Raw genomic sequence first — 539,170 nt, forward strand, 5'->3', positions numbered from 1 at the left:
GCAGGATAGACCTCACAGCCTTTAACCTCACCAGAGGGACACCTCTACTGCAGTAATTCCATCAGCTGGCAATAGAGACTGGCAGCTACTAGACAGAGAGCCACATACAGATTTGCAGATCAGAGGATTGCAGTGTGACTGTGGGCTGGGCAGGAAGCATATGTCGAGCTGACAACGGGAGTTTACTGGTGATTTGAAGGCAGTCTCATGTCCAGCCACCACATGGCACTAAAGAAGCTTGTGCAGCTTCAATGGTTTGTTGCAAACAGCATCCTTTAATGAAGGCATTTCTTGTGCGTCAAATGCAAAAGGACAGTGAGTCCAGGCTGTGTTTGTCATTTTTCCATGTATCTGCCCCAGAATCCTACATCAGACTCTTCTGTTTTATTTTTGAGTCCTGCTTTTCAGGTCTGTTACCATCCCTGACTAGTTCCGGTCTCTTTGAGTTGCAACCTATATCATTTTGGCTTCCATGTACCTTGTTTGCTAGCACCACTGCTGAAAGATAATGAGGTGGGAGCATCGTTACCTAGAGAGCCTCGGTGGAAAAATACTGTACTTAAATAAGAATTTGAGATGATTATCACCACTTAGAAAATGCTTGGAGGAGTGACAGCATATGCTGTTCTGTCATTAAAACAAAAGCTGTATTTCAAAAGCTTTTTCTCCCCTAATGATATTATGCAGATATTGATAGTCTAACAGGAATGCAAAGTGGAAGAACAGCTGAACTGAGTGGCTGCCATTGAGAGAGGTGGGGGGCAGGTGATAGGAATACAGATTTCAGTGGGATGCATTCAAGGAGAAAGGCAGCAACATCATTTGCCAAAGACGTCTTGGAGAGAGTTAATAATCATACAGAATACTCTCCTTCCTGGAAAAATAAAACAGCATGGGGCAAGGCGAAGGGTAGATTCCAAAAATTTTTGTGTCAGGTGGAGGGTGGAGGACTGTTTCAGCCTAGCTCAGTTTTGCAAGAAATATCCCACCTTCTTACCGGATCTGGATTCTGCTGACTCACTGAAGCAGATTGCCATCCCCTTTCTTCCCTGCCAGCAGCAGCTCTGCTCTCCAGGGAAAAGAGGAGGGAGCATAAGGGCAGAGTGGCCCCAAAGGAAGATGTTGAGGCAGAGCCAAGCTTAAGGATAAGCTTTGAGCTGATCTTTGTTCAAAACGTTGAACGGCAGAACAGAGCAGAGTTTGAACTTTGCAATTACACTGCCACAACTGGTGCAGTGTGGAAAATGTTTTTTCTCAGGAAGCTACATGACATGAAACATTTAAAACAGAACTTGGAAAAAATAGTACAGATCAGTCCATTACGGGCTTATGAGATGGACCCAATGCCAGCTCAGACTACACTCCTACTGATAGTAAGCTTCTTGAGCTTTATCCAGATTTGGATGCAGCACACCACCAGCTTCATAATCCCCACCAGGTTTAGTGGAGTACATTGTATGGATTGATATCTTGCAACATCCAGATTTTACTGAAATCATTTTACTTTTAACCCACTCAGGATAAGAAAGGCATGGGAGTGGGTCGTAGCTTCGTTCTCATACAAGGCAACGCAGGACCTAAAGCATGGGATGATGCTACACACTAATAGCTAGTTGCTGCATTTTCCCATTGGCAGGCTATGTATGATTTCAAATACTTGTTAAAAAAAAAAAAAAGAAAAGAAAAGAAAGAAGGAAAAAGACAGAAATCTTTTCCTAGGGAAGAACAGCACACTCTGAATCCAGACTCTTTTTCAGTTAGTTTTGTGCATGTGAGTAGATCGTGAATAGATTTGCAGTCCACAAACTTGAAGAGTTGGTCTCCACAAATAACTCTTAGCCCATAACAACTTCATAGGACAGTTTCCTAAAAAACATTCAAGTCAGGCTGGTTACTTTAATTGGTTGCAAAGGGCACAGTGCTGCAGGGGAGGCTCCACTGGGGTCTGGCCAGGCTATTCCTCATCACCATCAGCAGGATTTGCTTGGAGTTTGGGAAGGAACTGAACTGTCAGGAGTGCTATGGCTGGCACATGCCACTGCCTGCAACCCTGCTTCCCGCCAGGCTTGGCTGCCTACTGCTATGCAGCAGCTTTCTGCTGAGGAGTCACTTTCACATTTACTTCCAACCTGCCCTGGCAATCCCTGTGCTCAGCAGCAGCTGGGGCAGATACGTGTCCAGTGGCGCTCTGCTTTCTGGAAGTTTTCATGGTGCCGGAGCTTCTGGAAATATTGTTTCTGAGCCCCAGCTGAACAAAGGAAATGAGGGTTTTGAGGACTTTTATGTGTTATTCTAGGGTTGAAGAACTGGCAGCATTGCATTAAATGCTGTGGGAACTGTGAGCTTGTCTCATAATCACTCCTGCTGGGCAAACCTTGACACGAAGTTCATTTGTTAGATTTGCAGAGCCAAAAACAAAAAGGGACTCCACCCAGCCAGCATGATTTAAAATAGTAATTATTATCTGAGGACATACTAAAGGTAGACCTGTGTTGACTTGAATCTAAAGGACATCTGCACATTTGGCCACAGAACTGACCTGTGATAAAATGTTCAGTTTGAGAGACAGCTTGGGTCAACTCACTTTTCCTCTAAATTGTTTCTTCCCATCCTTAACAGTGAGATTTTCAGCTTAACAATAGCTGTGTGCATGTGCATTTAGATGACTAATAAGCACCACATAACATGTCTGTGGTGGGCTAATTTGGATGGTTAGGAAAACCTGTACTGGATTAAACCGAATGTCTCCAGGGATGTTGAGTGTGGAATGGAGCTGCCCTGCAGCACTGATAAACATGGATGACATGGACCAATGTGCTCAAGCGCCATGGGAACGAGGGTGTCCAGAGCCATTCCAGATAGCCCTAGCAGAGCTGAAACTGCAGAACTACTGCAAAGGAGGAAAAGGGAATGGGAATATCTGTTGTAGCAAAGTTTTAAAGGCATTGTTTCCAACATTGCAATAATTCAACATAAAGAAGAACTACTCCTCCTGTAGTCTTGCTGCTTAATACTGCTTTCCAGCCTCCCCCCTTCTCCAGATTTTTTGAACAATAATGGTGTGTACGTAAATTAAAGAAAAAATGAAGATAAAAACTTGAAATTTACCCAGTTTTGTCACTCTCACTCAGATTTACAAGCCAGACCAGCTCTGAATGGTTGAATTAGAAGGGGAAATTTGTGATGTTTGAAACTACAGTTTCACAGCTGCGATTTAAAATATTGCCATCCCAGTTCTTCTCCCAAGTACATTCCTGCTGTGCAACAAATGAGGGTAATGTTACAGATCTTCAAAATACTCCCAGCCTTTTGCCAGGTGAAAGATTGTTTAAATGTCTGTTAAAGACACTTCAAAACCCACACTGGATTTTTCTTCTTCCAGAAGATCTCTAATTCACCTCTACTTCTTATATTTGAAGCAAGGTAAACACAGGGAAGGCCTATGTTGTGCAAACTAAACTAAACCATAGCATGGGCCCTCCTGAGTTGATGGACATGTTCGTGCAGCTCTCCTCTCAAAGGAAGGAGTCTGTGGAAGGAAGAGACTGTGGAAGTGGCTGAGTATTTGCAAAGTGTGTTACACACTCAGCAGATCAGAGAGCTACAGTCCCAATAGCACAAAGTGGTTACTGAATGGAAGACTCTTTCCGGCAAAAGAAATTTCATGAGTTTGCTGACACGGTAACTTTTGTTTCGACAGCCTCCAAGTATGGCCTGCACGATCTGTTGTAGACAATCCACGGTCTGAGATGGTGGGAAAAGAGACACAGCTGCAAGGAGGTGTTGTGACTGTCTGAACAGAGCTCTGCCCAGCTTTCTTCCCATCTCACAGCTTCCATTTCAGAACCAAAGTCCACCTCCAGAGCACCATGTAACGCACCTGTCTGTGCATGTGGGCTCCTTACACAAGGGTCAAGCACGTGGAAGGTTGCAACCTGCTGTGTGTTCCTCCACAAATGCAGGGGAGGGCCTTTTGAATCTATCCATGTTTCTCCAGCCTAGGAGAACTTGCAGAGCCCCTAGCCCTTTCCTGTGGTCTGGATCCAATCACGGCAGCTCAGCCTACAGAGTTAGTACCAGCAGGACACTGATTGCACAGTGCTGTGCAGCCAGCCCTTCTGCATGAGAACAAAGACCATCCTCTTTGTCTTTCCCCAGGGTGTCCCTTTCCAAAACATTTTTGTGTCACCTAAACAGGATGGAGCCTTTCCTAAGTGAGGAGTCTCTCAAGCAATGACGAGTATATAGCTTCCTCCTCTTTCAAATCCCTCTCCCATACCTCTCCTCTAAACTTTTAAGTGTGTTTGTATCTTGAAGTCTCTGTTGTTTTTAAATTTAATTATTGGGGGGAGGGGAAGAGAGTGAAAAATGTGTTAAACGAAGAAGAAAATCAATTTTGCATTTGCCACATCTCAGCAAACATTTACCCAACCCTGCCCCTCCCCTGCCTGTCAGCGACAGTCACCGTAGCTTAATCCTTTCTGTGTCTTTTCAAGCTGGTTCCATCAGAAACATGTTGCTTTTCTGTGCTCCTGACCTTTGAGTATGGACCGGTGTCCTTGAGGTATGAGATAATTTAAAAACTCTTCTCTCTGCACTTCACAGAAACTCAGCGCGGTTTTTGTATCAGCTCAGACGCCAGTGCTTGATGAGTAACATCCATTCTCATCAGGGGTGACACTGCCAATGTTACCTGGTGTTGTGCTGCTAAACAAGCCGGAGGGCTTTCCGTGCAGAGAGGTGGTGGGCAGCAGCCAGCTCCCTCCCTCCTCCGCCATGTCACAGCTGGGCTGCTCTGGCAAAGGGGGCTGGAAATGGCACCACTTTACGCTGCCCTGATTGCACTTCCAGCCCCCAGGGTCCCTCCTGCACAAATAGCACAGCAAGCTGAGCATCAGAAAGGGATTGCTCAGGAAGTCTGAGCATGGCATCTGCCAGAGGAGCTAGAGCTTGGGGATTTCTCCTTCAACACCCATGAAAGGTCTCTTCTCCATGAGGTGTCTGATCTTGTTCTTAGCGTTCTGTCTTTATCCTCACCTACATTGCTCCTTTTTCTTGCTTTTAAGGCTTCTCTCTAGAAATGCTTAGCATTGGAGGAGGTGCATGCTGTTGTGAATTATAGATGCCTGTTAGGTTACATCTGACGTGTCAAAGAGGTATTTTGCAAAGCATACTGTGAAGTACTGGTCTCCTGTTAATCCAGATCAGGTACCTGGCCAGATCAGGGTAATACTGTTTTCTAGCCTGTGGGTTCCCATTTATTTCCTGTAAAACCCAATGTCTGACACAGGGCATGATGTGTGCTTGGGGCTTGTCATCAGAAGCCGGAATATAGCAAGGGGTCAAGAGCGGTTCTGTATCCCAAAGTTCAGACCTGCTTGCCATCTGTCCAGCATGCTGTCTGATGTGAAGTATCCAAGGAACCTGCCCAACAATGCAGCAAATGAGTCATGACCAGCTAAAAAAAAAAGTCTAAACCTTGTTTGTCAGGGTCTTCTTGCTAAAACAGGAATGTTTGAGAGAAAATTTCCATTTTGGATGAAAAATCAAACAGCATTATCATTTTTAAAGAGATTTTTGTTTAGTTTTAAAAAACTAAAAAAAGAAGGAAATTGGGGGTTTCTAAAAAAAAAGGAAACAAAACAAATTCTTTGAATAATGTTGACAAAAAAATGTGAAAAAAATAGAAAATACGTCTTTCTATCCCATTCTAATAAGAACTTTGCCATAACTGAATAGTTAAAAAAATATACCAGTTCCTCTTCCAACTTCAGCATGATTTAGATATTCAGCCTAGATGCTTGGAGTAACAAGAAACACAGCCATGAATGCCTTTGTTTCTAATATTAGTTAGCTTGTTTAATCTGACTTGTCTGCATTATCAGTAGTTATTCATGAGCAGGTTACATGGCTTGAAATTACCTTGCAAGCCTCAGTTTTCATCAAAGAGCTCAAAAGACAGCAGCACAAAGGATATCTCTTGTGTTTATTTTTCTGCCAAACCTCCCTTCCAAAGTACCAGGGTACTTATGCAATTCCTGCTGGTGTTTCTGTTTGTAGCTGAGTTGTTTGGCTGATACACAGCTGTAAATGAGGCTATGAGAAACACTTCATCAAGATGGCTTGGTTCAAAGCCATCTTTTCAATAGAGAATGATTGTTATATTTGGGCCCAGTGCCCAGAGGAAACAATCTTACATAAGTAAATAAATATTTTTTCTGCTTTTCAACAGGGCAGAATGGACATTGAATGTAAAACTTTTATAAGGGCTTCATTTATCTAGAGCATAAGTAAAACTTTGGTGGGAGTTAGGAATGTCCTGGGCCTTTTTGAAGGCCTGCAGAATGACATGAAATGGGCTCTTTTTAAACTTTTGAGATCCAGAGGGAGAAGATCTTGAAACTCTTTGGCTCCTCCTCCCCAGGGAAAGGAGAACAAGACCAAGGGCCAGGTCTTCAAGGGATCTCCTGGAGGAAGGGTCCGCGTGATCGCATTTTCAGTGTCTTGGTTTAGAGTCACATTCCCTTGTCTCCTCCTCGTCAGCTAGTGAAAGCATCACACTCGTGTGCAGTGTTAAGTAAGCAGAAAGGCAGGTTTTTATACTTAATATTTTGCACAGGTGACAATGTCAAACAAGGTTTAATGTGATGCCAAATCCAGGACCCTGTGTTCTCAAGTGTCCTTGATCTGCAGCAGTCCCCATTCTGGACTTGCTTTGGAGGCAGTGGCGGATGGCACTTGCTTGCTGGTTGTTGCGCGTTTTGCAGCCTTTGATGCTGTTTATGACAAAGTCTGGTCAGGACACTGGTGAGCGCTGCCACTCACCGAGCACCAGTTGCTTGGACAGGTTGTATCCTTCACAGCTGTGACTGTTGCAGCAGGGCTGGCGTGTGATCTTCAGCCTCAATTCTCTAGCAGCCTAAACTCCTGCTCAGAGGTACACAGAGCCAAAGGCAAGGCAGGGATCACATAGTCTGAGATACTTTTAACATGTTAACAGCACATTACTCCTCTATCGCTTTATCCCCGACAAGGATACGGTTGATATCAAAGAAAGGAACAGCCATTTTTATCAACTAGTCTGATCTGCAAAACAAAGGCAGAATAAACCACATCATTATTTTTTACCTTCCTCAAGCCTATCACTTTTGTTTGAACTGGTTCATATTTTTACAAAGACATCCTGTTCCCACTCAGAGATTCCAAGCGATTACCTTGTCCCTCAGTTCCCATGGTTAATCATACTCTAACTGTTGAACATTTACATCTTATTTCAGTTCAAATTTTTCTTGCTTCAGTGACAGCAACAGGATCTTATTATTTCTTTGAATTTTGATTATGCAGTTGGGCATCTTACCCCAAATCTATTTTATCTGAATATTCAGCAGAAATAAATTGCCCAAATTCAAACTTGGCCAAAATGCCCCCTCAGATGACTACCTTCTCCCTTTTTAGATAAAAGCTTTGTTTTATCCCAACAGCTTATCTAAAAGATATTCAGTCTAAATGTAGGATTTATCTGATTTTCTAAAAATCTCTCCATAGTGTCTTTTACTCTCTCATATTTCTGGAGAAGCATTTTGGTTTTGTTATTATGCATTAACCTAGTATTTTTTTCTGCGGGTGGAGAAGAAAAGTTCTGTTGAGTCTTTAACTACTGCAGCAGCTCAGCCTATTTCTCTTGGATTTTTCTACCTTGACATGCCCAGACATCTTTAAAAGTTGTTTCAGGATTGTCCTGCATATTCACATATTTCTCTTGTTGATATACCCTTAGTAGACGGTCACGATGAGCAGCATCTCCTGCCAAAAATAATCACAGTTGAGACACTGATCGATTGTCCTCAGATTCCAGCATAAATGCACTGACTGGGAAGAGGAAACACATCTTTTCTGGCTTCCTTGTGTCCGGCCTTCACATACCAACCCCCTTTCAATAGCTTAACATATTTCCAGTTTTGTCCAATGAAAGTGGCCACTTGTAGAGATGTTTAGAAACACCGTAGAGAAAAGGAGGGATTTAGCGTGCAGGGTTGTTTTGCACAGGAAGGATGCTGGCACTGCAGTTTTTAATGTCATCAGTCCTCATTGTAGCTAGTATCCCTGCAGGATACTACTGCCATTTCACTCTGCCTTCAGATCAGGGAGCGAGTGCCTTGGTGCTTTCCAGAAAAATAAAACCATTTACCCCTGTGATTTAATGAGGGCAGCAGTGGACCCAGCAATGGTGCAGCATAATTCCCTATGTGCCAGCAGGTTGAACAAAATCTCTCTGGTCTCTCCTGCAATGAATCTTATTTATTTACCTCCCTTTTTAAAGCAGATTCACTGGGATTATCCTCCCAACATCTAAACTGTCTCTTCTGATTGCTTCTCACATCAAAACCTCCTCAGTTGTAATCTGGGAAGAAATGAGCTTCCCAGTGATGCCCTTGCAGTGCAGAGAGGCAAAGACACTTGCTGGGGCATCATGCTGGGAGTCAGGAGACCCGTACCCATGCTTGTTCCCAGCACTGCCACTGGAACGCTGGATGAGCCTGGAAAGGTGTTCATACCTCTGCTTTGCTTTCCATGTGCTGTTTGCTTTAAAAGCTTGTTATATGGACTGTCTGTCACTAAGTGCCTGCTCACTGCCCCAGAGGTGGGGCCCTGTTTCTGGTTCAACTCCTTGCCACAGGGGCAACTGACATTAAAAAATAGCTACAGGCAATTATTCGGACCAATGTTTGCTGCAGTAAAAACTTTAAGAGGAGTTTTTGCAGAATGACATTTTCAGGCTCCCAAGAATCCCAAATAAAGTCCTAGCTCTAAGGATTACTTTAATTTATTCAAAGACAAGAAATAACTGTTCCAACTGTTGTTTCCAATTCAAAGGTCAGGCTTCAAATACCAAGTCTTGCAACAGACTTTTTACTAACAAGCTACAAGGCTGTCATTATTCTTAGAAATAAGTCAACAAATAACTTCACATAGCATGTCTGAGAGGATGTCAATCTGTATATAGACATTTTCTGAATTGGAAAATGGTATGTTTTGTCTTCCAAATTATTTCTGATTTATTCCATTGCCCATATGTGTGATAAATAGGGCCACAAATACAGTGTTTCTAAAGGTAGAAGTATTAAAGCTATGTTGAGTAACACCTGTGATCATGAAAAAAGAAATCCTCACTGTGTAGGAGCAACCAGCAGAGGCAGCAGTAAATGAGCCACAGAAATTGCGCTGAAAATAATTGCAACCTGCCTGAAGTTTTCTGCATTGGTTTGATGTTTCTGTGATATGATGACAAGCCACCTACTCGATTTACATCAGCTCACTTGGAGAAAGCAATCGACTGTCAGATAAGGATCATTATTTAAATGAGTTCATTTTTAAAGATTAAATCAAGACAGGAAATTGCCAGGAGGTATGAGCAAAGAGCAGAGAAGTTCAGATAATCTATGTCACCAGGCAGATGGTGATCTGTTTCTTTTAGGGGTTTATTTCCCCTTGCAGGTGGGCTATGATAGACCAGAACTAGTCAGGAGAGATGCAATAAAAGCACAAGACGTTGCATAAACACAGAACAGAAAATGATCCCATTAGTATGACAGGTGCTCATAAGAATGATCTCCTGGCCTGAGAAGTATTTTTCCAAAGCTATCCTGTTTACCAGTCATAGCTCACTCCTCTCCCATTTTGGAAGTGCTCTGTTCATATATGTGGTTTTCTGTTCTAATAAGGCATCCAGCCCCATTTGAGGTATAGTCCCAAGCCATAACTAAATGCATGTTCTTGATCAAACTATTAAACTTTTTTAGAAAATTAGGTGAGACTATTTCTTCTGTAAGTCATAACCTGGTTTTTAATTCCTGTTGTTCTTGAAAGATTTACACTCCAGTTATTTACAAATTCATAATATTAAAACCATTTTTTTTACTAATGATTTGACTTCTTTAGATGATATAAAAAAGTATCTTCTGTTGTTCTTCTAAGCGCTGCCATGTAAGCCTCTTTAAGTGTAAACCATCTGAGTCACATCAAATGAGAATAATTTAGAGATAATGTCAGTGAAAATAAACCATTGTTGAAGGGTAATGGTCTCCCGCTGCTACATGAATACAGAGTATTTATCAGATATAAATATCGAAGAGAAGTGAAGGAGCTACATAATAACAGGGATTATTGGCAAAGGATCAGTGCTCTTGTGCACTGTCTGCCTTGTGTTTGCAGAGGCTGCAGTAGAGCAACACAAGATGCTCCTGTGTCTGTCTGTGGCATTCACGAGCTTGGAAGAGCCGTCTATCCACGCGGTACTCCAGCAAGGTCTGGTCGTGTTTCATGGCAAACATTTTCAGGCTTTGATGATAGAAGAGCAGATGGGGGGTCTTCTCTTCCACGGCAACATGATGCTGGAGCAGAATGTCACCAACCACATTTTTCATATTTTTGATTTACCTTAGGGTGAACGAAGGCAGGTAGAATTCCTGCTAAAATGCATAAATTATTCTAGGGGCAAGAAGATATCAGATGCAACTTCAGTCAGCTGGCTCTCTGTCTAAATGGTCTTTCTTGCTTTCACAGATCCTCTTGTACAGAGTCACATTGTGTCTGTTGAGTGGTTCAGCAAAGATCCTAGGCAGGGAGAAATTGCTGCTTGCCTAGTTTATCAGACAGTCGGCAGCAGAATAGTTGCTGATGCTAATGAAGTGCCATAGCCAGCCTTTCTGGGGGTTCAGGGACACAGTTCAGCATGGCACTGCCAGCTCTAAACATGTTAGCTCAGGAGAGAAATAAAGGAGCTCTCCTGGAGCTTGGTGGTAATGCAGAAGATCTGGTTTTCTCCAGCGATTGTAGGCAGAGCAGGCGACCCTGTGCTAGTGCAGAAGCATTAGCTCCTGCTGTTGTTTTGGAAGCTGCATTTCATCTCTCTTGCTGAACACCTGTCATTTTTGGAGCATTAATAACTGTAATAACAAGAGGAGGTGAAATAGAGAGGTCCAAGATTGGCAGATTTTTAAAGATAATTTAGCATTATATGGTGACTTTTAAAATTGATTTATAAATCTTTAAAGCTATGAATATTTCAGTCCTTTCAATTCATTTTGTTAATTATTTAGCTTTAAAGCTAAATGCTCTTTCCCTCCTGTTGAAATTATACTTTCATTGGTGTTTGAAAGCCTCAGTCTGGAGACTGCAGCTGCAACAGGTTCTCAAGATCAAAGGACATATTTTGCACCTGGATTCTTGGGTCTTTACTTCTCGGGAAGAAGGGGGACTGTTAAGTGCATTCATTTTGCATGTTGAGTTTCTTGCATCTGCAACTTTGGTAATGATTCCAGTCACACAGGCACTTGGCACCCCCATGTGCTTTTGCAAACCAGGCTTAGTATAAGCAGATCAAGTGGCTTTAAAAAAATGCACATGCAAGAAAAGGTGTTCCTGTTTCCTTGCTAAAGACCACCCCTATACTCACGTCTAGAAGCCATGACAGCCTTCTTTGCAAATAGCCAGAGTGCCAAAGATTTAATGAAACTTCCATCTCAACATCTTTTTGATAAATGACCAGTATCTCAGGCTGGTCCCTCTGAATGTTTTCATCTTGTCTTTATTAGGAAGGATAAGTAACTCTTTCATGATTAGAAATCTACTGGAGCACTGACTGCCATTTTATTATGGGCTTCTGCAGCATCAAATGCAAAGGAGTATGAGTGTATAGTGGTAATACCAGGGACTGCAGCACTACAGCCAGCCCACTGGGAAGCACCGTAGACTCCATAAGGTCAATGGTGTAGTGCTGAGCCAGAGGAAGCTGAACCACAAAATCTGTTGGAAATATGTAAATTATTACATTTGAGGAAATGCATGCAATCCCCAAGAGGAAGACGGATGGATAGAGAGCTGGGGGAGGCATGGAAAAATGGTATAGACACAGGTCACTGTATTTCTCTCCAGAGATAATAGAGGAAAAATAGACCAAATATAGTCACAATTTAGGCTCTGTTAGGTGCCCACAGCTGGATGGGATGAGGATCATATCTTCCTTTTCTGTATTCCCAGCTTGTCATGTTCATGTCTTTAATAGAATTCTCTGGGAACTGTTCTCAAAACGTAAAAATATCGGGCACCCTAAAAGCCCATGGCTCACACATCTCACATTGGGCACCCAAAACAAGTGCACGGTGCTGTGTGTGTTGTCTGTATGTTTGAAGTCTATAAAGTGGAGCTAATGCTACCTGATATCACAGAGCCGCTGGCAGAATGAATTAATTATTTTTTGTGAAACATCTTAATCCTGTGGTGAGATAGTCCTGCAGAAATGCTAATTAGAAAATTTACGATGACTTTGTCAGGGCCAGCCTGATGGATGCTGAACAAACCTTTGGTCACAACGCAGTTCTCACTTTAACAAGAAGATAAAGATTATATTAAATAATTACTTTCCTGCTAGTGAGAATTGCCTTTGTGTGCCTGAAGCAAACCCTGTAGTCAGGATTCTGCTTCTGCAACTTGTTTTGCAGTGGGCTTTATAGTGAAAACCACCTCCTGTGCCTTGGATCCCTGCTCTACAGACTAGGGATCATCTTTATAGTGGGCTGGAATTACCCTGGGCTGTGCTTCCACCGGAAAACACTGCTCTGCTAAAATCAGACCTTCTCCAGAAATCTTTCAATTGCAGGGACCTTTCATCAAAACCAGCCAAGTTTTGGCACTCCTTGTAAGGCAGATCCTCTGCAGGGAGGATGACCTGGGAGACAACTGCCTTGGTTTTCACATGAAATAATCGAAAAAAATTTCAGCACTGCTTACAAAACTTTCACCTGCTTCCACCCCCCACCCCCCCCACCCCCCCAGTGTTTTTTGGGCCGTTGCCTGGGTAGAAATGGTCATTGCAGTGAACTTGGTGCAGGTGGGGTGCAGGCTTGAAGGGATACACTGCTGCAGTGAGCAGAGAGGAGGGCCGACCCAGCCAGGGCTCACCGCCTCCCTGTGCTGTGCCACTGCTCCCTAGCAGAGCCCTGCACAGCCTCTCCCACCCGCCTCTGCCAGCCCAGCACCGAGCTCTGTGTAGCATTTCAAGTCTCAGCAGCAGCCAGACTCCTGCCTGCTTAAAACAGACCCTGGGAATTCAACCCAGAACCAGATGCTGCTATTATTGCCTCTGCAGGGATTCCCTCAGCCCCTGAGGAATGCTGGTAGCTGCAGAGCACTGTATGTTACAGTGATGGAAATTTTGCTCACTCCTGTTGTGCTCACTGGTGGTATCGGGCTGATGATGTTTTATGCTGAATATTTGTAGATTTTTTCTTTTTAGCTTCCTGTTTGCTCTCAGTTCTTTCCAAATGCATTTCTCTTTGTTCGATGTGTCTTCATACTGCAATTACCTATGCTCTGATATATCTGAGAATTGGGCTATTCTGTGAGGATGTGTGACTTTTCTCAGCTGTCTCAAATTGTCCATACAGCCTGTCCTCCCAGGTTCACTTATCACCATTTTAGAAGCGCCATGGTGCAGCAGTCTTACACAGATGGATTCAACATGTGTTCCCGATCCCATTCTCCTCTCTACCTTAAAAAAAAAAAAAGTTTGGCTTGGCTTGAGCAGCTCTGTTTCACTTATTTTAATTGGAAGCCAAAGTCTCTGGGAGATTTTGGAAAGTACCATCTGTGCTGATTTACGTGAGACCAAATGAGAGTTAATGTAGCCATAGGTAAAATTAAAAATTTTAGAAGCGTTTGTGAGAGAGGAAGAAAGATGTGTTTGTGTTGCCATCAGTGTGATCCCTTGCTCACAGACACAGTACTTCAAAGCCAGTGCTGCAATTCACCTGAAGTCTCTTAAAGCACCATATATTGTTCTGGGCTGCCCTCAGCTGAGATTCAGCCTACCCAAGTTCCCTTTTCTCTTTCCATTTTAATAGTTCTGCTACCTTTCCTGTGTCATCTGAGTGCGTGCCTCATTGCTGAAGCATTCCTTCAGGAAGAACTCACCCTGATAATCCAGGTACTCAGCAAGGGAAATCAATGATCATGAAGAAAAACAAGAGCGGTAAGCAGGTTTGCCATCTCCCCGCTGAAGTTCCACCTGACTCAGCACTGTACGGAGGGTTTCTGATAGGAGTAACTCCTTTGCACCAAGGTTACCGAGGCCTCAGAGAAATGTGATGCAGCTAGCCATGAAGTCTGTGAACTTTTTGGATGGTACATGTGCGTGCTGTGAACCAGCTACTTTTCAAGTCTTTCTTTTGGGATGCAAATCATAACCCCAGGGGCCACGAACAGCACACAAGTCAGATGGCTGAGTGAAGGAAAAAGACTTCAAAGGCTTGTTGTCCTGCTTCAGGGGAATCCACTCTCCTTGTGCTGCTCCCTTTCCAGATCTCAGCAATTTTAACTGGCTGCTTGAACTTCACTTTCTAATCTCAAACCCCAAATGAACTGGGGTGGAGTTTAGCATCTCAGAGTAAATAAAAACAGCATTCCATGATGGGGAAAAGAAGGATGTCTCTTTTTGAAAACATCCTCATAGTGATCACTGTGCAACTCTGCCACGTGGTGAGCCCCTTTCCAGAAAGGAGGAAAGATGATAGCAAAAAAGACCCAGCAGGCAGGACCATCCATCCCAGAAAAGCAAATGCAATTGCACAGAGCTGGCTATATAAGATCCAAACTCCCCAAGCGTGGGAGTGGATATGGGAAGCGCAGAAGATGGGGAGCCTGGTCCATCCCCTACTGCACCAGCAGCCCTGCACTGCACAGCATAAGCACGAGAGCCTGGGCAGCTGCAGGAAGTGGAGCCAAGCACCGGTCACTGGCCACGTTGCTGACCCTGCACAGAGCCACTGGCAGAGATGGAGCATGTTTCCTCTGCTTTGCAGAGGGGAACATGACAATGCCATGACCCTCACGCAGCTTGCTCTGAACCGTGGACGCTTGCTTGTCTCCATCTGGGTTCCCTGCCCATGCTTGTTCTTCCCTCAGCCCCTACAGCACAACTCTTGTAAATTCATCAGAATAGTTGCCATTTGAAAGCCTGCATATTGCAATGCTGACTGGCAATGAATCTCTTACTCCTAGCAGTCTACTCCTATTGCTCAGGAGAAAGGAGGAGAAAGTAGTTAGAAATAAGGACCCAAAGAGTGTGTGTCCTGGTGAGGGTGGGGGGAAGCGCTGTCTAAGCTGGAAGAGGCTTCAGGTTCAAGACTTTCATTTGAAATGGGCTCCCCAGCACCTTCTGCACAAGGGGCTGCCACTGGGACCACCAAAAAACCCTGCCCTGTCCCAGCCATGAGAGGTTACTTCTGCCCAGAGCGTTACCGGATGAAGACAAATAGGGCTAGGGTTTGGTTCACACTTTGCTAGTTTTTAACAGCGACTCTGACTTGAGGAGGAAAAGAGAAAGCGTGGCACAGCACAACTTTTTTTTTTCTGTTTTGTTCCACTGCTACTCACTAGCCAAGCTGCTGGAGGCTGATAATAAAAGACACCTTCTGTTCCAGCTACTTGTTTTTTTGTCAGTCGCCTGTGGTGTTGAGTGTCTCACCCACACTTCTGCGCATCAGGCAGGTTGTGATACCTAGCTGCATATGCGCATTCAGTTGGTATCCTTGCAAATGTGCTTAATGCCAGGCATGTACCTAAATATAACACAGGAAATCATGTTCATGTTTGCAATAAGCAGGTTTTATTTTTTTTTTGGTAATATAACAGGATCAGGATTTAAATAAAAGAAAACTCTGATTATTTGTGGACAGAGATGATGTTCTTCAGAACTGTTTGTCCACTGGGTGTTAGTTTTCGTAATTAAATTTATTGTTCCAGTTAAACAAAAGCAGGCTTTTCCCCAAAATTAATTAGTCTTCATAATTAGAAATTGTTTTTCAAGAATACATTCAATTTATATGCTAGAAATTACCTAGATTATATTTTGCTGACAGCTATCAGAGTTGTCCATGCATACCTAATGTTCAGAGATATATTAATTACCTTGCTTAACTAGCGTGCTCAAATACATTAATAACTCCCTGCCGTGGAGAACTGCTGCTTGCTGAAAGCTTTTTATTGAGATGCTATTTTTCATGATGCAAAGTTCCTGCCTAGGTGACATTCAAGTACGGACAGGGGTACCAAAAAACACTCTGAAGGAAAACAAATAAGGCTGGAAGCCCTTTCAATTAAACCTGATATAGCTGGACATCTGGAGACTACTGGAAAGCAATGGTTTAGACTAAAAACAAATGTTCTTTCTTTAAAACGCACAAGAAAATGCCATGTCTTCTCCATTTTCCTTGCTCTCAGCAGCTCTTGCCCTTCCATTTGTCTTTTCTCCTTTTGATCAAGATAAGGTAGCTGTGGTTTTTCTTATTCCCCTTTTATCTTTCTTTGGGATGGCTGAAGCCTGACCCTGATCACAGTGTGTGCCTCTGCCCCACATCCCGGTGCTTGTCCCGGTGAAAGGCTGCCCGAACCCAGGCTCTGGCGTGCACCGGGAGACTGCCCAGCTCAAACAGTAATTCATTCTGCCAGCATCAGCATGCAGCTTCCAGAAAATTTACTATCTAAAACTCAGCATGTCTGTTCAAGTGCTTCTTCTTTACCATCACCAGCTACATCACGAAATAAACTTAATTCCCTGATAAGGCAAATCATTTTTGTTGTTGTTTGGAAGGGCAGTCATGAGACCATAGGTATTACAGAAAAGAATAGGCAAAAGGGTGACTTGAAACAAAGAAAAGACCTGGGATACGGACTGGTGGTATGACCACCATTATGCTGAAAATCAGTGGTAAAGCTGGAGTCTTCCTGAGCTCCCCTGAATCCCCATCTAGCACTTTAACCTCATTTTTCTCAGCTGCTTTTCTAGATCAGAAAGATGCTGGATCTTCAACATGAAAGTATTATTCAGATCTTGAAGTGATTTTGCAAAGTTATTCTGCTACTTCTAATGAAAGAGAAAGAAAGAAAAAACTGACTTTGCCTACTCTCAAGCTCGAGAGACACTCCGCATCTAATTCTCTGTTCCAAGATTTTTTCTCTTGCTTCTGTATTTTTTTCTGGATCCCATCTTTGTGCTGATAACTGCTTCTATATCTAGGTTTGTGTCTCACCAGAAATATTTCTCTCTATGCAGGATATTCAGCAACATCTCTCCTTCTTTAGTTCTAGTTTGGGGAAAAAGCAACGGATTTGGTTAACTAAGAAATGCCATTTTGGCTTGATCACCCCTATCCAGTTAAGTTCTTTGGCTGCAATTTTCAACAAAGTGACATAAAATTGCCCAAGACCCACTGAATGCATTCAGCCCTGTGAATAGTGTAGCCTTAAATAAATGCTTTACTGGATCAAAATGAACTTAAGCATGTGCTTCTATACCAGGTTGAGCTGATACAATAATTACATCTGACTAAAAAAAAGACACCACTAAAGATTCACTGAAAGCTCACAGGAACACACAGAATGCTTTTTAAAAGCAATCTTTCTATTTCAAAAAAATTAATACACTGTATTTTAGTTGATTTCAATAACCATAGCATTCAGCTGCATATAACTTTGAGTCAAGGCACTGTGAATATACATGCTGTAAATACTGAAGCCAAGGTAGACACAGCTGTGTTGAATTCCCTGATGAAGCAACTTGTTCTTAAAGTCCTTATTCCTCCCAATTTATTTTAATTGATCCCAGCCTGTGCTTAGTTATTTTAATGGTCTCATTATTCTGACCTTCTGATAACTGACTTTTAAAAGGAACATATTTCACAAAGGCAACTTCAATGAGTAAGATCAAAGCTATTCTAGGCTGACTGCTTTGGGTTTTGTCCTGTGCAAACACAGACATATGCCTGATATATTTTTCAGGAGTGGAGATTAAGGGAAGTCAGTTTTAACATTAAAGGTAGGAAATGGTGGACTATCCAGCAGTTTGCTTTGCAGAGATGTCAAAAATACTGTGCTGCTTATCTTCATCTGGGGGATGGAGGTTTATCAAAAGCACAGGTGGAATTTTAGGTGCTCAATTCCCATTTTAAAGACCTCTGAGACCTAAGCAGGGTGTCCCTTTTGTGTGCTTTGCAAGCCTTACAGCAATTTGAAAAATGCAAAACTGCAGAGGAAAATGGCAGGCAGTGATAATCTCTGCTCCCAGAGCTATTTTTGGTAGCACCTGTGAAGAGCTAGGAATACCACAGAGGCAGGAGGGAATGGCCTCTGCAGTCAGGAGCGTGCACTAGTGACAGCCGGAAGGACAAGAAGAAATTACATCTTTATTTTTGTAAGTAATAAAAATATCATTGGTGGCGGGGGAAGCTCCCAGGAGCACAACACAGCTTTGCAAGCAGACATTAGATAGGGACACTGTTACAAAAAGCCTTGCAATGCTGCCAGTGTTTTGATAACATGCAAGGGAGATTTAATCTTTTGTTATCCCGCACAGAAGGAGTTACTGGATTGACAAGGGAGTTTGTGCTTTGCTGGAGTATTTATTTGTAATCTACTTTCAAAGTGGATTTGCTACTTGCTGTCGTGATAGGGAGGGGGACGTTTCTGGAGAAAGGGCTTGTCTTGCGTGGTTTGCGGTGAAGTTTCAGGGCTGATACAAAAGTTCTGAAAAACAAGCAACGTTAAAATAGCACCTAGCTGCTGCATCGGTTGTATTTTTTCCTTTTGCAAAGCTGGATGAATTGCTGCTACATCTGCCTGTAATAAGCAAAGGGGTCAACTGAACATCAGAAACGGGATTTAGGATATGACACTGAGTCAAACCTCAACAATTCTGAATTCCTCCTTTGTTCCTGGTGTAGAGATATGGTGTTGCACCTTTAAAAAGAAGGGCATGTTTCTATATTCTTTTGGGAGAGAACAGAATTTAATTTCAGTTGTAACCAATCTTCTCATTGTAGCCCAGTGTTTATAGGCTTTTGGTTCAGGTGCTCTTTTCTTGTTATCTCTTACAGTGTTCAGCTGGATCAGTGGGTCCTCGGCCAATGCTAGAAATAGAGTTCATGAGGTCCTTTCCTGACAATTCAGATTTCACCAGCTGTAAGATGAGGATCGCGTTAGTTATGCAGACTTCACCCATGAAGGAAACTGGAGGAGAGCTATTGGTTAATTTTTCTAAATAGCTCTAAGGCTATAAAGCACCCTGTAAGTGATAAATACTAGTATTTTTAACATGGCATTTTAGATGGCCCAGACAGTTTCTCCACTGAAAGGTCCTGCAATGTCAGCCATCAATTTACCAACATGAATCTATCAGGACACTAATACATCAGCTTCTAGCTATGCTATGTCCTCCCACTGCAGTTACCTTGACAAATCACTCAGTTCAGAGGCACTGCATCAAACATTATTTCTCTGATGGGGAAACTAGGATACTTCATAAATGCTGTGCTTGGTGGCAGATGTAGGCCTGTCAGGGCAAAACAGGAGCACTCCTGGGTGCTGCAGAGAGGGCCATTGCCTAAAGTGACCGGGAGGTGATCTGAAACATTGCCCCTCATCTCTTCAGAAAGGTGTATTTCAGAGGATGCTCTAAATAAGGCTGAAGTAAAGAGTGCACCGTGTGACCCTGGGAGCTGAAGGAAGGGAAGAGGACCCCAAAGCTGCCCCTTTACTTCAGCAGCTCAGAAGGCCAAGCTGTAATTTCAGTTCTGGGGAAACTTTAATGTTCAGGGTTTGAGGAATGGCAGGTGTTGCTAGCTGTGGCCGCACTGCATCTTCGCGCGGAGGGCACCGACACCAGGCAGCATTGCTTCCTTCGTGTTTCATTGCCCCCCACGTGCCCTGCCAGGCTGGCCCAGGCAAGCTGCTGCTGCTCAGGAGTGATCCTCAGGTAGGGATCGCCGGTGTCTTTTTTTTTTTTTTTTTTTTTTTTTTTTTTTTTTTGAATCTGTCTGGTAAGTCTCTGCTATATTTCCCTCCTCTGGTGGACTGTTGTTGCCATAGGATGTACGGTTATACCGATGATGAGATGTTCTATTACTGTCAGTGGCTTAAGCAGAGTAAGGTACACTAGGAAGTATTCATGTAAGACTTATAATAGGGAAAAGCTCAAAGCCAGTGTCTTAATATTCTTGAGCTTTTCAAGAGTAATGGTCAGGAGCCATACTGTGTGTATGGCCATGCTGCAAAATCAGAATCGACAGTTCCTGCCTTAGTGGAGAAAGTTTGGATGGGAATTAGCTTTATGGCGCAGCTAATCTGTGCTCTCTTGGCCAACTTCTGCAGGCTGGTGCAGGTGAAATAATTCAGCAGGCATGTGGACCAAGCTCTGAAGCAGTTTGAACAACATCAGCAAAAAATCTGTCAGCAAACCCCTTTCGGTAACTTGCTCTGTGTGCTGAGGTTTGCTATGTTCACAGCCTCTAGTTTTGGCTGGGAAATGGCAGGTTAAGCGATAGTCTAGACAGTGGCTCAGTAGGTGGCCAGGACTCACCAATAAGTTTCCTTCTAAGTACATGCTTAGCTCAAGAAAGTATGAGAACCTGTTTTTCTGCACAAAAGTTGATGCAGTTCAAAAGGCTTTTTTTCTGGGACAAAGGCATAATTATATGTGTGGCAGCTGTGAACTTGTGCTCATTCTTTATTTCTCTACTCCAAGAATTTTTTTGGATAGGGTGAAATACAACTATGTATATGTGTGTATACATGTATTTGTGTCAGTTTATAAGTACTTGCTTTAAAAAATGAGAACTCTACTCCAGATTATGTCCATGAAACTCCACACCATGGCAGTCAACTTTGTAGGACTGTGGGCTACAAAACTAATTTCGGCGAGTCCCTCAATGCTGGGAAAAGTAATGACAGTTGGTTTGATTTGCAAGTCATCCTTCTCTTATGTCCAAGACAATATTTCAGTGTTATCACTTCAAGTGATTTTTCTCTTCCCCAAGTGTAATCTCTCATGTCTTCACATCAGAGCTCTCTTTGGTTCAGGTTCAAGTCCTAGGAGACTTTTCAAAACCTGATTATGTGTGAAAGAGCTATGTCCTTGCTGCTTGTGATCTGGCTGCTGTGATTGCAGGAAAAGTTTCTCACTTCACCCAGAGAAGCTTTACTTTGTTTGCATGTGAAGGACTTAATAACAGATAACTAAACTGTGGATTTAAACTGTGCAGCAGTATAATTTCCTTTGTACGACTCACATTACTGTGGACATTTACACCACAGATACTGCAACAGTGCTTTCTCTGGCAGAGATGTATTTACTTTGAAAGGGAAATACACTGTACTGAAAAATATTTTATACCAGAATAAAATGCACATAGGGGATGTGTTACTGGTTTGGCAATAGGTTTCCTGGGTGGTGAATTACAATCTAAGGGACAAGACAATGGAGAAGCAAGCTGCTCTTTTGAGGACTTACGTGACTACCCGGTGCTTTTATATCTTCCTCTGTGAATGTCACTGAACTTCACAAAAGCGAGGGGTGCTAGCTAGTGCAGATAACGGCACTGAGTACATCTACCTGATCTTTGCTAGTGTGCAGAAGTTTACTCTGTCAGCCCAGAGCTGGCCAAAGCTATGTGGATGTGTTATCTCAGTGCCAAGTCTGTGTCAGTGACTTCTTGTGGCTTTCTGAGCACAGGCAGAGCAAATCCAGGTCAGTCAGCTGGATACCCAGGTTTATGGGGGGATAAAGACTGTGGCACTCCTTCCTTGCATTAACCAGCACAGTGTGGGATCTGCGCTCCTGGTGCAGAGCAGGAGTGAGGCTGTCCCATCGCCTCGCCTTCCCCACCAGCATTGCAGCTGTGTCTATCACTGCTGTGAATATACAGAGCAAAATGCATGCACTAAAACAACCCCCAAGGCTCTTGAGTTTGTATTTGGGTTGCCAACGGGGTGCTGCCTTTTTTGAATCACTGCTGTTTCTTGGGTTGGGCAGACTGAGCTACCACAGATATGCTAACATATCCTATCCTCACACCTCCAGTGTTGGTTGTGTGATTTTGGGGGCGTTGGTTCCTTTTTTTTCGGGGGGGGGGGGGGGGGGAGGAGAACACTAGGCTGTTTGCACTGTAGCTTATTCATGGTCATGTATTGACTTGCTGACAGAGTTAAGACTTGAATTCAAGGACTTAGATCCGATCCCACAATAAAAAGTTGACAGCCTGTGGCGCTACAAACCATACTGAGCTGCTTGATAGCATAGCAATAAACATAATCATTTTATTGGTAAGACAGCCCCTGCCAGGATGCTAGCAACACTGTACCAAATAGTTTTGAAAACAACAGAAAACCATACAGGTAATAAAAGTGCAGTGCAGCGTTACATTGATTTAGTGGCTTCCGGAGAGAAACCACCGCCCTGATCCTGCAAAATTTGTAACAGGGCTTAGCTTGAGCCTCTCAGATAGTCTCTCTGACTTTGGTAGGGTTGTTCCCTTGCACAGAGTTGCTCAGGGAGCGTTAGTGCTTGCTAAAACCTGTGCGCAAGGAGGTCTAAGATTCCCACTGCTATATCCCACTACTATATCGCTGCAACTTGTACAGTGCAGCAGTCGTTTTGCTCATACCTCAGTGTTGCCACTTCAGGGACACAGCATGACCACCAGTGCCCTTCAGATCCCACAAAATCATATCCAGCTGAAACTGTACAACGTCCTGGTTAATGACCATCCATGATATTCCTTCACTTTTGTTTAATTACAAAAAGTAGTTCTTACAGGGAGCAAACCTCTTCAGAACAAGAACAAAATTTATTTTGCCAATTAAATATTTCAGTCAAAATTAGATGCATGCTGGATTCAAGTGGTGCACAGAAGCATTTTTTGGGGAAAAAACAATTATAGATTTTTTTTCCAGTTTTCCTCAATCTCTGAGTAACAGGGAGATTAACATTTTGAATGATAAAAATCCTGAGTTACAATTATAATAATTAACTCTGACATTGCATGTACTATCAAGAGAAAACTTTTGTATTGTGTGTTGTGTTTAATTATAATTTAAAGGTTTAAGAAGGAGAAATTCATTACAGTTTTTATCCTGAGCTTGGCGATACTCAAAACATAAAGCTGATGGGGTTGCTCTGGAGAACATCTTACTCACCAAACAATTTAAAATGTCATTTAAGACCCCAGATTTCCAAACCATGATATTCCCTTGTCATTAAAAGCATGACATGAGAATGATTTCCAGACCTTGTGCAAATGATAGTATCTTTCAGTTACCCGAAATAAAAGTGCTTGAGCCTTCTTGAGACACAGTCAGCCGCATCCCTGTGGTGCTCTGCTTTCTGCACTGCTCCTCATCTCTAAACACCCTTCCTTAACTGCTGGGCTTGCTGATGGCTCCAGCATTTCGCTGAGCTCTGCCTAAGCACTTCTATGCACCTAAAATGCATCCTGGAAACTTGCTTCCTAAACAAACATGTAGAGGAAGAAAACGTGAGGAAACTGGTCCTGCCAGGGATTTTGTTTCTTCTGTGCAGGGCCAGCCATGGTGTTTGCACCAAGGAACAACAGATTACAGTCATTGTATGAGGAACAATGTCCGATGTGGCATAAAGCCGTAATATACCATCAGTTTGCTTTGCCACAGAAAGAACTGAAGGACAACAGAAAAATCTCTTTCCACAATCCACATCCTAATGAGGGACTTACAGAGCTAACATGACTTATAATATATTTTCTACCACTACTTTAGTAAATAGAAGCTGCTTTTAATAATTATCCCTTATCAATAAGCTTGGATGTGTTTTACAAGTCATAATAGCCATCAAATGCCTAATTAAACAAACTAGAGATTTTTTTGTTGTTCTTGCCAATTACAAGTGATCTTCAGAACATTCCCAGAGTCATTAATTATAACTTATCTCTGTCTATTTGTGTAATGGCTAAGCTTTGTGGCACTGGAGAGCAAACTAATATAATCAAATAAAGATGGCATAATCACATATCCTTTACCACTGCAGAATTAATAAGGGTTGTATAAGTCTAGATTTACAAATAAATGAGGCCTGGAGAAGATTTCCTGAGCCCTGAGGAGTTTTCTTCTGGATTTCAGGAAAAGAGTATTTATCCTGTGGGCTTCCCATTATGAAGTATATATTGTTTTAATAGAAAACAAATTTTCTATGTTCTGCAGCAGTTTAAGATGAAAGACAGATATCACCCCCAGAGAGAAGAGCCGCAGACCCTAGGAAGGTGAATATTTCTTCCCAAGTTGGGGGAGGATTGTAATGCTAGATCATTTCAAGCGTTCTAATTTAGCACAGATAATTAGTCATTTTAAGAGGACTTCAGTGCTGAATTTTAGTTGCCATGTATAGCTTCTGGTTAAGTATGAAATTTTCCTGAAGAAAGGGCCTGAGTCTGGTCAATAGCGTTCAAGAAGGTTCAATGATCTGCATGAAGTTTTCTCACAGTGTTAGATATCTAGGAGAGAAATAGCCATATCCTAACAGCTCACCTCCCCACTCACAGACCTTTCCTTGCTGCTGAGGAGAGTCCAGCTGGCTTGCTTCTGGCAGGCTAAGGCAGAGACTGGTGACCGCCCTGCATGTCCTGTGTGCCCCACACGTCCATGCATCGCGTGCACCGGCCCGCCTGCCCCCGAAATCCACTGCCTTCCCAGGGCACTGTTGCAGCCTCTGCTCTTGCATATGTTAGCCGTACCCTGAAGGACCTTATAAAGAAGTCCTCCCTGGGTGTGGACAATAAGGGATACCGTTAGCACTCCAGGCAGCACGCTTCTCCGACATTTCTACCCAGGTAGGCTGCTGTCAGTGCAGGTTAATCTCTTTCAACGTGGCAAGCTCAAAACACTTTGCCGGTCTCAAGCAGGCACATCAGTAAATGATACAAGCCATCTAATACTGCTAGCTCTCTTCTCCTTTCCAGCCCTTGAATTACAATGCAGTTTGCCTAAGGGGAAATGTAGATTCCATGGTTTGAGCCTTCACAATTTTATATAGGACAATTTGTAATAAAACAAGAAAATGGTTCTGTGAAAATCGTAAGTGCTGGGAAAAAGTGTTCAGTCTGTACTTGATTCAAACAGTTAGTCTTCAGTGAGCTTGAGAAACAACACCTAGCTCTTTTTTTCTTTTTTTCTTCTTCTTTTTTTTTTTTTTGGTCCTATCTAGGTTGGATTTTTATATTCTGGTCAGGTGCATGGAGGACTGTTCCTAGCAGAGATATTATTTCTGATTAAGAATAGAAATGCTAGCTTGCACCAAGTTCTGCCTGTGTCAAAGCAGCAGCAGGGTTGTGTCTGGAGGTAGGTACTACATTGGTGTGCGTTAACACACCAGTGCATGGTGACCATCATACTGTACGTGGTGCAGATCTGGTCTCATGTTGCATTTTGAAAAAAAATTTGTGTGTCAAAGAGTTCATTTTAATTAGCTTGCTGTATATGCAAACATTTGAGAGTACCATCCAGCCCTAGGGTGTGTGGTAGATGCTATGTCTCAGAGCTGTTTTGTTCTCTTTCAGTTTTGGAAATATTTAAGCAAGGTCTAGCTCTGTGTGAATCTCCTTGTTACTCTTCCCATTTTCACTGTGCCTGGGGTCACTTCATAGTCTGTTTTGGTCTTCCTGGATCTTTGACCAGACCTGAATAACCAGGGCATTTGTCTGCTGTGCGTCACATGTGTATCCTGCAGCTCTATCCACACACTTTTTATAGGCAGATTTTCAAAATGAAAAAGGTTATATCTTCCTTGCCAGGGAGGATGGGCTCCATCTTCCCATGCCAGCTGCTGTGGGTCAGGCAGGTGCACAAGTGTAAAGCTGAAGTGTCAGGAAAAAAAAAAAATAGGACCCACAGCTACCGGAGGGGGCTGTCCCAAAAAGTGGTGTAACTGAACAACAGTAGTTTTCAGGCTCTTCGCTAGCTGGAAGTAAAAGGTTCACATCAGATTATTTTGATTTCATCTATGGTGAGATTTTAAACTGAATTTGTTAAAATAATAAACATATCTCTTCAATAGCTGTAGAAGTAACTTTTTAGACCACTTTTTTTCCTCTAAATCTGTCTAACTGCTAACACAGATGAGGGGAGAGAAACTTTTGAAAAAGCTTTTGAGTGCTTGGCCTATGATAATGGACATGTTAGACCAGCAACTTACCCCAGTGAAAGGGGATAAGAGGGTGAGGAAGCATCCCTTTGAAGTCATGAACTTCAGCTAGAAATAAGACAAATATGAAGGCTGAAATTGCACAAAACTAAAAGATAGTGTAAAAATCAGAGCAGCTGAAAAAAGGTTCTGCAAAAGCAGTGAGAGCATGTGTGGCTCTAGGGTGCTGGTTATTAATCTTCAGTCCACAGGTCCCATGGATCCCTCGAGAGATTAGTCCTATGGGATGCACAAAGGGGACTAAGGGCAGCAAACCTGCTGGCAGTCTTGTGTTTCCCATCATATTCCACTCCTCCACTGGGGAATGGTTAGAGGTCAGCAAATATCAGAAGCTGGGCATCACTGGCAAATGTTCAGGAGATGGCAGGTCATGGCCTCCTTTTTTCCCCTGTGGCCTTGCTCACCCCACAAAGAGTCAAGACGAGCCTACTTGAAAAGGCAGTCAGAAAGAGGAGAAAAAAGATCCAGTTTGGATCCTCGCTGATAATCATGCATGCCTTCCACTACCAGGACTGATGATCCTCATCATATGTATCTTATCTGCTGAGGCAGTGGATGCCTTCCATATCTGCAGAAATTCTCCATCCTTTTGGAGCCAAACTCTTTGCTTGTTAATATTTGTGCCTCTCATAGTTATAGCAGCAGAGTCTACAGAGGAGGACAGGAGCCTGAAACACTGCTCCAGGCCTTGTCATAGGATAAAGGAGGCCAAGGTTAACCAGCTGGGCTACGCTGAAATTCAGCGGCCACAGACAACATATACACAGCTTGTCATCTACTCCCTTGGTAACACCACATTTGTAGCAACGCACAGTGACCAAACTCCATTAATTCCCACATAACACAGGTTCCCAGTTTACAAGCCAGAAGTCTGGTTCTCACTTGGCAGGACTGTGCAGGCACTTGTCCTGTTTTCTGATGGAAATTACTAGGCAAACAGCCCTCGTCACCTTTGTTATTGATTTTTCCCACTGCATCCAGCTCCCTCCCTGCCACTTAGCCACTGGCCCCATTTAGTGCTTCAGTCAGCCTGAGAAGAGCAGTTGTGTATGCATGAGTGTATACATGTGCATGTATAAGCATTTCCTTGGGCTGGCAAGAATTAGAAAAGTCTTGTGGAGGGTCTAAAACATCATTATTGATGATACCAGCCAGGTTTCCTGGGGGTAAAGGAGGCCAACTGCATTTTGAGTTAGAGAATGAACCACTTACTCAACTGTCAGCCTGAATGGAGCCAAGTTCAATAGCTCCTGCAGAACAGAGCAACGGAGCATCAGGAGCTGGTGAAAGAGACCCAGATAAATCACTGGGGGACATGAGATTTTTTGTGAGGTAAGAGTTGTTTGGGTTTTTTTAAGACACTGGATGAGATTTATTGGTATGAGAGTCATTGGCTTATTTAATTTAAGAATCAAATCATCATCGACAAGTTTGTTATTTGGATGGTCACTTAATATTTATGAACTAGAATTGCCTGTAAATTAAGAGCTTAATCATCCAAAAAACAGCAGCAAATTTCTCCGCAGTATAAATCCAAGGAGATTCCCAAGCTATTACCCCAGAGGTGGCTTTTGCCCATGTTGTTAAATAAAAATACTTGCAAACCTCCTCATAAAGTAATAAATTACAAATAAATTACAAAGCACCCAAACACATCAGAGAGGCAAACTCAGAGGAAATGCCTAGACAGAAAGTGGTGCGATTGGCTTCCTTCCAGATTGCTAACAGATCCCAGGACTCAGGGTCATGCTGCAGCAGCCTGCTGTCAGACAAACCTCCCGACAAAACTGTAAAAATGCTGCTGTGAAATAGACTGAGTAAAATATGCAGGAGTCAAACCTTAATGTACTTCTGTGTGGGCAGGAAGAGATGGAAATACCGTAATAGGCATTGCATGACATTTATGTAAAGAGGAATGTGTATATAGTACATTAACCTAATATTTTAATCCATAATTTTATCTAGAACTATAGATTATGAATATATGGGTGTGGATGTTTTTCAAGACCTCTTATATGATTGTTTTAGCTGCTCACTTCTTTCGCCTGATCTGAAAGCAGGGAACACGCCTGCTCAGAGCAATGTGTGCTGTAGGCCAAAGGGACTCAAGCTCTGGCTTGCTGGATTTGTCCTCTGTGAGGACAGTTTGGCTGCACTGGGTTGGCGGGGCAGCAGGCTGTGCTGGACTGGTCCGCATATTAACCCTCACAAGCTCACAAAACCTTCACAAGCTCACAGATCAGGTAAACAATTAATAAGTTAATATTAACCATGTTTATTTTCTTTAACTGGTAGAAGTTGCCTCAGAACTGCTCAGAGAATCTCTATTTCCACATCATTACAAGAGGAGGATGCATTTCGGGTGTGCTCTTCAGGTCCTCTGACTGTCCAAGGGGAAGCTGCTCAGCCAAGCTCATTCTTGGGATAGTTAAGCCAAATACTTACAGCAATTACAGTAGCACCTATGTGCTGCAGTACTAACTAGTTATATTGCACCTGCTGTTAGTGAGCAAGCCATGGATGTCAAAGGCATCCCTCTACAATTATCAGTTCACAGAGATGCTGCTTGAGCTGGTGTGGTTGACTCCTGCAGTTTGAATATAAAGGTGAATTCTCCTGTTTGAAGCCTCAGCTGAGAGTCGGTTCATTGCTCTGCTGTTTTCTGCTTGTAAATTGTGGATTAGGAGAATCTTACAGCCACAGGTGAGGTGAAGTTCATTGCTCTCTTCTGCCCCTTGACAGGACCAGGCTCATGAGCATGCAGCTCTGCTTTTTAGAGTGAAACTTCAAATCTGCATTCTGCAAGGAAAAAAATTAAAATGGCATCAAAGGTGAAAGAAGAAATTTTCAGAGTGAAAATTCCAATTTCAATGAAATTATAGCAGTATCCATAGATAAATGTGAGGGTGGGCTGGTAGTAAGTTTGGAGGCAGTCCATTTAATGATTAAATTTGATTTTATACATATAGCCATGCTAAACCCCAATTATCATTATTCAAGAAAAGTACCTGGATTAATCAGACCTGCCACATCCATCTTTTTCCAATTCCTATTCCATGTTTATCTGACTGGCTGTGACTCCTACAGAGGAGAATTTCACCAACTGATTTAAGAAACTGATTAGTTTTACAGCGCTTGTACTTCCCTGCTGAAGGTAGGAAGAGTCAAAATCAGGCCTCCTCACTTTTCACCTTTTTGGTGAGCGAGTGCCCCATGCTGGGATGGCTGAGCAGGCTGTGCGGCTCCAGGTGGCCTGGCAGAGCTCCTGGGGCCACAGGGCCAGGGTTGGTGGCACGGCTATGTCAGGGCCAGGGTTGGTGGCATGGCCACGTCATGGCCAGGGTTTGTCCCCAGTTCCATATACAATGTTACGAGGGGTGAGAAGCCCCAGTATTGTGTTTTTTAATGTGAGGGGCAAAAAATGCTACAAGTGACAAACACCACAGTGGGGAGGCGATGGGGCAATCGCTCATTCTGCAGCAAGGTCGCCCTCGCAGCCCTCTGAACAGGCTACCTGGGCCTTTCCCGTTGGCCACGCGCCCCAGGATGGGGTTTGCACAGCATGCTTGCTCCTTCCTTTGCAATGTGTTCAGAGGCAGCACCGTGACTCCCCTTTCGTGGACTGCCAGGCAGGTATAAGCCCTGGTTGTAGCATCCTTGAAGAGACTGACTGTTGCAACCAGATGTGTTGGCATTGGAGCTGCTGTGGTTAGGAGCTGCTCTGACATGGGGAAGGCATTGCACAGAATCAGTATATATGAAAAAGGGAGGTGCCAGGAGCAGAGAAGCTGTCTGATTTAGCAGGTTGTGTGTTACAGGCAGCAGCTGAAATGGCTGGAGACCAGTTTATTTGACTGATCTGAACTTTATTAGTGCTCCCATCCCCTCTGTACCATTAGATCTGGCACATCATCCTGTTCACACCTAGTGATGTGAACCCATAACTTTGGGTCGCTGAGGGGCAGGATGCTTTCTAGTAGTGCGTCTCAGAGAGACTGTTCTGCCTCTTACTGCTTGCAATAGCCAGACCGTCTGAGGGAGACAGGCTGAAGAAACACCCAGCAGAGCTTTCTAATTGTTTCTGGCCACTGCTTCAGTACAACAGCCTGTGGATTCCCAAGCTATTCCCTGCTGGCTGAAATGCCTGAGGAAGGACAGATGTTGCCACTACTCAGAAGTGTCTCTTGAGCCAAAGGAAATGTCCCCTTTGTAGTTTCCTTCAGCAAGTGAGATGATGCCAGCTCTGTAGGTGGACAAACTTGCTGAAAACCTGTCAGTAGTATTTGTAGTATTTTTCAGAGATGCAGAGATGTTAAAGGTAGAAATGCTGTTATAATCAGCTAGTCTCAACTCCTTCCTATCACAAGGGTTAGAGAATCTCACCCAGGCACTTCTACAATTTCCAGAGCTAGAAAAGCTGAGTGTAAAGGTAGGGTTCAAATGTTTGGCAAGAAGGGAATTAATAATGTTAATACTGGAACAGGCTGACAAGAAACAAAGTGGATTCTCCCTTGTTTATGGTCTCTTTCTTGAAACTGGATGACCTTCCTTATGATAAGCTGGTACTAACCAGAATTATTTGCCTGGTATAAGATATGCCAGCAGGTATCCTCTGGTCTGTATTACAGTGAAAACAAATTCTCTGTTCTGCAAATCTCTGAAACCTGGGATGGCTGGGAAATGAGATTCTGGGCTGCACTTTGTGATGTGTGGCAAATGTGTTCACTTGGAACCTAGTAACATATTGGGGAAAATCCAGAGGCTTTTGTGCATTTGTTTGGATGAAAATTAAATATTGGTCACTAAGCAACATGCCCAGAGAATATGTACTAGCGGGTTTCACAACAGCTGGGTTTGCAATCTGGAGAACGATTCTGAAGAGGCCAAATGTTGGTCTCTTCTCCCTTTCCAATCTTTGGCTTCACTGTACCTTACTGCTGAGTAAAGAATCACACGGATGTGTGATTGCTTTGTTAAACAGTTCCAACTTCCTTTTCTTTCCATGCAAAATGATTATAATCCTCCTGCCCTCTCTCGTTTCCCAGAACATTTTCTACCTTAGTTCCAGTGGACCAGTTTCCAACATTTAGACTCACTGCTCTGAAGCCTCCCCTGAATTTAACAGTCATGCAGTAAGATTTTGAAAGTTAATAACACATTTTTATGGAGAGGAAAGGCACTCGACAAGAAGCACTGGAAATTATGCACAGATCAGAATTTCTGAAAGATTTTGCAAGTTCATAAAGCCTTATAAATATAAAATGGGCTTCTCAGAGGGACAGCATGAACACTTCCTGAAGCTAGGAAAATCACCATGTAAATAGTCTGAGCACAGTGCAGTGCTTTCCGCATGCTTCCTGGTAATGCAAATGCTAGCAGCCCTGTTCTCCGAGGTCCTGCCTTTGTGCTACCACCAGCATAGTTTGTATCTTTGCTGGATTTCCCAGTGGATTTTTAAGGAGCTGTCTGAATTCTGTTAGATGTGCATTTTTGCAGTTCTGTAAGTGTCACATCCTCAAGGGGATTTCCACCTCTCCTTTACCGCACCACTGCCAACTCCACATGGTTTCTGGTATCTCCCCAGGCAGATCTCACTTGCTCCACAGTTTTTGTCTTTACAGTCTGGTCTGGGTTCCTCAGCCTATTTCATAGGGGACAAACAATTGAAAAAAAGGGAAATATTTTAGGGCTTGTTCCTCCTCGCTCCCTTCCTTTACTTGAATCTATTATCAACACCTCTTTTCTAAGCATTCCTCCTACTCTTGGCAAAGGTTCAGAATAGTTTGGCTTTTCCCCTCTCCTCTGGGAAGACTTTTCTCTCTCACTCAGACATAGGCAAAAAAAATGGTATTACGTCTGCTTAACAGCAATTGATTGAGCAAAGGAATCGGAGATAATATAGCCAATATGACTGAGGACTTGCTGTGATGGTGGTAAGTTTAGTTAGAATTTTGGTGCTGTGTGTCATAATGCTGCATGTACATATCCAGATGTGACTTCATGGCAGAATAATACATTAGCCATGACAGAAGGATGTGGTCGAGGTATGAGAGAGTCTTGACTTAATCAGGACACGGGTAGGAGAGAGCCCTCAGGAGCTAATCAGAATACGATGTGAAGTATCTAGGGCTAGAGCAGGAGATGAGGGTCTTTGGATCCTACTGACAAACAGCCCAGTAAGGCTAATCCTACTAATTAGTTAAAGGAGATGCTGTTATAAATAGAAGATTTTTGTGGCAGATAAGCCATAGTGAATTTAGTCATTCCCTGTTTAAGAGCATGCTGATATTTATGAAGTTATTTGTAATTTTTCATTACTGACAATTACTTTTTTAAAAAAAAGTTTAAGTAAACTTTTTTAAAAAAGTTTTAAAAAAAGGCAGCATTATAAATTGAAATATATGGTTATCAGATATTAACATCAACCAAAATGCTCCCTTCAGGTTAGCTGCAAGGGAAGAATGCTTAGGTGGCAGACACATCTACTTTTAACAAGTGCAGTAGTGTTTTTCAGCCTGACATGAATTTTCAACACTCGTTACTCCTCTCACCATGTTTTTTACTGCGAAATAAACTCTCTTCCCACTGCCCATGGCTTGGACAGGTAAAGAGATTCTCTGCAAGCCACAGACTTTTTTTGAATTACTGTTCTCACCAGAACTGTGGCCCACGATACACGAAATAAATCCCCATGTCAGGAAATGCACCAATCTTTAATGTGTGGGGAGTTGCAGCAGGCTAACAGCTGGTGCTTCATTGCCTGTGTCCAAATGTTGTTGCCCACGTGCTTGACAGTGAATTAGCTGCTAATAATGGATAGCCAGACTCTTCTGGAGTGAAACATTTACAAGAACCGACATGCTGCCAAGTTTAAAGCCTGGGAACACAAGGCAATTTCAAACCTGTCATTTCCTCACAGAGAGGGGATTATTGCTTTGTTATCAGCAAAGATACTACGTTATGTAGCTTTCCTGCCCTTGAATTATCTAGGTCATGTGGAATGGCAGTGGGCTACATTGAAAAATACATCTTTTGGGTCTGCATTTTTGTGTAATGTGCATGTATCTATATAAACCTCTAATGTGAAATCCACTGCTGATGCACATACATAATGCAGTCGCACAGACACCATATATGTAAGCGTTATACTTACAAACCTGCCAATTGCCTTAGACAGCCACAGTAACAGAGATTTATTGTTAGCTCAGTTCCCACTGTTTTCGGCATTCAAGGTGCTTCCTGTGACAGGTGTAACGGATCTTTGCAGTAACTGAGGCCCTGATTGAAGGTAGAGTTGGCAAATGCCCACGCTTTGTTCTTTTGTGCCCTAAGTCTTTGGCTCGTACAGCTGAACTCCACGGCTTTCCCCAGACTTCAGTGGAAGCGTGCCCTGAGAGCCAGCTCTTGATCACAGCATTTCTCTGTCTTTCAAAACATAAAGGATCCAGTAGATGATAAAGTTGCCAGTTCATGTAGTGTGTGGATTATGCTCTTACATTGACAACGAAGCATTTTACCCCTCTCTCGCTGTGGGTAAGGAATGCTGTGTTCACTGCGGGGTGTTTCAAGGCGTTTCTGTGGTCCCTGAGTAGATATCAGGGCTTCGAGTAATACATTCGTGCCCACACTGCAAAAGTGAGAAAGGCACCTGGGTCAGACCTATTTTTTGAAAACATCTGGGTACATAAATCAGTAAAGGTGTCTCAACTGTGCTTTGGCTTTTCAACAAAGTCATGCTGCTGCTGCTGCTGCGTGTCCCACTTACAAGTTAAAGAGAAAGAACTCCCATGGAGAAATTCATAGTAAGTTGCTAGTTTGCAGAAGGTTTTAGCAGTCCTAAACCCTGTTTCATTTTTGATAGGACATGGAAGGATATAGTGAAGATAAAGTACACTAATATTTTGTTCCTTTCTGGTAATTAGCAATATAAGTATTCTCAGAGTGCTCATCAGTCTTGTCTTGTGCACATTTATTTCCTTTGTTCCACAGTCTTTCAGTTACAGTGGCCTGAAAAATCACGCTATTCAGAATGTTTATGTTTCTTGAGGAACAGTTTTAACTCAAATATAAGTTGCTTCCTTGCAGCTCCTCAAAAGGCTGGGAATGTATTATGAATATCTGGGGCTTATATCCTGCAGTTTTTAAACAGAAGTTGGAATCATGATCTGCAGAAAACAGCATGTGGCCTTATATAAGATGTAACAATGATTCCATCATTCTGTGCAGTGAAATGAATATATATGTGAGATGTAACTACATGTGTGCATATATCTATATATATGCATGCCTCTGGCACTTAGCTTCTATAAAATATGTCAGTCAAAATATTGTATTTGATTATTTAGACTATAAAGAAAACATTGGGAGATTATGAACTTTGAATAAATTCTTATAGTTAATAGTCAGGTGCATTTGTCTTTGCAGGGCAGTATGTGGTTTATAATACAGTGTAGTACTGCAGGATTGCCTTTGATTTACAGCAGCAACAATGCACTGATTGACTCAAAGGAACTGAAACAGCAGGTCTGGCTCTGTCGTGAGATTTAATATGTTTCTCTTAACTGTTTCTTTCTAAACACAAGGTAGTTGCATCAGTCACTAGGCATCGCTGTGTTTTAAAAGGGCTTTTCTCTTACAAAACCAGGTACAAGTCATAAGAAGTTTAAATGTCATGCTGTATGAAGACTACAGGGCAAAGAGAGGTTGTTTGGGGAACTCATTGTTTCAGAATTACTTTTAGTAAGCATTTCATCAGTAAAATCTAGACTTCACTGTTTCTTATTCTAAGCCAAGTAGGAAAAAAAAAATTAGTTTTCCTGTCAACACCTTGGATTAAAAATGATGAAACAAGCATTTGTGGCAGGTTAATTGTTCCTTGGTTATTTGCAACGCCTGCACAGAGTGGGTGTGAATATTAACTCCAGCAAGTAGCAGGCTTACGACACCGGGAGGCCGTATTAGCCAGACACACACAGTCCCCAGTAGGCTCCCTACTCAGACAGCCTGCACACGACAAGGTCAGCTCGACCTTCCTTAACTGTTAGCTGAATCAGTAAATACAGTGTTATGGAGCTCACAAAGCAAAGCAGCAACACAGCCTGCAGTGGAGGGAGGAGAGGAAGCTGAGTTTGGAGTAAAGCTGTTTTTTTTAAGAAGCATAGTGTGAGTCCTAATTATAAAAAAAAAAAAAAAAAAAAAAAAAAAAAAAAAAACACATGTTCAGTAGGTGTTTCCACCTACAATTTAAATATACAGCTCACTTGTCTGTCACAGAGCCGTGTAAACAGAGCATCTCCTCTTTTTCCCAAAGACTTATGTTCATGTTGGAGCAAATAGCTGGTGCACCAACATATGGATTCACCTGAGGTTAGCTGGTATAACATGTATTTACATACGGAATTCATCAGGATTCTATATCATCAAAGCCAGAATTGTGTTTTCATGACTGCAGCTAAATATGGGCTTTAGGGCCATTGATATTTCATCCTGCTCAGTTCTCCAGTTCACTGAGTGTGTGCACATCTGGAAATGCATGGAAATGCTGTAGGTGTGAAGTCGCAGCAGAAGCGAAGAGCAGCCAGAGTCGCTCTTTCCACTCAAATCATGAGAAAAGTATTCAGAGGAGATGGACTTGTCTAATTATGTGCTGGAGCTGTTGGACTCTCCAGGAGCTGTCAGTGTGAGTAGCACTTTCATGAAGTCACGTTGCCTGGTCTGATCCGGGAGGTACAATAAGGAATCAAATGTGTTGTAACCTGTTGTATTCATCCCTTCTCTCATTACTATAGTGCCTAACGCAACTGTTAATGCATTTATTCCTGAAATGCTGTCTGACAAGCCGGGGTGGACAGTTCCCATCCTGCTAGTTGCTCACAGATGGGGGCACAGGGCAGTTTTCACAAGTGGGGTAGATGAGGAGACTGCTCTCTGCTAAAGAAAGCCAGCTTGGATGGTCCAGGAATGTTTGGTGACCTTTTAACTGTTGTCTTTCAACACTGCCGTAATGATAGGGCTAAACAAAGTCTCCCCACCCACTTGCAGTTTAAATACTCAGGGGACCTTCAGCTACATGTGCTTGGCTAAATCTGTGGCACTTCCAAAAAGATGCTGGCTTAGTTCCAAAAGCCAGATTCCTTCAGACAGATGTGTGGCTATGAACCTACAGGCTGAACCCCAGTCACTTCCCTGAGCAAGGCTCCCCCAGTCCCTGAGGCTCTTACCAACTTGCTTAGCAGCTATGAGGCTCCAAATTAACAGAGGTAGGCACTGGGAAGAAGGAAGGTTACAAATAAGGGTGTTGCTGATTGACTCCACCTACATTTGGGATTTAAGCTTCTACTGATCCAGCTCACTCATGCGTGCATATATTTGGGGGGTTTGAAGAGTGGGAGTTGCCTGGTCAAATGTTGCTTTTGCATTTTCACGTTCTTCTCACCCACCAAATGTTTCTCCTGTAGCAGAAAAATACCAGGAGAACAGCAGGTCTGGTGGAGATCTGCCAGGTAAGTAACCCTCCTACAGAAATAAAAAAATCAAAAGCTGCTTTGGCTACCCTTGCAGTCTCTGACAGTCCTAAGGGCCTGTCCCAGAAGAAGCTATTTAAATACCCTTCCAACCCCAAATCCTGCCAGGCCAACCCTTGAATGAGCTTTTCTTGCCATTCTTGGTGGCTGTTAGGTCAACCCTCAGGGACAGACACAGTAATTGTCTAGATGGTTTTGTGAGAATGGTTTTCCCATTTCTGGAAGAGTTTTGAAATTGTTTAAATTATTTTCTTGGTGCTTTGGAACAGAAATTGAAATCTCAAATGGCTGATGGCAGATTTGGAAAAGAAAAAAAGAATTAGAGCAACCTAAATGTTTCATTTTGATTTTTGACCTTTTAACATTTTGTTTACTACTTCAAAAGCTAAAAAAAACAGTTAAAATGTAGACTAAAAGTGTTTCTCATGCACAGAAAGGAAGAAATGTCTTCCACCTCCCATTTCACACAAAAGGTTTAAACTTACAACAAAAAGGTTTTTTTTTAAAAAAAAAAAAAAAGATGGACTGGTGAGAGGAATGATTGAAGGGGGTACTGGGAATATGCTGTCTGTACATCTATTATAGAGGGAGCCAAAGCAAAGAGTCAAATTGAAAAACATCCAATTAGTTAACAATCTCTCCATTTAAGTGCATTTTAAAAAGTCAAATAATTGCAGGAAGAAGCTGGGCTCACAGCTGTCTCTGCCCCAAAATATTGTCTTTCATTCTCATAGCCTGGCCAGAGTCCAGCTGCTTTTGGGCTGTAAGCCACAGGATGTACAAAGAAAAGATTCTCTTCTCCTGTTTTCTTGTCAGTCAGGGTGAAATTGCTGTAAATAACCACTTTTAAGTGTGGCCATGTCCAAACAGAGCATTCTGTTGGGTTCTCTGAGATTGCTTAGAGCAGGGAGCAAAGAGTAGATCCAGAGCAGAGCACTGAGGCCTCTGCAGGGTCTTCTCCTATAAACATCTGCTAATGCCAGAGGGTGGTTTTCCTGCATGTTTTGGGCTCTTCAGCAAACACAGAGGCTGTTTGACATCTGCCCTGTACAATGAGTCAAGATTAATGTTCTCTGTCATAGTCATTCGTGCTAGTAAGTAACCTGGCCAGGCAATATTGGGCTGTGATTTTACAGGTTATGCCTGTTCTGTATGTGGATTTGTGATGGCTAAGGAAAAGGCGTGATGCCCCAAGGAGCGCTGTTGAAAAGGATGGCTCTGTGTTTACATCGCTGGTCAGGGATTCATGGTTGTGTCCCCAGTTGACCTCATCCAGCTGGGCAGCTGTTGATAGCTTTGCCATGCCACATTGTCTCAGTGATCTGTCTTTTTTTCTCCCACACCTTGCCTTTTCTCTCTAGGATATGAGCTATTACTATGTGAGTATAGAGCACCTACACAACAAAGCTCTCATCAAGGTTCATGCATGGAGCTGATTTGGCTTGGATGCATGGACAGGCTGTGAAACCCAGTTCCAGGGTTCTTCCTCATAAGTTTGGGGCAAAAAAGCTGGTGATCTGGTCATTGCAGTCCCCTGGAGGTGTTAGTTTATCGTGGCCTTCTCTGAGTTTGATGAAACCCCAGGGAAAAGACACCATAGCTGCAGAGCCGTGGAAGTACCCAGATGAGGCAGGAGGCAAATCTCCAGGGAGGGCCTCTCTACCTGAGAGTGTTTGCTCATTATTATTCCAGGGGATGTAGGGATGGCTTTTGTGAGCATCTCAGCTAACATGACTGCTATAGGACAAGATATGACCAGTGAAGTCCTCTTTCATTTCTCTTAAAATATCTGCACAAGAAAATGATAAAAAAAAAAATATGTTTTTCTATTTCAGTCATTTATTGGGAGCAGGAAAGATGCTTTTTGAAAAAAATCAAAAATTCAAAAATTTTGGGAAAAAATGTCATTTTTCATTGAAAATAAGCAAATGAAGAAAAACGGTACTCAGTTTAAAAAGCCAGCTCTGGTTAAAACCCAGAACCAGATCCCCAAACCTCTTAACAGACTTTTTTTTTTTTTTTTCTGAACTCCCTTCAGCAGGTCCTGAACAAAGTAGTCAGTTCAGATTGATTTCATTGGCCACAAAAATTTGTCCCTTGGCTGCTCTGTACAGGTCTTTCCTCTGAAGTCTCTGAATGAAAAACAGACTGTGATCACCTCCTCATTCACCTCTGTCTGGACTGGGCCTGCGACATATCAAATCAGCTTTTGCTATCCTCTTTTTGAAGGCACCTATTAGTCTTGCCTGTATATTTTCATTTCTTCCAGGCCTCTCAGCTGTTGCATTCGCAGCATGGGGAAGGTGGTTGTGGTGATTGCTAAATTGCTGCGACTACTGAAGGCACTGCTCTGCCCCACTCTAACACTTGCCATCAATTGCCTGGCATCTCTGGGGAGCTGGTGCGGCAAAAGCGACAATTGTATTTTGTCATGAAAATAGTTACCAGATCACTTTCCTGCACTTGAGGCACTTATGCAGGGCTAGGGACGGAGGACCACTCAAAGCATAAAAGATGCCATCAGAACAACCTTACTTCATTCCCTGCAAGGCTTGTACTCTTGTAGAGTCTGTTTGATCAACACCTTCCCCAGAAGTGCAGAAGCATTTCCAGGCTTATTTCCATCCTCTCAGGTGTGCGCTGTGTGCAGGTTTGGTCCTGTCTCAGCACACACACATATTTATATATACATTCATAGCACACCTCCCTCTCTGCCTACGAATGTGTGTGCTCGTACACATGCACTCACACAAACTGTAGGTGGCACTTTGAGAATTAGCAAAGACGCTGTTGTGGCCTGTGTGCCGGCCTGGCTCTTTCCCCACTGAGCCAAAGGGAGGAAGAACAAAAAGTGTATCAGTCACTAGTGAGGATGGCCGAGAGGAGAGCAAAGGAGCCCTCAAAAAAATACCCCACTCCTTTCTCACATTTGTGCATGGTGAGCGTGGCATTCAGCTGCTGATAGCCCCTTTGGGGGAGACGTGCCAATACCTTGTACTTTTCTTTACAGTATGTTTTACTTATCTGCCTCAGAGGAGGAGATCTGCTATACTTATTGCCGCAGGAGTTCAGCCAGATAAGAAAGTTAACTGACCAGGAGAGAAACAGCTTGCTCCAAAGGGTGTTTAGTACAGAGCGAGTGAGTGCCAGACACAGATTATGCATTTACGGAGCTCCTGGCCCTGACATGCTTGAATTATCAAGAGAGAAATTCAAGCCATGTTGTGATCAATTTGCTGTCAGTCAGCAGCTGGGAACTGAAGGGCAACCCTGGATCAATCTGTTTGCAGAGCACTGTCCTCATTTCAGAGATTACCTTGTTTCTGCTGTGGCATATTAACATTTCAGGCACCAGGCATTAGAGAGCTCCACATCCTCTGTGTGTGCATGTGTGTATTGCCTGGGCATGATGTCTTATGGAGGAGTGGACGAATTTTGCACTAAATTTGCTATATGTATGCTTAATGTTGCCCTGTATGACACAGAAATTGGATTGTTGAGTTGTGTCATAGACTCTACAACACACAGCAGGTCTTTTCTTTTGTTCCTGACAACATGAGCCTAGATTTGGGGAGATTATTCTGCACTTTCCATGAAGAGCTGGATGCCCCTGGAGGGAGCATCCCTGGGATGCGATATTAGAGGGTGATAATGGAGAAGGGTTTGCTATGGTTCAAATAAACTGTGAGATGTCAAGAAATGTTTCTCAGATCTGCTGAAATGGCTCCGCCTGAAAACTTGGAAGGTTTCCGGCCCTTTCAGCATCCGAGAGAGGAAGGGCAGGCACTTGGGAATGTCACCATTCGTGTTACAGGACTAAAAGTTTGAGAAGTCTGTAAGAGAGGGGTCATGATGGGGGACAGTTTTGATCATTTGTGTTTTGGAAAATGTTTCTCTGTTGCTCCTTGGAGATAGCCTGAGGGTCCCTGATGTGCAGGGTTTTAATGTGTCTCACATGGTGTGGACCCCAATAGCACTTGAAAAGCCATCCTTGGAGGAAAATGCCTTTTCATGGGCACAAGGGGTGTTATCAGTTTCTCGGAACAAGATTTAGCAGCCAAAAAGATAGAAGTGGACAGGGGCTGTCCCTTGTAACCGACCAGCAAATGCTCTAGGGAATATGCCCAGAGTTAGGGCAGCTCAGCAAGGCCAACCCCAGCGTGGGGAACTTCTTCAGCCTCCATTGCCAGGTAACCAGTGCTTGTTCTCACCATTTGGACACTGGATTAGGATCCAGTGCCAACTCCCTTTCTACCACTAACCACTGGGCAAATCATTTCTGTTCACCCTCCCACACTGTGTTTAGGCTGAGATCTCCTTTATATGCTGCCTGCTGCAAGCTTGGATGGAGCTTCCAGGATCAGCAGATGGGCTGCTTTTTGTCTATGGCTACAGCTCCAGGAGCTGGGTGTGTCTGGAGCTCTTTGCTTAGGAAAATGAGCTGGAACTATGTATAATGTGGCCTCTACTTTAAAGGCTTTGTTTTTCTTTTCATTTTATTTCAAATGGATGCCTTGAAGAAGCCATTTTGTTAACTGTTGCCGTGTTTTAAGTGAATTTGTAGGATTACCCAGGGCCTTGTATGAGGATCATCCCAGGTAAATCTGTATTCATAATCTGAGGTTTCTCTTGTCTAAGAAGGCTGAATTTCAAAAAGATAGAGACTGATACACCCCCAGCATTATGGCTTCTTCCCATCCCATCATATCAATACTTCTCTGAGGTTTTCTAATCATAACAAAAATCGCCAGCTGTGTAAAATCCACAGCTTGATTTCTTTTTTCTTCTCCTCTTCTCTCCCCCGCTGAACTCCCTCGAGTATGACATCAGCTTAAGCACTGTTCATTTAGGATCTTCAGCTTTCAATGTCAGATTATAATGGAGCTACTGAAGCATGCTTTGTTAGCTTTGATTATGTTCAGTATGGTGTAGCACAACAGCTGGAATAATTGAGATAATCTCTCTGCTCATGTGGGGGGGAAAATGATGCGGAGCAGGGGAAAAAGCTATTAAGAAGCAGTATTTGCAATACAGAAATTAGAGACCTGTAGTGCTGGGGCAATTCACTAGCCAGGAGATTTCAGCAGTTTTTTGGGAGTACTCACACCAGAGGTATCTGTTCTGCTTGTTACTGCAGTGTTGTGGAAGATGTGTTTTTGTAAGACTGTGTTTGTCTGAGGCCTATTTTTCCCGTATGCAAAGTGAGGCCAATATTGTTGGCTGGCCTGAGAGGCTGTTTTGAGGCACAATCCACTGTAGCACGAATTCTGTGGTGACTTTCACACTGAAGACTCTCAAGGTGCTTTGAGCAAACCCTGTTCATTTAATAAGATCAGCTGAGGGTCACAGTGATGGCAGCTCTGAGCAGCCACTTCTTGAAGCTGGCTGAGGACACAACTTCCCCTAAAAGCACTGTGAGAACTTCTCTGTGCACAAGGCCCCGTGACCCTCGAGAGCATTCTGCAGGAGTAGCCTTTCCTACTTCCACTGCTTTACTTTAATGAAAAACACTTGTCTGAGTTTGGAAGAAGTTGAACACTATCCAGGTTTGCCCTGCTTTAGGTGCAAAAGCTGTCTGTGAAACCAGCCAAGAAACAGCAGATTCTGCTCTTAGCTTAGACTTGCAGTCTTTCTCGCCATTCCTTCCTTCCAGAACAAAACATCTGTGAGGCTAGTCTAAGATTTATAGAGGGGAAGGTAATAAATGATAAACTCCTAACCATAGGGGCTGCACAGAGTCTTGCAAATGAATAGTGGTGTATATACTTCAGCACTCCGCTCGGCAAGATGTTATTCAGGAACCATGTGCGGCCGCATTCGGTTCCACGTATCCCGGTAATTAGTGGCTGTGTTATAGAGCTAGCTCACTTGCAGCAGTTACCCTCTGTTTCCAGCATTTGTTATAGGCCCTTTAAGCAGAGATAAGATTGCCTTTTTGTTTTCCTTCTCTATCACTTTGCTGTCCTTCCATTCTCTACCAAAAGTGATGTCTCTGTTTTGCAGGTGTCTGCAGCTCCAAATTAGACTCTGGATCTCAGGTAGCTCCTCGGAGGCAGTCACAGATGTTTAAGACAAAAATACCAGTCTGAAAAGAAGCCAAGGAGCCTGTTTTGGTTGCTGCCTGTACATAACTATGTGGTTATTACAAAAGCCCTAACATGCCACGGTAAACTTTACTTAACAGACTACTTAATCTCTAAAAATGTTAACCTCCAGGTTTTTATTTACTGAGCTGGTGCTTTATGATGCCATTGTCTAACTGAAATGTGTTCATTCCTTCTCCAAGCACCACTGCTAAGCATTTTACTGATCTATAGTGAAAAAAACTGGATGGGATTTTTTTGTTTCAGAGTAAACTTGGGAGACAGATGGTGTTCAGATGGTACAGATGTGACAGCTTCCATTGCGTTCTTTATGGAGCCTTTCTTGCCAGCTAAGCACTTTTGTTTTCAAATGACAAAGTTGTAATTTTCACTGGCACCATAGAAAAAAAGGCAGCAGTGCAGGAGGAAGGAGACTTGGAATTGCACGTCTTCAGCATGAGGGTGTTTGCTTCCAAAAACCGCTGGAGGCGACTTGAGCCTAGTTCTCATTGTCTCTCAAGCTCAAGCCATTGCATATAGAGCAGCAGTTTGGATAGTCCTGATCCTTCCCTATTTCTACTGTTAAACTAATTCCTTGGAACTTTCCAAAAGACACCAATGGTTTAATCTTATTTTACAGACAGGGAGATTGAGGCACAGAGAAGTAATCTGAACCGCACAGCATGAAGCAGAGGGAGGTCTGGGAATAGGGCCCAGCTTGCCTTAGTCTCAAGCCAATGCAGCAGGCACTAGACCAAACCACTCTGCTAAGGGTGGGTGGGAAAGGCTGGTGTAAGGGCAGGCAGACCTGGTGGTGGTGGTGGAAATAAACTATCTAAGCCAGATGGCATTCTATTCTGCTATTCAAACCCTTGCAGGTCGGAGAGGTTCAGAAGAACAGATTTGTCAGTAATGTATTTTTCCCTTGTACAGCTCAAGAGCTTGAAACAATGAAAGAGCTGCTGTTTCATTTGATGTCATTAATATGCTATTGATTTACCATGGAGAGAAATGGCAATGCTGTTTTATGTGGAGGATAGCTAACCATGTGAAATACAGTGTCTCAGGTTATCATGTAGACAAAAGAGCTCAGCAGAAGGTGTGTAGTTGAACACCTTCATGATGGAACACCTTATGGGCAGTCTTACTGTGATGTTATCGTGTACCTTAGATAGGGCCATCCCAGGAGAGGAGCTTTTGTCTTAGAAAGTCCTTGGGACTTCTGATTTTATTGAGGATGCTTTCCATTATTAGCTACTCATCTGCTTCTACTATGAAAAGCCCTGAGAAACAGTTACAAAGGCCTGGTCTGGCTCTGTCCTATTTATTAGGAGCCATTCACCTATCATAAGCCATGGAGAGAAATGGCAATTTCACTGCTTTCAGCAGTGTAAGTTAGAAGATGAAACAATGGCTGCCCTGAAACCCGTAAGACTTGTGCCGCCTGAGCTGGAATTTTAGTACAGATCAAACACTAGAGCTCTCTGAAATGCTGCAAATTGTGAAATTTTAGCCACAAGCTCCTTCCACTTTGGAATAAAAAGAATATTTAGTAAGGGGCTCTAGAAGCCAATTTTTCTTCCTAGGAAGACAGCTGAGTCTCTGCTGCATGTGTTGGATACTCAGAGCTGCTCTCAGACCTACACTTGCTCCCAGCTGTAATGTCTACCTGGAAGTACGGACGTGCTTGAGACAGGGTCCCTGGCGCACCCAGAACAGGGCTGAGCACAGCTGGCAGCTTGGCACAGCGTCGCTGCAAAGTTTAGGCAGTTTATTTGCTGTCATCAAGACTGGGACAGGCTGTCAGCAGGCTGCCTTCATGCAGACTGCCTGCGACAGTACTGCATGGACCTGTGGCCAGGGGATCTGGGAGTCTGCTATGGTCCCAGCCATCACTGGGATGGTTAGTTAGGAACAGTGTTAGAAATACTCAAAGCAGCCATCTGTGATGAGATGACCCTGACTCTGTGCATCTGTGGTAGCTGCAAAGCTTTAAAGTGCTTGTCTTAATGGGTTATTGTTAATCCTCATTTCTGATACCAGTCATCAGAGAAAGGAAGGCTTAGTCTGGTTCAGAGCAAAAGGCCAACCTAGGACTTAGAGTCTCTCTTTAATCTGACAGAGGCCAGAAATCTTCCACGGTCTCCTGATCTGGAGACTGTTCTGTCTGTTAGGAGGACAGGAAGCACTGAGGACGTGGTTTGATACTATGGATCAGATAGCAGCCGACCACGTCTTCCTCACTGCTGGCCCCATGTTTCCACTCCTTCCCTTGTGCCAGCGTTGGCTCTTGGCTGCCCCTGCGGTGAGACCATTCAGGAGCTAAACTATCAAATCATTTTCTTCTGTTTTAGTGCCTTGAATCAGCCCTGAACTGGGGTCAGATAAGCACCAGCATGAGCACAAGTGACACCTTCCACCTCCTTTTGGCAGCAGTTAATTGCTAAATCAGTTTAGCTGAATCCATGGCACAGAGACAGGCTCTTGTCTGGTTTTGGGCCCAACCTGATATCAAATCCATGGGTAGCTGGTGCAGAGATACAGCCATGAATTCATTCTTCAGTTTGAAAGGAGATGATCTGCCTGCAGTAAACGAGAGACAGATTTTGTTCATGACTCTTTCTGACAGTGCAGTCTCTCCTGCAAATTGTTCTGCTGTCAGGTGCCTACAGTTTCAATTCATGAAACTTCTAACATATTTTGTTGATTATCAGTTTAATTGCAAGGGGGCCACTGCCATGCTATTTGACTACAAAGTGCCAATTTAAGTGTCTATAATCCTGATAGTGCAAGGCCTGTATTCCGAGGCCCAAATCCCTCTGCCTCATGCAGGCATGCTGTGTCAAACTAGATAAGTGGGTAAATGCTAAGAAATTTAGCAATTTAGTACACATGCAAAGCTGCCAACTGGCAAGAATTCTCCGAGTGGCAAAATGAAACATTTTGAGTTAACAGAACAAAATGTCTGTGCTGGGGTACTGAAATACATGTATTTAATATACTATTACTGAGGTTTAGTACAAAACCAGAATGAAATCTATTTAAACACGTCCTTGCTTCATGTAACAACGCTGTAGTCCAAGTCATTGCTCAGCATATCACAAAAGATGGTATTACCCAGCTTTTGTTTAATATCAGTTACTTTTCTGCTTCAAATAATAACAAGCATTTTTCAAAAAATGGATTTTGCTTAGACATTAAGGAAAATAAAGTTAACAGATATCAGAACTCTTTCCTGGGAAATCTGCTGTGAGGCAGACACAAATATAACAGAAGTAATTAGAAATGAACGCTGATCATTTGTTTACTGGAATAGTTAGACAAATCCTATTTTATCTGTATCATCATGGGTAGGATTTTTGGAAGAGATTGTCCATGTTCCCAGCAGCAAGGCTCTAAGTTTCCAAAGAGGGTGTGGGAAGCACAAGGTTTTCTGCATTGCAGAGGAGAGGAGGGCTCATGTTGGGGTTTGGAAATGAGCGGCCACTGTTTGGGAAGCGGAGTTTGGCCAGAGGGCACATTTGGCCCGGACTCCTGTCCATTGCATCATGTGGCGATGGCAGTGGAAGTCACCGTGGCACTGACTGTGCCCTCCTGTTTATCAGGCATAAATCAGAAAAACATTCAGTTCATCACATGACTGTTAGAAAATAACTCCTGTAGAGGAGTCAAGGAATGGTGCGACAGAACTGACTTTTAATTTACCTTCCTAAGTCAGGTCAAAGAGGAAGGCAGAAGGCAGGATGAGATGCTGTAAAGAGCCTTTGGCTCTGTCACAAGCCTTGAGCCTGTGGAGGAAGCTCTTTCCCTCAGATCGGCCACCAGCTGACACTTCGGCTTGAGGAGAGGTGAGTGCAAAATGAGATGTCTCAGTGGGGCCCATGTAGAGTTTGTGCTGTGCAAATGGGAGGGAGGGGACAGAGAAATCTCCCCTCCTGGGTGTTGCATCCAGCCAATGCTTTTAGGGCGATGCCATGCTGCATGTGTTGATGCTCCACAGGCAGTGGCAGTGAGGGTAGTGCAGCCATGTGCCTTTGGCCACCGTCTATCACCTCCTCAGGTGCCCCTGCTGCTGCGCGTGGGCCACCAAATCGCACCCTCGGACCTTACGTGAGGGGCAGGGAGAACTGCTCTTTGGGAGAAGCCATGTCTTTGAGATGTGGATGTGCCCAGGCTTCAGATTTGAACACTTTGGAGAAGTGGTAGGTAAGTGGTTTATGGTTAGAGTGAACTTCTGTAGGTTTATCACTAAATTGAGAATCACGGGAGTATCCTTTTATTTGTGAGAGGGTGAAAGTCCCCTACTTCTACACCAGAAAGCAATGTTACTCCTGCTCCTGCGTGTTGGGTCACCGCATCTGGCTTCAGGCCCACTGAGCTAGTGTTGACACAGAGTCAGTAGCTGTAGAGGTGGAGCAGCCTCTTGGGCTTAACATGACGAGTGGTGGCAGAGCTCAGCCAGCTGGCTATTTGACTTCACTAACCTTGTGCACATGGAGGGCCACACTTCTGGTGGACTTACTGAAGCAACCATCACTGCATCTGCTTCAAAGCCCACTAAAGGCAAAGGGGAAGCCCCCAGTGATTTCTTTAGGGAATATCATCAGAGAGCTCAGTATGGAGCTGCTGGTGATAAAGAAATCTCCTTCTTGCAGGGAGTTGCATCCCAAAGCAACAAAGTATATATGTGCTTAACAAACTCAAGTTCAGTTCCTTTCAGAAACCAAAATAAATTGTTTCCATGCCTGCCTGGATTCTAAATTAACAGAACAAACAGTCATTTAAAATGAATGATTTCAAGTCAGAGGAATACAAATCAGAGGCAGTATTTCTTCTCACTGGAAGAATACTGTTGCATCAAAAAATATTACCTAGATTCTCAATCGTCTAGAAACTGGGCAGAAGATCTTCATTATCATGCGGTCCACACACAATAAAACCAGCTCTGGCTCCACATCTAACATGTGCCTTAACATATAACAAGGATTGCCAGCTACTGAGGCTCACATCTTTATTTGGCTTGTGTGTAGTTGCAGCCAGGGGAGTATTGCTCCAGTATTCACTGAGGTGAACTGTTTCTTCACTCTGCTAAGCGCTGCAAGGGTCCCAGTTGCTGCAGCAGAAGATGGCTTTCAGCTACTGCCAGGTTGGGGATGCAGAGGGGCACAGGGATGTGGGGACCAGACAGAGAGGGACCAAACAACTTTAAGCAAAAAAAAAAAAAAAAAATTATGAAAAGACATTTGGAGACCTTCCTACATCTCTGCCATGCTTGTGACCTTCACTGTCAATATTGTCACTGTCATTTACCTGACTCCTCGGTGTTTTGTTGTGCCCGGTGGCTAGTCTGTCCTCCCTGCCCCATTCCCTCCCCTCGCTTCCACTTGCTAGACCTGCATCCTCTCCTGAGCCACACTCTGTCTTTTCTGCCGTTGTCGCCAGCCATCCTTTCTTTTACCTGGGCCAAAAACCATTTTGCATGGAAGTGGGTTAATAGGTGATGCTGGGTTATAACTCTTCTGAGGGGATGTCAATGCAGGCAGATTAGCTGTTTGGAACATGCAAGAGGCTACGCTCAGGCAATTTTAGATGTGTGTTGAGCATATTATTCAAAATGGAGCTCATAATTTGATTCAGACTGTTGGAAGAGTCGGTACCATGTTCCAGCTGTGCAAATAAAAAAGTCAGCTCTTCAGGTCTGATTCAGACTGCTGCAATATCAACAGCAGCCTTTTCACTACTTCCAGTGTGTTTTTGATGTGATCCTTATTGAATAAATAATCAAGAAATGAACATTTATAGAAGCTGATTAGCTGGTCTCCAGCCTCTTGATGAACTGTCTACTACATTAGGTAAATACAATTTTGGCATGTGAAACTGCAGGTGACTGGAACAGCGCTGCTGTAACTGGGTACCTCTGACCAAGCCCATGTATGACTTCTGGTTGTAAGACACTTGTCTGTGTTATACAAGAGGTAAGACTCCATGATTTACAACTGTTCTTTCTGCCCTGAATAATCTGCTGTAAGTTTTCCTCTCACACGAACTCTGAACAGCTGCAAGTCGCTGCATCAGCTGTCAAATCCTCCCCATAACCCCTCACCCTTTCTATGACCTAACATGGCTCCAAGTTTGCCATGATGATGCCCTGAGATGATCCAGAGGATCTCGTTTATTTTAACTGCACAGCTGTTTATTATTCTGTCATGGAGCAGTAAAGCTATCAATTGTCCAGAAGGAGAACATTTTAAAGCACACTAAACAGCAAATAATCCTCTGCTCAGGATATTAAAATATCACAAACCACAAATTTCCCAGTGTTATGACTTTATAGCTGGCATCTCTGTATTTTAGCACTTAGGGACCATGAGCTGAGGAGCAGTTTGACACTGCTCTGTAACCAAGGAGGTGCCTTGCTCAGTCAGCCTAGCCTAAGCAGGAAAGGATAGCCTTGTGCAGTCTGCACCAAGGTAGGGATTGCTTTTCTGGTCCCTACTCGTCAATATATCAGCTTATAATCAAGCTGACTGTGCTCTGTTTTAATGTTACATCCTCTTCACAGCACCCATCTGGGGTAGTAGGGCTCAATACTGGTGGATATGCCACGTGGAGGCTTGACCCAGTGCATCGGGCATGGAGCACCGTGTGAAAGTGGGTGTTTGCCACCACTCTCAGTCTCATTTTGGGTCCTATCTGCTTTTTGGACCTTGGAACTATTGCCCTAGTTGCATGCTCGCAGTATGCCTTCACCCTCACTGTAGCCTCAAAAGCAGTTGTTAAGACGCCGACTAGGTCAGGGTCTAAGACAGCCTGTCTGTAAGATGCTTTTTACTCTGTTGTCATCAGAGGCTCCTGCAGAGTCAAATACATCCAGACATTACATGTACTGGTAAAAGGGGTGTTCCTGGGAGGGAATAAGGCTATAGTCATACATACACAGGCAGACATACAGGCTCACACACACTCCCTCTCAGAAGAAAAAGCTAGGTTTATGGTTTCTTTGTCCTTCTCAGTCCTTCCCCCAGCAGAAAAATGCTAGTCACATTATTAGCTGAAATCCTACAGATGTGGAATAGAGGATCTTCCCTATGTTAAAACAAAAGATGAGTGGTATCATCTAGCCTTAAGGGAGAGATGTTAGAGAAAAAGGAAGACAAAGTCCAGCACTGCCCTGTGGAAGAAAATGGTATTTGGCTTGGGAGACAGGAAAAGCGGCACATAGCAAGTATAAGGTTTGAATTTACTCCAAGAGTCTTTGTGTTATTTCCTGTGATCCTCTGACACTCTCCAGTCATTGTCTATCTGTGAAAATGATGGTCAAGGTTTGATAAAAGGTACAATTTATCAGTATCTGCAGAAGCATCTGCAAAATCCAGATGGGAAAATGACCTTGGCAGTTGAAGAGAAAATGAGGCTTGGGCTAGATTAATTCCAAGGAATGAACGTTGATTTCATTGGAGGTGCCCTAAGGGTGAATTTGATTCTTGATTCCTTAATATTTTCAAAGTAAAGCAAAATCTAGGTAGGAGGCAGTATGGAACTGATTCTTTCCTTTCTTGACCAGTTGTTTTAGTGCAAGCTGCCATGACTCAAAGCTTAATCCTATAGTTCTGTAGGAGAAGACAACTTTGCCAAAGAAAAGGTGCAGCATTCACCTGTAACAAGCTCATGCTGCCTTTGGAAAGATTTCACAATTTCACGTACGAGCTTGTCTTTCTATTTAAAGTACCTCCAGCTTTGAATCTCATGAGTACATCCATTTGATCTTGCTCTTAAGCCATCACCTGCTGGTGTGTTTGCAGAAGCTTCTCCCAAGGAACATACCTCTGAACAGAAAAAATGATTTTACTGAATTAATAATAGATGGTCTCAAGCTTCAACAGTTAAAGCTTGATTTCTACAGGGATATGTACTCCAAGTTTTGGGCATGTCTACGGTTAGGATTATAGTGCTACTTGATAATTGGATATATCTGATTTTTAAACTTTTCAGCTACCATTTTATAAAAGGTGTATTTCTGGTTATAGAGGGTGTAAGAGGTTGCAATAGTCTAGTGGTTGTATTTGGAGAGTCAAGAAAAGTGAGATGGCCAAAGGGTTTAAAAGTTGGATTCAGTTGTATAGGGCTAATATGCAAGGGAAAATCCAAAAATGGAGAATTTGACCCAGAGCTTCATTGGTGACTAATGTTGGTCTCTGAATCGCCATAGGGAGTTTTCCCTGGACAGAGCTCTGGTTCCCCACATGGACTGCACAGTCTTAATTCAGATTTAGGCTCCTATACTGCAGCATGACGACTCCACTGGGACCATCACCTGAGCTTGCTGGTGAATGGCAAGCCTTCTCATGCCCTAAGTGTGACCTTGTGAAAGTTCGTTACATTCTCATGCAAAAAGTATTTATCTGAAGGTAGAGTGAACTTCTGTAGGTTTATCACTAAGCTGGGAATCACAGGAGGATTCTTTTATTTGTGAGAGGGTGAAAGTCTCCTACTTCCACACCAGAAAGCAATGCTTTCCAAATATGTTGCTGCCTATTAGTTCTGCTTTCCATTCTATCTGGTATCAGGAAGCACAGAAAATAGTGGAAATTAAAAATGAAAACAACACAAAGTTAAACACACCTCTTTTTGTTCTTCATATTGAGTTACTGCCAGGCAATGATACATCTCTGAACTTGTGCTATCTGCCCTGGATTGCCTCTCTGTTTAGCTGTGAATTGAGTGGTGCTATTTCACTTGCCAGCCAGCTTGTGCAGTAAGTTGGAAAATCAAATTAATAAGAAACAATGTGAGAGTCAGATCTTGTAAGTGACCTCTCCCAAGGCACAGCAGAATAGGAAGCTATTTGTCTTTGCAGGGTGCCGCTATCATAGTATCAGACCGCTTTATAAGCCCAAATGTAGTGATCCTCAGAACAGCCCTGTCACAGGACTGACCAGCAGCTGTTGGGGGCACCGGCCACCTTGCACATGAGCACAGGCTGGCTGCAGCCACGAACACCAGCACGGGAGGGCTACCTCCCTGTGTCTCAGGTTTTGGGATATCATTTGTATGGGCCTGCACAGACCAGGGTCCTTGGAAGCAGCATTGCCCAGGACAGAGTAAGCCTTGGCTTTTCTTCTTTCCTTCGTCCCTGGAAGTAAGTGCTTGGAGGAGTTCTGTCGTGACAAGGGAAGGACTCTGCAAGGAGCCCTTCTATGTTGGGGCACTTGGTTTGGGAACATGCTGCCACCCCAGCAGGAGTGCTCTGCCTGGTTTGGCCTGGGCTGCCCCAAAGACTCAGGAGGGCCAGCAGTGCCTCTCAGCGGGGGCTTTGACCCCTGAGAAAGGAAATCATCACTGCATGTAGGAGTCAAGCCAGGAGCTGGTTATAGAGGTTTATATGTCTCCAGTTTAGGGGCACATGTTCTTCACTGAACATAACCCTGAAGGCTCCTCTCCTGGGCATTCAGGAGAGACTGAGAAATGACAGACCGGCCCCAGATCTTGTGGTTCAGCCCTGAAAGCATGATGGGGCACTGGAGCAAGTTTGCAAGGTGTCTATGCTCAGCTCAGTGCCCTTAACCTCATGGGTGACCATAGCTGAATCTCTGTCCCCTAGTTCTTCCTTTCACCTCCTGTGGTCTCATTTTAGTGTGATTCTTCAAAGAATCTGTCCTTCTTTTCTCTGAGATGCAACAATTATTTGCTTAAGAGCAGCAGTGCTTCGGTTTCCAATACATAGTAAATGTGGGTGCATTTGGAGTTATAGTGGAAACTGTCAAGTTATTTTATGCATTAACCTTTTTCATTCTCCTTTAGGAGTTCATAGAAACAAACCACAGCTGCTGCCCTCCCTGGGTCAGGATGCAGTTTCTGGCACTAAAATGGAGCCACCGATTGCTTTTCTTCTCGCAATTTTTCTCAGAGCTCAAGGAATTAAATGCACCAAAGCCTTAATTTCTGAAAGACAGTAAGTCTGACATACTTTGACCTCCACAATGTCATTTAGTTTGACCGTCTGGCCAACAGCTTCCTCCTCCCCTGTGCTCCCCCCTTCTTGTTTTGCACTAGGCAATGAGAAAGAGGGGTCGTAATCAGCTACCTAAAATGCAGATTAGCACACAAGCTTAACACAGCAGAAGTGCACCGCTTTCTTCTACCAACTCCGCTCAGTATTTAAACTGAGATATTGAGTCCCCATGGGGAAAATTGTACTAGAATAGAAAAAGGCACAGCATGTAGCTATTATTGGGGCAGTGATTGTAATGAGCATGGAAAATGGAACAATATATAACCCATTCTTAATAGACTCTTGGGAGGGTTATCCTCTTCTTCGCCTCAGATCCCATATCCAGACACTTTTTTTTTTAAATTGGTTTTCTTTTCTTTTTGGAAAGCCCAGATTCATTTGTATTGTTCAGTAAACATTAATGGCATTTCCTAAGATGAATTATCCCCATGCCTGCATCAGCATGTGGTGCTAATGAAACAATCCCCTTCTCTCTTTTCTAGCAGCTGTTGGACCACAGTCCCTGGCCTTTCCAGAAAGTTATGAGAGGTCAAATGTTCCTGCCCTGATTCTGTGGCTGCCTCAGATGGGGAATGCTCTGGAGCCCTGTCCTCAGGGCACAAGTGCAGTGCGTGCTCCTTGCGTCTTTCACAGCACTCCCTGGTATTCACACTGGTGAGATGAGCCCTGGAGTTGTGCTGACCTAGACCTCCGCTGCTGCAGAGAAGGTACCCAAAGTGCTGGAGGGATGCAAGTGGGAAGAGGTCCAGCTTTCTGTGCACTTGGCAGTGAGTTATGCAAGTATCATGAAAAGAAATGCTCTGTCCTGAAATGGTAGTTACTTTTAGCTTTAACTTTGTGGCCACTTCAATGGGCAGTGGTGCTTTGCTACTACTCTTCCTTCAGCAGCTACTGGAATGACTAGGTTTGAGATGTGGTTATATATAAATTCAGTGCTAAAAATGTATCATCTGGGCTATGGGGGTTTTTTGTCATTAATCAAGATGTCTAGCAAAACCAGCAAGGGTAACACACGAGGTTTACTCGCTGCTGATGAGGAGGACGTCAGCTTTGCTTCCTCTTCATGGAAACAGCCTTCAGTCATCCTGAAGGCTGAAGCATTGGCTGTGGGAGAGGGAAGAGGTGAATGCCATGGAAATGACTTCACTGAGGAAGTGCCATCATGTTTAGTTTGATTTTACTCATAGGTGCTTGCAGTGGGTCATCCCACAGCAGCAACGCAGATTTTGTTCTAGTTTTGGGAGAGGATTCTAGAGCCACAGACACTCACTTGCACCTTTTCTCATTGCCCTTTTTTCCCCCTTGATGCAGCTTAACGTACAAACTCCACCTTCATTTGCTTCAGCCTTGCACGGGACAGTGGGGAAATGATGCCTTACCAGGGAGGGTTCACACTCATGGTGTTGAAGTGCAGTTGAAGGTGTAAAGTGAGGCTCATGACAGCTTAGAGGACTGCATAGGGAACTATCAGCCAGACTCTGTCCGAGAGCAAATAATAACGGTGACAGGCAACTTTCATAAAGCTGCTTTGTTGAATGCCAACTTCTCTTTACAGTGTATTGTCACTGGTGCCAGCCCTGACACTTGAGGCACAGGCTTGTTACCACGGTGTAGCATGCTTTTCTTGCTGATATTTTTCTGCACTTTTTCCAGTAAGTTCCTGATGTGCCAAATGAGCTATGTTAGCAGGTTTTGCCCTTAATGCTTAGGTGAGAGGGGCTGTGTTGCATAGCATGTACTGGAAGAACAGTGCAGCCGTTAAAAATTAAAAATCAGTCAAGGGTAAAGCAAAATGAATCCTTTAAGTGTAACCATATTTCTGTGCTGTGAAGTGCTTTCTGCTGTTGGGCTTGTTATGTCCAAGTTCTTCCATTCAGTCAAAAGTCATGGCAACATCTGTTATTTTGGGGGCAAAGGCCTGCTGTAGATTCAGCAGAGTTAGTTACTGTGAGCTAGCTGATGGGGGGGGGGGGGAAATCCTTCTTTTACCATTTGCATTTCTTGGCCATTTTCTTTGCTAGACGTTCTCCCAGTGCCACTCCAGCACTATTAGAAGGGGAATGCTAATGTCACACATAGGCTAGACAAGGGTTGTAATTGCTATAATGTTAAATTGTGCCATAAATCTCCGTAAAAAGTTGTTGTGTATGTGGTAGAGAAAGGAAAAAAGAAAGGTCACTCATCAGGACTTTGATGTTGGGAAATAATAGCTAAAAGCAATGAAGAGATTGTAGGAGCCTCCAAAGCAGGAAAAAAAAAATCTGTGTGTACTCCCCTTTTCGCTGCAGACTGGGAAGCATCAGGTGGATATCCAACAAAATCCACACCACCTCTGTGAGAGCTGCCCTGGAAAGAAAGGTTACAAGGTGCTTGAGGCAGAAACGCATGGAGCACCACTTGGTACCTGCAAGCCACATGCTTTCCTGGACTATCCCAGGCACGTGGAGGGCGTATGACCATCCTCATGGCACCTGGAGCTGAGCTGCACTTGGGAAGCACTGCGGATGGGTACCCAGCGCTGAGCAGCCCCCTGACCAGGAGCTGGGACAGCAGGACACAGTGTGGAGCTATGCCATGGAGCTGTACTGGTTTGGGTTGTCCTGATGTCAGGAGTCAGTCATTTTGTTACACCATGAGCTGATTTTTGCAGCTTTCTTAGAGATCAAGAAGCACACAGTGTTTCCTAAGGTACATGAGAACATTTTAGCATGGCTTTTGCCAATATACAGGGCTCACAGTTTTCCAGGGCTAAGCAGGCAGTGAGGAACCTCAGCACTTAAAGGAAACGGCAGAAGACCTGCTCTCCGGTCCCCCTCCAGTAGCACAGGACTAATGAGCTTTCAGTACAGGCCAGCTCAGTGAGTGCCACACAAAGGTGATTAGCTCAAACATGGTGGACCAAAGGAGCAGATTATTCTGACGTTTAGGACTGAACGCTGCATTCCCAGGGAGTGTAGTGGTGAACTGGCAAAAGAAAAATATCAAGGCAAAGGTCCACTGTGTGAAATGGTAAGTGAGAGAGACAACAGAAAAAAACTAGCGCATGGCAGCACTGGAGCTGTTGCTGCTCACTGCTTTCTGGGGCCTTGGCAAGTTGTGTCCTATGCACAAGGTCACAACAGTCTCCCATGCTAGATCTGCTCTAGTTGCCCTTAGTGGCCTTGGCAAGTGACCCAGAGCTGAGGCCAGAGGAGGCCTGTGGTATCACAGTGCCATCGATGCCTGTCCTCTGTGGTAGGTGCTGTGCTTTCCCTTGCAACCTCAAGGTGGGTGGCTAAGAGAGGCCCAACCAAAGCAAGGGCCTGGCTCCATTCCCCAGGGAAAATGCTGGGGACACAGGCAGAGGCAAATGGTGCATCTCTAGGGTGTTAAATAGGTCAGGGGGCCCTTTTCAGCCCCCCCCGGTCCCTGAATTTTAACCCATGGCTATAGGGTTAAATGCCTATAGCAGCCAGGACTGCTGTGAGCCCAGGAGCTCTTGGCTCTCAAACAGAGCACTTGAAACTCAGATCACTCACCACCAACCCAACCCTATGAGCTACTGGCAAGGTACCCATCTCCAGATGAGAAGTGCTCCTCCTTGTGCGAGCTGCTCTGCAGTCAGCACCCACCTCCAGGCCTGGGTGCAGGAGTGGGGCTCTGGGCTCAGGCCTACGGTGGGGCCTGGGTGCTCGGTGTTATTGGTTACTTTAGGGACTTCCTAACTCAATGTAATGGTCTTGAGGCTCCCTTTCTTTGGACCCCACATCTCTCCAGAGATTAAACAACCGCCCCCCCCCTCCCAATTTAATTTGGTGGGGGGGGGGTCCCTCTAGTTTGTCGGGGAGCTGCAATGTAGTCAATGACTTTTATCAGGTAAGGCGGGGGGAAGAGGGGAGTGGGGGCATGTTTCCAAGCTGAAAAAATGTGTTAGCGAGCTGGCACAGCATTGTGGGACTGGGAGCTCTGAGGAGAGAAGGAGTAAGCCAATCCTACATGACTGGCAGCCCCAGAAAGCCTTGCTGCCAGGCCCCAGCGTGTGCCCTTGAAAGCTAACATTAGGTGTTGTTGATGGATGTGCTTTGATGTTGCCCACGCAGGCAGTGGTGCCCTCTCTGTCCACACAGCACAGCTGGGCCGCGGCTGTGCGTAGGTGGGGAGCTCAGTGCAGCATTAGCCAGTAGAGCCATGATAAGAGGCTCTTTATTTCAAGGTTTCAGCTTTTCAAAACACAAAAAGGACATGCTTGAAATTCATTCCTTCATGCTGATCCTGGGAGTCTTCCATAACCTTGAAACTTGGCACTCTCGATTTCTGCTCTTGCTTTGTGCCCTTACAGAAATGATCACCAAGCCCTGCCCCACAGCCCATGGCTCGGGAGTGCATCAAGGGGGCTGGAAGGAGCTGAGTCATCATCCTGTTCTCAGAACATCACATTCCCCCCCCCGCCCCAGCTCACCGACCTCCAGCAGCCAGAGCAGCTTAGCGCTGGCTGCAGTTGCAGGCCAGCTGAGGCCCTGGCGGTGACAGCAAAGAAGCCCCAAGAGTTAAGGTCGTATTTTGCATTTTGTACATTTTTGTGTGTATCCATAATTTACAGTCGCTCCTGGCATATAATGCCAAGGCTTTGAGCTCTTTCCCCTTGTCTCATGGGCAGGTCAGACCTGTTACTTTACTTCACTTCTGTCCAGGCCCTTGGGCATTTGCTGACTCGCTGTGCTTTTCACTGCCCATAGAGGACCTAACAGTGGCCTGAACAGCATGACCTTCCCAGGCGCCTCAGCTTCGGCAGCAGCTGTTCTTTACTACAGCATCTGTGTAACAGCTGGATTTTGCTGCTCCAGTCTGCAGGCCTCGGGTGCAGAAAGAGGTGAGAGACTGAAGTAACATGCACGGGACAAGAAACGTTCTTTGCCCTTATCTTTACAGCACTGCTCGCAGGAGTGAAGGTATGTTGTTTCTTCATCAACCCCCAAAATGCAAGGCGAGAATGAGTGAGACAGAGACAAGGAAAGTCCTTTGCCAATCCCTACTGATGCCTTCACTGCTGCCGGTGGGCTCAGTGCTTAGCGTGCCGCTGTCTTCCTCTCCTTTCCCTAGCGGCCATGTGAATTCATGACCTCTACAGCCCTTCTCCACATCTGCCCCCTTGGCTCTTGCCCTGGCTCAGCGCCCAGCCTGGCTGCGGTGGCAGTGTGCACCATGCCTCATGCAGTGTGTGACTGAAGCGATACACTGGGGCGTCTCCTAGGGAAGCCAAGGATTATTCTTGGCACCAGAACGCAGGTGACAAAGGAAAAGCACAGTTCACACTGTCCTGTGACAGCCACACCCAGGTCACCTCCACTTTTCAGGGATTTTCTTCCCATAACAGGCTGAGCCGAGGTGAGGCTTTGTCTTAGAGGAGTTTGTAGCTTAGACTTCAAACACATGTAAAATGAGATGTACACAGAGCCTTAACACATAGAGAGCTTGCTTGCAAGAAGGAAAAAGCAGTATCTTCTGTCTCAACTGAAAACACACACTCACACTCACTCTCCCTCTCTCCCTCCTCCGTATCGACCCCTCTTCTGCACACCCCATCTACTCCTTCTGCACACCCATCTTCTCGTCATTTAAATCCATGCCACCCCCTCATGTAGCACCTGCCTCATCATTGCCATGTAACAGCAAGCATTTCAGCAGCATTGCTTCCTCCATTTCATATTTTAAAGCAAAAAGCCTTCCCTCCGTCCCTTTATCTTCTAACTCTCCCCTAATAAGTATGATCATTTCATCCTGGGAGACCTGAAAACCCGTTTCTGAAACTCCCCTGGTAACTAATAGGGTAAAACAAACCTATAAATATAAATAATTATGATAAAAAAGGCATAAAATGCCAGACTTGGGTCAAACATACTGGCATAGTGACACTAGCAACAAATAACTACACAATACTTGAATGTAGATGGAAAAAACTGAATACAGAGTAGCTGGTTTGTTGCCCATAACTGTCAGACTCCTAATTTGGACAGGCCATATTTTATTGATAGAAGAGCAAACACAGTCATAATCCATCCCTACCTTTCCTGCTTTGTGAAAAATCCCATCCATCCCCAGGGAAGCAGGAACGGAAAAAACAGTAGTGTGAACGTGAGGTGAAAGTGTAAGACAGAAAGCACAGTCCCCATCTTCGCAAGACACTTGTTTCTTGCACATCATATGCTAAGTTCAATTTTCCAAAAGCTCTGTTTTATTTTTAAAGGTAACATCTTTATTATTATTATTATATTTATTAGTTATTATTATTATTATGCAGAGATGAGATTTTTTTTTCCCTTTGATCACAGAGCAAACAGTTTGCTTTTGAAAATGTTAATGGAGTCCTGATTTAAAACATTTGTTTTTTATTTTTTTGGTTTTTTTGTTTTCTAAAACGTTGAAACAGGCAAGATCTGTGGTTCGATGTCTTCATCCTACACAAAGAAAGATTCTTGAGTTCGGACTCCTAGCCACTACCGGTAGGTCCTGCCTTGCTCCGTTTGTCGTGGTCTCAGTGTGGTTTCGCCAGGTGGGGTGGGTAGGTGAGTGGGAGGGGAGCAGTTAGACGAAGGGATGGTATTTGTCAGCTATGTCGAGTCTTGGTTAACAACTTTGCCTCCATTCATGGTTGGTGTCCCTGAACTTTTCCTTGAGCGTCCTTGTTTTTCTCCAATTTCATGCAGCGATGGCTCTCTGTACATGCACACTGCAAACAGAAAAGACACCAATTAACAGCCCTGCAGTCACAGAGCTTTTTGACCACAATGAGTTATTTCTTTGTACACGAGTCTAAAATCCCCCCTGCCAGTATGCGCACTTAAAAAAACGTCAGTGACCCAGCGGTAGATCCTGTTGGCATGCAGAGCGCCTGCCTTTGCTGCCAGTCAGATTCCCCTTCTGCATCTGTACCCTTCCAAAGGCACAGACAGAAACAGGGGATCTCTGCTTCCTCGATGTTCTGTGCTTTATTGTATTTTAATGATATGTATATAAAATAATCATTCCAGTTCATAGCACTGTGTATTGTCTCAAGATGCTGATATCAGCTAATAACAGATCCAAAAACTACCCAGTCGCCAATCCGTAATCTCTAACAAGAAGCCCTCTAGAATTGTGTATCAAAACTACTCTTGCATCTGAGCCATCCAAGCCTTCTGGGTGTTAAGCTCTGGATCTGGAAATGGTGACTCCAGCCCGTTTTGGCTCCTTCAGCCAAGAGCTGACATCTGTTCTCAGCACCTCTGATTCTTCCTGTAAATCAACAGCCAGCCAGCCAGGGCCAAGCCCGTGAGCAGACACACGCGTTCAGTGACAGCAAGCCAGGAGCCACCACAGCTCAGCATGGTCACCTGGAAGCACCTGAGAACAAGGTGGACAGAGGACACCTTCTCTCCTAACACTGATTAAGCAACATGTGCCTCTAAAAATGCATTTGCTGGAGCACAGAGAGCCTGAGAAGGCAGTGTCTGTCCAAGACATGGCAAACTCCCATAGCCTGTGTGGCATAAAACATTTACCTAACTAGCCATGTGGACTATTTCCTACAGCTGTCTGTATGAGGTGTGCCAGATAAGGAGCATGTGCTGAGGGAGGGCTCAGCATCTACACCAAAGGAAGTAGCTCTGATGATCTCATTGCAAATGTGGTGGGGTGTATATGTGATTGAAATATCAAGGCATTTCAAGGGTGGGCACATCAGAGATGAGAACTTGAGATAGGTCCAGACTGTAAATCTAATGCCTGGTTCTTAGGAAAAATTAGGATGGAAAGGAAAGATTGTGTACTGCTTCATTTTGTAAAGCTGTCACGTCACCAACCACTGCAGAGAGCTCAAACAAGGGGGACAGAGCCCATCATGTTTTAGTTCTGGGTAATCAACAACAACAAAATTTCAAAATATATACTCCATTTCCACAAAGGCAATGTGAGTGCTTATATTTGTAGCCTTCCCCGATTTGCAAATAAATCCTGCCAATTAGATCCAGGCTGCAAATGACATTATTGCTCAGCATTTTAGTCCTAGCTAGATAAACAGTTATAGCAGTGTGCAACAACACGGGACAGAGATAAAGTGCAGCCAACTGTGTATTAATAGGAGGGATATTGCATTGACTATATGAGCAGTGAAAAAATACTATTTTTCCCATAGAGCATCTTTCATCCAAGGCACTCAAAGCACTTTAAACATACACATTAGCTGGGCCTCCCAATGTCTATGAGGTAGGTACTAGTCTGTAAGCTATTATTGCTACCAGAGCCATGCTTTGATAGAAATGAGAAAACAGACAGCATAAATAAGTTGTCCCATGTGTCTGGGCCAGAATGAGGATTGCCAGGACTGCCCATGAGCTGCTCAGATTAGCTCTGCTGTCTGAAGGCTGCAAGCAAAGTGTAGAGCATGGCAGCAACAGAAGGAAAAGGGCTCTTACATCCCCTCTCAGCTGCTCCACTGCCCCCTGCAATTTGGGAGGTATCACTCAACAAACCTTGTGATAATATATTTGCCTGTTGCAGCAAAGTGCCTATCAGCACTACAGCCTTAAGTCTGCTGAGACTTCTTGGCAGAGAGTTGGAAAGGGCCTAATGCTGGAGAGTAAAAGCTTAAAGAACAGTGTAAGAAAGGTTAACAAGTGAGGAAAACTTGTGCTTATGTTCCCTTGTGATTTCTTTGCCTAAGTCCCACAGCTTTTTGATGTCACTGAGGTTTCTGAGGATGCACATCATTTCTGCAATGGACCTTAATTGCTAACGGTGATGTCTGCAGTGCGGAGTTGGGCATTTGTGCAGGTGTTTCCCCAGGGCGCCTGCCATTGCATACCCAAAGTCTGCCTCAAGTCCAGTGTTGCCTTCAACCTGACCTCTTTGGGCCCAGATTGGAGCTGCAGGAGGGAGCTGGGTGAGTTACTTTTGCCAGACAGCTGCACATTTTCAGCTCATCTCACCACTGCCTATCTCCATTTCCCTGTAAACCCAGAAGGACAAAGAAAAAAAAATTTAAGCCACAGTTAGGGTTTTGGGAGCAATACTAGTTTAGGAAGCTCCCATTTCTGCTGCTCCTTCACAGTGCCTAGTTCACAGTGGTGGCAAAGGGGTGGTGGGCACAAGAGCTCCCACAGTCCATACTCTGAGGATTTGGGAAACTAAGGCATTGCTTAGTGCAGCAAGGAGAGGGAGAAGCAGTGATCTGGAGACAATGTGCAAGTCCATAGCAGAGGGTGCAGGAACTGTGGTTTGGCAGATCTTTGCAGTGTACCTGCAACTTCACCGAGCTGAGCCGTGTGCTTAAACACAAGGGCTGGAAATGAGCCAGGTTGGTAGTGGCAGCACCCCTACAGGTTCCCATTCCTCAGCTGGCCATTGCTCCCTGCTGCTCACCATGGCCTTTGGGCAAAAACACTGAGTTGCTAACAAGGCCCACAGAGTATTGAATCTAAAGCTACAGAAGTAAACAAGTTTTGCAGCTAAAAATTTAAGAAACCCTGTAGCAAGCAAGCAAAGAGGACAGGAATTAGAAGTTTATCTTCTAGTCTAGTGAACAATACAAGTATTGACAATGAGCACGGCTGGAGGCAGCTGAGATTGGGCTTTTCAGACAGAACTGTCAAAGCATCAGCACTAGATGGGCTGTGCCAACAGACCAGGCCAGAAAATCTATAGCAGCATGGGACATGTAGTTTCAGTACTTGGGCACACCTACAGTATCAGTGTGCGCAGTATTTATATGGTGTCACACACGGAATAGTGCCTGGATATTCTCCTACACAACAGGGTTGTGTGCATGTGCGGAGCTACGCCCAGCACTCCGCAGAGGTTACAGACCTGTGTGCACCAAGATACCTACGTGCATGTGTGCACACAGACACGTGTCTGTGCACAGACAGAAGTGTACGCACGGAGTTTTGAGGACAGTGTGACATGTTGTGCAACACAAGGTCTTGCCTTTCAATTTGTACTGGGGAAGCTTGAGTGTGACTCACACACAGGGATGGCAGTCACGGATCGAGGGGTGGGGGAGGTGATCTGTTTGTAAATGCACCATTGTGAGGGCCCAGCAGATTTTCCCAGCATTAAACCAAATGCCTTCTTTTTCAGGATGACCTGCACTCGCTGACAGGTCTGTTTGGGGTCCCACTGTCTGTGTGGAGCTACACTGTGCCTGTCAACTGCATCGAGGTAACCTAGCAGCAGTGTGACAGCATGCCCAGCTGCTTGGGAGGCCTGCGTCTACATACACAGCACATGGCAGCTTTGGAAGGATGAGTAAATTTGGCTAGAACAAGATTCCCCTCCCTGCCTTTCCTTGCTTCTCCCACCCACCTACACCCACACAACAAGCCAAATACAGCCCGTACTGTCTGTAAACCAAACTAATGCTTTGGAGCTTCAATCAGATAATCAGTTCTTATGTCCTAGATTCTAATCAACACATACATATTCATGCTTTAATTGGAACGCGCCATTAGCGTTATCTGCTGTACAGCCACGGGCATAAATGGAAGAGGGCCAGCAGGAGCAGAGCTGCACCCATGACTGCATCGTGTGGTTTTCAAGTCTCTGCTTGCCTGCTATCCACGAGTGCCTAACATTCGCATGCACAAACAAACAAATTTGCAAGCAGTTAGGCAGAAAGATGACTGGAGGTACAGGCAAGCGAGAAGGGGGCTTCCCAAAATGCCAAGGCATGGTGAGGACTGCCTGTCACCCGGGAGCAGGTGAATCTCCTGCCTATGTGCTGGCACAGGATAGAGCGTGCATCTATCTGGCGGCTAAATGTGCAGGGTGCTGCCAGATGGAATCACACTTGGTTCAGGTGAGAAACAGAGCCTAGTATGACAAAAAGCCAAGGAAATGTATGGTTAAGATACATTGCATTTGCTGTCAATACTATGATTAGGAGTTTTGATAGATGAACAAGTGAGTTAGTGCAGGAAAGACGACATACCAAAGCCTGTCTCCTGCAAGACAGACCCATAAGAAGAGCAGTGTTTAACAAAAGACTGATACGAGGGTTTTTTTTGTTTTGTTTTGTTTTTAAAAAAGAATACTACCTAACACTTTGTATGGATAAAGGTTATGCTTATAAATCATTTTCACCAGGCCTACCCCATCTTCCTACTCAACAGTGTCTTTGCACTTCTTTGCAACATCTGAGGCCTCTGCTTTAGCACATCTGGGATGTTGTTACCATGGGGAGATACACTGGGGAAAAAAAATCTTGGGGCTGCCATGCTGTTCCCTGCACTCTGATATCCATCAGTGGTAGTAAATGGAACAGACTAGTCATTACCAGGGCACCTTCACATTGGATATCGTCCCAAGTGATGGGGGCTGAAGCAGCATGAATTTGGAGTTAGGGGGCAGCTCTGCTGACTAGGATGGAGGAAGAGTTGTCTTCTACTTTCTGTGGCTGGATCGCTAACCCCAAAAACATTCTGGTTTAGGTTGGATGAGAAGTGAAATGTAGCTCTTTGGGAGAGGAAATTGGGAAATGATGTCTTCAAGGAGAAGCAAATATAAACAACAGAGCACATCCAAAATAAGCATCTGATATAATTCTTAATGGAGTGAATGGAAATGTCTCCCATTATTTGAGCTGGGTATAGCTGTTTGAAAGAACAACAGGCACCATGGATGGTAGTGTTTGTCTACCACTAATCACTACAGACACTTAAAGAGACTGAAATTGCTTTAAAAGACTGCTTGGTGTCCAAGTGACAATTATACTGAAGGTAATTTGTTGTGCAGTCTGGTCCAGTCTATAGGTCTGCACTTTAAAGGCTCATTTAGCTCGAATGATCAGTGATCAGAAATAAAGTATCAAAAGAAATGTGTTGCGTATGTGTGTTTTTAACCAAAAATTGGCACCTCACAGTACATTAACTACTGCCTGCCAGGCTGTTTGCCTTGGCTTTGCCTGTGCGCAGATGGGAGAGGAACTTAACATTTCCCCTGTTATTACTCAGTAAGTTTTTCATGCTTTTGTATTGATTAAGCTTGATGTTATTTCCAAAAACAAACAAAGCCTACCTATGCTAAACCAAAAAAAAAAAAAAAAAGAAAGAAAGAAAGAAAGAAAAACCATCCTACCAACAAACCTCCAAAACCTTTCGAGTTTGTATATGGTAACTTTCACACAGAACAACTCCAATTTGCTGACCATCTATGATGTGAATCAAAGCATTCTACAGTATTAGCATAACATTAAACCCTAGGTGTTACTAAAAGCCACAGATAGATAGATAGACACATACATACACAAATGGAAAGCAAAGGGAGTAAAAACTACCCCTCAGTTGCTGTATGAGCAATGTGGGCTTTTCCGCGTTTCCTATTCCTGCAAACACTTTCTTCACTAAGCTACTGCATAATTTTTCTGCACACAGTGAACAACTGGGAAGTTTCATCTCAGAGATAATTGCCATTGAAGTGGTGGGTGAAGTGATTCCTAGCAATGCATGTAACACCTCTCTTTTCCAAGGGACTAGATTCATCCCTGTATACATTACTGTGTCAGCCATCATGTCACAGTATTAATACTCATGGTGGTACCTGAACAAAAGGAAACCTGGGTGCGTAATGCAGATGGGAGCTGCAAAATACTGGCTGGAGTGGGGGGGGGAACAGCAAAGCCCACATGCTGGGGCATGCCATGGCATTCAACAGAAGGGATGTGCAAATGCAGGAGGAGAGTGCTTTGAATACTCCTTAGAGTCATGACAGAGAGAAAGATGCTCTTAAAAATAGGGAAAGAATTGCCCCTTTTCTCTAGTATCTTCTTGCAAGCTTTGCTCACAGAGACTTTGATGGATGCAGTGCAGACAAGTCACGTGGAGCTGAGCCCATTTTACTCCAACCCTCCCCACAACCCTCTGCTACCGACAATGAATCTTAGGCTGGGGAACAGAGTCCTCCGTCTGGAGTCACAGTCCCAGACAGCTGAATGCTTTGGGAAGCTGACACGTGCCTTGGCTTGGGAGACTGCCAGCTCTTTGATGCAGCAGCACTCACAGAGGCTGACTGCAAAGCCTGTGGAGGAGGGAAGGGGTGGAGGAGCCCTTAATTTGGCTGCCAACTTCCAAAGCGCTCACTTGCTCAGGAGGTTATGTGACAGCTGTGATTGAAGCAAGCGTGGGAGGATGCAACTGCAGGAAAGGGAAGCTCTTGGGTTGGGCTGGGTTTTTCAAAATGAAAGCCACAGCAGCATTTGCTGCAATGAGAACGCTCTGTGGGTCAAGCACCTCTGCTGTGGCGAGGCTCAGCTAGAAGAGGCACAGGAATGTCCTAGTTAAATGCATGCAAAAGACAACTATTGAGCCATTCAACAGACACCAAGTGCACTACATCAAAAAAGAAGCCTGTGTTCAAAGAAACCACATAGGCAGGCAGCAAATACCAGGAGCTAGGAAACACAGCTGTGAAAGCTATCATTTGCAAAAGACTCAAATCACAGCCAAGGCAGGAGAGAAGGAGACAGAAGAGAAGCTGGTGACAGACCTCATGCCCTGAACAGGCCCTGTCCCTTAGCAAAACACAGAGTGGGCTCTAGCAAGACAGTCCTGCTAATGCTTCAAATAAACAATCAAAAAGCTCCCAGCTGCAGAAAGGCTATTGAAAACAAGCACAGGACAAGAAGACTCCTGGCCACTCTCTACTCGTCCCTCACCTCCATTTCCTGTGCAAAGGCCACAGATATTCTGGGAATGCTCAGGGATTAATTTCCCTACCTGTCCTTTGCTTCAACAGTTCAACAGATTTCAGCGTGCCTTCTTGAATTGGCCTTTCACTTACACACACAGCCCTGGGCCTTTGCTGTGGAGCTGTAGAACAGCTACCGGTGCACAGACTTTAGCTGGGGCTTCCACTGCTTGTGTGGTACCTGTCAGCAAAGCATTAGTTGCTTTCTTCCACACAGCCATGCAGCTGAGGCCAACCACTGGGCTGCAGTGTCCCAAGGGTGGCCACTAGCAGGTCAGGGATGGAGTCAGAAAGCCAAAAGGGAAGAGGCAGCGAATGGACTGCATGCTAGACAGAGAAGCCAATCTAGGGGCCAAATGATTACACCTCCATTTTTACCTGCTTTCAGGATCAAAATGCTGAGCTTTTTTCATGCAACAGAAAAAGAACTTGGGGTTTTCTTGTTTCTGAGATCAAATTAGTACCTGTCAAGTACTAGGGTCATCACACTGGAGACTACGGCTCTCCATTATCTAGTGGCCAGCCCATAAAAAGCAAAATCCCCCAGCATGAGCATGTGGCACAGTTCAGTAGTGTGTAGGTGGCTGTAACAGGAGGGCAAAAATTCAATTCAGCTACTTTCACTGAAGCCTCATGCTGTGATGGAGGCAGCTGGGATGACAGCAGCTCACCTAACTTTGGACATCTATGATGGAGGTATCTATCTCTACCACCAGTGACTGACTTACTAAGGTCTCTTTACAGACAGGGAAAGACATGTGCCTAAGTCATTTTTCTTAAGGTAGACATAAAATAAGTCCACAGCTGTGCTGGAGGAACATATTTCTCTCCCATTAGTATGAACAGAGTCTCACAGTCTAAAGTCAGGTGAGGTAAATCCTACCTGTACTGCCTCAAAATGGGACTGGAAACCCACTGAATGATGTTGAGAAAATCATCATGGAAAGCACAACATTATGATCTTTTCCAAATCTAATTCCCTCTAAACTTTTGGCCTAGATGTAAAACACAGCTGGAGGGCTTCTTTCCCTTCCCAGCAATTTCTCATGTGGCAGGACATTTAAATTCATCCTTCTGCACCCCAAAGCTGAGAATCCCCTTTGGGATAATGCGCAGATACAGAAAGGAAAGTGGATGAAATGCTAATAGTGCAGCCCAGCACCACTCTGAAATTCTGCAACTACTGTCCTTGCTTCCTGGTCTTGCTCCCCGACACCCCCATCTCTACACAAGCCACCCCATATATACAGTTGCAAACTCATCCCTCCACATATCCCACTGATGGAGGGAGAGCGCAGATTCCATACCTTCAATGGGTTTGGGTACAAAATGTGATGAGGGTTTGGTTTTCTTCACCCGGTTTCCCTTCATAATTTGACCTTCTTTATTGAGTCCCAGGAACCACGCTCGTCCGGATTCTTGCTGCCGGTACAGTGTGGAAGAATAAATAACGTAGTAGTTTTCAAAGACAGATTCCTTAAATTTGCACTCTGGTGTGAAAACATCCTGCAGTGAGAGAGAAAGAGAACAAAAAGCAATAGAAGGAATTAATCACTGATCTCCTAAATTAGGCAGCACTGACTGATACACAGTGGTCACGCATTACAGTCAGTTTAACGACAGAAAACAACAGGCATCAGCAATGACAGCTCTCAGCAATAACACAGATCTAGAAAACTCCCTGCTGAAAGAGAAGGCTCTCACCTTCACTGACAATGGAGAGCTGCAGTTTACAAAACAGCCCACAGTAAACGGGCTTGAAAAATGTGCAGGAAAACTCAGTAATTTGTGTCCCAGTAAACTGGAAACACAGCCAGAACAATGCCCTTGTCTGCATGTTAAGAGCCACTGTTTGTGCTGGGAATCTTGAAATATTGTAGAGGATGTATGTTCTCCCAGATCCCATTTCTAAGGATTTGGGCTGAAATACTAAGCAAAAAAATAAAAAGAGAATTGAGAGGAAAGATAATGCCTTGCTGCTCATCTGCTATTACCAGTGCCTCCCTTTGGGCTCACTCCTACCTTCCCTACAATGGGCCACGAGTGTACAATGGTCACTGTCCAAAACACTGTCGCTTCTTTAAATACTTCTAGGCAAAAGGTTGCTTATAAGGGACATTTAAGTAGATGTGCAGAAATGGAACACGAGAAACAAGTATGCAACTTACTTATTTTCAAAGGGGTAGGAAAAAATGCTGGCACAAAGCCTGGAAATTTTTCAAAAAGGAGAAAGAAGTAATTTTAAAGATTTTTGACATCAGATAGAGATGCAGTCTCACATCTGCCCAAGAAAAAAAAAACAAATGGGCCTGTTAGAGACATCTCCTGAGCCTGTGCTGGTGGTGGGGGAGATAAGAACGAGGAGGCCCAATGGGGAGGCTACGTCTTTGCCATTTGTACTGTATTTGTATGAAGTCTTGAGGAGGAAGCTGCTCTCAACTATACCCAGGAGGAAAACTTGCCACATACCAAAGATTTTTTAAGATTTAAAAATCAGGGAAATATTAGTAAACCTCTCTTAAAACAAGAGCCAAGAGGCAGCTGGCTGGAGGCTCAGTGACAGTGGCCTCAGCTCAACCCTTCACTGAGTCAAAGTCATCAAGCAGTTTTTTTTTCCAGGCTTTAACTTTGACCAGTAAATTCATCCTGGCCAAACGAACCGTCTCACTGGCTTCCTTAAAACTTCCTGCAAAAAGCTCCAGTTGCAATGAATAAGCATCTTCTGAAGAAACACTCTCATCAAAAAATCCCTTCTGCAGAACCCAAACAAGGTCAGAGTCCCCATGAGTGAAGGCAGGCACTGTTGTACTCATCACTCAGGTGAGTGGTGCTCTCTCAAACAAGCTCTAAGCTGAAGGTTACTCTCCTCAGCAAATCCTTGCCACTCACAGGACTTGAGGAGTTTCTCCAGCCTCCCTAATGGAAAGCCCATGACCAACATCAGTGCAAAGTATCTGGAGTATTGCCATGTATTTACTGCAGACCTCATTTAAGAGTGAACATTTTGAACATTCAGCAACACTCAGGAGGTATGTATTCCCAAGTGCTTTTGGGGTTATATAAAGTGTTGCTGGTATGACAATAAATCCAATGTGCAACAGACCTACGGAGCCAGGCAGACTTGAAGTCACAGAAGATAAAGAGCAGCAGAAATCACAGAGTTGTGCCGCATGCGTGAAGTTTGCATCAATCATTAGCACCATGCAGATAAAAACACTTTTCAGCCCCTATCTGAGGGAATCTTCCTTGCTATAAAAATAAATATTTTAGGAGGAGGGAGTGAAACAAGAGAGATCCAGACAACTTAGAGCACTATAAAACAGTGTTTGAAGTAGTTTCCCAAAAGATCAGTGTTTAAGCGCTCTTTAAATCTGCTCCTTATCTCCAGGCTTTGTCTTGCTTTGGAACACATAGCTCATGTGGGAGCCAGGCAGTTTTCAGCCAATTTCCTCACCAGTTTGCACAGTGTCACCATGTAATGTCTAATCTCTACAGACTGCAGGGCCTGAGGCTCTCCTGGGCATGCAGAACACCTCTAAAACTAGACTGGACAACTCAATCCCATTTCCCATGCCTTGCTCACCCCCATCAATAAAAAAGGTATTAATAAAATTATCCTTAGGAGGACTGAAAAGTTTGTAGTCAGTGAGGGGAAGCTACTAGGTTGCCCAAAACATGGAATTTACAGTGCATGAGATATTTGGATTTTCAACATTTGTTTTAATTTCAACTTGGAGAAAAGACTATTCTTTTAGTTTTCAATGAAGCAGAAATTTAACAGCAAATGCTTTTTGAAAATGTTCTTTCAGAAAGCAAAACTTTTAGATTCTATTTAGAAGTTATATAAAATTGAAAGTTCTAAGGTAAGTATCTGTTTTAAAATTATTGTAGTATTATGTTTTCTGAAGTTCACAAACACACATGTCATAGCATATATCATGTGTACAAAATAAAGCAGTAAAATTATTCTGTTATTTTAAAGTGGACGTGTTTAAAAGCATCTAATTAAGGAACATTTCAAAAAGTAAAGCAAAAAGGGTGAATTCCATTAAGTGCTTAAGCTTTCCCAAAATGAGACAAATAAAGAAAGCTCTCCAATTGTTTTCTGTAAGTTGGCTGGTTGATTCCTCCTTTCCCACAATTTGGTTGAAATACCACTTTGGGACACTAGCCAACCATTGCAACAACATCAAAAAACATTCCAGTTATGTCCATTAGGCAGTTTTAGAAACCTCACAGATTTGACGGATAAGTTCTAGTTAAATAATGCCATTTTTGTTCATTATTATAATTTTTCTTACTATGCATATCACTACATCAGCAACAGTTGGGCTCCCACTGCGCGATGCAAAGACAAACATACACTGGGATAAAATTCCTTCTGCCTTAAATGATAATTTAGTATATATAATCCTATATTGCTGACAGGACAGTAAAAGCCTATAAAAATAAACTACACACACAAAGTCACACACCCAAAATACAGAGGAAGGGGCAGGCAGCAAGTTGGTGCAGTGGAAAAGCACCGCAAGGGCTCCTTAGCTGTTTTGACTGACCCTTTAAGAAATGGGCTCAGTTTTCATGAAAACACTCAAAAAAGTGACTTTCCAATTACCAGCCTGTCACCCACCTGGGATTTTGAAGCTCAGCCATGGCTTTCCCACCATGCAACCTGTCACCAGTGATAACGGCTCTGTGCCGCTTTTGCCACAGCAAAGAAAGCGCGGAGAGTCCAGCTCCATCCTCTGGAGCCACCAGGGCTCTGCAGGTTCAAGCACCAGAAATCTCTGCTGCAGACCCCGCAGGTGCAGCCCAGACATAAAGATGGAGAACGAAAACAGACTCGTGGAAAAGAGACGGGACAGACAAGCAGGACACGGACAGTGCTCCTGAGAGGCTCAGGCCGCTCTCCCAAACACTGCACATTTGGCATGTCTTCTAAATCTATTTAGCACTCACACCAGTATGTTTTTCTTCATCAGTATCTTGTTGGTGGCCAATGTCAAGCCTCTGACATTTACAATGAACAGCTATATTGTGTCACTTAGTTTCTGCCCACATCTCTCATTGCGGGCTTTGTGAAAACCAAGAAAAAAGGGCTATTTGGACATTAACAGTAGTACCTCTACCAGCTTTACTGACAAAATTAGTTGTGGTAATTATGTTAAATCAAGTGGGAACTGCTGTTTCGGTTGTCTTGGACTGAGAAGAGCCAGACAGAAATAGGAAACTCTAGGTGAGCTTAACAGGCTTCACACTAACAAGGTAGTTCTTAACAGTAAATGTTTCACAGACTGAACTCAGATAACTGAAGGTATTTTTGAAAAGCACTGAACTATTGGCTAGACCTCTGAGGCATGCAGGGTTTTTGTTTTTAAAGATGGATTCACTGTTGATGAAATGTGCTAGATGGGCAGATTTAGAGTCCAACGTTTTCTCTTCATCCCAAAGGTAAAGAGTGGGTTAAAAGCAGCAAAACATAGCAAAACCTCAGGTTATCTCCCCTCGCCATGCTTCTGACAAGCCATCCTCCTCCAGAGCTAATGGTAGGATAAGCAGCACCCACTTTACTCTATGACTTGGTGCAGGGACCTCTCAGAACAGGCTTATAATAAACCCCACTCATTTAATTTCCCTACTCTCTACTTGGTGGAAATAACACAACCAGGTACAAGACAGTGAGAGGACAGATGGCTTCATCTTCCAATCAATAGCTTTTTTAGAGCCTTTAAAAAAAGCAATAAATTGTGACTCTATCTTCTATAAAAACTCCATTGGACTCTCTGTTCCTTGTCAGCACTACTGTGAACTCAGCTCACTCAGAAAACTCACCAGTTCTCCCCATTAAAGATGTCTGTGATTTAGAGAAAAAAAGAAAATTGTCTGTTTTTATCTTCACATGAAATATATACTTTTAAAAAAATTATTTTTGGACGGAAAGTAAATAAATAGATATAGATCCTGAAGTATTTTGTTAAATGTCTGTAGATATTACTGAAAACATTTTGAAAAAAACAACAGATTTTAATTGTTAAACTAAAAACCTGCATAAAATATTTGTAAAAGAAATCTTAGTAATTTCCATGCAAAATGATTAGCATCTGCCTGCAACTTATTTTCTATATCTCAATCCAATCCTTTGAACAAAAGGCAATTCCACTAAGGCAGAGTAATTAGATTTGCTTTAAAACATAAACATGAGTCTGGTTTGTGCTAACTCCAGTTTTCTTGTATTTGAAATTGCAGAGTATATTAAAAAATGGCAGTTATCACATAGAACATTAGAGAGACCACATTCAATGATGCTTTGAATCAAAGAAGAGAGCTAAATGGACATGACTGTCATTTGGGGGGGTTTTGCACTATGTCAGACTTGCTCAGGGAGGGCATAAGGTACCATGGATTGCTCCCTAAGCCATTTCTGTTTTAGAAAAAAACAGATGTTCAATTTATCCTTGTTCCCAATAATATTACCCACCATATGTAGATGGAAACGTGGACTGGACGTCCAGATGCAAGCTGAAACAACCTCCATATAATCTGGGTCAGCCTGGTCCTTCAGGGGAGCATGGGAAATGGCTGGCTCCATCTGCCTCCCTCCCCTTTCCTTCTAGCATCAGCTGTGGGTGGGATGCAAGAGGACAGACTTTTTCCTGACCTGCCATGTTCAGGAAAATCTATCCCAGGCTCTTAGCCTTGGACGCAGAAAGTTCAGCTGGATTCTCCTTTGCACTTCTGTAAAGCAGGAGAAGCTCCACAGACGTCCGTGCAGAAGCGTCACTATTAAACGTGGGCATGAGGTTGAAGTCAGGCCCAGGGTACTCGGCGAATGCACAGTCACCCCCCGAAGCCGAGTCAGCACTCGGCTCCTTTGAAAAATGCCCATTGACATGACCACCCAGATACGTGCAGATGATCAGTTAGGGAGATGGATTACTCTATATTCCATCGACGCACACACACACACTCAGCAAAACCATTACAGGAGCCTGTCTGGGAAACCTGCAGTCACCTGGGGATTGGCTGCGATTTCTGGGAGCTGCTGGCTGCCTGGGGAGTGATTACCGCATTCGACGGCTCTGCCACCACTCATTGAGAAATGCCGCTCACGTCTCTGAATGAGCGCGCAGGCTGGGCAGTCCCGCAGCTGCATGCGCAGCAGCACCAGGAAGCCGTGTCTGGGAAGGCTCCTGAGCCCAACAGAAAACTGCTGCAGATGGGGCGTGCAGCGGGAGTCGGGCAGCCGCAGTCTAACTACAGAGTAAGTACTGCTCTGCACGGACAGCGTAACGGTGGGGCAAGACGATACCATGCTCCAGCAGCACGGGCACAACGATGCCGTGGCAGCAGGCAGCCCTGGTGCTGTTCTGAGCGACAAGGAGCAGTGTCAGCCCCTGCCCAGACGAGGCTGGGAGCACCGCTGTCATCAGCACACTGGGCATCCTCAGCTGGGAGGTGGCAAAGAGTGGTTCCCTCCATGAGCGATGGCATGGTGGTATTGGGTATGCGCTTCTGTCTGACCATGAGGGCCAGCAAGTGCCTGCCCTCTGATTTGCCTGGGCCAAGCTCTGACTAGTACAGAGGCACCTGCTGTCCCCTGGGCCGCGGTGGGAACAATGATGGGTTTTCCTGTGCTGCACTCAGGAACAGCAAAGAAGCCAGTGGGAAGGATGTCACTAGCTGTTGCATCCCAGCTGCTTGCTCAGCATCCCTCAGGACTAGGACGCTTATTTGTGCTGTCTGCCATTTCCCTACAAACATTCTCAAAATTGCCAAATAAATAAAGATCTCTTTTTTTTTCCCCTGAAGATCTCCCTTTATTATAACCCAAAGGAGAATTGCAAATACACACATCCACACACAAACCTAATGACTTAATAAATTTAGTCACTGAAACTAGCAGCTATAAAAGAAAAAGCCCATTCTGCAAGTAGTTTGTGCCACTGTTTAGGAAAGGGATGTTAATTACGAGTGTTGAAATATCTAACAAACACATTCCCGGAGTAATAGTTTTCCTTTGTTTACAGCACTTACGGGTTTCTCTTTATGTTCTGCACAATCACTGCGCCAGACCTTCAGATGGGATAAAAGCACTGAACTGCACCGAAGTCTATGGCACAGCAAGGATTCCCTCACAGAGAATCTGGCTCAGGATATTCACTGATGTTCGTGTTAATACTTAAGAGTTTATCAAGTCATTAAAAACACATTAAGTAACCTCCTGTCAATACTGAATCACAAGCATCATCAGAGCTATCAGCAGGGGCATTTCACTAAGGCTGTCGAGGTAGACCATGGAATGACTGGATCACGTTCACTGCCTGTACGAACGCTGCTTCATTCAGAGGGAAAGGATAGCATTAGAATAGAGCATCTACTTTACTCGGCTCCTACCTGGTAAAGCCCATTCCACGCTGCCCACTGACCTCAGCCAGAGCAGGGTTTAATCAAAGCACTGAGCATCCGACACGTGACCACAAATCTCATATTGACAAGCTTATTCCTGGCATAATCGTATTCTCAGGACAAGTTTTTAACCATGTAGTTCCTTTTCACAGGATACACCCCACTGCAGCCAACTGCAGCAGCCCCACAGGGAATGATGCCTTCTGTACAGTCTGATTGACTTTAGTGTCCTCCTACTTCAGTGTAGCTTCCCTGATGACCTACGGTTGCATCTATCTGCAAATGTTTAAAAAACATTATAGCTGAGCTCTCTCTTGACGCGTGATCAAGAACTGCAAATTTGCATCCAAACCTAAAATCTCATCACATCTTTGTCCAGATGGCAGGTGATATTCTACTGTTCACACTCCACTTTTCCTCCCCCTTCTAGCTCCATGAGAGATTGGTGACAAGCCTCCTTGGTGGCCTTTTAGAAGTAGGAGAGAGGAGATACATTTTAAAATAACAAACTGCTACAAAAACACAGGAGTCTATAGCCCTGCTGCAGAGCACAAATTCACTTGATGAGACAATACGGTATCTGCAAGCTCTTTGGCTCTGCCTGGGCCATCTGTGGGTTAGAGGGAGCACATTTTCAAACAAATGGGCAAAAAACTCTAGTGCTGGATGCTCATCCAGCTCTCTGTACTTCGTAATTAAGCTACAGATCTTTGTATGTGAATATAAGCTGTTCTAAGGCACCCTTTGGTGTTTGAGACCTGATTAAACTACATGTCACCCTAGAGAAGGTTTATGGATGCTGCAGACACAGATGTGACTGCAGCTCATGTAGATGTTTTCAAGGTAACACTGCAGCAGAGCAGCAAGGACATCTGCCTGGGCGCATGGCTCAGCATTGACCAAAGCCCAGTGGCAGGTTCTGCAACACACGCCAAGCTTTCTGCCTCAGCCAACTAGTTACCTCAATCAGAATGAGCTCTTAGAGATCTATACAAGCTACAGTCTCCCATTTGGCTACAAAGTAGATGAACCCAGGGACTTTTGGAGATCCAAATTCAAATCTGTCTGTCCCATCATACCTCAGTATTGTGTTCTCCGGCTTTCAGCTCTTGACCTGTCCACCATGGAGACCTGTTTTTACTAAGTACTTCATAAGGTTAAAAATGCCCAAATTCACTGTACTGGCTTTAGGCAGGCTGCTCATCATCCAACGCTGATATGAGCACAGCTTTCAATTTAATGAGTGCTGACAAGAACATAACTCAGGATGACTCTGAAAGCTGGACTGCTCACTTCCACACCTCCCTGGAGAGCAGTGGGTTTTGCTACACATGCCTGGGTAGGCTGGGTGAAAGAACAGGCCCAGGGAGTAAGATGTGGGTACCAATGACTGAAGAGCTTTATGTACAGTATTATCCAGGGAAGACAGCGCACTGAGCAAAGAGCACATGAGACACAAAGAGCAAGTGGCACATTTTGTTGTTTCACTCATTTTTAATTAATGACGGACCCAAAATTCAAGTTCATGGCTGGATGGAACAAATTTTAATCCCTTCTCTTCAAAACATAATGTATCTTTGGATTTTAATCGTTTGGTTTGTTCCATAATTTTGGGTCTTATTTCACGCTGGAAATTTAACACCTTCTACAATTTAGTGTTGTTAATAACTGGAGAAGTGATCACACCATTCAAATGGTACTTGCCCCATCCAGTTCTGCATTACCCTTCTAAAAAAACTACTGCTTCCTAAAAAGGGGGTTTTCTGACAGCACTCTCTTGTACTCTATTACTGGTATCTTGGGCATCTCGTGAATCCATCCCAGGATCAACTTCTCAGTTCCTAATCTGGGAATCCCAACTCATCCATTTTCTTCTCTGCATTCTGTTTTTCTGACAAAGTATCTGAAATTGGTAACGATGACAGAAAATCCTTTTACTCCAAAGCAGGAGCCAGAAATACATCTTTGCATTCAGAGATAATGATCATGAGACAACATGGAGATATGTTAGTCGCACACAAGAAAAACAGATTTCCTAAATTAGCATCTTACTGTCTCAGCTGCTAAAGCCTGAAATAACCGTGAAGAAAAATAATAATATAAGAACCCTAAAAACACAGCCAGATGGGATGCTTTGAGCCTGTGATCTGTCTATAGGGCCAGAGAGAGTTTCTTGGCATCAGTTTGTCTGAGCCTGAACACAGGGCACAATAAATTAATTTGTGGCCTTTGGTCACTTTCACAATATTGCTATTTTTCATACTGTTGACAATAATAATGTATAAATTAAAATAGTGATTATGCATTTATAAACATGATCCTTTTGTTCTAATGTTCTAGGGAAACATCTTAGTTGATGATTAGCTTTAAATATTATATTTATCACATTATTATTTATATTAAGATTAGCCTCAAAGGCTTAAACCAGAGTACCCATGCTTTGGGCATTTAAGAAAACCACTCTCACCATGACAGAGTACAGGGAAGAGCTCTTGTTTTCTACATTTTTGTGCAGAGATTTTGAGCAGTGAACGACCAACTCGCTTGCTGAGTGTTTTGTAAAATAAGAGGTGTCAAAGCTAATATACAAACTGATTTTTCCTGGGTCCCAGTCCAGTTTCTTATGTAAAACCCCTCTCTTTCTGATATGGGCAGAAGATAACAGGACTTGCCAAGAAGCTCACCAGGCCTATTACAACTGTAAGCTTCTGATGTACTAAGATTGCCTCTTGGCTTTGACTCTTAAATTCAAACCACAAGACTTAGTGGAAATGCACCATCACTGACACACTCACTATCTTTTCTAATGCTGAAAAGATCTCTCCTGCATTAAACCAATTTCAGAGCTGTCATGACCAGGGCTGGAAATTCAATTTCTTTGCTCCTAAAACTTCCATCCTGAAAATGAGTGGTGCTAGATTATTAATATTTTGACAACTTACTGACAAGTTGGCTACAACTGGCCAATTAACTGCAAGCCCTGTGGTCTAAAACATCAGCGGAGGCTGGGGTGAGCTTGTTTTGGACAGGTAGGATCTTACAACCCACAGGAAATGTTATGAAGGGTGGCAATTGATGTGGCTTTTTCCTCCCCCTTGTTACAGCTACAGCGGCACCTACACACAGAGAAAGGAAAGGTTCACGGTAATGTATATTCTTAGGTTGAGTCCAGCTCTGCTACCCACTAGGAAGGCCAAAGGAAACCCACCAAGATCTGTGCCTCAAAGCCTTGGTCTGCAAGGTTTCTGCTGACCCAGCTAGCAAAAAAAAAAAAACAGTGGTGCATTCCTAACAACTTCCAGGACAACACTAAGGTGTCTGCCCCATCCCTCCACTGGAGGCTGCTCTACCGTCAGCCAAGCAAAACACATGCCCAATGCTTCAAATCCCTCTGCTCATTGTCCAGACTACCAGTGAATGTGCATTTGTGCTATAAAGGCAGGCTGTGAAGAGAAGCTGCAGGCACATTTCTGTTGGTCCTGAATATTATTCACTAGCAGTGAAGAGAGATTGTTGGTGAACATCCATCATGTAATTACAATATTCAATTATAACTCCTGTGAGCAGGCTCCTTTGCTGGCCCTGACTCCTTCCGGCTCCATGTTCTTGAGGCAGATGCTCTAGGACCAGCGTGCCATCTGAAATTCTTTACATTTTTACTGCATATGAAGAACCTGTCTTTAGTTATATATGATAGAGGGAGGAGATATTCGGCATGAGGAATGAATTAGCCTCCAGTTCCTCTGAACATTTTGGGGGCTAGAGAAAGAGGAAGATGTTTGTCATGAAGTGCAGATGGCCCTTTGTTCATTTATTTCCTGGGAATCGGAAAATCATCCAACTCGGTTGTGATAGAAGTCCTGTCCATGTATTGACCACAGTATCTCTGCTTAGCCTGAAAGAGCTGACAAATCTCACAGCCTAAAACAACTTTACTGAGAAGACCAGGTTTATTTATACCTTGAGTGGATTTTCATAATATGTATGTTCTGGCAGCCTTACTTTTTTTCTCTTACAGTATCATTTTGATGTGAAATACCATGTGGACAATGCACAAGCATTTTGTATAGATCCAAACTATGCCACAGCTTAGATCAGACTGTTCTAGTGTAGGAAGCCAAGTGATCCATTGTAGCTGACTTTGCTTCCCAGGAATCAGACAGATGGAAGTGTATCATAAGGGATTTTGCAATAGTGGCTATAGTGAAATTCTTCACTCTGTTGCACACTTTGCTAGAGAACTCAGATTAGCTTTGGCATCTGATCCTGTTCAGAAGCCAACTAATGACTGCAATTTCCAATCTAAGATAATATAGTCACTGTAGAGAGAGAATAATATAATACAGTGACTCTATTTGGCATAATGCACAGTAAAGCAGGAGACCATTTTACCGTATTACTAATATATAGAAGACTGTGCAACTGTCTTTAAATTATACAACCCAAAACGCATCAAAAAAGCAATCCAGAGTTAAGAATTGGTATCTGCTATTTGTAGCTACTTATTGCAAGGGTGTCAGATCCAGGGCTTACAGTCAGATCTGTGTACATTTGATTTTGGTTTACGGAAGTTTTGTCAATAACGCAAGTCATGTGGTGCAACAGGAACAAATGAGTAGACTGAAACTGTTAGTGGTGAGGACCCGACATGTGCACTACACACATGTCATGGTGGGTTCAAGCTGGCCTAGCTGTCATCCGGTCCCACAGCCTGAACACCTAAAACACTAGAGGCTCTCCTGGAGCATATCCTTCAGTTTAGCTTCATCCAAAGTCCAGTGTGCATAGCCAAAGACCACTCCATGATGCAAACCAAAGACTAGTAAATGAGGGTGATTGGAGGATTTGCTCCAAAAGTGTACACCCAGAGATGTTTGGGGTAGCTGGATTACTGGAAGAGGGTGTAAGAAAATTGCCATGAGACACATGTGAAATGCCAGCAACCTGCTGCATGCTGACTGTCCTTAAAAGGAGCTGGGGGTTCTGTGTGTGCTCTGATTTAAACACATACTGGGAAAACAGAGATGTGAACAGGATGCTATAACCTGGATCATCTCTATACAAACAAGGTAATTCTCCTGTAGTGCAGTTTGCGCTTTAAATTTTTCCTCCGTGATCTGAAATGCCTCACGGTCACACTGAACGCAGGAACAAGAAGCCTCCTGAAAAGCATTTACTGCCACCATCAACTGCAAGAAACAGCCTCATTTAATAGTAATAACAAAAAAGGACAGTTGTTGAGCCTGCCTATTTGAATCCCAGTACTTTGCTTGCAGAAAGCCTGGAGTTGACTACGTATCTCAGCTGGTCCCTCAGGAGTCTGAAAATGTTTTTCTTAGCACGATAAATTTTAAAGAAATCCAGATCCTCTGTTCTAACAAACAGCTTAAAAGGGGGAAGGAAACTTCAGCGCTGTCCCGACTATATCGCTGAACAAGGAACCTGTCAGTACCTGCTTTCTTTTATGCTAGTCTAGAATGGAAAAAAAAAATGAAAAAGAGAAACCATTTGCTCATAGACATAACAATCCTTCCTCCTCATCCACAATATTTCATCGTTTTCATGTGTCTTGATTACCGTCACGTCTTGATGTAGAGACGCTAAGTCCTGAATCACTCAGTGCAGCAGCAAGAAGAGAATCGGATCCTCCAAGACTCTTTAAAGTTGGACTACACAGTCTGTTCATGGAATAAACACTGATTCATGAATGTTTCAATTAAAATGGATATTATCACTTTTATAACACAGGCAACACAGGCAACAAAAGAGAAGATTAAAACTCCTGTGGGAATATAATTTCTAGTGCTTGAAGCAAAAGACACAACAATAACCTGAAGTCTCAAAATGTTTTCTTACGTCAACTCATCCAAAGTCAGAGATTTCTTACAAGCAAAATTATTTAGCAAAACTCTATTATCAGATGATGTATTCAAACTAATAGACCTGAACAGTAACTTCTGGCCCTATAGGGTCAGAAACAGGCATGCAGTCTTTCACCACTTTCACCATGTTCAAAACTGCCCTGCAGGGAAATGAACAGTGTAGCTATGAACCACTCTCAGCATATTTCAAAATATGAAAGCATTTGGAAGGCAAAAACCTGTGAAGCAGAAATTCAGTCAGGCAGGTGGAAGAATGCTCATAAAATCACTGGACTTTATTTACTAGTTTTACACTGCTGCTTCTCTATTGACTTAACTGAAGCAATTATATTGTTAATATGCTCAGAAAAACATGCAATGAGCCTATGCACTTAGAAGAATATACAGAAAGCAAGAGCACCATGGGGATCATTTTACTTAGAAGAGGGCAGTAAAGAAATATGAGGCATGTGAGGCACAAGAGAAAAATAATGAGAGCTGTGAGATTTTGCTTTTTAAGCTGGTCATAAAAAAAAATAAGCTTTCAACTGACAAGGATGCTTTAAGAAATCTGCTTTCTAAATTTAACTTTGATATTGAAAAGTCTTGGATTTTGTTCTTTTGTTTTTTCGTTAGCGTAAACTTGATAAAAAATGAGGCGTGATAATCCTGGTGCTACACATTTTCAAAAGCCATTTTTTAGCTTTAGCCTCTTCAGAGGGTGCAGATAACATTTGCGTGGATACAAAGCCATTGCAGAAATAATGTTCCTTAAGGGCAGAGCTGGCTGTAAGGTCTAATACGATAGGACTGAGGTTCAAAATCAGCAGCTTTCACATTAATAGCCATTAAATTATTTATCCATATCAGGCTCTGGAAGCCAGTAGAAAGACCGGGTTGTTCTGAAGGGCTCAACTCGTGTAAACTTTGTTGCATGACTTACTTGCAGTTACTGTTCTGAGGGAGGTACATTCATTTTTACAAGTCCTGAACGCATGCTAAAGCCTTTTGTTCCTTCTTTCCCCAATTTTCTGAATGATCAAAAAAATCTGTGCACCCATTTTCATATGCACCCAGGAACCAGTCACTGTGATGCAGCAGAGCCCACGCTCCAACGTGGCAGGACAAGGAGCAGGCAGCGTGGAAGGGACTCCCAGAGCTATTTGATCCAGTCCTTGCTACTCACAACGCCAGTTCTGATCAAAGCTCTGTTTTACAACCCTTTGGTTTCTTTCCCCTGCTGCTTACACTGCAAGGTACTTTCAGAAGCCCAGGGCTGCAAGAGGTATAAATCTTCTGCTTTCCAGCCAAAATCTAACCCAAAGTCCCCAGTGAAAGAGAAGTCAGGTTCATGGGTCTTGAGGGCCTCCTGTGGAAAGGCAGCCCGCCCTGCAAGATGCAGCCCCTACCTTCAAACGCATTTGCCCCCTTCGCCCCACCAGTCACCTAGAGCAGCTGCTCTGGCCTTCTCACCATGACCATGTGAAATGCTGAGACAGGATGCCACTGACAGTGTCATGAGCCTGACTTTTTTTTTGTTTCCTCTCAGTACTTCACAGATCCAAAGTTGCCTCTCTGTGCCTCCTTCCTTTATTGAAAAACATTTATGAAATAGCCCACCACATCTCATCTGTTGAGGCCAGAGAGACAAGCAGCAGGGCCACAAAAAATAACTGGAGCTGCAAAAGAAGCCAACAAGGTGGCATTCTGCACTAAAAAGTTCTCAGCTTTTTTTTCTCCGCTTGTGTCCTGAGCCCTACTGCTGACCTTGATCCATTTAATTACTTCCATAACCAAATTACACTGTAGCAGAATGTAATTATGCAATCAAGTAATGAGCTGTAGTTTTGCTCTTGGTCTTGTGTGCAAAGCCATCTTTGAAGATGGCGATAAAAGAAGCGATCATTACAAAAGGACAACTCAGCCCCATGTACCAATTACCGGGCATGATGCAGGAGACAATATCCGCTGGCGACACATACATCAGCTGCTTCTCTCAGGCAGCTGGCAACTTTCTCTGTGTTGCAGCCTCACAGTGAGCACTGTGGATTTCATCCCGACGCCAGACATACGCTCACAACAGGCATGGGGGGGAATGGGGCAGCGTTCCTTATGACACCAACCTCTCCAGTGAGCCATCTCGGTTTCAAACACTCTTATTAAAATTGATTTAAGAACAGCTGTACTGAGCCAGACCAACAGTCAGGCAATGGCAGGTGCCTAGATAAAAGTGTAAAAACAGGCCAAACTTGTAGTGGAAACTTCCATTGTTTCCAGGGGATGTTGAGCTCACGACTGCCAGGTCAGGACACAGGAGATACAGATCAGGTACAGGAGCTGATGTAGCTCCTCATGGGGAGGCAGGAAGGGTCTGAGCAAGGAAAAACTTCAGGAAATGGGATGGGCGTGAGGTTTCCAGAGAGGGCTCAGTTCAGAAGGGCATCTCCAGGAATGCACATTGCTCCTCAGCTCAGGAGCAGCTGAGCCCCTACTGCTTACTGATTTCACCAGTTCTCAGGAGGTGGAATTGGACCCCGACACCCTTACCTCTTTGGCCGAAATGATGGTGCTCAGCAGGGAACTGGCAGAAAGGTTCTGTTGGATGACCCTTACAGCCATAACGCCAGCCCTGCTGTCTCATCTTCTCCTTTCTCAGTCTCTTGGCACTGCTTTCCTTTTTGCTATGCCATACACTGCATTACCTGTTAGGTCTCGGTCCATGGAGAATTATTCTATGTTGCATTAGATTTGGGGGTAAGTGGGAGGAAATGACAAACCAGAATGCGATATTTAAGAGAGAAAAGAAATTACCAAATGCAGTTTTGACCACCATGACACTTAGCTGTTTGATGCTAGGCCCACTCTTACATAGGCAGTTCTCTAGGACAGAAGCAGGATCAGTCCCATAATGCCACAAGTAAGGCTGGAGGTTTGTCCCTCTCAGGAACCAAATGGTACCTATCATCAGAGCATCTGAGTATTTTCAGCTAAGTTCACTCACACGGGTACTACGAGGGATGGAAGAAGTCCTCAACTCAGTGAGGAAGTAACAGAGCACAAAGAAATGAGGTCAGTTGCATAAGATCCTTGGAAAGGCTGTGTCAGAGTCAGAATTTGGATTTTCTGAATCCAAGCCCAATGCTTTAAATGTAAAAGCATTTCTCTGCCCTGTTCATGACAGTATAGGAAGGCAGTGGAATACCAGGCAAACCGGGATTCACTGCAGGTATGAAATGGTGCCCTTTGTTTTTCACCCTGCATGAAAGCTCCACTTTATATTACCTTTTGAGCTCAAAAGACACGGCACTGAGTCACAGTGCTGCTGTGGCCAGTCCCCTCTTTCTGATTCTAGCAGTAGTAGCATCAAATGTTTTGGGAAACAAAATAAAGTCATTAAGCAACAATGCCAAGCATATACACATCAGAAAACCCCAAAAGGTCCATGGAAATGAATTCCCTATCGTCAGCAGCAGCTTCTCCCTTTGCAAAAATAAATAGCTTTTTATGTATGCAGTATATGTGCTAGCATGTACTCTACAGCTGACAATGTTCAGCCTCCAGTGTAACTTGTCAAAGCCTGATATGCCTTCCCTTAATCAATGTGGCAAGCTTCTGAACACCATGTGCTTCAAGCAGTGGGCTGTTGTCCCTCTAGGCAAAAGGATGAAGCATGCTGTCATTCTTGCTCCTGTTTTTCAACACATGCATCTTCTAGTGATCAAAAGCCAAAACAGAGCTGGATTCAGCTCACAGCTTCCCCAGCACAATCCCTCTAAGTTGTGGTTCCCGAGAAAGCCCCAAGAAGGGGTGCTGCCACATCCCTTGGCTCAATGTAAAGAAGACAAACTAGAGAAAATGATGACAGGCAGTAAGGGATGGCCACAGTGTTTCGAGGGCCTTTTCTTGTCCCAGTTCAAATTGTGCCATTTCATGCTCTTCATTTTGAGCAGAATAAGATGAGGGTCTTTTTGGCTACTCTCCCAGCATGAATCACACACACAGCAAATTCCTCCTGTATTAACTGCTCCACACCCCTACGCAATGCTGGGACAAAGGATGAATCCGTGCAGTGACTAGAGTATTGTAGGGTTAGGAAAATTTATGGTTGAACACTCACTCACTCACTCCCCTGTTTACAAGGGGAATTGCTGAAACTGGACAGTTTATGAAAATCTGATGACCACAGAGCAGCTGGGGACACTTGAGGTGCAGCAGGCAATCACTCAGCTTCAGAAGCCATTCGAAAATTAGAGGTGTGCACTCAGGGACAGGACACCAGGGAGATGTGTTTGCATTCACAGTTCATGCATAACAACTGCGCTGACTGCACTTTCGGGAGAAATGTGCTGGGGACAGCAGGGAAGCACGGTGATTTCATCTTCATCACATTTGACAACATCCCTTTCAGGGATGACACTGCAGGGTGTTTCTTCATAGGGCTGTTTGGATTGGGATAGAGATTGCTCCCTCGCATGCTCTTAAGCGTACCAGTGTGCTCTACAATCTGTCCCCAAACAACTGTCCTCCTTCCTGTCTCACAATATGGGCAACGTCACATCATACCAACTTCTTCCCCTTCCTTCTAGGCATAAGTTGCATTATATTTTTTTCCACTTCTGATTCCTCCTTCTCTATTCCCCAGCACTTTATTTCACCATAGCAAGGTGAAATAAAGCTTCTTCCTGAGACACAGTTTTATGCAACTGAGATCACCTGGAAATTCAGCTGCTCTGCTGGGTCAGGCACAGGTTACACTACATCATATTTTAAAAACGTTTAGATGCAGAAAAATCTTTGTTTCAACTTCAACTGATTATAAGAAGCAACTTCTCTGTGGCCACTTCCATCATGATGACATGCAGAAATGTGATACATAAAAAGGACTTTTTAGCAAAATAAGAAAGGCACATAGTTTTCCAACAGTAACCATAATGTACCAGGAAAGTAACAGGACCAAGTCCCTGTCAACCTCTGGTCGCAACACAGAGAGCCCCGGTCATGGCAGTCAGCTGGAAATCTCCAAGTACAGGTGAAACAAGTTTCATACAATTGTTTTCTGCACATCTATTACCCTCTCTCTGCTACAGTCCTGTATCATGGTGCAAAGCAATGAAAGCAGCCCCCTTGACTGGCATGCTAATCACAGGGGACAACGCCAGAGCACTGAACTGGTCCAGCCTGGGCTAAGAGGACACCTCATGACTACCATGAAATGGCACAGATGGTTGGTTACCTGTCTCTCACCTGCTCTCACACACGCAGGCAGAGTCCCTGGTACATAAGCAACCATCATCACCTTCCCTCACATAAAAACAGCAGGAATTTAAGAAAACCTCTGCAGAAGTTGATATTCAGGCTGTGTGCTTCTCGAACAACTACGAGAAGAGCAGGGATCTTCTGGGGGATCTTCCGCAGTCCTGATCCAACTACAGGTGAGGAGGGCGGCTGTGCAGCTACGCGGCTCCTACCACCTTGCAAGCTGTGGGAGTGCTTGCCGCACTGTGCTACGGCTTATCCATTCCTGTCACTCCCCTACATGAAAAACAGATATATGCAGCAGACATATGTATATTCAGCCTATCCTGGTGCATCAGGAGTGCTGCACAGGTACTGCATAAAAAGCCTACATGAGTTCATGCAATTAGATACATCAGACTGAGTTGTATACACTGTGCCACCCACCCATGCACAGTGGCTGTTTGTGTGGGACTTGCAGAGATCCACCAGCCTGGACAAAAACCTCAGCAACAGCTGAACCTGTTTGCTTCTGCCTGGGAGAAATTTTGGTGTGGAAAAGGTGTGACCTCTCCTACTATCATACTAATGCAGCTAGGTACCCCTTGCTCTACCCTCCAATTCCTCCACACTACATGCAACCCTCGCAACAGCTGGCAAGTGGTGACAAAATGTGGCTTCTGCCCAAACTCATGACTGTTTGTTGCTCTTGCTGTCAACTGACTCTGTTGAAAATAATCCAAACTGCAACAGTGGGAATCTTTGGCCAAACGGATTAATTTCCATGAAAAAGCTGTTCCCAAGGAAGGAAAGAGTTAGAGGGAATGTGCAGTGATTGCCAGTTCAGGAGCAACTGTATGCAGAAATTCAGACCTTGAACCTATTCACCAGGACTGAACGGGGTTTGCACATAATGCCCACATGACACAGAGGCCATCCCTGCTCTTGTTGGAAAAGACCAGGAGAGCAGAACTTCACTGCCATTGCTGGTCAGCTCTCTGCTGTAGCATCTGTGCAGTCCAAAGCAAATTCACTGATGGCAATCCCACGGACTGGAGTGTGGCAGCCCTGGTCTCACAAGGAAAAGACAATCAGAAATTGAAACACAAATCAATCTCAAAACCATCCTCCAAAAAAATGAAAAAGGATAATCCCACTGATTCGGCAGTGTGGAGCCATTAACCCACAGAACTCGTACACATGGAAAAGCAAAAACAATTTTTTTCTCTTAGGAAATTGCTTTCATATAATCATTCCCCTGGCTACTGGAATCATCACATCTTAAGCCTAAAAATACAACAACATATGGGCAAAGTTGTGCCTGGACCACTAAGAAACAAGCAGACAGAGGCATGTCCTCTCTTCTCCTGTTTATCCCCGTATTAAAGCGCACATGAGCTGAGAGAATTTCAGTAACTCTTGCTTGTCCATTCCCACTGTGTAACATTTTTCCCAGGGTAACCAAACCAAGACTAGACCTTGGCCAGCAAAGGTGACATCACCCCTTGCGAGAGAAAGCAAGAGAAAGCAAACCCCCAAACCAGCTTGGGGGTCCAGCCAGACATTCTGCATTCAGGTCCTTGTTTCCAAGGTGTCCCCTCATTTTTAGAACAGATACAGCCACTTGCCACAAAATAAAATCTCATTCAGGCAGTATTTTCCTCCTCTTCCCTGGGAAAACATATGTCTACATAGATTTAACTTTCACTTGAATTATTCTAGAGGATCTTTTCCCTTGCACGCTTGTCCCTACCCCTATTTCAGGAGAGACTGGCCATGCAAGATCAAGTAGCGAGCAGCACTTGGGAAAAGAGCAGAGGGGCAGCATAGCAGCAGGTACAATCTGGGCAGGCCTGACATGTAAGGAAAAGGTGACAGAGTGCGGCTGGCTAAGTCCCAGCCTTCACATCCCACCAAAGGTGTCTCAAATCAGTCCGAACACCAGGGAGGCTCTATGACAAAGCAGGGGACCTGACAGCTCCAGGACAAAAGGCACATTTTTAATAGAGGCTTTCTGCATAGATAGCATGTTTGGTGCCAGCGCATTACACAGTTTGCGCTTTTTAGGTTTGAATTTGTCCAAATTCATACACTTGCAGAGAGGATGAAATTAGTGTTACAGTTTGCTCCACCTGTGAAGATTTCATTGCACTGTCTATCTCCTAATTGCTTGGGGGTACAGAAACAGCAGGACAGATACCCCAGGAAATTTTTGACTTCAGAGTAGTCTCTCCTGTAAGTAACTGAATATCTAAGGCCAAAGATTCCCAAAGTGTGAATACTTTATTGACAGTGAGGGGACTAGAAAAAAGAAAAAACATTAAACTAATCCTGGGTGCTCTGACTGTCTCTATCTTTGCTTGAAGCATCAAGGACCTCATCAAATTCTGAACATCCACCTTGATTTGATGGTGCCTATGCAGAGCAGCAAGCATTTTGGTGCAAGCTGAAGTGTTAGCTGAAGACACAGGCGGTCGTTCTTGGAACACCTCTGTTTCTGCCAGGGACAGGACAGGTTGTGGCTAGCTGTGGCTGATAGCAGGATTTCCCTGCTGTTCTGTAAATACAAGTACAATAACTAATTGCAAGTTTCTACACCTTCAAAGATGACAAATACACTTTCTGTGGATGGGTTAAACTTTTCTGAGATCCCCTGACCTTGACAATCCCTTGACAGAATCCTCTTCTGTATTTTAAATGCTGCTGTTATATTATTGATGAACCTTTCAGTCACGCCTAGTGAAAATCCTTTAGACGTTCAGGCTATCAGAGATTGGCTATTTGGACAGGTGACAAGCCCATTTCTGCTAAGCCAATATTTTTCAAATCAAAAGTCACCAAGCAATGGCAATAAGAGTGAAACAAGATGAGAGCTGGAGATATTATGCTGGCTCCCAGCTGATTTCCCGAGTGTCCTGCCAGCCAGAGTGTGCTTCTGTGCTTGATTAATTTAAATTGGGAGTTTCTGAAAACAAAAAGTATAACACTCAGCTTCTAATCAGAGCGTAAAGGTCCCGCAACTGATCAGCAGGCAGTGAACGCTCAGCTGCACTGCAAGATACTCATTCTTCTGAGATCTTTCGCCAGTAACGGTATTTTCACTGTGCAGCACTTGAAACCGACACAAATAACCTCAGCAGCAGGGCAAACAACCTCTCACAACAGTAGCTCCTGAGTAATTACTCCGGGGCCCTCCATGGCTGGCCCCTGTTACAGCAGGGCTCTGGGCACAGCTCCTGCAACTGCTTTTGCTGCGGGAGGGAGCTGTAACTGGAGCCCAGCACTGCCTGCCTGAGTGTCCAGCTGGTCCTTCCCAGCTGCTTTCTTTGGTCTCTACCTGTTCGAGTTTCCAACTTTGTTTGGGAAGATAGACTTTTTTTTATTTTGCATGTTCCTCATCCCAGGCTCTCCAGGTATCATGAAAATACAAACCAGTGACTAACAGAAATGGTTATTACTGAAAGACTTCTTGCTACATTACTTTTTATATAGAATCTCCTTTTACATCGAAACAGCCACCTTTCTCCTAACGCAGGCATGCACACTCAGTAAGCTGTGAAAGTACAACTTTATTACCATGGCTTTACCTCAAAGGGTAAAACTGAGCCAAAAATCAATTCAGGTTTGCTGACAAAAAGCGAAATGCTAATACTGGTGTTAGGGAATCAAAATGTCACTCCTTAGCACTTGCATGAATATTAATCATCTTATTTTTACATAATATTTTCCTTTCCTTTGCTCTGCAGCTACTTTGCAGAGCAGCACGTACCTTTCTAAGCTTGGTCTGGAACCAATTCATGCCATTTTCTGATGTCAGATGTGGTTTCAGATTTGGGGGGTCAGAGGCCCTTGAGATTAAAACAAATTGAATTTGAATGCTTCCTTGAATTTTGCCATCAGCTTGGGTCCTAAGCCCCAGGTTTAATGGCTTCAGATGTGTCTATGCAATAACACAGTAGATGGTCACATGAAATCTAGCTCTAGATTTTGGACCTAAAAGCATCAGTCTTTCCTGCTTGAATTACAGAGTTATAGATGGACGATACCAGAGTATGTACTTGGATGCCCATCTCCTAAAAGAGATGTTCAGCAATTTGGACATGTAGTTCATGTTAGTTACTAAGGCTGTGAAACAGCTTAGGTGCCTAGTTCCCACTGAAAGTCAAAGGGAATTTGGCACCTAAGTCACCTAAGCACTTCTGTAAATCTCACAAAGCCTCTGTAAGCATCTTTCCACCTGTGCTGTAATGTAGAGGAAGCAGAAGACTCACAAAGATCTATACGTAATCTAACTGTTAGTGCTATTAAACACTTCTAAGCAGCTAGGGTATGTTATATACACAAGGCTCATTAATAACAAAAGGACTTGGGATGAGGCCTAAATTCTAATGCAGCAAAAAATGTCTAGTAAGCAAATTTCTGTGTGCAAGACTGGATCATAATTATTACCCTTGTTGTAAACCATAAGGAAATATTCAGCCTGATGTCAGCAACCAGGCAGATTACAGAACAGCCATCCTGCAGAGGTGCTAAGCATTTGTAGCTTTTTTCACTTGGTACCGACTGCCCTGCAACAGAGCCTGACAACCAAGCCCTAGAGGACATTATCTCTGCAGTGGAGGCATTAATCTTGGCTGTACTTGCTCTCACTGTTTGAACTCTTTCATGGGGAAATGTGCTTCTCTGATTAACTGAGGTCATTAAGAGTGCTCAAATGACTTGTAATGCAATCGGTAATCAAACAGGCCTCAAAAAGTGGAAGAAGAATTGAATAGAGTAAAAACATACTGAATACCTAAAGCTCACCATCCCAGGTCAGTGATATGCCCTTGCCTTCCGGCTGCTATGCATGCACAGAAATTTAAGTTGGTGACTGCAGGTGTACAGATGAGGCCAGAATATGATCCTGAATGCCTTGGTTTAGAAGATAGTCCTGAGCAGTCAAGCATCCTAACATGGTCTTAAACTTCCCCTTCCATAGTATCCCTAACTACTTATTTCAATGCTTTCTTAGAGCTTGCCACAAAGTTCTTTCTTCCTTCTTTGCCAAGAGTTAAGTCTGTTACTTTTTGCCCTCCCCACAATGGACACAAAGAACAATTGGTCACAACGGTCTCAAGAACAATTTCTGTGCGTGTGAATGCTGCTATTGTGCTTGTCTGTCATGCTGCATGCCTATGTGTCATTCTTGATTTGCTGTCCAAAAATACAACCCCCCCCCCCTTTTCACCTTTTTCCCAATGGTCACATTTCTAAATTTTGTAACTCTTACAATTTTTCTCTGGACTACTTTATCTCCCCTTCCTTCCTTTCTTGCCTTCTTTTTCCAGTCCTCATAGGGTTTTTTGAAAGCACAGTGCCCAGAATTGGCTTCAGTACTTCACCTGAGACTTAGCAGAATAGAACAACTACCCCTCCCCCTTGGCATCCATTCACAGAGCCCCAAATTTTTGTAAGTTTCTCATTCATTCTTGATTCATGTCAATTTGTGGTCCACTGTAAGCTCCAGCTCCTTTCCTGCAGTGTTGCTGCCTAGTCGATATTTTTCTTTCTTTCCTCTGCACTTAAGTCTTCCTTCTGAAGTGTAACTCACGAGAAAATCACCTTTATTGAATTCTACATTATTGATTTTGGACTACTTCTCCCATGTATCAAGGCAGTACTGGAATTTTGACCTCATCTTCCAAAGAGCCTCCCAGTTTGGCACTATCCACACATTTTTCTATGGGTAGTCTCCTATCACATGCGCCATTAATGAAAACATTGAGGAAATCCAGACTCAAGACAGACTGTGCAAGACTGCTCAGGGTGTGCTCCCCATTTAACTGCAAGACACTGATTGCTATGCATTGCATACACTTTTTGTAAGCCTCTGTCCTCCCACCTAACATTAATTTTATCTAGCCTATCTTTGCTTAGCTTGCAAATGGGAATTCCTTCTGGAGAGTTCTCAAAAGCTTTACTAAAATCATTATGCATCATATCCAAATTCCTTCCCTCTTGTCCATTAGGTCAGCTAAGTTACTCCACCAAACAAGGCAGTTGCACTGGTTTGAAATGATCTGTTGAAATAATATCTCATATGCTTTATACTAATGCAAGATCAGAGTCATGGAACAAGCATGCAGATCTAGTCACCTAGAGTCCTGACTGCATTCAGTGGGTAGATGCAATGGAATCAAGAGCAGAATAAAGCCTGGATTTTTCAAACTTATATGCCTTCTAGATACATAAATCCTTCTGTTCTGAACTACAGGTTCAGGCACTCAAGTGTGAAAAACTAAAGGTACATCAATAAAAAGTTGAGGGACTTTCATGTAGCTAATTCTTTCTCTATACAGAGCTTTCTTTGCTGTATTTTCCAGCTGTTTAACAAATACTTCCCCTTGGAACAGCCCCTCTGTGTCCTTGCTTTCTCTTTTTGTTTTCATCCCGTCTTCATTTAAATCTTCCCAACCCAGCTCTCCTAGCTGGTATTTGAAAGCTGCCTAGCTAAGTGATATGCCCAAAATGCTTCATTTGACAGAGTTGGGCTATGAGAGCTGGATGGAAGGGTAAGCCCTGAGGGGAAGCAGTAAGCAGGTCCCTGGAACTGGTTCAGATTTTGTTAATGAGCCTGGCAGGTGAACGGAAGAAGCCAAGTGTCTATTTGGCTTATCAGCAAGGACCCTTTCTAACCTCTAGTTAATTGGCTTTTATTGATTTTCAGACTAAGAGAAATTTCTGTAAGATTCTGAGCAAGTGTAGGGGACGTACTGGACCTAAATAGTTTGGATTCTTCCCCCCTCTAGCATTTAAGATTGCTCTTTTTGCATTTTTCTCTCTCCTAAGACCAGGTTTCACCTTTCTACAGGGCTGCAGACAGGCATGTGGTGAAGAGAAGGGCTGGGGACAGGAGAGGGATGTCATGTTCTTGAGAAGGAGAAATCTAGATGAGCAATCACAGCCCAAGCTATATGTATGCTAAATGTACCCAGCCTAGGCAGAGATCTTTAGAGACGGGCTTGTGTCCAAATTACTGTGCTAGCCCCTGCAAGCACAAACTGGCATGTCTGCATAGCATCTGGCCCAGGTCTAGGAATCCAGGCTGTACACAGTGCTCCTGTGGCTCTGTAACATCATCATTATTTGTTGCATCATTCTTCAGTTAGAAGTCCTTGAAATGATGAGAGGATTGTGGTGAAGCCCACTGGTGATATTTTTATAGCATGTGACTGAGGTTATAGCTTGTGTGTACGTCTAAGGATGCAAGACCTGCCAGGATAATTTTGAAGGGCTGCACAAAGATTTGAAGAAATCAAACCCGGCCTGCTCTCTCCTCTGTACTGCCTGCAGGGAATGGTCGCTGGAGTGAATTATCCCCACAACTCAGGGCGAACCAGGTGCTTCACTCCAAGACAGAGCCTGTGAGCAAGCTGCCATCCTTTCAGTGCAAATAATCAGGGAAACAGAGCCAGCGAGCACAATGAAGAGCTAAACTACCTGACAGCACACAAGTGTCCAAAGAGGAACCTTTCTTATAACTGAAAAATAGCCACCACATGAACTACTGAGAGAGAGAGAGAGGCCTTTACTTCTTCTGTTCCCTCAGGCTGTTAGCACCAATGTGCTAATTACTATTTTGTTTGATTACAAGGGGTACAGCACCCACCACCTCCCTGTACCAGATTGGCTTCTGCTGCTGATGGTAGCAAACTATCGGAAATGTAAAACAAATCTCACAGTGTGCACTTTCGTTCCCCAGAAACCCAATGACTGGAACTGCATGCAGTGATTTTCCTTGAGAAAGAAGAGTATGCTTCCAGACTTAGTAGAACTGCAAAGAAGTTTGAAACTGAAGTTACTCAGGACCTGGGAATCAAGCATCCACCTTTTTTTTTTTTTTTTTTTTTTTGATTTTAAACATCATAATTTTCAAAGCATGAACTGTAAGCTCTAAATGAAGTTAATGAATGTGAATTAAGCTTGTGAGGACACAACGTCCAATACAGATATTAGCACTGGAAAACATGAAGACGACCAAAGTCTCCCAGAAGCTGGTACACCAGAGAAATCTGTGACTCTTCCTGACACAGTAAGATGTGAAGGACAAGAATTTAAGCTGCTGGAAGATACTGAGTAGTTTCAGGAATATCAAGACTTAATGTGAGTAGTGATGAAACTCACTTGATAGGGCTCTTACGTTGTGGTTTAAATCAGTCTTTCTTTATTAGAGAACATGAGCCAAATGACAAGAGGGATGGGGCTGAGGGTTGGCAGATCATTTCAATCCTAGCTACTAGAGAACTTTTAATTGTTTTTTCCTTATCTATTCTGAATGAGCAAGATACAGGATTAGATGGAACTAAAGAGTTGACCTAGTCTGGCACTTGCTTTGCTATGTTTTTTTTATTACCCGAAGAAAGCGGACTCTTCCTGTGTTTGCTATACTAATGAATGCATGAAGCACCACAAATGACTGAGTTTTGCAGACTGCAAAGCAAGGGTTGACATATAATAACAAAAAATAAAAAGGCAAAGGAAGAAGCTGACAAGATACGCTCTGTTCATTTACTTGACACGAGTAGTTTGGTTTTTAATTATGCATGCCACTGCTTCACAGGGTGCTGGGGACCATTCCACTGCAGCTTATTCTGAAAAGTAATTTAATTCTCAGTAACAGGAATCCTTACTGCTACTCTGCCACTGCTGCTAAATCCTTGCTGAGACTGGGATAGAAACTATCACTGGCATGAGAGCGGACATGCTCTGCGTGAGCCAGGGAAGCATTTATGGATACATACATGTATGCATACACAAGCACACACAGTGACAAATGACCTACTCGCTATGAGGGTTGCAAATCCAATGAAATGATTAAACCAAATTCAACCACTAAAAATTTAACCTGTAAGTACATGAGAGTGCATATATATATACATATACATATATATGGGCAAATACATGCTACAATACCACTGTTCAGTACAAGTCTTGCAGACATATTATAATATTACAAGACTGCAAAGAGGGCCCTGCATTCAGGGAGCAGACCAGAGTCCCTATTTGCCATCCCCCAGGTGTCTCAGTCCTCAGCTGAGAGAACAGTGTGTAATGCTAGATACCGACCCATCAGGTCAAAACAGAATGAAACACACTCTCTGAGCTTTTGATGATTTTACCATTACCTGCAACTAATGTCTGGGCTCTACTGAGACCAAGAAGATACATACCTACTGAACCAAGTGCAGGGAGGAAGGAAAATATATTTGCAAAACTCTAGTGACATGATAATTTCAAATCATTGCCTCTGGGTGCTGTGCTAACGAATGACAGTATGACTGGTTGTGCAGAGTTCAGCTTAATATTGATCATGACAGACCAGAAAAATCTTTTTCATGTCTAAAAGGGCACAAACTGTCAAAACCATCAAGGTCTTCTTCAGACTGCATCTCCCCTTTTTTGCCTTCAGTGAGTTCTAGTTAATAACTGTGTTGGACACAGACAACTGTAATCACAGCTTTTTTTTTTCTTTTTTCATGCAAGTTCTCCTATGTAGGAGCTGCCGTATCAGATAAGACCAGGGGTCTGTCCAGTAACACATCTCATCTCTGAGCAGCACCAGCTGCTCCAGAGAGCATGTAAGGGCTCCTGCCATCGCAGTAATGGGATAACTTGCCTCCAGCAAAATTTCCTCTGTATCCTCAGAACTTAAAAGTTGGCTTAAATAAGAAGTCATTACATCAGTTCCTCAGCTCCTGGGGAAGCCAAATCCACAGCCACAGCATTTTTGAACCTCTGTGTCCTACCACAAAGCAGTTCATTGCAGAAAAGGAGACTGAACTGATGCATAAAAAGGTAATAGATTTTTAAGTAATAGAAGGCAAGATAATGTGGCCTATAAAGGGCCATCATAAAAAATGTCACACACTGACCAAGGACGGAAAATGACACAGGCAGGTCTGGCCTGACACATCACAGCTGCAATGATAAAAAAATAAGCATAGAAATGTTACCACTCTGTCAGATCCTGACAGTTGCTTCTGAGGGACCACAGCTTTTGAGACTCCATATGGACATCCCCACCAGAGGGAGGCCCTGACCCCGCAAAAACACGAGGCTCTGCCTGAGGAGTTTCTCCCATCCCTCCTAAGTGGGAGAGGGACGGCTGGATTAACCTCGAGCAGCACGTTTGATGTGCATGGAAACCCTGCCAAGGCAGCCTGTCACTTATTAAGAACATTTGTCAAGGTTGTTAAACAACCTTGACAACAAACCCACAGGCGGCAGCAGCAGCAGAAGGGGGCCTATGATGCTCCCTGGATTTGCTTTATTAAATGTAGCTTTATTTGATTCAAACATCAAATGAGCTGGTTGCGATATCTCCTGTCTGAGGGCTCATACGAAGGGTTTGAGAACCGCAGCCTGCACAGGTGGCTGGTTGTCACCTACAGAATATTTTCCAAAACCTTCCCCAAGGAACACCCACACATGTTGGCAGGGTGACAAGAAGGCCTGGCAAAAAGCTCTGTCTAAATGAGAACTGTGCCCCCAGGATGGCACTGCTGAAATCATGGGGTCAGAAAAATGCCAGCCACAGCCTAAAGCTGAAAATGATTTCAATGAATTGGAGATGATTTCCACCAGTCAGGAACTTAACTCCCTGGTTGTGAAGGAGACAGCTTGTTGCTTCTCCTTCACAACCTGGATGGATGTTGCTGCTCCATGGGCTATCCTGGACGGATGGCGTACTCTTACATCCCTGCATTTGACTTTGCAGGAACCACTGCTTGCTTTTCTTTGGGGCTTTGGTAAGCCAGGCCAGGCTGCTGCTACTGTAGTGCTGAGCCAGGGAGGCTACGTCATCACGGATGCTGGAGTTGCAGGAAGCACCAGCTTCTGCAGATGGGGAAGGTTCTTTCCAGCCTCTGGGGAGATCCTTAAAGTCCCTACTGTTTGACAGGGTCTTTAAAGAGTAGGAGAAAAGGCCCAAGGCTTGGGGAGCAGTGAGGCTTACAGGAGAACCAACTATATTGTGAAACAAGAACCCCTGGGGCTTTGCAAAGAGGATCCTTCCTATCTTCTCAGTCTTTCCATCTGCTGTTGAGGACAGGCCAAGCTGCAGCCCCCTAGGATATGCTCTCCGGTTTACACAGCAGGGGTGGATTTACATGGCAAGGAAGGAAGTCATGTATCACACACTGAGCCCGCACCACTGTGCATCTGCCTTCCCCTCCCTGTACCCACCACTGCTACATCCAGCCCTATCTGACAAAGTGGTTTACAGGGCTGACTTTGGGATCTCCAAAGTACATGTAGCTCCCATTTTCCCAGGCTCCTGTTCAGCTGAGCTAGTGAACGAAAACCAAACAAAACATAGCACTCCCACCCCACCAAAAAGCCCAAAGCATACACAAAACTTTCAGAAAATAAAGTTTCACTGGGAGCTCTAACATGCAATTTCTAATCACAGCAAGTGAGAGAGCATGCAGATGAGCACCACATTAAAACACTCTAACAAGGCAGAGCGGGACGCTGGTCTGCACCTCTGTGCCTCAGAGGAGCTCTCCCCTCACCAGCTTTGGGTTCTCCAGCTGGGGAGCAGGTGCCTCTCTCACTCACTCTCACTGCAGAGTTTCCAAGCTCTTGTGTTCTTGTCTGGCATTGAGAGCTCAGTGGAACAGACTAATTTTCCAGCTATCCCTTATCACTTTGGTTACTGAAGAGAAGTCTGGGAAGTGGTTTGATGACAGACTGTAAGAGCCCACACAAGAAGATTTCAGATTACAGAGACACACTAGGCAAAGACTTAACCTGACTTACTGACCAGAAGACGAGGCAACAAAAAGTGAAACGATGACAGTTCTGAACTCAAGAGTAACCACTGGGCATCCATTAGTCCCAAAGGGCCGTCCTCATATCTAACTCAGTTCCAGGCTCCTCTTCAACACACGCTTCTGGTTAAAAAAATACTTTTGGTTCCTTTTCCTTTTTTTTTTTTCTTCACCTAGCAAACAGCTGCTGGAAACACCAATTAAGAGCAGAACAAAACATTCCAGTTTTGCTTACACTTTCATGGTGTATATATTAACCTGTCTGGAGTAGGTAAGAAATGCTGTCCTGTCCACTGACAGCAGAGAGGACCAGGATTCAAAACACGGGTTATGCAGAACAGATAAAGTAATAACTTCTCTCTAACTATATAGGGTGAGCCTTAATTAATTCACAATTCATAAAGTTGTTTGCAGTGTTTGGGTAAATTCTGCTATGTAAGTATTAGGCATTAATAGGTGTTATAACAGCAGGAGCCTGGCAATGGTTTAATTAACTAGACTATTAGCACTATTTCCGTCCACATATGCATAGTTTAGCTGTATTGCTAGAAAATTCTGGGCATTAGCTTAGCTTATGGCTTACCATATGAGCTTAGTTCTGCTCCCCCTCACATATGTATCCTTGTTCCTTCTCTTGTATTTAGCCTGAAAGGAACCATTTTCATCAACTATAGCCGAGGAAATCAATGTAATAGTGTGTGTGAATGATGACTGAGGAATTACATACTTTGTGAACAGAAGAGGCTGGCAAGTGGATTCTCTGATGGATATATTCCTATAGATAAAAAATCTTTCTGTGTTTGAAACATACGGTTTGGGAAAGAACAAGAGCTGCTAAATAATATTCTGTCAAAATGTTCTGAGCTTTGGTTTGCACTTATATAAAAAAATCTGTTTTCTTTATGCAAAGTTTGAAGATGATGCCTCATTTCTATCCTCTGAAGTTGTAAAACTGACAATGTTATTGCGGTCTTTGGCATTTTCTATTACATGCTTTCAATTTGATCTTTTGAGGGAAGCATTTTGTGGAACTCAAGGTGGATATTCTGTGAATCAATATCTATTAAAAGTCAGTGACACAGTTATCTGTAATAGTAGAAGAGTGGACATGAGGAACAGGGTGTATATCTTTCCCCACCATTTTTTTCTAGGACACTGATGCCTCATCAGAGGTGATACTGAAGTGTCTTATGTCCCTATTCACAACTTTGAGAGAAGCTATAGTCCTGTTCCTAGATGTTCAAGATGTATGATTAATTTCTGCCTGGCTAAATCATTATGGTAGTCAATGGGTAACCCATAGTCACCATCAACCATAGTAGCTGTAAGCCAGGTCAGGAGATCTCAAGAGAAACCAACCGACTCTTCTTAGGGTTGTGGTTTTCATTCCTGAAAAATTTACATATGCCAGTTTTCATCCTGACGTGGAATGCAAACACCCACTTTCAGACACGTGAATTCACCATGGAATAGGAAGACCTCCAGAAGAAAAAGAATGGGGACAGAAGTCAGAAGGTCAGAACCTGAACCTAATAGACAGTTTGATGCAGAAGAGCCTGCAGAACCCTTCTCACAATGCAGATAAGGTTGAAAAATAGAATTACTGACTTCTGAGGGTTTTTCCATGCCCAGCCAGTCTAAAGATCAAAGGCTGCGCCATCTGCTCCCCAGAGAGGGAGAGGAACAATGTCAGTGTCTGTGATGAATCAGACTTAGCACACATGAAAAGAGGTACTGCTTTGTTCTGCTGAGCCTTATGATCTAGGTATTGGGTGAAATCTTAACACACAATGAAAAACTGTTCTCCTTGATATACAGCTATATATACATGCATCTTCAGGTTTAAGGCACACTTTCTTTTATGTCTTTAAGCATGGATAATTTAGAACCAAACCAAAATGTATCAGGATTGGAAAACATTCTTGAAATGGAAGATGAATCTAAATCAACATTGTTGGTCTCAAATTCAAAGAACTTCATTGGTGGCTACAACAGGGACTTGCAAAAACAAGAATTTCACAACTGGGCCAGAGTGCTGCAGAAATCTGGTGAATTCAGCAGCTGGGTCCATGCTCACATTTTATAAACGAGTGCTACAGAAGTTCTGTATAGAGACAGATCTGTAGAACCACAGCATCTCTCTGAGTTTAGACCAGATCAATATCTGTACAATGAAATGACAACTCTTTAAACTGCCTTTGTATTCTCCAGAATCTCTGCTTTCACTTTTTTTCCTCTTTTCTTAAAGGAAGTCTCCAGGTTTTTCAAAAGCAGACAAATCCAGGACCATAAACTGAGCAAAATGTATACATGCAAGATGGCCATTTGAATTTTGGAAAGTATGGAAGGGTGGCCCACTGAAATGTGCATTCCCTGATCTCAGAAGTGCAGGTGGAGCTCATGTTGTAGGCAGAAGCTGGAAGGCTCCTTCTACCTGCAGCACTGTGCCAATGACTCACAGTAGTCCTACAGGAATACTCTACACCACCACCTTGTGAAAATCAGATCACTGATCACCAGAAGTGACTTCTGTTACTCATTCGAGGTCACTGAGGCTTTTCTTCTCTTCCATTTTGTCCATTCACTTAATATTTTAAATAAAACTCCTCTTTTTCCAGTGTACCTGACAGAGTGGGAGTTCTAGACTCTTTTTAATCTTGTATTTTAAATAGGAAGGTAGTTTTAATGGAGAAATAGGATTCTCAGTTAGTAGGAGGAATGGAGTGATCAGAGGGGCTGGTAAAAGGGCAATGTGGGAAGCATACACACATCCCATCCCAAAGGCCTAATCATTATCCCTATGTAAGTGAACTCCAGCAGCCTCAGCCAGGAGCTGTAAAAAAGCCTCCTGAGACCTTTACGAAAATTAGAGGAACTTACTGTTATTTAGACAGTGCCATTAGTGTGTACGGTGCTTTACACAGGGTACAAAGAGACACAGCCTGAATCTTCTCTTCCCTATACTGGTACAGAAATAAAGCCACGTGAAGTCATTCACTGAGTGCTGGTCAGACCCAGAACCACCAGCCACATTCCAAGGAATCCACAATACAGTGGAGACTGTGGTCCGTCGTGTGCCGAGGCAGCGAGCAGAGCTGTCTGCCCTCCACGCATGGCGAGACTGATCAAGGGAGTGATGCAGGCTCTCTCTGATGCTTGGTCAGCACAAAAGGCACAACTGGACTGCTATGCCCGGGCACGGCATGTGTAGCAACCTCACGTTGCAACTTCTGCTTCCCACAGCAAAAAAAGTTACAGAAATGACCATCATTTCCTCAGCTGCAGCACACTATGATGACCTGAGCATATTCCTTCAGAAATTGCAACCTTTTCTTTCCAGCCACCAGAGGCACTTTCTCCGTTGGGGAAAGAGTGATCTCGCTCCCTTGATGTCCACCATGGAATGATGCCTGTTTTATCCCAGATGGGGACAGAGCCCCAGGCTGACAAGAGAAAAGGCTATTGCAACAGGTTTTGCAATAAACACAGAAAGGTAATTTAAAATGATGTACAACTTTTGCAAACCGGCGGGTCACTCCACTGACACTCTGTTTGGAAACCTAAGCCAGACACTGCTCCTGCTGTGAGACAAGATTAACTGCAACACAGTTTCTCCGAGGCCAGTCACCAGGATGTGTCTGTCCGCCTCTCTAGGCACACCTGCAGCAGCCACATCTAAGGAAGACAGACTTGTTCCTCTAGGAAAGTCAACATATTTTTCAGTATTTCCTCCTCAGCCTTGTCTTCAGGCTCTCAGTACACAACCACTACCCCTTCATGCCACCATCTGACAAGCAAATCTGCAGGTAAAACTGGCCAGCTTTTTACCACGAGTACAAGGGAAATGACATTAAATGTTCCCTTTCTACTTGAAGAAGCAGAACTTTCAATGAAGAAAAAAAGTCTCAAAACAAATGAAGATGAGCTGCTAGGAGAGGAATAGGAAAGTAATCCTGAAGGGTATCCCAAACTGCATTGCTTAAACTCACATTTCTTTGACATGAAAACCCAGTAAGAACATCCAGCCAATTCTCCTTTCTGATAGCCTAATATTGATTTGAGACAAATTCTCTGTATGTAAATGAAGCCATTAAAATCCCCCATTCTTTGCAATTAGTCTTTTATTGTCTTTTACTAATAAAACAAGCCTTTGAGATGTGCAGGAGTTAGAGGAAATGGAATGAGAAAGATGAAGGGTTTTTATGCATCTCCCCCATGCATCACCAAAGCATCTCAAACGAACTGATACACAGTGAGATCCAACAGTAAATCCTCAGCCATGTCTCAAAGGAACTCGATCTGAATTAGTTTAAAAGCTCCTTTTGCATAACATATGAAGCTCTTTACTGTCCTGCATGTACCAAGTGCTGCTTCTTCTTAAACAAAGGAGATTTTTGTTGCGAATTTTCACAGATACAGGCCTCGTGCCCAGAGTAAGTAAAACTCCCTGGGAAAATCTTATCTCCTAACTCCAAAAGCACACAGAGATAATATATTTGTGGACAAAGTAATTTTGCTTTTACCTTTCTTTCATTTTACTCTTTAGCCTTAAGAAATTCAGAGTAATGCACAAGCTGTAATATTTGGTTCCAAGGATGCTGTGTGGCCAATTTCTGCCACTATTCTGCTCTCTAAAAGAACTGAAATGGTGAGAGATGTAAACACCATAACATAACACAGCATGGGGTTTCAGGGCCTCACATCACATGCCAAGCTAAACGCTTGTCAGCTACTGCATACATGACAGTGGGAGTGAACCACGAGCCTTGCTAGAAAAAGGTTTTTTGCCTGGGAATGTCCGGAATGTTCTCGGTTCAAAGCAGGACAAAATATCGATGTATTGAACGCTCAAAAAAAAATCCGTAAAGGAAGAAATAAAAGTGGAATCTGTCACAGCAGAAAGGACATTTTCAATCAAATCACAATGTTATGACATATCGATGCCAAAATGAATTTTTTTTTCAATCTATCTAATTGAAAAATTATAACATCTTGTCAAAATTGACATTCTCTCCTTGAAAAAGTCTAGTTCTATGAAACCCAGATTGCCAACTAGAAACAGTATTAGGTGAAAGATTTGAAGTAGCTGCCTACCTCACCCACTCTACCCTGTGGATTACACAGAGCCTGGCTTTGCAAGCACTCAGAGATGAGCTTCACACATGGCATCAGTGCATGTAACCTTCACATTGATTCCAATTCTCACATGTTTGCAAAACTGGGAATTTAAAATGGGGTTTGGCATTTTTGCAGCATCTTTCACCCCCACATGCCTTCTAAATTATACACCTTTCAAAGAAATGCGTCCCTCTTTGGGTGAAACATGCGTGTACCACATACTGTCCTCTGTGGTCTGGTTCCTTGTACCTTTTCAGGCCATTTACATTTGAAGGCAAAGTGCCAGCTAATCAGAATCATATTAAACAATTACACAAGCAGGGACATGAGGACCCCTCTGTATTTATCACACCCAGGATAATACCACTAGTGTGCTATACTCTATTTGCGTCCTTTACTAAACCTAAGGCTTCCTGAAAAATGAATGGAGCCTGTGTTTATATTGTATAACACAATACATTAACAAGGGACAGAAAACAATTTCAGTGTATCCTATACAGACTGATTCTGAGTTGAAGTTCTCAAAAGCCAGCCTGGCAAATACAACATCCTTTTACTGTGTGTTGTAAAAGGGTAATAAATTACAAATGTCAATATGGATAGTAGAAATGCGAGCCGGTGTGGCAGTCTTATGCTGAATTAAAACAAATATCTCCTTGACTACAGCTGAGGGAAATGGCAGTGGCATCATATTTCATTTTAATAGACTGAAGAGAAGTTTGCCTGGGGAGAAATCAAACTGACTTGATTATCCCATCCTGTTAACTAACATCTTATCAAATTCAGGCTCTGTCCCTAAACCAATTTAAAACCCTATTATAAAAGGCTTTCAAAAGGGAGAACTGGGTTAAAAAGCGCTCAGAATAACCACTTCACTGTAACCCTTTATCTGTCATTGTTATAAGGAAATTAACAGATAATCTTAGGATTTGTAGAAGAAAGAGGACAGAGGAAAAGACCTACAGTAAGGTGCAAAAATGCAGGACCTGATGCTTGCAGCCTGAATGCAACCAAAATTCTTGTTTGGGATCCTGGTACAGCCTGGATGTGGAGCACAAGCAAGGCTCTGTGATTCAGACTGTCCTTCCAAAATGCTGCACCAGCTTTGCCTAAAGCACTCCACCACCTCCTCCCAGTGCCTCCACTTTTTCTGTCCCGCCTGACATCTGAGACAGCAGGAGGGACAAAGCCTCTGCTCGTCTCCTGGAGAGCAGGTCATCCACTGCAGGCTGGGATCTGCCATTCACGCAGGGCTCCTTGATGGCAGACTGCCCTGACCCTCCAGGGAATTGAAAATTCCCAGGGAATTTGCAATTGACGTGGAGAAGACCGACTCCTGCAACCCCCTCAGCTGCTACCCTGTCTGCTGCAAAGACGAACCACTCTGCCCACTCCAATACTTCCCAGTGGCTTGTGATAGAGATTCACAGCCTGCAAAGGTTTATGCATCATTCAGAAAGTGGTGGGGCTGCAGAGACTGGGATCATTTCTTCAGGGGCTTGATGGACCTATGCAGAAGGAGCCAGGGAGCTGCTCTGCTTCCCCTCTGCACTCAACTGGCCATCTGAAATAGACATCGAGTGAGAAGGAGCTTGCTGTGTTTTCAGCGGAACTCCCCATGCCTTTGAGTTTTGATGCAGTTGTACAGAAAAGCCCAAGGCAGTGATTTGTGATTATGAGAACCACTAAAAAATACAGTTCTAAAAACAACTAACATTTGGCAACCAGTTTGAGAGGCGGGAAGGTAGTGTTATGCCTTGCTGTTTCCCTCCAAGTGGGAGCAGAGAAAGAGCTGAAGGAAGGAGAAAGTTTGACATTTCCTGACACTGATATTTTTCATTTTATGTAATCTAAAACTCAAGAAATGTGGACTTTTTTAACAAATTAACATCTTTAGTTGTCTATTTTCTCCCCCCAAAATTTCATCAAAACGACTTTTTCTTTTTCAGACAGATCGGCTTCTTTTGCCTTCTGTAATGTTCAAGGCCAATCACAAATTCTAGTCCCTGTCTTTGACAGAAAATGGAGCCAGGAAACAGGTGGTTCCTCCATGCTACATCCTGTCAGCTCATGTACAGAAAAGACAGGATCAGCGCCAGCTTCTATCACTGTCTTTCTATACATCTATTTTGGTTCTTATGCAGCATCCATAACCATGACAACTGCCTGCCCAAACTATCAGACATATGCAGAAGCTGTCTGGTTGTCTAGGCAGCAATGCTTTTAAAGAGGAGACCAGCTGAAGGAAAGCCTAGGCTGAACTCCCTGAACTGCGCTGCACAACTCAGCCCCTTTAATGACGGGAGCGAGTGGAAACAACCCTGCGTTCCACACTAACACTGGGAACTCTGGTTCCCAGTGGCAAGAAGAAAATCAGAAGCTAATGTCACAGCAAAGCATTTCCAACACTTAAGTGTAGACTCCACTCAGCATATCACCACTATTAGGATGGCTCAAGGAATCTCCTGATTGCAGGACGTTTTGGAAACTATCAGAGCTGGCCAGATCCAAGGTCCATGTAGTTATCAGTTCTCTCTCTGGCAGTAGTAAAAAAGGGAAGTACCCTATATTCAGTCTTATCCTGATCTCTAATAGTTAGAGAAAGCCTTAAAACCCAAAGCACTTTTGCAGTCTTGCTACACAGCACTGAGCAGTCCACAGACCAGGTCTTTCTTAGCTGAGCCCATAACCAGAAACTGGACTCGACAAATCTGCAGCAGAGTCTGCGACATCTTCCTTACAGCCCAGGGCTGCTCCTCAGCTGGCGAAAACTCACAGAGCCCTTCTTCTCTGATAGAATCACATTCAGTTTTCCAGTTTAATGTTTTCAGTCCCACCCTGTTGGAATGCAGAAGCTGAACTCTTACTAAGTCAATGTCATCTGTAACAGTACACATCAAAGGCAACAAAATAAACTGTCAAGAAACCAAGCAAGAAAGGGTGAGAATGACTAGGAGGCATATATACCATTTGTCCCACGCTTTTTCTCTCTCTTCAGCCTGTTCAGCAAAGATAGGCTAAACCAACACGCAGGCTCCAGGATTAATCTGTTCATTACACTTGAGCAAAAGAGAGAGGTACACAAGGAGGAAACTTGCTGGGGATGGATATATTGTACTCCTGGTATTGGCACTGGGAGACGTTAGAAATTCTACCTCGCAAGTCTCAAACTGAATTGATAAACGGCCTAGAGTTGCTACCCTGGACTTTCTCAGTTAGATTTGTTGGCAGGCTAGACACAGTCTGTGCTGTCAGGGAGGGCACTTTAGAAAATGGGATCATGATCAATCAGTTTGGCACTGCCACAAATCCTTCTCAAATGTGAGCCATGAGGTGGTAACTTGGGATATAAGAACAGATGGGTTCCTAAAGTGTAACAGTGCTTGGGACTACCAATGCATATGCGCTTGGGACTACCAGCATGTGTTTTGTTACACTTGCATTTTAGGAATAATCAGCTGTTTTCCACTTTATTATTACACTCATAATCCTTACAAATATAAAAATAAAAGAACAGTCTGTAAGTGCTGGGGTACTAGTGTTCTGTACTTTCTCTTAGGTCCCATTTATCTAATGGTATTCATCTGTGCAGTGGTGATGACTCAGAATTATATTGCATTACTGAATTTTGCTGTTGCAGGTGAAACTATTATTAAGGTTGTCCGACAAATCTCACAATAACCCCCTGTTTTCAAGTGCTTACAACTTTGCCAAGTTTTGACTGTTTGATTTATAATTTCAACTATCTCAAGACAAATTCACCTGGAAACTTTCAGCCATGACAGTTCATACATTTCTAGGAAAGAGGTGAGAAAAAATATGTTAATTCTGGTGAAATGTTCTTGGAAAACACCTCTCATCCTTGTCCTAGGGAGTAAAGAGCATTCACTCAAGCTTTTGCTAAGCTGATGATCTGTGAAAACGAGAAGTTCACACATAAGTACAGGGGAGATGTGCTGTAGTTCAAGAGCTGTTAATTCCTACTGATTCTGTCCAAACTCAACGTATTCCAGTGAAAAAATTCCCAGCAATTTCAACTTTGGATGGTTACAGGCTATGCCTGATCTGAACTGCCTGCAAAGAGATTTCTTTCCTTCTACCTTCTCTGCTGGGTCCTGACAAAATGGAGTTGGGCAATTTAAATATAAATGAGACAAAGTTGGACCAAAAACCGGAAAGAGAGACAAAAGAATCAGAGAGGAAAATCAGGAAAACAAGAGATAAACTGGGACTGATGGGCAAGGATCAAGAAAAGGGAGCCACTGAGATTATCAAATTTCAAAGGGTACGATTAAGGAAGTGTAAGCAAGGAGATCGCTAATAAGAAAGAAACCAGATCAAGAAGGAAGCAGGGAGGCATTGGATGGGACAAAGCATGGGGTCAAGCTAGGCTGAGGCAGAGGAAATCACTGTGTTGGAGCCAAACGTTCTGGATGGTCTCTGAGGTGAACATGATCCCAAATGATGGCATTTCTGTTTTTTCAGTTCAGTACTTCATAAATTCAAAGACAATATACACAGATGCCTAGCACTGACAAATACTATCAATGCTTCTAGGTCAAGTGTTCAAAAAGATAAGAAATGCAATAATTCCATTGGGGCAGAGTAAGGGTCTCTTGCTGCTCCTACTCAACCTTGTATAAATAGCAAAACCTTCACTGATACAGGGACTGGGCCACAGATGTCCCACATATTGGAAGGATCCCAGGTGCCAGCTTAAAAGATCGCTCTCTCTCTCTCTCAGTCCAGCCACTGATGCTTTCCATGAGGTGGAACACCTCTCCCAGGAGAAACCAATAAAGCCCAGCCTCAAAATACCATACTGCCTGGTGGTTATATCACTCCTCTACAAGTAGTGAGGTCTTTGTTTGAAATGCCAATCCTCTAGGTATCTATTTAGACAAAGTGGAAGTGTGTCACCAAAATATCAAGCCCAGCACTCCCAATTGCTGCTCTTTCATACATTCTGCTTGGAGATAAATGAATAACTCAACATGAAGTGAACACTGTCACATGCTTCTTTTCCAATATTTTAGTCTTGTAAAATCTTTTTCCATCTCAGCTAAATCAAGGAACTCAACCTGAAATCCATGTCTATTTTCAGAACTGCCAATAAATAAATAAATTGAGGAAGAGAGGGGCAAATTTACTTATTGAAAAATTATGTCTATTCATCTCCAAGACAGACATCCAATCTTTGCACAAGCCTCTGGGGAAGAATGAGATAAGAGCAAAATCTGTGCATGGTTTTCCCATCCCTGTTGTCAAGCCAGGACAGTGCAGGAGAGGGCATGCAGCTCTCGCAATTCAGGACAGCACCAAGAGAACACTAGAAAGAGCTTCCTCTGATACAGCAAACTTTGCCACCCAGTTCCTCTCTCCTACACACTCCCCTCTCTAATGCATGGAGCCCAGCACTGCAGAACACTCCTAGCTGAGCCTAATGTCATGGTTTTTACATTTGCTGCTTTTGTTGGCTGTGTTCCTGCACAGTTAGCTCACCAGGTGGATATTAGTAAGAGGAAGAAAAACAAACCCAACTGACTTAAGTACCTTAAGTAGAACAGGGAATCGCTGGTGTCCATAAGCTCAGCAGCTTGCAGAATATTAATCACTAAGCCACAAGTGAGGTGAAAATATCATAACCTCTGCATCTCTCAGCAAAGGGCAAGGGAGCCAGCGAAGGTGGAAGGAAATGAGCAGGTGAGTTAACTTTAGTTAGTTATGGCAAAAAATAAAATTTTGCTACGACACTGTTCAGGTGGAATTGCCAGTGCAGCTCCCAGCTGAGAGCATCTACCTTTCTAAGTTCCTGTCGCTAAATGAACAAAAGGTCTGGTATGTATGAGGTCCCACAAGTTTTTGCTGAGAAATTCTAACAAATAGGGTTGGAGGCTGAGCTCAGGTAGCAGCAGCCAGGCAGGTGACAGGACTCCACTCTGCCTTTGCCTACCAAGAGGACGACTCTCCCGAATGTCAGACCATTGCAGGATATACAAGTCTTTTCCCTTAGCTGTGGCCAATGTATTGAGACTGCTGGCCACCACTCTGGCAAAGGCTGCACTGTGGGCACCATGGGGCACTTGCAGAGCACCCCAGAGCACTCTGCACATCCGAGACAGAGCCAGTGTAGGGTGGGGAGAAGTCACTCAGTGATATGTACGTTTAGCAACAGCAAAATAACTTAAGTCATTTAAACAGGCTTACACTGCAAGGTCCTGGTAGCACCATGAGCCATGCTTTATAACTTCTTTTTATGTGTTCAAATGCACAGAAGGCATCCTGCAAAGGTGCATTTATAAGCATGTTTCCAAGGCAATACTTGCTGTGTTTTCTCCATTTATAATTTGCTCCTCTATGTCATTTATAAATTACTTCTATTAAAAAAGAAAAAACTCACCATAATCTGACTTTTTATTAAGCTAGCTATTAAAAAAAAAAGGCTGTTTCAAAATAGAGAAAAATACTAAAGAGAAAGTAACCTCCTGGTTCACACAGCCCAGTCCCTGACAATTGCAGGAAGCAATATCACATCATCCCTTTCGTAAGTCCACCAAGTTAAATGAGTTACCGGGTTGCAGTCATTGCGACGCAGTGGCCATTTGTTCCTGGGCCAGCTTTGGCCTTTGGTACACTGTTCGTACGTACCACCAACGTTACTTATACAGCAATCCTAACCTATTCTCACTCTCCATTTTGCTAGGAACTAAACAAATCAGTTCAAGGCGGATCATGCTAACAGACCCTCTCTGCACTTGCTCTGCTCAATCCTTTTAATACAATTAATCAGAAATGCATGTAGAAGATTAGGCCTCAGAAATGTTGTCTTTGGTAGCAAGGGTATGTCTGTAGCTCTTTACAGGTAATCTGTGCCTACTAACATCCTGCACTGTCATTTGACATTTTCTTAGTTGCATCTCACTGGTGTTACACAGTTGTATGATGTAATTAATGTTGCCAAGGTTTAAGCTGCTGTTTCCAGGAAAGTTAAATAGTCCAGAGCAGAAACTCTTATTATCAGGCTGCGTTCTCTAATGTCTGCTTTAGACTACAGTTTTTTTTGTAGCTGTTTTTTCTACAACTCCACCCACCCACAGTTACCCTGTTCTTCCTATGTGATATTCCAGCTGCCTATCGCACAGACAACACAGCCCAGATCCAGGTCACCTGCAAGCTTCACTGGGCACTTTCCTTACCCAAACTTGAACAGCTTTGCTGTCAGGCCAGACCAGACACACTCATGCACCACAACCTGTTGTCATCTCTGCAGCGACCTTCCTCCCTCCCTCTACCATCATCTCTTTTGCTAGTCCTTCGCTTTCCAGCTGGACTAGTAACACATGTGGCATAATATCAAATGCTTTATTGAAATCCGGATAAATCACATTTACTGCTTTCCCTCTATCTAGAAATTCAGTTATTCTATAAAGAACGACAACACATTAATCTAACAATCTACCTTTATTAAATTCAGGCTACATTTTATCTCATTTATCACATATCTCCATGGTTTTAAATGACTCTTCCCTTTTTGGGTAGTACTGAGGTCAAAGGAACGAGCCTGTACATGCCCCATATGCTTATTTTGCTGATTCTTAAATAAAAGTCCTGCATCTGTATTCTTCAATAAGAAGCACATTTCCACATAACCATCATAAAACTGTATGTCAACAGACTTGCAATTTGATATATCGGATCCTGGGGCACTGCTTCCACCCCAGGAGCAATGGTTTCTTTTGCCTAGACATGCAGTCTCTCCATCCCCTCTGGCCGTGTCACCCTCCTTACCAGGAAATGAAGGGAAGTATTCCTTCCGTTCACATAGTTTCAGGACCTCTTTAAAATCACCTTTAATCTCTGCTGGCACCTTACTGCAAATTCAGCCCACTTCTTTCTTGCCTTTATTTTAACGGCTAAATAGAATTTTGCTATTTTCTTTCTTCTCTCTTTCTTTTTTTTGAAAGGTCTAACATCTCCTTATTTGGTGATTCTTATTTTGCCCCTGTGCTTTCTGAAGGGAAAGCTATAGTTTTCTCTGCTGAATCACATTTTGCATTTTTTGTGGACTTTCTGCCTGCAGAAATCCTTTTTTTCCTTTTTCTCCTATCCTTTTTTTTAGCTTTTTTTTTTTTAATCTGTTAGATTGTGTGTCTTTCCCTAGATGATTTTTCCTTTGTCTGGGATATCAATTCCACAGAGTTTATTCCTCTCTGATTGAAAAAAAAAGTCACTTATGCATTCAAGTCCTGATCTCTGCAGTCTAGTTTGCTTCTATAACTAGTTTCCTTCACTTTTATGAAATCATGAATCTTAGTTACAGTTCAATGTTTAGCCTTCCATTTAATTTAAATTGAAACAACTCATGATCCCTCAGCTGAAGGTCACTTTCTATGTCTAAGCCTTCTATAGTAATCTCAATATTTTGCAAATCTGAATTTAAAATAGCGTTGCTTTTTCTTAGTTCAGTAACTATTTGGAAAAGAAATCCATGAATTATCACATGCTAATATATCTAGGCCCAGCATTAAGAGCAGTATTGTCCTCCAACATCTACACAGAGAATGAAAATCTCTCAAAATGACATAATTTCTGATAGTTTTTATCTCACTAATAATATGACTGAAATTTTTGTGTCTCAAATATGCTTTAATACAATGAAACCCATTTTTCTGATTGACTTTAACCTAAAATAATTTCATCACAAAATTACAGCCAAATCTCATTAAAGCAGGCTGACTACATATCTCTGCACCTATGTCTTCAGCAGAGCTCACTTGAAAAAAATAGGACAGTCTATATCCTGCTTATTCCTACGGTAAGAGGGAATTATTTTCCCCTTTAATTCCAATTAAAATAATTAAATTGTACAACCCATAGCACCCTAGCAAAATTCTGCACACACTAGTATTATCAGTGCCTTAGGCTGTTAACACTGGCAACCTAACACTCCTGCTAATGACACAGAGAAAGGAGTCTACTCCTTGGCACACGAGCGAAATCACTTACTGGTCCTACCGCTGGTGGGAAATCCTCCCTGAGGCCCAGGGCAAGGACAGCTTCTCCACGGCACAGCCATCATATGCTGTAAGCAAAGTAATTCAGACTCTACTTCTCTTTCGATGTTCTTATGAGCCCACTTCAATCACGCTGATATAAATCCAGACTGATCTGCGCAGTGTCGCTGGAGTAATTCTCACCTTATCCTGGTGAAAATAGAACTGGGATTGTCCTTTCTGCCTTCTCAGTGAGATGAAGAAAGGAGGTGCCTAGGCAGTCAAAGCAAAATGCACTGCTGGCATCTCTTGTGATGGGTTCCTAACAAGCTGAGACAAACCCTTGCCTGCACCCCTGCTGCCTTTTTCAGGTTCCCCGTACACTCTCCCTAAAGAATCCTGCGGCCCAAGGGGAAATAAGGGCCTTTCGCAGAGTCCCCGCAGCCTTAGGCACAAGATGCTTTTACACCTGCCAGGAAAAGAAGTGGCAGAAGGGGTAAGTAGCAGGCAATAACTGAGAAGAGTAAAAAATCCCCCTACGAGGTCATACATGAAGGCCACACTGCCAGCACCCAGAGGGAATGAGGGCAAGGAAATAAATGTGACCTTCAGCCAGAAAGCGGCGCAAGAGAAAAGGAAAACAGCTACATTCCCCTTGCTGCTATCCTCTTCTGACATGCTGAAGCCCAAAAGTCAACATTCAGAGTGATGGCACGTGCCCTAACTGAGCTGGCATCACCAAGCAAAAGAGATCAGCATCAGCTCAGAGCCAGAAGCCTAGATGCTCCCTTAATTAATAGTTTTAGGATCAGATGCACCTATACTAAACATGCACAATAAATCTGTAATCCATCAGCCCTAGAATAGATGCAGCACAAACCGGAGAAGGCGCTTCCAGGGAAGCCCAACAGGTGTAAAAGGCAGGTTAAAAGAATACTGTCAACACTGAAATGAAAAGTTGCCAAGACATCTAACAAAGCTAGGATGGAAATGCTGCCAGCATCCTTCCTGCAGGAAGATTGCTGCAGGCTCTCCTCAGCTCCCTGACTGGGCTTCACAGCAGATCGCAACATTTTTAGAGAAGATGGTTAAGAAGCAAAGTGGCAGCTTCAGGGCATTTTACTTAAGCACCTTCTACTAATAGTTCATTTGTAGAGACAGACAGTTAATTAACACACACTCATTGGAAAAGAAAAGCTTTCTCCAGTTCCCAAATTACTTGTTATCCTTTTTAAATACTAGGGATTTTTCTTCTGCTAGAACAAAAGGGTCCCTTGCATACAGGTATCAAACAGGAGGGTTCTAGAAACTGCTGCCCTTCCACCCTTGGTTATGTGCCAAATGAAAGAACACATCATGAACACTGCAAAGACAGTGATTTAAATCAGGCACCTGCGTCTATAGTTACTACACTCTCAGAAACCTCCATTTTGTAGAGGAAAAATAACTGGATTAGTACATCCCAGTCATCAGGTTGGTACTTTGTATTCAACCCTTGGGATGTTTTCTGTTCACTGCCAATTTCCTGAAAACATCCCCATTTTTAGCCAGCAGAGCACTTCATGTATTCAATTTTCTGCCTTATCTAACACTGATATCTTCCCCTCTCTTAACACCTCACCTCTAACTCAACCCTCAGCCCCACAATCACTTCTGCTGCCCTTCTCTGAATTCCCTCCAACCTCTGACTCATAAAGGAGGATTTATTGGACTAAAGATCCACTTTTAACAATGCCTTCTGTTGTATAATTTCACCGTTGAAGTCAACTCGAGCATCCTCTGTCCTATTGGATTGTGGTTCGGAAAAATCCACTGCAACCCATCTGGAAGAATTTTGCTGAATACACTCACAATCACAGAAGTGTCAGATGCGTAACAGCAGCAAACACCTTCGTGGAAAGAACTTAGGCAACGGAGGAAAGTGAAATAGAGATGAAATGGCAAGGCAGCACTACTGACTTTAGTAACTTCTGCTTTGAATGTGCCCACAGTCACCAATGCACAAATACAGAAGCAATTACAAGCCATCAACGCGTAACCGCTACTCTCCCCCCACCCAGGAATCAGTAGGAGCAAATCTCAAATTGCAATAAAATCTCACAGATGGCTTCTGAAGACCCGTTAATTAACACTGCAGTTTCCAAACCGAACAAGATAATCTCCCTAGATTTTCTCTGAGTACTAGCAACAAATGAGTTCCCTTTAAAGGCAGATCATTGGGAACGTTATCTCCTCATTCTGAAATGACAGTGCAAATTAAGTGGCAACATTTTTATTACTGATGATTGCAGGAACATCTCAGAGCTTCTGAAGTGCCTGGGAGTACAGCTGGTTCACAGCAACGGAAGTAACACATACATCAATACACGATTCATTAAAAGTTGGTAATAAAAGAACAGCAGGTATTATCCAAGAGATGGAAACACAGCAAGGACAATGTTGGGCAACAGTCAGTTGTACCAGCCTCCTGACCATGCATCACTGGCTCCAAGTATTTCCCAGCACAGACAGAGAAACTAGTTTCTCTCTGGTCCTAGCCAGTATGTTCAGACTGACAATTGCTATAGTGGCAATAATGACAAACAGTAATTGCCACCAATGACTAATAACATGTCCTGGATGTGGACACTAGCCAAGAGGTGGAGATTTATTAGGATTGCATGAAGTTAGACAGAGAAGGATTTGGATGCAGAAGGCGGTAAGTTCTGTATCACACAATGAAGCTCCTCCACCACTCACCTGCCCAAATCTTCTCTACCATTCCAGTCAAAATGTTTTTCCTCTCGTTGTTTTGTCCCACCTCTTAGAAAAAAGGCATAGGAACAGAGAAAGCAAACTATTAACATAAATGCAAACATGCAAAATTATTTGGGGGGGGGGGGGTTGTTTGCTTTTTTAATGGTAACCAGATTGCTCTTTTGGAAAAAATAGGACATTCAGCAAGTTAATGGCTTCAGTCTATATCTGAGCTCTCTATTAAAACTGCTGTGCCTCTCTCTCCCCCCCCTTTTTTTTTTAATCACCAAAAGGCTGATACTGCAATACAAAAGACATTCATGTAGCATAATGCAGAGAGAGGCCCGTATGCTTCTGAGACATTGAAGACTGATTATTACCTCTCTCTTTGATTTCTGGCTTCCCCGGTAAGCTTTAGTGGCCTTTGCAGATGGCTCTGAACCTTTCTGCTGGGATATTTATGCACTAGCTTATTGCAGCAGGTTGCTCTGCTGCTGCATTTGTTTCACAAGGTCTAATCTTGGCAATGTATTTGCATTTTCACATTAAAGCCATCTAAACACATTCCATACCTTTATTCCATTCTGGAACACTGTGTTCAAATTTACTGATGGGAATATGGTGAAAATCCTAGCCATTAATGACAGACAAAAAACAGGAAAATTTGGTACCTCTAAGGTATATAAGACCTCAGTGGAATATAATGAAGCATCCTTATCTGAAGAAGAAGATTAAGAAACAAGAGAGGAAAAAAAAACATATATATATGAAGTATATATATAAAAAGTATATATAAAAATAGCAGTAGAATGTGGTTCTTGGTAAATTGTATTTTTCACAGTGCATTGTTTGAAAAGAAAAGGAAGCAGCCGCTATGATGACATTCTGGACTGAACAGCTCTGCAGCCTGTAGTCCTTCATGCAGCCAGAAAAAAGTAACTTGGTGTAACTGTTGCTTGAGAAAAACAGTCCAGCTCCCTTCCTTTATTTTGGTCAAAACTGTCGATACGAGAACTGAGACACAATGGCTACTTCCAAGACAGAGATGCCCAAAGTGAAACTGAAAATACACATGATGAAGGAAATGGTATTTCTCTCTTTGTTTACCTTCAGGTCAGACAGTTCACAGTATTTAACTATTAGTACTCTAAACTGTCCAGTTCTGCTGTCTTTACTGTTCTTCTTTCAGGTTCATGTGAACACTCTACCTTTACTAATAAGACTTCAGTGGCTCTTTGAAGTTACACCTCTCCTTGCCATTCCTGACCAGCTGATGCACCCCTGCTATAACTGTGTGTCGCAGAGCCACAGGCTTCATTGCTTGCCTGCAAAGACTTGACAGTGTTCTGTGGGGCATGGGACACATTAAAAATCTTGGAACTATTACCTAAGTCTTCTTATATAAGAAAAAAACCTCATCTAAGATTGTTAATTTCCTGCCCATTAGCTCCATCAAAAGTACCCCATGATGTACAGACCACTTGTCCTTTCGTCTGACAAATCTGGCCTTGAGTGAAAACTGAAGATTTGGCAGGATAACGATATGAGTCATCTGGAGGGACTTCGGGACCTGGTTTGTAAGATTCAGCTGAAGTGAACCTTGCCTCCCCTCCCTGCAGGTGGTCAGTGCACATTAGCAGCAGCTAGATGTGTATTCACAAATCTTTAGGCTAACCTCTTGATGGCGTGAGCTAACCAAAGACCCCCGGTCTCCTCTGTGACTTCTGTATGCTTTTGTATGCTTAACATTACTAAAAATGAGAGGCAGCCCTGTAAAAACTGCTTGCGAACAATCTGCAGAAAAGCAATTATTCACACAAAATAACAGATCAGTAATTGAGACCAAACAGCAAATATGTCTGAGAAAACTTGCAAATAAAAGGATCCTTGCCTGCTGGTAAAACGTCCCATTATGAGTGACCGGTGTCGCTCAAGTGACTTCCCATGGTTTGACTTCTGCAGGCAGCCTAATTTATTCAATTCCTAGCCAGGTGAATATGAGAGAATTTGGATGATCTGTTTCATCTCTTGACTTGGCATTTCAGGCTCTTCCAGCCTCTCATGCCTCTCCTCCAAATAACACGTGTGTAAGGGCCCAGTGGTTACTCAATGTCACTTTGTCTAGCATTTGTTCTTCATAATTCTATTTTGTCAAGGATACACAGCACATTTATTTGTATCCACAGCAAGGCAGATAGAGGATGAGATGCAACACCCTCTAGAAAAACTTGTGTCCTCATTCTGCTCTTACATACACTCCACTAACTTTAACTGAAAATACACCTGAACTAAGGCAGATCCTTCATATTTATTCAGTCTCAGGCATTCCAAACACTTGTCATGATTATTTGCAAAGATCATTATAATCACAGGGCACAGGCAGGGTGGGGGAAGGAATAAGAAGGAAGCTTGAATCAAGTCACCGGTTTTTGCTATTACAGAAACATTCAATGCTGAACGAAAAGCATACTATTCCTTCTATTCTTCAGCAATGCTCATCAAAGAGAGAGCGCTTGGAGATTAAGGACTTTCTTACTCTTGGTGCCCGTTTAAAAATCCAGCTCTGCCAAACAGGTTTACCCCAAGATTCCCAGGACTTTGGTCACTCTGGCTAATGCTGTCAGCATCTAATATTTTGAGAGAAAAGTTTGTATTAAACAAGATGAGCTAAAGAGAGGAAGAAGAGTCCAATAGTTAAGGCAGGAGCATAAAGAATTTTCAACACAGTTCTAATTAAATACCCAGGTCTTTCATAGAGACCCCATGTGTCCTTGGTAGACTTGCACAAACTTCCTGCAGTGCTGTTATTCTCTTGTCAAAGGCACCTAGTCATCAGCCTCCTTCTTAGAGAGCTTTGCTGATACATCCACCACTGTCATTAGGGGGTGCCTGAAGATTATAATAAAGCAAAGGTTCATTCAGCTCACCCTTTTCCTAACTCTGTGCTCTCAGTCCCTCTTGGAGATAGCTTCCCTTTTGCCAAAGGCCCCTCTAGCCTATTTTTTTGTTGCTGGCAGATCTGTAGTGGATGTGCTAGTGAAGAGCGTAGTAATAGGACAAGAGTCCTGTTCTCTAGGTCTCCAGCAATCTGCGGTATCCTTGTATTTAAGAGCCCTTCTATACTATGTGAAGAATATTCTTTTTCTTTGTGTCAAACTTGCTAATGTTCTCCTGAAAAACGCTGGCAAGGGTGCTGACAGAGTGCGAGTCACCATCCTCCGAAACTCTCAGTGGGGCTGTGTTTCCAAAGACTCACCTCCAGGCATGAACCGTTCTCTTTTTTCTTTCTCTCTTCTGCACACAAATGTATATATGACACCTCCACTGCCTTTAGAACCTGCTCTGCCTCAGCCGGTGCATACATCTAATAAAACCCCTCTTTGCTCTGCTCTGTCATTTCACATGAAACTTTCCAAGCACCTTCCAAACTGTGGTTAAGAGTACAGTCAGTCATTCAGCATATACTACCCTCCATATAGGATAGATGAAAACCCTACAGTCCCAGCCCAGACAGTTTGCTTCATTAAAATATTGCTCTAGGTAAAAATGATTCAACCAACTTTGACAGAAGCCTCACAGCTTGCTTTCCACAGAAAGCCAAACTGGCCGGTTTAATTGCAGTTTTTATCTTGCAGCTATTATCTCAGCCTCGCTCAGAAATCTACAGGTATTCATGAACTGAAGGTAACGGATGTCCTAAACAGAAAAGGGACAAAGTTACTAAGGTAGTATCGTGGAGGCCAATGAAGAACTTCTTTAAAAAACAGATACAAACTTAAAAACAATTTAGTGGCAAAATGTCTTTGGGGGGGTTATTTCAGTCACTTGAGGTTGAAAAGGGCAGTTATTAAGTTGATGAAGGCTGAAAACATCCAGCAACATTTCTCCTATTCATTTATTCACTGTAATCTAAAGACCAGGTTAAATCAGTTCTTGTTTGCAGTTTGGACAGTTATTTTCTGCTGACTCCACAGTCACACACTAAAGAACTATTCAATGGCTTTTATTACCTACATGTCAGAAAGGGCTCAAGAACGTAATAGGAGTTTTGTTGACAGGCATTTCTAAAAAGGTATCTAATCAGGAAAAAGCACCATTTCAAATGCTTTCAAGCCAGAGAATACTGTAAGCAGGGAAATAAAATTTACAGGTTTTTTATTGGATTTGCAGATAATCCCTCAATTTACAGAACAAAAATTTTTATTTTTCTCTTATAATGCATATTTGATGAGTCAGACTATTGTCTCTGCAGTGTATTAGGCTAATATATTAGCTGATTTATCTAAATGAACAAGAATCACATGTAAGCCCACTTTTTCAAATATGTAAATCTGGTTTTTACCCTCAATTTTATCATTATGACAACCTCAGAGTCTTATAGTTTACCTACCTAGCATACACTGTGTTCTTTGCTAGGCAATTACCCATTCTGAGTATGTAAATTTTTCTTTGTCCTACTGAATGTGGATTTAGCTTTGTATATCTGACAATGTAGTCCACTGAGGCATCCTTCTTTCATTCCTGCACAGAACTTTCAAAGGAAAAGTGGTCAATATTTGCATTATAATCAAGAGATGAGGGGCAACTGGGATGTTCATTTTAACAATTATACTGCAGATTCAGGTAGAAAATGAAAGAAAGCGGCAGTAGGAGGATGAACAATGGCACCATGCCTCACCACGCACTAACAATCCTTGCATCATTGGCTTCATCATTAGAGGACTCTGTTTGGATGGTCAAATTCTTAAGCACAGCCATCAGTTAGTGTTTGGGAAGATTAGACAGACAGATGGCTCCTACAGAGAGATGAGTTAGAAAGATGCAGAGAGGGATATTTTAACTAGATGGATGCTGCCAAGTTTTGGAGAGAGCAAGATGTGGGTCTGGATCAAAAGTTTGTCCCCTGCGATCTTCAGGGGAAAATCCTTCTTCAGTTCAGCCAACTACCTGAGCACACGTGGAGGCATAAGCATCTTCCTATTGAATCAAGGATGTGCTCATGTCTCTTGGTGACTCAGTTACTGTATAAGGCCAGTGAAGTATCCAGCAAGAATCAAGTGCATATGAAGGGCTCCTGACTCAAACCGCTAGCAACATATGGGAGGAATTGCAACAATAGAAACCATGGTCTTCTCTGGAAGTGTTCTGAGTAAAAAAAACACTGGGCAAAAGTGAATGGAGAATCCATGCAATGTCATTAACTTACAGTATGCTTACGAGGCCTCTGTTCGCTTTCACTTGTGTTCTGGATGTTTCAATGACTAGAGATTCAAGCATTGGGGGGGGAAAAGTCCCTTGTTAACTGCAAAGAATTTTAAAATTTAAAGTGACACTACTGAAGACAGATTATACCTTACTATTCGAACATATGATTGATGACTACTGGCACAGAGCAACAGGACACTGTGAAAGTGAAGATAAATAAAAGGACATAATCACCCAAAGATGCATGCTACAGTATGTCTCACAGGGTCTTTGGAAAGATGTACAAGGTTACTCAGTTTCTTCTCAGATAATTGTGGCTAAAACTTGTCTTGCAGGGAGCGGGGGTCTTGACATGCTCCTCTTCCTGCCCTGAATACAAGCCAGTGGCCACCTCTCTCACTGCACATGATAATGGTTTGATTTTTCAAGGGAGACCTGAGGAAGGAGATGACCTAATACCCTGCCTCAGATTTCAATGGGCTCTATAGATATGACTGTCCAATGTGGCTATACTAGTTAGGGCTCTTAAATCCTACAGACTTCCAATATTCACTTCTATTGGAGGAAATTTTCAGAAGTTCTCTTGGGGGCTACATAAAATTTCTTTTGGAGAGTCTCCAAATGAATGTTAGGATAATGTTCAGCACAAAACTGGGCTTTGAAGCCTGTAAAGAAAAGTGGAAAGAACTGCAGAGCTGGTGATTACTTTGAAGTCCCTCTGGAACCCAAGGAACCTCAGGTATTTACAGCACCACTGGCAATGAAGTAACTAGGTGCCAGAACATAGATTTAGTTGAAAAACAAGATGGTCAAGTTCCTGGTTTATTCTCTCAGGTGGCACTAGGTCAGTCTATTCCATTTAGAAGTCAAGCAGGGATCTCCTGACCTGCCTGCACCATTTCAACTTGGCAGATCTGAAAACCAAAAGCCTCCTTTTGCCTTATATTTTTTAATGAATAATAGAGAGGTCCCAAATGGAAACTGCCTCCAAATGCCAATGAAGAGACCCAAAGCATAAGCACACTTCAGTGGTTGAACAACATGCGGCAAATAGGTCAAAAAGGCCAGAACGACTGAATTCAGAGACAAATGCAGCTAGATCTGGAGCAATGTCAACCTGGGAAGGGTTCAGATGTGAGAGGCTCATGTGAGCTCATTTCTGTATAACAGCTCTAACATCCTCACAGAAAAAGGGCACATGAAGGAGAAAATCTCTTGAGGTAAAAAATGAAGCAAAAAAACTCATGTTGCCATGTAGTCACTCCCTTATCTACTCAAGCTCTTGCACAGTGCCCTCAACATAGCATCCTAGTGCCTGTCAATCTTCAATACACTTATCTCCATGCTGTCTCTGTGGGAGTAGAAAAGAAATCTTATCTCCACCATATAATGTGCAGTTGAGCCACAGAAATTGAGGGTTTGATTTAGTTGCCTAAATTTAAGTTTCTAGTGCCATCTGAAATGTCCTGAGGCATTCAAGACACATGCATAGGGCTGGTAGGCAGGACGCAGGACCTATGGGAAATCCATGGTCTTCTGGGGGCCAGACAGAATGCACTGGCACATTTCAGAGGGGATAAATGCCTAGGCTTATGCAACTGAATCAAATCCTACGTGACTGCACCTGCGGTCAAGGAAAGACTTTTGTGGCCCAGCAGGGAGCTGAACCCTACAAATTGTCCAGCTAGCACTCGAAGCACAAGACCTGCCTTCCTTCTGCAAAGTAATGACACTTTTTTTCTGCTGTTTTGGTTGCAGGCCTGGATTATTACTAAAGTCAAGTTTCAGGTGCCTGGGACTTTCAAAATAATCCACAGTACACAGTAGCCTATGTACTGTCCTTATCCTGTCTGAATATGAACAGAACACACATCCATTTTCCCTCGGTCTCCCCAGAAGAACCCACCTATGGAACATGGATTAATTTTCACTCAAAGGCAGTAGAGTGACTCAGGCTGCAACACAAGGAGTCAAAATCATTATCAGAGTGGCCTTCTTCCACCCTTCCCACCAGCCTTGACCTCACACTGAAACATGAATATACCACCTTGTGGCAGTATTTACAGAATGACTCATTCATTGTAGCTCATGGCAAAACCCTGATGATGATTTAGGAGCTTATAACGAGCTTACTGAGGAAGAATGGGAGGATGGTCAAGGTGAAATGTAGCACAGCACCTGTAGGAGTGCTATCAGCCTTGACAATAGCAAATAAGGTTCTCAAAGAGCTGCCAAATCAGAAATAAACTGTATGCAGAGAAGCCATGCTGGCCTTGCTGCAGGCTGTTATTTTGGTGCATTAGGCTGAGGACAGATTTGCAAAACCACTCAAGCAATTCAGACATTTGATCCCCCTTTGAAACAGCTAAGTGAAAGAGGTGATAGGGAAGCACCAGGCTGGCAGGCCTGGCTGCTTTGCATTCCCAGAGAGCAGCTTCCTACAGCACAAGCAGCAGCAATGCAAACATCCATTCTCTGCCATTGGTCCCCCCTGCTTTAGGCTGTGTTCACACATTGCATGAAGAACACGGTGCTTCAGAATTCCCCGGCTGTCGCTGGCCCCTGCCAGAAGCTCCTGGTCTCTCAGGCCCACCCATTCCCTAGTTAAGTCTCTCAAAGTGAGCCAAGCTTTCTCACGGTTTAAGCAGTTACTGCTAATCTAGATATTTTGGACTGAAAGGAGATTGAATGCATTCACAAATCTGATCGAGCTGCACATTTGCGAGGGAATAACCTCTGGCAAGGAGGAAGGAGCAGGCAGCTGGGCTGGTCCCCAGCCTTGCAGGTTGGCATCCCAGCTGCTACCCAGAAACACAAGTTTAACCAAACTACCCCCAACAACCAGGCCAGTTTCAGTCCTACCTTATGGTCTTTCTCTTAACATAAAAAGCATACATCAAAATTCTTCTCCCAGCCACACTGGGCACCCTCCATTGTATTCACAACTACAATAGTGAGCAGAATCTGATCAATGTCTTAATTTACTTAAGCCTACTGAATACTTGAAAGAAGAGAATTATTTTTATGTTATTATTTTTATATGTGAAATCTGATTAGAATAATCCTTGCAAAGCAGAGCTTGATAAGTGAATAGAGTAGGTGAAAAAAGGCAGTTTTGAAGGAGGAAATTGATTTCCTTCCATGCTTCCAAATTTGAATAATAAACTTTCACAAAGAACTCCTTTGCAAGAAACTCCTGGAAATATTAAAAAACATAATTAAAATACTTTAAAAGTCACCTCCCAGAGCTCCTTACAGAAATACAGATTGTTGCAGAATAAAATGTTTGCAAGACTCACACTTGGAATCCAGTGACCAACCGTTTCAGGAAGCTGCAGGAGAATTTGAAAACTACTAGACATTACTAGTGTCACCCAAGGAACTGAGGCTATGGAAATCTGGGTGCTTTGCCTGCTTTTGTGAGTAAGGAGTGCTTGTTATGAGCTCCCAGAAAGACATGCACTGTGGTATGATGATTTCCAATTTCCAAAACAAGCACTATTTCTTTGAGATTGACCCAAAGGACAGACCAGATCATGGTCTCAAGTATGCTAGGGTAAATGCACTCATTTCAGTCATCTGACTATATGAACATCAACAGATTTACTCTCAGACAGCTCACTAAGCTACTGTCTCTGCTACTCGTTTCTCCTGGCTGTCACTACTAGTGACTCCTACCAGAGGAGGACACTGAGCTGAATGCACCCACAAGGGCCACTCCTGTGCTCTTCCCAGCAAGGGCAAGGGGACGTACTGGGTGCAGAACTCCCTTGAGAGACAGGTTTTAAAATGTCTGACAATCCATGCCCAATTTTGCTACTAGCAAAACCTTTTCTTGAAAGACCTGGCACTTCAGCTCCTGGGGACATTCAGCACTTAAAAGTGCTTCTTTCCAGAACACTGCTGCAATCTTGAGTTTCTCAGAAGCCATTTCCAATTCTCCACCTGCCATTTTGTGAGCAGCCTCTGCTCCTTGGGTGGCTGAAAAAGAGATATCTGTGGAGCTCTGAGCAACTGCACTTGACATACGGTATTAAGATGTGCAAGGGAAGATGGCTGGCAGAGTATGACTCTCCTGTGGTTCTTTTGCCTGCTCCCATTATCTTCAATGAAGATTACTAAGGACATAAGCGCTGAGGAGCCAGGAAAGAAGTGAAATGGGAAGACAAAGAGGGAAAAGCAAGCCGTGCCTACACAGAATAGAGCTTTGAAAGAGGACTAATTTGCTCAGACACAAGATACTATACAAAGAAGTTGTGTTGCTGCTGAGGCACCATTTCCCTGAATAATCACAGTGATATAAAAGAAAGCTTGTGATTAAGGCACAGAATTAGGATCAGGAAGAACAGACGGCCTAATCCAGTCTTCACACGTGACCTTGGGCATGTCACATTGCTCCTTTATGCTCAGTTTCCTTAACTATGTGATGAAACTCTCCAGGGTGACAGGAGAATTAACTGAGAGTGTGGGAGAGCCCAGGAACAATTCACAGTTAAGCGATAACAGATTCTCTTCAGGGCCCACACCATTGGCCTCTGCAACCCCTGCTGCCTTAATTCTTCTCACTACCACTGATCCAGATGACCCAGACACCCTTGGAACAGCACATCCCTGAATCCAAATAATGGGATGTAGCTTTATGCAAAAGAATTGCATTTAAACTGTTCTCTAACCACCTGACACGTGAGAAGCACAGGCTGGATCCTTCACTATGCTGATAGTATTTGTGTAGTGCTCTCATCAGAGACTCAAAGTGACACAGCATCTCTTCCATCAAAAGCTGGCATTCAGTATGAGCTCTTTTTCCCCTTCCTCCTTTAAACTCTGGCAGCTATCACCAAACTACCCTGCTTCTGATGCCACCCCAAGGTCTTCTAGAGTCCTTTCCTTTGCTCCATCCCCCTTCCTGCTCACCACAGGATACTGCCCCCAGCATCCACAGGGAAATTCTGCCACAGGCAGTAAATAGTGAATCGCAATTTAGGTGACAGGGTTTAAACTGGAAACAATCTCCTAAAGTGCAGCAGGACTGTGAGCATCTTGGCAGGGTGGCCAAGCTGCAGCCTGCTCTTAGAGGTGCTTTATTTTTTTTTCCCTAAAAGAAATTCATAGATGTGACTCCTGCAGTGACCCTCCACTTTCTCCAGCTAGCAAGACCCTGCATGCCACAGACTCTTTGCTCAGGCAGAGCTCTGCATTGAGCTCAAGGGCTGGGAAAAGTGGGAGGAAGGGAAGTCCCTTTACAAGGTCTCTGAGTCTTTTCTTTGCTAAACCAGAAAAAGGGAACATTCATTCCCAAACAGGTCCACAAGCTGAGATGCACTGGATGGAAGTGGCAATTTAGATGCCTTCCTATCACAACAGATGTCTATAGGATGCCCATAAACATGCACAGAGCATCACTCAAGGAATCACAGGCAATTCTGTTTAGCTATAACTCCCAAAGCGCAGGGTATGCCAGGAGAGGTTGGGAGGAAAAGGAACAGTTTTGCCAGAATGCTCACAGTAGCAATAAGAGCTGAGAGAAGATGGGATTTGTTTCGGACAAGTAGATACAACAGCTATGAGCCTTTTCCCTGTAAGAACCAGGAAGTCAATACACCACAGCACTATGGATCCCACCTGGAGTGGGCTGGTTGCACATCACCCTTCTCCTGAGCTGGCTGGATTCCCACTCAGTCAGAAATAAAGCTCCAGCCAGAGTCCACCCTGCCGTACTGAAAAGCAGCTGCCTCCCTGCAGCCACTTATCTGGCATGAGGATAGGCACCAAGCAGAACAGAGGTGCAAAGGGGGCTGTGGGGAAAGTGATGGTATCTCCCCCAGTTGCACTCTGTGGCAGTACTCCTTGGCACTGAGTACAGTTAAAACTGAAAACCCTTTAGTTGGTCCAGCTCCATGACCACTAGTTAGCCAGTGCCAGATGAAAGGGGGAACCTCTTTACAGTGCACATGAACCCACTTATGGTGACAACATGCTGATTCCTCAACCTGCAAGGAACTTGAAAAGTCACTTTAAAGACATACGATGCCTGGCACAAGCGCACAGACCTTGGACACTGCAGCAGAGATGCAAGGAACTGCCCTTCTTGACTCTTGCTTGCTTTAGAGAGATTCCTGCTGGGGGAAGCAATAGCCCAGCATGGCCACTGCACTTGGGGAAACGTTTGAATTACCTTGAACCTGGCTCCTCACCTTACCTTGAACGTGCCTAGAAAATTGGACATAATCTTTCTCAGCACTTCTGTACCTAAGAGCTGTGTTCAAAATCCCTAAGGTTCTATTTTCCTCTCTTCCATTTCATCATTACGATGATTTGATGGTGGAAGAGAAAAAGCTACACAGGAGACTCATGCCGATTTCTATCTCAGAAGCTTTAGAGAGAAGCAGGCAATCTTTGCCCAGCTGCAGTAATTCCTCTGCAGTGCTCCAGACAGCATCTGGGAATCTGTAACGTGTGCATGTGTGCATGCAACTCCCACACACTGTTATCAATAATGCATTTGATGTGCAGCCTTCAGAGCAGCCAACCAGGGAAGCTTCTTAAAAGAGAAGTCAACCCTTCGGTCTTCTCAGGAGGAAAGTGTTGAGGAGACAGGAAGACGTACCATCTTCATGCCACATCTTATTTATGTCAAGAGAGTATTCACATTTCAGAAAGCTTTTAGCATGGAGCTGGTACCTAGGTATGTATTTGGGGGATTGGAGAGCACATTACTATGAATATCAAAATACTTTCAACTTTCTGAGATTCAGATGCTAACTTACAGAAAAGAGCTGCATGAAAGCCTACCACCGCTGCCCTTGTACCGTTCCTCTGCTCCTCAGATGTCATTGGCATGCCAGAGGTAGCAGGACGCCCTGATGGTCTCTTTACTGCCCTCTTGATAGCTGAGATGTTAAAGTAGCAAATTAGCTTGTGACTTGTGAAGGTGGAGGTTGAATTTATCAATTTCAGAAAAGGACAACATTTCATTCAAAAGCTTTAGGGCCTGTTAGGCTTTTCCACACAGAGTAGCCACTGCATATGTGATGAAGGATGCGATACGTAGAATAACCCGTAGTGCACCAGTGGGGAAAAAAGGTCCCTTCTTAATCAATCAAAAGCTATTTCACTCCCAGAATCCCTCCTAGAGTGGGGTAAGTCCCCAGGTCTATGTAGCATCTGTCCATCAAGATGAATCTTTCCTTTGTTTATGTATCCCAAAACTCACCGATACCAGATTAATAAAAATTGGTTAAGGAAAAAGAAAGCAACAAGGCGAGCAGCAGAACAACTTGGAAGGTTTAACTAAAGAACAGCAAAACTGCAAGTAAGTGAAATTAGTCACAAGAGTAAAAGATCAAACGTGTAATCTAATTGCAGGCAAAAGGGGACTGATACACCATAAAGGGATTAAGGGGTATCACTCCAACCATGATTACTTGGTTTCCTAGCCCTGTGAGAAGTGTACAGAAGACTATTAGCGGCAGAGAAAGTTGCATATAAGCTTGCAAAGTAAGGACTAAACCATGACTCCAACTCTGCTCAGAACCATCACTTCTGGCTTTAGCATCCAGGAAAGCTAGGATTTCCCTCCCATTTATGGCTCAAGAAAGGTTATGACTTGCTTCTTACTGCTGGGATTTCAAAATCTCTAACTTCTGCCCTTGCACAATCCCATATCTCAGAATTCTGTATGCCTCACCTAGAGCCTCCTGTACCATTTCAGAGAAGAAATACCAACAAAAAATGTCTTAGAGCAGAATATTTTTAAAAAGCTATTTTCAGTTTGGCCAGAATCTAGCTAGTTTATTCCTTCGTTCCAAATTTACAAGTTGGATTATATAATTAAATATCCCAATAACATACATCCAGCAAATCTAAGAAACTCAACAATTTCCACTTGGTGCTGACATTTTCAGCCTTCCACAAGGGTTAGAAATATCTATAAAAGAAAGGTCAGACTCTTTGTTAGTGGACCCAATGGACAAGAAACGATGGTTTCTACCTTTGATATATGTCACTTTTCTCCTGCTCTCTAACCTACTGTCAGAAGGCCAGAACTGGGTTCAGCCTTTGCGAGCACCTACAGCAGACAGACCTTGTAAGGTGTCTTTGGTGCATCTCATACCACAAGTCCAGACTCAAGGACCAGGCATGGTTCAGGCAGGGCTGGAGTGGGTCCAAGTCTGCCTGTGTGCTCTGCTGCTGGGATCCCTTTGGGCACTGCTGCTGGCAAGGTGCCCCTCCGCTCCTCCTCGCTCGCGAGGGTGGAGGCTGCACAGATTGCAAGATCCTGGGAATGAGCATGCTGGCCATCCCACACTCTCTGCAGAGCTGAGCACACTGTCGGCATGCAACACATCACAGCACTGACTGACTGCCAGCAGTACAAACAGATCCCTTCAGTCCTGCTCGTGCCTTCACAGATGAATTCGCTTCAAGAGAAGTTGGAGAGATTTGGAGCTCTCCTTGCAGTAAAGAGTGGCTTTCAGAAAAGATGCCAGAAGATGCAACCAAATTACAAAGTGGCTGGTAATCCCAAAAGACAAAGCCCCTATTGCAGAGGAGACCTGGGAATGCAGATTTAGCAAAGCACCAAGGTGCAATTTAACTGCTTTGCTGAAGTGGAACTTGTATGAGCATGTTTCAGTTTCACAGCCAGGTTGGTAACTCCTGCTGTATCCATTTACTCCACTAATTTCAGGGGGCTTGTGGCATGTTGCAGCACCACGCCATGTAACTAGAGGTACCAGAAGCCAACCCTATGTCTTGGGACTCACAGTACCAAAGAGCTACAGGATCTGAACTCAGACCCCATGACTGAGATCTGAAGAAAATCATTTTTTGCTTTGCAAGTGCTTAGTCAGGACAGTATCCTTTCACTGCAAAATTAGGGATGGTTCAGGCTCCCATCCAGGCCTTTCCACTGCAGCATATTCCCCACGGATTCAGCCAGTCTGGCTTGAAATAGCCCAAGTATTTTGAACTTCTATCCCTTTCCTTTGGAAAAGTACACCACAGCCCCATAATTTTCCCCATTAAAAAAAGTTTTCTGTCATTTGGCTCCTAGTTATAATGATGTGCACACAGTCAGCAAGGTTTCTTCTTGTTTTTTTTCAGCCTGTCTATGACTGTCGTATCTCCTGCTTTCGCATCCAGAGCCATTAGTCACTGTTTGGCAAAGGTATGCCATTCACTAGTTTTATCCATTCTATATTTAACTTTGGTGTTATCAGAAAGGAGATCCAAATCACTTCATTAACACACACCTGACCTCAGCCAAACATGTCCTCGCTCAAACTTTTCTCTTTTCTTTTCATATCAAATAGAGTTGTGGATTCAGAAAGGACAATATTTATTCTCTCTCCACCACAAATTAAAACATTATAATTGCACTGTCACCCTTGAGATGCTGGAATTTTAGCTAGATTTCACTTGTGGAAAACAGACGATGTCACTGTTCATGGCCAAAACAGACACTGGATAAACAGCATTAAGAAACGAAAAGAGCAAGCTGGAAATTTTCAGGAAAAGCAAAATATTAGCCCAGGGAGAGGAGCTCAGCTACTGAAATGTTCCTACATCTGCTAGCCAGCAGGATGCAAAGGGAAGGCAATGAACAGGACTTCTGCAACTGCGTCTCTAGATTGACTGGGGGGAGAGGAGGAAGAGGGGTAGAGAAATGCATCCACTCCAATAAAAATCAGAGCTCTTCTTAGCCAAGTAGCTCTTGCCACTGAAGCCACTGTGGACGAGACCAGTCACCTAAGCAGCCCAGTCTCCGGTGTGGAAGGAGCTGAGCATATGTAGCCAGCAGGGCTACCCAAGGGGCAGGCTCTACAGCAGAGGGAGATGGGAAGTGAGGCAGTTTTTCCCCTGACCTGTCATCTTGCATTCGCGAGGCTCCAACGCACTACATTTTGATGCATCATAATGCAAAAATGACAGCCGACTTTTGGTTCTGTGGGCCCTGTGCCACTCTGACAGGCAGTGGATTGGTCTGTGTGAAAGAAGCTTGCCAGTTCTCAGCTTAATTCCTTGTAGACAAATGTTTAGGTCATTGGCACATGAAAGCAACTCTTTTATGACTGGACCTTGACAAATACAATGAAGGAAGCAAATACAGCATAACCCTGGGGGACCAAGCTACCTTGGAGACATTCTGCCACACCAGCTCCATAGCAGGATGGAAAGCTAGCCACAGCCTGGCCTATGTTCTTTCATAATGCTGCTTGTCTAGAAGGAAGATGTTACCTTCGCATCCAGAAAGGAAGATCCTTTCTCAAACAGTATTCAAAAAAAAAAAAAATCTCAGCTGCCCAGGTTCTTCCTTCTGAGACTTGACTATGTTGTGCTTGCAACATGCAATAACAATACAGACTTTCCTGCAACCACTGTAATCAACCAGTGCTCTACATCTGCTGCAGTGTGACACTCAGAGCATCTCAGCGTAAAAGGCTATTTGAGTTTGCTGGGATGAGTGCCCCATTCATGTCATATCTGCTAACTGGGAGCCTTCCTGCACACCATCCCATTTTCAGTCTAGACATTTGCCTGAGTTTCCTTTCAAAATCCAGCTCAAAAACTGTATTGCATCAACAGTTCCAATTCAATCTCATCATTTCTCCTACAAGGGTTAACTGATTGCACACCATGAACCAGAGGAAAATGGACAAGCTTTATACAGCTACAGCTGCTTAGTAGCTGCCGCAAAGGCACTGCTTCCCTTCTTATCTAAGGTTAGACCTGTACTTTTGGCCTCAAGGAAATAAGCAGAAGGGACACTGCAGAAGATGGCAGCTATGACTGTGATTCATCTTTGAGCTCTCTACTCTTGCCTGCCTCACAATTTAGAGCAAAACCCAACCTTCCCCTCCCATGTTTTGCCCTCCTCCCCCTTTCACACTTCAAGGAAATCATGTGGGATCAAAACGCTCAACTGAAATCTAAACATTTTGTTCTGATTTTATTAGGAACTGTAAAGCAATATAAAACATTTTAAAGTTGTTTCAAAATGGGAATCTGTAATGTTCCTTTGGGGAAGTGTCAAAATGAGATGAGTCAGTACCACCAGAGCATTTTTCCCTGATTTTCTTCCAAAATGAAATTTCAGCAAATGATTTTAATGCATCCCAATACTGACAGACCACTGTTTACTAAAAGATATGTCCCATTCTCACTTCCCTGGATGCTGTTAGGTGGAATGTAACACATTTCTAAATGTCCTGCTCAACTAAGACTGAGAGAGAGCACCTCTTATGAGGCATACTTATTTCTCATAAATTGTGCTATAATTTTATGAGACAAGGAACAGCTAGCTAGGAAAACAGGATTATGTCCTGCTGTGACCAATTTTGTCCTCTCAACAGACTCCTACTTGAATAGCCAAACACTGCAGATGAAAACTAAGCCTGACCCAACTCGAGGCATCAGATGCAATGTGCTGTGTGGCACTCTCCCCTCCTGGGAGCCCTGCTGCAGTGCTGTGCTAGGAAAGTTTGGGGAATACAGTCCCTCAGCTAAGATGCCAAATAGGAAACCTGCCCAAAAAGCCACAGTATTACAATGTCCTGGCTCTCCTGCCAGCTCTCCTTGTCTGAAGAGCAGTCCAGCTGGTCCTGCCAAGTGAGGTCATACCCATTTTTAGGGCACGCCAGTCCTACTGCCACATTTACTTTACAACACCCCGAATAACCATCGAACTGGTGGGGGCCAGCACCATCACTGCGTGACTTGCACTGCACACAAATGGGTCGGTGAGGAGCTCGCACTGCTGGGATAAAAAGAACCATTCAAGATCTTCTGAGTGATGGAACAGTCAAGCAGAGGAACAATGGTGGTAGCACCTCATCGAGGGAAAAGTGACCACTTTGCTATTGATAGCTGTGTTTAAAAGTTTCCACGCTACAAGGGTGGTGTGCCAGAGCGCTCATTAGGAGCTGTATTTTAGGAACATTCAAAGCAAGGCAGGAATCTGCTTCCAGTGGCTGGCCCTGCTCAGCAGAACTGCTGACACTGAGCATCCATTTTGTTCCCTCCATAATCATATTGATGATTAAGCCAGAAGACAAGAGGAGCTTTATACCTCCCAATTAATGCCTCCGTCCAACTTGCTTCCCTAGACAACCACCGAAGAGGAGCACACGCTCTGGAGGGAAATTCAAAGCATAATAAATTGGGCTCCTGCTGTGCATTGCCTTTGGAGACGTTTTGCTCTCTCCACTGACCTGGTTCCTAACTGAGGCACGTGAACTAGGGAATCCCCCCAGTATGTGCACTTGCTTCCAAAGCTTGCAAAAGGGGTATGAGCAGAATACCTGCCTCACATAGCTGTACTTCTGAATGAATCAACTAGGATCACTGGAGGTCAAACAGGAATTAAAGAAATAGCGCTGGCTGGCGCAGGTTTAACGATCCAAGCCTATTAGGGCAGCGAATGCAACGCAGTTGATTCCAGCCAATGACCTTGAGATGATGTAAATAAGAGTGCAGCAACCCTAGAGCAGTTTTGTAGTGAAACAGTTATAGCATTGCAAGGAGATTTAAAAAAATCAGTTAATATACATACTTCTCCAGATGCTTGTTTATTATTATGCAAGACATGTTTATTATGCAAAGTGATAGAGCAGAATAAAAAAGCAGAGAAAGAAAATGAAGACACACAGAGCTCTTAATGTGACTTGGGTTTTTTCAATGCTGTTTAGGGTTTTTTTGTTGTTTTTTTTTTAATTGTGCATAATCATTCCCTTATTAGCAGGAATCTTTGAAGTGATTCAAGCTCTAATTTCAGCATTTCAAACAGGTTTATACTGTAAAATCATACTGAGCCCTTGTAAGCGACCCATTTTTTTTCCCCTCTATATTCCATATCTCTGCTAGGGCTTTCTCAGTCCTACCAATAAATTATGTATCATGATCTGCCATTTCAAAAATAATTAGAACTTAGAGTTAAACAACAAGGAATATGTGAGAGCAGTACATCTTAGAAGAGAAGTGTTATGCACTTGGGGCAAAACCCATCTCAGCTGTAATGCCACTGAATTATACATATCATACTGAGAGCTGCAATTTGAGCACACTTTGAGTGACTGGGTGGGCCTGTAGTGGCTCTACAGGCCTGTGATGAGCATCTACTCCAGAAGAACTACGTCTACCCCACAGCCAAAACATTTTGCAGACACTCCTTTACCCACACTTCTGTGAGCTGCAACAGGGCTAACAGAGCTAAAGCTGGGAGCCCAAGATAGAGTGAAGAAGTGACTACTTCAGCCTTACAGAGAAAGGTCATACCAACACTAGGAATCAATGTGGTAGTGGAACTATTAACTCCAGATAGACAGACAGAAGAACACATTCCATGTCCTCTCACATTACGATTAGGTTGTAAATTCAGTGAAGTAGGATGTATGTCTTCTGTTTTTCTCTAGACTCTGCAATAACCAGACTTTGGCCTGGGCTTCCCAAGTACTAAGACAGCACAAATAATATGGCCTGTCCTTCATTCATTCCGTACACTGTTGCTTTGGTATATAATGCTAACAGTGGATCCCTATGGGAGAGTTGTGTTGCTCCCCAAAGCAGGTGCTGATAAAAACCTTCAAGCATCACCAGGGAATTTACAGCTGCTCCACATTAGAAGAAATCTCAATGGGAACACACCAAAGACTTTGCAAGCTTGTTATGAAAATGGTATTTTGCATCCTGCTGTATGCAAAGCCAGGTACCTCAAGTCACCAAGAGCCTGATTTTCTTGCTTGCTAAGCACCTAATTCCCCAACAGACCTCAGAGGTAAGCGGTCGGCAACTCCGGGAAAAAAAAAAAAAAAAAAAAGTCAGGTCTCAAGTGTAAGTAAACAATGTACAGAAATCATAAACATCTGCTTCCCAAACAAGCAGGTTTTGACATGTAATGCATTTAGAACTCAAAAGCTCGCCAGAGATCTATGGCAGGCTTTAGGCAACAAACAAATCCACACACTGTCCCTGCCCATCCCTAACTGCACAGAAGAGATGAGGAAACTCGTTACTAAAGGCATCAATGTGGCCAAGAACATAGGAGGGTCCTCAAAGGGACTGCGTATTTCTGCAGAGAACCTTCTCACTGAGTTTGGCTTTAGAGAACCTCCCTTAGCCCTGCTTTTGTGCTGACAGTCACTGGGAAGACTTTTTCCAAGGGCTGGTTATTCTAAATCCATTCATTCAAGAGTTCCTTGGCTTAAGCTCAGAAGGAGCTGGCACAAATCGTCTCAGAGACCAGGCTGATAATAGCCTGTATCCAGCTCTGGTTTGATCCAGGGCAGAGGATGTCAGCCAAGGTCTCAGCTGGCATACGCAGATTAAACACCGTCAAAAAATAAAAAACACGGAGAAGATGTGTTCACTTACAGCCATAGACAATCTAGACTCAAAGTGGGGTGGAGAGCAAGGATTTCCCTAGACAGTTGCATTTTATCTTAAAGCAGTCCCAAGCTTTGTGGTGTCACAAGTTGTCCTAGCAGGATTAGGTCTGGGACAAACACCCACCAAGTGAGACAGCCAAGCAGGAGAAAAAGTCCATCTTTCAATGGATCTATGTGAGTGAACTATATCTACAGGGAATTACTGACTGTTTTTCAGAAATCCCTCAGAAAAGGTGTGGTAAAAAAAAGGCACACACATGACAACAAAGGAAGCTGGCCTAAGACAGAGAAAAGCTTTTGCTTAGGGTCTAGTAAGCAAAGGAACAGGGACGATATGTCCTCTGGTGTGGAAAGCAATGAGATCCAGGTGACATGGCCAAAGGCCCTGCTCACCCCAGAGAGGAACAGCCTGTCAGGCCCTGCCCATGCAATTCTCCAGCACAGACTGAGACTGACATAGCCATGCCAAATGGTGGCTTGGGGTAGGATCCCAGCCCCACAAAGAAAGCTGCAGCATCCGAAAGACTGCTTGTACAGCCTGAGCACTTCTCAGTCACATCCAGTTCTGTCATAGGCCCCGATCTAATTCCTTGTCTTTGATGCTATGAGCGGCTTGACCCATGTTCCCTACTCCTAACATGCTTTATCCACAAATTTTCTTTTCTTACCTTGGGGTCTGCTTTAAAGCACAAGCAATTCATTGATTTACTGTTGTAAGTCACAGACAGAGCCACCAGTCAATACAAAAAGAAAACTGGGGCCAATGAGCTTCATCTCCTTGGAGTACAGACAGGTCAGTAGATCCATTTATTGCCCTCTCCTGACACACCAAAGAGTAGATGGTCTATCTCTCAGACCATCAGATCTGATGAACTCGCACTCTACTTTCCTGTATCCCTTGTTTTAGAAGTACCAGTGCTATGGGGAGTCTCAGTTCTGGGCCTGGGTCTCTTTACACCGAACACTGCACAAACACAGGGCAAGACTTCAGTCCAGACCCCTACAGCTGTGCATCTAGGGTGAAGCACGCATGATAATGCAGTACCACACTAAACTTGGTGTTAGCACTTTCTACCTTCAAGATTCAGATAGCTTACAAACAGGAGATTTTCACTGTTAGTAAACTGATGTAGTTTATTTAGAGGCAGTCATTTATGTTTACTGGGCTATGAAAGAACAGGAAGCGTCTGGCATCTACAGAGATCCAGATTGATCTCTCTGTCTCTTCTTGACAACCAGCCAGTTTCAAGACCTATCTCGCCAGGCATACTAACACAATGACTTGCCATTTTTTACCCTGTGCTACTGGGGAGAAAGAGTTTTGCTACCTTGCAAGGGAAAGGGGGAAATCCTAACCATGTGAGTGGTATAAAATTGACCAGGAAAGAAGACAGATGATATGGGTTAGGAAACATTGCACAGGAGCAATGACCTCTTCCATCTCAAGCTGCTTCAACTACATTAGCAGCACTGAAAGAATTTAGTTCTATGAGAGGGCATGATCTTAGTGGGAAAGTACTCCAAAGCACAGCCACCCAGACCTTGCTGTGCAGAATGCCTACAAGGAAACCTAAGGCAAAATTAATTGACAGCTATCAGACAGATAAATAAAAGCTACAGCCACAGATCTCTCTTGTGCATTGATGCATATCCTAAGTGATACACACATTTCAGTGATAATATTTTTTCTGCTACAAGCTATGAAGTATTGTGCCTTCTTCAGGCTGCATCTTATGTGACAGTACATTGCACTTACTGGAATGATAACAACAACAAAGATAGATACCAGTGGTGTTAGTCCTGTGAGCCAGCAGCCTTTTACTACTCCAGGAGCTAGCACAAGTGTTGACTTTGTCTGCGAAAGAGGGTAGAGTACATCCTTGGGTCCAAAGGTTTACAGCAAGGCACACTGGCTAGGTAGATCAACGTTTATGCCTCAAGTTATACAGATTGTTGTCCTTTTATAGGTCCTATCTCCAACCTTACACATGCTTTTAAAGAAAAGTAAATGCCTAGACAAGAGCAGAATCACTGTACTGTAAATTTACACAAATGGAGATGAGATTAGAATCTAGACTATACACTTTAAAGATATCATAACTACAGAAATGAGAAGTGTGTTATTAACCATCACTTTTTACTATGTAGAACTAGAGCAAAGTTATTTGAAGCATAAAATATTCTGGCAAAGGGCTGCCATATTTAATAAATCACTGAATCAATTATTCACTGTGAAAATCAATTACTTACTTCAAATGAGAATCTTATGAATAACCTCGTGCCCTTGCATGCCATCTAAGAAAGTTATAGGGAAATTAGTTAGTAAAAAATACCTCACTTATCTTTTATGTGCATTAGAAAGACCACACAAATACAGGGAATTCTGTGCAGCTGAAGCACTATGCCAACAGAATAGTCCAGAACCATTTTAATGAAGTCAGTGTTATTAGTGTGGATTTACATGGAGGTCAAAAGCAGAGTATAACCCATTAGGGCAGCACTTACACAGTTACACAGGTGTAATTCAGAAGCAAACCCTGTTCAGTCCATGCAGTTTCACAAGTGTGAAAACCAGAATATAACCAGCAAACCACATTGTGACTTACTTTAAGTAACTACTCAAAGGAAAACAGAAGTATATCTTCACAGGTCAGAAAATATTGCCACAAAACTTCACAGAGCCATTACAGAGTGAATATTGCACGGCTTTGCAGCAGCTCCCACCAATTCCTGCCTTTAAAGGTTTTCAAACACGTGACCGTTTTCAGAAAAAGCTGGCTAGAAGTCCCAATGCAGTCTCTTCTCCCTCGCCTACAGACCCAAACCATTCCAGGAACCCAGCAACGCAAAGTACTTACCGAGCTGTAGAGATATCCCTCAGCATTCATGGCAACGTATAGACCTGCCTTCACCCCTTGGATTGCCACCACACGTAGACCCACAGGAATTAGATTGAAAAGGGCTGCGGAAGGAAGAGAAAAGCAATGGTTATGGAGTCATCGCCCTGCAGGGCCACTGCTGTTTTGCCTGCCAGCCCACCCCACTCTCAACTCTTACAAAAGATACCGAATTAGAAACAAAAGTCCTGCTTCCAGACACAGGAAAAGTCTGTAGCCATGAGGTCAATGTTGAAAGTAAATTTTAAAAAGTACTGAATTCATCTGCCTGTCAGGAGCGTAAATATATCCATCAGTGTGTCTGATCTACCATCTTTGCAACATCAAGAGCTCAGATACACACTCAAGCTAACACATCTTAACAACGTACTGTGGGCCAGCTGAGCTATAGTAATTGCGCACATACACGTCTTTGCCTGTGGCAAACACAAGGCAACACAGTTTAGTTTAGTTCACCCTGAAACACACTTAAGCCTAGTCACACTTCCTTGCATTTGCCATACGCTGATGCAAATTAACTTGACTATGTGACTGGTCCTGTGATCTCTGCTATCAAAGGAATAAAGAAACTCAGGAAAAGATATTCCCAAACTCCAGGACTTGAGCACTACTCCACATTCAGAAAAAGCACTGGGTAGCATGGAAGAGGACAAGAGCTTTCAATACTCAATTTACAGCAATCTTATTGATTAAAGCATTTCAGCCACTTCCTCCCATTTACTGGGAGAAACAGCCCTTGTATCTCAGTGAATAACCTAACACACATGTTACTATAAAGTCAGACTTTTGCTATGTTCCTAACATAACCAGCTCAAAGGGAAGAGGACTATCAGTGTTGATAGGCTGAACACTGATGCATTAGTATAGCTTTGTTTCAACTGCGATTTATAGAACAAGGGCACCCAGACGTTGTAGGACCCCCTGTGCATCAGCTTAAAAAGAGCTAACTAGACCCTGTCCAAGGGAGCTCAGAATATAGAAAGATGGGGCACAGGGTCAGGCAGAAACAGGGGCACAGATAACACGGAAATGTTTCATTCAAGGCCTTCCCACAAAAACTGCCCTGAAATGAGAACAACTTTTCTGGTTCCCTAGTCATGAGGTCAGCCTGTGCCTTCTACATTCACCAAGCATTTCGCGTATTTTTTTTTTTTTAAATGCGTTCATTTATTTGTAAAATGACTATTTGAAATTTCTCAAGAGATTTGGGGCGTCCAAACTAGCACCAGGGCAGACCCATTAGGAGGCAGAATATAGAAGAAAGACTGAGTGCCAACGCCTGCAGTGAAGCGCTGTATTTTCCAGCTGACTGTAAGGATACCATCATCCAGTTGATTCATTTTATAGATCATTTTCAAAATTTTGCCTGACATCACCCTGGAGCGAGTACAGCACAAAGGAGTCTTCCCATAAAAGTTGCAGGAGAAACAGTCCTGCTTCCCACTGTGCCATTGCCCATGCCTCTCCTTGCCTGTCAGCAGCATGTTCCACAGATCACCCTGGAAGCTAGAATGGCTTTTGCCAAAACGGTCTACTCAAAGTGCTACCGCTCCTCAGGCCTGGTCAGTATTAATCCTGGTATGACAAAAAGGGATCACTCAGGTCCAGCTCAACTCCAGCCCCACAAGAGACCAGTTACATGCAGACATGCCAAGAAACACACATGAATTTTACTCAGCTATGGGAAGGTGTACACCCAACAAGACATGTTTCCTAAGAACCTCCCTCATGTACAGTCTGTGAATAATTGCAGAAGAGACGAGTTTGTTGGGAACGTTTTAGAAGATGAAAGCATTTAAAGTAATCAAGAGAAAGAAGGAAAGAGAAATTTAAAAATGCCTTGATTCTTTTCTTGCAGCCAGTGGTGCAGACAAGAGCTTCACTGAAGTCACAGGAGTCACACAATTTCAAAGAGAAAAAGCAGGGTCCAAAGGGTATGAGAAGAGCAATGGGAAACCGATTATGTTCCAATTGAATTCTTGGGTGGATTTGCCTAGAGGTCACAGTTGAATACCTTTTCAGGTATTCCTTTAAGGTACCTGAGAAAACACAGAAGGTAACTTTACTGAAGATATTTAAGAGTTAGGTGCCCTGGCTAAGCTAGTTTGAGGCTTATCTCCAAAAAGAGATTCATGAATCCCAACTTCAAATGAATCCTCACTTCTCTCTCTCAATTATTGAGGAAGACTAGATGACTCCCCTAGGTGAGCTGCCTAAAAGAGAAGCATCTCTAGCATGGCAAAACAAATCCTGCTCCTAGCCCCATTTCATGCCTTTAAGCACCATATTCTGTAAAATATCGAAACATATGCTGAAGTGTCACTGAAGCCAGTGCCTAGATTTACATGATTTCATGGGAGGGAGGGGAGGACTTCAACAGCTGGATATGGTAAATGAAGTCCAGCATGTGTATTGGTCTGTAAACAATGGAGTCAAGGACAGTGCTACTTTGATATAGTCCCACTATACTGTACTATATATAGTATATATACTGGTGAAATGCTCACTAACCAAGGAGAGCTTATACTTCTATGCTTTTGTCACTATCATGAAGGTCTAAAACCCTCTGCAAATAACAAGTCTATTTATAAGCAATTCCCCACCCAATTCCCCCCCCCCACTGAAAAATGAAGCATATTACTGCTAATAATGAAACCAAATGGGCATCATCATTCATTCTCTACAGCCAATTTGTCTTGCATAGAAAACCTGTGACAGACCACTCGAAGCATTCATTAGGCAGCAGAGGGATAATGCCCAGAATCAGTGGGTGAGAAGTCCCACTTGGAAGCATACAGGTGCCTCCAAATCTCTTTCCTCCATGTACGCACAACTAAGGCAGAGGGGAACAGCAACAATCCTGCTGAGCTCCGTGTTACAGTAGCCAGACTGCTCCCACTTCCCATGCTCTCTGGGACTGTGCTGCAGACTGCACTAACACCACCCCCAGTCACGGCTTTTAGGCACAGCAGAGCATCTTCTACGTACTGCCAAGCAGGGAAGTGAGTGGACAGGCAGACATGCAGAAGAGTGCATCTGACCCAGGTAACTGACAGCCAAAGACATTTTAGGAACCAAATGTTTTCCTCTATTAAAGTATTTTGGGGTCAATCCAAACTTTGCAAATTCTCAGAGCTGTTTCCGCACCCAAATCTAGAAAAACCTCTTAGGAAATTGAAGCATTTTATTGTCATTTGTTTCAAATACATGTTTCAGCTTGTTTTGGAACAGATGTCAAAGCTTCACTGTAAGAATGTTAAAAAAAAAAAAAAATCCAAAACACTCCCCTCCCCCCAAATCAACCTTGAAACCAAGCTGCTTCATTTTTTGTCAGGAAAAAAAAAAAAAGTTTTCCTTAACCTGAAACGCAAGATATAGGGATGGGAGAAGAAAACTAGTTGTGGTAAGGTAGGACTGGCCACATGGTTTGTTGACTTGAAGAAAAAATATTCAGTAGATGCTTTTAAAACTCTTCCTCTATTGCAAATAGTAAACTTTCTATGCCATCTACAACTATATATGGGATGGACATGCTTTTTTTATTTCACACACACACAAAAAGACATTGACTGTTTCTGCTTCTTTTCCTTCATTACTATATTCATTCACTGGTAGATTTACACCTGATCCTGCTTTTTTGATGCTAACACTTTTAACAAGCTCCACCTCTAAACCCTTTGGCCAGCAATGCTTTTTTCACTCTTACCACAATTTATCAGATGCCTTACATCCTTTTAAACTTTGAATGCATACTTGATTATCAGTTTGGGCTAGCTCCATTTAGCAATGGAAGAGTAATGTAAGGAGCGCCAATAGATGATGTAGTCCATACCGTCAGCTGATATAAGCAGTAGTAAGTCAGTCAGTGCAGCAAAATTAATTTATACCAGCTGGTAATTTGTTTTGGGGCAGTATGTTTGTGCTACTCGCCAGTAAGGAAGAACTGATGAAGGATGTGATAATCAACAGCAGCCTCAGCTGCAGTGAACATAAGATGATGAGGTTTAAGATACTTAGGGGAATAAAGAAGGCCACTAAGACAGTTAAGAGGCTGGGGTACAAGATACACAAAGCAAGACAGAACTGGGTTTGTTCAGCTTGATAAAGAGAAAGCCATGGCCATCTAACTGCAATCTTCCACAACCTAATTGGGAGAAAGGGCCAGTCCCTTAGAGGAGCACAGCGAAAGGACAAGCAGCACCAGACAAAGGCAGCAGCAAGAAAAACTATGACTAGATATAAAAAATGTTATTCTCAATAATAGTTGTGCAGTACTGGAACCAGAGAGGTATGGAATATCTCATCCTTGGAAACATTCAAAACTGGAGTGAGCCAACCTGATCCAACTTTGAAGACAGCCCAGCTTTGCACAGGAGGCTGGTCTGGAGACCTCCAGAAGTTCTTCCAGCCTTAATCTTTCTATGTTTGTGTGTCTGTCCAGAAAGCCCCAATCAAAAATATCCCTGTGTTCTGCACAGATAGCCAATGCATACTTGGTAAGTCTGACACATCTCAGATACATTGGGCCTTTTCCATATGATCAGAGGAGTTGACCTATTCCCATTGCCTATTTGTTGGAGCTTTTCAGATGTTCAGCAGGATTATACTAACATACTAAGGAGTCAAACGGCTCTCATGAAGGGATGTTATCAGCCTCAACTCAGGAAAGCCATAATAATGCAAGCACCAACAGCACTAATCAGTCCTGAAAGACCATATGAGATCACTAGAGTCGGAAAGAAAAGATACTGCCCCAAATTCAGCTTCATACATGACATTACTAAGAGCACACACAGGGGCATCCATGAAAATGCAGTCTAATTAAAAAAAAAATTCTTCATGTATCCCAATGCAAGTAGGAAGAGGATCCGTCTTGTTGCTTATATTAAGATGGCGTGCTTTTAACTGTATGGTATCAGGAACAGATGTCCCAAATGTTGTTTCACAGGAAACTGGCTGGATGCCTATTCAAATGCCATTAGAACTTGGCTTCTGGGTTTCTTCTTTTCTTTAAGTGAGAGGGGGTGGAAAATAAATGCCATCAGCCTCTCAAGAACATACATAAAATGGGCACCAGATAGATAATTAATTTAAAAATTGCTTAAATATTAGCAGTTCCCCTTATATAAATAACTGGATTTTTATTAGAATTTTTAATTGCATTAGACATCTAATGGACACATCCGATGTCATTTTAAATGTTTACTTTAACACAGTAAACCAACCTGATGTATTCCATGAAAACTAAGCTTCCTTTCATAATGCCAATTTCAATAATCCATGTGCTGCTGTAGAACACAGAGCTGGGATGTATAGAACATGGTGTTCTACTATGTATTTAATAGTGTTAAGACAGCTTCTGTGTGGGGAATATATGACTGTCCAGCCTGGAAAAGATTCTGCTGTGGCCATCACGATTATCCTCCTCTGACAGTGGATGTGAATTAATCAAAATCCCCCTCCAGGAATAAGGAAATATTATTTATCTACCCTTTGATGAATTTCATCCACGTGCAGAAATACTGCACGTACTTCTGACTGGCTGGTCGGCAATCTTCTGGAGGAGTGTTTTTAAAAATCAGAAAATATCAGTAAAATAGATCTGAAACTGTTCACTTAAATAAGCAAGTTTTGACTTTTTTCTGGTCAAAATCGAGAGGTCTGGGTGTGGGGGGGGAAGTTATATAGGCAAAAAAATAGTCGGTGTGCTTTACATTGGCATTTCCGAAGTGGAAAAAATATGGTTTTGCTTTGAAGTAACCTTTAATTTTGAAGCTTCATATAATGTAAGCAGTTGAGTAAAACTGAAGACTTATGAAGAAGGAAAGTATGAGATCAAAATTAAAATTCATTGAAAGCTCATTCTTCATTTCACTTTCAGGAGCCAAATTTACCAGATCAGGTTATTTTCCTCTCTTTTTACATACTAAGGTCATGGGATAGGGAATACTTTGGCTTCAGTCTTATCTCAAAAACCTCACAGACCACATACTGACTCAAACTTTCTGTCGTAGACCCTAATTTTGAGTGACCAGCTTGGCACATTTCAGCTAGATGCCTCCTATCTCACCAAGCTGCCAATGTTGGACTGTCATCTCACTGGAAAGAGATTTATGCTCTAGAAGTGCCCTTCAGCCAACCCTCTCCCCTCATTTCCACTTAAGGAGACAGGATGGAGATGGCTCAAGTACTCAGCACCTCATCAGTTTGATCTCTAACATTTCTAATGGGATCCACAAATGAGACAATTGTTTGGGTGATTTGAGGCCAACCTCAGTCATGGGGACTCTCAAGGTACCCACTGCACAGGCCCAGATGCAGCCAGAATCAGCTTTTGTCGTCTCCCTTGCCAGACCGAGATATTGCAGAACTGTTCTTGCATTTTATTTTCCTCCTGTGTTTACCTAAATTCATCTCTGCTTTCATTTGAGCCCATTACTTTGTTGTTCCGTCCTCACTGATAGATGAGGGTAATGAATTCTTGTCATCTTTAGCAGCTCTTTGCATGTCATTGACAAATAGGCGTCCAATGGGATTTTCCTCTGCAGATTGAGAACATCCTATTGCTTCTTCTTAAAAAAAACGCTAATACGGCCCAACACTGGGTCATTACTCACGCATTAAAGCCCCCTGAACTCATCACACGTGTTAGTGTTTGCCTGAGAAAAAAAATCACAAGGCCAGAATCTTCCCTTGTAGGTGAGGGTGGGGGAGTCCTTTTCTTGCTCTTACATCCTCTGATGTAAGTTAGAACTGTGTCATTGTAATTTGTGATATTTCATATGTTAAACACCAGCATACGAAAAAGACAACTCAAATCTGACACTCACAGCATGCTACTGGCCAAGTTTCTGGTGAACACAGCCTCTTGGATCATTTCACAAGGGCAGCATGGCCAGCCTTCCACTATTTGAGTTGTCTTCTAAAAGCTCCTCTTTCCATGCACTGCTTTGCACATGGAGCCTGGCCCCAAGGCTCAGCTGCCTCAGTTGGGACAGACAGCCTCACGGTACACAGCACCCATCAACGTACGCCGCCCACTCTGCAGCACTGGGACAAGCACTGCTTATGTAGATCCGCATTCACCTTGCACTCTCATCCAAGCACATTCTTCACAGGATGATGCCAATGCACTGTTACATGGGCTGTGCTATAGCAGAAAACCCTCATCTGCATCTGAAGCTCAAATCCTGCCTCCTTCTCTAAGGAAGGATGCCTTCAAACCAGCTAGGAGCTTCTCTTGAGTGAGGACTTGTCCTCAAATAAAGTAGGTCCCTTCTTCCACAAAGTACCTGAGGTTTGCTTCTATCAAGCCTACCACACAGATCACCTTTAGTTCATCACTACTAATGACTGGGAAGACACCTTCCCCAGCTGGCAGGCTAGATACAATATCCTTCCAGCAGTGGCATGGAAAGCTTCAAACTAACATAGAATGACCCAGACCTGAGACTTCAGTCCTACTCCATTGATGCAGTTAGTGGCACCAGGGATCTGAGCTTACTACTGCCCCTCAGAAGGGTCCAACTGAGGCCTATGAAATGAAGAAATGCTGCAGAAAACACCTTGCACCTTCTCTAACTTTGCAAGGACCTTCAGTATTTGGCAAACTACTTATTTTGCAAGGAAGATGGGCTACTTGTGTCTAAACCAATGTGGCTCCTGCACATCAGCAACATTTTTAAACTTGCATGCCTCTGCTACTGCACTTTGCTATGCTTTGATGGATGGCATGAATCAAATCCCTTTCAACAGGGTTTTTGAAGAAGACCTCATTTAGGAAAGGTCATTCAGTACCTGAACCTTCAGATTAGGCATAAAACACTACATTTTTAGCGTGCAGCTGATTTTCTCCAGCCTGGCAATTCCTAACACTTATTGAATTTTTCAGTATAAAACAGTAAAAAACAATTTTCCTCTTCTCCTTGGAGAGAGAATTCCCCATATCCTTCACCCACATGGCATGTATATAAATATAATCTTCTTTCTCTTCTGGCAGCAATTCAAATCATGGGTTTTATTCTACACCCCACCCAGATGGCAGTTACAGAATCTGGGGGGGAGGGAACAAGATCAGAGAGGAAACATATGATATTATACAGAAGAGATTTAAAGGGGAAGTATAGGTAGCAAAAATGTGCAGAAAACAGCTGGCTTCTTCCTAATTTGATCTTTTCAAAAAAATGAAGCTTCATAAGTGAGCCCCACTAGGTGATGCATCCGATTGTAACTGGGTTGCAAAACAGGCTAATTTTTCTTACTGTAGTCGCTGTTTTCGTCCTTGGTCCCATCAATTGTACCATCTGGGTGCATCTGCAGGAAGTATTCCTGCTGGCTGAATAACCTTGTCACAATTCCTTTCAGCTGGGGTTCTGCAAAAATAATAATAATAATTATTAGATATACCAAACATGCACCAAGTGGCAAGAGACCCAATTTGTGTGGCCCCCATAAAGCCCTCAGTGAATAAGGCATCGCTTAGCCAGTAAGACAGCTTTCTGCAATTCCTTTCAAGTGTGGTTGTAAAATATTCATATATACATAGACATACAGGCATATAAAATGGAGATCAGATGAGCGGGTAAAATGCAATGCATAGTTGGTGCAGCATAAAGTAACAGATTTATGGAACACCTCTTTATTGAAAGTTACCTATCAACTGAAAGTCTTTAAACAACTTATGTATTCTGGATATGCTGCTCATTTAGGAGAAAATTTATTAGCAATGTTACAAAGAATTTGCTTATTGTTTCTCCCTGTGAAGCCAAGTACCTTCGTTTCTATATATTTGATTCACTATTGTGTAGCTCCAGTTTTATACCAACGAAAATCTATTTAAATCAATGGTATTATAGTGGTGCAAAACTAAAGTAACTGAGTGCTGAATCAGGCTGCATGAATCCAACTGTGTGGGACTCAGGGAACAAAATCCTAAAAGGAGCAGATGCAAGACACCTCCAAAAACGACCTCTGAAGCACTTATGGCCACCTTAAAACACCTCTGTTTTAAAATCCTGTATGTTCCTCCCTTCCAGTGACAAAACACATGCCACATTCTGTCTGGGAGATGGGAATGGCCCTTTGCCTTTAGCAGGGTCCTTTCCTAGTGCCAGTTCATCCTGGGATGGTCAGTCAAGGACTGACTAGAAGCTCCCCTATTGCCTACACAGTGTTTTATGACCTTGCTGGGGAGGAAAAGGAAAACATGAGAAAGAAACAACTTTGACACAAGATGACTTAACATGTCAGAGGTCCACAGTATTACCACCAGTCTCCCTTCTAACTGATCAAGCACAAGTTAACTGGTGAAAAATTCAGGGAAAGTTCAATTTATCACATGAATCTTACAATTTGTCAGACATTGCTTTGATAAAGCAAGATAGCTGGCTATACATGAACAGACAGACACACTAGCTAGATTACACAGCAGATTTTCCTTGTGTGGCAGCAGCTTATAGTTTTATGTGACCACCCACCAAGAGTAAATAAATAAAAGCCAGTTACTGCTGGCTCAATAGACAGGAAAAATGCAGTGTAGCATACCAAAATCTAGTCAGTCTCCTGTCTTTCCTGCCTCTAGTGAGACTGTTTAATAAGCCATAGTCATTATATAACTCTGGTCACGTTGTGTGTTAAGTGTTTCCATTAGGAGCCCCCATCTCCAACAATTTCTCATCGAGCTGTACAACTTCCATTTGAGGACGGCACTACGTAGCCACTCAGCCTGCATTTCTCAACCATCTAAATCCCCCTTGCTGCAAGTAGGGACACTGGATGCAGACAGGCTGCAGGTGCAAAGGATTTTTTACCTTTGGCAGCCCCTCCACCAAGCTGGGGAGAAGCAGGCACTATTTTGCATCTGCAGAAGCACACGCTTGCCACTGAATAAATCAGTATCGGTTTCTATGCCGTCTTAAAAAAGTGATTTCATAGCAACCGAAACGTTGTACACTGCAGAAAGGGCTTGTCCCTATGCAACTCAACTCTGGGATAGGGGAAGTAAATAAAGTACAGCTGTACTAGCCATCTGCTAAGAGCTAACGTTAATCAAGCCAAAATATTTCAAAATGAGACTTAGATTAAACAAAATGCTTTGCTTTCTTCTTACTAAAGGTCTGTTTTGTTGGATGCAGATGCTTTATTTAACTTGCTTTTCTAACAAGCATGTAGAAGCAAAAAGGGAGGAAAAGCTGTATTTTCAGGTACAGATGACTGCACCACCTTCCTCACTCCTGCCCACTTTCTGTCTTTTATCTAAAACTACAATAGTAAAGGCACGCACTTATAGGCACTTTCTGATATGAGATATGTGTTTGAATCCCTGAATGAGTCTCAGTCTCATTTTTATTCTCTTGTTAAATTTTAATGTGAAAGTACTTTACACAAAATGGAAGAGCTCTCAGGATAGAGTTAGAACATGCTCCTGCAGCCTGAAGCCTTAAAACCCCTCAGGTGAAGAACTGGCACTGTCCCTGACCCCTCTTCCTTGCTCAGGAAGATGTTTAACTACACAACAGAAACCCCCTTTCCTTCTTTTGTGGGGTCTAAACTATATTATGATCATGCAAATCATTTTGGAAGGATGTGGAGACCTCTCCCATTTTTAGTAAATACACTACTGAGTAAAATATAGGGCAAATCTGTTCATCAATAGTAGTACCTTCTCCTTTTTAGAATTTATCAGAACACCACCCAAGATCACCTGAGGTACCCCTGCATCAGGGATATAGATGAAAACACAGTGGTAACAGAAGGTTGCAAGTGCCACTGCAGTGAAACACAGGCTAAAGCCCCAGTGTTCCTTCTTGTTACTGACCTGACAGACACAAGGTCAATTTTGACTCAAGCTTTGACAACTGCCCTCTTCATAATCCAGGGCTTTTCCAAGTCAATGCCTGCCACAGTACAGGCTGGAGAAGAAATTTTATCTTACTTGTCCTTTTTTTCCTGATCTGACCTGGTTTTGCTGAAGTTTGAAGCTCACTCCCAAACTCAAAGTAAAATTCAAGGGGAGTGAAACCCAGAGCTCTAAGCCATGTACAAAAATCACCACATTTCTCCTGGCCCTAATGCAAGTTGACAGCAACGGTGTTCCTGTCTCTCCATGCTGCACAGATCTTTTTCTACAGGAGAATCTGTGCTCCCCAGACTCGCCAAGGAAGCCCTGCAGCTCCAGCTAATGAAAGCTTTTTGAGAAACCAGAGAGTCAGAAGGCACTTCAGAGATGCGCAGCTTTTGCCTCCTCCAGATTCTGCACTTTTCTGGGTCTCTTTCTACACGAAACAAAGAAAGCACTGATAAGCAGCTACACCTTTGGGTAGTTACCTGAACTAAATGCAGAAACAGCATAGAGATGTCCACAAGGAGCACAAAGTCTTCTCCTTTAATACTGGCTGCAGCGCAAGATGGTTAAGAAGTTGTTTGGGCAATGCATGATTTATCCCATCTACTACAGACTTCTCCACAGTGTAGGTTCAACACCTGGGCTGGGCTCCCCCTGCATCTCAAAACTCATCAGGCAAGGTAGGCCAGGTTAGCAGGGCCCCAAAATTACTTGCATCTCTCCATTGATTGCAAAGGGACCAGCTCAAATAGAAACAGCTACACTGGTGATGATATCAGTCTGAGGAGCTGCCTCCCCCAGGCACTTCTGTCTGGGCATAAAGTGGGCTACTGGCATCTGTTATTCCTACAGCTGTGTGGCTAGGAAGCCTACAGACAAAGTTTTAGGTGAAGCCTGTTTTTAAACAAGAAACTCAAATTCACCCATCTTTCTCCCCAAAGCTCACCACAGAGTTACTACCTGAAGAGGAGACTATGTAATCACAAGATAGGATTTTTTTGTACTGGCCTAGAGGCAAAAATACTGCACTTGACTTCTAAGACACTCCCTGCTTGTGTCAGACCATATAGTCTAGTATCGCTTCCTTTCAGCTACAGAAACCAGTAATTTTATCACAGCCTCTCCAGGACCACTCTCCCTTATGCTGCAGTAATGATGTGGAAAACCTCAGGTCGTAGAAAATATATCACGAACAGCACGTATTCTGCTCAGTTAAGGAGGGTGGGACACCCAGGTAAGTCAGAAAAAAAGGCAGTAGATAATGAAATAAACTGAAAACTTTTCACAGTTTAGCAATAAATAAATAAATAAAGGAAAGAGAACAGCCCTTCCTTGCAGGTAATACTCCTAGCGATCCCATACAGACTGGGGAGGGGAACAAGCCAGCGAAGAAACCACAAAACCTTGATACTTTTATTTATCTAAAGTTCCCTCAATGATACTGCCCCAAACTATAATCAATAAAAGGAAGAAACATACCATAAAAAAGAAAATATATATATATACCAGCACAGCTAAACAAACCCTGCCATGAGCATTTCCTTTTTGTAATTCACAGAATTCATCAGGAATCAAACTCAAACCTTCTCTCTAACCTCACCCTTCTTGTATACTGAGAAGGGCACAGATTCCCCTGCTTTTAAAGGAGCAGTACTGCTTAATACACTTGGGATAAACCCATTCCTCCCACTCAGGATTCTCTGTACACTCTTCTATCTGTAGGGAAAGCTGATCCTACAGCAACAGACCTGAACTAACATGGACAAGACTTTTGCAGTGATTTAGTTGCTTCCTAAACACAAAGTCAACTACTGCAGAATGGATTTAAAGAACAAGTTATAACTTCCTTGACCCCAGGACTAAGCACAAGAGTTTTTCCACAAAGCGTGTATTCCCAGTGCTGACCACATGCTATTAGGATTCCTATGCAATATGTAGAGGGATATTTTTGCCCTTATTTTATAAGCAACACCATTATTCATTAGGATGCTTACATTAAGGATCACATTCTAGCTGCTCATACACAGTTCTTCAGGGCTGGATATGCAAAGGAAGCTCAGCAGACCCTCTGCTTTCTCCGATGCAGCACCAAGTTCAAATTCTTCAACTGGTGCTCCCAGAAGGTTCAGGAACAGGTCACCCCCAGGAAACATCCCCACAGGCCCACTCACAGTGCACAGCAGTGAAAAACAACAGGGAACAGGAGCTAAGCTGTGGCTCCATTCCTGGTCTGCAGCATCTGGTAGTTTGGGGCTTTTCCAAGAGAAAAGGCATAGCCCTCAGCTGCTAACACCTTTCAGAGCAATCACTCCACAACCTACTCACTACACTTCCTCTGAAGGGTATCTTGCCTGTTCCCACTTCTATAGGCCAAATTCTCTAGCTGTATTACTCCCCCTCCCACCTTGCCCCTCCCCCCTAACTTTCTGATGCCTTTATTACAGCTGAGGCTAAGTCATGATCTGATCTCTAATCTCCTGGTCATTACTTAACAGGTAACGTGATGCTAACATTATTCAATTCAGCTGTCCTGCTGTTGAGCCTTAAGTTATCTCAGTCCACCACAGGCTGCTGTGCTTTCTGTTACTATACTGTACAGCTATAAGAGCTTTTCATCCCCTGGGGTTCCTGAAGGACATGATAGGTGCAGGTGCTCACACATACCTTGTTTGATCTCTAGGGACACATTCATAGGAGGCCTGGAGATCACATTCAAATCAGTTACCTCAGTCATATCCCTCACTCCCAAAATGCTGAAGCTATTTGCTGCGTGCAGTGGGGGAGAGAATAAGAACTCTGGCAGAGACACTGGAAGAAATGCTTTTCATCAGAAATGTCACTGGCTCTTTAATGATCTCTTTTATTTTTGCCACATTAAGGTGAATAAGGAGCTCACCCCATACCTGTAAAATAGAAAACATACAAGCAGGATACCTCCCCTTAACGCAGAGAGGAGCTATGAGGTCATGCACCAACCCTGCATGCAGCAAAGTCCCGCTGAGGGCATGAAGTCTTGCTTATTCTCATCAGCAAAGCAGCAGCACAAACATGGACTGGCCACGTGCAGCACGAGGAACACTATACTCTGTTAAGTACTGCAGGGCAGCTCAGTCTAGTCCTCCCTGAGCTCTGGAGGACCAGGGAAGAGGGCATAACACTGATTTCCAGCTGGGACTCCACTGTGGAAGGCAGCCTGCCAAGACCCCATTTCCTGCGGTTCCCACAGGACTTCTCATTACCAGCATGTGACTGCCAAGGCTGAGACAAGCGAGGTCCCACTTCGGCTTTGGCTGGGAAATCTAAAGGGACTCAACAAGATCCTCCTCCTAGGAGTCTCTTTGATCTGACCTCACTGAGTTAATGGCAGGGATCTCAGGGGGGCTGGCTTTTAGTAATCTCTTAAAAGATGAAGGGCTTAGTGACCTTTCAGGCATTTGTGCCACTGGTTCCAAGGTCTCTTGCAATTCATAGCAAGGCTTTGGTTGGCAGGCTGGGTGCTATTTGAGGTTGCTGATGCAGAACTGCTTTAAAATTCACTCCAGAAGTTACTGTGTTGGATGCCAGAGGTACTCTGTGTTGGTTATGTCTTAAACACTCAAGCTCTTGGGCTACTGTTTTTCTGTGCAATAAGCTGTCAAACAATAAAGGCCCACGCTGGCACAGAAGGCAAGCAGACATTTTGTAGTCAGCAACCTGCAAAGAGGTGGAAGGAAGGTACCTACTGCGTAGTTTTGACAGGAGACTTCCCTGTTTGTTTGCTCTCTTTTTCTGCAGTAGAACATGTTCTGACTCAACGTCTCTGCCTGGTTTTAGCTCCGCTATGTTGCAAGGGACTCCTGAAGCAGGCTCCTGAAACTGCCCGGCCTGGTACCTGCTGCACTGCAAAGGACACTGGTCTGGCAAAAGGAGAAAGCATCTCCAGGGCTGATCTGAAACCCCGCTGGGAATAATGTTATCTTTTGTGCCTGTGCAACAGTTTTGCTGAGGACGTGACTGTAAACACGAGACCTGTAATGCATCTCAGGAGTGTATTTCACCTAAATGTTTTTAAACATTTGTTTATAGCAATTAAACATTTTAGGCTGGAATTTACACATTCCATTATTCTTATTTTCCTCCTTTCAGGCTGCAGCTGTCATAATGGGAGGTTGATTTATGACTCACCCAACCAGCACTCAAATCCTTAACCCACCAAAACCAGCATTCCAGTTAGAGCGTAAACTGCTTCTAATTTACTTAGATTAACTCCACGTTTGAAGTGCCACCCCAGAAACTGCAGTTCCCGTCCCCTAAAAAGGAAGGGTTCCAGAATATTCAATAATCTAAATACTGCAAACACGTGCAGATGGAGAAGGACACCAAAATCCCTTGTTCAGAACTACCATGTTAATGAAGGCTTGTATTAACTCGGCATGAAAATGCATCAGTGAGCTCCATGCAGATTACTGTGGTGACAGGCATCAGCACAGAACTCAGGGCGAAAGAGAAGATGAAAAGCTGAGGGAGAAAAATGTTCTTTTCCCATCCAGTAACTGCTAAGTTCTCTAGGGTGTTTTGGACTTAAGATGTGGTAAGTGATTGTCTCCAATTAAATGCATCACTATTGGCAAAAGTTTAATAGCTCAGCTCGCTAGGCTGATTCATTGAGTCCAGCTCAACTCACAACCAGGAGCTGCTGTCCTTGAAGATGAGGGGTGTATTTCTCCAGGACTGTGTGCCTTGCCCAGCTTGTCCTGGCAACACAAACTGTGATCACGACAGAGTGCTAGCATTCAGCAGACGCTGCAAACCGGTGTCTGTGACTGCACCAGCAGTGAGTCATGCACGAGGCAGGTCGAAGCCTCCTGAGCCACGCACGGGGATCCTGGAGGATGCTCAAACTGTCACTCGGGTGCGCAGGTAGGAAATCCTTCCTCTGCAAATAGGGCACAGTGCCGCAAAGTGCTAAGCATTTTCAGCTCCCACAGGAGTCACTAAGTACGGAAAAGCACGCAGGCAGAGGCGAGGAGGACGTGTCCCAGCCCCACAAAATGTTTGGCAAGACTTCAGCGGCTAACCAACACAGCAAAATTGTTCTGACTCGAAGGACACACTCGAGCTGGTAGGAGCCCCCAAGCAGGTGTCCTGAAGGGACTCGGCAAGTCAGCCTGTAGCGTCCTGAGTAACAGGCAGGGAGAGGGCGAATGAATGTGTGTGCCGCAGAGCCAAGGGAAACAAGCAGCATTACTGGGCACATGCATTTGAGTGCCTTCTCCTCAAACTGCTCTGGCACCTGTGGTCCGTGACTGCAGGATGTGGTGCCAGCCTGCACGGGCACAGCTGCTGAGCAGGTACAACCACGCTCGGCCGCCTGACCAGCGCAACCAGAGAGCCCTTCACAGTGAGGAAAAGACTGCTGTACAAGCAACAAGAGAGGCTCTGTAGCAAAGCAATCTGTCCAGCCCCACCTTGCAAAGCTGCCACAAATCCCTTCTGTTTAGATACAGACATTCACCTTAACACATGGTAACACACCACCCAGCCTGTAGGTAGGACGGAGAGATGTAAACAGACCAACTGACACTAAGAAATCAATTCCCTAGGTCTGTGACTCTAGAAGCATCAAACAGTTGATCTCAGCTTTCCTCTTGGTGATGCAGAACGAAGGGCATGCCCAGCTCCAGTTCACAGTGATTACAGGGTTAGAGTCACCCTCCAATTACAGTGAATTTATTCTGAGAAGCAAAAGGTTCTGGGATAATAGGACTGCATGGCACACTCAAGTATTTACTCATCTCAAGTGAGAATCTCCACACAGGCCAAATAACTACAGAGATGACTGGTGTTTCCAGGATGCATTACATGAAATAACAGGCTGTGCTGACAGGGATGGCCTCTGCATTTGAGGGACATGCTTCCAAAAATGCTGCTTCCCTAAACCAGAGGGATGATGGACTCAGGACGATGACAGCACCCATCAAAGGCTTCTCCTCCTGTCACTGTCAGTGAGTCACAAGAGCAGAATGGCAACCTGTAGGCAAAAAGAGCACGCAGAGAGGTGATTTCCTTTCCTGTGCTGGTGCCTGCAAGGAGGAATAGTAATAAGCCCTCCAGCACGGTGCACAGCTGCCTCCCTGCACCCTTTTATCAAGGAACAGACATGTACAAAGCTTTGCACTACACTTGCTTTGCTCTTACAAAGATGAGTCCCTGCAGGGAAGTTTATTTCCCACTTGTAGTGTATATGGATGCCATTACTTAGGGAGAAGTCACTCTGCACCTCATTAGCTCTCCAAGCTCCTGACCCCATACAAGAGCCACATAAGGTCCAGGGCTCATGGAAAAAGAGGTCCAGAGTCTTGGATGAATTTTCCTAGAAGGCAAATGCCAAACTAAAGTACATCACACATAAGCTACCCATTCTGAGCAATCTCTGCACACAAGCAAAGGATGGCACTGCAGGGCAGAAAGAGGTCTCCAAGAACAACCACAGGGGAAAGCAATGGCATGGCAAGAAGACGACTGACGCCCTAACTCTGCCATCGGGTATCTTGGTATGGAAATTTCTGACTACTTCTGGGTAACACTGTCCAACTAAGTATTATCTCTGTCCAAAAATTCAGAGTAAGATCAGCTGAAGCTATATACAAACTCCGTCTCATTAACTAGAGAAAAAAGATCTTAAAGAGGTAAATGTTTTCACTTTTTTTCCTTTGAAACAATGCTTTCTTTGAAATTTTAATGAAAAAGTTAAGATTTTAAAATAGCCGGAAGTGAAACCCAAAGTTTCATTTCAAATTGAATGAAGTATTTCACTGGACGCGAATCCCCTCCTCTCCACACACTTCTTTTATTTGACCAGTGAACTGAAAAATCAATTCTTCACACAGTTACACTCCTGGCTTTGTTATTCCCACCCCCAGGACATGTTTTGTGTTGCTCTGTTGATCCAGCATGTTTCACCAGCCGTCAAACTTTCAAAATGTTTCCCTTCAAAGAGCAATCCCCTATACATGTATTGACTCTATCTCTGACGAGGAGAAAAGCAAAGCCAGACAGGAGCTGAAAGCATGAAGCAAAGTCATAGGGCTATTCCAGAATTTATACAGTGTGAGCCCTTTTTAGGTAGAGAGAGGAAAAAAATGAGAACCGGTATCGGAAACAAAAGATTAATGGAGGAGAATTTGTAGCTAAAGCTCCTAAGCTGTCACTTTCTAGCGGAGTCTATGCCTTGGCTATTGAAGGTTGAGGCACACTCGTAAGTATGGAGAGCAGAGCAAGCTAGATGTATTATTTATTTTGAGGAACTCCCTCCAGTTATCCATGACATATTGTGTAATTAGCCAAAATTACAGCATATTCACCAAGACCAAAACAGAGGATAGCATAAATATTGTGTGTGAGCCCACAGAGTGTATTTCATTCGGGTACAAACGTGACTCCACAAGCTAACCACGCACGTGTCTCTTCACAGAGGCGTCTCGCTGGCCAGCATTGGTCCCTGGTGACGTTTCAGAGCTGTCTGTGCTCTCTGCCCCGAGCCTCCCCTGGGTCACAAGCGGGGCGCCCGCACTGCTCACCACAAAGGGAAAACATCGGGAGCAAAATCAGTGATGTTGCCGCAGCAGTGCTGAGAGCCCAGGCTCAGGACGCCGTTCTGCAAAGCACTGAACCAACATTTAACACTTGCAACATTTTGCCACTTGTAGAATTAAAAGGTTGAGTCTTGCTTTGTTTTCTCGCATATGCAACCTAAAACTCCTTCACTGTGAATTAAGCTGATTTCTTCTTGATTTCCTGCAAAGAAAATTTAAGTTGGATACTAGGAAATTCTTTCTACCGAGGCTACCAGGGAATGGCCTGGAATCTGTCCCATAGGAGGGTGTAAAAAACAGGTTAAAGAAACACGTCGGGGGGGGCACATCAGGTTTCAGCGCAGGGGTATGACTGCACTAGTCGATGTCGGGTGTCCCTTCAGCCTTGTAAATCTAGGAGTCCACAACCTGGTAACATTATCATGTCTGCACCTCAAGTCTGTCGAAGGGTCTCCCCGCTCCCCTCACCCTGAAGTGCCCCACACAGGCCGCCAAATCACACATAATCCTGAAGTGAACAGTGCAGAAGCCACCCCTGCTGTTCATGCCTGTCACTGCACTGCGATTTGTGCTATTCTCAGACACTAAATCTCTCAACTTCCTCCATCAATCCAGCAGGCCTGAAATACTGCAGAAGCACCAAGATGTCCCTCACGCAACCAACACAATACTACAGAAATGACTACATCATTCTTCCACTCCGCTCCATGCTCTCGGAAAAGTAAATTCATTAAAACAGAAAATGGTTGGAACATGCTATTAACAAGCGCTGAGCAGAAATGAATCACTTAAGACGCTGTCAGTCCCAGGCAGGGTACCTGGTCCTGCCAACGGGAGCCCATGTAACATCCCTGGGTAAGAATCTAATCACTGCATGGCAAAGCGGGGCAAAATTCAGGCCCTGGTGTTGTTCTGCAAGCACTGAATAACAGTAGACAATAATGTCTTCTTTTGCTACAAATTCCTCATGAGCTCCCTTGGCTTTTTTCCAAAGGGATGAGAGGTGTTTGACTTCTTCTTCTAACAGGAAAAAAAGAAAAAACAGGAAAAATTAAAGCTAGAACCAGTGGAGTTGTATTTTAACAATTTTTTTGCTCACTGCACTAACACGTCTTAAACCCTCCTTAGCATTTGGCAGGCTTTTTTTTTGATCCAAAATGCTCTGAGAGAAAATACTAAAAATTGTGATGTTATTAAATTTCAACAGATCTTCCACAACTCCCAGATGCTTAAAGAAGATGTGCTGCTTGTTTCGCTCTGGTTTGAAACACCTTTGCCCTTCAAAAAGCAAGATCTTCATGCTAAAAATGAAGACATTTGATTCAAATTCTTGTTTCCTTCTACTTTGTGAAAATACAACGATTTTACCTGCAGAATGGTTTAAATTTTCCATTTTGAGTCAGAAGATTTCTTCAACCTAAAGAAAACACTTGCAGTGTTGAGAAAGCTGCAACCTGCTTCACTCGATCTAAAGCTACAATTTCAATAGGGACAGCTACTCCCGACGCTCTTGTTTTGTGGTTTATATCTCACTAGAAACACTTTTTCTGATGTCAGGCAGTCTGAGTGACTCCACTGGCACAGGCAGGTTCACCGGCTGCCCCGTCAGTCCTCTGCCCCGTGCCGTCTCAGGAGAGAGCTGTAAACTTAGAGATCCCTCACTGGGAAGTCTGTGCTCAGGATGACGTAGGGCAGAGGGAGGAGGAAAAAGAAAATCTGCATCTCCAGCAGGCCTCTGAACACAGCTTCTCCTTCTCTAGCTGCCCGCGAGACAGTCACCATGTGAGGGCTCAGATCTGAGGTGCTCTCAAACGTCATCTGATAGCTTTCTAATCAGTCCGAAACTGGTATTTGTCCCTAGCTATAAAACCTAACATTTATTTTATGGAAAGCAAAGTGGTATTTTTGAACAATCAGAAAGAAACAGATATAATAGAACAAATGTTTAAAAGAAACTGGGAAGGTAAAAGTGGCACAGAAAGAAATGAAATAAAAGCCAAAACAAATGTTTATAAATTATTAAATAATTATGCTGTGTGTTAGCCAGCAGGCAGAGCCTGTACTGAAAAGCACAAAACCAAACTATAAAAAGCCAGCAGAGTACTGGCAGTTACATCACAAGCTCTGCCAGCCCTTTCAGCCACAGAAAATGTCCACAAGAACATGATGTGGGTCACCAAAGGATGCATGCCTGAATGTCTGCAGATCGATAATTGAAACAGAAAGCGTTCAAAGACAGCGATAAAGACCCAGATCCTGTTACAGGCCCTGTGCCAGGGAAAGGACCGTCACAGGACTGGGTGGCTGGTCCAACGCCTTTGCCTGCCAGTACGTGCTCCCTGGATCTTCTGCAGCCCAGCGGCTCCCAAGTCCCCGGAGAGCCGCGTTCAGCAACCGGTGTGCGCTTCCCAACCCCCAGCCGGTCCCTGGACACCAAAGACTGCTGTGTCTTTTTGCTAATTCTCCCTGTTCTTCAATTTTCTGGAAGATGTGACTGGCTTGGTAGCCTGGCTTCACTTGCAGCAATCCTATATTACTTGACCTTTTGCAAACAGTTTTGCTTTAGGAGGTGAAAGAAATATATTTATTTGGCAGTTTTAGCAATACAGGTGGCAACTGCTAAGCAACGAAACTATCTGTGCAGCCAGCAAGGGGAGGGGACTGCAAACTATGCTGTTCTAGATAAATATAAATTAAGTGAACATGTTCTATTAACCACAAGACCTGGCTCTTTTCTTCCTCCATTTCATCCTAAAATGCTTAAATATTTCAAGTTTTCCTTTCTTGATAAAGGAACTGTTTTTATCATGACCACGATCAGCTCTCAGTTGGAAAAGAGTGACTAGTAACAGAATTATATTGCCTCTTAGTGGATATTTTGCCAATTCATAACATGTGGCCATTCACTGGAGGTAGTACATCGCCCCAACAGGGCAGACTGCTGAGAAGAATATGGGGCTGCAGGGATGGATCACATCCTGGAGGGACAGTGAGAAAGGAGTGCCAAGGGGGGAGACCCCTCACTTCAGCTCTGCGCCGCAAGGTCCATGCATGCTGCTATGAGACGGGGGAGAAGCTCTGTGCGCTCCGTCACCATAATGGCTGTATCCAGCTCTGGATCTTCATCCTCAAATCCAGCCCACTGCCACTGGAGACCACCAGCCATTTCACATCCCCCCTTTCTGACACCTGTCAGTTTGGCCACACACTCCAGACAAGACCTACCACACCAAAACGCCCCTGGGAAGCAGGCTGGGGAGTGCGGGCTGGTGGCAGCATAGCTGTCCCTTCCTTTCACCATGGCTGCCCACCTGGGCAGAGAAGCACCAGAGATCCTCGACTGAGCAGATCTCTTTGGGAACATGACGACGCCAAGGCCCACCCAAAATACAGTTCCCCTGAGCACTCATTAATGCTGAAGGGGCAGCAGTGCCAGGCAGACTCTGAGGGGGGCATCCCTTGGACTAAACCCCCCTTTCTCTCACGCACAATTTCAGGTGCAATATACACACGAGCTGCAAAGAAAAGAAAGGGAAATTCCTACTCCCCTGACCCCGACCCAGTCTACAATCTGGACACGAGCTCAACAACCCTCCAGAATTACAGCTCTGCCAGGAGTAGCATAAGCTCTTCTGGCATCTCCTTAGAGGGATCTCAGGGACAGCAGTGCAATTGCCCCACATGGTATCGGGGAAAGGGGCAAACCCACAGCTGCCCAGCAGATGCAGGAACAGAGCTGAGCAAGCCCCACGCAGTGACTAGTGCCGGTTCCAGCATTAACCCCTTCCTCAGTCTTCCAGCCCAGCCTCCTCCATGGGGAAAGGGCAGAGAGCTCCAATGACTACAGCAGCTGCACGGACCCAGCCTTCCCCAGCCCTGGAGCAAGGTACCACATGGCAGCGCATCCCATGGAGCCCGGGGACAGGAAGGGCTCTCTGGGGCTGCTGCCCTGCGCACTCAGCTCAGCCTTGTAGCCTGCCTCTCTGTCACTTGTCACCTTTAACCAGAACATCCCGGAGCAGCCGCAAGGCAGCAAAGGTGTCTGGCTGATTTCAGGGCACATCTAGCTTAATTTTCTCAGCAGCCAATTCAGCTTCATTCCGGTGTCAGAGAGCCCCAGTTCAGCACTCGGAACAAACAGGCAGATATTTGTATATGCTGCAGTATGGAGGCTGGGAAAAGCCACAGTAGTCTGCCTGCAAACTGAATACTACAGTCCTTTTCTGCAGCTCTCTCTAGAAAGCTGCCTTCTACTTTACCATTTTAGAGATGTGTCCTAGCTGCTATTTTCAGGGACTGTGCTGTCAGGAAACAGTAACTCTACAGACCTGCTACTATGCTGCAAAAGCTGAGTGTTCATACTCACTCCCACCAATCCACAGATCCCCCTCAAAAATCGGTTTATTCCAGGAGGTTTCCTGGCAGGGTAAAGGGCACAAAAGCGTGTCGATGGCCATACTATAGCTTTTAAGTGTTGCAAAGTAAAAGAGGCCTCCAGAAAGGCCAAGTTATTTCAGAATTCTGCTGCATGTCAGAACAGGCTAAGAGTAAGACAGTAGATGTAGTAGATGTGATGCTTTATACTCAGAAAGGATAATGGATTAATATGAAAAATACTGTGTTAGGGAATGGAGATGAACCCCACGTATTAACTGGAGAAGAGAGTATAAAGATTCGATTTCCTGACAGACCGCAATGTGTACAGCCCAGGTACAGAATGGATGGTTTTGGTATTAGACATTTCATAAGACACTTCCAAGATTAACGTACAACAGCAATGCAACCATGGCAAGGATGTTACTGTAGAACTGGAACAACGGAAAATATACTGCTGTTCAGGCAACACAACATGGAGTACATGAAAATATATGTATATTTAAAAGTCAGTTCTTTGGAGTTGCTCTTTTACACCTTTGGTTGCCTTCTCCTGCCAAACCATGGAATTCGCAAGCATGAAAGGGATATCAATCTCTTGCATTTTTTTCTTATTTTAATAATTGTCTGGACTTTAATCATAAAGGTAAATCCCAGCTTAGCTTCTACTGTGCAGAAGTAGAAAACTCCCAGAACTAATGTTCGCATGACTGTTCAGAGGCATGAAACAAATGCCTAACTGACCACAGGGTTATCTGGCAGTTCATGGTGTGCACACTTTTGGCGGGGAAAGCAGGAAGGAGGATAAGCCCAAGTGAGTTTGCACTTGCTACTCAACATAGTGAGACTCATTATCATATTTGTCTCTCAGAGGAGTGAGATGCTTACAATCTACTCAGTTCCTGTGGCAGCTCTGCTCTCTACTCTGCCTGAGTCGTTGTTGATTTTTTTTGTAGTAGATACCTGCTAAAAAAATACAGTGTCTGGTCTACTGAAATTAGTCTATATTCATGCCGAATTCAGCAAAGCAAGCAAGGAAGGAAGGATGGATGGAATGAAGGATGGAAGGAAGAAGAAAATCTTGTCTTCGTTTTGGTATTTTTGGAACCCAAGCCTTTGATTTTTTTTACTTCAAAACAACATTTCATTGTAAAGTGTACCTAAAAGTGACAAAAAATGCACATATAAAAATCCTCTAAGTGAAACTAAACTTTTTTTTTCAAAAACAATTATTTCAGTCAATGATAAACTAATTTATTTTGATCTTTTATTTTCTGGGGAAGGAAAATAATCGCTCAGCAACTGCTTTTCCCTCAAGTTTTCCTTTCGACCAGTGACTGAAGAATCAATCATTCGTACAGCTCTAAACGTGAACCTCCCCTGCTGGACAACAATTTTCATTGCTCCCACAAGCACAACTACCCCTGAGGCCATGGGGAGAGAAGACATCCATCCCTCTAGTAGCTTGGATGACTTCCACGGATTTTCTTGGCATCAACCATATTCAGTCCCTACCTAGTACAAAGTGGCTTACTGACTGACATGCTGACCTGCAACCTGTGTTGCAAAGCAGGTCGGCTGCTGAGTTTTCTATGCGCTGGAGTAACCTGAGAGCTTGCAGTTCCTTCTCCAGATTTTCGAGTCTGAGAGCTCTGGGTTGCTATCTGACCTCCGCATAGTAACCAAGCACAGACACAAGGAGTGACAGTCACCACATCTGCAAGTCACGAACATGGGGAACACCACCCCCAGCTCTCCATTTGATAAAATGGAACCAATTTGCCAAGCTGTCACGAGCAGAAGGGAGCCTTTTTCTCTCTCTCCTGATTATTTCAGCATTCACTAGCACCTGCAGATCCAGAAGGACCTTACAGCACAGGCTGACCTCACCAGCTACAGACAGCCCCAAGCAAGGAGGACACATGTCCCTCAGAGCTATGCCCCTTCCTTACCAACATCAGCTAGCCTCGTGTTTGGCCAGTCACATGGCATGTAAGTGTTCACCTCAGCTAGTTCTTCTGAAAGCCCTTGTCAGCAAGGCGATGCCAGGATGAGTATTTCCAGGCATTTCTATACACCTCAGCCACTCCTCACACCAGGACAGCAGTGGCTCATGGGGGACAGTATCAAATTCTGCAGAAGAGCAAGGTAGAAGCATCTGATGGACCACCCTTGGCTATGTGCATGCGTAGACACACATTCACATGTTATGGAAAAGCACTAGGATCCACTCTGAATAATACTGCAGACAGCAGCTAAGCACTGAGGTAACGTAGCCGGCATTCGGATGCTATGGCAATGGATCAGCCAAATTCCACAGCCTGGGTGGATATTACAACTATTCTGAGACAAATGTCTCCATAAAAGCATGGAAGGCCTATGACAAATTTAACCAAACAATCAGCATACAGAACTCAAAAGGCTTTTTTTCCATGAGTTTCAATCATCATTTTCACCCCGTATGAAATCAGAAAGGACTTCAGGATATAACTCAGGGAATTCAACAGCTTATAGAGATGATGTTTTAAAGGAATCTCTGAATGAATGAAGTCCTTCCACGTCCTTCAACTAAACTCACTCTTATATTTTACCTAAACTGCTGCATAAATATCTGCTTATGTATATTTTAAATTCCAAATCTCCATCTATTATTCAAAAGGAAAAATACCACAAAGGGAAAATATGTTTTAAGTTACTGCTTTTTGTCTACCTGTGAGCCATTTCCTTCACTTTAGGAGGAACCTTTAGATCTCCTTAAGGAAAAGCATTCTCTCTCTGGAGGAATGAAAAATATATATCAGACAGAAAACAAAAACAAAAAACAGAGTAGTTTTGATATTCCTGAGGTAAAATCCCTCCTTGGAGGCTATGAGCTCAGCATTCTGAGCTGGAAACCTACCTACAGATACGATGTCTGCAGGGTTGGAGATGATGCTACGCAACACCTGGCACGGTCTGTCCAAAGGCCGACTGAACTCAATTATGATTTCCCCAAATAATGACATGCCTCCACTGGTGCTTGCCCAGATAAAATTCCCATGGACTCCCATAGATGCTGTGCCTGATACCCCATCCTGTTTCCACTTCTATGCAAGGCCCCCAAAACGCGTCAGCTTAGTCATGCCGCAGCTTGGGGCCATGCCGAGCCTGCAGCAGGGGACACAGTGGCCCTCCCTGGGCCCAACCCCCCCCAGCTCTCCAGGATGGGCTCTGACTGAGGAGACAGCAGGTGAGGCAACAGCCACAGCCTTCACAGGCAAGCTGGGCCCACCAGACCAGAGCTTCTTGCAGCAGAATCACAAAACAGCTGTGACGGTGAACCGTCTGACCAGGAGAGGACTAGACACTTTAATTCAGTCGCAAAGGGAGTACCACTGTTTGCTTCAACCATTTGTTGACTGAGCAGATGTAGAAAGAGCTGCTTGGTCTGGTCTTCTGCATTCACCTCTTGGATCTACCATCCTCTGATTACACAAAGACCCATCTCTTGAACCTGCACCACAAAACCATGCCATACAGCAATTTCTTTTAAATCCTCTATCAAGTTACTATGGTCAGAGCAAAATCTACAATCTTTTTTTTAGCTGCACTTTATACAGCTGTGCAGGTGCTGTTCAACACGCACATAGTTTGCTTGGCATCTGCACAATTGCTGCCAATGGCCTGTATTAATTCACGGTAACAGGATTAAGCCCAGGTCTCCAAATTTTCAGCTCGGTACATAATGCAGCATGCTTTGGCCTATCTTAAGCTGTCATTTCGTATCTTAGAGCTAAACACATACAAGAGATATAAATAACATAAAAAGCGAAGCGAGTGCATGCACGAGAGCGCTGCCTTTGCCCATTGAAAAGCCAGATGAAGCAAGTGCCGGTTTTACAACATGGTGCTTACCGCAACTGAGAAATGAGATGTTTCTGCAGCCTGCTTTCCCTAGGCACTGATAGCTTTGATTACACAAGATGTCCCTGCACGGACCTGGGTCTCCACAGCTCGCTACAACCTGCGATTACTCATGCCCACTGCCAAGTGAGTGTGAATTCCTACCGGATGAGAACTCTCCACTCACACGCAGGAGCATTTCACTCTCGCTTTGCACAAGCTGTGAGGTGGAGCACAAGGTGTCAACCAGTGCAAAATATAACTCTGCTAGCACACATCTTTACTAAATATTTTAGTTAGAGCAATGTTTGCGTCACACATTAAAAAACACTTAATTGACATAAGCTCACACGATTACTTAAAAAAAATAGCTTTGAAGAAAAAGAAAAGAACAAAGGAAACATAACCACCATCAGAGTTATATTTCTGCAATGGTGCAAGTTGTTACAACCTCACCATTGCAGCATTGCAATCTCACTTGCAGTAGGGTGGCCCAAAGCGTAATGTACTGGAACAAGCATCAGGAATTAGGTCTCTGTGTCAGGTAACTGGTCTGTGCCTTGGTTTCATCATCTGTAAAATGGGGAGAATTTTCTCCATTTGGTAAAGCTTGTTGAGTGCTGCAGATGAAAATCACTCTGTGAATACTAAGCATTTCGACAGTTATTCCTTATAGCCATAAAACAAGGTCACATTTAAAAAGGTAAAGATAGTTGCCTTAGCAATGTACCACTTCTAAATGGGATTCTACCTCTTCCAAACATGGATGTTTCTCACGTTCCTTTCACTGACATACGAACTACTGAGCCAGCATATCATTAAGTAAACATAATCACTGAGGTTGTGGGTCACTGCACAATTTCTTTAAAGCAGTTTCAATTCATTTGCATGTCATAGTCTATGCACAAGAGCGGCGCTGCAATGAATACATTATCTGGGCACAATATACTCCCTGAATAAACAAACTGAGCAGCAGCAAACCGAGTGGCACGCTGCCTTCTGAACAGCACACCTTATTCCAGGAATATGGTGTGCCAGTGAAACAATTCTCTATTTAAAGATTTACATAGGGAATTAAAGCAGGCACAGTCCACAGACTAGGGAAGGACACTCGACATTTTTTTAAAAACTCCGCTATTTCTGTAATTTTGTAAAATGAATACAGTACAGGTTACGAGTGACTGACAGCTCTACTTTTACATGGGCATTGAGCCTTCTTTTAGGTCAATAAAAAGGCTTCCTTAAATCACTTTGGTCTGTAACTTACTGAACACCTTCCTTAGCATGAAAGTCTATGCAAGCTGAGGGAATTCTCAGAATTGAGCAATTCTTCGCAGGCTTTCAGCGAGTCCAAAGCAATCTGAATCGGACCTGTGCAACTGGGAGCAATAAAAAGACTCACCACCCACACCCTGCTGTAAAAGTCATTCAGATTTTAATGTGACGAAGCATCTTAAAATCTAGGCAACAGGTTTACAGTTCACGCTCCTTTTAGTCCTTGGCTTGAGGGACATCATTTAATAGCAGGTGGAGATGGGAGGAAAGAGGGATGAGAAAGGGCACGATCAGTCTGACTGCAGGTAGCAGTGAGACTCCCAGATCCCACTCTGGACCCTACGAAGAGTAATTCCTGAGATGAAACAACCATGCTTTCAGGGCAAGAACCATCTTTTGGTTCTGGGATCACCGGGTAACTAACACAGAGGGTGACCCAGCAAACTACCACAAATTTGCATCCTCTTTTGGTAACTGCCTTAAGATAGACAGTTAAAGAGTCTGGTTTTCACTGCCTAACCTGTGCTTTCCAGGTCTTGAAGCATTTTGCTAGCTAAATATAGTCCCTGCCCCACAGTCTGTGAATCAGGGATGCTGACAGCAATACAACGGATTAATTATCCTTTCCCTTTTGTTGACAACAGTAAGTGGCCTTCTGTGATACGAGACTTTCCCCCTGCTTCTTTTTGTTCCTCACTTGAGTACGGGTCAAATACCTCAACTTACAGACCAGAAACGCAGCTGCCTGTTAGACTACCCAACTAGCTCTGACACCTTGCTGCAGTTGTGACTGACAGATTTCACACATGGAGAAGAGGCTTCATGAAAAGATCAATCAACAAACAATATATTAATATATGTGGGAAATGTGGGAGGATTACACAGGCAAGAAAAAGACTGATGGCACATCCCTAAGAGCTGAGTGAATAGAACATCACTCTTTTCTAAAAAAATATGATACCAACAGATGCCTGAGAAAAATACCTGTTCATAGCAGCTTCTCAAGTCAGTCATTTTTTGTTGCTCCCTCTTTTTTTCTTTCTTTTTTTTTTTTTACATTAGTGGTGATTTATAGCAATGAGGAAAAAGAGAAAAAACGAAAAAGTAAATAATAGTTCCATTAACAAATCCTGGAGGGCCTACTGTGGCTAGGTACTGAGTTCTCATGCCCGCCAAGGAGAGCCGAGAGCACAAAGCACCACTCGGAATTTAAGCTGTGGGTGGTGGGACTTTGCCGTGGCAATGCAAGCAACATGTATTGCAAGGCTGAAGTTTTCCACAAGAAACAAAGTCTGAGCACAAAAAAAGGAAAAAAGAAAAGGAAAAAAAGACTGCCCCAAAATGCATTTTTAGGTTCTTGTGAGCCAAACATCAGGTGCAACAGCCATGCAGCTACCACCTCTGAAGCTTTCTAAGGTAACAAAATTCCCTACGCAACTCTGCTCAAGAAGTAGCACTTGATGGATCTAGTTATCAAATGGCCACAATTCTAATTGATCCTCAGTTTATCGATTTCCTTGTCACTATGCAGAAAATAAGAGCAGACTATTTAAAAGCTCGAGCGTATCTACAGGGAGGTGGGAAAATACGATTCTGGGTTAAGCTACCACGGATTAAGCTGCTGGGTCTCTTCAGCCGTCTCTCTTGCCAGGGGACCCAATTTCCTCGCACTTCCCGACAGCGGCGGAGGCGATGCCGGCCGCAGCTCGGTGCCCATCGATCCTGCGAGCCTGAGCGAGGGGAGCCGGCCAGGACCCAGGCAAAAGTTCAGTGCGGAGCAGCCCTTTCCCCAGACGGCAGGAGACGGCCGAGCGGGCCAAGCCCGGGGCAGGTGGGCGCCCTCGGTGCAGCCCCCCGGCTCTGCAGCGGCGGCGGGGCCGGGCCCCTCCCGCGGAGCGGCTCCCCCCGGCCCGGCCCGGCCCGGCCCGGCCCGGCCCACGGTACTCACCCGGTCTCCTCCTCACCGGCCTTTTCCTGCCGCTGCAGAAGCGCACTTTGCTGAAGACCCCCAGGACGTGCCTCTCGCAGAGGGAGCGCCCGTCCTTGCTGGGGCTGGAGCGGCGCTTGGAGGCGGACACCCGGTCGCTGTTGGACTCCCTCGCCTGCCGCTTCTGCCGGATCAACGAGCTGGCGATAGCCGCTGCCATCGCCGCTCATGGGCCCCCCGCGCCGCTCCGGGGGGCGCCGGCGGTCCGGGCCGGGCGCGCTGGGGCCGAGCCGCCGCTGCACCCCGCGCCCCGGGGGGGGACGGCGACGGGGACGCCCCGATGGACGCGCTGCAGCCCCGAGTCCCGGCGCCGCGGAGGGCTCAGCCGGCCAGGCGGAGCAGGGCGCCGAGGCTAACAACCATGGCCGGCCGCCGGACCCCGCTGCCCATGTGTCTGTCCCCGGGGAGCGCCCGGCGGCGCGGCGACAAATCCCGGCGCGGGCGGGCTTGTGGCAGACCCGAGGCCGGGCCGGGAGCGCCCCCCGCGCCTTGTAAATCCGGGAGGCGGCTGCCCCGCTCGCAAAGGTCCGCCGGCCGCAGCTGCGTCCAGGGGGAGCGCGGAGGATCCGCGGGGTCCCTGCGGCGCGGCTCCGCTCCGCCCGGGCGCGGGCAGCGGCGCTTCCTCCTCGCCGGCCGCCCTCCGTCGAGGGGCCGTGGGATGAGTCAGAGCCCCCTCGGCCCGCGGGCAGCCCCGGCCCCAGCGCGGTGGCTCCGCGGCGGGGCGCGGCAATGCGCGCACATGGACACGGCTCCGCTCCGCTCGGCTCCCGCGGCCGGGCTCACGGCGAGCCGCGCTGCATTTCTGTTTGCACTCCTCCTCTTCCTCCTTCCCCCCCTCCCCACTCCGCTCGCAGAGAGGGCGGGAGGGGAAGGAAAAGCAACAAGAAAAAGCACCAGGCCAGCAAACAAGCGAAAAGAGGAAATACAATAAAATTAAATGGGGGGGGGGGGGAAGGGAGCGCCCCGGCCGCGGATGCGGGCTCACATCGCCGCAGCTCGGCGCCCCGGGCTCACAGCGCCATGGCTGGCGCAGCTCCCCCAGCCCTGCTCGCCGCCTCTCCCCCGGCAGCCGCTCTCCCCGACGGCGGCACCCCACATCGTCCGGCGCGGCGGGAGGCCGCGAGGCGCTCGGCACCGGGGCGGCTCCAGCCCCGGCCTGCCGCGGCGGGGACGGCGGCAGGAGAAGCGATCCGAAGTGGCGGGAGGAGGAGGAGGAGGAGGAGGAGGAGGAGGAGGAGGAAGGGGGGGGGGCGCTGCTGCTGCTCCGTGCGGAGCTCAGGACGCCTCGCGGTCCCGCCCGGCGGCGGCAGGGCGAGGAGGAGCCGCGCCGCGCCCGCCCGCCCGCATCCTCCGTCCAGGCCCGGGAGCACCGGGGAGCCGAGCCGAGCTGAGGCGGGGGGAGAGGGGAGGGAGGGGCCGGGGAAGCCCCCCGGACGCCCACGCCGCGCGGGGCCGCTGCCAAGGCGGGGGGGAGCCCCGCGGCGGCCAGGCGGGTCGGAGCCGACCGGGCGGATTGCAGCTGCTCCCGCTCGCTCTGCTCTACGCAATCCTACGTGATCGAGGTTCGGATGAGAAAAGCCGCGCAGGCAGAGCGAGGCGACTGCAGCTCCGCGGCTGCGCTGCCCCCGCGGCCCGGCAGCCCCGCGCCGTGCCCGGAGCGGGCGCCGCTCCCGCCCTGCCCCCGAGGGAGCGGCGGCCGCCCGCGATCCGCGCAGCCCCCTCGGCCGCCTCCCCGGCTATTTCGCAGATGCCAGGTAGGGCTGGAAGCACCGCGCCTCAGCTGCCTGCAGTGTGGAGCCGCTGCCGTGCTCTCCCTGGCCGCCCGCTGGCAAAGGCAGGGCAGCAGCTCGCAGCTCCCCCAGGGCTGGGCAGCCGGGGAGCTCTGGTGCCTCTCCCGGGGAGCGCAGAGCCCGACAGAAGCGGCAGGCGCTGCTGGGCTCCCTCTTGCACAAGTGCCTTCCGAGGCAGACCACCACTTTCAGAGCGGACAGCTCTGCTCGGAGCAACCCCCATGAGCTCAGTTGGCTCCCTCGTATCTCCCGCTGCAAAACTGCACTGAAAAACATGTAAGATCGAGAAATATGTCCCTGGTTATCCAGATAAGCAACTGCTGCTTATAGAACACCATAAGGATGGTGTTTTCCAGATTTCAGGCTCACATATGCTAACAAATTTATATGCAGAAGGTATGAGCATATGTCAAGATCCTTTGGGGAGCGTACAGCAGAGTGGGGTGCCAGGAGAGTCAATCTCAGCCGGGAAGAGGAGAAGGTGCCCGAGGTTCTCCTTGGCCACTGATAACGGCAGAATCAGACTGAATCCAGTCCTGAAGGTGTGCAGATGAAGTATGTATCCAGTCAAGAGGACATTTTAAACCCATCGGTAGTGACCTCAGGGAATTACCAACTTCAGCAAAAGAATCTGTGTGACTCCTTGGTCGCAAGACCTTTCCCTCAACCAAAATATTTTTGCTCTAAACTAATATAATGTATAAAAAAAAGCAACTGAAACACCTACCTGTTATGACCATAAAGATTAGCTAAACTCTGATATTAGTTCCTGATTTGCACTCTTAATCCTATGCATGCCAAAATGAGGTGGGATCAGGTTTGCCAAGAGAACAGGGGAGGATATTCAAACCATTTGGGAGATACAAATGTTTGGCTGTTGATGTGTTTTTAACTGCTGCCAATTTTTTTGAGCAGATTTAAGTGTCCCAATCAATAAAGATTTTTCTTCCCTTTCCTGTAACTAAAATGCTTCATATTTTAATTTTCTCTGCTGGATTATTTCACTTGACTTCAAAGAATGTTGCAGTACAAGGCACCAGCATGGCCTAAAGAAAGCTGTTTGCAATCAGAGAATCGGTGCCTGAACTGCCAGTGAGTTACCAAAGCTTCATCTTCAAAGGATATGAGCAAATCTGGTATCTTTTCAAGAAAGAGGTTTTCCACCTATATATAAAGATAGTTCCTGCTTGTAGTCTTCAAATCTCTGTTAAAAGAACGCTGTTTTATTCCCCCCCCCCCCCCATTTTAGATAAGTTTCACATATTTTGACATGTGATGCCTTTGTTTTCTTGTGTAGCTGCAAACTATGAGCAGCAGCTCCGCACTTAAAAATGATCCTAATCAGTAATAAAGTTGCTAACAGGTTTTTCTGGTGATTTGTCAGTCTGAAAAAAGACTCACTGCAACTTAAAGAAGTGTTTCTCACAGGTCTCTCTGTCTCTGCAGTCATGAAGTCAAATTAAAGCAGAGCTTATAAAACTGAATATAACACTGCATTTGCTAACACACAGGTCTGTGTCTTTATTTATATATGGCCATATAGTCCATGGGGTTTGGTTCGGAAAAAGGGCAAAGTGCCATGAACTCCCAGTGACACTACTGGCATGCGCACCTGCTCTGTACCATTGTGGATCATGCCGCAAGCTCACAAAATTTTCAGGATAGACCATGCATTTCAAAACACCATACGAGCCCATAGCGAGCTTTAGCTAAGCTACAGCTAAATTAGCCTTAGCTACGCTAATTTAAGGCCGCTCTCACCATACTCCTGCACTGTCATTCTTGCAGGTGGAATGTGCTATCTTATATGGACTGCCAAGCGCAAAAGAAAAGCCTTCACGTCCTCTGGTTTCTGCCAGTAGAAGATTTCTCAACTTTTTTTTGTGTAAACAGGGCTGAAAACGTCTCCATTTTCACCCTTATCAGCTGCTCCTCTCTGAGGGGGGTGCAGCATATGCTTCTCCATACAAACTAGCCCCTACTGAATTTAGGGACTGTGTTCCTTCCAGCCTCCAACAGAAATGGAATTTTTTTGACCAAATTGGCCCAATTTGACCATTTTTCCTTAAGGCATATATTTAGTTATTCTCGCCTCCCTCTTTCCCCCTGAGCTCCCTCCTCATCTCCTATTCTCATTCTAGAAATCTGCATGGCATGCACTTTGAAGAGGGAAGGAGAGAACAGCACTGATTCACAAAATGAACAAGAAAGATTGTTTTGATCATGCTGGAGAGAGATTCCAGTGTTCCTGCTGCGGTTTGTGAAAAAAGGTTCCAGCCTGCACACACGAGCAGGCAGAGGGGCAGGTTCCCCAGGGCCGCTGGAGAATCAGACTCACAAGGCTTATTAAATACCAGTTACTCCCCTGCGCATTAGGCACTTGCTACGGAGAGAGGCCAGTATAAACATTTCAAGAGACTGTCATTTATGAGGTTTTGTTCATTTGATAAATAAACTCTTCCATCCTCAATGCTGAGGTTTAAAATTAAGGCCTGGCTGAATTTCAGGGCTTTGGCGGCTTGAACAGAGAAGAGATCTAGAATCTCATTCCCTTACCTTCCTAAACAGAACAATCTATCTAGGTCAAAACCGAGGCTATTGGCATCTTTCCTTAGTGAAGTGCAATAATTCCCGCAGGGTTGCTAACAGAATATCCTGTTTATTCTTCATAGAGGCTTCAGAAGCCATAGGCTATGTTCTGTAGATTCAGTCATTAGGCGTATCTCTATTTTACTAATTCTGTACACGCAGAGCTAACTACAGAAGGAAGTATATGCATTTTTTTCATGTATTATCTGCATAGCTACTAAAAATGAACGCACAAAAGTTAAGAAAGAGATTTAAATTTAATACCCCTTTAAAAAATTTAGGCACATTTCTGTAGTTGAATGGGGAGAAGAAAGACACCCATCTCTTTCCAATAATTATGAATGGCCTAATTTACCATCTTATAGCAGCATAGCAACAAATCTCTTCCAATAGGAAGGCACCACTGAGTTTGAAAGTCTGCATTCAGCCTCCTCTAAAGAACTGTACCAATTTCCACACTGAAAATTACATCTAAAATATGTGTATTGTCAGGTCTGCTTATTAAGCAGAATTAAGCCCGTATCCATGTTTTATTAACTTTATTCTTTACAAGGTAGCCCCTTGTTGCATGTCTAGCATAATTAAAATTCAAGCAGCTTTGGCATTCCCCAGTCTCTTTGCGTGGGTGGACTTTTTAAAAAACATGCCTGGGTAACCTGATAAAGAAAAGACCTTACAGTATTTTGCTTGTTTTATGTGCAAGGTAATTCTGTTTACAATGCATGGCTTTATATCTATGTTTGGATGCCTAATAAGAATTCACATGGCCACTTAAAAATCTGCTGTTTTGGGAGAGAGATCTGGCCCTAAGACATCATCAGAGTAGAAAACTGGCTGGCTTTCTGGTCTTTTCTCGCACAGCTGAGCTCTGAGCTGACTAGGCCCTTTTAATAAATACAGAAGAGCCTGCATCATCTGATTGCTACATTAAAATAATTTATCTAATGGGCCCTCGCCCCCTTTTTGGCTTCAAAGATTCAATTAAAACAAAATTTGCAGCTCATCACTGGAGCATTCATTACCCTACTGGCTGTCTTTAAAAACAACTCAAGCCTAGGGACGATTCAGTGCAGAAGTTGGGCTTGTTTGTGCCTTAAAGCAAGTAGCAGGTAAGCAGTTATGCAGCTTGCAGTATGAAACTACTGCTAGAAAAACAGGGCCACAAGGAGCACCAAAACAATGAAACCAACAGGAGCCCAGAAGAACAAATACATTCAACTAAGGCTTTATATGTACATATATATGCACATTTTTCTTTTTAAGAGAAGGTTTCTACTTAACAACAGAAGCTTTTATTTCTCCTCAGTTACTTGTTGCCTACATCAAGCAGAGGCAGGGCGACACAAACGTGTTACTTCTTTGAAGGCAACTATAGCTGTCTAGGAATAAAAACGTCATCATGCACTTCTCTTCGAGAAGCCTCATACATGGCTGAATATACCCGGTCTCCCAGGTTCTGGAAGCACCTGTTCAAGACAGCAGGAAAGGAAGTTTCTCCCCCACACAGGTTATTTTCTTAACTCTTATTCTACCACTATCAAGCAAGACTGCAAGTTTAGGGTATGTGCACTGATACGATGGGGCAATGCCCTTCTCACGCTGGGATCCAGTCTACCTCCATGCAGTAGCACCAGCACAGCCACAGGGTGCTGTTGGCAAAGCCATATCTGACTTGGAGATGTTTGCAGCTCCCAAGTTCTACTCAACCTGACAAGCAGAATCCTGTTAGCCCAGATATTGGGAGGGGCAGGGAAACTGCCACCTCTTGCTGCTATCTTTTCCTTTGCCAGTAAAATAAACAATGCTTATTTTTCCACCTCAGAAAATCCATCAAAATTAAACAGGGATGACCATGCTCCAAAAGTCTGCTGTTTTAGGACTTCATGTTTTAAACAACACAAGCTGCCTGCATGGGCCAGGCTGAACAAGTCATTCTAGGGTTGATGGTGTGCTGCCTAGGTCTTGCTGCAAAGGTTGTCTCCACAAAACTAAGCCTCAGCATGATTGGCGGCAGGGGGCATCTGAAATTGTTCCCACATATGAAGAGGGACCTACTGGCAGTCAGGTCAGTGCTTGGTCCACATACCAGATTGAGGTCTGGGGCTTGTTCACGATGGGCTCATCTCAAGCCTCTACCACATCACCGCAACAGTTCTCTCCATCAGTCATTCTGCCATTGCTTTCAGCAGTGGGATCAGGATATGAAAAATTTCTGTCCTCTCAATGATGTTCTACAGTAGTGGCCTCATTAGTGGCAGGAGTCCAAGCAAAAGGGCCTGCGAACACCTGCCCGATGACATCTCCCACACAGCACTTCAATCATTAAGGCAATGCAAGGAGGAGGCCTTACTGAAGGGTCTACAATCAATGAGCAGTGAAAGGATAGGCACTTTATTTGCAGATAACCTTGTACAAGGCAGAGCTAAGAGCCTTCTCTTCCTGTGTGAGGGACACTCATCCAACCAGCTGCTCCAGACTTAAAAGCACCGATCTTAGCATATGGGAAGGAGACTCGAGCATCTCCTTGCCTCTACTAGAGTTGCTGAATTTGAAAGACTAAAAGACAGGACAGGTGACTGCCTCCCTCCCCCACACGTGCACACACACACTCCTTTTCCTTAGTGTGCTCCCCTGCTCCCATTCAACAGCTCCCTCCATCTGCCTCCTTACAGTCTTTCTCATCTGTGGCCACCTGTCTGACAGCGCTAAGCCACAGGAGCCCACAAGGAACTGCAAGGGAAGGGAGTAGGTGGACCTGAGATGTCATCCTAGATCTTATGTCTGTATTAACAGCATATGAAAAAGATGAAAAAAACACATCTCATGTGCTTTTAATGCAGAGCAAGGGGTTGAGGATGAACTATGTGAAATAGCCACCACAGAACAACCCCAGCTGTAAGCCTGAGAATGAACATGCAGTCCATGCTCTTCTCTATCTGAAGCTTGTCCTTTCTCTTCCAGGGAGCAGAGGAGAGCTGGAAAACCTAGTAGGAGGGCAACTGACTTACTCTTACTTCACTCAGACACACCATGCTAAATTCCTTCCCAAAACACAGAGGTGTAAAACTAGAGGAGCCACATCATTAGTTACCAGAAATGCCTACAGGTTGGTAAAGGCAAAGTTTTGTTCCATGTGTCCTTTAGCTCAAGAAAGGAAGAAATTTGTGTATTTTACACAAAAAAATAGAGCCAGTAGAGTCGGGCCAGGAGAGTATGGTTAGCTGTGGGCACCCCATCAGCAGAGGCTGTGTTAGCAAAGCTGCTGTGGATGTGTGCAGGGCTACTCCTCCCATCTGAGGCTGCCCACACAAGTGACCCTCCAGGAGGGGAACTGGGAGCTTTGCTGCTTGCTGTGCAGACCTGGAGTTTCTGGGGGGCATTCAATAAATTAACTCCAGGCCTTATACCTCGGGACAGTGGCATTTTCATGAACAAGACAACTACAACCCTCCCCTCCCTAGGACAGACCAGCCCTTCCTGTCCTTCTCTTTGAGTCCTATGTGACTGATAGCCTGTAGCACATTTTGGCCTACACGTTCAATAATGTGATAAGTGCCCAGTTCTCATGGGCATTGAACTTAGTTGTGTCTGGCTTTACATCTCACTTGCTTGAAGGTCATCTGGTCTGGGTGGAGAGGGGAGTGTGGCATTCAGTGCAATTTCAAACAAACCCTGGGGCTCAGGTGATCTAAGGGGCTGTGACTCCTCCCTCTTCTGTGTGCGAAATAAAGCTGCTCATACTGTGAAATCTCCTCACATTGTAGCCATACAGCCAAACACTGATTCCAACCAAAACCATTTTCAAGTGTGTGGGGAGCAGCCCTTCAATTTAAAGTTTCCATCAAGTTGACTTTGCTCAAAGTCAAACAGATCCTTCCTGATTAGATCTTGGCTGAGGCAAAACTGCCCAACTGCATGAATGAGAATGATAGAAAGGAAGGGAGGGAGAATAAAACCCCTATCACACTCCTCCAGCAGGACTGTGGGGTCTTCTGTTCCCCAGCAAGTGACACCAACATTGTTAATACACAGGTATTGTATGGGTATACACCAAGCAGGAGAAGAAAAGACAGAAACTGTCCAAGTGAAATAACAAGTTCCCTCTTGTTCCCACCCATAAATCTCTCTATCTGCCCATGATGGATTCTGGCCAGACCTAAAGAGGCCTTGGAAAGTTCTCTGACCCCAAACTTGTCCCTTCTCTCTTCATGTAGTCTCCAAACCTATAAGGAGCCCAGAACTTTCAGCCTTAGCCAAGCCACATCTCAAATCCTGCAGGGTTGGGAGAGCAGTGCTTCAAAGGGGCGGCCTATTGCTCTGTCACTTGACAAAGACTCCTTGAGGTTCAGGGAGCTCACAGGAAATGCAGTGACTCTGACAAAACCTGGTACAGCCACTTTCATCCAGCTTTGCAGAACAGGAGCACAGGAACATTAATCCTGCCCTCAGGATGCCTCGGAAGTTACACGCATCCAGACTGCATCTCATTTAACCAAACCTGCTTACTTCTCCCACATACTGCAGGGACATACTCAACACTAAATGTAACTAACAGATTACAGGTGTCATACAGCTAGCACAAGTTTTGGAGACTCCCTCATTTCCCAGTGATATAAAGCACAAGGTTAAAAGGAACTGGATGAATACATCACTTCCCCCCCACACACCCCTACCCCAAGACACACCTCTTGCTATTTGTATTGTCATTTATTTCTCTCTCCAGCGATAAGTCACCTTTTCCATTTGCCCAGTAAAATCAAATCCAGTATCCTCTCTCCACCCAGTCTCACAAACAGTTATTGTGATCCAGATACCAATAAAGATCTCAATGGCCTGGAAGCAAATCTAAGTTTGCCAAGGATTCAAAGACTAATGGAATAGTAATTAATTATTGCAGCAGGTCTGGTGAAGAGACTAAATTGAACTGACTGGGAAACTGAGTGCATACAAACAAGTTTCATTTTAATGCAACCAGCTGTAAGATCAAACCTCCAGGGGCAAAGAGTGCAGGCTATATTAATTTAAGATTAGGCACTGTTTTCTGGAAAGCAATAACTCTGCCTAGGACTTGGGAGTCATGAGAGATATATGACTGAACAGGAGTTTTCTCCACAAGCCTCCAGAAAAGCTACCATTGGGTATATGAGCAGCGTTAATGAGGAGTAGAAGCAGAGATGCTCCATTTCATTTGTACCCAATGTTGCAAACACTGTTATCACAAAACACACAAAATCCAGCCGATGCACTTCAGAAGGGACATTGACAAATAAGAAGGACTCAGAGAATAGCTGCAAGAGGGCCTGCGGTCTACGGAGGATACCTGTATAGCAAGAGACTTGAGCAATTCAGTCTGTTTAGTGCAATAATAAATACAGCTACAGGGGGTTCACACAAGGCCACTCTGTGAAAATGCTCTTGTTACTCAGTTGTACTTTGCCTGTTACCGTAGCCACTTAAAGTTTTCTGTGGCTGAAAGGCTGGCTGCTGAGATTGTCTGTATCCAAGAGAATGACAGAGGTGACTTGGCCCTGAGTGATAAATATCTCACTTCTCAATAAGAACATTTTAGAAAGCAGGGGCTCTTCAATCCAGCAAAGTCAGAATGAGATGCGGAGTCTATAAGTCAAGGCAAGGCTCATGTTTATTGTTAATAGCAACGGTAATTCATCAAGAGGATGATACGGCAAGAGTTGTGATGGATTCTCTATCATTTTACCCTAATAGTCAACCTCTTTCAAAAATAGATGAGCTGATATCATAGCATGCAGGGTACAAAGGACCCTGGAGAGGTCACCCCTGCACCATGCCAGCAGTACCTTAATCATCGCTGACAAGGTTGGTCCAATCCCTGCTTAGGGACCTGCAGCAGTGGAAATCCCACAGGTCCCTCGAGAATGTTGCTCTGCACCACCCTCAGCTGAGAAAGGCTCTTCCCAATGTCTAATCCAAATCTCACTTTTCTAGAAGTTTCTTGTCCTATTGATATATTCCAATCACAGAGAACTTTCTGGGACTGCTCTATGGAGCCCTGACTTGAGTAAAACAAGAGACCAGAACAAGTGACCTAGGCAATCACAAATAGTCTCTTCCATCTGACTTCTGAGACTCAGCTACTGTCATTCAGTATTAGAGCTGATATGAATGGAAATCCACTTTGCAAAAAATCCCAAGGTTTCAAAGTTATGTTTCCTCCCCACAAGGAATGAAAATGAAGCCTTTTGGAGCTCACTGTGAAACGTAAAAAGAGCAAGAAAGCATATTGCTGCAGGAGAGCTGACGGTCCCCCCACTCTCGAGACCAAGACTCAAGTCTCCGCTTGTGCATTAGGCAGAGCAGGTGCATAAAACTGGATCTTCAAATCGCTGTACTACAAGCTCTTCTAAAATGACTGTTTCCTTTCTCCTTCCCCCACTTTTGACAAAATGGAATTTTTCACAGGAAAAAAGCACCATTACAGATTGTTAGGCTGGATCTTCTATAGGCATTCATCTCAGCCTCCCAGCCTGTATCACTAATATGTCTCTCTCTCACATGAATTACATCTTTGGCCTTTTCTGCCCTCTGACTGCTGAACTCCAGAACTGCTCAAAGCAGAGTTGCAATAGCTGCTCTCACCACTTTGTAAGGCTCTTCTGGGGCTTTCCAAGAATAGCTTTTGGACATTGGCAACTTTGCTTGCTTGCTTCCTTTATTCATAGCCTCCCTACAGCTCCTACCTTGGACAAGGAATTCCTGGACTATATGATTTCTTTCCTCTTCTCTGGCCTTGTTTTCTTGTTTGCCTGTCCTCTCTTCATATGTGTGTTTCTTTGCCACTTTAAGTAAAGAGTTAGTGTCTCTCTGGTCTTATTACACCAACTAACACAAAAAACACTGTTCATTTAAAGGGTTACTGGAGCCCTGCTACAGATAACAAGTCATTGGTTGAATTTGGTGTCCAGAGACCACCCCTGTAACAGCAGAAACAGGTGGAGAGAGCAATGTCTTTCTAGCAGGCACGGAGAAACAAGTCATGGCCCCTGCCTGCCCATCAAAGTCACTCCCCAGAGCCTTCCCTTTTGAATGCAGCTGGGTCCTCCAAGATGGGAGGACATGATCCCCTGAATTTCCCTCTTTACCCCACAACAGAGCTGCAAAGTTGGGAACGCTCATCTCCCCAACCGTCCTCCTTCTCCTTCCTCATTGCTCTCTGGTACTGTGTCAGCTGCCCCTCCTGTGGCCCTTGATGTGATGGTCATGGTCTTTCCTTGTCACCGGTCCTGTTGCATTTACAGGAGCCTGTAGGCACTCTTGGGGCAGCTGTTGGCTCTGTGCAACACACCAGCCCCCATGCCAGGGGTAACAGGGAGCCTCTAGTGATGAGGCAAGCTGGCAAGGCAGCATGTAGCACTCCAACAAAAGGTGCATAGCATTGCCAAGTGCTGTCAGATGCAGGGAAACCCACAATAAGAGCTTTCATCCTTCATTATGATTGAATGCTTCTGCTTTAGTCTGATGGAAAAACCATTTTTTGAGATGCTATGGGCTCACCAAGCTTTCAGTATTGTTCATGGAAGGTAGTATAAACCAGGGGGCAAGTTATGTGAATTTCTTTTGGCAGAAGCTTACTCACAAGACTAGCTGTGCTTGGCAATTAGAAATTGTAGGAGTGTGGGAGGGTGGGGAGTCTAAATTAAAAGCCACTTAAGTGGGTGCTTGAGTAATTATTGGGAGCCTTCTGAAGAGACATTTTTGTCAGTAATTAACGAGAACATGGCTCTGCACTGGATACAGGTGGCAATATGGCAACAGAAATCATCAGCACTCCATGCAGAGTTGACCAGCTACCCATTAGCTCTATAGACATGTTGACATTTTCTGCCCAAAGAGCATCCTTCAGAGCTGAAAGAGAGCCAGGGAGACAGAGAAGCTGAAATCCTGATACTCTTGCAGTCTCCGATCCTCTGCACCAGGAAACAGGATGCAAAAACATTATTTTTATGAAGCCACCTAGCTCCCAAAGCCTCTGTTCCTCAGCACAGATAGATCCTGTTGGTGCCTCTGTTCTTCAGCAGCTCCACAGGCTCTGAATTCTTGGAAAACCTCCCCATTCAAAGGAACTGGAACAAAATGTGCTGAGTTGTTTCAGCCATGAGAAGGGTTGGCTTATGCCTCCCATCAGAAGCTTGGGCAGGTCAGTCATGAGACCGACTCCAAGGCTGCTCTCTCTCTTCCCTGGCTGGTTTTCATAAACTTCATGCAGTATCTGACACCCATTTGCTTGGCTTTCGGGAGCTTTCTGTTTCTGAAAGAGTGTCCATGACACATGCTCCTTTCTCAGTGTTGGGAGGTAGACATATTATATCTTCATTTCTCTAATACAGATACTTCTAGAAACTGGTGCCTCCAATGCCCACTCCAGCACACCTCATGCTGTAAATGTGGGATGCAAGAAGGTACCCTCAAATGAAAAGACTGATTTGACAAAGAAAGTGACTGAGAAATAGAGCTACTTTTAACCCTGCAGCAACTTCTTCGTGACAAACTCAGGCACTTAGGAAATTAAGCCTGAAGATCTGTAGCTACCAGGGCAATATCTCCCTCTGTATTAAAGGTGTATGGAAGGAAGTTTGAAAACAGTAGCAGTAAAAAGAATATATGCAAACATGTCCTTGCAGAGGAGCATATTTCATAGACACTTCATCACCTTCAACAACTTTTAGGTCCTTGTTATTCATCAGCAAGTCTTAACTGTCATGAGCTAGAAACAGAGGCTGAGATTTTTCAAAATGGACATGAATGAACTAGGCTTCCAGATCTCACTGACAGTCCAAGGACCCCCCGAAAAAGCTCAGTCCTCAACCCCTTGCACTCCTAATGATCTGCCCTGAAGTTGGGATGTGCATGACATCGTTGCTGCAGCATTCACCAGCTCTAGCCCCTATTAAATGCACCAGATTGATTCAATTCTGCAAAGTTCTCCTTAAAAAAGAACAGCCAGCATAACAGGCAAGCACCAGGCATTCTTTCTTGAAAAGGCTACATGCTAATCCCAGCCTTATTATTTGCACTTGGATAGCTCCAACAACAAATACCATCCTATCACTTTTCTTTCTTGACCCCTGGCACAATGCAGGGTCTGAAAAGTCTTCTTTCTGTTGTTATTTATTTAAGCATTTCACATGGATTCTGTCAGACTGAATTTGGCCCAGCTTCTCAATTTTGTGAAAAAACTGAGCATTCACAGACCTTCACTCAAATAGAAAATACGCCCACAATAATACACAGCCTGAATGAAAGCTTTTCTTTTTAAAACAAAGGATGTTCCCTTGTGTTGCTTGAAACCCTGACACTGGAGCAATTAAGAAAGTGAAACTGGCTACAAACTAAAGCAGAATGGACATGTTTCATAGATCTTCATTGCTTAGGCAGAAAGAAATGTAAACAGGGCATAAATTACAGCAGCCAGAGGACAGATAAGCTGAAGGACAATACTGGCACAAGAGCAAACGGGTAGAAACTGGCCAAGAATAAATTTAGATTAGAAATTAGACATGGTTTCTAACAATAAGAAGAGTAAGACAGTTCCAATAGGACTAGTGGACACATCTCATCCTCATCCTGCCCCCTCCTTCCCTAGTGAAAAGATGTTGTGACACAGCCTGCAATAGCAGGAGCCATGAGATCCTTCTTCTCCTGTGTAGCACCAATACCAGAGGTCTTTAAAACACCCTTTTTTAATGTTCTAGGAATGGGGAAACATTTGATGCACACTAAATAGATTTTTAAATGAGCACTGTCTCTTTAATCTTTGATAATGTTTCTAACAGATTTACCCTAATAGCCTTACTCATTTAATTGATGAATTACAATAAACAAGAGTAATTAGTGAATGCTTTTATTTAGCAGTGTCATTAAGTAAAGAGAAAAAAAATAAAATCTCCTAAAATACAAATGTTCTTATATAAGCATTGTTAGGAATGTAATGACAGGAGAGTATTCAGGCAAGTGTTTATATTGTTACTATCATTCAATCATCAGCCCAAAAGCTTATCTAATTTGAAAGCCACTCCTGCAGATCTTTGCTATTGATTGGTGCAGTCTGCAGGGACAACACTTTCCACAAACTCATTTCAGAATAGGTAAGCTGTCAGGCTGATCCCTCCTGCGTGCAGAAGCTCCCCTGCCAGCTGGTAACCAGATCTCTCTGAATATTGCATTTCTGCTTGTCAGATACTTTGGGAATACCCAGTATCATCTTGGGGTATACTCTGCTGGACTGGGTGAGTTACGGAGACAAAGTACCACCAAGGAGAGAAATGACACCCTCGGAGAGCTGGTTGAACTTAAAGTCTCTTACAGAAGTCTGCAGTGAACTGCAACGTTTTTTCCCCACCAACTATTTAAAAGTGCTCCCTCTCCAGACTTGATGCTTCTTGGGGCTGACTGTAAGGGATGCTAAATGTCAGCCCTCTCCACTGGTCCAGAAACAACTGTGGACCCATAGGCCTATGGCAAAGCAGGGCATTTACAACATCTGTGTTAAGCATTTACCTTTGGATATACACCACAGAAATCTACACAGGCAAAAGGTGAGTTCCACTTGCAGATGGTTCAGAGAAGGAGCTTCAGGTGACCTACATCATCCCAGAAGGGCTCCACTGACCAGGACTGCTAGTCTCTCAACTCAGCCTGAGTAAAACTTATGTTTATGCCTTTAATTCCTGCACTGAACTGCTATATTGCCAGTTAATGTAGGTTAGAAATGAATTGCTACTGCATAATGTACGGCAGAACAACAAATACACATTAGCTACATATCACAAATCAGATAATTACCGACCAAAATATTCTTGCATATGTTCAACCTCTTATACAATATAATAGAACACTGTCAAAATAGAACTCACATTACAATGACATTTTTGGCTTCTAGCACTTTGGCTTTTATTGTAATAACTTCTAATTTTCTGATTTTTATCTGCTCTCCCCCCACCCTGCTTTTAGTGGTGCAGGAATTACGATTATGCCAGCTCTAAAACTAGACTGTTTTGGAGCAGTCTTTCTGCCTGATCTACAAGCACAGCACTGAAGCCTATGGAATACAAATATTGCAGATCATCCTTAATGACAAGAGCAAGCACCACGTTAACAGACTTCAGTTTTACTCCCAGGTCAGCCACCAACTTGCTGAGTAACCACAGGTATGTAAGCAACTCCCCCACACTTCAAATTCCTCCCATCCATAAAATGAGATGATACCTCTTTTGAGAGGCATCACCATAGGAAAGCTTATGAAGAAACTTTTCAGGAGGGTCAAACCGATTTCAGGTGCCCAGCGGAGGGTGGGATTTATCCAACGTCATCGCAGGCTCACAACAACTGAAGAAGAAAGAAACAGGACACAAACATACCGAGCACAACGGTGGTCCTAGCGAGGCAGCTTCGGTCAGCCACCTGCAGCAGGAGGAGGCTGGGAACTCCCATGAGCAGTGAGCACCCTGGCTGGACCGTGACACCATGCTTTTTAGGAGTGGTTGGGAACTTTGAGTGGGAAACAGCTGATTGGGAGTGGGCAGGAACCTGGTCATGGGAGCTGACTGCGCTGCTGAAAGCCCCTGGCATGCCTGCAGCTCTCCAACTTGGATGCCCACAGACAGCTGTGATACATAACGTTGGAGGCAGGCTGCTGAGGGTCTCAGTGTCTGGCCCAAGGGAGGTGCGACCCAGGCCCAGGCACAACTTCTGCAGACCTGGAAAGGGATCCTGGGGTGACTCTCAGCCTTGCTGTGCTGTTGTGGCAGCAGTGCTTGAGGCAAGGGAAGGCCAACGGAGGAACCTGCACATCACTGGTACTCATGGAGCCTGATGGGAACTGTCAGGAAAGGCCCCCTGTTTCCAAAAGAATCAACATGCTCTTTGGCTGACACATTTCATCCTGTCCCATCAGCATCCAGCTCCGCTCCTCTTCCCCACAAGCTATGACCCTGTCATATTTTACCTCCCCCTGCAAAGCTGCAAAGAGAGCACTTGACATCATTTCTGCAGAGGAGCCTCGGCCCCACAGGTCGCACTCTCCCCACTCTCCAGCTATTTCAGCATATTTACAACTCTCAGGATTTCTGTGTCACTGCTGTAAATGACAAGGTTGCCACCTCGCTTCACCAGGACTTCATTTTTTTAGCGCCACAGTCCCTCTGCATCCAGTACAAAGATACAAGAGCTCAGCAGCCTAGAAAGAGGAGGAAGATGGAGGTGCCCTGGAAGGCTGGGGCAGGTGAGAGCCTGTGCACCCATGGCTGCCCGCAAGCACGTGGGAACTGCTAGACAGGTAGCACAGAAGCCCTGTCCTTACAGTATGCTGAAAGGGAGTTCAGCCCTGCAGCCTCCGTCGAGCGCTCCTGTGAAGTACTGTGGCTATATGGAGGCGTTTCCTACTGAAAATGATCCTTTTCCATCCTGCTGAGCAAAAATCCTGCATAAACCACTAAGGGATCTGACTACAGCAGGATGGCAAAAGTGACTGCGCCCCAAAAGGCTACAGAATTAACCTCTCGGTGTAGGCAATTTTAGAAGTTTTGCAAGTTTTGTTTTGATTTTTGGGGGGAGAGTATAAAATGAGAAAAATAGATAGTATTGCACTAGCTCACCATTTTTTTTCCTCCAATGAATTACAGAACTGGAAAACTATATTGGGTTCACCAAACTATTTTATTTTGCTTGAAATTAATCTCGTTTCATTTTCAGATTATTTAACCCTTAAAAGTAAATTTGGGGGAAAAAATTAAGCTTTCCAACTTCCTATTTTTTTTAGGGAAACTGCAAAATATCCTGGAGTTTGTCTCTCATGGCAAAATTTTGAAGTGCAATGATTTGGAAAAAACTTAAACTCCTCAGGTTGATTTTATGTGCTCTTTTTGCCAAATCTGGGTAAAGATCTCATTTCTTCTCTGAATCCGACCTTGCTTTCAGCTCCGTGGGGCACACTGATCATCACAGCACAATGCAGCAGCTGAGCTGAAGTTTCTCAGTTTCCAGTTCTGTTTCCATTAGTCCGTGAGTTACATCAAGCCTAGTTTGCTCCCTTTTCCACAGGGAATAGTGCTGGTTAGGTATTTAACCTGGAGTGGAAGCAGCTGAATTTTTCCTTGTGATAGCAAATGCAGGAAATCACAGGACATGAGGATCTGTGATTGATACATGACAGAGGGGGGCAGCAGCCAGATAAGTGAATTCGAAAGGCAGAGAAGAGAGCCTGCTGTGAAAGACAAATGGACCACACCAGCTTTGCCGCCTGAACCGAGCAAAATACAAGAATCACCAGCCAAATGAGGGCAAAATAACTGTCAGTTTCTTTTAACCAGGCTGTAACATCGTCCGCCTGGGGTTGACCATCTACCTCCACTGGTACCTGGATCAAGAGACAAGAAAAGCCAGCTACTGTCTCTGGCAGCAGACCAGTCCTGTAGCTTACGCAGTAGTGCACGCTCTTTATGCCAAAAGAGATGTAGACGTCCACAATGAGAACCACATGGATTTAAGAAAATCAGGATAAAAATCAACCTCTAGTTACATCAGTCTGGATAGGTACATGCACCCCTGAATTTGCCCAGGAAGTACACCATTAATGATTTTTATGCTTAACTATGTCCTTTTTGAAGTCTCCCTCTCCTTCCATTCCCTGAGTGTCATCATTATTAACGTCTGCAAGTGCTTTCAAAAGATGCACCAATTAACATAGGACACTATTTTTATACTGGCACATTTTTCTAGACTTTCAGTTCTTTTTGTGACAGCGCTGGTAGTGGGCTGGTACGTGTATCAGGCCCTTTTGCACAGACAGGGCAAGGCCTGCGTCAGCTCTGAGATGATACCAAGCCTTGGGGCAGATGGGCCTCCCAGGGCCTTGTCACAGAAGACATGAGGTTGGTGTCTACTTCAACAGTGATTTGCTCCTTAACTTACAGCTTGCGAAGTAAATCTCACCATAACCACCCCTCCCACCGCCAGTCAGCCAATATTGTCATTGATAGACCCAGGCTGAGAACGTCCTGCTTATTCCACATCTTCCCAGAGGAGAAGGGTTAAGGACAGTAGCTCATTGTCCCATCAAGCACATAAAGAAGCTACTGAGCACACAGGCCAGGGTGGTGGGGTTATTAGGAACATCCTTGCCCAGCTGCTCTGGGGCTGTCTTGGGCTTTGCAGATATTTGCCCTCTTTCTCTGCACTTGAGTCATGGTGTTAGCTCACATCCATGCTTCTGCCCTAATGCACAGCAGAGCTATATCCTCCCTGTCCCAGACTCTTTTGGGAAGGGTAGATATTCAGAGCTGTGCTAAGTCTGCACAGTTTGTCTCCTCATATTTTATGGAGAACAAAACCACACCTTGAGACACCTGTAAAATTTGCAGCTTAGCTCATGCTTAGCCAGTAAGAAGAGCTAAAGCTGTGTGTACTTAGTGAGCCCATGAGCTGCTGCAGAGCTGAGACAGGGTTAGGCGGAGACTTCACTCAATCTGTCCCACCTCTTTATTTCATGAAGTCATTTTTTAACACAGGTAAGAGATCAGAATCTGTAACCTTCACCCCATGATCCCAGAGTTGTCCTTACAGACAAACCCTAGCACTTCTCCCATTATAAATTAAGCACACACTTCTCCCATTATAAATTATGCAGCAACCCTATGAGCAGTTGTAAGCTCTTAGCTCTTGCAAGGAGCGGAGGCAGTGGAGAGGAACAGGATGTAACTAACCCTTTCACTGCGGGCATGAAGAGAGGCTGACCGCAGGCAGCCCCCCCTCATACCCCTGGGGCTCAAAGCCAGCACTGGAAAACAGCTGGTTAGGGCAAAAAAAGCAAGTGGCGGGTTGTCCTAGAAAGGGTTTTGTGCGGAAAGGATGCTCCTGGGGACAACGCAGCATCCCACGGCACAATTTATGCACCTGGGAACATCAATAACATCAACCGCAAATACACGACTTCTCAGCAGCTAAGAGCTACCACCACTGCCCTGCTCCAAGGCCAGGGAAGGCACCCCGAGCGATCCGCCTGGTCCCACGGGTGCATGAGAGCAGCGGCGTTGCAGGCGAGCGGGCGGCTGCGGTACAGCAGTGCCGCCCAGCGGAGGCGGGGGCGGGCGGCAGCCGGGCCGAGCGTGCGGCGCCGCTGCAGCGCTCCCTGCGCGGCTGGCGCTGCACCACTGCCCGCTGCCCCGGCGCAGCCAGGCCTCCACGCAGGGATCCCCTCGGGGGGGGGGGGGGGGGGGGCAGCCCTGCAGTCACAAAGCTGGCCTGGGGAGGAGAGCCCTGGCTCACAGAGCTGCTTGCTGCCACCTGGATAGCGTGGAAGTTTTTTCGCCTCCTGCAGCCTAGGTTCAGATTATAAACGTCGGGGGTGCCAGCTCGCCATGAAACGTCACGGGCTATCTGTGCTCCTGCCTAGGGCCTTGCTACTGCACAGCACAAGAGCCCCAGTCTCTCCCCTCAGACAGCAGGACAGTGTTTCAGGGCACTGAAGGACAGCAGTGGACAAGGGCAGGAGGAAAAAAGGCAGGCCAGGAATTGCACAAAACCCTCTGCTCCACGCACGGGCATCTCTGACATGCAGACTCTGACAGCCCATCCCCTCCAGGGCTCAATGCACAAGGAGCCAGGAGGAGGGCTGCCACATCCGTGTGAGACACTGGTGCTTGCAGTCCCCAACCTGGGCAGCTTTTGCCAGGGCACAGCATCACAGGCTTTGGCAGGAGCTACACTAGCTCCCAGAGTAGAGCTGAAGCAAGGCTGTACAAGCAGGACCTCCTCCTCCTCTTGGGGCAAGGACAGAAGTGTTTCAATGCCCAAGCCAGTGCTTGGACCACTTTGAACAGTGCTTGCCTCTGGTCTTCCTTCTGCTAGCCCATTTCTGCCTTCTTATAGCCCTCCACAGGCCCCCTCAGGCCTTGGCCCCCCAGGGACTGTCCTTTTTCATTGCCACCCCCCACACCAGGGCCACCATCTCCCTGACTTCAGTGTCCAGCCCGCACTAATCCCACGCTCTTCCTCTTTGCTTCCTGCTCCTCCCTCACCTGATGACTTTGGGGACAGCATGATACTAGTTCAACTTGTGCATTCCCCAGCCTCTGCCTGGATGTGCCCACAGGGCACTACTCACTGTGGGGCAGACCCTGACCCAGAAGCATTTGCTCACAGGTCACTGAGGTGCCATCAGCAAACACTGGGCATTAGCCAATGTGGGCTGGCTCTAAGCCCACAGGACCTGGATGTTAAATGCAGAGGAAGGTTTTTAACAACTGCCTGGAAGGCCTTTACCCATTCAAACTGGGGCTTCTGCATGCCATCCTTCCCCACACACCATGCTGAGACTCGACTGCATTCACCTCTCAAGCATTTTCCTAACATAGTCACTAGTTCCTGGCATCCCTCTGCCATTTGCTTGCCCTGCTGCAAGGAGCTGGGCCTCCTGCTGGCAGCAGAGCTACTTTAGGAGATTTTACCAGGGGCTAGGACTTGCTGTAGGGTCAGCTAGGGGGGAAATGGGGCTGCTGGAAGCCAGGAAATGCTCCTCTGAATACCTGCATTCAAAAGGAGCAAGGGAAACGACGAGATCTGCTCCAACCTCGCTGGGCTGGCCAGGCAGAGCTGAGATCACTTGCTGCCCCGCTTCCCACCAGAAAGATATTGCAGCCCTGGCTGCTCCGCAGCCCAGCAGCCCCGGTTTGCTGTGTGCAAATTAGTGCCTTCGCCACATCCCGCAAGAAACTTGTCATACTTCAGACACTGAAACCTGAGGGGCTTTCTATTCAACAGGAACTTGAAATAAATAGATGGTTTCAGCTCAAATTTGGGAAATATGCATGCCCTTGAAAGGAGTGAAAAGAGAGACGCTCAATAACTTCAAAGTTGGGGGCTAGAGGAGTATGCCAGGAAAACCTTGCCATTTCCCAAGCAGGACATTTTCCTGTTGCCCAGACAACCCCCTTCTGTGCAGCACAGAGGCATCACTGAGCCCTGGGACCTGCTGCCAGCTGCAGTGGCTGTCCCTGCAACTGCGGGCAGAGCACTGCCACCTGGTGCTCACAGAGACGGACGGACAGACACACACACCCCACGGCCTCCACTATCCCACAGTACCAGCCCATGTGCTACCCACAACAGATCTAGCACCAGTGCTGGGAGATGAACCAGCAAGTCCAAGCCCATTTTCTAAGGAGCTTCTCCAGCAATATCAAAGCTCTTTCGCCTCCTGGGGTCCACCACTAGCTCCTGTGAAGGTGTTACAGCTCTGTGCTGTACTTAGCAGGGCTTTCCCTTCATATTATAACTGGCTTGTGAGCTCTTGCACTGTTTGCAGCTTCGGCACAGAACGTGGGTGCCCTAGTGCTGCAGGTTACAGGCCACCAAAATCTTCTGTGTGATCATCTCCACATTTAAAAAAAGACCTTTGGATTTTGTTTGACTGGAATGTTTGGCGATGTTGTGCCATCTTGCAGTGTTAGTTTGAGAAAACAATCTGAAAGAATCAAAAGCAAGTAAAATGTTTTTCTCTGTATATGTTTAAGTCAAATACTTGACTAGTTGCTAAAACCTCATTCCTTCCCTCCAAACCTCTTGGCACTGCAAGAAACCCCAGATCTGTTGTTCTCCCAGCACTAATTCAAACTGTCTCTCCCCTTTGCAGCACACAGTCGTCATGCTTCATACAAAGAGAATCCAAGTGCAAATTCTAAGGCAGAGCTGCCTGCTACTAAAGGAAGAGGTCTGTAACTTATACCAAAAATGCCTACCCACCTCCACAGACCTTGCTCTGCTTTACAGACTCCAGAAAACTGAGTATGTACCAAGGTCACCCTCAGTCCATGCTAAAAATGCAACCAGCAACGGGGTGGAACAAATCACTCACTTAGCAGCGCAGAGCCACACTGTGTACCTTCCCTGGCAGAGTGGGCCGCGCAACGGCATGGCAAGGGAAGGTGGGTTTTTGAGCAGGCCGTTCGCAGCCACAGCGGAAGCTGACCAGAGCCTTGGAGTTGATATCATTAATCACCTTGGCCCTGCTTTTACAGCAAATCAGACAGTGTCCTCAAGTCCTGCTGTCTTCCATCCAGTCAACCCCCATTCCTGCTAGGTGGGTCCCATCACAGTCCTGTTACAACTCATGGGGACAAACGGTATTTTAAAGTCAGGGCTGTCAGTTCCTTTCTCCATAGGAAAGATTTTCTTACATACGCCTTTCCCCTCACCCACTACAGTTCCCTGCAAGTCAGGACGCATTCAGAAGCAGGAGGAGGCAGCTGGCAAATGCTGGACCTGCAATTGCCCAATGCACAGGATTTGTAACAAGGGAGGCAACTTCTGCCCCTTTACTATCCACCTTTACACTTGTCCTGTACAAACGGCAAGAGCTGAGAAGCTCAGATTCTGCTCTTTAGCTGTTTGAATGTGCATCCAGCAAAATCTGGTGAGCGCCTCTGGGTTCGTGGCCAAGCAATAAAGGCCAACACGCAGACAGATATACTGCCACAACTCTGGGTATTACAACCTGCAGGTAATGTAGGTGCACGGATTACAAAGGAAAACATTAGCTAACTAGCTTGGCCTTTTCTGTTCTGCTTGTTCAGTTGTCTGCAAGCAAGTTGTGAAAGTCCTTACTCATTGTAATGCATAGCTATTTGTTTATGTTGCCTTGAGCAGTTCTTGCTCTGCCAGTCATGCAAACCCATCATTTCTAATTTGTACTATAAAATAGGAAATTAATGTAGGAAGCAGGCTGCATGCAACTTTCTACCACGGCATTAATGTCAAGAGCTATATTCCATTTTAATGCTAATGTATTGTGCTGTATTGGCTAGTTGCTTACCTGAGAAAAGGAAATTTCCATGGACCTCGCAGTCCCACACTCTAACTCTGCAGCAAGAACTGAAAATAGACTGCAGGGTCAAGTTTTCTAAGGCTTTCCAGGAAACAGATCTTCAGGAGATTGAAATCTGGAGAAAATGACCAGAAAAGGGCCACAAATGCAGTCCCACAGATATGCTTGTTTGAATGCCCATGACTATGCAGAGAAATCCTTTGGATATTGCTCCAACTCACCATAGAACAAGTACTGCAGAGATGGAGTTTAAAGGAACATATGCTCTAAAAAGCAATGGCTTTACTAATACCTGCTCTCTAACTGGCAAGCATATTACAAACCGACAATGTAGCAGTTACTCACATCTCTGTCCTATTTAAAGAGATCTTTGAGGTTACCTTGCCTAACAAAATCACAGTGATAGAGCCCATTATTTCTTATGCACCGCTGCTTTCTCTGCTGGGTACTATTTTCTTTTCCAGTAGTCTGTTTATACAATTAGGCATTTCCTACCCAGGGACATGGCCTTTGCGGTATCATAGATCACAGCAAATAATAAGTACTGGCAGGATGCTGCAAATCCTCAATGGGCCAATACTGAACTCTCCTCTTTGCAATTTTTTCCAGTAGATTTTGTTTTGAACAAGAGGTAAGAACAACAGAATAGCCTCCCACGTACCAGCAACACCACCTTGAGCACAGCACAGGTCTAAGAACATTAGCTCCATTTGGAATAAAAACACTTAAAAAGAACATTGTTAGTGCTGGACCTCATCAACTTTACGCCAGTGGAAGTAATTAGTGGGTCTATGAGACAGCTTCGTTTTACAGGATTCTTACAGTTTTCCTGGTGTTAAGTAATTACAAAAGCTTCCCAGCCAACCCCAGTTACACTAAGGTGAATAGAAGTAAGTGCAGCCACTTCTGCTGATAAAAGTGAGAGCAGAAGCCTGCCTCAAGCATGTGATACCTCACCAAAAGCCAAGGAGAGACTAATGCTTCTCCCACTTACACTGAAATTTGTGGAGTCACTCAGGACTTAGCCAAGGGCCTCCAGGAGCAAGCTGAGTCCCCGCTCACATTTCTTATGCTCCTGAGATGCAGCAGTCACAGCACGCACAGACGCAGCACCGCGAGCTTCCTCACTGGGGCACCAGTTAACAGTGGGGTGCTCCCTGGAGCACCAGTAACAACCCGAGCGCACAGCCTCGCGCTCAGCGTAGCCTCACCGCTCACCCACTGCCCAGCCTCGACGGCAGGCTATTGCCCTCAGCAGCCCTCCAGCTGTATTGCAAACAGCACACAAACTGGCTTGCCTAAAAGTCATTCGGGGTGAACCGTAGACATGTCTTTGTTGCATCCCTTACATACGGGCTGTTTGTGAGCTTCCCTCTCCTCCTTTCACTTTTTAACACCCAACCTGACAGTTTCTGTCTCACAGTGGGGAGAAATGTTTCCTGTGGTGGAATAAGCCCTCGGTTCCTCTGTGTCTGCACAGATAGAGAAAAGTGGGTTTGTGACCAGCTTTGCTTTTTGCAACACAGCGTAGCAGCCAAAGTATGTGTCCAGAGTCCCCAGCACAGTTCATCCTGTGCTAGGCAGTACGGAAGTCCCTCATACCATGTCTTCACTGCTATCGTTACCTCTGCTAGCTAATTGTGGGCTGGCATGGTGCCTACTTGTGCTTCGGTCTCTGCCAGGGCCCATCTGCCTCTTAGGGAACCAGGTATTGGCCTGGCAGGAGCTACCAGCCTTGCAGCACCTGGAGAGGGTCTGATACAATGTGCCTGCACAGAGTGGGCCCATGTGTCGTTGTCATGCCTGTCTTCCTGTTGTCCTACAGGCACTCTCTTGCAGACAGTAATCAAAAAGACTCTCAATGAATAATTAATTGTCATCATCCTTGATCATCTTTAATGAATGAAAAGGCCTTCTGAAAACCTGCTGGGCCTGAGAACATGGGTCTGTGATGGGGGCATAAATATGCATTCCTTCAGGGGTTCCCTTAACTCCTTAGTGAGAAATTCTGGGGCTGCTGGTTGAAATCCCCCTTTCATTAACTCCTCTTCGGACCTGGAAGCCTGAAAGAGCAGAAGCAGCCTGAAAAAGCAGAAAGAACATTCATTTTCACTGAAGATGTCATATGTGTCACAAACGGGGCACGGAACCACTTTCCCTTTGGAAAAGGCATTCCTGTGACAGGTCCAGAGACAACAGCAGAGAGAAAGCAAACAGGCCCAACCTGGCAGATACTTTAAGTGACTTCTTTTTAAGCGTGGATATTCAGAGCTCTCGGATCCCGGTGCCCATTTTCAGGCTGCCCCCCCTTGGAGGGAGGGGGGCTCTTGGTTGCCTGCCAGTTGCGATCACTGCGCCTGCTCTGCAAAAGAGGGTTAAGCTGTCCTCGCCACTGTGCCACCAACGCGCTGCAGAGTGCATGGCCCATTTATCCCTCCCGAGTCTGCTGCAGCACTGCCAGCTACACTGGGGATTTGGCTTCTGACTGAGAGATCAAGGTTTCGAGAAGGGGAAGAGGCTAATGAGAGGTTCCTGTCCTTAGGACACATGAACAAAATTGCACAGCTTTCTAACAGAGATGAGCATTTTAAAGAGAGCAACTTGTTTCTTTGTGTTTTTAGAAGTCAGACTACTTGTTTGAGCACCAAAATATGCTATTAGGAGTCCAGCTTCACCTTCTTAGTATTTGGCTTTATAGGTGAAGGTAGCAACACCTTCTCTGGCCCCAGCAGCTCTATGGGCAGAGGCCAAGTCGGCTCCATCTCCCCACTTGCCTGCAGCTCCCTGGAAGCTGTGCAGCCAAGTGGCCACAGGGAGGCATCAAACGGATGTGCTGGCTCCTCATTAAGCCAGGCGAGGAAAGAAAAGGCCTTGGGCACAATTACCTTAATGAAGCTGGCAGTTCTGCATGCTAACAGGACCCGACACATGGTGTTTGAGGCGCAGCTGCACAAACACAATCACCAGCACTTGCAGACCCCTTAGAAGCACAAGTGCCCGGCAAAGCAAATACCTGTTTGAAACGAGCCTAGATATTGATGCTGCAGAGCAGGCAGTGAGTTTGCTTTTTAATTAAGCATATGTTCATGGAAAGCATCTGTGCACCGAGAAGCCTCAGCCCCTCCCTGCTTCTGCAGAAAGCAGCTACCCCTGCCACCAGCAGCCTCCATATCTAGGCAATAATGTCAGTGACGTTCTCATTAATACCCACAGGAGGCATGGCAGAGAGAGCAATCACAGGGTTTTCTTTTTTCCTTGTGGCCTTTAGAAAACACCAGTGACTTGCAGATGATGAAAAACTGAAAACTACAGAGGTAAAATAAGCAATGAGTGTTTTGGAAAGTGGACAAAAAAAAAAAAAAAAGGATCCCATATACTCCACAAGACAAGCGCTCCATCTCTGCAAAGCCATGGCATGCATCTTTTGGACTTGTATTCTATTTGTGTCATGCACACCCGCAGGTAGCCTGGTATGCACCAAGCACAAGTCGCACTGTGACATATGGAAATTAACATTTTAAAGCACTGGCTGCTCCCCCTCTGATCAAACCCAGTTTGAATACGGGAGGTATGGAAGCTGTTCCTTTGCTGGGCTTGGAGTGAGCTGTCGGCAGGAACTCGATCAACCTGCCGAGCTGTGTGAGTTTTGCTTCATTATGGAAATGTACCAGGATGTATTCAAGTTCAGTCCTGCTCTAAAAGGATATTCTTCAAAAATGGCTTGATGGGCTCCAGTTTCCTGACCGTCCGGAATTCACAACAGACACTCTCCATTGGAATCGTTTCTCCCCACATTTTACTCATTTGGGTTGAGCTATACTGATTATGTATACATTTGTACAGAGCCACAAAAGCAGAAAGAGCACAGAATTTTGCACAACTGATTCATTCAGATAAGCACACAAAGCACTTGAACAGGTATCACAAATCTACAAAAAAATGCTATTTTCAGTTCCTTATTTTGCTGAACTTTATGAATGTTACAGCACAGACAAAAAAACCAACAAATAAATAATAGACTATAGAAATACAGGCCAATATTTTCAGGATATGGATGCCTCCAAGAATAGCTGTCAGTCCATATCACTAAATCTCAAATTTGCTGAGGGTTATCCTTAAAATAAAAGGCAGGTACACATATCTAAACTAACTTATAGTTTGCAAAACTATCTAGCAGATTTGGATATGCCTCTCACACTAGCTTCAAGAATAAGTAGGAATTAAAATCCCACATAGGACTTCAGAATAAAAAATAGCTCAGAGTTAAGGATCTTTTTTTAGAAAAAGATCTGGCCACTCTTTTCTTTCAAAGAGATGAAAATATTTCAGATTCCCTCTAAGTGACAGAAGCTAGGCACATCAGGGGCTTGGCTAAAATTAGCTTGTTCCTCAAAATGTTTCTGTTATAGGGATGATTGCCTTAATTGGAAGAATACTTCTAACTACAGTCCAAGACAAGAGTCGTCCCAGTACCTCCAGATAGGATATGAGTTTAACTGGAAAAGCCTCATGGAGGATGGTCAGACATGGAGTGTTAATGTACTGAAACGAAGGCCTATTTGAGCTACTGGAAGGCATATCTAACTATAATCTATTTATCTTGGATAATAAAAACAATAGAGAAAATACAATGCTTGGGCTGCAGTGTATCTTACCTGAGCACACTGGCTACTCTGGGTATGAGCTTGGGTGATGAACACATCAACACTGCTACCCCAACTGGACCTTGCTGGATTAGAGCTAACTATAAGGACCTCTGCACAGCACATCCCCAAACACAGTGCAAACACATCCTAAAGGACAAAACTACAGATCTATCAGTACAAGGAAGACAGGGAAAGAAATGACTCCAGTGATTGCTACTGAACACTCCAGGAGAGAGCATTATTGTGAAATGATGCTCACAGAAGCAGCTGACCCATAGAGGGGGACAGAGGCTCCAGAGGTGAGGCAAAGTCCTAGACCAGAGATCTCAGCTCTGTGCCCTGTGGGGCAGTTCCAGGAGAACAGCTCCTTGCGTTAAGGAGGAAAAGGCCAATGAGATCCAAGAGACAGCAGGCAGCATGTGGTTCTGAGCAGGTTGTTTGCAGCAGGGGGCTTGGAGAAGCAAAGCCAGTTAGCTAACCTAACCAACGCTGAGGTTGTCTCCTGTGCTGTGCTCCACATGACCACGAGGGGCTGCTTAAGTCCCGAGGACAGAGCCTTGGGGAAGGCTGTCACTGCTGACCTACGATCCCTCAAAGCAGCATAACACAAAAAGCCTTCAACAGAGAGAGGTATGACCAACACAGCCGCCTCCATCTTTATGATGGAGAGGAATGGCAAGAGCTCTCTTGTAACTAATAAAGACACAGTCCCTCCCAGGTGGCCCTTAGGTTTCTGCTGACAAACATGCCCCGCTCTCCTAACGGGACTGCATCAATGCTCAGGAACAAGAGAGGCCCTATTCCACCACAGGGCCATCCCAAATCTCCATCCCTTCTCCAGTAAGCCTGTTGGCAGTGGTTTAAGTGGCTCCACATGGTTGCCAAGAACTTAGGTCTGTTGCTACTGGGCCACTCACTGAAAAACCTCTCCTTAGCCCTGCACACTATTCAAGACACAGCAGTCCTGCTGCAGAGCAGGTTCCCTCCAAGGCTGCCTGCAAATTTCCTTCTAGGCCCTGCAAAAAGCAGAAATCCCATCTGAACAGCTGTATAGAAACAGCCCACATGACCACCTGAGAAATCCCTGGAAGGACAAGGTACTTCTCATTTGCTGCTGGATCACGCACTACCAGCCCCATCAAACTTCATGGAAACAAGGAAAAAACTGTATTTGATAACTGGAGCCAAAGCAACTGAGTTATCACAGCTCCATGAATCACCACCATCAAGTGAGCTGCAGTAAAATGTCATGTGTATGCCATTAACCTAAACTGGATTGCATGACTATACCCTGGGCTCCTGCATTTCCAAAACATACACCCTCCCTGCTCAGGCTGGAAAGACATTTCTGCTAATGTCACTGGGCTGATGACACACCTGGTTACCGCTCATCCCAGGTGCCAAAGACAGTGGGAACAACAGACACACAAACACACATAGATGCTCACTAGCCATTCCATGACAGCCATGTGATTTGTAAAGAACCCCTGTTTCCACATCCCTGAAAAACTGGAAGAGTTTTTCAACCAGTAAAAAACACCTATACAAATATCAGACTCAAAATGTGCAATGTCATCTGTAAGATATATATTTTCCTTTTCCCCACTACAGAGACTGGGGTTTCATCACTGTAGGATTCATTGAAAATCTGCCATCATAACTGTTCTATCAGAGGAGAAAAATATCCTGTGGAAAGACCCTTCCTTCTGCAAGAAATGCCAACTTTTCTCCACCAGATTAAAAAAAAGAAAAAAATAGATTTTTTTTTTTACTCAGCGAGTTACGTTATCATCAGAAAAAACAAAATCCCAAACTCCAATGTCTTTTACTACTGGCTTTTGCCTCTGCTTCCTTCATTAGAGCAGCAGTTTCTAGAGAACTTTTTGTGTCTCTGGGAGAAGTGCCAGAAAGCATCCCCCATGCCCTGCAGACTGCTGGGCTCAGATTACTTAGTGGATTATCTCTTTATGATTAAAGGATTTTGGCTCATATTCAGAGATGTTACAGTCCTCCCCATGAGGGGTCCTGTATACTTAGATACAACAGCATTTGATGCCAGTGTAAATGTTTGGAGAAAGATGGAGTTAGCCATCAATTTAGGTTTGGCTCAGTATGTTCCTGCAAACAGCTGCCGGGAGGTGCTGGCCGTAGGCACGGGGAAAGCAAGTTCGGACTTGTATTTTGCTTTGCGGATGCCTCTGTTCCTTGAACTACATGAAAATAAAAGAGAGGCTCATGTCCAGAGGAATATAAGAAATAGTTGATTCCAGCACAGTCCTAAGAGACTTTGAGGTAGAAACAAGGACAAAAGCATTTATTTGCACATCTGTTGCCTCTTTGCTTAACCCAGCATCCATTCTATAGGAATACTTATTCTGTGACTCTTGTTGCTCTAGATCTATACAATAAAATAGCATTATTAAGTGAAATAATTCTAAAACAAAACCAAACACATACTGCACCTACCCAGCTTACCAGGAGGACTTCTAAGCCCTCCCTTACAAAGCCTGGCAGAGATAGGGCACTGCTGCTTCAGCGGTTATCCCCGTTACCTTCTGACTATTGTCACAGCCTGGGGACTTTCTTCATTCAGCACAAAGCATGTGGATGGGAGGAAGAGGGGAACTGTGCTCCAGAGAGCTTGTCTTGCTGGCTGCCACTCTTCCAATCCTAATGGGATGGGATTCATAGCACTGCCTGCCCTAAGCTTAAAAATAACTCAACTGAAGCTGGTTAAAAAGATTTATGTCTTCCAGCAAGTACCATGCTTCCACCCTGTATACCAGCAATCTCCTGACACAGCACTGAAGCATCTTTATACCAGGAACAGGGTATCATCATCCTGTTCGCAAGGGCCATCCTAAACATGATCAGGTGTCTTTGCTCCACTGTTTGTATCGAATGCTGGTCTGGACCCTCAGTCCCCTCCGTGGCCAGAGAGTTTCTTGTTGCCAAATTATCCCTCTCCTACACCAGTGTTGTCTTCAAATGGCTCTCCCCCTTCCTTGCTGTTCATCCCTGGACGTTGTTCTAGAGAACACCTCTATGTCTTCTCATCCTTCCTTTTGCCAGGCTAACTAGCCATGAAATCTCCTCCTGTACAACAGGCCACTGACCATCTGCGCTAACCAGCACTGTTCCACTCTGCATTTCCCCTTCTTGAACATCCTGATGTGTCTGGTACAGTTTCATGTCCTGAGGGATCCCAACAATGGAATTTGCAGTTTCTGAGTGTAAAGACAGAGAGAGTCATAAAAATATTTAACTTGATTGCCTAGGCATTGAAAGGTCAGGCAGCTGCAGGCAGGCAGTCCTATGTGAAGCGTGACGGGTTGTGTGCAGTTTTGGCTGAAGCAAATCTCCCAGAAGGCTGGCTGTAAGGACAAGCCAGAAATTGCCTTCTCCAAGACTTCTGCTTCCTGCTTTTTAAGGTAAATTTCTTTGAAGCATGAAGTTGCGGTATTAAGACATCAATGGAATCATGCTGCACAGAATATCACCCAGGAATGTAGATGCTCTTCAGATTTCCCAAGGCTCTGGCCGTGCTCCCTGCTACCAAGGCAGCGGTACGGCAGAAATGCTGTCTAACGGACAGAGTAAGGGGCTGAGTGTCATGACACTAGTATTCATTTGCTGCATATCCCTGAATACACCATGTTGCTTTGCTCTGCTACAGAGTTGGCAAAATACCCCATAGCAGGGGTCTGCCTTGCAAAACCCACTGCAGGCTGTCCAGTATCAAGGGCAAGATAGTTATCCTATCAGGAATGGCTTCGTACAGTCTCCACAGTCCACTGCTAGCAGTGGGCCGGGGTCTTGCCGAGATAACTACTTTGTAGTTGAGGAGTACAGAGGCAGGTAAGTGACCTTGGCTTGCTTAATCATGTGGTCAGCTGAAGTTATTTATGAAAGTCTCCATGTGGCCTTTTGCACACGTACCCATTGTGCCTTTCCCGTGGGCAGACGCAGGTCCTTTTAAGATAGATTCAGGCTGCACGCTGGTGAGCACTCTGAATGCGAGGGAACTTGCATTTCAAATGCAAAATGAAAATTCCTGATTCACCATTTTCTCAGGTTCTGAATAAGAACAAGTTTATTTTTTCATATCTATAATTACATGTTTTGAAAGGGCTGGAGCATCTCTCAGTGAGGAGGGAAGATTTTCTGTGCTGACAGAGAAGGCTCTTGGCTGGACAGTGCAGTGAGAAAAGCACTGCTAGGGCAAGCAGGAACTGACGTTCTCTGGCAGAGCATGCTCTGTTGTTTCTCTCCACAGTTTTTCCTCAGAGCACAAACAATGTATGTGCTTTGGGAAGGATCAGAAGGACTAGCCAGGACAAAAACAAAGGTCTTGTCTGGCTTCGAGGACTTTTTGGCAATAGTAATACATTTCTATAATTAGATCAGTCCCAACCCAGGCCAGGAATGAGCAAGGACCAGCAAAAACCAGCTGCCCCATTTAAAGCATATTAATGTCCCAGCATTTCCTAGCTAGCAGGCAGGCCAGGATTGGCGTATTTAATGTCTCATCCCTAGAAATTATTTCTTCTCAACAAGAAGAAAGAGCACAGAGCAGAAGGAAAAAAAAGAAAATGCACTTCTGGTATCCTTCCTGATGTGTGGCTCTATCTGGGTGTTTGCTTTCGGCATTCCCATGCCTGCTGCATAGCACAGCCCCTTCATCAGACAGCTGTCGATACTGGGAAAACTGAGTTTTCTCTTAATGAAAGACCACAGCCAATAAGCAATCAGCCAGTGTGCTCCCTATTGCACAATTAATGATCCAGAGGATATTTGTCTTCCGCAGCACTGTAATGGCTCTCCCACCTCTGCAGCTACGGGTCTGAGTCACATCCCAAAATGAGAGGGGCACGTAATCTCTAGATCTGACTTAGCTGTATCTCAGGATGGAGGAAATTTTGGGAAAAATGAATCCAATGTAAACATCACCAGGAGGAGTACAGTACCACATCACTTAAAACCAAGGTAAGAGAGGGTGGCTGCTAAAAGGGGCAATTCTACCCCTTCCTCTCCCCACCTCCTGCTACAACTTGCCTGCAGCTTCCCTCCTGGTGGTAGCAACACTTGTGTGGCCACATGATGATTCAGCTAAGGGAACTGATCTGACTGAAAATTAACTTTACTAAATTGTAACAAGAAAAAAGGTGAGTTTCCTGCTCTGGCTTACTATCCAGCCACACAGCACTAGCATCAGCATAGAGAGGGAAAATGAGTTTGTGGCCAGAGATGGCGGGAGTGCAGGCCTGTCCCTCTCTGTGGCAGCCCTCACCTACACTGGAGTGAAGCCACTGAGAAATTGCAACCTTGGTACCCCGTTACTATGAGAACAACCTCCAAGTCAGTTCAAAGATTGAATGTGCCCTGCAAATCTCTAACTCGAGCAAGGTTTCTCAGCCTCTCTGGAGAGAACAATACTCTAGAGAAGCTTCTGTCTTTCATTTTAAATTCATCAGATATTTAAAATACAACAAAACAAAAAAATCTCATCTTGACATCAATAAATGCCCCCTGCATGCACAGGTCTACTCAGGAAAGGATGAGAAAGGGAGAACAAACTACTCTTGACAGATGAGTGTCATGTTCCTTCATGCATGTCAGGAAGGTGCTTAAATGCTACCACAGACACTTAAAATCTAGAGAGACCCCAATGGGGCCTGAGTCTCTAAACAGCAAGACCAACCACTTAGATGAAAGAACCTCTCTTACATTGCACCAAGTAGACTTGAGAAGGAAGCAAAAGGAAATAATCACCCTCAGCCTTTCGACAAACGTCTGAAAATGGAGAGGTAAGAGATGAAAGGAGATCAATACACTTATTACCAAACTAATCTTCCATGAGTAATATTTAGACATCACAGAAGCTGGCAGCTTAAGAAGAAGAGAGGAAAAAACAGATCAGAAAAGGAGAGAAATCTCCAAAAATGTTCTCAGATAGCCACTTCCAGTGGCAATCATGCTAATTGCACACACAAATTAGGCAAACAATTATGAATGCACTTTCCAAAATCAAGCCCCATTTGTGTTACTCTTGCAAGAATTTCCAATCAACAGTTTTTAATTTCAAATACAGAACAGTTTAGTCATCAAAAAGCAAAAGAACGAAGAATATACTGAATACGAAAGGAAAACAATTTCTTCCCTATCTTTCCCAGGCTTTTGTAACCAAACCTTCTGAATGTTTAAAAGAACATTTCTGTTGACACAAGCCATAGAAAGGCTTGGGTTTAATGAGCTCCTCTCATCTTAAAAATACAGAGATAAAAATGTAAATGCACAAAAGAATGTTTCAAGTAACTTTGAAGAGGCTATTACCGAAGTATAAATATGACTATCTACCATCTGACATCCTTACTGTGCTACTAATATTCTTTATGGAAATTTAAATAATTGTTTAAAAGTGTAATTTATTCTTTCACTATTAAAATCATTTGCATGTTATAATTCACCTAGCTTGAGCAATGAAAATACAGTCAGCTTTCCTTCTCTGAATAAGCACACTTTTAGCAAATCACTTAAGCACGGGCTTAAAATTAACTAGCTGATTGAGGTCACAGCCCACTTTGCCTATGCATTAGCAGACTGCTGCAGGTGATGCAGAGAGGATATGTAAGCCCCAAGAAAGCTCTGTTTCTCCAAAATCTACCTCCTAAAATGTCTCCATTAATACTTAGTGGTGTAAACGACTCTGCCTTCATGCAGAAGCCATAACTGAGCCCTTTAAAATCAGTGCTGTTACTGACTCGCTGTTAGAAACCTTCAGTGAGCAAGGGCCTCTGAGAGAGACAGAAGGACAGTGCATTCATTACCCACAAATCCATCACTGCTATGTCACAGCTGTTGGCTGGCCACTTTCTAACCCTTGAAGGACTTGGCTTACAGGTCGTACTTAACCCTTACAAAGCAATTGCCTTCTTCTATTTCTGCCTAACAGGCAGCCAACACATTCTCCCTCGTAAGCTGCATTCCTACTGAACCTTAAATACTTTTACGTGAGAAATTTATAGTGCATGGGCTTTTAATGGGAGCCTACTGAATGATCGGGATTCTCAAATGCTTCTTAAAGCAAGAATGCAAATCTTATCCATACTTTAAAATTCTCACAGTGTATTTTCTGCTAAATACCTAAAATCCTAACTCATTCACCCAGGTCTAGTGACCAGACTCACAATAATATTAAACTACTTTGAAACTTACAGTTCTTCAATGGTCCATACAGGTCCTTAGTTAGTCTCACAGCTGCCTCGCAAAGTGGGCATTAGTGTCTCCATGTAACAGGTGGGGCAAAAAAGGCAGGAGGAGGGATGGTGACACCCAGGGTGGAATTACCTGTAGACACCCAAGGCCTAAACATCAGACTGGGCAAATCTTCCTAGTTTCTCCTAGAGTTGGTGCAGATCTTGTCGATACAATCTGTGGGGCTTAAGCTGCAGTTCATCTCATCATGCTGAAGGTGCAGACGATAAAGGAGGTCAGTTGTGCCCCAGATGCTCTGGTTCCTCTCCCCTGGCTGCGGGGGAGGCCCAGGTCGGCTGCAGAGATCTGCACTGGGGTGGGCAGGAGGGTCAGCATCTCCCTTTTCCCACGTTTCTGCGCATGGCTCAGCACTGAACCGACTCCCCCAGCTCTTGCTCTGGGCAATGGGCAGCCAAGCTCCACCACAGCTTGTCAGGCACGATCGAGTTGAAAGCATCCAAAAAACACAAGTGTGTTTCAAGGTGATCTCCCACGCTTCATCACACACGGACCTTTCAGCATGGTCATCCTCATCTCCTGACTTGGCTGAAGAGCTGACTAAGGCTGTGTTCACACACGGCTTGAGATACCAGTTTAATTACAGGCTTGTAGAGACTGACAGCTACAGATACACATTATTTGGCCTTAACAGCTGCTTCACTATCCTGCTCTCCTTCCTGCCATGCTCCTTCTTGTTCCCATACCACAACTACCACCTCTCCACCTGAACTGACCCCACAGTTTGTGAGCCCCTGTAGATGGAAGCAGGAAACTGAAAAGAAGAAGAAAAAAAAGCCTCGTCTTTCTTGGTGCTTGAAGCAAGTGAAGGAACGAAGGAGTGAGGGGGAACTGGTAAGAAACAAGGCCAAAATGCCTATCTACAGCTCCAGGAAATAAACAGAAGAGCTGCTTTTGGCAGCAGGTACTGACAGGTGAGGATGGTAAGTGCTACAGAAGGAAAGAGCATGGGATGCCATGAGGGCCAGTCTGGCTTAGTTCCTCCTACTCTTTCAAGAGAGACTTCTTGTTCTAGAGGCCACACTGAACTTAGGCAATCACTAGGATTTGGATTTATCTAGGATTCAGTTCCCCTCCACGTTAGCAAACTGGTTTGTACGATATCTGCTTGAGCAGAGTGACTTTGATGGAAGTGTAATGCAGAGATTGGCTGTTTGACAGTGCAACCACTTCCCCCTCAGCTCTAGCTCAGCCTTTCTGTTAGAGAGCTCAGCATGCACCTGACAGCGACAGAGATGGGAGAAGTCACAGGGAACAACACTAACCAGAGTCACCAGTAAATCCAGTAATACCTTCCATGCACAAGAATCAGAAAATCATTTGCAAGGGAGGCAAAAGAGGAGGTTTCAGGTCATTCTTCTCTGAACTTTCATGCTATAGCTTACACATGCTGTTCTGATCCTTTCATTGCAATAAACACTTGAATTACCAGAATTGGAAATGTCAACGAAGAATTGGGAAAGGCAAGATCTTTGAAGAAGATCAAAGACTCTTCAGCCTGGAAAAGATAGCTTAGGAGGGATATGCTTGAGGTCCATCAAATCACAAGTGGCCAGGGGAGGAGGACAGCATCAATCATTCATTAGCTTTTCCACTACTAGATCTCAGGGAGGCATCAAACTAAGCTAATAGAAACCAAGTTCAAAACAAAGAAGAGGTGGTTCTTCATGCTACAGGTAACAGATCTGTGGAAATCCTTTCCCACAGGACACTATGATGCTAAAAATTTATGTGAACTCAAGAGATTACATGGAAAAGAAATCCACTGAGAATTACTGAATACTCAGAACCGTCTCTGGCTCAGAAAGTTTCGTATGCTGAAGATAGCTAGAAGCTGGGAGAGCATCTGAGGGACATTTGGGGAGCATATCATAGTTATTTTCTTACTCTTTCCTGAGTATCTGTTTAAGGTGGATGAAGCAAGAATACAGGGCTAGATGGACACTTTGTTCTGGGCCAATACAATTGCTCTCATATTTTTCTAATAATTGGTGTTGCCTCCATACGGTTTTATGCTGGCCTGTTTCAAAGATGTTTCTTTTCTGCCAAATAATTCTCTCTAGTCTATATTAAACCCAGGGATGATCTGGCTCTGTAACCCAACAATGCTGTGGACAAGACAAAGCTGAAACTGGCAGTCAGATGTGTTTGCTGAAGACCTAAAAAGAAGATATAAAAGAGCTATAACAGAAGACTGTCTCTTTTCAGTTAGTGGGGACAATGTGCTCACTTGTTAGCAAGCACTTCATCTTTCCTCTCTAACATTTAATCCCAGTAGCTTTTTACCAGCCAAATGAAGATTCCCATAAATAATAGAGAGACACTCTGCCTTTCTCCCCTCCACAGCAGTGTGTCCCCTTCTGCAGTCAGGGAGCAAAGCAGTAGCAGGGAAAGGCTGGTGGGCTCTGAGTTGAGACTTGCACAAAGTTTCGGGCTCACCCAAGTAAATGGGGGGACAGAGAAACAGAACGGGCACCTGCAGTCTGAGCAAGAGGATGCACACAGCCCTTCCTCCTTGCTGTAGAGGGGAGTCAGACACACACCTGCCTTTCCAACACACTTCAGGACTCGGCATTTCTCTGGGTCCTGCCAGGTCTGCTGTCTGTTTCAGGCCTTGTTCAAACAGAATTTTCATATTAAAATGCCTTTTCCTCAGTGAACATGTACTTAGATGATGAGCTCTCCCCACAGTGCAGGGACACCTTGTGTCCGTGCAGACCCTAGCACAGTGGATTCTGGTCTATGACAAGGATCCTCAGATGCTCTGCACAGCAAACAAGTTCTGTGGATCTACACAAGACGGATGTTGTGTATGTACATAAATATTTATTGCTATTATATATTTATTATTTATAAATATTTAGCAGAATATCATTTAGAAATGAAGTTTCCTGACCTTCTCTGGGAGGTTGGAAGATCTCATGTTAAGAGGAAAGTTTGCCTTGCCAGCCATCATGCTAGATAGAGAGGTATTGACTCAAAGAGCTGGAGCTGTGCATGTGCAGGAAGGAGGCTCTCACAGCAGTGCTCTGAGCAAGACCCATCGCTTGATAGGAATGCCAAACAAGTGCAATATTCATTCACAAAAGTGTATCAGCAAAAAAGGACATGCTCCCACTCAATGGTACTTCTTATTCATGCTTGACATACTGTCTGAAGGAATTGTTCTAATTCACCTTTACTAACTCAGAAAAGCTTAAAAAACCCACAGACATGCCACCTTCTTGGCCAAGATGCTGTGAAGGAGCTGCAGAGCAGTAGCAGATCTCTAGCAAGATGTTGTAAGATGTGTGTCAGCCATTTACTAGGATAGGTGGAGGCAGGGAAGGAGCATTTCACTTACGGAACAGTCTGTAAACTGCTGGGGAACATGAATTGTATTCCAAAAGAGATGTCTCTTCAGGTTAAGGGTAAGACTAGTAAAGGACTCATCACAGAAACTCCAGCAAACTCAGAAACAGAGGAAAAAGCAAACTGAGTTTCTTTGTCTTATCCATAAAAGGTAAATCCCAGTCATCTGAGATAATAGCAGTGGGAAGTTTAGCCATGCTTGAATATTTATATACATATTTGTCTGAGCAACTGACCAAATATTTACAAAGATTACACCCTGCCTACACAGAATAAAAATGCCTGTGGAAATTAGCCCACCAATACAATTAGCCCCACCAATACCATGACTGGAATACGGCTATGCTATTTCTAAACTCAACAAGTGGGTAAGTAAAGGGCCTGGGCACACAGAGCTGTGAGCAAGGTTAGTACTGTGCACTAGGACATAGGAAGCTGCCCCCAAACTCTTACAGGCTTCACTTGAATTTCTGCTGCTGCAATTTCACTTGGAGTCAGACCCACTTACACACGCTGTGACTGCTGTTGGATTTTGTTTATAGAAGCTCATGGTCCACATGCTGCTGTGAGACCACAGCCTGTTGTGTCGGGGCTGTACATACGCAAAACAAAAAGCTGCTGTCTTCACCAGCAAAAAGATGACCAAGGATGAAGGTAAGCAATGGCAGTCAGTCAGGCACAGGAATCCAGGAAAACAGCAGCAGCACGTTGGCTGCCAGCATCCCATCAGCAGTGTAATTGTTATAATTCTGTTTGCTTTTTGTTTCACACTGTGACAAAAGAGGAAATTCAGAACTCGAGAAGGAATTTGCAGCCCAGAGGACTTGGACACACTTTTCCAGGGGTCATTTCTGAACTCGTTAACATCCTAGAGACACTAGAGTATTGCCATTGTGGCAGTATTATTGACACACTTTTGATCCTTGTGCTTTTCCAGCTTGGTTTGTTTAATTGTGTGCAGATCCACCCCAAGCTCTGCACACAAGGCTGCTGTGGCCTGTCCCTCCCTTCCAGAATACCTTAGATTGCTCCCAGCAAAGTTCTCTATCCTGAAAAGTCACTAGACTAAGGCAGAGCATGGAGCAGAGCTAGGAGCTTTTACCCACAAAAAAGCACAGCATTTTTTGCTAGATTTTTTTTTAAGACCTTGTTTCATGAAAAGCTCCCCTTTCTCCAACCTCTTTCTTAGCGTTCTCAGCTTCTTACTCCATCCTCTTGTTCACGTAGCCCTCCTACACTGTCTGTGTCTTCTCCACCCACTGTGTGTCCAAGCTTTGCATTTAAAACACTTCTCCATGCTTTTGCATGCCCACACACATCCATTTTCCTGCTCCAGGGCCTTTTTCCCCATGGACCCATCCTTTCCTCTGTACCCTTCCCATGTTCCCTGCAGGGTGCAGTTGCATGATCGGTGCCCCTCCAGGACCTCCGCGTCCTCTCAAGCTGCCTGCAATGGCATGTGTGCAGACAGACCCACCTGGCCAGGCCACCAGTCAGGTGCTGTGAGGAAGCAGGCTATAACACTCTTGCACTACGGAGCATCCTGTGCTCTCTAAGGGAAAACATCTAATAGCGAAGGACTGTCACTAGCATACCAAAGAAGCCTGTTTGAGAAGACACTCTGGAAGACGGAGTGAAAACCAGGACTAAAGGGACTAGATTTGTCATGGTCACAGCACAAGACAGGGGATTTTCTTGTTCTCTCAATCCTCTGTCATATCCCCCGGTGGACCAGCTATCTCAGCAAGTGGATATTAGACCCTGCACCCCTGGGAATATGGCTAGTGCATTTCCCAGAGGAAACAGTCCTGACCTACAAGAAGTAGGATGCCCCAGTTGATCCCATGCACAGCAGTAACTTTTTCATAAAAAGAGTCGCTAAGAAACCACTAGGACACATAAAAGAACAGAGAGCAGAAACTCCCCACCACAGCCCTGACAGAGCCAAGCTATGACTTCAGTCAAGTCACTTCATCTCACTGTATTTACTATTGCCCACCCATCCCTTCGGCAACACAAGGCAGTCTGATTAGGACTGAGCAGCGTGATTGCTGTGCTATGCACAAGTGAGTTTTCAAGTGAACAAAAGGCTGCTAATGCACATTAAAGCAGGAAGAGGACACTAATATGGGAACAGTTAATTATTTCATCTTTTTCAAAACAGGATTTTTCCTCTTCTTTCCACTTATCTGAAACAAACAAAGCTATGAGGGAATAAATACAATTCCACAGATAATCCAAGATTTGGATCCTGGAAACATTCAGTGCCGAATTCTGGAAAACAAAACAATGATAATGACTCACACTGGGCCTGTGGGTGGCTCATCACAAAATTAGCAGCAGCTTCCATGCTCCCAGCTGAGATTGGCTTTGCTAGGTTGTTTTCACAGATCTCCAGGACTGCAATTTAGCACATGCAAATAGGCCCAGCAGCCAATCGCAGTCACAATACTAGAAAGGCATAAGCGTGCCATTTAGAAATATGCTTTGCCATACAAAACATGATTACCTCCTTCCACACCATTTCAGGCTAAGGGAAGAAACACTATTTTTATTATTAAAAGCTACATATCTCTTTTCCTCCAAGGGGAAGAATCTATTTAAAGGTCTTTTAAGTAAACATCTATTCATACAACTGAAAGCTTTGTGTACTATTATCACATGAGCAATCTTATCTAGCCTTCAGAGACTGCTGAACGTTTGATAATATCTGTACCAGCTGGATTCAAATGTCTACAACTAGCATCTGACCAGTAAAAAAGGAATACTTTTCTTTTGGAAAGAAGCAGAAAGGGCTGTAGGAAAAAAAGTGGATTGGTTTAGAGAAGAAGGGCTGACAACACTAGAAGTAGATCATTCTCGTAGACAAGAAGCATGTAGAATTTCAGTTTCTTTAATGAACAGGGCTTTTCAACTGGGAATTCACAACTGTGAGTATCTCCAAGGGGTCTACTGAGCAGAAAGTAAGCCTACTATCAATTTTCTTAAATCTGCTGGACAAAGAAAAATGGAAGAATTTTAGGGATGAAACATGTTAAAAAGGTTGAAAGCCACTCATGTAAAACAATGATTCTAAGTATTCAGGCACATGATCATCTTAAAATGGGATGAGGTGCATGCATAGAGTTAAATGTGCACTCAAACGGTTCACTGAACTGAGACATACCTCCGGAAATACTCCTTGATCTTTGAGTGGACATGACCTAATGATCTTCACACAGTTCTTAAGCTGAAAGCATTTGCTCTGAAAGTCACCAACTTTAAATTTCTGCTTATGAACCTGGATTCTTTTGTTACTTTTAAACTGGGAAAATAATAAACAGAAAACTATTTCATATGCATTGTTATTCAAGAAAACTAGAAAAAGAGGGAAAATCTTTCATAAAATTCTTGGTTACCATTTCCCACTCTGACTTAGAGTTTATAACTTGTCACAGTTGCTCATGATGTTTAATTCAGACAAATTCTTCCTCTTCCCTTTGTTTGGTTTGGGAGGCGGAGGAAGTTAAGCCTCATGTTCTTTGCACAACCCTGTAAATCTCCAGATGAAAACTGCTATACAATAGCCAACTTTTGCTTCAGAGGATCGTCTATTGTCATGATTACAGCTGCTTAAGAAAATTCAGAAGAATCTTATTTTGCTTAAATTTGCTAATGCATTGAAATCAACAGATTTCACAAACATGGTTCAGTATCAGTAGTGCTCTGGTAGAACCAAGGTAAGTTTCAAGACCTAGAAGACTGGCCAAGATTCTGCAATTCCAGATACTCAGCGCTACAAGCCTAGGATCAGCATTATCTAGGGCCAACAACTATTCACTAGCCAAACTACCTCAACACACAGGCGATCTCCAGACCTGCGCTTGCTTTTGGAGATTTCTGAAATATTTAATGCAAACTGACCATAAAAAAAATAAAATCCTGCATGAAATCAAAGACTTTCCTTCACATAACTACACATATCTAGCTGTGAATACTTAAAACAGAGTTACACATGTACAACTTTAAGATCATTATAATCTCCATCTCTGAACTTCTGTATGATAGAAACCAAACAATTTCATCAAATAGGAACTCTGTCAAATCCATCATTTCTAGACCAGCCAAAAGGGTTCTTTTACAGAGATACACAAGCGCTGTGGGCTTCCAGAACAGATGCTTAGTGTATGTCTACATGAGAAGGTTACTTCAGAATAAAGGAAAGCGTGGATTTAAAATGCTATAGCTATTCTTGAATAATACCCTAGAGAAGTGCTCCTATTACAAAATAAAAAAGAGAATTTTCACAGTTTTGCTTAATTCATTTCCCAGGTGAATTAAACTAAATCAGACAAAAGTATTTTTTCAGCTTGCACGTAAGTGTCAACAATAGGACTTATCCTGGAATAGCACATGTTCTTCATTTTCACTGGTCAACAGACATTAGTTTTCCAAAGACACAAGGTAAGAGGAGTGAACCTGAGGAAAATGGACCTGGGGACACTGATGTGCTCCGAAAAGTGGCATAGAGTAGCAGCAAGGGACCTGGTGTAGGAATGAAAAGATGCTGATGCCTCCCAGCACATCATTGCCTCGGTATTTTCAGCCTTGTAACCAACTCTCATCTCCATTTCACTGATATTAAGTCACGTTCCCCATCTCCCACCAGCAATACAGTCTATGCTCTAAACTGCCACAGACCACAGGGGTTCTCAGAGTTTGCTAAACTCAGCAAGGAGTTACAAGTCTTACTATTTGTCACTTACGCACACAGACCTATTGTTTCCCCTAATATGAAGCTGACTCTATAGCATATGCTATACGCTATTACCTGCTGTCTACCTGAGCAAACAGCAATGAGAAAATTGTTCCAGAACTGGTATGTACAAATAAAGCGTGCATGAATGCACAGATCACTACGCAAAAAGAAAAAACAAGAGATGCTTGTTTTGCTCATAAGCCAAATGTTACTTTTGAATAGGCAATTGTACATCTTGTGCGTGTGACTCCATTTGCATCTGCACGTGCACTCACTGCAGGCACATTATGACAGTGCCCCAAATAGTCTCACGACAAACACAAAGATATGCAGAGGCAGTAACAGACAGGCTAATAGTGGAGCAACCACCTGACCCTGCCTGCCTGGACAGAGTGCTTATTCCTATTGCCCCAAATATCAGGCTTAGTATTGCGATGCTTACAGAAATACAAAAACCTGATGTGCCAGACATCATTTTAATTTGCCATAAAACCAGTATCAACCAGGCTATTTCCAGGAACACCTCCAAGCCCAGGGTTTACTTTCAATATGAGCTTAATTTCTACTGAAGGCATTGACTTGAAGAGTAGGGATTTAAACTGAGGGACACATCTGAATTTTTGGGGAACAGATCAGAGTCTATGGCTACAACTAGGCCTATGGTACTGAAATTAAAGCTGATAATGCATTATCGCTAAATACCTTCATACCGGTTGATGCAACGACATGAGAAATAGCTGTGGTTTTAGCAATCACGCATCTCACAGATCAGTCTCTATAGAAGTCAAGGGCAGAATAAGTAACAGACAGAACCACCCATACAGCTAAATAACAGCTCATTATGGAAGAGCACTGAACACTCACTAGCAGAAATCTTCATACTGCTACTAATGTAGCCTGTAGGGACACAGCCTTTTGCATCCAGCAGTTGCAAACCAGGTACAGATTACCTGAAATGTTTTTTTTTTTTACAACTCCATTCACATTTATAACACCAATACAATCATTTTCTGATGTTTACCTTGAACTTCACAGCATAGTAGCAATCTATTTCATAACATTGTCTTGGAAGCCAAAAGCAAAATCAATTCTGAAATGGCAAACCACACATTCCAAACAAAGGGGAAAAGGTGTTCACAAAAAAAATAAATTAACTAAAATACTGAAGACTTTAAAAAAAGTAATTACAATCACATTATCCAGAAGAGAAATGCCTCTGTGCATGCAATACAATCAGTCAGCTTACAAATTCTGAAACTTAGGTAACAAGTGAAGTACCTAGAAGAAGAGACAGGACATAGCTGTGCCAAAATACTTGCAAAGAAACACAGAAAGGGTTAGGAATACATTTCTCACTCCATATTGGCAGGAATTACTTGTATTACTGTGGTGCCTTAGATACCCATCAAACCCCATTTCGCAAAGTGCTTTCAAAGAGAACGAAGAAAGTTTGTCCCTATAAAAGAGAATTCAGTCTAAGGTAAGCGGTAGCAGAACACCGAAGTGGAGTGTAAGAAAACAACAGGCTACAGTTAGCTATAGGGCTAGAGATCTTAGCTTAACAGTAACATAAATCTTATTTTTTGTTGGCATCACAACAGAGCTGCACAGTATCCTACAACCACCTTCAGTACTTCATTGTTTTCCTTCAAAGTATTATACATTAGTTTCTATCAGAGTGATCCAGGGCTCTGATTCACACAATACGTGAGCATGAATTGGATTTTAAGCACATAGTTACATCCCTATAACTTGTCTGAATGAGACAAAACATAGATGGAAGGAGGATGAAGGGCCTGGTCATCCTGACACGTAAATTAAGTATATAAAATGCCAGATGGTTTGGCATAGACATCCCATATCAGTGTAACTTGTCAGATGAGAGGGTCAAGGGCATATAAGTGGCTCACAGCACTATGCCATTACTGTTGCAGTCTGTATTTCCATGGCCCCTACTCCCCAGTAACATTTCTTACGAGTATAGCCCCCGTACAGTGCTATGCTGGACACTATACTAGACATTTTGGGCTGTTATAGGAAAATACACAACTCTCCTCAGGCATGCTGACCTTTTCAAGAAGCAGCAAGGGGTTCTCCCCTCCAGCAGGCCTAGCCCACGGTGACCTCCTTCTAGTTGGTAGCTTTCATTTTTGTTGCAGGGTTTTTTGAGAATATAAAGCCCAAACTTGACGGAAAAGGAAAAAAATGCAGATAGGAAGAGGGATTGTATTTCAGCAGTCTGATTCAAAGTAACAATCCCCATCTAGAGTGCTCAGGCTTGTTGTATGGGGATAGTACCTAGGGAACATGGCCAGTTGAAGATAACACAGATCATTCCCATGGACTGCCTCCTTACAGCACAACATCAAGAAGTCCACAGACTGCATAAGGTTCAGTATCACCCAGTGAGAGCAGGAGAAATAAGGAAAGATTCACTCACTATATATCCACCAAGTATGCCCTAGCACAGAATAAACCAAACCAGCTCAACAGGGCAATCATTTGGACACTGTCACTGGCTTCTAGTTCAATGAAGTTATAGCCTAGCATATCCTAGCGAAGTGGGTACCACCTCATTTTCCCCAGGAGATTATCGTACTCTTTACTGCCCCAAGTTTCCAAATGACACAAAACAAACATTCACATGTGTGACTATGAAGAAAACTCTTGTATCATTTTCCACTGAGACCAGAATAACTTGTTTGATACTTCCAAGCACAGCCACAGTTTGTTCTGTTTAGTGTGATCAGATCTTTCTTCAAAGCAGAGCAGAAAATAATTAGCTTCAAGGGAGCCAAGCACACCCTCTCGTAGATTTCCCACACCTCTCCTATTCCTACGAGCCAGTCACGGCCAATGACTTGCACGCACAAGTGTCCATGTGGGAGGGAAGGGGGCTACTGAGGCATAAACAGTTGGCCCTAGATGTTAACAAATTCTCCTTAGCTAGGCCAAAAGGGAATCCAGACTACCTCAGCAATGGTGTTCCCCAAACAGTGTTTCTTTTCAATGGACAATAGCAAGTATTTACGTAGGAGATGTGGAAATTTTTCTCCTATGAGACCAAGATCTCAGATAAGGAAACAACACATGATATTTTGAAAGATATCCCTGTAAGCATCCAATGCCCAAATATTACAATGGTCAGGGTTCAATACGCAGTTCTAGCAGAAAGCCAAGTAGGAACTGAAATCCAATCAAGCTCAAAGCAGCAGGGTTAGTGCTATAACCTCCACAGAGTCTTAAATAATAATAGCATAGGATTTCTTTCTATGGTCATTTACCCAGTGTTATAGAAAGGGCAGGTCAGACTCCTGAAACGTGTGTGGTACACAGACAGCCACAGAGACACCAGTTAAGGGACTTCAAAAAAGATCACCCCAAAACTCAGAGGCAGTGCTGGACCAAATCAAGGCACTTAGTCTCCCTCTTCAGAAAAGTGCTTAGCTACAGCTCAAGATCAAGCACATCCTTCAGCCCTTCACCCCACTATGTTCCCCATCCTGATGCACCCTCCAACACTGCTCCCTCCGTAGCAGGCTAGGAGCCAAGAGGGGTTCAAGGTGGCTCCCGCCCCCCTGTCAGGGGCAGTCTTTGCTCCTAGGACCATCTCCATTCGAGTACACATTTAACCCCCCCCCCCCACCCGCCCGCACTGGCCAGGAAAATGCTGCTACAAAAGACAGAGCGTGGGGAGCTCTTGCAACGGGCTGCAGCACCTAGCCTCGAAGTTGCACAGGGCTGCGGGGCAATGCGGGACAGCTGGCTCCCACCCCGGCCAGGTGGGGATGGAGGCCGCGGGCGCGGTGAGGGCCGCGGCGGGACGGGGCCGCGGTAGGGGTCAGCACCGCGGACAGCGCCCGGGCCCTGCCGGCCACCTGTGCGCTGCGCTGCGCTGGGCAGGCCGGGGAGGAGGAGGAGGAGGAAGACGACGAACGCGAGGAAACGGGGCCAGCCCAGGCCGAGCGGCGTCCGGCCAAGCAGCGCCCGGGCGGGGAGGCGAGGGCGGCGGGGACAAGGACGCGCTCTCCCCACCTGGGCTTTGGCTGGATCTCAGGCGCCTTCCACAGAGACACTGCAGCATATGCGAGCCTTTCTCCAGGAGAAGCCCGAGAATCCTCATGGATTTCACTTTGTGGCGCCCTCCCGCTGCTCGGAAAAGGGACCGGCCCCGGGAGCGGCCGGCTCTCAGCGGCGGGCCGCCGGCCCCCCTCGCCGCCAAACTTCCCGGCCCATCGCCGCGGCCCCGCCGCGCCCGGAGTGGCCCCAACGCCACTTCTTGGGACTTCTCCGCCCGGGAGGAAAGGCTCCGCCGGGAAGGGGGTCGGGCTAGCTGGAAGGACGTCAAGCCCTAGAAACCCGAGCGGCCGGCTCCCAGCCCTGCCCCCTGCCGGCAAAGCCCCCGCCGGGGAGCGGAGCCGCTCCGCTGCCTCGTCCGACAGCCCCGAGCCGCCCCTGGAGCCCCCCGCTGCCAGGAGGCTGGGAAGAGCCGCGGGGCGAACAGGCTAAGGCAGGCGGCAGCTCTCGCTCATCCTCGCCGTCCCGGATGCGCCTCCCTCCGCCGGCGCGGAGAGCCGCCGCCGCCGCCGCCAGCCCGGCCCCGGCCCCGCGGCGGCGAAGTTGCCCGAGTCCCGCCCCGCAGGCGGCAGAGCCCCGCCCCGGGGCGCGGAGCCCCGCCAGGGCCAAGGGGGAGGTCGGCAGCCCCGCTCCGGGTCCGCCGAGCCCCCTCCTGCCGCCTGCCCCGCCTGGCACGGGGGTGCCCCGCGGGTGAGCCCGGGGCGGAGCACGCACGGGAAGCCACCACGTGCAGGAGACGCTAACGCGGCCTTTTGGGGGCTCCCTGCCTGACTGGGCTGGTAACAAAACACACGACTTGTCCTAAATCAGCGGTAGGAGGGCATACCGAGAAGCAGGAGAGTCACTACAAACACACCTTACACTAGAAGTCCTCCTTATTTACACTTAGGGATCCTAAAGCAATAGCTTTGTGCAAAGGTCACTCCACTGAAACTGAAGGTTCATTTCCTTTTACCACTTTTAAATCCCAGCAGTTAGGCTGTTGCAAAATGTAGTCTATGCAGAGCTTTTGTGCTGCGCAGACTAAGGCAGAGCCTATATTTCACATGCAGCGCAGCTGTGAAAAGAAGTGCTTCTGAGAGACTATGCTTTGATTCCTGAAATTCCCCAGCTCAGAACCCACCACACAGAGACCAGAAAGTACAAGAGCAGAGAAAGCTCCTCAGAGGAAATAGTATTAACGGACAGAAAACTCTCAAATGAACTCTTCACCTTAGTAGACTGTAATACTCCAAGGAAAGGCAGCTGCCTCTGGGACAAGCCTGAATCATACTCACCCTTGCACTGAGGCAATTTCTTCCTGGAGTACCTTGTGCTCAGGCAGGGTTAACCTGCTTCCGCACTGGCTTTCTCAAACCTTCCCTGATCTTGCTGCTCCTGGCATATGGCTGAAAGGGCCAGGCACCTCTGACCAGCCTCTGAGACAGAAGTTTTTCCAGAGAGTGCACTTGAGCTGTAACAGGCTTTTAGCCAGCACTCCATACAGACATGAGCGTATAGATAGTCTAAATTTTTAACTCTTGCTAGGGTGCCTCTTAACTCAGAACCATGAGGAACGAGGCATAGACAGCATAATACAGGGTGCAACAGTGTTTTGCTCACTAGGAATCCTATAACACTATAAAAAAAAAATGGAGATCCAAGTAACCAGGGGTGTAGACAGGCATAGAAAAAGAAATGCTGTCCTAGTATGACAGTTTGCTGAGGACTTGTGGCAAAATTAATGTAACCCAAGTCTTTCATGCCCTCAGTAAACACCCTACACTTTCAGTTTTCTTCTAGAATAGAATTAAAAAAAACAGAGAAAATGCTAAATGTTTCATGACATGGAAGCTCTTGTTTTCTAGTCAGCTGTATATAGTACAGCTAAAACAGCTAGAAACAAAGCCAGCAGCACAGAGCTCAGGAGCATTAGAAGAATGCACAGGTAGCAAGGATCCCAGGGATTAGTTCTTAATGAACTCAGTTTTGTTGTGTAGTACTATGACTTGGGCTGAAAATCATCATTCTTGTATGCCTTGGTTCATAAACTATTTTATACAGGACTTCAAAAGCTCACCAACTCACAGAATAAAATGAAACTGCCCTTGCTCCAGATACATTCCTTAGTAATGCCTGCTCTCTGGCCATCAGAGAAGACTGCTGTGCCATGTCTGAGCAGACACCAAATGGAGACTACAGCTGTTAACTCTCCTCTCCCCCCTGGCTGCCTTTCAGTTCTCTGCTATACCTGACCAGAGAGCAAGAACCCCTCTGGAATCAGGCCAGTAGAAGTTTGCACAGTGAAGCTCTAAAATACAACTGGTGGTTCTTGGTACTCCTGTTATAGTGCACACAAAGGGGGAAAAAAAAAAAAAAAAAAAAAAAAAAAAGCATCAGCAGCACGTTTGAGATGAGAAAAATTCTGGATCTGCCAGATCAAGGACAGTACAGCAAGATCTGAAGTCAAGGTGCCCTCTTTGCTTAGCAGCCAATGCAGAGCTGTAAATGAGGGGGCTCTGATTTTGAGAAGCCAAGGCTGAAGTGCAGCACCATATGGTACCTGGGGAGGGATGCACTGGGATGTTATGTGCGTTGGCTAGCATAGGAGTTGTGAAGCATTATGACTTGGACATGGGAGGACAAGTGTATTAGATATGATGCACAGGTCTGTAAAAAGAAGAAAAAAACTGCAAGCAGCTGAGACCTCTGTTTATTAGAGCAGCACAGTTGTTCATAGAATACCTCCTCAGAATAATCCATAAAATTACTAACAAAATAATCCCCACTTCTTCAGAGGGTTTCAGTCACCTGCTAATCCAGAGGTGGTAGGCTCTGATCTGTCAGCAGTCTTGCCTTTGTGTGGTGGGTTTCAGGAGTCAGTTCCTGATTTACATCAGAGCAAAGGAGAGCAGAATCAAACCAGAGAAAAGAGTGAACGAGTGTTATTTGGCATTTCTAAAGGGGGGGGGAGCATGAGGACTGCAACGAGCACATCTCAAATCAAGCTGACTGAAGTAAGTTTAAGCAGCAAAATGGAAGCATAAAAATGGCAAAGGATGGTACTTTAGGAACTGTGTGATCATATGACCAAAGTGCACACATGCCACAAAATAATCAGTAATATCATGTACCCAGTTAAGTAAATCTTAACCTAGTAAACAAAGCTTATTTAGAAAGATAAATGCAGCTGACATAAATCAAGATATTGCTGGATGAGTTAACTCATTTTAATCCAAAACAAAATCGATTTCTCTGTAAAGGGCCAGCACATATCCAGAGATTTCAGTAGGACACAGCAGTGCATAAATCTTGCTGCAGCTCCATTCATGGATTTGCATTATTAAATAGTGCAAATAATATTCCAAAATGTGGAATATGTGATCAATAATCACAGTAATCACTGTGAAAATGCTACAGATATTTGAATTTTACCCATTAATACAAAATAGATATCAGAAAGGATAGAGTATTCTTGAATAAAAGCAGAGATTGCATTTGCTAGAACACAAAGAAAGGCAGGAAAGACTCTGAGGTCAGAAGGCAGTTGCAGGGAACACAGTGTCATGTGTGTTTCTCCCTTATTAAATTAAAATGTCATTGGCCTTCTAAAGCATGGAACAGAAACAAGAATACATTTGGGATTATGGAATTTAAATTAATACCTTTTACTAAAAAGAGACTGTGCTCACTGTGATCAGAAAGAAATAAGGTGATTTAGCATATGAGACTCTTTGCTTGGTATTAAAATAGCAGAATGTACAGGAGTTTATCAGTTACCAAAGCCAAAAAAGGAAAAAAAAAAAAAATCTATGAAAGCTCAGAGAAGAGACTAGTCAGAAAAGGCAATTTCCTTGCATTCACATAAGGGCAGTGATAATCCTTCAAGGTGCTGGATCATTTCTCTTTTTATCCATATCAACTACCTGTACTATTTTGAGTGTTGCAACTAATACACAGATAAACAGCCTGTAGAGCTTGTTTAGTGAATCTTCACCCTCATTGTATTTTTTGGCCAAACATACACGGATGTGGTAAGAAACGTTCCTTTAGCCCCAACAGCTTTGTTCAAGCTGGTGCTGATTCAGACATTGGGCATACCTGCGTCCTTCACTGTAAGTTTAGAGATCTCCTAGAGAGCACTTGATGCTCATTTCTTGACACTCACTCTATGAATCTGTTTATGAATGTTGATGGTATATTACTCAGTCACCACCTCAGTGATGGCAGAAGACTCCTCCTTGCCACCTTTCTTTGCAGGACCCATTTGAGCAACGTTTGCCCCAGAAGAGGCCAGAAAATCACAGCCCTTTTCAGTGCAAACAAGTGCTTATCCCACTGTCATCACAGCGTTTTTGCAGTATTTCTGCTTATTTTTGCCCCTCCTTTGTGAAGCAGAGCACTGATAGCAAGGAAAGATAGCAAGGTCCACTTTTCTAGACATACTGTGCATGCATAGCAACTGTGCCCAACTCCACCTAGGTGCAGAGTACACACATCAAAGCCCGCGGGGAACTGTAGCACAAAGTTCAAGGGGGTTGCTGAAGGTCACAATAAATTTGTGGCAGAGTGGGGAATCCTCTGTCAGTCCTCATTCTGGTGATTTAACAAGACGATTAGTCTCTTCCAGATCAATATAGTATTATGCTCTTCATAAGGCAAAGATTGCACCTATTCTGCTGGAAGCACTACCACAGAAAAAGTATACCACATGCCTTCTGATAGCAACTGGAAGATGAGACACAAATAAAAGATGTATTTGATTTTGTACATGAGGTCAGATGGACCAATTCCTTAGGTGCCTTTTTAAGGTCAAAAAGCAGGTCTACCATACGAACACAGGGAAGAGAAACTACTTCCTCCAGCTCCTGGTGGAGAGAATGGCTTGGAAAAATCTCAGCTTCCTCTCAATTCACCAAACTAGATTTAGGAAAAAAAGACATCCCATAGCTTTGATAGGCTTGTCCTCAGGCTTGAATAGGTTTATCCTCAGACAAATAAAAAGCACATAGTAATAAGTATTTAGTAGTTGCATTTCTAGACATTAAGAAATCTAATATTATACGTAAAGAAGGCTTTGTGTACCAAATAACTTGAGTCTGAATTAGTGAAAAAGGGATGTTCTGGATACTCCTAAACACAGAGACACTTCCTCAGAAGCTGGAACTCCTAAGACTTCCCCAAACATGTTCTGGTAGTAGTGAGAACCAAAACAGCTCAGAAATAGACAGTGGTGTTTTCATTCTGTGGCTGCACATACACCTCTTGAGCAATGCATTTCTATTTCTTGATTCTCACTGTAGCAAAAAGTCTACAAATGCTGTCAGACAGTTAGTGCAAGGTGAAGGGATATGTCCATAGCCTCACAACTGACATGCTATCACACAATCATCTGAAAGAATAGGTCTTGAGTATACTATTGCTAATGAAAGAACAGCTTTTGTCCCCGTGTATAATAGTGAATAGGCTGACTTGGGATGAAGTCTGGGGAACAATACCATGCTGGTAATGGCAGGGGTTAGGGATTCGTAGTTCTAATATTGTCCTCTGATGTGATCCTGTACAAGTCATTCAGTCTCCTCCTGATTCCATCTGCCATTCAATTAAAGATCCATGCATAGAGAACCTAAAATGCAAGGTTTCCAAGTGCACAGAAGGACCACTGATTAAGAAGTATCGGTATTTAACCCCATTGCTACAAAGCAACTCAGTTGCTAATCAGACACTTTGTTCAGTCCTGCTGTATCATCCCTATTCCTGTTCTTGGAAAGGACAGGATTGCAAGATAGGGTTCACAGTCTTTCAGATATGCACACCTGTGAAGGGTGATGGACTGCCTGAACCTAGTGCCCCTCCATCTATAGGTTTGTCCTCTAGGAAGCAGAAACAGCATTGTGTCGCCCTTGTTAATTTGGACTGCTCAAGCAGCCTATAGAAACTCCCTCAACTCCCATTGCTTTTCCCCATCCCATGATGTCACTTTGATAGCCCCAGAGCCTTCTGCAAACTGCAGTTCTTACAATGCAGAAGCAGCACCTCTGCTGCGGTCAACCCTCTTTTCTTAGAGTTCAAGCACAGAGAAGACAACCTATAGCAACGCAATACAGCGCCTGTTTCAGAGCGATTCTCTCACTCTTGCATACTATTCATAGCTTGCTGAATGTTCACAGCTATTCTGCACCACAGACAGGGAGGGGAAAAGCATCTCTCACCTGTCCCACATTCCTTTATTAACTTCCAGGACTCTATTACACCTTGCACAATTAACACAGTTATACCACACTAAGTAGCAACTTATTCCACAAAAGTCATGCATAAGAACATTTATGACATGCCCCTTTCCATGACTTGGAATAGATGCTCCAGAAAAGAGGGTAGTAAAGAGGCCATACAGCACTTCTTCCACCAGTATCTACTCCCAGCTTCCAGTGCCCTGCAGCTTTGAGATGTCCTAGTGATAGGGCATCTCACATCAAGTTATATAACCCTCGATGTGTTTTTTTTTTTTTTCCCCCAACAAGTTTTTCTAATTGGCTTTTGAGTCCACTAGTGCTTTTGGCATCCTCACCATCCTTTAACAAAGAGTTCTACGGATTAATCACACACTGAGAAAACTTTCACCTGTATAAAATCACTTTTTGATAGTTCCATTAAATGCTCACTTTAGTAGTTATATTGTGAAATGGTAATTTCATGTTCTCCATGACAGTCGTGATTTCAAGCCTTTGTTGTATTTCCCCTCTCAATTGTTTCATTTCTGAAGACATCCGAAAATGCCTGATCTATTTCATCTCTCCCTGGACAGCAGCTATTCTGCACACTCCATTGACCTTGTCGCTGTTTCCTGTGTCTTTTCTAGTTCTATTCCATTTTTTTGAAATAGGATAACTAGAACTGCACACAGCATTCAAGGTGCGAGTGCATTAGGGATTTCTAGCATGCAGAGTGATAGCTTCTATTTGCTCTCTATTCCTTTTCCCAGTGATTTCTTCCTGCTTCTGCTGAGCTAGCGCTTTGAGTGATCCACAGTGTCCCTGAGATCTTTCTCCAGAAATGAAAAGGCCAAAGTAGCACCCCTGACCATGCGGGCCCTTGAATTGTTCCCACACACACCCCATAGGTACATTGCTCTGCACTCCTATTTATACTGGTGCCAGTTCACCACACACTCAGCATCAGGAGATCCTTCTGCAACTCTGTGCTGTCCACATCTGTTTTTCCTACTCCAAATTATTATTTTGTTGATCAGCAACTCACTCTCTCTTCCCCATCCCCTCGCTCTTCAAGATGGACAGCACAGTCCTGCTTCTCTCTACCAGTAATTTCCCTCCTCTGTGGGAACTGGCCTTTTTTCATTAAGGAAAACCCCTGGTGAAGGACCCAGGAAAGGAAGCATTTTAGAAATCCAAGCACACGACTTCAACTGGATCACCTTCATCCAGATGCTCAGGGAATGGCAAGGGATTTGGAAGGCATGATATCCCCTGCAGGAGCTATGCTGTCCCTTCCCCAGGGCATCAGTCCTGAGCCCCCTAGAGTAAAGGGTGGGGGCTGTGATTTTTTTTTTTTTTTTTTTTTTGATGATGGCTGAATTTCAGAGAAAACCCTAAAATGTTGCCACGCTACTCCCCAAATTGTCCTTTGCACCCAAGAGTAGCACAACTGCCTTCCAGAGGTGCTTCCTTGGCAGGTGCAGCTACTCTGCCAGCTCCACTTGCTTTTTCAGCATATGAGCTGTCTCCACAGCCCATCAATGAGGGGCAGAAACTGTGCAAGAAGGCAGGAGAACTCTTCTCTATCTGTCAGTCCCTGCAGCCTTAGAGGTTGGTGAGAGAGGAAGGCAGATTAAAGGACATGATATGGTCACCACAGTGAAGTTCTGACCTGAGTTTATTAATCTACAGTGGGCAAAGATAGCTTTGCCTGAGACATGACCCATGCTTAGAGTGCAACAGCTTGCAGTTGTGCCAAGGGACTTTTGAGGCAGGCAAGTAAGCAAGCTAGTGGGCGGAGGGCCCTGCCTGTCAGACCGCCACATCTATTAGCACCTTTGCCTTCAGCAGACTGCCAGCAGGCAGCTCTGCCCTCACCAGCTCTCACGGCTGCTGGAGGGCATCGCTTGCTGGTTCACCCCCGGCTGCAGGACCAAGGCAAAGCCATTGAAGACCAGTGATGAAACAGCTACATCTTCCAGATTAGACCAGGATGTGCTCATGGCTTCCCAGTGATTCACTGCATGAAACATGAACAAGTGGCAGGCCACTTCCCTTGTCTAAGAATGTGACTAAACCACCTATTTCACAGGGAAAGGCAGAGAGGCTTAACAAAGGAGATTCTCTGAAGGCAAGTATAATAGACCACCTCTGCAAGAGCCAAATCCCTCTTCTCCAGCAAACTCATTCCTGATGTTCAGGAGTGTATCTGAGGTCAGGAGCAACATTAGTGAAAGCATGAACCTCCCTATCTGCCTGCTTCCAGTGACACTAACACCACCTTTTACTGAAGTCCAGAGTTGAAGTGTATTTATCATGGCATGCTAATACAACACATATGGCAGAGTCTCATCTAGACAAGCAAGTACTTGCCTGCCCAACTCCCTGCCTTGGGAATAATGATACAAGAAGTGTTTTCTGCTCCAATTCACAGCTTCTCAAATCACAGTAAAGTCATTTACTGCTGGGGCACTACTGTTCAGACAGACCCTCACTCATTAGCTGGCCCTAGTAGCTGAAGAGCAGAGATACATTTTAAATGCAGATTGTACTGGCAAACCCACTATTCTGTAGTATGCAACTCCCAGTGCCTCCAGTGTAGCATCTCTAAAGCAGCAGCATCTTTACCAAACCCACACAGGTTGTCTCTGATGGTTCTGAAGGCTAAAAAGACACAGAAGTTGAGCATTAAATAACAATAATACAGAGTAGTTATAGCTATATATTTGAAGGAAAGTTCATGTTTCAGGAGAACTAAAGGCTGGATTTACAAGTCCTTCATAAGAGCCAACCTTAAAATCCTACCCTCAGGATAGGACTTCCAATTGCATACAATTTTTAGGTAAACTTAGAGAAATTTTTGCCTAGGAATCTTTTTTTCTGAAAATGTCTCATGCAGTGCAGTCCTCACTAGAGTGTAGGAGAGCTAACAAACAGGAGAGATCTTCAGAATGTTCTCAGCGAACATTGTGACTTTGGGAACATGCTCCAAAAATCAACATATCCATTATTTTTCCTTAAAATTACCTTCTCTAAGGTATTTCTACTTTATTTTCATAATAGTGTCAAAAATATTTCAGTAAAGTAATGAAAAGTTTTGACCTTATCAAAAACACTTCCATAAATTTCTTACATAAAACTTGACAATTGAGGAGTACCCAGGAACGCTGGGCTGACATGGGTGTGAACAGCAAAGAATTTAACTCCCATCTGAGTTACACCTTGCACACTGCTGCTGCAGCTCTGAAACTGTGCACAGTCCCAGGCAACGTCCCATCTCTGTGTGGGAGCTGCAGCGCTACTCTGGGAATGCCAGTACACCATCCTTGTAGCAGGGAATTGGTCTCAGTAAGGGAAAAAAAGTCTCTTTAGTCCTTCCCTTCTCCCCATGCTAAACCCATACCTCCCAGCTGACCCATGCATACCAGAGACACAGCATATCAAACTGGCTTCACATGAAATGGGATGCTTTTTGCTGTTCATAGTTGCAGGACAACTAGTGAAAGCAATCAGTACTACCAGGCTCAAACACTGCCAGCCACAGGACAGACCCATCTCCTCCATTTTGTACTAACAAGGATGAAACCAAATCATAATACACATGAGGTTCTTTTTTACATTTGATTCACAGTTTAGGGTCTTTTAAGGTTTATGTTCTCAGCTTTTCTTTGCAGCCATTAGAACCAAAAAAAAAAAAAAGTCAGGTTGTGATTCTTATATAATGGCTTAGGGATTTAAGAAAGGAACTAAATCTTCTAAGAGTTAGCAACACCAGTTTGCAATAATCATGCCAGTGACAGGTAACACTGCTGGCTCCCAGAGACAGGAATCATTGTTGACTTGTGACATACTCAGTAATGGTCTTGTTCTGCTTCTGCTGAAAATAAGAATGATGCTGGTATGGACTGAGGCTTAGACTGATAATAAGCCCTTAGGAAATCCTGCTCCCTTACAGGAAGGTAAAACTTTTCTCAGCAGCTGGTGATATTTCACTTATGTTAGAAGAAAGATTCCAGTAAGTCCCATCTCAAAGCAAGCATAATCTGGCAAAACTTGGAATGAAAGGTGTTCAAGTGAAAGATGAAGCATCATTTTAATGAAGTCTGCTAGGCAGCACAGCAAGAAAGAGGAAATCACAAGAGTTGAACATTTGAATGAACCAGTCTGGGAAACTAAGAAGGAAATAAAATATGGGAGGCAACTAATTAAATGTGAACAGATAAATAAGTGAGATGTTACCCTCTCAGCAGGGAAACATGCACATGGCATTGCTGAATGCCTCAGAGGTCAACCTGCATCTGGCTTTCCACTTCCTGAGAGCAAAGTTCAAAATCCAGACCATCCACAAGGCAGAGGTGATGGACCAGCCCAGCACAACACAGGCTAAAGCTGTAACCGCAGCAGCAGAATTGACTAAGAAAAGGATTGGCAGGGGAATTGGCTGCAAAAGGTTTAGCACTGAACCTTCTCAGGCTACTTGAGAAAAGCCACCACAGCATGTTATCTAGTGAGGCCCATTGGCAGAGCCGCTCTATCCACTCTGCAGGACCTGTTCGACTTCAAGCCAGTCCTACATTAGCCTTATATCTATTTACATTGGGACAGCCACAGACATTGTCCAAACAAGTGCCACACAATGGCAGTGTTAAGTTTCAGGAAGTCTGTGAAGTGCTTTGCAATCCTCAGATGAAAAAAAAACCTGCAGAATTGAAAACCACAAGTACAGACATCAGGTGTCCTGAGGACTCGGTGCTGCTTAGCCCCCAGCAGCATTTCTGTCCCTTGCATGAGTAATCCTACCAGCTATAATGTATTCACAAGCAAGAAGCAGCATAGCCATCATCCCCCATTCCCAAAAAGATGTACCCCACAAATCCAATAGCAAAGCAGTAGTTTTGATGGGGAGAAATGGCCAATCAAAGCAAAAATGTTCCAAGTATGCTCTTAAGTCTCTTGCATTGATCCCCAGACCACTGCCAAAACAGTTTCTTCCAACTAGCACTTGCCTAACCTCCAACACAGAGCCAACCTGAACTACAAAATATTGTGGTTCAAACTCTCCATAGATGTTATACATTTTCCAGACAGCAGAAGGAGCTGTAAGGCCTTTCCTTTGCTCCACCTGGTTATTTAGAAGGCAAGCCCCACTTTCAAAACCAACACTTGAAGGCTTGACTCACCCTTTCTCCATCATTTCAATTCCTTCATTGTTATCCTGGCTCCCATAGGAGACCTCCATCCCCCACTCCCTTGTTACCCAACTGCTGTGCACAGATTTAGCAGGATGACTCAGATCTAGGGAACGCCAGCTCAACACTCCCCAGCTAAGAGCAATCACAGCTTATGTGGACAAGGTCCTCATAGGTCTGGGTTGGGGCTGGTGTATCAGGGAGAGGGAAGCTTTGGTCATTTTGTGAAGAAAAAGGGGTCCATATTAATTCCAGCTCTGTATACTTCATTCCCAAACCCTCCAGGTTTTGCTTTGCAGTCCCTCTCTCCAGCATGGGTTGACCCAAACAGCGAGGCATTTGTGCACAGCAGTCATGCTTTTGGGGGGATGCAGGCTACAGCAGGCAGAGCTCAAGCATTGCCTGTGCTCTGGTTATTGCTCATTCCTCACACATTGCTTTCGCAGCCCCCAGTGCTGAGCAAATTTCACCCCTCTTGTTGGGAACCTGTGCTCCCACCTCCCTCAGGCTCCTGTCCAAGGGCAGAGCCAGTCCTGCTGCTTCTCAGTGCCATGATCCCAGCTCTTCCTTCCCTAGGCCTCACCAGGACAGCTTGCTGTTAAAAGACAGGTTTAGCTCTTCATTTTTCACACTGGCAGAGCCATGAGTTCCTGACTGCAGTACCAGGCACACCACTAGGCAGCACAAGTCATTTGAGGGTGCAAGGGTGGAAAGGCTGGCTCCCGGGGGGGGGGTTCTTTACCTTTTCCCCTGCCGAGTTACAGTAACAATCACAGTCATATCTTTTTCATTCCATTGTGCTTGGTGTCAAGCCACAGTGAAACCCTAAAGAATTCAGCATCACTTAGCACCACATAAAAGCACTCTTGTCCAGCTCTGCAGGGTGGGATTGCATCAGCTGCAGTGTTACACATGGAAAAAGGGGAGAAGAGACTAGTAACAAGAGATCTTTTTATTTTTTATTTGCTACACTTTTACAGCAGTGATGACAATTGAGAGCAAGGCAGGACAGAGAAAAAGCCTTTCTCCCTGCTCCCTCAATCACCTTTCTGATTACAGTGAGAGCTGTAAGACATGAACACAAATGTCCAAGAGGATCACTGCCAAATCAACCTGTGTGGAGAAACGCAGGTGAAAGCAGAAGCATCATTCTCCAGCTGATGTTCTCATGGGACAGACTGTTCAAGATACCTTCTTAAAGAGCTCATAAAAGTGGGGCTCTCAGGCCTCCGTCCATTTGAAATAATTAGGCTGCCTTTCCCCAGAGTACAAACAATTACTAACTTGGGAAGTGGAGAAGGGTGTTTCCTGCTGGCATCAACAGATGCACACCAGACTGAGCATGGCTGCGGTTCTTTGGGAGCAAATCAGTCCCTCCCCATGACAGCACGTGCAACGTGGGGGGGCAGGCAGGTCTCTAGCAGAGGGACCTGTGGATGACACCCCCTGCTCAGCCATCCCTACACTGACCTCCCTGCCTGTTTGTAGAGTATCTCTGGTCTCAGGTAGGAGGGAGCTGACTGGAACCAGAGCCGCCTCTTTGCCTGTTTATCTAGACCAAATGAAGAGGGAACATTTGTCAGCAAGCACAAAAAGCACGATAGCCCCCTGGACTGCAGGTGAAATATGCAGCTGCCTTTGATGAGAAGCAGAACAGACACTAGCTTTACTTGCAGACCACCAGGGGAAGTGCCTGGTAATGGGCCTACATTAAGGCAGAGTAAATTAATAATCAGGAACAATCTCTGAGCTGACGTCTGCTCCAGCCTGTGGGATAGTCTCTGAGCAGCTAAAACTAGAACAGAGCAATTCCAGGGGAACGAGTCATAAGGAAAAGCCTGCACTGATCTGCAAGGATGGAGCAGTGCCTAGATAATCTCTCATTTTAAAGTCTCTTCCTTCTGCTCCTCCTCAGCCTGTTCCCCAAATAGGTCCTTGCCTTGTAGAAACTATTGGGTCATTTCTGTGGTGCGCTATGATCTCTTCCTTTGTGTCTTTCTCACCAAGGGATGCTAATGCAGGGTTCCTGCAGAGGCCAGTTACCATTTCTCTAAGGGATGTTTACACTGACTAGGACAAATGGAGATCAGCACGTGCCTGACTTGGCCAGCCTGCCACGCAGCAGCTGTGCTTGCACTGTGCTTCATGAAGACTCTGCTACATGCATGTAATATTCCAACCTCCTTTTTCTCCCCATTTCACATTTCATACCCCTTCAAGATTTCTTTGTAATTCCATCTCTCTGCTGAGAAGCACTCACCCACCCATCAGAAAATCATGAAAATAGTTAAATAAACATGCAGTGGTTCAGCCCCAGGTCAGGAAACAGTGTAGGCACAAAAGGCTGCACACAGAGCTCCTTCTCTTGCCCATCAGAATAAGTTATAGAACGTAAAACAGCCAGCACCAATTTTGCAAGAAGCAGTACCCTTGACTACCCTTTCATGCTAGTACTGCTCTCAAGATCTTCCCACACTACAAATGCTTTTGAAAGACAGGACCTAGTAGTTGGAACTAGGCAGGAGTTACAAGGATGCCATTCCTGTAAGCAGTGCAGTACAGCAGTTTTGTGACACAGGAGATAAAACCAGTTACACAGACCCCTCCAGTCTTACTGGAAAAAGGGAGAAAAGGTTTATTGTGGGAGTCTCAGCTGATTATTATTCTTTACACAAATACTATGACCACAACTTAGGGATCATAAGCATTTAAAGAAGTTTTCCCCTTTGGTGGTATAGGGTTGAGCTGGCAAGCCTTCTGCATGGTTAAGGGTCATAAGTGATACTATCAGCTTGTAAAACTATAGGCACTTTTCCATTATTTAATAATTGCACTGAAATGGGCCTTTGATTACTGGTAACAGTAGGGGTTACTAGTGTGTTAACAGAGAATTTGGCTAAAAATAAAAAGCTAAGGGAAAAAGCCAACAAGCTAAAGCATCTTGTGACAGCTCACCCCAGAAGCTCTGTCAGTCTGCCAGAACTGCACTACCCAGGAGTTTGGAGGGAGGAAAAGCCATCCCACTGTCTAATGCTCAAGAGCTCTTTAACCCACTCCATCTTCAGCTGCTTTCCGTTGCTTGCTGCTTTTAACCTAGTTTTAAACTTCCAGAACTCTTATTTCTGGCTGCCGCTTTCATTAGCGGAGACATGTTCCCCATTCAGTTCCTTCCAGAGATGTAGGCTACATCCCCAAAGTGCCTTTTGGTAAAGTCATCTGATGCACTCACAGAATGAGGGTGCAGTGCCCTGAAAAACAGAGAGGAGTGTAGCTTCAAGAGTGTGTTTTCCCCCTCACTACACTGGACCCAGACCCCACTGGTGAGGCTTTTAGATGGAATTATTTGCTAACCACAGGCAATTTTGCTTCCAAAATTGATGGAAAGAGCTGGCTTTTAAGGATAGAGAGAGCTCTTTTCCCTTCTTTGCCTCTTTCCCTCTCCTCCAGCAGTAGTAAGTTATGCAACATTTCTTTCTTTGGTTATTCAGATCTTTTTTTATGCACTATTATATAGACAGCTGGGGAAGAGGTTTTCTTGCACAAAAAGGGTCTCTATTGTCAATGTGTTGCAATGCTACAGCTTCTAGGAGCTCTCAGTTATCACAGCTATACCCCCATATCTGGTTGGGAAAGCACTTTCCTGATGATCCAGGGAAAACCTCCTTTTGCTGCTACCCATACTAGCTCTGTAACGTGGAGTGCAGCAGTCCTGAGTCCCCGCTGCAGCAGTGCTCACAGACATCCTAGCATCTCTTCCTTGCTGCATTGCTGTGGGTCTGTCAGTTTGCATCTCATCTTCCTCTAGGATGAGCAGTGACCTGACTGGATTGAGGTGGAGGCTGGAAATAAGAAGCAATTTTGCAGTGCTTTGTAAAATGCCTCAGTTGAAGCCTTCTCTGTTCCTTGCTCTTTGCCATCCACTCAGCTTCTGAACCCAAGAGGTTAGGTGCGTCGCAAAGGCTGCTGCATATGCCTGCTTTTAAAAGGGTCTACACACTGCTGCTGGGAGGAGAGCAGTTTCCCTGAGTGGGGTGGAAGCAAACTGTCCCCAGTCCTGAAGCCATGCAACTCTGTCAGCAGAGCACTTCACTTTGCTATTTAGATGAGCTGAGAGACTGGATGCATCAGCTCAGTCACCAAGCCTGCAGTCTTGAACCAGACTGAGGCCAGCCAAAAACACATCCCAGGCAAGTTTGCATCTGGCTGCAAAAGACCATGTAAGGCATACCTATGACTACTGGTAACAGTTTAAAACATCTCTTTGGTTTTGAAAGCATCAACACAGGAAGACGGATTGGGGATGCTGAACATCAACAGCAGGGCTGTCTCCATAGCAGCTGCGTACAAGGTTAACAAATCCTTACTATGTGCCTTGGCATTTCACAACCTGGCAAAGGTTTGGAGTGGAGAGCACACTGAGGTTGGCATTTCTGTCCCCTCTTCACAAGACAGGATATTGCAGCAGAATTGAAATAAGCAGCCCCTGGAGCTTCACACAAGCAGCCCACATGATTGTGAAAGGCACTGTACTAATAGTGGGCTTTGCACTGAGGACTGTTGGTCCCAGGCACTGGACTCAGACACCCTCCCAAAAAGAGACAACTCTGAGACCTAAAAGCATCTCCCACACCTCCACAATGACTGCCTTTCCATCATCTCCTGCAGCATTTGGAGTGGTTTTAAAACAGGATTGGCCTGATGGAAGTCAAACCACAGAAACAGCTAGGCTGTCTGTTGTCACAATATATTCTGTGATTGTGGTAACCAAACCTACTGTATCCCACTCCCTAGCCTGAACCACATAAATCTTTTCTTTAAGTTGGCCTTCTAGCTGTGCTTACACTCCTCCCGTCCCAGAAGACTTGAGCTTTTACTCTCTCTCAGGGCTTTTGTAGGCTAATCCTGATACAAGTACAAAAGGCACTAGGTGCTCTCCACTCCAAATCTCTGCAGGGCAGGAAATGGATAGAGCTGGTTTTAAAATGTATTGTGAATTGAGCAGCATAAGAAGCTAACAACAACCATTCAGCAGAGCAGCCTACATCCCACAAGACCTCAACACAGTTGATTTACAAAAAAACCTAAAACAAGTGCTCTTATATTTCAAGTCATCCCTTGTTAAACCTCGGTCTCTGCAGGACTCTTACAAGTAGATATTACTTTGAAAGACTATATAAATCCTGCCTGTGTTTTGAGTCTGTGAACTCTAGAAATAGCCAAAGCAGACATGCTGAAGGAAAACTGCACACTCTCCAACAGTGCCTTTATGTGGCTGCTTTTGTGCCTTCTATGCAATGAATTTGTGCTGTTGCACACCAACTTCACATCCCACAACTCTTCAGTTGATAATTTTCTTTTCATTTCTTACAACCAAAGAGCCTTTCAGAGCTCCATCTGCCTAGCTTAACAAAGGGCACTTTAGGGAGCAACTTGATCAATACCATGAGTCCCTACACAAGACAGTTTTGGCAATATGGGACTTCGAGTGGTTCTGTTAGCTTGAGAGTTTGCAAAGCTGGAAGCTGAAACTAAACAAATTCAGAATTAAGAGAAGTGAGGTAATAGTGATGGGTATAAAACATAGGAACAATTTAACAAGATGAATTTTCCAACACTGGAAAACTTTAAATCAAGACAGGATGTTTTCTATACTCAATGCTATAGTTCAAATAGGAGTCAACTGAGGGCAGTCCCATGACCTGTTCTCTGCAGCAGACCAAGATCACAAGGGTCTCTGACTCTGTAACTTGGGAATTAATGCCTGGAAGGAGTTTGTTGTAAAATCAGTCAAATCCCTACATACGACTTCTCTGCTATGAAGCCACAATGTAGAACCAATTAAAGAGCAGGGAAGATGGAACAGCAGCCAAGAATTTACTCCATAGTAGAGACCACACTGTGCTCTGTGTCATGGGGTCCCACCAGTTCACAGCTGGGGTACAATAAAAGGAAGATGGAGATATGAGGTCTGCCCTGCATCAGACTGAATAGGTCCTATTCTGAGCTCCAGGAGATCATGGGAGTTTTGCTATTATTGACGACAATGGTACTCGCTCTGTGTCCTCTGCAGCTAAGCAGAGGACACAGGCTTGCATTCTGCAGGGTTGCCAAGGAAGTATCACTCCCAAACACCAAGCAGTCCCACTGCACCACAAACCTAAATACAAAGTTGTTATTCTTTCATTTTAAGCTCCCAGCCAAGCTGTCTTTGCATTTATAACTCTAAACCAAAAGAGACTGGATATAAATAAAAGGGGGGAAAAAAGAAAACAAAGCTGACTTTGTTATTAATGTACTGCTGCTTTGAAATCAGTAAAAAAAATCCATAGTCAGATCTAGCTTTCTCAATGCTTTTCACATAAGAAGTTGGCAAGGGAGTTTACAGTGAATGAAGACTGTACTGCACAAATCCTCAGAAAGCCACCAGAGGGTAGCAAAACATTTTAAAGAGCAGCTGACAGAAGCCTGGGCAAAGCACCCAGATCCATACCTGCATCTCTCACTTTCCAGTTGCTCTTTCAGTTCTTCAGGAAAAATCGCATTTTTCTTCATACCTATCCATTCCTTTTTAAAGATGCTGCCTTGATTGCTCTGCAGATGACATGGGAAATTTATATGGCATGTTATTGCTGCCCTGTTCATTGGGAAAGTCTTGGGAATAAGTCTGTTTCTCCCTATAGCATCTGCATCACCCAGGGCCAGCTCCACTGTGCAGCAGTGGGCAGTGTACAAAGTTGCACACAGGTGGGAAGTTGCAAGGAAGGGAAGGTGGCCAGGGAGATAAAAGCTGGTTTCAGTAGTTCTGGCCAACTGGCCACACCAGCGTAACTCCCTACACTAGGGGTCACAGGATTACCCAGACGGTCCTGCTTATGCAGTATTCAGATAACACCCAGCCTAAAACATGAGGGCCAGTCCTGAGGTATTGGCGCTCTCAAGCCTGTGAACAGTTCAGGAGGAGATGCATCATTTTTGTAAAGCTTTCCCCACCTCTCAAACCCTTCATTTTCCAGCTTGCTGAATCCCACTCCAGTTACATGGGAACATCTCAGCTCTGCAAGTGCCCCTAGGAGCCAAATTAACAGTCCTGATTCCCCCCTCATGATTTCTGCTCAGAGTTCAGGTAGGAAGACTTGTACAAACTCTTTCTTTTTCAGGCTCCCATATGTGAAATCCTGACCAAGACTATCTGAGCCACGATGCTAGCAGTCCCATTGCCTTGTTTGGAGAAGCTTGTATAGGAACAAAGAGACCAGCCAGGAGACTGGGGTGGGGGGTGGGGGGGAAGAGTCTGGCTTTTAAATAGCTTTTTCATGCACAGTCTGCAGGAACCAAAAATAGCTGCTGAATATTTCAGCAAATCATTCCCAATAATTAAAATTGTGATGTGTTTGCTGTCAATCCCAAATGTAGCGAAAGCCATCAGATACATTATTCACTACAAATTAGTCACCCAGCTGCATTTGCAGAGTTGAAAATTTCCATTCACTTAGACCTAAGTTCAAAGAATCCAAACTCCTAAATCGGAAGTTCTTTCCTATCCGCCCATTCCTAAAATGGAGACAAACTCACCTTCCCTTGTTCATCCCATTTACTAAACCCAGGTATGTCTCACCCAGTAGGTTAATGTAAGCACAGTAGTGCAGCTGACGCATCGCACAATGCCAAGCTATATCTATTCAGTGCAGAATATACAAAGCTGCTTTCAGTGTGTATTAAAGAGACATGGAAGTCATTTAATATATCATCTGTAAAACATACCCCAAACTGGAATATTGGCCTTGCTCTGGCTGGTGCTGTGCCACACCTGAGCCCAGCCCTTTACCACATTGTCAGGAAGCAATGGGAGACAGAGGAAGGTTCTTGCAGACCTATTCCAATTTTAAGGAAAAGTGTCTGCCCCTGTAATGAACTTCAGTCAGTCTTGCCCCATCAACACTAGAAGAGGCACTTACTCACAGTTCCCTAAAGTAAACAACAAAGCTAAAGACATCAGAAGCATCACCTTACAGGTTTATGAAAAAATCTCTAGCATCACCTATATTCAGTCATGTAGCTCACTCCTCCGTTACATCTTCCGCATGAATTGCAAATGTGAAACAGAACACACACACAGTACAAGAACGCACCCTGGGCAAGACACATTTATATATCTTTAAGAAAGTACCCAATATTTAAGGATCTCTTCATTTTTTGTGTAGCTTAGGTCAGGATACCTCAAGGGAATATATTTCAGAAGCAACTAAGCATCCCTGCTGGGATAGTCAGAGCATAAGCAGTTCAGTTTGAGATCCCCCCCCCAGCATGTTTTGATGTTTAATATAATCTGTTATTAAAAACCAATCAACCAGCCTCTCCCTCATCTTTAGTCTGAGGCACTCCAGGATATATTGGGCAGAAGACAGAAATCTAGAACAGACCACTTCCTCAGTCTGTTTGGCATGTGTGTTTCTAACCACAAAACCACTCATTTTTTCATTTTTTGTCCCAGTGATCTTTAGGTTTCATAACTACACAAGGAAGCTGTTGAGAATGTCCAAAGCAAAACAAATACTTGGCAAAACAAGCTGCAAAACCCATTTAAAAAAAAGGAGGGCTGCAATTCATTGCTACACATTTGCATCAGTGACATAGTATTGATCCCACTTGCAAAGGAACAACTAATGGGAACTGCATTCAAGCACAGCAAGTGCTGCCCCTGTTGGTGGGAAGTTACAATCTAATTTTTGTTACATCAAGTTAACTATGCACACACCTACACAAGGCAAATCTCTCCCTTCTCCAGGTTGCAAAAGCATAAAGACAAGTTTTATGCACCTTTCAGAACAAGCAGAGTATGATGCGGAGCCCTGAAAGTCCTCTGCTGGCTACAGTGTTGTCACAGCATGGTCTGTAGTAGCCCATGCTTCCTAAGACTGTCCTGATTAACTTCAGGGGTTCAACTCACATCTAAGCCCTTTACTTCCAAACCCATGGGGAGCCCCATTAAAGTTATTGCCTAAATACAAAGACCACCTGTATGCAACTTCTGGGAAGAATGTCCCAACTTTTAAGACTTGAGAAATTTAGGACTTCAAGACATGGTTATTGCAGATGCCACTTTACATCATTTGTAGGTGTGATTTGGACCTGTTTGGTGAAGGAGGAAAAAAAGAGAGACACTGCTGCACTGGACTTTCTCTGCAGAGCAGTATTTGTACCAGTGAAACAAACTACAAGGCTCCACATCATGTTTTCATCCCCCTCCTCCACTCCGTTTGCAGTTCAGGTGGCTTATTGATATAGTTCAGTTTCCCTGGACTCTGGGAGCCCTATACTGGTGATGCATTGCAATAAGGAAGCAGCACATTAGCAATTTTTCTAGCAGCTGACAGAGCCACTCAGGAGGATCTGACTTCCCTTCATGAATAAGTAAATGGTTATTGGAGATGATGCTGAGGAAAAACCAAAGGGTCACAAATATCCCCCTTGGGAAAGACCCTGGTGATCACATCAAAGTCACAGTTCCCTGCCAAAAACTTCTCCTCTCAGGTGGCATGCTGCGCTGTCACTCTTGAATGTCACCTTGATGGGGAGAACAACTTCTCAGAAGGAAGAGTGAGCTTGGAGCAACAAAAGCCACCTCCTTCAGAAGTACACCCACGGAGGTGTGCAAGGCCAGGACAATAACATCACATCAAGCCATAATTAAAACTTCTGAATAGTTACAGCTCCTCATTGATGTCTTTATGTAACAATTGAAAGCAATTAAGGTAACAACCTTCCCCACACTCACATGTCTGCAAAAACATAGAATTACAACAGCAATAGAAAGTAGTCTATCATTTAGATCAGTGAACAAGAAATCAAGTCAGGAGGTCCAGAACCCATTTCCAACCTTGCTGCTACTGATTTCTACAGGACCTCCCATCACACCCTGAAGACATAGGCCAGAAGTGTTTGCATATTAATAAGTCCTTCTTGCCCAGCAAATACTCTCCCTTGGAAAACCACTCCTTTTCTACAGAGGAGGATCAAGAGCACGTTGATGCACAACTGACTGGCAATTTCAGCTCAAGTTTTGGCATAAAGGCTTTCCAGGGATACAGGGAGATGAGGCTACCCTTTGTATGGGATATGCATGATGTCCTAAGCACAGCCAGCTATCGCTGCTCACTCTCAGGAAACATTCATTCTAGGAGCCTATTTTTTCCCTAAATTCCTTTAGTTCTGCAGAGCCAAAGTGGCAAATCAATAGCAAGTAAATAAAGATAGGACTCCAGGGAAAGACTCAAATCAATAGAAAAGAAGAGTTAAAACCAAGTTTGCATAGACAGAAGAGGCACAGAAGTGCTATGGGAAGACAAAGGCATTTGGTTTCAGATTTGAATAGCAAGAACTATATGAAATCTGGACTAAAGACTAATAAAAGCAAAAGCCTGATAACAGTAGTTAGATTGCACATATTCAACACTGAGCCTGCCTGAGTGGCTCAGACTGCAAGAGTACGGACAAAGAACATGTGAAAAATGGTTTAGAAGAAGCCTTAGTCTACAGAAAATGACTGATTAAGTGCATAGCATTGCCTAGACAACATATTTTATCTTGCCCATTCAGCCCTTGCACACAATCCTGGAAACGGTGACACACATACCTAACGCTTAGCTATGTGTGAGTGGCCCCTCTGGCTGAGACAGGGCAGTTCAGCCCACACAGGCTAGCAGGCATCGACAAGTCCCTAGTGCTACAGCCTCACACTGTAAACTTCTAAACATAAAAGTACTCTTCCGCAAAACTTCAGATCTCATCATAACGGAAGTTATGCTATCAGAAAGAAAACACACAGCAAGATGACAGCCTGTTCCATTCTGTTGGACTTTGCACCTTTTCATCAACTGTACTAACAAAGATTCTTCAAGAAAAACTCCTACTGCCAGCTACAGTGAATGCCGCTGCTTCTCAGAGCCCAATTTCTCATTTCAGTTCTTGACTGAGCCTTGGCTTATGTTGTTATAGACCAAGTTAAACAAAACTCCCAAAACAATGGTTCAAGAAAAAAACCACACACACACACACCTTGAACCAGTTTTCAGTCCATTAGATCAAATTGTTCGTCTCCAGAAAGCTATCTGGGAAAGGCAGGACTTGTATCTCATCTACTGATAAGAGTTGTGGTGGAGAGATTAGCGCGGAGCTGAGGTTGGGCAAGTGCCTCGCCCCACGACACACAAGGTATTTTCACTGCTAGTGTTTACCCAGAGCTACCCCCTCTGCATTGGGGACCACGTAACATAACCAATTCTCTTGATGCACTCAGTTAATACCCATGAAATGCTGGTTGACCTCTGGGTGAGAGGTTGATATATAAGCATGAAATGCCCCATTTATGTGCCTCTGTGGGGTTTTACCCACTTGCTCCTTCCATGCCATCATAGATGTACAACAAGCACCACCTCTCTCACTTCTCCATTTAGTTTGGTCCCCTGGCTCCTACCATATCAGAGCAGATGCTGCCAGTGGACTTCCATATTCACTGAAATGTGCTCCCATCTGCCCAGAGCTTAGAGATTTCCACTTAGTTCGTTCAGCTGCTCAGCTGTTTCCTTTTCCATCTGAGAGCCTTCTCAGGTCATCACAAGTTACTTCACAATGTCTCTGACTCCCAGGGCAGACCACATCAAGAGGGCAAACTCAGATAACGCTCGTACAACAGCACATACAAAATGGGATTTAGTTGCCTAAATATATGTATCTAGTGTCATGTAAGGAGTCACAGGGTGTCCTGCTCAGCCTCCATCTGCTCCAGAGGGGTGCAGGTCTCCTCTAGGTCCTGTGTTACATCTGCCTGCTTTACTGCAGATGTCTCAGACTTCCAAGGGGGACTAAAATAGCACTAGACAGCAATGCTTAGCAACTGAATCTCATCCGCAAAGTTTTTCCAGAGGCGCTTATTTTCACCTTAAGTTAGTCTATGCACAACCTGAGCATTTTTGCCAGAATTGTCAGCAAGTGCTTCTGCTCCCTCTAAGGAGCTGAAGCTGAGCAGTAAATTGCTGCATCTGTTCTTAGCCCAGCCCCAAATGCCTGTAACAGCATCTCCAACTCCCCTATTCACCTCAGAACTGCGTTCCCTGTCCTCTGCCATGTTCCTTCCAACACCTTCCCTGTAACAAGAGTTAGGGATGTATCAGATCAGATCATGTGGAATAATGACAGCCAGATATTCCTCAAGACTCAACACTTGCCCTAAAACACTGCAAGCCTCCCTCCCGCATGCAGAAAAACAGCAACACTGATGGGGACCTTGCAAAGTCTGAAATGCAGTTTCTCCGAGAGTATCTCCTTTCCATAATTATTAGCATTCCAGCATTGCAGGACTGGCCTGCACAGGTTGGCTAGTATCCACACAGAGAAAAACACAGCCCTTGTCTCAGGGCTTGAACTCCAGGATGCCTACCCAGGTGTGTTACACATACCAGGACTAACACTGCATACTCCAACACTAACATGTTTGGACAGGCACAGATTGAATATTTTTTCCTCCACAAAGAACTCTTTCATTACAACGACATTTTCCAACAAAAATGTCATTATACTTCCTCAATTTTGAACGATAGTAGTTTGGCTGACTGAGAAAAAAGTTCACATTTCCCACTAGGAAAAAGTGTGGGGAAAATAGCATTTGCAAAGCATGCAGCACAATGGGAAAGGATTGTCAGATTACCTGGAGAATTGCTACTTACCTCCAAAGCTCTATTTTGGTTCACAGCCCTACTTGCAAATTCTCAGGGAGAGGATGATACAGATTTTCTCATGGTATTTTAGATTAATTGCTGTGTTAGAAATTGAGTATCCTCGAAGTGCAATACCTATAAGCTTCTGATTCATGCATTTGTCATTTTGTATTATTAGGACTGTGTGTATTTTTAATGAAGATATAGAACATCAGCAGAAAAAATCATCCAATTTACAATTCTATCTATGGAATGAATTTAGTGTGCAGTGACTCCAGGTTCCACAATAAAATCACACTATAAGCATGCTTTCGACACTATCACTCAATGCATTCACAATGTGATGCAGTGAAAAAGCCACAGACTAAGAAGGATCACCCCAAGTTTTTCTTCCAGTGCATTAAAACCCATTGGTCATCATCTGACATCTACAAGCAAAAGGCTCAATATCACTCAAAACCCAAGGTACAGCATTTAACTTCTGGCCACCCAAGAATACAGAGCTAGTTGTAGCACACCACACTGAATGCACCATAACCAGGAAGTGCTTTTCCATGGATGCTCCGGCTCCTTTTTATGCCCATGCAGCACACAGGGAAGACAGTTGCAGACCCCAAACCTACACAAACTGTTCCAAAAGACCCTCCACATCTCCTGGTCACCTGTGCTTCCCAGGTCCTGGTTTTACTTTGAGAGGTTTCCCAGAACACTGAACATTTTTGCCAGTCTCCACCTGTATAGGCAACAACTTCCTCCGTATTTTCTTATTCAAGGAGGAACTTAGGAGAACAAAACTATTCATTCTCATCATCATGAATGGACCAACAAGGTCTCAGTGAAAAACCACAGGCTCTTACTTGTTCCTGTCCAACGGCCTATAAATGCACAGAGAATAACCACAGAAATGAGGAGCTTGCTACTCTTGAAACCTTCCTAGAGTGGCTTCCCAAGGCATAGCATGCTCCCTTATATCCATACACCATCTGTGGTCTTGAAAACGCAGTATAAATTATTTGGCCTATGAGACAATTGGGACGGTGCCTTCAGAGTGAAAAGGAAAGCTGACGAATTACAAGAGCCAGAGACTTATATTCTGCTTCTCAGTAGAGACATAATTGACTTGACTTAGTATATTACCATATTTAATTCAAAATATTGTTAAAATTAGAAATTGTTGTTAATGCTATGTGTTCTTAATGCTGTATTCTGTGTATAAAAAGAGACAGTGCAGACAAACACTATGAAGAGTTTAACAATTTTATGGTCCCAACTTACTGAGTTCCCCCCCCCCAACAGTGCAAAGCAGGGTCCAATTTAAGCAAGAGCCAAACTTGCCATCACACTGATCCTGATACAACCATACGGTTGGAAAGAGTCTTCCCTCCCTGTGCTACAATCCTACCTCCTGTAAGCAGCATGTCTTATGACCATTATCAGCAATGATTATAAAAGGTATCTGCCTTCAATGACAGAACTGCAACTGGCACAGTAAGGTAGAAGGGAAAGCACCAGACCGCCCATGCTTACAGCAGTTCGCACCAGTTAATTGATGAGAGAGCACTGACTTACTTTAAAGGAGCTACTTGTGTAATTTTGTAGCTGGCAACAAGATGCAGGGAGGAAAGGTGTTACTGGGCTGTAAAGAGCAGCGGGGGAAAGGGATAAGGTGGAATACTTGGGATCTGCCCTTACCAGTGTTCCCAAAGGTACTATGGACTCAGAACTTGGGGAAAGCTAAGGGGACTCAAGTAACAGAGGAAATCTGGGATTGGCCAAGCAGCATCACACAGAGGTGCCCCACAGACCCAGCTGGAGTGCAAAATCCTTCCTGACCTGGGTCAGCACCAGCCACGCTGAACATGGCCTGTCACCCGCACAGCCAAGGAGGGGCTTTGCACTACTTTCCAGAAGAACCTCCTAGCCAGAGCGCAGTAGTGCACAGACCCGATATGGGCTTGAGCTCCGCCCGAGTCAGACCAAATACCTGCCCAAAGTGTGCAGCACAGAGCAGATGCTGGAATGCTTCAGGGCACTAACCCAGCACTGAGAGGGCTTTCACTGAAAAGTCTCCTTAAAACCAAACCTGCCTGGGTGTCCAGGGCAATGTTCAAGGGCAATGGCACAGAAACACACAGATCAGCTCTGCACAGTCAGCTCAGATCCACAGAGCTTAGTGTCTCATGCTCACAGAAGTGTCACTAGGCTGCTCCCAGGCACAAAAGTATCCCAAAAGCTGAATGGCCACATTTGCACAGCACTGCACGAGACTCTAGCCCTGGGCTGCTCTGCACAGAGCCACCCCTGGCGATTGTATCTGAGGCACAGTTATTCTTCGAACAGAATAAACTAACCACAGATAATCCAGATTACTGCAGTTTGATTTCAGAAAGAGGAAACAACTGAAGCTATTGCAAAATTACATTGAGTGAGGCTCACAGACAACAGCTATTGACCTGAAATGTCAATCCCTGCCCCACACATCCAGATCTAGCTATCAGATCATCACTTCATACAGGCCCACTGATTACAAACTTTTTTCCTAATTTCGAACCTAAATTTATTAATGTATTTCCAGTATTAGAACAACAGGAGGCCCCATACCTCCTGAATACACATGTCAAGACCTGTAGATTTTTTACATGACATGAATGTGATGCCATCTGCATACAAAGGAACTGGTCTGTACATGTTTCTACCTCTGGGGGAAAGAAGCCAGCGAGATAGGGGCAGCTATAAGATCACACTGGGAGGCTGTCACTACCTGTTGTCTCTTTGGTGACTTAGGTAGTATAAATTTGATAGCCCTAATTTAATCTAGCAAAGCTACTAGTGCAATGGCCACAGATAGGAATTCTTGCTGGCAGGCTCAGCAGAGGCCAAGCATCAGTGAACAGGAAGATTAAAAAAAAAGTTTTATCTCAAGAGATGGCCCAGGCAAAGACTATACACGACCTGCTGTCAGTCCTATGCCACTGTGATGGGACCATCAGTCCCCAGGACTGTCAATCCATGCCTCTTCATGGCACTGCATTTCTCAGACTGGTCTGGGTGGGAAAAGGTAAGACTGGTCCTTCTTTATATTTAGGGCTCCACAAAGCATGAAGGTTCAGAGCTCTGTTATTTATTATCACAATAATAAAAAGGTTCAAAGTGAAATTTAGAATGAACCTCCTCCCCTTCAGATTATAGGGGAGGAAGGGAAGGACTCCAAGACATCTCATTAAACAAGCATGCTCAGCCCTTTACAAACAGAAGATTTCCTACATTTTCCATACCATTTTCACATGCAGATGAATATGCCAAGGGAGCTCAGGAAGGTGAAATGCCTTGATTCCACAACACAACCTTTATTTTCAGGGTTAAAAAAAACCCACAAACCAAAAACCTACTGTATTTCATCAGATTTAGCAGTGAAAGACAAGCTATGGTACCATCCACTCCTTCCATCATTGCAGAATTTAATTCCCTCTTCCACTTTCAGAAAATGAAAATAAAACCTACAATCTAAAAATCATGCAGATGCCCTCTCCAAACACAGGGCAGTAAACTACAGCCAACCCTATGTAAAATGTAATGGTCTCCCGACCAGAGGCTACAGGCTGAATTGACTGAGCTGCAGATTACACAGGCAAGTACACAAGGCTGGATTTCATACAAGTAGGTTGCACTGTTTGAAAGACAGTCTCAGAGTCTAGAGGGTGCTGAACGCAGCTCTGCAATGATGCTTGCATGCTCCTGTGCAGAGCTCAGCAAGTCAATGCCATTAGGAACATGAATGTCCAAGTCCCAGGCAAACTGTTCAAAACTCCAACATGTGCAAAGTTACATCACTCAGAAGGTAAACTTTACAGCGTTTGTGATCCTTGCAGAACAACAGAACTCTACTGCTGCAGTAACAACTGCTTCTCTCAGTGCTTTTGCATTTGCAGGGATGGGCCAAAGCCCATTTCTTCAATGGAAATTTTAATTGAAATTAGGTAAAGTCTTGGCTAAATGCTTCAGGACACAAAATACATAGCTAGGAAACCTAACTACTCACATGTCCTAACCATGGCAAAACAAACACATTCACTATCACATCTGCCATTTTTGAAGGAACTTTGTATTGCTGTATTATGAAAATGTTTATAAAATTGGTGGAAGATTTCTATCTGAAGCTTTTGTGGAAGCATTTTTTTTTCCCCCTAGACTGCTCCAAGAATTTAACTTATTTTGAAAAGTTCTTATTTTTAAATGGCTTTGTACTTTGACAGCGAGCAGGAGTTCCACAAGCACATCGTTCTCTAGAGACATTCCCCTCAAAAAGGTGTCAAGAGGGAGAAGACAAAGAGTGACCTAGAGGTTGCAAGACTTTCTCCTCAGGCACCACCCAGTTCCCAGCACTTTCTTCATGGCCCTCCTAGTCCTTCAAAGCCTATGGCATCAACAGCAGGTCAGGGACTTTGAGGAACAACTTAGTAAGGTCTGAACTCCAAGGACTGCCATGACTCTCCCCTGCAGGATCCAGTCAAGACTAGAAATTTCAAGGCCATGTCTTAAAGGATTTCTACCTCCAGTGTTGAGTGCTGAGTACATCCATTTTTCCCTTTCTCTGGAGAGAGGCTCAGGAAAAGACTGGTGAGTGTAGGGCTCTGGAGTCTGCTGGCACAGGCGCCACTGGAAAAGTTCAGGGAGTGCAAGTTTCGAGGAGTATCCCGAGCAGTCCAGAAATTGCTTTGCCATTTTACAATGCAAGGCAGAGCGAGGACAAAGGAACAAAGATATGACAGACCAAAACAAACTTTGGTGCAAAGTAGGACAGCCCAATATCTGCCACTAGTAATTACTGTTCCCCAGGTAGGAGCTTGGGCAGCTGTTAGAAACATCCTGAGACTTCAGCAGGTCTATTGATTCTATTGATATTTACTCTCGCTTCACCCTTGGTGATTTACACAAATAAGATTACGAAAATGAAGGAAAGGAAGCAATAGCGGGAGGGAGGAGAAGGGTAATTAGTGCTGTCTGAGAATGAGATCAGTAGGGTCTTAGTGACAAGGGAAAAGAAAAGAAAAGAAAAGAAAAGAAAAGAAGAAAGGACCGACAGGCATTTAGTATTTCAAGCACAGAAAGGTTCTTGCAGCTAGGGATGCCGAAGCAAGACTTGCTTATTATTATGACTATGACAAAGCAGAAAAACAGAACACACATTGATTAAAGCAGCAGGCATCTCCCTTGGATGCCGAGACACAGCAAGGGGCTGCAACTTCCCAAGGAGGTGAGCACTTAGATTTCAGCTATTCCGAGACATGAACATATGCCGGGGCCATCTGGAGGCTGCTTTATTTGATGGATGTTGGATGCATCCGAAGGCACCAGGAAGGGAGCTGAAATATTGGTAACTGATTGATGCTGAGGGCACTTAACTAAAGATGACCCCACTTCTTAAAAATTCACACCTGCCCTACAGGAGAAGCTCAGAAAGTCTTCCTAGTGCAGATGACTTCTGTGGCTTTCAAAAAACAGTGGCTTCTGTTGAAACATGCAGCCATCATTTAGCTAACAGAGCAGGTGAATTCAGTGAGGTGGTCTTATTCATGCTCTCAAGGCAGCTGTCAACAGCTGACACAGCCCCAGCTGAAGCACCAGACTTGGACCATCACCACGAAGATGCACTGTATTAATGTTGATAAAGCCTGTGACACGAAGTGCCTGTCATGCTTTTAGAGACCTCCCAGCTCTTTCAGCACCTCTGGAGAAGGCTTCCTAGGAACAAAGGCTTTGCTGGGGCACCATTACGGTGCAATGCAAAAAAACTTAACAGGGGAGAGGAAACTCATGCAGTGACTCCTAGCTGACAGTTCTGCTGCACAGCTCACATATGACACATTTTCTGTTCAGCCCCAGGAGACAGGATACCTGGATTCTTTCCATGGGTCCTGCTATTGACCTGTCACTTAGCCAAGGGCTCTAAGCCATAGCAAATCTTATTTTCTAGTTAAAAACTCCTGAAGGTCTGAATATGTTTGTGGCTAGCAGTCACCACAAACACACAGGCAACAAAGACCAGCAGGTAGGAGCTCATCTATCTAACCATAAGCAGGCCATTTACTGAGACCTATACAGAGAATCATATTTTGTCTCACACAGACAGTGGGTGGAAGAAAGCAGAGAGTTCCAGCTGCCTCTGTTCAAGGAGAAAACAAGCAAAACAGCCCAATAACACATCTCTAAGAAAAGAGCTTTCAGAAAGCAGCTCAATGGACCACCTTGCACTTTGCCCCTGCCTAGAAAAATAACAACAGTTTATTCCCCAGCATTCAACACCAGGCAGTTTGAGAAACCATCTGAATACAAATGCTTATTACTCTCAGCATATGGAGATCTCCATGACTCATATCCAAGGACAGAGCATAAAATATGCTACAGCTTACTGCTCTTCCCAGCAGCTTCTCCCAGCTTGCTGAGTTGTCTTAATAGTCTCAGGATTACTGTTCATGGTGCACTGAACTGCTGATTTTAACCACCAGGGCTTGGAGATGCCATGCCATCCTGCTTCATGCTGTGCTTCTTAGCGAAGAGGGATCCTTGCACAGGAAACCACCTGTGTGAAGCTGGTAGCACACCCACCACTGTGACCAGAGCCTCAGAAAGAGCACAGGTGTGATGCAGGCTTCACACACCATGTTGGCAGAGGTGGAAGATTTGGTTCTGATGACCAATTTGTCTGAGGTGGCTTCAGAGACTGAAAGCTGTCTGACAAAACCCAATTTCTCTTCACTGTTTCTGAATAGTGAAGCCCGAGTTGTTTGTGGGGATAGACAGAATCAGAGTTAATGGAGCTGCGACAATTAACACCAGCTAATAGCTGGCCTCTGTTGGCAGTGTCAGTTATATACATTTGGAAATAATTTGGGGGCCAGGGGAGTCTTTTGGATAGAGGGTCTGCTTATCTGTTGCCCGCAGAGAGTCTCAGTTATCTGTGGAGAGAAGGTCAGCCAGGACTCGAGCAGTGAAGGGATTTGACTAAATATGTTATATCCTACCAGATCTTTTCATTAGCAGACAGTGAAATGATGCCCCCCTACACATCTAGACCTCAGATGAAGACGGAGTAAGATGAGACGAGAGAGTCCTTCCTGGACTTATCCACATTTGGGCTGCAGCTCATGCTTTATATTGTCAGCTCAGACAAACTGGTATTTTGGTAAAGTCAAGTGACAAAAAAGTACAGACAAAAGGTTATAAATATGCATCAGTCTCAGGCTGGAGATCAAGGGCAATTTTATGATAAAATCGTTTTAGAGTTTAAAAAAGTGGTAAAAAGTGTAGGGGGGAGGGGTTGTGCGTGCACACAAAGCTTTATAATGGCAAACAAATGACCACCTCCTTCCTCCCTGGATAAGAAGAATGCACAGCCTTGTAACTGTGACCCGGCACATAAGTTTTGCAGACTTAAAGCTCCCTTCGTCTTCTCCAGGTTATGTAGTACTTGGAAGGCAAGCTGTCTTTTAGCACGGACTTGTTCACCACACAGTCAAATCTCCACCTACCTCAAAGGAACCTCTTGTAGCTACGGAAAAGCTAGAACTATAACACAGGTTTGGATGTAGATGGATGTTGTCTCCTCCATCAGGGAACCACAGTTCCAGGCTGCGCTAGGAAATCAGTTGTTGGTCAATAAGAAAGTGATTGCTCCAGGGCTCCCCTGGTGCTAGTACTGAGGAAACATTAATTCACCAAAACCTGACCAGCCTACATACTTCAAAATAAAGGGCTATTAATCAGCTTGAAAAACTTCCAAGTAAAAAGCCCACAAAGATTCTTTCTGTGCAAATTTGCTTTAACAGACTTTTGACTGGTCAGCAGATCAAATGGCTATTTATTTCCCCTTAGCCCAAGAAACAAAGAACCAGCACAAAAGGTGTAGACAAATAGTAATGCTTAGGCCTCTCCTAACAGAGGAACAGAAAAAAGTTGTTTCGTTTGCCAGAAATATTCTATTTGGCAACACCAGCTATCAGCAAACAATTCAAATGTGCTTTAAAACATCAGCATAGTTTTTTGGAAGAGTCACTGAGACCACTGCAATGCACAGAAGGGAATGCAGGGCGACAAGCGATGCTGCACTCGCTTCTGTGGCACTGGGACCTCTAACTTTTCTAACTCAGCACTATGAATCACAGTGAGTCAGTCTGCTTTATCTTTGCACATACTTGGCCCATTTCTGTGCACTTGAAAAATGACTAGCAGAGCTGCAGCCCCTGTGCTTGGAGGAATGCATAGGCTGTAGTTTCTAATTCTCTCCTTACCCTTGGAATTGAATAAAACACACACACAAAGAAAAATAATCTCTCTCTTCTCACCCACATACATCTTCACTTTCCCTGATGTTAGTGAACTCTGCTGAAACACAGGGGCTCCCAGTGCTCGTATCTGGGGTGCTGCCAGGAGGACAGAGGGAGGTATCATCCTCTAATGTACATGAGGGAAATGAGGCACAGAGCAGAGCTCTGATCAGACAGAGCTTCCTGCTTAGACAGGAGCTCCAGACACACTGTATTTGTTCACTGCCATTATCTACCTGCTGTTCAGGGGCCAAGCATCAAGGTGTAGCACTCATGTGGCTCACTGAATCATTGCCAAATCACATCCTGGTTTTCTTCTGAATTCCCACAAGCTTCACACTGCTCCAGGAGTGCCAGGGCCAGGTGAGACCACACATGCCCACAAAAGCACCTGTTGTTCAAGAACAAATTGTTATCCCTTACTACCTGCTCAAGCAATTGATTCCAGTAAGATTAGGTGGGGGAAAGAGCTGCACACAAGCATACGTGACTATTACCTAAGCCCACAGGTTAGAACAAATATTGCAAAACAAAACATCAGAATGTCACTTCCACAACAACCTTCCATCAAGAAACTCTGAACAGTACTTACTCCCTTTGCAAAGGGAGCCAGCAGCTTCAGTAGGTGCAGGAACAAAGTCCATTAAAGCTTACTACACACTAGTACAGTTATCCCCATTAGTGGGGAGGTAAACAGACACAGAAGGGAACATCTTTTCCTTCAAGGTCACACAGTAAATCTATTACAGAGCAGAAATGGAAATCAGTGCTTATTTCCAGCACGGACTTTGACCATAATTACAAATGAGAGATAAAATTTTCCTCTGATTGTGGAGGTTGGGAAAGTTCAGGACCCTGGATCTATTTTTGCCTTTTGCTTTCTGCTTCAACATGTGACTGTGGATAGGTCAAATTTTGGTGCCTATTTTTTTTTTGGATTGAATGACCATGCTTAGGCTCCATATACAAGGACAAGATGCATCCATTAATACTGGATTAGGCAGCAAGTAGGCAAATATAAGCATTTTGCACAATAGGGGTCTCGTTTTAATAGTGTCATATTGTGGGGACAACTACTTCTGTCTGCTGCACACCCCCTGACAGCAGTAACAGCAACATCCCTCACTTAGCAGACATCCTGGTGACAGCAATGAGTTCAGGCAAACCAAGTAAGCCTCAAAAACATAAATCCCCTTGTCTATCCCTCTCACCACACTAGAGAATACACGCAAATAACATTTTTCCCTTTCACAGCCAGCTGACCTGCTCCAAACCATCTCAGGCCCTATGAGAGGTACATACCTGAAAGGGTCTTACTGGCCCAGAGACCATTTTGGTGTTACCAAGAACTGCTTAGGATCTCTTGAGTAAAAATGCCACTGTCAGAAAACACCAGCTCTTCTGAACTAAACTGTTTCAATAGAATTTCTACTAAAAATGGAGCTTACAGTTAATTAAAAAAAAAGTGAGAGATGACTGTGCCAGAACTCCCTGATGCAGAATTGTCTGTTAGAAGTCCTGTTCTGTCCAATCGGAAATAGCGCTCAGGTGCATCACACACAAAACCTATCCTTGGGGTTTTACACAAAAGTTTGAAAATTTTCAGATCCAGAAAACAAGCACTGAATCCTTACTTCTATCATTTTCTGCAAAACAGAAATCACGTTTTCTGGCTACACAGTAGGTCAGCTCAGCCACTTTGCTTCAGACATCACAGTGAGCATAAGATGCCTGGCAGTGCCGGGGTGAGCTGACAGGTATAACTCCACACACTTTTTTCAAAGACTTGTTACAAATACTCATTAGGTCATATACATGCCCCTGGGAGCTAAGGGTCAATATTAACTCCTGTTTCACAGGAAACTAACCTGGTCCTCACAGCAAGAATAAGGCAGAACTTGAAGACATGCTCCCCTCTTTGCTCCCTCAGTTCTGGAAATGCCAATTTTCACAGCTAGTATTTGCACAGCAGCTGAGCAAACTCCAGCTGAAATGAATAGACTTTGGAGGGTTCGACAGTCAGTGCAGCAGAAGTCTTGGCTCTGATGAATTCAATTTTGCCTTTGAACTCCACTGGAGCCAGGACTTCACTGGCAGTACCTAGAATTGGGCACTCCCCATTAAACTTGTCCAAAGCCCCATAGTTAGTTAATAAATAAGGCTGCTATTATTCTCTGTTTGGGTATTCTGCATAGCACAGGCCACAAGATAGTCCTGAATCAATTTCCATGAAGGTTGGAGCAGAAAAGCATTCAATCCTGATTTTAACATTTCTTGTGACAGAGTTCATCGTAGCCCTCAGTATCAGATACACTGTTCCCATGGGTAATTACCTTCACGGTTAAAATTCAATTTATTTTTTGGTCAGAATGTGGCTGCCTTTCATTTCCAGCCACTGGATCTTGCTGTATGTTAAAGAGCTATCCTCCATCTAGATACTAGACCAAATCACTCTTTGATAAACTCAATCACATTCCTGAGACCTCTCATTATAAATCTTTTTTTTTTTTTTTGGTCATTTGCATGTTATTCTGATTTCTCTGATTTTTTTTTCCAATTTTTTTCTTTTTTAAAAGGCAATGTCAGTGTCAATTCCAGAGAAAATGTGATCTTACTACTTCTCCAAACTTCTTTGTCCTCCCCCAGATGGCATTCAGTTACCAGTTAGGAACTCCATGTGTCTGAGCATCACCACTGCTGAAGCACCCGTAAGTGCAGTCACAAGCAACAGGAACTTGGAGTGCTCAGATTAAATCCTGAGAGCTCTGCTTCAGTTGACTAGTCACAGTGGCCCTGCACCTTTTCAGACCTGCTACTTTTCAAAAATAGCAAACCCCCTTGTTCTCTGTACCCAAATTCCTACTGTTACAAGTACCACTTTGCATGTGATTTGCTTGTGCCTAGTTCACCAGGCAATTTGATGGCTCCGATCGAGTGATCTGTTGTCATCTTTACCATTCTTGCAGGTCACTGATCATCAGGAAGCCAAGAGCCAGGAGCTGACCTCAGCCAGATCCCACTAGAAAGCCCCAAGAGCTGAACTCTGGCGTCCTGAGTTGCAGCTTGCTACTCTAGCAGCCAAATCATGGTCTCATCTGTAATTCTGGACTCAGTTTCATATATTAAATTATTACTTTTCAAGACCGCTATAATAATGATATTTAACAGTCCTGGAGCAATTTACATTTCCAAAGCACTGCAAAAATGTTAATTAACAGCACAGTTACACCAGCTTCAGGAATCAGTCATCTCAAAACTGCCATCCTATTTACATTGACACCAATTCCAAAAGCAAGCATCAGAAATGGTTTAACTCCCACAATACTGGTAATACTTCATGCTAATTATTGAGTTTAATTTGAAGTGCAGCAATAAAGTAGAACTAAGGGCATTAACATTAACCTAAATAAATTCATATCGTGCCTACCACATTAGAACAGAGAAAAATTTGTATTGTAAAAGTCAGACTTCACAGAACATGTTACACAGTTCGGTTTTCCGTACAGCCCACAAGCAGAAAGCAATCCGAGTCGCAACTAGATCCCAATATTTCCAAAATTCACATTTTGGCCTTGCATAGTTCAACTATAACCACCTTTAAAACTCACTGCAACAGTATCTTATTTTTAAAGAATATAGCACAAATCCAAGAATAATCTATTTATATGAAAAACAAGAACATCCACAGACACCGAATGACACATTTTAGAGATATGAACACCCCTGCTTTAGGGCATAAGCCAAATCTTGGAGGTTGGGAAGCTGCTTTTCCTACAGAAACATTGATCTTTTGCTACTTTCTGAGCAGTCTCTGTGAAGCACTTGCCACTGGACACTGTCAGAGAAATAACAATGGACAAAAACCAACCATGAATCCTAGCTGGTACAATAGTTTCCATCAGCTGGCACTTGTCAAATTCATAACTGCACCTGAACTTCATAAACTTTCAAGGTATTTCGATCCAAATGTTTCTGCATTCCTCAACCTCTCTGGAGTTTGGCAGAGCTAAGTAGACAATTTAAAAAGTGTTGGCACAAAAGTTGAAACTGAAATCACCAAAAAATGTCCCCTAACAGATCTTGGTACACAATCTCTAGACGAAAGGTTGCCAGTGACTCTTGAAGCCTAATTTCATCCATCACTGGGAGCAATATAGAGAAAGCAGTTTATACAATGCCCTGCTGTGCATCATCTGTTTAGCATGTATATTGCATTTTTTAAAAATGAGTGAAAAAATGAAAAACTATTTAAGTCCAAATGCTGAATTTGCAGACTCCAGCCTTATGCCAGACAAGAAGTTGATCTTTAAGCTTGTCAACCCGAAAGACTTTTATATTTAAAGAAAATAGCTTGCTTACATTACAGTATTCAAGTGAGATGAAATCCATCTGGAACAGGTACAGAAAAGGGTCAGCAGAATCAGCTGAAGAATGGAGCTGTGCATGATGAAGACTAAAGGATATTGGCCCATTTAAGCCTAGCAAAACCAAATGTAAGAGGGAATATGATCATCCCTGAGGTATTTATAGGACAACCTCACCATAAGGGCCAATAGAGATAAATATAGCCAAGAATACACACAACCTAGAAATCGGAAAGGTTTGATCAGAACAGGGAGACTCAAACAGTTTTCCAGTAAAAATACTGCTTTTAAGAAGGCAATTCAAATTCATGAATGTGATGTATGACATGGTTTTCAGCAACACAAGGAGTCTAAGCCAGCTGGCCTAGGAGGCATCTGTCCCGCCTCACCTCATATAATGGCAGGATGTTATGCCAGAGATGGATTTTAATCAGTCACTTGTCCCCACACTTTAGTTTCACACCTGTGTGCCATCCACTGTCTAAATATTTTCACTCAGTTTTGAAGTACAAACACCAGAAGGTAAAACATCACATTGATGTTTCCCTCTTGAGTTATCAGCTGCTTTCTATTATGGTTTCTTGCAGACTTTACTCTTATAAAATGCCCAGTGAGCCTAATGGAGGTTTGACAGGAAAAAGAACAAACCAGGACCCAAGAATTTGATTACAGGGCTAAAGCAAAAACATACAAGCTTCAAATAAGAGCCAGCACCAGGGCTTGAAAAAAAGCTGTGTGCTTGCATGTAGGAGTAAACTTTACTTATATAAAAGCTCAGCTGTCCTCAATCCTGTTCAGTAGAAAAATCCCTCTACAGTTAGCAGCATTTGTAGTCTCTGGGCAAGATACAGGCAGCCAGCAAAATTCAGCCATGACTGAGGAAGAAGTCTTCTGCAGCAAGAGCAGCTGCACCAGCCTTTTCCTGCATGAATGAAGCAAAGACCAACTATGACACTGTCTTTGCCCACGGAGCTCTTCACCTCTACCTCAGGTCAGAGGCTAGGGCACCACTTTAGCATACCAAGAGCTTTCAAGGAGGGAAAGGATCCCTACTGCACAGCACATGACAGACATCTAAGCATGCAAGACAACTTATCTTCTACTTCAGCATTTGCAAGACAGGGACTCCTTTACTTGGAGACAGGTTTTCACACTGTTTATCCTCTATATTCCTTCAGGAAACACACAGTTCCAAATACTTGGATCTCAGTTTCCAAAATATCTATTGCAATCAATATCACTGCACAAACAGGTTGCACTTGCACAGAAAGTTTAAAATATCAAACAGCTCCACCCCATACTCTCTAAGAGAAGCCAGATTGGGACATAACCAGGTTACCTGGGGACAGAGTGAACAGAGAGAAGTTTATTTGACCAAGAACACAGCCTGTGGCATTTGTGCTGAGGAACTGAAGTATTGCCTATAAAGTCCATAGAAATTTCTCTGAGAAATGTCAGGACATTATCTGGGTATTTTCTTTACAGGCAGCAACTTGTTGGTGCTCCTTCCCACAGCAGATTCTTTCCCCCTTTCTTGGGCAACTTACAATGTAGACAGTAAATTAGCTTTTATTTTCTCTGTCGTGTTTATGATGACCTAAAGGAACTATGCTTGACCTCAGACAATCTAATTTATTCATAAGATAGTCTCACACCAAGTATCACAGCTATGATTTATTTATAAGGTATACTTGATCTGACATGCTTCCAAAATACGTTCCACTTAGCTCTTAAAGGTCTGTTTATTGGAAATCAATACATATAACTGGCCTGCACACACCTATGGAAATCCTATATTATACTTATTGAGAGATTTTTATTTTTATGTTAACATCTGCGCCACAACCTAAGGAGCAGAAGAGGAGTGACAACGGGCGTGAGAGGGGCCTGCTGGGTAAGTAGCACCAGCAAAACTGCCCTCCCTTCAGCATGCAGTTTCTCCCACCTGAGGGTCATGATGTTTTTCTCCACTAAAAGACCTAGAATGAACTCACCACATGAAAGCCTCAGAGCGATGGTCTAGGCCCTGCACTGAAAGGCTGTAGGTGCACTAGTGGATCAGACCAGCATTCAGCTGGGTCAGCACTTCAATCTGACAGGCCTAAATCCTGTTCCCTGCAGATCCCTATGTTCATGCTCACCACCTTTCCCAGATTTTCCATAGACATCCTAAACACCAGATCCTCCCTGTGGGACCCTCAGTCTACCTTATGTTAACTTCTTACTGTGTGGAAAATTCTCTTTACTCCTGCTGTCTCTCTCAAACCATTTCTGGTCAAGGATGTCACCTCCAACCTTATGACTCAGTTCCCTTTTTAACTACTGCAAAACTGTAGCACTTTGTGCTGGAGTTTATGGAAACAGGCAGTAGTTTTACAGTCTGCAAGACTAGCAGTGCAAGCTACACTGGATAAAGCAGCCAGCTATAAGAACTGAGCATTTTTTCTCAATCTGAGGAAATACTGTAAAACAAAGAATTGCTACCATCCTGCTACAGACCTTCTCCAGAACCAGCACAAAATGACCACAGCATTAGACACACTAGCAGCCTGTCAGCAGGAGACAGAAGGGTGTTGCAGTTAAAGTCAGAACAGAAATACAACAGCACTCCCACACATGCACACGTTCACATCAGCCCAGGATACATAGCACTTTCAAGCCACCTGCGTCCATGGTATCTGACATCAGTCAGCATCTCTGATAACACACGCAAGTGTTGGCCAACACAGACATCCTCTAAAAGCTCACTGGTTAATTATTGTCACACTGACAGAAGATGAACTTAGACTAACCTTCCCAAACCGTTATATCTTTGCCCATGGCAATGCAAGGTGGCATTGGCTGTAACCTTGGCTGGCTTTCCTGTCAGAAGCAGTCATCTCTAAGGAAGTTTTAGGGCAATTACTAAATTGTAATCATAGTCATGTTTTCCATTTGCCTAGAAAACAGATGTGCGACATTAGCAGTGCTCAGAAAAACTTCTATATGGTTTCCTACAATGCAATATGTGACATTTGGGAGGATTGTCCAGGCTCAAAACTACCATCAGATTATAATAAGTGGATCACCACTGACTTGCGCCAAGTTTGTACCAGTAGCACCCTTGGAAAGTGTTTTCACCAAGATCAAGCATCCATTCAGAGATGATGTGGAGACGTTGGCAGGATCTCTGAAGGTTGAGGTTTACATCCAGCAAGCCCACTGCAGGGCTGAGACCACTGGTCAAATCACTCAACTTCATTTTTTTCATAAAGTTGGGGATAAACATCATGCCTAAATGTGGCAATGAGCTCTGCCAAACAGATAAAGAAAACACAGCTGAACTTGGAGAAAAACACCTCCATATCAGGCTCCTTTTCAACATATCATTAAGAGTCTGGCCCTGCAACACACTGAGAACCTCGCAATTGGTATATGAGATGGGATGACAGCTAGGAGAACAGCAGGAGCCAGTCACACCCACAGCAAAAGATATTCCGTCAAACATAGCTGGTGCCATACCTCCTCCTAAATGGGCTCACAATGCTGGCTTTAACAGAGAAGCAAGCCAGGAAGCACAAAGCCCCTTCATCCTCAAATACCTAGAGAACATGGCAGGAACAAGCCACAAAATGTTGAATTGTGGCACATGGTTTGAGGGACCCCTTCTGGCCCCTTTCCACAGACTGAGCATCTAGAGTCACCCTAAATTAGAAATTGCCACTGAACATACTGGTCAGACTGCCCGTCCTGACTAGGTTACAGCTCCAACCATCACAGACACAGCCACAGAGCCTGAACATCACAAAAGCCACTCTGAATCACCAAGGCTTAGGACAGCAACGAAATACTACATTGAACATATCATGGTGCCTAGCTTGGCCTCATGTTGGGTCAGCTGGGGACATTTATCTTGTATTTGCTCCTGCCCTTTGCAAGAAACAAAAATTCTTCAAAATGATTAATTGTCCTCAGCAGTAATTAATTTTCCCTAAGTAGTGAACTGAAATGACAGACCGATATTTCTACTTGAATCCTCAGGGAAAAATCAGGCTGTCTTGCTATCCTCCCTAAACCTGACAAAGTTAAAAATAGGAAGTTTAATATGCAGTCTGTAGGATTTTTTCTGCCTGTAAGGCAATCCCAAGGGATGTTTCAGTTCAGCTGCAAGCTCAAAGTCCTGTTGTCCTAGAGAAAGCAGTGACATTTAGCTCCTTCTTGTGCAGTCCTGGCTCAACTAAATACTAGCAAGAACCAGCAAGGCACTTTGACAATTAATACAACTGATAAGTTACAGCAGGAGCTTTCAGACATGCATGAGGCTTACTCAGAGTTACATTCTAGAAGCAGCATGACAAAACAGAAATCACAGCTCAGAGCAACCGGTCTCACTTCCATGAGGGTAGGAGAATGCTTCTCATGGGACCAGGGCAACATTTCCAAAAGGCTGGATTTTACTGTCTTTACCCCAGGCTTCAAACAAGGGCAGTTAGTCCCTGTAGGCTGCTCTGGTCTATAGTCGTCTTCATTTGCCCCTAGAAAATGATATTTGATGCTTCTCTCCTGGGTCTCGAAGCTTGTTGTAAATAGCCACAATGAAATACACATTCACCAATACTTGCCAACGTCACTAGCAGCAGGATGAGAATTATCAACCCCTACTGAGCGCTAGGAGACAGAAGCGCAGAAAGGACCCAGCAAGCTCGGGATCATACTACAAGGGCACTGGAACTGGCAACAGGGCCAAATGCCATGCTTTGGCCACTGGGTTGGTCTGCTCCTAAAACCATGGTGGTTAGTTCTCTGCTCCCAGTCATCAGTTTTCTCACTCGCTTTGCCATTTTACCTTTTTCTAACATCAGTTCTAGCATCATTTCAACTCTCTTAACTGACTGGTTCCCAGAGTCTTAAGAAAGCCATTAATTCTTGCATATGAGAGGCAACTGAGCAGGCAAGTACAAGTATGTATTTTTAGAAGCTTCACCAGTTACTGGAATGTAGGATCTGGGAGTGTTTTTGCTATTAGCATTGGTAGGTTAAAAACTACAAATTGGGGAATAAATCAACTTTTTCTTAGAAGTCGTTTTACAGCCCAGGTTCCTATTCTTGAAATAAGCCCGTATTTGTTACTTTTCTCAGACACAGATCAGAAGTCAAGACTGTTGAACAAATATTTTGGCTAATCCATATTAGTCTATTATTCAAAACAAAACTGCTAACAGACTCATACTACCAGTATTTTTTGTAGCTGAAGTTCTGAAATCCTGTATTTTCTTCTCTTTCATTATTAAAGCATGATCTTGGGGTAAAAATGGGAAAAACTCCCAGCAAAGGATTAATGTTTTAATTTCTCTGCCTTTTGAATTGACACTGTCTTTCCTTAGCATAATCTTAATAGTCAAAGTCTGTAAGTAATGCAGTTTTTACAGTAAAGTCTTCTTCAAAGCTGGGAGAGCTTGTTTATGGAAGACCTACTTTTCAGCAAAGGGAGAAAAATTACCTTTTTCTAGATCTTCTTAAATAAGTCTCCTCTGTCATTCTCGATATTTGCAGAGTTTTACTCAAGAAATCCAGCCACTGTCATGGGCAGGTTCTGCGGACCGCAGATGAACCACCTCAGATTCTCCGATTCCTCCAGAGAGAAGTTTGGGTCTGACAGGGTTTGTCACCTCCATTGTGACTTTCGGCTTGCATTAATAAGTCCTGAAAGACCTCACTCAGCTGCCAGCACTCCTACAGCACTGTGAGGAGTTAATAAGCCCTCCCAGAACAGGGATCAACAAGAAACACAGTGCAAAGACACCCAGCTGAGGTTTGGGAACAGAAATCCCTCTGTTAGCCAGATATTTTTCTCTATTATTCATGGTATCCTAAATTCCCCTTATTACCCTAATGAACTGCTAGTTGTTGGGAGTGATATAAATTGTTTCCGTAACTGTGTGAAGTTACAGCTGTAGTCATTTCAAGTTAAAATAAAAAATAAAAAAATAAAAAATAAAAAAATAAAAAATAAAAAAATAAAAAAAAAACAACCTCCACTGATCCCCTTAAGCAAGAGGGCTCCTTGTCTCAGGAGTGTGCCTATTTTCCCCTCCCAAACTTCCACATCCATTTCTAGCTATGGCAACAGGGGTTGCTTGCAAGAGGATGCTCCAACACTGATCTTTTCTGTAGTACCTGTGCCAGCCTTGCCCTGTCACAGAGTGAAGCCTATTGCTTTGCTCACAGCACAGGGTTCAAATATGCCTTTCCAACAAAAGCAGCTAGCTCTCAGCACCATCATGCACGCCCCTGTGCTGTCTGGTTACTACCCGGATGGAGCCAGCAAACACAGGCTCCAAACAGGCTTGGTTCAAGCCTCAGCACAGCCTGCAGTGTTTATTTCCCTGCAAGGACAGCACCCCAGCCTAGTCACAGCTCCCTGTGTGAGAGCACGTCCAGCAACACGCTCTCCCATATGCTCTTTCCCATGGGTGTGCTGGAGTTGCTCCACCACCACAACAGAGCTGCCCGCCTGTGGCCAGCTTGGCACGCGCCTCATTAGCACTGCAAGCACAAACACACCATTATGCAATGGCAAAAGCGACAGCAGAGCCGCTGCGTAGCGCAGCCCTGAAAGGCAAGTCCAGCACAGCTCCCTTCCCTCTCACCTTGCTCAGCTTTCAGTCCCCGTATCTGCTTCTGCGTGGGCCCACAGGGAAGGCGGCAAGGCTGATGCTGCCACCAGGCAGCTCTGCAGGCCTCTCCTAGCAGGGGTGCCCCCTCCTACCTGCTCCAGACCATCCCGGTCCCTCCTCTGCTCTCAGCCCTTGGCTGCTCCATCCCCTTCTGGAAGCAGGACATTACAGACTTTACCTGTACTTGCACTTTTTTTGTCCCCAGAAAAGGGCTACAAGCTTTTTTTGGCTTAAGATGAGTTTTTCCCACTGATGTGTAACAAAACTTCTGTGCCTATAGGCAGAGAAACAAAAGGCTTCTACTATTCAAAAAGCATACAGCCCTCCCCCCCTAAGCTCTGCTTATAAGTGCTTTTCCAGTAGCATCATACTGCTACCACCAAAACCCTTACAAGTGGCAAATAAGTTTTTTGTTTCAGTTATGCCTTAAGGCAGAAGACAGAAGAGCAAGAGAGAGGAAAAAGAACAATCTTGCAAAAGAAAGTGCCATTTGTTATGCTCAAACAGCTCTGATTGTGGTACAAACATCATGCTACTGCAACAGCCGAGTCTTAGTGCAAGTGGCACTTTGCTCTTCTACTCTAACAATTTAAGCTACCCAGCATACACACAGATATGCACTGACTCCTTTTGGTATGTCAGAGCCTGCAGCTGAGGAAGAGGGAGGGTCTGTATTTCAGCTAGGACCTGTATTTCACCTGTATTTCAGCTCAGGACCTTTACTGTGTCCAGCCTGGAAGCCCATTCTAAGAAACATTCATCAAATCCAGGTTTCAAACACCCCGTGCATCTGATTTGCAGAGGCACTGAGCCTCCAGGGTCCCAGAGTACCTGCATAGGGCATTGAAGGTGCCCTGCACTCTCAGACTTTTGCAGGGAGATTTGCAGCTGACACCAAACAAGCCTTTTACACAGCTCAAAGCAGTGGCTGCTTCTGAAAGCCTGGCTGCAAGGCACTCATTGCAGGTCACCGCTCACACGACTGCCAGAGCTCAGTAGAACTGGATCCCTGAGCCAGCCAGAAGCTACCATCATCGCTCGCAAGCACAGCAGCAGCACTGCATCATTTACTACGCATCTCCTTCAGCCGCAGCCACATATGGCACTTTGGGGGCATTTAAGTGTCACACTTTCTGTGCATTAACATATGGTCCAGTCAAACCATTTATTAATCATTGCCAGATATGTTGAGCCTTGTTACAGCCAAAATTAAGGAGTCTGAATGCACTGCTCTAATTTATAACCCAGAAAAGGAGAACAGATTTTATATATTTAAACATCTAGAAACATAAAACGTCCCTTTTTCTGATAAACACGGTCATGACCTGAATTTGTTTTTAGTTCTCTAATAAATACCGACTTCCTCAGGGCCAAACAGCTGAGATGTGACATGGACAGTCCTTTGCAGCTGCTCTCCCAGGAAGGGGGACACAGTCCTTCAGGTGCAGTCATCCTCATCATTCTTCAGGTCTTCAAGAGACCAAGCTTTTCCTGGTAGGAGATGCACTTGCTGATCTTTGCATGACAGTAAATCCTCAGAGGTGATAGATACACTGGTTACTAGCTAGCAGTAAACATCAAGTATCAAAGCTCCCAGCTGACTCAGGTTATTTTATCAGCTAGACTGTAATTGCTAGAGGAAGCTGAGGAACAGAACATCTCAGAGCCAAGTTTGCCATTCTTTCCCAGAGCACTCTTTTTAACACTTGATATCAACTACATGCAGTCTTTTTGAAATCACATCTGCAGGATCTTAGTGACTTGCCTCTGGACCACTTGACAAAGTTCACTAAGGGCCCTAGGAATCATCACCTTAGGTGACAGGGCCAAGTTCTGCAAACAATACCATTCATGTGCACCCCAAAAGCCCTGTTTTTTTATTTATATATGTGCACACACACCATAGTTAATGTCAACATAAGAGAACAAAATCTAGTCAACAGCATGTAAAGAAGTTATATTCCATTATTAATGAAAATGCTTCCAGCAGAGCAATTATGCAGCAGCCTCAAAACATGCCATCAGGAGACAGAGCACTGGCAGGAACAGTGTGGGTGACAGGATGCTTGTAAATGGACTGGCTAAACCACTACCATCCCTGTGCCTACCATAACATCCCCAGGTAGACAGTATGATTACAAACATCACTTGTGTAGCTAATGACTGATCTACAACAGCAGGTTAACAAAAGGCTGTATGTAGAGTAAAAATTCTTGGTATTTACAAAATTAAAATTCTCCACTCCAGGGGGAATGTCAAATAAATGAACCAACTCCACCCAGGAGTGTAAACACTGAGAAAGAAAAATTCCACATTGGACAATGAAAAACAATTTTGGGTTAACTAACAGTTGCGAGTCAAAGCCTGCCCAACAGTGTGAACAGGGAGAGATGAAGCAGCATCGCCAAGGTAATTCCAGAGAGCTGCGTAGTGGCTTTTATCCCAGGCTTTCCACTACAGGCAGGCTCACACAGTTTGCTGAACAGTAGCTGTAAGTGGCATAGATATTAAATTCTTGAGCAACTCCTTGTTCAGTATTCCTCTTTCTGGGGTAAAAAGAAAGGAGTGGAGATATCTAGATGCACATTTAGATATTGTGTGTCCATTTCACAATGAAGTGTTCTCAGAAATACTGTCATACCTGATTTTGCAGCGTACAGTGATGAACGCTTCCTACTGCTGGCAGACTCCTTCTGTACCACCTTGCTTGCGTCACACTGCCTTGCTTGTGTCACACTGCCTTGCATATCTGAAATCTCCAACGCTATTACTAAAAGCCCAAGTCACTATTATTTGAATAGAAGAAAGGGAACACAAGAGGCACGAAGCCCTCACCTTCTCATGTGTGGCAGTGACACCTAGAGAAATAACCAGCCTAAGTATTCATAGCAAAAAAATCTCCCTTCATATGAGCAAGGTGTAGCAACAGCTGGTCTTGCAGTTGTTTGATTCCCACACTAATAAACAAGTTAAAGTTCATTTCTATCATCTTCTGTCATTCAGAGAGGCAGGCAGCTGAGGAAGCACTCGGAGTTTTCCTTGCATCAGCTTATAAGCATGTATGCAGTTTTTTTGCGATTAAGCATTATGTCTCCTACTGTTACTTGTGATCCAGCCTGGTTTCAGTTTTCCCCTCAGCATGAAGAGCCTGACTTTAAAGAGTTTATAAAGCAAGTTATTTACAAAATTGAAATAACCAAAGTAAATTAATCAGTAGAGACAGAGAAGCTCCCTGATGTGTTACAAAATGATGAAAAGATTATAAAACTTCCTGCAGGATAAGATGTACACAAGCCATTTGCACGCAACCAGCTATACCCCATCCTTGTATCCTATAAAGCTGTTGGTGTGCACAAAGGAGCTGTAAAGGCTGCAGTTCTGCAGTTTTTTTTAAACCACCTTAGCACCGGTGCAAAATAAAAGATATGATGCACATGGAAAACCTGCCAGTCAAAAGGAAAAGAATCTCCCTGATTTGGAGCATGGTTCCCATTGCCCAGCAGCCCTCATGGTTATCCGCACTCCAACAAATCAAATGCAAGCTGGTCTCTGGAGCTGGCAATGTTTCCACTGCAGTGGTAATGGCAACACAGAAACACAGGACTGGGGAGAGTTTCAGGCATCTACTTCTTTCAAGATGACCCCTGAAATGCCAAGCTCTTAATGCTATTTGCATCAGCAGGCAAGCAAGCCAAGAGCAAGATGTGTTTGATCTTTCAGTCAGTAGTTGAAGTGGGCTACCATTCAACAGCACATCGTGCCAATATTTCTTCGAACACCAAACTGGTATGCATCTTTCAAACACAGGCTGTAGAGGGAACAGGCTGAACACTGCAGTGCCTTAATTTTAACTTAAAGCACAGCTCAAGATAGCAACCAGTTATTGGCTCTACATTACAAGCACAGACAGAAGTTCTGATCTGCTTTAGGCCAGTTTTCAACTTTTTGCCTGCCAGAATTGGTTACTCAAGTCAAATTCTAACATGTTGAGAAAAAGACTGGGTCTACATCAGTCTGACTGTTTAATTCAGCTGAACAGTGAACTCTCCAGGACAGTCCTAGCTACGTGCACTGCTTGTGGTCCAGAAAGACAAAAGCACAAGCCCAGTGCTCCAAGAGATAAGAAACTGGTCTTCAGGTCAAGAGTTGAAAGAAAAACAAATAGTCTCCACATAAAAGATATTACAGTTTTTGGTTTCTCTTCTCACCTATGGGCAGGGACAGGGCACAGAAAGGACTCCTCTAGAAATGTGGGCACAACAGTGAGACCATCACAGTCTTTCACAAACAGGTCAGTCAAGATAGTGGTTTTGATTCAAGATTGCTATGCAATTTGTTCTGCAGACCCCTGCCCTCCACTTGCTCCTTGCTCATATCTGCTCCTTCAGCAGCTCTGCAGGCAAGGAGAGAACATCCTCAGCATTTTTCATGTCCTTCCGCTCCCCATCCTACCAGAGGCTCCAGAAGAAAATTCTTCAGCCTCTTTACTTTTATTCCCTCTTTCCCCTTCTCCAATCCCATTCCCTGCCTTATTTTCCCTACTGATTGGGCTCCTGGGGGCAGCTCTGACAGGAACCGATGCAGGAGAAGCATCAGGACAAAATTTTTCTTCAGAAATGCTAACAAGAAGCATCTTCTTTATGTACTAAAGATGTGCTCACTTGCCTTGCTCAGCCATTTTCAGGATTACAGCAACTAGTTCATCTCCCATACATGTAAGGACTTTAACTATTTGGCAACCTGCAAACAAAGCCCTATTTCAACAACTGGTGCGTTACCTCTAGTGGCCAACCACTCCTCACAAAAGTCCTTCTATGTTTGTTGGCCTGGAGCAAAGCAGATCTCCAGCACCTGAAACAGGAGGTATTCCCACTCCTGCTGACAAGGACACAGATGTCGCCAGCCTGGCAGCCTGCATAAACCTGAGCTGAGTAGCAGCATTTTGCATGCATGTCAGAAGAGAAGCAGGAGTGTCCTCCGCAGGTTGCATGCTTTGAAAGTCTGCCAGGATAGCCCCCAAACATTGCAAACTGCAACAAGGAGGAACGTGAAACACGCATCAGAGATGCTGCTGTATAAAGGCTATAGTCTATATATCATGCACTAAATGGTTAGTAACATAGCTGTAATCTCGTTATAAGCAAAAGAACCAGTTATACAATCTTTTTCAGTCCTTGCAGTCTGCAATAACACTCCAAGTTTATGAACCTATGATCCTGAACAAAATTATTAACCAAGACAGCATAACTGTCACTGGCCAATGCTAAGGAAAAACAGTGACTTCTACTTCTGCGAATAAAATTGAAAGCTGTTCATTTGTAAGGGAGGTTATTTTTGGTTTGGAAGAGTTGTTTTTAGCTTTTTTTTGGACTTCCCAGCTACAGTACTTTTTTTTTAATTAGTTTAGCTCAACTAGCAAAGAACAGAAGTTGAGCAATAAGGGTCTGCACAGAAAAGCATTTGAAATTGTTGGCTAGCTAATACAGTCTAAGTAGACACTGCAATCTGCCTGTCAGACTTATTAGAGGGTAGTATTGTGTTCTGTGTATTACATTACTATTATTGTATTTTCCAGGAGAATGAATTATCTGCTGGTAATGATTTCATATGGGTAAATGAGGCTGCTAGGCTCGCCTCATTAGCATCTTTTCTGCAGCCACCAGCATTTAAATTAGAGATTCTCCTGGACCATACGATGGAGCAAGTGTTTACTCAAGTGTTTTTACCAGCCTGCCAACACAAGCACTTCTGTGTCCTGCAGTTTTTCCCTCAGCTGAGGCATGCAGAAGCTACAGAAACAGGAGAACTTTAATAGGAAAGATCTCAGAACAGACCAGCTCCTTGCAGAGGTAGGATTCGAACCCCACAGCACTGTGTAGTGTTATCTCCTGATCACATGCTATACAGGACCCCTTACCAGGACAGTGATTTTTTTTTGTTTTCGTCTCTTCAGCAAGAAACATCCTTTGAAATAGATCAAAGCAAATAACTATTTTTCAGTCTTTCCTTATAAAAGGCAGCAGGTAGCCATGCTAGCTGCCCTATGAGTACCTCAGGGACTTCCCCCCTAAATAACATACAAGCTCACTTCTGCCCCGAGCTGACATTTCCCTCTCGCCCCCACTCACGCTGGCCAGACAGCGCCTCAGCCCTTGCTCTCGCAGCCCAAGGACCTCCTGCACCAGCAGCCTTCTTTCCATGGGCAACAAATGCTGCCCATGCCAACAGTTGCTGTAAAGCCCATCACAGCTCAAACATTTCCATAGCAAAGCAGCCCTGTGCAGCCAACAGCGTGAGGCAGATGCAGACAGGACAGGGCTGCATGTGTCTGCACAGGGACAGCACAGCCAAAGACAGAGAATAAAGGGGTTGGGCACCAACCCCAAAACCAGAGCTTTCAAACTGTGCTTTGCCTCAGCAGGGGTGAGGATAGTGCACATATGCAAACCAGGTTACAGTGAGTTTACTGAGCTCAGACGGACATGGCACAGGCAAAAGGCACAGATGCAAGTCCTGTGAAGATGGTGTGTCCTTCTCCCTTACCTAAGGCAGTTCTTTCCAAGTGAGGGACTCAAGACACTTAAAAGTGTGTCTACAAGCCAAACAAAGCCTCAGCTACAAAACGGTCACAGTTGGAAAACACTGGGAACGACCACTCCAAATAAAACCAGCTGCACATCCTCTAATGGCTTGGCTGGCAGTAGCTGGTAGGGGGAGTCTATCCTTCTGTTCAGGCTTTGTCTCCATCGATAAGACTTCCTCCACGTCTAACCATTCACACTCATATGGAACAAGTAAAACTCAAATCAGAATGATAGTACTGGGTACAGAGAAAGGTAATGGGTTGTGATAGGATGTGATGTAATGCAAAACCACATCTATGTAAGACCCAACAGGCTGCTGGTAAGAATAGGAACTACCAACAGAAATATGGGCATATGGCAGAATCCAATTCCTGGAATGACTGATTAGACATTAAATTGTTTTTAAAGGATAATTTAAATTCATTGCTTTAAGTCCCTTCTGCTCAATTAGTGAAATGGTGAGTTGTATATATCACTAGATTAGAAAATGGAAATCCTTTTCATACAGAATATGTAAAATAGTGCTAGTTGGGATTGAGAGAACCTCTATTATGGCATAAACTTGACTTTTAAAAGGCAATATGCATTTGGGTAAGTAGCTGGGGTATTCCCAAGGAAAAGCTTATTTCACCAGTGCTTACTGTACTATCAGCTAATTTTAGCGACAATACCGCTATCCATGGTGTAGTGGCAACTGTAGCTGATGTGCACATAGGAGTGATAAATATAACTATTTCACTACTACCTCACAGGAAAAGTTCTCAAAGAACACTGCAGACTTATTTGTACCTAGCACCTTCATAACTGCACAATTTATCAAAGCCACTTCAGTCATAGGAATCCAGACAGAGATGAAGGGAGGAGAGCACAAAAGACTCGAGAAAGCTCCCCTTAGCTGGAGAGGGGGGTTCACTCCTTCTTGGACAACACTAATTCAATTCTCAGACTCCACTAACCTTTAACAACCAGAAAGCTGAGCTGCAAATGGCACAGGGGCAAATCAATCCGTCTTTAATTCTTAAAAGTCACTTAAGTGGCCAGAGTGTCTCAATATTTAAAGGTTTGCGCTTCAGACAACTCAGGTAACAGCAGGTCCACCTTGCTAACAAAACAGTAATTAGATATTTAACTTCCCAGCCACACACAATCTGGGGAGCAGTCAGGTGTTCACTCTCAAACCTACAGACAGCAGAAAAACAGCTTAGTGTGGGGAATAGCTCTTCAATTTGTCAGTAACAGTGAGGATGGGTTTCTTCCACATCACCCTTCTAGCTCAGGGATCCACCTTATCCAGCAATTAGACCTTCCCCAAGAACACTTTGCTTCAGGTCCAAATTGAATCCCAAGTTTTCAGAAAATTACAGCAGTGATCAGCTTTATGAGACAAGAATCATTCCAAGTCCAAAACCAGGGTAGCTATGGTGTAACAGGCTGTTCTACAAAACTCTAAAGGCAAAGCCAATTTCAGGTCAAGTTCCCAAGAAAAGCACAGACTCTGCAAAACACGCTGCATGGTCTGTCTGCAACAGTATCCTCAAGAAGCTGTGCCCACAGCCATATGCAACTGACTGTAACAGGCCTTACAGGATTAGTCTTTACAGGCTCTTACGTGGCCTCAATAAATGGAATGACTCTGGATTTCTGCATCTAAACATTATGCAGAACCCAAAGCATAGCTTGGCCACAGTATGCCAGCATCTGCAGTAGCTCCAGCAGCTGCTCTTCAGATAAACTAGACCATTTTATACTCAATGCTCCTGAATCAAGCAGGCGCATAAGTATTTGCCAAACTTAGCCTCCTGGGCATGCACTGAAGAACTCAGTAACAACAAAGCACCCACCTCTCTGAGGATGTAGCAGGGCTGGCATCTTTCAGCGTTGCCACAACATGCAGCATTGCACAGCCATAGCAGGGACATGCGCTCGTACACACGTCTTAACTGCAGTGCATCAGAAGTGAGCCAAGCTAGCTTTAAACTACCTAGCTTAGGGATGGGCAGCAGGTTAGCCAGGACACAAATTCAGAGGACTACAGAACCAGTCTGAGAATCCGGGTAGCCCTAAGCAGACCTCTGCACTGCTTGGGATAAGTTGCTGCTTATCTAGAGCGCGCTCCCATAAAATAAACATAACAGTGCAGCATAAACATGCTGTAGACTTCAGCTACCCCAGATAATGGAAAACCCTCCATCAGTAGCAATCGATCCTTCAAAAGTAATTAGTTTTACTGAGTTACTAGGAACACAAAAAATAGTGTGTACAATTATAGCAATGCTGGAGATACTGCACTCTAACCGAAGGAAAGAAAGCAGAAAAGATTTGTTTGCAGTTGATAATTGCTCTCTGCTGTATCTTTGCACAAGCAGCTACAATTATTAGTCTGTAAATTTCAACATCAAATACTGAGATAACTAAATAGACAAAGGCAAGGTCAGATGGAGAAAATCTGATTTTTTACATTGCATTAATTTTTTTCCAGCTGAGATATCTCCCTTTTTGAACTGCTATTAAGGACATACATATTTTAAGTAAGTCCCACTGGCCATATATGCCAGCAGAGTGTAGCATAGCAAAAAAATAATTAAAGTAATTGTTTTTAAGAACGAATTATACTCGCTTCAATTTTGCTAGGATAACAATTTGCACAGTAGAAAAGAAATCAGACAGGAAAATCTACACTGAATTTAATTCCCTACTACAAGTAGTTCTCCAGATTCTTCTCTGTGAGCAGAAAAACTACTCTTTATAACAGAGGTGAACCCTAGATATCACTACTCTGTATCCGTGGATCAAAGCAGCACTGTGGAACAAAGCCCTATTGATGAAAAACTCCATCCATAGGAAAGTTGAAAAAACACAGACTCCAGGGCCTATATTCATCTACAGAGTTCAGAGCAGGAGAACATTCTTAGTCTAGAAACAAAAAATAAATAAATGAAAACCTTCAAATAACAAGACAGGTCCATTATAAAATGGAAGAGGTATTTGCTTCAATTAAAGCAAAATATAGCTTTGAATTCCTCTAAAGCCTAGTGGGAAAAAAGGGAAGCTTAGAAGAATGCTCTCTGACCTTTCCTCTCAAATTATAAAACTAGAAACACTACGACTTTCCAAATGTTAAAATTTTTTCAAGGAGTACAGTCAGCATCTGGGACCGTTTCAGGCCAAAATCACATTAGCATATCTCTTTCATAGTGCAGCCTGGTTGGTTCTCACCTCTCTAATAACTAAGCTATAAAACCTTTTTCTATTCACCAAAGAAAGCAAGTTTATGCTGTTACAGAAATACACACCATACACTAAAAACAAATCTGCCTTATGATTAACTGCATAACAGCAGAATTTTAGCAGGGATAAATTAGTCCCCATCATTTCTCACCTCTTCAAAAATGACGACTCAGGTATTCTCAAAATCTTCTTTCCACATTATTCTCCGATCACAGGATGCGTAGTTTGCAAAAAAGTTCCCTTTATATTCTTCTGTAGTTAATTTTCACTGAGCTGGACTGCAGCAGACAACATGCTCATGAGGAATTCATGCCTGTCCCATAGTGGACTGCAACATCATATACCTGAGATAACACCTCATCGTATTCTGCATGTTGCTGCACTGATTCATAGCCCTGTCATTAAACATACCTGGATGTTTATTAACAATGAGAAAAATATATTTCACCTTGTATGTCAAAAATGTCTAAGTAAAAGGAGAAGGCACTAAGAAGGAACTGAGTTATTAATATATTTAAAATAGAAATACAGAGCTGGCATCATGGTATTTAATTTAATGATGACTGCATAAGTACAGTGCTTAACAAAGTATATACCATCACAAATAACTCCAGATAGTTTAGGTTTTCCCATCCTTAACACAAGAATGGGCTGCGTAGCCTGGTATCCCATCTCCTATAAGTGTATCAGCAGGCAGCCACAGAAGAGACATCTAGGTAAACATAGGAAACAAAGTACTTGCTCCTAATACTCTCTTATTCTCTGCCTAATTTTCCATGTAGGGTTTCCTGAGCTGATGACTTCTATTTCACAACCCTCTGCGAACTCAGGGATCCACAACACTGATTAACCCTGACTACAAAGCACTTGCTGAGAGCAGCCCCCGGGCCAGGTGCAGAAGCTGGCCGACACTGTGCAGCCTCTCACAGACACAGCCCAGTCACACACTGTGGTGGAGCTCAGGTGTGCATCTGACCTCTTCCCGAGCCATTTTACAGAAAAATCTCAAACCAGGGTCTCACAGCTCCAATTATATGGGGAAATATCAATGATTTAGAAACACAGCAGAGATTGGGGATGCAGGAGTCAAATTTCCTTGCCATAGTCAGTGTAAGGCTGCAGTTAGAGCCCTGCCGATGCGCAAAGGCTCCTGCTCTGTCCAGGGGGATTATGAGCTTGCGTCACCCCTGAAGTCAGCAGTTTTGCTGATGGGACACATGTCCTCTGAGCTGATCCCTGCTCCAGGGACGGTCTCCTTTGGAGCTCACCTTTGGACAGCTTCATGACACCAAATACACAGCAACTCAGACTGGAAACCTGGAAGAAACATTACTGCTTCCTGCCAAAGCCAGACAGCAGAGCCATACCAGATGGGGTTGACGGGCATCTCGCACATCCCGTATGTAACAGACTCTTATCCTGCTCAAAGGGGCAGTTCTCCGCTCCAGCCAGAAACAAACATCCTACTGATTTTTCTTAAATGTGATCTCAATATAGCATTAAGCACAGCAAAAAATCTGGGTCTTTAAAGGGTTCTTGAGTCAAAATGTTATTATATGTAGTTTCTGAGATGATTCAAACAACATTTACCCCCACAACAAATTCACACCCCACTGACAACAAGGTGTCAGAGACATTCGCTTGCTTGCAGGCACAGGGTATGTTCTCCAGAGCAGACTGTAGCCATCTTAGAAATGCACCAGAGGCATCACACCCTCAATAATAAATGAGGTCACTAAGGCATCTTTAAAGTCTTGAGTTTGCTACACTAAGTTTAAAGCTTGAAGCTATTTCTTTGTCCAGTAGAAGAAAGGATTCCAAAGGCATGCTACTCTTCAGGGAAAGAAGAGAGTATATTCAGATGAAGCAAACTCACAGCAGAGAGACACAGTAAAAAAATGAAAGGAAACAAAAATCCTGTTAGTGGCTTCCACCCGCACTAGGCTGCAATTTAAAGCATCAGTTCTTAACCATCCCTAATTTGAGGCTGTATTTTCCAAAGGACATCTTCCCTTTTGCAAGAACAGCATATGCTTGGCAACACCTGCATCTGCAATTACTCTCAAGGGTTCTGACTTGCAAGCACACCTTACTAGCAGTGTTGACAAGGGCCCTATTTCATTTCATATACATTTACTGATTAAAAGCTACATTAAAGCAGAGCACAGGTTGGAAGCATACATACCAATAATACAGAACAAACCACTCCAGAGACTTTCCAGTTGTCACATGCAGCATTCAAATTTCTAAGCCTAGGACATTCAGACTTGCAGCTAACCTTCAGCAACTCCAAACAGGTTAAGAAATGGACAGATACAATTACTGAGCACATCTTACCTCCGCTCTGCCCAGTTCAGGTGGGAGGGTCAAAATGATAGGAAATCTCATATGACTTTGAATGCTTGTTTAATCTGGGAACAACACTGTTCCATGTTAACCATCTTTGTACAGTTATTGCCTGGTGTAACAATATACATCTTCATCCCCACCAAGCCACAAGGCAGAGCAAGAATAAGATGTGATGCCAGCCAAGTCCCCACACTGAAATCACATGGATGTTGTATAAACCTTCAGTTATGAAGGGGAGGGGCTAAGGGGGAAAGAAGTAATCCTTAAAAGAACTATTTCACATGCAGGCTACGGATGAGATTTCAGAAAGGCTAATTTATAAGCTGTGTGATATGTCTGTTGTTTATATATCAAGGTTATAACAGTCAGATACTATTTTTTCAAAGGAAGCCTTTTAAAAATATTTTCTCTATTTGTTTCTCCAAGCCAGCTGATTCTTGTTGTAAGAATCCCATTAACTGAGTGCCATGCAAGCCAAAGAATTCCTTCTCTTCTCAAAGAATAGGCCTGAGACAAACAAGGTAAGGCAAGCCAGTAAACTGATCAAGGGAAACCTGTGTACATGCCCTGAGCTCACACCCAATACAAAATAACCTGAATCAGTTCAATTTTCAGTGTAAGAAGGCTGAGCTTGTCTGAATTGCTTTGCATTTGCTCCTCTGCCTCCAAAGAGTGTGAACTTGGGTAGATGCTATGGATTAGCTGATTCTTGATATTATACAACCCGCAGTAACTTATGCATACAAGTGAGCTCAATCCATACTCATTTTAGGACGAACACATTATTCTGCCCCCGTGAAACAATGTTAAAAATTCAGTTTTAGCTATTAACTATGAATGGTGCTTTCATAATGCACGTGTCTTCAAGGGATGTTCATCTCCACAAGCTTTCTACATTGACAGCTTTTGAACCTTGTATAGGAAGAGAATGTGTTCTTCAGGGAGGCAAGAGAACAACAGGACGGAGTGCCATCTTCCCAGATCCAAGACAAGATGCAAATTTCAAGGCTTCTGAAGCTGGCTGGCAAATATCCCAAGGAACTAATAGCAATACTTCAGAGCATACAGCTATTATCTGAGGAATTCACTGAAATAACTCCTTTCTGTTCTTCAAGAGTATCTTTTTTCTTATAGCTCACAAGTGTTCAACCAGGAAGCACACAGGGCACAAAGGAGGTAGACTTTGTGCAATACTCCTCCATCAACTGTCAAGAGGGTTGTATGTCTTGGCAAAGAAGATAACCTCTGTTCTGGGTTTGACTGGACTATTCAGAAACCAAACCCAGAAATCTTGGTAGTTAAAAACACAAAACAAAAAGTGAACCTCAGGATTTGTTTCTTCCCTGCACGTCTCCTGTTGGATTCATTCACTTTCATCTGTCTACACAAAAGTAGGACTAACAGAGGAACCAGAATTGCTCATTTCTGAAAATTTGATCTATCAGGTAGTGTTGAATCCAGGCAGACAGCGCAAAACAGGAATATGTAAAAATCCATATTTAACCTCTTTAGGAATAAGTGAAGAAGAAATGGAGTGACACTCAGAAACAGTATTTCCTGTCCTTGAGTCAATGATAACTCAAAAAGATAAACTTGAGTTTTTACTCTTGTTCCTTAAGCATCTACCTAGAACGGACAAGAATAATAGCTGTGCTGCTGCAGTAGATGTCAGCATAGAAAAGCTAGAGGTCCCACACTGTTGTTACCAAAGCACCTTCAGAACATTAACACCATCATCCAGATGACAATGCACCAACTCCAAAGTGCTGCATCCAACACTAAGTCACTTAGAAGCACAGGATTACAACACATATCACCCTGTAGAAAGTGAAAGGTGATGACAAAGAGCCAAAAGCCAGGACCATAAATACACGAATACAGGAAAGCACAAGGATGAATCTAGCTAGTAAAGTTAGGCACCGCACTGATTGGTTTTTGAAGATAAAGATTATTCCACTGTTATTTCAATCACTTCCACATTGTAGCAGGATGAACAAAAGAGTTGTTCAACACTCCTTTTCTGTACATACAGAAAGTAGCTAGATGGTATATGCCTGTATCATAATACCAGCTCTGTACTCCTTACCCTATCAATGACACAGAACCTTAAACTGTAGCTAATTAAGCAGAACCTAAATTCAGCAGGTCTGGATGATTGCACCAGAGTTTTAAAAGAACATTCTGGATTATCGATATCCATTCTGAACACAGCTTGGGCACATGGAACTCACAGTGGCTGGAACAAAATTGCTGATGTGCCAAATATTTTAAAAGGTAAACAGAAAATCCAAACAATCCCCAAAGAAAATGATAAAATTAGCCTGTATAAACTGATACTGCTGCAGAACAGGCAGTATCTAATATTGACTTTGTTATTTTATACCTTTTCCTATTTAACTTTTACTTAATATAATTTTACTCTTACTTTTTTGTTAATACAGTGACATTTAATATTTTTTATGGAATTTGACCTCACTCTACATGATGATTTGATTAAAATGAATAAAAAGGACACATATTAATGGGTTGAAAATCAACTATGTAAGGGTCACTACAGTCATCACAGGTATACAAATGAGTTCCTGCTGAGGACTTGGCAGAGGCTGGTCTTTGGCCCTAAGTTGTTAACACCAAGTTAAATGAGTGGGCAAGAACCTAAAATCATTGCTAATTAAGTCTGAAGATGGAATAGTGTGGTATTGTTAAGTAAGACAGGATTGGCGCAGATCTGCGCAGCTAAATAAGCTTCAAATAATACAGTATAGATTTCAGTATTGCCACACAGTGGAGTGGAGGAAGGTAAAAAACACATTGTATTATGATCCAACAAATTACAACAAGCCAAAATTATGATGAGTTCCAATGCTTGCAATTCAAGAAGGATACTGAAAAACTGGATAAACTGCAAAGAACCAAGAGAATAATTAAAGGACCACAAAGCTGGGCTTAGAGAAAGGCTCCAGAAGTACCATCTGTTCTACATAATGAAGAAGGAAAGTTAATAGGACAATCTGATCACACGGTTTGCAAGTACCTACATAAAGAACAGAAATTTCAAAGAGCTTTGCCCTCCAGCAAATAAGGTCTAAAAAGAGGCAATACAAAGCCAGACAAATGCTGGCCCAAAATAATGCATGTTTATGATAATTAACAATATCACTTAAGGCTGATACCAACACTGTTGTTATAATAGCAATAACTATCAGTAAGGCTGAATCCACAGCAATAAAGGCTGTCATGGATTCTCCATCACACATTGATTTAAATGTGGCATTCCCCCCCGCCCCAAATGTGACTTTCTAGCTAAAACCGGAATTCAGAGCACTCTGGGGATTTTCAGAGTACAGACTTTTCATGAGCTGCTTTGTGTGTCCCATGAGACCCCTAGAGCAGAAGCACTGCTCCAAGGCTGGGACTGCGGCATGTCACTGGGGACTGGCTCCGGCAGCTCTCTACACAAAGTTTAAGCCTGAAGTGGTTGCGTCTGTTCTGTCATGGGCTGGCCAACATACCCCTGCCACACTAGTATTTATCACAGCGCATCACAGGCACGGAGTCTCTCATCCCTTGGCATCTCACACAAGATGTGACTGCTGGGCCTACGATGCATGCACTCAAATGGAGCCCAAACGCTGTGGGACTTCAGCCAAGATCTCATTCTGCAAGAACCTGGACTATATTAGCAAGGCAATGGCTATAATCAAGGCATGAAGTGAAGAATCAAATCCTTATGTAAAGGAATTCCATTTTAAAATTAAATATTCATTATTGTGTCTTATGATTTAATCCTTTAGAGGGGCTGGGGAGATGGCTTTTCTTCAAACACTGTCTCAAGAAACTAAGGGAGCAAAACCTCAGCTGGAAGTCCCCCATTAATTCCCAATTCTGACCAGTTATTTCTGGATTAATAGGCTGTGTTGATAGCTTTGTCACAGCTCCTGGTGGGGCCTTAGGATGAATACAGTCCAGTCACAGGCCTGGTCAGCATATTTGATAGATAGCCACCTTGAAAGTAACCTGGCAGGGTTAAGGAATGTAAGAACACATGCTGTAGAGGTTAATTCTGTTAACCACAGCTCGACTCCTGTGTGCCACAGGTTTCTGTCAGGATATTTTCTCAGAGCCAGGAACAAGAATACAGCAGCAAGGAGCATTTGCTTTGCAGATGGCATGATAATTTCAGGGAGTCCAGGGTACACATGAGGTGCCCTGGGGTACCCCACTTCAAGACCCAGCTGTCTCACACCACACATGCTGTGAAAGCACTCATTGGCTCCTATCTTCTAGCACAGCCCTATTCCTCCTCTTCTGTCCCTCACATTTAACAGTGCAAATCGACACTTCCTTCTCTGCATCCTAGATATAGATACCATCTACAAGGGAAGTGCGACTACACAGAAGTTTGCTGATACCTCAGATCAGACAGTCCTGCAAGAAGCTGCTGGTGGATCTCTAAAGATGGGGGCCCAGAGGCAGGAGGGAAGAGGGGGGTTAGCTAGAAACAGAAGCAGCCTGTAGAAGAGCCAGCAGTGGGCTGGCTATAGCTACCTTTGATTAATCAGATTAAACTGAATTAAGAGCCAGACTCCAGGAACAGCAGTGGGGAGCTTAACCCCAGACTGTGTGTGGGCTGCCTCATGCAGCAGTCTTCACAAGGAAGGCTCTGCTGAAAAATTCACAGCTTAGTCCCTCCACTGCGCCTGCCGCTCTGCTCCTGCTATTCCTGCATGGAGCCGCTAATGTTTTGGAGCAGGAGGGAGCCCAGCCCTTTCTGGCAACACAGGCACCTCATGTAAATTCATTGAATAAATGCAGTCATTTCTCTCAGCTGATCCATCCCCACGTGCATGCACTGAAACTGTGCCAGACCCTCAATGCAGCCAACTCTCCCACAGTTCATTACTCCTGAAGGTGAAACTGTTCACCACCCTTATCAGCATTTTCCCCCTTTCCTTCTTGTCCCCTGCCTGCCCCAAACAGCCATCCCTGAAATTCCTGGCCCTCCTTCCTCACAGGAGCTTGGCTCTTCACAGGTCAAGATGTTACCTGGGCAGAGCCTTGAAAGAGACCTTGGAGAGGCAAAACACATCACAAAAAGTTATTTTAAGCTGAGGAAGACTGCATTTCCCTCAGCAGCTGTCTTCAGTCTCTAGAGTCCTTGAATTGTTTCAAACTTAAAACAAACACACAAAAAACCTCTGTCTCCTTATTAAGGCTCCACAGTAGCTGAGGCCCACAAAGATGTTTCCCAAATACCAGCAGATATAAATAACTAGAAACAGAACTAGAGCATCCTCCCCAGGTGCTCATCCCAGGCTTCAGCTTCTGCAATAAACCCATGTGAGCCTGTCAGTCATCCAAAACAACATAACCTGCAGGTCTTCACGAAAGAGGGAATTTGTGCTGGATGAATTTGAGCTCTTCCTTTTCCCTGTGTCTTGGGGAGTAACGACCCTCATCTGGCCTGAAGGAAGAACACAAAGTAAATGCAGTAGGCTCCGTATGAGTAGGGCTGAAGTTCAGACCCTGCTCCACTTGCTCCTGACTGAGATCTGTGCAGGCTAAACCACCTTATCGCATGTCACCACGCTGGACAGAACCTGAAAAGTAACTCCTTTTTTCTGTAAGAGGGCTACAAGCAGAAACCTAGACATTGCCAAGTAAACCTATGGTTTTCAGAGTATGTTTTGTTCTGTGTTATATAGCTACCAGAAGCTCAATACACATGGACAAAATGCACTTTAAGAGTCATTGACCCCAACCTTTTATCCAGCTGTAGAGCTCTGCAGTCTTAAGTTTATATCCTCTTTTCTGTTTTTATTAACTTCAATTGCTGGAAGAACCTTCTCAAATAGGAAAATGGTGTTTCAGTTCTCCAATATTGAATATAAGCATCCTAAATAAAATAAAGCAAGGGAGGCACTGCCAGCAGGTAATGAGAGATCTGTCAGAGCAAGTGATGGTAAGAATCTGTTATTTTAAAGAAAAGGTTCCTCAGCTGGCCAGTTATTTGTGTTTCTATTGAAGAGACATCTCCTGGCTTTGATTTAGAGGAATGATACAGGGATTTGGATCAGGCCCTTTTCCAGCCTCTGACAACGTGAAACATTACTTTTCAGAAGTGATTGGTGATTGAGGATGCCTCCAATTGAGGCTTTTAATATGACTTTCAATTGCATTTAAAATAGTGCATAACAACTTATGAAATCTGCTAGCTTTCAAAGTATCTGAAACTTCATCTCCAAAAATAGGCACCATAGCTCCAAATCACTTGAAAAAATCCTGTGCATACCTTGCAACTTTTCTGTTGTACATTTTCATGCCTAGGTAACACACGATGGAAATGACAGAGAAATGACCTTACAGAAGACATACATGATAGCTTTAAAAATAACACAGTTTAGACATGCTTCTGAAAAAAAAAAATCTGTTAGGAACTGAAGCCAAACACCAAAACTCAGAACAGTCAAGTTCGGGATTACAGTTCAGATCCATTTTGTTCCTCTTCCCTGACTTCCTCTGCTCAAAGGAAATTTCTTGCATCTGTTCAGGAAGGGACTTTATTGTGCTAGAGGAGCTGGGAACCAGAAGCCCCTGCCTCCACAGCAAGCAGCTGATGAATGGCATCTTACAACTGGTGGAGGTGCAGCTTCAGACCCTCCTCAGATCATAACTCAGCAGCAATTGAGAGCCAAGAGCCAAAGCAGAGATGCTTCCACATATCTCTGTTCTGCCCTGTGAGTTGCACAAGCTAAATTGTCTGTTGCTGGACCTTGTCAAATTATAATCCAGTCTCAACTTCAAAAGCCAGAACAGGAATTCAGTTAAAGGTTTCCCAGCAGCTCAAGGATGTTCCTTTAATATAGCATGTTGACATAGTGCATACCCACACACACCTTCCTTTAGCAGATATGAAGGAAAACCTACAATACACCAAAAGTCAATCCATATTCATGTCTTAGCTTGACAGTCCAAAAGAAGCCACTGCAGTCATCTAGTTAAACCTGCACTATGTAGCATAGGCCAAAGCTCTTAATTTTCCAGTGTTCCATCTCTGAATCTTACATTCCTAAGAAAATAGGCTGGATTTTGATCATGTTAGCCTGAAGTCAGTACTAACTTTTGCATATGTACAGCTACATACCTGCTTAGTTATCTGCAGTATTCGGTCTTTAATGTGGGCATCGTCAGGTTTACACCCTTCTGCACATGGCTCTATCTGCATGCTTTAGGCTGGGATAGGACGTGCTTGTGTTTGTAACTCTACCTTACTATGACACATGAAGGCAGTAATTCAAAAATATTCCACCAGTGAGAGTCCAGGCTGCCACAGTGTAATTGTGAACTGCAGCTCTAAAGATATTACAGGAAGGCAGCACATCTGTGATGTGGAGCTCTGTCAGAGGTAAGTGCAGAGGCTTTACAAACTAGCACTGCTTAGAGCTGCTCTTGCATGCTTTAAATTAGCTACAGTCACCTCTAACAGGTCTCAGGCTACTGGGGTAGAGAGGTTTCTGCCTTGCACCATCAGTTCTGGAAGTCCACAGTGTCCAGTTGAGCCCAATTCTTTGTTTCTATGCTTCCTTTCTTTTCATGCATTAATGGTAAGATCAACCCACTGTCCCCTGATTTCACCCAGCTTTAGGGAGCTTCTTACTAGACATTATGGAAACATGTAAACCATTAACGGGCTCTCTAAAGGTGTCTCCCTTGAAAGGGCAGGGGGGAACACTTTCCCTAAATGTTCACATTCAGCTCCTTTGCATGTCATAAATGTTACTAGCTCATTTCCAGTTCAGCAACACCCTGAAGGAATGATCAAATCAGGACCCAAAGCACTAAGCATCATCCACACATACAGAAAAGGACAGTAACTGCTACTAAGTGCTTACAGTCTCAACACGTAAATCAGAAAAATAGGTTGCACACCCAAAACAAAGTGAAGAGATCTAAGGTCACAAAGCAAATCAGTGGAGAGGTAAGATTATTACCTGAGTGTTCTGAAATTGTGCCAGCAGCTTCTCTTCCTTACTCAGTCACCAGCTTGCTGAACTTTATCCTTTATTTCTTTGTGGGCCTCTTTCTTGTTGGTGCAAAAATATCAATAATAGTAAGTAGAACTTGCACCACAACTGCAGCTATCATCAGATATTCTCCTCAGCAGTTACAGGATGATTTGTTGCTTTTTCATTCATATTCATTTGGGCTCAACTCCACAAACATAGCTAAACAGCAGTCACTCATTCACCCTTTCATCCAAAAATAGACTTGCATTGGCAAGAAACAGGCCGCCAGAAAAATGCAGTTCAGCATACAGAACCAGCACTGATCACTAGCCCTTATAAACTAAAATCACCTTTGGCAATTCCCGAGAATCTGGAAGAAAGAATTATTTACCTAATTCCACGTGACAACTTGCTCACAAGTACGTTTTCACCTATGGAGTTGTCTCATCTCCAGCATTAGGACCAAACTCAAAGTCGTTGTACATGTCTTGATCTAGGTGCAGGCAGAGACTCAGAAGAATAGATATTTTCTAGCACAACTCAGAAAGTCCAGCTTTGTGTCTGCTTCCATTTTGGGTAATAACCAATTTCACACGCACATCTATGCCAAATCAACTGAAGACTGAATTGCAGTCTAAACTCTGGAGCACTGATACCGGGATTAACTACAAATTTATCTGTGTTAATATAAAAGTCAGCTAGCTCTGAGCAAAAAAGCACCATTTGCTGTACTGCTGTGATTAGACTGATTTGCCAAAGGTAGTTCAAGTATCAGAACCAACAGCAGTTGCCATGTATGTGGATGCACACAGGCAGAATCAGCTCCTGAAGTCTTTACTTGGATTTTGCACAGACAAAAGATAAGCATGTTTCACTGCTCAACACTCCAGAAGCCTGAAAACTAAATTGCTTCTGTGAGGCGTATTATTATTGCAAGGCTACGTCTTGCACAACTGTGCTGGCCAGAATCCCTGCTGACAGGGCAAGTTTGGAGTACAGGCTCCCTGATTTGGTCCAATCTTCTTAGTGTTGTAGCAATTGGCATGAAAACAGTCTTGTCAGGCTGCTACAGAGAAGGCAGATTTATGCTTGTTGTGTCCACAGAAAATCTGGACTCATCATACAGACTGGTGGCACTCTGCTCTGTTTGGAGGTAGAATGTCAACACCTATACCAAGCAGAGGTATGAAGCATTTCCAGACCAGTTTTTATTGTTCAGGCACTAACCTCTACCCTGGATTTTACCAGTTTTTCGTTTTCTTCTATTCATAGCATTTCCAAGCAGTAGCTGTCAAATGAGTATTATAGGCTTTTTTTTTTTCTTGAAGAAACTTGCAAACACTCCCAGCATCTCTATGCATTTTACACTTCGGAAGATGCCAGTGCTTTCATGTGTCTAAGGTATGTCAAAGAGACATTTGGGAACCATAAAATAGTGCCCTCTGCAGCAGGTCCTACCCTAAAAGTTCAGTGTGTTCCATAAACATTAACTAAGCCTCAAAGCATCCACAGTGAAATCTTATCACCTCCATTTCACACACAGACACACTGCGGTAGTGATTTGCCAGTGGTCAAGGTTGGTTCTATTTTTGTTTCTGCCCCCAGTTTACAAAGTGCTAACACAGGTCACTGCACTAAACACCTCCCTGGAGTAGGAAAGCACTACTTCTCCAGACATCCCCCGAAGTCAGACCAAAGCTGGCAACAGTTCTGTCCCTGCATTTAACAGGGATGCACGACTCGACATGTGAGGAAAGGGCCCAGCCTTGCCAGTTCCCACCATGCCTTTCTGAGCAGCTGGTGATGCACCATGCTTCTCCTAAAAGCTTGGAGTTCTGTTGTTGTAACTGCACTTAGCTCTGAAAACTAAATGTGTCAAGTAAAAGTCTAAGAGGAAAGTTTAAAATGCAGCCCATTGAAGACAGATGCACACCCACACTGAAGTAAAGTGGAAAGAGCCATCACCAGGAAGACCCTGTGCAATTATTTAAGGCTCATTTTAAGACATTTCTCCACACTTTTTCCCCCATATTAACAAGTCTGAAAACACTGCTGGCACTAAGCTACAGCCTTGACAGACTTTTATCACCAATCATTCTTCCAATAACTTAGTGAGCAGACCTGTGGAGACACACACAAATACCAAGGCAAGAGAGGCGCTGATCCCCACCTCAAAGCTTATTTGACACTCAGGAGCTTAGACCTAGATTTCCTTCTCCACTACAAGCTATTTTAAGTACTGATAACTTCAAACAGAAAAAGATTGTTTTTTCCAAAAGTATTAGCTAAAAATCACAACAGAAAGCTCCAGCTGTCCAGCACATTGAGCCAACACATACACACACACACAACTAAAATGCAGCTTTTTCTTACTCAGCTTTCCAGCACCCTCCTGCTCCTGGAGAGAACCCTCCTTCAACAGCTCTCTCCTACTTCCTACCTCTTCTTTATAATCCCATCCAGCATTAGTTCAGCATTGCTGCTTCATTCTGGCAGGTCAGGAGCCTGCTGTGGGGGGGGATTCAGGGGGTTTTACCTTTAGCATGCCATAACGTGCACACAACTAACCTGTAACTTGTAGCCATCCTTTTCCTGTGGAGATGGATGTTGAGTACAGCTGAAGCTGTCAGGGAAGACAAGCCAGTGTTTCCATGGTTATGAGTGCCTGAGCTTCCTGTCTTGGGAGGAATGCGATGCACCAACCACCATTAGCAAGCAGCAGAAACAGGGCCAGACTCACAGGCAGCTGTGAAGTACTGCTCTTCAACATTTTACATGCAAGCACCAGCAAAAAAAAAAAAGAAAAGCTTTTTGTGACAGCTTGGAGATCTGTAGGCTTAAACAGTGCTGGTGCTTTATGCATATTCTATTGCACTTGTGCTGTGACAGCATTTGCAGTACCTGTACAAAAGGCAAGGCTATGTTTCTGGCCCTTGCTCACCTGGGCTAGCCTCACTAGCCCCTAATGGGGGTCAGTGCCGCAGGGTAAGGCATTTATTACTGCAGAGAGCAACCTGTCAGTTCATGAGCTTCCTATACCACAGGAGAAATGACAGGTGCAAGCTGCTCTCTGGGGCATAAATAAAGAGCTTGTGCTTGAATACCCTTGGAAGGCAGAATTGGCAAGTGTAAATTTGCAAATCTGTCCCATTAAATTAGAAGGTTTGGGCTCAGTGCTGTAAAAATACACATACACAAAGCCACAATCCCACCCCTCCCCCAGCCAAAGCATAATGCAGTTTCCTTCCCTCACGCTGTCCTGAAAGTCAAATGCTTTACCATCGAAAGCCTACGCTGCTTCAAACTTAAACGCTGATGAGGTCACGGATGCCGATACAACAGGGAAGTGACATAACTGAAGAGTCCCATCAGATTTATGAAGTAATGACTCTTCAGGGCACTAAGCATCACAGCCTCAATCCCACTGAAGGGGATGGAATAGCATCACAACCATACTAATTGCTAGGTGGGTTTATCTTTTAGAGCAGAAAAATGATTTCAGGCTTATTTTGGGAGGGTAGTTCTTTTAGACCAGGGGTAGACAAGGAATCAGTGGCTTGCATCCTGGCTGATCAGATTCCGGAGTCCTCCATCTATGTTCCACAGCTACACTGTGACCAACTGTCCTGACATCAGCTGGGTAAGTCAGAGCTTTACAGGCTTAGCAACACTTACCTGTGATAATCACACTCTTCTAAACACCACCTTGGAAACATGTGAAGTTAGTGCTGGCAAAGCCTGTCCAAGTGGCAGCCACCTGAGACTGAAATCCAGCACCTCTCACCAGAGCAGGTAGCACGCACACTGTCAGCAACAGGCAATGCTTGCACACACTGTCCACCCCTTCCAGTTTGTTTTGTCCCCAAAGCCACTGTCTGGTTGCTTAGCACAAGGGTACCAGCAGCTAATAAATGCTGGAATAGACATTCATCCAATATACTGTCGAATCGAATACAGATTAGCCGATTGCTTTTCCGCAAACTGTCTGATCCTGACCTGCAATTAACAAATCAGTTAAAATATTATTTTCCCTTCTCCTGAAAAGTGCCGAGCTGTCACCATCAACAATGCTGTACCCCAGTTGCTGGGACTTTCCAAAAGAGCACCGAATAAGTTTGAGGGGAAGAAACAGAGGCATCCAAGACAAGGACGGATTTCTCCAATTTCAGGGCAGCTTTGGCTGTTCTTGATCACTCAGAGATGATCATATTTAAGTCATCTGTGGGAGGCTAACACATTTAGCAAATGAGAATCTTTGGGGACAAAAGCACAAACATGTACAGTGCCAAGATGGTGTTCAGATCCCCATTAAAACTTCTCCAAAGCACTTAGAAAATTGGCTTTCATGGAGCTGTGCTCTATAGGACAATGCTTTGGTCATATGTTTGGCTGCACCCTACTGGATATTGCAGCAGACCCGAGCACTCTCAGAGCCACACTAAAGAGTTACTGAAGCTCAGCACCTGCCCATCAGGGGTCCAGGGCCAGCTGTTTTCTGAGGTAGGCATCTACTAAAAATAAATTAGATTTAGCAAGGGCTATTCCTAAACAGAATCAGTCCACTTTCTTCAAGGATTTATTGATTATTCACTTAGCTCCCCTAAGCTACCTGAAGCTTTGAGGAGTGCATACCAGATTTAAGGGTAATACACATCCAAAGTAGGGATTTGACCCTGTTCTCCTAGATGCCTCAAGAAGGGCCAGACAATCCTTTCTAAAACACTGCTGGCCAAATGCATCTGAGAGTAAACCTGTGAGCTGCCCAGCATCAAATGTTTTTCAATTTGTTCAGCCTTCCCTTTAGCTGTAAGGACCTTGCATGCCATTTAGTCTGATCTGCTCAGCCTTCTCACTCCCAAATCCTTGCAATAAAAAGTGCAGTCATTTCCACCCCTTGAAACCTAACCTTGACTACTTCTTCGTGCATTGAAACTCAGGGGCATTTTAGGAAAAGTCCACTGGAAACTCCCCAGGACATTCAGCTGCATCTGCTCAGGTTTCTTTGCTTCTCAGCAGAGAGAGGGAAGGAAAGCCTCCCACACAGAGACCTTATGACCACTGCTACTTCGCAGGTTCTCTTACACACTGGAAGGAAATGACCCTCCTGTTTGTTACAGTCCTCAGTTCTGCTTGGTTTTGATCAATAACTTTTAAGTCCCTCTGGGACATCCAAAGGGCTTTGGCTTTTCCAAGACAAGCCAAGTTGTTTCCACAGCAATAAAGCTAGAAGACTGGACAGAGATACCAAAAATCTGTGTTACCATCCCCTCCACTGGCCATCCCTGCTATTGCCCAGCAGACTAGCAAGCAGGACTGCCTACAGATGAGTGAAGGTTGGAGTCTTCTTGGTTGCTTCCTCAAAAAGCTATATATCAAAGACTAAAAGGAGCGAACCACTAGATTTATCAGATATCTCTCAATATAATCCAGGTAATTTGCTAACAAGAAGTGGTTCAGGGAAAAAAAAAAAGATCCAGAAATCCAAGTAAAACAGAGGAAGGGATTTTTTGATGACAGAAACACTCACTAATGCCTGTCTTGCTGGTTGAGCAACTAAAGTTAAGCTTCAGAACTGGCCTGGCAAACTATAAGCAAATTCAAAAATAAGCCCAAGGGTGAAGCGCAAAAGCAAGCTGATCTGTAATGCTACTGAGCCTTGGTTGGGAGTGCTGGCATCCTTGTTTCTGTTTTCTATGCACACTGGGACAGGAGGTTAAGTCCATCACTAAATAGGTCTCCAGAAATAGTGCTGGCATGGGGCAAGAGAGTGATGGGAGCAGGAGTCTACTGGATTGGAGCACATACCACAGAGCCAACACTTTCTCGCTAGGTATTCTCTGGCTGCTCTGCACAACAGCCAAGGTACATCCTACTGTGACTGCAGATCTAGGAGAAGCCAAACTCTCCACAGCAAAGCCTTGGATTCAGGTGTCATCCAGCCAAGAGCTAAACAATTCCAGAAACCAGCAAGCGTCCAAGTCTCCATCTGCACACCCCTCACTCGCTTCTGCCAGAAAGGCCCACAACTAGGTACTGGATATCTCCCACAGGCAACAGCAGGGCACTTGCAGTGCAACACATCTATACAGCAACCAAATGCAGACCACCATTTTACAAGAGTCTAAGCTGGAAGAAGGCAGGTACAAGCCTGCAGTGAGATCACAACACAGCTCTAGGAGCATAGCATATGTATGACTAGTTCTAAAGCACTGGGATCATCCTGCAGGCTCTGCACTTGTTCAGCTAGTTCAATTTGTAGTCCAGGATAAAACTGTCTTCATCTGCCCTCAGGGAGCAAGTGCCACAGACTATACTCAGGGAGTTGAGCACTGCCCTTTGCTTTTAAGATGCAGCCACAAGAAAAGTATCCAGAGTATAAGTTAATGCTGCATGGTCCTGCTCACCTACTGAGCAATGATTCATGCAGGGGATACACTACAATAATGTTCCCACATCCACCTTGGCTTCTGATCAGTTTCCAGGTGGAATTTAACCCTCAGCCAAGTTTTTGGACTTGTATGAGAAACAGCCTGTCACCTGACAGCATTGCTTAAAGATAACCAGCCAGCAGGACAGATTTACACAAAACTTAGCAAATCATTTCTTCTGGCATATACTGCTTTTCAAAGAAAGTACACACTATAAAACAGTCCTTATCTCCATTTTATTTTTTCCAGATGTTAAGGGCATTCCCATTTGTTTGTTGCTTTTCAATACTATCTGATAAGAGATTAGACAGTTACTAGTATTGTGAACACTGAGCACAGATCTTTGAAAAATATCCGTCTTCCATACAGAGCAATCAATGATGAAACACTGACCTACTGAAAGCAGTTTGAATTTAAAGTAAAAACAAAAACCAAAAAAAGTTAGATGTATCTGTTACTTTCTAAATGAAGGAAGTACAGGCTTTCCAACAAATGACTGAATTGTTATGCTTCATAAGAAACTGGGGGTGACCAAGAAGGCAATAGTATCATTTTATAAATTATATCCTCATATATGTAGGATACACAGAGGTAAGTAGTATATCCTCTTAAATATCCTTTTCCACAATGGACAGTAGTGTCACTTACATTAAGACCTTATATTTCTATTAAACTCTTGGGATCCTCAGTCCTGCCAATGGAAAAATGCATCCTAGAGAACATCCACTTACCTCTAAACCACCAAACAGCATACACACCCACCTCTGGGAAAAATACACAGTTGAATATGAGTTATGTAACTGTTCCTCTGGACTCCCTGATTTACCAGCAGCAGGGCTTTTTTTTTTTTTTTTTTTTTTGAAGTTGGAATTCAAAAGCTGGCTCTGAAGGTTTGGTTACGCCTCTGTGAGCAGAAGTCAGGAGAGCACAGCCTCCATCTTTGCCACCCAGAACAAAGGCAGTGCTCCATCGCCAGCGCACTCCGGTTCTCTGTGTCAGTGTTACTCCCCTTCAGGGGATGCTGATGGTCAGAAGCAGCCAGAAGCTTTTGAGGTAGGACACTGAACTTGTATTTATAAGAGCCGTAGTATTCCTGTGAGGAGAGTTAAGATGCTGGCAGGTGGATAGGTGGAGAAAGAAGAAAGCACACAATTAGGAGACCTAGCTTTTATTTAACTGCAAAAATCTTAATTTAAGACAGAACTGCAGAGAACTAATACCTCTATGTAGTTACATACTTGTGTCTGGTTTCAGGAAACAATTAAGCTTGTCAAAGCCCCCTAAACCCCAAGATTAGTAAGTGCTGGAAACTGGCATAAATGCTGTGGCACCTTACTGCTATTCTAGCTGACCTTCCAATTATTCCTCTATGCCAAAGGAGAGCAATAATATCACCCTCTCTGAGGCAGAAGTCATCTGCTTATGAACCAGGTCCACAGATCCTACCTCAACAAGCCCTCAGGCTTCCTTCATCACTGCCACTGAGAATTGTCTTTTAGATTTTTTTCTTTAAGCATGAAAAACTTCATTTTCAACACACATTCTCATCAGGGCAATGACAATAAAGCATCAGATATGAGACCAATGAAGTCAGAATGTTCTGCCATGTTGAACTGATCCAAAATACTACAGAGGAGAAAACTTTAATTCAGCTGCCTTCCCCTACTAACACTCTGCTTCATGCAACTTGTGGCTCAGGCCTCTATTCTTTTATGAGAGAAGGTCCCTGAAGAAATGTATCTTCCACAATGCAATACAGATTGTCCCTGTGTTTAAGTATATGTGAATTTCCTGATGTGCTAGCTTGGAGCACCATGGAAAAGGTGTTTTATTACTAACCCTGTTAGAATACCTCTGTCATTCTAGCACTTTAGAGGGTGACCTTGAGCAAGTTGTTCTGCCCAGTGCCTCATTTTGCTCCTTGTAGCACAGATAATGTTACTGGCTTCCTTTTTGAAGCAGTGGTATCCATGAATGCAAACAGCTGTGCAATAGCTTAGCACTGTACATTACAAATGCTCACGTTTCACAAGACAGACAGCTGATAGAAGGAAAGAGGGGAGTCCAGCTGCCAGACCCAGCTCCCGAGGCCTTGTGTCATTTAGAGAAAATACTGAAATCAGTGCAAGTTAAGCACTTTGGTTCTTTCAGGGAGGAAAAAGAAAAAGTCCCATAAACATGTGTCATCTGAACATATTTAAGATATGTTGAGCTGCTTTTGAACAGAAATAGCAAAACAAAACAATTCAACATTACTGAACTGATTTCTTCCATCTCCCACAAATCTTCCATTCCATTTTTTTTCCCCCCTTAGTCTGGACAAAAGCTAATATTGAAACATTTGAACTTCCCATGAGAGGGGACTTCCAGAAGTTATTTGAGTCTATACTGGCCCTGAAAGGCTTTGCCTTTCTAAGTAGTCTAATATTTCTAATCATCTGCTAGGACAGTCACTGAATATATAACAAGTTTAGCCACCTTACTCCAAAGGCGCTTGAACAACACGAGGAGATGACGCTAGTGATTCCTGGCTGGGCTTTAGAAAGGAACAAAATGGATCATTTTCAGAAAGTGATTTCCATTTTTCAAGGAGCTCCACCTCGTATTGGTAAAACAGCTATGTTGTTCAGGCAGATAACACGAGCTACAAAACATCACGTTTGCTTAAGTGTGAACAACAAATATAAACACGTAAGAGTTTATGAGTCGTTGACTTCAGACGTGCCAGTTCTACTGATTTCAATAGGAACAGGCGCAGAGCAAATATCATGACGGAAAACAAAGGAAGCATGACAAGGCAAATACGGAAAGCGCACCCACTGACACAGATGCTTATCAACTTGTATTCTTGTTTCTCAGTGGTAAGCATACATTTTTACTTAAGTATCTCACCCCAACTAGGCACAAACACCAGCATGTCCATGCTATTAGGACATCCTCTCACTTGTCCAGCTATTGAGGCACCAGCAGGATATAGTTACCTTGAACCTCAGTCTAGCAACAGCTACAGAGAAAGGTGTAATAGGGTCACGGTATAATAGATACAATTACAAAAGCATATTCTGCCATTGAGTGCTAGCCAAAGAAGGGAGACTGGGGCTAGAGCCATTGAGTCCCCTTTCACCTGGGAAACATTTCAAACACACTTTTGAGAAGTGAAAAGCTGCTAACCTGTTGTGGTTTTGCTTGACCTCTTCTGCCTTAGCACAGAACAAAATAAAGACAATAGTGGTCTGCCCTCAGAGGGGCCAGATGAGACAAACTCACCCATCTCTCCGGAACACATTCGTGAATGCACCTGTCATCCACAAAACCAAGTAAACTAGTACCTGGGAGAAACTCCAGAAACATTAAAGCAGCACACCTCCTCTAAATTCTCTCATTTAGAATTACTGAACACCCCTCCCCACCACTAAAGGTGATGAAAATCAGCCAGCTGGTAGAGGCACACACATTTGCACACACCCCTATTTTCACTGAGTGAGGATCCATAAAGAACAGAAAAGGAGCAATTATACAAAGAAAAATATACTCTTTAACAGTATTTCTGCATGTTGCCTTTGCTATTACTGCAAATATTAGTCTTTGAAGATGTTTTTCTGCATGAAAGATGAGATTTACTCTGTGCATGGAAACTTTACAGATTATTACTGCAGACTAACTGCATTGTTTTAAACCTCAAAAAATAAGATTACTGTAATTTTATAACATATGCACATTATATAATCTGACTCAGTTTAGAGATAAATAGTAACATTTTTATATTTCTGTAAAGATGCTCTGATATTTAAAAATAAAGTATTTTATATAAATGAAAAGTTTAAGAAACTAAAGGGTTTAGATGCCACCAGAAAATGCACATGGGTCTGACCTTATCAGGAGGAAAAAAATATTAGGAGGTGGGTTTTTTTGCCCTCCTCCCCCTTTTTTTCCAGACAGAAGCCTATTGTACCCTACAAAACGATACAAATGAACAAGTCCCTCGATTGCAGCTTATAAAAATATTACAAATGTAGTATAAAATCTAACTGGATAGTGATACACACTGGCATTAGATCACATGCACACGTAGCTTCATTTACCATTCAAGGTAATCTCCATCTCCATCTGCCAGGTCTTGTAGCAAACCAATTATAAAGTAGATTTGGGGTCCCAGTCTTTTGCCATTCTAATGAACATGACATTGTAAAATAGGTATTCAAGCTGACAGCGCAAGAGGAAAAAAAGGTTTTATGAAATGCCAGAGGATTAGCAATCATAACAAAAGAAAAAGTGACAATTATCTGGAGTTCTACTTAGGTCTGTTTAGCTTTGTTTCTGATATGAATGTCCCTCTTTGGGATACAGAGCTCAGAGGTTTGTTGATAGGATACAAAACATTGCTTTAGAGACAGCTCTTGGGCCTTTAAGTATTTCCAGTGCTTTCTGCATTACCATCTTTACTAGAAAGAAGATTGGGGTTCTTTTGTCTGAGGCACATACAGAGAACAAGACAACATACTACAACAACAGTCTTAAGGCAACAAACAGAACAGGGGTCCCTGATGTCCTTGTCTTCTACCTTGCCAAAGAGATTAGGTGGGTTTTGACTGTTCTATAATCTCTGACCACCAGGAAGCATTTAAGATGCTGCAGCACTAGTTCATATATCTCAAGGTCTGACACTATGCTTTTACCGTCTATTATTAAACACTGGTGCTCTCACCATTTCTTGCAGAAGTGAGAAAAAACTCATGTAAGATCCATCATCCAAAGAATAGATAGTTAGTCATGATTGCAGCTAGCATGGATGCAGCCTTCCAGTTTATCCCATGCTGAAATGATTCTATCAGACAGCACACCTCTGAGCTATCAGAACAAGGGGGAGGGAGCCAAAAGTGTCAGCAGGCTAGAGGTAAACAGATGTTTTAGTGGTAAAATGACTCAAAACCTCTAGGAGAAAATGAGATATCGGAGTCTCAGTTTTAGTAAGTTGCTCATTTCTCAAAACATTTCCATTTTTAAACATATCCCCAGGTCAGGATTCCTTATTTCATATCTGCACTGTGTCAGTCATACTATCACTTTCAGACATTTCTCATCTCTTGTTCTCAGGTGCAAGAGCAGGCTGGCTTCTGAATCTATTAACTAGCTTCCAATCTCCCGAGAATCTGATGCAATATTTGCACTCCCAGAGCATGCTCTGTTACCTTACTTATCTTTGTACCACCGATCAGTAGCACACAGAGCGGTTAAAAGCAATTTCAACAAAAATGTGAAAATTCAAAGATGGGATTTAACCCAGGAGTCTTGTTGCTCTATAGCTTCCACTTCCACATCAGCCACACAGCCTCCTTCCCAAAAACCCAAAGTGCTCTAGTCAACCGCACAAAATCCAGATCTGGATCCAACCACCAAGGTGGGAATGCTATTCAAGCAGTCTCAGATAAATAGGGTAAGACACTATAAACAAACCACTATTGCATTCCCAACTCCTGCCCTCTTACATAAGAGAAGACAGACATGCTGCAGCCCCAGGGCATGCACGTAATCAACACATACTTGCCAATGCAACTGCCAATTCCCCATTTAACTTGCCATGGGAGTACAGAGCTAGTCCCCATGCATAGCAACTCCAATTAATCAGAGGTTTTGTAGCCATTCTCCTGCTCTCAAGTATAGAGATACAGGTGATATAAACCCTGGTGATTTTCATGCTGGCATCTTGAACTTGGCACAGCTGTGTGAAAGTCTGGCCCTTCATTCCCACACTCTTTTGCCAGCAGGGGCTGAGCTGAGCGCCAAGGGGTTCCTTTACTGCAGGAGCAAGAACTGATTTATTGCCTCATGTAGCTGTTAACTAGATCATTCAGGAACAGAATGGACAGTCCAATACATCTTTGAGAAGGAAGCATCCAACCTTCAGGGGCAATATATACCAGAGCCATCCAGGTTTGTCTTATACCAACGGGTAAGTTTACTGCCCATGCTTTGCTCTTTCTGGATTGCTCAATCATCTGGTAACATAATTACAGACAATCTGATTGCATTTTTCCTCAGATTTAAAAAACTGTCAGTTCATTAGACTTGAAGCATTCAGCAGCCATTGGCTGGTAGCCACCTTGGTCACTATTTCTGGTACCCTGCAGCATCAGTGTAAGTATACAGAATATAGCTATTAGTGGTAACAGGGGATATTCTGGGACATAGGGTGAAAACCCTGCAGTTTCCAAACCCAAGACAATTCAAAATCTGTTTTGAGTAGTGCTTTATTAGTAAAGCTACAAGATAACCCATCCTGTTGGGGCCAAACCAGCAGTCTTCACAGAGCTGAACAATTCCACATGGCTTTGCTAGTTATTTGAGCCAGTAACCACTGATGAAGGATGGGCAGGACATTCATAGCCAAGATCTTTTTCATGGGAACGCCAGATACGATGAACCAAAACAGTCACATTTTCATAACCGGTTACAATGAACTCCGTGGAAAACCTTTATATACATTTTTAGTGAAGTATTACTGTTCCATTTGAAAATGATTTTTGTTCTTTTAAAAAAAAGGAAGTAAACAAACAGACTCAAAGCATGTTGCTTTGGCTGAATGACAGTATTTTTTGAAGTGGAAGAATATACAGATTTCCCTATGGGACACTTGTTTTCTGACAAACACAGCATGGCACTGTCCTTTATACTAATGAGAAAGGAGTTAAAATGGGGAGCTGGAAACAATTGCTTGTTTCTCCCATCAGTTTAACCTCCGTACTTCAACAGACAGAAGAGCTACTAGGTTGATTAGAGAAATTATAAGAACTAAAAATAATGATACACCTTTATAGTCTATACATATCTTCTCACCTGGGAAGGCCTTAAAAGCCTCACTTAAATCCATAGTGCCTCTGTGAGGTCAGTAAGACACGCCTATCACAGCACCTTCCTTACAAGAACAGCACACAGTGCAAGCGTTCAGCTGAAAAACATGAGTCTCTAATCCGAAGCGCTGTGCTCACATTACCTCAGGTTTTGGCAGGCTTTCATTGCATCCAAGGCAAGACCCACCAGTAAGTGCAGAGCCCAGGAAGCTTTTGACTGCTCAGAAAGGTAAGAAAAATACTCTGTTCAATCCAATTCAGCATAAAAATTCCCCCCAAAATGGGATTTATTGCAAATTGGAGAAAACCGATTTTTAGGGCACTCCCTTGCAAAACAGGACAGGAATAAGAGGCAGATACTTGCATCAGTGTTCCTGATAGGTGGGTGGAGAGCCCAGAAACATCATACACTGTCCCTTGCTAAACCATTGACTAATCCTCTCCCTCAACAGAAGCTCCTTATATTAAGAGGGGCTGCCCACAGGCAGCAGCTGCAGGAGACAAAATAAATTTACACAGGAAGTCACTGAGGGTAAGGGGGAAGAGCAAAGCACTGACCGCACCTCGCATGTCAAGTACAAATCCAACTTACAGAATTGGATGCAAAACTCCAGTGGAGTCACAGAAGTGGAACCAACATTGTCCTTACCAACGTTCTCCAAGCCAACAGTCCACCACAATCACTTTCAAGACAGAACACTACATTAAGGGCATGATTTGATTGGTTTGGATGACCAAATTGCAGTGTAATTTCTGGGCAATGAAGGTGACTTCAGGATGACAAGAGCAATAAGTAGTTGAACACTAGCCTTGCCTTTGAGATTACTGAGCACGAATGCATGCTCCACATGAATATAAACGCATTTCAGTGCTGGTGATTCCAGTTTTTATGGTGCTGTGAGATTCACCAAAACTCTTCCAGACTCAGTTCCCAAACAACTTCAAATAAAAGAGGCACTGCATATAGTGTGTGTTTACAAAAGTACATACTTAACAGACCAATCCAAAATTTCCTACTGTTTGACTCTGACTTGCACAGCATAGAAAGCATTGCCTGCACTGGAAGATCTGTTTACACAAAGCTCAGCATCAGCCCCAGTACCATGTTCTCCATTTCACAGACAGCAGAACATAAATGAAAGCCTGAAATTGAAGCTGTTGAGATGAATCATACAAATAGGCAGGTAATTCTAAGCATCTGGTGCTACCTTCAGTAGTAATAGGAGGTATTTCTGTCTTACCACAGTCACTTGTTATATATGTACTTGAGTCATTTTGAAGACAGTGTGGATATTCTGACTTTCGAAGGTATTATATAGTGATCTTAATTCAGTAACTAACACAAAGGCCTAACTACATAGTCTGTACCAATAAAGCAAACTATCTACTTTCATAGTGGTATGCAAGGAGACAAAGCATGAATATCAAAGACAATAAATCACAACTGCTTGGGATTTTCTTTTTTAGCACTACCTCGAAGCAATATAAGATGTCTTCTCATTTAAACATTTCTTAACTATTTAATAAATGAGGCCTAAAGACATTTAAATATATCCATTACCATACAAGCACATATTTCCATTGTGTTTTCAATTAGGCAAGGCATTAGAGGACCTGGATTTTGCCTACTGACCAAATTATGCATTTACTTATGAAAGTGCAAATCTAGAGTAGCTCCATGGGCTTTATTCCAGATATTGACTGGAAGAGGAGATTCAGGACAGGAATTTTCAAACTTCTCCACTGATTTCTCCTTCACTTTCTCAGATGGAAACCAAATGGCTACAATTTACAGTACATAATTTTTCCACTGTGACACACCAGTGTGAATAAAAAGTGTAAAAATTAACAGCTGACTTTGTCAATGCCATTAGTTGAAAGTGTGGGACATCAGCTAATAGGCAATACTAGAATACCAGGAGCACTGACAGATAACAAGAACTATGAATTTCAAGGGGTAGAAAATATCTAAAAAGCTCAACTTCAGCCTTCAAAGAGATCAAATATGCTGAAAGTGTTACAGGAAGCAGGTCTTGCTGAGGAAGCTTATTCATTCTGCTGTCAACTCAGTTATACTGCAATGGTTTGTTAGTATCAAATTAGGAAATCCAAGCCTTCCATTACATGTGCATACGTGATTTTTCTCCAGTATCCTAGGAGTTGCTGGATTCTGCTTTTTTCCCCCCCACTTCACTGGCATTACAGCTGTTGCCTTCTAGTTTACAGTATGTTGGAGCCACTTACATTTTGAAAGGCTGAATTTCTTTGGGATTATGCTAAGGCATCAGTGAAATGGATACTTTCACACTGTAGTAAGTACATCATGTGCAAGAATTCTGAAGTAAAGAATGAATTCATATTGGATATCCCTTCTTAGCTAAAGTTTTGAAAAAATAAGCAAAGTCTCAAAATAAGATCACCTCTACAATGAAACTGAGTAATTCTGGTCATCTGGGAATATTTTGGGGGGGGGTTTCTGACTGTTTCTTAGTGTTTTAAATTCATTGCTGAAAGATATTCTTAATCAAAGTTTAGACAAGTTTTATACTAAAAGCTCTCCCCCCAAATATACATTCAGAATTGCACATTAATAAAAGATGCTCTGAGGCCTGTTCTTTAAGGTAGAAGTTTATTCCACTGCTGAATTTCATACAAGATTGATCTCTCAAACTGCACAGCCATATGCATTTTTCTCCCACTCTACAAATCACAGCCAAATTCCAGCTACAATATCTGGATCCAGATCTTCAGTGCCTCAAACCATGATAAACACCCATACATAAGGGGGTACAGTAGGTAAGGGGGAAGAGGAAGAGGCAAGACTCACAGTTCAGAACGTGCTTCAGAGTCCACCTCTGCAGAAAGGATCATATCAGAGACAGCCCAGTGTCGGCTGGAAGAGACATCAGGAGGTCTCCAGCCCAACCATTGTTTGAGGGACTATCACAGCACTTGAGCACATCCATCCTACCAATACCCTCAGCTTGCTGGACTTGGGGAGGGGAGTATTAGTGATGGCACTGTATGTTGAAAGAAGCATGGACTTCAGAATTGTGACCAGATATGTTTCATTCCTCCTGATGGGGCCTTCTTGCTGGCCAGTCTCTTTTGGAGATAGCATTAAATTCAAGGAAAGGTTTTTACATTAATAATACATTGTCAGTGACTGAGAAGCAAAGAGTTTCCTTCATTATGCTAATAAAACATTCAGCACTTCTGACTTTTCTTCATAAATCTTCCAAGTAGCTACATTCAGTAAATTAACTTTACGTATCAAAGACAGATAGCTGAAAAAAATCTAAACCAGCAGTCAATAGAGAGATGAAACAAAAGTCGAAGAACTACAGTTTAAGATCTACAGTTTTCCAAATTGGAAATGCTATTCCATACTTTCCTGACTGCTCATTTTGAGCGCTACTAAAAAACATCCTTACATCTAAAAGCAGACATCCTAACATACACACACAGCCTGCTCTTGTCCATGCAGCTCAAGGCATACTGCAATACTGCTCCTAGGCCTAAGTCCATTGAGCAAATAGCTGCCATGTCAAACCACAGGATCCCTGCTGGAACATGACACCACAGTAAATACACCATTTAATTCAATCTGAAGAAAAAATTGTAGCATGCAATATGTATCCTGCATAAATATCAAATCATGAAGTTCATTCAAACCTGGGACCTGTGAGAGGAAAATCAATGAATTAGCATGATTACTTGTACTCTCTTGATTGGTATAAAGAAAATACTCAGAAAAAGCCAGGTTATAGGAACTATTAAAAAAAATCTGTGTATCACTGACAGGAAAATAGTAAATACTTTCTTCAGTCATTTTAGTATAACAGCATTATTAAAATCTTTATACTTTGAGTGAAAACAATTATGCCCATCAAGAATATTTTTCATTGTCAAATTGCCTTTTACCACACTAACAAACACCAAGCTTTGCTCGTAAAAAATTGTGTTCTCATTTATAGGTCAAAAGGCACAGACTAAAATAGTTTCTGCAGTTCTCCCTAAATAACTAGCTTTTGCATATTGAGTTTTATGACACATTAGAAATACATGCAATTCAGGCAGGATTTGAATAGCAGAATAGATAAGAGTGGGAAAGATAAGAGCAGATAAGAAAAAAATCCTGCTGTAAGCTAAGCCTTTTGAAAAACTGGTTTAAAGGGTTTTTTTTTTTTTTTTTTTTTTTAATTTGGGGGCCCTAAATGAACCAATAAGGAAGTAAAGTTGTATGCAGGTTGTTACTCAAAGTGTCCATAGACTAGGCTTGCAGCCATTAGACATATAGTAGCATAACAATTTAATACATTAAAAATAATTATTTCAAAGTATTCCAACATTTCATTCAGGCTAAAGGTAACCTCCAGAGTTCTGAAGTAACTCATGGGAGTGGGGTGGGGGAATTTAACTGCTTCTTGCTTATTTTAATAATAGCCAGATGACTAAATCCTCCTCCCATTTTTTACAACAGTTAAGCCTCTATCACCAGGGTCCTCTTTCCCCTTTGTCTTTATAACAAGCTGGATTGTAGGTATAAAAGTATAGAAGCACAGCCATTTACTTTTCCCTTCTTCCTTCTCATTACAAAGCCTATTAGGGCACAGCCACTTTGAAGAACACCATGTCCACTTCCCCCAGCCATTTACTGGGGTCAGACATCCAACAGGCTCAGTCACACCCTGGTCCAGGAGTTGCAAGCATCTACCCACAGTATTTTAGCAGCTACCAATGAATGGCTGATAAAGGCAATGCAAACTCAGTGACCAGCTTTTCTAGGTGGCAGCACTTCCCAAGCTTTGCTGGCTAGAATACTTGCCAATCCCCCACAGCAACCTGAGCTCTTGCCTTCTTTGAGTCCTCCCAGGACAATTTTTTTGTGTTGCATTTAATATGACTTCTGGTGTCTGGAACAGGAACAGACACTTCACCTGCTCTCAGACATGCATTAGAGAAAAATAGGCCTGAAATGCTCACTTATGCCTCATACTCCTCCTGCATCTTTCAGTGGGATTGAGTTTGGGGCATGGGAACAAAATGATCTTCACAGCACCCCACACTTTGGCAAAGGTAGAAACCCAGCCTCAAGGTTGCAAATTCCATTCTCTTCAAATGCAGGTGTTAAGGTTACACACCCAGAGTGTTCCCCTGCTATACATGCTGGTATCCATATGGAAATGCACAGCTGGGAGTGGGGGGAAATCAGACCATTTATTTATACCTCCAAACATGCTTTTTTGTGTCAAACTTCAAACAGCCCATATAAGAACTGCTGGCCTCAATAACATGTCCTCTATCACATATCACTACAAAAGGTAGAGAGCCCAGCTATATTCCTTCTGGAATATGAGCTCCTCAGAGAAGCTTCTGATTGCCTTGACCGAGGTTCAAACGATCCCAAAGGGTGGAACTATTTCATAGCAAAAGTGACTGTGCCACTACTTGGCTAGTTTCCATTATACAGAAGAAACCAAAAAGACTTCTGCATGACCCAGTCTTTATCGAAGCAGCCTGCATTACTTCAAAAAAACAAATGTTTGTAAGTAGGCAATACCTGGTACAGACTCACAACTCTAACAAATATGCAACACATCAGGATAACTCATCATGCAGGAGGCTTTGTTGTGATCTTCCCAAATGGGTTTAGGACATGAACTACTGCAGGGTTCACTAAAATCATTCCTTTTTATCAGTGAAGAGAACAGTGCACAGCAATTTCCAGAACTGCATGTACTCACTTGCAGACCTCTCTCCTTGTCCACAAAGCCTGTCTGCCTTCCTACCATTTGTTGTCCCTCTTCAGTTTTGATCACAAGTTCTTCAAGGTGAAGACACTGTCCTTTGCCCATCTCTAAATGGGGTGAACACAGCACATGTAGAGAGCTGTGCAGAGACTGCTGTCCCACGATGCTGGGTCTGGCCAAGGAGGGCTCAGAGCAGCTCAAGCAGGGAGAAATGGTTCAGACCACCTTGCTAGTCACAAATCTAGAATATAGCAGGATGCTAAGAGACCAGACCCATTTGCCAGTCCCAGAAGGAGCACTTGGTAGGTATATCCTTACATCCTAGGTAGGTAAACCAGATCTTAGTACTGTTTTATAGGACATCATTTAAAGGCCCAGACACTGCATGACTCTGGACAGTAAGGTTAGTGGCTCTCCTGCAAAAATAAAAAGCCAGCTCCCATGCCTTTGTGCCTGAAAAGAGAACAGGATTCAAACACCACAATGTCAGCACCTGCCTGCCTGGGACAGTCACTCTGCAGAGATGCCCTCTGCAGACATCTCCTCAAAGCCCTGCTACTCTAGGACTTTCCAACAGAAGAGAGTTGTACACCAGAAGCCCTCACTATTACCATTCAGCTCTGAGCTATTATTCCTGAGGGGAGACCCACTTCATGGGGGATCTCTCTTCAACTGGACACCACTACCAAAGTAGAGCAGGACCACAGCTCAGAAGTGACAAGAGTGACAAATCCACATCCAGATGTCTCTGGGGCACGCAAACATCTTGCTTTAGCTCAGCTTTCCCAGTATAATGGGCAGGTGGCTTGGCAAGAACTAGTCCTGCTGTATTTCCCAGCTAACCACATGTACCAGGCACTGTCAGCAGCCTGCCCTACATACAAGGCAGTGAAACCTCACCAGGGCCCCAGGATCCAGCAGCAATCTCCAGGGAGAGGAGAACACCAAAGAACTGACTAGGCCCTTGCAGAAGTGCCCAGCAGGTAGTGTGCCCCTATTTCCCACATAACAGACATCTTTTCACTTGTCTATGGGGTAGACACTTGAAGTGATATGCCTTTTCTCTCTTACCACAAGAAAGGAATTTTTCCCTGTCTTCAGTACTAGAGAAAAGGGTATAGCACCTTTGGACAAAGGGAGTGCTCCCTGCAGCAAAGCTAGCCTGCAGTCCCTTTCTGCTCTGTCTAGAAGCCCAGGGATATGTTTTATACTATGCGCAGCTTGACTCTTGTTTGGCTGATTTCTTTTTCAACCTCCAAGTCTGAACAGCACTGTGTGACGTTCCTTTCCCTGACAACCGTCTTTGACTGTGACTGAAGAATCTGGCAAATGACCAAGTATTCTTTAACCTCCACATTAACTATTGTTAGCTTTGGCAAAGCCCTGCTCCTGGGATGTCTAGAGTGGTATCGCTTACTGCTGCAACCTACAGGAACTGCTGTAGTGGTGAGATTCGGAGAACAGGAATCAGGTAGCGGAGGCAAAACAGTCCTCACCCAGTCCTCCCTTTCCTCACTGCCTAATAAACTTTGGGAGCAGCTACAACTTTCAGGCTTTTCACTATTGGAAAAGGCTTGGAGATTGTGAACATGCAGAATGGAACAAGTCAAAAAGGCTGAAAGTTAAGACAAGGCCAAATGTTGCTTTTAGGCTAGGACTTCAGGCCACTGTGAATCTGCAATGCTACCACAACACACCTCAGAAAGCTACAGGGAGGCACACTGGCTGCACCACCATCTCCTCCCTGGCCCATACCAGGACTCTCTTGCCTGCACTGTTACTGCAACAGTCCCAACAGCTGCAAAGTCTTTATGCTGTGAGAAGCAGGAGGAAGATCTAGGGTGAATCCATCTCCCTCCTCATTCTCATGGAACACTCTAACCAGTACAATCGGTCATAGCTGCTCTGAACAGCTCCACAGACCTGTCTTTAGCCCTCTTTTTACAGAATATTGTGGGCTTTCCAAAGCATCAGCATCAGCCACATTGACAACCAAGTTGTCCTGGGATGGCAAATCCTAGACAGGAACCTCCATACCCATCAGAGGCAGCTAAATTCAGGGGCTAGGCAGTAGGTTTTCTGAAACAGAGACTTAATGTAGCACACACTCTTCCCCCAGTATCTGCAAAACCCTGAGTTTGAAATGTTCAAAGATGAACACTGAGAAGGAGTGAGGGGTGTGAGAGGGGCTGCAGGAGGAAGCATTTAAAAAGCAAGGGATGACTTCAAAGCAACACCATATCAGGCAGTATATAAGCAGCAGTCTCGTACCAGAATGTACAAGACTTGCAATGCGGAGGCTTGCTTAATAATGAAAATAAAAGGTAATGAGTACCTATTAGAGCAATGCAGTTGAAAATGCATCTTGGATTAGTCAAAAGGTGAATACGTGAAGGATTTGGGTTGGACTGTGCCTTCCCTTTGGGGAGAAGGACTGCATTGTGCCTCACTACACATGTATACAAATTAAGTCCCTCTCCTGTGTTAGATCGGTGCACCATTGGCCTTTTCATGCTTCTCCAGCATTAAAGTTCAAAAATTACTTCAGTGACAACACAATTGGATCCTCATCCTGAGCAGACTTGATCTGCCTTCTCATTTTTCCACTGAGATGACAAAGTTCCTTGTGCATTTCCTTTAAGGTCATCTCTACTTTAGACCTGTCCCATTCCAGTAGCTTGATTTCTGCTGAGTTTGTTCCAAATGGCTCTTTCCTCTGCATGGACAATACCCAGAGAGTCTTTACTCCCTACTCCATCCCCAGTAAGGAAAATCTCTAGTAAGAGCAAACTGCTAACAAGTTTTTGCAAAAAAATAACTCAGGGTGACTTTTGCATTTTATCTCACTTCCCCGATAGCTCCTTCACCCAAGAGCCCTGAAACACTGACTGCTGTGGAGCACATCCTGCAAGTAATAAACACAAGTATCAGCGGCCTGAAAGGCTGCCTTGTACAGCTGGTCATTTATTCACAGCTCAGCAACTGCATTATAATAGATCTGTTTGCACAAGATGGGAATTTGGTGACCCTTTAGCAGGTGCTGCTTTTGCCACCAGGTAGTCAGTAGGTGGATGTGTCTTACTTTCTTTCATTTTATTGCAGATGTTAGCTTTCTTCCCTCTGCACAACTCCTCTAGTTAAATTAGTCCCATTAGAAGTTCCACAGAGCTTCTTGCTTGCTTGTGTAGTGCATGACAAGGCACATAATGTGTTATTTTTAAGTCACAGTCCATTTGTTTTGCATCAAGACACATACCAGTAGGACCTGCACAAAGGATAAAGGTGTCCCATCTCAGGTTAACTATGAAAACAGTGTGAATATCCAAAAAAATCATGGCAGCATGACTGCTTCAAGTTTTTGATTTAAATCAAGTCTTTGCAGATGCTTTTTTTCTCCTTTCAAAAAAACCCAAAGCACTTACCTGTGCTGAAGCCCTGGTAATTCTATTGATCACTGCCCACAAGCCACTGTACTTTATAGGACATGCTGCCTCCATATGATTGAAATAGCTTCCTTCCTTAATCAGCATATAATCAGATATTCCTACACAGGAGAACTATAGCCCTGATTGACAAGTTAGTTACAAAAATAAACCCAAGGTTTAAATATAGCTTGCTCAGCTCCCTGGAAGGTACGTAGTATTGTGTTATACAAGTCTATCATCATTTTCCTTGAATTAATATACTCCATATTCTATCTCTGCCTTGATCTCTATCAACTAGATAGCTACCAAAATTGTGTTATACAGGAGAGCTAGCAGCTACAGTTAAGTGGGAATGACAACTAGCCTTTCCACTGCGTGGACCGACTTCTCATCAATATTTCATTAGCAATTAACATTTACAGATTTTGAGTTCACATACCAGTTGAATGTATGATGTCTGATGCAATTGTAGAGGGAGGTAGGCAGGTAAATAAGTGTGCGGGAATAAACATATCTATAGAAAAAATTTTGTATGCCCAGCAGGAATGGATGTATCTGAATTAGATATGTGTCTCTGTATGCAAACACACAAGCTAGACAGCCAGTATTTAACGATTCCCTCTCTCTAGGGTGGGCAGTTCAATAGCACAATACTCATTGTATTTCTTCCAATCTATCAGCATGTTCTGATGTGTTAAATATGCAGCATAATGAGGGCATAGCTCTATAGCCTTGCTCTTCTCATTTCGGGGGGGGGGGAAGATTTTCTTAAACCATTCTAATTATGAAATGCTTCTGATCTGTTAAAAACCTCCCCATCACTGACTGACTACAAAACATGGGATAGACCTCATATTTATTATGCAAATCCTTAGCATTAAGAAAACAAATCACCAACTAACATCTGCCTACAATAAATAAACAAAATCCTCACCACACTCCACTACGCAACTGATTGAATATTAACCACTGTCAGCTAAGCTGTGGGAGTTGAAAAGGAATCGCCTTGCCCAATTCCACTTCCCTCCCGGTGCTGCAATGTACACGGCACATCATTGCCAGGCTGCTCCCAGCCCGGCACAACGCACAGAGCCCGAGCACTGCAGTCCTTTTGTTACCGAGTGCCCCGCCGCCGCCGCCGGGCCACCCACCTTTGCCTTCCATTGCAGACCCTCGCGAGCGTCGGGAAGTTGCGGGGAAGTTGCAGGGAGATGCGCTCCCTCCTCAGCTGCTCTCGCCAGCAAAAATCCGCGAGCCCGGCCGGGAGAGCTCGCCGGAGCCGCCGGCTCTCGCCCCCTCCTCCTCTTCCTGTAGGGACGGGATTGTCTCAAGCCTCGGAGCTGCAGCCGAGCCCCGAAGGACGCCGCGTGAGAAGCGGAGCCCGCCCGCGGAAGGCGGCGCGGAGGGGCCGGGCGCGGCCGCGGGAGGCTTTACCTGCGCGGGAGCTGTCCCTGGCCGAGCGGTGCTGCGGGGGCGAGTGGCTCCGCGGCCCGCCGCGCTGCCTGGCGCCGCCCGCATGCGCGCACTGCCCGCGCCCCGCCCTCCGCGCCGGCTCCGCGGCCCGCACCGCACCGCGGCGCGCCCGAGCCCCGCCGCCGAGAGCGGGCGCCGCGCTGGATTTTTCCAGCGCCGGGCTCCGGGCAGAGGTGCCAGCGCAGGGTGCTGCAGGGCACTGCAGGGCCCCAAGCGCCCGGAGTTGGCCTTCCCTTCCTGCTCACCTGGGCAAGGTGCAGCCTGCCAGCTGCACCCCACTTCCAAGCAGGCATGAGGTGCCAGCTCTCTTGACTGGAAGACACCACTGGGTTATGCAACACAGTAAGTGCCTGCTTCCATGTAAATGCTCACTTATTTATTACCAGTCATAAAGGATGGCCACATGCCTGAATTTGGCACATAAATCATCCATCCCCTGGATACATAAAGATAAGATGTCATCTGTGCAGCAGAACACAAAATGCAGTCCTGGCTGATGCCTATGCGCTGGCTGATTTCCACAGGTGATATGTGCATGCACTTTTGCACATGGCTTGAAACAAACCCACTGAACCACAATGCTCCGTCTGATTAGGGCAGAAGGGATCATTCAGCTCACTCCAACCAACCTCCCTTTATCATACAAGTCAGACTGAGCCCACAAGACCTGCAGAGCTGGACAGGATTTCTTAAGAGATGCCCAGACTAAGCTTAAGGCCTTCCCTCAGTGTGCTGTTTCAAGATTAATTAAGCTGACTCATAAAACACTCACCTTACAGCTAGTTTTTGTTTTCCTGCTTTTTGCATCCAGCCACTGGATTCTGTTCTGCTTCTAATTGCTTGACTAAGTAAGCAGTACTCTGCTAGTGAGAAGCTGATAAACATATTCATACCGGAGTCAAGTCACTTCTATGTAGCTTGCCCAGAAGAAGGTAGACTGAGCTCCTTAAGTTTTTCCCTATAAGGACATTTCTCCAAACCTGAAATCATTCCTGTAGTTCTATCTCTAATTTTTCAGCTTTGGCATTGTGGGATGGGTAAAACCCAGTGCTGGCCTCACAAGAACCTTGCCTTCTTTTAGTAACACTAATCATTTAATAATAAAACAGCAGCTCAAAGTATCCATCATGCTACAAACTGCATCCATATAGGACAGAGGGATCCTGCACTGAAGTTTTTAAATACAGAAACAATTTTGCTCTGCTCCTATTGTTTCTTCATACATCCTAGTGTTTATATTTCACTTCCCACCTCCAGCCCCACACTGACAAACCATGGTCAGTTGTAACCTAGGCTTTTATGTTCCTTGTAGTCCAAGATATTGTAGCCCATCCTGCAGGCACACCCTACAGGCTCCCCATCCTCAAGCACAACCCTAAATTTGATTAGGGAAGTGAACCATTGCACACATGATCCCATCTTAGTACATGGTCCAGGCAGCTCTCAGCAACAATACCTGCTCCAATCTGTTCCCATCCCACAAGCTGACATGTCGCACAACTTAGATATGTCATACAAGTCCAAGAAGGTGCCACTGAAAATCAACTAGAAACAGCCCAGTTGGATGAAGGCTTGCCATGTAAAATTCACTTAGAACTTGTCAAGCAGTTCTTAAACCATTTATTATGAAATCATTGTGAAGAGAGTTTTATTTTATTTCAGGATCCAGTATTCAGGTACTGTACATGAGCTTTGGGTCAAACATCATAGGGAACTGACAAAGGAAACCTATTCAAAAATTCCAATAAAGATTTGACCTTTGAGTCAAATCATAAGTTTCTTGAATTTCCTTCATTTACTGATAGAATCCTGTTGCCCCCATTGCTATGGCTTTACCTGCCACCAACATCAAACTACAATGACAAGACTACACCTCCAAGGGTTAAACTGTGTGCTTTTCCCAGGGTAGAGGGAAGCTCTTTCAAGGTCTATTAGCTCTTACTAATGTTCCAAAATGCACTCAAAACATACATTGAAATGCTCAATAGTTCCTCAGCTTTCTTTTTTTTTTTTTTTGTGGGAGGAGTAGACAGAGAAGGTAGGTTGTTTTTAAAACTTCTGGAACCCAATTATTAACTCTACAGTTTAAAACCAACCAGAAAAACAAAGCTCAGGGAATAGACTTTTAGCAACTAGTTCTCTACCCATTTTTCTGTGAATCTGGATTGACCACTGACAGAGCCATGTGGTAGGAAAAGAGGTTAAGAACTGATGAAGTTGTTCAGAGACTGTGCATGGCATAGGAGAGGGAATACAGCTTGGGAACCAGACAGCCCTTAGAGATGACATTAAGGTTCTTAGCATCTGAGTTCAAGAACAACTTTCAACAGCAAGCAAGGGCAAAAAAAGCACCCTAACTTTTAAGGTACAGCTGGGCTAGTTACCAAAAACAATTTGAGGCACTATCTGTAATATCAGGCACTGGACCAAGGAACCAAAAGCCTTTTTTCAAAGCTGTGCACACACTGGAAAGCTAGCAACCACCAATAATTCAGCTACACAGGAAAAGCTGGGGGAAAGTTCCTAGCTGCAGGCATCAGGCTGAGCCCCGCTGCCATGGGAGTACATGAAGACTGAATTTCCCAAAGATATTTTTTTTTCCCACTGTCCTGAAAAGTAAAGAAAAGGATTTTCCTTGTTTAGATGCTGGAAGTGTAGAGACTGCCCAGAATATTCTTCCCCTCCTTTTAACCTTACAAATATCAAGGCAGTCATGACATGCTCCACCTATTTGCAAAGGAAGGTTGCTTTCCTTTAGGTTTTTTTTTTTTTTTTTCTATTTAGAAGTCATCTTGATGGAGACAGACATGAATCAGGAGTTCAGATGCCTCACCCTCGGGGAGCAAGACAAAGAAACATTGTTAGTTTTTGCTTTTGAACTCTCAAGCATTTCTTCCTTTCCAGTAACAGCAGGTAGGAGCAGAGTTCAAGCCAGTCAGAAACAAGAAACCCCAACCCACCAATCCACACATTCATTTTCCAGTCACAGCTTATCAAGTCTTTCTGGGTCACATCTGGGATGTCACAGTCTCTCTCCAAGTTCATGAGTCCATCACAAGGTCATAAGACTTGTGTTCTTAAAATAGTCAACTTAAACTCTTCTCTATGCAGGATAGAAATGCAGTGCCTTGAAAGCTTCTATTCTCAATGCAAAAAAGAGAATCTAAAGGGCCAGATCCAGTGGATTCTTCCGCCCCATGCCCATTCACAGGTCACCTTTCAAGCTATTTATCAGTGGAAAGGAATACAATATTGCCTGTGCTGTTCTCTACTTTAGAATGTGCATACTGCATTAAAATATCAAACTAGCTGGACTAGCTTGAGTTTGATCACATCATTGTGTTCCTCTTCTAGTCCTCTGGAAAGTCAGATCTGTATCTACTGTGGCTTTCCAAGTAAACAAGCATCAAAGATACATTCATTAACAGCAGCTCAGTAATGCACCAGGTTCTCCAAATCACAGCAAAATGGAATGCTGGAGCACTCAAGAGATGCAGCAGACATGCTGCCCCTGGACTCCTTCCCATCTACATCTTTTGAGCCAGAGGGGAAGGAGAGCTTCTAAAGCCCCACTCTCTCCTCCTGTACTAGGTAAAAAGGGCTGCCTGTGGCATTTGCCTAGCTTTTCAGCTGTTCTCCTCTGATGCTCAAGTTCTGGGAGTAAGCTGAAGTCACAGTACAAGCAAGGAAGTAGTGCAGTCAAAGCACAGCCAATCCTGTGCAGATCCCCTCCTCCTAACACCTCAGTGTGCCCTTGGCTGCTGCCACTGCAAGTGATTCACCATTTGGGGAAGGCAGGGTTACTCGCCCTTCTTGTTACCCCCGAGTGGTTTCTGCAGGGCTGCCAACACAAGGCTTCTTTGGGGCCACCTGCACAGGTGTTTTATCAGTAGAGCTCTTGCCCAGCATGCACATACTGGAGACTTGCCCACCCCACCAGACCAGTTCACTTTGACAACAGCAGTCCCTCTAGGTGCTCACTTTCCCCAGTGGGGCCAGGATGACTTGTACAGAGGTAAGGTTTCTACTCATTAGGGCACTCAGTCTTGGACAGATGAGATGCTGAGAGGGGGCACAGCAAGGGCACAGCTCAGCTGCTCTCACATAGTACTCCAGACAAAGCTGGAACTATTACCCAAGCCTCTGGCCCCCAGGAACCTGCTGCTTTCTCCACTGATGGGCAGTGCTAGCCAAAGTTAACATTGCACATCTCACTGCCTGCTATAACCAGTGCTGCCTGTCCCCTTTAGGCACACTCTCCAGCAGGAGCTAGCTTAGAAGTGTCCCTGAGCAGGGACAGACATGCTAAAACCAAGTGATCATTTTGACATTGCTGCAGACAGTAAGTCCACAGGAGGATCATACATAGTCTCCCAGCTGCTGCCTCTCCTGCCCATCTGTTACACTGGCACCATGCCTCCTTCTCCAAAGGGAACCTTCATTCATAAGGGCAGGGGCACCAGCCAACCACAAGGTCATGCATGTAGCTGCACACAGGGCACTTCTGCATAAGGACAAATGTTTTCAGGAGGGAGCTGAGGTAGCAGGTCATCAGTGGTGGGATTTCACCTGCTCAGTACCAATTCCCAGTCAACCATCCAAGAGGGCAGCAAACCCAGGCACAGATGCACTAACTTAAGGGCAATGGGACCTGGCTTCTGTACTGAACTCTGCACAACTGGACACAAGCCAGCTTCAGTTCTTCACTTAACTTGAACACGATCTAGGTGCTGATGTCTCAACCTGTTGCCAAAATGCCCAGGAGCCAGACTCAGCACCCAGATCAAAACTCTTCACAGCCATAGAAGGGCACTTTCCCTGCTCTGAGACTTTAAGAGCTTTTAAGGGTTTAATCAAACAGAAGCTGCATTGAGTTCTGACCAAGACAGAGGAATAGCTACAAGCATCCATGTTCAGTGTGGGCTTTACCCTATGCCTCTTGAAACCAGAACTAAGCCAAGTAGTTCTGAAAAAATCCTACTTTTGAACTCTGTAGCATCTATTCAGAAAAACCAATAGGCTCCATTAGCCAACTGCCATCATTAGCCAGCAGAAAAAACTTCTGTACGACAGAGCAAATACAATTGCTCTGTTCCACACCGGTCTCAGAAGATGTCCATGTACCATAAGCTGTACTCAGATAAGCACAAACTGAAACAGCAGGTTCCAAGAAAATAGGCCATAACACTGCAGCAGCAGCAAAGGACACTACTAAACACCACTAAAAAAAGGAATGAATGGACATGAGAGAAAGGGGGAGTAAACAGGCTAGAATCTTTTAGTGAATGATACAGGTATAGGTAAAATACAAGGCATATTCCACAACCTGTCATGCATTACCTTAAGGATGATATACAGGCCTTCTGATGAAAAAGAAATAAGCAATAACAAGCTACTACATCAGCTGATGTCACTTTCTTGTCTCATCCAAATAATTTCTAGAAGCAGAGTATAAGTGCATTAGGACCTGGGGTGTAAAATAAAGACCAAAGCAAACCACAACCTTTGAGGAAGCATATAATCAGTTTAACTCCATACAATTACTGATCTAATTTTGATATTAATCAGACAATATTCTTAAAGGAGAAAACACTAAAAAAAGTACAGAAACAAGGGAGTAGTTTTGTAATTGCTTATGATAAAAAAATTACAGAATAAAATTAGGAAAGAATATAATCATCATTGCATTGACTCAGAGGAAGATCCTTTTGAGCATCAGCATGGGGTTGGTACACAGTGTCAACCACCTCCTGCCGCTCCTACTATTCTTCATAAATATTTGTAGACAGATCTTTATCAATTTTTGTTAAAACACTGAACTTAAAGATTGAAGGTTTTTGATTTGTCTGGGTGTTAATTTCAAGTCAGAAAAATGTGCCACATGAGAGAAAACTTGGGATTTGTAAATCAAAACTCCCCCAAAAGTATGGAAATATATTAAAATATATTAAGATCACTCAGCAAGCAGCTTCCCAGAAAACAGCTGGAAAACCCCACCCAGTTATTTGCCTTGCTAGGTTGGGAGAAAGATGGTGCATTTGGTAGCCACTTGGAAGAAACCATAACACTCATTAGAGTCTTTCTGTTGGCTTTAATGGTAGTTGGACCTGACCCAAACAGCTCAACTCTGAGTTTTACCTCTGAGGTACTGAGCACCCTGTACTCCTCAAAAATCCAAGGAAGCCAGAGATTCTGTCCTTGCAGACAATGCTTGGTGTTTTCAGAGCTAGCCCCTGCTCCGAGCCCAACCACAGACTCGCAGTTTTTCAGTTTAGTAAACAACTTGGTCACCTCCTCTGTTGCATGGGTTGTTTGCCACAGAGGAGGGCAGGGAGGAAGGTGTCAGAAGTCTACTTGTTATTCTAGAAGCTTAAGACATTTGTGAAAAAAGAATATGCAAATAAGCTGCTGAATGGGGCTATTTAAGCACTAGCCCCTTTTTGGCTTGATTAATAAGGTAATTACATCCATTGAACATGCTTTACAGACACATACAAAAAGACTTTATAGAATAGAAGGCAGGAAACTTCTACTGGCAGATCACCTATGGCAGCAGCAGCAGGCAGCCTGCCCTCTTAAGAGCCACATGCTAGAATGGTTGCAGAGGATGGACTATTTATCTTAAAATCCTATTACCTATTTGCCTACTTCTGTTTTCTACAATAAAAAGCTATTAGCTCATCACTACTCTACAGCCATCAGAGCTAAGTAACATTCATATTTGTCTGCTGTTACAAGAGAAAGCAGCAGACTGACCTCTGCAGAGGCCCAAATTTCAAGAGGGAGTTTCTTTGCCATATTCCTGGCATTTACCCTGCCATGTAAAAGCCTTTTCTAGAGATTGTGTTCTACACTTAAACCCCACAGTCCTGAGATGCCCACTGAGAGCACTATTCAATACCATTTGCCATCTTCCAAAATCCTAAGCCTGTGCACATTCGTTCCAGCTTCCCTGAGGTAAAGGGCAGGCAGGTAAAGGACTCCTCAGAAAACAAGGAAGTTCCCCATCCCATATCCAGCTCCAACACTTTCTCCACCTGCCTCTGTTTAATCTGTTCCTTTTAATGCTATGCTTTCCAAAATGTTAGAATATACCAAATGCAACAAAACCTACAAAGCCAAGGCCATTGCAATCAGTGTGTACAGCTACTATTGTTAGCTGTAGTACAGTTTCAGGGAATCAGATCTTTGTGATAATCCACGCTGAAACTCTGAGTTTGTTCAAATACAACAGGCAAATAAGTGCTACTCGATACCAGCACCATTCAGACAGCCGTTTGACTTGACTGGTTCTGAGCTTAAGCGCCTCTTGGCGGAGAGCATAAAAAAGGCAAAACGGATGTAAAATCCAATTAAAAGTGAGAGATGGAACAGAAAGGTAAAAAGTGAAAGAACAGCAAAAGCAATCCTAATTAAACTAATTCAAGTGGTACAGAGGGGAAGACCAACCCTTAGTGTAAAGTTATTTATCATATTACAGTGTTACAGCAGGCAGTGACATATAAAACCTTAAGCACTACAGCAGCCACTGTAAAGACAAAAAACATTCACATGCTTACCCTGAAGCTTGAACTCAGGTGTTTTGCTGGATTGGCACCTACATGCCCAGTGGAGAAACTGCTATAAGAAAGGGACATACTGGAAGGAGTGGAAAAAGGCAAGCTCAATCCTCCCCAAAATCAAATCTTCAGGAACTGAGAATCAATAGGGTGCCTTCACCCCTGTTGTGAAAGACTAAGCTAAGGAGACAGCTCTTCAAGCTTGTAGGAGGAACTTGATCCCTGATGTGAGTATTATCAATTCTAGCTTGCCTGGGTGAAGCCTGATCCCTAAAGACATTTTAACCTGCACAAGCTTCCAGCAGCCCTGTAGCACAAAGAGGCAATACTACTTCCTAAGAGCAGTTTGCTTTCTGCTCCAGTGTTTTTAGATGGTGAGAGTATTAACTGTGGCAGCCTAGGCTGAGCTGCAAGGACAACACCCTTCAGAGACAGAGCTCCTGCACTGAAAGGGAATGTCTGTCTGACCCAAAATGTGCCTAATGACTAATTCAAAGATCAGGGAACCCTGGTTCCCATCAATCAGCTCTGTATCCAGAAATGGACTTGATCTGCCCTTTGTCCCCAGATCGGCTAAACACTAGACAGACTCTCTTGGGTGACCTGTGTTATAAGCCATCAAAGATAATGCCTGGCTCTGTTGTTCTTTCCTGAAGTTCTGCTTATCAAAAAGCTTGATTGGTTTGTGTGCATCACCTAGCTGCACAACCAAACCATATTTCTTTAATCCAAGGTCTGCCAGACATGGCTGTTTAAAAGCCTCACAAGGACTCAGCTCCACCTGGTGAGCACATCTGTTCATCTTGCCAAAGCTGGACTAGACCTAGCAATCTAGCTGTAATGTTTTCTAAATACCACAGTGGCCTCTTCCAAGAGGCAGTTAAACACAGAAACAAACAAACATATAGTGGAGATTCCAGGAAGAGTCTGATTAGACAGAGACAGGTGGTACAGCCAGCTGCAAGTTATTTAAATCCTGTTCATTCTCCAGTATGTTGTTGCAGCCCTTTCAGCAGAGGATGAAACAGGACTAAGATCATAGGTAGTGGCCATAGGCTACTGCTGGTTAGATGTTTGAGCAGACTGCACCAAGTACAGCACTTTGGGGTAGAAGAATTAGAATCCCCAGAAAGACAAAGCTTTTTAGCTGTGCCCTAGCACTACACAGCTATCTGACACACAGACCAGTGTTGGCCATGCCCAGCCAGTTCAGAGGATACACCAAAGAGCACAGCCCTGCCAGTACCCACCATAGCCATGCTCGAAGCTAAACTTCACGGTCTTCAGGAGAACAGAACTCAGACCAGGCTTGCCATTGCCCTTTCCCTTCAAACTCCATTCCTGGGACCTCTATATGCAGCAGAAAAAAAGTTAGTCTTTCCTCCTGCCTTTCTAGATCTCTTTTCTTAGCTGCCTATGATGAAGCAAAAGGTATTTGTGTTTCTTAGACAAAGTGGTTATCTTTCAGTTCCTGAGAGCAGAGTAGCTGGTCCTGACAGCTCAGCCTCTTTGGCTGCCCATGATTCTTACTTCCCCTCCAAGTCTTGAGGAACCAAGCAGCTTCTTTAGCAGTAAGTACTAAGAAAAGGGCATTCCCCTCTGGCCAGGGAAGCAGCTGCACGGAGAATGAATGGGAAGGGGGAGATTACACTCCTCAGGCAGTTTTCACTGTATTCACTGCATTAGTATCTGGCTTTGTACTGAGAGGTGAAACTAGGGACAAAGTGAAAAGGTGTTGGAAAGAAGTCTGCCACTAATCCTGCAGAGGTATGTTAAAGGTATGTAACAGCCAGCAAGGCACAAATACCAAGTACAAGAGATTTTCTTGAGCTTGATTTTTTTTTTCCTGTGACATCAGACCACTAAAAATAAGACGTTTCATTTAGTCTTTGGATTCTTTAGTGCTTTTGAAGAACAAACAAGAATATAATTCCAGCAGGGCAAAAAGCAAGGTCTTGAATTTACAACATGCCAACTGCCCTGCATTAACTCCTGCTAGGATGCACTTGGACAGCCACACATTGTTGCAATCCAAGAACTAGCAGTCCAAGCATCAGCACACATGGTACAGGGCAGTCTCAGCAGCAGCTCTCTTGCAGGCAGCCCAGCACAACTCAGCCACCACAGGGTTTGGCAAAGGACAGTTCTGAGGAAGGTTGTAGAAAAGGTCAGCTCTCTGTGGCTGTTAATGGTAATCTCTTCTCCCAGGTATAATGGAAAGAATGAAGGAGCTTTTTGGGGGGTTGTAACAAGCAGCCAAGAAGTGTGGCATCATGGCCAGAGGCATGAACAGATACTTATGGAGAAGTGGCTGATAAATGGTGGCAAAGGATTCTCTATCCTCTTTTCCCACTGCCAAATAAGCTACTCTTGCATATTACAGCATAGTACCTCCACTGCCCCACATTCATGCTACAGAACAGCTACTGTAGCAGCAGGATCTGGACCCAGCGATGAAGTTTAGTGACAGAAAGTAAGAACTGTCTGCAACAAAGATGGGGACAGGAACAGCCTGATATTGCTCCCATCAAGGTCAAAGAAAAAGAATGTGTCAGTAATGGAAAAAGACAGTGGGGAGGGTTTGCACAGTGTGGAAGAGGGGAGCTTACACACAAGTCTGCATCTCTTTGAAGTAGCTAGGACTTGAGAATCCAGTGAGATATCCAAGACAAACAACATGCAAGTTGTAGGCTTGATGGCACTCTCCATCACTAGTGGAAAAGCAGGTAACAGGGAGGGACTAGAGGTGAGCTAGCTGATAGCTAGATCTCCACAGAGATCTAGATAGACCTGTCTCCTTTTGTTCTCAGCCTGAGAGGACATCATCCACAAAGACACAGTTCAGTCCTTGAATGAGATCACTCAAATAAGATATAAAGGGAAAGACAGGGCCCAAGGACAGAGCAATGTGGGAAACTTGCACAAATATGGATTGAAAAAAAAGGCAAAGAAGAGAAGCATCTTCCAAAACACATTATGGAAGATTACCTAGAGAGGGAAGGGAATAGCTGAGGAGGACAGTGTCCCAAGTGGTAAGAGTAGAACACAATGGGAAATAAGGACTGACTGTGATAAAGTCAGTTGGCAAGTCAAGGTGCAGAGATGGTCTCTATTTAGAGAGGTAAGTGGGGGCTTGAACAGCACTTTTTTGTAAGAAAGAGCTGCTAGAAGAGAGGGACTGCTGAAGGGGAACAATAAAGGCATGGATAGGAATAGATACAGCAAGTCTGGGAGATGGGAGGAGGTGCTTGTGCTAATATCCAAAAGGCAAAGAGAAGAAAGGAGAGCACATTATCTTGTTTCTTTTTAGACTTAAAAAGAGATGAGATTTTGGTCAGAAAAAGAAGTGAAAGCAGAAGGAGGTTTGAAATGACTCAAGGTGGCAGGCAGCCAGTTGTGACTGAATCCCATGCCAGCAAGCAAGCTGAAGAAAAAAAACTGTTTAATCAGCAGGGGGGCAGAACGGGGAGAGTTCAGCATGTGCAGGTCAGCAGTGGAGTTTGAGACCCTCCTCCAATGAACTGGAGCAGAAGTAGTCAAGGCTGGACTGAACCAGGATAGGGGATCAACAAGCTCCACATTGCCACAGGACAAGGTGGCTAGAGGATCAGGCTGAAGGGGGATGGATGTAGTAATCAGAAGGATAGACAGCAAGGAAACAAGAGGATGCAGCATCAAGACAGAGCAGTAGAAACACTGAGCGATGGGATGTGCAGCCAAGTGGCAGTAGCAAAACAACCAGTAGCAATAGCAAGTGGGAAAAGCAATGAGGCTGTTTTCCAGTGAAAGGATGTTTTCCCTGCCAGCACCAAGAAAGCACCAATTGGCAAACAACTCCAGCATAAAAGCATTTGCTGGAAATGCTTACTGCTTGATCCTGAAAATTCTCAGGTGTCATGAACATCTAGGCAACAAAAGTGCATCAGCAGTGCAGTGCTCAGTGCAGTGCGAGGCAGGAGTCATGCTGAACTGTAACACCCTAGGCCTGAGGTGTTCAGAGTCATTCCCAAGGCAACCCTCAAGTCTGTGAGCTCTGGCTAAGCCATCTCCCCCATTCCCCGGTTGCAGTCCTCCCACACACGTGAAGCATTGCAATTCTGACATCTGCACAAAGACACAAGCTACATTTGCCACATGGAGGAAAGCTCTCATCTCCCTGCCCAGCATCCAGGCTTGTCATTGCCACCTGCTATTCCTCCCTTTCCTACAGTACCCATTCTCTGCCTTGGTTTATCATTCCTCTTTCCTTATTTTTAGCTCACTGTCACTTCTGCTCACTCCTGGACTAGGAATAGCTTCCTTCCCTAGACAAGAAAAGTTTGTTTGCTCTGCCTCACTGATGCTCCCCATGTTGGACCATCCAGTGTCACAATCTATGAAGGGAAATATGACCAATGCTCTAAGTGCTGAGCCCCTCGGTAGTGACCATTAAATGCCATCATTAAATATCATTAACCTCCCGACGGCCACACATGGATGTGTATAAACCTCTGCCCTCTCCTGGCCGGAACAAGAAATGTTGAGCTCTGTTTCCCCCCCCCGCTACTCCCTGTACAGTGACAGAGCTGGACTGTATACAGAACAAGGGCTTCCCCAACAGTTAATATTTACACTCTAGGCTTATTTCAACCCTCCTGGCAAAGAGCGGGCCTGCAAAGAGTATATATTTTACACCTTTAAGCAAATTAGCATTGCTAAAATGTCTTTCCTTACAGATGTCTGCATTGTAAGAGCCCTACATAAATTACAACATTCACAGGTTGGCAATAAGGAATTCATAAAGCAGCTTTCACTCAGAAAGGCACAGAGCTGCTCCAAGTGCACACTTTCTTCTCTAGCCAGTAGCTTATAGCAGGCATCCAAAATCTTAAGACACTACCAGTCATCCTTGAATAAGCCTGTGCTGGGCTACTAGCATCAGGTTCAGAGTACACTGAGCAAATTGTCCTCTTAGATCCCCTTTAGCAATTCTTATTCCCACAGTGCAGAAGTTCAGTGGGTTCAACAATAAGATCTTAACTCACTTCAGGTTCTGTGAAGCCCAGTGTCCTGAGTACCAGTTTTTCTGCAGGACTGGAAAGCTTGGTGCTCCCAGGTGTTAGGCAGTCTGAATCACTCTGTACCAGAGTAGGCAGCATGAACAGAGCCCCCACCTTAGCCACTTCTACAAACATGTGGTTAAGCAGCAGGGCTCCCGGTCCACACCGGGGGAGCCTTTCTCAGAGATGGGAACAGCATGTGGATCATTTCACCCAGCCCTCCCATAACAGTAGACAAGGAAACCTGCTTGTATCTGTGACAGGAAGGTTAACACCATCTGCTCTTCTTACTGGGCCAGATCATTATCTTTGCTGTTCCAATTTGTTTAAATTAGCATGACATACCAGTCCCCTCACATGCACCCTTTGTGAGAATTCAAGGAAATCAGATGCAGGAATCTGCATCACCTCCCAAGCCACTCAATAACTGACTTCTCACCTACAAACTGCCAGAAAAGAACAGGAAATGCCAGTTGCAGTACCTGTAACAAACACCACAGCACTGCCACACACGTATATTTATTTAAATACATTAAAGATATTGCCACAAAGAAAGAGATCCAAGCACTACAGATATACAAGGGGGCAATCACCCATTATTTCTGCCTGATCCTGGCCTCACAATCCCCATCCTGATTAAATTACTGAAGGTAGGATTATCAGCAAGATAATCAGCTGCAGTGTCTAATCCGGATAACTCAGCTTTACTGGGCCTCACAACATGGGATTTCACTGACCACCAAGCCAGGGCATTCCAGAGCATTACCTCTCATTTCTACCACTTATAAGATTCAAATATCCAAAAGAGTTCTTGCAGAGGAAGGCTAGTAAAGGCTAGGGAAAGGCTTTGGGAAAGTATTCCCAAATTTGGTCAAATGCAGTAGTTCAGGTTTTAAAGAAAAACTGCCATGGTTCTGCAAGAGGCCACAGTACCCACAGATGTATCACAGTCAGGATTTCAGAGCATCAGTCACTTGTCTGAGCATCTTACTATGCAGTTAGAGGCTGCAGAATCTCCACCTTTAGGTATTAAAGAGCCTCCAGAACTCAACACATCTGCCAGGTGCAGGTATGGACTGCTGAATCTGTCCCAGAGCAATGGGATGGTCAAGATAGCTCTTAAGTCTGGATCCCTCCCTTGATCCTTCTCCAAGCTTTCCATTTCCTTGGCCTTAGCCTTGCCATTTGTGCTTGCAGAAGGTCATAAAGCCTCCTGAGGGAGGGATCCCAAGGAGATCCTGGAGACAGACAACATCTGAAAGTCAGGACTAGCTTGCACTTTGTGGACTAGTATATGGACAAAGGAAAGAGTCTCATCATCTGAGGTGGCATCAGTGGGTGTTAATGCTCCACTTCTACTTCCCCACAGCTGAGGGACCTTCCTTCCCACAATTTCACCAACTTTGTCATTCTGGAAGGAAGGCTACAAGCAAAGTTGCTCAGTGATGCTCTGAAAAGGAGATACAGCTCTGGGCATCTGAAACTTGGCTAGCTGCTGCACCACAAAGCAGAAGTGGATGCCCAGGTGGGGTTCTGTTCAGCAACAAACTGGCCTGGATAGGGCACAGAGGCAGAAAATGCACCTGATCTTTCACCAAGTCCTGCTTTGTTCCCAGACAGCATGAGAGGGTATTTTAAAGTCTCTTCTGAAGATCTGCACAGCCTGAAAGCTTGTTCAGTTTGAAAAGTGAATCACTTAGATGCTTTCATCACCTTAAAGGCCCTAGCAGCCCCTACTTGCCTTCTCATGAAGGGTTTGATATCCTTTTAGGAAAAGGATAAAGTTGTCCTTGAGCAAAGCTGCTTTTCAGTGAGATATTATGGTGCCTTTGTGAGAACAACAGACACCTCCAGGTGCCCCTCTAACATGTATCTATCAATAGTTGCAGCTCAGATTTTGCCAAGCAGCTCACAGAAAATAGCCTGTAGGCATATGACTTCTGTGAATCACGTTTCTCATATGCCCTTGTCACAGACAAAACAGTCTTGACTCAGGAAATGTGACTTAATTTATTGCCAGTTAATATTAACCTTTAAATATTGATTCATATATTGAAAAACAAAGACTACAAACAATTAAAAGCTTAGGAAAACACCTCTCCTCCTGCTTCCCCAGGCTCAACTTCAGTCCGATACCTCTCCTCCCTTCCTGATCTCCATTTTCCCTGCACATTACGCTCAAGCCCTCCCAATTCCTTTGGTGAAGCCATGGGCAGCACAGGAGGCTGGGGTCAGTGCATGGGGGTTTCCTTCTGCAGTTCCTCGCCTCTTACTCATTTCCTCTGCTCTGATGGGAGTCTCCCCATGGCCACAGTCCTCTCGGAGGTGTCCTCATCACAGCACAGGGTCCCTCACAACCACAGTCCCCTGGGGGCATCCCTGCCCTCATCCCCCGGTTGCTGTGCCCTCTGGGCATCCCCACACCAGCAGGGAGCACCTCCTCCCAGAAACACCCCTCCAGCCATGCCCCAGCACCATCCCCTTCTACTTGCCTCCTCCATTTCGTTTCTCCAGACACATCCCCTTGCACAACCCCTCCTGTGTCTCCTGCCCCCCTTTCTTTGGGACCCCCCACACCACAGGCCCCAGCACCAGGGTGTTCCCATCTGTTAATGCCAGGGCAGTTCCTGGCTGCCTCCATGCAGTGCACCTCATGCCCCGCCACCAGCACCCAGGTGCCTGCGCCCCATACAGCCCTCCAGGCAGAAGGGATGCCTAGATTACATTTCCGATGCTGCGTAGTGATGCAGGTCCAGCTTATTACAAGGGCAAGCAGGGAGAAGAGGACTTGGGAGGAAGATGTTGGGCTCAGAACAGTCCTAGGTGAAAATACATTGCTGGCTGTCATCAGTTCACATTCACCACCAATAGCAAGGTCATGCAATATTATGTTTCTGTGTTAAGATCTCAGAAGTGAATAAGCACTACCATTTCAGAAGTATGGATGGCTCCATGGAACAACCTTATCTCCCACCAGTGACCACAGCTAGGTATCTTAACCAAATCTTTCTGCAATGAGGATGAAAATCTGCAAGACCTAGAGCATTGCTGCTGATGGTTTTAGCCCACCTCCACATGGAAATCAGCAGCCCCTTTCACAAGGCATCAGTGGTAGGAGCTAGGAGCAGCCGGTCCAAGTCAGGCTCTGAGAAGTGAGCCATTCACAAGCTTTGCCAGCATTTATAGCCAAGCTGCTCATGACACACTTACACACAGCAGTAGAACAAGAGCAGTTCAAAAAACCCCTTGCCATCAAATTTTCCAAGTCATCCAGAGGTTGGACTCCAGCAAAGAGGAGCTCCCACTCTCCCACCAGATAACAGAAACCAGTAGGTAAGAGAAAGCCCATAAGGAGCATTGAAAATTCACCCAAACATGCATAGAGAAGGCTGAAAGAGCCTGAAGGGAGAAGGGGACAGGAAAGAGAATGCGGCTTTTCTTTTCATACTCTATCATGAAAACTTTGAAGCTGAGAACTCTGATCTCTGCCCACTTCCACTGATGTGCTAATCAGCTATACAGAGAGCAATGAAAAATGCATATACCACCTGTGGCTTAGAGACCTGCCTGAAATTCTCATTTCAGGAATAACAGGACCAGCCTCCCTTGCAGTCAGTGGATTTACTCCTCTAGGTTTTCATTTCTAAAGAGTCGCATACCCATAGGGAAGCTCTCCCTTGGGTCCACACCCTCAAAGCAGCTTGCAGGAAGGCTCCACTGTAAGACATCAGACAAGCAGCTGCTGGTCTCATCCACACCTGGGGAAGAGCATCAAAGGATAGATGGTATAATCATACCATATAGCTATGCACATAGCTGCATAGAACTGGAAAATATGTAGTGGTGGGGTGGAGTTTCTGATCTAAACAATACTTTAAGAGCTGGACATTGGCTTAAAACCAATGATATGAGCTGGAAAAATAAGTTTTTCCCAAGACATTTTTATTTCTTTAGAAAAGTGGGGGAATGCAGTACATGCAACATAAGGAAGAATGAAAGCCTTTAAAACACAATAAGCCAAAATTGGGCTGCACTGGTAAGCACTCACTGATGCTGATACCCTGGAGAGCATTTTGTTGCTTGGCTTGCACTTCTAACAAGCTGGAGACTTTGTCGAGGCAACAAAGACTTTGAGAACAGAGACTAGGACACTGAGGTGTTAGGATTAACAAAAAGCAAAGCACAGGTGTGCTTTGCTGATGCTTCACACACTGTTTAGGTCAGTGAAGGCATTACTGCAAGCATTTTAGGCTGGGATAATCCAGGAGGATGAGCATTCAGTGCCCAGCACGTCTCCCATTTCCTGACAAGACACTTAACACAAGGTACTCCCTCTCCCTTTGCCCTCCCACCATGGCAAATATGAAGGAGAGAACAACACAGACATGTCATTTTCAGCTTGCACCACTTTTGTAAGAGCTCATGAGAGAAGGCGAGAAGAGTCTGTGTGACAGCTTCTGGAGCAGCTGTTTTGTGAATTTCAAACAATGCTTTAGAGAGAAGGTCTCTATATTCAGACTCTCACATCTGAACTCTGCTACCTCCTGAGATCCATGGGAAGGCGAAGTTTTCTTCATTCAGACCCAGCTCCACATCATGCCGTAGACCAGACTCTGCTCTTTTTAGAGAACTAGAGGCAGAGACATCTTCCCTCCCTCTCTGCTGGCTGTGCCCAGCCAGGACAGCATTGCAGGCACCACAACCCTCCCTGCAAGGGGTCAGATGCAGAGTAATGAGACCCTCAGATAACACACACTGGCAGCCTGAGACATGAACTTGCAGACAGCTGGACCTGGGTCGATGTCACGAAGTGCACAAGCTGAACCAACACCTCTGTACTGCACCACAGACAGCTTGTATCACACTACTGCCCCATCACACTACAAAAATGCCTACGGCATAGACCTGGCAGTGCTAGAAAGCATTAGAGCCTGTTACAAGTAATCAACTCAAAGGTCCTGGGCTGAAAAGAGCTATTTCTCTTAGAAAGAGCTCTATTAGAGAGGAGGAATGGTCTTCTCTACTTATCAACTTAGTCGAACTGTGCTTGGCTGTTCTTTAAGATTCAGAGGAAAGACCTTTTGCAGCGTAACAAGAGGAATCCTGACACTATTTGCAGGGCTCTTTTTTGCTGTTTTCTACAGGATTTTTTTCTGCTCAGAATTTTATTTGCAACTCCACAGATATCTCCAAGATCATGCACAAGGAGTCTGACTCAAATCCACCCATACACCCTTTCCTGGACACACAGGCACTGCTCAGCACAGCTCCCACTCACAAGTACAGACTCTCCTACTATCACCAGTCAACACACAGACTACACACTCAAGTAAGGATCTAACTTGAGTTGTTGAACTGACTTGATCAAGAGATAGTCACCCTGGTTGGGGTGACCTAGCCTCACAACATGCACCTCAACAAGGCTAAGTGCTAGAGAGCAGAGTGCTATAGCCCAGCAAACCCAGCAATAGCTAGAACAGGGCTCTTCTAACATACTCTGCCCCCAAGCTGTGTCCAGGAGAGCACCCAGTAGGACAGATAGGAAGCATGCAAGGCTCAGCAAGTTTAGTGTCCCTCAACTCACAGTGTAAATGTACCCTTGACACATAAGGCAAGGAATCATTTCTTCCTGAAAGACATCTCACAGGGGGTTATGACAACTGCTGGTGTCCCATTTACTATTGGGAGTATTGAACATAAAGGCTCCCATTTGACTGTACTCCAGGATAGATATCTGTGTCCTTTCTTTACAATCTGACCACATAGTTCCTCCTAGATGAGGATGTGCTATTGCCGCTGGCTGAGACAGCACTATCACACAAAGAATCAACAGTTTCAGACAAGTTGAACCCAGCAGCATTTCCAAGGTTGTTTGCCTTCAAGACCAACCAGATTTCTCTTGCTACTGATAAACTCTTCCAGAGCCAAACTCCTTCTAGACTGTCAGACAGCAGCACTAACGAGCTCTCCTTGTTTTATTAAGTTGATCTTTCACAGAGAAAGAGCAAGTAGCAGAACACTTGATATTCCAAATGCCCATAATATTGCCTCTGGCTTTCCAGGTACCCCAAACCCCTAGCATATTTAAGCCAACCCTCACCTTTCATCTTATTCATTTTGCAAGTTTGCTTGCAGCTTTGCTGTTATCTCCAGAAGGAAAGAAGGATGAATTGAAAGGGGAGAAAGAGTACACATCCACATATATGTGTACACAGGCACCCTTTCCATGTTTTCTGATATGGGTATTACCACATTCCTCATTCACAATGCAGGGCTTAAGCTATGTCCAGACCACAGAGCCTCCCAAAGGCTTCTCAGCAAGCCAGGCCCAGGGCATGGTGCTGCTCCCCCCCTTACTCACAGATTCATACTGCTCCTTATGAAGGCTCACTTACATTGCTTCTCAGTCTGTCGCTGGCCATCCTCTGCCTCCGATTCATGCACTTCCTCCACCTGAAGAGCTGTTTGCATCCCTTGTAGGTCATCTCAGCTTCCCTCAGAGCACAGAAAGGGACCAACATGACCACCCACAACCCTCCTGTAGGGCCCCTTTCCTCCTTTATAACCTTGCTTTACCAGCTGGCTGATAAGGCAGATTTGCCTCACCTGGTTTGTGCAGTACACAGGTGTTGCTGAGCAGTCAATTAGCTGTGTTGGAGGCTGCAGTGACCCTGACTCATAAGTATAAACCTTTTTGGACAGAAAAGCTGTCAGCTGTGTAAAGGTCAGGTTTCCTGTGAAGAAAACACTAAAGATACTTTTCTTCTCTTATTTCACTTTGCTGTGTACTACAGGTGGGGGTAAGGGGGACAGTACTGCTATAAAGCTCTCTCCTGTTTTTGATTGTCACTGCAAATACTCCAGTTTCCAGACAGAGCAAGAAAGTGAGAGCTTGTGTCTGTCACAAGACTAGTCTTCCTCCATGTGTCATCTGTGTGTTCAGGGCTACGAATTGGCTTTTAGCCATGAGCAAATTCCACATCTGGCCACTGGCAAGCCTGAGGACGTGTGACTCCTGCTGATTTTGGTGTGAGCAGCAGGTGCTCAGCTCCCTGGTAAATCAGGTTCCAGCTTCAAGTTGAGCAGCAAGTTAGTGAATAATGAGCTCAGACAGGGCATGGGGGTGTCCAGGAACTGGCTATGCAGTAGGACGTAACACCCATGCACTAGTTCTGGCTCTGAGCTGAGTCAGGGAAGTATGAGCCTGTGTTGGTCCGTATCAGGACTAAGCACAGAAGGGTGGCAGAACCTGTCTAGCTGTGTCCTAACATGCTCGGAGATAGTGTGGCACTGCCTGGGCTTGGGTGCATGGACAGCCCATACCCATTTCAAAAAGAGAGATGCTCTTTGCTTAATTCTGGTTTTGCTTACCGTCTCCAGTTTCTGCAGCTCTCTTTCTCTTAGGGTATGCAAACCACGAAAAAACAACAGGAAATATGGGGAATCATTTAGCAAATAGAACAGTCAATCTTATTTCTTTGTTCATTTTAGCAGGTGTGGTCTCTGGTGAGTATTAACGTTTGCATAAGGACCATTAGAGCTGCACTTAGCAATAGTTTCAGCGGCAGCATTTCCCACTATTGATTGCTACCATTCAAACTCAGTTCTAATGCATGTCAGCAGACATAAGCTAGAAGGTAGCTATATCCCCCTGGGAACAATGACTTATTATCACTCTCTTCAGACGAACTTGAGGAAATACTATATATATTTAAAAGAAATTCCTGGATCTAACTGACTGCAAAGGAATTTCACTGGTTGTAGAAGTACAAATCAACATAATCTCTCTCTGACTAGAATGAAGATCAGATGCTAGAAATGATTTATGCGCACAAGAGATTATTTTATAAATGCATTCATGAACTTATATTGTTATTCTGTTCTCTGCCTCCTCCCCTCCCTACCCTGCCACTTAAACTCAGGCAGGCAAACATGGACATTTCTATCAAATAGAGAAGAACAGATATTTTCCTCATAGTTACCCCAGCTCTCAGAAGAATGCCAGATGCACAAAAGGACAAGGCCACAGGCAGAAAATGCCAGAAAGTTATTCCCAATGAGAACTGGGAGACTGCAATACTGCTATGAGATATTGTCCTTGTTTAGATTTCCAAGCATAGTGGATGCTTCCAAACTGGGGAATGTTGTGCGATTGAGAAATACCTGAGCTGGCTCTAAATTAGCTCTTCCCAAAAACAGAAGCTGCATGCGGTCTAATTAGTCCTACTGAAAAGAAGATCAAATCAGCTTGTGTGGAGTGTTGCACCAACAGAGCTGCCTTGTCTGCAAATGCTGAGCTAGTCCTGCGCAGAGCTGTGCTGTGCTGTGCAGACACATCAGCTCTCTCTTTACCAAGGCATTGTGCTTCTTGGGGAGGATACACTCAGTGCTATACAGGAGGCAGCTCTCCTTGCTGGATATGCTCGATAAAAGAGCTAGGTCCTATTTCTAAGCCAAGCATAGGCAGTTACATATTTGAGGCAAGATGCACGCTGTCTCCTCACTAGCTGGAGATGGGCCCTTCGCTGTGTTACAGCAGGTCAGAGCTCTTCACGTTTGCAGAGTGCCTTGCTGAAGCACTTACTGAGGAGAGTGCTCAGTAAGAGAGCAGTAACTGTTGAAATAGAAATGGCATTTGGATCTGAAGGACCTGTCTGCAGTCAGGTCACAGGAGTACATGTGGTTAAACATGGGCCCAGTCAACCAGTGGGGTGAGTTATTATAAGACGACAGCATCACAGGACTTAGCAAGTGTTCTGAGGGACCAGGCTTGTGCCAGCAAGCACTAACGATGCATGAGGGCCACAAATCAGATGTCTAAATATGTTGTCAGTCCCTTAAACCTCAGATGTGACTGCACAAATTGTCAGAGTTAACTCAGTTGTTTGTGATAAATGAAGTTCCACTCCCAGTGATAAACAAACCACTGCAATTCATAATGCCCCAGCCTTGTGCAAAGATCTTTTTAGTCTTTCAAGTCGCATGCAGCAGTATAGTAGGAGTAATTCATGCCTGAAATAAAAGATGAATTGTTACCAGGATTTAGCCAGTGAGACAGCCAGACTCCAAGAGGACAAGGTCACCTCGACTTACTGTCTGCTCTTCTGAGTTGAACCTAGAGCAGGTCAGTCAGAAAATGGGAACTGTAGCCATGTCTGACACCTCCAAACCACATGTGAGACCTCTCCTATGTGTGCATGTGTGTGTGAAGGGATAGAGGGGCAGGAAAGGCAAACTAGATTGGACCCTGTTCTACAAACATGAAGATCCTCTGGCACATGTTATGGGAATTACCTAGCATTTCTTGTCATTGCACAGTTGCATTGTACTGTCTTCCTTGCACTTTTAGAGAGAAGTATCAAGGAGAGAAACATCTCCTGGAGAGCGTTACTGTTCAGGAGAACTTCTAAAACACCAAAATACTAATGAATTGAAACACTAAGAGCTCAAATATCCAGGATATGCTGCCACACATAAACAACTGTTGTGCCTCATTCTCAATATTGAATTGGAATGGTGGGACACAGGTTTGCATTTTCCTCCAAAACTGCATCTTCCCAAAGATATCTGAGCTGCATATCTAGAACATATCCATTTTCACCCAGAAGAAAATACAACAGATTTCCTCATGAGTTGGCAGCTGGGCAGGAAATCTAAATCTATCACAAAATTAAAACTGCTTGAATGAAGTTCATTTTCTCTCTCAACACTGCTCAGTGGAAGTACTGTACATGATGCACTACTTTTTAGGTGGTTTGCATTTTTCTGGGAAAAGGAGATGTTTTTCTGACTCTGTTTTTTAAACTTCCACAGTTGTGTGGGCTTATATCAGAGAGGGCCAGTAGGAGAAGTACACTTTGTCTTAAGAAGGGAAGTGACAAGATTTGAGCTGACTCTCAGCATTCAAAGCACAGCCTATTTCCCAAGAAACCCAAATGCTCCCATTAGTACCACTCAGCTCTGAGGCTGATTGCAGGTTTGCATTACTCCAGTTTGTACATTTCCAGCACTGCTCAGTTATTCACAAATCTTGGCTCCCTACAGCCTCTCTTCTCTCCTGCAGTAAGGTCCAAACTCACGCAGCTCCTCGAAAGAGAGAAGCATGCTGCCCCTACTGCAGCAAGAAGCAGAAGAAGAAAACTTCAGGAATGTATCAAGGACATAAAGGCTGCAGCTAGGAGCCCTTGTCTGCCCTACTGAGCTCTGCTTGCTATCTTCCCAGTACAGATTTCTTTTATTCATTAACAAATACACTTGTCTGGGCCAGGAAACAGGACATGTGATCGGCCATGTTCTCTGAGGGGAGCCCAGCCTGGAAGAACACCCATGTCTATTATGTTTCAGTATTTAGCATAATTCACTCATAAATCTGCAGCCTTTGTTAAAAACCCATCAGATGGCGCATACATTAGTCTCCTCCTGTTCCCAATGATATCAGGGTAAGATACGGATTCTTTTCAGCCACAGAGCATGGTAAGCCATAAAGAGGAAGAGCAGGCTGTTGACTTATTTTGATCACATCTCTCTTCTCCAGAAAGCACCCTAAATATTCATTTTTTGTGGCAATTTATTTCCTGAGCTGCCATTCAGAAATAGCTTTCAAACTCAAGCACTGACACATTAAATGAGTTCCACAGCTGTTTACAGTAATGCAGCATCAGCTACCTGTGTGCCCAGGTTCAAGCAGCACCAGATGAAGCGCCCTCCAGCCTGAAGAAGCACCCACTGTCCATGTACTTACACCACACCCACAACTTGTGGCCTCACTCCTGGCCTTGACAGTCACACTGCTGAATTTCGGCCTGTTAAATGTGCTGGAAAGTTAACAGACTGGAGGATTCACTCAGCTGTCTCCATAGCTTACTTTTACTTGGGAGAGCATGATTTCTGTGCGTGCCGTGCCACTGCACCCTGGCAGCCCTGGGTAGCACTGTGCATCAGAACGGCAAGCTGGTTCCTCTGAATAATTTACTCCAACTCACATGAACTTGCATTTCTCTTCCCTTTTTGCACAGTCACCATGATGCTTGCCTCTCTGCAAATAAACTGGAGAGACAGATGACACAGATGATGAGGTTGATCTAGGTGATTATAACAAAATATGGCAAGGCATTTATCCAGCTCCTTTCAGCAGCATTTCATTTCTTACTAGTTCATTACCGTGTAGCAGTACACCTCTAGAGAGTTTATTTAAAGATCCTTTTGGTCCTTTCAGTGTTCCTACATGGTGCAGACCTGGTCTGATAAAGAAACAGACTAGAGGGACCAGTTCAGCAACCGTTGCTCTCAGTTTCTCCTGCTGGGCTGGGCTGCACACTCAATACCTTCAGCACAGGTTTTGATGTGGAGTAGAGCCATGCCTTGGAGAAAGAACAAGTAAAGAACTAACCTGATGACATATGCCATGACAATCTTATCAGTCCTATAGTCAGAACGGGCTGGAGGGATTCAGGACCATTGGGTTTAGTTTCTAGATTTTCCTTTAACTGATTGGCTCATGCTTCTTCTGCAGGCTTTCGCTGACAGCTTCCACTGTTGCTCCCTCCATTTCCATTAGCAGCAGAGATGATGTTAGTGCAGACAGTTCAGGTATTGAGCAATGTGACATTTAAATCTCACAGTAGTCCTGAAAGACAGCATTCACCAATTCCAGTTTTGCCACCAATGGTCAGCAAAGTAATGTAATGAATGTAGCACTGTGTACATCATCCAAACCTAGTCATAACCACTGGCAAATAGAGAGGATCTTTGAGGGAACCTTTGAGAGAAGCTAAATGGATATTTCAGCTTTCATTTTTTTTGTGTTAGACACCTTTTGCCTGTTATAGGGCATCAAGAAGCAGGATGGGCAGCATAGACAGTCTCTGGATCCTAAACATCTAGCATAGGTGCCTGTAATTGTAGTGGTGGCTGAAGTCAATGATTGAAATGGCTCCTCTGAGGCCTGTATCGATAATTAACAGTTGAGGAAGATTTGGAGGATCCTCACAGGGCAATCATAGTTGAATATGTGTGTACCAAACAGCATGGGATTTAGAGGGGAAATATGCCTTCCCAGAGACAGTGTTTCTGGTCCTGGTTCCTCACTGCCCTGACTCTTCTGCATTAGTTTACATGGATGAAAAGTAGTTGTAAGGTACAATGAAGGGCCTCGCATGCCCTGACCACTTACATAAGTCCTGGTCTCCCTCCCCATGGGTGCAGAAAGCCATGCAGCCCCAGCACCTTTTGGGGACACTGGCTGCTGCGTGATACTCATGAGCCTCTAGACACAAGGGTGCCCTTATGGTGGCGCTAGCCATGCTGTCTTCTCCTGGTCACTACACAAGCCACACTGTTGGAGAGACAGGTTTGACTGCAGTGGGCTTCCTGAGAGCACTGCCTTTAGATAGGAATGGCCCTTGCCCTGTAAAGGAGGACCAAGGCCAGGATGGGGAGCTGGCTGGTTTGCACAAAAGCACCCTGGTCTTTATTCACTAATCAACTGAAGCCATTAGAGGTGACTGTCAACACTGTGTGCATGAACCTCCGCACACAGGAGACAGGAGAAGGACATAAGGTCATTAGTCTTTTGTGAGAAAAGCCCATTCTTTCAGGCTCACAGTTCTGTTGTGAATTGGTTAAACATATCATGAAATCCACTCCCTGTCCTGCCGATGTCATGACAGGCCGTAGCGCAAGAAGCAGCCTTAGAGACAAACAGAGCCGTTAAGAATTAAAGTACCTAACGCCTAAGTCAGAGCTATGATTTGCACCTACTGTTGCAGACAAAATCAGCTCACCACTCTCCTCTCCACCTCCCCAAAAGAAAGCTAAAACAGGTTTTGGTAGGAATGAGAATCAGGCAGAAAAGTGGCTGTTTGGGCTAAACTTCCACCTTGCCCAAGAGCTTGCTTAAGACCTCAGAATCACATAGCATGTCTTCAAATGGCTTCTCTGTGCTTAGCAAGACCTCAATGACATCTTCCAGAAGCACATTCATTATTCCTCTAGCTCACAAAAAACTGCAGGGGAGAAACAGGGCCAACTCAGTATAAACAGAGCCTGATGACCCCCATATTCACTCACATCTTTCTGCTCAGCAAATCAGCTGTCTGGAGAGTGAATGAGAGTGTGTTCCTCTACCATAGAAAGTCGGTAAAATAAAACCAACCCCCAAAAGCCTACATTCAGCTTCAGTTTTGTCAGCCAGAAGCATGGTGCTGAGCCAGGGACAATAATAATAGGAAAACACAATAGTTCCTTAGAACAGCCCTAAAATAATAGATTACAAATGGGGGGAGGAGGTGGAGGAGAAGGGATGGAGGGCTATTTTATTACTATTCTAAAAGCATTCAGAGGAAATAAATTGGTCTGCATTTGACAGACAGTTCTCAAAAGCCAAAGTGTGCTAAATATAAAGCTGAATTTCTCTAAACACAAAATATGTCAGCAAGAGGCTCTTGGCACAGCAGCTTTTTAACATCTGCTTTTTTTTTTTTTTTTTTTTTTTTTGTTGCCCCCCCTGATTTAGCCGTTGCCCTATCATGGTTGTTTTCATTTCTGGTGAGCTCAATCAGAAGCTATTAGAGGCAGTAACTTCGTAAGTTGCATGATAATGTTAAGAGTCCATTAGCTCACCCCAAGCAAGGCTGTCAGGAGGGAGATGATGTACTTGCTGAAGTTAAAAGTAAGCTATTTGCATGCTGAATATTTTTAATCACTGAGCAACGCCAAGAGAATCTGGACATTATTGCGCTCAGTTGCCCAGTGACGTTTCAAACGCACTTGCTTTAATACAACACAAAACAGCAAAATGTTTCCAGTGCTGAATGTGTGAAGAGACATACAGAATTTTTTAAATCAATTCTAGGTACCAACTATGCAGGTTAAAAAAAAAAAAAACTTTTTGGAGAAATAATTATTAGCATAATAAATCTTCCCCTTTCCCTCTGCTTGCATGTACTGCTTATGTTATGCATGGGTTAATTAAAACTTGACAAAAGTCTGCTTACTTTTGGTCTGATCACAGTCAACTTGATTCAGCAAAGCACAGTGTCAAGCACATTTTCAAGTCCCAATGGGATTTGACAGGACCCTGTCCTGTGACTCTCCAGCCTCAACCACCATCTCCTGGATGCTTTTGGTTTTATTACTCAGCTACCATCAGCATTCATCCTTACACAGTATGCAGATTAGTGCGATATCTAAAAAAACCTTCTGTACAGAAATGTTTTCAGAGAACATGACTGAGTGGAGCTGGGTTTAAGCACTGTTCATACCCTCCAGAGAGCAGAGCAATGCAACCTTTGGGAATCTGGCATTCTAAGGCATTAGTAATTGTTTTTACCTCTGTCCCCAGATCTACCAGACAATTTAATCCATAGATCACAGGCTGCTTGCTACTGGTGTATGTTTGGCAAATAGTACCAAGATGGCATCTTGAGTGAAACCAGGTCCTCTGTACTTGTTTCAGTGCCCACAGACTGGGACTTGTGGATTATTTCTTATGGCCCATTACCTTGGCCAAAGAAAGCTGAAGGCACTTACGTCAGGAGTGACTGCTGTTTTTCAGTGCATTAGTCACTGATCTCTGTGTATTTGTAGCAGACCCAAACCTGTCTGACAGTTAATATCATCTTCAATAAAGAGACTAAGGAGAGGAAGGGCACAGAGCTTGGATGCCCTGTAAAGCCCTGAACTGTCACATCTGGTATCAAGGTTGCTCTCCACTGGAACAAGGCAGTTGGCCAAAGTCCAAGAACTTAGATCAAAAGTAAGAGCAATTTCTCACAGTGACAGAAGGACAGCAGAAAAGACAGATCTCTAAAGAACAGCTCTTCCAATGGCTTTTTGGGACTGGCTCCTGCATCAGGTATTGAACGCTTAAACCCCCTCCAAAATTTTGCTCAGTCTCCTTCAATGAGCAACTCTTAATGCTCAGTTGTAGTTTTCTGGCTGCAGCACAGGCATTTCTCTGTGCTGGAGTACTGGAAAAAGTGGAGAAACCTATTTATCACAGCCAGCCAGAAGTGACCAAGGCATCACATAACGTGCTGGAAGGAGCAGAAAGTCTGCAGGCTTTCACAAAGCTCTAGAGCTATTTGTTGTCTGCTTCTCCTCCGACTACCAGAACATCCCCTCTCCCCGATACAGCACAGAGGTAAGTACCCCCCATCACAGCTGGCATTCCCATCAGTTCTGCAGCAGCTCGCATGTTCCCCCAGGCAGGACTGGGTCTCCCAGAAGAAGCAACAAGAAACCGGTCAAAGCAGCTGCTCCTCTCCTTTGTGACTGGTCAGAAGCCTTATGGAAAGAGCAAAGGTAAAAGCTTGTCCCAAGAGTCAGACAAGAGCCAGGACACTCATGGAGGGGCACACTGAGGAATGAAAGTGGAACCTCTAAAGGGCACTTCTTCTTCATTTTTGATGCCTCAAGGCAAGAGCTTCTTGGCTGGGACTCTCCTCCACTTTAGCAATGTAGGAGGGCAGTATTATATAGGCATACATGAGACCTCCTATACAGTTACATATGTGGCCAGTCTCCCACTAATTGTCCCCATTCTTTTTCAACATTGCTGCCAAGAGAGAGAAGCCAGCATGGAGATAGCTAATGGGCAAAAGCTAATGGCCAAAAAAATGGCCTTTCTTCTTTCTTCACGTTATCCCCCATCTAGCAGTGGGTGCAGAACAGAAGCCCCCATTGAAAAACGGGCTGACAGCATTGACCTGCCTCTTCTTGACATCAGTAGGGAAGGAGCCTGAAGGAAAGACAACTACGTTGCTAGTTTAAAGCAAAACCCCTCTGCCTCCAATGTTTGTCAAATCAGCCAAGTCTTCCCTTTTAACCGCAGGGAGTCAGGTACTCTAAAATGCTTGTGTGAAGGATTTTTAAGAACTCCCCAATAGGAAAAGCACTACACTCCCCTTGAAACTTGCAGGCTGGAGTGAAAAATCAAAAGGTCTTTGGTATCTAAACTAGTGCTTTGAAATCCCATTAGATACCTATGCAATTTGAAAGTCTGTCCCAACATACACTGGAAGGCAAGAGGGGAGGGTAGGAGAGGGAGGAAATAAAGCCTTTAGTGTTCTCCAGTATACAAAGCATACACCATCTCTCTGAGTTGGCAACCTGCCTCTTTAAGTTGAACTATAGTGTGTGAACCAGCAAAAGCTAGACAGATTCAAAACCACCTGGAAATTAGGATTCTGCCTCCTTGGAAGACTGAGGGTCCAGTCAAAGGATATTACATGCTCTCAGAGCAACCTGAGAAACTGCTTTCCAGTCCGGTAAAAAGCCAAACCTCCTCTCCCCCCAAACACACGCACATTTTCCTCATAATGCATTAAAAACAAGATGGATACTTTTTGAAACATTTTTTAATTAAAACCAAAAAAAGGAGCACACACCAGAGCTTGACACCTGGACTAGCCAAGCTGCTGGTCATCAAGATGTTGAACTGGCATGAGGAAGGCCGAGAGCTGTGTTTCTGCGTAGGTCAGGAGCACCGGCACGGACGCTGGGACTCCCGGGAAAGCACTCTGCCTGCCAGGCTACTGCTGGTTTGTGCTGAGCGGCTCTCCCTCTCATGGTGAAGGGAAATTTCATCCGGTAGCCCAAACTCTTTTCCCAACAGATGAATCACTGAAAGTCCCGGGGACTTGGGAAAAAAAAACATTTCAATGAATTGCCATTTTCCAGCCACTTCTGAAGAGAATTCCCAGTCCGCTCTCCTGCCTCCCCCTGTAGCTGACACTGGTTTGAATAGAGACTCATCTTTGGCAATAGCCACACCATTAGGAGCCAGTTCTGCTTCCACTGAAGTCAACACATGTCCTTCCCCAGACCACAGCTGCAGCTGCGCTGGGACTCGTGATCACTAGCCAATTGTGCTTTGAAGTTAAATCCTCATTCACTTTATCTAGCCAGCAACTTCTGAGAGCTTCTTCAGGCTTGTGTAAGAGAATACCTGTACATTCAGGTAAATGTGAACGCCTTGGCTGCAGAACTGGGGTAAAGTTTTCAAATATGCCCAAGAGATGGAGAAGCCAAAGTTTCATTTTATGAAGTCATCTGGGCACTAAATCAGGTATTGAAACCTCCCTGACATCTGATTAACTAATGTAGTTTCCAAAGCTGCTGTGTTACTCCACCAGCCTGGTCTCTCTAACAGAAAGGCTGGGCTAAAAAAGTGATACATTTTTCGTACACAATTTTCATCTGTTAGAATTTACCAGCTATGCACCTCATTTGTCTGTCAAATATTTAAAAAATATTTCAACCTGCTCTAATAATCACATTTTAAAACATGCATCAAGTTTGGATCAGAACAGCTTCTCTGGGATAATCAGTAAACCCAAATTGCTGATTTAAGGCCTAACTATTAGTCACTGGCCAGCCAGCCATAAAAATCCACTCCATCCTTGAACTCTTGGAATTATTTTTGGCTCAGACTAACCCTTGTTACCATACATCTTATCCTACATACAAAAGGAAAGAGTATGTGTTTTGCAGAGAACAAGGCTACTGTTGCACTACAAGTTTACATACAAACACAACTTCTGCAAATATGAGACCTAAGTAAGATCTCATATGTCCCAGGGTAAGTCAGAAAGTCCACAGGAGTCAAGGGAACGGTAACTGCCATAAAGGATCAGGCCTAATACATGCATTACAGAAGCAAGATAGCTTCTTTGCTCCAGGTCTGGCTGATTAACTTTGCACATACCACTGCTTTAGTGTTACATCCTTATCTAATGGTAAACCTGTTTCAACAACATGCAATACATATTAATGCAATATGCACTGCAACACACAATACACATCCAAAGAAATATGCCACTGCAAAAATCTGGCTTCTCAGACATAATAGGGCTAACAAGGAAGAGTCTTTTACAAAAGACAATCAAGTAATTGTCACCTGAAACCATGAGACCCAAAGGGCCTCAAGCAATCTGCAATATTGAGACCTAATAACAGATGCTAATTCATGAAAAAAACACAAACAGTGGGACTGAGGTAATGGCAGCGATTTCATTAGTGCAATTAACATTTATAATGGTATGTTCTTTAATAGAATTTAAATAAGGCTTTGAATAATTACACACACTAAAACTAACATTCCATAACCTTATTCCGCATGGAAAAGCAGCAGAAACAACCCTCTGGACTGTACAAGGTCCAATTATGAACAATTACATTCAAAAAGTAGTTCAAAACAAAAACAACTCTTCCCCCCAAAAGCTGCATCATCATCTCTAAAGTCAACTTTCTCCCCTACTGTGAGAAGTGTAAAGAACAGATGAACAGGGCTTCGGCCCCATGGGTTTGGCCTTATCAAATTGCCACTAGTGCTTTCCAGCCTAGAGTCTCTCATCATTTCTTTAGGGTGATGGAAGCTTGTGGAAAGAAAAAGTGAATTTCCTAAGCAATGGAAAGTGAGTTCTCCCTTCACTGGCCCAAAAATGTACATAAATTATGAAAGCTTGAAAAAAATCCTATATAACACTGGTATGTGTGTTTATGGTGCATGTTCTCCCTCAGAAACTACCCACAGACAATGGGGCTGGGTGGGCGAAAGAAACAAAAGCAGCATATGAAACCATAATATACTGTTTTGAAATCTGCACTGTCCTGCAGAACCAGAAATTATAATTTATTCATATTGTTCTCAACAGCTCCAATATATGCTGGATATGTAAAAACCAAGACACTGAGTCATCAAGGAAAATCAACCAAAAAAACCTACACACCGTAAGAGTTTTTAAAAACAAAACAAAATAAAAATGCCAAAGAAACATTGATGAAAGCTCAGAAAAATTTATCGTCGATTCTGAAGTGGGGCCTTGTGACGTCATCTGGGTTAATGAAGACAGAGATGGACTTCCCTGGGTTTTCAGTCACTAGCTGTTGCAATTTTTTGGCTAATCGGTCATCAGGCTGGTTGTTATCCCCTCCATCTGACTGCGGGGAGGGGATGCTGGTGGTGCTGCCCCGCCGTTGGAGCTCTAGCGTTAGCCGATTGGCCGCTTTGACATGCTCAATGGCAGTTCGAAGGTGTTCAGCAGGGTCTGATCGGACTGAGGACAGCTTCCGCGCATGCAACATGACGGTTTCTTCAGAGAGGTGCTCCAGCATGTTGCACTGAGGGATGAAATAGTTAGGGCACATCTTGTTGACCAAGCAGTGCTGGAGATCATCAATGAGACCCAGGAGGAAATGAGCAGCGTAATCCTCCTGAGCCAAGTAGTTGGCTGGTAGCCTGTCGCAAGCCCACAGCATCATGCTCCGCAAATGATATGGACTAATGGCTTTGGGGCGGGAGAGCAGTTTGATGATGATAGCTTTGCAGGCCTGATAGGCTTGCATGAGGCTGCTGGATATGCACTTTTTCAGCTGCACTTCACTTCTGGCAAATGACAGCCTCCACTCATTGTCCTTCTTCCCCTTGTAGGAACATGCAGGCACTAAGTAAAACCCACTTATGACTTCCTCCTCTGTGATCTTCCCATCCCAGAAATGGTTTTCCATCAGCCAGCTCTGGGCCACGGCAGGCCAGCCCTTGAAGGACACCACAGGAACAATGTCATACAGCATCCGGCTGCTGCCCACTCCCAAAATGATGGATATGATAGTCCCATTTTTCTCTACCTTCTCCACCTTTGGCATCCCTCGCTGAGGCTTTTTCTGGATCTCGGAGAGGACAATGCTAATGGAGTCATAGAACCAGTCTGCTACTTTCGTTGGAGAGAAGAAATAATTGGTAGCTCCGTTGATATGGTCCACGATCGTGCAACAGTCTTTCCACTTGCTGATAGTTCCTTCATCAAAAAGCCGAAGGCTCAGCCAGGAGTGGCACAAAGCTGAGTGGCGCATGTCCAGCGTGACTGGTTGGTTGCGGTCATGCAGCTTCAGTGCGGGCACAAGCAGGGTGAAGTCCATGTCATAGTCTGTCCCTCGTGCATAAACATTCAGCTCATCAAGATCAATGTCCACTACACCTTCTCGCACACCACCCGAAAGTAGCAGGTATTCATTGGCTACAGGAAGCTTCTGGTCAAGTTTCTGAACCATGCCTGCAAAAGAAGGAGAGAGGAGTCCTTTTAAGAGGAGTCAAACAGATTTGGGATTCAGGTTTTAACCAGGATTAAAACCTATCCCATGTCCACAGGGAAAAATAAAATCACAGGTATCTACACTGTTAGAGCGACACAAACTTACATCAGGCTCAATGCAGCCAACTCCTAGTCCCACCTGACTCAAGGGCAGAACATCCCCTGCTCTCCTGGAAATGGGTGAAATCCATCCTAAACATCATACTGGGAGCAATAGAAAAAGCAGAAGCCTCTGTCAAAGCACAGCTAAGCTATTTGCAGGACTAAATTTAACTTAAACTCCCTCTAAACCAGTTTTTCACCATATTGTCCCTCATTTCCATGGTATCCAAATGCTTCTCCTACAGCTGAAAAAGAAATATTAATTGACTGACTGCTCTTATTTTCTATCTCGTATAAGAAAAAAGCTGGACTGGCATAGTGGGGTTTGGTTTGTGTGTGAATGAATGGGATAGCTACAAACGTTACTGCAAGCAGGTCTGATGTTACCAGTTTGCTTTACATTTACTGATGAACAAGGCAACATGAGTGAAGGCAACATGTCATTCTCTTACGGGAGAATGGGGACAGGTTAAACTATTGGGGAATTAGAGAAGCCAGCTCTGAAGTTAGCTGTTCAAGCTGTATTGACAGCACCATGCCATAAAATATCTGAAAATATCTGACAAGCTCCCCTGAGCACAGCCATGAAGAAGGATTTCTATTTTCATTACCAAAAACAGATACCTTCCCCTCATTTTGCACTGCCCGCATCAATTGTGCAAAGCCTTTTTTTTTTAACTGTAGACCTCAGATATACCATTATACTTTGTTCCTAAAATGTTAGCGACAGACAAAGAGACTCCACACAGTACTTCGAGATATTAGTACCTCAGTCAATGCTTAAATTAGGCTTAAAAATGAGCTCTGTACTTAGATTGCTCCTGCTACTTAGGCTGTTTCACTCCTGGTGTCCATCTTGTGGTTGAAAGCTCTTGATTCTTTCCCAGCATAAGTTCAGAAAACACACCCAGGCCATGAGAAAACTAAGTCCAGAGATTCTGAATGAAGACACTGAACCTCTCACAATTGCTGCAAGAGGGATATATCATTATTTTTTACAAGCATAAATTATGTACTTATTTTTATTGTCATGCATTACTCTACCTTTCACAAGGCACTATAGTCTGTTTACATTAAGAGTGGTCTAATTCAGACCTTCCATTATGAGGAGGCCAATCTTAGAGAGACATCAGCGAGAATAAACAGCTAGAGCCACGAGAAGGTGAGCCAGAGAGCTGTCAATCAAACTATCAGACCAGGAACCACAGACAGATACAGTTCTTTACTGCAACATTAACCCAAATGATCAGCACCAGAGTTTGACCACCCATCCTGGCTTGCCCCAGGTACTGCAGAGCCTTTCTTGAGTTAATGAATTCCCATGGGATCACAGGTACCCACCTGACCTGATGAGGTCTCCCCAGGGGGGAGCAGCAGCAGCACCCCACAGTGCTGCATGCCACAATAAGCTGTGTGGCTCTGCAATGCTCTCAGAGAGACTCACCTCTCCTTTGGGTCATGCTAGGCAGGGGAGCAAGGCAGTGCACCAGGGTCATGCTAGGCAGGGGAGCAAGGCAGTGCACCAGAGTAAAATCAAAAGCTAGGCTGATACCAGTTCATTGGATGAGCCTAGGCCACTTTCAGGAGAGGCCTCTGTCTGAAGGGGAGGAGGGTCAGGGCAATATCCAGGCAAGCAAGACAGAGCCATGCTTTTCTTAGGGCCGCATACAGGTTTTACCACTACCCTCTCTCTCCCCGCTGTGCAATTCCTTGCTGAGCACTATTCATCCATCTCATTGCTTCCAAGAGCGCTGGCCCCATCCATTTTGCTGCACTGAGCGGGGATGATTTTCCTGGCAGGCAGGCAAGGACATAACTCTTTTCATTTCATGCAGCTCCAGAGGCTGCAAGAGAAAGAAATAGCTCTGGAGGAGTGCTAAGAAACTCTTCCTGCTAAGTCCTCAGCTAATCCCATTCTGTGATCTTGCCACCTGCTGCTGCCCCATTCATCCTTTAAAGGATAATAACCAAAAAAAGCTTCTGTCAACCTCAAAGACATTTTCTGAGGCTTAGATACATAGTGAGCTATGTTATTCTGATCCATGGAGTGGCAAAGCCTTGCACAGGTTTCTCTGCCCCTCAGGCCAAGTAAGCAGTGGTCACTCCTTTCTTGAACCGAGAAGACAGAGATTTCTAAAGGGTACTTAGATGCAACTTCCAGCTGATTAGCATCAGTTCTGGAGTCAGTACTGACCCACTGCTTCCAAATCCTGTCCTTGAATCAGGGCAAACAGCCTTGGTACTTTAGATCCCAGTCACAAGTTGAGCCCTAGACCCCTGGAGCAGAGTCTGAGTCAATTGTATCATAGGGACAGGTGCTTCTTCTGAGCACACAAGGCAGTACCTACCCTTAGTGTGGGGCAGTACAGCTACTCAGGACATGTGGGGGTCCTGATGGCCAGTGCTGCCCCCATACTGATCCTAAATTCTCCACTCATGACTGTGATCTGTGGCATCTGCCAGGAAGATCAGAAGATGTTTCTGAGGGAGGCAGACAGAACGTAACCGCCCTACAGAAGAAATTGTTCAAACCTACAAAATTCAATAAAGAATGTATTTTTCTAAATATTTTTAAACTTAAGGAAGGATGAAAAATGTCCAGTGAAGTTCTATAGTGTGCCCTGTGCACAAAAACTTCTAACCTACAGTTCAGTTAGCGCTTTTGACTGAAAAAGATTGTATGATTTTTCTGAAAGACAGAGATGGGAAATCTACTATAGGAAGCATTGCTCTCCTTGGCTGAAGGAGATCTTCTATCCTTATCCAGGACCAATAGGGCTGATGGTCTTCCCTCATTCAATCAACAGCAAGTGGGGCTCAACTCCTACTTTTTAAGCCACAAGATATGTATAATCAACCTTCAAAGTCAGAGAGCAGGAGCCACTCCTGCAGCGTTAATTCTACACCACCGTACAGCACCGTGGGCCTCGCTAATGCAGAGCAGAGCTTGCACTGGGCAAAGCCAGCGCTGCTGGCTCTGCTGCTGGAAGGGCCGCAAAATCCCAGCCAGCAAAGAGGAGGCTTCTACTCCTAGTGGGTGGAAAACACTTCAGGAAGAACAATCCCACAGACAGAGCCACAGCTCTCCAGGCACTGTCATCCAGGCACTCCCACAGAAGAGCCACTTTTCTTCCCTACACTAGGAAAAAAAGAGAACACCCAATTTCAAGCATTCTTGTAACAGGAAATGCTTTCTGCCCACAGAATACTCTTTACACCTCCTCTAGGGAGAAAACATTTTGTGTGCTCTCCATGAAACCTAGTTTGCAAGGCTGTAGACACCTGAAAGGGAAAAGTGCAGTACACTGCCAGTACGTCACTTTCTTTTCCCTCTTCGGAACTCCAGATCTACCAGCAAAGGAGAAACATAAAAAAAATATTCAGGCAACAGCTCCAGGAAATGATTTAATACATCATCAAAATCTCTCTAGCTGGGTGGTTGCAGAGTTTAAATCCAAACCCTTGTACTCCGTCTCGCACACAACTTCCCCTTCAAGGCCTGGACCAGGAATATCTGCAGCTCTGCCGTGGAGCCAGAGGAGGAATTTTTGCTAACAGATCATAGCCGTTCTGCTGATCCAGTTTAAGTTGTGGAGCAGGGGGTTGGGATGAATTTCCCTTGAGGAAAATATATTTAGAATACGCATAGTATGTTCTATAAATAGCTGAGCAGGCCAAATCCAGGATTCACTAAGGCTTTTGGGGTTTGCTATGTGTTCAAACTGCTCCTCTTACTCATATATCTATTTAATATATGAAAGGATATCAAGGAAACCTGTTAACAAACATTGTATGGCATACACTGCCCTGGAAAAAAGTTGCCATGCCATGTTCCAGCAACTTAAACGCCGACTCAGAGCACCATGTGTCCACACAGCAGAAACAGGCACTCGAGGTCAGCAAGCATGCAAGTGCAAATACATAGAAAAATATCAAGACTGGTACTTGACTCAGGTACTTGAGATAATAGCAACAGCAAGCCATTTGTATTCTCTTCTTCTCATCTCAGTACTGGAAACAGATGTGGGTAGGGGCTACAGATAACCTTGTGAAATATGTAGAAGCCCTGGGGAGTTTCTATAAACACTGAACCCAGAAATTGTAGGGACAAAGGCAGAAATTTTTACTTTAGTTGGAAGTCCAAATCTCATGGCATCAGAGTATATTCCTAAATGTTTAACAAGTCCCTTACTGCTACCAGCCAAAACATGTAATCTGCAAGCATACCTTGTGTAACATGTTCTCTTGAAAAGGTTGTTTGGCAAAGCTGATATTTTGCTACGAGATCTATGTTCACTCACCATTGGTGTCTAAAGTGTTTGCAGAAGCTTTGTTCTGCTAGCTGTGTAACTAGTTTAAGATCTTTCCAAACTATGAAACTTGGCAGTATAACAGGTAAGTATGCTTACAAGAATGAAAAATGCAGGGAATGTAAAAATTAGGAGAGCAGACGTAGGCCAAGCTTGCTGGTTAGTTTACTAAGCAGTCAATTCAGGGTAACACAGGTGAGCAAATTAGTTCTACAGACAGTTTCATTCTATTGCTGTTCCTCTAGTGGTAGGAAATAGGATTTATTTTTATTCCAAGCACTGTGATACAAGGAGAAGAAGAAAGGACAGAGCAAAGAGATTTTACGTTTACATAACATCTGCATTTGGGATACATCCTTGAATGAACTGAGACTCTGATGCACATGACAGAGAGATTATTCTGTCCATTAAAAAAAAAAAAGGCAGTAAAAAGCTCTCAATCCATTACAGAATTTCAGGTGAATTGGTTTCATATCCATCACAGTGCATGCAGAGATCTGCTGCTATTTCGTGACCAGTTTTGTGCAAATAAGGAGGAACTTGAAGATCAGCCTTTGAAGAAAGCAATCACAATAAAAAAAATACACAAAAACTTATTTCCATCACATCCATTTCCTAACTTTGGGTTCTTTCCTGATGCCTTAGAAATCCAGCCATTTCTGCCACAGGAAAACATTAGCAAAGATGTCATTCTGTTAGCCAAGCTGGTTTCATTGGACTAAACACATCCATGTCCTGAGCAGTCACTGAGTGAAGTGACACTTCTGCTGCACGGGACCTTGGGAGAGATCAAAGGAGCAAGGGCTGATCAGGAAGGCCGTGCAAAGGAGGATTTTGCAGTACCCTGCATGCAGTGGAAGCATATTGCGGAAATGCTGCTGGGAGACAAACCAAACCCAGGCACTAGCTCTGCACTGTTCCTGGACTCCTACTTATACCCCAGTGTGTGCAGTAGCAAATGCCTTGCTCACGTCCCAACCTGTTGGGGAAGAGATGGTCCAAGTAAGTGCACAGCCCTGGCTTTCTTCCTTGCCCCCTGCATCACCCAGTCCCCCTGCACAGCCTGCAATGTTCCCTGTAAGCTGCTGGAACAACGCGTTACTGTAACAACCCCATTCCTGCAGACTTTCTGTGCTAGGAAAGGTTTGCAAGCTGGCTCAGAAAGCTAATGCAGTCAGGCTGTCTTCAACCTCTTAGGGCCACGCATGTATTTTATACTTCACCAGCAAAGAAGGCAAACAAGAGGCTGTTAAACCACCTTTGCCTGGGCTGCCAAAGACCTCTAGGGCATGATGATCCCCAGGGATGTGTAAACGGTGCCCATGAGCTTAGCCATAGGGTACACAGCCAGGGGCTTGCCCTTTCTTACTAGAAGAAAAGACCCCAGGTTAATGGGAAGTGGCTGGCTGCAGCCTGCAGGCAGCTCTGCAGTGGAGTTCAACAAGTAAAAGTGATGTTAGTGAGCTGTTATTCCTCATTACTGAGCTTTCTCTGCTCACCTCTTGACTTTGCCATCTAATCTGATTTCAGAAGCAGCACAGGGCTGTCTAACATCAGCTGTTAAAAACAGCTGCAGTACAGAATAAACATACCTGGTTCTTGCCTTTCATCCCCACACCAGAGTTTAGAAGAAGCCAGAGGGAGCCCCCTCCCACCCTGTGCACAGACACAGGCACGAGGGCTTTGGGTTCAGCCCAGGAACAGAGAGCATCCGTGACCGATTGGGAGAACTGGGGCACTCAGGTGCCTTACACACGTCAACACGTTCATATGGGTAGAAGAGAGAGAAGGGAGTGTTGGACAAAATTAGCAGCATCCTTTCCCCAGCTCTTCTCTTCATCTCACACACAGGAAAAAAACCTACAGAATTAAAATTGAGCATTTCTCCAGAGAAATTCAACACCTGAGCTGGTTTTCTCACTGATACCTTCTTGCCATTCCATCCCCCTCCTCCTTCTCACTTTGCAGGTAACCTAATCTCCACAAAACAAGAGGTTTGGAAGCTCATTTCCTCAATCAATAGCAATGATGTAGTGTTCTGGCACTAATCATTGGCTGACCTTGCATTTAAAGTGTGCCCTCTCCAAACCATTAGCTTATGCCCTGGCAGAAGACTCTGTTATTTGCAGCCACTGTCTTGCACAGACTTGGCTATTGCCTTAATCAACATTCTTTAGTAATCATATTGAAAGAAAAAAAAAAAGTGAACATCGAACTGCTGCTCTTGCACCCCCAGCACCTGAGAAGAAACACAGCTACATCCCCCTTGTGAAAGATATCAGCCTAAGCCCTCGCTGACATCCGTAGGTTTGTATGTTTAAACTCCTCTGCAAATCCAACTCTGAGGCCCCAAGGGCGAGTGAATTCCTGCAAAAGGAAACTCTCCAGAAGGATTCCAGGAAGCAGTCATGTCTCTGAGGAGACCAGAAATGCTGGGAATTGCTTTCGATTCAACAGATCTGCTTTGCCCTGACTTATTCGGCACTTCCAGCAAGCAGCAGCACAGAGCCCATGCAGGAAGCTTGCTCTGTGGAATTACATGCGCTGACTCCAGGCACATTTTTTTGGGATATGCAGAAATGTGTCACTGGGAAACTAGCCACGCTTTGTGGGGAAGCAGAGCTTGAGCCCAGGATCTCAGACAAGCTGAGCCCATGCAGGTTTGCAGCGAGCTGATACACCTGGTCTGGAAGGCAGGGGAAGTGCCCATTCATCTCAGCCGGATGCTCAAAAACACTATACTGGGTGCCTGCCGTCCCCATGCCAGCCAGCAGCCTAGGGAGCAGACACATAGAAGGGCCACAGCATCAGCTGAGAATCCCCACACACCCTGCTCTGCCTCCCTGCTTTCTACTGGTGAATCCATGCACAGGATGCAGCAGAGTTAGGGCTCTGGAGTTTTCCTCCCAGTTCTACCCAGTTTGATGGATAACCTTGGGCATGTCTTTCCTTAAGTTTCTCCTTGACACACTCCCGCTCTTCTGTATAAAATCCTTAGCCTCCTGTTAGCCCAAAAACTAAAGGAAGTTTGACCTACTGGATGCTCAGAAAGTGCTTTGAATTGCTCAGACAGCACTAAAAACACACATAAGATGTTAATAGCTGAGAACCAATTTGTAAGTTCATGATAAATTTCAGGGTCCTCTGCTTCAGCCAGGCAATTCTCACCCTTGGCTGCTGAAAGAAATACTTTGAAACCCCAGGCCAGTCAAGAAACAAAAAGCTTCTGTCATTTTTAGTAAAGACGCTAGATAGGCATTCTGCGGTTTCTTGACAATTCTGCTGCAAACAGCAAATCCTGCAGAAAAGGAACGTTGTTCTAAGGAAAGATCCCTGCAGAGGTCTCCCAGCGATGCCCGAGTGACGCCTGCTGAATTTCAGGGGCTTCTTTAAGACAGAGATGGGAGGCCGACTCTAGTGCAGCTGGGTTGCACTGATTCTTCTGTTTCCTTTGCTAATTGCAATTTATGAGTAGCACAGGTTTTTGTTACACAGAAGAACTGAAAGAGTCAGCTGTTTAGGAGAGTCTTTAGTTACAAAGCACATTTTGAGAGGATGGTTGGTGGAAGCACGCAGGGGGCGGGAGGGGAGTGGGGAGACTGAACCATGTGATACCAGTTTAGTCAAACATGGGAGGCGAGCAAAGGAAGCTGCTGTGTGCAGACTGATATGCCAGTGTCCTGCTGATTCTGCTCCTTTTAGAAATCTTGTGATACGGTGACAGAACAACACTGCAGGGGCACAGCACCCCCTCATAAAAGAAATTAGCTTCTTTTCCTAAAGCTTTCTTTAAAAACATTCTTAAAAATAGTGTCCCAGTTTTTTTCCAGTTCCCAAGTGCCCTCGTGGAAGCCACCCTGCTAGCTGAAATCCTGTAAGCCAATGCAGAAGGGTATTTCATGGGGCAGGAGAAAAAAAAAAAAAAATCAGACCCAAAGTGTGTGCCTGTGCAGCAAAAGGCACTGCTGTCACAATCATCCAAACCAGAAACCGTAGTAATGTTACCGCAATGATTTGGCTGACTAAAATACCCAGGTCTTAGAGATGATAGTACCATGGCTAGACTGCTTCTGGAGCTGAACAGCACACTCAGCTCAGAGGGGGCTCCAGCATCTTTGTGCAGCTCTGGGTAGTGCAAAGTCTAAGAGTCAGCCTCCAAACCGACGTCTGGTTTTCAGCCTGCCAGTCTGCTCCAGAGTTACATTAGCCAAACTGAGCTAAGAGTGTCTGAAAGCTGAAAGCCTAGCAAAGAATAAGGAGTGCAAGTGAAAGAGGTGTTTTAGGGTCCAAGGAACATGGTGGTGAGGTCTGAGAGCTGCTGACAAGCACAGCAATAGGAAGAAGGGGCAGAAAGGTACTAACAAGAACAGCTTGCTGCCACTCCCTGCTTAGCATTGTACACTGCTTGCATATTTTTAAGTGTACATAACACACACAAAATTCCCTTTGGAAATGGCACAAGATGGCCACATCTGCACCTGAAATCACAGACAGAAACTGTCCGGGGACACATTGCTTTATCAGTTCCACCCTCTGGGACAGAGAGCTCACCTTCGGTAAGACCTACGCAAGCCCTTCTTGGGTCTAGATGGGCCATTTCTGCTCCCACTTATCCTCATGAAGCATGGCTAAATATTCAGCAGGATCTTACACTGAGGGAGATTCACCAAGACTCCGCTCTTGGATCTGCTTACAAGGTAACAGCAGTGGGCACAAACTAGGTCAAGATTCTTGACTGCAAACATGCAGCTCCTTGCAGGAAAGGTCGTTTTGTCTCCTGTCTTCCCAGTCCCTTCGCTGTTACCGTGCTCTTTACAAGAGCATAAGAACAATCTCAGTTGAGTTAGATAACATGCCCATCTATCCTAGTATTTTGTCTCAATCATTTGTTGCTGGCTGCTGTCAAGGGGAGAGCAAAAGAACAAGGAAAGTAGAGAATAATAACCTTCCCTCTGCATCCTTCAAGCAGTTTCTGGCTTTGGGCTTTCCCAAACTAGAGGCAGTATTTGCAGTTTTGTCTTTAACAGCCCCCAATGGATTTTTCTTCTGGGAATGTCTTTCATTGCTTTCTAAATCATTTATACTTTTGGTATTGTCAACAGCTTACAACATTGTATTCCCCAAATTACATGTTTTGTCAAAAAGTTTTTCCTTTTGCTGGCTTGCTAGGGTACAGGACAGCAAGTGAAACTGAGAAACCCACCTAGCTGTGGCACCTTCCACAGACCACTCATGATTTTACAAGGCTTAGTCAGTCATCTTCCTTTCATGTTGAAGAGGATGCTTATTTAACCTCCATGTGTCTGACTGTCAGCATGTAGGTGGGCCCTAGTATTGCTATATCCTATGTGAAATGAGGTGGCCAGCACTGCATTCACAGCATTCAACTGTCACTTCTTTGAGGATGTCTTCAGAGGCATAACCTATACATCTTTGCAATCCACTGGGAAATGCCTTAGCAGCTCTGCTTGCTCGTTTAGGCCTGCTACACTGCTGGTTTGCTCAATGCGATCGAACACTCCCCCCCAGAATTTAATTTCACTTCACCCCCAAGAAGCCAACGCCAACCCCGCTACTTTATACAGGGCTTTGATGACACTGCAGGAGAACAGTGGAAGTAGGAAAGAGGAAGGCTTTGGGGACTGCAGAGGAGAAAAGAGAAGTCTGCGCTGAAAGTCCTCAGCCACCCTTGAGCTCTTACTCCAAACTTATTTCAAAGTCAGCGCCAGGTGCCTCTCGCAGCAGACACGTGGCAGCACTCCAGCGATGAGCAAAGCCATTCCCTTACGGCCCCGGGAACACATTCTCCTCATGCTTGCTCACAGAGCAGGCAGCTGGAGGGGCACATGTGCATGTTGGACAGAACTTGGCTCCAAGGTTGCAAAGGCACTTTGGGCTCCTCTGGAATGGCTTTCTGTTGTTAGTTACTGTCTGGTATTTGTTTGCCTGTCCTAAAAGGCCTAAGTTGCTACAATACTTTATGTTCGGGTGCCAGCAAGAGGGCTATGCCCAGAGGAATGCCACCACACCCTTGCATCCTGTAACTCACACTAGAGCCTCCATCATAAATGCACTTTGAGCTGTTCCTGTCAGGCCTCCTGCTTACAGTTATCTAACATACTGGGAATTCTCTCCCCAGCTGTTTAATCATTAGCTTGGTTTTTTGTTCCCATAGTATAGTTGTTTTAGACAGAGACAAGTCACAGTCAGAGCAAATCACAGCACTATCCTCTATGATTTGGACCTGGACAAATACTGCCCATCCTCCGTACCTGCCTCTACTGTAATACAGCTCTACCTCACTGCAGAGCGGCAAGAGGAGTTTTGTCCTTGATGCAAAAATTTTTCACTAAATCTTCTGGCAAAGCTAAAACGTAAATGTGGGGTCTACATGGCAACAAGCAGCCATAAGAGGGTGGCTAGAGAACCACAGCTGTAATTCTGTTCTTGGTAGTGTTCTTGATACTCCCTTGAAATCAGCTGAACTTGGCTTCTGGGGTCTATGAGAAGATCAGAACTGCACTGCCTCCAATCAATCACTTTCACTCTCTTCATCTTCCTATGGATAAATCTGCTTAGTTTTATAACACGGGACAAGTCAGAAGAAGGGGGAACAAAGGATGATTCCAGGAAATCAGCAAACCCTCCAAAGAGCTTTGCACACAGGTGAGTTCCCTTCTCTGAATGCAGAAGGAAAGCAGGTCTCCTCAGAGGCCTGTCTAAGGACTCTGGCGGAGATGACATCAAGTAAATCCTCTCTGCAGTCCCCAGAATTCCCAGTCACCTTCCATACACCCCCTTGGATCCTCTATCCAAACTCTGTGAGGAGCCAAGATAGATGGGCCCAGTAGCGCTGAGCTACCCAACACCAGAACCACAACATCAGTTTGGTTTGTCTTGGCAGATGAATATGGATTGGACTAGAAAGACGAGGCAGGGGATGTAGGTACTCGGTCAGAAAGTGCTAAAACTGAAAAGACTTAAACACTGCTACTGTGTCTGAGATGAGGGGGCTAAGAGCAAGCTACTCTGCAGTACTAACCAATTTCCCACCCACCACAGAGAACATTGCCAAAGCCATGTGGGGCCAGATCTATTAAAACACCCATATGAGATGTATTGTTAAGGCCCAACACACAGCAATCAGCTCTATGAAAAGTGCTAGTTAGCTTTGGCTTTCACACAGAATTCCTCTTTGTCCACATCGACAGAGGAAGAAGGCACAGGCCAAACTTTCTGCTAGAGGAAAGCAGAGCAGCTCCCCTGAAGCAAGAGGGAACACTTGGCAGAATTTAGAGGGGCATTCCTCCTCCCTTCCCATGGGAGACAGACAGAGGAAAACCTAAGCCCTCCAAACCTTCTTTCTGCCCACCTGCCCCAGCCTTATTTTACAGTGGTCATACTTGACAGCCCATGAAAGCCAGCAGAAGGAAGCAATGGGATGATCTATTTCTAACAGGGATTCTCAGCCCCTAAATTCTCAGATTTTATATGCAATTATGTGCAACTGAGCGCTGTCATCTGTTAAAGAGCACAGCAGGAAGTGCTGGGCAGATTCCATCTCCAGCAAGAGCCAAGCCCACAGCCCCAGCAGCCATCAAGGATCTCTTATCCCCACAGCAATAGCAGTGGCCAGGAAGCAGAGGAGCTGGGACAATTAGAGCAAAAAGGAGAGGGTTAAATAACCGCTGCTACAGCACAGGAGCAGAACCTGGGCCGCCTTGCATGAAAGCGTGCAGCAAAGTGCCACTGTCACTCTGGCACTGGGACTCCAAAAGGTGCAATGCTTTGATCTCGAGAGAGCAGCAGAAGGTCAGGAGTCACTTAGCCAGGTGGTCCAGGTACTGCCACTCTGCCTTTCTTCCCACACCAGCAGTGAATTGGCTGGTGAAAGGAGAGGCAGGTGGAGCTGTTGCAGGGTCTGGCAGTGCTCACAGCTAGCTGCGAGCCCTTGCAGAGAGACGAGGGCTGTGCTTTTGGAGGAGCTATCAGGAACAGGGCTGGAAATGCTAATGCCAGCTCAGGCATGATGCCCTCGCGGCTCTTCGCACAGGACTCACACTCCATTCTGTCCGCTCTGTTCACTCAGCAAAATTCCAGGAGACCAGCCCCACATCTCTTGTAAAGCCTTTCTGTGCTCACCTCATATGAAACAGAGCCTCACACACACATTTAGAGCAGGTCTGGTGATCTCTCAGCTCACTAGGATAGGTATATTGGGAGATGAAGGAGAGAAGAGAAGGCAAAATTGCTGATCAGACATAAAATTCACAAAATATGTTCCAGGAAGACATTCTCTCCAATAGTCTAGTCCCAAAGTCCTTTCACATATAAAAATCTAGCAGAAAGAGTGTGAACAAAAGCAAGATTTTCACACACAAAGGTCATTCTTCAGATCTCATCTCCTGTCAGGTCCTCTTCATCCAGGTGACTCTGAAAAGCTCAGGGGAACAGGATCCCATTCACCAAAACTCTGAATTTTAAGAGGCAGTATCCCCAACCCAAGCATTCATGAGTATAGCACAGACCTCAAAGTCATAGCGGTATCTTCAAGCTTCATATTCTTTGGGCATTTTGCAATGGGGACAGGGGAAAGTGGGCTAACTTTCAAAATTCAAACCCAAGAATGTAGTAATTTCACTTAGTTCACTTAGGTTCCCCCTGAAAATGTGAGGGTTAGAAATACTCTATTTATACTCCACTTTATTTAACAGAGAACCTCACATGACTCAAGGAATAAGCCTCAAGGAAAAACATCATATTCTGGTAGATTTTATCCCAGCAAGGCTGTTGCACTTAAAGTTCCTCTGAAAAATTAAACCACCTTCTTTATTGTCTTACACAGTGGATAACCTTGAATTTTAATCCTACAGATTCTCTAATATATCTGTAACAGTGATAAAATGCATGCTATAAAGCTTTGTTCACAAGTGCTGATAAAGAAGATAAGCTTACAAGAGGCAGGTTATGTGAAGAATGCAGATCTTTCCCATGAAGTCAGCAATTAGAAATCTTGCTGAATTTCAGACCTGTATTTTATAGATGCTGCTGTGAAAACACTGTAAAATTCCTGCACGGATGTTCAGTTGCCGCAGGGCTTCCCACCCTTTGCATGAAAACACTTCCCAGCACAACAGGAATGGATATTGTCTGAACACAGTCCTGCTTTAGAGAAGGCAACAATTAATACTATCCTCACTGGTTTCCCACTGACAGCTGGACCCACTGTGATTAATGGACAAACAAAGAAGATTACAGGCCTCCTAAATTTGCTAACATAGTCAATAGAATTAATTGCACAAGCCGAAAGCAGGAGCATGGGGGTGTGAGCTGGCCCTTTAACAAGGGTGTTCATCCCTGAAGTGAGACAAAGCTGATGTACAGCTCATGCCCAGAAGGCATATGAGCACAGTCCTACTGACTTGTTCCTGGCTGCACTTGGGGAAAGGCCTGGCAGAGGCAGAGAGAGAGAAATAGTGCTTTTTAGCTGAAGCAACAAAACACAAGACGTGTACTGAGCTGCACTGTCTTTCTGGCTGGAAAAGATGGTGCCATGACAGGCAACACCATTCTTGCTACCTCCCAGCTGTGCTCTGTGAGCAGAGCCCTGAAGTGCCTCACCCCAGACTGGCAGATGGAAAGCCTTGAGAAAGTGCCGGGGCTGCAGAACATGGCATTACAGGCCAAATCGGTCCAGATGCAGGAGAGAAAAGTAAATCTGCAAAGCTAAGGTCTTGCCTGACAAAGAATAAGCAAGGGGTTTTCTTCCTTGTTGTTCACATCCCAGGGTTTTCTAGAGCACTCTCATCTAGACACCTTCAAACCTCAGTAATGTCATCTTGCTCTTCACACCCCTGTGAACCAGGACAGAAAGTAAGCAAAGACTATCCTACAGAGCTCTGGGTTTGAGGGATAAGCACCATTTTACCCCTTCCCACAAAGGTGGCTTATGAAATCATGATGCTACTAATACATCACTCTGTTTTTCCAAGCTTTAAGCATCCCGCTTTGCTGCTGGTTCTTTAGATCATAACATTGAGCTTCAAATCCTATTTCAAAGTTTAATGCCAGTTACCCAGCCACTAACATATGACGACAGGAAACATTTCCCCCTTGCTATCGGCACGGTTCATTCTCCTTCCATGTCTGATATCCCACAGGAGTTGTGGAAAACACCAGCAAAACTGGGACATGCAATCACTGCTTCTGTCAGCAGATGGCACAAATGCATCAGCATGTCGGGGCTGCAGAGAACAGCAGGCCTATGGGATTTGTGAGTGGAGAGAAAAAGAACCATTGGAAAACAAAAGGCAATACAGTTTTCACACTGCAGTACGGGTGAGGGAAGAGAATAACATGCAGGTTTACACACACCTTTCCCTGCCACCTACTAGCGTTTAAGGTGAACAGAAAACCAGCTCTGACACAATTACTGCCATTAAAGAGAGGAGAGAGACCTACAGTGCCAGGCTATCCTTTATCAAACCAGATTTGAGACATAATTTTCTTCTAATGCAAGTCATAAGTCCTCTTACTAATTGTACACAGTGCAGAAGGTGGGAGCAAAATGCAAGTTTAAGAGGTGACAAGCCGGAAGACAGACACCAAACCTGTCTACGTATACTATTTAACGCCAGATTGCCAGCCTGTGATGACTGAAGGGAAGGGTCCAAACCATCTGTACAGGGCTCCTTTTGTGTCATTTCTCTTTATTTATACCACTTTACATAGCAGCATAACTGAGCAGGCAACGTGCATCTTGGCTTGAAAACAGAGCAGTTGATGTTTACAACAGCACTGTAAAAAATTTATTGCTCGTGCATTTTGATACATTATGAAAAGAAAGCAATGCCCCTGAATAAATAATTGCAGGTAGATTTAGTTCAAAATTTAGATTTGCTATTTCTTCATTAAAAAACAAGCAAGCTCACAGCAAGCACACACCTGCACAGATGCAGAGGAACAGTTCACATGATAATGAAAGCAGGTACTTCAGTTTAAATGAGACAGACCCCTTGGGTCATTCAGACTAAATACTGCAAATGTAAAAATGTAAAACCGATACTTAACTACTTGGTGTGCCTTATTTATTTTCATCCTCAGAGCAGAGTGAATACAGCAAAAGTAAACCAGATGCATTCAAAATGAAATGCAGAGGGTGTCAACTAAGAATGCACAGATATCTATATTTGAGGAGCAGCAGTGGGATTTTGTAGTTGTTCCAGTGCAATAAATGGATGGACTACCCAGAGATGGGGGAGGGGGGAGGGAGCATTAAGAAAAAACAACAGTGTTTTTGTAAAGCAGAATTTACATGTCTTAATCGAGTCTATAAAGCATCTGAACTAAACAATTAAAAATGGATTTAAAAAATAACACATTTGGGAGCCAAAACGAGCTTCCTAGTCAAAGAAATTTTACTACTGTTTTGTCAGCGTGATTCCAGAGAGATTCAAGATACAGACACTCTGCTGTGAGCAATGTGCTATGGAACTGTCAAGGAGCTTGCAGCATGACTTCACCGGTAGTACTGAGACCCAGCAAACTGTCTGCATGTCAGCTCAGTTCAGGATAAGCAAAGGAACAGCGGTCATTGGGTGCACTCGTGCAGCCTTGGATGTGCCTGCCATTACAGAGACAGTTGTGAACATCTGACAATGCACAACACATCTGGGATGAGGGTGTGCCACTAGAACAAAACCAGAGCATCTTTTCAGCTGACAGGAATAGCAAATCTAGCTACCACAAGCAACGTGTTAGTAAAGCTGCTGCGACACGTGCTATAGCACCATGCTCAGCAACAGCAAATCAACTCTCAGAGGATCCTGGGCATCTCCTACAAACACTTCTGAAGCTGCATTTCAGTAGCTATTGCTACACCCACAAGTTAGGTTTAAGCTAGAAGAAACACTGGTGGATGGCATGAACACATATCTCTTGTTGTTAGCAGACCTACCCTAAAACCCAGAAACGCTGCTCAGAGGGCTCTCAGGGGAGATATTGCTGAGATACCTCACTTGCTGTCTCAAGAGGAACATAACCAGAAGCAGCCCATACACTGAGCCCATTTCAGGGTCCTGAACTGGTTTCCTCCAGCTAGAGGAACATAACTGCTGCGTAGCACTCCACATGGCATTGATTCACTGGTGCTCTAAGGCAGGACACAGGTTCGGCCCCCCATCCCTGTCAGGAATCTGGAACACAGGGAGGTGGATGGATAACCCTGAATCTCCATACCCATTTTCCATTCCCCTGCAGTTAAAAGGAGAGGGGCACCGTGCAGGGCACCTCAGCTCAGCCCCAGCAGTCAGACTTCATGAGGAGCAGATCACTTGTTGCAAGAGGGCTACATGGAGGAGGCAGCTTACAGACCACAGGTGAGAGCCCACTCATTCTGGAGAGGCCAGGGTAGCAGGAACGTTAAAGATCCCTGAGAACAGGGCACATCTGCCAAATAGCAGAGGAATCAGCAGAAGTGAATTAAGTGGTACAGAAAACAGAGCCCTCACATAGCCACAAAAGCTGCAGACTCTGTGGGGAGCAACGCTGAATCCAGTGGCGTGGTCTGGGTTTGGCAGTGGTCTGGGTTTGAAGCAGAACTGTGGCAGTTCAGAAGATACACAGGGGTATCCTTCCTTCCCTGACTCTGTTCTTCAGTTTCCCACAGGTAAACTGAGCTGGGCACAAAGCAAAGAGAAGCCAGACACTCTGGGATTGAGTCATGCTTTGAAAGCCCAGACTATTTCAGCTCACAGGCCTGACACCAGAGTTTGTGTAACAGAAGAAACAGATGTAGAAACAAGTGAAGCAAAGATTGCTTAAGGCAGGGAGGAAATGCAGGAGTCAGGCTTCAGGGGAGCCTGTGCTGCTGAAGAGCAATGACTGGATCATATGCATGAGGATTGCTGTGAGGTGGCTGGTTCTTGCCTGCTTGAGACGCTCAGCATATGAGTGGCCTCAGATTCAGAAAACCTCCAAACCACTGCTGCATTCCCCAAATAAACGGCTTAAGCAAGAGCAGCCTCTCACTTACTTCCACTTTTTGCTCCACCGTGGCTGAATCCACGGCCATCATGCAAGCCCGCTGACCCTATCCTGCAAGCCACAGCACTGTTCCTGCTTTTTCCAACATGCAGCTGGCTAGATCAAAGGAAGCTCTGCCAACCCTTGTGTTCAAAACCCTTAACAGGAGCTCAAGTACAGACCTGGCCCACCGAAACATGCTGGCACTCCTCGCTGCCTTTGACCCTGGGCTACGAGCTGCCAGACTGCATTTCTACACTTCACTTCTCAGATAAAAAAAAATAAAAGGGGGGGGGGGGAATTCTCACAGCATCATCTACTGACTCCAGAAGCTGGAGCTCCAATAAGAGCATAAAATATAACATCACTTTTGATTAAAAACAGAAATAAAAAAAATGAAATTATGAGCTGAAAGCATTGCAAGGCACCTAAGTGGTACTTTTCTCCCAGCAGTGAAGAGTGACAGGGGCACGCCACAACTGCTAGAGACTCGCACCAGCTCAGGTATAAAGCACCTTGGCCCCTGACCACTCGGGGCAGAGCTGGTGTGTGACGGTGGGCAGCAAGCCCCTCTGCCGCAGTGACTGCAGCAAGGCACGCCAGCAGCCTCTTGGATAACAGAGGGAGATGTTTTTACCTCCTCTCTGTTGCTGCAAATGCTGGCCTCCACACCACTCCCATCTGCCCTGCGGTCACTCGTGCACACCCCGCTAGGCCACATGCACAGGTGATCCAGGCGTGGGCTGGCACAGGGTGCCCCACACCGCGCCATGCATCCAGGCTCTCCCTGTTGTATCATCCTTTAAAAGCCGTTAGGTTGAAAGGAAAAGAAAGAGAATCAATAGATATAGGAGTTGCAATCTCTTGTGAGTATCTTAAGGGTCTGGCTTCAGCTCTTTTCAGCAAATTAGCACGGGGCTCTTACACGCTTACTCTGCGAGGTGAATGCGGGACCACCGCCAGCTCCATGACTCACACAGACACAAGGAAGCAAACATAAAACAAGCCGCCTGCTTGCTCTTTCCCAGGGTTTATTCACACCCTTTGTAACTCTGTGAGCTGCCTGCTCCAGTGCATCCTGAGGTGCAGATTGAGAACAAGCTGGGCTGGGACCAGCCTCAGACAGCTTTCGTACAGAATTGCTGGCTGAGCTTGGAGCCAGATCTCAAACTTCCCAGTTAACACAGAGAAGAGAAAGGAGAACTGGCTGCGATTTTATAATGGTAGTTAGCAACAACCCCTGTCAGTTGAGCAGTAATCACAGTTATGTTTTGTTTCAAACCATTTTGGGCTATGACACAGAGGAAGAACTATTCTCATCCATTACCTCCATGTACCAAGTTAACAGGAACATAGAGACCTGTGCCTCCCGAAGCCTCCTAAGCCTGAGCCGCTGAGATATGTTTACATTGTGTTCAGGTCCTAGCACTAAGAGAAGAAGTGCTGCAGGTGCTTGAGAAGTTTTCTGTACTCAGCATTTGGCCATGTTGCTAGTTCTCACTAGTCTTCTGTCTTTTTGCTAAAGACCACAGTTTCTGGAATTGTGAAACTGTGCAAGTCTCAAATTTATGAAAAAAATGAGAAATTTCTATCCATCACAGCTGTAAATAACCAGAATTACCCTGAAGAAGATAAGGCTAAGAAAGCTTTAAAGAGCTGAAGAAAACAGAACAGAAATAAAAATACACCAAAAGTTTTTATTTTTAGAACCCAGCTCATGGCTTCTGAGTACTTGAGGTTCAGCAAACCAGCTCACTGCTCTTCGCTGTGAGGTTCCCCTTGGGATGGCTGGCATCACCTCTCCCTGTAGATTTACTTGGTAAAAACACAGTAAAGTAAAACTCACTGGGCCTTATACAGGGAGGTGGAGAAGTGGCACTGCACTAGGAAAGGGATGGAGATATCCCATGTATGGTTCCCCATGCCAGTGGTGTCCTGGGAAACCATACTAAAAAGGATCTCTCTGCAACCCTACGGATGGCCAGAGAAGGGCAGGTGCCTCCCAGGACATGGAGCTCCCTCCTCTGAAAGGGAGCAATGCATCTTTTCCAACAGCTACTGGTCTCTGCCTTGGACAGACAGCCAAACACTCGTCCCCTGCTGTCATCTTCTAGGTGCCCACTTTTGCACAGGGAGCTCTTCCGGGTTTTCTAACATCTTTTCACACATCCCGCACCCAGTCAAACTCTCTGCAGTCTCAAAGCAAAACAGCAGCAAGGTACAATTCCTTGCAGGAGCTAGAAATGCCATGCATCGCAGGAGATAAAGTCTCTATTACAGGGATGATTGCCTGCTTGCAAAGCCCTGCAGCATGGCACAAGTTGGGTGTCTCTGCCAGGAATGGCAGCAAGTGACTTCCAGGGGCCTGGAGAGCCCTCACTTGTTCCCCAGCTTCACTCCTGGGCTCCTCGCTTGCTTCCCTGCTCGGATGAAGCAGATCAGCCCCACCAAGCTACCTAGCTTGTTACACAGAGCATTATGGAAGCAGGACTCAGTGCAGACTTATCTGATTTGGTGCAAACTGGGACAGAAATGGAAGTTGAGCTCAGCTGTTGTGCTAAGGCTGCACACACCAGTGTTTCTAAATGCCAGCTCCAGCAGCATGCCACCTCCCCTTCCAGCTGCCGTCACAGGGTTTACAAACCCATCCCATGCTGAACAATCTCCTGCCCAGGGTGCTGCGCACCTGCAGGCTCCCCCACCTTCCGGTGAGTGTCCAAGAACGCCCCATGGGACTTTGACTGAAGGTGGAGAAGGGATGACACTATCTTCACCCGGCTCTCGGGGCCGGCAGACTGTGGGTGATATCCACAGCATAGCAGCAGAAAGCCCTTGTAATGCTGCGCTCTAACACCAACAGCTGCAGCCTTCATTGCTGCTGGAGGATTATCCTCCTCTGACCCCCTCAGGCTCCTCTCCTTGATCTGGCCACCCCACTCCACAGGCTGGCACAACGCCATGCTCCCAGCCTCCACTCTCTGTGACTCCATCCAGCCAAGCCCTGGCCTTTTTCAGTACTCAGCAGACTTACTGGGGCACTATCACTCAATCTCAGAGACCGGAGTCTCTGCTCTTCTATCCTTCAGACCCTCACACAAAAGGCTACCACCCAGGGAAGCAGAGACGGTGACAGTACCAGTGTTTTGAACACGACGCCCCTTGCGAGCACTCATTTTTCCTTCCAGTTGTCTAGGTGCATGCAGGGAGCCAAGAGTCTCACTACCTCTCTATTTCTGGATGCAGGCAGATCCTCCTCTGCCTTTGCTATTGAAGATGTCTGAAACAGCAGACGTCTGAAACAGCAGACTGGCCAGCTCCCGTCATTTAGTTACCTTCCAGACTCTGTTTGGCTTCCATCAAATGATAACCTGCCAGGGTTACTTAGTTGTCAAGAAGACCTCTTTCAAACAACAGTTTGGTAGAAACCATCTTACTATCCAGGGTAGCACATCTCCAAGGTGGAGCACTCAGGTTAACTGCATGCTACCTCTGCTTCAGTTGAAATACAGGCTAGGCGAGAGAGAAAGACAAAATGGATTTGGCAGCTTAACTGAGCCATGGAGAGTTCATAATTCCTCATATATACCGGATGTTTTGGAGATGATGCACAGGACACCAGATAGGCTGGTGCTCCTCCTAATAGCCTTGGCTCAGCCTCCCCCTTACTTTCTCACACTGATTTCATAATCCAAATTCAACCTAAAATGCAAAGAAACAGATCTTGGCCTTTCACTGACAAGGACTGTGACTTCTCTGGGAACAGTCTTGCCTTGCCTACTTCGTGTGGCAATATTTAACCTAGAAACAGAACAAACCAGAAGCACCTACAAAGAGAGAGCACAGGAATAGAGAGGTGGGTAGGGATCAGTGCTCAAGGTATGGATGGCAGGCACTTCCTAATGAAAGATGTAGCCAAAGGGTGTGCAAAGAGTTTCATTATATTCATGCAATTCTCTAGCTCCTGCTGCATACTTCCTTCCAATCATAGCAACGCACAGATCTCTAGGGCAATAAATCTGCTTCTTCATTTGCCTCTGCCTTCAGCAATATCCACATCTATTTTCTCTGTATTTCTGCCTTCAGAGCCTGGGTAAACTACTTGCACTACAAATAAAGCTACCTCACAGCAGCATTACTAGCTACTGAAAACTCCATAACTAGTAAAAAAGCAGCCAGAAAACAGCTGTCAGAAACAAAGAGTAAACATGGGCAATCAGGAAGGGTTACCCCACACATAACCTTCAAATCAGCTAGAAATGAAGCAGTTGCCAGAAAGCAAGACATTTGCAAAACCAACAGGAGTCAGCTGATCTACTTTTAATTGCCTGAAATGACAGCTCCTGACAGCACAGAGCTACTCTCTCATCTCTTGAGAGTAGTTTCAAAGGTAGGAGCCATTTCCTGGCATGAGGAAAAACTGAGCTGGGAATTCAGGACATTATAAGGCACACAAGGGAGTGGGAGCCATTTTCAAGTCCGCAAACAGTCACTACACCACACAGCTTTATTTGCAGCAGCCTCTCCCATTCACGACATGTAAAAATAGCAACTGGTGACACATGAAAATCAGAGGTAGTGGGCCCATGCCCGAGAGATTTAAAGGGAATGATGATCTGACGTTAAGGCTTCAAGCAGTGATTTAAGGCTCTGTGAGCAATTCTTTGCTTTACACTAGCCATACACAAGGGGGGCAGTACCAAAGTTTATAGCTGCATCCTCAAGACTGAGCAAGACTGAAAAATCACTGGCTATAAATGAAGAACAAAACAGCAAAAAACTCAGAACATGTAGTTGTGAATCTCATTCTCTTACCAACTTTCTGCTCAGTCTCTCTCCCACCATCACAAGGACCTAACTAAGTCTTGCATGCCTTTTGTCTGGTTGCTGCAATCCAGCGCCAGTTTTTTTAATGGCAAAGTCAGCTCTGAAGAAGTTCGTACTAAAGCAGCGGAAAGAACTAGCAGGTAAATTGGTAAATCCTTTTTACTAGTTAAAGTCATTGAAATTCAAAGGATCAATCTGATCCCTGTAGGGTCAAATCAAACAGTACAAGAAATTTAAAGTCACTGAGAGTAGTCAACAATTGCTTTTTTTAAGAAGAAAGACTGTTCACTATACCTTCACACTTTTCTCCTGGGAACATGAATTTAGGACTTCTGCCAAATTATTTAAACCATACAAAACTTATCACATTAAGAGCCAGTGTATACCTTCAGCACTGTGGTGAAAACATGGTGACCCCCCTGATCCCAGTGACATGTACTTGTCCTGGGAAAACAGGTTCACAGCCCGGCCCTAAAAGACCAGCCTTGCCATTGATGGGCTGAAGCACATTCCACTGGAGGCACCAGAAGAATTAATGCTATGTTGCAGGAGAAGGTAACCCTAGTGTGGAGAAAACAACACCAGGAATGTGACCTCAGTGAAATGGAGGGTCTTAGAAATAATCTGGAACCAAAAGGTAAAATTTGTTCTCTTCTGCATTAAACAAGTATCAAACAAATCCATAGAGCAATAGAAAGACAGAAATCCGTTATGACAAGGATAAAAGATTCTGAAGTCTGACTTCCCTTTGAGTTGAAACAAAGGCCATAAAACCTCAGAAATCATTCATGAGAGGAAGAATCTAAAAATATTTCAGATTGACTAAAGCTGGATACAGTAACATCTAATAAAAATATGCAAAATGTTTTTAAAAAACGTTATGTGCTCTGTTCCAGAATAGAAATGTCAAAATCTGTTATTTTTCCCTTACAATGGAAAGCTGAGACAAAGCAGTCTTGTGAGTTACTCCCTTCAGATGGAATACGGTCAAAGGTTTTTGCAACATCTCTACTTAACAGGTGTGTAAAACAGCTCCACTCTTGGCCTTTGCCATCTAAAACAGGATGCTCCCTTACTGAAAGGCCAAGCTGTTGGCCATGAGTAGCATGGGCAAGCTTTTTTCCTCTTGTAAACCATCTGAGGATACACAGATAGCTCCCTCTTTCCTCATTTTGACACAAGAGAGAGATAGTGCCCGTGCAGACAGAGAGGAGTGGGATCCTGTCCAGCACTACTGGAAGCCCACAGCCTGGCTTGGCTGCCCCAGCGCAGATGGGATAAAGGCGAACAAGCTGGAGCCCAGCCTGGAGCACTCTGCCAAAGCCGTTTGCCGGGGGAAATCCCAAAAGAGTATGGCTTGGATCCAGGGATGTGGGGAGACAGAATTAAAGAAGTCCATCAAAAGTTGACCAAGTTTCTATGCAGTGTCCTGGGGACTGATGTGAAGTAGCTATGGGTCTTTCTGTGAAACATATGAGGATAAGGCAGGGACCTCCTTTGGAGAAACCGAGGGATGCAAAGCACAACTATGTTTGTGAGTGTGTCTCATGCTCAGCACAAACCATTCCTCACTCTTGCGCTGGAATAACCACACAAACCACTTTCTCCACCTGAACAAACAGAAGGTCATGGTCTTGCCCACCTATGCAACATTCAGCACGGGTGGGCAGCACCAGCATGGGGATTTATGCAAGACTGGTGCTGAGACAGTCACCAGCCAGCTGGTTCACGATGGCAAAGGCAGTTGTATTGTCCACACAGCAGGAAAGGACCTCGGCAACCCAAGACACTTCTAATACTCAAAAGCACAACAAAAAGAGGGAATTTGGTAACCATGGCTGACACCAGGGCCTGAGCTTCTCTGCTCAGAAAAACCGTGAAGATACTCAGAAAGACATGGGACAGGATGACCAGCCAAAACCACTTAGCATAATCCAAACAGAAGGAAGAAATCTTTTAGCCATTATTGGGGTGCTGAACTTCAGCTGCAGATGAAGGCTGCAAACTTTGACAGTAGGGGAAAAAACAGCTTCAGGGCTTCCAGCAGGCCAGTCCCAAAGTACAGTTAGGTGTATTTAACAAACAAACAAAACACTAACACCAGCCTCTTATCTCATCAGCCTCAACTAGGGATTTTCAGCTCTTTTTACTATTTGTGGTTTCCCCCCAAAAAAGATTCCAGCAGAGGCACTAACTCTTCTCCTGAATTTGTAACCTCATTAAGTTTCTCTCAGTCACCTTCGACAGGTCCTATACTCTTTTTTCTTAAGAAGAAAGTTAATGGAGTTGGACTGAATGAGCAAAACAACAGTCAGCAAAGCATCAGCATGTTCTCAAGGCTAAGAATCGAGAGGCGAGATGAAGAGCTGAAAAGCATGTGTCGAACACTCCCCAGCACTCACTTATGTGAGATACCTCTAGTCCTTCTTTACAAGGCCAGTTATCTGTGCTCACGTATGTGTAGGCCCATACCAACTCCCTTCACAAGATAAAGAGTGAGTAGCACCTTGATCCCAACACAGCTCCACTGACATCTGAGAGATTTCTCTCAGAGTATGATACAACTCAGTGTGAGCAAGGGCACTGAATATAGCCTGTAGCAAGCCTGCAGCTCTCCTTCCCTGGATCAATTTATTAATTTCTCCTGTGCTGGTGATATAATAAGGAGGGGGGAGGGGATGGAGAGACAGAGACAAGGCTCTAGTGTGCAGTGAAATTAAATGCATAGCAGCAGCCATCATTAATGATGCATTATGGAGTAACAAAGGGAGCCTGGCTGATTGACAGTCCCTAACAAGTTGCATATAATAAACACTTTTCTCTAGACAGAACGCTCCTGATTACGGGATATGTTCCCCCTCATGTTACTGACAGATCCGTTGTGATAGACACACCCCACTTCAAAGGGGAGAGACACCCAAAACAAAAGGAGGATTGACTGGGAGACGCTTGACTGAAGGAGCTGCGAGGCCACCTTGCTGAGGTCTGCACAGAGCAAAATGCACAAGGCTGAGAAATTGTCCAGGAAAATAAATGGCTGCAAAGCAAATATGAAGATCAGGGCCAAATACTACCCAGCAATACCAAAATAAACCCTGAAAATGGCACCACAGTCACTCTGGATTTAGTTTCCTGAGAACAGTATCTGACCTGTATTTTTAAGAACTTCTCTAAATGGAGGAGTATTAGTGCAGCTCCTTGGTTCCTCACATCCTGCGTCAGCTCCTATGTATAGCACAGAAGCTGTCTAGGTTAGGACTGCTACAGGATAAGGGCAGCCCTGTACACCCACATGCCAAGAGCAGCATCCCCTATGGAGGACATAGGCTCCTTCCCTCCTCTCAGCACCAGCCTGGCTCAGGGACTGCAGAATCAGGTCTGCAACCTTGGCGCTTAACAAGGGACTGTCCCCATTGAACTGATTATGAATCCAGCCAGCTCACGTTGACGTTTCTGGGCCCCAGCATTTCAGTTGTCCTCAGCGGCCTGACTCTGTCTCTCCCCTGACAGCTCTTAGTCAATCCCAGTGATTTCCTTCCTGCATCCTGCTAGCAGTACTCTCCTACCCCTCCCATTCAACCCCAATGATTAGAGGCTGCATAGAGCTCACAAGGATCCCTGGACAACAGAGATGTTGTACAAGCTGCTGCTGGCTGGGTTCAAGCCACAGCCCCAAATTTACTGAAGACAGGCAGAGTCCAGCAACAGGGCAGCCTAAGCATAGGGCTATGGGGTCTTTGTAGGATAGTAAGGCCACTCAAGCTATACAGAACTGCTTCAGTTCAGACCTGATCTCAATGCTGTCCTGTGAATAGAAAGGATATCTCCAACAGGAGCAGGCTCATCTACCAGCTCCTACACCAATTCCCCAGTTGCTGGCAATCAGGCTACAGCTAAGCCTTGAGATTTCCCAGGGAGGGCAGAATTCCCCTAAATGGAGGGGCAACATCACTGTGGGTTTTTACACATCTTGAATCTTGCTCCTCAGGGCTGAGCCTAAAATGGAATGCGGTGTAAAGATAGGTCTTGGATGGCTTCACAGTAATGCTCCTGGCCCAGTGTCAGGTTTTTCAGGCTCAGGAGGAACAGGGTGAGCATTCTTACCCCTGGTGAGCTCATGCTCAAAAAGCCACCTACGCAAGCACCCCAATCAAGCCTATTTCCAGTTTCTGCTACAAGCCAGAGGTTAGGCTCTGTGGTATGCGATGAGGAAGTTTGCCGGTAGACATTAAAAAGAGGGGTGTAAACTCTGTGTTTCTCAGCGAGTGATTAAAAGGGAAAGGCAGGAAATCTGCAGCTCTGTAATTAATGCCAGAGAAGTCAGAGCAAAGGGTGACATCACTGCAACTAATTACAACTTGGGGAGGGGTAGGACTAATCATTGGCCTGACCCTGCGAACCATGTCTAACATGCTCCCATTGTGCTCCTGGCCAGATTTCCAGGAAGCACGTTTCCTATGCTCAGAGGCATGTCCCTGGCTCTGCTCATGCCAAGCCTGTGTGCGGCTAGACCCACACATATTTCATGTGGACGTTAAGGAGGGTGATGAGGAACGGGGCCTGGATCAGACCACAGGGCTTCCCACAAGTGTTGCAGCAGACCACCCACTCCCATGTGGCTCTTGCTGTCAGAGGGTCCTGCAAAGCACTGAGCATCGGCCAGGCCTGACCTCTTTCCCCATCCTTCTAGCCCGCTTGCTTTTAACTGCCCAAATCCCTTTTTTCCCCATCCTTTCCAGAGCTGGCATTACTCCAGTGGCCAGAAATAAGCAGACATCTGTGACTGAAGCACTTCTGTGCTCCCTGTGCCAAGACAATTCTCCCCAAGCTGTCAACATCGGTGCCCTGGAAGCTGCCATTTCTACATCCACACACAGGACGGATGAGAGGGCTGTGCAGCTCACTGACATTGCCGGGTAGATGGGTGTCACAAAGCAATACAACTCTGGCAGAAATTGCATAAGAAAGGTCTACTCTCATTTGCAACCAAGGCCTGGGAACATGCGATTTTCACATCTTGTGTTTTTCTGATGCCACCAGCACACAGGGATGAGCTTCATTTCAAGGGAGGAAAGACCCAAAGCTAGGTGCCCTTCTAAAAAACAATTGTTGTAGTGCTGCACGAGGTCACCAAGACTTCAGGGTACCAATTTTGAGGCAAGGGCTTCAGCTGCCCTATTCAGCTATTGCAATGGACACCTGGAAGCTGTTTCATCCTCTGACTAGCTGGCATTTGGCTTTCCCTCTATTATGCAAAAGGATACAACACATTTGTGCTCTGCAGAAATGCAATACCACAACAAAGAATCCCTCCAAAACAGGAACCAAAACAACCCGACTGGCATACTTCAACTTGTGCCCTCCACCGCCCCTTAGGGACATGCATCCACTTCGCCATGTGAAGGAAATGACTTGCAAAATGTTACAGAGAAACTGCACATCAGCAGCAGGAACTGTCAGTTCCAAAGAACTACACATAAGGTTAAAAGTTAGCCAGCTTTTACAAACAGAAAAACTATCTAGAGGAAAGGGACGGGGAAGTTGCAAGTTTTGCTTTTATTAAGAGCGTTATTCACGGAAAATGTGACGTGAGCATTTGCAGCCACTATGTTGGCACTGCATGAAAGCAACAGATTCAAAGCAGTAGCAGAGAAAGTGGCCAGTCTCTGACAAATTCTCCAAAATGAATCAAGTGCAACAAGTTAAACCTGCCAGTATAAAGAAAGAAAACCCACTATATAGGATTCAACATCATGTTTCGAGAGGAGAAGGAGGTGTTAGTAACACAGGACAATGATTTTTAAACTCCTTTCTAAAATCTCTATGTATAATCAGCACTTCATAAACCTGTCAAAAATATTTGAATCTTATACCGAAACATTACCAGAGACTCCACATTATCTATAAGTCAGTGCTAACCTCTGGATAGCGTTTAGATATGCCTCAATAATGCTACCAAGATTAAAAACAGGATGGAAATCTACAGAATAACTTCAAAGTAAGATATCAGTCAATTTACACAGAAAACCACAGTTACAGACCTGCAATGCCTAATTCTTTGTCTGCAAAGGTTCATTACAAATTCTTTTTAAAATATTTCTCACATTCTCCTGCCCTTTCCTTATCCTAGTTTTCAAAAAGACTGTAGGAACCTCCTGGATTAAGGGGGAACTCACAGTTGAGTAGCATGCAATATTCAATCAGTCCTAAGGCTATTACAGCACAGAGCTCCCATGCAGAGATAAGCAATGGTTTAGAAAAATAGCTGAACAGTTCCAAACATTAAGATGATTTCACACCCAAATGGAAAATATGCAGGTTAATATTGCAATAGTCATTAGGGCATTCAGCATGCAGTCATGCTAAAATCCACCCAAGAACACGGCCACATTCCTTCACAGGATTAGAGGGCTGATCCAGAGACCACTGAAGTCAGTAAGATTCTTTCCATTAAGGGGGAACTGGACTGGACCATATAAAAGATTAACTCTGTGAGCCTTCACAAGACATCAAGGTGCAGAGTAGCAACACAGTCATCCACAGTCAATGCTGAGATACACAAGCATGCCAGCAATTTGTAACACAAACTGCGGTATGTGCTTATTTTCTTTCCAACCAGATGGGAAGAACTGATTACAGAATGGGGTCAGCAGTGAGGTTACATAGCTGGGCATTGCAAAAAAAATTAATACGAATAAATAAATGAACTGATGACTAACTAGGAAATAAGACCTATGCAAAACCAACGGCATTGTTTTTGCCTATACCAGGATTATGCACTCAGCCTTTATGCACGCAGCTTTTGACAACAGAGTCAGATTTTAATGGGATGTTTCCAGAAGGGAGTTTAGATGAAAAAAATAAGAATTCCTAAAGGTATGCAACATTTCTTCTTAAGGAAAGCTTTAAGTTGCAAATTTTTGTAGCACATGGACTAGCATTGTGATATCTCTGTACACACAGGCTCCCCAAAGCCACGAGAACATGGTAATGTAACCCAACGCATATGTATAACCTTAAAAATCAGACAAGTCATCTGCCTCACCTGCTGTTGGAGGAGAGCAGGCTGACCCAGGGTGTGTTTGAAACTCTCACCCAGAGCCCCACTGCGGGCAAGAAGGTGACATAGAGCAGAGCAAGTTCCACTGCCAAGAGTGAGGGTAGTGTAAAACTTAACATGGAAGCATTCATCTGCTTAAAATACTTTGAGATCCTTTGAGTCAAAGCACCAGAGAGAAAGGATCAGCAAGCCAAGGGGGAATGAGAAGGTATCAAGCTGCAAGTACAACAGTGGGCATGCAGAGAAGCCCACACAAGGTGAGGAAAGCAAAACGGCTGATCTGTCTGCACAACTGAACTGCTGTGCCATTTATTTTTAAACACCCTCACTGCTCATGATGCTTGCGTCTGCCTTTCCTCTCTCACCCATACCGGAGCAGCTGCCCTAGTTGCGCGAAAAGGGAACTTCTAAGCTACGGTGCTCATCAGAACGATGCTTCACGCACGCGGGCTCCGACTGGGACGTCTGTGTGACAGGTCCCTGTGAAAAAGGCAAAAATGACAGAGGGTGGGACAGAGATCATGACACAGCAATAGACAGTGTTCAGCAACACTAGAAAAACAATACCGGGTCAGCTCATCTACCACAGAGTGTCTGACAGTAACCAGGAATAGAAACTTCAGAGGAAAGTGCAAAAAGGCAGAGCAGGCCTACAGCAACTCCTCCTCTGATACACCCTCCCCGGCTTCTGGCAATGAGCAGCTTAGAAGTTTCTGCATGTGGACTATGAAATATTAAACAGCTACTGACAGACAAATCCTCCATGAATTTGCACAAATCTTTTAAAATCTGTTTGTATTCTGGCCTTCACGTGTCATGGGGTAATTAGCTCCACACCGTAATTATGGGTTGTGGGAAAAAAAGTACTTCCTCCTGCTTGCTTTTCACCAGCCACCTGGTAAGTTTATTGGTGCCTGTAATTCTTCTGTAGTATGGAAGACAGCCAGAAGTCATACTATAATCACCTTTTTCACACCACTCACTAGCGTTCCTGTCAGGGGACAAAGGAGGTTAGCACAAAGAGGAGACTCATCTTAAAAGAGGGCAGCAAATGCCATGGGTCAGGAGTTCATTATTTTACGCTGCTTCTTTTCTTGAGCATTATCTCAACAGTTCGGGCCTCCCTACTGCTGCTTTAGAAGGAAGACTGAGATTATATTCACGTCCAGTCTTGGCGATCAAAAAGAAATCTTCTCTACCAGCCAGTGACAGGTCTTGGCAGAGTGCTTCTGTAAGTGGTATCAGTATCATCAATCCAGACAAATCCCATTGCGTAATGGAGAATGGGGCAAAGAGAGGAAGGCACCAGGGCACACACATCCCTTCTAGCTCACTGGCTAATCAAACCCTGCTCTAGGGGAAAGAACTGACAAACTTGGTCTGTCTAGTTTGTGCACTGCTAAATTAAAGCTGATATTTGGGAGATTTGTAAGAAGAGCTGTAATAGAAGCATGCTGTCAGGACAAAAAGGAAGATATGGGGATTTGCTAGCAAAGGAAAGTTCGTCTGTCCATGCCACTGTGCAGATAGTGATGCATCTGTCAGATTAGCGCCACTGCCCACTCCAGAGCAGAAGCAATGGCCTGCTGAATCCACTGTCCTGCCCCCAGAACCAGCTGGCTGTGGTTGCTTCAGGAAAGGATGCAAGACCTGAGGTATCTTCTAATTGTACTCCCTTGAGCCATCAGAAAAGGCTTCTTCCTCATGGCTTGCAGGGTGGCACTCACCAGAGCCTGCCTCCGTCCTGGATCCCAGGCAGCCCTGTAGCAGCACTGAACGTCAGCATCGTCCAAAGCAGGGCCCGATGGCACCGCATTTATCTGCGCGGCAGCTGGGGCCCTCTCTTTGTGGAAGATGGCAGCGATCCCTGTCCCTGAGGAACCAGCCGACAAGGCAGCCTTGGGTCTCACTAGGTATCTGTGTGCAAGCTCCAGTCCACTGCTACGTTTGTGCTGTGGGCTGCCCCAGCCAGCCCTGGAGCAGGGGCCGGGCCTCTGAAAAGCAGCCAGCTGTGAAAAGTCACACCTCTCCTGCGAGCGTTGCTGGCCGGAGGAGGGTAGGAGCCCATCCAGGCTGAGGGCTTGAGTATTGGTCTTGTTTTAAAGATCTATATGTGAGCAAGAATAAATTCCTGTTCTCCCTCCAAGCTGCTTCAAAAGTGAGCCTGTTCCCTTGTATTCCCAAGGGCCGATTCTACTACCTATTGAAGAAAAATCTGTGGACAATAATCTGAGCCCTCATAGGATTTTCAAAGCGCTTTTTTTTTCTTTGTTGAAGCAGAACCACAGATTTAAAGTCCCTTTCTCAGGGCAATGCCTTCCCTCCCTGGCTCCTGACAGAGTCTTTTCACACAGTAGCACTTTCATATGATAGCTCAGGCTCAGCAAAGGGAAGCAACTCCAGAAACAACTCTAGACTAAATGCCACTTTGAAATTAAAAATAACCCATCCTCTGCACAGAGCTAGCCAAGTACCAAGCAGGCTGAGATGTCCCTCTGCCCATCACACACAGGCTGGTGTGAGCAGCAAAGCGCACACCAGAGAGCACACAGAGCAATACCCACTGGTGTCACATCCCTGCCTTTAGCCAGTGGTGCCACGGCAGGACCAGGCAGCGGCTCCCAGGATGCTACTGTAGCCCTGTGTTTGCTCTTCCTAGCAGCACCACAGGGCTCTGCAACAACCTCCACCTGAAAAAGGCAGGGGGAAGAGAGAGCAACGGTGCACAGAGATTTCATTTCCATAAAGCCAGTGCCACTGTGTGTTACTAGAAGCAATTTTCCCATCCAGGACATTTCAGGCCCAAGGCTAGCACTTCCTTCAAGAAAGGACAGAGAAGAATATTTCACGGGTTTTGTTTCTGCAGTCTTTCAAGTGTCCTCTAAGTCCCCAGCACACAGTGGAGTCAATACTTACTACTGTTGCATACAAAACTACAGACTCAGAACTGACTAGGAATCAATGAAGAAAAGGAGAACAAGCCTGGCCCTTGTTCCAGAAGGAAGACCTCTCAGTGCAGGTTACATTCCTGGTGTTCCTGTCAATTTAGAAGACCCCACATGATCCGCTAACCAAATCTGTTGTGGCTCTTCTGCTGCCTCTAGGACAGAATATAGCATGCTGTGCATGTATGTTGTACAAGGTTTGCTCTGCTAGAAAAGATACTTTTGCGAAAAGAAATCAAATAATTTTTCAATGTATATTTAAACTTTACATTTAAAATTATTCAAATATTCAGGTCACCCTGCAGTGGAAAGACTTCTTTTTTCAATGAAGGTGCCTGGGCAACATTATAACCTTCACTAGGCAGTATTGTAACCTCCTCTAAATACAGTTCTAAGATCTGCTCCTCTCTAGTCCCCTGACAGTCAAATTGGCTGAGGTCTGCATTTTCTTGCTCATAATTATCATAAATAAGCAGTGTCTTTCAAGAAAGAGGAATTTAAAGTCAGTAACAGTGCCTGATGGTAACACATATGATCGAGCCTTTTCCAGACACCTTATTAAAGTCTATCAGCATGAATTCCTACTCACTGGGACAAGAGAACATCCCTTTTTATCTAAACTGAGCTCTTTGCCCTGCTCTATCTTCTGTCCCTGTTAGTCTCAATCAGCATAGAGAATGTGCTGCAATCTGCAATACTAACAGGTCTGCCACTCCCCTGTAACCATCTTAATGCATTTGCTGTAGAGGAACTTACCTTGACCTTCATTTCCTTCCTTCTTGTTTGTCTTTGCCTATAGCTTTGCACTAAAACTAAGCAAACATAATGCTAGAGTAGCCATCTGCATAATCAGATCACCTTGTGGTGCTATCACGTACTTAAAGACACAACTCCGTCACCAACACGGTTCCCTTGCAGCATCATTCTCCAGCTCAGCTGCTCCCTTCGCCCACAGCCTACCATGCACATGCCGTTTCCAAGGACTGCCTCCCGTTGATTACATCCTTAGCTTTGTGTTCCTCTCCCTCGATGAGCTCTTGCGACATATTATGTACCCTTTTGTGTAAGCCTCAAACAGGCTTCTGTTATTCAGAGGTCACTTGTTGCCTCCTCTGGAGCTTTATGATATATGAATATGCTGAGTTTTCCCTTCCATTCCTCTTTCTAAGGGTGACCCTGTCTCCATAGACTCTTCCAAGCACTGCAAGACCCTCCATCTCACCAAAGAGAGACAGGAGAGGAAAACCGAGGGGGGAGAAATGCAGGGTCCTTTCTTGTGATTTTTTTTTTAAAACCTGCACTCAGAGGGTCCCTGAAGCGTGGGACAATCATGTCTACCAGGCACTGAGTTTAACTCCTTAACAATCTCCATTGCTTAATATTTCAAGTAATTATTTCTGGAATAAACTCTATTTAGTTCGTAAGATTACTTCAGCATCAGCCTCTCCTCTTGCCCATTGCTTTATCAGCCTCACTTGCTTATCTTCTCTCAGTGTTTGGCTCCCACAGCCTTTTTTCCAGGCCATTGCAGCAGTTTAGTCCTGCTAGCCTGCTCACCTTCGTAGACACACTATCTGTAGTTACATTTTAGTTCCTTCTCCTCCCTTCACATTCACATACTGTCTCTCACTAGAGTTTAGGGAGGTATTTGAGGGCTCCTGTGCCCCTTTCTCACCTCTATAACTTAATATGCCCATGCCTGTAGTTTATAGCTACAAGTTACAGAATCCCATCACTTTTAATCATGTCACCATGTTCCAGTGCCACCTACAATACGAAGGTCCCCATTTCTCCCCCACCATATGGGTTGATCTAACTTGCACCTAGTGAGAGAAGCAGAAAGACCAGAGAGATTTCTGACTGTTTCTGACTATATGGGTATATGAGAAAATTTTCCAGAGATCATGTACCAGCAGCTCTCAGCTGTGCTGAGAACTATAATCACTAAGGGTGTGTTCACAAACTAGACATCAGCCCTTTCATTCAGTACCCTGGAACTTTTGAAAGCCTCTGCTCAGCTCAGCCTTGGTTTCCATCCCAATCACTGATACAGAGATACCTTCGTGTCCATGATACGCCTAAGATTTTTCTTTCCAGCACAATCAGCTCTTCATATACCTACCAGCAGGCTCCTGGCTCACATTTTTCACATCATTGCACAAAGCCACATTTCTTCTTTCTAGCAGCTGTCTGCTAGTTACCCTTAAGGTTAAGACAGAACCACTCCCATTCTGTACAAGCATCCCAGGTTTATAGGCTTAGTAGTCTCTTTATACCATCTCCCAGATGGCCATTTCTCTGACAGCTCCTCACTAGCTAGGGGAGAATGTCAGAGAAGAATACAGAGCGGACTCCAAATCCACAATTTAAGAATACCCCCCACCAACATTATTGGTGCCAGTGGGTACCAGGGCCATTGGTTTATGCTTTAGACCTTTTTAGGAGTCTGGGTAAAGCTCTTAGGGGACTGTCTGCCTCTGCATTGTGTGGGTGAGCTCATTAAAGGTTTCTCAGCCACGTATTACTAGTTTGAGATCAGTGCATCACCCCCTTGGCATTTTGTAACATGTTGGTTACCACACAGCTTTTGTTTCCAGATATAATACTGGATGAAAACTTAATATTCATGCATGCACCTGCTGACACAACAGGAGGACTTTGAAGCTGTAGATTTGTGCAACCTGATCTCTTACTTACATCAACTGTCCCAGGCCGAACATAAGGCACAACACACCCAGCCAAAAGCAGGGGCACATAAACCTATCAGAGTGGTCTCCGCTGTGACTAAGTAGCAAAATGAGATTAGGTGGGGGCGAAGCAGGGGAAGAGGGAAGGCCCTGCAGCGCTGTGCTTATGTCCACAAGATTTTAAGCACTACACACAGTAAGAACAAAATGCGGATGGGAGGCAGGACATCCTTTTGGTCCAGGTGACAGGCTAATTTTGTTTTTTCTGGAGGACTCCTGTTTGCTTCGTTCTAGCCCAGAGTGTGGCCGTTTCCCAGCAGTGAAAGGCTCACCCAGGAGAGGAGAGAGCAGCAATCTGGGTCAGTACAGCGGAGGCACCTACCCCGAGGCAGAGGGGAGAGTGTGGCTACCACGGAGATTTGCCTCTTCCTTGAAAGAGCACAAAGGGATTCTGAACCTCCAGGATTTAAATCCTGGCAGAGGTCGGTGCCAGCATCTTTTCAATATTCCCTAAGGTCAGCATGATAAAAGCTCACCCTCTCAGTACTCAGTAATCAACGATTAACAGCCACTTGCACAGCAGCGATAGAGTCCTCTCTCCTCTCCCCGAGTTCTCTCTTGCTCTCCCCAGCAAGTCTGCTCTGGGTTCAAAGAAACAGAAGTCTTTATTGTGCCCCCCCCTTTTGCTCATGGGAAGAGGTGGGGCAGAGATAAGTGAATTTCCTCCAAATTGTGCTCCTCTTGCTCTGCTGAATCCTCTTCAACAGTCAACAGTGACAGGGCTAGGAAGGGAACTGCAAACTTCTGATCCTGGAGCAAGTTATTCACAGTGCAAGTGACTGAAAACTTTTACACTTCAAATATACAAAACAGCTTCTTTACCCAATCAGCACCCACACTTCCATTTTAAATCTTTGTGGCAAAAGATAAATAAAAACATGGTAAATATATTTTACTTCATCTTTGTATCCACACAGGCTTGGCTGTTGTGCTAGCTGGGTGGTCTGTAACCTACCAAAACACTCCTAAGTCAATGATATGCAGCATTTTACATTCAGGCCCAGAGCATGCATGCAGTCATGGGTGAAATTCAAAACACCACAAAGTACCCTATCATTTAAGAAAATTTTGTAGCAATACAAAAGCTCTATGAACCCTGTGTCTACTGCAAGCTCTCCTGTCAGCATAGCCAAATGGTACAAGAGATGCAAGTCATGACTCGCAAAGTTTTGCCAGTGAAACCCTGCAACACAAGCCTAGTCTATTTGCCCCTCAGCGCTGCTTTTTGCTCAGACACAGGCAAGGATAGGAAGAGCCTTCCTGGCAAAAACTGCAACTGTCTCAACAAGATTTTGCTGACAGAACCTGGCTTTACCAACGGGAGAGAACAACCAGCCTCCTGCTTTGAAAGCCTCAGCCCCTGCATTTTGAGCTGAAGGAAAATCTTTTGCAGCTGGTAAGCAAACAGAAGACACAACATCAAGTACAAAAGAAACCAGAGAGGTGCAGCTGGGACCCCAACTGCCTTATCTAATAATTCCACAGAAACAGGCAAGCCAGACTATGCAAATATTGCCCGATTCCCCAGTCTGCTGGAGTGTAAAGGCAGAGAGCATGGGGAGCACCACACACTGCTTAAAGGACCACCATTTCCCCTGTAACATCAAGGTTACATCCAATAGTCTGCAGTAGCACAAGCATGCAACATACAACCTCTCCCAAATTACATCCTCTCCTGGGTGGGCCTTTCACTGCTAGGAAACGGCCACACTCTGGGCTAGAACAAAGCAAACAGGAGTCCTCCAGAAAAAGCAAAATTATCTTGTCACCTGGACCAAATGTCCCACCTGGGACATTGAGTAGAAAGTGCTTTGTAGGCTGCTCTGCTCACTTCCACAGCAAACCTGGTTTGTAGCCTACAGTCCAAAACCAAGGAAGAATAGGAAAATATCCTGTTTTCTAATGGAAGGCAGGTAGGGCTGCTGAACATCCCCCCCACAGGGGCAAATACAGAGAGGAACCTGTGTGCCAGCTTTCTCATGGGCACCGAATGGCATCCCTGTGCTTCTCACCTCTAGCCCTTCCTGACTCCGCAGTCACAGAGGAAAAACACAGCTCTTCCTATAGTTTCCTCTATTAAGGGAGACCATAGTATAGATTTCAGCAGAAGATTCTGCCAGAACCCAAGTTTGCCCAGGACCAGGGAAGGGGAGACAATCCCCACCACCACTATTTGTGGACATTTCTTCCCTGCGATGCACCCATGAGTTAGGCTAGCCAGACGCCATGCTTTGGCTGCTGGAAGCAGCTGGTACCATGCATAAATGCAATTTCTGACAGTCAAAGACACAAAAATGTATACTCTGCATTTTCCAGTGCCAAGACTTGGCAACTTTGTACCCACCACATAAACATCCTTTGTGGACATCTATTACTTCATGGAGTAAAAAAACACCTCTGGTTCACCTGCCCATCAGCTCAGCTTAATCCTTCACTATAATGGATTACAAAACAACCAGTGTCTGCTCACTGGGCTGTATTCTCCAGGCAGCAACAGCAGCACACAGGTCCTTGGACTTCACCCAACCATAAAAGTTTAATCTGAATTGGAGTTAAAGTGCCCCTGAATTACAATGTCAGCAGTAAAGTCCAAAGAGCTGCATTGTCAAGTCATTGGCCAAATCTGAACAAGCACTTCTGCTAATTTCCTGCACTCCTCAGTCTACATATAAGCAAATCTTAAAGAAAAGAATGTGTTTACAGTGCTAGACTTTCAGGGCAGCTGCCCAGTCCTGTCTTCGGCAAAAGTGTGTGTATGCATCTAGCCTCAAAAAACTTATTCCAGCAGCTCTCTGGGAGAGTGCCAACCGTAACTGCAAAGGGAAAAACAGGTAAGCTAATCACATTTTTATTTATGAAAACACGATTTCCTCCATCTCAGAAGATGCTGGAAGGAAATACAGTCAGCCAAACAGACCCAAGTTTATCTCTGTGTTGATAGTACCTGACAATAAAGAAACACTTGGGGTGGGGGAAGCCGTGCACAGTTTGGACACAGACTGTGTGCAAGTACCTCCACGCATTAACCAAGCTGATTGCAAAGGCATTTCTGTATTCCTTTGATACTCCTGGGCTGGAGCACCCAGTGCTGGACACACATCTCCACTGCCTCCCTAGCCCCCGTGGCAGGAGACATCTGCATGCACCCCTCATCCTGTCTCCCTCTTATACCTTTGGCAAATCAAAGGGAACCAGACCTGGCATGGCTGCAGTTACAGACAGACACAGACAGCAGAGCCAGCCCAGCATTTTATCAAGCTATTCCTTTGCTCAACCCGACAGCCAGTTGAGAGTTCTGGAAGACGTTTTGGCATCAGTTTTAGCTGAATCATCTGGTAATATCAGCCACATCTGTTCCACACACATCATCTGGAAAGCGTCTTTTCTACAGCAATTTCACAGGAGGAGTAGGTAAAATTGATAGCAGCTTGGCTTATGGCCTTGAGCGCACAGCAGACCAAGGGAATTGGCATTTCTAGTCGAGGCTACAAAAGGGTAATCAATCCAGTTTATTCTCCGTAACTCACAAAACCATCTCGGTTATTGCTGGAAACAGTGAGCAAAACCCCTCCAAGCTCCTCTACAGAGGAACTTCCAGTAACAAATAGGACAAATGCTGAAAGATGAGCAACAGGGATTTTTGTTGGGATGCAAAGAGGGACAATAAAAGGAGCAGGAACTGCAAACAGTTCAATCAATGATTAAAACAACCCAATAAAAGTGAAAGTTAACAGAGGGGCACGAGGCACAGGACTACTTAAAATGCTTTTGCTACTTATATCCTAAGGACATCTTCAAGGCAAATATCACAGCTTTCTATCAATTTTTGTACAGACAAGCACTGAGGGGTCTGCCCCCAGTCAAGAACTAGTGGTACTGGCAATATAAACTAGAATCCTCTGATATGCAACATGTAAAGGACTTAACTGTTGCACTCTACCAAAACCTGTTAGTTTAAGTATTACTGGCAACCATTAACCTGGCACTTGCAGGATGGTTTTGCTGGAGGTGTATCGGATGAAGCAGTAATGCTGGTCCATTCCCCACCAAGCTGCCAGCAGATAGTGTGGGTAACGCTGTGGCCCCAGTACCAGGAGCTACATGAAGGCCTCTGTTAGCAGCACTTTCTTCTGGGGCACAAACCTGGAATAGCAAAGCCAGCTATCATTGTGCTGACTCCTTCCCTGTCCCCACAAATCTGAAAACTTTGTGCACTCAGCCTCTCCCCAGGGGAGTATTCTTAGCCATATTCATGCCCATAAGGGGTAACCATCTCCTGTCATCCAGAAGAAAAGACAAAGACCTAAAGGAACCCAAACTCCTTGCAGAGCACTCAGTACCATCAGGCACAGTACACCATTTCAGATCAGTGACTAAGCTCTCAGCTCTTCAAAAGGCAAATTAAAACAACTTATTGCATTGGGGTGCGTCATGGGGAGGTGAATAAGAGAGATTAAAAGGCTTTGCTCACTCACATTCCTCCCTCAAAAGCAGCAAACAGTTAAGTAGGGACTGACCATAGCTTAAGTTTTGTTCTCATCAACCTTGGCTGCATGCTTTCAATACCAGTGAAGACAAGAGTTAGAAACTGAAGCAAAATAAAATATGAATAGGCAGATTAGGATCCTGTCAAGAAGTGTGGCAACCATTGCTCATTTTATCATGGATCTTCCCCAGGAAGAACCTTGTATAAACTGAGATGCTGAGGACAGGAAAAGCTGAATAAGATACTGAAGAAACACTGTGCGTTACACCGATTTATAAGAGGAAAAATCCAGTCCTATCCTCAAAGACTACAGTGGAAAGAACTGTATCAGAACATGGGTGAAAGGAGACAAATGTTTTTCTGTTACAAATTATAGCTTCCAGATATTCCTTTACTAGACAGACTGAGTTTCCCTTAAAGAAGCAACAACTAGGATTCCATAAAAAGTCCAGCACAATTATAAAGACAGTAAATAAATTCTCAGTCCATCTCTCTTGGCATATTCCACTTTATGTGGTTATTCTTACATAGCTTGCAGAGTTTTATACCACAACCAGTCTGAAGCAAGCAGATTCAAAAATCAAATCAAAATGCTGGCATTCAATATTAATTCAGGAGTTTCACTTTCCAGCTGCCTTAAGTTAGGGGGCCATAATTAAGCATGAAAACCTCAAATTAAATTAGCTATTTAGGCCAGCAGCAAAGCTGCTCCGTACCAACCTGGGATACAAAAATGCACGTTGCTTGGAACAAGACTTCAAGTTGTTAATTTACTCTACATCAAGCACTGACATCCTTTCTACCATGCCATCAAGTACATGCAAACCAGTGTATAGTGAGCTTTCCTGCACCACAAAAATGACTTGGAGCTACCAATGCCCTTAGCATTCTGCTCGACCTAATCATCCTGCACAGTGCTGAGGGTTAGCTGAAGCTGAAGAAGTAAGAACACACTCAGATTTGCCAATGTAAAGCACTGAAAAACCCTGAACTCCCTCCTTGCCCCCAAATAAATCTTCCTTTTTTAGATGTCTGCTGCTGTTGGTTCTCTTCAAGATTCTCGCTATTGTGGGAGGGGTAGGAAACTTACTTCAATTTTTCTTCAAAGAAAGAAATAAAACCAACCAACCAACACCCCCAAGCCCTCAAAGCAGATTTACCCTCTCTCCAGGAACTTGGCATTTGTATACAGCATCCTTGACCTGAAAAAATCTCAGTTGCGAAGATTACTACACAGTAGCAGAGAAAAGGCAGACAACAAAGAGTCTGTGTGCACGTTATATGCTATATGTACTGTGCCATCTACATGGCATGAATCACAGAGTAAGCCAAATGTTTTCATAACTTGGCTCAGATATTCATATCCAACCAGTGCACACCAATTAGCCATCATTTCCAAATAGCTAAACACATAATAGTTATTTATGGCTGGAGACATTATTTTTCAAAACAGCCCAATGCAAAATCTGTAGCATTGAAGCTAAACAATAAAATACTGGTTTGCAAGTAATCCTGCTGGCCTAGGACATCAGCATTCCTTAATTATCATTGTTTTATTATTGGAAAGAAAAGAGCTTTGCTTTTACAGAAAACAACCAGTGTGCAGTTTGAATGGAGAGTGATGATACCTCCAGAGGAAGGGACACAGGGGAAAGCTTGAGTGCAGACCCGACCCTGTGTATTAAAGGGAAACAACTGGTGCTATTTGCAGGTGGGGGTGCTTCCCCTGCTAGGCTGGGGATGGACAAGCAACAGTGCATCTCCTTAGTCTGTGCTGACGGACACCATCAGGGCAGACGAACCTCCCCGTGCGGCAGAACATGCTTGTGCTGTGTCTGTCTGGTGGCTTTGGGGAGTGTAAATGCGCTACAGGCATTCACAGCACCTCACTACCAAGGCAGACTGTAGTCTGGGTTAGCACTGAGCATGTAAATCATTTAGAAGTGCTTTTGGCAATGGACACATTAAAAAAACCCATAGGTGCTGGTAAAAGCAAGCCATTAAAAAAGCCAGAGTACTTAAATATAAAATAAAACACAACAAATTGCAGTCTGTGGCTACGTAAGTCCCTTAAGGAATCATGATACACGTCCTGACAGATCACTGGTAAGTGCAGACTATTTCCCTCTCCCCTAGAAGGCTAACAGGATCCAGCCCCTCCCACCACTTAAAATTCAATATTGTACAGAGGAATCGGCAGTCTCTTACATCGGAAGCAATGAGGGAAGCAAACAAAGCTGCTTTACTTTCCTCTAATCTTCCTTCCTTGTGTGCCTGCACCAGATGGTGCCGAGCTGCAGGCTGGAGGGAGATAATAAGCCCAGAGGAAAAAAAATGGTAATATTAGGTTATAAAACAGCTGACCTTCAAATATGGCTACGTCAACTCCTGTTTAATTGATGGGACAGGTCCAGACAGACAGAAGCATGCACATTAGGATGTCCATGTCCACCACTTTCCCCTCTAATACGGGAGGAAACCATACGGCAGCACTGTTAAAACGGCCTGCTCAAGCTTTACACGTGTGAGAATAAACAGATAAAAAGTCAGAGTTTCTGTTTATTTTGAGACAGACATTCCCACTCTGGGAAAGCATTCTCACTGCAGGTGGTTTTACTTAAACCCCTGGTCCAGCATCACCATTCTCTACTTTTGCCTGTCTCTCCCAGTGTAAGCAAATCCCAGAGCGGGATCTTCCAGTAGACGAAAATTCTCAAATACAAGGTGCTTTTAAGCTTCTGGCTACAATGATCCAGAGCTTGACTTCTAGCTACCATCACTGCAAACACCGCTATGAACGGTGTGTGAGGACTGGGGATATCTCGCTTTGGTCAAGCTCAGCCTCTAGGAAACTCTGCCACAGCATACAGTAAAATTTTGTAGCCTTTTTTGATACGCTGACCTCAAACACTTCCCACCAGCCTGATGTTGGATGATGATTTTTTATGAAGTTCAGCTTTGGGAGAAAGAAAGCAAAGCACAGCAAACACTATTCATGTTGATGGAAAAGAAAGCCTTGCACTAGGCTACTATGAGGAGGATGGAGCCATGTGAAAGGCATAGGCCTTTGCTTCCCCTGCAAACACATGCAATGTGGAACAAGACACCTCCCTTTCCTTGACGAGGAAGTCAAGTTGTACACACCTGCTGGGCCTGTCTTTGCAAGAAGTTGAAAAGCACTTTGAGATTACTAGAGTGGTTTGAGAAATGTTAGATACTGCCTTAGTGCTTTTAGTGTCCTCCAAGCAAAGGTTACAGGCAACAGCATCCATGTCCCCTCTCAGCTAGGAGAGTGCTCATCTCATGTCATCCTCAAGGAAGCAGCCTTCAAAACTCACTGAGGACCTCACAGCAGTGTTTCCTCAGCCTTAAGGGAAAGCTAAAGAGGCTCCTGACAGCAAGGGACAAAGCCATGCCAAGTGACAACACTGAACAGTTCAGTGTTTATTAGGCATGTACAAAAATAAAATAGTTTGCTGTAAGTAGCTTAATGCCAAACACTGGACTTATTTGCTTGCTATTACAAAGATGCTTTAGTCAAGGAGGAACAAAGCCAAGAGCAGAGCCACACAAACCCTGTGTCCCAGCAGAGTGCCTGCACCCTGACACCGACACAAACATCTCTCGTTCACACCACAGCCGTACCAGATCTGCCTGGCTCTGCTCACTAGAGCCAGTCAGATGCCTGGACATTGGCCAGCCACCGGTCAGATGGCATACAGGTCCCTCACCAAACTACTGCTTGCTTGTCCTGTGAATGGCCCTGTAACCTGATGTTGTCCTTCTCAGAAACCAAGGGTTATCACAGATTGCAGGCAGGGGAAATGCCTTCCTAAGAACTTAGGAACTTTGCACAGAGCTTGGAACTGGGACAGCAGTGATTTAACATCTACCATTAAGAGTGTTTTAAAATTTAATGGTCAGAGCATAATAAATTCCATCCAGACATTTTCAGCTTGCAAGCCAAGCCATCAACAAGACAGAAATAGTTTTGCTGCAAGGCGACCAGCATCAATTGTAAGTATATTTTGTAGAGAAACACAAGCCCTGGATCGTCTCCAACATCTAGGTGAGAAGACACAGGGCTGGGAAGGAGGTGTTCAGGCCAGTGAGTCTGCAACCAGTATTTGCCAATTAAAATAGGCAGGATCAATAAATGAGGAATAAGGCAGAACAATGATGAACTGCAGTACAAAACTGGGGCATTACCCTCCCTGGTGCAGGACAGAATAGCAACAACTCTAAAAATAACTTTGTTTTCCTGTAGAATCACTGGGGTCTCATTTGGGTCCAGGTTGCTTGTTGTACTGTAGTTAGCACCTTGGATAGCTTGAATCACTTTCCAGTAACCAAGTGTGGCACAAAATGCCTGTGTGTATATGAACTCTGCGCTGGCAGAGTTGGGATGGGACTCCCAGATACACTGTCAAGGTCTTTCAGAGATGCCAGTCATGCGGCTGCCCTGCTGTGCTGAGGACACAAATTTTTTTGCTTCTCTGTGTCAGCAGGTTTCAAAAGCAAAGAGGAGGACCTTTTACTACCCACAAGTGCAAAAGGGAACTAAGGAGGACATTCCCCCACTTCCTGCTGCCATACCTGCAGCTGGAGCGCAAAACCACAGCCTCAGGCTGCCTCACTGTATGAGATGCACGCAGAGCAAGGCCACAGAAGACACAGAGCTGTGGACATAGCCAAGTAGGTCATGAGATTTTTATGACCAGCTTGTGTGATCTTGCTCCCATACAGGTCAACAGCAGACCTCCCACATCTTCCAGCAGGAGCAATTCAACTAGCTGGAAGCTAAAAATGAGGCTGCTTTAGCATGCAGGGGACAGCAAAGGAGAGAGGTCTGCATCAGCAATACTACCTTCATCTTCCCACATACTTTCTCCTTTTACCTCCTTAGATCAATAGGAGGATGAATTTCCCCTTTAAATGAAACTGTAATTTGGCGGCAATACACCACTGACTGCAGCCTCTTCAATAGCCTAGTCACTAAAGTTTTAATGCCTTAAAAACAAAGGGATTGGGAGAAGGGGTGGTGAAGAGAGAGGGGTGAAGCTGTGCTATGCCAGGGAAGGGAAGAGGCCTCTCTCCAGTTCTTTAATGTTGGCTCCTGCCAACCCCACCACAGCTTCTAAAGCTCTGGGTTGAACGGAGGGAGAGCAGCAGCAGCAGCCCCACAGCTTGCTGAAGTCCACATTCCTGAAATTCCCCAGGGCAGGCAGGCAGGTGGGCATGCTCAGAGCAGGCTTTTGGTAGCTCAGGGGTTGTTAGCTGGGGGCTCAGGTTCAGATGTGCCATGGGACAGGCTTTTGGTAGCTCAGGGGTTGTTAGCTGGGGGCTCAGGTTCAGATGTGCCACGGGACGGAGGTCAGGGCATGGACACCACCCCGTGTCTGTCTGGGGCTTTCCTTTGGGAGTCTTCAGTGCTCTCAGCCTAGCGCCCTCAGTGTCCCTTCTCCATGCACTATTGCACAAAGGGTTTTTTGCTTGTGCTTCTCCAGTTGTTACAGCCCAAGTAAGTGCTGTAAGGTCTCTGGGGCCTGAGTGCAGGAGATCTTCACTGCAGCAGCCTCCTGAGAGGTCTCATGGAAACAGCAGCAAGCAGCTTCTGCCCTACCCCCCGACAGCCACTATTTCAGTGGGAGGGAGGAGGATAGTGTTAATGCAGCAGGAATCAACAAGCCTGCTTGTTTCTTCTTCCAAAGCAAAGACAAAGGTGGGGTTTGTTCAGCTAGGCAGTACAGCTAAGCCTTGTGAGGAAGGCAGGAAAAAATGAGGATATTTTAGATTTGGTTTATTGGACCTAATCCCTTGAAACAGGATGGCCAGGGGAATGTTTTAGAGGGAAAAGCACAGTCAGAAATTAGAAATGCATAAGAAAAATGCTTGGAAGTGCTCTATACCTGTCCACAAACATTGCTCCTATGAACAGGAGTAGGAGGAAGGGACACAACAGAAAGCAAAGACCAATGCTTTAAGCTTATTTTGTCCTAACTTCAGAAGAGAAAAGAGTCACTAAACCTTTCAGAGTTTTAGAATAGGGAAGCCCGGACACAAAAGACCAAAATACAAAAGTGAAAGAAGGTTCCCAAATCTCCCACATTTCCAGCACAGGAACACAAGCAGCAATTGGAGAAAATGAACTGCACAAGTAGACACTTAATTTCTATTATTTTGTAGAAGTTCTATGACAAATTATATCAGTCTGCTAGTCCAATCACAAAATCCTTTTTTTAGCCATTCACACTCAGCGTTTAATGGGAACATTTTCAGTCTTAGACTCAGAGCTGTATTTGGCAGCAAGAGTGCTAATAATAAACCTTTAAAATACCTTGCTCCTTCAGCTGACCGGCTCCCTTAAAATGTCTCGTGGCAGAACCCAATGTGCTGTTTGACCAGGAAATTAGTTGTCTGAGAGACACTTCACATACAGCAGCAGCTCAGTCAGTCACTTTGAGTGATGCCACCCAGCAATCTGCACATTAACTTCAAAGAGAAAATGAGGGTATCAAAGCCACTGAAAGAGTAATCATCACCTGCAAAAACCACTCTGTTATTCTCCCATGCACAGCTGGGTGAAGGGAAAGCTGTAGCAAGATGAGTTTTCATCTCAAAATGCGCTGGTATCTCCTTGCGTAATTAGGTCACTAAGAGGTTAATGGCATTCCTTTTTGTACAACCATTTATATGAAAACTATAACCTGTGTTCTTCTTTCAGAATCAGTCGCAGGTCAAACCTATAGGCACCTCTTCTAAAAAGAAAGTTACCCAGCAGTCAGACAAAGAGGCAATCCAGAAATGTTGTCACCTAGCTATGACCAAACCTCACAGGTTAGAAAGAAGGTTATAACTACAGAGCACACAGGCACCTCTACAGCACCAGGCACCACTTTACAAAGACTCCTAAATAGTTATTTTCAAAGTAAACCACTAAAAGCAAGTCATTATATGACCCTGATAAGGAAAGATGCTTATCTCCTAGACCCCTTCATGGGATGCTAACAAGAAATGCAATTCTCCCAAATAAAGAGTGGATCTAGTGATCTAGTCCTTTCTAGCTCAATGGTACAAAGACACATCAAAATCCCTACCACCATCACTGCACATACACACAGAAAATGTCAAGGCAGAAAGTCAGTCAAAGGCCAGACAAATTAGATTCCTACCACTGCAAGTATTACTCCATGCTCAGGATTCAGGACTGTGAACAATAGGACAAACTCCCCAAAACACAATTCTTAGCAGGCAATAGGCCTCCTGTTGGGCTTTCTCCTGCCCCAAAAGACAGACAGGTGCTTTAGCAGGTGCTAGATCTAGAGAAATATGAACCAACATCATCCAGGAAGCATCCTAAATTCTCTTTAGTCTATGGCCTGATGATCCAGCATGGTCAAAACTGAAAGATGTTTATTCTCCTCCGCACCTTTTTTCCACTGAGCTGCTATGAGGCCCATGGACCTCAAGGCTGTTGGTGCCAATGATGACGATGTTTCCCAAAGGCCTTATGCAAGCCTGGAGAGATGCACTTACTGCATCAGCACCTTTGCAAACTCAACAGCTTCTGGAGCCATGTACCTGTTAACTCTGGGTCTACATCTTTGTGGCACAGAACTTGTAGACAAGTCTCCTGCATAATTTTCTTAGTAGTATCATATATGACGAGTGGTCCAATTCCTGTGCAAGCAGGGGTATATTCAAAGGCTTAGAAACTTAGGGAAGAAAGACTTAATCCCTGTAGAGAACATTCCTGCCATCAGCTCTAGTTAAGGAGAAAAAGAAAAGCCTTGTCCCAGCTGTAAGGAAAGGTCCCCCTGGATAGCAAGAAGAGCAGCTTTGCTCAGAGAATATTTGCATCTCGACTGAATTAGTTAGTGTGTTTTGAACACTCTGAAGATTGTGAAGTGGTGTATAAATGCTAAGGATTGTTATTTATTATTGTCTTGGTGCACAACAGCGGAAACTAGTGCTATTTACAGAGGCAAACTAAGAACAACAGGAGGTCTATCAACATGCTGTGGGTCTGGGTATTTTGTTCATTTGTCTCCCCTGCTCCTGTCTCCCTCAGACAGAAATCTCCTCCATAGGACTCCTAAAATCTTTGCCAAGCAGGGCTGGCCTCAGCACAGCCACATCAGTCACAGCAGAATAGCTCTGCCAAAGGGGGATGAGATTCCCCCCGCACACCTCAGTTATATCACTTCTCAAACAGGCTCTCCCACGCTCCAGAGCACTATCATCATTGAACTTGAAAAACAATGTTTCCACCTAAATTCTTTGTTCTGGGCAAAATAAGACAAAAAAAGTAAAAACAAAGGCACATAAGCATTTCCAAGGTAAAGAAAGGGTTAGTTAAAAAAAGATTGAGAACTCAGAGTGATGCATACTAGCACAATAGATTGAAATGATTCATATATACAAGTGATGTCTTAAAGAGCTGGTTCCAGCCTAACAACAGATTTTTAGACAAGCTAATTTCTTTATCTGCATTGTTAAGATACCGCTTAGATAAAAAGATGATTCTAAACCTCCTGTCTGCAGCGGCGGTGGGGGAATGAGAGGGGTTGTCTGTTTTTTTAAAGTAACTCAAGAGTAGTCTATGTTTCTAGAGGCAGAATTTAGGTTTAGGAAGATCAAAGCCACGTTTTTTCCTTTGGGTTTTCAGGCTAGCTTGTAGCTTAACTGTCTGCAACTCTGATAATCTGCAAGTAGTTTTGTTAAGCGTTTTTTGGTAATCATTACGTAGCACACATGAATCCCCCTGTTCCCCCAAGACAAACAAAATAACCGCATAGACATATTCATTCTTTGTTATTACAAGTCTGTGTGAAAATGGCCCTTTTCAGTTTAACATTGCTGCCTCACCTGCATGCTTTATACATGCACGAAGTGCATACCAGGGAAAATCAGGAACACAGAGTTAAGCTTTTACAGACAGCCTGGCACAAAAAAACCAAACCTCTGACAGATACTTAGTGAAATCCAGTCTTTAGGAATTTCAAGGTTTCCTAACAGCTCCTTTCTCTCTTCACTGCACTTAAAGGTGCATTACAGCTTTTATGCACAAAAAGAGCAGCCATTTAATTCCAAAGGTGCAGTTTGTTCAAAGACATGCTGCACTTGCAGAAAGACCTGTGTTCTTATTATTTTCCTCAGGTTAGTGATTGCTTAGTACATGGTTGCTCTTACTGTCTATGAAATACAGACATTTCAGGAACTCAAGCTTTGAGGGCCAAATATCAAGGGACCAATATCAATACCTGATCTGCCATTCACCACGCTGTATGCAACTTTCAAAACGCAGATTTCAGAGATGGAAGGCAACAGAGCCCCTGAAGAGTCATTACAGTGACATTGTCTCCTTTATCTGCAGAGCTGCAAATTGTTTTATGAATACCAATCAACCAAAAGTTTAAAATAACCAAGAATTCTTCCCAAACATTCACTGTTCATACTAGAACAGAACATTGCTCTGCTGGTTGTATCACAAGCATTGAACACTGGAGAGTAGCTGTACACCTATCCCGGTGTACAGATCAGCATCCACACCCAGGCTGCAGAATTAAACATAACAAAGACCAGAGGGTTTAGGCACCTCTTAATCAGTATAACTACATTGCTCTGAATGCTGGCAAAAGAAGAAGTATACTTAGAAGGCAGCTAGGGTATTTCCCCTTCATCCCAAGACAAACCCTATTTCATTTGATTGCAATCAGTCAGCTCATTTGTTTGCACTCAACTCCAGATTCCTCGGTGCACCAGGCAGTGCTGTACAATCACACTCAAGAGTGGCAACGTACAAAAAATGTTTACAAGAATGGGTCTCAAAGTGCCTACAAGAGTTTGTGAACTCCTGCAAAATGCCCCCTAGAACAGGTTCCTGTCACACTGAGCTAGCGACAGAGATTAGAGTTATCAGCTTTGACACTCAGCAGGAATGTGTCACAAAGGATTAAATCATTATATCATGAAGTGTCAGCAAATGCAGCTTTCCTGCTGTTCTACCACTAAGTTATAGATTAATTAGTGAGGTACAAAACAAACTTGAAACATCTCCAAGCATCTGTCCTGTGGAACAGGCCCAGCCAGAGCTATTAGCAAAGGATTCATTTCCAGGAGGAGGTTCCATTGCATTCCTGGATCACCCAAAGCACCACCAGCTTGTCAAGAGATCCATTGAAATGCAAAGTGAAGCACTGCTGAAGGGACAAGCACATAAGTTGATTACAGTGTTTGCCTTAGCATTTTTGATAGTTGTTTAACACAATCGCTTCCTCACAATTTCAGTCACTGACTTTCTAACCAAGATCTTATTTTCAGCACTGAATAAAAACATCTTTGCTTGAGAGAGGGATAGAGCAGCATCAAAAGATCCTACAACACGTATGGGAGAGTTAAGACACTTTAGAACAGAAAAAGCACATGGCCTAACAGCTTTTGCAGCAAAGCAGGAACCAACTTACTTTTTTCTGGATGCAACTGCTGTTCCCTAGCTACTCAGCAATTCTGGACCAACTTATTTATGAGGTCTCACTCCGCCAGTGGGTAGAAGAAATCCCACACGGTCTGACTGAAAGCCACAGTACAGAAGTTCTTAGAAGACCAAAACATCCCACACATGAACTTCTACTTTCATCTAAATCATGACCTTAGAAAGGTGTCATTGGACAGAAAATTATTCTCTCTGTTTCTTATGGCAATCCTAGCAGAATTTCTAGCTTTGGCCATGCCTTGCATTTTTCCCTTGCTTTCTGTCCCAAACTGCTGCCTTCTACTGCCTGGCATTGCCAGATTCTACCAAACTGTATCGGCACATAGACTGTAACCAGAATGTACTCTTTAAACTAATTTGTCAGAGCTTTGGGATCCCTTCAGTATAAAATAAGATTACTTGCTAGAACAGCCTAACTAGGTCAGATTATAATCTCAGAGGCTAAACTGTACTTGATCTCAAAGCCACTAGATCAACACACAAATGACAGAGCAACAACCGGCTTTCAGTATTTGAATGCTTTCTGAAGCTTGGCTTTCAAAAACAGACCTCCTTTTCCAGCTGCAGCCTCAGAGGGTTGCATGGCTAAGGCATCCCGACTTGAAGAATGGCAACATTGTGGTGCTTCACTATTCCAGTACTGCAGGGCCAAACTGGTGCAGTTCTTCAGTCCTCTCTGCAGCAAAGGATGACTGCAGTCTGTAACAAGAGTTTAATTCCCATAGCATTGCTAGCCACAGCGCCCAAAATGGCTTTGGACTCAAACTCTCAGCTTTCAGTATTTAACGATTAAAAAATAAATAAAAAGCTATTATTTGTAGCAGTCAGGCAGGAACACAGCTACCTTAAAGTGGTCAGTGTGCCTCTACCACAAAGCTTTTCAGAGGCTAAGCAAGGAATAAAAGAAGGCACAAGTACTGCATTTTCACAGAGAGCTGAAGCAGAGATGGGGGAAGGCTTCTGATGGTATCGCAATCCCAGAACATATCATTAGATTTGCAAAATCGTACAGGGCTACGTGAGCTGTGGGGTAGCTCAGAACGAAATACAGGTCTATGGTGTCCTGACTCAGAGTTTAACCTACAGAACCATTTTTCTGGTGAGAAATGGGTGCCACCATCTCTTGCTCTACAATCTGAAGCCAACTAGTGCTGGGCAAACTTCTGCCCTGAGACCTGAAAATGAGTGGGTGGGAGAAGCTACCAATGCTGTTTCCAAGACACAGATGTTCTGAACCTTAATGTAATTAATCAGCCCCCATTCATGGTATGCAAATTGTACTTTTGACACCAGCATGCTCACAACGAAATGCATTAACCACCTTCTAATTAAATGCTTTAGAATTAGACTAAAATCATACTGTCTGGCAGATAAAATAGAATGCATTAACAGGACTGCTGTAACTTCCTTAGCGTTAAGTGTTTATTAAAAGCTCAGAAGTCAAATATGGTGGGGAGAGGGAAATGAATCTTCCTCAAACTAAAAGCTACAGCAAATTTTAATTCCCTTATACCAGAAAGTCATTGAAATGATACTTCGAAAGAAGTGCAGGAAGTTTATCTAATGTGGAAACACATGATTCAGGAACCTGTTAGGTTGGCTCAAGTACCAAGGTCCAAACAGAAATCCAGATTAATCCATTCAGGACATTTGCTTTTTGCAATAAAAAGGAATGCAACAGCATGGCAGAAATGAAAGGAAATAGTGACGATCTCTTTAATAAAGAAAGCAAAATCCATAGCAGCATCTGTCAATTGGAACATCAGCAGCTGCTGAAAGAAATGCCTCATAAACTGCCTTCCAGCTACATTAGCAAAGAAAGAATCCAAATCCCATATTTTTGTTAGTGGTATGGTAAGACAGGGTTGTGCTATCAGAAGTCATAAACCTTCACTGGATGCAGAAGTCCATAGTTAGGATGGGGAACTTACAAAGTGTGGCTGTAAGTTTCAGTAAGACTTCAGTTTAGAGTCTCTTGAATTCGCTTCACATCACCAGTGACCAGTACAAGATCCAGGCAAACAACTAGAGACACTCACCTGAAGAACATTTCTCAGCTCCCACACCCTTGCTCTCCTGCATGCAGACTCCCTTTTCCTTAATAAAGGAAGTTCTGTGAGCACCACATCCAAAGCTGTCTTCTGCTTTAGCTCCCATGACAGATCCCATGCTCTTCCTAGGAAAAAAATAGGGCAGCGCCCCTTCTTTGCTTCCCCAGTGCTCCATCTACTATACTGCTTGTTTCTTATCCCAAAGACAGGTAAATTAAAGAAAGTCTACATGTACCTTCTACAGATGAATGGACTGTTACTCTCAGGGATTTTTATCTCCTTGTTCAGCAGATAACTGACAAAGCTACTGTAAGCAGCAGAAGTAGTGGTCTTCTTTCGGAATATGGAGCTTAACCCATCCCAGCTGTACGTTGTTAAGGGAAAACCTGGCTCAGGAAGGATGTCACCCCACATAATGTTCTCAGTTCTTCAACCTCTCTTTTCACAGCAAATAAGCTACAGCTCTTGCTCCCCAAGCTAGCATCTACATAGTCCAATGGGACAGCTGATGCTGCCTTCTGAGAAACGCTAGCATCACTCAGCCACAAGTAATGGACCCAATGATGGACCATTTTCCTCATGCCCAAGGGGCAGGAACTGCCAGAGCTTCTACCTGCAGCTGCCACCACAAGGTCCCATAAAGACATGCCTGGAACAGTGGTTGTCACCTCGCCTGCTGTTCATAGGGTCATGCTGTAGCAGCCCTGGCAACTAAAGCCTCCCTTGATGGGAGGTGAGAGCTAATCTCACGGTTTTAAGCACATTTCCTCCTGGCACTTTCTCACCTAACTGATCTTGTAGAGTACAAACAGCTAGGGTTTGATGTGGACAGAGAAGGCAAGACAGGGAAAGGTTTTAGAGATGTACCTGGGAAAACTATCTTTGCAGCAAAAAGACTGGGACATACATGGGAGCAAGACTGTACATGTCAGGGCCAGAGAAAAGATGCAAAAGTTTTGGCTGTACGGGAGGTGGTCAAAGCCAGCAGGGGTCTGGCATTTGTGAAATCAAAATTAGAGATGATGGTCCCAGTTATCCAAGAAACTTGTACAGCTTGGAGATTCCCTCTGAGAAGTGAAGGTAGGACTATTACATCCTGAGTCTCCCCTCGGTTACAGGCTGGGCTCTGCCTATGGGCTGCTCTGGGTCTCCAAGTGCCCATCTGTCCTGTAAATCATCAAAGCTAAAATAAAACATGTCCTCCAGCCTTCCTGAGCAAGGCTGTATTTGCCTTTAGATTCACCTGTAAAATAGTCAGCTGCCTAAAAGAAAGTTGAACAACTGGTTTCTGACTAGAATTGCTCTGAATGTTTTAGCATTCATGCAAAGTCACGTGGAAGGAAAAAAAAGGAAAAGTCAAAAAAACCCCAACAATTCATGTATCCTGGTTACCATCCTCCACTATAATTATAAAATTGCCCTTAAAACATAATTGCATAATTGGGCTTGGCAAGTACTCGTCCAAATCTTTTACAAATATTTCCACAGACTGAAGGAACAGGCAGGCGGTGGGCAGTCTGACAAGCCTACCACAAGAATTTGTGCCCTCAGGACATGTTCCTAGCTATTACACTAAATACTTTGCATCACAGCCTAATGTTTCAAAACAGTAGTTAAGCAAGTGAAGTACCAGCATCTCAAAGCAAACTGAGAGAAAGGTCTTCAAGCTAGTTTCACTGCACACATGCAGCAATTCCTTTGAACAAAGAGACAGAGGAGGATACAGATCCTTTTTAACTAGTTACACAGAAAGAAATCCCAAGGATGGAAGAAATGGGTTGACTTTTGGTAGCTACAACCACATAGCAGCTACCAATGCCTTCCTAGCATTACATATCACGATAGCACTCTGCCCCTTAAAACAAGAGAGCTCAAGCTCATATACAAATACAGAAGCTTGTGGGCTGCACGGAGAAGTGGCCCAACAGACGCCAGAGATGAATTCTGCAATACAGTAAGGTTGTTTTTAACAGCTGTGCATTATGCATTCAGCAGCACAGGGAATGTCAGCAGGGAGCCTTTATTAACATAGGCCTCAGAGTACAGTGCGCTCCTATCATGATTGGCCTCTCTTGAGAAAAGGCACACACACAAAAGACTTAACCCTAGAGAGATCACACCAATCCTGTTGCTATTTCGTCAGCTCAATGCTACAACAGAAACCAGAGAATTTCTGTGATTTATCGGAGACAAACAGGTAACACTTCCAACAATGCCTAAAGTCTAGTCTACAACAGAAGGTTTCATCAGCAAGTTATGCTAGTTAGAGAAAGGTGAGAAAAACGCCACACAGACCCACATGACAGAGTCACACTACCAGTGTTGTTCTGATATACAGAGCTCAGGAACACAGGAGGCCGTGAAATGCTTCTCTTGTAAAAGGGGCTAATAAAAGCAAACTGTTGTCAGGACACCTGTGTTCTTGGCACAGCAATCTGCACCTCCATCGCACATGTTTTAGGAGTCATCCGTGCAAGAAACAGCTGGAAACCCTGCTACATGTGCAGGGACCCAGCAGGGTAACCCCATTCTGGAAGCTGGTTTCGGCAGTAGAAATCTTTTGCTGATGCCACCTATACCTCCACTATGAGGCTTGCCTCTACCACAAACACCTACCAGTACACCCAGGCCAGCACTAGGAAGACACCACAGAAAAGGTAAATCGTCGAAGCTCACAGCTAAGAAGCACTCTCAGAATAGGCTGACAGCCTCTCCCCTATCAGCTGCTGATAGAAGCTCTCTAGAGGTCCTGTCAACAGCTCTAAGTTGCAGCTGGCTGCAAACCCTCTCCAGGCCCGGTGGGGATCTGCAGACCTGGACAGGCGGCTCCAGACCTCCCCTGTAGACTTGAGATGCAACCACTGAGGTGACAAAAAGCTACAGCAGAGGCCTTCAAAAAAGGCCACTTTTTAAAGGCCACTTTAGCATCATTTTAAACCAGGCCTTTCCCTGATTTGGGGGGAAGGGGCCAAAGAGAACAAAAAGGGGGGCATGATGTGTCCTGAGCATCCCTCCCCTGACTCTTCACAGAAAATAAAAAGTCACATGATGGGAAAGGGAAAAAAAATACCACTCTGAAGAGCCTGAGAACTGCTCTAGAAGACTGAATGCCAGTGTGTACCTGGAGTGGAGGAAATAGCTCTGTATAGTCTGTATTTATTCTTACCTCATTGCTCCTTTTTTTTTCCTCCCTCCCCTTGTTAAGAAGTAAAACAAGTCAGTATCCCCAATACCAGAGCTGGTTTGAGGTAGCATTAGCACTGGAAATTTCAAGGGGCTATTTAATATGCAATATTCTAGTACTCAAGAGCCTAATCCATGAGGTTTTTAAAAATCTCATAGCACATCTGTGCATTACAACACATTTTTATCTAGGTGCTGAACTGAAAGTGAGGAGCTCTTTAATAAAGAGGTTTCCTGGAAGTACCTGTACTGCAGAAGGGGGCAGGGAACACTACTGTCAGGGTCAGGTACCCCTGAAAGGTTCTGTAACATCAGTGCTTTGTGCCTCCCATCACAATAGCAGCAAGTGCTTTAAAAATCAAAATATAACTGACTGCAACATTATCACTCAATTAAAAATACTTGTTTAAGGCGAGATAAACACAAAAAGCGTGAGAGACAGTGAGAATTAGCCTGGCTCATGACTGGCAGGGAGAGACTTGGTTCCTGGTCACCCCCAGTCAGGCCATTGCCCAGAACACAAGACAGTCTTTCCTCCACTCCTTGATTAATGCAGGCTTCCCCTCCTTTAAGGCTCAGTAATACCTGTGTCGAAGTGACAAGTAATCTTCAGGCACAGCTCAGCACGAGTATGGGATGTTAGCCAGGAGAGGCACTCCAAAAGATGTGCTGTTTCAAGTAGAGCGTTAGCAAAACTGTACTGTCTTGGTGACTATGATGAGATGCCCAAGAACTGACTACATCCAGAAAACACTCCCTTGCTGATCACCAGATTGCTGGGTCATTTACAATCCTGCTCCAAAGCTTGAGGGACAAGATTTTGGACAAAGGCATGACTAGCAGGACATGTCCCTAATCTTATCATAGCACAACTCCTGAGATCTCCCAGAGTTCAGTTGTCAATAGCCAGCGCAAGACAACACATAGAGGAACAAGAGTTAATATAGAAAGCAAGCAAAGATCTGACCTAGAGGCCAAGTCATGTGGAGTACCAACATCTGAGAACCTGCACAAAGTCTCCTGGCCTATCATTCATCCACCAATTACACACCAATGTAATTAAATCCAGAGAGCTGTGTTTAATTTTCCTATCATCACCCGATGAGATAAGAGCAGTATGTATGGGAGGGATCAGGCACAGGGGAAAGAGCTATTCATTAGTAAGTTAAATCCTTTTAGACTTAAGCTGCTCTTCAGCCAGGAACAGTGCTCCAACTAAGAAGGGTCTGATCCAGAAATGCAGCCTTTGGGGCCAAACCCAGGCAAATCAGACACCCCATCTCCTTTTCTGACCTGTGCTTGGTCCTGAAGACTCTTCTTTTTTCAGGAACAGGTCTCATTGTTAATTGCCAGATATAACTTGAACAGCAATGCACCTCCTATTTAAACCCCATTTTAGTTTATATTTATAAAACTGAACAAGGCTCATCTCCTGCCCGTTACACATTCATTTATGTCAGTCCTGAACAGCCTTAGGCTCACTGTTTTCATGAATGGCAAGGCATTTAGGTGCATTTGCAGAAATACAAGGTACGCTACAGTCCAGTTTTCTTTTTGCTACTGTCTTCTCCTGCCAGTGCAGGCAGCAAAAAAAAATGCTGTGGTCCTTGTCCTCTGCAAAGACTAGCAAAGCTTAAACAGGGTACTATAAAGCTTTCTCTACCTACTACCCACACACCCCAAACTGCAGTTCTGGCTTTTTTCTCTCTTTCTTGCTTCGTCCCATCCAACCCTGCTTTCTCAGATAGTTATTTAAAGCCCTGATTGAAAGATGTATCAGATCATCATCGTGGATGACTTCCGTAGGGTCAGGTCTTCAGTAACAAAACTCCTATGGACTTTGATGTAACCCGTGCTTCATCACATCATTTTTTTTTAAACAGGAAGGGAAAAATATTTATAACAGCAACTATAAATATACATGCTACTGACTTTTTAACTTGTTGTCCTTGTTCTCAAGCTAAATTTAGTCTGCTATATCCTGTCCAGCCCTGGGTGAAAAAGCAACACACGCATAAAATCAGCTGTGCAAACCCCAAAGCAGGCAATTATGCTTATCCAGGTACCTTCAAGATAACCAGCTCGGCAGGTAAATGCTGCTTTAGTAAGTGTAGGTATGTTTCCGGTTACAGAAGAAGCAGACGATTAGTGATTTCTGGAGAGGATACTCCTTTGTTACAGAAAATAATTACTATTGCAATATGATAGGTCTGCGCTTCTGAATGAGAAATGGGATATAGGCTATTAGTAATCCAATTTGGGATGTGCCACATACACTTCGAGGGCGTATGCGCACCTCTGAGGTACAGAGAACCGCTGACTGGCCACACCTGCTTTTTACCCAGGTGCTTATTCTACATGCAAAAATGTTCGGGATATTGATTCAAATCTGGAAGACTGATCCCAAGGTCCAACCTAAACATAAAAGAGGATCCTTTTGTATCTTGAAGCTTTCCATTCGGAAGAGTGATTTCTTAGTCAAAACAAGGTAAATATTTATCAGGAACTGACTGCCTAGAGAGTCAGGATCGTTAGTCATTCCGCTGTTAATCTTAATAAGCCTTAGTCATGCCAGAGCCCGGGTGATTTCTGTAACGGCCAGCACTTGTTATACTACAGTTTAAGGATCCCTGCCTACGATTCAAAGTTTCACACAGATGAGGACTCCCCCGCCACAATCTGACTTGCTCCACTCGCAGCAAGTTTTGCAACCCAAGCAAGAAACGCAGTTCAGGGGGATGCTCCTGTAAAGGCACCAGCCGGTCTAATAACCCAGATAAGCCGTCAAAAAAAAAAAAAAAAAAAAAAAAAAAAAAAAAGTATTTCCTACAGTCTCGACAGTCGAGGGAAAAACAATAAAGGGTCGGGCTCGCCTCGGCCCCCGCTTGCTCGGCATGTTTCCCGGGCACCGGCCAGCTCTGCGACCTAGCCTTTCCTCTGCGCTTATAAATACATCGCTGCTAATAAGTAAAGGGAGCGGATAGGAAAAAATAGTTTGCTGGGGGAGAGACTCGCCCTGCGGCCAGAGACCTCCCAGCCTGGCCCCGGCGCGGTGCGGGAGAGGCTCGGCCGGTGCCGCACCGCCGGGGAGCCCTGCCCGGGGCCCCCGGGCGGCCCCCGCCCCGAGCGGCCCCTGCCCTACCCAGCATGGAGAAGATGAAGTCCTTGGCCGTGTGGATCTCCAGGGCTCGCTGGTCGTCGTACTCGCGCTGGTCGTGCTTGGTGAATTCCTGGATGAGTTTATTCAATTCTTCCACCCTGGCTCCCGATCGGAAATCCAGCTCCGGGAAGGGAGGCTTGCTGTTGGTGCCGGCGGACCCTGCCTTGCTGGCGAGAGGCGCCGCCATCTTCATGCAAAGAAAAAAAAAAAAAAAGGAAAGAAAGGGAGAGAGGAAAAAAAACGGAGGAGGCTGCAATGGAAGAATGCAAGCGGCGCCGCAGCGCAGCGGCAGCCCGGGCGCGGGGGCTGCCTGCACGGCGCGGAGCGGAGCGGGGCGCCGCGATCAACAAGCGGCCGCGCTGGCTGCGCCGCCGCCCGCGCTGCGCCCGCCCGCGCCACCGCGGAGCCGCCCGCCGCCGCGCTGGGGGGGTCGGGCCGCGGGGCCGCGGGGGGGGCTTGCTGCCCTGCCGGCGTCACGGCGGGCGGGTGCCGGTGCTGGGGCAGACGTCGGGCGCGGTGTAAGATTGCTTTTTTTTTTTTTTTCTTAATTTAATTTTGAACTTCGGCAAATGCCTTGTCCTGCAAGTGGGTTAATAACCGGCTTGGGACTCTGCTCTTCCCACATGTTCCCGGAGACATTTTGTGTTTATGCCTTTCTGCTCCGTTAGATGTCCTAGAGATTTTGTATATATATATACACACACATATATATGGAGTAATTTTATGATATGTCTTAGAGGCAATGACCAAGACAAAGTTTCCTCACTGCTGCACTTCAGATCAGTCTTGCCTAGAAGCTCCTACAGTCTACACAGACAAAGGGCAGGAGGGGAAAAGGGAGCTCGGAACACTCGTATGTGGTCAAACGGAGAGCCTGTGGCAGGAAGCCCAGACCTCTGACCTCCATCCATTTCCCCATCTTCAATACTGCAGTTCTTTTCTTCTGTATATATTTTTATTACCTACTAACTTTTCAACCTAGCGTGTTTTTCTCCCTCTAGCCTGATCTGCTGTGCCTTGTCTCATCACCCAGCATATATAGCACGATGCATTACTTACCTTAGTCCATCCACTAGAAGCACTGTCCATCTTCCTGCCCAAGGAGCCTACAAGCATGCTGTGTTAGCCTTCTAGAGCACTTCAGGTGCTGTGGCACTGAGGCAGACTGCCTGGATACAGGTTATTTTCTCAAGATTCCTAGCAGAAAACAAAGTTTTCAGCTCAATGCTAGGCTAAGGCAAAATGTGTCTAACAAAGTTAGGTGTGAGAGAGCCAGAGAAAAGCAGGAAGGTGGAACCAAGCTCAGTGTAAAGAGGTCACAGGCTGGTTTTCCAGATGCATAGTAAACACAGATGCTAGTATTTAAATCTGTGCTCAGGAACTTGGCCTGGTTCTGCTGGACCACTATTCTCAGTCAAAAGTGGGAGTTCAGCATCTGTTGCAGTGGGACCTTACCTGGAACGAGAATGAAAATCAAAGGTGGAATTAGACCCTGTCACTGAAACCACAGCCTATTCAAAGGAGAAAGGTTGGTGCCTCCAGCTTTGTCCTTTATTGACTTGCAGTTTCTCAGGCACTGATATGCTCGTTATCTAAGAAATGATGTCCCCAAAGTAAAGGTTGGAGCTCCAGTGTGTGCATGCACATGCCCTCTGCTGGGTACACAGGCCCTATTGTGTTCAGATACCACTCACAGCCACATCTGACACATATCGCTCCACACAGCATCTGAGCCATTGGTGATCAGCTGCATGTCACATGAACCTCTGACCAGCACCACGTTTGGCTTTGACCAAGCATCTTCCCTACATGTCCCTCCCCAGCAAAGCCTGCCAGTCAAAACAATTAACTGACAGCATTAACATAATGTGGGATCTCACTTGCAGAAGAGCAATTAACAGTGTTCAGGTAGTGCTGGCAGCGGCCTGCCCTGCCATGGCTCGCTGCAAGCAGGGTTACTACTGCTAACCAGGTTCAGTCCAAGCCCTCCCAGGCCTGCTGTGGCTGCTGCCTACCTGAGCACTCAAGGCCTCTTACCTCCTTCCGCTGTCAGGTTTTGAAAATCCTGTTGCCATTTCTTTGCGGTGTGTATTTTTCTGGGGTGACAATCTCATACAGGCAGACAGCTCCCTCTTGTGATAACACTGGTCCCCATTATCAACATGCACAGAAGTCACCATAGCTTCTGAACCCCAACCATATCAAGCCCTTTACTGTTGCCCTGTCCATCTTTGAACATCTGTTAAGTCCCCTGTGTCCCTGCCATAGCCATTTCTAGTTGCATGGGTATCCTTGTTTCACTTCTGTGTGGAGCAAAATGCCAGCAGGTATAACGCATGTGTCACCAGCACCACTTGGTGAAATAGCTGGACTTTTTGATGTGAGCTACACTTTGCATCCCTAACTCTCCTTCCTCATCTCTTTCGGATGGGTGTTCTCCACAGGTTTCACAGATTGGGTGGTTTTCTTTCCTAACCATGTTTTAGTTACTGCATCAAATTTCAATACTGGGTCGCCAGTAGTTTTTTCATGAGTGTCTTGTCCCATGTTCTGTCTTTCACTGGGTCTCCAAATGGTCACACTGACTCTTCACCCACAGATTAATTGTGGACTTGCTTATATTCTCATTTTTCCCTTTTCATTTAAAATTTTTAAATCCCATTCAGTATCAGCTTCATAGCTAGCTTTGACTGCTTAAATTCACTACACACCTATTGAAAACTTCAAGTGCTTCATAAACAGTTAATACCAGAAACAATGGTGACTTCTGTCTGATTGCCTCTTTTAATGGCATCTCTGCTTAGACTTACAGTCACCTTCATCTTTCCAGAAAGCTTCCATTAAATTATGGCATTAACTGCTCCACACAAAATTTTCACTCATCTGGTGTTTGTTTTATTCCTGGTACCATGTGTTACTCAGAAATTGCTCAGACTCAAAGAATGTGCTTCATGTAATGTCTGAGCTCTAATTAACACTATCAAGAGTAGCATCAAGCAAGCAGTTTTAATTCTCTTTAGGAGTGACAGGTAATGCACCTCTCTGACCCCACCTTAGTGCTAAGATAAATTCTCCTTCATGTAAAGCAGTTGTGTTTGCAAAAGCAGGCCTCTTCTTACTGCCTTCTCTGTAAACCTTTGAATGGGCTAAGGTCCCTCACTGGCAAGTGAGATCTGCAGATCTGCTCCACTGTCATATACTTGTTAATACCCTTGAAACTGCATCAGCTTGTGATTTTACCTCATCACATCAGTGCCTTTTAAGATCTCTGAATAAATACACAGTTAATTCAACTCTTACGTAAATCAAGCACTGGGGATTATCTGAGCAAATAATTGAGAATGAGATTGCAAGTACAGTTGGCCAGGAGTTTTTCTACCAAATGTATTTTTTCTTTCTGAAAATGCTGATTCATTGAAATGGAACCTTCTGTGGAAACACCACAGCATCCTCAAAGCTTTTCCTGGAAACATTAATGGGGTCTAGGAGGACTCTGTGGCCTATACTATACTAGGCCCAGGACTTACTAATGAAGATATTAATCTGATTTGGGATAGGGACTGAATACCCTGACTACTAGACTGTTCCTTGCCTGGACTGGAATCTCTCTCTCTGACGTGCTCTCGCTCACTTGTGTTCTTCCTCTCTCACATGTGTTTTCTCTTTCCTTCAAAGCATCTTCCTCTTTTTCTCCTGCGAGACAGATTTCCTCTTATTTTCCTCCTGCAGAACAGATACCCTCTTTTCTGCTCAGTACCAGTCCCAGCACTTAGCAATAGAACAGGCCACAGATAAATGAAGCAAAAGAGAAGAAATAACTGTTCTCACTTCTGTAGCATGACCTGAGACCTCAAAATGCTTTTCACACTTGAATGGGCTGTCTTGAAAAACTGCTGGATAGCAAATGAGTATTAATACCACCATCCTAAGACTGGGGAAACAGGTATGCAGTAGCTATGAAGAGCAACTGGCCCAGGATACGGAGAGAGGAAGATCAGGCAATCCAGTGCCTGACTCTCAGTTCTGAGAACTGGTAGGGGGAATTAATCAGAGCAAGATCCAGAAATAAGATGGAGCCTCAGATATATCATCTTATGATATTTCACTGCAGCTGGTAATTATGGTATGACATAGATGAGCTAGATTCATCCTTCATTTCATAAAAATGTTACCCAGAGTTTCTGGGGCTAAAAGTTAACTTGAGGAATATCCTTCCTTTCTGTACTGAGCACTAACTAACACAGTTGTAGCTGAAGGCTTCATATGGCAAGGGGCTCCACCAGGAAAAAAATCACTGACTAGAAGTGCTTCTATTTTTCAACCTGGTGCCTGCAATTTATGCCTCATATGACAGCAGTACCTCCTAAGCTATTTGGGGGTCCTTTGTGCCTGGTGTTGCAGAAACCTAGTCCTGGCCTATATTACAGGCTGTCTGTGAGATAAGAAGAGTGACACAGAGCAGGGACGTGAGCCATGCACCTGGAGGGAGTTGCTCAGTGGCAGACCAGCAAGGAGGAAGGAGCCCAGAGTGTCATCAAACCTACAGCATCTCAGTAAAAGGCAGAGCCTTGTGCTTGACCCCTGGGCTGCCATGATGATTCTGCGGCGCAGACATTGTAGGGACCTCCTCCAAAGCAGGCCTGAGCAGAGAGAGGAGGGATCGTTTCTGTTTCACACTTATGAGGTGGTCACTGTCATCAGGGCACCCTGGTGATACCGTGTGTACATTAGCTGCTTCTCTGCTCTTCCAGTCTTTCTCTCCACTAGCAGACCCTAGTCTGGCTCAGGAGTGGGACCTTTTAGGACTCCTAGACATGATTTGTACGTCATAGCATCCCACGACCTCACCAAAGCACTCCTTATGCTTCTACATGAGAACTTCCACTTGTTCTGGGGTAAGAAACAGTGCTCTGCTTTGCACACACCAAAGACACCTTCAAAACTTCAGATACAGGGAGCAGCCATTAGGCTCCGCAGGGTCTAACACAGGCCAAGTTTAGTGCGACTCAGGGCTATTAGAGTCTTTCAAATGAAGTCTGGACTCATAATCTCTTCCTGGCTCTACTGTTCAAGGGCTGCATACTATAAAGTAGTGAGATGAAGAAACTGCAGTGAAAATAAAATGACACAGCCCCACCAAAGCACTCCCAGATGCCCTCTGGAGATCTGGAGCTGGCAAGGAAATGGGCTCTTCTCCTGTACCCAGGGCTCCTCCTTGCCTTCACCCATTTATAGGGGAAAGCCAATGCCATTGTGGCCCATGGACTTCACGCATTTCACCACCTGGAGCTGTCCCCACATGGGGACATGCGTGGTACCAGCTGTGAAAGTTTGCCAGCAAAAGCAGCATGGATTGGCCTCAGCTCTTCCCCTCTACAAATGCCTGGCGTGTTTCAGGTGTTTCCCAGAGACCATGAGAAACTCTGTCTGCCCTTGTTCTCCCTCTGATCACCAGAGATTATTTCCAGTTAGTGTCTGTAAATAAAAATCTGGGTGATTTACAGACACAGCTTCTGTGTGCAGGCAGTCATGACAGATGAATTGCACCCAGCACATACCACAGTCTTGAGACAGTTTTAAAAAGGGGCGCATTGCCTCCTTGACAGACTTTAACTTTTTCTCCATATTGAAAAATAGAAAAGCCTCCTCCTGTGAAGAGTTGTGATCTCCTACATTCTGTCAGCAGAACACAGCGTAGAGCCATCCACATGGCAGCAGAACTGTGCTCATTAAAATCTTTTGAAACAATGGCATTGCATCTGTCATAGCCAGCCTCAAAGTATCCATACTCACGATGCTTAAAACATTTTCTAAAAGAAGAGCAGATGCTTAGTCCATATCCCAAGCTGGAAATGTGTCATTGCAGATCATTTATCAACCAAGGCTTTTGAAGTAGGATTTTGAGATGTAGAGACTCTTAATTCTCAACCAACTTCATTGGCTCATCATTGTAAGTCCCCTGCCAGTTCATTTACTTTCCTTGCCTCAGTGTCCTTTTTTGTGAAAATATACTGGCAATGTGTCTATCTCACTGTTGTGAAGTGTAATTAGATCCTACCCAGGCACCTTTGAAGCTGATCTGAAAAACTTCATAGACTGTAAGTGGGTTGGCTCAGGGCCGCTGTGAACAATGTTTGGAAATATTTCTGCTACTGATTTCCCTGGTTTATGTCAATTTTCTCTCTTTAATTTTATTTATATGTTGAGATGATCTCAAGTAGCAAAGTTTGGATTCTGACCTGAGCAGTATTGGGAGTTGCAGTGTTGCATTGGAGCTAATGCTGTGACACAGGGATATAACCAGAATGTGACTTCCTCCTACATGGAAAGCATACAGATTTGGTGTTTGGGTTTGGTCCCATATATAATAAATACTCAGGTGAGGCAGATTGACAAATATCATCAGCAAGATACATTCCCTTATATATTATGTGTGTGCATTATTTGTGTCTTGATTGCATTCATCACTGTTGTTAACTTGCACTTAATTACTTGTATTACAGTAACATAAAAAGCCACAAATGAAAATCAGGGCCTTGTTGTACTGGAAACCAGATATAAACATAATGAAGAAACTGGTCCTTAGTACTCCTACTTCATTTCACTGTATAATCAGACTTCACCCAGCTCCTCTCTCCCTACCCAGGAACTTAGAAAAGTTACCCAAGAGTCTGTACCTGTAGTGATGGATAGGTCCAGGGAGAAAAGAACAAATTATCTCATTTCTCCTGCACCAGCCCTCTGCTCTCAAGGAGGCTACTAGAAGCAATTTAACTACCACATCCTATTCTGCAGCCGTCAAGCAGATTTCTACATGACACACTTTACTCGGACTGTCTCAAATAGCAACTGTCCTTGTGATTTAGACATACCTGCTGCTGCTTTAGAGATTCATAGAATAGCAATCCCAGCATTATTTGTTATTTAAAATCCCGCGTCAGGTTCACTGGTGACTCAGTTCTCCAGACCTTTGGGTAGTGGTTGTAACTGTAAAAGATAGATATTTTTTCAAGTGTGAAAACAAAGAAGCTCCAGCCCCTAGAGTCTTTCCTGCGTCCCTGGAGAATACAGTTCTCACAACTTGTCATAAAGCAGTGGAAAGAAGGAGGTTTGCAGGAAATGCTACAATTCCTGGTAACAGCATGCACACAAAGAGAAAACACAGTTTTGGCCCTGTGTCTAAAGCCAAAAGTACCTTCCTTCAGCCTTTCCCCACATTGTGCCTCCTGTTAAAATACCTAACCTGTAACTGATTGTCAAGTCACTGGTTTCTTTATCAGTTTCCCTTTCATTAGCATGAAGATCTAAGAGCTTTCCAAATGTCTTTCTATAAAAATACATTAACACAAAATGAAATCTAGGAGGCCTGAGCTCTGTAGTGTATTTAAGTGCCCTACTTCACTAATAACCTTTGAGCACCTGATGGCACAAGGGACATCCTCTGGTCACTGCAGACATATTTTTAAGAGCTTGGGTTTTGTGTTACAGGGCAGCAGCGTTCAGCACAGCCCTGGCTGGTAGACAGGTTTGTATCTGAGGAAGGGAAGACTTGAAATGGCAGCAACAATTTCATTATTGATTAATTAAATATAATTATAATGAAAAAAGCCTCCTGCAATATCTGTGACAGACTGCAAATCTGTCAAATAAAACAATTGTCTACCATAAAGGGCAGGAGTTTGTGTCCTGAACAACAGACAATATATCTGCCAAAATAGACAATTGCAACTGAAAAAAAAAATGAAAAAATGAAAAAAAATAAAGGCAAAATAATGCTTTTCACAACTAAGGACATTAGTGAGGTGGGACTTGGCCAAAACTGCAAGATGTATGAATGGGTTTTTCTAGCTGTAATTCAATTTATAAATCAAATAAGTAAAATAATTTATTTTCTATTTCCAGTATTGGGCATGCTGTTTTCTGCTTGCTGAAATGATCTGTGTTTACTATTCTGTTAAGTGTTTTGTGCTGGCATTTGGCATACAAATACCTGAAATCTGTAAGTGTCCCTTGGAAATGAAAAGCACTTTAGTCTGAGATTATCAAATACCTTTTGTCATGTGGGCTTTCAATACATGGGCAGGCAATGCTGAGATATCTGCCACAGAAGCACCTTTGTAACATTTTCCTAAATTAATTTTCCTCAGAAAGGCCATAATATCCTTTAGTGCTAGAATCCCTCTGTGGCTTCTGTTCTGCAAGCTTGGCATGTTGTCATCACCTGGGAAGAAAATTACATTAAGTCACTATGTTTCCCCCTTTCCTCCCCAACTCTTTTGCAGACACAGGCAAATCCTGCTGCTCCTGCTGTCATCCTTCTTGCATGTCCCCTGCTGTGAACTTGCAAGAGATAGGTGAGGAGGGATGTCTGGACACTTCCTATGACTTCTGTTCTTCTCAGCTCTGCAAACTCTTGCATGTGGCAGCCCTAGCTGCACTGCTTAAACTCAGAGGAACTCTGGCAGAGCACTAGCATCAAGCACTGTTCAGTGTGTTCCCCATCAGGTGGTGGAATAACAAATCTGCTGAAAAGCGTACAATTAGAATTAGCAAGGTCTTTTCTTCAGGGATTGTATTTATAATAACAGAGCAAAATCAGTTAGCTTAAGCAGAAAAGGTGACAGAAATTCCCATCAAGAATGGAAAGTCCCAAAGCAGATATTATGTAGCCCTTGCTCTAATCCTATTGATCAGAGAACTGGAAAGAGGAGCTCAGCATCACCCCTAAATACACCAAGTGTACAGCAGCACCCTACCATGCTCTGAATGCAAGAATCCCTCAGAAAAAAACAGGTAGCTTAAGCAGGGCAGAGACTGCTGGAGATAGCTTTGCTCCAGGGTTCAGATCTGGATACAGCACTCCTGTCACTGTCACTTCCTTTGCTGAAGAAAAGACATTGTCAACCATCTTCTCATCAGAAGCCCCATCCCCTGCAGCACCAGTGTCTTTAACTGGAACAATAGGATTAGATCTAGAGGCTTGAGTGCTACAAGTGCCTCAACAAGCAGGAAAAGCAAGGGCCATGGGAAACACTGTCCAGAGTCTGGAGGGAATACAAGGATTTACATCAGCAGCTAGATAGTCTTAAGCAGCTTCCAGTTGCCATCATTAGACATAACCTTGTTCTTAACTGTAAAACTGAATTTGTAGCAAAAGACTGCACAGCTAAGACCTAAATCTCCTTGCAGTTACATGGTAGTAACTGGAGCAGTTACATGGTAGTAACTGGAGGACTAACTCTGGGGAGTCCAATTCTGTTAGTGTGACCAGTACTAAAAGAGAAAGAAACAGACAGCACGCAGCACAGTCTGCTTAGGAGGAGTCTGTTGCTGCAGTCAAGAGACCAGGCTGCCCTGCTAAAGGAAGTGAGTGAGAAATTGAAAAATTACTGCTGTACTGATAAACACTTGGAGCTCAGGAAAGAGTTTGGCCTTGCACATGCCTGAAAGAAAAAAGAAAAAACAAACAAACAAACAAAACCCCTGAAGGTTGTGCAGGGCTGTTGCAGCCAGACAGTGACTGTATGGGGGCAGGTAGTCTAGAGGCAAGGAGTGCCAGCTTCTGCCCCTTGCACTGCCCTGGGAGACTCACTGGGCTATCTCACCTTCTCTAGAGTAGTGCTCTGAGATCCGTGCATCAGATGTGCCATGTGATTCCTGATATTTATAATACACCTTGCCAGTAATAGAAAAGAATTGAGGGTTCAGACTGAACTGCTGTTCAGGCTTCTCTCTGAATCTAAGCCACTCTTTGCTGCAGATGTGGGAAGACACATGCAGTCAGGGTTTCTTCCTCCATGCAAGCTTCCAGGATATGATTAAATTTGGTCACAAACTTACAGTGTCAGTCCCTCAAGTTGTAATCCAAAGCAGAGCTCTTTGCACTTTTCAGAGCTGCAGGGTTTGGGTGGGAACAAGGGTCTGCCAGCAGGTACTCCATGAAGGATCAAGACCTTAGATTTTTTTCTGCCTTTTTGCTATGTGATGCATTTTCATGGGGTTATGGGGATGGTCTTCTGTGATTTCACATTGTCCTTTCTCCCGGACACCAGATCACTGGTCCCTGCCATCTGTTTTTCCTTTCCTTACTCTAATGAGTGACCAGTATAAACAGAGGTGTACAGCATAACAGAACCCCCTGGAAGTATTTGTAAATAAAAGGCTTTTAAAAACCTTTTATAGGAAAGCCCTATAGACATTAATTGATAGTGAACACTTTTCTATAGGCATTGTTTTTCCACTAGTCTATAGAATTCAATGGTGAATTATATTCCTTCTATCAAATCCCAAAGGATGATTCAGAAAACTGTTAGAAAGGATCTAATTCTCTGTAATTTTCTACAGTAATTGAGATAAAAGCCTTTCAGGGTCTCCTCTATTACAGTTCATGGGATTTTTTCATGGGAGAATAAACGATCAGTTTAAATTCTCCTTGGTTACGTAAGCAAAGTAAAGCCAAATTCCAGCAGTTTATTCAGAAAAAATTTCCTTTCAGTTCTGTGGGAATTTTACTTCATTTCAGGAGGCAGTGAGGGCGTATGATTAAGCCTACTGTTTTTGAGGTTTAGAGCAGGACATCAAATTCCACCTTCTGCTAGTGCCAAACAATCTCAGTGATTTTTCCACTTCTTCCTTCTGGGCTGTTGGGGGCCATACGCTTCATGGAGGCATTGCACACAGCAGTAGGTCCCACTCCATTAACACATGCAGGCTCAGTGTTGCAGTGAACTCAGAGCTTTGACGATGGTGGCATCTCTGGGCCTCTGCCAAGTGCTAACTGAAACACGTGTTTTTCCCTGTCATGCACTCAGACAGCTTTCTGAGGACCAGCTCTGCTCAGTACCTACCTACGTCTTGTCCAGGAAGCAGATGCGATGTCTCTAGCATGCTGTCTAGCACATCTAGCATATGCTCAGCTCCTGAGGAGCCCAAATATTTCTTTGTCCTTTGTCTCCACATTTGCTGCAGGGAACTCACTGCAGAGCCTTGGGAGGAGGTCACACATGGGAGGGCAAAGAGGTTTTTTTCATAAAAGCCAGGGCGACATATTAAAGAACTTAAAGGCAAAAATCACTCCCGTGCCATGCTTGGTTGGAGCTCCCCATGCGAGGCTGTGACCTACATTTTGGGCTGCATAAAGCCCGAGGTGAGAACCCTGTGAAATCCTGACCTTGCTGACAACAACATGAGATTTTTCATTGACTTCCCTGGGTCTCCGGTATGAGGGATTTGTCCAGTTCTACAATGAGCCTGCTCCAGCTAATGCTATCTACCCATCCCAATGCTTTTTCCTTCAGCCTTCTCCATTCCACCCTTCTCCTCTGCCAGTCCTTCAAGCTAACGTGGAATCAAAGTAAAATTATAACAATAATAGCTTCTTTTGTGTGGCATTTCTCATCCTCATTTCTCTAAGAACCAAGTGTTTTAGCATCATTGGCCTCTTTGCACACGGCTTATAGCTCTTCCTTGGGGAAGCCACAGACAAAGCTGGGAACAGAACATATTTCAGATTTAGTCATCTTCTCTGCTCCCTGAGTCTGTGTTTTTCCCTGTCTCATTATCTGCCTCCCAGATGCAGCATGGAAGGAAGCTATTCCCGTTTCCAGGAGCTGTGTGATGGCAGACCCCAGCCAATGATAATGAGGTCATTAGTGGCTAGGAGGGCTGTGAGAAGCCATCCTTTGCCTTAGTGAAGAACTGAAACCTGAGGATAATGGGCTATCAGAGATGCTCATCACCTCTGTTCCCCAGGGGGCTTGTGGAGGTGTTGGGTACACTCATCAGTGACAAGACTTCCTGCTGGAATTACTGCATCAATTAGCAACATGAAAAACATCCTTCTGCTCTCTCCACTTCAAGCAGATCCTTCCTCCCAGCTCATGATGCCCTCTTTGTCTTCATTCCAGAGTGATTTATTTCCTCTGGTGGTGCATTGCAAAATTTCCTGGCCTAGCACCGATACTGATGACCTATTTTGCTTCCAAAGACCAAAGCATGACTGATTATATCACTGTCCCAGCCATTTTAAATCCCAGCCACTTAGCAACAAACTTAGAGTAAGCAGGTCGCAATGAGTTCAGAAACAAATGGCTTACAAAGCTAAATCTTCACTACAACACATCAGTGGCAGTACTGTACAGGCAAGTAAACTGTAAATCCTCACGGCACCACTACAGAATGCCAGCGTAATACTCCAGAGACCAAGAAAGAACAGAGCACTCTCTGAGTGTAGCTGTTTCTACTTTTATTAATTTTAAAGGCTTTTTCTTGATGCTTATGAAATTACTATAACTCATGAAAGGTGCTCCTTCTACATTTGACATCGGCAGGGTGGATAGGTAGGGGAAAAGACATGACTTACGGATTTCCATTTTATTCCAGCCCACATCATTGTTTTGTGACCTTAGGTAAGCCACCACACACTGTGTGTGCCTCAATTTCCTCACCTGCCAAGTGAAGATATTATTTGCTGTGTAGGTATGTTGAGTGCTCTTGGTATTAACTCAGCAAAGTCCTTAAGAGTGTGCCCGCCTTTGAGCTCTTGTTGAAGCCTTTTTGGGAACCTTGCTGAAGCCCCCCTGCTAAAAAGGAGGATTGAGGACATCATAAAGTCCATTGTGGTCAAAAACCACCACTGGTAACCTCTTCTCTACATTCATTTTGATTAGGAGTTTGCACATGGTTACAAAGTTCTCATTTCCCAATGAATATTTTCCCATGTTCTGAGTGACAGAAGTCAGACTGCACCAGCAGATATTTTTTTCCAGTTTCCAGGGGGTTTGTTTTAGCTAACTGTGCAAATATTCGTTCAGCTGTATCTAAACCATCAAAAATCATCTCCTGACATTTTTCCAGAAAGGCATTTTGTTCCTATGTGATGATGAGATCATCCCACATTTTCAAAAGCCTTCTTCTCAAAGACAATGTTCGCCTCAATGCACAGTGCAGGCATCCAAGAGCTCCCACAGCATTTTCGGTGAGATTTTTGCTATCAGAAAAATGTTTTTCTCCAGCCCCTTTACATGAATGAATTTCATCCCAAATCCTAGTTTCGAGATTCTGAGCTGAAAAGCACTGTGTAAGTGCCTAGGGTTATTTTCAATTAACAATATTTAATTCTGTGATCACATTTTTCCTCTCTCTTTAGAGCCAACATATTAATCCTTTGAAACAAAGATAGCTGCATTTTAATGAGAATTTAAAAGGGTGGAAGTTCTGCTCTAGTACACTGAGTATAATAGATTATTTTTGTGATGTATATCTTCCATCCAGTTACTTTCGTTTTCAGAATAATACCTGGAGAGCAGCCTGCTCTGTCCCTGGTCTCTCCCCATTCATTCTACTTAACTTTCAGTGTGTGTATCACAATCAATTTGCAGCTGATATGTGTTATTCCTTATGGGCAATATGTCACAATAACACCAAAGAAATTATAGTGCTGTCCTCTCCGGGTCTGCTCGCACAACATATCTCAGGGAAGCGTTCCTTTTAATTGTGTTTTTTGCATTACCGCCTGGCACCGGAACATAAATGAATTCCTGGTCAGATGAGGTTCTCAGCAGAAGACACTGTGCTTTAGCATGGGAAAGCCTTTTGCTGCCCGGCACAGACCCTGTGCAGGTCTGCAGTGGGTTGGCCTGTGTCTGTCCTTTTTCAGTGGCAACTCAAGTCACCTCCAGCCCCAACAGACATTGCTGAGAAGCAAGGGCTGTACCTCCCTCTCAAACACACCCTGACTCCTCTGACAAGTGTCTGAGGTTCATATTAATCCCAATAGCTCCTGTGAAAGGAGTCAAGAAAATCAGGAGGAGAACAGAGGTAACTGAGGGGAACCTGTTTCCTCTCCTGCTGTGCCAACCAGTGAAACAAAGCAATAACCTGGAAAGCAGCAGCTACACATACTAAAGTGTATATAAATACACACACACACACACACATACACGAGGAAGAGTCAGGACAGCAGAGAGTGTTAGAAGTAAGGGTATAGAGAAGCTGCAACACTAAGAAGGAAATTACCTATCCTATTCATACAAGACACCAAGCCCGATGTCTTGTCCATGTACCTTGCCTGCATGTAGTTGTATGTTACTCTTCTCTAGAGTGATTTTGTCCCTCACACAGCCTGATTTTCTGTTGCTTTAGCCTGCATTCTTGCCTAATTGTGGGGAAGGAGAGAGGTGTTTAATAATACCCATGGCCTTTTCCCCTGCTGCGCTCTGCTCTAGAGCAGAGAAGCAGGGGCAGTTGTCTATGTTGCAGATAGGGTGTAGGGCTGGAGTGGCAGTGACTATGCAAGAGGTATTTCCAAAGACTTGTCTTGGCATACACGGTCAGAGTAGGAGAAAGGCATGAGAAACAGGCCCACTGTGCTATGTCCTGCACACCAATTGGATGACACAAAATAAACACAAAGAAATGGATACAGGACATCACAAAACTCTCCAGCACAGGAGAATGCACACTGGAGCCTGGGAGCTGTTGCCTGAGAAATAACAAATAATGCAATGTGTCAGTCACAGCTGCTAGCTCCTAGAGATGTAGCTAAGGGCCAAGATTTCAATCTTGATCCAGTTCAGCACCCCAGACCATTCAACAGCCTAAATTTCATAGATTTTGGGACCCTTGTGGCCTTCTTACGGCATCCATTCATTCTGCATTGTTTCATCATGTGCAGCTTAGAGGAAACCCAAAGTGGGATGGGGGGGTTGCCTGGAAGAGCTTCTGATGTAACTACAGAGCACAATTAGCTGGTACATTTCGGAAGGTGTCCCAGAGCTGAGAAACTGCCTCCTTCCACTTGGCAAAGCAATGAGGCAAGATGTCTAGAGCACTGCTTCCCAACCTGTTTGCCAAGGAGGAACGCTGCTGCTTACAAAGGACCTTGGAAGGCCTCCATGGTTTCATCTCAGCACTTTTGTCACTAAACCAGTGTGCATATATGTTTGATTAAACATGATGAGGCAGCTTGCCTATCTCCATCATGAAACTAGATGTGCGCAATGACATGTCCAAAATGTGGGCATTATATGGCGTGATCAGATTTCACCAGCATGTTCCTTCATCCCACCATGCACTTTTCAAGTGGTTTTACCCTGAAAAAACGGCATGGCAGTAACAGTCTCAGGCTTGGTCACATCTGTCTCTGTTCTAGTGTAAAAATGCTTTCATGCAGCTATTTTGTTTTTTCAGTATTCTGGCTGGAGTAACAAAAGCTCTGTTAAAACATCAACTCCAACATCAAAAAATCCCCTGGAACAGCTATAGATATCTCAGCAACTTAGCTGTAAATTGTACTGTTTGTTTTTTATGGTTTGTATTAGATTCATGCAAGGCAGCTAGGCCCTAGGTATATAGGAGATAAAAGGAGTTCCACATCCACAAGCTCTGAACTGAAGTAGTTGAAGCAGGTGAGTAAAGCTAGACAGTGGATGTGAGCCCAGTGTGACAGCAATTCAGTGCAGATGTTTGCATTTGCCACTCATGTATAGACAAATACAACTAGACTTCAAACAGTGTCTTGAGCTGGGCAGAACTGGTTTCTTCATTTTGTGCAGAAAGAGACACTTGAGGAAGCCAGTATAAATGTACTCAAAGATTTAAAGAAAAAGCCTACCTTTCTGCAGAAGATCAAACTGAATGAACCAGCCATCTCTTGAGTTCCCTTTGATTTCCCAGCTTGTGGCATGTGAACAACATGCTGCTAGAGGAGAAGAAAGTAAAGACTTTAAGTATGCAGGAGAAAGACTCCCTATCAGCCATTCATGGAAGAGTAAATCAAAGACAGGAATTGGTTGCAAAATGTTATGAATAAAGCTATAATAAATCTTGCTTTCAGCAAGGCCTACCCAAGAGTATTCCAAGCAAAAGTCATTCATACTTGCTGCACTGGGTATCACAGGAAGGCACAGAGATGGGCAGATCCATAATGCAGAGGCATTATGGGGATGGATAGATGACTGGCTGACCAACATTTCAGATATAATGTACAGTGGTCAATGACTATCAGACTGTTTGATCTGTGTATCCCATCATCTATCCATTCATGCTCCCCAGAGGTAATTTAGCTCCTGACTCCTTGAGCTATTCTGTTCTTCCTTTCCTAGTTCTGTTCAGTTATTGTAAATGGACTGTGATGTCTTAGTTTGTTTTGTTTCAAGTATATTTACTCCTTTTCCAGCAGGAAAGCTATAACAGAAAGTGTGCCTTGCAGCATGTGGGGGAGTTGACATCGACTACTGGGTATTACAGCCAAAATGCTGGACAGCCAAATCAGTTGTCTGTCCATCTCTATAACACCAGTATGATTTATTATAGCTTTATCTATAATACATAGGTTACTCTCACCAGTCCTGCCCCTACAGCCTCCTACAATGAAGATATCAGAGGTAAGTTAAACCGTGCTTGCTTGCTGGCAGGTTTCTCTATCTACATTAGCCTGCCATCTCTAACCAGTCCATGTCGTGGGCTGGGACATTCCACTGCAGCATGGCCTCCTCAAGCAGATATTTGTAAACCTCGCAAACAAAAGGGCATTTTAAACTTGTTTATCTGTCTGCCTGAGGTTTCACCAGCCCAGAGGGGGACACAGTCAGCAACGTAACTAGCACTCTCCAGTGAAAGCACAGGGTCAAAAGAGGCCTCCAAATTTAAAATGCAATTTTTTGTGTGCAAATCCTTGCTGATGCAAGAATTTGTGCCTGCTCAGTTATCAGAATTAATTAATTACTTTATATCAAGGAGACATCAGATATTCTGTAATTGTTTATGGGATAGTAGCATAGGAAAGAAGACCATAAATGTATGGACACATCCTTCTCTAACAGTCTGCTGGAATTTTTTGTTCACTTTGGGATATAAGTGAATTTATAGTTTCTTACAAGTGAAGCCATAAGATCATATCATTTTCTTCTATTGGATCTGCAGATGTGCACTGTCCTCTCCTGGGCTGATTCATGGCAGTGTCTCCACCAATCTGTAAAAGGTCAGGTCCTCCTGCAATTTTCTTTCTCTGCCACGTCCATTTACCCTGGCTACAGTCTCTCCAGAAGCAACTGATAACTTGCGTCCAAATCAACTCAGGACAGGAGAGGAACAGTAGACAGGAAAGGACGATGATACCAGTGTTAATACACTTATTCGTGATGATGGCTGGACTCTCATTGCAACAGGAACAAACTGAAACTAATTTGTTAATGGCAGTTAACCATACAGGCATGACACAGTGCCTGCAGGCCTGATTCTGGTACCACTCTGAGAGGTTTCACAGGGATGCAAGTTTCACTGAGTTCGACAGAGTTTCTCAGGATTTAGCAAAGAAGATCAGTCTTTGCTTTCAATATGCTGTTTAAAATATACATGAGAATTCTCTTCTCCATTGTGGCAGAACAAAAGCTGTTCTCACAGCTCAAGCTGAAGAGGCTTTGGGGCAAAATGCATGTCAGCATGTAACCTCAACTGACTGATTCCTCTGCTGCAGAGATGAGCAAAGCAGAAGTCATCATCTTAGCTTATCACAGGAGTCAGAGCACCTGCCCCCTTGCGCTGTGTGCCCTTCATGAGGTGAAAGAAAAGGCAAGTTGGCCAGTGCTTGTGAAGCAGAGCAGCTAAGTGCAGCACTGAAACAGAGAGACCCCCAGCACCCCTATGCTGTAGCCCTCCCAGGCCTGGCCTGAGCCGTCCCTGGTCACCCAGATTTGCATCTCCACTAGCTCAGGTGATGAGCATCAGTTCAGCGCCAGTCCTGCTCCTGCTCACCCATACGCACCTTCTCCCCAGGAAAGAATGCTGGCTCATAAGAGGGTAGGAGGTCTTACTATTTTAATAAGGTGAAAGAGGAACTGGAAGGAAGATTAGACTTCAGAGCATTGCTTTCAGGCTGTGTTTCAGTATATCAGATGTTTACTAGCAATACTAATTCCCACATTCACCCCAGTCCTGCTGCTGTTTCCTACTCACATGCTGAAGTGAACTCCCCCAGTTGTACTGATGTCTGACAGTTTGATATCTGGGCCAGCAGTGAATATACAGATGCATTTTTTAGTCTTTTTATTCTTAAAGGCAGATCAGTTCCCTATTCCAGTTCTCAGCAAAGGACCTCACAAATGGTTGTACTGGCATAACCAAGTGGATAGGTGCCCTGGAGCAGGGCAAGATGTCGAGCATGGGATTTCCCTGAATTGTAGCCATTGCCACATCTTCAGAGCATGAAATCCTGGTCCATAACCAAATCTCAAAGGATGGTGTTCACCCATACACAGAGGCCTAGCACAAGACCGACACGCAGTTTTAAAAATGTGATCAGTTCTTAAATAATGCTCACATTAAAGTGTTTTATTCTAGCACGCAGGAGACAAAGACATGGATTCAAACTCCACTGTGTCAGGTGCTGTACAAAAAAACTCAAAAGGAGGATCACTGCCCCAGAGAGCTCCCCACACAAGCATAAGGCAAGAGTCTGTGAAGAAACGCAAAAAAAAAAGGCAGTATTGGCCAGCATGACAGAGTCCTGCACCTGCATTCACCTAGCATTGTGTTCTTGTTGGTGTCACAGGAAAGGAGACTTTTGAAGAAGTGAAACTCACACAGTTTATTTTATTTTATTTTATTTTATTTTATTTTATTTTTCCTCCTTTGCATGGAAGAAATCTCTAGAAGAAATCTCAGGTTCATATAATTTGTCCTAGGGTGACTGACAGATGTGTAGTCTTAATGAACCTTTCAATATATCTAACTAAAACTGTAGCTGTGAGACTCAGAACATTAGAGGCATGGTAGGATTTGTCCTGCAGTCTCATCATGGTTAAGTCAGATCACCCCACTCCAAGCTGGATAACTCTGCAGACATTTTTCTCATCTCTTCTGAAAGCCACGTACTGAAGGCTGCAGAAAGAGAGCCAAGTTTTGGCATGGGCAGTGAAAACGCACAAAGGCACACAGAGTGGAAGACCTAGAAAGTCCTCCCGCGCTTCAAAAGGCCAATATTTACCTTGCCATATTTCCAACTGTCATGAAATGCTTCAATTTTATTTCAGAGCAGAAGTAAGTGTTGGGATTATGAGCACTGACTGTATTTATTCACAGGCCTTTTCATCCATAAATAAAATATAGCCTTTCCTTGTACTACAAACAAGATTCATAGCAAAACTCCATTTCTGCTGCAAACAAATTCGGCCCAGCAGTTTCCTGCTCCAGAAGAAATCTGTATTTTGTCATCTTAGTGATATAGCTTCAGCGTCAGTGTGATCAAGACACCATAATAGGAGGGAACACAGGGGGCTCTGGACAAAGCACTGCAGGCAGGATGTGGATGAGGCTTTTCAGAATCACTGAAAGTTGAGGGTCGAGCTTTAACTGATAGCCTTGCACAGGATAGCAGCCAGTTCCAACAGGCTTGTGCCCAAGCTTTCACGGGGCTCTTGCCCTGCTCTGGGTCCTTGCCCTTGTTCTGGTGACAAAGTAGCATGTGACCTCAGGCATTGTGAGTGAGTGACTGTGGTTTTGAAACATGCTCTGCAAGAAGGTAGGTTGCAAAGTGAAAGCAGAAAAGCCATTCTAGATACACACTAGGTGAAAGTGCTGGTATCCCAGAAATAGACTCTCTCTCTCTGGGCAACCTTTAAGTGTTTTGTGAAGCCAGATTTAGGGAAGTTCTTAAGTGGATACCTAATTAAAACACCTGAATTTCAAAAGGTGGTACTCCCACAAACAACCAAAGAGTAATGGATTTAAGAAGGTAAATGTTGGTGCATTGTTTTAGCAGACTTGGCTGAGCAGAAATGCCTGGGATCAGAGACAGGCTATGGTGAAGCATGACTTCAGCACAGAAGCATGGATATTTTAGGTCCCAACCATCAAGAAGGCCCTTGTTTCTCTTTCCAACTGAGGCAATCAAGCAGCTCCTCTGGGCCACCCTGGGCTCAAGGGTGGCTGCTATTCACAGTGTGTCTTTGCATTCAGAAGCAGTTTTGTTCATCTCTCATTGGAAATGGACCCAGAGCTAGATTCAAAGCTGTGTGGGAGGATGCTGCCATGAGACACAAAGCAACAAGACCCCCAGTGCAGCAGGGCTGGGTGCTGGCCTAAAAGATGAGGGACAGGGAAGTGAGTCCTGGGGACTGGCTGGACAGGAGCCCTGCTTTGTTTCTTGCACTAGGAGGAATACCAGCCACGCTGCAATGCTGGCTACAGAGATTTAATTTGGGGAATTTCACCCTGAAGTCTGACCTGATGAGACATCGCAATGTCTGCATGCTACTTCTGCAGCTGCCTCATCATTAGAGCTGCTCATTTCCCAGGTGGGCATGTGATTTCCCATCTTCCTTGGTCAGGAAATCAATGTGATTATACTCTGAATTCAAGCCTCCTCTGTCATAGGGAGGGACAGTGTCTGATACACACCATTTGTAAATGGCCATTGCTTAGGCAAAACTATCAATTCCTCATTTGCGTGGATTTTTTCTTCAGCATTTCAAAACCTAGGTTTTATTTCCCCTTAAAGCCTAGAATCAATCAGTGCTGGGATGAACTTTGCAAAAAGAAGTATTCCCAGGGGAACTGCAGAGACTTTCAGGTGTCTTGTTTACTAACTTCCATCCAAGGAATCAGACTAGTTGCACAGGTGACCATAGGAATGTAACAGTAATCCATCTCTAGATTTTCACTTTCATGCAGACATTTTTTTTCATTTATGTTTGAATCTCCCTGCACTTGACTCTGACTTTGCATAGAGGATATTTCGTATTTCAAATATAAATCTGAGTCTTGTATTTTTCTGTAAAACTGTGCAGAAATCTCTTATTTCTTAGGATCACCCATTAAAATGTCACAGATGGGAGGGTTAAGCACTAAACTCATTCAGACCTGAGCAACTCTCTGCATTGGAAAAGCCCTGGTTTCCACAGACACTTTACTCAGAAAAACTTTCGGCTTGAAATGTCCATAGTTTAGAAATGGAAATTAGGTCGTAAGTTGGTGGCTGGAGATATGTCAGCTTTGTTCTGCCTTGCTTCCATTTCTTTGGGCCAGAGGGTCACTGACCCAGAGTGGCCTTGTGTTTGGATCAAAAGAGCTGATTTCAGTGCTGAGATGTGTGCTTCTGAGGACAGCTCCTTGCCTGAAAGGGTACTGTGTTCTGGGGATGCATCGTAATCTGAATCTTGGGCAAAGGCTGAAGCATACCCACTTTTTTGGGATCAGTTTCTATATATGATAGCAGGGTGAGCTTCGCAACTCACGCTCCTCTCTCCAAATTCTGCTTACACCTCAGCCAAGCTCCTTTCCTTCCCTGCTCCCTCAGGGCAGCCCTCTTTGCTTCTCCTACCTCCAGAAAGCAGAGCCTGTCCTCTCTTCCCAGAAGCGCCACCACACTCCTGTACCATACACCAGTGAAAGGATGTTCTGATTTCCTCTTCATTAAGAAACAGTGAGAGTGTCCTCCCTGTGCCCTAGAAACAGTGACTCCCTGCTGGCCTTACAGGCTGCCAGGGTACCAAGTACCACCAGTCCTGCTGGTTCTGTGGGTGATATTTCTCTCCCTTGCTTTACAGATGTCCCCTAAGGCCCTCCCTGCTGTCCGATGATAATATGGTAACTGGACCCCTTGAGTTCCAAGTGGATCATTTCCTCTCTCATTTATTTCATCGCAGAGAACCCTGGAGGTCTGCTCTCATTCATTTTAGGCTCTGGCGGACCTGATTTCCCTATGTTTCAGCTGGATTTGCTTTCATTCCCAGACACATGATGTTTCCCTTTCTTAGGGAGGCTTGTTCTTAGATTAAATACAACCAAACTGTTATTACTGCTGTTATTTTTATTATTATAGTTTTGTTCCCTCTTCAGTGGGATGCTGGATAGCTTGCCTCCACAAGCACCCTGACAACCCACTGAAAGGGTACTCTGGCTGAGAAGAAATGTGGGCTGTAAGGAGAGCTCCCTGTGCAGCTCAGATCTGGTCTGTAGGCTCCTACAGAGCCTGGGCTGGAGGGATGGGTTTCAAGCATACGCAAAGCCAACAGCTTGCCCTTCAAGCAGGGAGCAGACAGCACAGCTGAGAGAGGTTCACCCTGACAGCAGGGAGTACCTGGAAAGCCATTGAGGGTGGTTCTCTGCAGGGCAGTGCTAAGGCACCCTCCACACAGAGCACAGTTTGAGGCCTCCTGGATGAAAAAAAGCCCTGTCTCCTGCCTAATCCAGTTCTTCTGACAACCCCAGGTAGCAACTAGTTTAGTGAACTTCTAGAATGCTTCCACAGCCCCACAGGAGCAAAAGCCTAGCGGGTTTCTCTTGTGGAGAGCTCTGCTTCTAGCCTTGTCCTCAAGGTCTGTCATTCACCATGTGGCCTCGGAAATGCTTTGCTGCTAGTGGCATTTGAGGTATAAGCACTGTGTACTGCTGCAAAGCTTTAGAGCCTTAACTTGTGAGGGGTGGAACTGCCTCACGGTAGGCAGCCAGCACAGACCAGTGCCATCTCCCCTCCCTATAACCCCTGCATGGCCCGAGCTCCAAGACAGAAGGTCCTTGGATGAGTTTCAGGCAGTGCAAAGAATGGTAGATTGAACTGGAGACATGGATATGCTTCCAGGGCTGCTACAGAGATATCAAAGGGAGAATCTTCACGCCTTACCCAATTTGCACTGAAGTCCATGCAACTTGGACAGCCACAGACATTTTTGCTCACCCTCTAAGACACATCTTTAGGATGCATGGACCACGCTATAAGGCCATTACAAGGTTTAATCACTGGCAGTGGATAATGTGTTTTGCTCCCATGGGCAGAAGGCACAGCTCAAGCTCTGCAGACAGAAATACTGAGCAGAGTATTATTCCCTTCATCCTGCTGTAACTGCAAGAGCAAGGGAGAGCTGCTCCCTCCCCCTCTTCATGCTTCAGGACAGGGATTATAGTGTCTAAGGAACCATGAAGGAGAAACTCTCAACTATATTTCTAGTCTTCTGTGCAGCCTGTTCTTGCCACTGTCCTGAGAAGTGTAAATCATGTTTCAGTGTAAATCTGGACCCAGTACATCTGTCATGTCTTGGTAGCAATGTTGGCTGGGCTGTCTGCAAATCCACTGAGAATAATGTATTTGTGCTGCAGGATGACATCCCATAACAAGATTGTGATATTCCATAACCCATGATTTGCTATTTGTGACAAAGACAGATTTCATAAACAGCAGAGCTTCCAGGAGACCTGCTGGGTTTAGGGACAGTTATTAACTGGGGATCCTTGTAACCCATTCAGCCATAACTCAGATTCACAGGAGACAATTTCTTAGTGCTTTTTAGAACCAATCGCTAAGCGCTATTAGCTACAAATCTGGCCCTGTATCTGCATTCAAAACATCACAGAGCATAAAATAAATAAATGTAGAAAAGAACAATCAAGAAATGCATATACTTATGAGCCAACTTATAATATTGATCCAGCTATACTTAATATAGCAACTACAATAGTGAAAAAAAACAATTTCCTTGTCTACAACAACTCCATTTATTTTCCTCAGAGATTTAGACAATTAATTCCTTTTAGAATGAAATTCTGCTTGTTTTTTTGCTCCCAGTTGTAGTTTATTTATGGAAAGCTTAAGAAAAAATACCTTATCCTTATTTGTGGAAATACGTATAAGCCCACATCCTTTCCTTCTGTGCTGTGAGCAGGAGTTTACGTGTGTATTTATGCCATGTACATATCTGCATGTACATTCATGCCACTCTAACCCTCTTAGCTAATAAGACAATTTATGCCTTACTTTTTCTTTCCATCTCCTTGGGAATTACAATGTAAGCCATACTTGAGACTAGGTAGCTAAGCAGTTCTCAACTGTAAAATTAAACAAATGTATTAAACAAATTCTGCAGAAGATGCTTTGGTGAAGTGAAGTGACCTGTCCATGGTCACACAAACATGTCTGTGACTATGAGGAACAGATCTCGGTGTCTCTGAAGTCTGTCATATCAGTCTATGCAGGTAAAGTTGCATACACTCCATTTGTGGTGGATACTGTATATTCACATATATAAGCAAATATATTTTTGTTGTTCATTTGCTCTGCTGTCCATCTCCATGGGTCTCAGTCTCCCAGCTTAAGAGCTGACTGGGGTTGCAGACAGATAAGAAATACACCTACGCAATACTTATTCGAACACTGCCATCTCCTAGGACTCTGTCCTACAGAGGTGGACAGCCAGGGCCAAATCCTGCACTGGGAGGAGTGGACAGGGCTTCCCTGACATCAGCAATCTTTTGTCTGCTGAGCCACAATGTGTGCTTGGCTCACTCTCTATGTGCCTCAATCAGGCAAAAGGCTTGAAAAATGGCGTAAAAGAAGCATTGGTGGGGTTTATCGTAAAAGGTAGAATCAGGCCGCTAAAGCTGACCATTTAAATCCAGCAGGTCACTGATTCTTTTGTGCTGATCTGAACTGGCATAATCAAAACCTGGCTGGGTTCCATTTGCGGTCTTTCCGTCACACATTACTTACCATCTGAATTTCCCTGCATTCAGAGAGCGCTCCCATCCCCTCCTGCCCTGCTCACTGAAGGAATAATTATTTTTGAATAATAAGATCCTCTTTTTACAACATTCTCTCAAAAATCACAAATGTCAGGGACTGCACATCAGCATGTGCAATCTCAGCCATTTACAATCACACGTCAGTGATTTTTCCCATCTCTGAAATGTCAATACTTTTTGCAAATTAATATTTACATATATTTCTGCCCTTTAAGAAGCGTAGTACGATGTGACTGCAGTGATGGCCCAGAGTAACTGCAGAGCTTGTATTCCAGAGACAATGCCTCCAAGTGGGGAACTTGCCTATAAAGAAGAGGCTTGTACCGCCTATGGCCTTGATTTCAAGACAGTGTTTGCATGAGAAGTCTCCTAGGTTTTGCAAAGCAGGAGTGCTTTGCTGTGTGTTGTGTGACCCACATTTCAGCTTTATTATTACCGAAAAACAGAACTGTTCCCTTACATTACCAATATCTCCAACAAAATGTCATAGTCATCATCACTAAAAACACTAATAGCTCATTCATTGCTGGAGCCTGGAAACATGCCCTTCCACTGGCATCTCTATTTCTACCATGCCTGCCCAGACCTTTGCCTCATGCTCGTTTCTGTTGCTGCAGGGGAGGCAGTGCATTTGTGCTGGTGGACATTGGGTGACAGAGATCCTGCAGGGAGGATAGTTCTTCTGAACATTTGACCTCCGCTAGAGTTTTACAAAGGAGAAGAAGATAAGGGATAAATCTGGGAAGATAATCCTGAAGGATAATGTTCAAAAAACTAGGATACCCCACGGAGCACTTCAAGCTTCCATTATGCAGCCAGGCCCCTGATTTTTACATCTGATCAATGCAGTAGCCTGAAAACTTTGTGGCAGATAACTCTAAAAACTAGAGGTTTCTCCTCTATAAATGGTTACCAAAATGATGCAATGTTTGAAGCACTGTCTGTGCTATTCTATTTTAAGTAGGTTCTATTAGACTCTACCCCACATATTCAGCTTCACGAGTTCTGATCTCTGTGTTGATAGCTTAGTACAGGACTGCAGAAGCTGTCCCAAGTGGGGGCAGTGGGAAGGGGAGGTGGGGAGTGATAGCCAGGTTGCCACAGGAGGTAATTTGGGATGATGAGATAAGTAAATTAACTGTATGCTCCTGTAATATAATCAGTGGCAAAGCAGAACTGACAAATGCATTGCTATGGTACTAATGGTGGTAATTTGGTTGTGAAAGCTGAAACCGCATGTGGGTCTCAGTAGTTTTCCACACTGTTTTCAGTCCCAGGAAAATAGTAGTTTATCAGTGACATATATTCTGCTTAGATTGCCTCAGTTTTCTCCACAGCTATAAGCACTGGTGATACTTGTCTTTAGTATCTCCATTTGCAGAGCACTGCCATATGGCAAGAGGCACCAAACTACTTGGCAGATCCTAGAACAGGGCAGCACAGAATAGGCAGCCTGACTATTGGACTAAAAGACTCCTGCCAACTGCAGTGGGACCTGTGCCTGCTTGCGTAAGCACTTAATTCACCCTGAAAAAAAAACTAATGATGGGCTGGATTTGTTCTTAGTACAACTCTTTTGACTTCAGTGGAGTATCCCTTGCAGTGAACTTGTCCTGACACACTCACATTGTGCAGTCAAGCACAGCAGCAGAGGTTCTGGCTGGCAGGCCATAATCAAATCCCACTTCAAGTAACCCAGCCAGCCTGCTGCCAGGGTTTTGGAGTAAGGAGAGAGGCACTGTGCCAAAGCATCTCCTGCAGAACTATATTCTTTCCTTTTATTTAGTTAAACTGATGCTCACAAATGTATTTTGAATCTTTAATTTCTACTGTTTGGGGCTACATTATCAGTGTTCAAAGCTCAGCTTGCCTTCCGATAAAAAACCCAAATCACCCTCCACAGAGCACAAAGTTCAATTTCCTCCAGTGTTTGCTGTGTTCACAACCAGCATCAGGACTGCTGCCTGCCAGACAGGCACAACTGGGGGTGCGCTGGCCTGGGAGCCCAGAAGCGCCACTTGCAGCGGTGGCTTATGTATGCACTGGTGCTCTCCTCTGCAAAGACGGACTGTGTTTCTGCCCCTGAGGCAGCATAACCTGTATATGACAATTGCTGGCTTAATCAAATGAGGATGATGAGTAGAGGCTGTTCCAGTTTGTCAAGTACATGCCGAATAAGAAATGTAAAGTCACTTCCCTCTCTAGAAAATTCCAGTATGAGGAAGAGAAATGAATATAAGCCCTTCTGGAATGACCACACTTTGTTCCCTGAGCAGTAAGTAGAATCATTAGCCTCTTGAATCTCAAAATCCCCGTAGGATATTGCTGTGAGAAAGTATTGTACATAGCATGATGTTATGCTTTGTGACAGGAGATTCTGTGCAGAAACTGTAGGGAACACACAGGCACTACCCTATGGTAAGGCTGGCATGAATTTCCTTATTTCTTGTACAGTGCGGGAAGAAATCACCTCATTGTGATTTGTTAGAGCTGAGCAACAAGGCCACTTGCCTTTGCTTCCCAACAAAAAAAAATATTTAATGCTCCTTTCCTTTCCAAAATTCCCACGAATAAAGTTCGTGCTTTCCTCTGAAAACCTGTGACCTGCTCTCTCCTTACCCTTAAGAAAGGGAAACTAGCTATTTCTGAAGTACAAAATTCTGGTCTTTGCTTATGGATTTTTGATTAAAAAAAGAATATTTTTCACCAGAATACATTTCCATACATGAAAGATACTACTGGGGACATGTATCTAAAGGAAAAAGCTCCCCCCCCCCCCCCCCAGTTATTATCAGTGGCAAAAATTAGCAATGCAGAACCATGGCATTCCCACAACAGCCCAGCTGGTGCCCTAGTCAGAGGAGACAGACTTGGTCGAGAGTGGTTTCTCTTTGATAAAAGAGTGATTCCATATCTTCTCTGTTTCCTAACTCTGAGACTGTGCATCTTTCAGCGGTTGCCTAGTTGCTGTGATTGCAGAGGGACTGGGTTTTGTCATTTTTGTGGCTCCCTCCAGGTCTGCATTCCTATTTTCTGTTGCTGAGAAATAGAGAATTGGGAGATGAGCCCAGACTTCCCAAATTGTAGCAGTGGGTGTCTAAAGCTTACTCCTGAATTCTTGACAGCTTTCTGCAGGTATGATACCTTGGATGAACCATCAGTCTTGGCTGAAACACCATTCAATTTCCTTTTCTGTGTCTGATCTACATTTAGATTTTCCGTGCTCTGCTTGCTCCTGGTGAATGCCCTGGAGGGGTCAGTCTGCATTCCCAGCTATTCTAGATGCTGTATCTTAGAGCTTATGATTTAGAAAAATCCATTAAAATATCTTTTTATCACTGGGCTGTGCTTGGATGTGTTCTACTCTAATAAAGGGTCCTTAATGTTTTTGTGCATTTTCATTTTTTAATATTTAAAATTAAATTTAGTTACATTTGAATAGGCTGGCTTTGTAGCTGGTTGAAACGTCACTCTTCTACTATTGCAGGTACAAAGATGAAGCTATATGGTCGCTTAATGGTAGCTCTGCGTTTCCAGATAAACACAATTGTGATTTACAAACTTGTAAAGCTTGAAAGTACTCAGTGTAAAAAGCTAACTGAAAAGTTAGAGGGAAGAGCTGGTAGGGAGGAAGAGAAGCGGAGAGCCTGCTGCACTGAGTCTGCTCACCTTGTCTCCAGCTGTTGGTCTGATCCTGGCATTTCTGAAGCATGTCCCACATGAACATGAGCCTCATCAAAGGCTAGTTCCTTTTACAATGTGAACGCTGATGTGTGGCTGAGAAAAATAACAATAATATTTCAGACAAAGCAGGAGCAATTTAACTATGGGACTACAAAGGTACCAAGAACTGAGTAGATAAGTAAGATTACAAATCTAAGAATGTGTGAAGGAAGAAGTAATCCTTACAGGTCGGGCCTTAGCCTGAATGGAAACATGCAGCTCTCTGGGCAGGCAGCAATGAGAACCTCTGTCTGGCAAACACTACTGCCAGCAAGGGCACTGACTGATAACAGAGCTGGGCCTTGAGTAGAAACAACCAGAGACACAGCAAACACCTGTGTCTAGAGAAGATATCTGTTGCCCTTTGCTTCCTATGGACCAGAAAGAACTGAGATATGATAAAATCCAAAAAGATGGGGATTTTGTTTGCTTTATAGTTCATTGTTGTTGTTGTTGTTGTTGTTGTGGGAGTGGTGTTCCAGAGGATATGAACTCCAGAGTTGGCTATTGCTTTGGCAGTTCCATATTCCCTGCTGTTTGTCATCGGGTCAGTCCCAGCCCAGGTGTGGGGATTGCACACTGCCACCTCCCGGTGAAACCAAGCAAGATCTGTGATTTTTATTGCCACTGGAAGTCCCGGAGGAAAGACCTCAACCATCCTTCTTAAATTAAAATTCTAGATAGTGGTGGCAAACAAATTTGCACTTGAACAGGAAAAGCAGCTGAGCTAAAGCTCCAGTGGAAAGGATAAATCTTGCATTTGTCTACAATTACAATCAGAGGGAGAAATGACAACAGGCTATGTACAGGCCTTTCAGGATAATGAACACACTTTGTCACAGTCTGAGGAAAGCACAAATGATGGCTATATCTTTCTGGTGAATTGTCTCATACATTTGGTTCCCAAGCCTCCACACAGTCTTGAGCTGTTGGAAAGAGTGCTGGTCTGCCACAGGGTGGCAACAGTTTGGACTCTTTCTTTTTCCATCTCTCTGTTCGTCAGCATTTTCAAAAGGGATTTCTCTTGGGCCAGTTAGATGCGGTACGGAGACAAATGCCTCATAGGACCTGAGCTGAGATCGTGAATCCCTTTCACATCACCATTCTTAGGAAACTTCACCTACTAATGCATAGGTGATTGCTGGTTTGGTGCACCCCATTCCTCTGCTGTGGGATGAACTCCTCTCCCCTTACATCCTCCACAGAGAGACAGAGGGAGCTATACACCACCACACATCTATACTGCAGCACCAACAGACCTCGCTGAGGATGGGACAATCACATGCCATATTTAAACAGTGGCTACTTCTGCCCTCTTGTTGTTATGTAAGTGTCATTAATTGTAAGGCCGTAGAGCAGGGGTTACTTGAGAAAGCTGATGTCTCCAATTAGGAATCCAAGTTATGAAAGACTTCTGACTACACATGTGCATCCTCTGCCAAAGTTTTATACAGCCAACATTTTCTTATGACTACAACTTCTTTTCAGAGAAAAATATATTCTAACAAGCAGGTACAACTCAATCCTTAAACTATAGCTACACAGAAACCTTAGAATAAGTGCTCCTGCAGTACAATGCTAATGAAATATATGTGTCAGCAGAGATAAAAAAGCTCTTTTATACTTGAAAAACAAATCTGTTTCAGTTGGGTGCACTAGGACATGCCTTCTGATTTGTTTAACATGCATATTCTGTACAGTCTATCTGAACAGAGATCAATTTAATGAAGCGCATTGAGATCGTCTCAATGTGTTACATATGAAGCAAAACTTCTATGTAGTGTTGAGCAACAGACAACAGAAATACTATCTATATGTGCCTGGATTTATTGTACAGCAGCCATATGATGAGATTTGTTGTTTGTGAATAGATAACTGAATTCTCTCTGATGCCACTCAGGGAATCTATGAGGAATCCGTATTCAAAGGGCAGGGAGCTGAGAGGCACCAGGGCACACACACTGCTGTTAGAATGGAAAAACTCTCTGGAGCTGCAGCTCTGCTCCACAGCAGTGAGCGGTTCCCACCTGCCCCATCCGGAATTGCTTCCTTGAGGAAAGAGCTGCTCTTCCTGCTTTGGAATCCTACTTTCTGGTTTGGGGTCATCTCCAGGGCAGAGAGGGATTTGTGGAAGCTGGCAGCACCTTCGGCTCCAAAGCATTTAGTACCTTCCCTACCTTTAGGAGCTGAGTTTTGTCATGTCCTCCCTTCCTATTGGCACCATTTTACAGAATCACAGAATGGTTGAGGTTGGAAGGGACCTTTAGAGATCATCTAGTCCAAACCCTGTGCTCCAGCAGGGTCACCTAGAGCAGATTGATAGGTAGCGCCAGCTTCTTTATTGAATTTTTTTGCAGCTTGAATACTTTCACATTCATGGAACAAGACAAACCCAAATTATATATTAACATTTATTTGGCTACAAAAATAAGTTCTTCGCGCCCAATGACCTGTGCTCTTCCCCACCCTCAGGCAGAAACCTCACCCAAAATAAAATCCATGTACATTGTCCTGCCAATCTACACAGCCTTGGTGGACTGAGGGAGGATTTGATGGCCAAAAGCAGGGCCCTCAGATACTAATTCTTTTGGCTCCCTGATAGGCAGACCTAGTAAGGACATCCTGCTTGACCTCTGCTGCAATGACACACGGGCAGAGAGGGGATCTTTAAGACATAATGGGTTGGGTCCTGAAGGTTTCTTAGGTCAAAGTCAGTAATTGAACTGCATCTGCTACAGAATGGAAACCAGTGCATTTTATGGAGTCCTGACTGGCTGCCGCCAACCTGTATTCGTCAGACACGGCTTTATTGCCATCCACAGACTGTGTGTCTCTGCTGAGATCAGGCTCCCCATCAGACAAGGTGTGGTGCAAAGGCACTTTGAGTGACAGGCAGTGGCCCAAGGAGCTTGCAGCCCTAACATACAGATGACAGAAAGAAAATATTTTTATATCCATGCTACAGACAGAGAATGTAGCAGAGGGTACCTCCAGTTTGTACACAGTGGCTCAGGACCCTGAACTAGCCAATAAAGCTCTGTGTTGTTAAAATCACTGTTTGGACAGGCAAGGGCAGCATAATGTGGCATTGCCTTGAGCTTATCAGATCTGTGCTATGTGAATATGGCTAGAATGCTTCCAGACTGAGACTGGTGATTACTCAGCCACTTTGGCTCTCTACGTCCCAGCTTCTTTGAATTTCTTTGCATCATGGCCAAGTCAGCATCTGGATATACTATGAAAGATCTGCACATCACTATGCAAATGGTCTGTAATAATCAGAATTTAATCCCATGTCTTCTGCCCAGTATCTAAAGGCAAACTTTCAAGTTGGCCTTCAGTAGAGGGGCATGTGCATTCCAGAGCTAACAGAGGGGAATAACTACATGCAATCAGTTCACCATCAACTTGTTTTTGTCTTAGGGAAATTTAAGTCCCCTGCTGGCAATAGCTAGGCAATAAAACTGTAATGTTTATTTAGCAATCACTGTAATGCTATCAAATGATATGAATACAATTCAATGTTCAGCATCATCCATCACCACACAAGTCACTCAGAGAAACCTGATACAAAGAGATAAAGAAACAACCTCAGATAAAAAGTTATTTTTTCCTCAAAGTTTACAATCCTTTCAGAAATCTGTGGAAATTTCCTACATGATCATTGTCAGAATCTTTTATATAGCATCTTTCATCCAGATACATCTCAGAATATGCCTCTTACATACTGAGACTAGTTTCTACCCACAGGTTTCAGGAATGGCTAATGATTTGGGATGGTCCGTGTTAAGGACCCTACCTTGAGATACCTGGAAATGCTGAAAAATATTTTAGCTGCCTGAACTGTTCCATCCATGGCTTTCAATTTTAATGACTACAGGGCCTCTGTTTTACCCCTACTCCATTAATCTGACAGTCTGACTGCTAAGTATGTTTTTTTTCATTCCCTAATGATAAGGTTACCATTATGTCTGAGTTTTCATTTACACTATGCTCTAAGTCATGCAATGTCAAAGGGCAGCATTGAAGACAGTTATGGTACTGTGGAGGACTCCTTTCATCTTTGTACTTTCTACAGCTACAATCTCAGCCAATTAAATAACATGACTCAGGGCATATCTACACAATGCAACATAATGCAGAGATTCCCAGCCTACCACTGATTCATCCCATAGTAGAAGTTCCCCTGACTTAAAGCAACTGTTTAAAAAAAAAAGAGATTATGAACAGCTTCCAGACTTGTGACCTCTGCTATGACAATTTGGATCTTTCAGTCCCTTTAAAGTACCAGAGAAAATGTTAGCTAACTGGGAAGAATTAAAATATTATTATGCATAGGCAAACATTTTAAATGGTACCTTCTTCTTGTTCCTAGTGACAGGCTGCCTGAAAGACCAATACCTGATGGAAATAGAAAGCCTTCTATTTTAAAGTGTTTGGCGATTAGGATACTTCACTTCTCTTGCTTAGCTTGAAAAGCCCCTGAAGAAGCTTGTTTTTCAGAAGCTATCAGAAGGTCAGCAGCTGAACACCTTAAAAATGAGGCAATCACAATGACTAATTACTTCTGAGAATCTGAGCTATTAAAAGCAGAACTCTCTGCTGCTGATGTAGCAAATCCAAACAGTTTGGGGACAATACTTTCCATGAAGCTGTGAGCCTCAAGTTGTGTTCTCCTGGCGTACTCCAGGCAAAACACTGTGGCCATTCAGATCTTCCCTCCGCATTTCAAAGTTATAGTGACCTTTTCCTTCTTACTGGCTAGTGCACTCTCCCCTTAAAATGGAGCTTGTAATTTGCTTGGGGGAAAGCACACTTGTCAGAACTATGCTTTTTGTCACCAAGTTTGCCCAACTTCATGAAGAATCAGACTTCACTGATAAGAGTCTACCCAGATCCCTGTAGATGAGCTTCCTATTGCGGCTGCATTAAGTGCATTAAGCAAGCTCCAGCCCAATTGTACGTGAGCAAAGCCTCATGTTCCCAGCACTACAAATGTTGTTAGAGATTTAACAGACAAATTCTGAGAAAATAAACCGAACTGGCATCCTGCCTCCTCTGCCTGTCAAGCTGCTACCCCACCCACCCCAACCAATATCACTGGGCACAGGCGGGTGGGAGGAGGAAGGTGTTCAGTTCTGGTTCTGACACAGAGCCAGGTGAAAGGCATACTGGAACAGAGACTTGTGTGGCAGTAGGAAGGGAAACTAGGGTGCAAACAGCAGGGATTGGAAGGACAGAACCAGGTGAGGCAGACATATCCTGGGGACAGAGCAAGAAAATGCACATGAGGGTAGAAGTTCAAGAAGCGGGGACAAGGGCTGGGTGAGGAGTCTGATATGAGGAGGTAAAGACAGGAAGGAGCAGCCTGGGACAGGGTGAAGGGAAGAGCAGGGTGACTCAGGCACAGGGAAGGTAGAGGACAGCACTCCACTGCACTGCCAGTGCGCTGCCCCAGCAAGCAGCTGCAAAGCCAGTGGCAGAGCAAATGGGTCACCTGCAAGCACCGGACCATCCAAAGGCTGAGAAGCTAATAAAAGTCACCAGTACTGCCACAAGGCAGCAGAGATAACCAGTCCAACCTAACTGATAACTTCAAGGCATCATACAAGAACACATGATGGAATACTTCTCAGAACAACAAAAAACCCTTGTACAGCTCAAAACCCAACATTTAGTAATTTAGTAATGATAGAATTTAAAGCTGCCTTTTCAACTTCAGTTTGGCCTCATTCTCCACACGCATTATGACATTTAATTGCACCATTGTGTATTATTTAAACAATATAATGTTTCCAGCTTTTTCTACCCATACTCTTTCATTACTGTTTCCACATTTTTAGCAGCTTTCTTGAAGTTTTGACTCCAGACTAAGATACTATATTCCAAAAGAATGAAAACTTCACATCCCATTTCTGAGTCAGCACACCCTCAAAATCAGATTAGCCCTTCCATTTATGATACTGAATTCTGCTGATCATGCACAGTGAATACCCAATCTTTTGCAAGACTTACTTTGCCCAGTCACCAGCCTGTAAACACACCTATATTTTAGTAACAGAAGTATGACTGTATATTTGCCTTAAGTAAACGTACTTGCATGTTACCAGGCACTACAGATCTTTGCTGTACTGTTCTATAGTCTTCCTTATCTAATATATCCATAAATCTGTGTCATGTGCACACCTCATCAGTCACGATTTTATGGTGTCTTCCAAATCATTGCTTAGCATATTACACAGTATACGCCCAAGAACGGAGCCTAAGCTACATACGGGAAACACACCCACAGTGTGATAATTCCTCGTTTATAGTTACCCTGTGGGATTTAGCAAATAATGCAGCTAGAAAAAGGACTCCTCAGGAATTAAAATTTGTTCTCACAAAAACATTTTTCATAGAGCTGACAACGTGGCTTTGTTAGAAGATTGTGTTTGCTGTAAACTCTCCTAGCTGCCAGGTAGGGACCATGTAGTCTATTCAGTCTATTAAGAGAGAAAATTAGTTGTGAAATTCAGATCTAGGCTCAGTCCTAAAGTTTGGAGGGAAAAGAAAAGCAAGGATTGTGCGTAAAGATGAACATGTACGGGGACATAAAAATGTCTGCCAAACATTAAGGAAACGTATCCCCAGTTTCACAGCATGCCAGGACCAGATTAAGCGAAAGGTTCAAGAAAGCCCAGAAGTGTTTGAGGCCTCGACTAGGCCCATCGACACCAACAGGGCTGAACTTAGGCCTGCCATAAGACATTTTTGAATGTCTCATTGAACCAGGTCTGGATGGCGAACAATTTGCCCCAGTCTTATCCAATCTCTCCCCCAGGGAATGAAGCAAAAGGCAAATGTCACCACAGCTTAGGTTTAACTTAACCTTTGAAACCTACCCTTGCTTTGCAGGCTTACGCAAACTTAATCCCAGCATTACAATCTAAGAAGATAACAAAAGCAGTAATTCTTTTCTCTGTCTACCCATCTGCAGATACCAAAGCAGTTGACAGTGTTACATAATCACCAAGATGAAGTGACTTGCCAAGGATTATTCAGCTGGTCAGTAGCAGAAACAGGAACAGATACTGGATTCCACCAAACTAACCACTGGACTATGCTGCCTTGTTGGTATGTATCAAAGCTCACTTCTGAATGCTGGGCATGGTAAATATGGAATTTGGACTCAAGGAAGAAATTACGTTCAACTTCCTTGCCAAACAATTGACTCCCCAACAAGCTGAATTAACACCGCAGATCGCAATCAGATCACCCACTGGAAATGAAACTAAAGAGCATGAGAAGAAACTTGCCTTCACATTAATATCAGCTCATTGCGTGAGCCGCAGAGGGGATGGAGTCCCGGGTAAAACGGTCTCACCCTGAGGAGTTCTTACTTCATCTGATTTGTTGCCAGTTAGCCCAGGCTTCTGATCACCGATCCCGTTATTAAGAAAAAGAGAATGTAATTAATCAGACACTTCAGTAAGCATCGTTCTTCCTTCTTCCCTGAGCTCAGCCCAGGTCAAGCACCTACCTTGCGAGCCATCCCGTGCCTCAGCCCCGGCTATGCTAGGCTGCCCCAAGCCCCAGGGCAGGCGTTGCCCTGTGGGGGCCCGCACAGGCTGGCAGCTGCCTGGAACCGGTTCTGAGCGGCCCAGGGCAGTTCCCCCACTCCTCTGCGCAAGGCACCCTGCATGCTGCCGCGGGGCTGTCGGGGCTCCCTGGGTGGTGGCGGGGGCTCCCCGCGGGGCAGGGCCGGGCTTCGCCACCAGGGCCCGTCCTGCTGCCCCGCCAGGGAACAGGGCACTGGGGCAGCCCCAGCCCCGGGCATCAGGCACCGCCGTGGGGCTGGGTCGGGCTGGGGCCAGCGTGGAGGCCGGAGGGGCCATGGCCGGGCAGAGACAGGGCTGAGGTGGGGCTGGGGCCCAGGCAGGGTGGGAAGGCCCCAGAGCGGGTGGGCAGGGACAGCAAGGCCTATGAGCGCACTCAGAGCCATGAGATTGTGCCCAGGACAGACAGTCCAGCATTTTATTTCAACGACGTCTCTGAGACACCTCTCAGCTCACTGACAGGCACAAGGGAGCGTTGTTGAAGTGAGGTGAGCTGTACCAGCGATTTACCAAAGTGAATCCCAAAAGTGATTTACCATCATCTCATTAATAGCACATTTGCTTTTAGCACGTTAGCCAGGGGACTTTGGCAGTCTCTCGGCTACCTGCTTTGCAGGGAGAAACCTCACCATTCATGGCACTTTTCAATGCACAAGTTTTTCTTTCTCAGATTGTTGACACAGTGCAGTTTGCCCAACTTCACGTCTTAAGTGTTGGCTCCCCGCTCATGTACCCACAGCTTCCAGCACTTCCACTCTTTCTCTTTGATGTCTTACTCAGGTGAGTGCTTTTTTGACTGGGCTAATGAGGTAATTATGTTAATTAAATTAAATCACTGTTGAGTCAGAAATACAGGTTAACCCCTGTAGGGTGTGGGAGATGAAGGTTAAAGAGCTCACTTCCCTGAACAGACTTTTGAGATAAATGTGAAGCTAGATTTCCCTTCCAGTCTCTGAGCCCTTGTGACCTCTGACAAATCCCGTAATCTTGTACTGTTCCTCCTTGGGAAATGGCAACACACCAGCAGCTTTGAAACTTGGGCTGGGTAAAGCTTTTTCAGAAATAAGGAGCAAGCCCTCAGCCTGTAGCTTGTGCATGTGGCTTCACTAAGTGAGTGGAATTAGGGCGATTTATTGCACCTAAGCCTTTGAGCATAGCGGTCTGGAAACCTTCTCTCTTTGCTGTCTGCATGCAAAGACAGCCCAGAGCAATGCTTTACAGTCATCTGGTTACTTAGAAGATTTTTCTGAGCATATTATCATATTATTTTCTTCATTTTATTCTCCTCCTGGATTTACATGTTAACACAAGGCAATAGAACTGTGGGATAAAATGAAAGCTGTTTTCCTCAGTAAAATGTTAACTGATTATTATACTTAATTTTATTTAGTTTTTTTATTCAATACAGCTTTTCTCACAGATTATCCTCTGCTATACTTCTTGTATAGCAGGCATGAATAAAGAGTAGAGAATCTCAAGTACTTGGGGGCACCAGAAACTCCATCTCCAAAAGGCTCATTCAGAACTACAGGGACAATTTACAGGTTTGCCTCTCTTGCAAGTCCTGTACTTACAACATTAACAGTGTGAAAGGAATTGCCTTTGCTTCTATTGCCCACACTGTATTCAGATATTTCTGAAGCATTGCTAATTCTCTCATTTTGGTTCTTATCTTACTAAGTTATTTTTATAAACCTTAGCTTGTGGAGTTAGATGGATATTTTTGACTCACAGCTGGTGTTTTCCTTAAAAATAGACAAAGGAGAGATACATTTTACTTCTTTGAAAACCTGAAATCATAACCTGACAATGACCTGAAGGCTGAGAGCTCTGAGGACAGGGAAGAAAAAGCAGAGATACGAGCTTTGTGATTAAGCAGCAAGTCACAAGATCATTTCTGAAGCCTAATGTGAATTTTCAACATTTACAGTTAGATGTCCTGCTCATGGCACAGACCTATTATGTACCATCCAGATAAAGCATATTCTCTCTCATTTGGTTTGACTATCAAAGGAAGGTCTATTTTTTATGTATTCTGTTATTCCTGGTTACAGCATGTGTACAGGCACTTCTGCATGCATTTCTGAATGCAAGTTGATTCCAGTTATATAAAAATATCTTCACAATGGGGACGGGCAAACACAGGAATCAGAGAGTGGCCCAGAAAGGTCATGGGATCTCCATCCAGGGACATATTCAAATATTGGTTGGACAAGGCCCAGACCCACTTAATGTAACTTGGAAGTTATACATGTTTTAAGGAGGGACTGGACGAGGTGAGTTCCAGAGGTCCCCTCCACCCTAAATTACTGTATGATTCTGTGATTTGTAGGCATTACAATGGGCTTGTCTAGCTTGGGAGGTTGGCTGGTATAGTTCTAGCCAAATCAGAACACTGCTACAGTTTTACCTGTACAATTATACATATGGGCTTGCTATCCTGAAATAAAGGTAGTGTATTCCGAGGTTATTGATCTGCTTTGGAAGTATAGTATCACTGCTCAAATTCCCTGTGCACAGGAAAGGTGGGGAGAAGGAAGAAAGATTTTATATGGAAGACCACACCTATTCTCAACAAGACATCATTGCAGGGGTCCAATGAAGGCATTTTCCACCTCTGCATTGTTAACTATGTAAAGGTTGCTTGTTTCAATAGGAACATCCAGCTTTCAGGCGTCATATATGATTTTAGCATAATGGCAATATATCTTATCTTTCTGAATCATGTTAATAGCCACTCATCTCATTACTCTTATCTAACACAAATCAGTGATGTTTAGCAAGAACTGGATGCCTAATGTATCATGGACTTAGCTGGCAAAAGCTTCAGCATCCCTCTTTCCAAGGACTATTGTTTCCTAGGTTGCTTTGTTGCCCCTTTCTACCTACTTGATTCTGAGATAACGTATCCAGAGGCCTATTTTCTTCCTTCTTGTGTCCATGTCCGGTCCTGTGAACACTGTTTCTCAGCAGATCTGTTTAGAGGCAGAAAGATCATCTTTTAATTTAGATCATAAAGGCAATGTACATGCATGTATTCTGTTTGATAATCAGCATTCAATTCATAGTAGCATGAAGCTCTAGCTTCATAGCTCTTTGTGTTTTATCTGTTTTTGTCTGAATTTGATTATCCAATGATTTTCAGATTCAGTGGCAAAGGGGGAAGCTTGAAGTTCTGAAATGTGTAAAGTCTGTATTTTGACCAGCAAAACCCAAACCAAACTATTTTACCTTGATCAAAATACAATGGTGATATCTAGAATGTCAGACTTTGAGTTGGCTGTGATAGAAAATGCTATCTAGCTGTCTTTGGTTTCCAGAGAAGTAAATCACAGTCAAACACCAAAAAAAAAAAAAAAAAAATCTCCTGTGATCAGCTGTACTTGCTGAACTTTGTTCACGCAAATTTTTATGTATACAGAAGTACGCAAACACACCCAGATGTCATCTAGACTTTAAATGCTTTGCTGATGAGGAACTTTGCTTACCTCCTGAGATGTAAGCCTTGTTTTCCTGCATAGCTGAAAATTCAAACAATCTTTTATAAAAACAGTTCTCTCCAAAGCAAACAGCAGAATGCTGATCACACATTCTGAACCAGTCAATGACACAAGTAGTCACCACTTTCAGTTTAGTTCATTTCAGATGTGGAGCTTATAGAACAAAGTGCAAATAGCAATGCATTTCACAAACTTCACACCATGCTAGAGCCCAGAGTGGGTTTAGTTTGTGATCTGGGGATGGACTGAGCAGCAGCTTAACTCTCCAGTTTCCCTCCACCTGTAAAAGCAGTAGAAGCTGCCAAACTGAGACTTTTTTTAGCTGAGCTCAGTTATCTCTCAGTGGGTTTTCCTGAAGACTGGGCAGGGAGGTGTCTGTGATGTAGATAGTGGTGAACAGTACATTGCTCCAGTAGTTCTGGGCAATGCCGGTTTTAGATCAGGAAAAGCCATATGGATATATGTTGATGAATTTCTTCTTTTTCTTTTTCTTTTTTTTAAGTAATTTATACGTCTGTGCATATTTAAATAAAAAGGAAATTGTATTAGGAATTTTTTGGGAAGCAACAGCAGTAACCAGCTATAATAGCTTTACTGCAGGAACCATTGGAAATTTAGGGGGCTCTCTTACAGTAGGAAGTGACTATACCTTAGGACTGTATCCTGCGAGGAAGCAGCCTTATCCAAGAGATAACGGATGGGAGAAGTCGCCCTTCCTGAAACCACCAGGAAGAGGTAAGAGGTTTGCAGGTTTGCTCAGGGCCTGAGGAATGGGGTTGGAAGGCACCAGTTTGTCTGGGATTAGCAGAAAAGATCAGCCAGGCACACACAGCTGTTTAGAACAGGATTCAAGTAAGGGAAAGGCTTGCTAATATTGGGGTACTGAGGAGGGGAGGGACAATGCAAGCTTAATCAACTTCAAAGGAGCTTGCACTGGTGAGCAGAAATTTCAAATGTACCTCAGGATTCATTAAGCCAGACTGCAAACCTGAATTTTAGGCAGAACCTTATCTGTAATATCAGTTTTGCCATAGAGAATGATCCAGGAGTCCCTCTTATTTACAACAGAATGATTCAGGACCAGAACCCCCAAACTTTACAGCAGAATAATGGAATTAAAACAGTGCGAGCATAGAACTGGACATCAGCAGTAGTCTGAACCCTTTATCTGTGTAGGTAACTTGGTATTACAATCCCTTTGATGGAAAATAGAAAGTACTGTTCTGTCTCTGAAAGAAACTGCTATTAGAGAATGGACTCTGCACACCACAGGTTTGCTGTGTGTTTTAAACCCCAGACAATAAATGTAAAATGCATCAAGGTGCTGATGGGAAGATTGCCAAACTCCAGAGAGCCAAAGGCAGTTGATTAGATTATCATAAGCCAAAAAGAATATCCCTACACAAAGAAGGCAGTTTGAAGAGTTGAATCACAACAGTCTCCTCCTGCCAGAGATCTCTTCCCAAAATACATATTCAAAAGTGTCTTTTTATATCTCATCTATTATTAACAGACAGACTTACAGAAACTTCTGGGCTTTTATAAACTGATTTAGCTGGAGATTTTACTAATCTCATGATTGCAAGTGTAGCACCGCCAAACTTAGGAAGAGCGTGGTTTTACCTATGATAATCTTTCCTTTATTCAAATACCCACTGGAATGGCATCAGAAAAATCTGTATTACATTAAGTGGGAGGAATGTTGCATTTTCCACCCATGCTGGAATTGAAATACTTTATGAATATATTTCAGTTCAAATAAGAAAGCCCTTAATAGTTACAATTTTAGTAATACATTATTCATATAGTACTCATTTGTAAGCACCTAATACACTTGTGAACATTACCGTAGAAATGTATTTCTTCTAGGTCATCGTATAAGGGTAGCATTTCGATGAAGGCAAATACTGCCAACTCTGTGCAGTTTGGACTTCTATCTGTAGAGAACTGACAACTGAGAACACCAACCAAAAAGCCATTATCTTTTTCTTTCTGTTATCTCTGTACTGTTCATAACATAAGAAAGAGAATGAAATTTTAATTTGTCACCTGCATTCTAATATAATTCTACATTCAAAATCATTATGGCTGTCAGATCAGGAAGAAAAAATCTTGAATTTCAAATCTAAGCTTTAGTGTGGAGAGCCATCAGTTAGAAAAATAACCTCAGCTTGTGTTCTTCAGAGCATAGGTACACTTTACTCATCAAAGAATCATCAGTTTATTTTCTAGCAACAGAATTTTTTGTGTACTTCCTCCTCAGCCTATCAAAGCATGTTGCTCAACAGAGCAAAGGTGGGATTAATTGCACTGCTGTATAATCTAAATTTGTCTGATTATGGATTTATGGGTGTTGATGGTCTGTTTCATAACTCCTTAGCGCAGGTTTACCAGAGCACTGACTTAAGAATAGCTCCAACAGGAGTCTGTCATAGACAGCTTTCTGAAGGAATAAGAGTAAAATCTGGCAATGCCTTCTCATACATGACATCAATAGAGGCAAAGTGGAGCCCAGAGAGCACTGGGAATTCCAGAGACTGACTGTGACATAGGTATTACATGCTACCCAGAACCAACTCACTCTTTTGTTAGGACAGAGGAAGAACTTAATTATTACCTAAATGGGAAGAAACAATAGAGTAACAGGGGGTTCCTTCTACCCACACAAGTTGCATCAGTTTAACAAAAATTGGTTCAAAACCCAATGTAGTTAAATTTATGCAAAGCCTAATAAGATACATGTATATTATCTGAAAATCAGATAAAGATGTTTAAATTATGCATGCAAATTTACTGAATCAAGTATATTCTAAATTAAGAGAATCTGCTGAGGATTCTGCCCCTGAAAACTAGCCATTTAGTTAATCCAGTTAAAATTTCTTCTAGATCTAGCTTCAGACAGAATGGGTCCTGGGACATGTATGTGCTGTAAGTGCATCCCAACAAGATGCCAGCATTTCATATTAGCTGGTGATGTCTCTGCATCACATTAGGCAGCAGGAAACCAGTCTTCCTTAGTGCCATTCTGAGGCTCAACTATCTCCAAACCCACAGATTAAGGGAAAAAGGTTTTGTATAATTTTCCTCATTCTCTAAGTTTAACCAATCTCCCTAGCATGCTACTGACTACAGCATCACAGACAGAGCATTAGCAGCGCATTGAAATGCAATTGCTATTCATCAGAGAATACTCAGGCTCAAGAAAATGGATTAACCAGACTTATATACTTGAAGACAATTATGTATGTTAGCAAAAATGTGCATCAAAAACTACACTAGACAGCACTTACTAGAATGCATGAACTTCAGAGTTTGTCCACTTCCTTCATTGTTTAATTTTCCTTGCTTGGCACAATTGTTTTTTGGTTGTGTCTTCATTGTGCTGTCCCTTTGCTGGGGTCTCATCGTGATTCTCTCTCCTGGGAACAGAATTTCATACTGCAAAAATAGAAAGGGAGTCACTTTCTGACCACCAGCCAGAAATAAAATTGTATGCAGTATATCCCTGTCCTTTCAAGCATGTTTCTGCACATCCTGTGTTCATTGACAAGCCCTACTATTTGCATCTTTTCCTGCAGATTTTGTGGGAAATCTATTTGTGTCACATAAAGGCAGTTGGTTCCCATGACTGGCCTCAGTGTGCCTCATCCATAGGCACGAGGTGAGGGAAATTTCTAATGTTGGTTCTAGATGAGAAGAAATCTGGCATGTGGTTTCAAAAAGAAGCACAAGAGTATAGTGTACACTAGGAAGCCAGTCACAAGGATTAGCTGCCAAGTTGTGCATCACTTGCGTCCTTGGTTCAAGGCACATGTAAAAGGTAACTTCTTTTTAAGATTGTCTGTAAATGCCCTGCCCTGAAAGAATTTTATCTTCATTGTGTTAGAAATGAAGAACTGCTTTTCTTCAGGTTGCTGTGCAGTCCAGACCAGTATTTTAATACAAATGGCAGTGTCTCCCAGATGCCTGTCAGAGATACAAAGCATGCAGATGGAGAGGACAAATAGCAGGCCTACAAGTTGATCAACTGGACTGTCAGGAACTCAGGGTAAGGTCATATCCCATTGAAATAAGATGGTGACTCACTGAGCAAGTCATTTCTCTGTCATCTTTTCCCAACTGCAAAAGGGGATATTAATATTTGTCCCTCACTGAAAAGCCATAATCTGTGTCCTATTTCACCATTCACAAAGTACCTGAGCTAGTATGAAACAGGGGTGGCAAGGTGACAGAAAAGGGCAATCAGTGTGGCTGAATAGCATGGCTTGTTCTTTTGGCAGTGTTCATGGAGCTGCAGTGTCTCAGATATGTTGTGGTGAGGAGTGCTCAAAGACAGTGCATGTGGATGGATGGGTTTACCGGAGGGATGCTTTCTTTCCAACTTGGGCAATGTCTGCTAGCCAGAGAGGCTTGTGTGGCTGCTTGTAGATGGACTCGCAGTCTCTTATCAGAAAGATACACAGCAGCATGAGATTCATGAAGAAGCCCTAAAACCATTGTCAGGAGCAAAGTTCGTGCATAAAAGGAGGGAATGTACCTGCCCATTGCAGTGCTGAGGCAGCTGTCCCCCAAATTACCATCTGCTGGACTAGCATCTCAGCAGCCCTGCTGAAAAAACTTGGTGCACTCAATGCAACTTTTATGTGAAGGTCACCAGTATTATTCTTCCCCTCACACTGAGCTCTTCTCAGCTGGACTGGAAAAATTTGGCCAAAGCTTTTCTTCGGGGAATGAGTATCCTTTGTCTCTGAGTCACAGAAATCCTCTTCCCTGTGGATTGATTGGGAAAAATCCACACATTTTCCTGGGGAAGGATTTTCACTGGAGAACAATGGATACCAATCAAGTCAATACCAGCTCCATACATCCTCTGGGTTTTGATGGGCTTGTGTGGGGCACAAGCCTGTAGCAGAATGCAGCCCCAGGCCTTTTGTCATCACAGCCGTTAACACCTTACTTGAAATACATTTATGTTCCTGCTCAGCCTCTCTTGATGCTTCCTTCTTTTGTTTCTGTAAGTACCTTCCTTGGTTACTCATTAATGATAAGTGAAAATCTTTTGCACTGAGTAAGGAGAAAGAGTTGAGGAAATCCCAGACAGTTAAAATTGTGAAATCTCAATGACCTTAAACACTACAATACAATCACAAAGGGAAAGTGGCTGTAACTGACAGGCTGCTTTTTCAGAGTACCCCTACTCTCAGATCCATCCTCCTTTTAGACAAAACAGGAGTCATTGTCTGGGTTTTCCAGGCAATGCAGGGAACACTGTACACCTCCTGGTACTCCTCTGCTACTCATCACCTGTGAAACCTAGATGTAGTAGGGAATCTGCATGCTTTAGAGATGTCTCTCTGCAGACCTCGGTGCAAGGGATGCTGCAAAAAGAACGGAATGGCAAAGGCCTAAGAGGCAGTAGAAATGATCAGACTGCTTTTTCTGTGCATACAACCTACAGACACTTTATCCACACAGCTCAGAAAATGATCCTTCATGTAGCTGTCCAAAAGAGAGGCAAAGTAGCAGTAATGCTTCAGAACATTCCTGAATTGTGCCGATGACAGCAGGACAGTTATGAGTAAATTGAAAACTCTGCTGCTCTGCTGAATGTTAGTTTCAGAATGAGAGAAAATTCAATGCGTAGGAGAAATCACACTTGCACTACCATGAAGTAAAAATGAAGTATGTTTTCTTGCCATCAGTGTGGAAAAAAAATCCATTTAAAAGGGCAGACTTTTTAAACATGCAACAGCAGCACCAAAAATAAGCAAATTCAAACTGATTTCTTTAGGAAACAACAAAGGGTGTCAAATCAAGTGATGCAGAATATGTTTTCTGGTAATACGTGATTTCTTGAGGTAGATAACCTAGGGAGCAGTACTGACACATGGCTGAACGGATTTTTATGATTGTCTCCACCCTCTGGTCAATATATTCTTCTGTTTCACTGTAGGTCGTCCTCATTTCTCTCTAGCTGAGTAAAGCTGGTGGATTACAATGCAGAGTGTACCAAACAGACTTAACTCTGTCTTCTAGCATGGGGACTCTTTGGCACTTACAATGCACTTTAATTTTGCTGTGTATTTCAGTGCTGGATACCACAGGGTAAGTAGCACAGTTCTGAATGTATCTTAATTCAAGAAGCTTAGCTAATGTTAAAGATAAATATTTTTTCTTCACTTTATAAATGTGGGCTATTGTACAATTGAACCATGTCATTTTTAAAATGGAGAAATAATTCAGTTTTGTTGTCACCTAATTCTGCACTGGCTTCTGGCTATGAGAGAAATCTGTAACAAATGTGGATTTCTAATGGCACATCTGAAAGGGAGAGATCTGGCCAAAATATCCACAGTAGTTATCAAATGTTTTCTGATTCTGTGATTTTACTTACAGTAGCACCCTTTGCCTTTGGGCTTGTCTGGTATGTAACAGTTTAAAGAGAGCACTGAGTAGAGCCTAAATGACAATATTGTCACAGCGTGCTCTTTCTTATGGAGGAAGAAATCCAGGAATAAACAGTAAAGAAAATTTTCTTTCTTGATCTGTCTTCACTCCTTCTCTTTCCTCTTTAGCTTTAGCTCAGTCTGCTTTCCAATTGCTTTGTGCATGTCATTGATGAAATAGATCTTGTTTGTGTGATATTTGCTCTTAAGCCCCCTAGTTTCTTTGAATATCATTGCTTAGATCTTGAGGGGCAGTGGGGATAATCACAGTGATGCATTCACTTAAGGACAGACCCTTTATGCTGTGTCAAGTACAATAAGGAGAATTAGGGAGGGGCACATCACAGAAACTGAAGCTGAACCCTGCCCCCTGAAGCTGTGGACCACCATCAGAGCATGTCAAGAGCTGCTACTGTAGCCTTGCAGTTCTGGAAATCAGTTACCTATGCAAAGTACCCAAACAGCCATCCATCCATGCTGTGTACTCTGGTGATATCATGGTCTGGTGTCAGCTCATCTCTGCAGGACTTTGTAGTGCCACAAGGACTACACAGTTATAACTGCCCTTGCTCTGCATCACTTTCAGGGTAAAGTAGAGGAAGAAGTGAATGAGATGACAACCTGGGGTTGTAAGGGATTTGCAATAGATACAGGAAATACAATCCTTCCAACAAATGCCTATTAGATATGCGGTACTGCAGTTTACTGGCACTTACGTACCTTGCTTTGCAAGAGTGGAGGTGACAATGCCACAGGCAAGTTAATAGCAAGACTTTGCTGTTATTGTTTGGGCTGTCGTTGCATTGTTTGGGCTGAGCTGCACCCAGCCATCCATTCTGTAGCTCCTCGTGTCTAGGAGAGTTGGTCTCCTTTCAGTTTAATGGGATACAGAGCAGAGGATCCTTCCACCCTTAGAGGAAGTGAACATGTCCCACGTTTGTCTCACTCTCATAGCTTTATCATGAAGAAGTAAGGACAGACTGGAAGACAGAGAGTGAGACATTTATGAAGCCCTGGGTTTGGGCAGTAATTCAGTAAGAATACCCAAAGGCATATGTTAAAGTCCCATTCGTGTTCACAGTGTATGTCTCCATTATGTACATGTTGTTAAAACAATCGTTCTTATACAGTTTTTGAGTTACTAAATCCACAGGGGCTTCACTATGTTATATTTTATTGGCAGGATCAAGCAAAGACCAACTGGTGACTTGGGAACATGGGAACCTGAAACAGGTAACTGCATGTCATTAGTGCTCCTAATGTCTCAGGCAGATTCTGAGCATACTAGCTCCTCTTACTTACATTAACGTGTTGTGTTTCAGCTTACCTTGCCAGATGTGATTTTAACAACAATTCAAGACCATTTTGCGACTGGACCCAACCTTGCGATGTGAACCAGGGAATGTGGATACGAACCAAGCATGACACTCCAACTGATGGAACAGGTCCCAGTGGAGACTATCCTGATGGAAGTAAGTGCTCAGTTAAGACATTGTTGATTTCCTTTCAGAAGACAGCTTTACAAGCTTTCTTCTTCCCCCCCCCCCCTTTTTTTTGTTTTTTGGAAAAAATGAGGTTCATGAAGCCCTTTGAAATGATAGTTTGCTTTCCTGCTGACAACTGACTTTGACTTTTTCACCATGTCAATTCCGTGAATAAAGCTGGGTTGCCCCATTATGGGTTGGAAATCTTTATCAGTGCAGGGAAGCAGAAGCATGCTAATTACTTCATGCTAATACTTCACAGAGAATGCAGTGACGTGCAACAGATTATTTATTCAAGAGAGTTTTTGTGGCCAAATTACACTGATATCAGTTAATGGCAATAAACGATTGCTGACACTAGATAACGTTCACGCTGGCAAAGAGTATTACAAGATCAAGTCTGAAATTAAAAAATATCTTTAAAAAGCTCGTCCTCAGCTACATGTGATTGAAAAACTGAGGTCTAATGTGATTATATCATCAAAAGAATGGTTAATATGGCTGTATCTCAATTTGTCTGAACTATTAGCCCTGCACTAACAGGTCCATTAATGGGGGATCAGTTGGCAGTCATATTACTTTCTGCAATTATCCCCAGATTGGAAAGGTCAGCAACTGTCAGACTCAGTAATTAGCTGGAATTTCTGTTAAATTATTTTCTGCATTTTTGCTCATAAAAATTAAAATTCTCTGTTGAAGGAAGAAATTAAATACTTTGAAGTTGGATTCATGCAAATAAAAGTGGTTTACTTTTTGAACTGACACAGAACATTTAACATCAAGTTACTTACATTTCCCTCTCCCCAATAAAAATGCTAAAATATTCAACTCGATGTTGGATGGTATGTTTGGAGCCATATTGTCATTCATTTCTGTTTGATTCCTTTCCATAGTCAAATGGGAGAGAACTGACTTTAACAACGTTAGGGAAATTTAACTTTGATCTTAGCCCAAAGAAGTTGTGGGAACACAAAAAACTTCAGCCCTCATAAAGATCTTAAATCATTTCTAATGCACAATAGGAAAATTTCATCTCATATTGAACCAATTCAAACTATAATATTTCAGATAATTTCCTCATCCCAGAAGTAAACATTCTGATTTTCTAAATTTTGGAAAGGTTCATTCCTTTTGATAATGTTGAACCAAATATTTTGGTGGGCTGAATTCTTTCTACACATTTCATTATGCAGTAAATTTTGTATTTCTTTCTGTCCCTTCCATTTTGAGACAAAAACAAATATTGAAGGGTTGGAATTTCCTTGTGCCAAGAATTTGCTTGTCTTGAGACCAAAATCTTTGAAAGAAAATGTGTCCTCTAAGAGAAGGTGTACAGTAGATTGCATTATTTTCCTCTGAGGAAAGAGGAAACTGAATATGGATCAATGGGGCACTGTAGCAGGAGGTGCTATCTCTTGGAAAAGGCCTACATCTTTATTTGTGAGCCCAAAATAACTGTTTGTATAAGATCAGGTGTGTTTGCTTTGCTCTCCAGCTCATGTTCTACTTTGGATAACTACATGGTGCTAACCACCAAATTGCAAACACTTTCTTCTTTACTTTGTACTGCTTTGCTTTTACAGCTTTACTGCTGAAGATGCTCTTGATTTCTTCCAGAGCTGGGTTGTACTTCGGTTTTAAATGACAATTAGCAGGATTCAAAGATTCAGCAATACTTTTATTCTTTTCACTCTGCAGAAGGATATTTCATCTATCAAGAAGCAAGTAATCTGATCCCATTTGACACTAACAGACTTGAGAGCCCAGATATTGTGGTTTCTGAAAAAATATGCATAGACTTCTGGTACTATATGTTTGGGTCAGAAGACATGAATGAGCTGAGAGTGCTTATCCAAGATATAGCAGGGGAATTTCTGGTTTGGAGTCGGAAGGGAAATCAGAGTTCCTCATGGATGTATGGTGCCATTACTCATACTTTTTCAACACAGAGAAGGATAAAGGTAATATATTTTCAGAATAAATTTCTTTGTATGGTGTTACCATGTATGATTTGTCCTTCTCTTGCAGGCTGTAAAGAGTTGTGCGTGTAAGCCAAAAAATACAATTTTTTGCATTTTGCAAATATGGTAGCCTCACACCCTGTGCCAATGAACTAAGAGAAGAAAGAAACGACCTCCTGAGTTTCACTGGTGCTGTTATTTAGAAGATAAAATATGTTTAGTCTTCTCTCTTTTTCCTTCCTTCCCTTCCTCATTCTATCACGAGATCATGGATTTTAGATGCCTTACTCAAATGCAGCTTGTTTTGCCGTGAGTTAAGATTTAAACTTTGGGATGCTGCCTGCATTGGACTCCGCTGTAGAATCTAGACAACTAATCCTCACAGGTCATTTATCAGCCAGCAAAATAGAGGACTGTATTTCTTCAAGTCCTTACCTTATTACAGAATATTTTTTTTAGCCTTCTGAAGAAAGCTAGGAAAACTGCTCCACCCTCAGCTTCTTTGATGCCTTTAGAGGTGGGCTAGAAAGGAAACTTTGAAAATGTGCTGAGGGAAACGCTCTTGCATTGGCCTGAACAGCTCACTTTCCATTCTGCCTAGGTCATTTTTGAGGCTGTCCGAGGACTGACAGAGTATGGGGACACAGCGCTGGACAATGTGCGAGTAAGGGATGGGTCCTGTGGTAAGTCTATGTTTGCATCATAGTGCACACTCTTTCCTCATCTCTGTTTAAGAAGTTGACCATCATTCAATTCCATACAAAATGTAGAAAATCCTCACAAGTCCAAACCACAAAAGAGAAATGACACAACATTTACAGCTCTGTTCATTTGAATGTTTTTTATTTTGTCTGACTTTCTTCCCAAATCTTTCCTCACTGCCTCAAACATAGTTGGAATAAGCTGTCTCCTTCTCTGAAAAGTGACCATTTTCAAGAGTTCTAGCAAGCTTTACCTCTATTCTGAGTTTGTGGTGTATCTCTAAACCTAACCAAGGCTATGCAGATTGGTCTTGGATTCCAGATTAAATGCTCCATTCAACATTTAACAGCAAATGTCTACCCATTCGAGTTCAGCAAACACACAGCACTGCCATATGTTACACAGAGAAATAACAGCCAGTCAGTAAAGCCGAGGTGTACCACTGGCTCTGACTATGAATCAGCAATATGAGCTTGATCCCTGCCCCTGTAACAAACCAGCCAAGACTGTCAAAAGCTGTGGATGGCCAGGATCTAGAAGTGAATTACAGTTTCAGACTATCTTTACTGGTTTACTGCTATGCATACAGCACTTTTAAAATATGAATTGTACAAGAGGCTTACTGAATATGATATAGGAAATGTCTTAAGGTCTCAATAGAAACCACCTCTCCTTGTGAAGCACTGTTTATATAAAGACAATAAATGTCTCAGATTTACATTAACTAACCAGGATCTTTGGAGGATGAAGAGTTCCATTCAAGGTCAAACCCTCAGAACATATCATTTTCTTTAAAATTCTGTGAAAAATATTTGGGGCTTTTTTCTGAGGGCCAGGTAGAGCCAGTACTTAGTGTTCCCAGGCATATCAGCACATGATTCAGCCACTGGATGGTGCACTAATGTAACTCCAAGAGACAGGAGAAAGGTGATCCTCTCTCTGTTCAACCGTATGGCTACTAATAGAATGAAAGTTAAATGAATAGTTAGCTCTGATGAAAAGCAAATTCCTCCTAACCTTTTTGTTTCCACAAGAATGTTTGATTGAATAGAGGTTTTAATCAAACTCATGAATAAACAAATATATGTCTATTTCTTACATGAAAAAGTAGTTTCCAAGACAACTTTAATAGGCAGTCTTTCGGTTATTATGGCTGATATTCATGTTGTCATTTGCAGAACTTCTTCACCTTACATCTTGAGAGGCAGTTATGTTAGGAAGAGGTTTTCTTCTGCACTTTTTCTTGCCTCTTTAACAGTTACTTTAAGGCTTTTGGGGAAATATCCTTTGGGAATACAGCCATTATCAGAATTCCTATATTTTTTCCTGATTTTGAAAAAGCAAAAGGCACAGTTCTGTGCTGAATGTGCAAAATCTGAGGTTGCACAGAAGCAGGGAGCTGGTTGTGAAGAAGGGGAAATGTAAAAAGCAGTTGTACAAGAAGCCAGGGCATGTAAGTAAAAGGGGTCACTTTATTCAGAGGTTTAGCAATATATAATAACTTCAAGTTATGTGAAGTCTACTGGCTTCATCTAAATTATTTTCATAAGTATCATGCAAAACATCCGCATCAAACTGGGTTTTGAATCACATAGTCAGCATAAAAACAGTACTGTCGCAGTATGCAATTACTCCATCAGTTGTTCAAAGATCTCTACCTTGCTCTCATATGAGTTGCTTGCTGTACTATAAACCCTATAAGTAATGTTGTTAGTAGTGTAAATCATACAGAAGACATTGTCTTACTTGTGAATTCATTTGTGCAATTATATTCCTATAGTGCACCCATAAATATATGGAAAACATTATTCTGCATGAACCAATTCCTCACTTGTTTATCTCCTCATACAGTGAGTGTTATCACACACACAGTCCACAGTGGAGGGCTCACAAGGGTGTGATAGGAGAGTAGCTGAATGAAGAAAGCTATTTTTTCTGCGAAGGGGCAGGAGTGAATACATTTATGCTCTGAAGGTTTTGGTCGGTCTGTTGTACTTCCAGAGACACAGATTTGCCATCATTCAGAAGTCATCAGTGGAATGAGTATGACATGAAGAGCATACTTACCTTGGTTCTGCTAGCTCACACATGCATTTTGTGGTGGATAAAGAATAGGTGGAGAAGATGCTAGAATGTGTCAGCAATCAGAAGCAGGCATCAGCAAAGCCTCCACAACACCACTGTTTATTGTGTCTGTCACTAGGAAACTCATACAGCTCTCACTTTCCAAAAAAATAAATATCCTTTTGAAGAAATAACAAACCTCTCTGATTAGAAACTACCAGTGTCCTGAGAGTCATTTGCTTCTGCTGTGTCGTACCTGCTGGCAGGCTACTCATTCCCAGTCCTGCCAACACTTGCAGATGTTATGACCTTCACTGCCTTAATGTGCACACTAGAGGGAATCACATATCCAGTTGTATATACATTTCCAGCTCCAGAGAAGCATGCAGGGACAAGCTCAGTTGCTGTCATCCAGCCAACAGTCAGACAAGCTTCCCTAAGAACTCAAAAGACCCATATTTCCTCAAATGCTTGTTTTTAAATAGAGGCAGTTCCATTTGCTTCGATGAAAAAAGTTCCAATTTAAGCTGGTGAATAGTATGTAGAAATTCACATATGTTGGTGGGTACATAGTGTATACTCCTTAATGTTATAACTCATTGTATTGCCTTGTCTTTTCTACCAACAGATGCAGTTTCCACTCCTGTGCCATCAATACCTACACCGACAAAACCTATCCAACCTCCAGCGACAGGTAATTTTAGCCAAATATCTATGCTAGCCAATACATTGTAGAAGGGCACCTGAGTTTTTTTCTAACAGCGCTACTTACTTCAGTTGATTTCTCTGGGTATGTCTCCATGGCATTGTTCTATCCCATGTAAACTTGTCATTGCTTCAGTTCTCCCATATGTAACATGCAAAATAGGGATGACAGTATTTTCCCACTGCAAGGAAGTGGCTTTTCTGGATGCACCCATGTTTTAACGAGAACATTTTCCTTTTTCTTGTCTCCAAAAGCAATTTGCAGTATATATGGGGACCCTCACTATTACACATTCGACAACCAGCGTCATGACTTCATGGGCACCTGCACTTACACCCTCTCCAAGCTGTGTGAGAGTAACAGCTCACTGCCCTACTTCAATGTGGAAGCGGCCAATGAGCACAGGGGAAGCAATACTCGTGTGTCCTACGTTCAATATGCGGACATCGATGTGTATGACTACAGGATCAATCTGGGTAAAAACAAAGTTGTTAAGGTAATGTTGGAACCCACTATATTTCATCAGTAACTTCTGCTGTGAATGCAGAAATTGTAGTACACTGGGTACAAATTGCCAGCAAACATCCAGTAATATTTAGAGGGGAGTCAGATATTTAGGTGTAGTAGTATGGAGTCTTGTAAAGTAAGCTTTGGGATTTTAGGACTGAAAACATAGGCTAAGATTTTTTGCTGTGTTGCTAAGAGATAGGATTACAGCTGACACTCCAGATGGAGTAGGTGGGCTACCCTACCTTTCTAGTTTGACCCCCATTCCCAAGCATGGTCTGCAGCAGGGAATAAAGAGGCATTTACAGAGTTTGTGCTGATGGTTATTTGCTGATCCTGTATGGTGGCTTGCAAAGCTGCATGCTCATCCCTGATACCTGGTTATTTCACATCAGTGATAACTTCACTTAACACCTGGCACTTGCCATAAAGCAGGGCCAGATGAGAGAGTCCCCAAGGGACAATCTGATTACTTTCCTCATACTGATCCTGTCATTTGAGCGGCTATTGTGTTTTTAACACTTCTTTACGGCTCTTTTCCATGGTATAAAGGGCCACAGCAGGAGACAGATGTTGGATTCAAAACCTACAATAAATGAATAGATCACCTTACTTCACTACTGCCCTTCTGATAAGAAAATAGTGCAGTGTTTTATGTGACAGGAGACAGAAGTTTAAATGTACAATAGGACCTTTCCCATCTGATCTTAGAAAAAGAGTGAACTTGATATGCATATTTTTCCAACTGCTTCTTTTCTATATCTTGTCCTTGTATTTCTTTATTGATTTCATTATATGCTAAGTATATGTTAATTTTATTGTATGTTTCCTTGTATATGTGTATGTATGTATATGTATGTAAAAGTATATGTATACTTTTACTTAGACACTCTTGCTTTCTATTGTCTGACATTTCGTATACAAAGAAGAAAAAGAAAAAGAGAAAAAGAAAAAGCCTTTTCAAAATCTAACGCTGCAGATTTTCTGAGAATTCATTCTAGTCCACATTTTTTGAATCTTACACCATGTTCTTGCTTGATCAGAATTTTTAAAAAAGTCTGTAAGCAGGTGATGCTGACAGACCGTGATAAGTATTGGTCCTTTGCCAACTGGGTCAAGCTCACTAAGCCCTTGCTCTGAGCAGACACAAGCTCATTTGGACCACATTCCTTTTGGAAATGGAAAGATGTGTAGCTCCATTAGTGTGATCCTGAGCCCCTACTTTATGTGCCCATATACAGCATATGTTAAGCAAGACTTAGAAAAACACAGTTAGTGTTCCTACTGCTATTATAGGCTCACTGTGCAAGGCTTAAGCTCAATAAAGAGATATGGTCTGAAAGGATCATCATGAAAATACTTCTTTTAAAGCCACTATGAAGATTGTCTTTCTCTGTGTCTGCAGGTTGATGGAGTCAGCCAGGTGCTTCCTGTGACCTTGGCACATGGTGTCAGTATTTCCTTCAGTGGGCAGTATGTTGTGGTTACTACTGATTTTGGGCTGAAGGTCAAGTTTGATGGAGATCACAGAGCAGAAATCACTGTTCCCAGTCCTTACATGTCTAAAGTCTGTGGAATATGTGGGAATTATAATGGACACAAAGCAGATGACTTCCTTAACCCAGATGGAGGGATGGAAACAAACTCAGCCAGCCTTGGAAACAGTTGGCAGGTTTATAATGATTCCAGGTAGGACTCCAATTATGATATCAGGCCTTAGATGATGGTTATGTAATGAGTATTATTTTAAGCAACTACTATATGTGGGCCAAAAATGTCATGCATACAGTCTTTTTAGTGCTTACTTACTTCATTTATCTGGATAAAGTTTCACAGCAACTTCAACTGTACTAAAAAGAGAAAATTTGAATAGAACATCTTCAGATTCCCACTAGTATTTTAGTCTAGTTTGAGCACTTTTGAGATATTTTATTATTTATTTTATAATTTTAGAATATATTATTTAATGATGATATATGTTTAATTGAAAATGTTTTTACTTTTTGCTTGCCCTTTCTAGATACTTTCCATGTACAAAGCTTGTTTTTAGACTTAAAAGAAAGCCAAAGTTAAAATTTGGTTTCTTCCAGGCCACTCAAAAGTTATAAGGTTGAGATCATAGTAAAATCTGAGTCTCTATCTTAACTGTTGAAAAAGTAGAACTTTCAAATATGTCATACTTAGCTTGCAGTCAGCCCTGCAGTTTTATTAGACATGATTTGAAAAGCATCTTGGATACTTGTGCATGCAAAGTTCATCAGTGAATTTCTCCACATCTTTTATCCACTAGGTGCTTCCCAGATGATGGTCATACCCCAAATTGCACTGCTGATGAAAAACAAATGATCCAAAGTAATGAATACTGTGGCCTGATCACTGGTCCCAGAGGTCCATTCCAGAACTGCCATGCAGTAGTTGATCCACACAGTTATTCTGAAGCCTGCCAGTATGATCTGTGTGAACTTCATCTGAACAATGCAGCCCTCTGTCAGAGCCTGCAGGCCTATGCAGATGTGTGCCAAGCTGCAGGAGTCCTTCTGAAGCCATGGAGAAATGCAACCTTCTGCCGTACGTATCAAAGATTAATGGAAATTACCTCAGGAAGATATAATTAGGACTGCCTGAAGACTGAGCATTACAAAATACTGTTTTGAATTCACACATTTTGAATCTTGATTGATCTGGCTAATGATTTCAGCAGTAGTTATATGCTTAAGTTTTAGTTCTTTAGAAAACTTCAGCCAACATAGTTAAACTGTTTCTGGAGGAAAGGAAAACATACTGTCTAGCCTATCTTAAAATGGAATTGGGGGCTTTTCATTTAAATTCCTCTAGTGCCTCTATATTTTTGTTGAGTGGTATTAACTATGAAGGGGATATTTGTCTTAGAGGGTTTTTTATATTCTGAGGAAGATGTGCCCAAACTTAAGTATCTTTGAGAAGAAAAAAAATCTCATTTTGCTCTTGCTTACTAGACATTTGAGAGCTTCACCCACTGTCCCTGCTGAGAGGCTGAGATGCCTTCTCCTATGCTCCCTGCCTCACTACCCTGCAGGGTGGCCAAGCACCCAGTTACCAGAAGGGAAGCTGTGTCTTTTCCTGCAGCAACCTCACCAAGAGCACATCAAGATAACCATTTCATCTGAACACAGAAGGCGCATGAGCTATGTGAAAGGCAGAACTGTAGATGGGGATAAGGAGTCCAGGCAGCCAGGGATAATGAGAAATGAGCTTTGATTAGGAACTGGAGAGGAATGCTGAATGGGCAAAATGGGAGACCCTAGGTTTAGAGAGAGCAACTGGGAGCCGGAAAGGAAAACAAGAATTTGCTGAGAAAGCTATGGAAACAGAGGAAGAACAGGTTGAAAATGGCTAGGCAGAGAGCTGAGTACACGGAAGCACAAGCTAGGTAACTGTTCCAGGGGTCAGAGCTGATTGTGCTTGCAGAAATACTGAGATCAGAGCTGATGGGAGGAAAAAATCTGAGATTAGAAAGGGAAGATATCCGAAACTCAGAGTTAATGGCAGTATAAAAAGAGCAGGATGGGGGAGAATCACATCTGAGGAGCTGAGGAAAATATCTGAGATAAAAGGAGGGGAATGTTGGAAACACCATTGCTGGCACCAACTTTCATTTCCATGTGTAAGAGAGGAGGGAGTGCTGGATATCCATCCCTATGGATCTGGAGGGAAGCATCAGAGGTGTCCTGTACAGCCACAGTGACTCATGGATTCAGATGGGAGAGGAGGGGACACAGGCAGAGGCATGGAATGAAAGGTCAGGGCCAATGAAGAAGCCTGTGAAATGCAGACTGTTGCCACATTAGTGGGAGTGGAGGGTGCGGTAATGAGGGTGAGAAAGAAACAGAAATGGACAGGGATACAAGACAGATGTCAGGTGTTGAAATAATGGGCAGAAGTCTGTGGTGGAAGTGAGATGGGAATAAGGACCCTCCTTGTGTGAATGTGGTTAAAGATTAAATAATGAACATTCCTCAAGCATTCAGGCACATGTTAGAGGAAAAAAGAAAAAAAAAAAAAAAGAAATCAATCACCCTATCTTCAGAACAGGATTTGAATACTACTGGAAGAAAGTCCTGAACAGAATTGCTCACAGCAGGAGCAATGCAGAGAACGTGAACTATTGATTCTGTACACTGTGCAGTGCGTTATGTGCTCTGTGCCCTGAAGGCGATGGGAAACCTGCAGAAAGAGACTGCTCTGTAAGCACTGGAATGAATGCAGCCTGATTTCTTTTGGATTTTTGTTTAATGGTTGATTGCAGTCTCCAATTGGAACATTTTCTCTGCTGGGGGCATTATTGAGGCTTTTTCCCATATGGATTCCATGGTTTCTAAGCAGCAATGAGCCCTCTCTGCAGCTGTTCTTTCTGCTGAAGGAGCTTGCAGAACCTCTCCTCTTTGCCTTGCTCCTATTTCATTTGTTGGACTTGAATTATATTTTTGTCCTCTACTCACCTTGAAGAATTGTTTCCAATAAGTCAGCTGGGTCAAATTTCATAAACAGGGGGATGGACAGAGAAACGTGCAATGTAATTCTTTGAGCAATTCCTCCTTAGGGAAGTAGGTTAAAAATAGAGTTAGAATATGTCATTAAAATGGAACAGCAACATATACATATATAGAAGCTGAATAAGGATTGTTCAGGCAACTTCAGTTCTGACAACTTCTCATCAGAAAATGCTTGTGTTTAAAGGCTCCAATTAGCTTGGTATTCTTACATGTGTGTGTAACAAGACCTAAAAATACAGCAGAGCACTAACACACCCTGATTATTTAACAAACATTACAGATCTTGATGAAGAGAAAAACAACAATTTAAGAAATTACAATATGACTAGAATTAAAAATCAGATCTGTAACTGAGACATGGCACATGTGTAGGAAAAAGGACATGACAATGATATGCTCAGACCCATGTAGAAATTCACAACAACCATCTTCAGGACAGCAGGTCTCTAGGAAATTCTGTTTAGAAGTGAAAATAAATAATCCAAACCTTAAAAGAGTGGTAAGACGGTAAAGGCATGCATCAAACTGCCTCAGGACTCCAGGATATCCCTCAGATATTAAAAAATATATATATTAAAAAGAAATAGTTAAATATAGAAAAAAAAGATTAATGGAGAAGGTTTTCTTTCATTATACAGCACCAGCCTGCTCAGCCAACAGCCACTTTGAGCCATGCGCTGCAGCCTGCCCTGCTACCTGTGTTGACCCAACAGCACCCTACACCTGTGGCCAGCCGTGCGTGGAGGGATGTGTGTGCGACAGCGGGTACCTGCTCTACAATGACCGATGCGTGCCCAGCCAGCAGTGCGGGTGCTGGCACAACGGGCAGCACTACCCCGTGGGCTCAGAGTTCTGGACGGACAACACCTGCTCCTCGAAGTGCACGTGTCCAGGGCGGGGGAGCAAAGTCCAGTGCTCCAGTGCCTCCTGCCCGGCAGGCCAGTACTGTGGGGTGCAGAACGGGAAACCCGGCTGCTTCCCGTCCTCTTACGGCATCTGCTACGTGCATGGGGACCCTCACTACAACAGCTTTGACAACGTGTGGCACGACTTCATGGGGAACTGCAGCTACACCCTGGCCAAAGTGTGCTCCAATGCCACCTCCCTGCCCTACTTCAATATTGAGGCCAAGAACGAGCATCGTGGGAACCCCAGCGTGTCCTACGTGCGCGAAGTCCTGGTTGAGGTGTACGGAGAACGCATTGCAATTGTCAAGAACGAGCAGAGCCAAGTGCTGGTAGGGAGCTGGGCTGGCATGAGGGTGGTGTGGCTGCAAGATGGGGGTGGCTTTTCTTGGCGGGGTCTTGCCCAAACCGGACCCTTTTGTCTCAGGCCGGGGCGGGCTCCCCGTAAACCGCTGGGGCGCTGTCTCCACGGTGTTTCCGCTGTGGAAGGGCTGGAGGAGGAAGAGGGAAAGAGGGAATGTGGCCGGTGTCGAATACAGGCCCCCGCGCAGTGCTGAGAAGAGGCAGGGCTGGCCAAGCCTCAGGGGTGCCCGCGTGTGAGGGGAGCGAGGGCACCGGTGTGCTGTGCTGGGTTCTGGGGCCTGTTTTCCCCACGAGGGAGGCCTCAGGGAGGCTGCGTACAAGTCCGGGGCCCATTGGGGTGTGTCTGCCCTAGGTCAACGGGGTGCGCCAGACCCTGCCGGTGAGAGCAGCGGGAGGCGCCGTCACAGTGAGCAGGAGCGGCCGCTACATCAGCCTGGAGACAGACTTCAACCTGAAAGTGTCCTATGACACCGACCACTCGGTGGAGGTGAAGGTGCCCACGACCTACTTCAACCTGACCTGTGGCATGTGCGGGAACTTCAACAGCCGGGGAGAGGACGATTACATGATGCCCAACGGGCAGCAAGCCGCAGACTCCAACGCGCTGGGAGAGAGCTGGCAGGTCCCAGACGACGACCCCTCTTGCGGTGTCCCCGTGCCCCCCGCACCCTGCAGTGCAGAAGAGGAGAAGCTCTACCACTCGGACGAGTTCTGCGGCATGCTGACCTCCAGGCCCGGCTCTTTTGAGAACTGCCATGCTGTGATCAACCCCCAGAGCTACCTGAAGAGCTGCTTCTACGACCTTTGTGCCCTGAACGGTAGTCAGGAGGTCCTGTGCAGTGCTCTGGAAGCCTATGCCGACGCGTGCCAGGCAGCGGGTGTGACTCTTCTTCCCTGGAGGAATGCCACCTTCTGCCGTGAGTATACGTAGAGAATAGAAACTTTGAATATCTCTCTTGTTGTCTGAGGAAGCTGCTTTCAGCCAATACCTCACATAACTTAGAGCTTTGAAATTCTTCACATAAATTTGCACTCAAAATATTGAGGAATAAAATTCTATAATATTTAAACCGCGATTTTTTCCTACAGAGAGCAGGCAAGATGTATGTTCTTTATTTAGAGAAGGTATGCAGAAAGGGTAGCTGTTGGTCTCTGACAATGGTGGTTCACCTCTGAGTTTATTGGATATTTGCCATTCATAGATTTTTGCATTCCATAATTTCCTATAATGCCTTCAGCAGTCCGTGAACTCCTAGAAATGTAGCAGCTAAATACTAGACATGGTGGAAGGAGGCTTAGTTTTAACTTGGAGTTGAAGGTGCTTAGCAGCCAGCATATAATGTTTTAAACATTCATGCCTTTCTCATGTAGAATTTTTTCTCTTTTATCTTTTAGTACCAAAATAGGAAAGGAATTTCAGGCTCCAAAGAAATTTCTGAGGAAGCATTGTCATGAGTTCAAAATAATCCCATTTTTGCATGGTGGTTTCATGTGAATTGTGTTCATCACTTCAGAGCCTTTTCTTGTTTTTCAGCTGTTGCATGCCCTCCCAACAGTCATTACAACCCATGTACCAGTGCTTGTCCTGCAACCTGCCTTGGCCCTGTTGTACCAAAGAATTGCAGTGGACCTTGTGTGGAGGGTTGTGAATGCAACAGTGGTTTTGTCATCAGCGGTGGACAGTGTGTGTCCATGAGCAACTGTGGCTGCCTTCAAAATGAAAAATATTACGAGGTTTGTTCCAGCACATAGTTCAGGGGCTTATTTTACAGCTTACCAGTAACATGAGCTCTTTTTAACTCTTTTTATTTTGTCTCTAACAGAAAGGAGAAACTTTTTGGCAAACAAACTGTGCAGGCCAATGTATATGTGCTGAAAATAACACTGTAGTTTGTGATTCAGACCCATGCAAAGTAAATGAAGTTTGCAAGATGCAGAATGGACTTTTGGGATGTTATCCATTGAATCCCAGCACTTGCCACATTTTTGGGGATCCACATTATATAACCTTTGATGGAAGACTCTATCATTTCCAAGGAGACTGTAATTATACAGTTGTTGAGACATGCACAAATTCTTCTGAGTGGTTTTCAGTGACAACTAGAAATGAACATAGAGGAAATCCAAACTGGACAGCCTTGAGCTCGATTGCTGTCACACTGAAAAATCTTCACATTGTTGTGAGGAAAAACAAGGAGACCTATGTAAGTGTTATACTTCAAAGAAAAACAATCCATTGTATCTGTGCATTGCCTTTTTCTGTCCCACAGAACTGTATCAAGGTTCTCTGCTTTATTTACCTCCAGCACTGCACATACTAGAGGGCACGGAAATGTGTTTTTAAATAAGGCTCAAATCAGCATAGCTTCCTTCTGTCCCTTCAGATCTTTTCAGCATTAGGCTGTAGAAAAAAACAATAGCTGCATCCATAATAGAAAGCTCCTGCTGAGCTAAATCTAAATCTGAGTTTTACAGATCTGGTCTTTAAAATCGAACAGCGTTTTTGCCATACACTCTAAGACTCATATATACCAGAGCTATCTTTAAACTAGCTATTCCAAGTATTGCTATTTGTGTAGTTTTGACAACACAGAGCTCAACTTGTGCTACAAACCCCTGCCCAAGATGGGATAAGTATACAGCTGGTTAGGCTCTGCTAAGCTTCAGACTGCTGGGTCTACATTGCTAGAATAAGGCCTGGTGATGAAAACTATACTATTCACAGTGTGGACCTTTCCTTTGTTCCTGGGAGCTTTATTAACTTACGTATTTGTTTGGATTTTATTTCCTTTAGGTGGATGGGGTTCAGGTTCATCCTCCTGTGGATTTGAAGCATGGAGCCAGAGTAACTTTAAAGGGACACTATGTGGTCATTGATACCTCTATAGGGATCCAGGTGAAGTTTGATGGTGACCAGGAGCTTTTTATTCAGGTTGATGAAAGTCTCAAAGGAAAGCTGTGTGGTCTGTGTGGGACATACACTGACAACCAGCTGGATGATTTTCTAAAACCAGATAAAGTCCTAGAACAGGATCCAAATAAATTTGGTGACAGCTGGGTAGTGAAGGATGACAACTGGACGTAAGTATCTGATTATGTTACAGGAAATAGCAAAAAGCGGAAACATAAAACTTCAAGTTGAAAGATTAACATGCATTGACTTATGTTGTATAGAAACCCTTCCTTTATATTGCTTGTTTACTAGCATTTTCATCTTTGAATAATTCTACACTTCAAAAGAAAGCATAGGAATTTTAAAACTACTATTCCTATGTTTTCCATATGAGTGTTGTACATTTTAATCAAAATTGGGCTTCTTTTTGCATATTAGCTTGATCTTTTTTCTTATTTCTCTATTCTAAAATATCTCCATCCAACTATGAGAAAGCTAAATATGTATCTCAGGTTGAGCTTTTGAGATAACTGCACATTGATGAAGATAGGCACAGGGCTTTTCTCTGTCTATTAATACTTTCACATACAAGTTACTGCTTTTATTATATGCAATGGTGAATTTAAATTATTTTGCCAGTGTTAAATAGCTGCTCCTACATCGACAACTCACTGTTATATTCTTAATGGGGAATTATGGGTCTAATTGTAATTATTCTCACCTTTAGGTCTGACAAACTAAAGATGAGAATACATAGCATATCACAGAATTTTGGCATAGGATTTCATGGCTGTTGAGTGTACTTTGCAGGTCAGAGCATTTACTGTATAGTAAAATATAAATATTTACCACATTATCAAGTGGCTGTTTACTTTTGATGCAGGTGTAATCCAGTTGCAGTTGTACCACCCACTTGTGATACAGTGAAAGAGAAAGAATATGAAGAACTCTGCAAAATCATTTTGAAAAGTAGTGGGCCTTTTGAAGTCTGTCATTGGTACATTCCCCCTCAGCTCTACTTCGAGAGCTGTGTCTATGACCTGTGTGCCACAGAGGGGAATTCTGAACAGTTTTGCAAAATTTTAGAGGCATATGCTGCTGCCTGTGAACTTGGAGGTGTAAATCTGGGTGACTGGAGAAAAAACACCATCTGTGGTAAGTCACAAGGTCATTTAGCAAACAGCCTCATGCTACAAATATTAATTCAGGTGGCAAAAAGGTGAACAGAATTTCACAAAAGGTGATTGAAGGGAAGACACAGGAAACTGTCAAATGCTTAGCCTCTCAGGAGATCAGACTACTAACCTGGGGTGCTAATCATGGTCTTTCAATGTTCATTTCAGGTCATGAAGTTTGAATATTTTTAACTTAAGACTTCTGTTCAGAATTGGATCATGAAGGCCAACAGATTGTCAGTTAAGGGCTTAGGCAGGGACAATTGAGAACTTGGTCTAACAAATTGCCACTTTGGCATTAATAAGCTATTTTATCTTTCAAAAAGCGTTAATCATCATTAATGCAACCCGTCTACACCTCCAGGTTTTCACTGAACATTTGAAATAACTTCAGCATCATATAAACCAGAGCTTTTAAATTGAATAAGGGAGAATCCTGCAGCTTGAGCTGCATGTAGCCTTCCAATGGTAACACTATTAGGCCCTTATTGTCTAAATGGGCCAGTTAACATAGAGATAAGGCTGGCTCTAAGAAATCATTTCTTCCACAATTACTAGAGGTCATTACCAAAGCCAGCAGAAATGGCAGCGTAACTATGAGGTTATAACATGAAAAGGCATCCCATGACCTCTTCCCAATCCTGAGACAATACTTCTCATCCTAGTTTATAAGCGATAAAATGAAATGGGAGACCATTTCTTATTATGAATCCTGGATTTCCACCAAAGCAGCACTTTGAGAGCCAGCTGAATATACACTATACCAAGCAGGACAGCTTTGAGCAATTTACTCAAATGACCAAGGATCATGGCTGTGGCACAGGGTAAAAATATAGGATATTAGTGCCATTACGATGACAGCTGAGGAATGGACTGGTAAAATAAGACAGATTCCCACAAACACATACCATTTTGAATTTTGAAGTGAGTTTATCTGTACTGCTAACTTCTACTCATTCCACTATAACACCTTCAAATTTTTCATGCATGTGGGTGCACCAGAGAAGTAGAAGGGCATGGTCAGAACAAGGAAAGATTTCCAAACCTCACTGTGGAAATTCTGCTATTCTTTCTGCACTATATCCAGCTACACAAACTGCTTGCAATTTCTCCTGCACATTTGACGTTGACTTCTGTGAGTGGAAACAGGCAACGAATGACGACTTTGAGTGGATAAGGCACAAGGGGCCAACACCCTCGCCAGATACCGGCCCTTCCTATGACCACACAACAGGAGGTAAGAAGAGCAGCTGGTACGTGGTAGTCCTTCAGGCAGAGGGGTATCCCTGGGGAGAGGGCGAGGAGCCTTTTCTGGCAGGAAATACAGGCCACGTACTTCCTGGGCTTGATCCGGAGCTGCTTGTGGCAGCCTTCCCCAGGGCCAGGCCCTTGCTTTGGGAAGCCTTGCAGCCCTAGGAATCAGTCTGCGGTACCGCCAGGGCAGGCAAGGATCTACTGTGCGAGGGGGAGAGTAATGCAAAGCTTGATGGCCAGACTCTCTCAGGGCAGGAGGAATGGGTGTCTGTCAGGAGACGCTGGCTTCTCTAGAAACCAACAGTGAAGGGGTCCGAAAGCTGCCGAGTCACGCTAGGATTGTGGCGATGCTTTGGAGAGACGGAAGCGATGCTGTTTCCCAGCCGAAACCGTCCATCTGGCATTGCCCACAGAGAGCATGGTCCATAGGCAGACTCAAGGCTGGGTGTTTGTGGCTAGAGAAGGATGTGACATCTGTTTGCTCTCCCCACCCTCGCCTGCCTTGAGCTGCAGCAGGGAGTGCTGCCGAGCCAGTGCTTGGGTTGTTCCCGAGTGCTTTGTCCAGGTTTGATGGTGCATGTCAGTGTGGCTTGCGCTTTGTTTCAGACGGCTACTACATCTACCTGCAAGGCAGCAATGCCCTCCCCGGTTCTGTGGCTCATCTGGTCAGTCCGGTGTGCAGTTCAGAAGGACCGCACTGCTTCCGCTTCTGGTATCACATGTATGGAGTGGCTGAAACAATGGCCTTGCGGGTGTACGTAGTTCACAATGAGACATCAATACTGGAATGGAAAGATGCTGGGAACCACGGGGACAAATGGAACTTGGGAGAGGTCACGGTGCACAGCACGGGAAACATGCAGGTAGGGCAGGGGCTCCGACCACCCTCTGAGGTGGACCGTGCTTTGAAATGGCGCTTCATGTGTACGGCTGGAGCTAATGCTGGAAACCAACCCTTTCCCTAGATTGTCCTTGAGGGTATGAGGGGTGAAGATTTCCGGAGCGATGTAGCATTGGATGATCTGTCCATCGAGAAGGGATACTGCCCAGGTTTGTTTCCTGCATGGGGAAGGGTGGCTTGAGGGAAAGTGATTGCTTGTTGAGGCAGTCTGTTTAGTTTCTGCCCTGAAAAGGAGCTTGTGAGGGAGGAGTGCGTTTGCACGTGCGTTGTCTCTCTCCTAGGCAATGTGACTACGCCATCACCAAGCCCCAGCACCGCCCCATCTTCGACAGGGAATCCGACACCAACACCCCTGCCAGGCTCAGGTGAGTAGAGTAGAGCAGTCATGGGGCTGCAGTGCCTTGTGCAGGGTGGGCAGGGGCGAAGAGGCGGCAGGAGCTGGTTGATGGAACGCTTCCCCTGGCCTTCCTTCTGTCAGGGACCTGTGTGGTGGAAGGAGACCCTCACTACCACACGTTCGACAAGCAAATACACCACTTCATGGGCACCTGCACCTACACCCTCTCCAAGCTGTGCGAGAGCAACAGCTCACTGCCCTACTTCAACGTGGAAGCAGCCAACGAGCACAGGGGAAGCAACACTCGCGTGTCCTACGTCCAGTACGTGGACGTTGATGTGTCTGGCCAGCGGATACGGCTGGGGAAGGGCGGAGTGGTGACGGTAAGCCCAAGGGGGAGCGACGGTGGGGCAGTGCGAGGGGAGAGAGGCGTGCCGAATGGGTTGCAGCAACCCTGCCTTGTCTTCTGTCCTTCCAGGTCAACGGAGTGGAAGAGGTCGTGCCCTGCACCCCATCAGCAGGCGTGCGGGTCTCGTCCAGCGGGTTCTACACCGTGGTCTCAACAGACTTTGGCTTGAGAGTGAAGTTTGATGGGGAGCATCGGGTGGAGGTGACGCTTCCGAGCACCTTTGGGCAGAAGGTCTGTGGCATGTGTGGGAACTACAACGGGGTGGCAGCAGATGACTTCCTGAACCCGGAGGGAGTGCTGGAGCCAGACTCCACCAGCCTGGGCAACAGCTGGCAGGTGTCCAACGATAGCAGGTGCGTGGCCCCCGGCAGGTCTGGGAATGTGTCAGGCGTGGTGGGGAGGGTGAGACACTAGGAGAAGCCCACAGATAACCCAGGGGCCCTTCTCCCTCCCTTCCCACAGCTGCTCACCCGGACCAATCCCCAGCCCGGCCTGCAACGATACGGACAAGCAAGTCATTGCCAGCAGCCGCTTCTGCGGACTCCTCACTGACACCAGTGGCCTGTTTGAGTTGTGCCATGCTGTCCTGAGCCCCAGCGGTTACTTCGACACCTGCCTTTACGACCTGTGTGAGCTGGGGCTGGATCGCGAGGCCCTGTGCAACAGTTTGCAGTCCTACGCGGACGCCTGCCAGTCGCTTGGTGTGAAGATCCCCGCGTGGAGGAACGCAACATTCTGCCGTGAGTCAGCACACAGAGATGCATTGTTTTGCTGACCCTGTTTGGCCACAGTGTCGTTGGTTCAGGGGCTGCATTTGTCCTTGGAAAGTGGGTTAGAAAGGAGGAAAAAATGCCATTTCTCTGTGCTGGCTGATGACTGTGGGAGGACCCTTTGTCAGTTGAATTCATATGCAGGAGGCATTATAAGGTGCCAGCTGGTGGGAATTAGTTGCCTAAATATGCAGTTAGTGCTTGCTGACATTAGGGGGACTCTGTGTGGAGGAATCCTGATGATTTCCATGGTATTCCATTTCTCTCCACAGCCATCAAGTGTTCTGCCAACAGCCACTACGAGCCATGTGCTGCAGCCTGTCCTGCTACGTGTTTTGACCCTATGGCTCCTGTTAGTTGCAGCCTGCCATGCGTGGAGGGATGTGTGTGCGACAGCGGGTACCTGCTCTACAATGACCGATGCGTGCCCAGCCAGCAGTGCGGGTGCTGGCACAACGGGCAGCACTACCCCGTGGGCTCAGAGTTCTGGACGGACAACACCTGCTCCTCGAAGTGCACGTGTCCAGGGCGGGGGAGCAAAGTCCAGTGCTCCAGTGCCTCCTGCCCGGCAGGCCAGTACTGTGGGGTGCAGAACGGGAAACCCGGCTGCTTCCTGTCCTCTTACGGCATCTGCTACGTGCATGGGGACCCTCACTACAACAGCTTTGACAACGTGTGGCACGACTTCATGGGGAACTGCAGCTACACCCTGGCCAAAGTGTGCTCCAATGCCACCTCCCTGCCCTACTTCAATATTGAGGCCAAGAACGAGCATCGTGGGAACCCCAGCGTGTCCTACGTGCGCGAAGTCCTGGTTGAGGTGTACGGAGAACGCATTGCAATTGTCAAGAACGAGCAGAGCCAAGTGCTGGTAGGGAGCTGGGCTGGCATGAGGGTGGTGTGGCTGCAAGATGGGGGTGGCTTTTCTTGGCGGGGTCTTGCCCAAACCGGACCCTTTTGTCTCAGGCCGGGGCGGGCTCCCCGTAAACCGCTGGGGCGCTGTCTCCACGGTGTTTCCGCTGTGGAAGGGCTGGAGGAGGAAGAGGGAAAGAGGGAATGTGGCCGGTGTCGAATACAGGCCCCCGCGCAGTGCTGAGAAGAGGCAGGGCTGGCCAAGCCTCAGGGGTGCCCGCGTGTGAGGGGAGCGAGGGCACCGGTGTGCTGTGCTGGGTTCTGGGGCCTGTTTTCCCCACGAGGGAGGCCTCAGGGAGGCTGCGTACAAGTCCGGGGCCCATTGGGGTGTGTCTGCCCTAGGTCAACGGGGTGCGCCAGACCCTGCCGGTGAGAGCAGCGGGAGGCGCCGTCACAGTGAGCAGGAGCGGCCGCTACATCAGCCTGGAGACAGACTTCAACCTGAAAGTGTCCTATGACACCGACCACTCGGTGGAGGTGAAGGTGCCCACGACCTACTTCAACCTGACCTGTGGCATGTGCGGGAACTTCAACAGCCGGGGAGAGGACGATTACATGATGCCCAACGGGCAGCAAGCCGCAGACTCCAACGCGCTGGGAGAGAGCTGGCAGGTCCCAGACAACGACCCCTCTTGCGGTGTCCCCGTGCCCCCCGCACCCTGCAGTGCAGAAGAGGAGAAGCTCTACCACTCGGACGGGTTCTGCGGCATGCTGACCTCCAGGCCCGGCTCTTTTGAGAACTGCCATGCTGTGATCAACCCCCAGAGCTACCTGGAGAGCTGCTTCTATGACCTTTGTGCCCTGAACGGTAGTCAGGAGGTCCTGTGCAGTGCTCTGGAAGCCTATGCTGACGCGTGCCAGGCAGCGGGTGTGACTCTTCTTCCCTGGAGGAATGCCACCTTCTGCCGTGAGTACCTACCTTGGACTTCCCAGAGGAAAACTTGCCACCTCCTGTGCGCCAACCTGTGGCCACAGCATTTCTCGCCAATTCTCTAGCCTTCCCTTTCCCAGAAAGTAGCCATTTCTTGAGGGCTTTTCTGGTCCTAATTGTCCCCATCGCCTTGCAGCCCTGCTGTGCCCTGCCAACAGCTACTATGACCCTTGCATGACCGGCTGTCCTGCCACCTGCCTCGACCAACAAGCCCCACAGAACTGCTCCAAGCCCTGCGTGGAGGGCTGTGCATGCACCTCTGGCTTCTTGGTCAGCGGAGACACCTGTGTGCCCGAGGCCCACTGTGGCTGCCTCTTTGAGGGCAACTACTACCGCGTGAGTGAAAGCCCTGCCCCAGCTTGCTCCCCTCCCAGGGCACTTGTTTTCCTCTGTTTCCCTGCCTGATGCGCTTGTGCTGTGTGTTTCCCTGCCTGCAGGAAGGCGAGCACTTTGTGAGCGAGAACTGCGCTCGCCAGTGCCGGTGTGAAGCCAACGGCCAGATGGTTTGCTCCGCGTTGTCCTGTGGTGAGGATGAGGTCTGCAAGATCCAGAATGGCCACAGGGGCTGTTACCCGGCCAGCACTGCTCTCTGCCACATCTACGGAGACCCGCATTACAGCACTTTCGATGGGAAGCTCCACCACTTCCAGGGCTCTTGCAACTACACAGTGGTGACGGGCTGCGGCAACTCCTCCGTTGGGTTCACGGTCACCACCCGCAATGAGCATCGGGGCAGCCAGAGCTGGACAGCTCTTAACTCTGTGGCGCTGTCTGTGGAAGGCCTCCACATCGTACTGCAGAAGAACAAGGCAGTCTACGTAAGCCCCTCATTTTTAGACCTGGGAACAGCCGTCTTCCAAAGTACCATTTCTCGGTTGCTTTCCCCACCCGGTTTCCTTTCAGGGAATCAGCTTGAATACTTGAGTCCCCAAGAAGTGCTCGATATTCCCTGAGCCTGCTGGCATGCTCGTGGAAGAGCGTGGTGGGTCTCTGAGTGGGGAGGATATGACTGCAAGCACAGCAGCAGATTTTCTGCTTGCTTGCCTGAGCTTTGTGTGCGCCGTATGTAGAGTAGCTGCTGTCCTCGTACGTCTGGGCAGGGTTTGCCGTGCCATCAGCGCTTCTGACTCCCTGGGCGCTGGCACCGTGGCAGGGAAGAGCACTGACTTTTGAGTGGAGGGCACCTCTTTATGTTTCTCTCTCCCTCTCTCTCCCGTATTCAGATCAATGGTGTTCTGGCCTCCCTGCCTGCCTCTCCTATCCCCAGCGTGACCGTTTCCCTGAGTGGCTCCTACGTGCAAGTTTCTACCAGGCTGGGCCTGCAGCTGCAGTTCAACGGGGACCACGAGCTCCTGGTGAGGGTGTCTGAGAAGCACAAGGGCAAGCTGTGTGGACTGTGTGGGACGTACACCGGGAGCCAGCAGGACGACTTCATGAGACCCGACGGGGTGATAGTGCCTGATTTCAATGACTTTGGAGCCAGCTGGATGGTGCCGGACAATGATTGGCCGTGAGTCCTTGTCCTGTAGCGTGGATGACGGATGAAGGGGAGCCTGGGAGCTGGCAGCTGTGGGTGGAACAAGGAGGGAGGGCTGGGAATGGCAGGGGCGAGCCCGCAGAGAGGAGGCCTTGTGGGAAGGCCTGCAAGATCAGGTAGAGGCTCCAGAGCAGCAGACCTGTGGCCCTTGTGTCTGCCCCGCTCTGCTTCATCCACCTCTGGGGTGTCCTGTGTGCAAACAGATCCCAGCTGTGTGGCTGTTCCCCTTTCCCCTGAGGGCTAGCTCACTAGAGCTGGTGTCAGGTCCCCACTGTGCGGTTGGGGTTCATGGTGCTTTCTCCCCGTAGGTGCTGTGCTCTGGGGTCCTTGGTGACCTCTGTTTGGGGCCCTGCATCCCACTCTGCACAGTCACCATTCCTGACCCCAGAGAGAGTGGTCGGGGGGGTGGGGGGGATGCTCTTCCTGAGCTGTTGTGATGCCAACCGTCTCAGCCCATTGTTTCGGTCTGCCTGATGCCACAGAGGAGAATGGTGACTGCGGGCTGTGGGCTGTGTTCCTAACCCTTGCAAATGAAATGGGGGGAGGGGGGAGGGGGCGGTTCTTGGCAAGGGATCTGGACTCCAAAGGCTGAGGCTTTGCATGGGGAAGAAGTCAGGAAATGGTGTGGCTGGGGCTCACAGGCTGCGTGACCTCAGAGGTATGCATCTGCTTTGTAGGTGTGACCCAGCCATCTTCCCGCCTGTGTCCTGCTCCCCCTCCCAGGAGGAGGCAGCTAACAAGCAGTGTGGAATCCTCGCAGAGCTTGGCGGCCCGTTCCAGCCATGCCATGCGGTTCTGCCGCCCAAATCGTACTTTGAGAGCTGTGTCTATGACCAGTGTGCCACTGGTGGCAGCACAGAGCAGCTGTGCAATGACCTGGAGGCCTACGCTACCGCCTGCACCCAGGCAGGAGTCACTCTGGGAGACTGGAGCGCTGGCACTGTCTGTGGTAAATGTCCCGTTTGTGTTTGTTTTCAAGAGCGAGCGGTAAGAGTGTCCCTGCACATACTCTGTGGATGTGAGTAGCTGTAGTCCCTTGGCTCCAGGGCAGTCAAGCCTAAGGGTTAAGATCCAGGAGCCCCACCATGTTGCAGCAGCTCTGATGGGTTGACACAACCCTTTCCGGCCTGGCAGTCCGCAAAGGCCTTACCTCTGTTCCCCGCCGCGTCCTGCCCAAAGCGTTCTGCGCAGCGCTGCCTGTCTGTGGCTCTGGAGCGGCCTGTCCGGGGTGTGCTGTCAGCAGCTTCTTGAGCATTGGGAAGGCAGGCCATTGCCTGACTGTTGCTGGCTGGGATGGAAACGCGCTGCCAGGCAAGAGTGGTCAAGGCCGTACTGCCTACTGTCCCTCCTCTGTACATGAAGTGCAGCTGACGAGGGGCCGTCAGAAAAGTCCTAGAGTTGTAGTGAGTCACTGGTAACATCCTGACCATGGCTGAGGCTCTACCTTCTGTAAGGCTTAGCGAGGTACCACCCAGGACCAGCGGGGTGGAGAGAGGAAGGGAGAACCAGACGCGGGAGGGGGAGAAGGGAGGCAATCTTGATTAGTGAACGCCTTGGGACACTCAGAATGAAGCTGCTAATCTGGGAACGACCTTGCTTCCCAGCCTGTCTGTCTGCAGTTTTCCCTCTGCTATGCTGGCGCACCCCATGCTTCCAGTTAGCTGGCCATCCTCTCCTGGCCGTGAGCATGCCAGGGATGTGGGTGGCCCTGCCAGGGCACAGGGAGAAGGTGGCCCCGCCCTCACTGTAGAAATTCTGCTTTTCTTTCTGTACCATATCCAGCTTCCCTTGCAGCCTGCAATTTCTCCTGCACTTTTGACGTTGACTTCTGTGAGTGGGAACAGGCGAACTACAGCAGCATTGACTGGATAAGGCACAAGGGGCCAACACCCTCGCCAGATACCGGCCCTTCCTATGACCACACAACAGGAGGTAAGAAGAGCAGCTGGTACGTGGTAGTCCTTCAGGCAGAGGGGTATCCCTGGGGAGAGGGCGAGGAGCCTTTTCTGGCAGGAAATACAGGCCACGTACTTCCTGGGCTTGATCCGGAGCTGCTTGTGGCAGCCTTCCCCAGGGCCAGGCCCTTGCTTTGGGAAGCCTTGCAGCCCTAGGAATCAGTCTGCGGTACCGCCAGGGCAGGCAAGGATCTACTGTGCGAGGGGGAGAGTAATGCAAAGCTTGATGGCCAGACTCTCTCAGGGCAGGAGGAATGGGTGTCTGTCAGGAGACGCTGGCTTCTCTAGAAACCAACAGTGAAGGGGTCCGAAAGCTGCCGAGTCACGCTAGGATTGTGGCGATGCTTTGGAGAGACGGAAGCGATGCTGTTTCCCAGCCGAAACCGTCCATCTGGCATTGCCCACAGAGAGCATGGTCCATAGGCAGACTCAAGGCTGGGTGTTTGTGGCTAGAGAAGGATGTGACATCTGTTTGCTCTCCCCACCCTCGCCTGCCTTGAGCTGCAGCAGGGAGTGCTGCCGAGCCAGTGCTTGGGTTGTTCCCGAGTGCTTTGTCCAGGTTTGATGGTGCATGTCAGTGTGGCTTGCGCTTTGTTTCAGACGGCTACTACATCTACCTGCAAGGCAGCAATGCCCTCCCTGGTTCTGTGGCTCATCTGGTCAGTCCGGTGTGCAGTTCAGAAGGACCGCACTGCTTCCGCTTCTGGTATCACATGTATGGAGTGGCTGAAACAATGGCCTTGCGGGTGTACGTGGTTAAGAACAAAGAGCTAGTGATGATCTGGAGCAGTGTTGGGAACCATGGGGACAGATGGAACTTGGGAGAGGTCACGGTGCACAGCACGGGAAACATGCAGGTAGGGCAGGGGCTCCGACCACCCTCTGAGGTGGACCGTGCTTTGAAATGGCGCTTCATGTGTACGGCTGGAGCTAATGCTGGAAACCAACCCTTTCCCTAGATTGTCCTGGAAGGAGAATGGGGTGAAGATTTCCGGAGCGATGTAGCATTGGATGATCTGTCCATCGAGAAGGGATACTGCCCAGGTTTGTTTCCTGCATGGGGAAGGGTGGCTTGAGGGAAAGTGATTGCTTGTTGAGGCAGTCTGTTTAGTTTCTGCCCTGAAAAGGAGCTTGTGAGGGAGGAGTGCGTTTGCACGTGCGTTGTCTCTCTCCTAGGCAATGTGACTACGCCATCACCAAGCCCCAGCACCGCCCCATCTTCGACAGGGAATCCGACACCAACGCCCCTGCCAGGCTCAGGTGAGTAGAGTAGAGCAGTCATGGGGCTGCAGTGCCTTGTGCAGGGTGGGCAGGGGCGAAGAGGCGGCAGGAGCTGTTTGATGGAACGCTTCCCCTGGCCTTCCTTCTGTCAGGGACCTGTGTGGTGGAAGGAGACCCTCACTACCACACGTTCGACAAGCAAATACACCACTTCATGGGCACCTGCACCTACACCCTCTCCAAGCTGTGCGAGAGCAACAGCTCACTGCCCTACTTCAACGTGGAAGCAGCCAACGAGCACAGGGGAAGCAACACTCGCGTGTCCTACGTCCAGTACGTGGACGTTGATGTGTCTGGCCAGCGGATACGGCTGGGGAAGGGCGGAGTGGTGACGGTAAGCCCAAAGGGGAGCGACGGTGGGGCAGTGCGAGGGGAGAGAGGCGTGCCGAATGGGTTGCAGCAACCCTGCCTTGTCTTCTGTCCTTCCAGGTCAACGGAGTGGAAGAGGTCGTGCCCTGCACCCCATCAGCAGGCGTGCGGGTCTCGTCCAGTGGGTTCTACACCGTGGTCTCAACAGACTTTGGCTTGAGAGTGAAGTTTGATGGGGAGCATCGGGTGGAGGTGACGCTTCCGAGCACCTTTGGGCAGAAGGTCTGTGGCATGTGTGGGAACTACAACGGGGTGGCAGCAGATGACTTCCTGAACCCAGAGGGAGTGCTGGAGCCAGACTCCACCAGCCTGGGCAACAGCTGGCAGGTGTCCAACGATAGCAGGTGCGTGGCCCCCGGCAGGTCTGGGAATGTGTCAGGCGTGGTGGGGAGGGTGAGACACTAGGAGAAGCCCACAGATAACCCAGGGGCCCTTCTCCCTCCCTTCCCACAGCTGCTCACCCGGACCAATCCCCAGCCCGGCCTGCAACGATACGGACAAGCAAGTCATTGCCAGCAGCCGCTTCTGCGGACTCCTCACTGACACCAGTGGCCTGTTTGAGTTGTGCCATGCTGTCCTGAGCCCCAGCGGTTACTTCGACACCTGCCTTTACGACCTGTGTGAGCTGGGGCTGGATCGCGAGGCCCTGTGCAACAGTTTGCAGTCCTACGCGGACGCCTGCCAGTCGCTTGGTGTGAAGATCCCCGCGTGGAGGAACGCAACATTCTGCCGTAAGTCAGCAGAGAACACGAGATGGTTCCATGCTCCTAGGAAAGCCCAACTTGAGAATGGAACGTTGGGATAAGGAATAGTAACCATTTTTGTTACATGATGTTGGCATATAGGGTTAAGTGTTAGTAGCAGGGGCCCCTTTTCTGTTTCACTGGATCAGGGATGATTCAGTGATCCTTCCCCTCTACTCTGCACTGGTGAGGCCACATCTGGAGTACGGTGTCCCGCTTTGGCTCCGCAGGAGAAGAGACACGTGTAGCTAACGGAGTGTGTCCAGCGAAGTGCTACTAACATGATTAAGGGTCGAAAGCATCTCATATGAGAGAAGTCTGAGAGAGCTTGGTTTGTTCAGCTTGGAGAGGAGAAGTCTGAGGGAGGATCTTATCAATGCATGTAAATATCTGAAGGGGGAGCATAAAGAATACGGAGCCGGACTCTTTTCAGTGGTCCCAGTGACAGGACAAGAGGCAATGGGCACAAACCGAAACCCAGGAAGTTCCGTTTGAATCTGAGGAAAAGCTTTTTTACTCTGAGGGTGACTGAAAACTCGAACAGGTGGCCCAGAGAGGTTATGAAGCCTTCGTCCTAGGTGATATTCAAAAGCCATCAGGACGCGGTCCTGGGCAGCCGGCTTCAGATTGACTCTGCTTGCGCAAGGGGGTTGGACTAGACGATCTGTAAAGGTCCCTTCCAACCATTCTGTGATTCTGCTATTCAGTGTTCTCACAGGGCAAAGATTGCAAACCATATGAGAAAATTTGGGACCTTAATTTTGAGAGGATCAAAAGTGAGAAAAACATTACCCAGCGCACTATTCTTCGAGTAATGGCCATGCCTTTTCTCTTGGTAGCCATCAAGTGTCCTGCCAACAGCCACTATGAGCCATGCGCTGCAGCCTGCCCTGCTACCTGTGTTGACCCAACAGCACCCTACACCTGTGGCCAGCCGTGCGTGGAGGGATGTGTGTGTGACAGCGGGTACCTGCTCTACAATGACCGATGCGTGCCCAGCCAGCAGTGCGGGTGCTGGCACAATGGGCAGCACTACCCCGTGGGCTCAGAGTTCTGGACGGACAACACCTGCTCCTCGAAGTGCACGTGTCCAGGGCGGGGGAGCAAAGTCCAGTGCTCCAGTGCCTCCTGCCCGGCAGGCCAGTACTGTGGGGTGCAGAACGGGAAACCCGGCTGCTTCCCGTCCTCTTACGGCATCTGCTACGTGCATGGGGACCCTCACTACAACAGCTTTGACAACGTGTGGCACGACTTCATGGGGAACTGCAGCTACACCCTGGCCAAAGTGTGCTCCAATGCCACCTCCCTGCCCTACTTCAATATTGAGGCCAAGAACGAGCATCGTGGGAACCCCAGCGTGTCCTACGTGCGCGAAGTCCTGGTTGAGGTGTACGGAGAACGCATTGCAATTGTCAAGAACGAGCAGAGCCAAGTGCTGGTAGGGAGCTGGGCTGGCATGAGGGTGGTGTGGCTGCAAGATGGGGGTGGCTTTTCTTGGCGGGGTCTTGCCCAAACCGGACCCTTTTGTCTCAGGCCGGGGCGGGCTCCCCGTAAACCGCTGGGGCGCTGTCTCCACGGTGTTTCCGCTGTGGAAGGGCTGGAGGAGGAAGAGGGAAAGAGGGAATGTGGCCGGTGTCGAATACAGGCCCCCGCGCAGTGCTGAGAAGAGGCAGGGCTGGCCAAGCCTCAGGGGTGCCCGCGTGTGAGGGGAGCGAGGGCACCGGTGTGCTGTGCTGGGTTCTGGGGCCTGTTTTCCCCACGAGGGAGGCCTCAGGGAGGCTGCGTACAAGTCCAGGGCCCATTGGGGTGTGTCTGCCCTAGGTCAACGGGGTGCGCCAGACCCTGCCGGTGAGAGCAGCGGGAGGCGCCGTCACAGTGAGCAGGAGCGGCCGCTACATCAGCCTGGAGACAGACTTCAACCTGAAAGTGTCCTATGACACCGACCACTCGGTGGAGGTGAAGGTGCCCACGACCTACTTCAACCTGACCTGTGGCATGTGCGGGAACTTCAACAGCCGGGGAGAGGACGATTACATGATGCCCAACGGGCAGCAAGCCGCAGACTCCAACGCGCTGGGAGAGAGCTGGCAGGTCCCAGACGACGACCCCTCTTGCGGTGTCCCCGTGCCCCCCGCACCCTGCAGTGCAGAAGAGGAGAAGCTCTACCACTCGGACGGGTTCTGCGGCATGCTGACCTCCAGGCCCGGCTCTTTTGAGAACTGCCATGCTGTGATCAACCCCCAGAGCTACCTGGAGAGCTGCTTCTATGACCTTTGTGCCCTGAACGGTAGTCAGGAGGTCCTGTGCAGTGCTCTGGAAGCCTATGCTGACGCGTGCCAGGCAGCGGGTGTGACTCTTCTTCCCTGGAGGAATGCCACCTTCTGCCGTGAGTACCTACCTTGGACTTCCCAGAGGAAAACTTGCCACCTCCTGTGCGCCAACCTGTGGCCACAGCATTTCTCGCCAATTCTCTAGCCTTCCCTTTCCCAGAAAGTAGCCATTTCTTGAGGGCTTTTCTGGTCCTAATTGTCCCCATCGCCTTGCAGCCCTGCTGTGCCCTGCCAACAGCTACTATGACCCTTGCATGACCGGCTGTCCTGCCACCTGCCTCGACCAACAAGCCCCACAGAACTGCTCCAAGCCCTGCGTGGAGGGCTGTGCGTGCACCTCTGGCTTCTTGGTCAGCGGAGACACCTGTGTGCCCGAGGCCCACTGTGGCTGCCTCTTTGAGGGCAACTACTACCGCGTGAGTGAAAGCCCTGCCCCAGCTTGCTCCCCTCCCAGGGCACTTGTTTTCCTCTGTTTCCCTGCCTGATGCGCTTGTGCTGTGTGTTTCCCTGCCTGCAGGAAGGCGAGCACTTTGTGAGCGAGAACTGTGCTCGCCAGTGCCGGTGTGAAGCCAACGGCCAGATGGTTTGCTCCGCGTTGTCCTGTGGTGAGGATGAGGTCTGCAAGATCCAGAATGGCCGCAGGGGCTGTTACCCGGCCAGCACTGCTCTCTGCCACATCTACGGAGACCCGCATTACAGCACTTTCGATGGGAAGCTCCACCACTTCCAGGGCTCTTGCAACTACACAGTGGTGACGGGCTGCGGCAACTCCTCCGTTGGGTTCACGGTCACCACCCGCAATGAGCATCGGGGCAGCCAGAGCTGGACAGCTCTTAACTCTGTGGCGCTGTCTGTGGAAGGCCTCCACATCGTACTGCAGAAGAACAAGGCAGTCTACGTAAGCCCCTCATTTTTAGACCTGGGAACAGCCGTCTTCCAAAGTACCATTTCTCGGTTGCTTTCCCCACCCGGTTTCCTTTCAGGGAATCAGCTTGAATACTTGAGTCCCCAAGAAGTGCTCGATATTCCCTGAGCCTGCTGGCATGCTCGTGGAAGAGCGTGGTGGGTCTCTGAGTGGGGAGGATATGACTGCAAGCACAGCAGCAGATTTTCTGCTTGCTTGCCTGAGCTTTGTGTGCGCCGTATGTAGAGTAGCTGCTGTCCTCGTACGTCTGGGCAGGGTTTGCCGTGCCATCAGCGCTTCTGACTCCCTGGGCGCTGGCACCGTGGCAGGGAAGAGCACTGACTTTTGAGTGGAGGGCACCTCTTTATGTTTCTCTCTCCCTCTCTCTCCCGTATTCAGATCAATGGTGTTCTGGCCTCCCTGCCTGCCTCTCCTATCCCCAGCGTGACCGTTTCCCTGAGTGGCTCCTACGTGCAAGTTTCTACCAGGCTGGGCCTGCAGCTGCAGTTCAACGGGGACCACGAGCTCCTGGTGAGGGTGTCTGAGAAGCACAAGGGCAAGCTGTGTGGACTGTGTGGGACGTACACCGGGAGCCAGCAGGACGACTTCATGAGACCCGACGGGGTGATAGTGCCTGATTTCAATGACTTTGGAGCCAGCTGGATGGTGCCGGACAATGATTGGCCGTGAGTCCTTGTCCTGTAGCGTGGATGACGGATGAAGGGGAGCCTGGGAGCTGGCAGCTGTGGGTGGAACAAGGAGGGAGGGCTGGGAATGGCAGGGGCGAGCCCGCAGAGAGGAGGCCTTGTGGGAAGGCCTGCAAGATCAGGTAGAGGCTCCAGAGCAGCAGACCTGTGGCCCTTGTGTCTGCCCCGCTCTGCTTCATCCACCTCTGGGGTGTCCTGTGTGCAAACAGATCCCAGCTGTGTGGCTGTTCCCCTTTCCCCTGAGGGCTAGCTCACTAGAGCTGGTGTCAGGTCCCCACTGTGCGGTTGGGGTTCATGGTGCTTTCTCCCCGTAGGTGCTGTGCTCTGGGGTCCTTGGTGACCTCTGTTTGGGGCCCTGCATCCCACTCTGCACAGTCACCATTCCTGACCCCAGAGAGAGTGGTCGGGGGGGTGGGGGGGATGCTCTTCCTGAGCTGTTGTGATGCCAACCGTCTCAGCCCATTGTTTCGGTCTGCCTGATGCCACAGAGGAGAATGGTGACTGCGGGCTGTGGGCTGTGTTCCTAACCCTTGCAAATGAAATGGGGGGAGGGGGGAGGGGGTGGTTCTTGGCAAGGGATCTGGACTCCAAAGGCTGAGGCTTTGCATGGGGAAGAAGTCAGGAAATGGTGTGGCTGGGGCTCACAGGCTGCGTGACCTCAGAGGTATGCATCTGCTTTGTAGGTGTGACCCAGCCATCTTCCCGCCTGTGTCCTGCTCCCCCTCCCAGGAGGAGGCAGCTAACAAGCAGTGTGGAATCCTCGCAGAGCTTGGCGGCCCGTTCCAGCCATGCCATGCGGTTCTGCCGCCCAAATCGTACTTTGAGAGCTGTGTCTATGACCAGTGTGCCACTGGTGGCAGCACAGAGCAGCTGTGCAATGACCTGGAGGCCTACGCTACCGCCTGCACCCAGGCAGGAGTCACTCTGGGAGACTGGAGCGCTGGCACTGTCTGTGGTAAATGTCCCGTTTGTGTTTGTTTTCAAGAGCGAGCGGTAAGAGTGTCCCTGCACATACTCTGTGGATGTGAGTAGCTGTAGTCCCTTGGCTCCAGGGCAGTCAAGCCTAAGGGTTAAGATCCAGGAGCCCCACCATGTTGCAGCAGCTCTGATGGGTTGACACAACCCTTTCCGGCCTGGCAGTCCGCAAAGGCCTTACCTCTGTTCCCCGCCGCGTCCTGCCCAAAGCGTTCTGCGCAGCGCTGCCTGTCTGTGGCTCTGGAGCGGCCTGTCCAGGGTGTGCTGTCAGCAGCTTCTTGAGCATTGGGAAGGCAGGCCATTGCCTGACTGTTGCTGGCTGGGATGGAAACGCGCTGCCAGGCAAGAGTGGTCAAGGCCGTACTGCCTACTGTCCCTCCTCTGTACATGAAGTGCAGCTGACGAGGGGCCGTCAGAAAAGTCCTAGAGTTGTAGTGAGTCACTGGTAACATCCTGACCATGGCTGAGGCTCTACCTTCTGTAAGGCTTAGCGAGGTACCACCCAGGACCAGCGGGGTGGAGAGAGGAAGGGAGAACCAGACGCGGGAGGGGGAGAAGGGAGGCAATCTTGATTAGTGAACGCCTTGGGACACTCAGAATGAAGCTGCTAATCTGGGAACGACCTTGCTTCCCAGCCTGTCTGTCTGCAGTTTTCCCTCTGCTATGCTGGCGCACCCCATGCTTCCAGTTAGCTGGCCATCCTCTCCTGGCCGTGAGCATGCCAGGGATGTGGGTGGCCCTGCCAGGGCACAGGGAGAAGGTGGCCCCGCCCTCACTGTAGAAATTCTGCTTTTCTTTCTGTACCATATCCAGCTTCCCTTGCAGCCTGCAATTTCTCCTGCACTTTTGACGTTGACTTCTGTGAGTGGGAACAGGCGAACTACAGCAGCATTGACTGGATAAGGCACAAGGGGCCAACACCCTCGCCAGATACCGGCCCTTCCTATGACCACACAACAGGAGGTAAGAAGAGCAGCTGGTACGTGGTAGTCCTTCAGGCAGAGGGGTATCCCTGGGGAGAGGGCGAGGAGCCTTTTCTGGCAGGAAATACAGGCCACGTACTTCCTGGGCTTGATCCGGAGCTGCTTGTGGCAGCCTTCCCCAGGGCCAGGCCCTTGCTTTGGGAAGCCTTGCAGCCCTAGGAATCAGTCTGCGGTACCGCCAGGGCAGGCAAGGATCTACTGTGCGAGGGGGAGAGTAATGCAAAGCTTGATGGCCAGACTCTCTCAGGGCAGGAGGAATGGGTGTCTGTCAGGAGACGCTGGCTTCTCTAGAAACCAACAGTGAAGGGGTCCGAAAGCTGCCGAGTCACGCTAGGATTGTGGCGATGCTTTGGAGAGACGGAAGCGATGCTGTTTCCCAGCCGAAACCGTCCATCTGGCATTGCCCACAGAGTGCATGGTCCATAGGCAGACTCAAGGCTGGGTGTTTGTGGCTAGAGAAGGATGTGACATCTGTTTGCTCTCCCCACCCTCGCCTGCCTTGAGCTGCAGCAGGGAGTGCTGCCGAGCCAGTGCTTGGGTTGTTCCCGAGTGCTTTGTCCAGGTTTGATGGTGCATGTCAGTGTGGCTTGCGCTTTGTTTCAGACGGCTACTACATCTACCTGCAAGGCAGCAATGCCCTCCCCGGTTCTGTGGCTCATCTGGTCAGTCCGGTGTGCAGTTCAGAAGGACCGCACTGCTTCCGCTTCTGGTATCACATGTATGGAGTGGCTGAAACAATGGCCTTGCGGGTGTACGTGGTTAAGAACGAAGAGCTAGTGATGATCTGGAGCAGTGTTGGGAACCATGGGGACAGATGGAACTTGGGAGAGGTCACGGTGCACAGCACGGGAAACATGCAGGTAGGGCAGGGGCTCCGACCACCCTCTGAGGTGGACCGTGCTTTGAAATGGCGCTTCATGTGTACGGCTGGAGCTAATGCTGGAAACCAACCCTTTCCCTAGATTGTCCTGGAAGGAGAATGGGGTGAAGATTTCCGGAGCGATGTAGCATTGGATGATCTGTCCATCGAGAAGGGATACTGCCCAGGTTTGTTTCCTGCATGGGGAAGGGTGGCTTGAGGGAAAGTGATTGCTTGTTGAGGCAGTCTGTTTAGTTTCTGCCCTGAAAAGGAGCTTGTGAGGGAGGAGTGCGTTTGCACGTGCGTTGTCTCTCTCCTAGGCAATGTGACTACGCCATCACCAAGCCCCAGCACCGCCCCATCTTCGACAGGGAATCCGACACCAACACCCCTGCCAGGCTCAGGTGAGTAGAGTAGAGCAGTCATGGGGCTGCAGTGCCTTGTGCAGGGTGGGCAGGGGCGAAGAGGCGGCAGGAGCTGTTTGATGGAACGCTTCCCCTGGCCTTCCTTCTGTCAGGGACCTGTGTGGTGGAAGGAGACCCTCACTACCACACGTTCGACAAGCAAATACACCACTTCATGGGCACCTGCACCTACACCCTCTCCAAGCTGTGCGAGAGCAACAGCTCACTGCCCTACTTCAACGTGGAAGCAGCCAACGAGCACAGGGGAAGCAACACTCGCGTGTCCTACGTCCAGTACGTGGACATTGATGTGTCTGGCCAGCGGATACGGCTGGGGAAGGGCGGAGTGGTGACGGTAAGCCCAAGGGGGAGCGACGGTGGGGCAGTGTGAGGGGAGAGAGGCGTGCCGAATGGGTTGCAGCAACCCTGCCTTGTCTTCTGTCCTTCCAGGTCAACGGAGTGGAAGAGGTCGTGCCCTGCACCCCATCAGCAGGCGTGCGGGTCTCGTCCAGCGGGTTCTACACCGTGGTCTCAACAGACTTTGGCTTGAGAGTGAAGTTTGATGGGGAGCATCGGGTGGAGGTGACGCTTCCGAGCACCTTTGGGCAGAAGGTCTGTGGCATGTGTGGGAACTACAACGGGGTGGCAGCAGATGACTTCCTGAACCCGGAGGGAGTGCTGGAGCCAGACTCCACCAGCCTGGGCAACAGCTGGCAGGTGTCCAACGATAGCAGGTGCGTGGCCCCCGGCAGGTCTGGGAATGTGTCAGGCGTGGTGGGGAGGGTGAGACACTAGGAGAAGCCCACAGATAACCCAGGGGCCCTTCTCCCTCCCTTCCCACAGCTGCTCACCCGGACCAATCCCCAGCCCGGCCTGCAACGATACGGACAAGCAAGTCATTGCCAGCAGCCGCTTCTGCGGACTCCTCACTGACACCAGTGGCCTGTTTGAGTTGTGCCATGCTGTCCTGAGCCCCAGCGGTTACTTCGACACCTGCCTTTACGACCTGTGTGAGCTGGGGCTGGATCGCGAGGCCCTGTGCAACAGTTTGCAGTCCTACGCGGACGCCTGCCAGTCGCTTGGTGTGAAGATCCCCGCGTGGAGGAACGCAACATTCTGCCGTGAGTCAGCACACAGAGATGCATTGTTTTGCTGACCCTGTTTGGCCACAGTGTCGTTGGTTCAGGGGCTGCATTTGTCCTTGGAAAGTGGGTTAGAAAGGAGGAAAAAATGCCATTTCTCTGTGCTGGCTGATGACTGTGGGAGGACCCTTTGTCAGTTGAATTCATATGCAGGAGGCATTATAAGGTGCCAGCTGGTGGGAATTAGTTGCCTAAATATGCAGTTAGTGCTTGCTGACATTAGGGGGACTCTGTGTGGAGGAATCCTGATGATTTCCATGGTATTCCATTTCTCTCCACAGCCATCAAGTGTTCTGCCAACAGCCACTACGAGCCATGTGCTGCAGCCTGCCCTGCTACCTGTGTTGACCCTATGGCTCCTGTTAGTTGCAGCCTGCCATGCGTGGAGGGATGTGTGTGCGACAGCGGGTACCTGCTCTACAATGACCGATGCGTGCCCAGCCAGCAGTGCGGGTGCTGGCACAACGGGCAGCACTACCCCGTGGGCTCAGAGTTCTGGACGGACAACACCTGCTCCTCGAAGTGCACGTGTCCAGGGCGGGGGAGCAAAGTCCAGTGCTCCAGTGCCTCCTGCCCGGCAGGCCAGTACTGTGGGGTGCAGAACGGGAAACCCGGCTGCTTCCTGTCCTCTTACGGCATCTGCTACGTGCATGGGGACCCTCACTACAACAGCTTTGACAACGTGTGGCACGACTTCATGGGGAACTGCAGCTACACCCTGGCCAAAGTGTGCTCCAATGCCACCTCCCTGCCCTACTTCAATATTGAGGCCAAGAACGAGCATCGTGGGAACCCCAGCGTGTCCTACGTGCGCGAAGTCCTGGTTGAGGTGTACGGAGAACGCATTGCAATTGTCAAGAACGAGCAGAGCCAAGTGCTGGTAGGGAGCTGGGCTGGCATGAGGGTGGTGTGGCTGCAAGATGGGGGTGGCTTTTCTTGGCGGGGTCTTGCCCAAACCGGACCCTTTTGTCTCAGGCCGGGGCGGGCTCCCCGTAAACCGCTGGGGCGCTGTCTCCACGGTGTTTCCGCTGTGGAAGGGCTGGAGGAGGAAGAGGGAAAGAGGGAATGTGGCCGGTGTCGAATACAGGCCCCCGCGCAGTGCTGAGAAGAGGCAGGGCTGGCCAAGCCTCAGGGGTGCCCGCGTGTGAGGGGAGCGAGGGCACCGGTGTGCTGTGCTGGGTTCTGGGGCCTGTTTTCCCCACGAGGGAGGCCTCAGGGAGGCTGCGTACAAGTCCGGGGCCCATTGGGGTGTGTCTGCCCTAGGTCAACGGGGTGCGCCAGACCCTGCCGGTGAGAGCAGCGGGAGGCGCCGTCACAGTGAGCAGGAGCGGCCGCTACATCAGCCTGGAGACAGACTTCAACCTGAAAGTGTCCTATGACACCGACCACTCGGTGGAGGTGAAGGTGCCCACGACCTACTTCAACCTGACCTGTGGCATGTGCGGGAACTTCAACAGCCGGGGAGAGGACGATTACATGATGCCCAACGGGCAGCAAGCCGCAGACTCCAACACGCTGGGAGAGAGCTGGCAGGTCCCAGACGACGACCCCTCTTGCGGTGTCCCCGTGCCCCCCGCACCCTGCAGTGCAGAAGAGGAGAAGCTCTACCACTCGGACGGGTTCTGCGGCATGCTGACCTCCAGGCCCGGCTCTTTTGAGAACTGCCATGCTGTGATCAACCCCCAGAGCTACCTGGAGAGCTGCTTCTATGACCTTTGTGCCCTGAACGGTAGTCAGGAGGTCCTGTGCAGTGCTCTGGAAGCCTATGCTGACGCGTGCCAGGCAGCGGGTGTGACTCTTCTTCCCTGGAGGAATGCCACCTTCTGCCGTGAGTACCTACCTTGGACTTCCCAGAGGAAAACTTGCCACCTCCTGTGCGCCAACCTGTGGCCACAGCATTTCTCGCCAATTCTCTAGCCTTCCCTTTCCCAGAAAGTAGCCATTTCTTGAGGGCTTTTCTGGTCCTAATTGTCCCCATCGCCTTGCAGCCCTGCTGTGCCCTGCCAACAGCTACTATGACCCTTGCATGACCGGCTGTCCTGCCACCTGCCTCGACCAACAAGCCCCACAGAACTGCTCCAAGCCCTGCGTGGAGGGCTGTGCGTGCACCTCTGGCTTCTTGGTCAGCGGAGACACCTGTGTGCCCGAGGCCCACTGTGGCTGCCTCTTTGAGGGCAACTACTACCGCGTGAGTGAAAGCCCTGCCCCAGCTTGCTCCCCTCCCAGGGCACTTGTTTTCCTCTGTTTCCCTGCCTGATGCGCTTGTGCTGTGTGTTTCCCTGCCTGCAGGAAGGCGAGCACTTTGTGAGCGAGAACTGTGCTCGCCAGTGCCGGTGTGAAGCCAACGGCCAGATGGTTTGCTCCGCGTTGTCCTGTGGTGAGGATGAGGTCTGCAAGATCCAGAATGGCCACAGGGGCTGTTACCCGGCCAGCACTGCTCTCTGCCACATCTACGGAGACCCGCATTACAGCACTTTCGATGGGAAGCTCCACCACTTCCAGGGCTCTTGCAACTACACAGTGGTGACGGGCTGCGGCAACTCCTCCGTTGGGTTCACGGTCACCACCCGCAATGAGCATCGGGGCAGCCAGAGCTGGACAGCTCTTAACTCTGTGGCGCTGTCTGTGGAAGGCCTCCACATCGTACTGCAGAAGAACAAGGCAGTCTACGTAAGCCCCTCATTTTTAGACCTGGGAACAGCCGTCTTCCAAAGTACCATTTCTCGGTTGCTTTCCCCACCCGGTTTCCTTTCAGGGAATCAGCTTGAATACTTGAGTCCCCAAGAAGTGCTCGATATTCCCTGAGCCTGCTGGCATGCTCGTGGAAGAGCGTGGTGGGTCTCTGAGTGGGGAGGATATGACTGCAAGCACAGCAGCAGATTTTCTGCTTGCTTGCCTGAGCTTTGTGTGCGCCGTATGTAGAGTAGCTGCTGTCCTCGTACGTCTGGGCAGGGTTTGCCGTGCCATCAGCGCTTCTGACTCCCTGGGCGCTGGCACCGTGGCAGGGAAGAGCACTGACTTTTGAGTGGAGGGCACCTCTTTATGTTTCTCTCTCCCTCTCTCTCCCGTATTCAGATCAATGGTGTTCTGGCCTCCCTGCCTGCCTCTCCTATCCCCAGCGTGACCGTTTCCCTGAGTGGCTCCTACGTGCAAGTTTCTACCAGGCTGGGCCTGCAGCTGCAGTTCAACGGGGACCACGAGCTCCTGGTGAGGGTGTCTGAGAAGCACAAGGGCAAGCTGTGTGGACTGTGTGGGACGTACACCGGGAGCCAGCAGGACGACTTCATGAGACCCGACGGGGTGATAGTGCCTGATTTCAATGACTTTGGAGCCAGCTGGATGGTGCCGGACAATGATTGGCCGTGAGTCCTTGTCCTGTAGCGTGGATGACGGATGAAGGGGAGCCTGGGAGCTGGCAGCTGTGGGTGGAACAAGGAGGGAGGGCTGGGAATGGCAGGGGCGAGCCCGCAGAGAGGAGGCCTTGTGGGAAGGCCTGCAAGATCAGGTAGAGGCTCCAGAGCAGCAGACCTGTGGCCCTTGTGTCTGCCCCGCTCTGCTTCATCCACCTCTGGGGTGTCCTGTGTGCAAACAGATCCCAGCTGTGTGGCTGTTCCCCTTTCCCCTGAGGGCTAGCTCACTAGAGCTGGTGTCAGGTCCCCACTGTGCGGTTGGGGTTCATGGTGCTTTCTCCCCGTAGGTGCTGTGCTCTGGGGTCCTTGGTGACCTCTGTTTGGGGCCCTGCATCCCACTCTGCACAGTCACCATTCCTGACCCCAGAGAGAGTGGTCGGGGGGGTGGGGGGGATGCTCTTCCTGAGCTGTTGTGATGCCAACCGTCTCAGCCCATTGTTTCGGTCTGCCTGATGCCACAGAGGAGAATGGTGACTGCGGGCTGTGGGCTGTGTTCCTAACCCTTGCAAATGAAATGGGGGGAGGGGGGAGGGGGCGGTTCTTGGCAAGGGATCTGGACTCCAAAGGCTGAGGCTTTGCATGGGGAAGAAGTCAGGAAATGGTGTGGCTGGGGCTCACAGGCTGCGTGACCTCAGAGGTATGCATCTGCTTTGTAGGTGTGACCCAGCCATCTTCCCGCCTGTGTCCTGCTCCCCCTCCCAGGAGGAGGCAGCTAACAAGCAGTGTGGAATCCTCGCAGAGCTTGGCGGCCCGTTCCAGCCATGCCATGCGGTTCTGCCGCCCAAATCGTACTTTGAGAGCTGTGTCTATGACCAGTGTGCCACTGGTGGCAGCACAGAGCAGCTGTGCAATGACCTGGAGGCCTACGCTACCGCCTGCACCCAGGCAGGAGTCACTCTGGGAGACTGGAGCGCTGGCACTGTCTGTGGTAAATGTCCCGTTTGTGTTTGTTTTCAAGAGCGAGCGGTAAGAGTGTCCCTGCACATACTCTGTGGATGTGAGTAGCTGTAGTCCCTTGGCTCCAGGGCAGTCAAGCCTAAGGGTTAAGATCCAGGAGCCCCACCATGTTGCAGCAGCTCTGATGGGTTGACACAACCCTTTCCGGCCTGGCAGTCCGCAAAGGCCTTACCTCTGTTCCCCGCCGCGTCCTGCCCAAAGCGTTCTGCGCAGCGCTGCCTGTCTGTGGCTCTGGAGCGGCCTGTCCAGGGTGTGCTGTCAGCAGCTTCTTGAGCATTGGGAAGGCAGGCCATTGCCTGACTGTTGCTGGCTGGGATGGAAACGCGCTGCCAGGCAAGAGTGGTCAAGGCCGTACTGCCTACTGTCCCTCCTCTGTACATGAAGTGCAGCTGACGAGGGGCCGTCAGAAAAGTCCTAGAGTTGTAGTGAGTCACTGGTAACATCCTGACCATGGCTGAGGCTCTACCTTCTGTAAGGCTTAGCGAGGTACCACCCAGGACCAGCGGGGTGGAGAGAGGAAGGGAGAACCAGACGCGGGAGGGGGAGAAGGGAGGCAATCTTGATTAGTGAACGCCTTGGGACACTCAGAATGAAGCTGCTAATCTGGGAACGACCTTGCTTCCCAGCCTGTCTGTCTGCAGTTTTCCCTCTGCTATGCTGGCGCACCCCATGCTTCCAGTTAGCTGGCCATCCTCTCCTGGCCGTGAGCATGCCAGGGATGTAGGTGGCCCTGCCAGGGCACAGGGAGAAGGTGGCCCCGCCCTCACTGTAGAAATTCTGCTTTTCTTTCTGTACCATATCCAGCTTCCCTTGCAGCCTGCAATTTCTCCTGCACTTTTGACGTTGACTTCTGTGAGTGGGAACAGGCGAACTACAGCAGCATTGACTGGATAAGGCACAAGGGGCCAACACCCTCGCCAGATACCGGCCCTTCCTATGACCACACAACAGGAGGTAAGAAGAGCAGCTGGTACGTGGTAGTCCTTCAGGCAGAGGGGTATCCCTGGGGAGAGGGCGAGGAGCCTTTTCTGGCAGGAAATACAGGCCACGTACTTCCTGGGCTTGATCCGGAGCTGCTTGTGGCAGCCTTCCCCAGGGCCAGGCCCTTGCTTTGGGAAGCCTTGCAGCCCTAGGAATCAGTCTGCGGTACCGCCAGGGCAGGCAAGGATCTACTGTGCGAGGGGGAGAGTAATGCAAAGCTTGATGGCCAGACTCTCTCAGGGCAGGAGGAATGGGTGTCTGTCAGGAGACGCTGGCTTCTCTAGAAACCAACAGTGAAGGGGTCCGAAAGCTGCCGAGTCACGCTAGGATTGTGGCGATGCTTTGGAGAGACGGAAGCGATGCTGTTTCCCAGCCGAAACCGTCCATCTGGCATTGCCCACAGAGAGCATGGTCCATAGGCAGACTCAAGGCTGGGTGTTTGTGGCTAGAGAAGGATGTGACATCTGTTTGCTCTCCCCACCCTCGCCTGCCTTGAGCTGCAGCAGGGAGTGCTGCCGAGCCAGTGCTTGGGTTGTTCCCGAGTGCTTTGTCCAGGTTTGATGGTGCATGTCAGTGTGGCTTGCGCTTTGTTTCAGACGGCTACTACATCTACCTGCAAGGCAGCAATGCCCTCCCCGGTTCTGTGGCTCATCTGGTCAGTCCGGTGTGCAGTTCAGAAGGACCGCACTGCTTCCGCTTCTGGTATCACATGTATGGAGTGGCTGAAACAATGGCCTTGCGGGTGTACGTGGTTAAGAACGAAGAGCTAGTGATGATCTGGAGCAGTGTTGGGAACCATGGGGACAGATGGAACTTGGGAGAGGTCACGGTGCACAGCACGGGAAACATGCAGGTAGGGCAGGGGCTCCGACCACCCTCTGAGGTGGACCGTGCTTTGAAATGGCGCTTCATGTGTACGGCTGGAGCTAATGCTGGAAACCAACCCTTTCCCTAGATTGTCCTGGAAGGAGAATGGGGTGAAGATTTCCGGAGCGATGTAGCATTGGATGATCTGTCCATCGAGAAGGGATACTGCCCAGGTTTGTTTCCTGCATGGGGAAGGGTGGCTTGAGGGAAAGTGATTGCTTGTTGAGGCAGTCTGTTTAGTTTCTGCCCTGAAAAGGAGCTTGTGAGGGAGGAGTGCGTTTGCACGTGCGTTGTCTCTCTCCTAGGCAATGTGACTACGCCATCACCAAGCCCCAGCACCGCCCCATCTTCGACAGGGAATCCGACACCAACACCCCTGCCAGGCTCAGGTGAGTAGAGTAGAGCAGTCATGGGGCTGCAGTGCCTTGTGCAGGGTGGGCAGGGGCGAAGAGGCGGCAGGAGCTGTTTGATGGAACGCTTCCCCTGGCCTTCCTTCTGTCAGGGACCTGTGTGGTGGAAGGAGACCCTCACTACCACACGTTCGACAAGCAAATACACCACTTCATGGGCACCTGCACCTACACCCTCTCCAAGCTGTGCGAGAGCAACAGCTCACTGCCCTACTTCAACGTGGAAGCAGCCAACGAGCACAGGGGAAGCAACACTCGCGTGTCCTACGTCCAGTACGTGGACGTTGATGTGTCTGGCCAGCGGATACGGCTGGGGAAGGGCGGAGTGGTGACGGTAAGCCCAAGGGGGAGCGACGGTGGGGCAGTGCGAGGGGAGAGAGGCGTGCCGAATGGGTTGCAGCAACCCTGCCTTGTCTTCTGTCCTTCCAGGTCAACGGAGTGGAAGAGGTCGTGCCCTGCACCCCATCAGCAGGCGTGCGGGTCTCGTCCAGCGGGTTCTACACCGTGGTCTCAACAGACTTTGGCTTGAGAGTGAAGTTTGATGGGGAGCATCGGGTGGAGGTGACGCTTCCGAGCACCTTTGGGCAGAAGGTCTGTGGCATGTGTGGGAACTACAACGGGGTGGCAGCAGATGACTTCCTGAACCCGGAGGGAGTGCTGGAGCCAGACTCCACCAGCCTGGGCAACAGCTGGCAGGTGTCCAACGATAGCAGGTGCGTGGCCCCCGGCAGGTCTGGGAATGTGTCAGGCGTGGTGGGGAGGGTGAGACACTAGGAGAAGCCCACAGATAACCCAGGGGCCCTTCTCCCTCCCTTCCCACAGCTGCTCACCCGGACCAATCCCCAGCCCGGCCTGCAACGATACGGACAAGCAAGTCATTGCCAGCAGCCGCTTCTGCGGACTCCTCACTGACACCAGCGGCCTGTTTGAGTTGTGCCATGCTGTCCTGAGCCCCAGCGGTTACTTCGACACCTGCCTTTACGACCTGTGTGAGCTGGGGCTGGATCGCGAGGCCCTGTGCAACAGTTTGCAGTCCTACGCGGACGCCTGCCAGTCGCTTGGTGTGAAGATCCCCGCGTGGAGGAACGCAACATTCTGCCGTAAGTCAGCAGAGAACACGAGATGGTTCCATGCTCCTAGGAAAGCCCAACTTGAGAATGGAACGTTGGGATAGGGAATAGTAACCATTTTTGTTACATGATGTTGGCATATAGGGTTAAGTGTTAGTAGCAGGGGCCCCTTTTCTGTTTCACTGGATCAGGGATGATTCAGTGATCCTTCCCCTCTACTCTGCACTGGTGAGGCCACATCTGGAGTACGGTGTCCCGCTTTGGCTCCGCAGGAGAAGAGACACGTGTAGCTAACGGAGTGTGTCCAGCGAAGTGCTACTAACATGATTAAGGGTCGAAAGCATCTCATATGAGAGAAGTCTGAGAGAGCTTGGTTTGTTCAGCTTGGAGAGGAGAAGTCTGAGGGAGGATCTTATCAATGCATGTAAATATCTGAAGGGGGAGCATAAAGAATACGGAGCTGGACTCTTTTCAGTGGTCCCAGTGACAGGACAAGAGGCAATGGGCACAAACCGAAACCCAGGAAGTTCCGTTTGAATCTGAGGAAAAGCTTTTTTACTCTGAGGGTGACTGAAAACTCGAACAGGTGGCCCAGAGAGGTTATGAAGCCTTCGTCCTAGGTGATATTCAAAAGCCATCAGGACGCGGTCCTGGGCAGCCGGCTTCAGATTGACTCTGCTTGCGCAAGGGGGTTGGACTAGACGATCTGTAAAGGTCCCTTCCAACCATTCTGTGATTCTGCTATTCAGTGTTCTCACAGGGCAAAGATTGCAAACCATATGAGAAAATTTGGGACCTTAATTTTGAGAGGATCAAAAGTGAGAAAAACATTACCCAGCGCACTATTCTTCGAGTAATGGCCATGCCTTTTCTCTTGGTAGCCATCAAGTGTCCTGCCAACAGCCACTATGAGCCATGCGCTGCAGCCTGCCCTGCTACCTGTGTTGACCCAACAGCACCCTACACCTGTGGCCAGCCGTGCGTGGAGGGATGTGTGTGTGACAGCGGGTACCTGCTCTACAATGACCGATGCGTGCCCAGCCAGCAGTGCGGGTGCTGGCACAATGGGCAGCACTACCCCGTGGGCTCAGAGTTCTGGACGGACAACACCTGCTCCTCGAAGTGCACGTGTCCAGGGCGGGGGAGCAAAGTCCAGTGCTCCAGTGCCTCCTGCCCGGCAGGCCAGTACTGTGGGGTGCAGAACGGGAAACCCGGCTGCTTCCTGTCCTCTTACGGCATCTGCTACGTGCATGGGGACCCTCACTACAACAGCTTTGACAACGTGTGGCACGACTTCATGGGGAACTGCAGCTACACCCTGGCCAAAGTGTGCTCCAATGCCACCTCCCTGCCCTACTTCAATATTGAGGCCAAGAACGAGCATCGTGGGAACCCCAGCGTGTCCTACGTGCGCGAAGTCCTGGTTGAGGTGTACGGAGAACGCATTGCAATTGTCAAGAACGAGCAGAGCCAAGTGCTGGTAGGGAGCTGGGCTGGCATGAGGGTGGTGTGGCTGCAAGATGGGGGTGGCTTTTCTTGGCGGGGTCTTGCCCAAACCGGACCCTTTTGTCTCAGGCCGGGGTGGGCTCCCCGTAAACTGCTGGGGCGCTGTCTCCACGGTGTTTCCGCTGTGGAAGGGCTGGAGGAGGAAGAGGGAAAGAGGGAATGTGGCCGGTGTCGAATACAGGCCCCCGCGCAGTGCTGAGAAGAGGCAGGGCTGGCCAAGCCTCAGGGGTGCCCGCGTGTGAGGGGAGCGAGGGCACCGGTGTGCTGTGCTGGGTTCTGGGGCCTGTTTTCCCCACGAGGGAGGCCTCAGGGAGGCTGCGTACAAGTCCAGGGCCCATTGGGGTGTGTCTGCCCTAGGTCAATGGGGTGCGCCAGACCCTGCCGGTGAGAGCAGCGGGAGGCGCCGTCACAGTGAGCAGGAGCGGCCGCTACATCAGCCTGGAGACAGACTTCAACCTGAAAGTGTCCTATGACACCGACCACTCGGTGGAGGTGAAGGTGCCCACGACCTACTTCAACCTGACCTGTGGCATGTGCGGGAACTTCAACAGCCGGGGAGAGGACGATTACATGATGCCCAACGGGCAGCAAGCCGCAGACTCCAACGCGCTGGGAGAGAGCTGGCAGGTCCCAGACGACGACCCCTCTTGCGGTGTCCCCGTGCCCCCCGCACCCTGCAGTGCAGAAGAGGAGAAGCTCTACCACTCGGACGGGTTCTGCGGCATGCTGACCTCCAGGCCCGGCTCTTTTGAGAACTGCCATGCTGTGATCAACCCCCAGAGCTACCTGGAGAGCTGCTTCTATGACCTTTGTGCCCTGAACGGTAGTCAGGAGGTCCTGTGCAGTGCTCTGGAAGCCTATGCCGACGCGTGCCAGGCAGCGGGTGTGACTCTTCTTCCCTGGAGGAATGCCACCTTCTGCCGTGAGTACCTACCTTGGACTTCCCAGAGGAAAACTTGCCACCTCCTGTGCGCCAACCTGTGGCCACAGCATTTCTCGCCAATTCTCTAGCCTTCCCTTTCCCAGAAAGTAGCCATTTCTTGAGGGCTTTTCTGGTCCTAATTGTCCCCATCGCCTTGCAGCCCTGCTGTGCCCTGCCAACAGCTACTATGACCCTTGCATGACCGGCTGTCCTGCCACCTGCCTCGACCAACAAGCCCCACAGAACTGCTCCAAGCCCTGCGTGGAGGGCTGTGCGTGCACCTCTGGCTTCTTGGTCAGCGGAGACACCTGTGTGCCCGAGGCCCACTGTGGCTGCCTCTTTGAGGGCAACTACTACCGCGTGAGTGAAAGCCCTGCCCCAGCTTGCTCCCCTCCCAGGGCACTTGTTTTCCTCTGTTTCCCTGCCTGATGCGCTTGTGCTGTGTGTTTCCCTGCCTGCAGGAAGGCGAGCACTTTGTGAGCGAGAACTGCGCTCGCCAGTGCCGGTGTGAAGCCAACGGCCAGATGGTTTGCTCCGCGTTGTCCTGTGGTGAGGATGAGGTCTGCAAGATCCAGAATGGCCACAGGGGCTGTTACCCGGCCAGCACTGCTCTCTGCCACATCTACGGAGACCCGCATTACAGCACTTTCGATGGGAAGCTCCACCACTTCCAGGGCTCTTGCAACTACACAGTGGTGACGGGCTGCGGCAACTCCTCCGTTGGGTTCACGGTCACCACCCGCAATGAGCATCGGGGCAGCCAGAGCTGGACAGCTCTTAACTCTGTGGCGCTGTCTGTGGAAGGCCTCCACATCGTACTGCAGAAGAACAAGGCAGTCTACGTAAGCCCCTCATTTTTAGACCTGGGAACAGCCGTCTTCCAAAGTACCATTTCTCGGTTGCTTTCCCCACCCGGTTTCCTTTCAGGGAATCAGCTTGAATACTTGAGTCCCCAAGAAGTGCTCGATATTCCCTGAGCCTGCTGGCATGCTCGTGGAAGAGCGTGGTGGGTCTCTGAGTGGGGAGGATATGACTGCAAGCACAGCAGCAGATTTTCTGCTTGCTTGCCTGAGCTTTGTGTGCGCCGTATGTAGAGTAGCTGCTGTCCTCGTACGTCTGGGCAGGGTTTGCCGTGCCATCAGCGCTTCTGACTCCCTGGGCGCTGGCACCGTGGCAGGGAAGAGCACTGACTTTTGAGTGGAGGGCACCTCTTTATGTTTCTCTCTCCCTCTCTCTCCCGTATTCAGATCAATGGTGTTCTGGCCTCCCTGCCTGCCTCTCCTATCCCCAGCGTGACCGTTTCCCTGAGTGGCTCCTACGTGCAAGTTTCTACCAGGCTGGGCCTGCAGCTGCAGTTCAACGGGGACCACGAGCTCCTGGTGAGGGTGTCTGAGAAGCACAAGGGCAAGCTGTGTGGACTGTGTGGGACGTACACCGGGAGCCAGCAGGACGACTTCATGAGACCCGACGGGGTGATAGTGCCTGATTTCAATGACTTTGGAGCCAGCTGGATGGTGCCGGACAATGATTGGCCGTGAGTCCTTGTCCTGTAGCGTGGATGACGGATGAAGGGGAGCCTGGGAGCTGGCAGCTGTGGGTGGAACAAGGAGGGAGGGCTGGGAATGGCAGGGGCGAGCCCGCAGAGAGGAGGCCTTGTGGGAAGGCCTGCAAGATCAGGTAGAGGCTCCAGAGCAGCAGACCTGTGGCCCTTGTGTCTGCCCCGCTCTGCTTCATCCACCTCTGGGGTGTCCTGTGTGCAAACAGATCCCAGCTGTGTGGCTGTTCCCCTTTCCCCTGAGGGCTAGCTCACTAGAGCTGGTGTCAGGTCCCCACTGTGCGGTTGGGGTTCATGGTGCTTTCTCCCCGTAGGTGCTGTGCTCTGGGGTCCTTGGTGACCTCTGTTTGGGGCCCTGCATCCCACTCTGCACAGTCACCATTCCTGACCCCAGAGAGAGTGGTCGGGGGGGTGGGGGGGATGCTCTTCCTGAGCTGTTGTGATGCCAACCGTCTCAGCCCATTGTTTCGGTCTGCCTGATGCCACAGAGGAGAATGGTGACTGCGGGCTGTGGGCTGTGTTCCTAACCCTTGCAAATGAAATGGGGGGAGGGAGGAGGGAGTGGTTCTTGGCAAGGGATCTGGACTCCAAAGGCTGAGGCTTTGCATGGGGAAGAAGTCAGGAAATGGTGTGGCTGGGGCTCACAGGCTGCGTGACCTCAGAGGTATGCATCTGCTTTGTAGGTGTGACCCAGCCATCTTCCCGCCTGTGTCCTGCTCCCCCTCCCAGGAGGAGGCAGCTAACAAGCAGTGTGGAATCCTCGCAGAGCTTGGCGGCCCGTTCCAGCCATGCCATGCGGTTCTGCCGCCCAAATCGTACTTTGAGAGCTGTGTCTATGACCAGTGTGCCACTGGTGGCAGCACAGAGCAGCTGTGCAATGACCTGGAGGCCTACGCTACCGCCTGCACCCAGGCAGGAGTCACTCTGGGAGACTGGAGCGCTGGCACTGTCTGTGGTAAATGTCCCGTTTGTGTTTGTTTTCAAGAGCGAGCGGTAAGAGTGTCCCTGCACATACTCTGTGGATGTGAGTAGCTGTAGTCCCTTGGCTCCAGGGCAGTCAAGCCTAAGGGTTAAGATCCAGGAGCCCCACCATGTTGCAGCAGCTCTGATGGTCAGAAAAGTCCTAGAGTTGTAGTGAGTCACTGGTAACATCCTGACCATGGCTGAGGCTCTACCTTCTGTAAGGCTTAGCGAGGTACCACCCAGGACCAGCGGGGTGGAGAGAGGAAGGGAGAACCAGACGCGGGAGGGGGAGAAGGGAGGCAATCTTGATTAGTGAACGCCTTGGGACACTCAGAATGAAGCTGCTAATCTGGGAACGACCTTGCTTCCCAGCCTGTCTGTCTGCAGTTTTCCCTCTGCTATGCTGGCGCACCCCATGCTTCCAGTTAGCTGGCCATCCTCTCCTGGCCGTGAGCATGCCAGGGATGTAGGTGGCCCTGCCAGGGCACAGGGAGAAGGTGGCCCCGCCCTCACTGTAGAAATTCTGCTTTTCTTTCTGTACCATATCCAGCTTCCCTTGCAGCCTGCAATTTCTCCTGCACTTTTGACGTTGACTTCTGTGAGTGGGAACAGGCGAACTACAGCAGCATTGACTGGATAAGGCACAAGGGGCCAACACCCTCGCCAGATACCGGCCCTTCCTATGACCACACAACAGGAGGTAAGAAGAGCAGCTGGTACGTGGTAGTCCTTCAGGCAGAGGGGTATCCCTGGGGAGAGGGCGAGGAGCCTTTTCTGGCAGGAAATACAGGCCATGTACTTCCTGGGCTTGATCCGGAGCTGCTTGTGGCAGCCTTCCCCAGGGCCAGGCCCTTGCTTTGGGAAGCCTTGCAGCCCTAGGAATCAGTCTGCGGTACCGCCAGGGCAGGCAAGGATCTACTGTGCGAGGGGGAGAGTAATGCAAAGCTTGATGGCCAGACTCTCTCAGGGCAGGAGGAATGGGTGTCTGTCAGGAGACGCTGGCTTCTCTAGAAACCAACAGTGAAGGGGTCCGAAAGCTGCCGAGTCACGCTAGGATTGTGGCGATGCTTTGGAGAGACGGAAGCGATGCTGTTTCCCAGCCGAAACCGTCCATCTGGCATTGCCCACAGAGAGCATGGTCCATAGGCAGACTCAAGGCTGGGTGTTTGTGGCTAGAGAAGGATGTGACATCTGTTTGCTCTCCCCACCCTCGCCTGCCTTGAGCTGCAGCAGGGAGTGCTGCCGAGCCAGTGCTTGGGTTGTTCCCGAGTGCTTTGTCCAGGTTTGATGGTGCATGTCAGTGTGGCTTGCGCTTTGTTTCAGACGGCTACTACATCTACCTGCAAGGCAGCAATGCCCTCCCCGGTTCTGTGGCTCATCTGGTCAGTCCGGTGTGCAGTTCAGAAGGACCGCACTGCTTCCGCTTCTGGTATCACATGTATGGAGTGGCTGAAACAATGGCCTTGCGGGTGTACGTGGTTAAGAACGAAGAGCTAGTGATGATCTGGAGCAGTGTTGGGAACCATGGGGACAGATGGAACTTGGGAGAGGTCACGGTGCACAGCACGGGAAACATGCAGGTAGGGCAGGGGCTCCGACCACCCTCTGAGGTGGACCGTGCTTTGAAATGGCGCTTCATGTGTACGGCTGGAGCTAATGCTGGAAACCAACCCTTTCCCTAGATTGTCCTGGAAGGAGAATGGGGTGAAGATTTCCGGAGCGATGTAGCATTGGATGATCTGTCCATCGAGAAGGGATACTGCCCAGGTTTGTTTCCTGCATGGGGAAGGGTGGCTTGAGGGAAAGTGATTGCTTGTTGAGGCAGTCTGTTTAGTTTCTGCCCTGAAAAGGAGCTTGTGAGGGAGGAGTGCGTTTGCACGTGCGTTGTCTCTCTCCTAGGCAATGTGACTACGCCATCACCAAGCCCCAGCACCGCCCCATCTTCGACAGGGAATCCGACACCAACGCCCCTGCCAGGCTCAGGTGAGTAGAGTAGAGCAGTCATGGGGCTGCAGTGCCTTGTGCAGGGTGGGCAGGGGCGAAGAGGCGGCAGGAGCTGTTTGATGGAACGCTTCCCCTGGCCTTCCTTCTGTCAGGGACCTGTGTGGTGGAAGGAGACCCTCACTACCACACGTTCGACAAGCAAATACACCACTTCATGGGCACCTGCACCTACACCCTCTCCAAGCTGTGCGAGAGCAACAGCTCACTGCCCTACTTCAACGTGGAAGCAGCCAACGAGCACAGGGGAAGCAACACTCGCGTGTCCTACGTCCAGTACGTGGACGTTGATGTGTCTGGCCAGCGGATACGGCTGGGGAAGGGCGGAGTGGTGACGGTAAGCCCAAGGGGGAGCGACGGTGGGGCAGTGCGAGGGGAGAGAGGCGTGCCGAATGGGTTGCAGCAACCCTGCCTTGTCTTCTGTCCTTCCAGGTCAACGGAGTGGAAGAGGTCGTGCCCTGCACCCCATCAGCAGGCGTGCGGGTCTCGTCCAGCGGGTTCTACACCGTGGTCTCAACAGACTTTGGCTTGAGAGTGAAGTTTGATGGGGAGCATCGGGTGGAGGTGACGCTTCCGAGCACCTTTGGGCAGAAGGTCTGTGGCATGTGTGGGAACTACAACGGGGTGGCAGCAGATGACTTCCTGAACCCGGAGGGAGTGCTGGAGCCAGACTCCACCAGCCTGGGCAACAGCTGGCAGGTGTCCAACGATAGCAGGTGCGTGGCCCCCGGCAGGTCTGGGAATGTGTCAGGCGTGGTGGGGAGGGTGAGACACTAGGAGAAGCCCACAGATAACCCAGGGGCCCTTCTCCCTCCCTTCCCACAGCTGCTCACCCGGACCAATCCCCAGCCCGGCCTGCAACGATACGGACAAGCAAGTCATTGCCAGCAGCCGCTTCTGCGGACTCCTCACTGACACCAGCGGCCTGTTTGAGTTGTGCCATGCTGTCCTGAGCCCCAGCGGTTACTTCGACACCTGCCTTTACGACCTGTGTGAGCTGGGGCTGGATCGCGAGGCCCTGTGCAACAGTTTGCAGTCCTACGCGGACGCCTGCCAGTCGCTTGGTGTGAAGATCCCCGCGTGGAGGAACGCAACATTCTGCCGTGAGTCAGCACACAGAGATGCATTGTTTTGCTGACCCTGTTGGGCCACAGTGTCGTTGGTTCAGGGGCTGCATTTGTCCTTGGAAAGTGGGTTAGAAAGGAGGAAAAAATGCCATTTCTCTGTGCTGGCTGATGACTGTGGGAGGACCCTTTGTCAGTTGAATTCATATGCAGGAGGCATTATAAGGTGCCAGCTGGTGGGAATTAGTTGCCTAAATATGCAGTTAGTGCTTGCTGACATAAGGGGGACTCTGTGTGGAGGAATCCTGATGATTTCCGTGGTATTCCATTTCTCTCCACAGCCATCAAGTGTTCTGCCAACAGCCACTACGAGCCATGTGCTGCAGCCTGTCCTGCTACGTGTTTTGACCCTATGGCTCCTGTTAGTTGCAGCCTGCCATGCGTGGAGGGATGTGTGTGCGACAGCGGGTACCTGCTCTACAATGACCGATGCGTGCCCAGCCAGCAGTGCGGGTGCTGGCACAACGGGCAGCACTACCCCGTGGGCTCAGAGTTCTGGACGGACAACACCTGCTCCTCGAAGTGCACGTGTCCAGGGCGGGGGAGCAAAGTCCAGTGCTCCAGTGCCTCCTGCCCGGCAGGCCAGTACTGTGGGGTGCAGAACGGGAAACCCGGCTGCTTCCTGTCCTCTTACGGCATCTGCTACGTGCATGGGGACCCTCACTACAACAGCTTTGACAACGTGTGGCACGACTTCATGGGGAACTGCAGCTACACCCTGGCCAAAGTGTGCTCCAATGCCACCTCCCTGCCCTACTTCAATATTGAGGCCAAGAACGAGCATCGTGGGAACCCCAGCGTGTCCTACGTGCGCGAAGTCCTGGTTGAGGTGTACGGAGAACGCATTGCAATTGTCAAGAACGAGCAGAGCCAAGTGCTGGTAGGGAGCTGGGCTGGCATGAGGGTGGTGTGGCTGCAAGATGGGGGTGGCTTTTCTTGGCGGGGTCTTGCCCAAACCGGACCCTTTTGTCTCAGGCCGGGGTGGGCTCCCCGTAAACCGCTGGGGCGCTGTCTCCACGGTGTTTCCGCTGTGGAAGGGCTGGAGGAGGAAGAGGGAAAGAGGGAATGTGGCCGGTGTCGAATACAGGCCCCCGCGCAGTGCTGAGAAGAGGCAGGGCTGGCCAAGCCTCAGGGGTGCCCGCGTGTGAGGGGAGCGAGGGCACCGGTGTGCTGTGCTGGGTTCTGGGGCCTGTTTTCCCCACGAGGGAGGCCTCAGGGAGGCTGCGTACAAGTCCAGGGCCCATTGGGGTGTGTCTGCCCTAGGTCAACGGGGTGCGCCAGACCCTGCCGGTGAGAGCAGCGGGAGGCGCCGTCACAGTGAGCAGGAGCGGCCGCTACATCAGCCTGGAGACAGACTTCAACCTGAAAGTGTCCTATGACACCGACCACTCGGTGGAGGTGAAGGTGCCCACGACCTACTTCAACCTGACCTGTGGCATGTGCGGGAACTTCAACAGCCGGGGAGAGGACGATTACATGATGCCCAACGGGCAGCAAGCCGCAGACTCCAACGCGCTGGGAGAGAGCTGGCAGGTCCCAGACGACGACCCCTCTTGCGGTGTCCCCGTGCCCCCCGCACCCTGCAGTGCAGAAGAGGAGAAGCTCTACCACTCGGACGGGTTCTGCGGCATGCTGACCTCCAGGCCCGGCTCTTTTGAGAACTGCCATGCTGTGATCAACCCCCAGAGCTACCTGGAGAGCTGCTTCTATGACCTTTGTGCCCTGAACGGTAGTCAGGAGGTCCTGTGCAGTGCTCTGGAAGCCTATGCTGACGCGTGCCAGGCAGCGGGTGTGACTCTTCTTCCCTGGAGGAATGCCACCTTCTGCCGTGAGTACCTACCTTGGACTTCCCAGAGGAAAACTTGCCACCTCCTGTGCGCCAACCTGTGGCCACAGCATTTCTCGCCAATTCTCTAGCCTTCCCTTTCCCAGAAAGTAGCCATTTCTTGAGGGCTTTTCTGGTCCTAATTGTCCCCATCGCCTTGCAGCCCTGCTGTGCCCTGCCAACAGCTACTATGACCCTTGCATGACCGGCTGTCCTGCCACCTGCCTCGACCAACAAGCCCCACAGAACTGCTCCAAGCCCTGCGTGGAGGGCTGTGCGTGCACCTCTGGCTTCTTGGTCAGCGGAGACACCTGTGTGCCCGAGGCCCACTGTGGCTGCCTCTTTGAGGGCAACTACTACCGCGTGAGTGAAAGCCCTGCCCCAGCTTGCTCCCCTCCCAGGGCACTTGTTTTCCTCTGTTTCCCTGCCTGATGCGCTTGTGCTGTGTGTTTCCCTGCCTGCAGGAAGGCGAGCACTTTGTGAGCGAGAACTGTGCTCGCCAGTGCCGGTGTGAAGCCAACGGCCAGATGGTTTGCTCCGCGTTGTCCTGTGGTGAGGATGAGGTCTGCAAGATCCAGAATGGCCACAGGGGCTGTTACCCGGCCAGCACTGCTCTCTGCCACATCTACGGAGACCCGCATTACAGCACTTTCGATGGGAAGCTCCACCACTTCCAGGGCTCTTGCAACTACACAGTGGTGACGGGCTGCGGCAACTCCTCCGTTGGGTTCACGGTCACCACCCGCAATGAGCATCGGGGCAGCCAGAGCTGGACAGCTCTTAACTCTGTGGCGCTGTCTGTGGAAGGCCTCCACATCGTACTGCAGAAGAACAAGGCAGTCTACGTAAGCCCCTCATTTTTAGACCTGGGAACAGCCGTCTTCCAAAGTACCATTTCTCGGTTGCTTTCCCCACCCGGTTTCCTTTCAGGGAATCAGCTTGAATACTTGAGTCCCCAAGAAGTGCTCGATATTCCCTGAGCCTGCTGGCATGCTCGTGGAAGAGCGTGGTGGGTCTCTGAGTGGGGAGGATATGACTGCAAGCACAGCAACAGATTTTCTGCTTGCTTGCCTGAGCTTTGTGTGCGCCGTATGTAGAGTAGCTGCTGTCCTCGTACGTCTGGGCAGGGTTTGCCGTGCCATCAGCGCTTCTGACTCCCTGGGCGCTGGCACCGTGGCAGGGAAGAGCACTGACTTTTGAGTGGAGGGCACCTCTTTATGTTTCTCTCTCCCTCTCTCTCCCGTATTCAGATCAATGGTGTTCTGGCCTCCCTGCCTGCCTCTCCTATCCCCAGCGTGACCGTTTCCCTGAGTGGCTCCTATGTGCAAGTTTCTACCAGGCTGGGCCTGCAGCTGCAGTTCAACGGGGACCACGAGCTCCTGGTGAGGGTGTCTGAGAAGCACAAGGGCAAGCTGTGTGGACTGTGTGGGACGTACACCGGGAGCCAGCAGGACGACTTCATGAGACCCGACGGGGTGATAGTGCCTGATTTCAATGACTTTGGAGCCAGCTGGATGGTGCCGGACAATGATTGGCCGTGAGTCCTTGTCCTGTAGCGTGGATGACGGATGAAGGGGAGCCTGGGAGCTGGCAGCTGTGGGTGGAACAAGGAGGGAGGGCTGGGAATGGCAGGGGCGAGCCCGCAGAGAGGAGGCCTTGTGGGAAGGCCTGCAAGATCAGGTAGAGGCTCCAGAGCAGCAGACCTGTGGCCCTTGTGTCTGCCCTGCTTTGCTTCATCCACCTCTGGGGTGTCCTGTGTGCAAACAGATCCCAGCTGTGTGGCTGTTCCCCTTTCCCCTGAGGGCTAGCTCACTAGAGCTGGTGTCAGGTCCCCACTGTGCGGTTGGGGTTCATGGTGCTTTCTCCCCGTAGGTGCTGTGCTCTGGGGTCCTTGGTGACCTCTGTTTGGGGCCCTGCATCCCACTCTGCACAGTCACCATTCCTGACCCCAGAGAGAGTGGTCGGGGGGGTGGGGGGGATGCTCTTCCTGAGCTGTTGTGATGCCAACCATCTCAGCCCATTGTTTCGGTCTGCCTGATGCCACAGAGGAGAATGGTGACTGCGGGCTGTGGGCTGTGTTCCTAACCCTTGCAAATGAAATGGGGGGAGGGAGGAGGGAGTGGTTCTTGGCAAGGGATCTGGACTCCAAAGGCTGAGGCTTTGCATGGGGAAGAAGTCAGGAAATGGTGTGGCTGGGGCTCACAGGCTGCGTGACCTCAGAGGTATGCATCTGCTTTGTAGGTGTGACCCAGCCATCTTCCCGCCTGTGTCCTGCTCCCCCTCCCAGGAGGAGGCAGCTAACAAGCAGTGTGGAATCCTCGCAGAGCTTGGCGGCCCGTTCCAGCCATGCCATGCGGTTCTGCCGCCCAAATCGTACTTTGAGAGCTGTGTCTATGACCAGTGTGCCACTGGTGGCAGCACAGAGCAGCTGTGCAATGACCTGGAGGCCTACGCTACCGCCTGCACCCAGGCAGGAGTCACTCTGGGAGACTGGAGCGCTGGCACTGTCTGTGGTAAATGTCCCGTTTGTGTTTGTTTTCAAGAGCGAGCGGTAAGAGTGTCCCTGCACATACTCTGTGGATGTGAGTAGCTGTAGTCCCTTGGCTCCAGGGCAGTCAAGCCTAAGGGTTAAGATCCAGGAGCCCCACCATGTTGCAGCAGCTCTGATGGGTTGACACAACCCTTTCCGGCCTGGCAGTCCGCAAAGGCCTTACCTCTGTTCCCCGCCGCGTCCTGCCCAAAGCGTTCTGCGCAGCGCTGCCTGTCTGTGGCTCTGGAGCGGCCTGTCCAGGGTGTGCTGTCAGCAGCTTCTTGAGCATTGGGAAGGCAGGCCATTGCCTGACTGTTGCTGGCTGGGATGGAAACGCGCTGCCAGGCAAGAGTGGTCAAGGCCGTACTGCCTACTGTCCCTCCTCTGTACATGAAGTGCAGCTGACGAGGGGCCGTCAGAAAAGTCCTAGAGTTGTAGTGAGTCACTGGTAACATCCTGACCATGGCTGAGGCTCTACCTTCTGTAAGGCTTAGCGAGGTACCACCCAGGACCAGCGGGGTGGAGAGAGGAAGGGAGAACCAGACGCGGGAGGGGGAGAAGGGAGGCAATCTTGATTAGTGAACGCCTTGGGACACTCAGAATGAAGCTGCTAATCTGGGAACGACCTTGCTTCCCAGCCTGTCTGTCTGCAGTTTTCCCTCTGCTATGCTGGCGCACCCCATGCTTCCAGTTAGCTGGCCATCCTCTCCTGGCCGTGAGCATGCCAGGGATGTAGGTGGCCCTGCCAGGGCACAGGGAGAAGGTGGCCCCGCCCTCACTGTAGAAATTCTGCTTTTCTTTCTGTACCATATCCAGCTTCCCTTGCAGCCTGCAATTTCTCCTGCACTTTTGACGTTGACTTCTGTGAGTGGGAACAGGCGAACTACAGCAGCATTGACTGGATAAGGCACAAGGGGCCAACACCCTCGCCAGATACCGGCCCTTCCTATGACCACACAACAGGAGGTAAGAAGAGCAGCTGGTACGTGGTAGTCCTTCAGGCAGAGGGGTATCCCTGGGGAGAGGGCGAGGAGCCTTTTCTGGCAGGAAATACAGGCCACGTACTTCCTGGGCTTGATCCGGAGCTGCTTGTGGCAGCCTTCCCCAGGGCCAGGCCCTTGCTTTGGGAAGCCTTGCAGCCCTAGGAATCAGTCTGTGGTACCGCCAGGGCAGGCAAGGATCTACTGTGCGAGGGGGAGAGTAATGCAAAGCTTGATGGCCAGACTCTCTCAGGGCAGGAGGAATGGGTGTCTGTCAGGAGACGCTGGCTTCTCTAGAAACCAACAGTGAAGGGGTCCGAAAGCTGCCGAGTCACGCTAGGATTGTGGCGATGCTTTGGAGAGACGGAAGCGATGCTGTTTCCCAGCCGAAACCGTCCATCTGGCATTGCCCACAGAGAGCATGGTCCATAGGCAGACTCAAGGCTGGGTGTTTGTGGCTAGAGAAGGATGTGACATCTGTTTGCTCTCCCCACCCTCGCCTGCCTTGAGCTGCAGCAGGGAGTGCTGCCGAGCCAGTGCTTGGGTTGTTCCCGAGTGCTTTGTCCAGGTTTGATGGTGCATGTCAGTGTGGCTTGCGCTTTGTTTCAGACGGCTACTACATCTACCTGCAAGGCAGCAATGCCCTCCCCGGTTCTGTGGCTCATCTGGTCAGTCCGGTGTGCAGTTCAGAAGGACCGCACTGCTTCCGCTTCTGGTATCACATGTATGGAGTGGCTGAAACAATGGCCTTGCGGGTGTACGTGGTTAAGAACGAAGAGCTAGTGATGATCTGGAGCAGTGTTGGGAACCATGGGGACAGATGGAACTTGGGAGAGGTCACGGTGCACAGCACGGGAAACATGCAGGTAGGGCAGGGGCTCCGACCACCCTCTGAGGTGGACCGTGCTTTGAAATGGCGCTTCATGTGTACGGCTGGAGCTAATGCTGGAAACCAACCCTTTCCCTAGATTGTCCTGGAAGGAGAATGGGGTGAAGATTTCCGGAGCGATGTAGCATTGGATGATCTGTCCATCGAGAAGGGATACTGCCCAGGTTTGTTTCCTGCATGGGGAAGGGTGGCTTGAGGGAAAGTGATTGCTTGTTGAGGCAGTCTGTTTAGTTTCTGCCCTGAAAAGGAGCTTGTGAGGGAGGAGTGCGTTTGCACGTGCGTTGTCTCTCTCCTAGGCAATGTGACTACGCCATCACCAAGCCCCAGCACCGCCCCATCTTCGACAGGGAATCCGACACCAACACCCCTGCCAGGCTCAGGTGAGTAGAGTAGAGCAGTCATGGGGCTGCAGTGCCTTGTGCAGGGTGGGCAGGGGCGAAGAGGCGGCAGGAGCTGTTTGATGGAACGCTTCCCCTGGCCTTCCTTCTGTCAGGGACCTGTGTGGTGGAAGGAGACCCTCACTACCACACGTTCGACAAGCAAATACACCACTTCATGGGCACCTGCACCTACACCCTCTCCAAGCTGTGCGAGAGCAACAGCTCACTGCCCTACTTCAACGTGGAAGCAGCCAACGAGCACAGGGGAAGCAACACTCGCGTGTCCTACGTCCAGTACGTGGACGTTGATGTGTCTGGCCAGCGGATACGGCTGGGGAAGGGCGGAGTGGTGACGGTAAGCCCAAGGGGGAGCGACGGTGGGGCAGTGCGAGGGGAGAGAGGCGTGCCGAATGGGTTGCAGCAACCCTGCCTTGTCTTCTGTCCTTCCAGGTCAACGGAGTGGAAGAGGTCGTGCCCTGCACCCCATCAGCAGGCGTGCGGGTCTCGTCCAGCGGGTTCTACACCGTGGTCTCAACAGACTTTGGCTTGAGAGTGAAGTTTGATGGGGAGCATCGGGTGGAGGTGACGCTTCCGAGCACCTTTGGGCAGAAGGTCTGTGGCATGTGTGGGAACTACAACGGGGTGGCAGCAGATGACTTCCTGAACCCGGAGGGAGTGCTGGAGCCAGACTCCACCAGCCTGGGCAACAGCTGGCAGGTGTCCAACGATAGCAGGTGCGTGGCCCCCGGCAGGTCTGGGAATGTGTCAGGCGTAGTGGGGAGGGTGAGACACTAGGAGAAGCCCACAGATAACCCAGGGGCCCTTCTCCCTCGCTTCCCACAGCTGCTCACCCGGACCAATCCCCAGCCCGGCCTGCAACGATACGGACAAGCAAGTCATTGCCAGCAGCCGCTTCTGCGGACTCCTCACTGACACCAGTGGCCTGTTTGAGTTGTGCCATGCTGTCCTGAGCCCCAGCGGTTACTTCGACACCTGCCTTTACGACCTGTGTGAGCTGGGGCTGGATCGCGAGGCCCTGTGCAACAGTTTGCAGTCCTACGCGGACGCCTGCCAGTCGCTTGGTGTGAAGATCCCCGCGTGGAGGAACGCAACATTCTGCCGTAAGTCAGCAGAGAACACGAGATGGTTCCATGCTCCTAGGAAAGCCCAACTTGAGAATGGAACATTGGGATAGGGAATAGTAACCATTTTTGTTACATGATGTTGGCATATAGGGTTAAGTGTTAGTAGCAGGGGCCCCTTTTCTGTTTCACTGGATCAGGGATGATTCAGTGATCCTTCCCCTCTACTCTGCACTGGTGAGGCCACATCTGGAGTACGGTGTCCCGCTTTGGCTCCGCAGGAGAAGAGACACGTGTAGCTAACGGAGTGTGTCCAGCGAAGTGCTACTAACATGATTAAGGGTCGAAAGCATCTCATATGAGAGAAGTCTGAGAGAGCTTGGTTTGTTCAGCTTGGAGAGGAGAAGTCTGAGGGAGGATCTTATCAATGCATGTAAATATCTGAAGGGGGAGCATAAAGAATACGGAGCCGGACTCTTTTCAGTGGTCCCAGTGACAGGACAAGAGGCAATGGGCACAAACCGAAACCCAGGAAGTTCCGTTTGAATCTGAGGAAAAGCTTTTTTACTCTGAGGGTGACTGAAAACTCGAACAGGTGGCCCAGAGAGGTTATGAAGCCTTCGTCCTAGGTGATATTCAAAAGCCATCAGGACGCGGTCCTGGGCAGCCGGCTTCAGATTGACTCTGCTTGCGCAAGGGGGTTGGACTAGACGATCTGTAAAGGTCCCTTCCAACCATTCTGTGATTCTGCTATTCAGTGTTCTCACAGGGCAAAGATTGCAAACCATATGAGAAAATTTGGGACCTTAATTTTGAGAGGATCAAAAGTGAGAAAAACATTACCCAGCGCACTATTCTTCGAGTAACGGCCATGCCTTTTCTCTTGGTAGCCATCAAGTGTCCTGCCAACAGCCACTATGAGCCATGCGCTGCAGCCTGCCCTGCTACCTGTGTTGACCCAACAGCACCCTACACCTGTGGCCAGCCGTGCGTGGAGGGATGTGTGTGTGACAGCGGGTACCTGCTCTACAATGACCGATGCGTGCCCAGCCAGCAGTGCGGGTGCTGGCACAATGGGCAGCACTACCCCGTGGGCTCAGAGTTCTGGACGGACAACACCTGCTCCTCGAAGTGCACGTGTCCAGGGCGGGGGAGCAAAGTCCAGTGCTCCAGTGCCTCCTGCCCGGCAGGCCAGTACTGTGGGGTGCAGAACGGGAAACCCGGCTGCTTCCCGTCCTCTTACGGCATCTGCTACGTGCATGGGGACCCTCACTACAACAGCTTTGACAACGTGTGGCACGACTTCATGGGGAACTGCAGCTACACCCTGGCCAAAGTGTGCTCCAATGCCACCTCCCTGCCCTACTTCAATATTGAGGCCAAGAACGAGCATCGTGGGAACCCCAGCGTGTCCTACGTGCGCGAAGTCCTGGTTGAGGTGTACGGAGAACGCATTGCAATTGTCAAGAACGAGCAGAGCCAAGTGCTGGTAGGGAGCTGGGCTGGCATGAGGGTGGTGTGGCTGCAAGATGGGGGTGGCTTTTCTTGGCGGGGTCTTGCCCAAACCGGACCCTTTTGTCTCAGGCTGGGGCGGGCTCCCCGTAAACTGCTGGGGCGCTGTCTCCACGGTGTTTCCGCTGTGGAAGGGCTGGAGGAGGAAGAGGGAAAGAGGGAATGTGGCCGGTGTCGAATACAGGCCCCCGCGCAGTGCTGAGAAGAGGCAGGGCTGGCCAAGCCTCAGGGGTGCCCGCGTGTGAGGGGAGCGAGGGCACCGGTGTGCTGTGCTGGGTTCTGGGGCCTGTTTTCCCCACGAGGGAGGCCTCAGGGAGGCTGCGTACAAGTCCAGGGCCCATTGGGGTGTGTCTGCCCTAGGTCAACGGGGTGCGCCAGACCCTGCCGGTGAGAGCAGCGGGAGGCGCCGTCACAGTGAGCAGGAGCGGCCGCTACATCAGCCTGGAGACAGACTTCAACCTGAAAGTGTCCTATGACACCGACCACTCGGTGGAGGTGAAGGTGCCCACGACCTACTTCAACCTGACCTGTGGCATGTGCGGGAACTTCAACAGCCGGGGAGAGGACGATTACATGATGCCCAACGGGCAGCAAGCCGCAGACTCCAACACGCTGGGAGAGAGCTGGCAGGTCCCAGACGACGACCCCTCTTGCGGTGTCCCCGTGCCCCCCGCACCCTGCAGTGCAGAAGAGGAGAAGCTCTACCACTCGGACGGGTTCTGCGGCATGCTGACCTCCAGGCCCGGCTCTTTTGAGAACTGCCATGCTGTGATCAACCCCCAGAGCTACCTGGAGAGCTGCTTCTATGACCTTTGTGCCCTGAACGGTAGTCAGGAGGTCCTGTGCAGTGCTCTGGAAGCCTATGCTGACGCGTGCCAGGCAGCGGGTGTGACTCTTCTTCCCTGGAGGAATGCCACCTTCTGCCGTGAGTACCTACCTTGGACTTCCCAGAGGAAAACTTGCCACCTCCTGTGCGCCAACCTGTGGCCACAGCATTTCTCGCCAATTCTCTAGCCTTCCCTTTCCCAGAAAGTAGCCATTTCTTGAGGGCTTTTCTGGTCCTAATTGTCCCCATCGCCTTGCAGCCCTGCTGTGCCCTGCCAACAGCTACTATGACCCTTGCATGACCGGCTGTCCTGCCACCTGCCTCGACCAACAAGCCCCACAGAACTGCTCCAAGCCCTGCGTGGAGGGCTGTGCGTGCACCTCTGGCTTCTTGGTCAGCGGAGACACCTGTGTGCCCGAGGCCCACTGTGGCTGCCTCTTTGAGGGCAACTACTACCGCGTGAGTGAAAGCCCTGCCCCAGCTTGCTCCCCTCCCAGGGCACTTGTTTTCCTCTGTTTCCCTGCCTGATGCGCTTGTGCTGTGTGTTTCCCTGCCTGCAGGAAGGCGAGCACTTTGTGAGCGAGAACTGTGCTCGCCAGTGCCGGTGTGAAGCCAACGGCCAGATGGTTTGCTCCGCGTTGTCCTGTGGTGAGGATGAGGTCTGCAAGATCCAGAATGGCCACAGGGGCTGTTACCCGGCCAGCACTGCTCTCTGCCACATCTACGGAGACCCGCATTACAGCACTTTCGATGGGAAGCTCCACCACTTCCAGGGCTCTTGCAACTACACAGTGGTGACGGGCTGCGGCAACTCCTCCGTTGGGTTCACGGTCACCACCCGCAATGAGCATCGGGGCAGCCAGAGCTGGACAGCTCTTAACTCTGTGGCGCTGTCTGTGGAAGGCCTCCACATCGTACTGCAGAAGAACAAGGCAGTCTACGTAAGCCCCTCATTTTTAGACCTGGGAACAGCCGTCTTCCAAAGTACCATTTCTCGGTTGCTTTCCCCACCCGGTTTCCTTTCAGGGAATCAGCTTGAATACTTGAGTCCCCAAGAAGTGCTCGATATTCCCTGAGCCTGCTGGCATGCTCGTGGAAGAGCGTGGTGGGTCTCTGAGTGGGGAGGATATGACTGCAAGCACAGCAGCAGATTTTCTGCTTGCTTGCCTGAGCTTTGTGTGCGCCGTATGTAGAGTAGCTGCTGTCCTCGTACGTCTGGGCAGGGTTTGCCGTGCCATCAGCGCTTCTGACTCCCTGGGCGCTGGCACCGTGGCAGGGAAGAGCACTGACTTTTGAGTGGAGGGCACCTCTTTATGTTTCTCTCTCCCTCTCTCTCCCGTATTCAGATCAATGGTGTTCTGGCCTCCCTGCCTGCCTCTCCTATCCCCAGCGTGACCGTTTCCCTGAGTGGCTCCTACGTGCAAGTTTCTACCAGGCTGGGCCTGCAGCTGCAGTTCAACGGGGACCACGAGCTCCTGGTGAGGGTGTCTGAGAAGCACAAGGGCAAGCTGTGTGGACTGTGTGGGACGTACACCGGGAGCCAGCAGGACGACTTCATGAGACCCGACGGGGTGATAGTGCCTGATTTCAATGACTTTGGAGCCAGCTGGATGGTGCCGGACAATGATTGGCCGTGAGTCCTTGTCCTGTAGCGTGGATGACGGATGAAGGGGAGCCTGGGAGCTGGCAGCTGTGGGTGGAACAAGGAGGGAGGGCTGGGAATGGCAGGGGCGAGCCTGCAGAGAGGAGGCCTTGTGGGAAGGCCTGCAAGATCAGGTAGAGGCTCCAGAGCAGCAGACCTGTGGCCCTTGTGTCTGCCCCGCTCTGCTATTCATCCACCTCTGGGGTGTCCTGTGTGCAAACAGATCCCAGCTGTGTGGCTGTTCCCCTTTCCCCTGAGGGCTAGCTCACTAGAGCTGGTGTCAGGTCCCCACTGTGCGGTTGGGGTTCATGGTGCTTTCTCCCCGTAGGTGCTGTGCTCTGGGGTCCTTGGTGACCTCTGTTTGGGGCCCTGCATCCCACTCTGCACAGTCACCATTCCTGACCCCAGAGAGAGTGGTCGGGGGGGTGGGGGGGATGCTCTTCCTGAGCTGTTGTGATGCCAACCGTCTCAGCCCATTGTTTCGGTCTGCCTGATGCCACAGAGGAGAATGGTGACTGCGGGCTGTGGGCTGTGTTCCTAACCCTTGCAAATGAAATGGGGGGAGGGGGGAGGGGGCGGTTCTTGGCAAGGGATCTGGACTCCAAAGGCTGAGGCTTTGCATGGGGAAGAAGTCAGGAAATGGTGTGGCTGGGGCTCACAGGCTGCGTGACCTCAGAGGTATGCATCTGCTTTGTAGGTGTGACCCAGCCATCTTCCCGCCTGTGTCCTGCTCCCCCTCCCAGGAGGAGGCAGCTAACAAGCAGTGTGGAATCCTCGCAGAGCTTGGCGGCCCGTTCCAGCCATGCCATGCGGTTCTGCCGCCCAAATCGTACTTTGAGAGCTGTGTCTATGACCAGTGTGCCACTGGTGGCAGCACAGAGCAGCTGTGCAATGACCTGGAGGCCTACGCTACCGCCTGCACCCAGGCAGGAGTCACTCTGGGAGACTGGAGCGCTGGCACTGTCTGTGGTAAATGTCCCGTTTGTGTTTGTTTTCAAGAGCGAGCGGTAAGAGTGTCCCTGCACATACTCTGTGGATGTGAGTAGCTGTAGTCCCTTGGCTCCAGGGCAGTCAAGCCTAAGGGTTAAGATCCAGGAGCCCCACCATGTTGCAGCAGCTCTGATGGGTTGACACAACCCTTTCCAGCCTGGCAGTCCGCAAAGGCCTTACCTCTGTTCCCCGCCGCGTCCTGCCCAAAGCGTTCTGCGCAGCGCTGCCTGTCTGTGGCTCTGGAGCGGCCTGTCCAGGGTGTGCTGTCAGCAGCTTCTTGAGCATTGGGAAGGCAGGCCATTGCCTGACTGTTGCTGGCTGGGATGGAAACGCGCTGCCAGGCAAGAGTGGTCAAGGCCGTACTGCCTACTGTCCCTCCTCTGTACATGAAGTGCAGCTGACGAGGGGCCGTCAGAAAAGTCCTAGAGTTGTAGTGAGTCACTGGTAACATCCTGACCATGGCTGAGGCTCTACCTTCTGTAAGGCTTAGCGAGGTACCACCCAGGACCAGCGGGGTGGAGAGAGGAAGGGAGAACCAGACGCGGGAGGGGGAGAAGGGAGGCAATCTTGATTAGTGAACGCCTTGGGACACTCAGAATGAAGCTGCTAATCTGGGAACGACCTTGCTTCCCAGCCTGTCTGTCTGCAGTTTTCCCTCTGCTATGCTGGCGCACCCCATGCTTCCAGTTAGCTGGCCATCCTCTCCTGGCCGTGAGCATGCCAGGGATGTAGGTGGCCCTGCCAGGGCACAGGGAGAAGGTGGCCCCGCCCTCACTGTAGAAATTCTGCTTTTCTTTCTGTACCATATCCAGCTTCCCTTGCAGCCTGCAATTTCTCCTGCACTTTTGACGTTGACTTCTGTGAGTGGGAACAGGCGAACTACAGCAGCATTGACTGGATAAGGCACAAGGGGCCAACACCCTCGCCAGATACCGGCCCTTCCTATGACCACACAACAGGAGGTAAGAAGAGCAGCTGGTACGTGGTAGTCCTTCAGGCAGAGGGGTATCCCTGGGGAGAGGGCGAGGAGCCTTTTCTGGCAGGAAATACAGGCCACGTACTTCCTGGGCTTGATCCGGAGCTGCTTGTGGCAGCCTTCCCCAGGGCCAGGCCCTTGCTTTGGGAAGCCTTGCAGCCCTAGGAATCAGTCTGCGGTACCGCCAGGGCAGGCAAGGATCTACTGTGCGAGGGGGAGAGTAATGCAAAGCTTGATGGCCAGACTCTCTCAGGGCAGGAGGAATGGGTGTCTGTCAGGAGACGCTGGCTTCTCTAGAAACCAACAGTGAAGGGGTCCGAAAGCTGCCGAGTCACGCTAGGATTGTGGCGATGCTTTGGAGAGACGGAAGCGATGCTGTTTCCCAGCCGAAACCGTCCATCTGGCATTGCCCACAGAGAGCATGGTCCATAGGCAGACTCAAGGCTGGGTGTTTGTGGCTAGAGAAGGATGTGACATCTGTTTGCTCTCCCCACCCTCGCCTGCCTTGAGCTGCAGCAGGGAGTGCTGCCGAGCCAGTGCTTGGGTTGTTCCCGAGTGCTTTGTCCAGGTTTGATGGTGCATGTCAGTGTGGCTTGCGCTTTGTTTCAGACGGCTACTACATCTACCTGCAAGGCAGCAATGCCCTCCCCGGTTCTGTGGCTCATCTGGTCAGTCCGGTGTGCAGTTCAGAAGGACCGCACTGCTTCCGCTTCTGGTATCACATGTATGGAGTGGCTGAAACAATGGCCTTGCGGGTGTACGTGGTTAAGAACGAAGAGCTAGTGATGATCTGGAGCAGTGTTGGGAACCATGGGGACAGATGGAACTTGGGAGAGGTCACGGTGCACAGCACGGGAAACATGCAGGTAGGGCAGGGGCTCCGACCACCCTCTGAGGTGGACCGTGCTTTGAAATGGCGCTTCATGTGTACGGCTGGAGCTAATGCTGGAAACCAACCCTTTCCCTAGATTGTCCTGGAAGGAGAATGGGGTGAAGATTTCCGGAGCGATGTAGCATTGGATGATCTGTCCATCGAGAAGGGATACTGCCCAGGTTTGTTTCCTGCATGGGGAAGGGTGGCTTGAGGGAAAGTGATTGCTTGTTGAGGCAGTCTGTTTAGTTTCTGCCCTGAAAAGGAGCTTGTGAGGGAGGAGTGCGTTTGCACGTGCGTTGTCTCTCTCCTAGGCAATGTGACTACGCCATCACCAAGCCCCAGCACCGCCCCATCTTCGACAGGGAATCCGACACCAACGCCCCTGCCAGGCTCAGGTGAGTAGAGTAGAGCAGTCATGGGGCTGCAGTGCCTTGTGCAGGGTGGGCAGGGGCGAAGAGGCGGCAGGAGCTGTTTGATGGAACGCTTCCCCTGGCCTTCCTTCTGTCAGGGACCTGTGTGGTGGAAGGAGACCCTCACTACCACACGTTCGACAAGCAAATACACCACTTCATGGGCACCTGCACCTACACCCTCTCCAAGCTGTGCGAGAGCAACAGCTCACTGCCCTACTTCAACGTGGAAGCAGCCAACGAGCACAGGGGAAGCAACACTCGCGTGTCCTACGTCCAGTACGTGGACGTTGATGTGTCTGGCCAGCGGATACGGCTGGGGAAGGGCGGAGTGGTGACGGTAAGCCCAAGGGGGAGCGACGGTGGGGCAGTGCGAGGGGAGAGAGGCGTGCCGAATGGGTTGCAGCAACCCTGCCTTGTCTTCTGTCCTTCCAGGTCAACGGAGTGGAAGAGGTCGTGCCCTGCACCCCATCAGCAGGCGTGCGGGTCTCGTCCAGCGGGTTCTACACCGTGGTCTCAACAGACTTTGGCTTGAGAGTGAAGTTTGATGGGGAGCATCGGGTGGAGGTGACGCTTCCGAGCACCTTTGGGCAGAAGGTCTGTGGCATGTGTGGGAACTACAACGGGGTGGCAGCAGATGACTTCCTGAACCCGGAGGGAGTGCTGGAGCCAGACTCCACCAGCCTGGGCAACAGCTGGCAGGTGTCCAACGATAGCAGGTGCGTGGCCCCCGGCAGGTCTGGGAATGTGTCAGGCGTGGTGGGGAGGGTGAGACACTAGGAGAAGCCCACAGATAACCCAGGGGCCCTTCTCCCTCCCTTCCCACAGCTGCTCACCCGGACCAATCCCCAGCCCGGCCTGCAACGATACGGACAAGCAAGTCATTGCCAGCAGCCGCTTCTGCGGACTCCTCACTGACACCAGTGGCCTGTTTGAGTTGTGCCATGCTGTCCTGAGCCCCAGCGGTTACTTCGACACCTGCCTTTACGACCTGTGTGAGCTGGGGCTGGATCGCGAGGCCCTGTGCAACAGTTTGCAGTCCTACGCGGACGCCTGCCAGTCGCTTGGTGTGAAGATCCCCGCGTGGAGGAACGCAACATTCTGCCGTGAGTCAGCACACAGAGATGCATTGTTTTGCTGACCCTGTTGGGCCACAGTGTCGTTGGTTCAGGGGCTGCATTTGTCCTTGGAAAGTGGGTTAGAAAGGAGGAAAAAATGCCATTTCTCTGTGCTGGCTGATGACTGTGGGAGGACCCTTTGTCAGTTGAATTCATATGCAGGAGGCATTATAAGGTGCCAGCTGGTGGGAATTAGTTGCCTAAATATGCAGTTAGTGCTTGCTGACATAAGGGGGACTCTGTGTGGAGGAATCCTGATGATTTCCGTGGTATTCCATTTCTCTCCACAGCCATCAAGTGTTCTGCCAACAGCCACTACGAGCCATGTGCTGCAGCCTGTCCTGCTACGTGTTTTGACCCTATGGCTCCTGTTAGTTGCAGCCTGCCATGCGTGGAGGGATGTGTGTGCGACAGCGGGTACCTGCTCTACAATGACCGATGCGTGCCCAGCCAGCAGTGCGGGTGCTGGCACAACGGGCAGCACTACCCCGTGGGCTCAGAGTTCTGGACGGACAACACCTGCTCCTCGAAGTGCACGTGTCCAGGGCGGGGGAGCAAAGTCCAGTGCTCCAGTGCCTCCTGCCCGGCAGGCCAGTACTGTGGGGTGCAGAACGGGAAACCCGGCTGCTTCCCGTCCTCTTACGGCATCTGCTACGTGCATGGGGACCCTCACTACAACAGCTTTGACAACGTGTGGCACGACTTCATGGGGAACTGCAGCTACACCCTGGCCAAAGTGTGCTCCAATGCCACCTCCCTGCCCTACTTCAATATTGAGGCCAAGAACGAGCATCGTGGGAACCCCAGCGTGTCCTACGTGCGCGAAGTCCTGGTTGAGGTGTACGGAGAACGCATTGCAATTGTCAAGAACGAGCAGAGCCAAGTGCTGGTAGGGAGCTGGGCTGGCATGAGGGTGGTGTGGCTGCAAGATGGGGGTGGCTTTTCTTGGCGGGGTCTTGCCCAAACCGGACCCTTTTGTCTCAGGCCGGGGCGGGCTCCCCGTAAACCGCTGGGGCGCTGTCTCCACGGTGTTTCCGCTGTGGAAGGGCTGGAGGAGGAAGAGGGAAAGAGGGAATGTGGCCGGTGTCGAATACAGGCCCCCGCGCAGTGCTGAGAAGAGGCAGGGCTGGCCAAGCCTCAGGGGTGCCCGCGTGTGAGGGGAGCGAGGGCACCGGTGTGCTGTGCTGGGTTCTGGGGCCTGTTTTCCCCACGAGGGAGGCCTCAGGGAGGCTGCGTACAAGTCCGGGGCCCATTGGGGTGTGTCTGCCCTAGGTCAACGGGGTGCGCCAGACCCTGCCGGTGAGAGCAGCGGGAGGCGCCGTCACAGTGAGCAGGAGCGGCCGCTACATCAGCCTGGAGACAGACTTCAACCTGAAAGTGTCCTATGACACCGACCACTCGGTGGAGGTGAAGGTGCCCACGACCTACTTCAACCTGACCTGTGGCATGTGCGGGAACTTCAACAGCCGGGGAGAGGACGATTACATGATGCCCAACGGGCAGCAAGCCGCAGACTCCAACGCGCTGGGAGAGAGCTGGCAGGTCCCAGACGACGACCCCTCTTGCGGTGTCCCCGTGCCCCCCGCACCCTGCAGTGCAGAAGAGGAGAAGCTCTACCACTCGGACGGGTTCTGCGGCATGCTGACCTCCAGGCCCGGCTCTTTTGAGAACTGCCATGCTGTGATCAACCCCCAGAGCTACCTGGAGAGCTGCTTCTATGACCTTTGTGCCCTGAACGGTAGTCAGGAGGTCCTGTGCAGTGCTCTGGAAGCCTATGCTGACGCGTGCCAGGCAGCGGGTGTGACTCTTCTTCCCTGGAGGAATGCCACCTTCTGCCGTGAGTACCTACCTTGGACTTCCCAGAGGAAAACTTGCCACCTCCTGTGCGCCAACCTGTGGCCACAGCATTTCTCGCCAATTCTCTAGCCTTCCCTTTCCCAGAAAGTAGCCATTTCTTGAGGGCTTTTCTGGTCCTAATTGTCCCCATCGCCTTGCAGCCCTGCTGTGCCCTGCCAACAGCTACTATGACCCTTGCATGACCGGCTGTCCTGCCACCTGCCTCGACCAACAAGCCCCACAGAACTGCTCCAAGCCCTGCGTGGAGGGCTGTGCGTGCACCTCTGGCTTCTTGGTCAGCGGAGACACCTGTGTGCCCGAGGCCCACTGTGGCTGCCTCTTTGAGGGCAACTACTACCGCGTGAGTGAAAGCCCTGCCCCAGCTTGCTCCCCTCCCAGGGCACTTGTTTTCCTCTGTTTCCCTGCCTGATGCGCTTGTGCTGTGTGTTTCCCTGCCTGCAGGAAGGCGAGCACTTTGTGAGCGAGAACTGCGCTCGCCAGTGCCGGTGTGAAGCCAACGGCCAGATGGTTTGCTCCGCGTTGTCCTGTGGTGAGGATGAGGTCTGCAAGATCCAGAATGGCCACAGGGGCTGTTACCCGGCCAGCACTGCTCTCTGCCACATCTACGGAGACCCGCATTACAGCACTTTCGATGGGAAGCTCCACCACTTCCAGGGCTCTTGCAACTACACAGTGGTGACGGGCTGCGGCAACTCCTCCGTTGGGTTCATGGTCACCACCCGCAATGAGCATCGGGGCAGCCAGAGCTGGACAGCTCTTAACTCTGTGGCGCTGTCTGTGGAAGGCCTCCACATCGTACTGCAGAAGAACAAGGCAGTCTACGTAAGCCCCTCATTTTTAGACCTGGGAACAGCCGTCTTCCAAAGTACCATTTCTCGGTTGCTTTCCCCACCCGGTTTCCTTTCAGGGAATCAGCTTGAATACTTGAGTCCCCAAGAAGTGCTCGATATTCCCTGAGCCTGCTGGCATGCTCGTGGAAGAGCGTGGTGGGTCTCTGAGTGGGGAGGATATGACTGCAAGCACAGCAACAGATTTTCTGCTTGCTTGCCTGAGCTTTGTGTGCGCCGTATGTAGAGTAGCTGCTGTCCTCGTACGTCTGGGCAGGGTTTGCCGTGCCATCAGCGCTTCTGACTCCCTGGGCGCTGGCACCGTGGCAGGGAAGAGCACTGACTTTTGAGTGGAGGGCACCTCTTTATGTTTCTCTCTCCCTCTCTCTCCCGTATTCAGATCAATGGTGTTCTGGCCTCCCTGCCTGCCTCTCCTATCCCCAGCGTGACCGTTTCCCTGAGTGGCTCCTACGTGCAAGTTTCTACCAGGCTGGGCCTGCAGCTGCAGTTCAACGGGGACCACGAGCTCCTGGTGAGGGTGTCTGAGAAGCACAAGGGCAAGCTGTGTGGACTGTGTGGGACGTACACCGGGAGCCAGCAGGACGACTTCATGAGACCCGACGGGGTGATAGTGCCTGATTTCAATGACTTTGGAGCCAGCTGGATGGTGCCGGACAATGATTGGCCGTGAGTCCTTGTCCTGTAGCGTGGATGACGGATGAAGGGGAGCCTGGGAGCTGGCAGCTGTGGGTGGAACAAGGAGGGAGGGCTGGGAATGGCAGGGGCGAGCCCGCAGAGAGGAGGCCTTGTGGGAAGGCCTGCAAGATCAGGTAGAGGCTCCAGAGCAGCAGACCTGTGGCCCTTGTGTCTGCCCCGCTCTGCTTCATCCACCTCTGGGGTGTCCTGTGTGCAAACAGATCCCAGCTGTGTGGCTGTTCCCCTTTCCCCTGAGGGCTAGCTCACTAGAGCTGGTGTCAGGTCCCCACTGTGCGGTTGGGGTTCATGGTGCTTTCTCCCCGTAGGTGCTGTGCTCTGGGGTCCTTGGTGACCTCTGTTTGGGGCCCTGCATCCCACTCTGCACAGTCACCATTCCTGACCCCAGAGAGAGTGGTCGGGGGGGTGGGGGGGATGCTCTTCCTGAGCTGTTGTGATGCCAACCGTCTCAGCCCATTGTTTCGGTCTGCCTGATGCCACAGAGGAGAATGGTGACTGCGGGCTGTGGGCTGTGTTCCTAACCCTTGCAAATGAAATGGGGGGAGGGGGGAGGGGGTGGTTCTTGGCAAGGGATCTGGACTCCAAAGGCTGAGGCTTTGCATGGGGAAGAAGTCAGGAAATGGTGTGGCTGGGGCTCACAGGCTGCGTGACCTCAGAGGTATGCATCTGCTTTGTAGGTGTGACCCAGCCATCTTCCCGCCTGTGTCCTGCTCCCCCTCCCAGGAGGAGGCAGCTAACAAGCAGTGTGGAATCCTCGCAGAGCTTGGCGGCCCGTTCCAGCCATGCCATGCGGTTCTGCCGCCCAAATCGTACTTTGAGAGCTGTGTCTATGACCAGTGTGCCACTGGTGGCAGCACAGAGCAGCTGTGCAATGACCTGGAGGCCTACGCTACCGCCTGCACCCAGGCAGGAGTCACTCTGGGAGACTGGAGCGCTGGCACTGTCTGTGGTAAATGTCCCGTTTGTGTTTGTTTTCAAGAGCGAGTGGTAAGAGTGTCCCTGCACATACTCTGTGGATGTGAGTAGCTGTAGTCCCTTGGCTCCAGGGCAGTCAAGCCTAAGGGTTAAGATCCAGGAGCCCCACCATGTTGCAGCAGCTCTGATGGGTTGACACAACCCTTTCCGGCCTGGCAGTCCGCAAAGGCCTTACCTCTGTTCCCCGCCGCGTCCTGCCCAAAGCGTTCTGCGCAGCGCTGCCTGTCTGTGGCTCTGGAGCGGCCTGTCCAGGGTGTGCTGTCAGCAGCTTCTTGAGCATTGGGAAGGCAGGCCATTGCCTGACTGTTGCTGGCTGGGATGGAAACGCGCTGCCAGGCAAGAGTGGTCAAGGCCGTACTGCCTACTGTCCCTCCTCTGTACATGAAGTGCAGCTGACGAGGGGCCGTCAGAAAAGTCCTAGAGTTGTAGTGAGTCACTGGTAACATCCTGACCATGGCTGAGGCTCTACCTTCTGTAAGGCTTAGCGAGGTACCACCCAGGACCAGCGGGGTGGAGAGAGGAAGGGAGAACCAGACGCGGGAGGGGGAGAAGGGAGGCAATCTTGATTAGTGAACGCCTTGGGACACTCAGAATGAAGCTGCTAATCTGGGAACGACCTTGCTTCCCAGCCTGTCTGTCTGCAGTTTTCCCTCTGCTATGCTGGCGCACCCCATGCTTCCAGTTAGCTGGCCATCCTCTCCTGGCCGTGAGCATGCCAGGGATGTGGGTGGCCCTGCCAGGGCACAGGGAGAAGGTGGCCCCGCCCTCACTGTAGAAATTCTGCTTTTCTTTCTGTACCATATCCAGCTTCCCTTGCAGCCTGCAATTTCTCCTGCACTTTTGACGTTGACTTCTGTGAGTGGGAACAGGCGAACTACAGCAGCATTGACTGGATAAGGCACAAGGGGCCAACACCCTCGCCAGATACCGGCCCTTCCTATGACCACACAACAGGAGGTAAGAAGAGCAGCTGGTACGTGGTAGTCCTTCAGGCAGAGGGGTATCCCTGGGGAGAGGGCGAGGAGCCTTTTCTGGCAGGAAATACAGGCCACGTACTTCCTGGGCTTGATCCGGAGCTGCTTGTGGCAGCCTTCCCCAGGGCCAGGCCCTTGCTTTGGGAAGCCTTGCAGCCCTAGGAATCAGTCTGCGGTACCGCCAGGGCAGGCAAGGATCTACTGTGCGAGGGGGAGAGTAATGCAAAGCTTGATGGCCAGACTCTCTCAGGGCAGGAGGAATGGGTGTCTGTCAGGAGACGCTGGCTTCTCTAGAAACCAACAGTGAAGGGGTCCGAAAGCTGCCGAGTCACGCTAGGATTGTGGCGATGCTTTGGAGAGACGGAAGCGATGCTGTTTCCCAGCCGAAACCGTCCATCTGGCATTGCCCACAGAGAGCATGGTCCATAGGCAGACTCAAGGCTGGGTGTTTGTGGCTAGAGAAGGATGTGACATCTGTTTGCTCTCCCCACCCTCGCCTGCCTTGAGCTGCAGCAGGGAGTGCTGCCGAGCCAGTGCTTGGGTTGTTCCCGAGTGCTTTGTCCAGGTTTGATGGTGCATGTCAGTGTGGCTTGCGCTTTGTTTCAGACGGCTACTACATCTACCTGCAAGGCAGCAATGCCCTCCCCGGTTCTGTGGCTCATCTGGTCAGTCCGGTGTGCAGTTCAGAAGGACCGCACTGCTTCCGCTTCTGGTATCACATGTATGGAGTGGCTGAAACAATGGCCTTGCGGGTGTACGTGGTTAAGAACGAAGAGCTAGTGATGATCTGGAGCAGTGTTGGGAACCATGGGGACAGATGGAACTTGGGAGAGGTCACGGTGCACAGCACGGGAAACATGCAGGTAGGGCAGGGGCTCCGACCACCCTCTGAGGTGGACCGTGCTTTGAAATGGCGCTTCATGTGTACGGCTGGAGCTAATGCTGGAAACCAACCCTTTCCCTAGATTGTCCTGGAAGGAGAATGGGGTGAAGATTTCCGGAGCGATGTAGCATTGGATGATCTGTCCATCGAGAAGGGATACTGCCCAGGTTTGTTTCCTGCATGGGGAAGGGTGGCTTGAGGGAAAGTGATTGCTTGTTGAGGCAGTCTGTTTAGTTTCTGCCCTGAAAAGGAGCTTGTGAGGGAGGAGTGCGTTTGCACGTGCGTTGTCTCTCTCCTAGGCAATGTGACTACGCCATCACCAAGCCCCAGCACCGCCCCATCTTCGACAGGGAATCCGACACCAACGCCCCTGCCAGGCTCAGGTGAGTAGAGTAGAGCAGTCATGGGGCTGCAGTGCCTTGTGCAGGGTGGGCAGGGGCGAAGAGGCGGCAGGAGCTGTTTGATGGAACGCTTCCCCTGGCCTTCCTTCTGTCAGGGACCTGTGTGGTGGAAGGAGACCCTCACTACCACACGTTCGACAAGCAAATACACCACTTCATGGGCACCTGCACCTACACCCTCTCCAAGCTGTGCGAGAGCAACAGCTCACTGCCCTACTTCAACGTGGAAGCAGCCAACGAGCACAGGGGAAGCAACACTCGCGTGTCCTACGTCCAGTACGTGGACGTTGATGTGTCTGGCCAGCGGATACGGCTGGGGAAGGGCGGAGTGGTGACGGTAAGCCCAAGGGGGAGCGACGGTGGGGCAGTGTGAGGGGAGAGAGGCGTGCCGAATGGGTTGCAGCAACCCTGCCTTGTCTTCTGTCCTTCCAGGTCAACGGAGTGGAAGAGGTCGTGCCCTGCACCCCATCAGCAGGCGTGCGGGTCTCGTCCAGCGGGTTCTACACCGTGGTCTCAACAGACTTTGGCTTGAGAGTGAAGTTTGATGGGGAGCATCGGGTGGAGGTGACGCTTCCGAGCACCTTTGGGCAGAAGGTCTGTGGCATGTGTGGGAACTACAACGGGGTGGCAGCAGATGACTTCCTGAACCCGGAGGGAGTGCTGGAGCCAGACTCCACCAGCCTGGGCAACAGCTGGCAGGTGTCCAACGATAGCAGGTGCGTGGCCCCCGGCAGGTCTGGGAATGTGTCAGGCGTGGTGGGGAGGGTGAGACACTAGGAGAAGCCCACAGATAACCCAGGGGCCCTTCTCCCTCCCTTCCCACAGCTGCTCACCCGGACCAATCCCCAGCCCGGCCTGCAACGATACGGACAAGCAAGTCATTGCCAGCAGCCGCTTCTGCGGACTCCTCACTGACACCAGTGGCCTGTTTGAGTTGTGCCATGCTGTCCTGAGCCCCAGCGGTTACTTCGACACCTGCCTTTACGACCTGTGTGAGCTGGGGCTGGATCGCGAGGCCCTGTGCAACAGTTTGCAGTCCTACGCGGACGCCTGCCAGTCGCTTGGTGTGAAGATCCCCGCGTGGAGGAACGCAACATTCTGCCGTAAGTCAGCAGAGAACACGAGATGGTTCCATGCTCCTAGGAAAGCCCAACTTGAGAATGGAACATTGGGATAGGGAATAGTAACCATTTTTGTTACATGATGTTGGCATATAGGGTTAAGTGTTAGTAGCAGGGGCCCCTTTTCTGTTTCACTGGATCAGGGATGATTCAGTGATCCTTCCCCTCTACTCTGCACTGGTGAGGCCACATCTGGAGTACGGTGTCCCGCTTTGGCTCCGCAGGAGAAGAGACACGTGTAGCTAACGGAGTGTGTCCAGCGAAGTGCTACTGTGTGTCCAGCGAAGTGCTACTAACATGATTAAGGGTCGAAAGCATCTCATATGAGAGAAGTCTGAGAGAGCTTGGTTTGTTCAGCTTGGAGAGGAGAAGTCTGAGGGAGGATCTTATCAATGCATGTAAATATCTGAAGGGGGAGCATAAAGAATACGGAGCCGGACTCTTTTCAGTGGTCCCAGTGACAGGACAAGAGGCAATGGGCACAAACCGAAACCCAGGAAGTTCCGTTTGAATCTGAGGAAAAGCTTTTTTACTCTGAGGGTGACTGAAAACTCGAACAGGTGGCCCAGAGAGGTTATGAAGCCTTCGTCCTAGGTGATATTCAAAAGCCATCAGGACGCGGTCCTGGGCAGCCGGCTTCAGATTGACTCTGCTTGCGCAAGGGGGTTGGACTAGACGATCTGTAAAGGTCCCTTCCAACCATTCTGTGATTCTGCTATTCAGTGTTCTCACAGGGCAAAGATTGCAAACCATATGAGAAAATTTGGGACCTTAATTTTGAGAGGATCAAAAGTGAGAAAAACATTACCCAGCGCACTATTCTTCGAGTAACGGCCATGCCTTTTCTCTTGGTAGCCATCAAGTGTCCTGCCAACAGCCACTATGAGCCATGCGCTGCAGCCTGCCCTGCTACCTGTGTTGACCCAACAGCACCCTACACCTGTGGCCAGCCGTGCGTGGAGGGATGTGTGTGCGACAGCGGGTACCTGCTCTACAATGACCGATGCGTGCCCAGCCAGCAGTGCGGGTGCTGGCACAACGGGCAGCACTACCCCGTGGGCTCAGAGTTCTGGACGGACAACACCTGCTCCTCGAAGTGCATGTGTCCAGGGCGGGGGAGCAAAGTCCAGTGCTCCAGTGCCTCCTGCCCGGCAGGCCAGTACTGTGGGGTGCAGAACGGGAAACCCGGCTGCTTCCTGTCCTCTTACGGCATCTGCTACGTGCATGGGGACCCTCACTACAACAGCTTTGACAACGTGTGGCACGACTTCATGGGGAACTGCAGCTACACCCTGGCCAAAGTGTGCTCCAATGCCACCTCCCTGCCCTACTTCAATATTGAGGCCAAGAACGAGCATCGTGGGAACCCCAGCGTGTCCTACGTGCGCGAAGTCCTGGTTGAGGTGTACGGAGAACGCATTGCAATTGTCAAGAACGAGCAGAGCCAAGTGCTGGTAGGGAGCTGGGCTGGCATGAGGGTGGTGTGGCTGCAAGATGGGGGTGGCTTTTCTTGGCGGGGTCTTGCCCAAACCGGACCCTTTTGTCTCAGGCCGGGGCGGGCTCCCCGTAAACTGCTGGGGCGCTGTCTCCACAGTGTTTCCGCTGTGGAAGGGCTGGAGGAGGAAGAGGGAAAGAGGGAATGTGGCCGGTGTTGAATACAGGCCCCCGCGCAGTGCTGAGAAGAGGCAGGGCTGGCCAAGCCTCAGGGGTGCCCGCGTGTGAGGGGAGCGAGGGCACCGGTGTGCTGTGCTGGGTTCTGGGGCCTGTTTTCCCCACGAGGGAGGCCTCAGGGAGGCTGCGTACAAGTCCGGGGCCCATTGGGGTGTGTCTGCCCTAGGTCAACGGGGTGCGCCAGACCCTGCCGGTGAGAGCAGCGGGAGGCGCCGTCACAGTGAGCAGGAGCGGCCGCTACATCAGCCTGGAGACAGACTTCAACCTGAAAGTGTCCTATGACACCGACCACTCGGTGGAGGTGAAGGTGCCCACGACCTACTTCAACCTGACCTGTGGCATGTGCGGGAACTTCAACAGCCGGGGAGAGGACGATTACATGATGCCCAACGGGCAGCAAGCCGCAGACTCCAACGCGCTGGGAGAGAGCTGGCAGGTCCCAGACGACGACCCCTCTTGCGGTGTCCCCGTGCCCCCCGCACCCTGCAGTGCAGAAGAGGAGAAGCTCTACCACTCGGACGGGTTCTGCGGCATGCTGACCTCCAGGCCCGGCTCTTTTGAGAACTGCCATGCTGTGATCAACCCCCAGAGCTACCTGGAGAGCTGCTTCTATGACCTTTGTGCCCTGAACGGTAGTCAGGAGGTCCTGTGCAGTGCTCTGGAAGCCTATGCTGACGCGTGCCAGGCAGCGGGTGTGACTCTTCTTCCCTGGAGGAATGCCACCTTCTGCCGTGAGTACCTACCTTGGACTTCCCAGAGGAAAACTTGCCACCTCCTGTGCGCCAACCTGTGGCCACAGCATTTCTCGCCAATTCTCTAGCCTTCCCTTTCCCAGAAAGTAGCCATTTCTTGAGGGCTTTTCTGGTCCTAATTGTCCCCATCGCCTTGCAGCCCTGCTGTGCCCTGCCAACAGCTACTATGACCCTTGCATGACCGGCTGTCCTGCCACCTGCCTCGACCAACAAGCCCCACAGAACTGCTCCAAGCCCTGCGTGGAGGGCTGTGCGTGCACCTCTGGCTTCTTGGTCAGCGGAGACACCTGTGTGCCCGAGGCCCACTGTGGCTGCCTCTTTGAGGGCAACTACTACCGCGTGAGTGAAAGCCCTGCCCCAGCTTGCTCCCCTCCCAGGGCACTTGTTTTCCTCTGTTTCCCTGCCTGATGCGCTTGTGCTGTGTGTTTCCCTGCCTGCAGGAAGGCGAGCACTTTGTGAGCGAGAACTGCGCTCGCCAGTGCCGGTGTGAAGCCAACGGCCAGATGGTTTGCTCCGCGTTGTCCTGTGGTGAGGATGAGGTCTGCAAGATCCAGAATGGCCACAGGGGCTGTTACCCGGCCAGCACTGCTCTCTGCCACATCTACGGAGACCCGCATTACAGCACTTTCGATGGGAAGCTCCACCACTTCCAGGGCTCTTGCAACTACACAGTGGTGACGGGCTGCGGCAACTCCTCCGTTGGGTTCACGGTCACCACCCGCAATGAGCATCGGGGCAGCCAGAGCTGGACAGCTCTTAACTCTGTGGCGCTGTCTGTGGAAGGCCTCCACATCGTACTGCAGAAGAACAAGGCAGTCTACGTAAGCCCCTCATTTTTAGACCTGGGAACAGCCGTCTTCCAAAGTACCATTTCTCGGTTGCTTTCCCCACCCGGTTTCCTTTCAGGGAATCAGCTTGAATACTTGAGTCCCCAAGAAGTGCTCGATATTCCCTGAGCCTGCTGGCATGCTCGTGGAAGAGCGTGGTGGGTCTCTGAGTGGGGAGGATATGACTGCAAGCACAGCAGCAGATTTTCTGCTTGCTTGCCTGAGCTTTGTGTGCGCCGTATGTAGAGTAGCTGCTGTCCTCGTACGTCCGGGCAGGGTTTGCCGTGCCATCAGCGCTTCTGACTCCCTGGGCGCTGGCACCGTGGCAGGGAAGAGCACTGACTTTTGAGTGGAGGGCACCTCTTTATGTTTCTCTCTCCCTCTCTCTCCCGTATTCAGATCAATGGTGTTCTGGCCTCCCTGCCTGCCTCTCCTATCCCCAGCGTGACCGTTTCCCTGAGTGGCTCCTACGTGCAAGTTTCTACCAGGCTGGGCCTGCAGCTGCAGTTCAACGGGGACCACGAGCTCCTGGTGAGGGTGTCTGAGAAGCACAAGGGCAAGCTGTGTGGACTGTGTGGGACGTACACCGGGAGCCAGCAGGACGACTTCATGAGACCCGACGGGGTGATAGTGCCTGATTTCAATGACTTTGGAGCCAGCTGGATGGTGCCGGACAATGATTGGCCGTGAGTCCTTGTCCTGTAGCGTGGATGACGGATGAAGGGGAGCCTGGGAGCTGGCAGCTGTGGGTGGAACAAGGAGGGAGGGCTGGGAATGGCAGGGGCGAGCCCGCAGAGAGGAGGCCTTGTGGGAAGGCCTGCAAGATCAGGTAGAGGCTCCAGAGCAGCAGACCTGTGGCCCTTGTGTCTGCCCCGCTCTGCTTCATCCACCTCTGGGGTGTCCTGTGTGCAAACAGATCCCAGCTGTGTGGCTGTTCCCCTTTCCCCTGAGGGCTAGCTCACTAGAGCTGGTGTCAGGTCCCCACTGTGTGGTTGGGGTTCATGGTGCTTTCTCCCCGTAGGTGCTGTGCTCTGGGGTCCTTGGTGACCTCTGTTTGGGGCCCTGCATCCCACTCTGCACAGTCACCATTCCTGACCCCAGAGAGAGTGGTCGGGGGGGTGGGGGGGATGCTCTTCCTGAGCTGTTGTGATGCCAACCGTCTCAGCCCATTGTTTCGGTCTGCCTGATGCCACAGAGGAGAATGGTGACTGCGGGCTGTGGGCTGTGTTCCTAACCCTTGCAAATGAAATGGGGGGAGGGGGGAGGGGGGAGGGGGTGGTTCTTGGCAAGGGATCTGGACTCCAAAGGCTGAGGCTTTGCATGGGGAAGAAGTCAGGAAATGGTGTGGCTGGGGCTCACAGGCTGCGTGACCTCAGAGGTATGCATCTGCTTTGTAGGTGTGACCCAGCCATCTTCCCGCCTGTGTCCTGCTCCCCCTCCCAGGAGGAGGCAGCTAACAAGCAGTGTGGAATCCTCGCAGAGCTTGGCGGCCCGTTCCAGCCATGCCATGCGGTTCTGCCACCCAAATCGTACTTTGAGAGCTGTGTCTATGACCAGTGTGCCACTGGTGGCAGCACAGAGCAGCTGTGCAATGACCTGGAGGCCTACGCTACCGCCTGCACCCAGGCAGGAGTCACTCTGGGAGACTGGAGCGCTGGCACTGTCTGTGGTAAATGTCCCGTTTGTGTTTGTTTTCAAGAGCGAGCGGTAAGAGTGTCCCTGCACATACTCTGTGGATGTGAGTAGCTGTAGTCCCTTGGCTCCAGGGCAGTCAAGCCTAAGGGTTAAGATCCAGGAGCCCCACCATGTTGCAGCAGCTCTGATGGGTTGACACAACCCTTTCCGGCCTGGCAGTCCGCAAAGGCCTTACCTCTGTTCCCCGCCGCGTCCTGCCCAAAGCGTTCTGCGCAGCGCTGCCTGTCTGTGGCTCTGGAGCGGCCTGTCCAGGGTGTGCTGTCAGCAGCTTCTTGAGCATTGGGAAGGCAGGCCATTGCCTGACTGTTGCTGGCTGGGATGGAAACGCGCTGCCAGGCAAGAGTGGTCAAGGCCGTACTGCCTACTGTCCCTCCTCTGTACATGAAGTGCAGCTGACGAGGGGCCGTCAGAAAAGTCCTAGAGTTGTAGTGAGTCACTGGTAACATCCTGACCATGGCTGAGGCTCTACCTTCTGTAAGGCTTAGCGAGGTACCACCCAGGACCAGCGGGGTGGAGAGAGGAAGGGAGAACCAGACGCGGGAGGGGGAGAAGGGAGGCAATCTTGATTAGTGAACGCCTTGGGACACTCAGAATGAAGCTGCTAATCTGGGAACGACCTTGCTTCCCAGCCTGTCTGTCTGCAGTTTTCCCTCTGCTATGCTGGCGCACCCCATGCTTCCAGTTAGCTGGCCATCCTCTCCTGGCCGTGAGCATGCCAGGGATGTAGGTGGCCCTGCCAGGGCACAGGGAGAAGGTGGCCCCGCCCTCACTGTAGAAATTCTGCTTTTCTTTCTGTACCATATCCAGCTTCCCTTGCAGCCTGCAATTTCTCCTGCACTTTTGACGTTGACTTCTGTGAGTGGGAACAGGCGAACTACAGCAGCATTGACTGGATAAGGCACAAGGGGCCAACACCCTCGCCAGATACCGGCCCTTCCTATGACCACACAACAGGAGGTAAGAAGAGCAGCTGGTACGTGGTAGTCCTTCAGGCAGAGGGGTATCCCTGGGGAGAGGGCGAGGAGCCTTTTCTGGCAGGAAATACAGGCCACGTACTTCCTGGGCTTGATCCGGAGCTGCTTGTGGCAGCCTTCCCCAGGGCCAGGCCCTTGCTTTGGGAAGCCTTGCAGCCCTAGGAATCAGTCTGCGGTACCGCCAGGGCAGGCAAGGATCTACTGTGCGAGGGGGAGAGTAATGCAAAGCTTGATGGCCAGACTCTCTCAGGGCAGGAGGAATGGGTGTCTGTCAGGAGACGCTGGCTTCTCTAGAAACCAACAGTGAAGGGGTCCGAAAGCTGCCGAGTCACGCTAGGATTGTGGCGATGCTTTGGAGAGACGGAAGCGATGCTGTTTCCCAGCCGAAACCGTCCATCTGGCATTGCCCACAGAGAGCATGGTCCATAGGCAGACTCAAGGCTGGGTGTTTGTGGCTAGAGAAGGATGTGACATCTGTTTGCTCTCCCCACCCTCGCCTGCCTTGAGCTGCAGCAGGGAGTGCTGCCGAGCCAGTGCTTGGGTTGTTCCCGAGTGCTTTGTCCAGGTTTGATGGTGCATGTCAGTGTGGCTTGCGCTTTGTTTCAGACGGCTACTACATCTACCTGCAAGGCAGCAATGCCCTCCCCGGTTCTGTGGCTCATCTGGTCAGTCCGGTGTGCAGTTCAGAAGGACCGCACTGCTTCCGCTTCTGGTATCACATGTATGGAGTGGCTGAAACAATGGCCTTGCGGGTGTACGTGGTTAAGAACGAAGAGCTAGTGATGATCTGGAGCAGTGTTGGGAACCATGGGGACAGATGGAACTTGGGAGAGGTCACGGTGCACAGCACGGGAAACATGCAGGTAGGGCAGGGGCTCCGACCACCCTCTGAGGTGGACCGTGCTTTGAAATGGCGCTTCATGTGTACGGCTGGAGCTAATGCTGGAAACCAACCCTTTCCCTAGATTGTCCTGGAAGGAGAATGGGGTGAAGATTTCCGGAGCGATGTAGCATTGGATGATCTGTCCATCGAGAAGGGATACTGCCCAGGTTTGTTTCCTGCATGGGGAAGGGTGGCTTGAGGGAAAGTGATTGCTTGTTGAGGCAGTCTGTTTAGTTTCTGCCCTGAAAAGGAGCTTGTGAGGGAGGAGTGCGTTTGCACGTGCGTTGTCTCTCTCCTAGGCAATGTGACTACGCCATCACCAAGCCCCAGCACCGCCCCATCTTCGACAGGGAATCCGACACCAACGCCCCTGCCAGGCTCAGGTGAGTAGAGTAGAGCAGTCATGGGGCTGCAGTGCCTTGTGCAGGGTGGGCAGGGGCGAAGAGGCGGCAGGAGCTGTTTGATGGAACGCTTCCCCTGGCCTTCCTTCTGTCAGGGACCTGTGTGGTGGAAGGAGACCCTCACTACCACACGTTCGACAAGCAAATACACCACTTCATGGGCACCTGCACCTACACCCTCTCCAAGCTGTGCGAGAGCAACAGCTCACTGCCCTACTTCAACGTGGAAGCAGCCAACGAGCACAGGGGAAGCAACACTCGCGTGTCCTACGTCCAGTACGTGGACGTTGATGTGTCTGGCCAGCGGATACGGCTGGGGAAGGGCGGAGTGGTGACGGTAAGCCCAAGGGGGAGCGACGGTGGGGCAGTGCGAGGGGAGAGAGGCGTGCCGAATGGGTTGCAGCAACCCTGCCTTGTCTTCTGTCCTTCCAGGTCAACGGAGTGGAAGAGGTCGTGCCCTGCACCCCATCAGCAGGCGTGCGGGTCTCGTCCAGCGGGTTCTACACCGTGGTCTCAACAGACTTTGGCTTGAGAGTGAAGTTTGATGGGGAGCATCGGGTGGAGGTGACGCTTCCGAGCACCTTTGGGCAGAAGGTCTGTGGCATGTGTGGGAACTACAACGGGGTGGCAGCAGATGACTTCCTGAACCCGGAGGGAGTGCTGGAGCCAGACTCCACCAGCCTGGGCAACAGCTGGCAGGTGTCCAACGATAGCAGGTGCGTGGCCCCCGGCAGGTCTGGGAATGTGTCAGGCGTGGTGGGGAGGGTGAGACACTAGGAGAAGCCCACAGATAACCCAGGGGCCCTTCTCCCTCCCTTCCCACAGCTGCTCACCCGGACCAATCCCCAGCCCGGCCTGCAACGATACGGACAAGCAAGTCATTGCCAGCAGCCGCTTCTGCGGACTCCTCACTGACACCAGTGGCCTGTTTGAGTTGTGCCATGCTGTCCTGAGCCCCAGCGGTTACTTCGACACCTGCCTTTACGACCTGTGTGAGCTGGGGCTGGATCGCGAGGCCCTGTGCAACAGTTTGCAGTCCTACGTGGACGCCTGCCAGTCGCTTGGTGTGAAGATCCCCGCGTGGAGGAACGCAACATTCTGCCGTGAGTCAGCACACAGAGATGCATTGTTTTGCTGACCCTGTTGGGCCACAGTGTCGTTGGTTCAGGGGCTGCATTTGTCCTTGGAAAGTGGGTTAGAAAGGAGGAAAAAATGCCATTTCTCTGTGCTGGCTGATGACTGTGGGAGGACCCTTTGTCAGTTGAATTCATATGCAGGAGGCATTATAAGGTGCCAGCTGGTGGGAATTAGTTGCCTAAATATGCAGTTAGTGCTTGCTGACATAAGGGGGACTCTGTGTGGAGGAATCCTGATGATTTCCGTGGTATTCCATTTCTCTCCACAGCCATCAAGTGTTCTGCCAACAGCCACTACGAGCCATGTGCTGCAGCCTGTCCTGCTACGTGTTTTGACCCTATGGCTCCTGTTAGTTGCAGCCTGCCATGCGTGGAGGGATGTGTGTGCGACAGCGGGTACCTGCTCTACAATGACCGATGCGTGCCCAGCCAGCAGTGCGGGTGCTGGCACAACGGGCAGCACTACCCCGTGGGCTCAGAGTTCTGGACGGACAACACCTGCTCCTCGAAGTGCATGTGTCCAGGGCGGGGGAGCAAAGTCCAGTGCTCCAGTGCCTCCTGCCCGGCAGGCCAGTACTGTGGGGTGCAGAACGGGAAACCCGGCTGCTTCCTGTCCTCTTACGGCATCTGCTACGTGCATGGGGACCCTCACTACAACAGCTTTGACAACGTGTGGCACGACTTCATGGGGAACTGCAGCTACACCCTGGCCAAAGTGTGCTCCAATGCCACCTCCCTGCCCTACTTCAATATTGAGGCCAAGAACGAGCATCGTGGGAACCCCAGCGTGTCCTACGTGCGCGAAGTCCTGGTTGAGGTGTACGGAGAACGCATTGCAATTGTCAAGAACGAGCAGAGCCAAGTGCTGGTAGGGAGCTGGGCTGGCATGAGGGTGGTGTGGCTGCAAGATGGGGGTGGCTTTTCTTGGCAGGGTCTTGCCCAAACCGGACCCTTTTGTCTCAGGCCGGGGCGGGCTCCCCGTAAACTGCTGGGGCGCTGTCTCCACAGTGTTTCCGCTGTGGAAGGGCTGGAGGAGGAAGAGGGAAAGAGGGAATGTGGCCGGTGTTGAATACAGGCCCCCGCGCAGTGCTGAGAAGAGGCAGGGCTGGCCAAGCCTCAGGGGTGCCCGCGTGTGAGGGGAGCGAGGGCACCGGTGTGCTGTGCTGGGTTCTGGGGCCTGTTTTCCCCACGAGGGAGGCCTCAGGGAGGCTGCGTACAAGTCCGGGGCCCATTGGGGTGTGTCTGCCCTAGGTCAACGGGGTGCGCCAGACCCTGCCGGTGAGAGCAGCGGGAGGCGCCGTCACAGTGAGCAGGAGCGGCCGCTACATCAGCCTGGAGACAGACTTCAACCTGAAAGTGTCCTATGACACCGACCACTCGGTGGAGGTGAAGGTGCCCACGACCTACTTCAACCTGACCTGTGGCATGTGCGGGAACTTCAACAGCCGGGGAGAGGACGATTACATGATGCCCAACGGGCAGCAAGCCGCAGACTCCAACGCGCTGGGAGAGAGCTGGCAGGTCCCAGACGACGACCCCTCTTGCGGTGTCCCCGTGCCCCCCGCACCCTGCAGTGCAGAAGAGGAGAAGCTCTACCACTCGGACGGGTTCTGCGGCATGCTGACCTCCAGGCCCGGCTCTTTTGAGAACTGCCATGCTGTGATCAACCCCCAGAGCTACCTGGAGAGCTGCTTCTATGACCTTTGTGCCCTGAACGGTAGTCAGGAGGTCCTGTGCAGTGCTCTGGAAGCCTATGCTGACGCGTGCCAGGCAGCGGGTGTGACTCTTCTTCCCTGGAGGAATGCCACCTTCTGCCGTGAGTACCTACCTTGGACTTCCCAGAGGAAAACTTGCCACCTCCTGTGCGCCAACCTGTGGCCACAGCATTTCTCGCCAATTCTCTAGCCTTCCCTTTCCCAGAAAGTAGCCATTTCTTGAGGGCTTTTCTGGTCCTAATTGTCCCCATCGCCTTGCAGCCCTGCTGTGCCCTGCCAACAGCTACTATGACCCTTGCATGACCGGCTGTCCTGCCACCTGCCTCGACCAACAAGCCCCACAGAACTGCTCCAAGCCCTGCGTGGAGGGCTGTGCGTGCACCTCTGGCTTCTTGGTCAGCGGAGACACCTGTGTGCCCGAGGCCCACTGTGGCTGCCTCTTTGAGGGCAACTACTACCGCGTGAGTGAAAGCCCTGCCCCAGCTTGCTCCCCTCCCAGGGCACTTGTTTTCCTCTGTTTCCCTGCCTGATGCGCTTGTGCTGTGTGTTTCCCTGCCTGCAGGAAGGCGAGCACTTTGTGAGCGAGAACTGCGCTCGCCAGTGCCGGTGTGAAGCCAACGGCCAGATGGTTTGCTCCGCGTTGTCCTGTGGTGAGGATGAGGTCTGCAAGATCCAGAATGGCCACAGGGGCTGTTACCCGGCCAGCACTGCTCTCTGCCACATCTACGGAGACCCGCATTACAGCACTTTCGATGGGAAGCTCCACCACTTCCAGGGCTCTTGCAACTACACAGTGGTGACGGGCTGCGGCAACTCCTCCGTTGGGTTCACGGTCACCACCCGCAATGAGCATCGGGGCAGCCAGAGCTGGACAGCTCTTAACTCTGTGGCGCTGTCTGTGGAAGGCCTCCACATCGTACTGCAGAAGAACAAGGCAGTCTACGTAAGCCCCTCATTTTTAGACCTGGGAACAGCCGTCTTCCAAAGTACCATTTCTCGGTTGCTTTCCCCACCCGGTTTCCTTTCAGGGAATCAGCTTGAATACTTGAGTCCCCAAGAAGTGCTCGATATTCCCTGAGCCTGCTGGCATGCTCGTGGAAGAGCGTGGTGGGTCTCTGAGTGGGGAGGATATGACTGCAAGCACAGCAGCAGATTTTCTGCTTGCTTGCCTGAGCTTTGTGTGCGCCGTATGTAGAGTAGCTGCTGTCCTCGTACGTCCGGGCAGGGTTTGCCGTGCCATCAGCGCTTCTGACTCCCTGGGCGCTGGCACCGTGGCAGGGAAGAGCACTGACTTTTGAGTGGAGGGCACCTCTTTATGTTTCTCTCTCCCTCTCTCTCCCGTATTCAGATCAATGGTGTTCTGGCCTCCCTGCCTGCCTCTCCTATCCCCAGCGTGACCGTTTCCCTGAGTGGCTCCTACGTGCAAGTTTCTACCAGGCTGGGCCTGCAGCTGCAGTTCAACGGGGACCACGAGCTCCTGGTGAGGGTGTCTGAGAAGCACAAGGGCAAGCTGTGTGGACTGTGTGGGACGTACACCGGGAGCCAGCAGGACGACTTCATGAGACCCGACGGGGTGATAGTGCCTGATTTCAATGACTTTGGAGCCAGCTGGATGGTGCCGGACAATGATTGGCCGTGAGTCCTTGTCCTGTAGCGTGGATGACGGATGAAGGGGAGCCTGGGAGCTGGCAGCTGTGGGTGGAACAAGGAGGGAGGGCTGGGAATGGCAGGGGCGAGCCCGCAGAGAGGAGGCCTTGTGGGAAGGCCTGCAAGATCAGGTAGAGGCTCCAGAGCAGCAGACCTGTGGCCCTTGTGTCTGCCCCGCTCTGCTTCATCCACCTCTGGGGTGTCCTGTGTGCAAACAGATCCCAGCTGTGTGGCTGTTCCCCTTTCCCCTGAGGGCTAGCTCACTAGAGCTGGTGTCAGGTCCCCACTGTGCGGTTGGGGTTCATGGTGCTTTCTCCCCGTAGGTGCTGTGCTCTGGGGTCCTTGGTGACCTCTGTTTGGGGCCCTGCATCCCACTCTGCACAGTCACCATTCCTGACCCCAGAGAGAGTGGTCGGGGGGGTGGGGGGGATGCTCTTCCTGAGCTGTTGTGATGCCAACCGTCTCAGCCCATTGTTTCGGTCTGCCTGATGCCACAGAGGAGAATGGTGACTGCGGGCTGTGGGCTGTGTTCCTAACCCTTGCAAATGAAATGGGGGGAGGGGGGAGGGGGGAGGGGGTGGTTCTTGGCAAGGGATCTGGACTCCAAAGGCTGAGGCTTTGCATGGGGAAGAAGTCAGGAAATGGTGTGGCTGGGGCTCACAGGCTGCGTGACCTCAGAGGTATGCATCTGCTTTGTAGGTGTGACCCAGCCATCTTCCCGCCTGTGTCCTGCTCCCCCTCCCAGGAGGAGGCAGCTAACAAGCAGTGTGGAATCCTCGCAGAGCTTGGCGGCCCGTTCCAGCCATGCCATGCGGTTCTGCCGCCCAAATCGTACTTTGAGAGCTGTGTCTATGACCAGTGTGCCACTGGTGGCAGCACAGAGCAGCTGTGCAATGACCTGGAGGCCTACGCTACCGCCTGCACCCAGGCAGGAGTCACTCTGGGAGACTGGAGCGCTGGCACTGTCTGTGGTAAATGTCCCGTTTGTGTTTGTTTTCAAGAGCGAGCGGTAAGAGTGTCCCTGCACATACTCTGTGGATGTGAGTAGCTGTAGTCCCTTGGCTCCAGGGCAGTCAAGCCTAAGGGTTAAGATCCAGGAGCCCCACCATGTTGCAGCAGCTCTGATGGGTTGACACAACCCTTTCCGGCCTGGCAGTCCGCAAAGGCCTTACCTCTGTTCCCCGCCGCGTCCTGCCCAAAGCGTTCTGCGCAGCGCTGCCTGTCTGTGGCTCTGGAGCGGCCTGTCCAGGGTGTGCTGTCAGCAGCTTCTTGAGCATTGGGAAGGCAGGCCATTGCCTGACTGTTGCTGGCTGGGATGGAAACGCGCTGCCAGGCAAGAGTGGTCAAGGCCGTACTGCCTACTGTCCCTCCTCTGTACATGAAGTGCAGCTGACGAGGGGCCGTCAGAAAAGTCCTAGAGTTGTAGTGAGTCACTGGTAACATCCTGACCATGGCTGAGGCTCTACCTTCTGTAAGGCTTAGCGAGGTACCACCCAGGACCAGCGGGGTGGAGAGAGGAAGGGAGAACCAGACGCGGGAGGGGGAGAAGGGAGGCAATCTTGATTAGTGAACGCCTTGGGACACTCAGAATGAAGCTGCTAATCTGGGAACGACCTTGCTTCCCAGCCTGTCTGTCTGCAGTTTTCCCTCTGCTATGCTGGCGCACCCCATGCTTCCAGTTAGCTGGCCATCCTCTCCTGGCCGTGAGCATGCCAGGGATGTAGGTGGCCCTGCCAGGGCACAGGGAGAAGGTGGCCCCGCCCTCACTGTAGAAATTCTGCTTTTCTTTCTGTACCATATCCAGCTTCCCTTGCAGCCTGCAATTTCTCCTGCACTTTTGATGTTGACTTCTGTGAGTGGGAACAGGCGAACTACAGCAGCATTGAGTGGATAAGGCACAAGGGGCCAACACCCTCGCCAGATACCGGCCCTTCCTATGACCACACAACAGGAGGTAAGAAGAGCAGCTGGTACGTGGTAGTCCTTCAGGCAGAGGGGTATCCCTGGGGAGAGGGCGAGGAGCCTTTTCTGGCAGGAAATACAGGCCACGTACTTCCTGGGCTTGATCCGGAGCTGCTTGTGGCAGCCTTCCCCAGGGCCAGGCCCTTGCTTTGGGAAGCCTTGCAGCCCTAGGAATCAGTCTGCGGTACCGCCAGGGCAGGCAAGGATCTACTGTGCGAGGGGGAGAGTAATGCAAAGCTTGATGGCCAGACTCTCTCAGGGCAGGAGGAATGGGTGTCTGTCAGGAGACGCTGGCTTCTCTAGAAACCAACAGTGAAGGGGTCCGAAAGCTGCCGAGTCACGCTAGGATTGCGGCGATGCTTTGGAGAGACGGAAGCGATGCTGTTTCCCAGCCGAAACCGTCCATCTGGCATTGCCCACAGAGAGCATGGTCCATAGGCAGACTCAAGGCTGGGTGTTTGTGGCTAGAGAAGGATGTGACATCTGTTTGCTCTCCCCACCCTCGCCTGCCTTGAGCTGCAGCAGGGAGTGCTGCCGAGCCAGTGCTTGGGTTGTTCCCGAGTGCTTTGTCCAGGTTTGATGGTGCATGTCAGTGTGGCTTGCGCTTTGTTTCAGACGGCTACTACATCTACCTGCAAGGCAGCAATGCCCTCCCCGGTTCTGTGGCTCATCTGGTCAGTCCGGTGTGCAGTTCAGAAGGACCGCACTGCTTCCGCTTCTGGTATCACATGTATGGAGTGGCTGAAACAATGGCCTTGCGGGTGTACGTGGTTAAGAACGAAGAGCTAGTGATGATCTGGAGCAGTGTTGGGAACCATGGGGACAGATGGAACTTGGGAGAGGTCACGGTGCACAGCACGGGAAACATGCAGGTAGGGTAGGGGCTCCGACCACCCTCTGAGGTGGACCGTGCTTTGAAATGGCGCTTCATGTGTACGGCTGGAGCTAATGCTGGAAACCAACCCTTTCCCTAGATTGTCCTGGAAGGAGAATGGGGTGAAGATTTCCGGAGCGATGTAGCATTGGATGATCTGTCCATCGAGAAGGGATACTGCCCAGGTTTGTTTCCTGCATAGGGAAGCATCGCTCCGTCAATGTTACCAGCTGTAGCTGGTCATCTGGCAGCACCAGGAATTCGGCAGTGACATGTGGCCCAGTACTGCATCCTGTGCCTAGTCACACATCTCCCCCAACTCTTTCTCACAGGAGGTTCATCAGCAACAACACCCACAAATCCCTTGCCGGACCGCACAGCACAGCCTTCAAAGACGCCATCACCACCAACAGCTGGAACAAGTTCAGGTACTGTGGTTTCCCAGTCACAGCTTTTTTTGTCGTTATATACCAGCCCCATCATTTCCTGTCTATTGTAGTTGTTCATTTCACTTTATTGCAGCCCATGGCTAAGAGGCCCATTAGCATGGCTAGGGCAGCACTATTGGAGGGGGTGAGCTTCTCCTTGTGTCACCCCAGCGCACTGGTCGGGCACAGCGTGATTGGTGGGGCTCTTTCTGAGGGGTCATTGTTGGATCCCTGCCCTGGTCTCCTGTTGCTGGGACGCTGGGGTGTTTGGGAAGGGTGGCCCAGGTGCCTGGAGCAAAACTCCCATGCTGATGCAGATCTGCTCCCCCTCTGTCTTGCTGCAGGTCCCTCAGCGCCAGAACCCACGAGCAGCTTGCCAGACAGCACAACACAGCCTCCACATACAGTGTCCCCAACAGCCGGGCCGAGCTCAGGTACTGCGGTTCCGCATCCGTATCTTTTGCTGTTGGGGGTTAACTGTTCAGGTTGTGTTCGTTGTGGCCCGCAGCCGAGGCACGGAGCAGCTGTAGTGGAGAGGCTGAGCTTCTCCTTGTGTCACCCCAGCGCACTGGTCGGGCACAGCGTGATTGGTGGGGCTCTTTCTGAGGGGTCATTGTTGGATCCCTGCCCTGGTCTCCTGTTGCTGGGACGCTGGGGTGTTTGGGAAGGGTGGCCCAGGTGCCTGGAGCAAAACTCCCATGCTGATGCAGATCTGCTCCCCCTCTGTCTTGCTGCAGGTCCCTCAGCGCCAGAACCCACGAGCAGCTTGCCAGACAGCACAACACAGCCTCCACATACAGTGTCCCCAACAGCCGGGCCGAGCTCAGGTACTGTGGTTCTGCATCCGTATCTTTTGCTGTTGAGGGTTAACTGTTCAGGTTGTGTTCATTTTGGCCCGCAGCTGAGGCATGGAGTGGCTGTAGTGGAGGGGCTGAGCTTCTCCTTGTGTCACCCCAGCGCACTGGTCGGGCACAGCGTGATTGGTGGGGCTCTTTCTGAGGGGTCATTGTTGGATCCCTGCCCTGGTCTCCTGTTGCTGGGACGCTGGGGTGTTTGGGAAGGGTGGCCCAGGTGCCTGGAGCAAAACTCCCATGCTGATGCAGATCTGCTCCCCCTCTGTCTTGCTGCAGGTCCCTCAGCGCCAGAACCCACGAGCAGCTTGCCAGACAGCACAACACAGCCTCCACATACAGTGTCCCCAACAGCCGGGCCGAGCTCAGGTACTGTGGTTCCGCATCCGTATCTTTTGCTGTTGGGGGTTAACTGTTCAGGTTGTGTTCGTTGTGGCCCGCAGCTGAGGCATGGAGTGGCTGTAGCGGAGGGGCTGAGCTTCTCCTTGTGTCACCCCAGCGCACTGGTCGGGCACAGCGTGATTGGTGGGGCTCTTTCTGAGGGGTCATTGTTGGATCCCTGCCCTGGTCTCCTGTTGCTGGGACGCTGGGGTGTTTGGGAAGGGTGGCCCAGGTGCCTGGAGCAAAACTCCCATGCTGATGCAGATCTGCTCCCCCTCTGTCTTGCTGCAGGTCCCTCAGCGCCAGAACCCACGAGCAGCTTGCCAGACAGCACAACACAGCCTCCACATACAGTGTCCCCAACAGCCGGGCCGAGCTCAGGTACTGCGGTTCCGCATCCGTATCTTTTGCTGTTGGGGGTTAACTGTTCAGGTTGTGTTCGTTGTGGCCCGCAGCCGAGGCACGGAGCGGCTGTAGTGGAGAGGCTGAGCTTCTCCTTGTGTCACCCCAGCGCACTGGTCGGGCACAGCGTGATTGGTGGGGCTCTTTCTGAGGGGTCATTGTTGGATCCCTGCCCTGGTCTCCTGTTGCTGGGACGCTGGGGTGTTTGGGAAGGGTGGCCCAGGTGCCTGGAGCAAAACTCCCATGCTGATGCAGATCTGCTCCCCCTCTGTCTTGCTGCAGGTCCCTCAGCGCCAGAACCCACGAGCAGCTTGCCAGACAGCACAACACAGCCTCCACATACAGTGTCCCCAACAGCCGGGCCGAGCTCAGGTACTGTGGTTCTGCATCCGTATCTTTTGCTGTTGAGGGTTAACTGTTCAGGTTGTGTTCATTTTGGCCCGCAGCTGAGGCATGGAGTGGCTGTAGTGGAGGGGCTGAGCTTCTCCTTGTGTCACCCCAGCGCACTGGTCGGGCACAGCGTGATTGGTGGGGCTCTTTCTGAGGGGTCATTGTTGGATCCCTGCCCTGGTCTCCTGTTGCTGGGACGCTGGGGTGTTTGGGAAGGGTGGCCCAGGTGCCTGGAGCAAAACTCCCATGCTGATGCAGATCTGCTCCCCCTCTGTCTTGCTGCAGGTCCCTCAGCGCCAGAACCCACGAGCAGCTTGCCAGACAGCACAACACAGCCTCCACATACAGTGTCCCCAACAGCCGGGCCGAGCTCAGGTACTGCGGTTCCGCATCTGTATCTTTTGCTGTTGGGGGTTAACTGTTCAGGTTGTGTTCGTTGTGGCCCGCAGCTGAGGCATGGAGTGGCTGTAGTGGAGGGGCTGAGCTTCTCCTTGTGTCACCCCAGCGCACTGGTCGGGCACAGCGTGATTGGTGGGGCTCTTTCTGAGGGGTCATTGTTGGATCCCTGCCCTGGTCTCCTGTTGCTGGGACGCTGGGGTGTTTGGGAAGGGTGGCCCAGGTGCCTGGAGCAAAACTCCCATGCTGATGCAGATCTGCTCCCCCTCTGTCTTGCTGCAGGTCCCTCAGCGCCAGAACCCACGAGCAGCTTGCCAGACAGCACAACACAGCCTCCACATACAGTGTCCCCAACAGCCGGGCCGAGCTCAGGTACTGCGGTTCCGCATCCGTATCTTTTGCTGTTGGGGGTTAACTGTTCAGGTTGTGTTCGTTGTGGCCCGCAGCCGAGGCACGGAGCAGCTGTAGTGGAGAGGCTGAGCTTCTCCTTGTGTCACCCCAGCGCACTGGTCGGGCACAGCGTGATTGGTGGGGCTCTTTCTGAGGGGTCATTGTTGGATCCCTGCCCTGGTCTCCTGTTGCTGGGACGCTGGGGTGTTTGGGAAGGGTGGCCCAGGTGCCTGGAGCAAAACTCCCATGCTGATGCAGATCTGCTCCCCCTCTGTCTTGCTGCAGGTCCCTCAGCGCCAGAACCCACGAGCAGCTTGCCAGACAGCACAACACAGCCTCCACATACAGTGTCCCCAACAGCCGGGCCGAGCTCAGGTACTGCGGTTCCGCATCCGTATCTTTTGCTGTTGGGGGTTAACTGTTCAGGTTGTGTTCGTTGTGGCCCGCAGCTGAGGCATGGAGTGGCTGTAGTGGAGGGGCTGAGCTTCTCCTTGTGTCACCCCAGCGCACTGGTCGGGCACAGCGTGATTGGTGGGGCTCTTTCTGAGGGGTCATTGTTGGATCCCTGCCCTGGTCTCCTGTTGCTGGGACGCTGGGGTGTTTGGGAAGGGTGGCCAAGGTGCCTGGAGCAAAACTCCCATGCTGATGCAGATCTGCTCCCCCTCTGTCTTGCTGCAGGTCCCTCAGCACCAGAACCCACGAGCAGCTTGCCAGACAGCACAACACAGCCTCCACATACAGTGTCCCCAACAGCCGGGCCGAGCTCAGGTACTGCGGTTCCGCATCCGTATCTTTTGCTGTTGGGGGTTAACTGTTCAGGTTGTGTTCGTTGTGGCCCGCAGCCGAGGCACGGAGCAGCTGTAGTGGAGAGGCTGAGCTTCTCCTTGTGTCACCCCAGCGCACTGGTCGGGCACAGCGTGATTGGTGGGGCTCTTTCTGAGGGGTCATTGTTGGATCCCTGCCCTGGTCTCCTGTTGCTGGGACGCTGGGGTGTTTGGGAAGGGTGGACTATCTTCCTGGTGCTTTATTCCTCCATCCATATTTGCTACCTTTTATGTAAATGTTTAAATAGCCATTTTCTTTGCCATATTTTCAGTTGTTATACGTACATTTATATTTTGTAATGCATGTATATTATAGATACCTTTGTAGTATGTTGCATGTCCTTTTTCATCGTTTTTCTTTTAGTTTTAATTTTGTTTTTAATCATCTGAGTTCACTTTTTATTTTTGGAATTATCCTCTTACGTTGTGCTAGAAAATGTTAAGTCATTGATTTTATTGTCATTTTCGTACTTAGAAATACGCTAAAATGTAAGTTTAAGGATTTTTGAACTCTTTTTTTCTTCTAATTTCTACTCACCAATCCTTCTACATATGTCTGCTTGTTAGGTACAAAGGAGTATAAGCCCTCAGTTTGGTTTTCTTCCCGTTTTGTGATGTTAGCTATACATATAGTTCCCAAAGTTTTGATAGTTTTTGTGAATAGCAGTTAGGGTTCACATGTAGACACAACTGTGACTATAAGTAATTTTTTAATATACTACTTAAAAGCAGAGAATCTTTTCTTTTTGATAAAGTCCATAATACATCTGCAAGCTTAACTTCCCTAAGATTTGGTGGTAAGATTTTCTTTTTGGAGCTTTAAAAAGGCTGTTTCTTATTAACACTCAAGACTTTACCCAGTATGTGCACACACACACAGACACACACACAGACACCAAAGACCTCAATCTGTACGTATTATCACTGGCTAGGAGGTATCATGTATACATTGTTCAATAGAGATTCCATAATCGATGTGAGTGCAGAACCCCAGATGGCTGATAGTGCACCAGTTCATTCTGGCTAACTAGTCATGAAAAGGTTTTGAGTAGGTTCTTTCCATTCAGTTTGAAATAGCCTTTCAGACTTGGACATGAAACACTCACTGCTCTGCCTTGTATACTGATGTCCTCATATCCATATGATACATCTTGCTCATATTTCTGCTTCAACCTCCAGCATAGATTTCTGGTACACAGAGGTACTGATTCTTTATGGCTTTAAAGACAAGAATGTGGGCTGGGCTTTGGAATGTCTTGATTTCAGTCTCAAGGCAGTTGTAGGCTTTAAAATCCTATTTATCTGAATGCGCATGATTCAGTTTGAGTCCTGATCTCAAGCTGCAGATGGTGGATCTCTATTTACTTTACCCTGAATCAGGTGGTATGACCTTCAGGAGTTGTGACAGTATCTAGGTGACTTCCAGTTACAGTAGAATGGCATTTTTTCTGTGGAAAGTTTGCCTGACTCTTGTACTCTGTTGCTTACTGATGCCATCACTGTTATATCTGAGCAGCAATTACAAAGTAAGATGACACGTCTGATGGGGGCACAGTGGCTGCAGAAGTCTGTTAGAGATTCAGAAGGAATTATTCTATCTTTCTTTCTTCCCAGGCCGTGCTTCCTGCAGTGCCTCTGGGGATCCACATTATAACACTTTTGACCACAGAGTTCATAATTTTATGGGAAATTGCTCTTACACCCTCTCGAAATTGTGCAACGTCTCTCAGGGGCTTCCATACTTTCACGTGTCCACAACAAATGAACACAGAGGTGCCAACACCAAAGTCTCTTATGTGAAGTCAGTGCAAGTGGAAGTCTATGGCAATCAGATTTCTTTGCTGAAAAACAAGAAAGTGAATGTAAGAAAACTTTTGCTTAAGAGACATATTTTTATATCTAATATTTTTAAACTGACATGCAGAAATTAAAAATATGAAATGTCTTCTCTGATTGTAGAGGTCATAAGGATTTTTCTCTTTTTTTTTCACTGGTTAAATTACCTCTTTTAATGAGCTTTCAAACACATTTACCCATGACTGCTCAGCTGTAATATTCTTTAATGGTTGCTTCCACTTCTGTTTTGCAAAAGATTATACGTTTCACTAAACTAGTTTGTTAGATTTTTCATGAGCTTGTTGCTGGTAGTTGTAGGAGCCCCAGCAGACACAGGCTGACTTTTATAACTTGTACAGGTGAATGGCAGCAGAATGAATCTGCCTATATTTATGGAAAAGAAGATCATTATCCAAAGCAGTGGTGGATATGTTCTCTTGGAAACTGATTTCGGACTGTGGGTCAGATATGATGGAAACCACTATGCAGAAGTCTCTGTGCCCTCTGATTACAGTGGTCTGCTCTGTGGCCTATGTGGTAAGTCATAGTCAGTCACTTTTAAATGAGTCAGGGAGACTGGTGATTACTTAAACTTATTTCTTACCATGTCATATTTATTCAATACACAAGTAGCTGTTGTCAAATAGACTAGAATTTACATCAGTGAAGAAAAGTTACTAGAATTTTTCCGTTTCTAACAACTAGAACTTACAAACCTCATATCCCCCTGGAATGTTATGAGTTATAACTGTGAGTAATGTTTTTTACCAGCTGAAAAATCTCACTTCAGTTCTACAGTTTAAATATAATAAGAGAAATACTCAAGAATACTCAAACTCCTCAAGAGATCTTGAGATATTAAAAAATCCTACAGATACTTTTTTCTGTTATTTACATTCTGATGCATTTCTCTTTCTTTGGGTGTAAGGATTGCTATGCTATTTCATTTCCTGAGTCATAAAAACTTGAGGTTGTTTCTAGAATAAGCTGAGAACAAGCTTCAGAATAGCTGACTGTCACCATCCTCAAGCTTTCCTCCTGCTGTTTTCCTCTGCTGTTTTAGAAACTGCTTATCCATCCTGGATGATCATGGTTATATGATCAAAGGCAAAAAAAAAAAAATCAGACTACACAGGCTCCTTTTCACCTGCTTCTTAGTTCAACTCAGCTAGGAAGTGTCTACATTAAAACAAAGCAATGACAGAGATCTAGAATGGATAATTTGGAGCTGACAGACATGATGAATAAGAAAATTCACATCTAATTTCCAAAATTTAAATGCCACAAAATATTAAGTGTTATATATAATATGAAAGATAGAGTCCTTTGAGAATCCTGAGAGAAAGAACAAATCACACATAGAGGGCATGTTCTGTTGAGTTCTGTAAGAAATGAAACTGCAGTAGGATTGCACAGTAAACAAGAGTCACAGATAGTTTATACAGCTAGTGAGAGAGCAGGATCCATCTGGAACTAGTAGTGACCAGTAATTTTTCATCAGTAGTGCTAGTAATGACTGAACCTGAGTTCAGGTTGTTGTTCAGTTGGAGCAACATTCTAGAATCAGGTGATTACATGAAATGTATTTCAGGATGGAAATGTGACTGTAGAAATTGCAGGAGTAGCTTGTTGTGTGAGTTTCTGGTTATGTTTTGATCTGGATGAACTGAAATTTCCTCGTTCAATGATGTCTCTGTAGATGTTTCACAGTTTCAGTTCAGGAAACCTACCTAAGGATGTAATGCTGCAAATGACACTATTTGATTTTTAATCCACCAGAATTCTACAGATATGATCCAAGGAAATTAGGGGATTTTTTTAGCTAATCAATTCATTCTTGTATGCAGTGTGATCTAGCTAGATAAGAATTTACAGTGTCTTTGCTTCAAGTCCACAACTCTGAAAGATAACCCTTGTCATCTGTCAGCAGTCCAAGTCTGAAATACAAGTGAGCTCTTCTTATTTTGTCCAGTACACATTGATGTTGCATATGTATTCTCACCAGTTCACTGTAGTCTATTTTACAACCTAAAACCTAGCTTTCTTCTACAGATTTGAACTTCATGTATCCTATAAATCTCTTTTTACCCTCACAGGTAATTACAATGGTGATCCAAATGATGACGACATAAAGCCCAGTGGTGATGCTGCAAGTAGTTCCACTGATCTTGGACAAAGCTGGCTTGTCCCTGAGAATAACACCATGTACGTACAGGAATCTAATCACATGGCATTTTCTAATTAAACTCGGTAAAACCAAGCAGCTATCTACTCACTGGTTGTGTCACACAGCGCCATTCTGCATCTGAAAAAAACTTCCAACTGCCCATTGGAAGTTGGGAGCTCCCCCTTTATGTTATGCAGGGAATGAAAAGAGGGAGTGTGTCCTTTAAGTCTTCTTTTCCAAAGCAGGAAGTGTCTGTTGAGTGGAAGGAGGGAACCTCAGTCCAGTTCCCTGATTGGAAACCATAACTAATTGGATCCCATAGCTCTTAGTTCAGCTAAGAATAAGCCTTTGAATAGCCCAAAAGGCATAAAAATGGAGTCCATTCAGTGATAGGACTGACATCAGCCTTTCAAAGAAGCTGGATAAAGTCTTGTGACTAACAAAATACTCCCTGTTGTGCAGAGACATCATGTGCCAATCTACCCCTAAAACCTGATGCTAAGAGATATGAAACAAAGATTTTATTATCTTTGCTTTACCCAGATGCTCCATTGGGACAGAAGAGCAGTGTGACCCTGTGCTGGAGAGTGAAGCAAAGAAGAACACAACATGTGGCATGATCACAGACCCAGCAGGTAGTATGTTGGTAATTCTCTGAGCTATGTGATGGAGTGCATTGCAAATTATAGCTTATGTTTTCTGTCCTCTTTAGCCCAGTGTTCTGAGCTCACATGGGAAGCATATAAAGCCTCCAGTACCAATGACCACCATAAAACTCATAGCTGCTTGGTCAAGATGTGTCAACCATTCAGATAATGCCAGTGTGTCCATGAGGATCTGGGAACAATGCTCAGAGAGCCATAGTTGCTGTCTGATTTATAGTGACTTGTGCTCTGCTTTCTCAGAGAAATCATCTGTAATTCAATACCGTAAATTCTGTAGAGATTCCCTGAATTAGAGATCCCCTGCAGGTATCTAGAATTAGTGGATTGCCTAGCCATCTAGACTCCTCATTTATGTAAGCTATGTTGTATCACTCATGCAAAAACAAGAAGCAGGTGTGGTCCAGAGGGCCAACTCTCATTATGTGTGCTCACTTTCAAGTGTTGGTGTAGCTTACTAAACAAAGTTAGCCTGATGCACTCCTTTTTGTGACAGAGAATAGGTGGTGGTGGTGGTGATGAATCTTATCATTCCCTACTTTTTTCCTATACTTCTATCTATCTTTCTTGATTTACTCAGGAATCTTCAAGGATTGCCATACCAAAGTGTCTCCAGAGAATTTCTTTGAAAACTGTGTTTATGACATGTGTTTCACTGGGGGACAGGCAACGTCCCTATGCTACGGACTGCAGGCCTATG

General features: G+C 46.0%; 3 protein-coding genes and 1 long non-coding RNA gene across 9 annotated transcripts; 2 read left to right on the top strand and 2 right to left on the bottom strand.

Moving 5' to 3' along the window:
* Positions 1-18,022: 18,022 nt before the first annotated feature.
* LOC112979389 (uncharacterized) lies at positions 18,023-57,649 on the top strand. 2 transcript variants are annotated; one of them, XR_010390485.1, is made up of 10 exons: positions 18,023-18,247; positions 18,930-19,807; positions 42,586-42,748; positions 46,380-46,513; positions 46,726-46,871; positions 48,549-48,640; positions 52,467-52,617; positions 53,160-54,329; positions 54,966-55,686; positions 56,996-57,649. It is a non-coding gene; the product is annotated as an uncharacterized LOC112979389 (long non-coding RNA). The 2 variants fall into 2 exon arrangements; XR_010390484.1 differs by lacking the exon at positions 56,996-57,649 and having other exon boundaries at positions 46,384-46,513; positions 54,966-56,537.
* A 1,237-nt stretch (positions 57,650-58,886) lies between these two features.
* Positions 58,887-301,730, bottom strand: FGF12 (fibroblast growth factor 12). Of its 3 annotated transcripts, none has more exons than XM_064516792.1 (5): positions 301,481-301,730; positions 145,282-145,392; positions 136,982-137,085; positions 67,680-67,878; positions 58,887-59,383 (listed from the first exon to the last, which is right to left on the bottom strand). In XM_064516792.1, the coding sequence occupies exons 1-5, from the start codon at positions 301,491-301,493 to the stop codon at positions 59,265-59,267; spliced, it is 546 nt and encodes a 181-aa protein (XP_064372862.1). In that variant the 5' UTR covers positions 301,494-301,730; the 3' UTR covers positions 58,887-59,264. The 3 variants fall into 3 exon arrangements, with proteins under 3 accessions (XP_064372862.1, XP_025949325.1, XP_025949322.1); XM_026093540.2 differs by lacking the exon at positions 301,481-301,730 and adding an exon at positions 214,230-214,363; XM_026093537.2 differs by lacking the exon at positions 301,481-301,730 and adding an exon at positions 166,917-167,120.
* A 29,010-nt stretch (positions 301,731-330,740) lies between these two features.
* MB21D2 (Mab-21 domain containing 2) lies at positions 330,741-393,329 on the bottom strand. Of its 3 annotated transcripts, none has more exons than XM_026093525.2 (3): positions 392,862-392,998; positions 334,600-334,697; positions 330,741-334,454 (listed from the first exon to the last, which is right to left on the bottom strand). In XM_026093525.2, exon 3 carries the CDS (start codon positions 334,450-334,452, stop codon positions 333,190-333,192), a length of 1,263 nt encoding a protein of 420 aa, XP_025949310.1. In that variant the 5' UTR covers positions 334,453-334,454; positions 334,600-334,697; positions 392,862-392,998; the 3' UTR covers positions 330,741-333,189. The 3 variants fall into 3 exon arrangements, with proteins under 3 accessions (XP_025949310.1, XP_025949311.1, XP_025949309.1); XM_026093526.2 differs by lacking the exons at positions 334,600-334,697; positions 392,862-392,998 and adding exons at positions 364,184-364,292; positions 365,540-365,702; XM_026093524.2 differs by lacking the exon at positions 334,600-334,697 and having other exon boundaries at positions 392,862-393,329.
* A 44,860-nt stretch (positions 393,330-438,189) lies between these two features.
* LOC112979363 (uncharacterized) lies at positions 438,190-535,587 on the top strand. Its single transcript, XM_064517176.1, has 145 exons — positions 438,190-438,318; positions 439,843-439,892; positions 439,982-440,131; positions 441,842-442,104; positions 442,706-442,787; positions 445,499-445,564; positions 445,831-446,072; positions 447,489-447,772; positions 448,374-448,651; positions 451,254-451,852; positions 452,236-452,800; positions 453,418-453,617; positions 453,707-454,087; positions 454,678-454,964; positions 455,660-455,931; positions 457,039-457,188; positions 457,812-458,068; positions 458,171-458,255; positions 458,388-458,471; positions 458,585-458,826; positions 458,922-459,205; positions 459,315-459,592; positions 459,895-460,493; positions 460,877-461,441; positions 461,602-461,801; positions 461,903-462,283; positions 462,689-462,975; positions 463,680-463,951; positions 464,785-464,934; positions 465,558-465,814; positions 465,917-466,001; positions 466,134-466,217; positions 466,331-466,572; positions 466,668-466,951; positions 467,061-467,338; positions 468,190-468,788; positions 469,172-469,736; positions 469,897-470,096; positions 470,198-470,578; positions 470,984-471,270; positions 471,975-472,246; positions 473,080-473,229; positions 473,853-474,109; positions 474,212-474,296; positions 474,429-474,512; positions 474,626-474,867; positions 474,963-475,246; positions 475,356-475,633; positions 475,936-476,534; positions 476,918-477,482; positions 477,643-477,842; positions 477,944-478,324; positions 478,730-479,016; positions 479,721-479,992; positions 480,826-480,975; positions 481,599-481,855; positions 481,958-482,042; positions 482,175-482,258; positions 482,372-482,613; positions 482,709-482,992; positions 483,102-483,379; positions 484,231-484,856; positions 485,213-485,777; positions 485,938-486,137; positions 486,239-486,619; positions 487,025-487,311; positions 488,016-488,287; positions 488,846-488,995; positions 489,619-489,875; positions 489,978-490,062; positions 490,195-490,278; positions 490,392-490,633; positions 490,729-491,012; positions 491,122-491,399; positions 491,702-492,300; positions 492,684-493,248; positions 493,409-493,608; positions 493,710-494,090; positions 494,496-494,782; positions 495,487-495,758; positions 496,592-496,741; positions 497,365-497,621; positions 497,724-497,808; positions 497,941-498,024; positions 498,138-498,379; positions 498,475-498,758; positions 498,868-499,145; positions 499,997-500,595; positions 500,979-501,543; positions 501,704-501,903; positions 502,005-502,385; positions 502,791-503,077; positions 503,784-504,055; positions 504,901-505,038; positions 505,662-505,918; positions 506,021-506,105; positions 506,238-506,321; positions 506,435-506,676; positions 506,772-507,055; positions 507,165-507,442; positions 507,745-508,343; positions 508,727-509,291; positions 509,452-509,651; positions 509,753-510,133; positions 510,539-510,825; positions 511,530-511,801; positions 512,647-512,784; positions 513,408-513,664; positions 513,767-513,851; positions 513,984-514,067; positions 514,181-514,422; positions 514,518-514,801; positions 514,911-515,188; positions 516,062-516,660; positions 517,044-517,608; positions 517,769-517,968; positions 518,070-518,450; positions 518,856-519,142; positions 519,854-520,125; positions 520,971-521,108; positions 521,732-521,988; positions 522,091-522,175; positions 522,308-522,391; positions 522,505-522,746; positions 522,842-523,125; positions 523,235-523,512; positions 523,815-524,413; positions 524,797-525,361; positions 525,522-525,721; positions 525,823-526,203; positions 526,609-526,895; positions 527,607-527,878; positions 528,724-528,861; positions 529,485-529,746; positions 530,076-530,171; positions 530,516-530,605; positions 530,909-530,998; positions 531,302-531,391; positions 531,695-531,784; positions 532,088-532,177; positions 532,481-532,570; positions 532,874-532,963; positions 533,267-533,356; positions 533,660-533,749; positions 535,420-535,587. Exons 1-145 carry the CDS (start codon positions 438,251-438,253, stop codon positions 535,457-535,459), a joined length of 38,280 nt encoding a protein of 12,759 aa, XP_064373246.1. The 5' UTR covers positions 438,190-438,250; the 3' UTR covers positions 535,460-535,587.
* The last annotated feature ends 3,583 nt before the right edge of the window (positions 535,588-539,170 follow it).

This window comes from Dromaius novaehollandiae, chromosome 9 (assembly GCF_036370855.1).
Source record: "Dromaius novaehollandiae isolate bDroNov1 chromosome 9, bDroNov1.hap1, whole genome shotgun sequence".
Lineage (NCBI taxonomy): Eukaryota > Metazoa > Chordata > Aves > Casuariiformes > Dromaiidae > Dromaius > Dromaius novaehollandiae.

What these genes read in the sequence shown, in the direction of transcription:
- LOC112979363 (XM_064517176.1), top strand. Translation starts at nt 438,251, where the DNA reads ATGGGGACTCTTTGGCACTTACAATGCACTTTAATTTTGCTGTGTATT. An exon ending in ACAGCACGGGAAACATGCAG is followed by an intron (nt 458,069 to 458,170) that starts GTAGGGCAGGGG and finishes CCCTTTCCCTAG; the next exon opens with ATTGTCCTTGAGGGTATGAG. An exon ending in TTGAGGGCAACTACTACCGC is followed by an intron (nt 509,652 to 509,752) that starts GTGAGTGAAAGC and finishes CCCTGCCTGCAG; the next exon opens with GAAGGCGAGCACTTTGTGAG.
- MB21D2 (XM_026093524.2), bottom strand. Translation starts at nt 393,072, where the DNA reads ATGAAGATGGCGGCGCCTCTCGCCAGCAAGGCAGGGTCCGCCGGCACC. An exon ending in CTTCATCTTCTCCATGCTGG is followed by an intron (nt 334,455 to 392,861) that starts GTAGGGCAGGGG and finishes CTTCTTTTGCAG; the next exon opens with GCATGGTTCAGAAACTTGAC.
- FGF12 (XM_026093537.2), bottom strand. Translation starts at nt 167,115, where the DNA reads ATGGCAGCGGCTATCGCCAGCTCGTTGATCCGGCAGAAGCGGCAGGCG. An exon ending in GCCGGTGAGGAGGAGACCGG is followed by an intron (nt 145,393 to 166,916) that starts GTGAGTACCGTG and finishes TTATTTTTGCAG; the next exon opens with AACCCCAGCTGAAAGGAATT. An exon ending in TGTACCCAAACCCATTGAAG is followed by an intron (nt 59,384 to 67,679) that starts GTATGGAATCTG and finishes TTCTGTTTGCAG; the next exon opens with TGTGCATGTACAGAGAGCCA.